The 576716-nt window shown below is 38.1% G+C and overlaps 2 protein-coding genes across 3 annotated transcripts; both read left to right on the top strand.

Moving 5' to 3' along the window:
• The first annotated feature begins 58093 nt into the window (after positions 1-58093).
• Positions 58094-72647, top strand: ZNF800 (zinc finger protein 800). 2 transcript variants are annotated; one of them, XM_074168195.1, is made up of 5 exons: positions 58094-58191; positions 58791-58901; positions 61188-61283; positions 64733-64876; positions 67802-72647. In XM_074168195.1, exons 2-5 carry the CDS (start codon positions 58841-58843, stop codon positions 69565-69567), a joined length of 2067 nt encoding a protein of 688 aa, XP_074024296.1. In that variant the 5' UTR covers positions 58094-58191; positions 58791-58840; the 3' UTR covers positions 69568-72647. The 2 variants fall into 2 exon arrangements, with proteins under 2 accessions (XP_074024296.1, XP_074024297.1); XM_074168196.1 differs by lacking the exons at positions 58094-58191; positions 61188-61283 and having other exon boundaries at positions 58841-58901; positions 67802-68881; positions 68942-69567.
• A 43898-nt stretch (positions 72648-116545) lies between these two features.
• GRM8 (glutamate metabotropic receptor 8) lies at positions 116546-460638 on the top strand. Its single transcript, XM_074169153.1, has 10 exons — positions 116546-117055; positions 176841-177057; positions 264343-264478; positions 264956-265110; positions 266274-266411; positions 324297-324497; positions 385568-385704; positions 409330-410265; positions 455226-455472; positions 460589-460638. Exons 1-10 carry the CDS (start codon positions 116546-116548, stop codon positions 460636-460638), a joined length of 2727 nt encoding a protein of 908 aa, XP_074025254.1.
• Positions 460639-576716: the final 116078 nt, after the last annotated feature.

The raw sequence follows: 576716 nt of genomic DNA, 5'->3' as shown, positions 1-576716 counted from the left end.
CAGTTCCATTCTGCTAAAGCACTGTCCATTCCCTGCTCATCCTCCTTTTTCATTGCCACTTTACCTTGTGTATTCCAGGATATATTTTCAGGACATCTCCATATGGGTCTTCCAACTCCCAGGTTGACTGAACACACCATTTGTCTCAGGCCATTTTAACACGGCAGTTGTCTTCTTTGGATGTTCCTTCCCACAACTCTGAGTCAGAAGCATCTCATGGAGATGTGTAATATAATAAAAATAAAAATGGCAAAGTTAAAATGAAATTGGAAAGTGAAAAGTGAATGTTTGCTGATAAAAATGTGCTGGTTTATACAATAACCAATGATTACTGATTTGATATATATCAAAACATTTCTTTGTGAAACTGAAAGACACTGCCAATCCTTATTTCTGTGTAACAGGATTGCCTGACAAAAGCCTTCCTATGGCTTCATTTCTGATTGTTAATACTGAAGGAAAACTATATAAGACTATTGCAAATCTATAATGGAAACACAGTCAAAGCAAGCAGCATAACCGGCCGTTTCACAGACATGGGGATTTCACCAATGACAGACTTATGAAGAGCCAGTCTAAGGAAATAACAGCACTTAGAAACCTTGAAATTGAATGTTCTCACACTTAGAACAGCAAATGAAAGAAATAAAGGGCATCTCTAGGACAAATAATTGTCTCAAGATCAGATTGAGTTTAATTGGATCTTCAAGAGTAAAAAAAAACCCTGTGAAAGCAGATTGGTCTGAACCTCTTTTTCTCTATGCCAGTTTAATTCCATTGATTTTGATGAAGTTATTCCAGATTTACACTAATGTATAGTTAGAACATCAGTTCTTAGCCTACATCTGTCTGGAAAATATCCAGTCTTATAAAACCTCCCTGGTAACAACCACCTCATTTTTTTCTTCTTCAGTATTCTGTTATGCAATCTGAAAATACAGTGATTTAGCCTGGAAGGAATTGATTAGAAGTGTCTGTATGTCATATGAATGAGAGAGAATTAGGTAGAAACTTGAAACTGCTGACATCAGTAAAGTGTTGGTTAACTCCAATCTGTTCTAAGCACATACAATATAAAAAATTTCAATATACAAGAAAAATGGATTTATCTTGGCCAAAACTGGATTTCAGCATAGCCGCAATGGATGTTATGGTGTGGGGTTTTTAGAGATTGTTCAAAGTAATGTTCTCTACAGGTGGTCTAACTGAGAGCTGGGTTTTGCCATCAGATCATGCAGTCTTCTGTCTTCCTGCAATGCTATGGCAGCAGCAGACTTCCCTCACTGTCTCCTTGGTCTGTCCCAGAGGGTTGTGTTTCTGCTGTGGAGAGAAAGGTGCCTGTGCAATAAAGCTGGAGAAAGCCCCTTGTCTCACAGCAGTACCTGGAATTCACTCTTCTCATCTTCCTTCCATCCACAGCCACCACCAGATCTGTGTAGCGGGCCACTAACAGAGCAAGAGGAAGAGTATGGCTGCTTGGGCAGTATTCATTGCTTGCTCTCCTTTAGGGAAACAGCAGTGAGCTGGGTGGAAACATCTCATCTGCTGGATTTTAACTGAGAGCTGTTAGCTGAGTGCTACTATGTTTATAAGGCATAATAGTGTTTGGCAGTTAATGAGAGATCCTATATAATTCAATAGATATTTTGTTTTTCTTTTTTAAAAATATAGTTGGGGACAGTCCTACTGATACTGTCTTCTTGTTTTTATTAAATAGTTCAGTAGGAAGCTGAATCTAAGACATTGATGTCAACTCTGTATGTAAGAGTTTTAGGTACAATTCCTTCTTCACTCTGAGATATGAACCTGATTTTAAAAAAATTCTTGTTTCTATATATCCAAAACAGCAGGGTTCTGAAGTAAGATAGATCGTATGGGACGAATAGGAATATGCTCACTCTCCCTTGGATTAAAAGTATTCCACTTTGAATACAGTAATACATTGGCTGGGGAGAGAGCATGACTCCATAGCTCACTGCTGAGACTGACTCTCAAAAGGATCAACAAATGTGTGTTTTCTATTACGTGTTCTTTGGAGATGCTATGTTGCTGGACAGAGGAGTATTTTGGATGCTAGGCTACAAAGTGATTTTTCTTTCTAGTCATTCCCTTCCCTATATTAATTATTCTGTGTAAAGTGTAATTCAGCGTGCTCAAGAGGCTCAGAGTGCCCCCTGTAGAATAATCCCTGCTGTAATATGCCTTTGCCTGGGGATGGTGGTGCAGGTTCAAATCCCTTTGCCATCCAGCCAGAGTGCTCTAACAATTGATTGAATGATTTAGTAGGGGAGCACGGCCCAAGCACTGCCTCATCTGGCTGTACTTTGTGCAGACTGTAATCTGATATGCGGAGCTAAGGAATGCCTATTTGATCAGACTTTGTGGAAAAATGGACAGAGATCCTGTTGCTCATGGATCCTGAGGGATTTACCCTGTTATTGGCTTCCATGTTATGACCTGAATCTGGGAATGCTTACAAGCTGATTCAGTTTATGGGACTTTACTGTTGGGAATTAAGTATCTGTAAGTGGTTAGACATTTCCAGGATTAAGCAAAAAAAAAAGAAACTGAGCATGTGTTTGAGGATCTTTATGTTTAAATTAGGTCTTTTTACGAGTAGTTGGACATCTAAAAGTGTCTTTGGATCTAGCCATGAACATCTGATTCTACAAATCTTTCTGCAACCTAATGGGTTTTAATGAGATTTAACATGCATGTTTACAGGATTGGGGCCTAATTCCATAAAGTATCACATTTTTATATTTTTCTATTGGCTGAAACTACTTTTTAGTACTGAAAGTGTTGCAAGAGTGTAATAATTCATATGCCTTATGGTAAAGAGATGTCTGGAACAAATATTGATGAAGTTATCTTATTTTGGGGGGACAAACCAGCTTATTTGAAGTACTTTTCTGTATGCTACTGTGTACAAAGACCTGAGCACCTTGTTATGACTGACTTTAACAAGTTCTGACATTTAATTCCATTGAATATGTGGAATGACATATAAATGTTTAAATCCAACAGATTTTTAAAAAATCAAACTGTGTCTCTGAATATGTGCTCTTTCACGGTGTAACTGTGCTTTTTTAAAAAAGGTACACCCTTGAAATACAAAACTAATTTTATATTAATTTTTCTCTTGTTCCGTAGATCACAAATAAGAATAATGGTTTTCATAATTACGAGCAGTAAAACAAGGTTTGTATGCCAGTGCATTAATAGTTTTTACAAATATACATTTATTATATGGAATTTCAAGGCCTTTTTAATCTGTGGGAGCCATTTCTGTCTCCACAGGAACACTTTCTTGCTACAGAGCATTTATTACTAATACCACACAAACACTTTATATTCCATAAAATACAAGAAGTAAATAAACATATACAACTGCTATATTAGAATGGTACTGATGAAAAATCTAAACCCCGTTGGAAGTGGCTAACAAAAGCATTCATCCAGTTTCATCCTACAGCAAATGTCTGTAATATTAGTTGCAGCTGCTCAGCTTTTCAGCTGAGCTTTTCTTGGCCTGATGTGTCCTTTAAGGGGCAATGGCACATATTGCTGCACATGTTCAGTTGCTCTACCTTTGTGCTGCAGTTCTTTACTCTGTAAAATGTTCTTCTTGGTACACAAAAGCAGCTGCTGAAGAAACCGCTTCAGACAGAGGGTGAGAGAACTGATGGCAGCATCACTAAGTAAACTCCAGTAGAGGCTGCGAGGGCGAGACGGTGCAGAGACACCAAAGGAGCTTCTGTGAGAAACAAAAATATCAGCTTTATTGCCTGTCATCAGAATCCCAGGTGAGACTGAAAAGCCGCTAGAGACTTTTTGGCTGTAGATCTATGGACCTGTGTTATGCTTGACTTGAAAGGGTTCACCTTAAATTATGAAATAGAATATTTTTAAGAAATGACGCCAGCAGCTTTTTCTTTTTCCTTTGCCTCAACAGTGATGATGATGATGATTTTTTGCAATAGCAACAAAATAATTCAGGGGGGAATTGTCTGTACATTTTGGAAGTTTCATTGCTCATTGTTAAATTAATGAATTAAAAATTTCAATGCACACAGACTTCAGAAATGTCTATAGCTGGCTAAGTTATCCATGCAATACATCAGTGCCTCCTGAAAGTGGTGGCAGAAAGCCAAACAGGCAAAACCTGATGCTTGCTACTTAATTTACAGACTTATATTTAAATATATTTTATTCTAATCATTTGTAGTGAGAGATTTACCCTGGAAGAGCCCCAAAAGCTTCATGTGAAACATGCACAGTTATTTCTGTTAGTGCTCAGGCTTTATTTCAGGCAAGGTTTTTTTGCATTACTCTGGCCATGCAGCGATCTGTAAAGGGAACCTACTCTGATACAGTTTGAAAAGTGCATTTTGTACTTGGCTCTCCCTTTGATCGAATTAATCTGGGCTTTTTTGTAGTTCTAAATGAGGCCTATGGGCTGACAATGTAGCTGTTTAAAGGGGATTTTAGGGGATAATAGCCAATGCAAATAGTGCCATGAGAATGGCAACTTGCTTTTGCACTTTCAATCACATAATAACAGCAAAGAAAGCTTTTAAAATGAATTGAAATTTTGTGGCATGCCATCTGGGATTATTTGGGGAAACAGTTCTGAATACTATGGTTGTGTAAAAGAATGGTACTATGGGGCACTCTTAAGCTGACATGTTTCAGATGGCACCCTTATGCTAGCTGCTGCAAAGTTGGCCAGCATTTTTTTATTATTTTCTTTCTCCTGGATTATCTGCAAAAAATTCTCTTTGCTGGTATTTGGGCCTGAAAAACTTTTCTATTGTTAAAGAATTCAATTCAAACCCCTTGCAGCTGCTGATCCCTTTATTGTTCCAAACGTTATGTATACGCGTCTCAGATGAATGTAGCCAAGCCTTTTAGTGCCTTAATAGGTGTCTGTATAAAGGTCATTTATTCTGCAGTACTTGTTTTAACAAAAGTTTATACACAAACAACAACTACAGCTAAAACATTCACATTAATCAATGCTCCTCGCAGTGTAAAATGCAGAGAGAAAAAGCCTAACTGGAGAAAGTATGTCCAAACATGAGAACTCTTTCTGTGTTTAACTGTGAAGTAGCACATATTTTAGACTCCATCATCAAAAGCTGCATGAACAATCATTTCAAAGCTGTTCTGAGCAAGGACCGGTGATTCCAGAATTTTCAGGACAAGCGCAGTTTTGATGAGGTCACTGAAAGGTTTAATACACAAGAATCAGTGGAAATGTGGAAAAAATATAAATCTGAGTTCCCCTTTCCAATTAGTTTTGGAACTGAGCTTTAGGCGAGCCAGCACCTTGACATTTCAGTTGACAGAGCTGCCTTCTTTTCTTTCCCCTTTCCTTTTGTCTTAGCTCCAACTGGCTGCCCTTATAAACACTCCTTGAGGAATTAAGGTGCATGTCAGATATCTTAGATGAGAAGAACTGAATACACTTCTCTGGCACGCAAGATTTTTCTTTTTATAAAGGTATTAAAATACCATCTGCAAGCTTTAGGAATGTAGGTCATGTCCATGGAGGGTTTAAATTTGAGGTTATGACAGATGTTGGGTGGTGAATTAAGAACTTGGCTCCAACTCTGTAAATCTAACTTGGTTCCATTGACTTCCCTGGAGTTAGTTCTGCTGACACACATGTAATGAGATCAGATTCTGACTATCTTAAGTACTCAATTGAGCTCAGCAGAATATAAATCCATCAGTGAAATGAGGGATGAGGCTTGTCAGGAAAATAACGTGCGAGCTACGGTGGGGACATGGGAGGAGCAGGGCTAAAGGAGCCCCAATACTTGGTCTCTGATAGAAGAAAATGTCAAGAAATCTGTGCTTCCTTGTTTGCCACTTAGTATTTTTCATCATTCTTGAGAACAACAGATCATGCTCTGATCTCTGAATACTGTGTGATTTTTAAATATGTGACAATGAAGGTATTACTGCTGCTGGGGACATTTCTATACACCAGTCCACCAGCCTGTGTCAAGCTGTATATATGGATCAGAACTGCTCTGTACAAAATGCTTAAAAAACAGTTGCAGCAGAGGTCTGAGAAAAATTGATGTGTATTCCACTGTGTCAATCATTTGATCAACAGCCGTGGGTTCTGCCAGGTAGCTGAGAACATTGTTCTGCTGAGGACTATCTCTTCAGTCTTGAATTCTCAGCTAGCACTGCTCAGTGTCTCTAAAATGCTTCCTGTGAGACGGGGCAGGCTGCCTGTAGCTGCCTCATGCAGGACTTCTCAGAGTGCCCTCACTTCCACTGCAGCCATATGCAAATCGCTGGAAAGTGCGGTGTCTGGAAAGTTGATGTACTGTGCGCCTCACAGCTGATGCTGCTAATCTCACGGGCAGCCACATACTGCTCTGGCTCTAGCTTCCAGGTGGTCTTCAAAACTAGCCACATGTATAATGTATTGTGATAATCCCATTTGGCAACAGCACGGCCACAGCTAACTATGGCTAGGTCCTCATCCAAGAGAAATCACTGCAATTTTGCCAGAGAAGATAAGGTGCCAATGCACTTGACTACAGAGACGGCTGGTCAAAATCCCAAATCTGAAACCCCAAATCCTTCTTGCTTTGGCAGGTAAATCCCATTGCTATAAATACACTAAATATTTAACAACAACAGTATAGTGGTTCTGAGGGGGAGATACAGAGTAGCCATGCTGTGGCGCTGCAGAGCGCACTGCGGAAATAGCAGGACGGGGTGGGGATTGCCATTTTCAGAAGTGGAGGCAAAAGGTTTCCTCCTTCCGGTAAATCCAGCCCTGCTGAGATTAGTAGAACATAAGGGAGTAATAAAAAAAAACAAACCCACAGATCAGAACATGCTGCCAATCATGGAGGCATGTTTCCTATATGAGAAACAGAATTTCTCAGCTTCTTTTGAGCTCATTCCACCTTGAAAGGTGAGGTGCAGTAGGCACTGTCCATTATAGAAGCAAGATACCACTAATTAGCTGCATGGTGCTGCATTGAAAAATAGTGGCTCCTGGCCAGCATATCTGGCACCAGGTTCTTGAAGACATTCTGGATAAGGCCATCTTGCCCCAGAACAGGAGTTACAGTTCTGGTTTTTATAGGAAAAGGGCTGTTACGGCAGTTTGTGCCATGTCACAACTTTGATCTATGCCAAACTATGCATAGAGATACAGAAACTCAAAGCAAATGACAAAGTTCTCAAGATGTACATAAGAGATGAAGTTGTGGGGTATTTAGGGTGTTCTGTAAAGATTTTACATACTGCTGTTCCTTTACTTAGTGTGTTTTTTGTTTAAAACTAGAGGAGGGTTTTATAACAGTATCCATGTATATCATGCCAAAGGAAAGACGTTTCCACAGAAAAGGAAACATGCACCATCAAGAAGCAGGAATTCCTCCTTCACCCAGCACTCTGGCTACAGTGCAGCAGGGGATGGGTGAGGGGAACTGCTACTGTGTCACAGAAGCTGCTGAAGTTTCTGCTGCTCCCACTGAGGGAGCAATAGCTATGTCTGGAAACAAACGGATCCACTAGCCATGGTCCACCAGTGAATCTGGACTCTGGGAATTTTACCCTGCCTCTGGTTCTCCCTATTCTCTCCCCTGGCTCATGATATGAAACTATTTCAATTCTAATGGAGAGGACTGGTCCTCCTGTCAATAGTATGTCTCACGCAGAAAATCAGAAGCTGCCAACACACTGTTTGAGTTGTTTTAGTGTAAAAAGAGGCTATGCTCTGCCTGGTTTGTTTGAATTTAGTCCTTTATTATATATTAATATAATAATATAATAGTGAAGCTGAGATTTTTTCATTGAAACTTTCTTTTATCTTGCTCTTCTGACTGCAAAGTTGATTTCATTGCCCTGATTTCTACAATATCTGTGACTGTAGAGTATGTGCTTGCATCAAATTAATTTTTAATATTGCATGATTCAGCACATGTAAGTGCAAAATACATCTCTGTTATCCCTGAGCGACACCTACATGCCTTCCACTTGCTTCATCACTAAATCAGCTATAAGTGGTTTTATAGCAACAAGAACAACAAAACAATATTGACATTTAATATTATATTCTGAAGTAATGTTTCTGACTTAAAGGTTGGAGTGATCAGTAGCAAAAAAACTGGCATAGATAGTGAAGAAGACTGGTCATCTGATCAAAACTTTAAAAGAAATAAGGTTGATAACACCGCCAAATGCTCAGCAGCACAAGTTTACTGATTGGTGGCAGGCAACTTTTTAATTTTATGGAGGATATGCTTTTAAGAAAGCTGCATTCTTGTGTATTGGCTCACCCAATGTTATTAATCTTTGAGAACACTGTATTCTTCCTGATGCAGCAAAGCTAGTAATTATAATGTATAAAAATAGCTGAATACCAGGATATATATAATTATTTTGTCACTCAAAAGTCAATTATTTTAGTTCGGCATGAACTATGCATTTTGCCCATAGTACTTGCATAATTCCCTTATTAAAAAATAAACAACCAATCCCAAACCCAAAACCTTGGGGCAGTAAAATGTGGTAAGAACTGTTATGCAAAAGACTAACATTGAATTGTTTGTAGTTTACTGGGGGGAGCTGGCAGACTGTGCAGGAACTGCAGAACTGTTAGAATTTAATATTTTCACTGGTTTGATCTCCAGATTCCCCGATTAGGTTTGGAGACAAATTATGGTTGTAGCTGTGCCACAAACATGTAGTAATACCTGGTCCCTGCACTGATAAGCGTAACAATCTGCTAAATTTGTCAGGGTATTTGAGGGTGTTTTCTCAGCAAACAGTCCACAGGTACTCTTCACGGGAGATGTTACAAGTTGGGTGGAGTTTTTTTCTTCCTCCTTCCCCAGTTTAATTTGAAATGTTTATTCTGCTGTGAATAAAAGGGACATAGGAATGGTTCCTTAGGCAGAGGCATCTGGGACAGACTCTAAGATCAGCATGGAATTGCACAGACCAATTTGAAGAGGGTATAGGCTGCTGTTAGCCTTTTGTTAGTCTGTGTCAGAAAGAAAATTAACCTCTCAAAAAGAGGCAAATTTGAAACAAATGGAATGAGACTGTTCCTGGCTCCTGCCTCAGCGCCTCAGCCCCTAATCAGAGCAAGAGCTATATGAAGTCCCAGGAGACATTTCTCTGGTCACAGATGTTGTTGAAGCTGATGTAAAGGGAACTGCACTCAGAGTCTTGCATGGGGGTTAACAGGACTTCAGGGTAAACAGAGATGGTCGGGTCCGTCTGTGTAGCACCAGAGGGATACTGGGGAGCAAAGTACTCTCGTGGAAACTGCTCTGGCTTGTCATTGCAGTCCTTGCGGCAGATCTGGAGGGTGTGATAGGGTTGTAAAGTCCTCTTTAGCTCCTGACATTTTATGCTACACTTTTCCATGATGTGACACAGCGCATGCATTTTTTTTTTTTTACTGATCAAGGTGAGAGTAACAGGTTTAAAGCGACTGACTCCTGTGATTTGGTGTAGGACTGCTGCATTCCCTTGTGACTCAGACCACACTGGATTCATAAAAATAAAAGTGGTTACGTCATTTCTCTTCCACCATTCTGTCTAACAAAGTTCAGTATTTTCATTGTCTGGTATTATTCACAGATTTTGTACTCCAGAACTGTGAAACAGGCTGACACACAACAAAGATATCTTGTTTGAAGTCTGGATTACCTTGCATTTGGGTGAATCCTATCCATTTTGTGCTTTGCATCTCAGACACAAATGCCTGGAGAAGGCAATTTCCCCCGTGTAAATCATTACAGAGCTGGGGTGAATAGCCCTCTAGGATTATCAGGTTCAGGTCTTATTCCAGGCACAGTTGGGTTTGACTAATCATGGTCTGCCAGTCTAAGTTGCTTTCCACAGATTTGGATATCTAGGCCAATCCTATCCCTTGTTTTCCTTCCTATAAACACTGGCATCACAGTAGTGCATAATGCACATCTAATTATGGTGTTGAGAAGATGTGATAATGTCCTTTGGACAAGAGACCATTCCTTCAAGGGAAGGAAGGCACACAGGTCACAGGGAGAGCACTGGAGCCCATACATGGCAGGAACTGGGAACTGGAGGGTTATTTGAACTCTCATTTACCTTGGAAGAGGAATTGTCTTTTAATGTGCTGAAGGCTGAATTAATTATTGAGCTGTTGAAACGGAGGCTACCAATCACCAGACAACTGAAGACAAGACTATTCTGTGACCTTGAATGACTACAGGATTTGCTGCCAGTTCAATTTAGTGTTCAATTTGTTGCTGATGTTGCTTCTTTTCAGAAATATTGGAGTCATGCAGTAGAAAACACAGGGCACATACTGAAACATTGCTTCTTAGGTCAGCAAGAGTTTAGATGGCTGTTACTAATGTAACTCTTTGCTAAATACACTGTGGAGCAGGGTCCTGAGAGCTGGCTTTGTCATTAGGTGCTGAACTTGGGAAGCCTCAGTTCTCGAATCACACATCTTTGCTCTGGAGGGTAATTACAGTAGCTGATTATAGTAGTAGGCCTTTATCTTCTGTGAGGACAGCCAGTAGGGGAGTAGAGGAGCTTTTTGTTATGCTAAAAAGCAAGCAGATCCAGTTACCGCTTGGTTTGTTTGTTAGTTTGTTTGTTTGTTTTTCTGTAGAGCTTCCCTCCTCATTTAGCAGTTCCTCATGAAAAAGCTCATGTGGAAGCACAGACCACTGCTACCGTAGGAGGAACGCCACAGTGCAGCTTCACTCTTTTATTGTTCTGGTCAAACTCATCTCACTTTTTCACAGGAAGGGAGCAATGAAAAAGATATCACATTGCTAGTTTGTTCTTAAACAGTGCTCATTTCATTTGTTGTTGTCCTAAAGACTGGTATTCCATTTCCAGGTTCCACCTTACCCTTACAGTGATCTACATGGAAAAAACTTTTGTGACTAAATTACAATATGCCTTTCAGTGCTTTGCAAGGTGTATTGTTTACTGCGGTTGACATGCTGATGTCAGGAATGCTGAAACAATCTCTAGACGTGCAATATGTGCTGGTGTGCATTGATTTGTTGTTGTAATTGTTAGACCTCAGCTGCATACAGATCTCAGCAGATAGGGATCTCAACTTCTGGAAAGACTGAGAATCAAGTCTTCAGGTTTTTGTCTCGCATTTAGCTTTTCATATCCTGGTGACTTACATGTGGAGATGAAGGTGTATTAATTTAGACCGAGCTCTTGGGTCTTCTGAAAATGTAGAATTGTACAGATGCCGTTATAGTCTGGCACACTTGTTACCAACAGGTGTCAGTCTTGTAGTGTGTTTTTATTGTTCAGGGTCTGCTCCTGTTCTGCTTTGGTGGACACCTTTGCTTCATATGAGCAAGAAACACACCACACACATAGCTGCACACATAGTTTTAACACATCCCATCCTGAAGAACTGCCACAAAGAGAAATACTTTTTTCCTCATCATGGTAATGAAGCCTATTAGGAGAATATTTCATATTGCAGATTGCTAAATTAAACAAAGTTTATCTAGTGATACAGTATTAGATAATGACTGTGGTAAGTGAAAGGAAGAATATAAAGCACGGTAAATCTAGCTGACAGCAAGGAAACTTGCAGTATTGGCAGTTAACCTCTTCTTAAATAAGGGCTAGACTTCTTGTCTGTAGTTTATTGGCTTGATCCTTCTAAGGAAAATGGGAAAGTATGACACTTTTTAGATGTTTATGGGAAAAAACCTTCATCTCTATTTTCTGTATAGCAATAGGCAAACATCTAATTTTTTATTTTATTAGTAGTGACAACAAGTAACTGTTGGTAGTGACTTTTAAGTCAATATGATACACATAGCGGGACTAAGATTTGCTAGATCACTTTCAAACATCAAAGCCAAAATATTTTAACAGTGGTATCTAAATTTAAGATCTACATTCCTAGTTAAGCCCATAAACAACAGATTTACAAAGAGTCTTTGTATCTTCCTCACAAATATTTGCCTTATTAAGTCTTCATATACCTCATACAAGCTATGATTTGTAGCAAAACCTTGGTTTGGTACCTACATTTCTAATAGATAAGAGCAGGTGAACTCCCATCTTAGCTGAGCAGAACAGCTCAGCATCTGTATCTCTCCAGAGACCATCAAAATTCACAGATGAGATGTTCCTATGTCTAAATCCTCAATCATCCCCACCTGGCAGGGGTGATCTGAACATATCTAGCCCAGAGTGGCATCACTGAATTCAGTTAAAGGCACAAAGCGAAATGTAAGGACATCTCCATTTCACATATTTCATATACGCAACAGCAAAGACATTATTGTTTTATCTTTTTCCTTTTCAGGAAAAAAAGAATTTTTCCCTTACTTTGACATTGTATTGAGACACTTTTCCCTATTTTTAATCCCATCTGCTATGACCGAGCAGGCAATTAACAACCTTCTGTCTGGATGAGTCAGGGTAGTATTAATTTTTAAAGTTTTATTACTTCCTGGGGGAACCATTCTGGAAAAAACAACACCATGAGGACAGGTCTCTTTAACATCGTCAAGACTGACTTTGGAAAATCCTAGGTGGGGGTAAAAAAGGGAAGTTTAATTGGGCATTCTGCATAAAGGCAATACTTTGGTGGCACTATACTTTTGTTAACCTGGGCAGTGTGAAAGCTATATCTAAGAAAGTGTCCGACTCAAAAAAAAAAAAAAAAAAGTTTAGATAAAATAGATTATAATCTGTGAAATGATGTGTTTGTCACTGAGTCTTCCTTAATTACGCAGCTGTGTGGTGCAGGATTGTACTGACTGTCTCAGTTGTTCAAAAACTAGAAGTTGAGCCCCCAGAGCCTTGTCTTAAAACCATGATTTAAAAGATAATGGGTTATATTTGCTAACTGATTGAAACTTTTCTTTGCCATTTTGAAAAGCATGCTTAAAACAACACAGTGCAAAGCAGGAAAGATCCCTTATTTCCCACCAGAAGCGGGCAATGACACAGCAGTAAGATGTTTGTTGTCTACTTAAAATTGCCTTCTTCAGTAAAACTGTTGTATCTGGAAACTGCGTAATCACCACTGCATATCAGTTACCTGCTGCAATGTGCTGCCTTGATGCTGTATACAATGGTTATGAGGAAGTAAAGTGTAACTGATACTTAAATGTAGCAAAATATGTAAATGCACTGCAGAGTGCTCTATTGGATTGGCACTGTGAAAGGGAGAGGTAGACAGCCTGCTGCATGTGTGTGTAAAGTAAATGAATAAATATTCTCTGATTCAGTGTTACAGAACATTGTGATAAAGCTGAACTTGACAACGGAAGTTAATAGAAAAGGATTTTTATTGCATTGCTTAGTATAGATGTTTGTGAAGAAATATGTGAAATGGGCAGATTTATATTGCTGCTGCTGATGCAGAGCATATTTAGATTGTATGCATTAAAGAAACAGTTCAACAGAAGTTAACTCATGAGAGTATAACACTCACTGTTGCTAAGATTAGCAAGAAATTAATCACATAAATGTTGGCTCTGTGACACACCTGCAAGTGTCTTACTGAGCAGCTATTGCTGTATTGCATTGCTGATAGAAATAAACCCAGGGCTGAACTGAAGCCCAGTATCAGAGTTGCTCTGGCTTAAGTGAAAATCATAAAACTTACGTGGTGGGTTGACCCTGGCCAGCAACCGAGAACCCACCCAGATGCTCACTCCCCTTTCTCCTGGTATGGGGATAAAATAGAAAGAAAGTGAAAAGACTCATGGATTGAGATAAATAGAGTTTAACAGGTGAAGCAAAAGCTGCACATGCAAGGAAAGCAAAATAAGGCATTTATTCACTACTTTCCCCTCCCTGGAAAGCAAAGCCTCAGCACACGTAACGGTTAGTTGAAAAGACAAATGCCATAAACAGAAGTGTCCCCCCTTTTTCCATCTTCCCTTGAGCTTTTATTGCTGAGCACAACATCATCCGGTGTGGAATATCCCTTTGGCCAATTCAGGTCTGCTGTCCTGGCTTTATCCCCTCCCAGTTTCTCGCCTACCAGTAGCCTACTCACTGTGCAAGCACTGCACAACCACAGGCAAAGCACTGGTGTGTTACCAGCACTGGTTTAGTCACAGATCCAAAATCTGTGCAGGCTGCTACAAAGACTGATAACTCTATCTGAGCCAGACTCAATACAGCTTATCGACACAGAAGGTATAGGGAGTGAAGGATTCATTAGAAATTTGCCCCCTCACCACCACCTTCCCATCCTCCCAGGCCCCTTTCTGTCTGCTGCTTGAAGAAGTAGTGCTCTTGATAAGTGAAGGCATGGTCCTCATCTATATCTGTCACTCTTCTCCAAGAGAAAATGAGTGACGGTTGTATACTGGTTTGTTGTGGCAAGACATCCTGTCTGCAGTCATCTGAATCCTCTCTGCAATATCAGATGTCACATCTCTTCTTCTGAAGAATGGTAATTCCATAGGACATGCTGAAGTAAATTGAGCAGGAGTGTAGGTTCAACTTCAATAAAAAAAGATGGTAATGGTGCTTGCAATGTGTCATACTTTTATCTGATGCAGGAAAGAAAATCAAATGCCATATATAAACTCAGTCTTATTCATGTCAGTAGAAGTTACATACACAAAACTGCAAATGATCAGCAAAAGTAAAATGCACCAAGGTTACTTTATTATATTAGTATAAAGATTACTGGCATAGGATAAAGGATTAATATAGATGATCAGATGATAAAGCACATGTTTTATCATTTAACAGCAGGGGTTTTGTTTATTTTAGGATTCCAAATACTATCTAAATACTTGCACAGTCTATTGGGGAATGTGTGTTTTATGTCTATAGTGCCATAGCTGAGTGTAAATATAGAAATATTTTTGGTATCATGACCATTTTACATAGGTCTAGTTTTTAGATCACTCTTCTGGGAAATGAAATATAATATTATTGACAACTTAAGGTGGGGGATTGAATTTCCCTTCTTAGAGTTGGCTGTCCCACCCAGAGCTGCCCTGTACTCACTATAGTACTCACCATAGCCTTGCTAGAGTTATCACTGGGCTTCCAGGTACACATTCCCCTAAGGTTTTGAAGTGCATCCTCCAAATAGGAATGGAACTTCAAGGTGGTTTAGCCTGGTTTCCAAAGGAAATCAGATGAATGTACGTGCTTGGCTACCAGTACTCTGCAAATAATGCTGACAATTCACTGATTTCAGTTAAAATTGACAAGGGTGTAGGGGTCTCTGAGATAATTAAGTTTACATCTTACAACAATCACCAGCTGGGCAGGAGTGAGATATAGTTAATCTGGCACTGAAAGAGCAGTTGCAGTTACCTGCTTTGCCTACCCTGTTAGCTGTCCAGTCAGTCCCCACAGGCAGATTGATCCATACCATCAATATATTAATAGTTTGGAGCTATTGAAAGTGGGTGAGTTCTTCCTGCCCAGATGGCAGGAGAAGACTTGAAGTGAGCTGGGGTTTACTGTCAAACAGGAGAGGAAAAGGGCTTCTGGCACTGCATTGGAAGTGATATTGCAAAGAATACATAGAGTTAAGGTTTGGGTTTGTTACTGCAGAATGGAAAAGGGATGCTGAAAACATCTGCAGAAAATTATGGTTCATTAGTTTTGTTGCTCTCAGTTAGGCTGCTTCATTCTTCCTTTCCTTCCTTACCTGGACTGCTCTATTCTCTCCCATCTGCCTGAGCACCCTCTTCTATTCCCCGTATCTGGGTCCTTCAGATTGTGCACCTCAGAAGTAATCCTTTGAAGACTTGTAAACCCTTTAACACCGTTTACAATTTGAAGCATTTCTGAAACAATGGAGCATCTACCTTTGTCCTCTTTTTACGTTCGCTGCATTTTTACCATTTATGCATTTAGCACAGTATGTGAAAACCAGAGTACCTTTATTCCTCAAAATAGAGGAAACTGGGGTGTTTTTTTAGATTTTTTCTTAATAGCTAAAGCATGGCAAGAGTTTTCTAAGAGTAAAGAGAAATGTAATGCTATTTTCCCTGTGGTATCTTTCAGATATATTGTGCTTGTAATTTACATAAGCAAGGATCATTAATTCTTCTAGCAAGTTTTTATTTACTTTTTATTGCTTACCCTAAAATGTAAACGCAATATGAGAAATTTAGCTCATTGTCAGTTTTTAACTGTTTTATATTAAGTCATATGCCTCTTTGATTACTTTGTAAAACTTGATTATTTCAACTGCTTTTACTCCATTAATGCAAATTTGTTTCATTTTTTCTAATGTTAAATTCAAGATTAAATTAAAACACTAAGTTGTACAAATGAAAAAGCAAGGGAAAATTACCCTGTAAGCCAAAACAAAATATTAACAAAACACTTTAAAATAATGAATGTCTGCTGTAGAAAATTTTACAGAGTACAATCACTATCTTGAGACAAATTATATATTTTTTTTGTATTCTTGGAGCTGTTTATTTACACTAACCAGTAGAAATATACTGCAACACATTTTTACTTGTCAAATTAACAGAAGCTTTTGGTTTGGGGTCCTGTTATTCTTTAGCTTTCTTAAATCTATAGGTATGAATATACGAAAAAAAAAGCTTAACAGTATTTTTTTGTAAAAGCTCTAAAAGTTTTAAATTTACCTTGATGACACTTAAAATCACCTAAAAAGGGTTAAATGAACTGTATCCTTATTTACTAAATATCAGTTATTCATAATATTACCTCACATACAAGTACAACCGTTTGTAAACCACAAGTTTGTGGGTTTGCATGGGAAAATATATGACTGATGACTTTCTAAGGTAAAGTCATAGACATTATATAGGCAAACGCTACAGGACAGTGTTCCCTCAGCCTCTCCCTAAAGGTTCCCACCACTCAAGTAAACAGTAAGATGCTTCAGAAATGCAGCAACATATTTGCGGCTTAGGACAGGCACTACTTTGGAAATGGAAGTATCTTACTCCATTCACAGAATCTTCATGGTTGGAAGGGACCTTTGAGATCATCAAGTCCAACCACAAAAAAAAAAACCAAACCCAAAACAAAAACCAAGAACAACAAAAAAACAAACCACCAAACCAAACACCCTCCCACAACACACTCACAACCACACACCACACCCGCCCACAAACAGACACAAACCAACAATCTCGTGCACTAAAGCATGCCCTGAAGTGCCACGTCTACACGTTTCTTAAATACCTCCAGGGATGGCAACTCCACCACCTCCCTGGGCAGGCTGTTCCAGTGAGGGGTGGTGGCGGTGCCTGACTGTATGTGAGACACTGGCTTTGTATCAGCAGAAATTTCCCTGAAGTTAAGTGGAAAAGGGAGCCAGTCCCTTGCATTTAACCCTGCTTGACCACAACAGCTGGTCCAAATTGCTGTTTGGTCACTATGTGACCAAGATATTGGCTGAAACCCTCGTTGGAGATTTGTCTGTATTTTTTCCTAATAGCAATATGTTTTCTGACCTTTCAAGTGCTTGAAAATGTAAGTGAGATACGTCCAATTTATTTTTTGCATAACTAATTCCATGTCTTTCTCTGTCTTTAATTAACATAAAGCCTAGGATTTAATGATTTATTTTAAATGTATATAGTAGGTAAAAAATTTAGGAAACTACATAAACATCTTTTTTTAGGCCACAAAATCATCTACACAAATCATCTACACAAATCATCTACACAAAACTTATGAGAGGCCATAATTAGAGCTGCTACAAAAAACTTACTTTGATCCATTGTACGGCCATCTGCTGCATTAAACCAAATAAATTTCTGTGTAAAAAATGAACTATAGAATGACATTAATTAGCAGCAGGACATCCACAGAAGGTGACCACTGGCAGACAGTTGGAAGACCCTGCATAGTCTGTTTCTCCTCCATAGCAGGGGGACACCCCTGCCTTGCACAAAGTTTTCTGGAAAAGAGCTCCGACCCTCCAAAATTCACATTCTAGAAAATATTTTCCTTTCTTTCTTTCTTTCTCAAATTAGCGATTAAATGAATTGATTAAAATTCATGAGAAGACACAAGATAGTGCTTCTTAAAAAGGCAAATTGCTGACTGATGGTCCCTTGTCAGTTGTAAAGTAGATTCCTAGCTCCTGACTTTGACCAAGTTTCAAATTTATAGTGAGGTCTATGAGATGTTGCTTCTTAAAGCAGGGACCACCTACCTTGCTGACAATCACCTGCACCTGTGTAAAGCAGTGTCTCCTGAAGCCAGAACTCTCTGGAAACTGGTAGCCAGGAGCTTTGGGCTCCAACAGACAACTCAGGTGCTACGCCCTGAGCTAGGCTGGCTCTGTGTGTATGTGCCTTTGGGATCCGTGCAATGCATTGCTGGCTCCTGTTCTGCCCTGTCCATGCGCTGGCCGTGAATCATACCAAGTAGAAAGTCTGATTTGTCTCCTCCATTCAGTTTTGTTTGAAAAGCTCCCAGGTAGTACCGAGTAACAGCTTTGTTTCTGGTCACCAATTTGTTAATGTGGGCTAATTTAATTTTTTTTTTTTTTTTAATTATGCTACCTTGAAGGGCTGTAATCAGCTACCTTTACCAGGTAAAAATTAAATGAAGCATCAAGGTGAGAAAGAGTTCAAAGGCAATATGAACTGGCTGTGGAGAAATACAAAGCAAAAACCAAGAAATTGACTTAGAAGGACAAGAGTGATGCCTCGAAATTAAGGTTTTAAATCTTTCAGTATAACAGCTTAATTAACCAAGAACCATTGCTAGTGAGGGCCAGAAGGCAGTTGCATAGGGTATAGCTCTAATCACAGCATTGGGCACATAAACCATAGATCACTTGCAGAGTCTACCTCACTTCCAGCCCCCAAAAGCCTCCAGCAACAGCAACAACTTTTTCCTGCCCTTATCTGCCGGCTTCGAATCTGAACGTTATTAATAGTGAGGCAGCTAAAAAATGCAGTGTCAGTAGCGGTCCTCCAAAGGCAATACTACACTATACGAATTGAGAGAATGGAAAAGGTCATAGGGTGTGGGTTATGCAAAGAAGAGTGATGTGAAACATGAAGTCTAGGTGCTGGGAAATGAGCTATATTCTGAACAGTCTATAATGAGAATTGTACTTGCACAAATACAAGCAGTAGAGTTAATGCAGTTCAAGAAATTACTGTTCATTCTCCAGTAAGATACTTCCCTTTATAACTCACTGACCATGAGCTCTTAGTCTATTATAGTGGCAAGTAAAATGGTTTATTTAAGCTTAAATGCAGTCTTTATAGATTAAACTGTCACCTGAATAGGTCACAGCCTTAGGAGACTTTACATCAGATGAGATATATTTAAAAGATTAATTTTCTTGCTGAAATAAGCTAAGAGTAATACTGCTTTTTAAACCCATTTATAATTGAGATGCTTTCTTTGCTATGTATCTTGGTTAATAAAATTTTCTTGACAAGTCTTTTCATCTTGGCTATTTTTAGAGTGTATAATCCTCTCAAAGTGATACAAAACCTTTTTTTTTTTTCCGGCTACAGATTGTGACAGGACAAACTTGATACTGTAGTCTATTAATGTCAATAATCTGAAGAAACATATGTTTTGAAGCAGAGAGCTGCTAATTAAAATGCATAATACACAAAATAAATTCACCAGAGAACTAAAAATGTTCTTCACTTACAAAGAAATAAAAGAAATTATTTTCTAAAATAATCAAATGTTTTTCAAAAGGAGGAAGGCAACCAGACAAGATGCAAGACAACAATTTGCCAGCTGAAAAGTGCTAAAGCTTGCAAGATGTCATCACAGCTTTTCTTGAAACTTGCATTTCTTTTCCTGATGGAACTGGAAGCTGGAATTCCCCCTTTAATTTTGTTGGGGATGTAATTTACCTTAAAGAATGGAGTCTGAGGGGAAATCAATCTAGTAGTATGGAAAATATAAAATATAAAATAGATAAAGAGGAAAGGAATAAAGCATCCTCCATATCCACTGGAGACTGGACAAGAAATAGCCATAAATGCCAGCAAGGGAAATTTGGATTTAACATTGAGGGGTTTTTTTAGCAGTCAGAGTACATAAACCCCGAGAAAATTTACCAAAGGCAGTAGTGGTATTAAGGTTTTTTAAGATGGCTTAGGTGAGAGGTTTAAAGAAGTTAGACAAGATTTTAAAGAAGAGGTTAAAAAGCTGTGAGAAATTATTTAGATACAGTTGATTCAGCTGAAAGAACTAGCTTCGCTAGGTGGCCTATTTGCATCTCAAATTATCTGTTGAAAACACTTCCAGACAGACCTGTTCTGTCTATTGCTGTCCCCTTCCATGATAAGACTTAGTGAGGGGCTCCAAGACTCGGGACTGGCCCTGAAAATCCCTGTCTCCCTAAATGGAAAGCAAAATGAGGACATTTTTGTGCTATGACTTTGACCCAGTAGAGCTAAGCAAAATGTAATCCAGAATATGAAGCATTCCAAAGGTCTCTATCAGAGTTAGAAAGAAATATGTGTAATTTATAATGTATTCTTTTCTGTCACCCTGAGAATTTGCTTTGTAGGGAAAAAAATGGTCTCTCTCACCCACCTTTCATTCTGCACAACAAAAATGCACGTTTGGTTTATTGAGAAATAGATTCAACCATAATGTAGAACTTTTCAGCACCGTAATTTTGCTTCACTTTTTCATTGCTATTGTTTTTAGAGAAATTAATTTGAGATCTTGCGGCCTGTTAGTTTGAGTGCTGGATATCTGCTTTTTCTCTGAGCTTCTGTACTGAAGGTGAGAAATGGAAAGTTCAGTGAGATAAAACTCCTGTCCCCAGTCCCTTGGAGGGTATTGTTTGAGCAAGGGAAGATAAAAGTTAAAGCAATTTGAAAATTCATTGACTTAAGCGACTTCCTCTTGTCCAGGCTTAGATTTGCTGTTTGTGTGTTTATTCTTTGTGGGCAGATGGTGTGAGTGTATGGAGCAGCAGAAATTATACCACAGTTGTGTTAACACCGTTCTCATCTTTCCTTTGATGTTGCCAACTGTTTCATTTTAGTAAGGCTCTTTCCACTGGTGCATTATTTAGTTGAAACACATTTCCAGAAATGTTGTGGAGAATAATACAGAGTGAGGTAGAGTCAACTTTTTGCATATTTTTCATCCTTGATCTCCTTGGAGAGGCTGACCATTCATTCCTCAGTAACTTGGTGCTGTATTTCTTATTTTTTTTTCTTAATGGCGTTATCCTAGATATTACCTATACTCTTACCACCCATAGATATTCTGAATCATGGAAAAAGACAAAAGAGAAAAAAAATGCATCTGTATTTTACATTACCTGATATATTAGGGATTTTTCCTTGTCATATTATAATAATTATATTAGGTCTGGTTCCTTTCTTGGGCTTCATCTACATTTCTGATCTGCTTTGATGCAGACTTAAGATCTGACTTACATCAAGGAGGAAGGATCTGCAGATTTTAACTTCAAATATTAAACTTTGAAAATAATGCAGCCTTAAAAAATGCACCTTTCCCTGCTTTCAGAAATTTTCCAAATTAAACATAAGGTACACCACGTAGTCTTGAAGAAAATGGCATCTGACAGCTTCAAAAAAATTGTGTAGGAGGGAAAAAATATATAATTTTAATTGCCAAAGCACTGCATTTGAGTGCTTCAGGGTTTAACTGTGTCTACAGCATGCAGATAATGAGTGCAGTGAAAATACATCATTGCTCAGGTATTTTCAAATTATTTTTATGCTTTGTTTTACTTAAAATTTAACATTTGATTTCAACAAATATCTCACCTTTAATCCATAAATATATGGTGAAACTAAAAAGTGAAAAAATATGAGAAATTTGTGTTGCTGGTGCATTGGGATTATTCTCTGCAGTATCTTGTGAAGGCAGGAATGTTCACAAGAATATTAACTTTGAAGCGCAAAATGTTGGAGAATATTTGACCAATCTACATTTTGAATTTGTAAGTAAATCTTCATGTCATATTCTGGATTCCAAGAGCAGCACTCATACTGGCAGGAGTCAGATCCAATAATACGTGACCCACATAAGCAATGAAATCTAACTGAAACTTTTCAAATTGCAGATGTTGGTATGAACTGCTTGCTTGTGAACAACCTTCAGAGCAGAACTCGTTCATCTAATTATCCACTGGGTGACTCTGAATAACAAATATAATTGAGCAAACTGTAAGCTGCTCTTCAGCAACTCTTGAACAGAAAGACGCTTGATCCGTCCAATTATTCATGATGTATTTGTTGGGCTGTAATAGCAGTGATATCTGTAGAGGTCCCCTCTGGCAAATTATATCACTACTAATATGACAGCCCCACGCCTTCTAAGTTTATTCGTGTAAAACTCCTACTAACATCTCCTAATGTCTGCAGAATGTTGTAGCAGAGGCTGGGGGTGATGGTGTCGTGACTGCGATGGAGAGCTGCAGACAACATCCATTGCTGCACAGCTTCTTGTCTCCATGAACACAAATGTTTCAGTGGCAGATTAACAGGCCTTTCGACAGCTTGCGCCTCGCTGTTACAAGATTGCAAAGATTCTTCTCCTTGCAATATTTCACTTTTTAAAAAATATATATATTTAGCCCAGTCATATCAGAAGTTCTTGTGCTTTTCACAGGTGATGTATGAGAGACAATTCCAGTCTGTAAGACCCTCAGGCCCAGGTGTCATACACAGGGTGCTTATGCCCGTATGGACCCACTGGTAGGATGTTTCATTCCTGGTTCCTGCCTGCTGCTCTAGGCCTGCTGGCAGGAGAAAATCTGCCTAAACTCCAAATGACGGCATTTGGTGTAGGCGCTATCGACTTTCTGCTGGCTTCCATCAAATCACAAATGCACTTCATGCTTTCGTATTTCACTCTAACGGTGTTGATTCGGGTTGATAAATGTTTAGATCATATAAGCACATCATTTTCTTATAATTTCAAGACAACATACATCAACTTGTTTTCTCATTATTTTCCTTTGTTATCTTGTCTGGCATCATGATCTAAAACCTGGTATTTCCATCTTTTATTATTTGTGCCCTTTAATTCCCTAATAGTTTTCATCATGCTACCGTCTGAATAAAAATTGTATTCCCTTGAGAAGACAAGGAAGCTACTCATGTTGGCAGCAGAAGAGATTAGTAATTCTCAAAACTATAAGTTTTGAATGTAACATGTTGTGCTGGGCAGTGAGGAGTGAGGAAAAATGTGAGAGAAACAGCCTTGTGACACCAAGGTGAGAGATGAAGGAGGGGAGGAGATGCTTCAGGCACCAGGGCAGAGATTTCCCTCTGCTCATGGAGGACCACGGTGGAGCAGGTGGATATTTCCTGAAGGACTGCAGCCTGTGGAGAGCCCACACCGGAGCAGATATTGCTGAAGGACCCTCACAGGAGCAGGGGAAAAGTGTGAGGAGGAAAGAGCGGCAGAGAAGAGCTGCTCTGGACTGACCACAGTCCCCCATTCCCCATCCCTCTGTGCTGCTTGAGGGTTGGGATGGGTGGAAGAGTTGGGAATGAAGGAGTGAAGTTGAGCCTGGGAAAACGTCTGGGTGGGGGGACACTGTTTTAATTTGTCTTTGTTTCTCACTATTCAAATCTATTTTATTTGGCAATAAAATAAATTAATTTTCTCAAAGTTGACTGTGTTGTGCCTGTGGTGGCAACTGGTAAGTGACCTCCCTGCCCTTATCTTGACCCACAAGCATTTTTTTCCCCCACCTTATTTTCTCTCCCTTTGTTCTTGTCCTGCTGAGGACGGGGAGCGTGAGAGCAACTGGGTGGGTGTCTGGCAGCTGACCAAAAGTCAACCCACCACTCATGTAACCTCATGAAGTCAAAAGTGCTTTCAATTAACAAGCATTTTTCTTTAAGTCACACTGAAAATAAATTTACTACTGATAGTTATGAAATATAAAAAAATCTACATTCATCTAGGATCTAATGTGGTTTGGATGGATCTTCCATGTTTCGTAGCCGGTGGATACTTTCCACCATATTCTCTTGTTTGAGTCATCTGACTTCTTCAAGTTTATAATGCTACTTGTGCAAGAATTGCAAGTGACCAGGAAATCTGAAAAATTATTACTGTGTGAATCCCTCCTCATTTGGTCCTGTCAAGTGACTAATTGAAGACCTGCGAAAAAAATAAATGGCAAAAAAGGAAATGCTTTTCTGCTATGAGATCAATATGCTTTTTCCCCACTGGATGTTGCAACATGGTGTTTATTCTGTGTGTATATTATGTATTCTACTGACAAGAATATTTCCATGTTGAAAATCCCCATATGATGTCAACGAAAGAAAGAACTGTGAAGAAATATTTACTTCCCTGGTGCACAGAAGAAAGTGGGAACAAGAGACCAGGTCCTTTAACCCTGAATACTGAGTCTAGGCTATTCTAAGAACAACTGCTGTAGGGCTAATTCATGAGGTAGGTGGTCCATTTTTCAATCTGTATGGGATTTTATTTTTTAGTGTTTGTAATTCTTGATTTCTATTTCTGTTTCTCTTTTTAGATACCTGTTATAATAAAGAAGGAAGGAATGGGAAAGCAAGGAGATGCAGGGCTGCTCTGTGAAGGACACATTTGGGAAGGGAGGAAGAGAAGTCTTGAGCCAGCTGGAGACATAAATATATATATATCATGAATATGTACTTACACAGCAACCTCATATGAAATATGCCATCTAAGTAACAATTAATAAGATATTCTCTTTATATAGTGAAAAGCTTGATGAACTGGCCAAACGCACCTCTTTGAAACATCATAGACTTTTAAAAGAAAGATTATACTACAGAGCTACTGTAGTTAGATAACTTTGTACAATCCTCTGAAAGATTGATTTTAACAACTGTTTTACAGACCTGTTATGCCACTGGTATAAGCAGTATTTATACCTGATATTCTAGGTATGAATAATGCAAGTATGGGCCTTGAAACTTTTATTTCAAAGCCTTATTGTCCTTTTGGATATGGGATTTTCATTAAAAAAAAATAAAATAAAATCCTACCTGTCTAACTTCTTTACTTTTGCGCCAAGGCCATTATACGCTGATAGAATTAAAAATTTTGCTGGATTCTCAGTGTAGCTTATTAATTAAAGGGCTGGAGGTTATTTGACAAAAGACTTGCTTAATAAAACAACTAATTGTTTGTATACAGAAACATAAACTTTACTATTGATCATACACTGAGGCAAAGCTGAAATACTTTGCCTGAAATGCGAAGTATTACCAAAACTTTCTTTCCCTCTGGATTTTGAAAAATGCTAAGGTTTGATAAAAAACTCACCAGTTGAGAAGGTGGAATACAGGATCTTAATTAAGAGCTTACAAATCATGTATTTTGCTTTTTCACTCAGCCTGGTGACTCCTTACTGCATCACTGGTATTGGCTTTCGTCATATAAAACTGAATCCATTTATAGCTTAAGGAAGAATTCTTACTTCTGGTGAGCTGCTGAAAACACTTCATCCTACTGAAGCTGTGAAACTGGTCTGAGTTGCACACATGGTGTATCTAGCCCTTAGTTTGAAGCTTTCCAAGACAAAATATTTCGTTTGGGATTTACTCCTGCAAGTGGTTTTAAAGCTTTGTGAAGAGTTAAGCCAATGAATATTGCTATTTTTTTTTTTTAATTGCTTATCCTTTGGAAGAGAGCATATTCTAAAAAATACACATTTTTTATTGAACAAAGCTGTCTTAAAAATATAGTTCCTGAAGAAGAATTTTGGGAATTATTGAGGAACTCCCACCCCTCCTTTCTGGGACTGGATAGTAACGTAGATTCTCTTTGGTTACTAAGGTTTGGGAAACAGGTTGGACTCTTGAGAGTCATCACACTCCCTAGATTTGTAGTGCTTATCATCACCACCAGAGAGGTATGAGACTGATAGCTTTTGTCAAAACAGTGCAGTGATGTTGTAGCTATACCTTTTGTGGTGTCGTATAAATAACCAGGGTGACAGTATGTGTGGTCACTGCAGTGTATACTACAGATGCTGTCTCTGCACGTGTCTGAAAAGTAATCATAACAAATACCAATGTTCATTGGCATTTAATGTCCCTGCTGTTTCCCTGTTGGCCCCTTTTCCTGTTTTAATTCAGGAATGCATCATACAGCCCTATGTTGCCAAAGCACACAGGATGTGGAATATCTTAGCTGTGGTGACTTTGGTTACAGATGTGCTCTCTAAAGCTATCAGCTCCCTCTGTTTTTTAAAAAAAATGTTCCATAATGCATGAGCTAATGAAACTTAATGATGGGAATGTCTCATATGCTTTAAACAAATTGAAGGAATTTATCTTCATACTCAGGATATGGGATAGCAATTTGGGTAGTGTGTGGGTTTTATTTCTGTAAATCTGTTGCAGTAGTGGCTTTTAACAGGATGTTGACATTTTTGAGAAAGTAAACATAATACAAGCCAAGACAGAGAGACCTAAGTATTTATGAAACATTTCTTACCTGGATGTTGACCAGGAGCCATCCTAGACTAGGAACCCAACTGCGAAATCTATACTTGTTCACAATACATCACATGGTAAACATCTTTAGGAGTGGCATGTTTTTCAGGAATACAGCAGAAAATCAGCAAATGGTCTTAAAATACTTGTCTGTGACTCATAAAAATACATGATAATTCTATAGGTATGGCTGGCTCAAATTCATCTGGGAAGCTAAATATAAGAAATAAACATAAACTCCACCAGGATTCAGTGTAAGAACTCTTTGCATAATTTTAAAGAACCTGAAGAGAGCTATAATATCATCTGTCTCTCAAAATATTACTGTTCCATTTGTGCAGAAGAAAATGAGAGGGCTTTTTAATATTTCTATACGCTTCTTTTTTCACATACAGCTTTTTGAGAATGGTATTTCTCTATTATTCTGATCTTAAAAATTAGACAGGGATATCTACAAATAGTCCTGAGATGTGAGATGCTAGTAACTCGCAAGACTATACTGCTGAGAATAACCCTTCTGGATTTTTCACAGGTAAAATCAGTAAAGTAAAACAGTACTAAGAAAAGCCTTGAAAGAATAAAATTTAAAAGACGCTAAAGGCATTTTCCCAGATGACAGCAGCAGCCATGGAATATATCAAGACCTGGTTCCAGGCAATGGCAAGTGTAAGAGTTTATGCCCCATAAATTTCAAATTATGGTTAACTTCGTAGTCCTGATTCATGTACTCTAACGGAAAATGTCCTTTTGGCTCCCACCACAGAATGAGTTTGACTCCTGCAGTGGATATGCACAAAAATGTGGCCAGCTGGCCTGGAGGCATGGTCTGTCTAGTATTGTCTGAGCCCTGCACATTGCTCATTCTAGTAGGGGAAAGGAGGTTGCTTGTAGGCAGAAATAATCGGTGGATTGTCTTGAACTCCAGGCCCTTTCTTCTCATTACATTCAGAAGGTATTGAAGGAACTCAGCACCTCACAGGGTGTACTAAAAGTAATTGGGAGAGATTTTTTAATAGATGAAAGTAATAAACCAGAAGTTATCATGGAAGCATGTTACCTGCGAACATGCAGAATACTTCTTGGGTACCTCCCAGGACTGACGTCTTTTTCTGCTTGGCTCAAGGGTTGTCCAGGTTCTTCTCTCTGTTGAAGCAATTGGCAGGAGCCATCCAGATCCATCCATGTTCCCCCTCACGCATCTGGCTGACAGTTTGCTTCCTCCTCTGTCCTTGTACAAATCAGGCTAGCAGAGAGGTCTGCGGTAATATCCCCACTGCAACATAGGAAATGCCAGGGTCTAAATAAATCCCTCAAACTGTGCTTATATATTAATGGACCAGGTTGTAGAAAAAGAGAACAACTCTTATTGGATCAATTGATATAGCTGGAAAAAACAGATGAGCTTTCAGATGTTTAAATTCTCCTTTAGATGTGAAATACAAACTGGTTGGAAATGTGAAGGCCCTTTTTCAAAACCAAAGAAGGATATTACTCTTCAACCTATGCTTTAGAGACTCATTATTATCTTTAGAATGTCACAACTACTTCTGCTTCTTGCTGCTTCTGCTTGCTGCTGTGATGTCTTTTACATTGGAAATAGTCCTAACAGGACCTGTTTATGATCTAGACTCAATTTTGAGAGATTATGTAGGATTCAAATGGTACATATAAGTTGTGCTAATCCTTTATGTCAGGTAAAATTAATCAGATATTAACTACATTTGTTTGAAAACCTCAAGAGACACTAAAAACAGCCACAGAGGGGCAGCAGACATTTACACTCAAATGATATGATGCTTGCATGATTTCCTCACCAGTTCTGTTTTCTGTTTAATGAAAAAAACCTCAACAACCCTGGAAAATTGTCAAGCTAGGCTTTTCCTTTGGGAAGCACAATCTCTTCTTCACTTCCTTCCTGAAAATGTCATTAAAAATGTAGGGTAAAAATGCATACTTACAGGCAAAAACCTTTATCTTTTTTTTATTTAGTATTTTTTTTCAACCATCTTTTTCAAGGAGGTCTGGTACCTAATATTGAAGCCTAGGCCTATTATGTTACCCGATTTTCAGAGATAATGTTAAAAGAACTCACAAAAAATTAGTCATCCTCACTAACAGAGAAATTGCAGGCTTTTGTTGTTTCTGCACTAAAGGTATCAAACAAAAGATCTGAAAAGTCCTTGAATAAGTAATTTCCTGTACAGCAGATACTTTTTACTACTGATAAGAAGTAAAGATTAAATGTCAGTTCCACTATAAGTCTTCTACAGTGTAAGAGAAACAAACAAACAAAAAATCACATTTGCAAACATCTTTGCCTATTTATTGATATTCAGGACAGAAACTTGAAGATATTTCGGTGAAGATCTTACATATGGATGTAAGATGTGTTTTCTGCCATATGCATTATGACTTCTTTGTTCTACTGTAGAAACTACTGTTTGCAATAGTGGACATGCAACCAAGAGATGATTATTTGATATAATTTCAGATAATTAAGACTCCATTTAAAAACAGTAGCTTATGTACACTTGCATATGTAAATATCAGTAGTCTAACTTGAGTAGGATCTTATCATAAGCTTGAAGAAATGTACAAGCTTACGTATATTTTCCTGAAAGAGGCCTACTTAAAATAGCTGATACGCAACATTTCATTTTCTGCATGTGATTTATTGCGATGTTTGTGTTGCAGTTACAGACCTTTAAATAAAGGCATCCTGGATTTTTGCTCTTTAATTTTCAGCAATTTAAGCTTCCCGGAATGTGACTGCATAAGCTGAAAATTCTTGTTTGTTCACTCAGATGTGAACATTTCCCAAAAGTTAAAAGGAAATCCATTCAGTTCATTTTTAATGATCTGAATATTGTGAGAACCCTGTTGTTTTCATACTTTCAGAAAATTGCTCAGTTTTTATTTCTTCTTGGATAACTCAGAAATCTGTTGAATGTAATACTTCAAACTTGGCATGAACAAAATTACTAAGTTGAAATATGAGGTTTACTAAATTTGTATTGAAATGACAAAACCCATTCAAGCTCTGCATATACAAGCTCTGCATATAACACACTCCACATACTCAGTATGTAGTTTTCTACTAACATCTTCAAATTTTGATTCTGCAGGCACTGATACCCACATCTTGATGTAAGACAGAGTCATAACTGTGCGCAAAGAAGCAAATAATAAGCTTATTACTGTTCCTGAGCAGGTAGGCTAACAAAGTTCAGGCAAGGAGGTATTGCTCTTCTCCTAGCTATGTTACAATAATAAAATTACACCACAGGTGTGGCTTGAACTGGCCTTGTCCATGTGCTACCCATGGGGACTCTGTTCAAGCCAGAAGAAAAATACAATGTTATTCCTTTTTAAGAAGGACTTTGGACTTTCACCCTGAGATGACAGCACCCTGAGGATGCTGTCAAAGATGCTGCTAAGAGGAAGCAAAGATTCCTTTTCCAATATAAAAAAGTGTTGTCTGAACTGAAGATACAACTTATCTCTCTCTTTCCCCTCTATTTTTTATGATTTGCAAAAAATCACGTTATTCTCTAATTGTCATATTATACCACAAATGAAAAGACTCAAGTCATGCATTTCTTATGACCTGCTTCAGAAGGTTTGGTTTAAGGTTTATCTTTACTGAAACAGGCAGTTCAGATAAATTTGAGTTAAATTTCTTCCAGGCAGTTTACCTACTCTGACTAATGAGCAGTGACCTTCGCCAGCCTTGCTAAAGTGAGAGTGACCACACTTTGTGATGATAAAGCTCCAAAGAGTGATTTGATTGGCAGCTCACAATCTTGGCAGTTGGATTAAAGGAGCCCCTGATGGTACGACCTCAGTACCTGTATCTGCACAGACTTACTCTGCTCCTATTCCTCTACAGTATATCCATGTAATGATTTCTGATCCGCTGTTGGTTCTTCACTCATTGTGAAGAACCCTTGTTGATCCTTGTTTGTGGGTTCTTACGGTAAACAAGATGAGTGTGTAGAAGAGCCATTCTTCTTCCCAAATTGCATTTCAGTTGCATCAGTGAACTGGTCCAGTTTTCCAAGCAGCCCTACAAACCATTGGGTCAGCACAACTAATACTGCAGCAAATAAATGTCTAATGCTGGTGAAGATAATTCCTTAAGGCCTCATTGCTGCCAAGAAAAAGGTGCATTTTTGGGTGCTTACACCTAAAATGAGCATTAGGAACATTCAAAAGCTTCAGCCAAATCCCATCAAGGTTATGGCACTAATGAACACATGAACAATGGCTTTATGTATAAAACTGGAGCAAATCATACTTGTGACAGCTGCTTACAATAAAGTAAGCTGTGCATCTGAAAGCATGAGAAATAAACAGGCTCTGTGTTGAAAAGCATACAATTAAAATGTGACAAAATTGCCTCTGATTCATCCAAGGGTAAATTTGTCACTGCTAGAGCAGGGCCATATTGTTTCTAGAGGTTGAATCATGTTTGTCACTTTTAAAAACTTGGACAGCTTAAAATACTAGTTAACCCGTTCATGTATCCATGGATTCTGTTGGATCTGTGGATGCATTCACTGTAGAACTACTAAGCTACTGTTAAGGTAGCTAGCCCAGGTACTGCCAGTTATCTGGGCAATCAACTAGTAATTCTCTGAAAGCTATCCACTTAACATGCTTATTCAGCAATTTCTGCTATTGTTGTTAATATTTGCCACAGCATCAAAAGAAAGGGAAAAACTGATGATTACAGCTAAAAGTAAATAGGTGAGAAGAAGCCCTCAGAAATGAATGGATGGGAGAAAATGTTATGCAGAAAGATGGTATGGGAGAAAATTATGCAGAAAGTACATGCAGCTCCACACAGTACGACTTGTTAAAGAGCATTAGTACTCACTTGAAGGACTTCCACCAAAGAAATTCAGTACAAAGTACTTTGGATGTCTTTTATGCACCAATAGTCAGAATGACTAGAACCAGAAATGAGATTTGCAGTGACAGAAAAAAAGTGGTTACAGAGAGTCTCAGAGGCCTATAAAGGTTTTTAATAAGAACAGGAGCACCTTTCCACAAATGCATGTTGGTCATGAGTGGGGCACGCGAGTAGGGCACGCAAGTGGGTTCGCTGGCTTAAGGACCTCTGCTGAACCAAAAGTGGTAAAAACTGCTATTGTAGATGATGTGCATTTGTTCCTCAGTCACTTGCAATATCCTTTCAATTAATATATAGACGTTTACCAAATGGCTTGGATGAGCAGCTTTTATTCTAGCTTGTTAATAACCTACTCAAACATTTGCTGTTAATTGTTTCATGGTTGTGAAATACAAGTTTCTTCGTTACTGTGCCTGTGTCGTAAGATAATTGTAACTGCCTACTTTTATGCTAGAGTATCAATTGCTGAACAAACTCGTTTGCCTATAACAGTATCTGATGAAGAACAGCATTTTCTCAAACGTGGCAATGAATAAAACTCCCTTAGCATAAATGCTAAGAAACAGTTAATAACGAGGGGCACTAAAAGCATCACAAAATCCAAATGTTTGGAATTCAGATGAAGGCTCATGAATACTGCCTTACTAAATGCCATGCCACATTTATGACTGCAGGGCAAAATATATGAACACCAGACAATGTGAACATATTAATTAATGCTAATTACATCTCTGCAGTACAGATGGGCTCTATTCTCTTGACATGAGTATGTAATATATTTGGCATAAATGTCAGTTAATGTATTTATGCAGAGAAAAAATCTGTAGTTTGCAAATACACAATCAGCTGTCTTTTATTTGTGAAGATGTTATGTGCTACAACCCATACACGTTGACCCGCAACGTGAATGGTACAGATTTTCACCATCGTGTTTACCCTGTTACAATGATTCCCAGGGATCCTTAAGCTTTTTGCTGTTCCTGCTGTGTGACCATTAGTACAGCACAGATGTAGATGCAGTATGGGCAGGGGCTGTGCAGCCTCCTCTGTGTCACATAACTAAGGATTGAGGGGAGGAAAGATTTTCTCCTTCAAAATCCACTCTGAAATCCATCCCTGGTAGAGGTACTAAGCCTAACTCAGATACATCTGCACTACTACTACTGTTTCCAGTGTATACTCTTATACTATACACAGCCTCTTTCCTCTATTCCTCTTCATGCCAGCTGGTTATACTCAGTGGTGTTGAGAGGAGGTAGGATTTCTGTCTTCCTGGGTCTCCATACCTTTGGAGTTCTGAGCATCACCATTACTGATCTCCAATAAGAATTCTGTTCACAGAATCATAGCATCATAGAATGGTTTGGGTTGGAAGGAACCTTTAAAGGTCATCTCACCCCTCCCCTTCTTCATCTTCAACTAGAACAGGTTACTCAAAACCCCATCCAACTTGACCTTGAATGTTTCCAGGGATGGGGCACCTACAGCCTCTCTGGGCAACCTGTGCCAGTGTTTCACCACCCTCGTTGTAAAAAATCTCTTCCTTCTATCTAGTCTAAATCTACCCTCTTTTAGTTTAAAACAATTTCCCCTTGTCCTATCACAACAGGCCCTGCTAAAAAGTCTCTCACCACCTTTCTTCTAAGCCCCCTTCAAGTACTGAAATGTTGCAATAAGGTCTCCATGGACTCTTCCCTTCTCAAGGCTGAGCAACTTCAACTCTCTCAGCCTGTTCTCACAGCAGAGGTGTTCCACCCTTCTGATCACTTTTGTGGCCCTTCTCTGGACCTATTCCAACAGGTCGATGTCTTTTCTGTGTTGAGGGCTCCAGAGCTGGATACCATACTCCAGGTGGGGTCTCACCAGAGCAGAGCAGAGGTTCAGAATCACTTCCTTGACCTGCTGGCCACGCTTCTTTTGATGCAGCCCAGGATGCAGTTTGCTGCAACCAGACATTGCCACCTCATGTCCAGCTTTTCATCCACCAGTACCGCCAAGTTCTTCTCAGCAGGGCTGCTCTCAATTCCTTCATCACCCAGCCTGTATTGATACTGGGGGGTGTCCCAACCCAGGTGCAGGACACTGCACTTGTCTTTGTTGACCCTCATAAGGTTCACATGGGTCAACTTCTTGAGCCTGTACAGGTCCCTCTGAATGGCATTCCATTCCTCAAGTGTGTCAACCGTACCTCTCAGCTTGGTGTCATCTGTGCAGTGGATCGGGGAAGCATAAGGTCTGCAGTTGTGTCCAGCCTTTGCATGCAGACACAGAATATCCAATGGTGAACTTAAATAAAGGCCAGAGAAAATAAAGATAGGCCATTTTTACAGTTTCTTGTTATATTTTCCAAGGTTTGGGATTGGGTGGCTGTTTGTCCTTGCTCTGTAATGTCGTTATAGAATCTCTCCAAAGTGTTTCAGTAATGCCATGAACAAGAAGAGGAGGTGCCTCTTGGATGAATGCATTTTTTTTTTAAAAGCTACTAAGTTTTTTTAGGCATGAAAGCAACAAAGTTTTAGTGTGCTTCTGTTTGCCTCAGTATGTTGGTAAACTACAATATTCCAATATACAATTGACGACTATTGACGTACAATTCCATCTAAGAAAATGCAGTTTCTTGTAGACTAGCTTCTATCCTTTCCTTCCTGTGTAATTTGTTTTCCTTTTTTCTATTTTCTTTTTTTGTCAACATAAATTACCTTACCCTTTGGAGCAGGCATAGGTGACAAACATTAGATTTCAGATGTTCTAGAAATACAATACATTAATTGTGAACCTGACATTCACTAATTGTCTGGCAAGCTGTTACTATCTAATTCTAAAAACATTTCCAGCTATCATTAGTTGAAGAGTTACAAAAGTGTTCCTATGGGCAGTAATGCACTCTACTGCGGATGGTTAAAATAAAAGAAGCAGCATATTCAGGAGGTGGTGTCATTCAGTCTTTACTAAAGGTGGTCTCTAATATGTGCTGGCTCTAAGTCCTGACTCTGCAGATCAGTTTACTGGTGCAGACTCCCATGTCTATGCCGGACACATTCAGTAATGGGCCCATTCCATGTAATTCATTCCCATTCCATCCCTGTACTTGTCTGAATTACAGCACTGAGACTGAACACGTACTCAGAACTCATTTTCCAGCACAACAATAACTAAAAGATGCTGGTTAATTTATCTTAATATAACATGTATCACAATAATTTCAAGTAAAACACCTTATTAAAAGATTATTACAACAGGAGATTAAAAATACACATTTTGGCTTTTTATAACAAGAGTTATTATACTAAAGTGTTACTGGGCACTTTCCAACTGACTTAATCAACCTGATGTGTGTGAGCTTGGCTTGAAACAGACATGTAAAATTAGGCCTTCAGCATTTGTTTCATGACTAGCAATTATTTTTAGTACTTAAAGGACCTCTTAGGAGATGACAGTTTGACAGTAATAGTTCTCAACATCTTAGGTGTTTTGGAAATGCCTCGTTTTAACTGGTTTTAAATAATTACTTGCAGCACAGGAAGCTTCAGTATGGATCTTGTTCATCATTATTTCAACATTCTACAGTTCAAGGCATACTGTCTCCAGTATTTCCTGGACTGTTAGTTCAAATTGAACAAGACTCTTAGTCTTTCCCTCAAACTCTTTCCCTTCTATCATTTGTACTACTGTAATCAGCATCACCTTCTTATATCACAGCATACAACCTGATATCAGATGTCTTCTTTCTCTATACACAACTATTATATGAGTTGCAATATTTTTTCCTTAAGACTCTCTCTGATGTGTATTCTCTTCTAGTGAGCACCATAACTAAACCTGTAGCGTAAGATAACAGCATACATTTTTCTCTGATACTGAGTTTTCTTTTCCTAATCTTGATCCTGCCTTTTCTTGATCACATTTCTTCAAAAGAACATTTTTGTGACATTGACTACGTGACCATTCTCCATGGGTTTCTCCTCCATCAGAACCCACTTGTTGCTGCTAACTATTTTCCAGCCAGCTTTCTCATATTCCTTATCAAAACGTGGATATCTACGTCTGCTTGTGAGTGATAGCAGCCTACAGCACGCCCTTGTTGAGATTTCAGAGAAGCACCTTACTTGTTATGTTCCAGCTGCTCAGCATGCAGGCATATCTGGAACCACTTCAATAGCTACGAGTCCCTACTCAAAGTTCTTTTACATAATGTTTGCTAAAAGACTGTACACTGACAGGTTAGTGTGCTCTGACCACTGCCTCATTTCGTGGTCCTGTCTCTGTCAGTGACCATCTCTTTTGTGGTTCTTTTGTCTTTCATCTCTTTTTGGGAAGGGACTGATTTTTTTTAGGTTGGTACAAGCCAAAGTCTCCTGCTAACAAAATCTGAATAAATAACAATAGTGCCTAATTATATCAAATATTTGAACAGCTCTACTTATCTTTGAAACATGTAGCTAAAACTTCTGGTGCTGTTTTTCTGCTCACAAAATTATTGTTCTGGTACTACAATGAAGGCCAAAGAGCTAGACTGTGAAGAGTGCAACAAAGAACAGAAAAACATTCACCATCTGTCATTTGAAACACTTCCAAGAAATATAGCAGTGGAATTAAAAAAAAAAAAATCAAACAGTAAAACCAGTAAGTAGTGATTGCTTATCGATCTACTTTGCAAAACATAATGCAAACAAATTCCTTTAAATGGAAAATTTTGATTTATGAGTACACTACTAAAATGAGGCACTATACTGCATACAAATTTTACCACTTGATATGACAACTGTGACATGACATTGGAGATACCAGCTACTGCTTCTACTATGCCTGCTGTTGCAGTAGAAACCTGTTATTCATATCCATCCATTATTTACCATTATCTAGTGGATATTAACAAGGAAATCTTGTGTGTCAAGGTTTCAAAGCATTTTACAAACATTAGCAAATCAAGCATACACAAATGTTTTATTGTCTCTGACCAATGTAATTCAACAGCCTACAAACTGAATCTACCATACAGTACGCTTCCATATGTCTGCTCTTCTTTCTCAGAGGGGATGGGAAAAGCTGTCTGAGTATCAAACACTTCCCAAACACTTAAAAACTCCTTCCTGCATTTGCAGCCCAAAGCAGACCCGGCATCTGCTGCTCTGCCCCTGTTCGTCTTACCTTGGTGACAGCAGCAACCTCTGTGGCGCCCTTCTCTCCTTCTCCCACAGCAGCATGCAGTCTGTGAAAGCAGTGGCAGTTGTATTCATCCACCTTCTACTGATGGAAGAAAAAAAGCAATTTTTGTATGGGATGGAGAGAAAAGGTCCTTGGCATATTTGACAGGCTGTAGCTTCCTGAAGAATGAAGGCTGAGTGTACAGATTTGCCTGCAAGGTAGCAGAGGAGTCTTCATCAGAGATAATACTAGAACTCAGGTCCAGAAGGCAAACTGCTTTTGAGAAGGAAAATTTCTTCCTAAATAAATTTGAAAAAAAAAACCCCACAACCAAATAGCAACAGCAGAGACAGAAAAGAAAGAACACCCTCTTTCTGATGGAATGTGTGTGAAAGGATGTTTAAAAAAGGAAAGTTCTTGAACTCAGTTGATTAGATATACAAATTAAGGTATGAAGTCACACAAATTTCTATGAATTTACAGAAATAAAAAGTGAAGATCAGAATAAGACCTTAAGAAACAACACCTTAACTTATGGCACATAACATCTTAATTTTCAAAACCGCTGCAACAAAATTACATCTATTATATTGCCTGGGACTTCCTGGGACTTTGGCAATTTTGAAAAGATTTTCAAGAGTACTTAGATGATAGATGCATTTAAATTAAATTGTGAGCAATTTGTGCTCCTGTGTAATTTTGTGAATCTGTTCCATAGAAATCTTGTTTACAGCCAACCTTGGTATGGCTAACTTTTACATCCCTTCCTTTCCTCCAAAATTTGTACATTGTGTGCTTAACAGTGCAAAGGATCCTGAGCACCTCAGACTGGATGGCAGAACACTTACCACACTGCACTGGATTGCGGAGCTAAAGAGCTAAACTAAAGGTTCCGAAGACCCTTGCCTTGCCAGAAAGCATACATTTAAGTCAGTGTTGCAGGAAAGCCTTGCCTGGCCATCTCTGGAGTGGGGTACCTAAGCTGGACATTGAAAAAATATATAAAAAGTGTCAGGAGCTAGGGATTTTTATTATTTTCAAGGAACGGTAAAAGATACTATGCTTGTGTTCTTTTTACAGCATTTACTACCATAATGTTTAGCATGTCTGCCGAGAACATGGGGACCTGAAGTCAACTCTGACTCCCTCCTTTTGGAATTTGTTAACACATTAAAAAAAAAGTTGACAGGTCCTTGGCATTGTGAGTTAGTTAAAGGCAAAGAAAGATGACAGAACAAGGAATATGATTTTATATCTCTTATGCAGTTAAAAAAATCTCGGGGTTTGTATTGCAATTTTGGATCTCTTATGCTGACCCTGAATTCAAGTGAGTTGCTTTTGCTTACGTAAGATAGGTGAAGTCCCGTGGAATCACCAGAGAATGGGATCCATGAGTGCAGTTGTTCTGTGGTTCTGAACAGAGGTTGAAAGAGCTCATCCTTGTTCCCACATTTCCTCTGAAACTTATTGTTTCTGTCTCTAGTCAGGAAGCTTGGACTCTTGTGAAAGAATCTTAGTCCAAGCTCCCTGACTGTAGACAGAAATAATAGTGAGAGAGGGAAGAATTAAGACGTAGATGCCATTTGGGACAGTTCACGTGACTGAGGGAACCGAAGTTCATCTTTCTTCCAGGTTCCGCCATAAGGACATGCTTTACTTGTCCATGCTAGTTCATATCAAAGCAAAACCCTTTGATCATGAGAGAGGGACAACCAGTCCTTGCCCCTTGTGTACTCCCTTCCTCCTCTGTTCCTCATTAACTCACTTCATAGTTCTTGCACAGTCCTGAAGCTTTCTAAGGCACTGCACTCGGAAAACACAACTTTCCAGCTCCATGGAAGCAGAAAGGGAGACAGAAACTGATGGGACTAGGGAAGGTCTTGGCTCTGTAATGATGTGGTAAAGGCAGCGGTTCCCATTGCTACAATATTATTGTCTGACATTTCCCCATTTATAACATCCAGGTTTAATTCTCTGTCATATTGCAAATATCAACTGCTTGGGCTCAAAATTTGCTGCCTAAGACTGACAAATAAAAATCTTCATTCTGGTAAGAAGGCTAAGGAGAACTATGTGGTTTTGTGTTTTTTTAAAAAAGTCTGACAATGTTTTGAGAAGTTCTGCTCTCTTAATAATTTGGTGCAGGGTTCTTTAAATTTGCTGTGCTGTTGATCTTTATGTCTGCTCACAGCCAGTCAACTTACAGACTTTTGAAAAACTGCCACTCTGCCAATATTACCAGAGATGTGTCTAAGATTCTTAACCAAAGTTCCCAAAGACTCTACATTGGGCATCTCAGGCCCAAGCAGAAAAGAACTTTTAGAAAGCGGTAGTTCCTACCTAACTAGGGTGAACTGGTTTTGACCAGGGTTTGCCATTGTCAGCTGTCATCTGCTCTCAACCTCATACTCTCAAAATTTATGCTTGGACCTCATGGAAGAGGACATACGCTAAATCAAGTGTTGATGGATCAAGAGCAGAAATTGGAAAGTGGTGTAGGAAGAGAAGAGACTGGAACAACTGGTGTGCAGGGGAACAACTAGGCCAGTTGAGCTTGTGAGGTGAAAGAAGAGGGGAAACTGAGACTGTGTAGAGTGGTGGAGCAGAATGCACAGAACGCACCAGCAGTACCTGGGAAGTCTGGACTGGTTCTCTAGGCAGACTAGAACTAGATGATGAAAAGAAAACTTAAGAAAAGGGCCTAGAACAAAGGGCCCACAGATGGACAAACAATTCTTAAGTGACATACAGGATTTCAAACATTCAAAGGTGTCTTCTATGCTATGGGCTGTGTAGCGCTTACATTATCAGTGGTAGGAATGTTTTGCTACTGAATGTGTTTGTTTCTTCAACTCCTTGGTGTGGTGAGAAATAAAACCAGGATAATCATTGCTGTAACCTAATCCAGACCCATTCTGCAAGGACTGATGGGATCCTTAGGAAGCCGTTATCATCTCTTGCCTGTCAGTCATCCTAGAGTTCTCCAAGTGTTGTTACTCAACCACTATTGGCACACAATTCTTTGGCATACAGATCCAAAATGTTGGCTATTCTTGCAGTACATGGTAGAGAATAAGCAATCAGATGTAGGAGGCAGTGATGTAAAGGAAAGAGAAAGAGGAGAAAAACTGGACTGGTCTGATGGGGCAACCTTAGAAAATTACTTGTACTTCTTGTCTCTGTCACATAATTAGATACTATGCAAGTACCTTAAATTAGGCTTCTCTTATCTCACATGACCATCAATTTTGTATTTGTTCTGGATATGGGACCTGAAGCACTGTGGTTTCATTTGAGAGAGTGCTCATAGCAACCTCTGAAGTTAACAAATACACTTTGAATTTAATGAAGTCAGTATTATGCTGCTTATACTGAAAAATCACATCATAAAAGTCTCAAATTGAGTACTCAAAAATAGTAAGTACTTTTGGCCTTAGTGTCTCTGTGTGTTTCACAGTCAGCAAAAGAAAGAGAGTAGTATCTCCAATCTTATTTGTGAAAATAAATGTATGGGAAGTATTCAGTTCCTGTACTGATGTCTATTATGGAAGAACCTCTAAGAAAATTAGTAATTCAGAGCAGGAGTTGAATAGTGTACAATAAATAGGGAATAGGCTACACTGCACAATGAGGAGAAAACAGTTTATTGGAGAAGTGGTCATTAAAGGAGCTCAGTGCATTACGGGCTGTGGGTGAATACTGTCTTTGCAACTTCAGTGCTCTTTTATTGTAGTTTTTATGTTTAATAACTGCAGCAGTAGTCTGTAGTTCTTCTAGCAGAATTAAGCTTAGGGTTTTAGAAGATGATATTTAGAATCTAATTTTTAAACTGTAGAATAACTTTAGGTTATAGAAATAATGGGAGATAATTTCATAACCTGCTTTACTGTACACAATGCTCTTTTATAGTGTAAAATCAGTTTCTGAAATTCCTCTTATATCTATACATACTTTACAATTCTGTGATCTGTGCAGAAAAAAGAAAGGTATTTTTCTTTTAAAAATTAAGTTTCTGACAATTTTCTTAGTTTTAACCACAGAGACTAGTGAGTAAGTGGAATTCTGATAAGTAAGTGAGAAAAAGTTAAGCAGCCACAGAGCAAAGGAGCATTTTTGGTTCTCTTTTTGTACTCTTTTACTCTTGTTATTGACTAATCCCTATTTACAATAATGATCAGACTCCTCAGGGAAAGGTCTGGAGCCTTTTTACACTCTATAAGTATCCTACAGCAGAATCAGGCAACACTAGGACTTACATTTATACTATTAGTCTGTAAAAATAATGTAAAATTAAACAGTAGCAAATAAAGTTAAAAACATTTCAGGACTAGCAGGGAAAAAACACAATAAAAACATTTATCACCTTTGGGAGTCAACATGAAGCATTGTTTTGGGGTAGATGTATGCACTTATGCTTTTCCTGGGCATATATGAAAGGATGCAGATAGATGTTTGGGACAGCTCTTAAGGAATACTGTATTTCCCTGATGGCAGGGCTGGCTAGCGCAGCCGGACAGGAAGGGGTGCCATAAAACCACATGAGACATCTACAGGAAATCTAAGTGAAAACCATTTTTTTTTTAAAAGGGGTGAAAACAATAGGGTTAAATAAACCAAACTTCCGAGAATCAAAGAGAAGACAGTCAAAGACCTTGATCTTAGCTGGCTGCAACAACGAAGGGAATTACGAAAACTTTAAACCTCTTCTGGCACAACAATATCACTGCCAATCAACAAAAGGGAGAAACAGCACATGTAATCAAGGAACATTAAGCATGTCAAAGGATTATGTACATTGAGAGGGACGACTATAAAAGAAGTCCTTCTGATTCTATAGTAGATTTCTAGGTGGAATGATACAAAGTTTCAAACTTTGATGGCTCATTTATGATACTGATGCAGTTAGCCTGGATTTCTCCCGGTCTGCTCCATCAGGCATGAGTGATGGCCCTCACAGTTATTCTCCCATCATTTGCTGCATCTTGGCTTACTCTAAAGGGAGGGATGAAGTGGCACATTTCTCTGCCCTATCCTATTTTAATTTAAAGGCCTTGCAGATTATGTGTCTCCCTGCCTTTGCTTCTAGGAGATGAGTTTGTCCCAAGCCATTTGAAGGCTTTTGTCCAGTTAAGAAAGAAAAATATCTGTGGTTTTAGAAATAATCACTTTGGAATACAACAGGTATTATTTAAACCTTTAAAATGAGAGTTTGTAAAAATGACATTGCTCACTCAGATCTTGATTCTGCAGACAGCTCTGAGTGAATGGACACCTGCTCCTTTGAATAATAATCAAGATCATGAGAGATACGGTGATTTTGGATGCCCCTCTCTGGGTTTTTTTTTTTTTTTTGGTCTCTCAGAGGTAGATTTTCAGAAAGCAGGGATAACCTTTGAAAAACTGATTGCTTTTAAGGGCCTTGCACACAAAGTTAATAACTGATAGTAAAGGTTCTGAAGGAATGGAGGAGACCCATTTCCTCCTCAGATGCATTATATGGCTCGCTTCTACTACTGGACTTTTCTACTATTACCTCTGCTAGAGGTACACTTGCCTGGAGCATGCTGGTCTGTGTGCTCTGCTCTAGAGACCCAGAATCTACAAAAAATCCTACCTGTTCCAGTCAGCGGATGTGGGCACCCAGGATATCATGAACACCAGCCTGTTGTGATCTCCATACTCACTCGCTATTTTGTTTGTTAAGTAAGCACTTAGCTAAGTGTGGACCCAGGCCAGGCATCAGAGCTTTCTGGAGGAAGATATCTGGTGCCCGTTCAGCACCTCGGTGCCTGCCCAGGCTCTGCCTGCCTGGGCTGAGTCTTCCCTGGGCAGAGAAGAACACGCCATTGTGGAGGTGCTGTGCCACAGGGAGCTCAGGCTCTGCTCTTCCAGATCCACAGATCCACCGTGGCACAGCCACAGCTGGCAGCTACTAGTGCCAGGGATAAAGAATCTTTGTCACCTCTGCTCCTTGTCTTATCGTGCAAAAATATGTGGGTGACTCGACCTGAGTTTTTTGCCAAGGGAATAAGTATTTCCTAAGAGAATATACTGAATAAGGGGATGGCATCGATCTCGTATATAACATGCTCAACTGTTATATATCATGCTTTTAAAAATACATAAGTAAAAAGAAATTTGAAATTGTCCTTATAAAAATAAGTACAAATCACCACTGACTGTTTGAAAAATGAGGTAGGGGAATGTGCCCTTGTTGCCAAGAGGGCCAATGGGATCCTGGGCTGCATAGGGAAGAGTGTGGCCAGTAGGTCGAGGGAGGTTATTCTCCCCCTCTACTCTGCACTGGTGAGGCCACAACTGGAATACTGTGTCCAGTTCTGGGCTCCCCAGTTCAAGAGAGACAGGGAACTACTGGAAAGAGTCCAACGTAGGGCAACTAAGATGATTAAGGGATCGGAGCACCTCCCTTACAAGGAAAGGCTCAAAGAGCTGGGGCTCTTTAGCCTGGAGAAGAGAAGGCTGAGGGGAGACCTTATCTATGTTTACAAGTACCTAAAGGTGGGTTGAAGGATGATGGAGCTGGACTCTTTTCAGTGGTTCCCAGCAATAGGACGAGGGGTAACGGGCACAAGCTGGAACATAGGAGGTTCCACTCAAATATGAGAAAAAAATTCTTCACTGTGAGGGTGACAGAGCACTGGAACAGGCTGCCCAGGGAGGTCCCCTTCTCTGGAGATTTTCAAGACACTGTCTTGAAAATGCAGTCCTGAGTAACGTGCTCTAGGCAATCCTGCTTTAGCAGGGGAGTTGGACTAGATGATCTCTAGAGGTCCCTTCCAACTCCAACAATTCCGTGATTCTGTGATTCCGAATGTGACAAAATACAGGGAATAACACTAAGCAGTGAGTGGCAAACCAATGGAGAGGAATTTGACTGTGAGGAACAGTTGTTGAGCATGTAAATAAAATTATAGCTGATTAGAGATGGAGTGAGAAAGAAAATAAATATACACAAAGACAGCATGAATAGCTGCATGCCAGCATGCAGTCAAAATAGTATGAATTTATCACACACATTTCAGACGAGCCATTCCTCAAATGTCAGAAAAATATAGGGCTCTAATGGATGTTGAACACATATGTAGCTCACTAACATTCGTAAGTCAGGATGATTTGCAGTTAAACTGTAAAGATACAGGTCTAACAGATGTCTTAAAACCCTAGTATGATAGAGATTCTACACTTCCCTACGCAACCTACACCAATGCTTGGGATCTCACTGTTAAAACATCCTTCCTGAGGCCTATCCTAAATCTTCTTTGCAACAGTTTAAACTTTCTACATTTTATTCTTTATTCATATGACCTACTGAACAATTTTTCTTCCTTCTTTGATGCTACGTTTTACATATTGGAAGTTTTCAGTCTAAATTAAAGATCTGTAATGCTTTTGATGTTTCTTATAGATATATTCGTTGGGCATTTTTCATACTTACAGATTTCTTCTGGATCATTTTTCTTGTGATGCAATGCCAAAACCTGGCCAGTTTTCCAGTTAACTATTTACTACAGTTGAGCTGAAGAGAAATATTCCTTCATATTCATGTTTATGCTCTACCACTTGATGCTTTTCTTTTTCTGGAGCATTATGACATTTCTGACTCTTGCTCTGCTTGTCATCTGCTATATCCCCAAGAAACTTTTCTGCAGAACTTCTATCTAGAAAATCATAAGCATTTAATAAGAACCTGTGGCCTCTCATGCTTGACTGAAAGGCAGCACAACCCAGAATGATGTTCATAACAGATGCCAGTGTGCAAAAATTCCAAGAAGAGCGTAACAGTCATCCTACCTCTACTTTATCTTCTAAGCCTAAGAGCTCCCTGGACTGAAGGCCATCATGTTTTACTGCTACAAATGGACATTTCCACATCCATTTATGCATCACTTTTGAAAATCATTTATACTTCTAGTTTCCAAAGTACTCTGTGGCAATGAGGCCTACAATTTAGTTACGGATTATATTAAGATTTATAAATGTTTAACTTGATGCCTGATAATTTCATTGAGGTTTTTGTGAGGTTATAAATAATTAATAAGCACTCCCTATTCATCTTATTCAAACCATTTACTATTTTATAGATCTACATCATAACCCTCTCTCTCATCTCTTCTCCAAGCATGGAAAGTCTTGGTCCTTTTTCTCCTCCCTTGAACAGAAGCTGTTGTTCATCTCAGTGACTGACTCTCCTTTGTAGTATTTTTTAAAAATTCTATAACAGCTCTTTTGAAAACATACAATCTGAACTGTATCAAGTGCTCAAAAGGAGGATCAAGATGAGTTGACATAGTGACATTATGGGATTTTCTATTTTGATCTCCCTATTCCTAGTAATTTCTAACGTTCTCTTTATGGTTATTTTTTTTTTTTTTGCACCTCCAGTAGTTCCAGACCTCTTTTTTGAAAGATAATAGATAGCATAGTTTGAGACAGCTGTTATGTATTAATAATTAGGGTATTTTTACCTCAGGTGTGTGGTATTATACTTGACACAATTTAATTTGGTTGTTTTTACTGAAAAGTCCTTCAATATTTTGAGATGCTTGTGGATTTGTTTTCAGCCTGTTTTGTCTAGCATGCATAATACTTCATCACCTGAAAGTTCTGTCCTTTCACAGTTCACTCCTTTTCCATATCATTATGACTGTTTTACACACCAAAGATTCTACCTCAGATTCTTAGGGGGTCTCCACTGGTACTTTCTTATTGTAAAACCTGATTATTTAGCCTTATTCTTATATCTTCTGTATAACAGTGTAACTTATTTAAGCTTTTGATAAGAGTATCTATGAAAAACATATCAATCAGATGACATATATCTTATTATTTCCTTCAGAGATCTCTAATAGATTGGTAAGGCATGACTTCCCAATAGAAGTTCTGCTGACTCTTTGTCAGTACGTTATATTTCACAGAATCACAGAATCGTCATGGTTGGAAAGGACCTTTGAGATCACCGAGTCCAACCATACACACACAAAGAAACCCCCTACAATCTCTGCCACTAGACCCTGCCACTAGAGCATGCCCTGAAGTGCCACATCTACACGTTTCTTAAATACCTCCAGGGATGGTGACTCAACCACCTCCCAGGGGGCAGGCTGTTCCAGTGCCTGACCACTCTCTCAGTAGAGTAATTCTTCCTAATATCTAATCTAAACCTCCCCTGCCGCAACTTCAGACCATTTCCTCTGGTCCTGTCATTATTCACTTGGGAGAAGAGGCCAACACCCACCTCTCTACACCCTCCTTTCAGGTAGTTGTAGAGGGCAATGAGGTCCCCCCTCAGCCTCCTCTTCTCCAAACTAAACATGCCCAGTTCCCTCAGCCTCTCCTCATATGACTTGTTCTCTAGACCCCTCACCAGCTTGGTGGCTCTCCTCTGGACACGCTCCAGCAGCTCAATGTCCTTCCTGTAGTGAGGGGCCCAGAACTGAACACAGTACTCGAGGTGAGGCCTCACCAGGGCTGAGTACAGAGGCACGATCACTTCCCTACTCCTGCTGGCCACGCTATTCCTGATACAGGCCAGGATGCCGTTGGCCTTCTTGGCCACCTGGGCACACTGCTGGCTCATGTTAAGCTGGCTGTCCACCAACACCCCTAGGTCCTTTTCTGCTGGGCAGCTTTCCAGCCACTCTTCCCCAAGCCTGTAGTGTTGCCTGTAGATTTATCTATATACCTACTAGTATATTATTTATTTATGTAGAAAGAAAACTGATTGAAAATATAAATGAGATTTATGAGCCAGTAGTACCCAGAATTTCTCTTGGATCCTGTCTTAAGCTTGGTGTCACATTCGTCAGTGTCCAGACCTCCGACCCTAAGAGGCTGATTCCAACCACAGGTTATGTACTGCAGTAGCAGTACTACTGCTCATCAATTTCATGTTTGAATTTCTTTACAACTCTGGGATGATTACTGTGTTGTTCTGGTAATTTAGTATGGTTAATTTTATTGGTTTGTTCTAAAACCTCTTTGATTAAGGGTTGGAATTGAGACAGTTCCCCAGATTTATCATTCATAACAAGTGGCCTTAAGACCTGCCCCGATCTTCTCTTCAGTGAAAACTGATGCAAAGAATTAATTTAGCTTTTCTGATATAGTTTATCTTTGTTGAGTGCTGCTTGTGATCACTGATCATTTTCACTGATGGTCTGGTGAGCTACTTCTTATTGATGTGGTTAAGATGGCTTCGAACATTTCGCTAGGGCTTCTTCAAAACAGTGGTTTTGGATTTATGTATGGTTTTACATTTAGCTTCATAGAGCTTATTGTTCTGGCTTTTTGCCTCTATTGGACATGGCTACATTTTTTTTTTGGAAGTTATTTCTATATTTTAATACCTTCCTTTGCAATTTAATCACACGAGTGCTGTTTTGGTTTTAAATGTTTTTGCTGTCTTCCTAATTGAGGGTATTCATTGACTCTTGGCCTGAGACGTGATGTTTTTATAAAAAGTCTCCAGTCTTTTTTTTTTATCTTTTTTTTTATCTGCTTCTTTCAAATTTTCCTTTTCTTCTCAAAATTTGAATGTTACTGTTGAAGAAGTCTTGTCTCATTTTGTCCATAATCATCACAACCTCAAGATGGGTTATTTGCAGAGATTCATGTACATGCACACTCTGGTAGCACCTTTACATTATTCCCCTGTATGATTTTTTTAATTATTAATGCCTGCATGCCATCCACACAGTGTCTATTCTTACCCGAGAGCAGAATTTCACATTTCTAAACTTGAAATATATCTTCTTTTTGTAGACTATACTTTGATTTCATCAAAATAATTTTAAATTCTCATGCTGGCATTCTGTACTTGCAAATCCTTCAGCTTGAAATCATGTACAAATATAACAAACACACCAAGTTACGTATTAACATATTTAATGGTATTGCACTAAGATAGAGGCTTTTAATTTTCTAGTTTGATAGTAAACCATTGATAAATTCTCTTTGCGTGTGGTTTTCTAGTCACATGAGCTTGCTGATGAGTGAGAATCCCACATAAGAAAACATCAAAAGCCTTCCTGAAATCCTGCTAGATGCACTTCTTTTTTTCTCAAGGCCTATTACTCATTAAGAAGGAAATGAGATGACTTGTCATGATTTGTACTGGGCAGGTATATGTTGGCTTTTACATATTATCCCTTTTATCTTCTAAATGCTGAATAATAGTGTCTTCCGTTACTTGCTTTAGTATCTAGGGGTATCTGAAGGTAAACCGACAGGTTTGTTAAATCCTTGGCTTGTCTTTTTCCACTTCATTAAATATAAATAATGCGTTTACCCTACTCCAATGTTTACATCTTATAATAAAGGATGAATTAACACCAACGCTGAATTAGTGGAATCCAACTATTCTTTTGCCATGTAATAGCCCAGGGCTACTACAATCCCCTATGGGCTATAGCTTATTCCTTTGCACACAACTAACTGAATTCACTGGCTGTCCGGGACCCAGTCTGTGCTACATGCTCTATGTGACAGGAGAAATTGGGAGATATAACATGTTCACCAGCAAAAAGACAAAATTCACTTGGTTTTCAGAACTGTTCTCTAATATTTATACTGCTTAATACAACATGATTATTAACTGTGCAGTGGTTCAAGGAGATGTATTATAAGTGAAGAAAATGACAGAATTAATTCACCTGAGAGGCAGCAGGCATGTTGCTTGGACAATGTATTTTGAGTGGCCAATTAAATATCACATCTGAAGCTATTTTTGAGAAAGTATCAGAAAAGTGTGCCAAGCTGATGAATGAAAAAATGCTGATTTGCACACCAACTTTTTGTTTTACACATTCAAAAAAAATAAAAATTAGTAAAAGTTGTGAGATAGCAACAGTTTGAGCAAGAGTCGTGATGCACTCCTTCACGGAGAAAATATGCCCTGCCAGAATATCCTCTGCCAATCTCAGTTCAGTTAAGTTTCATTAGCATAAATTTCATTCACACAGGTACTGTCAAAATGTGAGAGAGAGACCCAGTAGGTCGGCGTCAGAGCAGATGAGCCCTGCTCATTACAGGGATTCATCCTCTGTTTGAGGTTTGATTCCTTGAGACTATTTGTCATTGCTGTCTAATTCCAATGTGAACAGAGGCTGCTGAAATATGTTACTACTGACGTAACTGCCCACTTGTTTTATTGCTCAATACCATTCCTGTCATCACTTCTTAATCTTCTAATTCCTGGGTTTTTAGTGTATATCTTTGTTATACATTCACGGATTTTGGACACTGAAATAGGAACAGCCTTGTGTCAATCTTTCCTGTCACATTTGTTGCACAGTCTCTTTTGTCCAGATTTGTGTTGTGCTTTGTAGCTCCCAATTTGTACCTTTAGTTTATTGTCATTGACTTTATTTTAAAGCAAGCGTTCTTTATTTTGAGCAAGCGTTTGAGTCCAAATTAGACATGCCATGTACTGCTATCGAAGAAGCAAATCTAATTTGCAGTGGAAATGCAAACTGTATTTAGCTTTAACGTAGTGGCAATCAACTGTCTATCTGAATAAATCTCTCAGCTCTTTTTGCTTTCCTACAGTTTTAGCCTCACTTCCTAAAAAAGCAAGATTTACTCTCCTGCACATTCTGTCAGTCTGAGTCTTGCAATAGCTTTGGAACCTCCTTGAAAATTTCAACCAAATTTGACAGAGTGCTCAAGGTCTCAGGTGTTACAACATTCCCACAAGCTGAGTGGAGCCAGGCAGAGCGTAGAAACCCCATCAGACTCCCACCGAGGGCAGAGCTGCACCTCAGTTCACTGATACAGATACGCTCTCTCTTAGACACACGTAGACTGGTTTATCAGCTGCCCATCACCGGTATTCATCAGGCCACGCACTGTCTCATTTTTCTTTCAGTTCATCATATGATTTACCATTTGTAGTACTTCTTTATATGAAACAGGATTTTTATGCTAATTGGGTTAGTTGTATTTAACTAATTTATATATTGGATTTCTACAACTTCTTGCTCTTAGGACTTTTGACAGTATTATTTCTGAAATCCAGCTTTCTTTTTTTTTTTTCTTTTTGGTTTTCATGGTTTGTCCTCAGACATCTCGAATTACTTGTATGTGTTCCTTGATGTTGAGTAACAACTTGCAAGTTTGCTAATGAAATCAGAATTTCCCAAACAAAATAATTTTAAAGTTTGCTACTGTCCTGCCATATATGACTTATTTACATACAGACACACATACACATGTATAAATAAGCTTATGAAAATAGTTGTTTCCTTTTTGAATAGAAATAAGCTTACTATTTCTGGATTTGCTAAGCACTGTTGCTCTGATTAGACCCAGGGCCTGGATGCTTATGTTGATACTTCCTGTGTGCTTTTACTGCAAATGCTATGAAAATGGTCAGCAAACAGGATAATCTCATTACAAGTCATAAAACCACAGGAAACCTGGCTTAATGAATTCTACTGCTTGTTCTTTCTGTCTTGACTTACTACTTCTTCCTCCCCTTCTCTGTTATACTTCTTGCTGTCAGTCTTGTCTGCATTATTTTTAGGCTATTGCACCTCCTTTCATTTTAGATCTTTTCTATGCCTTTCCCAATTCTTTCTCCCTTCTTCTCATGAATCTCTCTCATTCTTACTTTCCTTTTCCAAAATTCATCCCAGGTATATTTCTTACTTTTCTATTTCTCTTAACTACCTCCCACACTCTACCACTTCCTACCCCTTCCCACTCTGTATCCATATGACTGGGTACACCCACACACATATGCACATACAGAGAAACTTATGCCCTGGTCCCATTTTCTCCTTTCTCCCACTTTCACCTCACCAGCACATTTCAAGATATGCTTAGGAGTATGTTTATTTTTTCCATTGAAAGGATTAGGAATTCTTCTGTCTTCCCTCCTCTGTCTTTGACAGTCTGCATCCTTTGCCACCACCCACAGAAGAAAGAGACAGCTGGTGATGCTTTATACTGATTTTAAACTTCACTAGATTCATAAATAGAAATGGTTTTAATATACACTACGTGGTACACATCTTGTGAATCAGCATGCTAGACCAGGTCTTCATTCGGCCTCAAATCACTTATCCAGATGCATTCTCCTCCTTTTGCTAGTGTACGTCATAAGTATAATTAAAACCTTAAAAAAAATATGTCTCAATTAAATGATTTCTAAAAGCATGCATCTTGTTGTGTTGCATATCTGTTTGTATTTCATATGTATCATTAATCAGGGGTGAGACCATGAATTAAATTAACTTCATGTTCATTCTACAGGAAGACTGTACAGGGGAAAAAAAATCACTGGACTGGATGAAAACTGAATGTGGTAAGAAGATGCAAATTCATTATACTGTAATCAAGTCTTTTATGTTTCCTAATATATTTGATTAGATTAATTCTTTTGTTAAATAATCTGTCTGTACTGTGAGCAGGAAACCTTTTTACCTAGGTAGGTAGGTAACAGTAAACCAAAAGGGAACAAAAAGTAAGGAGGGGAGAACGCTTACACAGAATGATGCCCTTCTTAAAAAAAGCTATGCAAGAGAAATTATTTGAAAGTTGCAAATCTTGCTATACCTGCATGAGATCCATGAGGAGGAAATGAGAATACTGGAACTTGGCTAGTTGAGGTTAAGTTCCCAATGGCACAAGTGCCCGAGTCCCAGTAAAAACTACCCAGGGTACCTATTCAATGAGGTTGACTTTTTTTCCTCGTTCCTTGCACGAGAGAGTTACCATGCTAACCTGATGATTCAGAATGTCTTCTTGTCACCTGCAGTTTGCCAAAGCTCTTCTCAGTTTTTCTAGCTACACAGACTTTTTCTATTAAAAAAAAAAAAAAAGCATTTAATCTGTATGCTACCTAACTCTTCTGCCAGCGACTGCTGTCAGAAGAAGGTGCAGCACTGAAACCTAGATTCCAGTCCCCCCGCAGCCTTGCTGGAGACTGAACCACCAGCTCACGCTTTCCACAAAAGTGCTGTAACCATGAGATAAATATTTCTAGGGCAGAACATCTCTGCTGCCTCCATGTGAAGCTGTGTCACTGTGCAACCAGTAATCAAAGCTGAAGGAAACAAAGGGAAAAAACCAGAATAGGTTGAATCTGTGACCAAATGATGACAAGGGTCTCCTAGGGGAGGGATGCATTGCAAATTGTTCCCTTTGCTAAACTTTAGAGTAGTGCACCAGAAAGCACAGAAAGGAATTAGACCACATGAGAAGTCTAATTAATTATGAGTTTTACTAACTTTGTAAATAAATGAATTATGGGTAAGATAATACACATAGCAGTTTATTTTCATCCCAAAAGGGTAATGAAGCTTTGTGTTAATTGGGGAACAGAGCATGAAGATGCAGCTGCTTGTTAGACTGGAATACACATTGACTAAGATTCAGATTTATTCTAGCCCAGGGATTTTCCATACGATATTGTCAAGGCTAAGGTATAAGGATAGTGTAAACATTCCAATTATGCAAATATAGATTTGATGCAAATATAACTGAATTTAAGATTCCACCAAAAACATAAGGCATATAAGCATACACAGTTTAAAACTGTGAATATTGTAAGCAAGTTGTATTGGATTATAAAATGGCATGAGGACAACTAGTTCACATTGTTTCATTTATAGTGCATAAAAGACTTATAATATACTTTTTTGCAGTATCTGACCCCAAAAAAACCCAACTTAGAGTTGTCTGAGTGATCCCACCTTTATCTGAGAGTCAACACGCCTGTGCTCTAAAGACTTGTATATTCATTTCCCATTTAAGCATCATTGGATATAAATAAATAAACAGCACTGGGAATTGCAGCCAAAACTCAGTATTGTTTTTCCCCTTCCCTAAGTTAATTACATTCTCAGTAGAATCAGCCTGTCTTTGTTAATCCCTCTTTACCCCCCAGCTCTTGCATTCCTGATTGAACTGTGCCTTGTGTTTAACAAACGGGGTCTCTAACTTGTAGTTTAGGATTTAAAAATCAAGGTCTTCTGCTTCCTTGGAGAGTGTTCTACCCATCTGGCCATCCTGGACACAGAGATTCTGACAAAGGAGTCTTTAACATGCCTGAAACAAGCTGAATTGCTCTCAGACTTCTCTGTCTACAATTTGTTTAATCTGGAGTTTATGAATGTACAGTTCATCATGGGATGCTTTCAATGAGAACATTAGATGAAGCCACATCAAATCAATAAGATAAACTAAGAGTGATGTATTAAGGAATTCTGGAATATCTGTATTTGCAGTGAAACACTTTATGACTATGATTTGTGACACTGCTTGATGAGCATACATTGTGTGTGAGATCCTTCAGAGTTTATGCAACCTTCATCTCTGCAAAACTGAACTCTGCTCAATACATCACCACAGCATTAATTCACTCCAACTTAGAATTATTTTCTCCTTGGAAAAACAACTGTGAAGCCAACTGTTTCATCCAAAATGCATCCCAAATACAGAAAAAAAATGTCAGTGGTCACAGTGTATGAGGAAAAGTTTTACTAATCAAATCTTACAGCTCTTAGATGTATAAACAGATGGTAAGGCATCTCAGCAGGTGTTACTACCAGCCCTTTGGCAGAACAAAACCTCTCAGTGGACACTAAACCTACTATCACTATTTGAGATAATGCTTTGATATCCTCTACCAAAAAAATACCTCCCTAACTGGAATACTTCATTACACATTTTGGAAGCACAATCTAGCAACTAAGAGAAATTGTTCTGAATTTTGGATTTCTCAAAGCTGTTAACCGCAACAGAGAAACAATTACAAAATAATTTGATCATCAAGTCGTAACAGAAGTCTCAGTTCAAAACATCTCACCAGTTCCATGTCATCTGAAAGGCAATGAATAAATAAAGATGCTGTTTCAAAGTGTACTGGTTATGTTGAGAACATTAGCCAGAGAACACAAGCTAAACTCTAAAAAAACCTCCCCTAACAATATATTTTATGCCTAGAATTTACATTAAATGGATCAGAAGGATTTTCATCCTTATCTTTGTTACAGGGAAGAGCATGCTGCACTTTTTAACACTGTATGTGGGTTAGCTGTGAATTTCCGTGTTTGCTGGATACAAACTAATTACAGATTGTGTGAAGAATTACTTCTTATTGTTTTAAAAACCTGTCTTCTATTTTTTATTGAATCTTTTCTTACCTATGTAAGGCAAAAAGAAAGTTTACCCAGTTTTTTGCCTTACCTTTTTTATTCAATAATTTTTATTATAAGGTATTTATAGATTCCAACTATCATTTATATTTAATGGAGGAACGTTCTGTTTTTCAAAATCAGGCAACATCACCTGCTCGTTCTTCATTTACACAATGAAACTCAAATTGGGTTTTAGTTCCAATTTATCCTGTTGGATGAACAACTGCAGCAGTGTGTTCTGAAGTGAGCTTTACTGGGATCTTTGACACCTTGATCTGAAGTTAATGGCCAGTCACTGGCTGAAAGGACTCCCCTCTGCAATTATCCTCCTGAAGGCATCTTCTGCTAGGTCAGGTGGAACTACCTGGTCTGTGCTGGCAATTTTTATCAGCACTAGAGACACTTTGCACATGACTGGCTATCCAGCTAGTCAAAGTTTTGGTGCATTTGCTTGCCCATATCACTAATTGATTACATTATAAACTACATGATGAGTTAAACACAACAATATACAGATGAGGGTCTTCCACCCACAAACAGATTAAAAGGTCAACTAAGTTATTGAGATTCACACATGCATGCAACACTGCCTATTTTTTCCATCTTCCACAAAAGTTATGAAAATGCATTTAAGATAGAATAAGAAGATTTCAGCTACTATTTGGCCATCCTCCAAAAATAAGCAACTCCCCCTTACCCCCCACCCTGTCCCCGCAACAAACTAAACAGTAGAGTACTTAACCTTAATTTAATTGGAATTACCAAACTGGAGAAGGGAAGGCAGAAGGGCAAATTTTGCATAATTAATGTCATTGCCTTTTATGATTAAATAAGTGTCTCTCTGGATGAGGGAAAAGCAGAGGGTGTCATTTACCTTGACTTTGGCTAGAGTTTCCACATGGCTCTCATGGCATCCCTCTAGCCAAATCCAAATGGGACTGTGTGGGAAGACTACAAGGTAGGTATGAATGGTATATAGCTGGCTGGACTGTCAGGGTCAAAAGGGTTGCAGTCAGTAGTTTGAAATTTTATTTGCAGCTAATTATGGGTGGTGTTCCTCAAGGAGCAATATTGGGGCTATGCTGTTTAACATACTCAGTGATCTGGACGATGAGCTGGAACGCACCCTCAGCACGTGCATGGTGTGAAACTGGGGGAGTGGCTGATGTGCTGGAGGACATGGTTGCCATATGAGGAGACCTTGACCAAGCTGGAGAATGGGCTGACAGGACAAAGTCTTGCACCCAGGACAAAAGAAACCCCATGCAATGGTATAGGCTGGGGACTGACTAAAGAAGTAGCAGCTCTTCAAAAAGGGACCTGTGGGTTCCAATTAAAAAGTCGAACGAGGGTCAGCACTGCACCTTTGAGGTACTGAAGGCTAACCACATACCATGCTTTATTAACAAGCGTATAGCCAGCAGGTGAAGGGAAATTACTATTCTCTTCTACTTGGCATTTGTGAGGCCACATCTGGAATACTGTGTCCAGTTCGGGCTCCCAAGCATGCAAGAGATGCTCAGAAGCTGGAGTATCCAGAAGAAGGTAACCAAGATGGTTCCAGGAGCTGGAGCATAGGGCATGAGGGACTGAAGGAATTCAGTTTCCTTATCTTGAAGAAGAGAACATTGAGAGAGGATATAATCCCTATGCTTCACTGAGTGGGGGATTATTAAGAAAGTGGAACTAGACTTTTTTTCAGAGGTGAACAGGAAAAGGACAAGAAGGAATGGGCATAAGCTGCAATAAGAAAGACTTTGGTTGGATAGAAGGAGAAAAAATTCACAGTGAGAGTGGCTAAACACAGAAGAAGAAGCCCAAAGAAGCTACAGAATCTCCGCTCTTGGAGATTTTCAAGACTTGATAGGGCAAGGCTATAAGCAACCTGATTTGACTTTGAAGATAGCCCTGCTCTGAGCAGGAAGCTGGGCGAGGTGACCTCCAGCCTAAATTGCTATATAATTTTATATGGGGTATGACCTATATCTAATATTGTGCATGTTGTATGTAAGAAATCATGATTTCCCTGAAGCTGACGAGGAATTAATATAGTTACAGAACTGGCAGAAGTAGCACTAATAAGCTTTTGCTTTGTCCATTGGCTTTGATCCTTGCACTTAGGAGATGACATTTATAAACTAATACCAAGATAACTCAGTATTTGAGAAATAACTGTTAGAGTAAAAATATTCTACAGTGAGCTGGACCTCAGCAAAGGACATGCCAAAAAGTTCTTCATGGGGGTGCTGAATTGAGGAAACACCATTGCTGCTGGTTTGGGCAGGCACTCTTGGTCTCCAACGCTTGATTCCATGCAGTGGTTCATCTGCACTGGATTCCTTTTCTCACTGTTTAAATCTTTAAGCATTGTCCCCATAAACAAGCTGGATTTTGAGAAATTAGATTTTATCAATAAAGTTCAAGGAAAAAGTGGAGGAATTACTAGTGGATAGCTCACCTTTGAAGACACCATGTCTTGCCTGGACTTTTCTGAGGCAAGAGTGGACATTTGGATGATTATTTTTGGCAACGTGTGATGTCCCTTTTAAGACTCAGATGAATGATGGTTGGGATTGTAAGAAATCAATAAAGGTTAGCAGACTTCTGTTACTCCAGTTCTTTCTGCCGAGACTTTACCAGGAAATGAACAATGACTGCTTCTTTTTTTTTGTGCTAGCTGGTGCAATTCAGAAGCTCACAAAAGTTGTTACAACCTCTTCAGCCACTTGAAATACAACAAAGTTTCTGAATTTCCGTTGCTGAGATTATGATTTGCAGGTTGCTTTTCTCTTATTTTTTGATTGCTCAATAAAATGGTATTTTTAATGGGGCTACCAATGTTCATGGTAAATGACCAAGAGGCAAAGTTGAGCTACTATTACTCTACTATTTTGACATTTGTCACCCAGTGGCATCAGCGAGACTGTAAGATGATCTTACTCTGAGTCTGATACCCACCTCTCCTGGGAGCTGGGGAATGCTAATTCTCCAAGTTACTTCTTGGGCAAGTGCTCAAGGAGTGCAGCAAAGGAGTTGACGGGAGTTGTGTTCCTGGCACTTCGTTACCCACAAGCTTCAGTTTTACGCAAGCGCATTATACAGGGGCTGAACACAGCTACAAGGCTGGGTGGAGTTTAAACCTCTTCCTGTCTGTGTCTTAAAATGCAGCAGAGCTCAGGATGTAGCTAAGCTCCTCAAGATGAGAGCACCTCTGGACACCTGCACTTGCATACCTAAGGAAGGTTTCAGTTGACTTCTGCTGTACTTCAGAGTTAAGATGCTACTTGGCACTAGGCTGTTCAAAGTGTTCTCTGACACTTAGGATGTCTCAAGTTCATTAACCAAAACCCAAATGGACTTCATGATGGAGTTTGAATTTGGCCTTATTGGTGAACTGAATGTCTGTATTTTAAAAGAAGACTATATTGCTTAAAAGTTGATGGTAAGAGATGGTAAAACCTTTCTGTCAATGTCCAATTTGAGAAACAGTACTAGTAAGACATTTCACTCTACCATGGACAGTAGAATTGACTTTGAACTTTGAAACCACAAATCCCATCTCCATTAAGAAGCACTTGCATCACAAGCCAAAGCTTAACAGATCATTTCCGTGTTAGTAGCATCACTCAGCAATTTTCTGTCATGATGTACTTATTCCTTTTATTTCCTTACGAAAGGTTTTCCTTAAACGATAGAGGCTTTTTCTTAAGTGGAAGAAGACATACGTCCTTTCTTCATACTTGCAGCCTTTCTTTTGGCAAAAACTATTACTTTTTCACTAACCCAAGCTACTGAGAAGTGCACTCAGTGTCGGATTGCGCAGCCACCCGGTGGAAACGTATCTGAAGCCACCAGCTGCCCGCCTATCCACTACAGCGCACCAACCTCCTCCTGCCAATACTTGGAATACACATCACTCAATTCTCGCTCTCAGAAAATGAGTTTTTCCTCCAGGTGTTGAAAACATTGATCTATCCATTTCCATGGTGAATTTACTAAAACAAATTGTAGGGGTTTTTTTTAGGGAAAAAAAAAAAAAAAGTAATGAAGCAGACCAGGCTGAGACTGGGCAGAAGTACCACCTGAGGTGATGGTGGCTGCTCCCACCGGTGTGGGAGCACCGGTGCCCTCAGGGCAGCCCTGCCCACCACCGGCCTGCGCAGAGACCAGCGCCGAGCCTTCCCCCTCACAGGGGCAAGGACGGCGCCGGTTCCCGCTGCCCGCTGAGCCCCCCGCCCGGCGGTCACCCCCTGCGGCTCCGCCTCAGCCCGCCCCCGCCACTCCCGTCCCGCCGCGCTCCATCCCCACTGCCCCAACGGCCGCCCCGCGCCCCAACCGCCGCCCGGCACCTGTGCGGCCCGGGCGGGGGAGCGGCGGCCCAGGCGCCTGCGCACTGCGCCGGCCCCTCGCCGCCAGGGCCGCAGTCACTTCCTGCCCCTCTGCCCATCCGGCTCCGGGGTCAGCGGCCGCCGCTCTGGCGGGACAGGGGAGAATAAAGTTTAATTCGGGGAGGGGGAAGCCGGCCCTCCTCGCCCAGGTAGGGGCTCGCCGCCGCCGGCCCTCCCGCCGCGCCCTTCCCTCCCGCCGGCGGCGCTTGGCGGCCCGCTGTCACCTGCCGGCCGCTCCCCCATCCCCGCTCGGGCTCGCGTGGCGGCGCGGCGGGCGCGCACGGCTCCGGCTCCTCCGGCAGCGCCGCAGGGGGCGGTCGGGACGCAACTTTCCCCCCCGCTCCGATCCGGCTGGAGCTGAGGGACGTCGTCCCGGCTGCAGGGCTGCGGGAGGAGGGCTGGGAGGTGGGGACGGAGCGCGGCGGGAGAGCGGCGCGGCGGGAGCCGCCCGCTGTGGGGGCGCGGGGCTGGGCCGGGCGCGGCGGGAGCGGGGCGGCGGCCGAGGGGGGCTCCTCTCCGGCGGCCGAGGCGGGCCGGGCCGTGCCGGCTGTCGGGGCCCGGGCGGGAGCGGCCGTTGCAGAGGGCGTTGTGAGACCGGCTGTAAACAATGGAAAGTTTCTCCTGCCCGGAGGGTGCCGCTGCTGCCCGGCCTGCTGCGGCGGGGCCGCTGAGGGACGGGTGGGTGCCAGATTCGCGCCGTCCCCAGCCACCGGCCCTGCGGGGGTGACAGTTAATTTGCTTATTTTAGCAGAAACGAGGTGCTGGATGTAGAAGGGAAGTAGGTGGTGCGCACGGAAAATGCCTCTAAGGGACAAGTGCTGTCAGACTGACCACCATCACCATGGATGCTGTGAGCCAGGTACAGTGGCGTGTGATGCTTTGGCTGTTTTGCTTCTCCCCTTCCTTAAAAGCTTGTGGAAACTGTTGTGATGTTGCAAATGTGCATCATTAGTGACAATTTTGGATGTAAAAAGTTTCTGAATTTTGTTTGGAAAGGGTTTTGTTTTTTTCTTTCATATCCTCAAACTGTCATGTTATTATTATGTTCTATTATTATGTCATGTTATTATTTCAGGAAGATAATTTCTCAGTTTTTGCAGGACGTGTAGTAATCTGCAAGCCACCACATGGGCATTGCATGAAGTGAGGAGAGGAAGGCGACAAGTTGTATAAAACAACTTGCCTTTTTGTTTCCAAAAAGTGTAATATTCTGATCTCTTTGTAAAATGACATTTCTGGCAATCTTTTGCATTTGCTCTTTATATTTTTACTTTGCTAGTCCTCTGGTGAACTCAAAGATCATATTTTCAGAGGAGGAAAAAACACTGAAGTTCTAAAGCTTATATTTGCATTCCACTGCTGTATGACATGGAAGATACAATCAACGGAAAGTATAATGCTTTGTTTGAAGGTTCAGCCAACTTGCTACGTTTTTTTTGTTCTGCCTACTGTTATAATTAGTAGCCTAAAAGAAAATTTGGTTCCTTTCTTATTGCAGAGTTTGTTATTTGGATGCTTTCACTTGTGTTTTGAAAAGAAAGGCATGTTTAAGGAATTAATAGTTGAAAGCTTGAGCATGGCAACAACTTTGGTAATGCTTCTTTAATTAAATGTAATTTGAGAGTAGGTATTGTTCAGCTATTAAAAACATTTGCTTGTGTTTGACATTAAATGGTTTTGAGTTGTTATAATGCTTTGAAAAAGCTAAAATACTTTTCTTGCTTTACAAATAATAGCAACGTGTTATGTCTGCTTCATGTATGTCACTCCTCTTGATGTCAGTGGGTGTTGCACATGCATTTTAGAGGCAGCATACAAACCAAAATATACTATTTTGAAGAATAGGGAATAGGCTAGTAGAATACAATATGTCATTGTGTTGGAGGTCCCCAAACGATTAGCTGATTTGTAATGGTTGTTATGTGTTCGTATATATAATAGTATATTATGGGGCCAGCATAGTTGGGTGGAATGTTCATTCTATCATTCTTTTCTTAGACTGCTTTTCTTTCTGATGTTCTTTTCAGCTTGAATTTATTTATAACCTTACATCTTTTAGAACAACTTCCCTGTCAAAAATGTGTTTAACCTATTAGCACTTTATATCTCTACATAGTTTTATACTATACCTCTACTGCTCTTTATTAAAAATAAAATTCTTAGAGATGCTCAGTGCTTCATTTAGAAATGGAAACCTTACAGTGGGGTTAAAAATCAGATCAAATGGATAAGGTAGGAGCTGATTTATGAAACACAAAACTAGTTATTTTGTGTTTCAATGAGAAATTTCAATGAGAAATTAACAAGATGACCTAACTAATGATTTTGCAAACACATTCTTGAATAAATGCTCTTACTCATTTCAATTTGATTTTCCTTTCTGGGCAAAGCTTAATTGCCTTAGGCATATACAGCAGTAGAATGCTATTAATTTTCATATGTATAAATGCTGCACATTGGAATAACTAATGATCATCCTGATAAATACATATTTTAGTTTCAATAGATTTTACAAAGGTTATGATGTGGAATGAAACTTCAGAAATGAGGTATTACTTCAGCAGTTTGCTTGAACCAGAAGTGTTTCTTGAATGTGGTTTTATTGGTTAAAAATATCATATTTTTGGTTCGTACAACTCAGTTACACTTGTGCTTTTTTTCTGATCATTGCTACTTTAGATTTGGATTCGGTGCTAAGGTGTGTACTGACAACATTGAAATCACGTAGTAGGCCGTGAAGTACAGTATTTAGTAAAGTTTTTTTTGTATATCTGTTTTGGTTTGACCGATGGCAGTCAAGTAGATTGTTCTGGAAAATTTCTTTAATTGATGGAAAATTCTAATAATCAGTTTGGTTTTGTGTATTTATATATTTTTGTCTTTGATACACAAAGCTTTGAGTACACTTTTTTTTTTTAATCAAAATCACAGCAAAATATGCAAATTTTCCAGGTGTCATGGCTGGAAAATTAATTATGGGTTGGTTTTTAATTCAGTGTAGATGAGATTTTTTGAGTAAGACAACTTTTACTGTAGTCTTAGCCTTTATTCTTATCTAGTTTTACTGTATGCACAGAAAATCTGTAACTTAATAAAAATCACTTGAGTGTTCTCTAATGGCTTATTATCCTTCTATATATTTCAGTGCATCTGTTGGAACCTGGTGATCCTCCGTTATTACAGCAGCCTCTGCAAACATCAAAATCCGGTATTCAACAAATCATTGAGTGTTTCCGATCAGGTATGAAACTATGCCTGACTCTTATGAAGTCTATTACCTTGTTATAAGAGTTACTTATATTTAGTATATTTAAAAAAACCCAGCACCTGACTTTCTACATATTTGCAAAGTATTTGTAGGTTTTCACAGAACGTGGTGAAGGTACAACTCCTGCTGTATAGTCATCTCTCAAAAACCATAAAAAAATCAGTGTGTTATTCTGCATTATGTCATCCCTCCTGCTGTTATTAATGAGTTGTCGTGGTTTCGGCTGAATTTACCAAAACCGGACCGGCAGATGGCCCTTCCCCCCCCTTCCCCCCACTAAAAGAGGAGAGAGGAGGAGAAAGAGATAAGGAGATTCAGAAGTTTAGAATGAACTAAACTACTTTAATGAAGAATTAATATTAAAATAAAAATAAAGAAGAAAATAATGAAATAGATAAAATATATACAAAACCGTATCAAGCTCCCAGGATGACAGTCACATCACCGGCAGGCACTGGGGAAGTCCCAGACTGGACTCAGTGACGAATGGGAACTGGATTTCAGCTCTGGAGTCAGGAACACACGGATCGGGATCAAAGGCAGATGAACAGACAGAGTCCTCTCTGGACGTCGGCCATCGCAGGAAGGGGGTTGACCCTTTGATCCCTCAGCTTTTATACTGAGCATGGGGCAGATGGGATGGAATACCCCAGTTGGTCAGGTTTGGGTCACCTGTCCTGTCCACTCCTCCCCACCGATGTGACCCCTCTACGTTTTTTCCATTTCCGACCCTCTAAGGGGGCAAATAACGAAATTGCTATAACAACCAAGGTCAGCCAATAAGTATAAGCAAGGGCCTCCCTGCATACCATTCCTTGGCATGGAGCACAAACATTGGTCTTATCATTCTGAGAACGAGCAGTTTTCTCCACGATATGCCGTTAATTTCAGAGAGTTAGAGGAGGCCTAGCTAGGATGTAAAGTTACAGAACAGAAAATTGGTTCGGTTTTACTTCAAACCAGGACATGAGTTTATCCTAAAACTCCTGAGATGGGGAGGAAATTAAGTGTTTACCCTGAACTTTTTAGAATTGCTCTCTCACCTGACTTTCAAGTTGTTCCTTGGTTGTTTTCTGGAGTTGCAGTACATAGCAATGAACCTAAGAATAACCACTGAGCATTTGGCTGAGCATGCCAGAGATGATTCAGACCTTTATGTTTTTTCTAGCTGTTTCTATGCTTCTGATATGGCAAATCAAACATTTTATTTTCACAACCCTCGATGCAAGAGCACAGCAGTTGTTACAAAAATTAAAGCAATGTCTTTAATGCTACTATCAATGTGTTTCTAGATTTTTCCACATAGGGCTGTTATACATGAAACACTTTATATATATATATTAATCATTGCTGCTATGTAACGGGATGAATGTCTTGGCTGAGTCTTGAAGACTGGCACAATATTCAGTTTATGTTCTTCACTTGCGTTTAATTGACTTATTACTAGAAGGAAAACAGGATGTGTGAGTCGTGATTAAGTAAACTTTTATAAGAATTGTGTTTGGATGAGATTGCCGAAGGCCTCTGATATGGGTGGCAGGCTTCTTCCGCTTGAAGCAGAATAATGGAATCTCTACTGGTAATAGCACAAACTAGTTGCAAGTCTCTGTCTCTAGGCTACTTCCAGATTGTCCTCACTGGCAGGGGTTAAATTGATAGCCTCCCTTGCCATCTTCAGTCATCTGCACCAGGGAAATTGGACAGAAGGCAAAAGGACTTAGACCAAAATTTTACTGGTTGGGTTTGAACAAGCAACATTTCGTTTTGGAAAGAAACTATTTTGATTCTTGTGGTAAAGAAATACAGATTAAGCCCAAGGTATTATCCATAATTATTTAAGCAGTTTTAGCAGAAGTTTCTGTCATCCAAGGTGTTAAGAATAACAGGTGAGTTTGAATCTAGATTTACTTTTTTTTCCTAAAAATGAAATTGCTTGCTAAAGGCATAAACTTTGGTATTTCTGCCAGAGTAATATTTGTAATAACCAATGTTCTGTACCGATTTCTTGTGACTATGATGTTATTCTACCTTCAACATTTACAAATATTAATAGAATTTGACGAAGTGTCACCTGGCCCAATTAGATGTAACTACAAAATAAAGGAGGCTTCAGTAAGCTGTAGGCAGCATATGCTGGCAGAAGACTGACTTTTCGTTGCCACAATTTGCAGTTGGTGAGGAGTAAGGACGTGCTTATTTTTGTGCTTGGTTTTGGGGGAACTCTGTACAATTTTTAAATTTGGAGTTTTCACTAAATCTAAATATTTGTCCAGTAGTCTGTAAAAAGGCAGGTCAGATGAAGGTGAGGTTGGTAACACTTGAGGATAGAGCAGTGAGAGGAAAAGACAAGCGGCTATGGCTCAGGGAAGGCATAGGAGGGGACAGAAACTGGACGGTAGCCTCAGATAGTCAAGTTTGGGTCCCATTTTTAATCAGTTGTGGAAGAAGAAGACACTGTGCTTTGCTAAAATTCAAGTGTAAAAAATTCTGTACTACTGCTGTTACACCAAGAAATAAAAGGTTGTCGGTAAGGCCCATTCATATAGAAGAACTATTAGTCTACTATTAGAAGAACTATTAGGTTCATAACTATTGTTATGAAATTATTAATACTTGAAAGAGTTTTGTTTAGGAGATAGTTCTGTGGTGTGACTGAGTTTGATCTTCAAAAGGAATTCTGAAGAGAAGTGTCTGTGATGACAGAAAACTTGAACTTCTAATTCAGCTTGAAGAATGTCTTGATGCTGTTTGTTAGTTGTCTGGTACGATTTATTCTTAGTCCCATTCCATTATATTTTTTTGCTTGTTGGACTAATTTTGATTAATTTTGATTTATTCCATTGTAAGAAGAAATCAAGATAGAGAAATAAGCTGAATTTGGTTAGCTAGTGTTTCTTTCCAGTTCGGAGTGGTTAAGTATTCATCATTTAGTAACCCATTGCTAGTTGTAGGCATTATGTCCATAGTTTCCTTGAGATGAGAAATGACGGAGTAGGTTTGAAGTGTAACTTACACTCTGAATCCTTGAGTTGTTTAAGCAAGGCAGGAGCTGGAATACATCAACAACGCTAGATCAAAGTGTATCTTTGTGGCTTGGGTTTTTTTTTTTTTTGAATATGCAATGTATAATAGTATGGAAAACCCACACATTTTGTCACACTGCCTATGTTTTAACAGAAAGGTTTCTGCCTTAAATTATGTGTATTTTCCTTTCAGCAGGCTGAAAATATGTCTACACTTGTATTTTCTTGCCTAAGCGTCATCGTAAACTTGGAGAATTTATCATAAACTTACAGTGCAGTGAAGTAGCATTAACACAAGATAAAATGCTGTTATAATTGCCATGTTTTAAAATGTTTCCACGTTCATGGGATGATGTGAATTAAAAGATGAACCCTCCTGTAATGTTTCTTTTATTTCAGGAACTAAACAACTTAAACATATCTTGTTAAAAGATGTGGACACCATTTTTGAGTGTAAATTGTGCCGGAGTCTCTTCAGAGGATTACCAAATTTAATTACTCATAAAAAGTTTTATTGTCCTCCAAGTCTTCAGATGGACGACAGTAAGTCTTACTAATTGAAATATTTAATAAAGCTGTCTGAAGTTGAGAAACTTATCTTTCTGTACCATTTATACAAGTACACCAGAAGCAAAATGCAAAAAAAGAAGTGGAATTTCAGTAGTAACATATGTAGATCACTTTTATGGTAGTAAAGAAGCTATAAGCACTAACTTAATATGCATTAACAACTGAAACCCATGTCAATGTCATAATTTGATAACTAGTTTATACAACCAGCCTTTTAATGAAGAGTGTCACTTTTAACATGTTTTATCCCCCCTTCCCCTTTTTCTTTCTTTCTCTCTTTACTGTGAAAGATACTGAAAAGTATGCCAAAGGGCTGGGAAATGAATCTCATAAATGTGGATCTAACAAGGCTTTTCAGTTTTAGATCAGCATAGTTCTGATGGACTTCAGCTGGATCCTGTAAAGTGATTTGGATCAATATCCATAATTTTCTCCTGTACTTGGGAAGCACTCAGTGTTATGAATGAAATCCTTCAGTCTTACTCATTGTGAAACACAGACAGAAAGCTCACCCTTTAAGGATCTATGCTTCAGTAATACTGTCTCTTTCCCACAGCCTCACCTCACCTTACGCAGCTTTAAGATACTCTGTGTGATCATGCGTAGCCTACCACCTTTGTTGCAGAAATTAAACTTCATTTTTAAAAGAAAGTAACTTAAATGACAAGGAAAAAAAAAATATATTCTTATGGAAAAAATAAATTGTTAAAATCTTATTCCAGTGATGACTTTTTGTTGATCTGAGTAAAGCAGAATAATTTGGAAATGTGTCAGCATTCAAAAACGTTTAGTAAAGCTTTCTAATTATCTTGATCTCTTGACTAGATCAACATAGGTGCAATGAAGATTTTACTTTCCCGATTAATGCCGCCTTGCCTCAATACTTCAAAAACTAGGACCCAACAGAGATTTGCGTAGGTGATTCTTTTCCCACACTGCATCAACTAGTGTTGTGAAGGAGAAGGTGAAAAGACTAGTACTGTCACCTTCCTTAAATGTGTGTGCTTGCCTTCTTGAAGGGAGTCAGAGCTTTTCTGTGAAAAGAGATGAGTTGTATTTTCAAAGCGAGGTTAGAAGTACATCTGACTTAGATGCAAAAGTTTCTAACCAAAATAAGAATACCCTGAGTAAGGACTTGCTGTGCAGCTCCTGACATTCTGGTCTTCATTTAGTTGGCTGGTTGGTTTTCATAGTTCACTGTCCACTAGGAGGGATGCAAATGAAGAGAATACTACTACCTGCTCTGAATAAAACTATATAAATACTTACATTTTATATAAAATTGAATATAGTGGTTATTGAATAAAGTGGGTGTTTTTTCTATAAATAAAATTAAAAGATACTGAACAAGAGGTAGAAATAAAAGTTCAGCAGCATCACGGTGAAAAATTCCAAAGACTTCCCCAACGACTTTTTTGAGATGTATTCTGCTAGTGTAGTCATTAAATGACTGAAAAGGTGCTATAAAATAGGAAGGACTTTTTACCCTTGATAAAAAGTTATATAGATAGTCCTATTTGAAACTAACTGCAAAAGGTGTTAAAAATTCACTGTTAAAAGATGGGTTCTGAGGAACAAAACGGCATATTTTTTTGTACTGACACACTTTTCGTGTATTGCTGGCAGTGTGGAAAGAACAAACCTAAGTGGGGGTTTTTAATTAGCTGTTACCAGCAATCACATCTTGAAATCATCATGGATAATTTTGAACTGTATCATCTCAGTGCCTCACCTTTTTGCTGTAGCTCCCTGGCTTCTTAGTTGTGCAGTGCAGGTATTTAGTGTGTTGTGCTTGGAACTAGATCACTGAAATAATCTGACATTTAAAACAGGGTATTACTGAGGCCTGTAAATCATGAATGGCACGAAGGTAAATGGGAGCAATCATTTGTGGAAAATTACCACTCGGTAAAATTATCAGTATTTTTTTTTTTTTTAAATATGAAAAAATGATAGCCAAGAATGTAAATGTTTCAAAAGCATTAGAATAAACTTTTTGGAAACTAGGTGTATTAAAACAGTACTTTAAAGGCAAACTTCATCTTGAGAAGTTTACTGGCTTTAGACAAACAAGGAGAATCCCTGCATCCTCCTTTCTTGCTTTTTCAGTCTGCTCCAACATGTTATCATGGCAGAACACAGAATGAACCTTTGGTGAACCTCAGTGAAGTTATTCTTTCTTAAAATAACTTCTTTAGCTCAGTTTTTATTGTTTTGAGAAATTAGTACATTATTTTTTTCCCCCTGAACAATACAGGATTTTTCTGCCCTTAACATTTACTACCTTACTGTTATCACTGAGCCTGTGAACTGCTTTGGTATTACTGAAAGCTTTCCCTGCCCCAGAAGTTAAGTCGTTTCTTACCTATTTATATCTTCGTGCAGCGCTCGGGTTACGCGGACGTTTCATTCTTTCTTAAGGACTGTTCAGAATTCACAGAGAAGAGCTTATGTCCAGAATTAGGTTCCTTTATTGAGAATGCCCGTTTCCAACAGTAGGAAAATCAGTTTCTATTGATAGTTCAGGCTTAGTTACACACCTGCAGAACAAGCTCCATTGTATGCCATTATTTTTGCAATTGATGCAGATTTTTGAAGAACCGTTTAATTCCAGGCAAACTAATTTTTAGTTTAGGTGGCTTTCACATTAACACATTAACAACATTAACACCCTGGATGTACTTCCAGCATTGGCTTTTAATAAAAAAGTCACTTGTACTGATGTGATAAAAATGATTACTCAAAGCCTTTAAATATAAATGGTCAGAAAAATAGTACAAATGCAGGATTTGTGCAAATTTGTGACTGAACTGAACACAGTGGTTAAAAGATACTTTGAAATGTAAGTAATTTGAAATTACCAAATCATTAAAAAAACCCTTTGCCTCTTTTTCACAGACCTCCCAGATATAAATGATAAACAGAGTCAAGCCATAAATGACCTCCTGGAAGCAATCTATCCAAGGGTAGATAAGCAAGAATACATCATTAAATTGGAACCTATAGAAACTAATCAGAACGCTGTATTTCAATATGTATCCAGGACTGATAGCCCAGAGGAGAACACAGAAAATAGTAGTACCCCTGATCAAGCTCCAGTACAGATACAGGAACCCAGCACTGAGCAACCCAAGACTGTTTCAGCTCCAGCCCCAGTCCCAGCTGGGGAGACTGTAGAATTACCTCCTGCCGATCCCGTTACAAACAAAGTGATACCTACTCCTGAAGAACAGCCTCCAGCAGTAAATCCTGAATTGGACTCTCTGGATAGTCCTGATTTTGGCCACCAGTTGATATGTTGCCTTTGTAGGAAAGAATTTCATTCCCGACGCAGTGTACGCCGGCACATTCGAAAAGTGCACAAAAAAAAGATGGAAGAGCTAAAGAAGTACATAGAAACAAAAAAGAAACCAAACCAATGCTCTGCGAAAGGACGAAATAAGAATGTTCTCGTAACATTAGGTAGAAGTTGTCCTGTATGTTATAAATCATTTGCTACAAAAGCCAACGTAAGGAGGCATTTTGATGAAGTTCATAGAGGATTAAGAAGGGATTCCATTACTCCTGATATAGCTACAAAGCCTGGGCAACCTTTGTTCTTGGATACAGTTTCTGCTAAAAAATCTTTTAAGACCCGAAAACAAAAGTCGTCTTCAAAGGCTGAATACAATTTAACTGCATGCAAATGCCTTCTGTGCAAGAGAAAATATAGTTCACAAATAATGCTGAAAAGGCACATGCAAATTGTTCACAAGATAACTCTTTCTGGAAAGAACTCCAAAAGAGAGAAAGGACCCAACAATACTGCCAATGGCACAGAAATAAAAGTAAAAGTTGAACCAGCAGATTCTGTAGAATCTTCACCCCCTTCCATTGCCCTTTCTCCACAGAATGAATTAAAAGGAACAAATCATTCAAATGAGAAAAAGAGCACACCGTCAGCGCACAAAAATAAAGTTAAACAGGACGCTGAAAACCTTAAATCAACTTCTAAATCAACCACTAAATCAACCTGTAAATCAACTACTAAATCAACCTCTAAATCAACCAATGCATCTGCTGCAGGTGGCCAGCAAAAAAACAGGAAGCCAAAACTTTCAGCTGGCTTTGACTTCAAGCAACTTTACTGTAAACTCTGTAAACGCCAATTTACTTCTAAACAGAACTTGACAAAACACATTGAATTACACACAGATGGAAATAACATTTATGTTAAATACTACAGGTGTCCGCTCTGCTCTTATGAAACACGTCGCAAACGTGATGTGATAAGGCATATTACTGTAGTGCATAAAAAGTCACCACGCTACCTTGGGAAAATAACTGCAAGTTTAGAAATTAGAGCAATAAAAAAGCCAATTGATCTTGTTCTAAATAAGGTGACAAAAAGAGGCCCTCAGAGGGATGAAACAAAACAGCTTGTTTCAAAACAGGATGTCACCTCTAATTCTCCCAATAAAAAGGATGTAGGAGCTGATGTTGGCATTGAAGTAAAAGTAACAAAAAACTTTTCTCTGCACCAATGCAATAAATGTGGGAAAGCGTTTGCCAGAAAAGCTTTTCTAGAACATCATAAGAAAACCCACAAAGCAAATGTATCTCATTCACCTGAAGAAAATAAAACCAAAGGCAGAAGTACAAGATCTAAAGCTGTTGTCTGGTGAGGAAAAAAAATAAGTGTTTTGTCTTTTTTTTTCTTTTTTTTTGTGTTAAGAAACAAAACCACTGCCTTTCATTTGCTGTTGTTGATTTATTGCCGAAAACATATTTTTCTATAGATTTTATGTTTTAGCGGCTTAAATACTAAGGTAGATGTCAAATTTGTTTATTAAATTTTGTTTTTAGTGTTTTGGAGAAGAGTTAATTTTGAAATCTGTCACTGTAGGAAGTTGAAATAGAATATAGATTAAACTGTACTGAGTCAACGCTTTAAATTGTCTTAAGGCATCTGTTGTAATCAAGCTAATATACATACATTTCTAAAATAGTAATTTTTAAAAATTAACAGTATTTTTGTTTGGTTTGAATAACTTAACCTGTTAATTAACTTCTCTGTGACCCAGTTGAAGAAGTACTAAAGGTGCTAGAGTAAAAATTGTTGACAGAAAAAATCTCTATGAACTTACTGGAGTGATCACGTGTGCATTTTATTTTATTTTATTTTTTTTTTAATTTTAATGTCTGTTGCCTATGCCTTGTCAGCAAAAGGACAGAACAGTTTTTTGGAATGTGATTTGGATGTTTAATTCCTTTGATTTAAAATCAGTATGAGTTAGGTGTGTACAAACACCTTTAAAATCATCAAATTTAGGATTTGATTCTTTTAATGCTTATTTATATAAGCACAGGCCTGGAGACTTCTGATCGTTTATTTGTAAAGTGTTTGGGTCTCTTCTAGGATTTTTGTTTTAAGCCTAAATATGTGTAGAAGTCTGGCCAAGAATTTTCTACGCTTCTGCTTATATGGTACTCGAGGAATTTTTTTACACTTGGAGGGGTTGTATTTCTAGTTTTTCATTTTTCCATAGCCTTCATGTTAAAGATGATCTGTTTTTAAAAGGACCTTTTAAAAAAGGAAATAACGTATGTATGCGGTCAGTTTGTATTTCAGAATGACTAATAGATGCCTGAAGGTTAAGGGGATGTACAAAAAATTACAATGAAGAGAGTCAGTAGTGATACCTGTAAAAGTTTTTAACATCCTTATTCAGAATTACCTTTCTAGCATATTTGGTGAGAAGAAAACCAAGTATATGTGCCTTGTTCTATATTTCAACTCTGAAATACTGTTTCCCAGGAGGTAATTTGATTTGAGTTCAGTTTTTGCAATGAATTGCCACCCAGCTATATTAAATTGTAATCTGGTGCTTTGGTGACTTAGTAACAAATCCTGGCTAAGTGGATGGAACTTCAAAAATGAACGGAGCTGGACCCTGAATTATGCTGAATTTCAGAGGAGGAGTGACTTCTGCATTTTGATCAGGAATTAAAAATTTAGCCTTACAAATTATTTATGTTTTGTAATTTAAAACTGAATTATATGGGTAAACTCAAAGTATTAATTTATTCCCATATCTCCTCAGATACATTCAAGTGATGTTCAGAAAGTTTGGAGTTCATTTGAATGAAAAAGATTTTAGGTTGTTGTTGGAACCGCTAATATCTTGATAATGGTATGAAAGGAGAAAATATTGTCATAAGCTGTTGTTTTCTTCCTAAATTGATAACTGTTCTGACCGCTTGTAGGACAGTGCCTCCTCCCAAAACACTGAAGTAGTTGAAATGCACATGTGCTTCTAAATTAGCAGTTATCTCTATGCAGTTGAGGTTTGACAAGAGTTTAGAAAAAACTTTCTGAAATTAGAAAAAACTACAGAGGCAAGTTAATGAACAGCAGCTTTGGAAGAAGATTTTTGTTCCTTGTTTAGGAAGTCATCTTCAGAGAGCTCATCATGCATACTGGTCCTCCCTAGTAGTGCTAACTGGTGAACAGCTCTTCACTTTTTTGTGATATCCTACTTTGGCAAGTGTTGCATCATATACTGTTTTAAATTTATTACAAATGAATGTATAAGAGCAAACAATGTAGTGTATATTGGCTGAATTGTACTAATTTTTAGTATTTGCCATAACATCAGTTTGTTCATATTGACTAATTTCCCAGTTCTGGGATATTCTGAATTTCACTGTACCGAAGTTACTTCAAAGATCCCCATTGTGTTTCCATATGTGGTGCATAGGACAACTTTGTAAACATCTAGGAAGTTTACAAGAATATCCACATTCCTCTATTCTTTAATTTTTAAAAAAAATTTATACACAAGCACTTTAATGATAGTTGCAGTTTATTTTTTCAGTTTATTTTTTGAAAGATCAACACACTAATGTTAATATGAAGTTAGTGAATATTTGCTGATGTATTATAGACAGACAATCTGTGCACAACCACTTATAATGTTAGCTTATTTCATTAAATATTAATAAAAAGGGAGGATAGTTTGGGAGAAACTAAAAATATTTTTTCTCTCAAGATCATGAATGACCACTATAGGTAGCACTTGACTTTGTATAATTTGGAAAATGTTTTAGATCCCTTTCTTTAACCTTTTAATCAAGATTGTAGTAAAACAGTCGCGTGCCTACCATTATGAAATTCTTGGCAGGTTTCATGCATCAGTGGTTGGGGGGTTTTCGTTCTGTTTTGTTTTGTTTTTTACTTTTTAGAAAATATTTTGTTTAGTGATTTGTGTCAAATTGCTACAATTTGAAAGGTATTGTACATCAGAAGAAATACCATGTTTTTTATATGGGTTCGCTCCCTTACTTAGGGAGGTGCCTCGTGTTCATATATACTTTTTGTATAAAATATATCTAAAAATGTTGATCACAAGATCAGGAGTAAAAATACTTTTATGGATAGAGAAATATTTGGCCCTGTTAGTGCATTGCACTAAAAATACTGTGAAGGGGAACTGGACTGTAGCTGTTGCTCAAAATGTTCTATATTGAATGTACATGCTTTTGTTTGGATAAATGTACTGTATTCGATGGAAAATAAAGCAGAGTGGAAATCACTTTTAAACAAAGTTTTGTTTTCATAAACAAAGAGATGTCATGTTTGTAAGGGTAGAATATCTATCACTCCACAGTCGGAAATTATAATGTTTGCATTTTTGTAAAATTTTACTCTTTGATCACTGAAACTGGTTGTTTGTAATATTCTGTTGTAATAAATGTGGTTTTTTTGTATAAAATATTTGGCACTTGTGGAGTGAACATGTCTCCACGCTGAAGGTTAACCCTTGCTATATTGTTCGAAGAGTACTGTTGATAGTGGCTTTTTGTGCCTTGTAAAGGTATCTTTTCCTTAACTGAGTAAAGCTTGGTTTTATTATCCTTTTAAAACAAAAGTGAATATCGATATTGAAGGAGATAGGCTATGTGGGTTTTTTTAATTAGAAGATAGGGTTACCTAGTTTTGCATTGCAAATAATGTTGTTGGGCATCTAACGATACTTCTTTTTATAGTTGGAATATAAGAAAAGAACTGCCATAATCATTGTTTATTCTTTTGTAAAGGAAGACATCAAGCTATTTTTGTAAGTGAATTTTAACTAAAGTTCCTGAAAGCCTATAGATTAAAATTAGGAAATGAAAATGCAGGCATAGGGTTAGAATAGCTGTTCATTTCTCAGCTAATCCTTGTGGTTTCTGCTGTCTGTCCTGGGTAAGTGTGCACTGTGCATCTTGAAATACGTGAAGGTGAAATTCCTATTTCAAAGGTAAGCTTTCTTCTGAAGGATCTCCAATTCTGCATCCACGTAGATAAACAGAACTACAAAATTGTTTTGTTCTACTCAAAGCTTTGGGTAGTGTGTTTCTTCTTGAAGGTGCGGCTTAATAATTAGCAATTTCAACAACTTTTTAGAAAAAAAAGATCTTCCCATGAGGTTAAATCTACTGGGTAGCTCTTTTAAAGCACAAGTCTTCTTTTCTTTCTGACTTGTGGAATAACTTTGTTTTCTCGTTCTCCTATAGTGAAAAGAAATGATACTGATTATGATGGACTTGTTCAATTTAATGATCTTTTGTTCCATGCAACTATCTTGAATGGGAGGAAACAGAAATTTGAGGGGAGAAAGATTGCTAATTATTGCTCTTAATTCACACCATACATATTTTTTGACAAATCCTGAAAATTTGTAAAGTTTGAATATAGTCAAGATCCACATGGGCATTTTTCTGTGGAGTTGCACATGAATGTGTCTGAATATGAGTTTTTAATTAAGATGCGGTCTTGCATTGTTGATAAGGGATGGTTTGGCTTCTTTTGCTTGGACTAGCCAAAGACAAATCTAAGTTCTTTAATGGACCTTCAGAATTAAAGTTGGGTCTTGTTAAAGAGCTTTTTATTCAGAATGGAAGTGACATAATTTATGGAAAACTTGGAGGATGATCTAAGCATTCTATATGGAAGCCTGTCTTGTAATACCAAGAACAATTTTTTCTTATGGAAGTGATACGCATCTTCTAATGCTAAGGCATTGAGGGGGTAGGTCTAATGTCAAATTGCTGGGAAGTCTTGCATAAACAAGTGAAACTCACTAATAGTGGAAGCATGAAACTTGCTGAGCTTGCCAGTCTAATGAAGTGCTGGCTTCTGTCTCAAACCCACCTTCTCTTCAGTTAATCATATCTCAGCTGAGGGTGTCTGATCTTCCTGGTTTTATTTTTTGTGTGTTTAAAGTTGGAGAGCTTTCTATTTTTAAGTCTTGTCTTTTCTGTCTGCAGTGTTAGATTCCAGGGTTTGAAAACCTCATAGTGTTTGGTCCCCTCAAGTTTATAGGAGGATTAATGAAAATTGTAGCTTAAATAGATGATGGTGACATTATCACCATTTTTTTTTTTTTTTTAATTGAATTCTGCTGGGATGAACTTAAAGCAATTGTGCGAAGAATTTGTGTGACTGGTCAAGTGCTTGAAGTACTTTGAAAACAAAGAGAACAGTTTTGACTGATGGCTGTAAGAATTGTGGGTTGATGTTTTACATCATTTCCTTTTGGTGAATAGTGAAATACAACAACTGGTAAACCATAGAGGTAGACCAGTATGTTGGTTTGGGGATGAGAGGTAGAGAAGAAATAAAGTTGGATATTTGGATATCCGAGAATTTTGATTTTAAGTGTAAAAGCAAGTCTTCTGGGACACTGGTAAATCATCTCATTGTCTGCATCTGTTCTGTGGAGGAAAAAAAACCCCACTGCTTTATTAAATAACAGAGGGGAAATTAACTTATTCCTAAGAGGTTGATACAGGGTCCTGCTGTGAGAATAAAAAAAAATAAACAGCCTTTGCCACCTAACAAAGCTTATGTGACACTCAGCGTGACACTCTGTTCAGATTGCCCCTTGAATTAGTAACTGGATTTTAAAAATTATGCAGGGTAGCATACACTGTGTCCTGTAACAGCTGAGTAGCTTCAGCAATGAGCCAAGATTCAACAAGTACAAACTATTCTTGTTATGAAAGTTTTTTCTCGGGAGGACTCTAATAATAAAGTTTTGCTCTTTTGTTTTGAACTTGGAAGTATAAGGAATTTTGGAGCTTTTCTTAATCTTGTAAAAAATCAGTATTCTTAATGGAGTTTTATTTTGATTTGTAACTCTTATTACCTCACTGTGTTTCTCTATCAATGCAAAGCTGTAACTTGTTTAATAAGACACTTAACAGAAGTAGTTACAGATTTGAGAAGTAATGTATTCTTTTATAACGAAGAGTTACAATCAACCGATGCAGTACTGTTTCCCTTTCTGTCACATCTGTTTCCTTTCTCTTTCCTGCTGTTTGACTTGTTTCCATTGGAAAATAACAATATTTTATATGATTGAATCATTCAGAAATTACTAAATATCACTGGCTACACCTATTCCATTTGGTAGCTACAGGTGTGTACGGCCTTCAGAATTATCTTGGAGGTACTGTCCTTTTATTATGGAATATTTATGCTGCAGGGTTTAGATATAGAACTAGTGTATGTGATACGAATGAGGATTTTGATTTTTGGTGTTGGAAGTCAGTCGTGAACAACTTGTCTCTGTGTTTCCTAATACCATTGTGGCTGTGCAAGTAGTCAGCTGCTGCTTTAATAGGCCAGGAGAGCAAGTGTAGTGGAAGCAGATTTTGAGAGTGAAGATCTTTGGAGAAAGAAAGTGGGGGCATTAACACAAAGTCAATTGTGAGGATAATGGGGAAGGGCAAATTTATGTTGGTTTCAAGTTAGTAGGTGCAGGACCTCAGTAATTGTATTGATGGAGGACCCCTGGGGTTTGTACTAGTAAGGTGACTTCCAAGCGGGGCTGCTGGATGGGTATAAAGGTTCCCCACCCATCCTAAAAAAGGGAGCGGGGAAGAAGTGGATGATATGGAACACGTTTTAGTTCCCTTTCCTAGGGAGCTTGCAGAGCTTGTTTCCCAGTATCCCTCACTTGCAATCTTGAAGTAGTAATTTCATAAGCAGAAAGTGGAATGTAATTTGAGAAGTTGGGGTTGTTTGGGTTCATTGATCCCTGTGGGGATTGACAAGATATTGGTAATCTTATTAAAAGTGTTGTATACTTGGAACAATGTCTCAAATGAGGAAACAGTATCTTTGACTTTGGAGGATGTAGTGGGAAATGAAGATAGCCTGAGCCTCAGATAGCACATAGACCAAACACATTTTTCTTCAAAACAGATTAAACTATGAACTGTTTCACTGCGTTGCCGGGAGCAATACTGGCATGGCTGTTGTGAAGTCTGAATGGCTGAGTTCTTGTATCTTGCTATAAGGTTATTCTCCAGAAGAAGATTTGATAGTAGTTTTACCTCATACATAGATAGGATTGAGGTTCTCTGTGTCAGTGATACACTGCACTGAATTTATTGGCATCTGGTAATACCCATGCTTTTTTTGTGGTGGTGGTGGTTGCTTTCCTGCCCTTTCAGCTTAAGGCAACTCAGATCTATGTGCTCTGTCCTCGCAGCACGAGCCTTTCCAGAGTAATAGCTAGTTCAGCTCTCTTGGCAGAACTGGATTTGCTTTTTCACGTTACTTACATGCTTTGAGCCTGGGAGTCAGCTCCTTTATTAGGGGCAAAGCAGTCTGCTTTGATGATCTTTCCGCAGCCATTGATGTTACCTAGAAGAGGTCAGTGGGCTCCGGGATAGAACGTAGACCAAAAGCACAGCCCAGGGTTTGCAGGACATCTTGTGTGCACATGCTCTTACATTTTTTCCCTCCCTTGCTCAGGTGTTTTATTCTCCAGAACGTTGTGGTTTTACAGTTCTCCTCAGCTTGTGGCTTTCTGTGGCAAACAAAGGGATGAGTAGGTTGGTTTAAAGTCACTGTCTAGTGGCAAGGCAGGTCGGTTGCAGCTTAGAATTAAAATAGATGTGGATGTGCAAAACATAGTAATCAATTTCCTTCATAACAGTGTATATAAATCGAACTGTCACTCTTTTTGAAGAAGCTACCTTAGCTTCTACCTTAGAAGCTTCTACCATTCTAACTACCTTAGAATGAACAAGCCTAAAATGGATACTTTCCATCCTTTAAATGTGTAAAGCTGTATTTTCCATCAAAAATGCATGCTATTGGCAGGTAACGGGAGGTCAGTAATTTCTCTCAGATAAAAAAGTGGAAACAGCTTTCTAGATTCATTGAGACGTTTCTCTGCATGGTGTTAAACTGGTAATAGATTAGATGGTGCCTGGGTTCACAGGGTGACAGGTCACAGGTCAGGTGTCTGTTCACAGACCTGGGTTCACAGGTCAGGTGTCTGTGCTGGCTCAGGGTCCTTGTTCCCATCAGTATAAATGAGGAAAACAAGGTGCATACCTGTCTTGACCTTGCTGAGAACTGAACAGATTGTGGATGACTGTTCATTTTTGTTAAATCTCAGTAGGTAAATGTGGACATTTGCTCCTCAAAGAACGCTTGCATATGGTAGACTCCTCTGTGGTATTTCATAACTTTTTTTGTGCATATGTGGGACTTTAGAATGGATAAGGATCTAAGTGTTGACATATAAGTAAGGATGCACAAGATGATCTTTTTGGTATGCTGACACGGAATTGTGCATGTATAGCACTTCAATATAAAAATGAGAAAGCTGAGAGAATGTTGAGGGCTTCTTAGGGAGAATTTAGATACCAAGGCTGAGGTATATACGTCCATCTTTAAATGATGGGGTTGAGTTGACCAGAGCCTTGGAGTGAAACTCACACATTTTCTTTTAAATGCTACAACAGCAGCCGTACAGCTTGTGAAATAGGGATGCTATTAGAACAAAAATATTGATGTAGAGGAATAGTACTTTGTATTGGAACAGAATGTGCCAGTTTAAATGTAAAAAACATTGAAAAATGAAGCTCCTTCTGCCCTCTTTGCATGCGGGTGTCATTCTTTCTGGTACGAGATGCCTTTCAGTGTCTTTCTAGTTTGTAGCAGCTGCCTGCTGTCTCTCCTGAGGTTTGTCAAAGACTCTTTTCCACCATGACTGTAGGTTTTAATTTTCCTGCAAGTCTCTTGCTTCTCTTAGAAATCCACTAGTGTTATTGCAGGCTTCCTCCTTCCCATATTTGTCCAGCAGCCTGGAGGCCTCTCCCAGCTGACCGTGCCAAGTTATCCTTAGAGAAGGAGCAGTGAAAATGTCCTCTTGCTTCTACTTGCCGAGGGCAGTGACAGCAGTTGTCCTATGGCAACCCAGTGTCTTTTTTAAAAAAAAAAATTATTTTATGTAGCCTATACATTACCTGTGTCCTCACTACCTGGGGACAGAGCTGTCATGGAGAACCGTTTGAAGACTGATGAAAAACCTGCCTGTGAGGGGCATCTTCAGTGATACGCACTGACTAGCCTCCTCTCTCAGTGTCCAAAGTTAGAATTACCTCTGGCAAACTTGTGACTCCTGTAAATACCCTCCTGAGGGATCTGCCTCCCCACTTGCGATGTGTTGTTATCAAGACAAGTCAGTAGGCACACACTCCCTTTGGTCCCATCATTTGTATGAGTAGTGCGAAGGTGAACTGTTCTGGCTTGAGTCTTCAAGAATTTAATACACTCTTCCTACAGTACATGGTTGGGGGCATCTTGGGAAGATCATGTTTCAGAGCGAGGGTTGTTGGTGGTTTTGGGTGGGGTATTTTTTGAGAAAATGTATTTTTTCTTAATGAAAAGGTTAACTCTACCAGACTACCTGTCTGGTTCCTATTAAGGTGATTGGTCCATTTTAAGTATGTTGGGTTAATGATTTCAGAACACTGAACACCTCGGGTAGATGCACAAACATGTTTTAAAGTGTTTTGGCTGCAGTGCCTTCTCGAACCTGAAGCCAACCATTTGATATTGCAGATTCCTATAAGTGAAAATGCTTGCGACTGGTATAGAAAGTACGTTGGGAACATCCTTGGAACTACTATCAAATTAGGCATTATGAAAATGGTCTTCCATGCTTAAAAGACTGAAGGGACTATTTTCTTAAATGTCAGTAATGTCTAGAAGCTCAAGCTGGGATCAGTTCCATTTGTGCAAGCCATAATTTTTGCAGCATAACACCATGCAAACATCTCATAAATCCTACTTCATCTGGCTGTTGCTATTCTGAGTTACAGTTTAATTATCATTATTTCATGATTTTAACTTTAGAAATTGCTTTTCTGCTATTCGAGGTGATGCTGGAGATAATCCACTTTGAAGAGTTGTTTTCAAATAAAAAAAATCCTTTACTTTGTTTTCAGTAAGCTGTCTTTTAGTCTACAGTCATTTTATCGGGATGCAATGATAGGATGTTTGTTTTCCTTGTCTTATCTCTCTGTAAATGTTAAGGCAACTAACTGATTGCAGCAATGCAGAGTCAGGTACTCAGTTGTGTTTTGAGTGAGACTTCCTTTCCAAAAGAAATTTCATCTTGGAAAAACACGTAGTGGGAAGCAGGGAGGGTACCTTTGAAACTCCTTGTGAATGCATGCACAGCCGTGGACTGACCCACGGTGGTAGGAAATGGCAAGCAAAGTTATTAGCATTCGTGGCTTCAAACCAGACTAGCAGACCAAGATGCTTCCATATCTTGGAGTACAGAAAAATATATTTTTGTATCATGAAGCATTTTCTCATCTCAGTAGATTGGTTTCTAAAGTCCACAACAGTGGAACCCAGGGCAATGTAATCTAAAAGTAGTAGAATCATCAAGGTAATTTTTCAAACACGTTTTGGGGGGCAAGGCTTAGTATGTGAGTAAGGACCTCTTAAAGGAGAAAAGGTAAAACTAACTATGTAGGTATGATAGCTATGGTAGTACAGCTACAGGACAATTCTCTCATTCTTTCATAAAAAAGCTCTTCCCTTGTGGAAGGTGCTTGCTGTCATTTTCCTGTTTCCATCCGGTAGTGAGGTGGTCATCTTCTTACTCAGCTGTGTAGTCCCCAGTCCAATTTTTAGCATTTTACTGCTTGGCTGTGGTTGAGTTATGCTCAATTATTTTTTTATCTGCTTATTATTTCAGTTTCTTTAAACATTTGATTTATTGGAAGTAGGATTTTTTTTGGTCTGTTTTGAAAGCTGTTTTGAAAGCACTTGGTATTTGATCATGTTGGGGCAATGTTTTTTTTTTTTTCTGGAGAGTGAGGTGATACAAACACCACTGATATGGAAGTTTAAAATTTGGTTATGGAGTCTCCTAGAAGGTGATTTTCAAAAAGGCATGGAGGAGCAGGGACAGATCCAGGCAGGAACAATGTGGATCCTCTTATATTTATGCCTTTTAGAATAGATTAGAGAAACAGTTGCCAGGAGTAATATTTCTCTCCCGGCACTAGGCACCTAGTAAATGACTCGAGATCTTCAGGCCCTGCCCAGGCCTATTTTTCTCACTATTTCAGTGTGCCTGAATCTTAAGCGAAGTGCTTATTTCTCCCTTGGTTTTTTTGGTTTTTTTTCAGGTGAGGTTTGGTGCCCTTGAATTGTTTTCTCCATAGTCATTAACTTGTCGTTCTGAGCCGGTGAACGGTAGTGTGTAAGTAAATTCAAATCATTAAGAAACCCAGATTTCTCCTGCTCTGAATGGGCTTGCTGCCTGTGGGGCTGCACCTTCTTTTTATCTTTGTAGCAAAAATAAATGAATAGATAAATAAAACTCAGCAGAATAGCTAGGTAACTATGGTAAGACTCATTAAAGTAGTTGCAGTGGGTGCAGTTTTTTGAGCTGCTTTATACTGAGCGCATGTGAGAGGAATGGGGTAATTCCTGCCCTCAGGCATTCACAGTCTTAATAACTCATTTTGTCTTCACTTTGGTATGAGGAGCGAGGGGCTTTGGGCAAGTGTTTTGTGTGTGGACAGGAAGGGAAGTAGGGCTGTGGTTATTATTAGGCTGCGTCTTTCCGCTGCAATACTGCCACGTCCTCTTCCCCAGACCGGGGAGATGTGGTAAGACCCTGAGCCAGGAAGGAGTCTGGCTTTTGGAGTGGCGGCTGCAAACAGAGCAGCAGAACATCTTGGCGTGAGGGGTGGCATGAAGAAAACTGGGCAGAGCGGCTCAGAGACTGCGAGGAATAAGGCTTTTCAGGTGCAGCAGGTGCCAGGTCTGCAGTGGTTTTTGAGGAGAGAGCCCGAATGTGGATGGGGCGCTGGTGCAGAGGAAACCTAGCGATGCCTGGAGCCTGCGTGCACCTCTAAGTCCTTCTCTAGGATGAAAAGGTCAAAGTGGGCAGTCGGATGGCATCATCTGTTTGACCTGGACAGGCTGGAGAGGTGGGCCCAGATGAACCTCATGAGGTTCAACAAAAGCAAGTGCAGGATTCTGCACCTGGGAAGAAACAATCCTCAGTATAAATACAGACTGGGGGATGAGGTATTAGAAAGCAGCCCTGAGGAAAGGGACTTGGAGGTGCTGATGGACGAGAAGCTGGACATGAGCAGGCAATGTGCACTCGCAGCCCAGAAGGCCAATCACATCCTGGGCTGCATCAAAAGAAGTGTTGCCAGCAGATCCAGAGAGGTGATTCTGCCACTTTGCTCTGCTCTGGTGAGACCTCACCTGGAGTACTGTGTGCAGGTCTGGAGCCCTCAGTATAGAAAGGACATGGACCTGATGGAGCGGGTCCAGAGGAGGGCCACCAAAATGATCAGGGGGCTGGAGCACCTCTCCTATGAGGACAGACTGAGGGAGCTGGGGTTGTTTAGCTTGGAGAAAAGGAGGCTCCGGGGAGACCTAATAGCAGCCTTCCAGTACCTGAGGGGGGCCTACAGGAAGGCTGGGGAGGGTCTGTTTACAAAGGCCTGCAGCGACAGGACGAGGGGCAATGGTTTTAAGTTGGAGAAGGGGAGATTTAGATTGGATATTAGGAAAAAATTCTTTACCGTGAGGGTGGTGGAACACTGGAACAGGTTGCCCAGGGAGGTGGTTGAGGCCCCTTCCCTTGAGATATTCAAGGTGAAGCTCGACGAGGCCCTGGGCAACCTGGTCTAGTTGGGGGTGTCCCTGCTGACTGCGGGGAGGTCGGACTAGATGACCTTTGGAGGTCCCTTCCGGCCTGGACCAATCTATGAATTTATGAATCTGAGCTCCTGCTGGTCTGGCTTTCAGAGGACCGAATGAGAATCAGTTATTTCAGTTTGCCTCGTGACTGTTTTCAAAAAAGACATTTCCAATGTTCCTTTTTGGTGTGACCTGTCACCCCGGTGTCTTGGTGTTGCTCAGCTGGGTGGCAGCAGCAGTTGGCCTGGGTGAGACTTGCAGAGCTTGCCGCGAGATGGCAGCAGGCGGTTTGCGGTCGTGAGAGAGAGCTCGGCAAGGATTTCGGAGATGGCAAATCCACAGGTGTTTTTAGTGCAGCCGCTTTCTGTAAGCACATCCTTGTAAAAAGAGGTGGATATTCTAAAAGTGAAGACACATGACTGTGGAAAGGTCATCCTCGGTCAAGTCTGTGACATAGGAATGAGTCATTAATGTGATTTCTGTAAACAATTTCTAGATTGTGGCATTTGAAATTCTGGAATGATGTTTGTAAGGATGAAGACTTAAAGTTTGCTTGATCGCATTCATTCTTGTCCCCAGGGGTGTGAGGTACCTGGGAACAAAGCATTGTAACAGTGTTAGGTGGCATCTGCTCAGACACTCTCAAAATTAGCACATCAAGAACCTGTGCAGCATTTAAGTTCAGTGCTGTTAGTTAATCTCTTACCAAATATCAACAGAGGACTTGTACTTTATTGATGTCTGTTACCTCCTCCAAGCCTCATTTAACTTACCTCTACATTTAAAAAGCTAAATACTGACAACAAAATTACCTCCACCTTTAAAATGCAGAAGCTTTATCTTGGGGATGGCAGAAGAGAGATTGTAAATAGAAATTTCTGCATTGTTATGTTATTTAGCATTTGTAAACATGTTGTTTTTAGACCTTGAATCCTATTATATTCCCAGACTTATCATTTGGAAAGGAGAAACATGGATCAGATCTAAAGAAAGATACCATTTCTTTTACGCTTTTGGTAAAGACAACTACCTAACTTCAAGTTAGCAAACCTTCTGCCAAAACAGAAATAATAATAATAATAGAAAAACAATTAATGTGTTTTCCAAATAAGTGCATTAGCTCTTTTTTTCTTTTTTTTTCTTTTTCAAAAGGGAAAATATCTCGGTATCTCTCATATTCTGAGCAGTATCTGCAGGGAAGACAATGTTGGTAGCTATAATGAGGCAGATATAGGGCAGTGTACAGTATATTGACTGTTCTGTGTCTTGGATGATGGCTAAAACCAGTAGTGCCACATCGAAGCCTCTCATTTTCACAGCTTATAATTCTGCCTGGGAAGAAATTTTTATGCATACTGTTTAAAACCTATGCAGAGAGCTCAGTTATTCTGTTTGTACACAGTCAAATCAGGCCTCTTCAGGACATGTGGGATTTAATGCATGGATGCCGATCAGTTGTCTGCGGGCCCATTTGCATGTGCAACCACTCTGTAGCACTTTGTGTAAGATTTATTGGATCCACACAGTACACAGCTTAATGCTCATGTGAAATGATGGGTTTGCTGCAAATGAGTGCTCTGCAGTGGTCATATCTGCAATTCTGAACACCCAGAAATCTTTAATCAAGGTACTAAATGCTTAAATTTCACACCAAAATGTAGCGCTGTGTGGGTACTGTGGGCGGGCATGGAGTCAGTGAGGAGACTGCCTGGCTCACTGGTGTGGTGACCACCCCAGCTCCCGTCTCATCCTGCCCTGCAGAGCAGCCCCACACGTGCTGCTCCCAGGAATGTTCTCTGGAGCTGTGCCCCAGCCCTTCGCTGCCCACAGCGCCTGCTACTAATGTGACATCTCTCTCAGCTTCCTTGACACCACGGCCCTTTGTGAGAATGAGGGAAGATGTGTCATTTGTGATTCCCAAGAATGCTATTCCTCTTTTGGCCTTCTGTTCATCTCTGCTCGCAGCCAGCCTCTCAACCAGGTCAGATCTCTCACTCCTCCTAAGCTTGGAGATGCGCAGGTAGGTCAAGCTTCAGCTCCATAGAGCGAAGAGTACACTTCAGGCTCAGAAGAGCTTTAATTGGAGGATCGTTCCATCCTCATACGCATCCCACTGCTGTCCCTATACAGCTGTTGTAGTTGCAGCATATACCTCACAACCAAATGATTTTAACAGACATCTGACAGCATAGGAAGGTGTTTATGGGTTGCATCAATGTTAGAATAGATTATTATTTTCTTACTGCAGTCTCTGTGTTGCTTTAAGGTGAGCAAAATGCTACCAATACCAGCATGAACTTTCAGTCCTTGCTGTTCACTTGGGATTTGCAGATCTTTCTGTTCTAGCTGAAAACAGCAGAAGTTCAGTAGTTTCTTATAATGAAATGGTGACCTGCAATTTTTAACTAAAATGCTGCTCTATTCTGTTAAATTCTTCCATTTTGTCTCAAGAGAAAATAGAATTGATCTCTTCAAGGGAATAAGCTCTTTTTTTAGGGCTATTGTTGTTTCTGGTAGTGTCAGTGATGGCCAGTTAGAGTCATTAGGGAGAAGCTGTTCGTCGACTATTTTTGTCTGCAGGGGAAATGAATAAACAGGATGATCCACCTGCCAAATTCACTGTCATGGTTTCATTGCCAGCTGGTCCACCAGGCTAGTCACTATCCTTAAGGAACGCTCAGCTTTCATTGAGCTCCGAGAGGCTCCGTGGTGCCATCTTTCCCCCTGCTCACTGAGAGTGCAGCAGCACCCATTTTTTGATGGAATCTCACATGGGGCTCCAGGCAGACAAATCCATCTATAGTGTTGTGGGAGCCTTTTGACGTGCTCATTGGTGTGGTTCACATCTGCATCTTTCCATCAAAACGCACTTTTAAGTAGAGCTAATATCTACTCTAACATGAGTGCTCAGGGCATGTCCTCTGACCACTCTAACGGTATGTCTCAAAGGACCTTGGGACCCTCTGAGAGTTACTGATCTTACTGAGATCATACCTCCCTTTTGTCCCCTCCCCAAGCCTGTAGAATCCACTACCAGGGGATACTTCAGATATATGCCAGCTTTTATGTGGACAGAGTAAGCCAGTTAATTTGTGTTGCAGTTTGGCATAGGGAAAAAGGCCAGGCTGTATTAATACAGACACCTATGTAGCGACTTCCACCTCCATCGAGTTGTTCTGGTAAATAGCTACATTAGATCTACTCAGACAGGATTGTGCAGCTTTTATGGCTTTTAAATAATGTTCCAGTGCTAGAAAACTGTACAGGAGATCATATTATAAACCCAGTGCTACCCTATGATAGAAGGGTCAAAGAGGATGACAATTTTGACAGACTAGTCCTGTAATCTTTCTTCGGAAAGATGCCAAGCAGCTGCTCCCCATGGGACATACCATTTCTGCAAAGACTGCTAGAGGGGCATATACTTGGATAGAGGTGTCAAAAATAAACAATTAATGCCTTTTACATACTGCTTCTGCTATCGTGGTAATGTAAGGTTTTTAGTTCGACTTAGATTTACACTTTTGCTGTATTTTATGCTTAGTATTCATTTTGGTTTTCATACAGGTGTAATTTAGATTTATGAGGCTGGAAAGGGACATTATGATCAGGTGATCTGACCTGAATAGCAGAGGCCATAGACTTTTGCCTAAGTTGTGCCTGCATTAGACCTGTCCCCTCCGGCTGAATTCCATCTGGTTACTGAGAAAGATCTGCAACTGGGATTTTAATATTAACCTTTTATTGCTCGTTATCTCTCTCCCCCCGACTCTTTTGTTATATCCTCTGTTACCTGTCTCCTGCTCTTTTTGGCAATTTCTATCATACTTCATGCATATGGAGCCCCTTTAATCTTTAGTTAATTGCTTTCCTGTTCTGCTAATAGAGCCTGAAGACTTCTTTTTCAGTAAGGAAAAAGGATTTTGTGTTAATTAGCCTCTGTGCATATGGTTAGAGAAAAATATTCATGGTTTTGTGTGGTGGGACAGTAGGAGTCCTGAATCTAATCTGTGCTGTATGTCGAGTATTCATGAAGCTGTTATATACCATAATTAATTTCAACTTTTATTTTCCATAGCAGGTGCTATTGCTTTCATTATAACCTGAGAAATGAGAGTTGGTCTCTTAATATAGTGATTCAGCTTTAGAAGAAACTGTTTTTTTATTTCTGATCCAATTATCTGTTTCTCTTGATACCTGTTGTCCCTGCCTGCTTAAATAATAAAAAAAATGAAATATTTTAAATTATACATAGTAAGTAGATTTACACTTTGCTACATGATAGCTACATACGGGGTCTGAAATGCTGCCTTCAGAATATATTTAAAGTTTACTGAGCAATGGTGGTGGGGAAGCATCTTACTCATCTGTTTGAAGCCCCCATTTTATATTTCAATGACAGGTAGAGTATCAGGACTCCTAAAGCTGGTCCTAAATTCCCTATCTACTCCAGGAAAAGTGTAGGTGGCTTTGGTAACCTCTAGACACAAACAATCTATGCCCTAAGTCTGGGCATTTAAATCATCCACAAAATACGGTCAGGCACCTTTCCGGACAGGCAACACAGCCATGTGTTGTTGGGAGATCATTTTACCAAATGAAAATAGACATTTAAGTTAATTGGAGAACAAGACTACTTTGTATAGCACACAAGAGTGGTGATTGGATTTAATATTATTTGTATGTTAGGCAAATAAGAAGTTTGTGTTTTCCTTGGAATAATTATCCTGAGTCTTGGAAAAAATCAATTTTTTTATGTCATCTTTTCCCATAAATGGAGGCTAGTGGGTATTGAACAGGCAGACTGGGTTTCTGTAGTGTGCAAAAGCTGCTTATAAATGCTAGATCCTTATTTTGTCATTTAATTTACATAACCACCATATGGCAACAGTCCATCTACCACATACTGGCTGTAACTAATTTTAACATTATTATTCATCTTTCTTCCAGTAACAGAAGGAAAGAACTTCTGCTGTTTGAAATTGTATACGTTACCCAACGTGTAGTAAAATGGTGTGTTCTCTCTTAGAAATAATGCAGTCTCATCATTGCAGAGCTGGAAACTGGAAAGCAGAATACATAGAAGTGGAAAACTGGACTAATTCCTGAATTATTTCTGTGTCTTTAGCGACATTATGTTTTGATCAAGGTTTAAGGTTTCTCTGCTTATCCATTGGAAATGTGCTAGTGACGGTCTGTTGAGCAAAGTGGTGTGACTTGGGAATAGTCGTCTGAATAGATGGTTAATAATGGAGAAAAATGACTGAAAGCATGAGAGATGTTGAGCTGAATATTCCCTCTGCCTGTTGGAAAGAGCAGAAGAGAAACTGGCCAAGATCTAGATTAGCTGACTGTTCTATAAGATGTAGTTTCTAAGCCAAATCATTAAGCCTTGGAAGCTAGCTATTAATCAACCATAAAGGCTTTGGGATCCTCTGTAGAACATTGCTTAGCGGAAGCAGAAAGAGCCCTGGTGTATGTGCAGGAAATCGAAGAGCAGAGGCGGCTGCTCCGGACCAAGTAGAGCCTGTGTGCTCATCTGGGGAGGGCCGAGAAACGAGAACACAGCAAGGCACGGTTATCTAATCAGTGAAAAGGCTGGCTAGTCATGATGAAGAGATTGCTTTCAAAGGATGTAGGATGTTAGCTTTTCTTTTTTTTTGGTAATGTATAGGCAAGCTGAGAATGATAAGGCTGCAAGGGACATTTGGAGTTTTTCTTTACTCCAAGGCAGGATCAGTTGTCTTTCTTAAGGAAGGTTTGTCTGACCTCTTCTTCAGGCAATCCATTCCCATGTTTCATTATTCTTGCCAACAGAGAAAACTCCCTTGTCTTGAAGTGGAAATCTTGCTGTTAAAGTTTAAGCCTGTTACTTTTTCCCCTTGCCTGGGGAAGTGTTCAATCCCTCCCTGCAGCAGCGTTTCATGTGATTGAGGGCTGTTAGTATGTCATATCTTAGTCTTATGTTCTTTGGATTCAGAAACTTGCTGCTCTGTCTTTCCTCCAGGGTCATACTTCCTGGGACTGTTCTTGCAGCTGTCTTCTACATTCCTTCCAGTTGTCCCACATGAGTTTTTACTTATTTATTTTTGTATGGTGAGAATAAGGCAGTATCACAGCCATGCCTTTGCAGTGCAGAGCAGAAGGGTTTTTCCACAGGTTTTGCATACTGTATTTCAGCTCTTGGGTGCATGCAGAATCCTCTTGGTACCTAAAAAAACCTACCATATCTTGATGTTGACTTATGTTTGGTTATGTATTGTTCAAGGTTCAAGTTTGGTTATGTATTGTTCAAGGTCCTTTTCTATGGAACTAACTTCTAATCAGCTATTTCCTGTTGTGTATTTGTGTGGTTCATTTGCTTTTATAATATCTTCAATTTGTCCCTGTTGAAGTGCATTCTGTTCCCCCCCCCCCCCCCGCCCCCCCCCGACCTTATTTCCATTTTTGGTCAAGATTATTTTGTCCTTTGCAATACTTTCATTTCTTTCTAGATTCTTGCCATCTGTAAATTTAATATGCATTCTCTGAATCATGGAGATTCAGAAATATGATACTGAAATGTATTGCAGCCAGGACAGACCCCTAGAGAACCCCATGTGACACGTCCTTCTGTTACTATGCTTACTCATATATGGCAATGCTCTGGGATAGACACAAACCTAAATTCCCAATTTGAGAATTTTCTGGCCACAGGAACGCCATTTGACTTTCTCCTGGCTTTATGTATCTACATTAATTAAGTCTAACTACTTATTTTTGGGAAATATATATAATCGTGACATCTAGAAGGATGCAGAAGTTGAAAAAGTATTAGTCACAGATAGAATCACTGCTTTCAAACATAGATCTCAGCCTTTATTCCTCCCCTCTGAGGAAGGGAAAACTTGCTACTGCATATTGTTCAGGTCTGTTTGCAAAGGACAAATTGGCTGATACAATGGAAGAAAAGGAAAGATAGACTGTGGTATTGTACCCTCCACTTCCCACCCTTCCGCCAACTATAATGTCTCTCTTGAGATCCAGTTTATCTCAGTTGGCAGCAGGTCCTGCAAAATTAAACGAAGACAAGCTTTGTGGTTAAAAAAAATAAGGGCATTTGTGAGCTTTTTTGTTTTGTTTAAACTATCCATTTTTTTAAAGTTAAAAATTGGGGCTGTACCAACAAAATCTATATTTACCTATAACATTGCCCCATTCTAGCTTTTCTTTTCATGGGGAGATCAGAGAGCATTAGAAACTGCTTTCTAAAAAGCACATTTCATTTCCAGGCGCTGGGGGTTAAGGAGGAGTCGAGCATTTATGCCATCTTCCTTTTTTTTTGAAAATACAATTCTGCTAGAAAGACTACTTGGTTTGGTGCGTGATGTCTATTTTATACCACTTCCAATTGTTCTGGAACCTTTGTCACCTGTCTCAGGTGATCTTACATCATCTCATGAGAGTAATAGCTGCCTCCTCACTCTTGAATTCACTCAGTATCCTAAGAAGTTAATTGACTCAGTTGAGAACCGAGTGACCTGGATGATGGGAAGGAAGGACCTTGTGTGGTTCTGTTGCTCTGTTTTTCTACTTTCACTGCTAGCGATGCCATGATTCCCAGCTTGCTTTTATCCTTCGTTACACTTTTCACGGCTCTCCTTGGGTACTTTCCTTTGCTTTTCCTCTTCATTCTCTTTTGTTTGTTATTTTTTGCACCTGTCCGCCCTGCAGGAGGACATTTGGTGTGTGGGGAGGTGAGGAGGCCTGTTATCTTTCAAAATATCTCCTATTTTTCCAGTCTTTGCCTTCTTTCACACTTACTGCTCCATTTCTGACAGCAATGAAGCCTCCTGGTGTGAAAGCCTCCAACCTTGCTCCCGTGGTGGGGACAGCGCTGAGGGCAGTCCTCTTTCTGTCCCTCTAGGTGTAATGGAACTCTGCATCAGACAGAGTTTTTTATATTATATTCTTGTATTAAATAATATTTTAATATTATATTCTTCTATTAAAATTTCTCAAAAGACTAAAGTTGGTGGTTTGGGTTTTTTAACCTCAAACAAGGCAAACTTTATTTGAATAAAAACTAGAAAATTGTTCTCAAATTAAGAGAACTTAGAGCTCTTAAGAAAAGCAAAAATGAAATAAAAAACCCTGACAACCTGCTCTTTCAGGTGGATCTTTGCTTTAGCCAACTCAGTGACCTGCTGAGTTATAGTAAACTCTGTCCAGTCTCCTCTTCCCTGGGAAGTTCTTCTTGTTCTCCCTGAGGGCTGGTGGGCTCCTTGGTGCTCCTTGGCATCTTCTCTTTCCATGCAGTGACTCCATTGCCTCATCTGTTGCCTTAACCATCCCTTAAGCACAATAAACAACTCCCCAAAGAAGACTAAGGTTCTTCATTCTTAAGTTCTGGCTGACACTGTATTTTCAAAAGAAAAGAACTTAGAAACAGCAAATAGAACAGAATCTGTCCCACAGCATTTGAGAAAGGGACTGTTTGAGCATCAGGGGGTGCGTGACGAAAGAGTATATGAACATGTATGAATATGTATAGACAGTATAGGAATATGTATGGCTACAGTTCTATTTTGTTAGAAGGAAACTTCTAATGAAACAAGATAAATCAAAACCAGGATTCTGAACATCATGGCTCATCTGGGATTTTGGGTTGCTTGATTGTTAAAGCAGAGTGTAATTTTACTTAAATGTCCCCAGTGACTAAGGTATGATTATTTATTTATGCCAGTGCCCACAATTTGCTGAACACTTTCCAGACGTTCAGGAAAAGACAGTCTCTGGTCTGAGAACTTGCAGTCTAACAGTAGGGAGAGGTGAATAAATGCAGATTAGCTGTATTTGTTGAATTTCTAATACATCAGGAAGATGATTGCTTATTTGATACTAATGGAAATGTCTGCTTCTGATTAATCTATTGTGTAAGAGGAGGGTTTTTAGCCTAAAATAAGAAAGATTTCTTATATTTAATACAGCTTCACAATTTCATCTGTATTTATCATATTCTCTATATTAATAGGTCTATTTTCCTGAAACATGAGTTATACAAAGATTAGTAATGTGCAAAAATGTGTGTCTTAATCTGAAACTGTAAGGCAAAAGTGTTATTGCCATGGATTTAAGAAGAATAAGTTATCAGATATAGGACATATTTTAAAGAAGCTAAGGTTGCAGTTACACTCGCAGAAAGACCAACCGTCAGGGAAGAAGCTGAGCCAGGGCGAGGTGTCGGTGATCTACAAGAGAAGGGGTCTTTCTCATGACATCTAATGCTCAGTGTGTTGGAGGACAGTGAGTGTTGCTTCTCTTTTCCTTTTAGTTCTATGTACTTCAGATTTTAGCTCTTTCTCTGCTCCCCCAGAGATACTGCTGAGTTGTGGACTGGAATAATTTTGCCCATTGGGTCCTGTTCAGACAGCTCCCCTTATAATTTGATTTATTACCAGTAAAAAAAGTCTGCTTATCTTTTTTTTTTTAGCTCCTGCATAGGAAGTTTGGGGAGATTAGAAGTCCTTTGCCCACAGTGCTGTACCTGTAGATGTAGATGCACTTGTTTCAGAGTATCTCCTGTGCAGCTCATCTCTCATCTTCAGCAAGTTCTTCACACTGCAGACCTTGGCCCCTTTCTGCCCTGTCAGACCCTTTGGCAGGTAACGCTGGTTCTTGCAAATGGATATTGGTTGCGGAAGGCAGCTGCCTGACCTGAGCAGTGCCCGGTTGCTGGGTTGTTTCTTTACCCATATTCATAGGCTCAAACCCAGGTGCTGCAATTGGCCTCCTGCACCGTCCAAGCTGCAGGACCTCCCCCCAGAAACTCAGCATTGAGTCCTAAGTTTGTAATTGAGCTACAAACATGCCTTTTAGGAAAGTATGTCATCTTAAAGGCTCCAAATAATGAATGATTTATGGCAATCACAATTTAGTTGTTCTAATGGGTTATAAATCTTCACTTAATTTTAATTGGAATTTGTTTGGCTTGTGATTGTCATGTTAGGTCTTGTTATGCTTCTGTTGGTCTAGTAAGCTAAGAAGACATCCAAATCCCTGTTTTCAAACTGTTTTGAAGAAGTGCAACTTCACATCCTTCTTGCAGCTTGTTTATGACTTCCTATATCCCTAAAATGTTGGCATTGGGCTCAGGTTGCAATATTTGAATCACAATCTCAGATGACAGAAAATTTGGGATTTCAAAGATTCCCTCTCCCAATTCATAACGAAAAGAGATCTTTAAAATTTCTACAACTGTAGGCTCAAAATTAATCTTACAACAAACATGAAATATTTCATTACAGTTTGACTTTTAATTTTTTTTATTTTTTAATATGATATGTTGTTACAAAAGATACAAAATACATAGTAAATTTAAAACCAAACCAAATATATTTAAAAATACAAGAGAAGTGTCATGAAAATCAAAATATGTACCATGTTTTTCTAAAGAGTTTTGTGTAAATTCCACCTCCCTGTGAGCACATTGAATTTTCTGATGAAAAACGTCACAAAAATATCCCAATTAGCTCTTCTCAGTTGGGTAGTATACAGTTGTCCTACTTCTAGCAGATTCATTCTTATTTACACATCTGAAGATCATACTAGCCCTCATAATCACAGAGTCATGTTATGAGCTTATATTTCATTTGCTATTTCCCTTAAACTAGAGTTCTTCTCCTAGTCATTGAAATACAGGATACTGCTTTTCTGTATCTGGATGTTTGACCTATATTCTTTGTTTGAATGAAAATAGCACTTCTAGCACCACAGTCTCTGTGTTGAGCTGACCCATTCTTTTCATTTAGCGTGCTGCCAGGGTTTGTACTTTAGCTGCAGTGATTCTTTTGTATTCAGTTTAATAATAAAGGTATTTTATAGTGTTGAGCCAAGAGTAGAAACTCGGAGCAATACCATTTAAAATACATCCATTTACAAATGTATAAATCAAATTTCCATTTGAAATCCATTTTATATTCAAGCATCTGCAACTGGATGATGAACTAGATTATCTTATCAAGTTTTTTGATCTTACTTTTCTTAACTCTACACTTTTGTTTTGTACAAAACTTGTTTTAAAAGAGAGTCCCGCAGCATGATGTAAATTACCTTGTCAAAACCTGTTATGTCAGTATAATTACCTTTATCACCTAAACTTCTAATCTCCTCCAGTAATGGTATTTGTGTGACAAAATCTGTTCTCCATAATTCTTACTGAGTGGCATTAATTATGCTACCATACTCTTAGTCATGGCGAACGGCATCCCTATCAGCCTTCCATCATTTTGTGCACGATCAATACCAGTTTGTCCCTCTAGGTCATCCTCTTTAACCTTCTTAATATCTAATTAGCTTTTTGCTGTTCTTTCTTCTTCCACATTATACCAATATCTCTTAAAAGTCAATGTCAGTCTTCTCCCAAACTTTCTTGTTTCTTGAAGAAGCTCAAGGACAAAGTGCTTTTAGTTCCTAGGAAATGTTGAGGCTTTACAAACAATTCACACAGGTCCCGTTACCAGATGCTGAGAAGCCATTTAAGAAGAGGTTATATTTGGCCCAGTCATACACAGTGGGGAAATATGTTTCAGGTGCGACTTTCCCAGGGAAGTGGAAACTTTATACTCGATTGACTGTAATTTGGAGAAATGGATTAGACTGTGACCTCTGTAATGTCTTACAGTGATCTTGGTAAGACCTTATACAGTTGCCTCTCACGTCAATGTCGGCACTCGATCAGCCAGATGGAAGGGTAAAGCAGCATGAGACAGGCAGCATGTTATAGGTCCCTGAGCCTGGACCCCACTGGGAGACAGGGACCATCCTGTGTCCCAGCCCACTCCTGCCACACTCTTTCCATGGGACTTTGTCTACCTTTCTCTCATGTAAGAAACTTTCCATCTTGGAAAAGCAAAGGATAGCATCTATGATTGTCCGGTAGGTGTCAAACACCTCAGCTGAAAACGTTATTTACAAATTGTACGTCTACCTCTTCAGTCCGGTCAGGCATGTGAGTCACAGCTCAGGACTCCTGCATCTGCTCTAGCAGGAAAAGGGGGAAAACGTGCAGTCACAAAATGTTGTGCGTGTTTGGAGAACCTGACCGAGGATTGTCCTTCACGATAAAGGACTGTGGGCAGTAGAGGAGAGGAATTTCCTTTACTTTGAATTGTAACAACTTTTGTGATGCTTTGCAGCTCTGCATTTGATTCTTTGGTTTGACCCACTGCAGCAAGGACCTTTGCTGTGGTAAGCTAAGGTATTTTCATTGTCACTGCAGTGGTAAGAAGATGACACTAAAAAGCCATCAGCTAGCTGGTGGCCGTCTTGGGCTCAGCTGAGTAGTACCGGAACGGATGGGTTAATATGTAAAAGCCAAACATGTACAGCACCAGGTCAGCATGTGGCAGAAATGCACAATGATTTTCAAATTTTCTTACTTATTTTGTGAACCATATGATTACTGGCTTCTTCATCTCCTCTGGCCTAAGGAGCTGAGACTCACTTGTTAATACTCCAAACAAGAACGTTTTTTAAAGCAAAATAAATCCATTTTCAGGCATAAATATCTGAATTAGATCATAGTGTCATTTGTTGCACACGACAAGAAGTATGATTGACCAGATAAAGGTTGAATACTATGCTGTGAACTTCTGAATGTGCATAAAATGTTAGCTTTACAGTGCCCAGGATTTAAAAGTTCAGATCTTCAAAAGTCCAGTGTTCCTGAAGCACATGGGATTAAATGATTATTTAGTAAACAGATCCCCTTGAAGACAGCATAAAAGAAGCCTTAGGCTGGTTGGCCAATTTCCTATTGATTTAAAAATGGCATGTTGATACTGCCTCCTTCCTCCTGCCCACATAGCACAGTTGTTAAAAAATGTCTTGCCTTCTGCTTTATAAAGGAGCTTGACTTTGTTGGAAGTTTTGTCAAGCAAATGTGTCCAGGATCAGCCTTTGTGTCTAAAAAAATAAGGGAAAAATCAAATTTTCTATATATACAATTGGATATAATTTCCTCTTTGACTTCACTACCACTGCTACTTATCTGTGAAAGAAATCTGAGATCCTTGTGATCCTTTTGGCTGGATACATTGAAGGCCATAGTATGCAATGCTATCGCTGTCTCACAGTGTTTAAACTGGTTGCGTTATGATCTAACCCTCACCTGCCCATTTTGCATCAGCTCTGGAACCATGTGTATCCCCTGGTTTGGGAGTATATTCTCTGTGACTACACTTGCCGCAGGATTTGCCAAGCTAAACAGAAATTGGCAAAAGCCTTCTCCATCATGTGTCCAAAGCAAGCAGCCTGCTGGGGTAAGCACTCAGTCCTGATATTTTGTAAATGCTTTTTTTTGGCTTACATATCTCATCAGGTGGGCTTTCACTCTAGAACTAGTTATTTTTCTCAGAGAGACCCAGGGATAGGTTTCTCTGTCCATAGAGCTGTAAACTGTTGTATGGTCTGAGTGACCTCAGAAAGGGACTGGAAATTGGAGGCTCACTTTCTTGTATTCTCACTTCCCACAGGCTTCACAATGTGCAGCTGCAGAACTAGGTCTGTGCTTTGGCACGGACTGTTTTCCATAACACTTTATTAGCATAATGAAATATTTAGAAGTCATGTTTTCACCTGGTTTGCACCGCTAACTAATTGGTTGGTATTTACTGCTATTGGCAGTGTCTTCTCTGGGTACCAAAGGCCAGAAACAAGGTACAAGATTTCCATTCCTAATGTGGGATTTGGTCATTATACTGGCTTATTTCAGTTGCTAAAACTTAGGCATCTAGTTCCCTTTTTGAGGCTACAGGGTATCTGCTGGCCTCCTGCTGCCACTCCAGAAAAGCGTTAGGTCTTCCACGTGGCCTGCATTGTATCTCCCAGCTGACCTCCCTAGGACATCACAAACATTACTAGACACATTTTTATGGTTAGACAACTGGACTGAGCTCTTGGTGCCTTTTATCTACACATCATGCCCAGGGGCTGCTTAAACCTGGAGGTTTATAAATGCCTTTGGAGCTCTTCTTCAACTCAACCTGCAGTGCTGCCTGCCTGTCCAAGCCTCACTAGATCCCCAAACTAGGCAGAGAAGCATGCAGAATCCTTTGAGGTGAGTGCCTTGCACACTGCCAAAACTGTGTCCCTCCCAAGTGGTAATTATGGGTAAGATATTTCTAATGAACCTCTCATAACTGTAGCACTAATCCAGGAGGCAGAGACACGGGTAGGATGCCCTCTTCAACCTGAGAGACTTCAGGCTCACGCTCCCTCTCTTGCAGCAAAGCACTGTAGCTGTGGGGCAGCCTGAGGCTTCCTGGTGAAACACAGGAGGGAGGAAGGCTTGGCAGCCTCCTGAGGATTTAGCTGTGGAGAGGCAGGATGCAGTGAAATGGGGGAACCGGGGTTCTCACCACTGTTCAGGAGTCTTAGTTCTTCCTGCTGAGTGGCTTATCTCAAGTTTTGGAAAGAGGTCAGGTGTCTGCCTCTGGATTTAATTCTGGAAGTCAGCCTAAGAGTTAGGTGTTTCTGCCTTTAAATCCTTTGCTGGACCTAACTCAAAAGGAGTAAGGATAAATAACTGAACACTTCTTCTATACTTCTAATGATCTCATACGTATCTTTGCAATTGTTCACTCTGTAATGTTGATGGGTAAATGTCAGTGCTGACAGCTCTTGTGATTTTGGCCATAAGTCTTGTGAAATATATGACCATTTGTAAAGACCTGGAAGGTGGATAAATACCAGGATGCACTAAGATTCCATTAAAAAAAATTTAAAAAATCATTTTTTCTTTAGTTGTTATAAAGACCTCGAGAATTTGTCTTCAGGGGAAAGCTGAGACCCAGAAGACAAATCTGATGCCAAGTGTAACAAATGACCAACATTCCTAATTTCAGCTAATATAACTCTGAGCCCTGACATGATTTTTTTGATTGAATTGTAGCTGCAGAACTGAACCTGGCTGAGTTATAGAAAAGTCTACCGAACACTGGAAGTGGTAAATGGATGACGTGGGTATCAGAAGGATCAGGCTGGAAAACAAGAAATCTCTCAGGTTGTTCCAGAATGGATCAATTGTTCATTCTGACATTACAGATCACTTAATCCTAGATAAACCACTGTCTAGAAAACTTTTAAATTAGGCTTTATTGCAAGCTTAACAGGAACATTAACTGTTTCTACTCTGAGGGAATATTCCAGGGTCATTCTGCAAGGAGCCGGAGTCCACAGACAAGTTTTTTTTCCTTCTCCTGACACTATTTTACATCATTTTGATTTCACACCTCTTTCTGTTGAAGAATTGTGTTACATGGAGCATATACAGGCACTGTTGTATGGAATACAATGCATCAGGTTGTATTAGTGTTATTAGTACCAAGAATGTCATCAATAGGTGCTGAGGACTGTACAATTTTTAAATTCTAAAAAAATCCTGGTAAAACCTTATAGTCTTTATGCAAGCAAGTAGTACCAGCAGATTAAAACATGCTCTTTTAGCAAATCCATTTCTCAAAGCAAGGGTGCTAATAGATGCAAATATAATAATCTAGGGCTTATTTTAAGTTTTTAGTAAGTCGCATGTTCTCTACCCATTGAAGACAGTGCTATTTTGAAGGGGAGGTTGTTAAGAAAAAATCTTAAGCAAATATTAAATGTATGAGGGGGAAAAAATCAGAATGTCTCTATTAGCTGTTCATTTAATCCCAAAATTAAAATTTACTCCACTGAGGAAAAAGTTTAAAAATTGTCCAAATTAACCCAATTCACTTCTATAGACATTCTAAATTTAATTGTAAAAATGTATTTTTAACTGGCAAATGCCAGATTAAATGACTTTTTATTTCAGTAGATGTGTGTATATTTTAATCTTAACTTTCTTTCATTCAATTAAACTCTTTTCATTACTGATGTGACGACTCTAAATATTGCGGCGCAGAAGCGGAAGCATTTCAGAATCCTGAACGGCTGAGTCAGACGTTCCCCTGCAAGGTGCAGTTATGAGTGTTAAGCATTAAAATCCTGTCTATGCAATAGCTAATTCATGGGTTGTATCTGTGTCGCACTGAGAAACCAGGATTCAAATGAATCCCCCTTTGGAAATCAGCATGCACAGACAAAAAAATCATAAGATTTCTAGGAAATGTGGATGTGTTGAACACCGGTGCCAGCGCACTTCAATTTCAGCTTCCTCTCTGGAAGGTGTTGTACAAAGACAGATTTTCACAGCCCCTGTGGGACTGCAGGAAGAAAATCTCCTGTGCTGATTGAGGGTAAAACTTTGTTCCCAGTTAAGTTGTGTGCTTGTATTTCCTTTCCCAAGGGTACGTGAGGCTGCAGAGCTCCTCTGTTTCAGCTGTGTGAGTACCACCATATCTGTGTCCATGTGTCACATCTGTGACTGTGTCAATTGGTCTAGATTAGGCAGAGAGGTTGGATTTAGGTGGAAACGGTCAGGCAAGGCGGTCCTGCTGACAGAGGCACTTCTGGCTGTATAGTCAGAGAAGATACACAGCCCACCTGGGCAGTGGCAGCCCCGATGCCTGCCATGACCCTCCTGTGCGACCCTGCTCCTGGCACCAGGATGAAGAGCATGCCCCATACGTGGGCCTGGGTGGTGGTGGAGGAAAGCTGTGAGCCTGTCCTTCCCTCTCCCTTCCCAAAGCCCCTGGGTGAGAGGCAGACCTTTCACAAGAAGTGGTGGGGGAACCATGGCTCAGAGCAGGAGCATCTGAACTGTCTGCACAGAGCTGTGGAGGAGGACATTGAGGGCAGCTGGGAAAGGGCAAACTCCTCCAGACCTTCCCACCAGGAAATGTGTGTCTGAAACAGGAGCAAAGACCTTTGATGTAGTTGTCTTTTTTTTTTTGTGAGCAATCGCTTGGGTCCTTATGTCTAGATAGTCATGGCTGTTGACTTCTAAAGCCTGAGACTCCCTCTGTGGTCAATGGAGAGAGACTACCACATCTAGGAGTCAATTTACCGAGCCTTTTAAAGACACCTGTTGGAGGATGAAGTGATTGCCTTGTAGAAGACTGTTTATCTTCCTGGTCTATAAAAAACATGTAGGGTTACTGTTATATGCCTACGTGAACTTTTAAATGCCTAAGCCAATGGGGCACCTGAATCTTGATCCCCAAACTTCCTGGGGGACCAGTGTCAGTCCTCAAAATTTGTCAAGGATCATGATGTGCTATGCAGCCTTCCAATTGGTGGTAAATACGTTAGCATGCTCCTCACCTGTGACCTGAAAACCACTCATTTAACTAACACACATTAGCTAGACCTTGTAAAACCAATATTATTCCATAATATGGACAAGCTTATTCAGTGTATGCTAAAGCTGCTGGATTTTATTTTCGCTCATTCCTTCATGTGTTTGAAATTTAAAACAAGAATCTGTGTTAATGTTTAAAAACTAGTAAGTAATAATGGTATCTTAACATACTATTTTGATCCAATCTTTTTGCATTTTAAATGAGTATGCAGCATAGCATATTGTAATGTTAATTTTGTAGAAGTGTAGCTTCCAGACCTTAGTGAGTACAGTTTCCACTTATACTAGCATACAGTGCAACTGCAGGAAGGAAAGGTAATTTTTAAGTCTTTGACATGTAGACCCATTGCTATGTCATTTAAATAATATGATTAATAATGTTTCTTTCTGATTTCTGATTCTGAACACTCAACAAATGAGTGTTTCTACAAACCATTATGCAGTGTTTATATGATTTTTTCCCCTGCTATTAGGAAATAGAAGTGGCAGAAGGGAATGTGACTATTGACTTGCAGCCATTGCTTCCATGGGCTCTCATCCAGTAGTTAGCAACAGTGCTTATGTGGATCTATCTACACAAAACTGGTTCCTGACAGAACTGGCAGAAACTTGATTTTTATGAAAATTGCTGATATTTTAAAACATCCCTTTTTATTTTCTGTTTGAGAATGATTACAAGCCCTTAAATTTTTCCGTGAAGCAAAAATAATGAAAAGAGATGTTTGGGACGCCTCCACACATAGTCGTTTCCAGATAAAATATATCTCCTGGCCTGAAACTGATGAAAATCTTCATTATTTTCTCAATGCGTTTCTGCAACCCGCCTGCTGAAGGGATAATGTCCCAAGCAGCAGGGAACTGGGGCAATTTTACTACAGCCTCCTGAGCTGCTTGAGCAAAAAGCTGAATATCCCTCCAGTCAGCATCCATCTGGGCTCATTCTTGAACACACTCCCAGGCCCCATGGGTGTTTTCTAATCTGAAGCAGAAAACATTGCACAAGAGAGAGGGAGAGATTTATAGAGCAAGTAATTTAGCATAATAGGAACAGATCCATGGGGTGGGCACTAAGGTCCATGTTGTTCCTGGTCCAGAAGTGTCACCTGGGGCTAGGGCTAGTCTGGTCTGAGGTCTGGGTGCCCAATGGAGCTGGAGCATAGCTTGCATTTTGGCTTCATCTGCGAAGATGGACCAAATCCTGTTGGTTTGGTCCAAGACAGCTCTGTGGTACAATCGAAGTCCCGTAAATAGGGGTGAAAAAGAGGTTTGCCTCAAAATAGCACTCCGGTTCCAAGTTAAAATGCAAATGTGGACACGTGCAATGAAACCCATCCTGGACTATGCTTGCAATTAGGGCATTCTCTTGATGTCAGGCAGTGACGGTCTCAATCACTGGTTGCAGTGGGTCAGAAAGAGGATGCCTGCACCTGTTTGTGTCATGGCAAGTGAATAACATAGCTACAAGATTGCAGGAGGGGTCTGCTCCCAGCAGTTTCTCCTCTTGCATATCCCTAGCCCTTCATTTTCAAATTTCCTTTGACTTTAAGTGTTGAATAAAGCTTAAAGAAAAAAAAAAAGCAAACCAACAACAAATGAACATAATAGCATTTAGCAGGTAAAGCAAACTGAAAAAAATGAGGGAGAAATATTTTTGTCTGACCCTTAATTATGTAATTTATTTTGATTTCATTCAGATACATTGCTTATTTCATCATCCTATCTCACTGTTCATATGTTTGTTAGTTGGTCCCCAAAGGAAGTTTTAGCCCATGGACTTTTTCAACTGAATTGTCCATAGTGATGGAGATCTAAAGACACAATGTTCCCAAAAGAATATTTTATTTCTTGAAAGCTGGTGGCTGGATACTCAAATTCTTTTACTGAGGGAAAGCGCTTCAATTTAAGTTCAAAAATGTTTTTTTCATTTTACCTGTTTTGGCCAGGCTGTGGGCACACAGGTTTTTTGTCAGCACCAGAACTGTGGCTATTGAGAGTTAATATTGATGAGAAACACAAGGCAATTGGGGAGAAGCAGTTAGAGACATTAAGGAATACACAAATTTTATGTTGAATTTTACAACATAATAAGCTTTCTATAAATCCATGGAAATGTGAACATTATTACTTCAGTACACTTCATTTATCTATTAAAACCCCTAAACTCTTCTTGGGCCTGTTTAGACAATGAAATTTTTAAGATGGGGACAGATTGCTGAGCTTTCCCCCACTTCATTTTCTGCATGTGAGCTTATGTCCTCCTTGATATGCTTTTGTGAACAGGCTAATGAAAATCCCACATATACGTGTCTTAGTCTCCTTGCTGAATGCAAGCTGAAGAGTGAAAATGCATGGATAAATATTTTAGCATGTAACGTAGTGCTATAGTAGTTGTATTTCACATCAAAACAGCTCTATGCCTATTGCCAGTCCCAAAGTTGCCCAATAAGACCGATGAGGTGGCATTTAAAAACTGGAAATGTTTCTGCCACAGTAGTGTCCCTATTCAGCAAGTGTATGGTACAACACTCACTCAATTATACCATTAGTGATTACCGGTCTTCAGGTCAGAGTGAAGCAATGAGGCACAAGAAAGCAAGAATCATTAAGCTTAATACCAATGACATGACAAAGTGGCTTTTAGATATCCTAGATTATTTTTTTAAGACAAGAAAATGCCACTATCATAAAACTACATTGCAATTGGTCTTTCTTGATTAAAATAATGTCATTGATTGTTTTGTACTTTAAGCAGAGTTTAAATAATGAAGGAATTTATTAAGATCACCTTATCATTGATAAATGAAGGTAATTCCCAAGCTGTGGATGTAGAGAAGAACACTGGATGAATGTTGCATCGTTGTACACTTAATCTTCCCCCCAACAACACTGATAGGGCTATCTCTATTGTTTCAGTAGCACAGAACCTACAGCAAATATGGTTGCACATATGTTTTCTGATCCTCCACTATATTAAAAAAGCTCAGTCTTCACTCTACACGTATAAGATAGAGTCATGTACCTTGCTTACAGCTGGTAACCATTAAATGAAGTGTGAAACTTCCTTCTGAAATACACCATGCATCATGCTAGCCTTTAATTAGTTACAAGATCTAGCTATCTTTGAACTTCAGTCCCAGCCTTCAGCTCTGGCCCTCAAGGGAATACCATGACAGTGTTCAAGACTGAAACCTTGATCTGATGTGGGCTATGTTTGTTTTAACAAGTCGCATGGGGCAGCACATGTCTACAGAGCAAAATATTTGGTGCTGATGAGTTGATGTTCACACCACATGTGGACATGTGGATCACATCAGACTAGCTCTAGTTTGGTCTGTTAGTGGTTCTAACACTTTAGGCTCACTGCTGGAGTGCAGCTTCAACTTCTTGTTTCTCCTGAGAAGAATCCAGGCCATGAGCCCCAAGACTGCTCTGTTACGTTAACCAAAGCACATAGTAAGTGGGGACAAATAGGAGGTTTACTTCAAAAGCGTGCTCATGATCCAAGCTGAAATGTTAATGTGAACTCCCCCACAAAGTGCCATATGGATATAAAAAGTCATCATATGCGAATCTTGAGCAGCAGCTCAATTACATCTTGTTCATGTAAAAGTCAAGCAGGAAAAACCCAACCATGACCATTCCTTATCTCACAGGCAGTTAATTAAAATGATTGCTTAAGTTTGTACCAATTAAATTAATTTTTAAGGAAAAAGTTGCAGAATTATTTCCTTCTAAATATGTAACTTCTGAGTAAATACAAAATATTTTTTCTAAGGCTTTTTCACTTTTAAATACTTGGCACACAGTTGATCTACTTCTTAAGACCATTTTGAATATTTGTCAGCAACTTACTGAGATAAGAGAAAGGGAAGAGAAAGGACTCATTAGTGCTGGAGTATTGCCTACCACCAGAACAGACATAACGAGGAGTAAAACTAGTCACAAACTAGGGGTGTGTGCTCTCAGAAGCTCAGCCTGACCTGTGGTCTTTACTGTCTGCATCTTCCCGTGGTCCGGTGGTGGATATACCTTACCTCACTTTCATCATCTACAATGCAGACATTTACATCTGAGCCAGTTGTCTAGACTCTTTTTATAGTCCATGGAGAGAAAAAGACACTTCTCAGCCATGATTTACATGTTCTATTTAGACATCTATGGTAATATCAGATGACTCATTGCCTGGAAAGAGTAGCTATTTCTTTCCATTTCCATACTTTGCATTTACACAGGGAGCCTAGGGAATATTTTAAATACAAGAGTTTACATTTTAGATGTTTGAGAATCTATCCTGACCACCTGTGTGTTTCGCCCAAGAAAATTCACCTCCATTTTTAATGTCTTCTGATTAAGAACCCAACAATATATTTACATGATTCTTAAAGAACAGTTTCAGGAGCAACAGCTAATAGGGCATGTTCACCTGCGTACTCTGAGGTTATGGGTCTGGGCACAGGAAGGGACACTCTAATCTATTTAACATAATTCTTGTGGGTTTACATATCCACCACTCAGAGAATAACCTCAGGCCCAAGATGGGGCTGGACATCTGCTGGATATCTGCTGCCTCTCTGGACACTGTGTGGATGCCATGGATTTAGGGGAATTCTCAGAGCCTTTTCAAAATGCTCTCCCTGCTCAATGCTGCTTGAGGGTGGGTCTTGCAGCATTTAAACTTACAATCAGATTTAAGCAAAGCATTTTATTACTTCAATTGAGTCTTCATTCATGATTTTGATGATTCCTAGAGCTGCAACTCTATTGCTTCTGCAACAAGGCATGAAAAGAAATGTTTGGCTTTGCAGTACAATGCCTTGAACTCTAGACGATGGATTAATGGTTTGTTTTCCAGCTGTCTAATAGGCAGTATTAAAAGTAGAATTGAGTTTACCTTATATCAAGCCTTGAGTACGTTTTTTATCTAGGGAGTATGCAGGTCATTTTGCGCACTTAGTTTAGAAAAAAGTCTTCTGACGAATTCTGCTGTCCACAAAAATGATGGAAACACCGGGCTTGAAGATTAGCTATTTCCACGCACTGCTAACCTCAGAGGATTTTGCCAACAGCCTACAAAGTGGCTGGGACAGGCAGAGCATGATCAGCTCCACTTGTCGTTTGGCAAATGACATTGTATGCAAATAACTTCTTTGGAAGGGTAAATAAATGCAAAGATTTTTTTCATGGAAAATAGCTGTGTCCATCTGCTGTCGTTTAACAGGAAAGGTTATGGCTCACATGTTGAAAAGGTAATGTGGCTTTACTTTCTGATTTATAAACCTTTTTTGTACCTCACCTTAAAGATGTCAGCATTTCAAAGGCTGGTGAAGTAATCACTATATATAGCTTTTTATCAGTTTTTGTAAGGTGGCTTAGAATGAAAGGCACTCTTAAACACGGTTTCATTTTTCCTTTAGTGAAGGACAAAATGAAAGAGTAAGGTTTTAGAAGCTGCAGAACTTAGTACCTATATAGATACTTTATTAAATATAGATATAAAACCCCACAGCCATTATACTAGAGGACATGCTAGTGGAGACTGTCCCCATTATAAAGGTATAACAATGCTTAACTCCCTCTGTGGGCGTTGCAATTTTTAGCTAATTAGGATTGAGTCTCTCTTCTCTTTAGCAAATATTATGTTGCTTCACAACTGTCTCTGCTGACTTCCATGTTCTGGCATGTGTGGGAGAGGATTTTGCAGACTTATCATCCACTTGTGTTTTGGAAACACTGTATTTGATTCATAAACATACTGTATCCTTCACTTAAATTTAGTGTGAGTCCACCATTTCTAACTTCCAGATGGGTCTCCTTCAGATTTCAATCACGCTGATTCTTACACTGTGCATTGAGGACAGATGTGCCACTGTTATCCTCTAGCTCTGTGCAGAAAAATGGAATATGACACAGACTTCGACCAGTATGAGGGCCAGGAGCCCTGCCCTGCTCCTATGGGTTTGGCAGCCTGTGCTCAAGCCCAGCTCTGACACAGTGTGACCTTGGGCCAGGCTGCTGAGAAGACAGCTTCATGAGAGAGCTGTAAGAAATCTCATTTGGGCTCCCCAGCATCACTTGGGAGCTTTTTTAACCTCTGGTGGTCCTTCTTTGCCCTTTCCTGAGCTGTTGCAGCCATGCCTGTGCCTCGACGTGTACCTCTCTGATGAAGATCCTGATCTTCCAGCTTGACTTCCCGGCTTGACCTCAGACTTGCCTTACCATTGGGACTTGTCTAGCGATCGCTGGGATGTGCTGGCCCCAGTTACTGCCACCAGACCTGTTCTGCTCTGTTGTTCAGCTGCTGTGGGACTGTATCTGTTGTGGAGGACACTGCCCCTGCCTGCCATGCAGCCCGCCTCGGCTCCCGGTTTGCCCTCCCCTGCAGCGCAGCCAGCTCCTGCTGCCCCTTGAAAGTCAAGATTCAAAAACCCACTTACAGAATGGTGTTCTTGTGCTGCTCCTTCTGGCAGAGGGATAGTTTCTGACTGCTAAAATCTTCTAACATATTGGAGTTTGTTAGACACATTTGGAAATCAGATACTGAAAATACTCTGATTCTGAAAATATCTTCCCTGGAAACCGTGCTACTTTTCCTACGTGATGGCTATCTTCCTTTTTGTGATTTAAGCTCTGACATCTCCTGTTCACTGCTGAAAAGTTTATTTGAAATAAGTCACAGTCAGGGCCTTCCAAAGGTATGTTCTATTTTACAGATGGTTGCACGCTTTCTTGGCTTCCAGATAATGCTTTTTGTCATAGTTACTACTGTGAAATGCCTTTTCTCCACCTTTTATTTTTTTCAGCATGCAATAAATTCTGTAAAGAATTATTAATCTTAGAGAAGTGCACACTAAACACACAAGTGTCAGGTTCTTTTTTTAGTGATTATGTTTTCTTGAAAAATTCCAACACCCGTGTTCCAAAAATATAACTCAGAAGCCAGTATCCACTATCAGTTTAATGGGAATCACAGAATTCATGGCTCTGTATTCCTTGATGATCAGCAGACCTTCACCTAAAAGTGATTATTCAAGCGGTTTATTGCCTCAGTAGGTTTAATTCTCATGTTTGAATAACTCTGAAAGTTGCATTTCTATCACTTAGATGGCAATAAAAAAACCCACCCAGAACTCAGAATGTCTTACTTCACACTGTTTCAAAGTTACAAAAAATCAGCCCCATTTGAATCTCATTAAAAACTGTACTGGTGAGTGCGGTTATGGAATAGTGCTGTTGGAACATGAATTGCTCTGCCAAAATCACTGCTTGGATCCATGGAGGTTCAACGTCTTCTGGGTAGGAAAAATCGAGGCACGGAGGCAGACTGATGCATTTGTTTGTGCTTGGCTTTAAAGAGATCTTTAGAGCAAGCGTTTATTCTAGGCAGTAATTAAAACTGAAGCCTCTTAGGCCACTTCTCTGTGGTCCTGACATTTTAGTATGGCCTTTAGTCCATGCCTGTCTCCTAACATGCAAGATGCTTCCTGTGAGAATCAAAACTTCTCACTCGAAAAAGTATCATTTAAGAGCTCCTTTATGACAGCTCTGTCTCCAGGACGCGATTTCTTCCCTCCCCAGTTAGTTGTGCAGGTAGCGTGTCACCAGCCCTGGCATTAGTGTTCTGTACAAACCGACATTGGCTGCCATTGGGCTTGATCAGAAGGAATCCTGCTCAAAGCATGATGGATGTATTTTGCCTCTCTTTTGTGTCATCTATCCTTGCCAAACGAACATTTTCATGTAAAGCTGCTTTCTTTTCTCCCCCCTCTGCCCACCTCCCATCCACCCCCCCCCCCCCCAATTTACTTTCTCTGCTTGCATTTAGTCAAAACACAGCACACATCTCTTTGATTATGCCTTTATTTATTATACTCCCACCTAAAAGTCATTGCGCTACTCACTGTGAACTTACATCATAAGATATAGTCCCAATGTCCCCCCAAAGTGTGCTCTAGAAAAGATGAGGCTGGGAGGGATAGGGTGAGGCAACAGATTACATTCAGGTTGGTGGCCAAGCAGGGAACACATTGGAGGTTTTCTTATGCTGATTTTTTGACCTCAGCCTATGCCTCCAGCTGCAAGATTTACACAAAAATTCAAGCATCAGCTGTGCCCTGAGAACATCACTTGGTTTTGCTTTGCTGAACTTTCTGTTGAGCTGCAGGAGCTACAGAGTGTAAATGAGGTTGGGAATTGGTCTATCCAACACTACTGATAACTCGTGCATGGCTTATTTGCCTGACAGGGGTTAAGGAGGATCTCTGCTTTAAAATGGAATTTCGCTCATGGTTGAACATCAGGATTTAACCTGTGGGACTATATTCCAGATTTCTATAATAAGATCACTGAAATCACAGCTCTTTGGTCTTCTTTCATGGAAGGTTTTGAGAAAAAAACAAATGCAAACAGGAGTTTGCATATATTTTTGTGCATATATTTTTGCATATATGTTTGCATATATATTCTGTCTACGACCTGGCCAATTTTCCCAGTGCCATTTTCTAATAGTAAAAGATCATCTCCGTAAGAGAAGTTACAGGCTCGAAAGACATATCAGATATTGTCTAAGTCCTGTGGCTTGCCTGGGGCAGACCTTTAATACATAAATCCACGCAGTACCATATAACAAAGACAATCGTGGAAGCACTGGCTGGATATACTAGCGCGCGTTTGGAATTCTTCCTTGATCCAGCACTGAAGTTTGAAGTAAGGCAGACAACTCTGGGCAAAACAAAGAAAAATAGTAGTTGCTATTAAGGCAAGCAGCTCAGAGTAATCTGAAATGGGAAGATGGAAAAGGTCTGGTTCGTGTCAGGAGCCTGACGAACCGGCCACCCTGCTCACACCCTGGAGTTTGGAGCCCTCTCCTAGTCCAGGGCCCCGGGGCTGAGCCGTGCGGGGGCCGGCGGAACCCGAGGCCGCGGGTGCAGTTGCGGGAAGCGCCCTCGAGGTGGAACCTTCTCACCGAGGCTGCGGCGGCCGCTCCCGGGCGACGGCGGCTCCGCCGGTCCCCTGCGGTCCCGCGGCTCTGCGGGGCCGGCCCGGGCCCGCAGCGAAGCCCCACGGAGCATCCCTGGGCAAGCGGGGGATGGCCCTGGGGTGGGGAAAAGCATTGAGGAGAGAAGCAAACTTCCAGACTGTTTCACGCAAACTAGTCCCGAGCGTGTCCCTTACCCTCAGGGGTGGCCCTGGCCCCCCGCTGCCGAAACCTCCCTGGTGCCTGGGGGGAAACGAGAACTCCTCCACCGGCATCCGAGCTGAGAGGCGAAACCGGGGACAGGACAAAAAGCGTCGGGGAACCTCCCCTGTGTCATCGATCCGATGAGGGAGGATACGGCTCCGCCGCCCGCGGAAGGCGGGATGGGGATGAAAGTCCCGCACCCCGGGAGAGGCCGCGTTAAGCAGCCCCGCCGCTGCCCCCCACCTCCTTGTCCCCTCCTCGCTCCCGCTTCCCCGCCGCGACCGCCTCCGCCCTCACCGGCTTCCCCTGTCCAGAAATCCCCCGGCAAACATTTATCCGGCGCCGTGCCCCGGGCGGAGCGGCGGCTCGCAGGGGGAGCGGGCGGCGCCGTGCCGGGGAGCGCCGAGCCGCACCGGGGGGCGCCGAGCAGGGAAGGGCGGGCCGCGCCGGGGGCAGCCGAGCCGCACCGGGGAGCGCCGCCGCCTTCAGCACCGAGAACAGCTACAAGTGCGGGGCCGCCGCCGCCCCGCCCTGCCCGGTGCGCCGAGCCGCCGGGCTGCCGGCGGGGACCCCGCTCCGCCGGGGAGGGGGGACAGGCCGGGAAGGGAAGGGCGGGGGGGGGGGGGGGGGCGGAGGCCGAGGGGGGGCGTTTTCTTACTTGTCTGTGAACGGCACGGCCGGGCCGGTGCGTGGGTCCGCCGCTGCGATTGAGCGGCGAGGCGGCAGAGGGTGGATATCGTCACGGGGGCTGAGCCACTGGTCCCAAAAAGTTGGGTTGGTTTTTTTTTTTATATATATATATATATTTTTTTTTTTTTTTTTTTTTAGGCGAGGGGAGGAGGAATAAGGAAGGAGACAGTGAAGAAGGTTCGGCTTGGCTAATCGCGAGTGTTGTGCAGCACGACTGAACCCGCTCTCCTGGATACCTGTCCCAGGCTGAGCTCCTGCATATTAAGCTGACGCTACCGGGGGGAAGCTATTTGAGACGAGGGCTGTACAGAAATTACCTCATGCTATTCCCGATCGGCGCCGAGTATTAATTCCTGTGACCTCTACAGTAATACGGATATGCAACTCTTTTCGATCAAGGTATTTGTATATGTGTGTGTGTCTGCTTTAGTTCTTATTTTAAGGGGAGAAGAGTCCACAAATAATGCAAGTTTTACCTCAGTTAACGTTTTTGGGCTGGACAATCCTCCCCGTCTGCTTCGTGGCGCCGGGGGCTTTTGTTTTTTTGCTTTAATTATTTATCATTTTTATTGTCGATATCCTCCCTCGGTCAGCTCTATCGAAAAAGATCCCGGGCACGGTGCCGTCACAGCAGCGAGCAGAAAGAGAGGGTATCGGTGCTCCTGGAGAGTGAGATCTCCCCTTTGCCTCCTTAACTGGGTCCTCTCCCACCCCCGAGAAGGGGGGGGGGGGGGGGCACAGGGGTTCCCCCGCGCTCCCCGCCATCCTGTTCACGTTTCGCTGGCCGGGAGGGAAGAGGGGGCTCCCGCCGCCCCGGGGGGACGGGGCCAGCCCTGCCCGCCGCCCTTAACTTCTCGCTCGGCTCCGGGGCCGGGGTGGGGCGAGCTGCCGGCCGCCGGCCCGCACCGCGCCGCTTGCCGGGTGGGCTCCGCTCCCTCGGCTCCGCGGGGGACACCCCCGTGACCCTGAGGTGGGAAGGGGAAGGGGGATCCCCGCCGGGCTCCGGGGGCTTCCTCCCCTGAGGAAGAGGGCGTGAGGCTGTGCCGGCCCGCAGCAAAGGGTTAGCTGTCCCCGGCGCGGAGCAGCATCCCCCAGCTCTGGCATGTGTTGCGGGAATCCGAAGTGTTGGCAGGTGAATGTATTACACGCTTAAAGAAAAGCAAAAAAACGCAGCACAACTCAAGTAATAAATATCGATCAGTGACCCAAAGTGCATGCAAAGCCGGCGTTGGCATTTTGGAGTTCGCAAGCTTCTGACCTCTGGGATCGGGGATTCATTAAAAGAGACTTAGGTTTTCATTGAGGGGGAACAGAAGAGCATTAAAGCTGACCAGTTGATGCGAGGAGAGGAAGGATTCACCGGCGGCTGTAAATAAAAGGCGACGCTTGTTTTTGCATCGTCGCCGACGGAGGTGCGGTGCTCCGGGCCGGGGGTCGGGGCTCGGAGGGGACAGCCGGAGCCTCGGCTCCAGCTGGCAGATCCGCACGTCTCCGCCGCCCCCCGCGCACGGTCCGCCTCGGCTGCAAGGCCGCGGGGTGAAGCGGTGCAAACCCGTCCTACGGCCGCTAACGGGAAGGAGCGAGGCCCCGGGGAGAGCCGCGCCGAGGCTGTGCCGGAATCCCTCAACAACAGACGCCAGCTGGGGTAGGGATGAGCCTGGGAAGACAGAGAGGAAAAAAAAAATAAAAAAAAATAAAATAGCTTGGCTAAGTGAAGTGGAGAACAATAGGGGGCTCCCTTCAAGGGAGAAACACCGCGCTGATGGGCGATAGTGGTGGAGGTGCGCGGGGAGAGGCGGCTCGCCCAGCCCCGGGGGCGCTCCCCGGGCCCCTCCGCCGGGCGGGGCCGGCCGGGGCCGGGCAGGTTGCGCTAGCCCTTCCTCGGGCCGGGAAAGGTGCCGGGATGCGTTAGGAGCCGAGAGGCAGCCGGGAAAGCGCGGAGGAGCCGCACGGAAAGCCGGTGCGTGGCCGGGCGTTTGCTGCCGGCGGGGCGCGCCGGGCGGGGAGGGGGACAGACCGCGGTGCGAGGTGCGGAGGGCTGGGCGGGGCGGGGCGCGGTGCGGAGCGCTGTACGGCATGCGCGGGGCGCGGAGTGCCGGGCGGGATGCGTGGAGTGCGGTGCGCGGCGTGCGGTTCGCAGGGTGCGGTACGGAGTGCTGTGCGGAATGCCCCGGCGTGCGATGAGCGGGGTGCGGAGCGCGGTGCGGGGCTCGCTGCGACCTGGGCGCCCGGCGGCCGCGGCCGCTCGCCGGCGCCCGGGTCGGCCGCGGACACGGCGGGGGTCTTTCCTGCATCATGCCCCGGGATGATTTCGACGGGCGGCTGCGTTTCTTGGGGCAGAGCCCCTCACCCGGGGCACTGGGCTGCGCTTACCAGCGCCTGCTCTGAGCCCAGCTGTGCTGGCTGGGGAGCGGGGGTCTGGTGGGAAGAGGGTAAAATGCCAACAGAAGCAAGAGGGACAGCTCTCCTAGGCTGTCTGGGAAAATCTCCTTGATCATCACTTGCCAGACCAGAGGTGAAACCAACTCTAAAGGTGTTAATATTGATGGGGTTTATTCAGCTGTGAGACCAGACAAGGGCAGAGGAAAATATTTGATGCTGTTCCCTTTTTAAAAATCATAAGCTCCCCTTAGTCTCACCCTGGCGGAAGGACCTGTGCTGGTTTTCAGCAGGGTAGCTTGTTTGGAAAACGAGTATTTGCAGGGCGGAAAGTGAAGGCAGGTGCTCTGGGGTATTTGAAAAGAGGCTGATTAGACTGAGTGGAGACATTTCTCTCATGGTGCACCAGGAGGAAATAGTTCCTGTAAACGAGATGCTGAGGGTGACTTGCCTTGAAGTCCTGATTATTGTGTAAAGGTTACCTCTGTGGCAGGGGCACAGCAAATCATTACAGAAGAGCTGAGGTGGATAAGACCACTTACATCAGTGAAGAATTCTCCTGCAAGTTAGGAGTTGTGATGCCAAGGCCTAACATTTTCCAAATTCCCTTCTGTTGTCAGCAAAACCCATTAATCTTCTCTATATGTCAGGTTACTGTATGCAGGTGGCAATTCTTTACCTGCTCTGTGCGGAAACTCGGCTATTTGTTCGTCGCTGAATGCTGTGCAGGAGAAAGAGGCAACTTTTATGAACATTGAGAAGAACATTAGCAAGATAATTCTTATTTGTTCAGAAGTAACATCGGTAGTAGAAAGTCAAAATAAGCACACTCTTGCAATTTGTTTTTCTCTTCAGAACTTCTTAATGGAAGATGCTATTATTTTGTTTTCATTCAGCAAAACCAGCTTTTGCATTGACTAGACAATCTGACATTCTGTGAAAGCAGAAGTGGGTTTTCACCCTAAAATTTCACAGGTTAATGGTTTGGTTAATTTATTTATTTATTTTATTTTAGTGCAGTTCAAATGTGCTTCAAATGCAATGACAAATTAATTTCTTGGCTTCAAACAAAATTTTAAGTACTCTTCCTCAGATGTTTCTCCCTCCCCCACCACTACATAGCTTTTTGTTGTCACTCTGTAAAGGGTTTTTGTGAGTCTGACAGGCAATGTCAATTAAAAAATGTTCCATGAAGTTCAGTGAACACATTTTCCTGCTTATGCTGCGGAGATTAGTTCTTGTTCCTGAGGCTGTCTGTAATGTGAGATTTTTTTAAACAATATTTCCAGATGAAGATATCAAATCTTTCTATATGATTTCAGCCATGACTTCGGTGCCAGCTGAAGATGGCTCTTTCGGGAACCTCGTTACCAAAATAGAGACACTGCCTATATTTGTTAAAGTGTTTATGTGTCACTCTAAGTTCGTTATTTAGACCCCTTAATTAACATAAAGGACTCCCATAATGAACCCGTCTCGCAATGCAGTGAATCTGTGGCTGGAATAGCGACTGGTCCAGGCACATGCCAATGCACTGACTCTGGCAACATGGTATCAAAGTACCCGTCCTTGAGTACCACGTATCTCATAAAGCTGAATGATTTTACGAAGAAAGTAATTTCAGAACCAGACACTACATGCAGAAGTTTCCATGTCCCCTGTCTTGCAGTACCCCGCCGCCTTAGGTTTAAAAATAAATATATATTCTAGCAGAACAAGTGGAGGTTTGTGCTGAAATACTGACTTTAAAAATAGCAGTATGTTCTGATAATGCCAGATATATTTAATGAATTAAACCCAAGAGAAGCGTGTATTCCAAGGTGACTGGAAGAGAGGCTTTGTGGTGCACTTACCCTTGGACTGTGCTGGGGAAAGGTGTGACTGTCTGCTCCGAAGTCATGTTTCTAGTGAACACCAGCTACTACAGTGGGGAACCTGTCAAACCGAGAATATATTTGCATTAATTCAAAATTTTATGGTCAATTGGAAAAGGACAGCATTTTACTTTGAATGAAATCTCTGCACATGAGGAAAGTTCATTCAGGCTTTATAGCCCAGAGGCCTGTGCTTTCTCACTAAAATTCATTGATAAAAATGGAATTCATTTAGATCAGATGCTCTCTGCTTAGCTACACAAGCTTACAACATTCTGTAAAAGTTAATATTAATCAATATATGAAAACCAGTGTGGCATGAATAAATTAGGCAGTGTAGTAAAAGCTTTTTCTTCCTAGGTAACATAAAAAAAGACTAAAAGCTCTTAAATTTTTAAAAAGAACATTTTAAAATTTTATTTCTGTTTTATAGACAAGCTGTGGACACTTGCAGCAAAGAAACATACTTTTTCATGAAAACATTCAAGCTGAGGCAGAGCAATTAATGCTTATGTAGACTGTAACGTTGAAAAATAATTACTATCAAGTCATTTGGCTTTCAGTGAGTTCCAGATAAGATATTGGATGAGGATATTGGGTTCACTGTAGCTTTGCCATTGTTGTTGGAATTTGGGTTGCAATAGTTGAATTCATCACTATTACTATTTGTTTGTACAAAGACTGACACTTGCTTTAATTTCTGGGCATTCTTTGGCTGTAAGGAATTGATCTGAGGCTGAGCAAGAGAAAAAACAGCGTTTCTTTTCTTCATGAATGTTTTCACTTTTTCAGTGGTGCTTTCTTGCTCTCCATACAGTGTTAAATAAGAGCAGTCTTTTATCTTTTGTTCCCTCAGAGAACTGCTCCCTATATGGATTTTACATACATGCACAGGCTAATGAGTTGGTTGTTCATTGTGGAACCAGAAAGGAAATTGCCTCTGTGTCTATTTTAGGTGTAGCTACAAATTTACTCTTTACTTTTTTGAGCTGTGTTTTTCTACTACGGCAATCAAGACATCAGACAGTTGTATCTAGTTAGTAGTGAATGAAATCTTTTCTCTGTAGCCTGGGCATAGAAGAAACATCCCATGGGGCTGGATGAACTCTCACAGTGACAGTTAGTCAAGTACCTTCAGTTGTGACTGAGTTTGGGTTCAGTTCATGGGGCCAAAGCCTGGTCAGATTTGCAAACTGTGTGCCCAAAAGGAGCCAAAGGAGAACGATGGGATTATCACATCAAAAAACACAGACTTTGTTTCATTTAGATTCAATCCTGGGCCAAATTCAAGCAAAACTCAATGTTAAGAGGCACTGAAAGTCTTGTGTGCTGCCGTTCCAAATTGCAGTGATTTTATTCACAACCATTAAACGTGTTTCATTTTAGAGGCGTTGCTCAGTTACCAAATCACAGTGAGATATCTTTACACTCAATAGAAGACTTTCTGTTGTGAATGTTTTTCTCAGGTCTTCAAATAGCCACTATTTAAAAACTCTTCTTCAGCTTTGTATTATCTCTTGGGGGAAAGCATGTAACAAAATAAATGTAAGAAGAGGTTGATCAATGTAAAGCATTTTAAAAACACATTTTGAGTATTGCTACCACATAATATATTAAAATCTTGTGGAAGATAATTCAAAATGCCTTTGAAAAACAATAGGGTTGTCTATAACTGTTTTCTAATTTTGTCTACAATTGTCTTCTAATTTAATCATGTTTTTGGTAGGAACCAGTCAGATCACTAGGGACAGAGTACATATCTACAGATGAACCTGTTGCCTCAATCTTCTGCATAGGCAGTGAGGCAGGCAGTTGTTCAGTGTGATCAATTTCATAATAAATAAGAGTTTTTTAAAGAAAAGGATCAGGTGAATTGCACCCTAGGATGTCCACTGCTCTCCAAATCTATAACAGGTGCCTTGAGAGACTGGCTCAGTTGCAGTTGCCCACAGTGTGCCTATCTAGTTTTTGGGAAAATTAATTCCCTCTCTCTTCTCCTCAGAGGTCTGAAAATTTATTCAGGCATGTGTAATTTTGTTAAATATTGAAATAAATAAATGCCACTCACTTGAAAATTAAAGGGAGGGCAATTTTAACAGTGAGGTGTCTACATACGTAGGCTGAAATCTTGAACCTGTTAAAATCAGTGGGACTTCTCCAGATGTTAGTGGGGGCACAACATTGTTCCTATTTAATTTGGTCCAAATGCAAGCAGAGAATAGAGATTTTGTTAATGTTGGACCTCAGCTCAAGTAAAATGTTGAAAAGGGAATACTGGGCATTCAGCTGGTTTCCTAACAGAATACATTGTGCTCTCTTTGCTTAAGAAATCAGCTACCTTTTCATAAAAGTAATTTAGTATTAGAAATTATCTGGAAGGCATTTTAGATATGTAGTAAGCCCAGAAAAAAGTGAATTCCACTGGAGAAATAATCAGTTTAATATCCAAATGAATTGAATGTGCTTGTACTGCAGCGGCTGAAGAGCGTACTTAAATTCAGGAGCCCTGATTACTCCATTGTCATAAATGAAACCTCTCTGTGAGCGAGAGTGTAAGTAGTTATTGCACTTCTGTAGGCTGGAACAGAATGATACAGCAAAACAGAAAATACAATGTGTTACGGATCAAATCTGTTTCTGGATGTCATGCAATGCGAAGGTAAATACGAATTACTGGTTGGAATCTGAACACCAAGCTAAGTTTAGTTCCCCTGATTTGGCTTTTGCTCTGCTGGTATCATCAATTTCCTGGCTTGTAGCACAGTGCAGCCAGGTGTTCAAATTCACAGAAGGCCAAGAATTACTCCCGTACAGAATATCGAAAGTAAAACCTCGACGATGTAACTCATAGTCAAAAGTAAATACTCTGTGTGACAGGTATAAAACTGCTGAACTAAATGGTATTTCTCACTGTCTTTTTCAGAAGTACCTCAGCTGCAGGGCAAAATACAAGGACATAAGCTACTGACCTCCTCTTAGCATCAGGACCAGAGATACTACCCTACGCTTCAGCATCAATTAAGAGCAATTGAAAAGCTCATCAACCCATGACATCAGTGGACATCTTTTGTAAAACACATTTTATGTACTTCTGCTGAGATACTTTTTCTACCTACCACATGGTTCTATATTACTTACTGGGCACTGATGGTAGCCTCCAGAAAGTGCAGCTTCAAATGGTCAACCTCATCCTTTAGCAAGAAGAAAATCTGGATACTGGACAGCAACAAAGTCTTCAGAGAAAATGGTATACGAAGGAAAACGATTAGTTTCCTGCCATTGTTTCTTCCTGTTAACAGCCAAATTCTGCTGGATACTCACCGTGATGCAAAGAACTCATGGCCAGGAATATGCCCACTCCATCCGCCTGGATGGGGACATCATCTTGGGAGGACTGTTCCCTGTCCATGCAAAAGGGGATAGAGGGGTGCCTTGTGGGGAGCTCAAGAAGGAGAAAGGGATCCACAGACTAGAGGCAATGCTGTATGCAATTGATCAGATTAATAAAGACCCTGATCTTCTCGCCAATATCACCTTAGGTGTCCGGATTCTTGATACGTGTTCCAGGGACACTTACGCATTGGAGCAATCCTTAACATTTGTGCAAGCATTGATAGAAAAAGATGGTTCAGACGTGAAGTGTGCTAATGGTGACCCACCTATTTTCACTAAGCCAGACAAGATATCAGGTGTGATAGGTGCTGCAGCAAGTTCTGTGTCAATTATGGTCGCAAATATTTTAAGACTTTTTAAGGTAAGGAAAATTTTATATCTCTTTTAAATTTCAAGCACAATGAAACGAGTGAGCTGATTGTATTGTGTTACCTTCAAAAAAGAAAGGACTTTTTTAGATTCAGAAATCTGAACTGACTGGTTTGCCCTTTCAAAGCAAAGGGAAAAAAAAAAAAAAAAAGCAATGATTGCAGACCCTAATTTAAGGTGCAAAATCTCTTTTGAAATTTTAAACAACCAGAGCACATTTTAATTCTTTATGGATTTGTATCCTTATTTTTTTACTACTTATATTTTCTCCATATTAAGCGTTTATGCTCATCAAGACTAGGTTGAGATTGATTTTCCAAATTTCCAGGAGAATGAAATATAAGGGTTTAAACACAAATCCATTTCTAGGAGGACCAGGTAATTTCCCTAAATAGGAAGATATGCCTGTAATAATCTAATGCTATTGATGTGCATGTCTAGCCAAATGAAGTGTACTGAAATATCTGTGATTTCCTTGAAATCTTAACCTCCTCCATATTTTTTACAAGGTGATATTTTTTTCCAGACTTTGCTATCACTTTGTGAGAGATGACTTTTGGACAACTGTTCTACTGGCATTTCCTTCCATGCACTTTATTCAGCTCTGGCATTATAAATAATGGAAAAGTAAACCTGCCACTTTTAGACTTGCTAAGTTAGATGGGAAGATGAACACATTCTAATCAATCAACTTAGCTGGAACAGATCAGGCAGCAGACATTTAATTTTTAATCCTATGCAATGGCAAACAGATGATGGTAAGTTGAGCACTTTCTTCTACAAGTGGAACGACTGGAACTTTTGTCTGAATCTACTACTGTCCTCCTGCCCCCTGTTATTCAGACTCATTCCTTCTATTCAGAAATCTTGCTTTATGTCCTACAACTTCATAACCACCAAAGACCACTTAAAGACCATTTCTTTGACTTCAGTGGAGAACATTCTGGTATTGTTGAATATTGCTGTTATGTATTTTGAACAGTGTTGCACTTGTTTTCTAATTGTTGTAACTAACATTGATTAGAAGTAAGGAAAGATTGGCTTTTTTTGGAAGGTTTCTCAAATTGGCAAAGAGTGTTTCAGTCATTTAAAGGGAGATTTTTGTCCTTCCCTCTGGTTCTCCCATGAAGGGCATAATGATGGATTTACAGTTCAGTGGAGGAGCAAAGTGTCTGCTGGGTTGTGGTCAGGTGTTCATTCCAATCTCAAAACTGACCCCTAGCTGCACTGACTGCATAGGTTTGAGACTAGTGGACTTGTTCCAGCTAGCTAAATGTTTTGCTTCTGAAAAACAAGTACACAAAACTGAGCTAAGACTTAAAAATGTTCTATACCGAGAGCACCTCTGGAGCTGTGCCTGGTGGGGGAGGCCTGTCTTTCCTGGGAACAATCATGCATGCTGCGGGAGATGCCTATTTTTAATTTCACATCCTTTTTTGAAGTTGTGTTACCCTATTAAATAATGCATAGTTCTGAAGTAATGATAGATGGAATGGTCACTTCAATACCCATCATAATGCAGGGCCACATAGTCTACTGCTTACGTCCAGTTTTGAGTTGAATTCAGTGCCGTAGACTGATTTAAGAAACTAAGCCTTGTAAGACATGCATTAACTGTGAATTAAGAGCAGCAAGAAGGAAAGAGGCCTATGAATTGTCTAAGATAGCAGCAATTTGTCTTCTGAAACCATGACAGCTACCTCCTGATTTCCATTATGCAATAAGATTGCAAATAACGTTCTACTGCAGTCTTAATCAATAGAGGGTCATGTGATATCCCCTCTGGGGAAAGATCTTATTTACCCATTTAATTGATGTAACACAGCTGCTGGCAAAAGGAGGAGACATGTCTTTTAGTTTTAATTATAGATCCTGCACGAATATTCTTAATAATGTAAAAAATGACAAATTATACCCTTTAATGTCTGATGTTGGACATGCATCTGAAGTATGTTTTTACACCTTCCTCTCAGAAGTAGAGCTGTTATCTCTGCATGTGTAAAGGCTTCTGGATAAGGCCCTCATTTAGCAGCACTATAGAATCCATTCACAATGGTTATAGTCAGGAAGATTAGGAAATTAAGGGTCATTTACCAGAAATATAGAAGTATAATCCAGTTTGGGTTGTACTCGGACCAAAGACATGGGCTGAGATTCTCAGCTGATGCATCACCACAGCTCTTCAGCTGAGGACCAGAACCTCGATCCATGCTCATGAAGCCTCCAGGTATGAAATTGTGTTTACTGTACCTTGGTATATGTCAAGGCTGGGCCCTCAGCTGGTGTAAACCCCTGTAGTTTCATTGAAGTCGGTGATCACCATCATGCAAATACTTGTTTCCATTATTATCCAGGATGAGTATGATTCATCTATATTTCTGTCTAGCAGTTCTATTCAGCAAGTTGAACCTGCAATTTGAAGTTCAGTATTGCTTTAATATCTACTCTGAAGTTCCTAAATGTCAGGGCTACATATTTTTTGAGAACATTGTCATCCAGAGAAATTTTAATCTGTGAAGAAACTGTGAGAAGTGTATTATATCACCCAATGTGAATACACAAACAAAGGTAGCCCGAGAAATAGTATGCTCAGCAGCTTGGATTTTCACACTGCTATTTTTCTTTTTATTGCCATTTTTTTTCTTTCTTTTATTGATTTTACAACATAAAACACACAGGTCAATAGTTCTACCTGATGATCTGGTGGATAGCATAAACTGACTGATAGCGAAGGTATCCTTTTATCTATGTGTTTTCATGAGAAGAGAGGAGGGAGGGCGCTACAGAAAATGACCTTCATCTGTAGCCTTTCACCTGGTCAAATGGTTCACCTTCAATTCTTCTCTCTCCTTTCTCCTTTTGTGAATTTCCAGGCACACCACTGCATAGCCGGTGATTTTCTGCCCTTAATAGGTCTGATACATTATGGTCCAAATTTGGACAGCCTAAATTTCACTTGTTGATGACTTTTAGACCTTTCAGAGGCACTTCACAAACAGGAAACATTCAAGGAATTAACTGTTTGAAAGTGGACCTGTTATTCCTTGATTATTGTAAGGAGGCTGCTGTTTGCCTTATGTTACTCTGGTGTTTGAGGCAAAAAAATATTGTGTGAAACAGTCGCTTATTAAGCTTTCAGAACTTGGAGGTAGTTTTGCTGCAAATATAGTGGAAGGAGGAGAAGACTTTCAGAGTTGAGCACAGAAGGACTGTGCTGGGTAGTAACACAGTAGCTACCCACTCAAACAATTCTCTGCGGATCTCGGGAGATATTGTCCCCAGATGAAGTTGTTGTCTTATCATTTAATTGTTGTTTATGTCAGAGAGCATCAGGAGTGGGCTGCTTCACAAGGGAAATTGAGACAGGAGCTGAGGGGACAGCAAGGGAAGAAGGGCAGTGGTCTGACGAACGGGGACAGAGCCTCACCTGACTGAGAAGAAAAACAATAGATTCTGTCCATGCAACCAAGTTCAGTGAACATTCCAGTGATTGCCAGACAAATCCATACTAGTAAGGCAGGTTGATGGCCAACCAGGAAGTATGGTCAGCAAGGCAAGGTCATGGTCAGCAAATACATGGCCAGCAGCATAGCTCAAGCAGGAGCCCAGGACAAGGGCCAGAGCTGAAATGCAGCTGGTGAGCAAACAAGGTGAACAGAGGTTCTGATGAGGCTTCTTGTTGCTCTTCCTCAAAACTTCACTGTTTTCCTGGGATGAGCCAGGGTCATATATCTGCATCATATTGGAGATGACCTTGAACACATGGAGCAAAATCCAGGGCTGGGGAAGGAAGGGTGTTGCAGAGCCTGTTGGTGCATTCAAGGCCTTGACAGGTTTGTAGCATTTCTCATGGCAGTGACTAACAATTGGACAGACAGGCATGGGTCTGCCTCTTTCCTTTCTTCTGGTGCACCAGGAGCTGCTCTTTCCTCTTGGTAACAGGAGGTGACATTGTTTAGTGTTGTGTGGTGGTTTTTTTTTTTTTTTTTCAGTCTGGAAATCCTGCTGTCAAGTTGTTTTCAGTTTGGCTGGTAGGATCTATCGAGGGGCTGGCTATCCCTGTTGGCCAGCTCTCACTAGCACAAAGGCAGCTTTTCTATTGAGTGGATCACTCAAAATCTTTCTCTTACCCTCTTCTCTGGCTTTGTCGAATTGGAATTTTGGCTTCCTGTAGGGTGCTCAGCCATGGTCAGGTGGTATCCATTAGCTTCTTTGTGTGACATTGACAAGCATTTGGGCTGTTCCTGGCCCTTCAAAACTTGGCCTGGAGGAAAGAAGAGATGCTGTAATTTAGCTTGCTTTGTGTGTTATGTTCCCTGTATTCAAAGCTTCTACTTGTTTAATATCTGAATAACCCATGTCAATGGTTAAAATCTGCTCAAAAAAGGAGACCCATTTGTTTATGCCAGTATCATCCCATCTAAAAACCTCATGCTATTTCTGAACTCCTTGGTACACTCCATCTGTCACCTTCACACATCTTCTAGCCAATGTCACGCTGGGAGCAGCCTAGGGATGATGGTTTGCATGTGAATTCAGATGGGTGGACAGTATGCTTGGTGAATTGTGATCATAAGTTTTATGTGTATATTTATGTACCTGTGTATAAAGCCAAAATATTAATCATCAGTTTTATTCCTTGCCTTGCCTTCTGCTTTGCCTTGCCTTCAGTTTTCTCCTCTTTTCCCAAGACTAAATGACTTATTTCCTCTTTTTGGTTGAATTCCCTTCTTGCTGCACCCCTGTAATCCACTTTAATAGCTGCTGTCTAGAGGGACTAATATTCACCTCATGCACATTTGTGTTACACATTTCATACACATTTACCTTTTCAGAAGTACAGGTACAAATGACATTATGGAGTTACTCTTTCAATTTTATGTGCAACCATCCCAAAATGCAAGGGATAGTTTTTTTGAGTAAATCTAGAAATGAATGCACTAGTTCCCTATACATTTTATTTATTTGCTTTGATTGTTTCCTTGCCTCATTCTGGGTTTTAGCATCTGTCTTTGGCTGGCATCCTTGCACAGCTACCAGGGCTGTACCTGGATGATACTTTTTTAGGCTCAGTTGCAGGTCTTTTTATGTTTGGCTGCCATATGGCGCTCTTGCTGCCTTGTGTTCCAGACCTGCGCAAATCAGCAGACAGGACTCCCAGAAACCAGGGCATCGCCATTGTATAGAGCTGAACCCCACTGAACTTCATAAATACAGAGCTATGTATTTAATTGTGGCAACAGAGGGCATCTCATGATTGCAGGGAATATGATGTGATGCTAAGGGACATGGTTTAGCAGTGGACTTGGCAGTGCTAGGTTAACAGTTGGACTCAACGATCTTTTCCAACATAAAAGACTGTATGATGTAAATAAAATGTGGTAACATTTTACCACATAATGTCAGAGAGGACATACATGGTTTTCTGAGGCAAACTGAACTGTAGACAGATTCTGACTCTAGAGCTATGGAAATTCTTGCACCTCATTAGCATTACTGACTTCAGAGGCTCTAGAAGGATGCAGGATCAGTCTCTCATATCTGACTGCAGAACCTTTCCCATAAAGGAAGTGCTTTACCTTAAACTTATAAGAAGTGAAGAACAGGCTCAAGAATTTTACCCAACCTATTGGCATACATTAATAAAAAATGTCCTTAAACTGATTAAAAATACCAATTTCCTGTTCACTGTGTCATGCTACATTTGTCAATAACATTTTCTGCTGCATAGCATTTGAAATTTGAAATAGCATGATTTTTTTTTTTTTTTGATGGTTAAAACATATGTGAAAAATCTTGTGTGAAGTGTGAAGAAAAAATTGTTGTTAGTAGGGAGAAGACGACTGAAACATTTTGAAATCAGCTCTTAAGATGAACAGATTTGTTTTACTTTTGTTCTAGATAATATTTTCACTTTCTGAATCATTTTTAATTATAAAAGGAACCCATTGCCAATATATCCCATTTAATTTTACAGTGTTTTTTGTAGCTTATTACAAGCATATATCTGTTTAGTGCCTAAGCATCTTGTCTTGTTATTGGCTGGAAAATACCATTATAATAATTCAAATTTTTCTGTTTTTTTCATAATTCAGCTTCTTTTCTGTATAAAAACATTCATATCTCTTTATATTTCTATGGTAGTAGGTACTTGATTATGCAAAAACCACTTTTAATTCAACTATGATTCTTCTATCAATACCAGGTTAAACGTGTTAAATGGTCAAGAGAGGCAAATGCCAGATCAACACCAATAGAAAGTTATAGATACAACAGATACTTTGCAAGTATCAATAATGAAACAGTTGGGAAATTCTTTAGTTGCAGCCAGAGGAAATAATAGGTTTTCTGTTTCTGTGAAAACTGCTAGGACTGATTAGCATCAAATTTTATTTGTGCTAAGCTGCTTGAGGCAAGGGAGTACAAAAGCAACTTGATGCATTCATTTAGTATTTTACAGTATATTAGTTCCTTAAATATTCCTCTAAAGATTGAACAGTTTTAGTCTTCTCCCATTCCCGGATGGAGCTATAGCTAGTGGTTAGAGCAAAGGGGCAATCTGGTTTTCAGTATTATTTTCCACCTTTGTCAGTAGTTTGCTACAAGGCTCGAGAAGCATCTCTTGACCTTTTTGTGCTTCTCTTGTCATTTTGATTTGCTTGTATTTAACCATTTCACAGGAACAATCGGAATCTTGATTAAGGTTTGTTAAATTGTTTGAGATGCCTCCTGTTTTTGTAGGCAGGCTGAAGCTGTTTTGATGTCGTTCTATCACCAGTGTGTGAGCACCTTACAAAGAGAGTGCAGCTATTGGAGACCAACGGTCTGATTTTCTTCAAATTCCCTGAGGGCAGTTGGTGCTCTCTCTCTCTCTCTCTCTCTCTTTCCCTCATATGAAGGAAACTGCGTGTGCAGAGAGAATTATTTCACCCTTTCATGGCTGTTTTGCTAAGTTCCTACCACTGTATGAGGGTTGTTTGCATGTGACAGAGGCCCCTGAGTTATTTGTGAAATAGTACCTATATTAACATAGATATCAATTGTAATTTGACAAGTGAGAAGACCAAAAGGCTGAGAGGAATCTAGCAGTTCAGCAAGGGCTCACTCACGCACAGATACACAAACTCTGCAGAGGGCTTTTTTTAAAGATCTTGTGTTAACAGGAGGCACTTTTTACGTCACTGCTGGTAAACAAAATGTACCTGGCATAGTTCTCTGGCACTGAGGCCAGCTGACACAGGCAATCCACACCCATATCATAAACTCCTCTGTCCCCTCAAATCATGGGGCTACATGCAAACCACTGGGAGGGAATGACTCCTGACCCACGCTGACTTCTGGAGCCTGTCTGGAAACTGGGAGACTGCTGGCTGGCACAGGCTGCGGCTGAGCTACGGACCCTCCTGACGGTTTAGGGGTGGAGGCAGCTGAGTTGTTGCTGAGGGATGCGCTCTGAAATGTGATTTACCAGCGTAGTTGTCGCTGCCAGTCTCCTGGGACAGAGCTCCTTTGCTCCTACGTCAAACTGAAGGGAAGACAAGAAACTGCAAGGGTCATTGATGCTGTTTCAGTGTTTTAGTACAGCAATGTTAGTTTTATTAGCCACAATGAGAACTAAATTAAGACTTATTTTTTTTCCCTGGTGGATAATTGTTTCAGTACAGTGACAGCTGTCCAATATGAATAGTCCTGCATTCTGACTATCATGAGAAACCAGGCACTATTGTGTGTTACAACCAACTGGTAGATTTTGTGGGTTTGTGTATTTCCATCCTCATTATTTTCCCTAAAGCACATTGTGCTTTTAGGATTAAACTGGTTTAGAGCGCTTAAATGTATATCCTTGTGTTTGTTAGCATTTATCAGAGAAAAAAAGTCATCCAAACAAAAGTCTTACTGAAGGACACTAATTCCACATGAATGAATTAAACAGCCAAGAGCAAAATGCTCCTCTGGGCTGGGATCTACATATGCTCCCAGATCAGAAAAGCAAGATATTATGTCCCTTATCCTTGTGACAGGACAATTAAGCATTTAAGTGAGGCCTTAAATTAGGAGGCTGTTTGCCCTTGGCTGTCTGTGTCCTCAATAGAGAGAAGAAAATCCTTTCAGAGGGAGGCTGGATGAGGTCTGTGAGTGTGGATGCGTCTTTCACGTTTACGAAAATAGGATGAGCTGATCCATGCTTGCACTGTCACCAGACGGAACCTCTTCTTACTGGAAGGCTTTGGAAGCTTTGCATGGAAGTCATAGGTGGCTCTGTACACATTTAAAACACCAGCAAGGGTGGTGCCAGGTTCTTAATTCCTTCCTCACTTTTCTGTAGGAGGAATCATTTTCTCTTCCATTTCCCTCCTGCTCTATTTCTCTCTCTTGTTACCTTAGGAAAAGCTACTTTTTTGCCGTTATTTTTCAAGCGAGTATTTAATTCCATAGTCTCCAAACAATTTTTTTTCAGACATGTTGAATAAGCAAGGCTCTGAGTGGCTCTCAATTTCTGTGGGTCTTGAAGATGAGTGGGTCAGCAGGAGGAAGAGCTGGAGTTTGGGTGACTTATGAGTGGAACCTGTCTATGTGGATAACGGGGAATAAGGGAAATGCTTATTGAGAGATTGACCCCTAAAGGGACAAGGGTCTCTCCTTTTTACCTTGCTGTAGGATTTCTTGTCTGGCACTTCAGATAGATACCTGGCTCTAACTCTTCTCTGAAATAAATAATTTCTGATAGCAGTGCTGAGATACGCTACAGTATTGCAAGAGCTCTCTTCCTATTGTATTTCTTTTATAGCTTGAGACTGTGCAACAGGAGCAAAAGTGATTTCTCCGAGCTGGAATAATTAATATTTCGAGTTTTGGCTTATGTTCTTTCATAGAAGGTGCCTCCAGCATTTAGTTGAGTAGTAGCCGTATTTGTAGAGGCAGGATCAGGATCTTTATTCCTTCTTCACTGGTACATTTATGCACATGGCTCTTCTGTAAACTTAAAAGTAGCAAGAGGATGAGAGCCCATTTTGGGTATCATTCTACAAAAAGCTCCTAACAACTTCCATTAGCTTTTTACTTTGATAGTGGCTCTGTCACATTTAAAATGCCATTACAATCTTCTCTCAGGCTGGGTAAAATTTTGTCAAGCAACTCCATTGCATTACAGTAGCACCGATCCCCCATGGTGATTGTTATTCAGATAAATTTTCTTTAGTTTTTGTCTGTGAAGTCCTTTGAAATTTTAAGGTCTTAGTGAAAAGTTATCACCACAGTTATACTTAGGCTGTTCATTAGAGAAACATTTCAAAGAGGCTGTGGATCCTGCCATAGTTCTTTAGGCCCGACACTTCCAAAACAAAAGAGATGAAGAAGGGGCTGGCTTTCTTATTTCCTCTTTTGGTGCCATGAGTATGCTTTGGTTTTATCAATAGCGGTGAAACACAGAAAGTCCCCTTGCAGAAGAGGTGACTTCCTTGAGGGCTGTCATCTAGACAAGGACTCGCCAGTCTAGGTGTGCTGCTGAACGCAGGTGAAGTCACAGCGAGTCTCAAGAGTTGCCTATTCAGATGATATGTGAAAGGATTATTAAGTGAAGTGAAGCATGGCCTAAAATGTTGAAATGCACTGCTACAGAAGACAATACATACTGACTAATAGTAGAAAGGAGGGAATATATAATGGATGCATGTGTGCTTTTGTACATGTATGTTTGCTATGTTATTGTATTACCATAAATTCATTGGCTTTTGAGGATGTAGTCCAAACAAGCTTCCAAGAGAGTGCTGTGGGAGAAGAGAACGTACCTATCTTGGTAATCTGAGACAAGGAACTCATTTATCATTAGGAGCAGCACAAAAAATCCTGGGGATTCAGACTATGCTCATAGCTATGGTGGCCGGGACCAAATAAAACCACGTCCTGCAGAAGGAGACAAACAGGCTGGTATCATACACTGGGTGGAAAATGCAAAGGCCTGGGAATCCCAAAACTGCTTAAGACTTGCTGCTGGCGCAAGTCTTGTTTTCTGATTGATATATCTGGCTTCTGCCAAATTCAGGAGCAGCAGATAAGTAACATACGTGACTACATTCTTCTGGAGCCAGCAGGATAGGACTTGCTTATTGAATTATGCTTACTCAAAAGGGAAATGGAGTCTGATTTTTGTGTCACTTTTAGTCTTATTTAAATGAGGAAGAATCCTTGGGAGAGCAATGTATTCTAGGGAAGCCAGTGAGTCATACCACTGTAAAGCGATTTATCCAGAGGCAAATAATGCCCGTGTCCATGCAATATTGCATTCTGTTGGTGTTACTGTCTTTCTATATGGCTTTTTATTACAGTATGGGAGTTCAACAGTTGCACAGCAAAAGCAGGTGTGGGTCCTCAATTATTGCTTCATGATGTTTTCAGCTATGAACATGGTGATGCGCTTTTGGTCTCAGTCTACGAAGAGCTATGGATGTGTTCAATTGGAAGAGAGATGGTCTGTTTCTGCGGGACAGCACTGATCTCGGGGAAGCTGGCAATTTGATTTCCACAGACATGTCTCTGCAGACTGTCTTTTATAATATGGACTAACTACAAACATAATACCCCAAATTCTACTGATAAATAGGGGTTAATAGAGCATAGACATGGATAGCTAGGATAGTATTTCAGGAGGCAAAATATAGGATGACTACTAGAAAAAAAATAACTGCGAAGAAGCACCCTGTTGAACATTGTCTAAAGGTTAATCCAGTTGTGTGGGGTAGCAGAAATGCCAAATTTCCTACTTCCTAGCTTTCTTAGATTGGACAAAAGTATAAAAATATACGTTTTTGTACCAGCAGGAAAATGATCTAGGTAAAGTAGCCAGTGTTTTCCACTCCTAACTTTGATGGTTCTCTTTGCAATTCTTTGCATAACAAAGCACAGGATTTAAAAATTACCAGCTGCTATATTTACTTTCCGAAGTGTGAAGAAAATATGTATTGTCCTGAGGATTAAAGGGCTGATTCTCTTTGTGCTCAGTTCAGGCAGAACTGAAGAGTTTGTAATGAAAGTAAAAGCTATTAGAAAGCATGAAACTTGAGAGAAAAAGAGTGTTTATGTCTTTTGTTGGACAGGATCTGATGATGCCCTTTAAAAGTTTAAGTGTAAACATTCATCTTATTAACTAGCATTTCTTTTTTTGTGCATGTTACGAAAAATTCCACTTGCAAAACCCAAATGCAGTTGGAGCTGTTGTTTCAGCCCACTGAGAACTGTTTTGCCAAATATCTTCTGAAGAGCAAAAACTCATCACCTGTGAACTAGTTCACATCTCCACTGCTAAATGAGCAACGTTTTGGAAAGCTGGATATGTAAGGTATTTGAGACAAGACATACTGCAGAGAAAGAATGATACCTGTAGGGCCAGTCTTGGGGAGTGGAATATGAAGGGAGGGTGGCTGTGCTGTATACAAGAGCGCGAAAAGCTTGCAGTTGGAACAGATGCTGAGAGTGCCCTGTGACTCAAGGTATGATTTCCTGCCGTTACTGCCAAGTTTCAAAGCTTGTGTTTTTCTTTTTTTCTCTCTTTATTTCTATTTTTAGGCTGAATAGCAAAGAACTTGTGCTTCAGGAATGAAGATTCACCGTTCAAGTTATACTTATTTTGTTGCATCTTTGCATAGGCATTGAATAATTTTTGATTTTGGTATGCAGGAGAGAATGAGAATAAAGGTGTAAAAAACTGATGAAAACACGGGGTATTTTTGGGATGGGTCACATAATCACTCGGCTCAATGGCAAGCTGCAAAGCTTTGTCTGAGTGTGACAGGCTGCCCTTGCTGTGTGGTAGTGCCCGCTGAAGCCTTACATCCTTTGTCTTGCTTCACCACAGATTTTCTCTGTGACCTTGGGCAAGTCATGCAGAAGCGGATGCTCAGCCTGACGGCTGATGCCAGTGAAGCTGGATGCCCAGTGGCCCTGGAATACTGAAGGCCAGGGTCCCCCGCCCCTGCTTCCGTGGTTATAGCAATTCTATGCCAGAAGGGATTTGTGAATATTAAGACTCCTCGATAATCAGATATAAGAGTGAGGGGTGGGGACATATAAGTACCTCAGATAGCTAGTTCTTAACGAGGGATTCCTTGTATCCTCTTACATAGTTCCCTCCCCTGGGTTTTGCTATGAAAGGGGATTATCCAACTCACTGTATGATCTGAATATGCAAGTCATCAGTCTCTGGAGCAAGTGGTGAAGCCTGCCTGACCTGCAATCAGAGGCTGTACATCCCCCCTTAGGAAACCATGATAGTCAAAGAAAGAGAGCCCCGGTGTCAGGAAAAAAATATATTTGGATTATTGCCCAGTAAAATGAAAAATTTTAAAACTCATTTCTGCAATCTATATTAGAGTGACTGGGAAAAATGATTGTCTGCCATTATTACGACACAGCATGAAATTAAGTAGTGTAGGATAAAAGAACATTAAGACAGGTGTGTGCAAATGTATGTTCTACTTAGCTGAGTGGATTTTTTTTTTTTTTTTGTTCTTAAATGCTCAAGAAGAGTGACAGTCAAATCAGTTTTGTAAAAGTCTTGCTAGCTGGCAATTATTCCAGTTTATTTCTTGGTGTCTCAGGAACCATTTTTTGTTTTGTTTCATTTTTCATGCTGATTTCATTAAAAGTTTGTTTGCTTATCTCTAGCTTGAGTAAAAATCCCTATGAATAGTGCAACTTCTGGCAGTTGTGTGGCAAATAACTGCCTCCTCTATTTACCAGGAGTGGATTGGGAGCTCAGAGGGCCTTCCACACCTTTTAGAAAAGGTGATTCCTATTTTTAAATTTTCTACTTTTCAGTTGTTTTTAATATACCCAAAGCATGAATGCAATATTGTGAGCAAGGCTGTGCAAATAATTAGTCAGTTTGACAGCTGAACTGAAAATAAACATTCATTTTAATCTGAACCAAAATGATCATGTTGAATTGGGATTTGGGGGCTTCTTTATTTGGTTGGGGTTTTTTTGTTTTATTTTGTTGAGGAAAGCTCTCCAAAATGTTTTGGTTTGTGTTAATCACTAATTTATATTCCATGTAAAACAACACATTTCTATTTTGGAAATTTTATAATTAAAAAAAAAAGTGTTAGGTTTGAAATGCCCATCTTGGGTACCATTCATTAGGTGATGGTGCTCCTCTTCTTATCAAAGTCACTCAGGACTTACACACAGCTCTTGGGTAAATTCTTCCTTTCAGATTCAGAGCAGGGAATCAAACGCAGTTTAGGAGATGGTCCCCACAACAACAGACAGAACTGCTTTATTGTGAAATTAAGAGTTCTGGTCACAGACAGTGAGAGCCTGGCAGAAATGTACTCCTTCACTGGGATGCCAGGGCACTCTTTATAATTTAGCTTCTCTGAACTTCCACCCTGTGACTTTTCTTTCTGCCAGAACAGGTCTTATCCCACCAGGCTTCTATGTGCAGGACTTTCCCTGGAGAGCCCTAATCTCAGAACTCTTTGTCAAAACCGGCCTGTAATTGTGCATCTGCTTCTTTGAAAACTCCTTCCCGCTCTTCTCCCTCGTAACAGCTGTACGCAAGTTAACGCTGCTGTTGCCAGATGCTGTCTATTCACTGCTGATAAGCTTTCACAATGGGAACATTTTATTTCATCTATGCTAGAATTCATTAAATATTCATTAGAGCAATGATTTGAACTTACCTATCCCTATTCCTTGCTGAATACTGGACTACACACTGAATTACTCTCAGGCGGGTCCAATGGAAGCTTAATTGTTTATGAAAACATGAACAGCTTCAGCAGGAGAGACTTTCATGTCCAAAACCCCTATAATTCAATGGTTAGTTGTTCCCAGCTGAGTACTCAAACCACCAGGCTATTAAGTATAATACAGGCAGCTACTACAGCCTCATTTTTCCTTTTGGAACACACTTGTGCATTGAGAGGATAAATTACAGAAAAATGACAGAAACGTGGTGACAGAGACCAGAACCAATGGAAAACTTTTGAAGAAGTCCTGCTGAATGCCATAGAGAGACCTAACAGTAAAGCACGTTTGAATACTGAAACATTAATCTAGATGCTTTAGCCATGGATTTCCAAGCTTTTATCTTGAAGTTTGAAAGTCTTGAAAGAACAGAACACAAGATTCATCTCACCTCGTCTTCAGCTGCCTGGTTTAACATAGACCTCAAGGACAGACCACCGTATTCATATGAATGGCTGATTCTTTCCCCATGAGTCTGAAGTGGAAGTGGACTTCTGGAAGTGCCTATGTATGTTCAGCAGTTGTAGACAAAGACCAAGTGGCTTCCAAAGAGTAGGAAATTTCTAACTGCCTACTGCTATACAGTACTGACCATCTCCCTTCTGAACTGTCTAAATGCTAAGCAGGTCCTTCAGTATCTAGGGCTGACATCACTGCAGTGCAAAATCCTTGCCATGAACTGTCTCATTTACATACTCTCATAAAATATAGATAGTTTCTGTCATTGACATATAGCCTTGTAATTACTTTTGATTTGTTTTACACACAGGGCTTTATAGAAGGACCGTGGAGATTTTTTGCTTTGAATACAGAAAATTGGAGGACACTCCCACAGCAGCTATTGACAGTGATATTTGTCATTCTTTCTTTCTTCTGGCTGTCTTGTGGATACTATAGTTATTTAGGCAGACTGATATCATAATAATAAATAATGTTGTGTTTTACTTTGCAGCTCCTATTTGCAGCAGTGCTCCAGGCACCTCCCTATAATACACTAAAGACTATTAAAATATTAAAACACAGACAAAATGAACCATAAAAATAACGTCAAATGGACAAATAAAATAATTAGCCTATAACAGAAGCTTTTTTTTTTTTTTTTCCCCCAGATCTAACATACAAGTCTTTCTAAACAGTTAAATATGTGGAATTTCTTAACTGAAGGCTCAGGATGTGGGGAGGGCTGGAGGAGGCAAGGGCAGCATACAACCAACGCTTTCTGCAAGTCATAATGAAAGAATACAGTAGTTATGACTTTAATTGGGATACTTTTCAGATCCACTGACCGAACAAAAAATTGAGTTATGGAGTTAGATGTCAATATATATGAATCTCACTGATTTTACTAAAAGCTTCTGTTGAAAAGATAAGGGGAAAAAATATACATATTTATTCCCACTCTTTAAGAGCTGGATTCTACACTCCCTGCACTGTACCAGATGCCAAGGAGAACAGGAAACAAAGGCAAGAGCCTGAGACCTGTAAGCAGGCGATGCTCTGCAGCCCCAGCTGCCACCCCTGGGCAGCGCACCAGGGCACCCGAGGAGATGAGAAACGCAATACCACTAGATCAAAGTAGCTACACTTTTGGAGGAGTAAAGGTGTCCTACGCCTCAAACCAGCTTGTGCATATGCTACTATTAGCATCAAATTTTATCTGGCAATGTATCAAATAGGGACTTTGCTTTGGTTTACAAAAAAGCAGCCATGTGTATTCTTTGATATACTGAAGCAGCCTAACCTAAGCCAACAAGTTAAAAACCATCCACCCTGCCTACAGTGGCGGGTTGTCCGTTGTGCCAGGAAAGCCTGCTGCAGCTGAACATTGGCTTTGCAGGAGGGAGATCTCGGTATCACAGGCCAAGTGCTCTCTCATGAGCATAGGCTCCATTTCCATTCGTGGCCATAAGAATGTCTGAAGCTGGTTTAAGGGCATTGACTAACTCATGGAAATATAGTGCAAAAAGGGACATGAAAGTTTCCTCTTCCTTTGGTTACTGCTGGGAAGCATTCCAGAATGGTGTACATTAAGAAATATTTATTTCTACCTTAGAAAAAATTGAAAAAAATATTTCAGTCTTTACATGGGCCAGTGTAGCTCTTTGGTATGGCTGATGATCATACGAGGGACTTGGAAATTCTCTCTAACAAGCAAGTAAACCCTGATAGTAATACTGCAAATTGCAAAATGCAGCTACAGACTTGTCCTAGAAAAGCTTAACAGCATTGAATGTATTTTTAAGTAAAGATTATCAAGCAGGCACCAGCAGAAAGGAAAAATTAGTAAAATTCTGCTGCTGTTAAGAACTTGTAAAACCAAAAGTAACATCCCTTCCATATATCTTTGCTCATTTTACAGTGCTACGTGTATTTTTTTCTTTGAAAATGAGTTAACTTGCCGTAAATGATATCTGAACTGGCCATCTATCACTGCACAGTTTGTCTGCAGTACTTAAAAATCTAACACCCAGAATGACAAGTGTAATTACACGCTTCTGAAACATATGCCATAATTTATGGATATTAAGCAAGTATAAACAAGAGATCAAATCCTAGTGTAAGCAGTCATCCAAGAAATCATCTTGACATTTATTTCATTAAAACCTTTCTTTCAGTAAGACAGTCAGAACATACCTGAGTAGCACTATCAGCACATCTGCCCATACTTGCCAATTATTGCGTGTTTGCAAAGCGAAGGATCAGGTACATGCACACAGTTAACAGTTAATTTTTGGTTATTATTTTGCATGTCTAGTCATGTAGGTATTTGTTAGGCTCTATTATTATTATTATTAATCTCCTACAGGAGATTAATATATAGGACTTAAATACCAACAGCCTTTTTCACCTATTTATACTCTGTATTAACATTCAGTGTAATTTGAATTAGAAAACTGAGTCAAAAGGCTCAAGCCCTAGAGAGCTGGTGGTTTGTTGGCTTGAGATCCTTCTAGGAAGAGGAGCAGAAAAAGAAGGGTGAGTCTGGGGGGATGCTGGGTGGGGTGTCCCCAGTGCAGACGAGCAGAGAGCGGTGCTGTATGTGCTGGGCAGAGCTGCAGACGTGAACTGGGAGGCAGGCTGGGCACTCAGACTCCCCGCTGGGACCTTCCACACCCCGTGTCTCACCGCAGTGCCTAGAAGGCAATGGGGTTGCTAATACTGTGTAGATTGTAAAATTGATTTTTGTTTCCTGTTGTCAGCATTACCCCTGAGACACTGTGTCTGCTTTATCCCTCCTGCTAAGCAGTGCTTTACTCTGTGAACACTGCCAGGGAAATCTGAGAACTAGAATAAGCCAATATTTTGAAAAAGGGCAGGAGGGAATGGGGGACGGGAAGGCAATTCTGGCAACCAATCCCTGCCCGGGGCAAAATAATGTAACAGCTGATATAAAACCATATTAATGTAGAATGAAAGTATCAGGAATGCCAGCCCATATGGAGGGATGGAAAATAGGTCTTGGCAAATAAACCTGATTATCCTTTTAGCAAGATTTTGAGTTGCAAAGCTAACGGCATTGACTTTTGTGAACCTCAGCACCACAAGTCATTCTGTGATGTGCTGAGTTACCTTTAACCTTACCTTATTTAGTAAGACCATCACAAATATATATATATAAATTCAATTCTTTACATTAATAGCAGTGGTAGTTTGGGGTTTATCTGGATGAGCTTTTGCTCAGGGATGGGAAGGGAGGTTTATGCAGAAAAGTCCTCCACTAACTACTGCTGATGCTGCTTTTATGCCAATGTGTGATACAGTGAAGGAAATTTTTCCTCCCCAAATAGACAGTGCTCCTCTACAGCCCCTCAGGGCACTCCTTTCCTGATTATGAGCCAGAAACTGGGGGTGGGGAGGTGTTGCAGCCAGTTTTTCTTGAACCTTTTTGACTATCCAGCTTGTTTCTAAGGTTTTCTTGGAGTATCTGTGAGGCATAAGCAGAGTACGCTGGTGGGAGCGGAAATCTCTGTATTTGCCAGGAGCTCTCTGCTGACCTCCGAGAGGGGCGAGCAACGTGGAAGGAGGGAGAGAGAACCGCCTGTGAAAGGTGAGGAAGTAAGACTGTGTCAGGGGAGGAAACCTACTGACAAATTGCAGCAAGTTTGCATGGTCTCTTTAGCGAAGTAACTGCGAGAATGGGGTCAGTGGGTTCAACAAACAAGTGCTTCACTTGGAGAGTGCAGCGAACAGGCAGGCTCTGAAAATCATTAGAAGGGGTTGGTAACAACGCAGTTCTCTCCCAGGAAAGTGGAGGAGGGGTACATTTCTTGTGTCTTTTGGGATATTTCTGGTCATAGAATCTGTGAGTTGTATTGTTAATCTACAGAAGCTCCAAGCTCAGGCATTTCTTTTCAGGATGATAATAATCATGGGAAGTGCTAACTGTTATCTCATATTTTCTATGTAACTATATACAGTAGTTTGCAACCTCATGTATCAATGTCGATCTCAAGTCTTAAAGAAGAAATTAGAAACCAGAAGTTCAGTTTTTTTAAAAATTATACTGTCATTATTAAAAAAAACCACAAAAACCCCCTTTAAATCCGTATTTTAGAACAGGTTGACTAACAGTTTTTCTTCATCCCCTAACAGCAGGATAATGAAATTGGGGTGTTTTTTCATACATTGCATTGTGTCGTGGTTTTGACCAGATTGACCAATCAGAGTGACAGATGGGGCCTCCCTCCCCCTTGATGATCACATCACCAGCAGGCACAGGGGAAAGTCCCAGGCTGGACTCAGTGATGGACAGGAGCTGGATTCTGGACCTGGAGTCAGGAATGCTCGGATCGGGATCAAAGGCAGAAGAACAGACAGGGTCCTCCTCAGATGTCGGCCATTGAAGGAAGAGAGATGACCCTTTGATCCCTCAGCTTTTATACTGAGCATGATGCAGATGGGATGGAATACCCTGTTGGTCAGTTTTGGGTCACCTGTCCTGTCCATTCCTCCCTACAGGTGTGACCCTTCTAAGCTTTTCCGCTTCCAACCCTCCAATGGGGCAAATAACAAATTTACCTGACCTTGGTTGTTATAGCAATAAGTATAAGCAAGGGCCTCTCTGCGTACCATTCCTTGCTATTATCAGGTCTTATCACTGTGAAATTGAGCAGTTTCTGAACAATATGCAGTTAATTTCAGAGTTTAGTTAGTTAGAAGAGGCCCAGCTAAAAAGGAAAAATTACTGAACAGAAAATTAGTTCTGTTTTACCTCAAACCAGGACACGTTGCATTTCTCATTTTACTTCTCTCTTTTGTTTGGTCGTAAGCCCCAGGAACAGCACACTCCTGCATCAGGCGCGTTGGCCTCCTTGGCAGGCTCCTCAGGCCCTCGTGCTGGCATTTTGTGGTTGCCGTAGGGGACAGCCCTGCGGTTAAGCTACAGACGTGCTGTCTGAGCCACCCTGTCCTCTGCTCGACACACTGTTCACGCAGAGGTGCTCTGTGCTCTGTACTCCGCGTTCGGTTGTGCTATCTTACGTTCTTGCTGTCAGCTTAGCAAGCCGATGCCAGCTGTAACATTCGAATTTTATTGTTTTCCTGTAAGCTCAGTCACCCAAGCCCACTTCAACATATACACACCGAGCCAAAAGAAACGGGATTTGTGGGTCAATATTGTTCATGTTCTGTATCGTGCAGTATGAAATCCTGGCTTTATAACTTAAAAATACTAAATAAATGAGCAAATACTTACTTTATCCAGAAGTTGTTGCTAAAATTGTCCTGCCAGGAGCCTGACCACAAACTTGACAGTTTATCATGAGATTGGGAAAATAGCTACTGCTTGCTTTGTGCTTTGATCCTGATGATCAGTTGCAAATACAAGGTTGGGAAAGAATAGTCAGGAAGAATATTTGAAAATTAGTCTTGTGTCAGAGAATATATTATTGAAAGATTGATGGATAGAGGGCAAAATTGTCAGGGCATGGTAATGTTGGTACCACCGCTATTTCAGCAGGAGGCTGAGGACAGAAAACACATCTCTTTCAGCCTGGAACCACCGTGCAAGCAACACTAACTTACTACTGCAATATTGTGGCCTGCAGGGTCCTGAGCCAGAGGACTCTTTAAAAAAGATTAATTGGCTGGAAAGCATTCGTTACCTGAAATCTATCTCTGATGCTTGACTTTCAGGTAGATAAAGTCTCAGTTTCTTTGCGCTTGAAACGTTTTTTTTCTGGCTGGAAATACTCCATTTCCCCAAATTGACAGAAAGTGTGCTTGTTTATAACCAAACATAATATTATAAAGGATGACATGGAATAATGAGATACAAACTCCCATGCTTAATGTTTTCTTCACCACATCTTCTCCACTGTCTTGAGCAGACTAGCATACTAGTTTCCAGAAAGTTAGTGGCCGTGAATTTTTCTGCATTTATTGGATGAGATTGGATATTATTCAAGAGACCATAGGTGCTATTCTTGAAAAGGCTATCAACATCTTTGATTATTATTCATTTCACCTGGAAGGTTTCCGGTGTGTGCAGGGCCATGGGAAGATAGGATTGTTTGCAAAATTCATGGTCCCTCCGCAACTTTCTTTTACAAGGCAAGGAGTATTATTAATGTTGCTGTCTTAGTCCATTCCCTGTAAGATAATAATATCAGACCTTTTCTACTACCATGAACTTTATTGGAACAAACAAAATTTGCTTTGGGAATCCATAGCTTTAACAGAGCCTATTCATTATTCTTTAGTTATTCTCCTAAAAGCTGTTGCGTTTTGCGGTACTTTGCTCCACTCTGGAATTGGCTGCAGAGCAATCAAGCAGGGAGTAATTTGCCATCATATTCATTACTGTTTCAGTTCTTTGAGATCTTTCTCAGCTGTACCTGCAGTATGCCTCAATATTACTTACTGCTTTTAAAAAGTATGTGAGACAAGTCCTGGGTTCATCTGTGCTTACTAACATACAGGCCCCACTGCGAACAAGAGCATGACAGTGATCCTGTTCAGACCATCACCCTCTATTTCAGAAACCTCAGTGGCACTGGTGTATCATAGGCTTTTAAATCCCCTTTTTTCAGTGACAACAATGTTTACACTTTACGGTGAAATTTGATGGACTCATAAACCCTCTGATAAACAGTGAGCCTGGTGGGTAAAAAGGAGATTGGTCACAAACGAGCATTCCTGAGTTCTGGGGAACCTGCTTTTGCTCTTGTGCAAGTGTTGGCGGTCAAAAATCTCCAGACTCAGTGTCTCAGACAAGCAGGTTGGTTTTGTTTTTTTTTTTTTTTTTAAATTAAAAAAAAAAGTTAGGAATTAAATTTGAATAAAAATTCAAATATATACTAAAATTCAAATCAACTGTTGTATTGTTTACTAAGAAAAAGAAAAAAAACTTTATATCTCATCATTCTTGGTATTTCTGTTTAGGTTTTTATTTGCAGGCATAAACCAAGAAAAGCCATATGTCTTTTTCCCCTGCATACCAACATTTTCTATCTCAGATCTTCTGTATGACTTTTAACTTCTGTAGGACCCATTTCAATAGCATGAGTAGCAGAACTTCACATGTGATTTATTTTTCCAAGTTTTAAAAATAAACCAAACAAAACACTATCTGCTCAGTTTGCTTATGGAAATTTATACATGAATGGAAAAAGGAGAAATTTCAATATACGTGACTAATAAATTAGCAGCCTGTGCTCCAGAGAGAAATGGAAAATTGCAGCATTAAATCAATTTTATGTGGTAACATACCAAAACAACAGATTGTTTGGGGTACTCGAGGTAACCACCTTTCCCTGGTAATATATGATTGTCAGTAACACTTAGCAACACATTCTTCATCAAGTTTATAGTGAAAATTTCTGACAGTGGCAGGTGAGGAATTAGTTTTAAGGATGATGTCCTTCTGGTGGCTCATGCTGAGAATGATATTATTTATATTAACTGGAAAAATAGCCTGGCAGCACACAGGCAATTACCTCAATTTTATGTTTAGTGCTCTTCTCATAAATCTATGTAATGATGGCATCTCAGTTATGAGCTTACATTAACTTACTGGTTACAGTAATTGTATTGAAACAAGTAAATGTCCACTCTGTGATGAAGGTAGTACAGTTACGGTATTCCAAATAAATAATTGCTTAAGATATATATAAGAAGAACAGATCAGGGCTTTATGAAAGGAAACTTTAATTGCACAATTAGGTAGAGCTTAGGTAGTGATCTTTCCTGTGTAAGCATGAAGTTTTTCTCTGTAAGGATTTGGTCTCAAGAAGGCAAAGTGGACATTGTTCATTTTGTTTTGGGCTAGGTTCTGTCCTCAAAACTGGTGTTTAAAGTCACTAATGGAGGTGAAGCAAAATGCAGTATAAGTCCCCTTGGTCTTGCCCAAAAACCTTTACTCCCCATAATAGCTTAGTCTGAGACCATCTCTTATGATGGAAAGGCAGACGATCTGCTCTTTATTGTGCTCCTTCCTGAGGCATTTGTAACTGACCACTGCCAAAAATAGACCATTGGTTTGACCCAATATTGTTTCTTTCTCATGTGCTACTCACTGTAAGAGGAACTGCAGAGGTTTCTGTGGGTGATTTATGTTTGGTATGAAGCTGGAATTTACAGAACTGTATACCCAAAGTGTCAGGCCGAGTAATCACTGGAATCACATTCCAAGCACAAAACCCTGTGCTTTGTCAGCTAATACATGTCTTGTTTTCTTACAACATAAGAAATCTTTCTTTGGACATCGTGGTCAGATGGGAAACAGGTATCCTTGTGTCCTTTCACATATTCCTGTATTAGTTAATAAAGAGGAACTCTACCTTCTCTTGTCTTAGGGGAAAAGTTAAGTTCCAAAAATATTTTCTCCTTCCATGAACACTAGAAATTCATCTTAATGTGCTGACCTTGGCTGTGCACATTTAAACCATATCCATTAAGGTAAAAATAGCTTTTGAATTACCCAGTTTGATAGACTACCCGACCTGCTAAACACCTGAAAAAAATTCATTCAGGTGTTCTCTGTCCACAGTGCTTTATTATCTGATAGCAACTGCTTGGGCTGAGCTGTCAGTAGACTTTAGCAGAAAACATTAGAAAAAAATCAGAAAACATCAGTTTTAGGACATTTGACCTATAATTCACGTGTGCCAGAATCACTGCAGAATGAAGCAAAGAAATCAGATTTGCCACAGACAGGGAGTGAGACAGACCACTTGAAGACCTTCTGTATTGACTTAAAAATAATGGTGCTCATTTACTTGCGAGTAATTCTGAATAGATGGTTTCTGTGCTCTTGAGACAAATCTGTAAGCATGGCATTTGAGGAATACTGAAGTTGGTGGGGGCTATCACTGGCAAAAGTTTGGAGTCCCACATTTTTAATAGGCAAACACACTGATAGCAAGAAAATAGCTACTCCTTGCTGATATCCTCAGGTACTTCTAACATCCCTGTGATGGGATGGAAATAGTGTGGGAGCCTCAGATACTCAGAACACGTGAAAGGACTCTAAACAGACTGCCCAGGGAGGTTGTGGAGTCCCCTTCTTTGGCGATTTTCAAGACCCGCCTGGATGCAGTCCTGAGTAACATGCTCTGACATGCTCTGGGCAATCCTGCTTCAGCAGGGGAGTTGGACTAGATGATCTTTATGGTCCCTTCCAACTCTAAAAAAAATTCAGTGAAATTCAGTGAAAAGTACTTGTTTTCATCTCCCTTCAGCCATACTGTTCATATGATGGCTTAGGAAAGGGCACAAGCCAAAGATGATGCCTCTCTTTTAGAGGAATGGGATTTCATAGGGATTTCAGCTATCAGATGAGTCCAGCACTGAAATCCCAGCTGTTACCACTCACTTGCTGAGTGGCAGCTGGCAGGCAAGGGTGAGTGTCACCCTTGCCGAAGGATTCGGTCTGTATTTTCTGGGCAAGGTAGATTCAAATAAGCAGAAGAGAGAGAAGATGGAAATGGTGCCATAGCTATAGCAATACAGAGAGGAGGAGCGAATTAAAATCCATGTCTCAGAAACCAGAGGATTATTTTTGGTTTACTTCTGTCTGATAGTAAAAAATGATAATATTATGGTCCCAACATCAATAGGAGGAATGTCACTGTGATGCTTCAGCTAGTCAAATGACATAGTTTAGAAATTAAAGTTACTGACTGCTTTGACATGAGTAAATTTTTTTCCTTAGAGTACCTTTCTGAAAATAGATTTATCTCTGCTAAGCAGAAAAGCAGATTCAATATCCCACAGCATTCGGAGATACTGTGAGGTTATTACTGTACATGTTTATCATTTCATCAAGAAATGTTATTCACTGAACTGTCTGGGCCTCTTCTTGTCAAAAGAGTTTGTCTCTGAACTAGCGGCACGACAGGGCTCCACAAGCTCTACTTTATGCAATGGCTGGTCCTTTCTTGGTTTGTCTCTCTCTCAGATAAACCAGTTATGCTTCTCTTCCTAATCAAATGAAAAGGGGCTTCCTCCCCTAGGAGATCCTTTCCCATAAAAGATCACTTGGTAACCTTAAAAATCTCACATTACTCAAATGGCTAGTTTACATCTGTATTACTGTATGTGATTTGAAATTACTGCATTTTCCTCTGTTGATGTGCTTTGAGTCTGCCAGTCTCACAAATGAAGTTGTTCTTAAAGTGTTTTTTTTTAACAGTCGTGTTTACTGACAGACACCTAACCAAAGACAAAGTCAATGGGAAGGTACGTGGAAGGCAAGTAATCTTTGGCTTGGGGCAAAATATTGTACAGATAGGACAGGGAATAATAGTATGCGGTACTTAAATTCCTGTAAATCCCTCATATCCATTTTGGAGTTACATTAAATCAGAATAGCATCATTATTACCTTTACCCTTGCCAACATGTCTGTGATGGCAATAGCCCAAAAGCCCACACTGGAGACAGCGAGCACTGAGAAACACTCAGCAAAAGGTGAAATAAAAAGAGAGTATTGGTTGGAGCTGTGGTTGCCAATGTGGAGAAGGGAAAGCCTTTGAGGTGGAGATGGCATTGAAAGATAAGCAGGTGAACCTTCACACATGAAAAGCAAAGCAAGGAGCGTATACCTTCCAAATAGCATCATTGCTTTCAGTTTTTAAATTGGTTAGATCCTCAAAAAAGATTTCAAGAGGAAAAAGCAGAGAATTGGAGGGGGTAGTTATGCAGTTTGTCTCTCAGAAATGACTCAGTCATACAAGGTTTTCCAGAAGAATACAAGGTAACTTGAAAACTAGATTAGAGAGAAAGGGAGCCAAAAAGTAAATAAGAAGCAGATAAAATTAAATGTGACTTAAAAATAGCCAGGGGATTGAAGTCCTTTTTTTAATATTGCCTTTTACAAGAAATGGAAAGAAAAGGAAGTCTAGGCAATTAGAAGACAATTGAGATTGTGTAACAAGAGCTATTGATAAAATACAGATTTGGGAATACTTGGAAAATGTAAACAGAGGCAAATCAATCATTCCAGAGGATGCTTAATCACTGACACTCTCTGAGCATCTGGCCGCTTACAAAGACCACTAGCAACTAGGGTGGCACCAGAGACTCATGAAAAGAAAAGACATTACCTAGCTCCAGGACAGAAAAAAAAAAGGGAAGAGTGATAACTGCAATTACCATCCAGTAAGGATGGCAGATTAGATATGTGTGCGCCATGTGATAAAGCTATAGAAAAGGGCAGAGTGATTTCAGTATGCTTTCATGAAAGGATCACAACACAGAGGACAGATGCAGCAGTTTCTGTCAAACTTTTGTATAATTTTTCACCCATATTATTTCTTACTATATTGACAAGTTAGAGCAACATTTCAAAGATGAACAACAGAAATTGTGCTCTAGAGAAATCAATGTCGGAAAAGATTTAAAGACCTAAATATATACAGCAGTTAAACAAGGATTGAGAGAGGAAAATACAACAAGAAATAACTACTTGGAAGATTTGAACACTGAGGTGAAAGAAGACGGCAGACACATCTTATAGGAACTTATTAGGTCACAGAAAATGCACGTACATTACTTATGAATCTTTACCCTGGCAGAGCAACAGGTAAGGAAATTCCATATATCTTGTCCATCCCTACCTTCGGTTCATCAGATCTGCCAACTTTTTGTTCAGTTTAACCAGCAAATAATGTCATAGAACTCGGGAGGTCAGGTATTAAGCAGAAGTCTTGATGGTGAGTGAGACTAAGTGATCTTGTTCCTTGTAAAATAAGAACAAAATTGGTGTGGACTCTTTTTTATCTGTTTTTCAGCCTTTAAATTTTTATTTTTGCCCTTTGTGCCAGGAGCTCACATCTGTATAGCAAAGTTATATTCCTGCCCAGGATGGCCAGTACCTGGCCCAGGTTATTTCCCGAGTCTGGACGTATTCTGAGATGTACCTGTTGACAGAAGCCAAAAACTGCCGTGGGACTTGCTGACATTTCTACCATACATATGATTGTATGCCAGGATGAGTCTGTCCCTAGCCTTGTTATGTTTATTCCAAAAGCTACAAAAGGACTTTTAAGTAAAAGGAACCAGCAAAATATTAGTCCAGGCTTTGAACTGTGTTTCAGGACCCCTTGTGTCACAGAACTGCAGGACTCCTGGGAAGCAAAAGAAAAGCAAAAGGGTATGTCTCTGAATGAAAGAAAATAATTATATTTATGACTATGTCAGACAGATCCTCATATAGACACTGCGTTCATGTTCCCAGCCTTCAGGAAGCTGCTGGGAATTCCATATGTGTTCCCAAATGGGAGAATCTTTCTGTCTGCCGAGTCTCCCAGTGAAGACCACTGTATCCCAACTGTGCAGCAGATCTGAAATTTCTGCCTTAAATTCCTAAGAAACTATTTAATGGTCTGTAAAGTTTAAGAAGTTTTGTAATGACAGCTTCACAAAGGCAATTGTTGATCTTGGCACTACTACAATCTGAGACAATGAAGCTAGGTATTCGTAAGGCTTTTTTACAATGTCTCATGAAATCCTAATTTTCATGCTAATTCACATAGTCTTTTAACATGAGAATCTAGTAACCGGACCACAAGTGAAAGGTAATAATAAATGTCTGGGTAATAAAATAGGGGGAGTTGTCTAACAGGATGCCAGAGATTATTATTAAACCCTTTCCTATACCAAATGATCTGGGAGAGAGGATTGACAGCAATTGATGACATTAACAGATGATAGTAAGGAACAGGAGAAGAGGAAATGGAAGACATATCTAAAGGCTAAGTGAGAATAAAGTAAAATTAAAAAGTAGAGGGAGATTCCAAGGATGGAATTAGAAGCTGAGGAAAAGGGGAAAATGAGGCTTCATCCCCTAGTTTTTGAAATGTGATTTGTCATATTTCAGGGAAATGTACCATTATTCTTTGTGATGCAACAAACTGACAAGATTTAATATCTTGGAAGTCACAAAGATGGAACAGAAAGCAAATCTGACGAGTGATTGCCGTGTAGGTAAAGAGCAAAAGCAGCCTGTACAAGATGGGACTGAACAGCATCAAATAACTCAGTGGAGTATAATGGCTCCTTTTCTGGTCCTGTTTCAACAGTAAGGCTGCCTGCTGGTCCAGGCACATTGTCCTCAGGAGGGATTCACGTGTAGGGAAGCTCCAGTTAGGAAACAGGAGAGATCACAGAAACAGAAGGCAGACCAACTTAAAGCGAAATTTCACAAGAGTTAACAGGCCTGAATCCTGGGTTTCAAAGAAGTCAGTCATTTCAGGTTACTTTTAACTCGGTTGGATGCTGCAGTAATTCCAAAAAGGGCTGTTACAGAATCCATGTGTTGGGGTGGGATTTTGGGCCCCCTTCATTTATCAACAGGGAAGATAAGATTTCATGCACTGTATATTTGCAGATAAATAATTCTGAATGATTTAGGGTGGTCTTAGAGTTTATAACAAGTAATTAAAGGAAATGAAGTAAATAATCATTGACCTTGACTATTTTTTTTTATGGCTGCAATATTTTCAGAGACAAACTGGCCTCCTGAGGAAGGAATATGTCATATCTCATGCGACATCTAAACCTGGACTGAGCAAAGTGCCAGAAAAGGCCCTTTTAAAAGATAATCCTGTCCAGACAGATGGATGGAGTGCACCGTAATAATAATAATAATACTTTTTATTGATATATGATCTGCTTATAACAGATAATAGCTCTTTTTGGTTTTAATTTATCAAAGTCCTACAGTTCAATATAATACATCTATTGAAGTCACGGGGGATTGCACAGCCAGTCCCAAGGCCCCGTTATTCTACCCTGCTTCTCTTGTTCAGTTTGGGCACCCCTCTCAGTGTTTAGAGTGTTTAAATTCCATCGTACTCAGGCATGTCCTCATCTTGGACATAATGTTTTCAAGTCTGAAAGCATTAGATCCAAAAGCAAAAGGTTTATGAATCCATTTTCAGTAATGAAAATGCATTCAAAAGGATATGACAATGAGCTAAAATATCAGCGTTTCAATGAAAACAGAAGTTCTTGTAAAATGTTTCAGTGCATCTGAAAACAGGATGACATGGGCTAATTTATTTGTCCTTTTTAATCCTTTACATCTACACTAGACTTTTGCACACTGTCAGTCTCCCAGAAGAGTCAGATCCTTTACTTACAGAAGGTATATACGTGCCAGTAGTAGATCAGCGAAAACAATTGTGAGTCATGATAGGGGGAAAGGGACTGTTGACTCTGCAGTTCTGTTGGTTTAATGATCCAGAGAACAGAGTTGTGGTTCAAACATGAAATCTGGAAGACTCTTATAGTTGATCAGCTTTGCTGTAAGGTTGTTCAGCTTGCTAGTAAAGCTTTTATTAGAAATAAATGAGTATTCTATACTTAAGATTAAAGAAAGAGACTAGAAAGTACGATTCTGAGTATCTGGCAGATGCATAATTACCTTATGAATTGTATGAATTTCCTCTCTTATTTTTTAATCAGAGCATACATTTGCTCAAATTGTTAGGCTAATGTCACAGCAGAGAGGATCTAAATTTATATGGTCTTAAGAAGTTAAATCTTAAGAAGTTAATTCTTAAGCAGCTAATGTCTAAGCTTTTTAGGTTTCCTAATCAGAGTGGCTGTAGATTGCATATAATGAAAAAAGCTGAAGGAAAAGGAGGGATGTGAATAGTAAACTTTCTATTGATCACAACAAATTCCAGGAAAGAAAGGAAGAAATCCAAACTCTCAATTGTTTGAGGAATCTTACCCAGCAATTTACATAGTTTTTGGCTCATAAGCAGGAGTACTTTTTCAAAGAATTGTTGAGATGACATTCAAGCCTTAGATTCTAATACCTTGCTATATCATCCCTTCAAAGTGTGCTCTTTTAAACTTTTCCAAATCTAATGTTGTGTTTTGTTTTTCACTGGTGTTGGCATTGTAGGCATACCATGTGGAAGCAGCTGGGTTGTCTCCATCTGAGGCACCATGGGTCCGGCTATAAGGTGGCTCATTTTGAGGTGCCTGTGAGTGAACTTGGAAATTTAGAGGGCAGAGATGCCATCCACAAGTAGATAACATAAACCAGGAACCTCAGCTAACCTCTTCTATGCTAAATAACGTAACATCTCCCTGTGAGAGTGCACAGTGGCATGTGATGTAGCCAGGCTATCTACAAACACCATTGTGAAATGGGCTCAGGACTGCTGTTACTGGAGTATTTGCAGTTAAAAGGTACCAGACTGCTCTGAAAATTGGCTCATCATTTGAAGTTCAAAACCAATCTTACGGGAACTCCTTAGGAGTCCTTAGCAGTTATGCTTGAAACAAAACAAAGTATCTTTGGGTGTAACGGCATCTGTTTGTGATGTACAGTATTTAAGAAAATCCATTTAAACCGAGGGGTAAACCGTCTGGCCTTATGAACCTGCTAAACCCTGCCTTTGTTGTAATATGTTCAGAAAGAGAGGGTTACCTGAGATAAACTCGGCCAGCTGGTACCGATACAGCTGCAAGGGCTTTGGCTGTGCCGCCCCCAGACCCTCCAGCCGTGGCACGTCACAGCCACGCCAGCACGTCCCCTTATTAAAACCCCATCTTGCGTTTGCTGTTCCAGATGAAATTCTTGTTTTCCCTGGGAGATTTTCCTGTTGAAATGCTCAGGGCCCTGCTGACGTGTGCAGTTCTTTTCTGCTGAGTCTTCCCTAGCACAAGCATCTCACACAGTTTTAAAGAAGAATGCACTACTTTTTATTGTAAGGTAAAGATTTAACACTAGTTTCCAAAGAAATTCCCAGAGCAAAACTTTCATGATGCAGATGGGATCACAGTCATAATTTTATGAATATTTTAAGCCCAGGTAATATTACTATATCAAGCATGCCCAAGGAGGATCAGATCACAAAAGAAAGATTTTTACAAATACTTATAAGCATATAGAAAATATTTTAACTGTGTTTAGGCAAAAAGATAAAAGATGGAATATTCAAAAATAATCTCTGCATATATCTGCTGTAGGGTAATATTTAATAGAAAGGCACTGGTCCTATTTTTTGAAGATAAACATAAGCATGGCTCCCTTAAATTTGGAATAATTTTTCATTCATTTCTGAATTTCATGACAATCAAGGGAAATAGTAACTGGTTTAGAACCTGCATCAATCTTGGTAAAAATGCTGGTGATTTCACAACCAGTCCACAACAGCTACTCCAGTGTCAGTATTCCAGAAACCCCAGATACTGGATCAAATCCTGAAGTACTTGATTACTTTTTTACGCGCTGCAATCAATAGAAATGTTGCTTGCACTCAATCCTTTGTTGGCATAGCTAGAATAAAGCATATTTGATTGCTGAGAAAGACAGAAGAAAACGGTCTAAGTTGTGCAGCTGTAAGATTAAAACCTGCTTTTCAAAGGGAAATAAGCTTATCCTTCTCTAATGAAATGAATAGCACTATGAAATGACAATTGCAATTTTTCAGCCAATACTCAGAATAAAAGATTATTCATTTGTTATAGGCAACATAACATTCATAAAATTTATCCATTTCTGTCATTCTGTTTTTATTGTTAGCTTTTGTCATTGTTCTTTAAAAAAGGTAATTACATTCAGAGAAATGAAGATCAAATTAAAGCATTTCACATTTAGGAAAAAAAACCTGAACAAAACCAAACCAATCCTTCATGTCTTTAATTGGTGCAGTATATGAAGATTAATGCCAGGCTTAGGTAAAATGACCGGGTTTCAGTACAAGAATATTTTAGTTAAAAAAGCAGCCCTATTTAAATAGGTAATAAGAACAGTTTAAGCTTACAGCTGGTGTGAACACAGAAGTCAGTTGTGCAACACAAAAAGCTTGACATAAATCAGTAACTGCTTATGTGAATAAGCATTAAGTCTGGAGGATAAAGATCTTACCCTTCCTTTCAGGAAGGAGTTCTCCATCCTGTTTCTATCTTCCTTAAGAACTCGGTAGAGCAACCTGTTAGACTGGAAAAACCATAACCTTAACTCTGTGTTGCTTAATTTGACTCCTTTCCAATATAGGCAGCTTCCTAGATGACCCATTTTCTGGGTTTACTCTGTCTTGGTTTGGATTATTTTTTCTTTTCTTTTTTCCCCCTTCTTTACTGGAAAAGTGTTTTTGCTCAGCTGTCATTTCTATTCTTTGCTTAAAATAATGAAAAGAAGCTATAATTACACTGATGAGATAAAGTTAAGAGAAAAAGTAATGAAATGACAGTATTAATTCCCAGGAAAAATACTGAGCTAAACCTACCTCTAAGCAGGAGTCCTTTAAATTCTCCATGGATAAAATGAATATAGGTTTATGCCAATAAACGAACTCTTGGATATAGATTCCTCAGGAGTTTTTTAGGTCCGGGAGTGTAAGTTCACAACCTGCAGGAGTTATGGACATAAAAGGGTGGTACAGGGCGGCACCTTCTGCACTGACCTCCCAGAGGTGTATTTAGCTGCAGTGGGACCTCTTCATACGGGCTGTGAGAGCAGCTGTGACTTTTAAGCAAGGAGCTGAACTAAAGTCTGTAAAACGATGAGCAACCAGGATGTCAGCAGAAGCTTGGTGAAGATCATGGAGCTCTTATTAGCTTATATACCTTCTGGTATATAAGACCGTGGTCAGCGTGAGCAAAGACACAGTGCTTGCATGGCTCTTTGCTAACGCAAAGACAGAGGATGCATGTTGGCACAGTCTGTGTGTCAGGAGGCAATGTCCTTTCTGAATCTACTCATATGGTACATGTACAGTGTGTGTGTATGTCTCTGGCTGAGTGCAGTGGCTGCGTTTGCCTCTCTTTCCATAGCAGAACAAACTCCTTTTCTCAGCGTGGCATCCCAGACACCATTAGTGTAATTAGCCCTTGCCTGTGGATGGACTGGGGAAGTGTCTGCCTGGCTACTCCCCGTAGAAGAACCATTGTTATATTGATGGTGTTGCTTGAGTTCATACTTCACATCCATCTGTAGGTGGCTGTCCAGGAAAAAAAAGCATTCTCAGAGACAAATATAATTATCACCTACTATGTTTAAATTCAAACTGTTGTTGATAGAGCTGATTAGGTGCTGAAAACATGCTCTGCTCCTGACACTGAGTGAAGGTGGGTAGTACATGCCTGTGTTTCATGGGTGTGTGTTCACACAAGTCAAACTGAATTTGAGCTGGAGAAAACTCTTGCAGGGTAATAAAGCTGCATATAGATGAAGGATTTAATTAGAGCCTGTATCTTGAAACTATGAGAGGCAGGACCTAATTTTCCCCCTATTTACATCAGTATCAATGAAAATTAGTCTTCTTTAAGATTTTTCATTCTACACATATGAGAGTGGATTATTGTCCCTATATACCCTGCTTAAAATTTGAATCCATAATGTTTAAAAAATGCCATTTTGGCCACCAGAGGGCAATGATTTATTCTGTTCCTTAAAAATAGAAGTAATCTGTTTTGAGTGAGAGTCAGATGTTAATATAACCCCTCGACATTTTTGAGCTTTGTAGTATGGATACTTTCACCTCTAAGTTCAAAACTGGCTGCTGTTTGTAGTGACTCAAATGTTTCACTTTTGATAGTTAATTGGTGTATGTGAAGCAACTTTGGTCTTTTCAGTTCATTTTTTTAGGTACGGATGTCCACAGCACAGAATTGATAGTTGGCCCCTGATCTGGCAGGTCAATTAAGATCAAGTGAAAACGTTTATGGGAAAAGTAGGCAAAATGTAACATGAAAAAATAGCTTCTCAACACTCAAGGATTACAAATGTCTATTTCTTGGGTTTCCTTTATCACCAACATTTACATTTACAATTACCTGTCTATCAATCTGCACACAAACATCTGAGCTCTTTACATTTAGACTGAAGAGATTTCATTTTTACTGAAGAGCCTATTAAAATTATTTTCATATGTAATATCTAAATGTGAATTAATTTGAATAAGATTTATCCCTATTATATGCTGCCCATTGAGTTATTTTTTCTAACTGTATTTTGAGTCATTATCATAGCTTTCAATTAAAATTTCAGTAGAAAGAATTAGAAGCTATTCAGGGAAAAGCCTATCGATGGATATTATCTCTGTCTTGTAAACAAATTTCATGCCAACATGAAGATTTAGCAGAGAAGCTGCCAGAAAGCTGCTGGCTTTCTTGCCACAAAGCTCCTAGAGATATCACTGAACAACTGTGGTCAGCAGATTTGCAGTCTTTTCAGAGTTTTGAAGTACTTTGGGTGAAGGGACTCTTAAAGCATGCATGACTAATGGATTCATCCTGAACAATGTTTGTTCATCTTGGCCTGTTTTGCAGAGTGTCTGAGTGGTCAGCTGTCCCATTGTGGTGACCAGGCTCCCAAAAGTCAGGCCACTTGTCTGAAGTGGAGCACACATGTGGATGTCCTTTGAGAGAGATTTATAGTATTTTGGTGGAATTATGAATTTGAGCCATGTGGAACAGATATGAATAGGACCATCGAGGTTTCTCCAGTATGCCCCTGCTGTTTCTATTTGCACCATCTACTAGAACCTGTACAGACAGAAGGGAGGAGTGTGTCTGCAAGTGAAAGAAGCTTTAGCATCTGCTTTGGAGCAGATGCTCAGCATCATGTGCTACCCAAATTAGCTGGCCAACAGCCTCAACCTTGCTGGAGTCAGCTCCTGTCCTAATATTTGAAAGAACAATCCTTTGCAATAGGAACTCTTGCTGAGTGACCTGTGGATTTATTAATTACAAATCAAGCTGAGCTGTCACATGAGCCTTCTGTTCCCATGTTCAGAGCCATAAAAGTTTTCACTTAAAAAGTACTGACTGCAGCTAACATACGTCATGAGATCCTTCATAGATGTTATTCCCAAAACACATCAGTAATACTGAGGGAAGTTTGGAAAAGTATTTGTTGTAGAGAAGCTTAAAAGATTGCTAGAAAAAAATAAGAGTGTAAGTATTTAGACTATAAGTGATTTTCAGACTTACTAAACAGAGTAGTTTGTAATTGACATGCCAGGTTTGAAACCTTTAACCTTCCTTGTTGCCTCAGACTCCAGCCTGTATAAGACTGATTTGTGTTACTGTGGTGGGTTGACCCTGGCTGGACCCCAGGTGCCCACCAAAACTGTCCTATCACTCCTGTTCCTCAGCCGGACAGGAGAAAGATAACATAACAAAAGGCTGGTGGGTCGAGATAAGGGCAGGGAGATCATTCATCAATTACCATCACAGGCAAAACAGACGTGACTTGGGGAAATTAGTTTAATTTATTAGCAATCAGTTCAGAGTAGGAGAATGAGAAATAAATCCAGATCTTAAAACACATTCCCCTACCCCTCTCTTCTTCCCAGGCTTACCTTTACTCCTGGTTTTCTCTATGTCTTTTCCCCTCAGCAGTGCAGGGGGACAGGGAATGGAGGTTGTGGTCAGTTCATCAGACGTTGTTTCTGCCACTTTCCTTCTCAGAGGAGGACTCCTCACACTCATCCCCTGCTCCAGCATGGGGTGCCTACCACAGGGGACAGACCTCCATGAACTTCTCCAACATGAGCCCTTCCCATGGGCTGCAGTTCTTCATGAACTGCCCCAGCGTGGGTCCTTTCCTTGGGATGCAGTCCTTCAGGAGCAAACTGCTCCAGCGTGGCTCCCCCGTGGGGTCACAAGTCCTGCAAGAAAACCTGCTCCAGCATGGGCTCCTCTCTCCATGGCTCCTCAGGTCCTGCAAGGACCCTGCTCCAGCACGGGCTCTCCATGGGGTCACAGCCTCCTTTGGGCATCCACCTGCTTTCGTGTGGGGTCCTTCGCGGGCTGCAGGTCAATACAAACTCAATACAATCATCGCCATCCAGGCTGTGTGTGCAGCCTCAATGCACATAGTTCTATGTAATGTGATTTATAAATTTCCCACACTAGGATCAGCTCTTCTCCTGCAACAGAAAGCTAATGAGAGCAGCATGAACACAGTTTCCCGTGTTCTTACTCTGAGGGGGAATCCTCAAATGCTGGGAAACCTCTTCCAGGAATGTGGTTGGTTTTCTCCTTTCATATTCAACCCATAGTGCAGTGAGCCAGGAAGGGCAGGAGCACTAAATTTTGGTGCCTTTGTATATGCCCACTGCAAAGGAGGCAGACTGAGAGCAGAGAGGACTCTAAATGGCTGCTTGATTGAATTCTCCATGTATCCTGCAGAGGCTACAACAAATCGATTTGTGTAATATCCCAGTTTGTTTCACTCCACTAAAAAACTAGTCAAACCTGGATGAATCAGCTTAGCTGTTTTAAAATTATGAGTATTTGCTGATGTAGAATGAGAAAATTAGAAAAGTCAATTGATCTATCACTCAATCGGTATTGATTCTTGTTCCCTCCACAACAAAGAACAAGGTAACAAGATGCTTAGTTTAAATGGGCCCTCAAAATGATATTACAGACCAGGGCCATTGCAACACTCCATCACAATGTGCAAGCTTCATTATGAGTGACCCAAAACTACAGGAAATTACAGTGAGTGCATAGGAAATCTCAGCCTTGGAGACTGTCACAAATTAGGAGATAGCTTAGAAGTGGGACTCTCTGAAAGTTTTCTTCAATTTGTGAAGCATTTGCCATCAAATAAAAATACTGAATCAAATGCTTTAAAATCTGGCTTGGTTTGCAGTTTGAGTGGCACCTAAAAGATCAACATTTTATTCAAAAAATAAAACTAAAACACGATTTGTAGGCAGTGGAATAACATTTTCTGAAATTCTAATCACTGGGACCATTGGAAGGGTTAGGTTTGTCTTATTCACAGTAGCTTTGGGTACAGGATATCTGTGATAATCAGGCTGTTGTTAGTTGCTAAAAAGAATATATTTGAGAAATCTAATTTTCTGCATGTAAGTTTGAAAATGTTGATACAGACTGATAGCCTGGAATATCTCATCACATCACAGTTTAGACTGTTGGCCAGATCCTGCTCTCCTAAGTCTTATCTGAGCCAGAAGGCAAGTGTATGAATTCCCCTTCTGCCTCCAACAGCAATCCAGCCCCACTGACCTGTGTGCATAATCCTTTAAATATGTCCCTGCTTGTCTAAAAAGTTCTTATGGCATCTGAAGTATATCATAGAATCACATAATCATTTAGGTTGGAAGAGACCCTTAAGATCATCGAGTCCAACCATAAAACTAACACAACCGAGTCCACTGCTAAACCATCTCCCTAAGTGCCACATCTATGCATGCTTCTGACTGCTTATGTCACCCACAAGCGCTCAGAAACATTATTTTCTGGAGAGATAGGCTTCTCAGCTTCATGGCTGCTCACGTTTAGGCTGCTTTCTGACCCAGAAAAGCTGTCAAAATCAGTAATGGGTGAAGCTACAACTAACTTCGAGGTGGCACCTTCTAAATAATAAGGTGAAAAAAAGCTCTTTGCTGGGGATGGGACCTGGTGGGTTTGCAAGAAAGAGAAAAAGGACACCATGAGTCTTCCTTAGACTGGCCAGGACCTGTATATCCATCTCCTCCATCTTCAGGGGTGGCCAAACACCTGGCATGAGGCAAAGCTGTTACAACACATCAGGCTGTGTGTCTTTGCTGGTGCAATGCAGAGTGCCAGTTTGAGGGGGCAAAAGGAGCTACCTCAAAGGCAACCTGATTTAATCGAGTTAGATGACAATGCTTTTGGTTTTATGTAGTTTTTCCCCAACAGTAATGTCATGTAAAATGAATATATGTTTCCCGGAGGAAGAGCTACCTTCCTGGGTTGCAGCCTACCAGAAAGGCAGGGAATCTGGCACCACCCCTCCTCTCTGCTGGTGCTCTGCTGCTGGATGGCGAGGGCACTCACCTTAATGTACGAGATGTGTTTAAGCCTAGTCACACTGATTACACTAAAGTTCAGCAGGCACCAGAAATATATATACCCCAGTGCCTAAATTAGTCATTCTGGGGGTGGGCTTGCATTCTGTAACAAAAAAAGAGCAGACTAAAATAAATCAGTGTAAAGAAGTAGATTCAGAATATTAACTATGCATTAACATTCTGGATACTTAATTTAAAAAGCTTAAAGCTGTTCTCTAAAAAGCAAAGCAACATAGAAACCCTCAGGCGTTTCTGACACTTTTTAATGAGAGGAAAAATGAATTAAAATCTGTTTGCAGTACCTGGTGATGTCAAGCAACCAACGCATGCTGATATTATCCCCTCTTTTTTTTTGGTATATAGGCATGCCAGTTGCAACGTTTTCAGCCCTGTCTTGTGAGAAAGAGCTTTGCTGTGTCTGCAAGTCAGCCTTTGTCATGGCTACAATTACGGTTTTTATTTCTTTTACATGTAATAAATGAATGAAAGAGCAATTCTGTTAAGTGATTTTTGGAATGTTTTTCCAGTATCAGATAAGAACGTACAATTTCCTAATAGGATATTATACAGTAAGTTTATACAATACATATGGAATATCCCCTTTTAATAGATTGCTTTTGATCTTGTGATTACTGTGGTCGAATGTTCAAAATGGGAAAACGGTTTCTCGAGTGAGTTAATCCCCATTCCTTTTTGAAAGAATCAAAAGGGGAGATCTCATTAGTTTATGAGTCATAACGTTGACTATGTCTAATTAGATAGCTGGTTTGAGTGCGCACCACAGACTAAAATTGACTGTAATTTTATTTTGATTGACAAATGACTCACTTGCTACAGAATAATAATAAAAAAACTCCATAAAAATAAAATGAGTACTATATAAACATGTGGATACTAGAAACTACTGCTTGTCTGGAATTTTGTGATGAACATTGGCTTTTTTTTGTTTGAAAGTGATGACTTATTGAAGTAAACTTTTTAATGGCAGTGTATTGTTTTACTAAAACTCTGAACATGGAAGGTTTTCCAGATCAATTAACGAAGTTTCTGTGCTTATAAGCATATAGAACTTCCCGATAGCCCTCATTCCCACCTGAAATATTAGAGTATTTAGTTTCTAGTCAGACATTTAAACTCTGGTTTTCCACATTTAAACTTTGGTTTTCCACCTCTTAGAAACACCTTATATGATAAACCATTGATTCTTTTTTTTTTTTTTGGTGGAAAAGTTGAGCAGGTCTTGTTTCCACCGTCATGCTGAACACAAAATATTTTGAAATCTTGAAATTATTGTGGAGACAGAGAAACCTTTTCCCACCCAGATCTAGAAGCACCTAGTTGTGTACGATTTGAATAAGCATGTGTCTGAAAATGTTGTATTCATTGTCTTTAGTATTGTAAAGAGCTTTTCTTAGGTCTTTTGTAATTAAGTGTCATCAGTGGTATTTCTATTTGCAAAGAATTCTGTGCTTGTAATTTCTTCCTTGCATCTGTGCACTGACAACAGAAGAGCACAATATATACAGAAAAGCATGTAAGAAGTGAGAATTGGTTCTCTAAATTGCCCATGTAAGAAGAACATACTTTGCAGTTATACTAGGAAATATGACTGTTTTAAGTTCTGATGCTAAAAATCGAAGTTCCTCCCATTATGAGAATAAATGCAGGTTTTCCCAAAGTCATTAGAAATAGTAACAATGTATTTTGGCATAGATATGTTCTTAAGGGAGACATACTTTATACACCAGAGGAACTTTTAGGCCAGGCAGGAATGTATTTAAAGGATTATGCACACAGTTTGCCAGGCTGGGTTGCTGATGGAGGTGTAAGGGGAATTCGTTCGCTTGCCTTATGGCTCAGACAAGACTTAGGAGAACAGGATCTGGCCTACAGTCTAAACTATGATGTGAAAAGATATTCCAAGCTATCAGCCTATATCAACATTTTCAAATTTACATGCAGAAAATTAAGTGTATCAAAGATATTCAGGTTGAGCAGTAAACTGAAGCGGAATCTCTTTAGGTAGAAAAGTCTTGGGAATGCTTAATCTTTTGTAAATGTATATTCCTTCCCCCACCTCCCCTTTTTCTGCAGTGCCAAAAAGCTAGTGTTAATGTTGTTGTAAGGCTCTTTATACCACAGTGACCGGAAGAAGTAAGCAATCCGAAATAGGGGAAATTGATACTATAGCTTGAAGACTGTTTTCTAGCCCTGAAGAAAGCTAGAGAAAGCTTTATGAGAAAGCATGGCTACCTTTTTTTAGCTATAGCAATATGTCTGAAATGTGATTGATCTTCTTAAACCATGGTGTTTTTTCAATATCTGTACAATATATCTATCTGTGTGCTCTGATCTCCTTATTCTATGTTATAGTGAATATGGTGACTTCCTACTTTTTGCTTTTTCACTTTTATGTAGTGTCCATAGGCATTGAAAAACTTCCCTCAAGAGATGTAGTGGCAGCAAGAGGCCAATGAGAAAATAAATACATTAGTGAGGAGGAGGGAAGCTACACTAATCTTTTTTTGTTATGAGTATATAATTTAAGATTTCTTTGGCACAAAAATATCGTAACAGATATACTCGTACCAGTTTATGCAAGGAATGTGAAAGACAAGACAAAACTTCAGTACCAGTGTAACTTCAAGATTTTTCAGATAAGTAAGTACTCCACAGGAGAAGCAGTCTCTCAGGCAGGCAGAGCCCAAAGTTACATATGTATTACTGCATATTTGTAATTATGTATGCAAATCCTTGCAGTCAGATTGGCTGATGAGGACTGATTTGCGTAACCACGGTATGATTATTTCTCAGTAACTCTATCACACATAAATCCCTTACTTCTCACAGTTATTAGTCAGTATTAGCTAATCAAAGAATAAATATTTGTAATAACTGTGATTATGGAAATATCTGGCTTTATAATCATTGGGATACAGATGGCAGTTGGTTCCAGTTTTTATTTTTATTGGTTAGAGACAGTGAGGAGCAGGGCTCATCCCAGTGATGGGCTGCTCCTCACAGCGATGAAAGCCTGGCTTTGGGCACTCTCAGAGAGAGAGCGAGCACAGGTTTTGTCAAGAGAGTCATCATCTTTCAGAAGCATTTTACCAAAAGCATTTTGCCAGAGGCATTCTGCTTAGCAGGAGATCTGTCTATGGAGGCATTCCCTGGTAGTATTTTCCTTGCAAGGGCTTCTCTGTAGAACTGTTCCCCCGAGGCTTTTCCCCAAGCACAAAGACTTATTTATGTCATAATTCTAATGTTTTAAAAGCTTATCCTTTTTTGTATGATTTTTTTGAGATATACATATTTATATATATGTCTATACATAAGGCAGGCTAGCTATAAACTGTCTGATGTAGAATATGTCACAAATAGGTTTCTCCAACTACCTCTTCAATTTAGGATCTCTAGCGATATGCCAGCTACAAAAATGACCACTTCAGCTTCCCACTTCTTTCATTTAGAGCAAATCCGCTGCTACCTTCTCACACTCCAGATTGCATATACAGACCCAGAATTGTTCTACCCTCTGTGCACATACATAGCACTCATTTCTGCTGATGGGAGTCACACATCCAGTCCAAACAGGAAGCTGCCATTCTACATTTAGTTCTCTCAGGCAGCAGAACAAAAATTAAATTCATGTTCTCATTTCGAGCTTCCTATTTTTCTTGAAAATGATCTTCTGGGTGAAATATTCTATTGTATTTTGCAGTCTAAAAATTCGTGTCACCTTTTAGTGAATGTGAAACATTTTTACTTTGTTTTTAGCACTTGATGATTTGCAGAAAATGTGTATGCATGTGATGACAATTACTGAGCAGAGCTTGCAAGTGAAATGTACACCTGCTAGATTTCCTTTCTGGCTGGATTTACAGTGCCCTACTCCACTGATTTCAACAGACTCACTCTTTGCTTACACCATTTCAAATGAAGAATTAAGGAAAAGCTTTCAGAGTAGGAAATAGAGCATCTCCTTTGTGGCTTCTGAATCGCTTGAAATATCTCATAGGGGCAAATCTTTGAGGTGTTTAAATATATGAAGTCAGGGAGACAACCCACATGCTCAGAATTCAGTACTTCCTAAAGTTACCTACTCTTTACTGCCCTGGACTCCTTAGAGTTTTTTACCCCAGTCCTTGTAAGCAGTTAGCTGCAGATAATGTTTTAATTTGGGAGATAAAGTGCAGTCAAAAGTAAGGTAATTCTCTTTTCAGTGTGCTGTACAGGAGTTATGTTTTAGACAGCTGCATCTTTTCATTGCTGCGCAGTATTTACCATCATCTTTCCCAAGATGCTCTTGCCCTATTTTCAGAAGTTTGCCTTGAAGTACTACTGATTTTCTTTGGCCTTGAATATTATGCATTATAAATATGATTTGCTTAGAAGTTTGTAATGCCTTTTTATCAGTGGTTGGTATGACTGTGCAGCTGTTCAGCAATTACATACTATGGAGCTGAGCAGAAACTTTAAGACATGAAGCATTTCTAGGGAAGTTTGGTAATTGAAAAAAACCTGCTTAAAAATGAAACCTAAAATACTGAAAAATGGAAATAGACTTGTCTCTGAAAATGTTATGACGGTTTTTAATGTCACTGCATTTGAAAGAATATCCACAAGGAGAGTGCTGGGCTCAGCACCGATTTAAATCATGTTCCCTCCAGTAAAGAAAATTAATTTTAAATGTCATCTGTTTAATTGTTTGTTATGCCTAATTAAAAATGGTAATTTATTTGATTTATTTGTAGCATACTTAATATGTTGCTTTATTAAAGAAAATTGATTTATAATTACAAAGATTGACTAGTTCTTAAAGTATTTCTTTCAAACATATTTTTACCTGGGACAAAATTAAGACTATTTTGGTAATGTGGCGTTCTATCATTCTTGAAAGATGGGTAGTGGGCAAAGGGAGCATTATATCTTAATAACAAATTATTCTTGCTTTATGGATGGTAAGCATGTTAACAAGTAAATATTATTTCTTACCTTCAGAAAGGTTTAGCAACCAGTTCCCTTACTTATTTTCACAATGACTTAGCCACAGAACTTTTATTGTGGTCTGGGACACACAGCACAAGCAAAGGCTCATTGTGTTGGGGAGGCTAGAACTGAAGTGGCATTTGTGCTGGAACAGTAACTGTAAAGGCTGAGGTTGGAAAGCAAAATAAATCTGAAACTATGTATTCTGGAGGAAGAAGTAAATGCTCATAAAAATTAATAAAATGTTCCAAGAGCTGTTTAATGTAGCGGTATTTAAGAAAAAGAAATTGATTAGATGAGATGGAACTTTTTCACAAAGAACATCTTCAAAACGATGTGGAAAGGGCAAAAATACAGCTAAGGTTTTTCATCTCTTTGCCGATGTGAAATTGACCTTTTTAGCTGGTTGATGGAACTGATGTGTGCTTCAATTTCATTTATTTATTTATTTATTTATTTTTCCAAATACATAAACACCATGTTGCTGAAATGCCTCGAGTTTTTCTAGCTTCTGTATATGAAAAAGAGAAGGAAGACTTAGAAGACATCTTCACTTTGCTAGTGGTCTTCAGGGTTAGTGGTGCCCCTTGTGTGAGAATGCCACATACCTCTGGAAATGGGACCTTAGAAGAGAGAGGTGCACGTGCCTTGCCTTATTTCCTGCCCATATTATGGCATCAAAATCAGGATGCATTAGGAGACGAGAACTCCTTTGGCATTTTGCTAGTGAGAGGCGCCATTGGGGCTGCTGCAGAGTGGAGTAGGTTCCCTTACCAGCAGGAACTGGACCTCAGTTCTTGCTGCGTTCTATTCCTACACTCTGTGCATGAGCATATAGGAATATTTTAAGAAATTGTGGGAGTTTATTTCTTGTTTCAATGCAATTTCCTCTTTTTGTGCTGTCACAGCATGCAATTCTGGCCCATACAGTCCGAAGTCTCTTTATTTACTATGAAATCTTTCATGTCTGTTTGCTTTTTAAGGTTCAACGATATTTTGTAAATCTCCTTTATTATTTTAATGAATTACTGAATGAAATTTAATATGCCTTCTTTTCCCCACGGGAAGTCTTAGAAAGTAACCCCAACACCTGACTACGTAGCTGCAATCCCTAAGGTAGCAACAAAATCTGTACAGGTTTAGGATCTTGCGTGTTTCCAATGACTGTGTTATATTTACTTTTCTCAGTAAGGACATACAGAAGAACTAAAATTAGGTCAGATAATGCCTATTTCCATTTAAATTCTAAATTTAAACAAGAATTGAGACAAATATTCGCTGGTTCTTTGGTACACAGAAAGATATCTGAATATTATTGAGACTGTGACTTTAATCTAAACTCTCTCTGCAGTCACTGGAGACAAACAGGTCTCTAGTAGAGGTTTATCAGTCCATTTAGATATGAATTACCCAGTGGAAGTTCCTGTCTCTCTTCATGAACTACAGAGCGCACTGAGGACAACAAGTTAAGCTCAGTCCTATCACCAGTAAGGTGGGATCAACCAGCTTCCTGCTTAAACCAAGATCAGCTATGAGATAGACCAGTTGCTCAAGCCTTTATCCAGTTGGGTCTTGAAAATCCCCAGGAGTGGAGAGAGATTCTCTGGGCAGCCTGTTATACTCTCTGACTGTCATTACGGTGGAAAAGTTTCTCCTCATATCAGTCTGAACCTTTCCTGTTTCAGCTTTTGCCTGTTGTCTTTCATGCTGACACTATGTATGTCTGTGGAGTCTGGCTGCATCTTCTGACACTGGAAGGCTGTTGTTCAGTTCCCCTCAAGCCAACTTTGGTCCAAGCTGAACAATCCCAGCTCCCTCAGCCTCTCATCACAGGTCAAGAGCTTCAGGTCCCAGCCATCTCGGTGGCTCTTTGCTGAACTTGGTCTGGCTTATCCGTTTCTGTCTTGTACTGGGGACCCTGTACTTTGCACAGTATTCCAAATGTGGCCTAACAAGTGATGAGTCGAGGGTGATAATTCCTTCCTTTCATGTACTGCTTTTGTTACTATAGGCCAGGATACTGCTGGACCTCTTGGCTGCCAGGGTACTGCTGGCTCATGCTGATGTCTTCCACATCCCCAGGGCCTTTTCCACAGAGCTGCTCCCTGTTCATCAATGTCCAGCCTGTGTCGTTGCAAGGACCTCTTCCTTCCTACATACAGGGATTTGCATTTGACTGTGTTGAATTTCATTAAGACCCTGTTAGTCTGTTCCACAAGCCTGTTTAGGTCCCTTTATATGATATCCCTGCCCTTCAGCGTATCCACTGTTCCCCTCAATTTGGTGTAATCTGTAAACTTGATGAGAGCGCATTCCATCGTATCAATGACCTACAGGTCACTGGTAAAAATGTTCTGGCACTGTCCCTACCTGCCCAAGCAATGTTTTCAAATTCCTGTACATGGTCCCTGCATCCTCCTCCTGTATATTGCCTTTTAATGTCTCAACACCATAAATTCTCTGCTGTCATGCAGATTTTCTGGTAAGTTTGCTGATCTTCCTGAATATTAGGAAGGACTGCTCTTGCACTTGTAAGATGTTGTCTGAAAGACCTGCCAGCTTCCCTGAACTCCTTTACTTTTCAGAGCTGACCTAGGATCACACACCTGAATAAGTTGAATAAGTTGAAGTCTGCTGATCTGAAGTCCAGGCTCTGTACTCTGCTATCTTACACTAGATATCAAGAAGTAGAGCCCCCCACAGTTTTCCAGTTATTTGTTATTCTCAGCATTAAATATCTTTATCTTTTTTCTAGTCCTAATATTTTACTTTTCTCATTTTAGCTACTGCATCATGTAATTATTTTATTTATACAAGGAAATAAGTTTTCTGTCAGTGGAAGAAACTAATATATTAGACTCAAATCACTTCTTGATCTTTAGTTGTTGAATTCACTCTTATCTCAGCTGTAAGGCACTACCATTAAGAAGCAGATGTACTAACAGGTGACTCATACAAGCAGGTGGAAATGATCCGAGATATAGGAAACTTTCCCTGAAGCAGATATAATCAAGTATGAGAGCAGAGAAAATTTTTAGAGAGCTGCTGCTGATGTAGTCAGTTGGGGAAAAAAAAAAAGCTTAGGTTTCTAGTTTGTTATTGTTTGAGTTAACATTAAAAGTAAAAACTCAGAGAATAAGTAAGTTTTGACTCTGTAGAGCATCTGTTGACTAATCAAAGCAGGTACTCCAGACTCTACCTTCCAACTGTTCTTTAGATTGAATGTTTACAGTCAATAAAAAGTATATTTTTCACTTTCTGAGAGTTCAGTGTTTAACTTGCTGCTTTTTGTATTCTAAATAGATAAAACAAATTAACCCATTCTGACTATACATCAGGAAGGTATTATTAACTGGAGGTTTGAGCATGTTATTTTTTTTTCTTAGACTTCATTTCTAAAGCAGGTATGAGCTGCAGTGAGATAAGATGTGGAAATTGATGCAGTGTGAGAAGAATCTCAAGTGCTTCTTATTTCTTGAGAATATGTAGGCGTGTGTATAGAAGCTTTAAAAAAGATGTGTATGAGAAGATCACATTTCTGATCATCTGTTTGATTCTGATTCTTCAATTGCTGCTTTCAGGTAAAATTTCCTGTCTGTGAAAAGCTTTCTTGACCTTAATAGGCACTTGGATAGTGGACTTAAAGAGCCTGGGACTTGAGCCTCGTATTTTCTGAGTAGTCAATTTAGGGAACTAAGGAAATATGTATTAGTTTTGTTTTATAGTTTCAAGACTTATGGTAAGGAGAGGCTGATGCTCACATCATATGAGAGCCTGATTGTTAAATATCTTTCTGGAAGTTTCTTCTTTAGAGCTGAGATTGCCAAAGCCTATGGTGAAATGGTAGCATGGAGACAACTCAGTAATTTCCATGCAGAAAGGCTTCTTGGTAGCACTTTCTGTATTGTGTGACATCTGTGCATCCAAACTGAAATGGAGGTCTGAAGAGGGTTTTTCAATTTCTTTGCTTTTAGGCAAAGTTGAGAAAATACCACTAATAACATCGGTAGTTTGTGGTTTGTCTTGGTGTTGGAGGGGCAAAATAAAAATCACCATGGGGAAAAAGTGGTGGTATAATGTGGCTGGTCTAGCACTTGTGGAAAGGTTTAAATGATCTCCTGTCTAGCCAGCTACCAGTATTTGCTGAGCCTTTTTGTGCCCCTATAACTTAATCTACAGACCTTAAAGCAATGGTACGACCTGTTCACTTGGTGTCTCATTCTCACTGATGTATCCCTAACTAGAAGGAAAGTAAATGAAGTGTCCCAGGAACACTGGCTTCTTTCTGTTGATGCAGTTGTGAGATGCTCTGTGAGCTCTGGCATGGCATAGTGTGGTGCCGTGGTTTGCTGTCTCTCTGCACAGCTCCTGGCTGTGACCCCACAGGACTGAACGGGGGGCAGCAGTGCTAGCACCCCCCCCCCTGAGCTGCAGAAGCTCAGAGCGGGATTTCATTCTTGGGCTACTGAAAGAAAAAGCAAAGCCTTTGCCTCTGCTGTAGCACGGTGAGCCATTCTGCTCCTGCCTGCCGTGGCACTGCAACCATGCTCTGCCTCCTGTGAGGCTGCGCTTGGGTGGGGAACCATGCTCTGTTCTCACCCATTGTTCACAGCATCACAGAATGGTAGGGGTTGGAAGGGACCTTCGGAGATCATCTAGTCCAACCCCCCTGCCCAAGCAGGTTCACCTAGAGCAGGTTGGACAGGAACACAACCAGGCGGGTTTTGAATGTCTCCAGAGAAGGAGACTCCACAATGTCTCTGGGCAGCCTGTTCCAGTGCTCTACCACCCACAAAGTAAATAAGTTGTTTTCATGTTGAGATGGAATTTTCTGTGTTCCAGTTTGTGCCCATTGCCCCCTCTCCTCTTGGGCACCACTGAAAAGAATCTGGCCCCATTCTCTTGACACCCGCCCTTTAGATATTTATAAGCACTGATGAGGTGGATTGTGATGAAGGGTGGTTCTCTCCATGTTGGCTAGCGAGGCAAAGCATCTGAGGTGAGGGCCTGGGTTTCTGCAGGCAGCTGCCTGCCTGAAAAACAGATTTTGCTCTGCAGTCAGCTGCAGGACAGAGCAGGCTCCGGAGACTCCAGCCCTGAGGCTCGTGTCCATCAGGCAGTGCAGACTGAGCCGGCCTCTGAAGGTGCCCTTCTCTTTGAAGGTGGTAGAGGAACTCTGGGGCTATTGGCCACCAGCAAAAGCACTGACAGTAGTTCTGTTTTTATTCTTACATATTCTGTACAAAACTCTCCTCTGTGCATGGAGAACTGTATTTGAAACCATTCACTCTTTTTGTTAGAGTCTGACTGTTGTGGCACCTTTGTATATAAAGCCAAAATCTCTCTCTCTCTTAAAATATTGTTAATTGTTGGCTCAGCCAAATTAAGTGACTGGAAAGGATCTATATTATAAAGTGTGCAGGAAAAAAATGCTCAGAAATAATAGATAAGACTCTGATTGATGTACAAATGTATAGAAAATAACTTTATTCAATTGTATGGGGAATTCTGTCAGGCAGAAATTTCTCTTACCCTAATAGGGAATGAAATTGCAATTCTTTACATGGAAGATTTGCAGATTTGTTTGGAAAGCTGCATAATTCAACTGGACCTCTTAATTGTTTTCATAAATCTGAAGAGTTATATTTGGACTACCTAGCCCAGATAAAATAAGTAAGACCTTGCACAACCCTCTTATGTGCCTAAAGCAGCACTCGGACATCTCAGTGTGTGTTCTGTAAAGATGTTCTTGGATCTGTGAAAGTTCTGGTGTCTAATTTTGGCCACTAAAGTTCTCTTAGCATTTACAGTTTTGTGGCTGCATTTCCCCACAAGGGCTGCCACCTTGGCAGTTAGCTTATTGCCTACATGTTTGGCTATAAATAATAATTTATTCAGTGTCAAATGTACCTCAAGAAGTGAAGACCTGCCCTGGCTCAGATACATTGCACAGCTTTGCAATTATGTCTGCTGCACTTGTTCGTTCTCCAGCTTTATGTAACTCATCCATGCAGGGTCCTGCTGCCATGGGAGGGTGAGAGGGTCCTCCTCATCTGAGTTTGACCAGTGTTAGAGTAATCCCTTGGGAGATCTGGTTCAGATTGTATGCATGCTGAAGGTGACATAAGAGACATGTTTCACCCTTTGGCTTTTGCTATAAACTTTTCTGTATTGGTTTTTAATCTAGAGGAAAGGAACTTCAGGGATGTCATCAGCCCTACACAAAAGAAGGATTCCCAACTAAGATTGAAGATGCAAGTGAATAAAGGCAGACTCTGTGGCAACTAGCTTTTCTTTAAAAAATAGAGATGTCAACATTGTCCTCCAGACTTGTTTTTAGAAGAGAAGTGTGAACCAGTCTTATGCGTGTAAGACGACTTTGGGTGATTAACTGCAGTTTTGGTTCCACCTACACCAGAAACAAAAGATCTTGGACATATCTCTTGCTTGGTATTTCCTACTGGCTAGCTCAGGAAGTGTCATGTGAATGCCATTCCAAGGTTCTTAACTTCACCATATGTTACATAGACAGCCCATGTGCTAGACAGAGCCTGCAAATTCTGTGCCAATAAACCTCAGTGTTTTGTTGCCTTTATGATTAAAAAGTAAGATCTACAAACTGTGAAAGAGAAGGCAGGCTAAAGACATCAAAAACAAATGCTTCAAAGTTGTGTGGGTTGGGATGTAGTTGGTTTCTTTTGGTGGTTGTTTTTTTTTTTTTTGAAAGAGATGTAGATGACATTGATATTCCATGGAAAAATATGTTGATTTCTTTCACTTGGCAATTTTAAACCAACTCTTCCAGTTCCTGAAAGCGGATAGGTGACACTGATATGCAGAAATATATTTGTAAAGCAATTTCAATAAGTAGATAGAAATGGAATTGTATCAGGCTCAGCACAGGCTGGCATTCCCACACCACTTGTCGTCAGGAGCATCCACTCAGGCTTTTGATGTCTCCAATGTTTATTCAATGCACTTGACACTTTTAAATCTAGTTTAGTGTATTTTTGCTTTTGATGGGGTCTTTTAACATATGCAGCAACAGACTGAGGGAGGACAATTTCAAAATAAAAGATGTTCACTCATCAAAAGCTGCTACAGTATTCAGAAGTGGCACACTGGTTTCTAATACAAATCATTTGTGCACAATATACAAAAGGAGATTTCCAAAGATTGCTAATTAGTACACCAGTGCACTCCATACAGTAGCTGCAGACTGAAACACTGTCTGAGAAACATGGGGTTCTCTTAAAAAGATCCATACTAAAGCTGGGTTCATAAAAACAGGTGTTTTGCATCAGTCAAAGGGAAAATCTTCAACAGTTGAAGTGTATAAAGGTTCCCAATATTTGGCCAGAACAGGACCACTTGGTTTCTCGTTCTACCCAAATAAAGACACTGAATTCTGTGAAATGTCTTGTGGGCTTACATGAGCATTTGCACCCCGTTTTAGGTGAAAGCAAAGGCTTGTATGGAGCGCCAGGGCCAACGTTGCCTCGATTGCCTGCTGAAGCACTGCCTGGCTGTGCTGGGTGCCAGAGGTGGGCTGATAACTGCAGGCGTGGAGGCAGGCAGGGGAATCCCTTCTCAGGGCAGTGGAAAGTGGTGGTCAGCAGGCTCTGACTCTGACTATTGACATACTGTCAAAAATATGGGGTGTGTTTGGGATTGCTCAAATGGGCAAAAAAATGAGTGGTGGAGCTTTCTGAGCTTACTGAAAGCTCCTCACACCCTCTCCTTTCAGCATCCTGCTGAGCTGCTGAAGTAGGATATTCATGGTGGGGCCAGACTTACAGGATCAAGCTAACTGAGGAGGACTTATAAGAACCTTCAAAAGGACATATATATCATCTGTATTTGGACTTAGAGATATTGGAGAGTCACAGCTAGAGAGCAAATCTCCATCGCACTAGCCAGGAAGGCTAAGGCTAGCACTCAAACAAGGCTGTATGGTAGCGATAACAGTAAACTGATTTATACTTAAATTGCAATGCATAAAAATAGGGAAGAGGAGAATTTGCAGAAATTATGTGAAATGCTCATTCAATATAGGCTTTTTTCCTACATCGAATATTGCTTTTGCTGACTTTGTGGATGTGTTCCCTTGCAGTCAGAGAGCAAAAATGCCTGTTATGGGGAAGCAAACCTTACTTGGTAGAGGAGAGTGAGGAGTGACCTTGTACAGGCTTATTTCACAGAAGAGGAGTTACCCTTTGCCCTTTCTGCTGGGCCAAGTGGAAACACTGAGTATCTCTGAACCATAGGCTGCTGAAGGGGAGAAGCAGGGCTGGAACTCAGAATCTTAAATCAGCTCTTTAGAAACTAATAGGTGTCCACTCTTCTTTCCTCCTTCAGTCAAGTTGTGGTTGAGAAGGGAGGAGGAAGTGAGAAGTGGTAGGGAAACCAGGTGTCGAGGAAAAGGGATATCTGGGATATTCTTCCTTTCCAATGCACCTGTCCAGTTCATGGATTTTAAATATTTAGGTTTTCACAAATTTCCAAAATTCTGTAGGAGCTGTTGCAGAGAGTTTTCAGACCAGTGGCAAGGTAGTCCTCCTTTCTGTATACACTGCTGGGCTCTCACTTGGGTTGCCTGGATTTTCATCTCTCTGCTTGCCATGATGCTTTTGATAAGATAATCCATGGGTTGATGTAGTGATAAACCACAGGGTTTAAGTTAAAAATCAGAATATAAGTCTGGTAATGATGGAAAAGAAGAGACATTGCCATATGGTGTTCAGGAACCATGTGGAGGAGGATTCTTTTTTTCCACAGCTATTCTACTATTTTTAAGAAAAAGTACATTTTGAATAGAAAGGAAGGCTTGGATATCACTCCCATCAGCCTCAGAGCTTAATTCATAGATAACTTCCAATCTTTTGATTGGAAATGTTTTGGTTTTTTCTTCAACTTTTCTACCAGTAGCAACTGGACTTAGCATCTCACTGTGGTTATGCAGGAAACATTTAACTTTTTGGAAATGGCTTGGGAGTGGCTAATGTTTTCTTCTTGTAATTTTTAAGGTTGAAAACTCAAAGTAAAATTGTTTAATTGCCAAGTCTGATTGTTATAAGAAATGAAGAAAAATCATCTGAACACACACAAAAAGGGATACTTTTCATTCCTCTTTTCTCAAGTCTGTAATATATGGGTTTAAATGATGCTTTTAATCCCATATGAACTACCTATGCTGTAGAAGGAGTCCCTAGCTATGGTGAATCATAGGGATTCCCTTAATGCACTCTGATCTGAGGTAGCCAAGTCATTAGCGTGGGGCAGACAGATTACAGGAAGGCAGGGTTTTCTGGGGCCATAGCTGAAGTGTAGGCAACAATCTACAGTATGTGAAAGCACCTGCTAAAGCACTGGGCATATGTGTGTGGCCAGCTGAGCCCCATTTACCTATCTTCACATTGTCCACAACTGTGGAGGGGACTGTGAACACACCAAAATTTTCTTTTCCTCTCCATAATATTTTTCAGTTACTTCTGTCTCATGACGTTATGGGTAGCAAAGGGATAGTACTACTGCTCAGCCAGTGCTGTAAGCTGAAGTGGCCTTGCAGCACTAAAAAATGAATGCAAAGATCAGAATTGTCCATTAAGCAGAGCACCCACCTTGCATCCTGCTGAGAGCACCCTCTTCTTCCATAGGGATAGTCTCTGTAATCAGAAAAATTCCTGGGACAACTGCAGGTCCCCACAGGTGAGTCTCTGAGTTGCCTGCTGGGCTCTCCACAATACTAATTAGTAAATGAACGTAAAGGAAACCTGATTTGGACTGAGGAATACTTTATGAGCTACTAAGTAAATTTATTACTGTTGAATAATAATAAAAAGTTTTCTTTGTTAGTTCAGACCAAAAGTAATGCACATCTTTGTATATTTTTCTCAAACTCATCAAAAGAGATTACAGTTCCAGACACTGACATGACAAGCTCTAATGAGGAAAGTAGGGCTAAAAAAGCTTTGAAATATCAGAGTTCACTCTGTGCTCAGCAGAGACTGATGCAAGTCTAACATATTGATACGTATAATTAAGCGTGGGTTTCCCAACAAGTCAAAAAGGAATTTTAATAGTTTAAGAAGTCCCTAAAGCTATCTGACCATCCTTGGCTTCCCGTTTGATCTGATGATTGGAGAACAGAAGAAACTGTGCAGGAAGAGCTAACAGCCATTCCCAAGCTCAAGGCCCCCCCCCCCCCCCCCCCCGCCCCGCTCCCTCCTTGTGATTTGATCTCAGTATGAATATTACTCATTTGATCTGCTGCTTCTGCAGTTTATCATTCAGTGCCTGGACCTCAGCTGGGTTTAAAATATTTAGAAAGAGGCTGCCTACGGATGGTGGATAATTTAATGTGCAACTGCTTAACGTAGTTGGTTTTCAGAGAGGCAAACCCCAGGATTTAAAATGATGTGGAAATATCAGAATAGAGCTCCCTTACTGAGAAAATGTCATTGTTAAACATTTATCAATAGACTCTCTCTCACAGAACATTGATGACAGTTCAAGCTGTCCTTAGATGGATTCCCATCCTCCTGGAGTTACACAGCAATGCACAGTGTGACAAGATGTGCTTCAGCTGTAAAAATGTTCGTAATGCATAAATATCCTTTTAATGTTTTTGTCCTAAAGTGCACTACACAGCACAGAGACCTGTACTTTCTGGAGTGGTACACTTGTTTTGTAGATGCTGTATCTATTATGGGATTTGAGATTGTGATATCACATTATAATTATTATTTTCTTCTATAGTATGCCTTGTGTCTAATTAAAAGTAATGACTTCTAATGAGTCCCTGAGCTACTTCAACCCACTGGAAGGAAACTACTTGTAAAATTCGAACACTTTATATTATATACATTCCTCCTTTGTCGCATCCTGTACTACCAAGGCAGCACAGCAGGTGACAAACAAATACACTTACTGGAGCACATCTGGTTAGACTTTACAAAAGACATTTTCTGGCTGGTGGGGATAGAATGAAATGCAATGGAGCTTTAATATTTTTTTCATCCTATAATCTGATACTATACAATTACATGTATTAACTATAAGAAATTACTTTCTCCAGTGTAATTCAGTTTATGCAGAATATTGTAGTTGCTAGTCTGTTCGAACACCAGAGATAACCTCAGAAATAGGTATGATAGATAATTACTGTGTTTGTACCTGAGGAAAAAAAAAAGAGAAAATCAGTAATGAAGAGGATTTGCATGTTTGATTTTATCTCCATATTTCCACTGGGCTAGCGATTGCATCTGCCTCCATAATTTTTCACATATCAGACCAACCTATTGCAGAAATAATTTTGTTGGTAACAAAACATGCTGCATTGATTCTCAACTATGTCCTTTTCTCATGAAAAGATCAGTGCAGCTCATTGAAGATATGTTCTGCTCAGGAATATGTCTTCTGAAGGTAACTGATGGCAACAGAAGTAAAGTAAAGCCGGTGAAAGACTAATAGGAAGTGAAAAGAAAGAGTGAAATAATTTACCCATCCCAGCTCAGAAACATTTAGGTATGATGGATCACTTCTGTTCCTGTGTTTGGGGAAAAAATAACAATAGCTATGTTGCATTTTATCACAAAGACCATGTCTTTGCACAAAACCTATACAAACATGTAAGGAACTTTCAAAAGATTTGAAACTACCTTATCATTAGCTCCTCATCATTAAGTATATGAATTGCAAGCACCCTTGACAGGAACTGCTATGATATTTACTGCAAATAGAATGACTTGGAATAATTCAAATGGGTTTAAAAAAATTCCTGCCTTCCAAGTGAAATCAGCTAATGGCAGCTTTCAGATTATACTTTTGTTCTTTCCCTTTCCAAAGCTTTTAAATTTTACCAGACTTTTTTGAACTAAATACTTTTTAAATTGCATTTGTCTAGGTGGAAAGCATAACTGTTTTTTCTTGCTTTTGCTACAGCTGATATGAACATACTTTTTGGGGGGGTGTGGAAATCTGTGGTAATTCTTGATCAAGATGCGTTGCTGGACACACAATAAATAGTGTGGCTGAGTGTCCTTAACATACAGAGAAAACATCAAGTTTATAAGTCTAAATATGTATAGTTTAGATTTACACGTTTATAAATATAAATGAATACATATACACATCTACTGGGAAAATATATTGTCACAGTTTCCTTGTCCTCATGGTAAAACCCATGGAAAGAAGCTGAATCAGAAAACTTCGTATCCTGAAACTTTTCCACATCACCTCTGGGAGAGGTGGTTTGTAGCCAGTGGAGATGGCAAGGTGTCACCCTGCTCAGCTGCTATGAGCTTTGAAGAGGCATCTCACATCTCCAATGGTGTTACTGAGTCTTAATGTGTTATATCTTCCCAGGATGATTTAATGTTGGTTTATTCTGAAAATGAATGAAACAAAGTCTCAAATGATGGCACGGGTGACCTATTCATTTTTTGTCATAGATGGAAAGATGAAGACATTGCAGAAGGAAGTTGATCATTAGCTGTGCACAGATGTCTTAATAGTCATGCGTAGCCAAAGTGAGTGGGATTGTGAGACTCAGCGGAAGACAAGTAGTTGTTTACAGTATTGTTCTACACAGTGTATAACAGTTGGATTCATCTCCCAGACTCCCTTTCTAGTCACTGGAGAGAAATGGCTGGTTTCAGGGTGCGTTTCATCTCCTCCTACAGTTAGTAACAAAAAAGATGATTTTTAATCTTGTTTGCTATATTATAAGATGTTATTAAGCCTCATCAAATGCTTTTGAATCTGGAATGTCTACCCTGAATAAGTTTAGCATTACTGTACTGCAGGTTGACATGTTTTTCAGAAGTGAAAGCAGGCTAAGATGGTGCTCTGGCTGATGGCAGTTTACAAATGTGACTAATAGCTAAAATATAGTGACTTTAGCTCTCCTCCAACAACTGTTCAATATCTAGGCCCTGAGGATTCATTTCACCGCTGTGAGTTTTTTTGTACTCACAAAGAACTCCTTCTTGCTGTACAGAAGAGGGAATAAAAATCTTGAAAAGACAGGGCCATTAATGATTAATGATAGACATTTAAAATTAAAAAAATCACCAAGTTGAAAACGTGTGTCCAGTCAAATTTTATTTCAAGCACTTTTACTCCTTTGCAAGCTTTACTGGATTGTGTAAAATGCCAGTTGATATTAAGCAATCGCTAACCCAAAGTTTATTGACTTCAATTTGTCAGCTAGAATTATTACTATTTTTAATATGCTATTGCTATTATTCCTCAAAAAACTGACTGCTCAGTGATGAGAGAATGGAAAAGGGAAATAAAATGCTAGCTGATATGTTAAAGTTAGTGAAAGGGCTGAGTGGGTAGTGAAACTGAAGATGCGAGTGATTTAAGCCCATTACGGTGGGTGACTGTACAGCACAGGTACTGCTGCAACTCATAATCAGTAATGTTCAAAATTACTGGTGATTCCTTTCTCAGGTCTTTCTTCTTATGAGCTTAGCTCATTTCACTGTCTGCTACTCAGCTCCCAAATCATGCTTTCAGCTGAAAGGCTGTATAAAGGAAGATGGCATTTTGAAATGGCCAGCTGAAACTTTACATTGACAAATGTAGCATGCAAATGGATTTGAAAGCTCAATAAAAAAGGTTCCAGTGAACTTCTGTCCAAAAGTTGGACAGCATGTCATTGAAGAGAAGGCGTACTAAGAACTGCCTGCTGTGGTGAAGATGCTTTACTGGAAGGGCAAACCTAGGTCATGTAGTTTCTTCTACTGTCCTCGGTACAATAGCTCTATGTGTTTGGGTTTGGATCCCAGCACTGGACCCGCCAAACAGATCCAAGGTAATCCTTCCCTATAAATAGTCCTGGATTCGGGAGCGGTAGGTGGCTTTTCTTTTCAGTGTACAGGGGACTGACAGTGGTTACCACTTAGCTGAAATAAATAAAAAGTTACATTAGCTGCCTTTGGCACTTGTGAATTTGTCCACCCTTCTCCATCAGGGAGCAGAAGTCTGTTCTGCAGTAATGCTTGGTGGGTATCTCAAACAGATGTTGTTCACCCTTTGAGTGCTGCCACAGTCACGCTTTGTGGACAGTTAGTTCTAAAAGTAACTGCTCCATCTTCTCTAATCCTCTGGGAATGGAAGATCTTTAGAGACAATTTTAAGTCAGCTTGGAGATGTATACAAAAAGATCCAGAAAAGACAGGGACTATTATTGACTGCTGATTTTGGCTTGAATGTATCTTCAAGGCTTAGCCTGTCTACTTAGTTCTCAGGAATTATTTTTCTTTTCTTTTTTTCTTCTTTTTTTTTTTTTTTTCTTTTTTCTTTTTTCCAATTCTTTTTTATTTTTCGAAGCATGCAGAATCATTTACTGATGCCAGTGAGAGGATAATAGAATGAGATGAAGCTACCACTGACTTAGATTATAGGACTGACAGATTGCTGGTAGCTCCCACTAGAAATCAAGAGTTTATCAGCAGATTGTGGGTTAATGGGAGGCAGCGGCCGAACCACAGGATAGGAGAGAATAGAAAAAAATGTATCAATGAACATTCAAACATGAATGTTTTTAGCCATTGTCAGTGAATGTGGCAGCTGGTGTGTGAGACAACTGATTCAAATGTAGTTATAGAATCCATTGTTTTCTTTGCTTTTTTCCCCCCAAAGAAAAGGAAGTACGCTATTAACAGTGCTATACAGTACACTTAAATACAATGTAAAAGTTACACATATTGTATTTAATTTTGAAAATTTAGATTTAGGAATCTTGAATGAGAAATATAAAACCCCTTTACAGGTCTTGTTCAAAATGCAAATTTATGTTTCCTGGGGCCAGTGGAACTTAAAGTATAAATACAGTCTGTATTTAGGGAGTTTTAAAAACACGTATTACTGAATTGATAGAGCATAACAGTTCCCTTGATTAGGCAGCATTATGCTCTATTTTGTAAAATGTACTTGGGGACATGTAAAATGGTTTATTAAACCTACAGTCCATAACTAGAGTTGTTACATTTTAATGTATATATTGTTCATTCATGGATTATTGAACCACTAAATCCTAACAATTTGTCCTCATGCCAAACAATTTATTTGAGTATTGTTCTGAGTCTTTTCACTAACGATGTAACTGTTGGAACATACCTCAAATCCTCAAATTTTAAAGCTATTTTTCAGTGCCCCCCCGAATACAAATGTACATTTAAAAGGAGGCAAAGAAGGAAGTTTCTGTTTCCTTTTGCACAATCCATGAGGTGTTTCTGGGTGGGAGATCTGCAGTTTTGGGGAGAAAATTCTTGAATGTAAGGTTTTGTCTATAACCATGAGGGATGTATACAAAAAGAAATAAGGAAAATAACTACATATTCCTTTGCATGAACCATTTTTCTCAAAACTTGGGGGTGGCTTGCTAGAGATTGTCTTTCTCCTTGCTTTTACATGGCATATTGTTCTTTCATGCTAGTGAAAAGTGTGCAGAACTTGTAAAACAGTGGTAATTTAAGGCTAATAAGTATGCCAAATGATTTCAGGATATTAGGTTTTGACTGTATTTACCTGCCATTTTTTTCCACTGTTATTAGAAATAACACTAGGGAAGAAGCTGAACTACAAAGACATGAAAACTAGAAAAATAACATCTCTTCATTTTCCAAGGCCCCAAATAAGTGATATTCCTACTACATAAAATATCTTTATTGATCTGAATCATCTCATTGCTGTGTAGTACCAATGGCTCTCTTACAAACACATATCTAGGATTTATTATTCATCTCATGCCTGAAGAGAAACAGGAACTGAGGAAGTTAATGGATATAACTCTGTGGACTAGACTTCAAGATTTTCAATGACAAAGTATCCATCTAAAAGATCTCTTACTGGTGTTAATTTTATGAACATTATTGATAAAATAGCTTTCAGCAAAGCAGGAATGCCATAGTATTTGTGAAATGGTGCACCGAGGAGCAAAATGAGTAAAATCACAAAGCTTGCCTTTATTTTTTTTCTATCTGGAAAAAATGACTGGTTTAGAGAGTAATAGAGCAAATTTAGAAAGGGAATGATATGTGCTCTAAATGTGCATAATTGTGTTATTACAGGCCAAAATCTCTTGTCTGTAAAGAGATAAAGATGATTCAAACATTTTCTGAAAGAAAGGGAATTTATACAAGGCAAGTTTTGTAAGGACAATTTATCCTTTATTTTTACTTGGTGGATCTTTGCTGTTAGGAATACTGATTTCCATGAGATATAACCTTTAGCTTACTTTTTCTGTGATCCTCCCTTTCCTTTTTTTTCTGTTCTCTCTAGGTGCTATTATTGCAACATTTCAGCTTATTTATTCTAAGGCGTTTCCATGAGTAGAAAATTTCTTAAAGAAGAATATAGCCAAGATATATAAGAGTTTGTTTTGTTTGCTTCTGACTGAGCATTGATTTTTTCGTCCCTTAGGCTACAAACTGTTTATTCAGGCTGTAAGAGTCTATGCTGTCTTTGCAGGTATGGTTAATGACCATATTCTTTGAATCCCTGATATTTGCCTCAGATCCCTTCTTTAATTTGTGCTGATGAGGAAGCACTGTACAGGACCTAAGGGTTACACTGAAGCCTTCTGCTATAGCATCAAATACGACAGTGAGCATTTACCAGATCACCTGTTATCTGGGACTGATAAATTGGGTTCTCAACAGAATCAATTTAGGAACTCTGTTCAGATTGCTTTCTTGAAGACTCTTTTATGTTTTGTAAGATGTAAGGAATTAACCACCTATTGTTAATATAGATTAGAAAAACAATGCAATTTTTGGAGTATATTTCATTTCAAGCCAGTGACTATTTCATCAGTTTTACCATTTGAAATGAGAAAATCGTTCCTCTTTTAAGTTGTCATAAATGTTAATTAATTTTTCTTGCACCAAAATGCTCTTCAGAATAGTTGAATATTGCTTACAGACAGCTTCTCCTGGACATTGCCAAATCATTTATTTAGAAAAGAGTTAACACAAAATCACCTCATTTTTTTTTTTTCCTTTGAAAATCGTAATTTATTTTGGAAATGTAGTTCAGTTATTTAATGGGGGTTTTTGTTGGTTTTTGTTTCTTCAAAGAATATTGTGGTGGTTTCTACAAACATTGCCATCCTTGAAACCTTTCTTCTTCTATATATGTATATTTTATACAGATAATTTTTTTGGGGGTGTTTTTTCATCAGATAGATAGCTTTTTGTATTAAGTATTCTGAAATCATGCACAACACCATATTAAAACCGGAAAATGAAAAACCTATGGCAGTGAAAGCTTGAAAAAAGACAACTTGAAAAGGAATAAAATGGAAAAGCACAGTTGCATGCACATAAATAAACAAAACAATGAAATGGAAATAATCTAGATTTTACTCGTCAAATTTAAGTGCAGCGTTTTTAAGAATCACAGTCATCAAAACTGACCTTTTCATCTTCTGTAGTAATAGTAAGAATTCCTCTTTTTTTTTTTTTTTCTTTCTTTACCTGTTCCTATCAGAGCCAGGATCAAAAAACAAGTTTTTACACTTACACGTCAAGAATCATGATACCTGGAGAAAAGCAGAATGCGCTATTTCTTGGTGAGAGTGTTATACAATAAGACTTGACTGACATTTTACAAAATCTGAGATGCCTTCTGATCAGTTGATTTAATTAAAACAAGATATTCAGTTCTGCACAATGCTAGTGCATAATCTATTTTAAGCCTTTCAAGCGTACAAGTATATAGTGTAAAATGGTATTAGATTGGCTTGAATGACTTGTCACTCTATTTGCAGATACCTCAAATCAGCTATGCATCTACAGCTCCAGAACTGAGCGATAACACCAGGTATGACTTCTTCTCTCGAGTGGTCCCACCAGACTCCTACCAAGCACAGGCCATGGTTGACATTGTCACAGCCCTTGGGTGGAACTACGTGTCAACGCTGGCTTCCGAAGGCAACTATGGAGAGAGCGGCGTAGAAGCATTCACCCAGATCTCCAGAGAAATTGGTGAGTGTATGTTTATCAAGTTTTGTATTTGTAGCTGCTGGGTTACAGAACATCGCTGAGCTCTGCCTAGGTCTACACAGACCGATCAAATGCTTGCAAGAATGTTACCTGGACTCAAGTGGAGGGGGTTGTGGATGATTTTGCTGCTCACACATCTGCCAAGGTGACAGTTCTGGCAGTAATTTAAGAAGAGCTTTTGAGAGGCAAAAAATTTCTGCCTCTTGCCCTCTTTGGAAAGGGGGAGCTCCTTGATGAGTTAGGGCCAAAAAGCAACCACCAGCTAAATTACAGCCAGATTCGAGGAGATGTAATGATTGATTTAGTTTAGGACAATCATAATCCTATGAGACCTCATTGTCCATGTTCCAGCACTGATAAATCTAGGGGTTTTAATTTTGATGAATTTGAAAAACAACAAAAAATCTGTGAAGTACAAAGATACACCCTTGTTTTTCCTTCAGGATGAAATGTGCTATATAAATACAGGCATTATTATGGGAAGTATATTTAAGTCCCTTTGATCGTTTGTTTTTTTTCACACTTCCATAGTTATTTCTGGACTGAAAAAATGGCTCTTTCTCAGGAGCAGTAGGTTTTGGACACCAAGGAATAAGATGATGAGTAGCATGTGGTTTGAAAGGGGGTGAAATTGTTCTTTCACTAAGTACAGTGTTAAATGACACCAAGTAATATCCTTTAAAAAAAAAAAAAAATTGCAAACAGCGTTCCCATCTTTCCTCAGAAAGTCTGGATTAATCTACTGGATCTGACTTTCAGGGCACGTACATATGAACTCTGGTTCCTTCAAGTCAGCTTGAGTGAGAAAATATGACAATATCTTCCATTTTCAATAACCACATGTGAATATAGAGACCATCTCAATCATATAGGAAGGTGCATGTGTCTCAGGTACTTATGCTTGAACCATAAAGAGTACTGATTACTCACAACAATTTGGCAGTGAGACAAAACTGCTGCGATTCATGCCATTAGGGAAGCAGTGTGTATAATCTGCTCGGTCAGTTAACTAATAAATACTCTGTTTCTAGCTTCTCAACAATGCTGTCATATCCTAGATGTCTTCATGGGAGAGCCAAGGCTGGCTACAATACAATGGTTTGATCTGGAGTTTGCAAAGGCATGGATAGTTCTTCCACAGTTCATACCTAAAAGAGGGGGTTTATCTATTGTGTCAAATACAGCAGTGAATAGATTGGCTGCCCCAGACATTCACTGAGTAGTTCATTGGCTGAAAATCACTTTTCCTTGAAACCGCCTGCAGCCCAGCTAGTTCTGCTGAGTCCTGAAAGTAGACAAATGAAGTGCTCAGCAGGTGATGGAAAATAATGTTTTCAAATAGATGAATGGCTTTTCAGAAATGTACAGGATCACTTGTTCATCCAGATACGGTGTAAGTGAACAGAAGGAGTCTCCAGCATGATTCCATTTAGATTTAGAGAAAGCCCCTTTTAAAGGTTAAGACATTAAAGCATTAGACCAATTTGCCTGGGGACGTTTTGGAGCCTCCATTGCTGAGGATCTGTGAGAATGCATTAGACAAACACCTGTCCAGGGGTTGTATAACTGTACTTAGTTCTTCCTTGCGGCTGGGAGGTGGATTGGATGATTTCTTAATGTCCCTTCCAGCCTGATTCTATTATCCACTGTCCTCAGACCTTTCACCTGAACCATAGGGCTGGAAATCTTTTTAGAATGGAAAGTTTGAATAGCATGTAATTGTGAGGTCCAAAACTATAGAGTCTAGGTAGGTTTATAAAAATCTTCACATAGTATAAGAATGCACACCTAATAGCAAAACTTACCAGCTCTATGTTAATAAACTGTGTGTTATGAGAATTTAATCAGGACATTGCTCCCCATGTGCTGCTGGCATACAAATGCATAGGGCAGCTCAAATCTTTTCTGAGTACTTTACATCCTGTTTGAGATAAGTAACCAACAACTGGAAGCAAAATAAATGTAAGGATAAGCATAATGGAAAGCAATACATTTGACGAAAGGATGCGAAAGAAATTGATATATTAATTTCTGATAAAAGTTTAGTACCTGAGAGGACATGTGAGATACCTGTTTTGAAAATATAAATAGGAAAACTTGGTAGGGTTTTTTTTGTATGTTTGTGGTTTGGTTTTTGTTTTTTTTTTTTGTTTGTTTGTTTTCTCCAGTCAGTTAAGAATTAAGAAGGATTAGGGTTTTAAATATTTTTAAAATAGAGGTTAATTTCATGTACTTATAATTTCAGGTAGTTATTTGTTGTGAGCTTGACTCTTTACCTCTAATTTCCAGTTTGATTGGCCTTCTGTTAAACTTCTATTTCTTTATCAGCAACAGAAGCAAAAAGGAAGGAACAGGCTCCCAAATGAAATGTGGAATACTGAAAAGGTCAAAGTGGTGCCACCCCAACATGTCACAGAATATATTACATATCAGAATCTGCTCTCATTTTAATGACAAAGATCCTGTCTGGGACAAAGCATAGCTGGAAATTAAATATTTTACATGACAATGATTGTAAGGAGAATAGGGAATGGTGCTTATTCCAATGCATTCTTCCATGTGTTATTTTTTGAAGACAATGATTAAATTTATAGAATTTTCTACTCTCATTACAAAGTTAATCAATGATACCACTATAATAACTTTGATCAAATAATTTTGGTGCATTGGCCAAAGGAATGGATTCATACAAAATGAGAATGCTTAAGAGTTTAAGCATTAAACTGAGAGAAACTTGACTCACCAACAGAAACTAAAAAGGGGAGAAGAAGGAAGCACATTTTACCAAGTCCTCATTAAACTGTCATGCTGAATATTGTGCTTCTATTTACTTTGCTGTTAATGATGTTTGACAAAATAAATGTTGGAAAGTCTCTAATCAGAATTCTTTTAATGGTTCATTCCCCCTGCTATTAGATACCAAATGAATTTACCATCACAGAGAAAATCATGGGATTCTTTTAGCTTTTTTACAGAATATAGAAACATTTGGTTCAGAAAAATCTCTTCGGGGTCAGAATACTTGCTCAGTTAGTACTGGAAAATGTAACAAATCCAGAAATAGTATATGAAATGCTACGTGACAGATTTTATCCCCACTAGCGGTCAACAAAAAATTGACACAAGGACTGATGGGTACTGGCAGTGAAACACTTATGAAACTATCAGAAGAGGAGGTAAAAGTGATAAAGGCAGGGAACGGTGGCTGGTCTTTGGGAATAGGTGAGGAACTTCAGCATTGCTTGCTCCCTTTTTTCCTGTAAGTCAGTTTTGCATGTTTTGCCAGGGGTGTAAAGATGACAGCAAAGAGGTTTTAGGACCAGATCTTTGACTGAGCCAAAATGACATAACCTCATAGAAGCTTTACCGCAGAAGAGAAGTGTATACTTAATATCAGTGTGTGCCCTTGAAAGCTTTTTTTTAGGAACAAGGTTTTGTAGTTTTACCTACTCCCTTTATCCTGGTACATTGCAGTCAATAGCATTTTTCTGAGAACGGACCACAGTTACTTTATGATACTTTGTAATATTTTGCCATTACAGTCACATTGGTAACTATATACCTAACTGTAAAGAATACATATACTGAATGAACGCTACAGTAGCTTTATTTAAATTGTTTCAGACTTCAGCATAGCTAGTTCTGTTTTGTTTACATAGAGAATGGTCTGTGACATTTCTTTGACATTGTTCTTAGATCATCTTTTGTCTTGATGTTTTTTTGTGTGCCTACAGTTGTGCATTGTATCTCTGCTTTTCTCCAAATTATTGGATTACTTCTTACCTTTAATATCTTTTGAACGTCTAAAGCTTTCAATGGATAGAGTGACAGTTTAGTGTGAAGTGGGGAAGAGGGTTGAGCAGGAAAATAAAACTTAAGGGTGTGTAACCTTTCCTCTCCACTTAGATTATTTATGGATAATTTAGAAATAAATAAGATGGATTGCTGTTAAGATTAATTCACATTTACTACAGTAATCTTTGTATACCTTTGATATAAAGCTAAAGCTTTTTATATCCCATTAAGTAAGTTGATGAATAGGCTGTGTGTGTGTGTGTCCCCAAGATGTTATTTAATAGAAGATTAAAAAACCTTGCAACGTGAAGACTGAAGAAATGTACATGAAATGTAACCTTTTTCCCAGAGATATTTCTGCTTTAAAGACTGGTTTCAAGCTTAACAAATTGATTTTCACAACTAATAATATTCGAACGTATCCTCACAAAGAAGAAACAGTTTAATTCAATTTTAAGTTTTACTTTTATATTTATGCAGCTGAACTCTATTGATAACACTGTGTTTCAAGCTGCAAGCTGTAATTAATAATAACACTATATAATTGGCTACAGGAGCTTCAAAGTAATGTTTGAAAAATTACAAAATCAGATGGTAGGTGTATTAATATTGCAAAACCTTGAATATCATCCCTGCAGTTTTTAATATTTGTACCAATTAGTACCTGATAGAGAGCAGTGTAATTTTTAGGGATTTATAATGAAGGACTATTTTAATTTCTCTCAGTGATGCTAATCAATATGATATTCTTCGCTTTAATTCTATGGTTTTTTTCCCTGTAGTTTTAGGGAGGTATCTCAGAGCAGTGAGCATACAGTGGTACTTTTCCTGGTATGTTCTCTGACCCTCCAGTGATTGTTGGAAGAGGGACTTCTTTATCTCTGATAGCTCTTAAGGGGTTTCTTCTTCAGTCAATTAGTTGAGGCACTTTTTAAACCTTCTGTAGAAATCTTGCTAGGTACTGGAAAATGTACCAGTGGAAGGGGGGGGAAATAAGCTTCTGTAGAACTGGGTTTTACACCTGCCCCAAAGAATATGTACCATACAGTGGACTGTATAGACAAAAGTTATATAGCCAGCCTTGCTTCCTTAATTAGTGTGGCACAGAGTCACTGGTGAACTTGAAAGAGTTGTATTCTGTTCAGATTTCTTATTCTGTGTCCAATTCAAGCAATAATATCTCTCATAAGGGTACTTTTAAGGTAATATGACAAATATGCTAGAAACAGTTACAAAACAGCCTAAGTAATTTAGATACAACATAATTTTTTCATGGATTTTCTAAGCAATGTTGTCACGTATTTGAAACCACCATTATAGTTTAATTCTTCTTGAGTGAACTAAGTAGTTATGAGAGTTGGCCAAGAAAGCGTTAGTCTGGAGCTAGGCATAGATACCATCCCTACGCTACAAGGGGCATGCTGAACACTTACTCTTGTTCCCCTACTCATACAAATAATTTTTATTCCACAGGAGATAATTTACTAATTGATTCTGGAAAGAAGTCCTGGGCAAGAAATAGGGACTTCTGTATGTGCTTGAAATGGAAAGAAGTCAGTGAACACTTCCCTGAATCTCGTGGGGTTTAGCAAAGGATTAAATGCGGAGGAAGGTTGTCTCTGAGGCTGCCAACAGGGCTCGGAGTGGGAAGACCTCACACTTCCAGGTTTTGCCGACTGATATTTATTGTCTCATGCCAGCTAGGGTGTGAACTGTGGTCAAGACTGAGTTCATTAACTATTTTTATATGGTACAGTTACCAAATAGCTGTGATATTGAATCTCTTCTGAGTCTGAAGATGATTTCATTTTGCTTTGCTCTTGGACAGCTGAGACAAATAAGCTCCTCAGAGCAAAACCCAGTATGTTTCCACAGTGATGCCTAGAACACTTAAAAAACTCTGAAAAATAAATGTTAAAAGCTCATTATAATATGGAGGATCTCCGCACCTTTATATGTATGTTCACGTATTTAACTTACTGCAATAAGTACCATATAAATCATTCAACTATATGATTTTTTCTTTCTTTTATTCACGTGAACACCATATATTTACATTGGTTGTGAGCACAAATTCAAAGTATATTAAAAATGCCTAGGAAACAAAGTTTTATTTCAGCAGTGCTTTTAGTGCAATGGCTTGTTACTAGAACCTTTTAACTTTGTCATGATATCTAGTTCAAGATTTTTAAATGTAAAAAACCAAACAAATTATAAATGCACTGATGGTAATTTAAAGAAAGCAATCTGACTAGATTAAAAGCATACCTTTGTTGAATATAGTGTGTGGTGTTCATAATGAATATGCATTTTCATGAAGTAGTTTTTCAAATGCAGAGCTCTTTGCAGCAGTGGTTGGGAATTACAAGTTTCAGTGTCTATAAACCGAACTTGGTAGTTTAAGGGAAACGATTTCAAATGAGATGTAAGGTGTACTTTTAAACATTAGATGTGAATAAGCATTTAAAAAATACTAAGGGGTACTGGTATATTTATTTGAGGTTTAAATTAATAAATGAATAAGAGAAATCTTTCTACATGGAAGTTCAGTATAAAATATTGGGCGAAATTTAGAAATTACTGCTTAAACTGTAGTCTATACTAAACTTGAGATCAGACCTTTATCATGATAAGGGCGCTTTTATAATATATAAACTGTTATTAAAATTTGTGAAATAAAATGTAGGGTAAATATATAGGTATTAACGTACTGTTAGATCTTTGTGATGAGATAAACAAAATTTTTCAAGTGCTGCTGTTCTGTGTATTAGTATGTATTACTGCAGAGCCTGTAGCTTCTCTTAGATTGTGACTCTTTTTTGCTAGAAGAAGTCCCAGAGCAAATAATTCACACATAATGAAAAAACTCCTGTGAAAGCAAACTTAGGAAATGTCTGAATCAAAATGTAGCCATTCTAGTTGTTTATGACCAAATTTTACACAATCCCATTAACAGGAAGTGGATTTTAACAGTGTTAATCCCAGTGGATATTCTTGTTGTAAGTGAATGTATTTGTAAAGGTGATACTAGAAGGAAAGATGTAAAGGACATGCAATATAATTTGCAGTCTGAATAAAGATGCCCATGTCTGGGTTTTGTGTTACAATTTTGCTGTGGTGCAAGACAGATGAGAACTACAGGAAATACTTTGACAGCTTATTTTCCATGGTAGTGATGCTTAACTTGTTAAAAAAAATAAGAAAAAAATCTGTCAATAATAAGTCCTAGAAGCTTCTCAGATTTCGCAGTGAGTGAGATCTTTTCCCTCCTTTATCAAGAACTGACTAAAAGCTCCTTTGTCCTTTATTTTTAAAAAAACCTTCTGCTATTGGTGCTTCTGCAAAAAGCTTTATTTAACACAAGGTTCAGCATGGCACCTTTTGTATTGCAGTGGTATGAATGACTGCTGTGAGTCCAGCTTGAATCAGGGATCAAATGTGTGGACCACGGCATATCCTTGATGAAAGTCTGTGTGAATGAACTTTGCCAACATAACATTTAATGTTTTTGCTTTCCCAGCATGCACAGATTTTTCTAAGGAGAGCCTGTACTTAAGGGCACCATCAGGGCACAGGTGACAGGAAGGAGCATGGTGACATGGGCTTGGGCTGTATTTACATGTTCTTTTTTGTTAACACGTTAAAGGGTTCACAGTGTTTGAATTGTAATCTTGGTTGTGCTTCACTGGTCTAGAGTCCGTAGTCTCATTCACGTTAAGAAGTTACACCTGGTAAAGAGAAGTTCCTCACTCTTGAGTTTGCTCAGAAAATTGCATCTTTCTGTCTGTGTGTCTTTCTGTCTTCAAATGGTTTCTAGTAGTTTTAAATGTTTAGCATTTTTGCAGCTTTACTTTCCACCCAGAGACTGTACCTCTTAAAAACCATGTGTGAGAAATACTTCATGATTGAATATTAGCAATATACTCTTAGTATCAGCTCTGTCACCTTCTGTGGCTGCAGTTTAAACAATGAAGCACTGGATGTGTCAGGCTGAGTGAGACACTGATGGTCAATATCTTGTCTCCAGTGGTTGCCTCAATTACGCGGAAGAGAAGGATACAAAAATCTTACTTAACAGTCAATGGCAGAATTACCTACCCAAACAGTGTTCTGTAACCCCAGATATTTAGTGGCTGATGTGTAGATTTCCCAAAGCATGAAAATTTAGAAACATTATGATTTCTTCTTGTTGTCATTTTAACCTTACCCATTGAATGTCCTCTTGTTTTGATGCTATGAATGGTATGCAGGAGAATCCAGTTAAACCTCCTTTGTAGCATGCCACCTTACTTATTTTAACTCTGGGTTAGAAAATATAAAGTAATTGCAATTTAATGTTTTTTGTTGTCAGATTCTGGATCCCTTATTTCATTTATATCTCTGTTAAACTCTGTAGCCATGACTGAACACTCCAAGTAAAGACTTACTATTGATTTATGTAGTGTCATTGTAATCTCATTTTTATTCTCAACTCCATTCTTTATACATCCTGACAAATTGTAAGCTTTTTCTGTTGGCTGCTGGGTATCAAGCAAATTATTTCCAAGAGCTATCTGTCCTGACACTCAAGGTTTATTAACAAATGGCTACAGCTGGTTTAGAACTCAACGATGTGTGCGAACAATCCCAGGTATTCCTGTCAGTGTACACTCCCTTGCATTTGTCAATAGTCAATATTTTTCTTTGATATACTTGTTTATCTAGCTTTGTGAATACTCTGTCTCCTCTCTCTGCTCTTGCTTATTCCAAATAATTTTATACCTTCTTCAAATTTTCCAATCTTTCTGCTCAATACTCTCTCACTCCCTTTTATTGAAGTGCGTTGTGTTACACAAACCACGCTCTAGTAAGCGGTTCTAGACCACATGTTTGTTAGCCTCTTCCAGCGCTGATTTTTGACTGTTTCTATTCATTGTTTTTGATCTTTAGGGGGCCCTTCCCTCTCCTTACCCCCCAGTTTCTGCCTATTGATCTCAACTTCCCGAAGCGTTTCTTCTAAAAACTCTATTATGAACTTCAATATTCTATATGCAAGGCTGATGATATATCTGTTTTGGTGGTAACTACTGTTACTTTCTATATAATAATAACAGAATACAGAGAGATTTGAACTTGCCTTAAAAATGTATCTTGTTTAACTATATGGCCCTCCAGAATGCATTTATTATTCAAGGTGGTTTAAACTCATACATTCTCCCATTATGTAAGATCACACTATCTGTTAATGAACCAATACTGCTGGTCGTTTGAGGGTGAAAGTTAGTAACTTTCAAAATGTGCTAAGTTGAATTCTTGTTATCATCCAACTGTACATGAAGCCACTGATTCAGTCACATAGAAAGCCCATGTAACAGGGAACTAAAGTCTTCCAAGTGTTAGATTAGCCCTAAATGAAAATTGGAATTTCTCTTTTTTTTTTTTTAGAACTTTTCACAAGTGATAATTTCACTATAAAGACAGAAGGAAATTGCATTACATTTTTTGTGCAAACTTCTGCATTACAAATTCAGCTGAAGCATTTTTTGTTCAGATTTCAGTATAATTTTATTTTTACAAAACTGTAAAATGAAACAGGAAATGAGTATTTCATCTGATGTCTTTACAGTTATGTCTTCTGATATTAAAAAGAATGAATGAGCAAACAAAATTGAAACTGTTTTCAAGATTTTCATCAATTTTGGCTAAATGGGAATATCTATCAGAAAAAATAATCATAAAGCTTAATGCTACCCAAGAATCAGCTTTCCTTCCTTCCTTAGGCCAAATTCAGTTTTGAGAATAATTAATAAATAGTGTATGTACATGATATATGGTTTTATTTCCTGGGCAGTTCTACCAGGATCTAGGAAGCTGTTAAATAGACAGTGTTTTTTTCTCTGAAGAGAAAGCAAAGAAAGAAAATAACTTTTCATCATTCTGTAAGCTTACATAACATGATATGCAACTTTACTCACATTATATTATGTACTGTGCTATGACATGTATGACTATATCCTCAATAGTAGGATATATACGTAGTCAGGTCTCCACAGTCTGTTACAGTTTCATGGCAGTTGTTTTAAGACTGAAAAGACTTATTAGGACTTACCAAAAATAGCATTACGATTGGCTTTCTGGGATTTTTTTTGGGCGAGCCTAAAAGATTAAAAAGGATAGTGTAAATAAAACCAAACTATGGCCTACTAAAGAGATGCCTACTATCAATTTTCCTTTACAATACAGTAAATTCCAATGTGTTCTGGGCCTTAGCGGTAGGATCTTCACTTCTCGTTTTATTTCTTTATGGCTTTCCCTACTTGTTCTAATCTCCCCCACTCCCCACCAATACAGAAGTATCTTATATGTGAAACAACACTTTGCAGTTTTTATGGACTGCTATTTTTAATATGCTATGATGATACAAGACACTTGAGCTTTGCTCATCTGCACGATGTAGAAGAGTTGAATGAGTCGAACGTTACAATGCTGACAACATTCTTGCAAGATTACAATCTAAGAATGTCTGATTGGAAATGTCAAAGCGACATTCTCGTCTTCGTTTCATTTATTTTCTTTCTTGTGTTGAAGGGCAGGGAGCCATATTGTGCTCTGAGTCACAGTAAGCACACATTTGCTATTAAACTTGCGTGGTGTAGCTTAGCGGTAACAGCTAAGCTCTCTCGGATGCTTGCATGAGTCTGCATCATTCAGACTGGGGTAACCCTTTTAGTCAGCTACAAGTCATTCCTTCAGTTCTGTTACCTAATGAACTGCCCACAGAGCTCTGAAGAGTTCTGTTCAAAGAATAGAATAGTTCAAAGAATTACTATTATTCATTCCAGAAAAAACAGGCATATGTGTATGCTTCACTAATAGTTGGAAAGACTCCTACACTGAATTTTTTTGTTAGAAATGCATTATTTTTATGCAAATTACAAGCTGTGATACCACCACTATAAATTGGGATGGCAGAAATATACATATTGTGAAATCTTACAGATTATAAAAAAAAGATATTTTTTTTCTCTTACTAGAAAACAAACTGTTTCTTAGGTCAAAACTGTTCTCTCAAGGACTTTCTATGATGGAAATTGCACTGCTTGTTCCTCTACTTTTTAGCATTTCTTCAATATAGAATGATTAGTGGCTTTTCATCACTTTTTAGAAGAAACAGAAATAGAACTAATTGTTTTAAATGCTGGAATTGTAACAAAAATGCTGGTCCCTTTCTTTAACATTGTTAATTAAAGGAGGATGTTTTGACTAGACAATTAATCAAGGGAACGAGTTACAAAACAATACCCTTGAGTAGCAGAGGTGTCATGCGGATAAATCCCTATGTGCTGCTGTGGCTTTCTGCATCCAGAAAACTTCCTGCCATGTACACACTGAGCATACTATACAATAGTATACAGAAATGCAGAATACCCTTCATATACCTTCATAAGTCAACTTCTCCTTGGGCTGCTTGCCAAAATGCTATGATTGGTCATAGAGGGAGGAACAAAATTTTAAAACCCTTGCAAACACAAGAACAAGGCAGTTGTAGATTTCCAAATTAAGAACTAAGTCCATTGAAGTGCATGCACCTATGGAATTTGTAAATGTTTTGGGAAGGAGGGAATAAAAAACCCGAAAACTTCCCAACACCTCAGTGATTCCTGCAAACATTTATGTTGGTAATGTTTAACTACCATTAAATGATCCATGACATTTTCAGGATGTCATTAATCCCATGGATATAAATGCTCTCTAAATAAAGAGCAACCACATCTGTTTTCAGGAGTATACCAAGTCAAGATCTGCTGTCTTTCAAAAATGAGAACAAAAAGTCTGAACTAAATTTGCGGTGAAGTTGTTTATTTTTATAGGCATTCCTATTTTTTCTCTTTACTTCTTTTCCTTTATTTTGAGGGGTGGTGGTGGTGGATGTCTTTGTATTTATCTTCTGCACAGCCTACTCCCTTTAAAACAGCATGCACATCCCAGATCATCTAAGAGAGTCTATAACCTTTGAGAGAATTGCATCGTGCTGAACTTCACCAGTGCTTCCTGGGTTGCAGAGAAACCCATAGAGGCAGCTTTTGTAGAAAGGCCCCAGAAGGATGATAGAGAAAGGTATTGTGCAGTCCCAGGAAATAAGCAAGCTCCATTTTATTAAAGTTTAGGCTGAAGTTTGGCATGAGTACCATGAAAGCAGGCTTTCATGGTAGAATGAGAGGTCGTATAACTCAGCAGAGCCTGCCAAGGTCTTCAGTGCTGTCCCTGTTGCATATAATAACAACATCTTAGAATTTCACATGGATGATGGGAATAAAGCACAAATCCATAAACTGGAGACCTTATTCACTGCTATGTTCAGATACTAGCCAGAAGAGGGCAGTACTTTTATGTATGCTCTAGCAGGTGTATTGAACTATATTTTGCTAGCATATTGGACTTGCTGTGAGATGCATTACATTTGCTAAAGCCAGTAAATTGAGTGATACGATTATAAGTATTTTACCCAACATGTTAATGCACTTAATGAAGTGCAGATAATCGCACTGCTCAATTTATAAGAATTGTCAAACCTCATAATTACTTCCATTAGATTGTAGTATTTTATGGATTAAATCCTTTCAGAGCTTATTCAGGAGGCAGAAATATTATTTAATTTAAGTTAAATTATTTTAATTGTTTAATGTTTTAAATTTTTTTCCAGAATAATTTGTTTTGCAAAGCATAATGTCCCTTTCGCAGAACTAAGATGTTGAAGTCAATCTGAAGATATTCTTTCTATTACTAAAACATATGCAAAATATGTGTCTTTTTTTCTTTTTCCTCCAGTTAAGTGTAAAGAATTTGGTTTAAAAATGAAGAAGTAACCTACAGAATGGTATTGGTGGCACAAGTTTTTACAGGCTTAGTTATGGATCTCTTACTGAAGTTAATGGGCATTTCATGATTAAATCCCTTCATTGTTTTGCTATTTTCGTTATTCAGATGTACATGAGGTAACAGTGATGTCTGTACAGAGGCTGTTAAAGTCATGAGACTCTAAAGATGATTTTCTTCCCATGTGGATCTTGGTAGAGTCTTAGTGCAGTGGGAAGGGGGAGGTTTTCAAGTGATGGTGAGCGTTCAGTTCAGATGTAGAATTACTTCCTAATTAGACAGTAATGTTAATGGCCAGTTTTCCACAGTAATGTCCATGAAATTAAAAGGTTCATTAACTAAGGTCAGTTTAACTGGAGTTGTCTTAGCTTTCTTTGTCTCTCTGTGATAACAATTACAAAGGAGACTTTTCTTTTCTGAAAGAAGGACATTTGGATGTGTTCACGAAATGTGTTAATGATGGAAGAGCATCAGTTCCCATATGTGCACTTGCCACAGGCATTGCAAGCCTGTGACAAGCCCCTCTGGGCTACCTGCACCTCAGGTGCTTCTCAGGAGGAGTGATGAAAGGCATTCAAGGACTTCTGTGGCGGGTAGAGAGCTGCCTTCTGTTCCCCTCTAAATAACTCTTTTTGCTCATTTTTTATTTCAGTTGTTATACAGGCATAGAAAAACTTGTGCAGGAGAGAGATTATGTGCAGGCTTAAAAGGTAAAATACATCGTGTCCAAATACTTTTTTTTTCCTAGTCCAATTACAGAGAGTCTACACAGAAGAAAACAGGAAAAATGAGAAATGAAAGGAGGGAAAGAAAGAACATAAACAAATGGGGAAAATGCTAAGTTAATTTCTTCTGTTATCTATTATCAGCCTTTAGTTTACATTATGTTCTGCCTAACAAAATATTTAACAAAATGTAGTTATGTTTTCTTAGGGAGTGATACTCTAGGCAGTCTAATGTTTCACTGAACAGGGGAGTAATCCCCTGAATTCTGTCCAGTTTAATCAAATTTATTCATGGGAAGTTAAACAAGCAAACTTCAAGAATAGTTTTTGATCATTTTATAGAAGGGACCGTTCGATGCATTTGCTTGAGACAATGCGGGGTCTGACTCAGAAACCCAGATGATCCCTTTGTCTGCTGTGTTGTTCTTGGGTTTTGCTCAGGCTCTGGGGACAGAACAGTTGTGCAAGCTCCAAGCTTGAGAGTTGAGCTTGGCTTCCATATACCCCACCAAATCATCTCTTTTTACTCAAGCCATGAACTTCCCACTTCTTTCAGATGCTATTCTGATTGATGACCCTGTAATTTTATTCCATCTTAAATGGATTTATTCAAATGAAGTTGCAGGTCTTTAGTAAATGTTCCTTTTGGTGATGCACAAAATCCTTATGCTCTAGCTCACTATGTCTTAACTAGCAGAAATGAAATACATCCACAAATATTGTTTTTTCACTCCAGTTATGAGATATGGTTTTCAAATAGAACTCAGAATGCAGATCTAACTTGGAGAATGTATTCTATACTAAGTCACCTTTTCAACTAGAAGTTTCCTATTGAAACAGTTGTAGTTTCATGGACGATAGGGCAGATCAGATTTCATCTTGGTGACTGCTTTTGTGGACTTCTGGTTAATCAACTAAAAAAACAGAATATGGATAACAAATAGGTTTATGTCATACCAGACATTCCCCTCTGCAAGTGAGCTCAAATCTTAGTTATTGGTGCAAAAGAGCTTTTGTTGTCTCCAGACTTCCTATCAGGAGGTATTCCAGTATTATAAGATCTTCACAGTTCACTATTTTAGCAATCTGTGCCATGTGCAGTTGAGAGCATGGTGAGAGAGTTTACACAACACTGTTGCTTTTGCTTACCCAACATTATTAATTCTTCACTTCTACAAGCACTGAATTTCCCACCATTCTAATTCATTCCTTTCCACGCATGTGAATAAATAGATTTTAGACTGTGAAGGAATACAAATAAGACTGATGCCACTAACAGCCAGCATGATGAGATACCAAGATTAGCCTCAGTCTTTCCCTGATTAATTTGCTCAATGAACTTTTTATTCTTACTGAAATTATTGTTCACTGTTCACCAAATGGAAAATAAAGCAATCATTCCATCGCAGAAGCAGTGTGAGGGCATGGAGGGCAAGAACCTATAATTTGTGTATTAAAGTAATCCTAATATCACTGACTGTTTCTCTGAAGTCCTGCAGGACTAAGACAATGGACACAGGAAAAGTGCAAAAATGGCATATATTTAGCTATATTTTGCGTTTAATGTAAGTTAATTATAAAAATGTATATCAAGTTTAACTACTTGATTTTTGATTGCTGGCATCTAACAAGGGGAACACAGTTATCAAAGTAAAACAACTTTTGGAAGGCAGAAACAAAGCTGGTATTCGTCCACCCATGATAGACTTATGAAAAGAGAACTTGTTAAGGTGTCTCGTGGCCTTGCATCATTTTCATAGCTTAAGCTATTTGCCAGAAGCTTTTACTGCAGTTAGGGTTTTTGATTCATTGTGTTGAATTGCTGAACTTAAGATGTGTATGCATACATGTTTGTGGTGGTGGTGGGGAGTAGAATGGTGCTTGTATGAAAGATGAGACAGAGATCATAGTCCAAAAGGTGATGGCAGAATACTAGGTAAAATGAAAGCATTACATGCTATATGCTATATGCTACCACAAGATCTTTGTGGTGGGAAAAAAAACTTTAATTTCTCATATACTTGCTCATGACAGTCTTTCAGAGCAAAAAAGGGTAAAAAAAAAAAAAAAAAGAAAATGAAATGCAGTGCGTTGATAAAGAGGAATTGAAGAATAGAGAATGACTTATGTAGTATAAGATGCTATGAGCTGTATCCCATCCATCCTGTTGGAACCCCAGATGGCCTTCCAGCTGTCGTCTTTTCCCAGTTGACTTAACTCTTAGACACCCGAATTCACTCCGTTGAAAGCTCCTGCTGGAGGCTTCTGCCTGCATGTTCTCAACTCTACTGAAGTCCTCAGAGAAACACTGGCTGTCATCAGGAGGCTGATTTACTTCATTTGATGCTGTGGTTGTCAGGGCCTCCTCACTCTTGCACGAGAGCATGGGGTCACTCTAGAGGCAGTGGATGATGATTTTTGGAGATGTGTGAACACTCTCACCAGGCTGGCTGCAGCCAGAGCCCACCTGGCTGGGAGGGGTTTTTTGCATGAGACTATAAGCCACAGACAAACTTAGAGAGCATGCAAAAATGAAAATGATTTGGGGAAATGAGTTCACAAGTGGTGCCTATAAATTTGGTGTCTCTAAGGTTGAGGGTGTGTAATCAGGCACGCAGGCAAAGATCCACATTCTCAGAGACACACACAGAGAAAACAATATTTGTAAGTTCAGAGTCTTACTTGGCAGAAAATAAAATACACGAACATGAATCTACAAACACTTATTTTCTTATAGGGCTCCTTAAAAATAGTTGCTGTTAAAACAGGATTTCTGCTATGAACAAAGATTCATACCTGTTGTCAGTCCTTTGCTAATTTAGCAGTTCTCAGTTTCATCAAATAGGGGATATATCCCCAGGAATTTCTCTGACAGGGTCCCCCAGAATCTGGAAGATCATCCAATTAAAATTTAAGAAACCTACAGCAAAGACAGCTAACTAAAGACAGCGGTATCTGAGAGCCTCAGGAAAAGACAAAGAAAGAGCGTGAGAAGGTGTGTGCATGAGTAAGTGAGCACTTTCCTTTCTTGTATGAGTAGTGAGGGGAATTATACCTGTCCTTAATTTTTAGTGAGTGGAATCAAGGTCTCTGGTGTTGGGTTTGGACCTGCTTGATTTCCTTTTTCTTTTTCCTCTTGTCTTCTATTTCTCTCTCTCTTTTGCTCTGAGCAGACCCCATATTTATTTTAAAAACCTCACATTGATTCTAATGGAGTGTTTTTAGATTTACATGTGTTAACAAAAAGGGGCTCAGTGCTCTGCTGAAGAAGGAGGGTGGTGTAATAAGAGAACGAGATCTTCTTCTGTATTTTTCTGTTGACTGCCTAAACTCTCTAGAGAGTCAACTTAAGTGGACTGAGGAGTCCCCATTTGGGCCCAGACATTTAAAATTTCAATCAGGCTGTGCCTAACTTAATCATCTCATTAGCAGGATTGTATTTCATCCCATGTGTATTCTGTGCCAGTAGAACTCTTGTAGGAAAGGAATTGGTGAGTTTTGATCAATCCATTATTTAATATTACGAAATGCAGACACCATTTCATTTAAGGGAAAGGATAGCAAATGTCTGAGTTTTTCTTGGAAGAGAGGTCAGGGAAATTTAATTATGATTAAAGTAATCATCCAGAATTCACAAAACATAAGAGCCTTAATGTAGCTGAATGAGGCCTAATCAAAGGTCCAGATAGCTCAGGTCTCTGCAAAGGCAGTTTGCAGAAAAAACCCCTAAGGAACAGGATGTACGTGCAAAGTGATTCACCAGGATTTCCTAGACCATGGAGTGTAGTTGAACCATTTTACTTAATAGCCATTTGATCAATCTTTGCTCCCTGAATTTATTCAATTTTAGTAGGAGCCTGAGAGCAGATAAAAGGCTTTGGGATTTTCTGAACTGCAGATATCCCTGGTTCTAGGCATTAAAGAAACAAGAACTTATGTGAGCAGGGGCATAATGTAGTCTCATTAATTATGGCTTGGTATTTCATGGTTGAATTGGTTGAGAAGTCTGATTAAAGTTTTATCTGTTTTGGGGGGTTTTGAAATGGCTTTGTCCTGTGTAGATGCTATGGTGTCTAGCAAAAGCTGAGACTGGCCTTTCCCGCAGTGAGGCCACTAACTGGATCTCGTCTCTAATCAGCCTTGTGCTTTCACAAAAGATGAATGTACTTAATAAGCTTCTGGACCTCTATGTCAAATTTGGCAAAACTCTGCAAAAACCTGTTAGACCTCATGCAATATGCCTGAAAAAGGCTACATGCATTCATACAGAATATGATAGCATGATTGCATAAGCTTTGTTTCTTAAAAATATTTGGAATGTGCAAAGCATGCCAATAATGTGGTCAAAACTCAATTTGGAGTGTTAAATGAGTGGCCCCTTCTTCACGCCTGAAATGAAAGCTGTAGTAAATACTGCGTTTTTTCTCCATCTTAGAAAGTAATTGTTGGAGATAAAAGAGGAAAAAAAATCTCTTTCCAAAGTTAGCTCTCCCCAGAAAAAGAGAAAAATAAAGGAGTCAAATGAAGGATTTTATTTATCCATGATTTATACACTGTTTACAAGACACTAAAAACCATCAGTGCCTACATCCTTCATGCATGGCAATATTTACCTTCCCTATAGTATTTGTGGCATTCAGAACTCACTGTGGCACACTGTAAATATCACAGTAACTGTAAGTACTATGTGTGGTAAATGTCAGGATTTTAATTGCACCTACTAAGCCACAGGCTTCTTATTGCTGTTTTGGAAGAAGCATGCAATGAGCAGCTCCCCGGGAAGTTGCATGATGAAGGGATTCAGCAACGTAGTTTACCTGATGCTGCTCTATGGGTGAAATTGTTAGTATGTAGCTTTAGGATGTAAAAACCAGAACCTGAGAAAAGGGAAAAGAAGAGGAGGAATGTGTTTCTGTGATTGTGTCCTTCCCACATGCACAGCAATTTAATATCACCACAGTTAAATAAACTGTCAGTGCTATAATGTGCCTTTTGCCTAGATGCTGCCTAACCTTTGCAGGATAAAAATAAAAGGCCATTGTCAGAGACTGCAGCTGGAAACAAATAATAAAGGAATTTAACTCCTTACACTATTCTCAGCTGGTTTACGAGTGTTTTCTTCAACTGCGAACGGAATTTAGTTCTTACTATACAGGTCTGACTCGGTCTCTCACAGTTTGACTTTTGTGGGTATTTTTCACAAAAGTTAACAGAGCCAAGGTCTGCCTGAGGAACAGGCCAGTTTTTACTAGAACAGGTAAAAGGTCTCAGCGATGTGCTAAGCACAAACTTCCATGTCAGTTCTACCACTGTAGCTGTTGATGACCAGATGCATCCATTGTGGAGGTGTGGTTGAGGTGAAGTTGCAGCAGGTTCAATGTTACCTCCTTCCTCTGGCACCACAGATTAAAAGAGAAAACTTTTTTTTTACCTGGGTCCTTTTTACAGCACTCCTTTCTGACCTTTCCTTAATTCTCCAGAACGAGGTAGCATAATGGTTTTCCTCTGGATTGATCTTGCCTGACATGAAGATTTACCAAAGGGCTAAAGAGAGTTTAACCCTCTTTTCACATTAGCCTAGATGTGCTGTCCTGTGCTCCTGCATTAGCAGCTCATACACGTGTGTCTTTTGCCTCAGCTCCTCCAAAGCAAGATAAAAACTGAAGTATTGAGCTGTGGTTCAGGAGTGTTTTTATGTAGCGTTGTTCCTTGCTGGATCTTCTCCCTCAAGGGTGTTTCTCTCCTTGCCTGTACCTTCCAATTCTGTGACTGGAGATCTGCAGGATAGCGCTGGATGTGAAAAAAACCAGACCTGAACCTTAGCAAAAAGATGCCTTAGAAAGCAAATTTGCAACTCAGCTGCTGAAAATATTTCCCTGTAAGCTCTCAGCCCCTGTCAGTGGCTTTTATGTGTTCATCCCAGGGGCAAAATTGTGCTGCAGGCATTTTATGTTCTTCTGTTGCATTATGTGAATTGCAGTAATGCTTTGCTGTTATTTCTTTGGCCTGCTGGTTTTTGGAAAGCGTTTGGAGGTAGTCCTTAAACTTTTTGTTGTTACTGAATGGGCACCTAAAGTGATGTTCAGTGGATCTATTGCCAGGCTGTTTGCTGTCACTGGGAATAGACTTGGGGACCTATCCAGTTCCATCTAATCCCATTTTCCTGTGCACCCGAGCATAGTGTCCTCTGAATGACAGAAGGATATAACAGTGCTGTTCTTTTTTGAGCAGGCAGAAATTTTCCTGCTTTGTTAAGATTTCTCAGGAGAATTAAGTCTGTTACAGGTGACTAGAGAAATATTGGCTGCGGTGGTCATATTCTCAAGTTAGTGTTTTAAAGAGATTTTTCATAACATTTAAATGATATTATTACTCCTTTTCGAGAGCACCTAATTGCACTATACATCATCTGACTGCATGGAAAAAATATGCTGAAATCTGGAAATGGATGAAAATAAATGCTTGTGTTAGTCCCAGAGCATAATAGTTTGTTCTCAAAAGAAAAGAACATCCTTAATTCTTTACACCGTAGGAGAAGGGGAAAAGCTGGATTCTATTTATATCCATTATGATTCTGCCCCAGTGACTTTCAGCACATTGCTTTGTTGTGTTAGGTGCTCATGTTCAATTATGGAAATGACGCTTTAGGAAGTAGCTCTTTTTAATAAAATGCATAGAAGTTATGAGAAAACAGGCTGATGATCTCTGTAAGGTGATGGAGACAGAATAAACAATTCAGAAGTAATGTTAAGGTATTCTGTAGGTTACAACTGGATTCTGGGTCACAGAAGGACTGTCTGCTATACATATTTGAATAGGCATTGCAAGTACTTGCTGTGGACTGCGTTAGGATCCCAGGGCCTGACAGCACTGAACAATTTAGCCAGATAGCTTGGATATGTCTGTCTTGACTCTGTTTGCCGACCACCAAGTATATCCTGCTTTTCAGAAGCTAGTAGAAACCAGAGCCAGCGTATAAATGCAGGTACTGTGCTTTATATTTTAATTAAGAACCGTTTTTGATGCTCGCTGTGTCTGGGTGACTTCTTTAGACTGATTACATTGGTTGTGTAAAGAACAAGAGACAGGACGTACTCTTGTGCTTCACCAAGCTAGCTACAAGCACCGCTAATTGTTACTCTGTAGAAAAGCAATGTGCATGAGGAAAAGGGCCTTCTGAGACTTATTGAAATTAAAGGAGAAAATAGATATTTAAAAGGCTTTCTCAGCTTGTTATGATGGCTTCCGAGCATTACATTGAGGTAAAAGACATATCCTGTGACTGCCTCTCAGAGGCAATGTGGCAAATGTTAATAATGATATCCCCCAACTTGGTAACTGCAGAAGAGCTGGCATCTGACGTTCACTTTCCTTTCTGCTGAGGCACATGATATAACATGCAGAATCCCCTATTGCTTTCTTGGGGAATGTGACCTCTTGATGTGACAGCAAGAATGTCCTAACTCAACACGAGAGTTTACGATGTCTGACATAATGAAATGGGCCATACTGGAAACATTCTCCTTCAAAGCTTGTTGAATATAATCTGTTCCATCTGCCTGTTGAAACCCTGATGCTCTGATATTTTCAGTAAGAACAGCTTGTGTGAAGCTGCCTATCAAGAAATATTCATGGAAAATAATTGGATACACCAGTTTTGAAACATGAGTCTAAGAACTGCAGACTAATTGTGTCAGTATTCAAGCATAAGAAGAGACAAAATTCAATGAATAAATGATTCATCATTAATTACTGCCATTTCACGGGCACTCAGAGTATGATAAGCACGTGCAAACCTTGCCCAAAGATCATCTAATAAAAAAGAATGTGTTCCTGATGACTGCATGAATATTAGGTGCAGTCATCATCAGCAACAAGATAGAAATATCTTTTTTGTGAGAAGTTTGTTATTAGACTGTTTTTTCAAGCTAAATCACTCAGTTACTCTCTGAAGTCAGTCATCTCTTTTGCCTCACCCAACCTATCTTGGTTCTTCCAATGTACCCGCCTGTTCTTCCAACCTCCATCTTGAGACATTTCTGCAATGCTATGTCTAGTTCATGCCTTCAGAACCAATGCAATGTAGCTGAATGTGCCATTTTTGTGGATGTGGCATAAGAAACTGGTTTTGGAGAATTATGGGATACTAGGGCTGTGCATCTAACATTACATAACATACATATAGCTATTTTTTTAAAATAACATTATTGGAACACTATCTGTGGCCTTATAGAGCTCAATTTATTTACAATTTTGTGATTGATTGAAATATTCATACCATTAATAAAGCTTCTGCTCTTGAGGTGTTTGCATTCATTTAAAATGTGTTCAAGGCCCTTCCATGACAGGGGATGAAAAGTTACAGAAATATAACATGACAAATTCCAATATTTCAATGGCTTTAATGACAGTGTCATTTGAACAAAATGAAAAACTACATACACTACAACTTTGTACCACTGTAACATTTAATTTTGTTAGTGATGATTACAGCAGTCAGTGCATACACTGATGCCATGAGTAGCAGCTGTCACACAATATCATTGGGAACAAATTTTCCTTTGACTGTAGAACATGAACTGCAACTAAAGAAAATGTGAGAATCTGGGGAAATACAAACTGTGACAAATTTGGACCTTTTCTGGCAGCCAAAGGAATAGTGCACCTGTTGGTATCTGGGGATAGAAATGCACGAATTTTAATTCAAACTGAAATTGCTTCCTGGATGTGCTACATACAATGATTTACAGCTTTAATCTATTATGGCAGTCCCTAGAAAATGTCAGTAAAGAGGTAAAACTGGTTTTATTCTGAACTATGGGGAAAATATTTGGTTTTTTCTACATCTCAAATCCTAATCTTTGAGTTCAATTATACAATTTAGATATCAAGAACAAATGTAGGCACCACATAAAATCTTTGTTGAGACAGCTAAACTTGAACAGTAAAAAAAAGCTATGGGAGAAGATGACATGGTTAAAGAATTACAAGTCTTCATGGCAGTGAATTTCAAGAGGTATGAGAGACTGTTGGACTGTATAAAACTGACTGTCATATGACTGTCAACTGACTGTTGGACTGTCATATCTGCCACTGCAGAAATCAGTAAAGGTGCCCATCTGTCTGGCCCACTGGGATCACCAAAAACAGCACAGTGACAGCCCAAGGCAAGCTTCAGTAGAATCACATATGTTTTGATCTTATGTGTAGAGGGAAACCTTGCTTTGGAATCTGAACGCATGGAAATTTGAGATAATTAACATTAAGATGCTGATTTTTAAACACTGCCAATATTTAAACCATCACAGTTGCCTATAGATGTATCTGAAATGCTGAATTGCTGGTAACTGATGTGTTTAGGGAACGTCATGTCATAACAATAATAGTAAGTCCTGTAGAGAGTGATCTTCAAGTTATCCCTTCTCAGTTTGCTGGTCACTGTGTTTGGCTGATCCTGGCTAGACACCGGGTACCCACCAAGCTGCTTTATCACTCCCCTCCTCAGCTGGACAAGGGGAGAAAATATAATGAGGTTCATGGGTCAAGATAAGGGCAGGGAGATCATTCATCAATTACCATCACAAGCAAAACAGACTCATCTGGGGGAAATTAGTTTAATTTATTAGCAATCAAATCAGAGTAGCATAATGAGAAATAAAACCAAATCTTAGAAAACACCTTCCTCCCACCCCTCCCTTCTTCCCAGCCTTACTACTCCTGGTTTCTCTACCTCTTTCCCCTTCAGCAGTGCAGGGGGACGGGGAATGGGTGTTACTGTCAGTTCATCTCACATTGTCTCTGTCACTCCTTCCTCCTCAGGAGGAGAACTCCTCACACTCTTCCCCTGCACCAGTGTGGGGTCCCTCCCATGGGAGACAGTCCTCCACAAAGTTCTCCAATGTGAGTCCTTCCCATGGGCTGCAGTTCTTCATGAACTGCTCCAGCATGGGTCCATTCCATGGGATGCAGTCTCCTTCCCCTCCTTCACTGACCTTGGTGTCTGCAGAGTTGTTTCTCTCTCATATTCACACTTCTTTCTCCAGCTGCAACTGCTTTTGCCCAGCAATTTTTTTTCCCTTCATAAATATGTTATCACAGAGGCTCTACCACTGTTGCTGATGGGCTCAGCCTTGGCCAGCAGCAGATCTGTCTTGGAGCCGGCTGGCATTGGCTCTACTGGATGTAGAGGAAACTTCTAGAAGCTTCTCACAGAAGCTGCCCCTGTAGTCCCCTGCTACCAAAACCTTGCCACATGAACACAATGCTCTCCATCTACTAAATTTGAAGAATGTCTTTTAACAAAGAGGAATCAGTAAGTAGAGCATATTCTTGTCTTCTCCTCTCTTGAATGACTGGGAGATCCCATTGATCTATTACTTGCATAAATCAGAAGAGGTACAAGGGTAATAATATGTACCTTTGTACCTTCTTTTTGAATTCAGAAAATCATCTTGTGATGATGACTGGCCTGTGAGTGTCAAATGGACCTTCTCAGCAACTTAGACACACACACACACACACACCCTCCACCTATACCTTCCCCTTTTTTTTCAAAATTTCCTTCTGGATTACTGTGTACCTGATTGGTTTGATAGTATTCAGACTATGGAGGTGATCTATATGGAGCCTTCTGAATGGGACTGGGAGAAGACACTTGATCATCTTGACTTTGCATCTCTAGCTCTTTTCTTGGCTCATAACAAAATGAAGCTGTCAGCCCTGGAGTCTGCTCAGAATACTTTTATCTCACTGGTTACACTGGGGAATAACAAGGGAAAAAGACGCAAAACCCTGTGTGTAGGAAATAGTGATCTTTCTGGTAGCTGTGGTTGTATGAAGCTTTTAGAAACTACAACTAATCACAGATAAATTGTGTCTGTTGTAGTTGCTTGATGTTTTCCCAGGATATGAAGCAAAAGCAAGGGTTTCAGCCTGTACTTTAAATACTCTAAAGTTTCCAGAATACTGAACAGATGCTCCTGCTTTGAGGTATCAAAAAAGACTATAAATAAAAAAAAAAAGTGATCTTACAGTGGGAACTTTTAAGTGGTAAGATTTAAATACTAGTGAAAGCCCTCACATTTGCAAGAAAATACCTCAAATCCTCTGAAGAACAGACCATATGCGTGTCCTTACATTGTGTCACCTGTTGGAAGGATAGCTGTTCTTTTGAAAAGAGCTTTTCCAAAAACAAATTACTTGAACATGCAGATCGAAACACCCTGAGAATTGCAGAGTTGAAGTATATGCTGAAGACTTCTCTAAATACAGTGTCTTCATCCAGTGTCTTCATGAAAGCCTAAAATAACTTTTGTAATTTTTTCAATTCAGTAGTCTTTTTTTATTTGCTTGCTTTCTTAAATATATTTAAGAATACAAACCCCACAGTTCCATGATATATTTTAATTTGTTTTTATTATCACCAAGACTATATTAAACAAGAGAGCTTAATGCAGGCAGCTGGACAATGATTAAAGGCTACAAAGACTGGGTATGACAAAAAAATTTCACTGAATTTCACTGAATTTTTTTTAGAGTTGGAAGGGACCATATAGATCGTCTAATCCAACTCCCCTGCTGAAGCAGGATTGCTTAGAGAATGCTACTCAGGACTGCATCCAGGCGGGTCTTGAAAATCTCCAAAGAAGGGGACTCCACAACCTCCCTGGGCAGCCTGTTCCAGGGCTCTGTCACCCTCACCGTGAAGAATATATAAATAGCCCTAATATTAGGGCTATTTAGCCCTATAAATAGGGCTATTATAGGGCTATTAGCCCTGTAAATATAGCCCTAAACCAAAGAGATTTGTTATTTCAGTTTTTTTTAATACTGTAGTATGTTACAAGAAGCTACAAAGATGTGGGTTACTGAAGAACACGAAGAGTTGGTTATAAATGGTTTCAACAAGTGACAAATTTGAGGCTCTCTAAGCATAAATTTACTTGGCTAGTTCAGGTGGTTGTTTTACCATTGGGGGTGCCTTTGGTTACATCTGGCTGTATATACTAAAAGCGTTAAGTAACACAAGAAAATTTAACACAGACAGTGCTTTTAAATTCCCTGAAGCAAGAACAATTGATGGTCTGATAAGATTATCCTATCTTCAAAGAGAGACCTTTAAATATTTCTGAAGCATTACAATTTATTATCCATTTCATGAACATATGTAGGGCTGCCTCCCTTCTAGAAAGTTTTAAAACTCTTTTAAAGTAGTAGAAATTTGCCTGTGAGAGAACTAATTTCTACATTGCTAGAATGCAGACACTTCAAGAGTAGGATCTGCCATGGTTTTATAATTCACAACACCTAAAGCAAGGACTTAGGAGGAAAAGATAACACATTCTCTTGGGATGGAAAAGAAAATTCCTAAAGCAATGGGAGAGGAGCTGTAGCGAGATTTGGCCAAATTACTTGTTAAATAGAGCACCTAATAGTGTATCTTCATAGAATATATCAAAGGTGATGTATAAAAGAAGAGCTACCTGTTAAAAGAGAATACACAGTGATATTTCTGAGGTTTAGAGATTTTTAATAAAAGAAAAAGCAATAGAGGGAAATTTAAAGGTCAAAGGTAACTGAGCATCCTGACCTTTTAGGTACATGACTACTGCAATTAATACAATGTTAGTGAACTGGCATCAGAGTTACAGATCTATGAAAAGCTGAGAAAGAAAGGACAAAATGTTTTTGTGTTCTTTAATATTCAGGTGTTTCATTCATGGCACAGATTTTATTCCTGTTTCACTGTGTTATAGTACTATGAAGCTTTTTTGTTGCCAAAAAAAAAAAGGAAGAAAAAGGAAAAGAAACTGCAGAAGTTAAATGAGAAATGTCTTGCTGTGAGTATTGGGAACGTCTGTGTCAGAGGCTATTTTTCCCTTGCAGTAACAGGAAAACACACCTTAGATAACACTCATAATGAACAGGCCTGTTTCCTGAGGGACATAATTTGTCACCAGATACCTGGTTTGTTATGATGGTGTATGCCGTGCTCATGGTCAACCTAAAATTTAGACAGTCCTTGGGAGTAGCAGGAGTACTAGACCAAGACTTAGCTGTGTGCCAGGAGGGCATTAAAGCAAAGGTCTGTTGCACATCTTCCTGAAGCAGGCCCAATATCTGTAAGTGCCAGAACTTTTCTGGCCCATAGCTAAAAATCCTTGTTGTGTGGTAGAGAGAAACCCACCATCTCAGCCCACTGAGCGCTCAGTTCAGGGCTGATAACAAGCTGCTCCAGATGCACTGGAGCATCAGTGGAAACCACTGTTTTAATTTGGCAGCCTGTGAACTTATTCTCATGGGCCATCTCACCTTGTTATTCTCTCTGTCTGTCCCTTCCTTCCTCCCACTCTTTCCCTCCCTCGTTGTCCTACTTCCCTACTCTTTAACTTTCTCCTCCTAAGTTTTCTTTTTCGTTCTGACCAGCATACCAAAGACTGTTGTTATGCCAGTAGCTCTTTTGTATGCTGTATACATTCTGCATGGATTTTGTTTTGATCTTTTTTTGAGTCAAGGGTTGGCAGGGCAACTAGTGTGTCCAAAGTTTATGGTGAAATGGTATGGCCCTGTAGATGTTACCAAAATGTAAATAATTGCATGAATAATTATTGCTCTATTTCTTGTTGTCTAAAGGTCAGAAAGCTGTAATCCATTGTGAATGCACAAGACATCTGTCTGGATGCTGATATTGTTGGTATACAAGGTATTCTAAATGCCACAGCCACAAATTAAATAAGACCTATAATAAGAAACCATATGAAAACAGGATGACAGTAACACAGTTATTGCGGTAGTCTTTGTTGTCTCATTGGTGTTCATCGCAGAAGAATGTAGGGTGAGAAATTAAGCTGGTTATATATAGTGAGGAAACTGTATGTCATCAAGCATTTCCAAGTATAAGTCCATGGTTTTGGCATGTGCAGTGGAATAGGTAGGCTTATGGGGTGGTATTCACCTGCCCTACTTTAAGGGTTCAAATACCATGTATTTGTGGCAGTGTTAGTTATAAGCTGCCTCATACACAGCATGGAAAGATGAAGGCAGCTTCAGAAGCCAATTTCTTTGACTTATCTTAAATACCTGCAATGGGATGAGATGAACAGCACTCTGGTAGGGCTGGTTTCTCCCCAGTGACGATAAGCACAGACTGGATGGCTACCTTGTACTCTATTATTTAACTTTTAGAGACTGAAATTTAGGTGATACTGCTGTCATTTCTGATTACCTGATTTATATGCACTTTTTGGAGAACAGACAAAATATTCAGGCCTAGGGCTAGTGGAACATTTTGACGGTTTGTTTTTTCTCCCTATACGGTCTTGCTCCACACAAACTGCTTCACAGCACAATGAAAATAAGGGCAATGAGGTCTACATGGAACAATCAGCCAAGTGCCTTTCGGCACTAACAGATGTTCGGTAGTGACTCTGATTTTGATTTGCTTAGAATGCACTTCCCTGCTTTCTGCAGCTGTCTGCCCAACCCCGCTGCTACATAACAGAGTACCTATAATAAGGGTAGCAGAAAGGATTGTGTTTCTGGGTCTCAGTCACCTCTAGGGCACAATCATGCCATATTGATAAACTTTGGATAAATATGCATTGTATTTAATATTTTATCTCTGTATTTGTTTAACTATAGCACAGACATGTTATCTGGCAGAGAATCAGGGTTGTCTAGTGCAGTGCTCTCCAAAGTGGGGCTTTCACACTCCAGTGGATGTACAAGACAATCCACTGGGGTACAGGAAGAAAAATTTTTGGTAGTATTAAAAAAATGAAAAAAAAAAAAATTTAACAGTAGTATTTATTTCGTCATTAACTTGTTATTTTAAAATGTTTGTTTCTGACTATGTTTATAATAATATTATTATTAATATGGTATTATTATTAATAATAGCAAGAGTATATTATTTTTAATAATACAGTAGTATATGTATATAGTTTATAAATAAGTATATATGGAGGTGTGCTCTTGGAAAATTTTTTACTGATAGAGGTGCACGATCAAAAAAGCTTGGAGACCACAGATCTAGTGGATATGATAATATTTAAACTTTGACAGCAAGATTTGCTGGAGGACGTCTGTCAGAGACCTTCATTGTGTTTTTGAGGGTTTCATGAAACTAAAGGTTTTTGCTCTGTTGATCTCATCTGATGCAGAAATTGGCTCCTTTTTATTCGAGGTAAACACTACCTTGAGCAATGTATTCTCAAGGCGATAGACCTGTCACCATTCAGTGCAAAACACAATATGGCCTCTAATGGAGTCTACAGACAGCAGAAGGTGGGCACACTAAAGTAGAGGTCTTAAAATATATTTAGAAAGCATGAATCATGAAGAAACAGATCTTGCTAAGGAGCCCCTGTTATGAAGTTTTAAAAGTAACAACATAGTCATCTTATCGGCAGGCTTGTCTGCGGGACAAACAAAATTGATTGGGAGGCTACCTATGTCTCCATCATTTCAGACAGACAGTCGGGCTTGGATCCAAGTGTGTGTTTTGCCAATGGATTTTTTCCTTTTGTTAACAAAGTGAAACGACATACCTATAATGCTTTGTGGATTTCAGCTTATAAAACCTGATGTTTCCCCTTTTTTCGCCAGATTATGAGCTGTCATAAATTATTTACCTTTAGTTTCAAGTCTGGGGACTAGATCTGGTCATGCTGGAATCAAAAGGTCTAGTAGAGGCCCATAGGAAGTGTTGTGAGTAGTTCTGATCAAGTTTCAGGAGACGCAAAGGGAGAGATCAATGAAGCACCCTGGAGAAAGAACAGGAACAGCACAGTGGTGGTGTAGAGTGTGGTAAGTTGATGCTGAACTGTTTGTGAGCCTGCCTGTGTAGGAGGAATTGTCCTGTTTAGCCAGCAGCAGAGCCCATCGGTCCCAGCTTCCTACTGGAATAACTTTCAAGACCGTGTTACATAAATCTTCTTTCTTCTAGTATAGGAAGAGGCTGCACTTTTAGTAACAAGGGAGATTGTACTTTCGTAGCATTTTTCCAATCTAGTCGCAATATTTTTAGAGCAGTTTGGGATCTGTGAATGTAGTTTGCAGGACTGATGGACTGATTTTCTGTTCTTCTGAGCGTCTGAATTTTCAAATTAAGTCTATGTAAGTGGTAGAATTAAGCATGTCTGAGATCAGTTCCCAGAGGTCCTTTATGTGTCAGTCATTACTTCTTTTTTTTTCTTTTTCCCTCTGGAGTTTCTTTTTTAAAGACTAGTTATAACAGGACTGCTTTTCTGACGCAGACCAGTGACTCGGTTTCATCAATAATCAACTATTTAAAGCTGCAAGATGTTGATGTGACCCAATAGCCATTTTCCCAGAATGATGGACTTTATTCTATTCTTATACAGCCGTACTTGGAAACCGGAAACATCTGCTAACCTTTCCTAAGGTTTACTGCTGAAAATCTCTCAGCTCTGCCTTCAGATCTGTCCAAGTTTCTTAATTGTGCTTTTCAAGACTTGAATGATGATATTCCTCTGGGAGAGTTGCAAGCTCTCCAGTAAGTGTCCCTGTTTTCATACTTTCACTATTTAGAAGATCTCACTTTGGATAAAGGCACATGAACAAATTATGAGGGGACATAATTTAGTGCATCATTTATAATACTACAGTAACAGCCTGGACACATGCTGCTGCCCTAAATGTGGTGTAACGTGTCTCTGGATCATGTATGTGAGTACTTGTTGCACAGTAGTGGCAAATATTCTTTACATTAATGTACCAGCATATCTGATTGTGATTTCTCTGTGTCCCAATTCCATAGGTAACCAAATGACGTGTACAGTCCAAGCCTGAACTTTTACTATAAGACTGTTTTTCACACTGCTCTAACTCCTTTGGTTTGAGTGTCATGAGGGCTTGGTGTGAATTCTAATGTTTGCCTGGTGCAGTTGTCATCTTGAAGTGAGAAACAGTTGTCCTCCTTCTACTTCTGTACTAGAGAGCACTGATACAGCATATGTGGGAGAATCACAGATAACATCAAAAAAACCAGGGAGCATAGACTGTGAGGTAGAAGGAATCTTAAAAATCCATAAAACACACGTTAAGACAAAGGGTAGCAAATGCTGTTACTGCTTTTCTAAGTTCCATTGGAGGGTATTTGGGGGACATACTTGGTTGAAGTGTTTATGGCTTTGGTTTGCAAGTGTGCTCAGGGATCTCACATTTCATGTTAACAAAGTTAATGCCGGTATGGAGTGTACTGCTTATAAAGAAGAGAGAGAAGATAGGGCTAATGTCATCTGGGAAGGGAAGTGCATTGTAACTTGCCAGTTTTGTTCTCTCAGTCTGTTCTGAGCCACTTCCAAATCATCCAAACCCAAGAAAGTTCTTCATGTTTACGTTCTTAAAACCTTCATGAGTCAATCAAACTGCTTGTTTTCTTGGGTTGCTTCATAAGACCACAATCTCATCTTTTTGTACCTTGATTCCATGAGATAGTTTTAATTCTCTTTTACTCTTAATAATGTCCAAAGGTTTCAATCAAATTTGGGATCCTCACATATTGCTCAGTGTATCGATAAACAGAGATTGTCCCTACCCCAAGACTTCATAGTAAATGGAAACAGGATGTGAATTATTATAAATGATGGCTGGACTGGAGGAAAGTAAATTATGATAATGAATGTAGAGGAACATAAACCACTCTCTGTGCATTTCAGTTGTTTCATTGTTGTTAATATATATTTAGATAATCCTTTCTACTGAGCAGATTGGCACTGATAATCAGCAGATTATTTTACAGGGGTTGTAACAAAAGTGTATATTGAGAACATCCTCCAAAGGGAAGAGAAAGTCTGATGGATTTTTCAGAGAGACTTTCTTGTCTTGTGGAGAAGTAACAATTACAATAAAAAGTCAACTGATACATTTTTTCGTAGAGGAGGCTTTTCAAAATGAACAGCCAAGTTTGAATGTCTTGCTGAAGTTGAGACACTGTTATTAAAAATATTCAGTGCCCTTTTTTCAAAAGATACAGACTTTCACTGTCCTATTTTGACTAGAACCTGGCTGGTGAAAATGGTGGCATATTCTGCACTCATTACTGAAACCTCAGGATTATCTGAATCACAACATGGGCCTTGCAGTGGAAATCTGTAGAGAAACTCTTGTTTAGATAGATTTTGTGCTGCATTCTAAGACAAAATTTAACACGATATATGGTTTTATACAGAAAATTTTAAATCTTTATTACTAAAATATAATTTCTTCTCATCAAGCTCAGTAATGATATTGCAAGTAAATAAAGGGGAAAGACTTATCCTGTTTGTTCAAATTGCATTAGCAGAAAAGTTACAGAAGTAAGATTTGAAATAAATCAAAATTGTTGTGCCACAGAGCTTTGCTAGGGTATTATATTGGTTAATACTATCACCACATCAAGAAATGGCTCTAAAAAAAAAATCACTGGAAAATCTGTTTCTTAGACTATGTTGATTGTGGGTTTTTTTCTTATTTTATAATAAAGCATGCCTCCAAAATGTGAGGTTTTCATAGCTCAAAAATAAATGAATGCTCAAAAACTGTTTTGCAACAGTAAAAAGGTGACTCTGATTGTATGTTGCAATTACATTTGCTCTTTGTGGAAGTGAGTATGCAAAGGCTGAAGTGTTCTGTATTTACTGATGTTAAATAGGATACTGTGTAACTTCTGAATTTCTAAGTAGGAGAGTGTCAGAGATGAAGGGACTGTTAGTCCTCAGCTGTTCCCCTAATTCCCTGCTGTCCCTTCAGAAACCTGTGGGTCTCTGGTGTTGCTTTCTTAACTTCTTGCTAACTTAGCGCTGTGCCTGACATGACCTGGTGAGAAGGACAAAGTCACAGTGCATGTTCAGTGTGGGCTGGTCTCCTCCATTCACTCTGATCCTGAGCTCGTCTTGGTGGGTAAATTACTGGAGCAATCCCACTGTTTTTGTTGAATTCAGAAAGGTGTCATTGGTTGCAAGTGGCTTTGTTACCTTGCTCTGCCCCTTTGAATAATGATCTTCTGTTCCTCACTAGAGCAAATCATCTTTATTTTTCCCGGAAAGAATGGAAAAACCCCGGTAATTATGTGTTTATAACGTGGGCTTTTTCATGTAAAAGCTCTGAGATAGTGTTTCACAGAACTACACTGGCAGGTTCCTAGAGAAGATTTAAAGAATGGGCAGGAAGGAAGATTGATTATATCTGGGGAAAAATAATCCCAAACACCTTCAACAGGAAGAAGATTGATGGAAATCAATAATGTTGAAAAACAGACCTATGGGCAATAATAGACAATTAGATATAAGTTTGTTGTGAAATCTGGCAGCAAAAAGTCAAAGCAGTTTAGAACTGCAGCATATTTAGAGGCATCACAACTAGAACAGAAGGTGATAATGCCCCTTTCCGAGAGCTGCTAACACTATAACTAGAAAAAAGTGCTACAGTGCTGGGCACTTCAGAACTAGAAAAAAATCAGGAACTAAAAAAAAATCAGGAAAGGGCCATGAATAGCAACTGCTGTGGTGAAGAACCTAAAACTGTTACCTTGGGAAGGAAAAGTAAAGGCTGAAAATTATTTTTGACTAATGCAACTTTAAAAATGGGAATGTGTTTTATTTGTGATGGTAGCAGATGTTGTTGTCCCATCCGCCCCCTACTCCCCAGACAATATAGCTTCATAGATAGTGAAAAAATTGTTATAACAAATTTTTTGTTTTGATAATAAGATGCATGTGGTATTCTTACCTTAACAGAAATTATGTTGGTACATGGTGTTTTTATTTGTTACATTACTATTTTATATTTTGTGCAATGGTTTTATATTATGAGAAAAAAAGGGCAGTGTTCATTCAGTAGCTGAAAGAAAGGTACTTAGTGATGTGTAGGTACTTTTGGGGAGGTCATTTTGCCTCCAGTTGCAGCTCCCAAAAGGCATGGGTCTCCTGTTGCTCCCATGCTGTACCTACCAGGGCAGAGTCAGCACCTCAGGTGCTGCTGGGCCCAAAGGAGTCTAGGCACTTCCAGGACCTAAAAAAGCTCTGGATGTCTATGTTTGGGTGACTAAATTCTATGTAAAACATTTAAATAACATTAAAATAATTTCAGTTTCTTCATATTGTTTTCTTTCTTAATTTCTGTTCTTAAAGAAGATGACAAAAACCACTTCTCTAAATAGCAGAAATTTTCTCTTTTTCTGATAGAAAGCCAGCAAAATCATATAAAGATACAAAAAGTAAGAAAGGTAAAGAATGAAATATATTATCAAAGGAAATTAGCTAGGAAGTCTAAGAATCAAGGAGGATCTTGATGACTGCAACGGCAGCGTTCGAGATCATCTATCCTCTTAGAGTACCAACCTGTTTGTTAGCTGCTCAGCTGCCACATGGAAGAAATACTGGAATTAAATGACTGTCTTATGTTTCACTTGATACTGTCATGATCATTTCAGAGCATGCCAGCCAAAGTAGACTTCGAAGGTGGGCTTACTACTGCTTTAAGGTGACCAGGGGATCCTTAAGTAGATCAGAGGCAGGAATCTCCCACTGCTGAGCATGTGCAGACACGTAATTGTAGATATAGAAGGAGTTTTGAGCTCTCTAGAGTGCGTCTATGCACTTACAGGATTTTGTGTATAAAGTCAGGACAACTGTTTTTCTTGGTTTGTTCTTGAGGGTCTTAAGTGCCTAAAATCTCTATATTTCAAACTAAGATGATGTAAGATAGTCTGGATCTTGCTGTAAGTGGTAGAAAAGATGAAGCTAGCCACCTCATCTACCATTGCCCTTGCCTTTTTACCTGTGATAAATCTGGAATATTGTTCACTGATTCTTCAACAAGCATTTCTGGATGACTGGAAGTGGCCGCCCTAGTGCTATTAGTATATCTATAATAGCCTAATGTGTTGGAGGTGAGGAGTTTGTAACAGTGTTACCAGGACCTTAATGATACAGGCAGGAATCAAGAAAAGGATTTTGTGAGCACAGAGACCAGATGACATACTTGTTTGAGACACAGCCATGTGGAGTTATTGTTAAACAGCATATTTAGATACCTCTTTCCTTTCCCTCTTTCCCCCCACTCCACATGCCAGGTAAGATTGTCAATTTAAGAACATCAGTACTATGGAAAAGCCCTTCAAAAATAGCTGGATGTTGAAGACAAAAAAATGTGTTCTGAGAAAGGAATGAACCTCTGAGAAACAAATTGTTCTCTCTCTGTCTTTTGCTCTCTGTATGCATCTTATGAACCCTTAAATTCTCTGTGTGAGTGTACCCTTGAATGTTTGGTCCTCTTTTCTTTAGAGGCAATTAAAGTTGAAATTGATTTTTTTTTTTTTTTTGAGTTCCTAAAGTAAAGACAGTAAATGAACATTGGCAGCATATAAACTTGTTTGCTTTAAAGTCTCGAGGCAAAATGATTATAATAGAAATTATTTGGACTAAATAGCAATCTGAACTGTGCACTCTAGACCAAAGGAGTGATATCTGTTAAATATCTCTAACAGAACAATATTCCTCCAGCTCAATAAATCTTTCCATAGATGAGGATTGAGGAAGGGGTATAAAAGGTGATTAAAATTGAAATGTCTTTACAGATTTTGAGACATGAAATGCTATTAGTGCAAGGAAGAAATATGCAAATTGATTAAAAAACAACAACAAAAGCATTGAGATGTATGATAAATTGTGACAAGGAGGACAACTGAAATGTAAAAATGCAATGAGTATTGTACTAAAATGAACTGTTACTCTATAAAAAAACATTTTCATGTACACGACAAGTGGAAAGGTGCCTGTTTTGTTATGTTTTTATGTTTTGTAATATGCAGCATGAGATTTTTATAAAATCAATATATCAGTCTGTATAATATCAAAGGATGAATATTATTTATGATGATTTTTATTACTTTCATTTACAGCCTTTTCATAATACCTACATAGCTAGACCAGACTTTAGAGATCTGCAATGAACACACAATTAGTTAGGGTGCTGGTGATGATCCAGAGCTGGTGCTGGTGCAGCTCTGGAAGCTGTAGAGAGCAATGAGGTCGCCCCTCAGCCTCCTTTTCTCCAAACTAGACAAACCCAAAGTCCTCAGCTGCTCCTCATAGGACATGCCTTCCAGCCCTTTCACCAGCTTTGTTGCCCTCCTCTGGATTCATTCAAGGACCTTTTCCCTTCTTAAATTGCGGGGCCCAGACCTGCACACATTATTCAAGGTGAGGCCGCACCAGCGCCGAATACAGCGGGATAATCACCTCTTTTGACCAGCTGGTTGTGCTGCATTTAATATGCCCCAGAATGCAGTTTTCCTTCTGGGTACCGGGGCACACTGCTGACTCAGATTGAGCCTGCTATTGACCAGCACCCACAGATCCCTTTCTGCAGGGCTGCTCTCCAGCCATTCCTCTCACAGTTTATATTTTTGCCTGGCATTATTCCATCCTAGGTGCAGGATCTGGCATTTTGACTTATTAAATTTCATCCCATTAATCATAGCCCAACATTCCAGTCGATTTAGATCCCTCTGCAAGACATCTTGTCCCTCAAGAGAGTCAACAGCACCTCCCATATTACCTCTATATATGTTAGTGAGAGTAATATTGAAAAAGTGTATTCAGTTTTGAGTCCTGCAGTGAAAAGAAATGTTTCAGAGAAAGAAAAAGTTTAAGAGCTGGAAAATATATCTTATGATGGGAGACACAATGAGCTTACTGAAGAGAAGGTCAAGAGGTGATTTGAACTAGTCTGTGTGTCTCTTCTCAGGAAGAGAAGATATCCTTTGTAGAACAAAAGGTATTACAATATTCAATAGCTATAACTCCTGCTGGACAATATTGGGTAGAAAAATTTTGTTTACCGGCAACATTATCTAAGATAAGAAAAGTTCAGAAAATGGTGTAAGGTAGTTCCGCTGCTGAATAGTGTCAGCCAAGTCTGGAGATTTTTCTAGCTGAATGCTTTAGAGCTCAAGTGATACGGAAGCTGTTGAACAAAAAGATGATCTCTGCACCTGGGAATTCAGAAACTAAGCAGAAAACAAAATAAAATAGAATTCACCAGTTAAACCTAAAGGTATGGGTTTGAATTAGAAAATTCTGGGTGATGTAAGGTATACTGTGCAGGGGATAATATCAGGGATTAGTAATAAGTTCTAGATTTTCTTTAAAATCAATGAATTTCAGCTCAGAATAGGAATTGAATGAAGAAAAGTATATATGAACCTTTTCATTTTAGAAAACATCTGACACTGGCTGCTGAAAGAGGAGAGCGATCAGACATGGAAGAAAAATGTTCTGATCATGTAGGCTGTCTAAATAAAACACACATTTTTGGGCTTCTTTACTGAATCCTCCTTCACTGAATACAAGCAGAGCTCTGTTGTAACAAGTGGATCATCACCTCCAGAGCTCTTCTATAATCTCTTAAACTGGGGTCATTATACACCTAGCAAAAGAAAAGTATGTCTGACTTCTTTCTGCAGCTTCAAAAAATCAAAAAAAAAGTGTGTCTCCTAAGGTTTTTGTTTTTCTTGACAAGTGGTAAAGCGGCAGTTTTTGAAAACTTCTGTTGGGTCTCCAACTTCATTTACAGGAAGTCATGGCTAACTGGGGAGGTCCCAATGGACTGGAGGGTGGCAAATGTAACACTCATCTACAAGAAAGGCAAAAAGGAGGATCCAGGAAACTATAGACCTGTCAGTCTAACCTCGATACCAGGGAAGGTCATGGAGCAGTTCATCTTGAGTGTCATCAAAACCCACATAATGGGCAACCAGGGGATCAGACCTAGTCAGCATGGGTTTATAGAAGGCAGGTCCTGCCAGACAAACCTGATCTCCTTCTATGACAAGATCACCAGATTATTGGACGAGGGAAAGGCTGTTGATATTGTATACCTGGACTTTCGAAAAACATTCGATACTGTCCCCCATACAATTCTCGTGGAAAAACTGGCTTCACACGGCCTGGATGAGCATACGATCCGCTGGGTCAAGCAATGGCTGACTGGAAGGTCCCAAAGAGTGGTGCTCAATGGATTTAAATCCAGCTGGCGGCCGGTCATATGTGGTGTGCCTCAGGGCTCAGTGTTAGGACCATTTCTGTTTAATGTCTTTATTGATGATCTCGACAAGGACATAGGGTGTATCATCAGCAAGTTCGCAGATGACACCAAGTTAAGCAGGAGTGTTGATTCCCAGGAGGATAGGGAAGCTCTACAGAGAGACCTAGATAGATTGGATCATTGGGCCGACATCAATGGCATGAGTTTCAACAAGGGCAAGTGCCAGGTTCTGCACTTGGGCCACAATAACCCCAAGCAGCGCTACAGGCTTGGGGAAGTGTGGCTGGAAAGCTGCCTGGAAGCAAGAGACCTGGGGGTTCTAATTGACAAGTGGCTGAATATGAGCCGGCAGTGTGCCCAGGTGGCCAAGAAAGCCAACGGCATCCTGGCTTGTATTAGAAATAGCGTGACCAGCAGAAGTAGGGAGGTGATTGTGCCCCTGTACTCAGCACTGGTGAGGCCACACCTCGAGTATTGTGTCCAGTTTTGGGCACCTCAATACAAGAGAGATATCGAGGTGCTGGAGTGAGTGCAGAGGAGGGCAACGAAGCTGGTGAAGGGCCTGGAAAACAAATCACATGAAGAGCGGCTGAAGGAGCTGGGACTGTTTAGTATGAGGAAGAGGAGGCTGAGGGGAGACCTCATCACTCTCTACAACTCCTTGAAAGGACATTGTAGAGAGGTTGGTGCTGGTCTCTTCGCACAGGTAACTAATGACAGAACGAGAGGGAATGGCTTCAAGCTCCAGCAGAGTAGGTTTAGACTGAACATTAGGAAAGAATTTTTCACCGAAAGAGTGGTCGGGCATTGGAATAGGCTGCCCAGGGAGGTGGTTGAGTCACCATCCCTGGATGTGTTTAAGAGATGTTTAGATGTGGTGTTGGGGGATATGATATAGGGGAGAACTTTGTAGAGTAGGGTAGATGGTTGGACTCGATGATCCCAAGGGTCTCTTCCAACCTGGATGATTCTATGATTCTATGATTCTCATTTCTTTTTGTTCTCATCACTGAACTGTTTAGTCTTTTCAGCAAGAGCAGAGTAGAGCTGATGCTCTTAACATGTTAGCAGGGGTGGGCACTCTTCAATTCACAGGAGGGTGGTTGGAAAGCTGTCCTTTGTCTGCTTGATGGGAGATGAAGGTTGAAGTAGCCATGGAATATCAGTGTCTCGCTTGTTTTATAGAAACTCACCTATGTTATAGAAAAAGTGGTAGACTATTCACTGAACCATTTCACCTTTGAAAGTGACAGCTGTAACCGAATTTTGTAGAAAGCCCTGTTCTGTTAGACTTATGGTTCAAACCCCTTGAGGGACTTTAATGAGAATCAGAGGTTTTTTTGTTTGATTTTAAGTTTGATTTTTAAGTTTGATTTTAATAGGGTTTTTGTTTGAAATAGATGCTGAGCTGTTTAAGCTTGTTGAGGATGAGACAGCCCTGGGCATAAGCAGAAGTGGGGCTCTAGGAAGCAGGGAACTATAACACCACTAACAATGGCAGGGTTGAAGTGCCTGCACAGGTAAGTGCTTTCTTCATGCTTCCTGGTTTAGGTTTAAAAATAAATTCCACTTGAGACACCAAAATACAGACTAGATGCTGCCATTATGGTTAGAGCAGGTAAAACACTAGGAGGTATGTTATAAAGAACACACAGTGGGAATGAGATGCATTAGATGATCAAATAGATGTTTTTTCTTTTTCTCTCTGGATGTATAAAGCTTAATAGAAATTAGGAAATCCATGAAAGAATCTGCAAGAAGTCCTGGGAAGAGGCATATTTTAGCTGATATGATGCACAGCTAAGAATAAAAAGAATGTATTTAACTTTTTCAGTGTGATAGAATTACATATGTGCAGTCATTCACAAAACCTGAGTCATGTGGAAAACATCACAGAGGCGAAAATATTACGATTTTAAAACTCCACCATTTCTCTTGTAGTTTCACCCAGCTAGACACTGGGCATTATCAAAAGCATCCAATCTTATTAATTCTGCTACTTGTGTGGGCTTTATTGATCAAATATCTATAAACACAGTCAGTTAATGAGGACAATGAACTGGTTACTTGATGTCTCAAGACGCTGATTTCTTCCTAGAATACGTTGATTAACTGCAACCGACTTCCCAGTTTCTAGCAAGGGTTCAGGATGCTGTTTTCATCCAGAACATCCTCAGTACCCTGTTGGATAGGCCCACAACACAGAAAACCTCTGCACAAGCACAGATATGGAGAGTGGATTGAGGGCAACCCTGAGGAGAAGGACTTAGGGATGTTGGTTGATGAGAAGCTTAACAGGACCCAGCAATGAGTGCTGGCAGCCCAGAAAGCCAACCACATCCTGGGCTGCATCAAAAGAAGCGTGGCAAACAGGTCAAGGAAGGTGATTCTGCCCCTCTGCTCTGCTCTCCCGAGACCCCACCTGGAGTACTGTGTCCAGCCTTGGAGTCCTCAACACAGGAAGGACATGGACCTGTTGGAGAGAGTCCAGAGGAAGGCCAAAAAGATGATCAGGGGGCTGGAGCACCTCTCCTATAAGGACAGGCTGAGAGAGTTGGGTTTGTCCAGCCTGGAGAAGAGGAGGCTTCAGGGAGGCCTTCTAGCAGCCTTCCAGTACTTAATGGGGGCCTACAGGAGAGATGGGGAGGAACCCTTCATCAGGGAGTGTAGTGATAGGATGAGGGGTAATGGTTTTAAACTGAAGGGGGGTAGATTTTTCTTTACTGTGAGGGTGGTGAGACATTGGAACAAGTTTCCCAGAGAAGTTGTGGATGCCTCATCCCTGGAAGTGTTCAAGACCAGGTTGGATGGGGCTTTGAGCAACCTGGTCTAATGGGAGGTGTCCCTGCCCATGGCAGAGGGGTTGGAACTCAATGATCTTTAAGGCCCCTTCCAACTCTAGCCGTCCTATGATTCTATGATATCAGTGTGACTTGACAAGAAACAAGTAATATAATTGCTTTCTAGTGATATAATTTATATTCTGAGAAACTGGAACCATGAAGTGCTGCTTTAATATGCTGCCAGATATTTACTGTCCAGGCATGAAGTATAGCATTTGCCCATATATTGTGTCATCAGAATCCATCCTGGCCATACTAGAATGGAAGGAAAAAACACCAGAAGCTGGTAAGGGAGAAAAACTGAACTCTAGAACAGTGGGGATAATGGATATACTTTGAAGATGCTGCTAAGCCAGGCTCTCATTGCACTTAGTATCTATGGTCATGGGTGCAATTTGTTTTCTTTTGTGACATTACTTCCTATATGAATGTTAGTGAAGAGAGAATCAGATTCATTGTGTATATCCCATGGAGTTCCTGTCCTAGCTCCTCAAATGGAGATCTGCAGTGACATGTAGAACATGTTTACATCTACAGGTTTGGACAGTTGTGCTCCTGTTCCATCTGTGCTCTCAGACAGCTGGGTGCAAGCCATCAGCACATGTTATCATAGTGCTAATCCTAAAAGAATAAACCAGTTAACATGGTTCTGTAGGTTTTGGACTGGAGCTGGCTTATATCCAGCCAGCTCAGACCTCAAGTGAACAAGCCATGGCATCTGCTTATGTGGATATGCTTGTACAATCACATAGGATTTTGTGCAGCTTTGCATTCCCAGGATGTACATATTTGATATTACTTTTGCTTTCTTTCCATCTGTTGTAGAATTTAGGGGGCAAAGGTAGGGCTGAAAAAAAAAGTCTTTCACTAATACTGTGCTGACAGTATCTCAGCTAATCCTAAACTTTTTATTTTTATGCATTGTACTTGATGTTAAGTATGGTGCATTTTGTCTCAACAGAAGCTCTTTATCATTCTTTCTTTCTCTTAGTGGAGGAGAAGGAGGAGGAGGGAGATCAATAAGCCCTTGGTTATCTTGGATTGTCAATGAGCAGCATATTTCTAGCTCAAATTATTTCAATAGATGTTCTTCTTGGAGATGGCACTTGAATATGTGCACAAAAAGGCTGCAGATTTTGTTTCTCTTTTCTTTTTAAAAATTGCCTGTTGGTAATGTTTCTTCAACTGAGGCTGATTGATAGAATTGGTGATGAATAAAAAGGAGTTTAATCAAGGCACATAACACAGCTGCTTGCTTTCTTCTTCTCTAATGTGGATACAGAGTAGATTTTCTCAACCAGCTCTAAACTCTGACCTCCTATGAGAAATTATGGCTTTTGGCCTTGGGTCTCTTTTGATCAACAGGAGTCGTCATGAGCTTGTGGATGTTCATAGCCTTAAAGTGGTTCTTAACATGGAAATAGAGGGCTTTTAAAAGGCATAGAAGAGAAAAACTAAGCAGGCAACCAAATGACAGTACCGTATGTGAATTACAATCTACACACCCATATATGAAGGTAAACAGAGTCATCCAAGAAACAGCAAAGTAGAAGAAAAGCTCTTGGGTGTTTATATTACTTGACCTCCTGTCCCAAATAGAAGGAGGGAGGGGGCAAGAGCAGTGAGATGATGCAGTTCTGTATTCCAGGGGGCTGTGACACTTGGTTGGGGCCTGAGCCAGGGCTGAGAAGGAGGCAGGTTGCACCAGATGTCGGGCTAGTGCAAATTCCCCAGCGTTAGCTGTAGGAACCATTGGCACTGGGGCTCAATACATGAGCTGCAGTTTGATACCTAACACTGGGACAGAGCTGTCACTCTAAGCCTTGCGGCAGAATGGAGCTCAGGTACTGGGGGAAAATTTTGGTTTTACTTGGCACTCGATAAGGAAAGAATCTGTGGGACACAGTAAGTAGGTTAATGAGTTTAATCGAGAGTTAGCTAAAGGTGGTTGGTAAGCTTGAAGTGCTTGATAGTATAGTGGCTGGCAAAGAGTATTTGCTAAATTAGTTATTCGTTTTGGTGAACGTCATATTTCTTAGCAAATTAATTGACACACTTTCAGTACAGTATTTGTGTGGAATATGTTGTTTATTTGTATAGATGCAGCCTACACTGGTCAACATCAACCTGTGCCTGATATACAGCAAAGTGTGCTACCTGCTGCCAGTGGAGGTTTCTGGTAGAACCCGAACATTTTAAAAATACAGAGCTTGCAGGCAGCAAAGCAAGGAGCAAATGATGAGGCTATTGGCTAGCTGACCAGCTAGTTCTGTTAGAAATAGTTCTGATTAGTTCTGTTCGAAAAAGAACAAGTTCATTCAAAACTAAACTGAATAAAAATTGCATTTATGCCTTACAGTAAGCAAGAGCTAAGCAGAATTATTTCAAAATAGATGGTAATGAACTTGAGATGACCAGAGAAGGGTGAATAGGATGGTGAAAGGTTAGGTCAGGCTTCTAAATGAAGACAGGTTAAAGGGATTTAGATAATTTAATTTAGAGAGAACAATAACAAGTGAGATCATAAAAGTAGTTAAAAACCATGATGCGTTCAGCGGAGACTGGAAAACTCTTCTCCTTGGTTCAAGCTTATAATAAAAACTAGTGGACGTTCAGTGAAATTGTTTTGTAGTAAATTTAGCATATATACTTTTGAAAAAGGTTTGTCTTTGAATTAAATATATAATGAGTGTAATTCATTTCAATGAGAAAATTTAGTCAAAGAATTTTAATAGGATTTCAATGGAAAGAGAATGGATCTGTGAAGAAATACAGCAAAGGCAGTTAAACCAAGATTAGTTCTTGAGCAATTAGGCAAAACTGGGTGGCAGGACAAAGCCTTCTGAATTATGATGGTTATGCATAAGAAAAAGAAATCTCTAATAAAATCAGATGATTGGTCATGCTCAGTATTTTCCTTTCATCGAAAATGGAATACATATTCCCAGGTGTTGGTGGAATAGTTAATGAGAAACTGTTTTTTTTTTTTTCTCTTCTCTCTTCCTCTCTGTAGTTAAATGCAAATACACAGAGTATTGCCTTGGAATTTCATTATTTGCTAGTGTGAACTAGACTAGAGATTTCATTCCAGAGGCAAGAAGTGTAAATAAAACTACAGAGGGACACAGAAGTTCCCCCTGTATGATCACAATTAGTGTGAATGCCCTGATAGTCAGAGACCTGCTGCATTGGGTTGCCAACATTAAATACATATTTTACTTATTTCTTGTGAAATATACACAATGCAAAACCTGGATTGGTTTTGTTCAGCTATAAAGCTCTTGAGAGTGCACAATTTGAACTGACAAAAATGGTTTTAGGCAAATGAATGTACCAAAATACCATCAGAATGGGGATCCTTCTAGAAATCCAAAGAATGTGCATTTCCAGGTGTTGACAGGTTTTGAGTAATGACAGAGCTAGAAGGAACAGAAGCAAAACTTGAAAGAAAGGTCACTACTAATTTCAAATTAGTATTTCAAACTTCACAAGAAAATTGTCTCTGGATAAGGAAAGTGAAAGGGCTCCGAGTTCAAATTTTCTGGTTTGAAGCACGCTATGTTTGAGACAGAGCTCATGAAGTAAATTGTCAAATGACAATCTTTTAGTCTCATCTTTGCAACAGTGATCAACTAACTGCTATTATAGAATTTATAAATAATATATAAGAAACAATCTGGTCAAAAGCAAAGATATGAAATACCTGCAGCAAACCTTTATAGGTAAGGAAGGAATCCTATTCAAATGGTCTTGTTATTTTACAGGAAAGTTCCCCAAACTGCAGATCCTTTAAGAACTACAAATTAAAGGATATCATTAACATTTATGATGCATGACTTTTTCTATAAAAGAAGTAGCCTTTTTACAAAGGTGGGCCAGACTTCTAGGGTGTTTAGCAATTTATCAGTACCTTTATATCCTTTGGTAGGTGAGATTGATCAATAACATGTAGGATACAGCCTCCGTGATTGGATTTGCAATCCTAATATCAGCTCTTACCACGGAGACCCAGTTAGCCCAATTTTCAGATGAAGAAACCTTGTAAGATGAACTATAGCGTTCACATTGGTCTTTTTTGTAACACTTTTTACATTGGTATTACTGGACAAAAGGTTCAGCCAGGCACAAGCAGTTTATTGAAGTGTTGGACCCAATACACCTATTAAAGTTTAGTTTGTATGCAGACATTGACTGCGTCTCTACTGGGACTTTAAAAGAGTTGAAGAGCTGGGCATCTGCTTGCCATTTGTGCCCTGCAAATGGTGTGTGCATGGTTTTTCTCTTCCACAACTGAGCAATTTGTATAATCTTTTTCCTAGAGTTTTTTTTTCTCTCCTTGTGCAGAAACATATTCAAAGAGGACGTTCTACAGATTTTATTTATTTATGATATTTCAGTGTTATCCCCTGTTAAGATAACCTTGTTGTTGGTTCCACAAGCCTGTAGTAGGTACCTTGAATTATAGTACAAATGAAACAACACATGCTGTGTTTGACAGAAGCCTTCACAATGCAAGTAGGGACATTTTTTTTCCCCTCACAGAAAATTAATTTTGAGGTTTATATAAAAACTTTTCCATAAAGTTGAGTTATTAATTTTGAATGTGATTTTTCCCTGCTGTAATTCTTTGGAATTTATAACATTCACTGAAAATTCATTTTTTAACTTGATTTGGAGGGAGTTCAAACCCACACCACTTAGCTCTGTTATTTCTGGTATTATTGCACAGCTGGAGCTAGGAGAAAGTAGTAGGTACATATTTCACATGTTTTCTGTCATAGCTTGGGAAAATCTGAAAGCTGATGTCAGGGAAGACAGAAGTACAACAATACTCAGGTTAACACACTAACTCACCCTAAGGCATTCCAATTAAGGAAAGTTACTGTCCCCATTATGAAAGTCATTGCCAATGAGTATTGCTGGACTTAAATGTGTTCACTGGGAGACATCCTGATTAAGCAGATCTCCTGAGTGTGTATCCTAATTAAATAGTGCATCTAATAATAGATGTTGCAACAGGTCACTGGCTGGGTGACAGGATATTCCTGCTGAGAAGGAATCTTGAAATTTGGTTTATTCATTTATTATGAGCCACTGAGCACAGGAGAAAAAACATAAATCACCCTATATAATGAATTCTGAATTTATCAGAAAATGTTCCTATTACTTTATTCAGTTTAATGCATTCACAGAACTTTATAAGGAAATTGCAGAGAAGCTTCCAAATTTGTGATTAATAAGGTCATAGATTAATAATAGCAAATTTACTCAAGCAAATGGACACAAATTGGTGCATCAACAATAATAGACATGGTTATCAATAGATAGGTAAGATACTACATGTTTGAAATGATGAATAGGCGATGTGTATCAGGTTCTAAAATCTTGCTTTCATATATTTATAGAATCACAAAGTAAAATTTCAGTAAAGAAAAAATATTGAACATACAGAGCAAGATATAAGGAAATCTCTATGTTCTGCAGCTTTCAATGGATGTCACAACTGTCTGTTACTGCCAGCTCCTGAGTGGCAAGGGAGAGGATGAACCAGATGCTGCCAGGAGGCAGGAGAAACATCAGCCCTGGTGGGCTGCAGAGAGGTTGCTGAGGAGCCAGTGGGGATTGTGTTGGGTTCCCTGTCCCTTCCTATGCTGCTGTGTAGGCTGAAGTCAAACCTGACATCAAAGACCTCTTCATGGGGGAGAGTTGTTTAAAAAACTCTCTTTCTTTGTATACTGCTTTACCTGATTGCTTTGAATTTTCTCTCTATAAAAATTTAATGGTCATAGATTAAATTCCAATGATCCTGACCTTTTGCAGTCTGAGAGACTTACAGTCTTTCCTTGTAACCCTGTTATATGGAGAACTTCTTGATACATCCACTCAAGGCTCTGCCTCATGAGGTAGGAAAGAGGTATGTCTTTTCACATTCCCAGAGCTCACACTTAGAACAGTTGTCTGGAAAACAAGCATGTGGAAACAGAAGGAAAGAGGGAAAACATAAATTGTAAAAGCATTTCAAAGGCAGAGTGATAATGGAAATTAAAAAAAAAAAAATAAATTGAAATGTAGGTCTATTTTGAAGTTAAAAAATCCCAAGCTGCAACAAAAGTGAATGATGAGTAGTGGATTTAAAAAAAAAAAAAAAAAAGTCCCAACAGTAAGTATATATGTTGTGAAGATTAGAAATTACTACAAATTAAAGACTCCTAACTGTAAAGAGCATGTTTGCAAATGAAATCCCCTAGGTTCTACTAGAGCTGCTTGCCATTGTTTACAAAGTTGGAGAAACAGCACAGTTTCCTTGTCCAATATGGCTAAATGTTCTTTTAGAATTCCAGAGGCCTCTGTTCTTCTTCGTGCTGCTTGAGCTTCTGATATCTTCTGCTTGTTCAGAAAAGTATAAAATTATTCTACTTTGAATATATTTTTCCTCAATACTATTTTTCAGGTTTTAAGGAGCATACCTAGGTATCTCAAATCTTCTTTTTGTTATAAAGAATTCTTTTTAATGGGTTCAGAAACAAAGTTTCAGAGTGTTACTTAAGCATATATAATAATAAGGAAGTTTCCAAACTGTGACATATTCAATAGCCAGTTGTGAAAGGAAGACTGAGATCTAATGATCAAGAGGGGAAGAATGTTTTGTAAATTATATACAATGTCAATAGTTATGTAGTAGCACGTTTAATTTTTACCATGTTGTCATCCTGCATGTGCTTTCCTTCTCAAGATCCCACTTAATCTCTTTTATGTGGATTTATGGGCCTGTTTCTAGAATTGTCTCTTGCAATATTGTTATCGAATATTCTGTCCCTTGAGAATTCAAGTGATATCCTTTCATGAACTGAAGAAACATTGTTAACTTCTAGAATTCTCATCTTGGTGTTCAGAAAAAAAATATTCAGAAATTAAGAGTTTAAAAAATCGTATGTGTTATCAGACATTGCCTATTGTCATTTCTCCTCTCCCAACGTTCAGGTGGTAAGGAAGATTAAGAAGCAGCAATATTGTAAGCATGAGAATTGTCAAAGTTGGCCCTCATACCTGCATGTGTGGCTTTAAATATAAATGTACTGCATTTTTCACCTTTCTTGTCGCATATACATGAGAGCAAATAATTGTATGTACACAACTGTAGATGAAGAAAAACTGGTCTTACAGAAACATTATGTATATTTGTCTAACATACGAGGTGCCTTTGTGTCTCTAACATAAAGTTGTTAAGTCTTGCTGCTTCTGTGATTATTCTTATGAAACTATTTCACCCTTTATGACATCCTTTTCATACAATTATTCTTGACATTCAACTTAATCCATTACTGCTAGAATTATGTGTTGGCCCATTCAGCATAATGCGTACAGTTCCTCGCTCTAATTCTAGACCGGTGAAATAACTACACCCATTGTAATTCTTATTAAGGCCACTGGAGAATTTATAGTAATTAACCTAAACCCTCACATTTGGAAAATACTTTTTTTTCCTTGTTTTTAAAAAGAAAATCACTCAGAGCCCAAACTGAAAATTCAGAGTCAATTGAGGATCAGATATGGTGCTGTTTTTAAAGACTGATTTAGATGCAGAATCCAGTCTAAGATTCAGATTCTAAGACTCAGATTCTTCGCACCTCATTTTAGGTATCCTTACCTATCTATGTGTGAGAGAGACAGAAAATTGTTGAGATTTTGGGTGGGTTGAGATGCCTGTGGACAAAGTCTGATCATTTTTATATGGACAATGAAGAGAGAAGAATAATAAGGGTCTCAGTGTAGACATCTATTTTGTTACATACTTTAAGTTAGACTGGATAGTCTTTGGGACTCAGAAACAAATGAGCATTTAGTCTGCATCATTTTAAAGGAATAAAAGAGAAGTGAAGAAATCAAACCTGAAGTACAAGGACTTCTGATGGGCAGATTTACATGTTTTATTTGATTTAGAACATGAGTAAACAAATTGCCCAACATTTAGTGAAATATACCATAGATGTAATGGAAAATCATTTTTCAGTTCTTTCAGTTACTCAGTTGAGTTACGAATGTCTATGTGGCACTTGAAATGCTGGTAGATAGACTTAATTGTTCATTCTGGTCACTTACTGTTGAGTTTCATTCCCACTAATTAATTGAGCTATACACATGTAGCTCTTATGAACTAAAATTTTCATGCTGTTGATATCTTTGTTCTTTCATAGGTGTCTTCACATGTAGCCTATTGTACTGTTGTTTTACTAAAACTAGACAGGAAAGGTATTGCATTTTAGTTATTTCTTTTAGTTTACAGGGTAAACTAAACTTTTCTTTTAACTTTTCTTTTACAGGGTAAGATAAAGAAAACTAATTATAATGTCCAAGGACTTCCCTTTTTAGCTGACATAAAAGGGAATTTCCTCATTGTCCTGATAGACCTATGCATCATATACTATACTACATATAGTGGGAAACAGGGTGAAGTTTACATTGTTGATACGGGTTTGATCCTCTGCTGAGAACTACATTCTACACGAACATGAATAAAAAATGCAGTTGAAAAGGTATGGTTAAAGTCTATTAAAATATTATTTTCTAGAAACAGGAGTCTGTGGGTGCAGTGAGCAATTAGGCTGAGAAAATTCAAAGGATAGAGTATAGTAGAACTTTTATCACCCTTTTAACCTGCAGAGATAAGCAGAAAATCTTCTCATATGCTTGTCTTTTTTACCCTAAAAGGACAGAATTTTGTGCTAAGTACAGAAGAATACATTGTAGTTCACAATGTGGTGAGGCATTCCCTGAAACACTCTTAATTTAAGTGCTACTCTTTTGAGAATCAACAGAACATCTTTATTAGAGTGTCTAAAGTAGCCAAATTAAATTTAAATCTTTGATCAACTCATCTTTAATTTGATCATTTCTCTAATAGAAAATCTAACATTTAATTATAGAGTCTTAGATTAAAGTATTGAATACCAGAGCATTCTACTGATCTTTTCTGTGCAGCTTTGAAGAATGGAAATCTTGCTTCTTTTGTAACTGTCATCAGAGAATTTTTGTTAGCTTCCTTGTCTCCATAAAGCAGGCAATTTGTCCGTGAATCTTCTTTAAGCACAAAAATTAGCTTCCTTTTCTCAACTTTTTGACCTTATGAATGACTTTATAGCCTGAAAATACAGCTAGAATTCAGTAATGACAATTTTTAAATGGCAGAGGTTAGGAGTGACTAGAAGAAATTAATTATCAAGGAATCCTCAGTAAAGTATTCTAAAGTAGCAATAAGGAAAAGAGGTGTTGGAGAGGGTTGCATTTTCTTTGCAGATGGACATATATTTTCATCTGTGCTGAGAAAAATGTTGCAAGACATGAGTGCTGTTAAGCACAGAAATGTCACACCAAGTTGCGTTCCGCTAGAGGAAAAAGGGCACAACCACCTTTCCCTGCTCCTTGGTGGCCTGAACACGCATCCTCTTGCAGCTGTTGCTGGGCCAGCTAGGAGGGTTATAAGCCCAGCTACTTGAGTCGCTCTTCCCCTTCATCCTCTCATGCAACAAGCTCAGCTGCTCATGGTATTCTGTCCTGATCGTAGTGAACTCTGTGCTTCGCTAGTGCAAGGAATGTAAATAGTAGTTTACTATTACCTGAGTTGTGGCTATAGAAGTTGTCACAGCTTGGATCATGCATTTGGGTTGGGTTATTATTATTGTGCCACTGCTGAAACATCTGTGCTGGCAGTGTACATGCAGGGGATGACTGCAGGGATGACTGCAGATGGTGATCCCCTCCACTGGAGCAGAGCAGGCTATGTGGCTGCTGCCATGGTGTTGTCGTGCTTCTGGCTCTCTGGAACATAGATTCGGATTTCTTTGGGTTACTTGCCTCCCCCTGGATAGGTACATGCTTTCAAGGTTCTTCTTGTCTTACTACATTTTGCATGTTTCTGACATCAAAATGTGTAGGTAATGGTCTGAAGATAATCACTAGAGAAATTGAAGGCATGGGTAAAAGAGATATGTCTAAGTTACTTTGGTATAAGTCAGTGTAGTTTTCATTAATATTTTAATGAGACCTTGCTATTATGAATGACAATAATATTAAGGAATGTTGTGTTATGTAGCATTTCCAGTGGGACTTTGTTTGCGCTTACTTCTTTCCACCTGAGCCATGTCACTTTATGAGTTTCTAAATCCCAACTGGGAAAGAAGAGTAGAAGTTAGGTTTTTATCAGTTGTAGGTTATGTCTAACGTTTTTTCTCTCCCCTTCTTTCTCCTGCTCTCTGCTTTAGAATTACCAGTTCCCCATGGGGTGTGCTGTCTGTTAATAGGTGTTGAAAGAATGAAGTAGGCTCTGGAGATGAGTTCAGATACTAATTTAGAGGGTAGCATGAACTCTTTTAGTCCAATTTTTGAATTTTGTGTTTTCCATGCCTCCTGCACATTCTAGAATGATTGGCACAGAAAGGACTACAAGAAGTTAGTTAGTCCATCTCACACACAGGAAGATTAGAATCAGAGAATCATAAAATCATCTAGGTTGGAAGGGACCTTCAAGATCATCTAGTCCAACCATCAACCTAACTCTGACAAAAAAACCATCACTAAACCATGTCCCCCAGCACCATATCAACCTGTCTTTTGAACACCTCCAGGGATGGTTCCTCAACCACTTCCCTGGGCAGCCCATTCCAGTGCTTGATGACCCTTTCAGTGTAAAAATTCTTCCTAATATCTAACCTGAACCTCAAAGACCTATAACAAGACTGACAAAACCTGTAATATTTCAAGGTAGATTTTTGTTTACACTCTTAGATACCTCCAACGACAGGCATGACAGAGCCTGTCACAGACCCAAACACTCTGCTTGAGTGTTTTAGCTGCCCTGGTTCTATGGCTGCTTTTCCTGTTTCTAACCCGAATCTTTCATGTTGGAATTTAATCTCATTACTTTGTGTCCTTTATACCATGGGTGTAGAGAACCTATCCATGTCTTTTGTGTAAGATATTTCATATAACATTGCATTTTCTCTGTTACTTATTTTTGTGAATTAGCAGTTAGGTGTAAGCTTTTTAAGTATGACTAATTTGACTGGAGGATTATTGACTTAAATGTGAGAAGAAAAAAGCAGTAGGCAAGATATCTGCTAAAACCAGGAGACTTACCTGGCCATTTAATAATAAGAAATGCCAGTGGAAACCTAAGATACTGCTGTCTGCCAGAAGCCTGTATGATAACAAATGCTATTAAGAGTATCTTGCACTTGACCCAAGTAATTTTCTGGGAACAGGGGAGAATCAGTACAAATATGTAGTCCTCAAGGGAGAGAGAATTTGGACATTTTTTTGTTTTTGTTTTTGTTTCTGTGGTTATTACGACAGCTAAATATGTGGATCCAATAAGTAGCCAAAGTTAAGAAAGCAATACAGTTGTGACCTCCACATTTATTAATAAATGAGTATACATATATTTGGTTATTGTTGAGATGTTGCTCAAAAAACCTGTTCTACTACCATGCTCACCGAGTTCTCTTTCATTATATATTCCCAATGGGAAAAAAAAAAAAAAGGTATTTTTACCAAAATCAACATGAAAAATGTGTTGTTTCTGAAGTAGTTGAGATTTTTGGCACTGGTGATGCACAAACTACTTTGTAGTGTTTTGAACACTACCAGTAACAGAATTTCTCTGCATTGTTCCTCAGTTGTTCATAGGCTGTAGAAAGTGTGGATGCAGCCATTTAACCCTGCCAGCGTCTTGAAGAGACTTTAAAGAAACAGCAATTGGTAGCACAGAGCAGATTAAATGTAGATTCCAAGAGTTGCCTTCACTTGCAGTCATGATTCTAAAACATACTTGGTAACTTTTCTCCTCACAGCTTGGTATGCACAGTGGAGCTTCTGTTACCTGTAAGGAATAAAAGTAACTACTTTATTTTAAAGTCTGGGGAAGGGATGGTTTCTGCCACATTTACTCTGTATGTGAGATTTTTCAGGTAGCACCATGAATCTCACAGATGTGTTTGAAGAAAAAAAATCAATGACAGAGTCATATCATTAGCAAAGCTCCTTTTTTTGATAGGGAATTCTGCAGCCTTTCTGTTCTGCAGAGCTGTTGTGAAGCTGAAAGGCTGTTCATTAAGGATCATTGGTCCATTTGTATATCATGGATTAGTAAACCTACAAACTGCTGTAATTTTTTAGCTCTACCATGCAGTTTCACAGTAGTTTTCCTGTGAAAGGCTGAAAATAGTTTGTAGAAATATTTCTTGTGCTATTTCTGGATTTTCTGCTGATGTGACATACTGCTTTGATGTCCCTTGCTACATAACAACATAATGTCATCTGCAATGACTTCACAGTGCAGAGAAAATATGGAGGTTTGCAATTGTTTACCTGCTGTGCATATTTGATGGAAAGTTTGCACGGGGGTAATTCATTCTGTTTGTCATGGCTCCCATTAATCTGAGACGCACTCTGCAGCTGTGCTGGAAACACTTCAAACAAGGGAGAGTCAGACCTCTGTATTTTAAATGAAAGAATGAATTTCTGCTAATAGTATAATACTAAAAAGTTCTGTAACCTTCATTAGCACATTTTCAGCATGCATTTTATGGAGGGAAAAATAAATAAAATATCCTGAACCAATTTGCAAAACCATCACTGATTATGATACCTGTGTGGGTGCTCTCACCTTGGGAAAGGTGAAAAAGCTGGTATCTATTAGCAATGTGGGAATCTTTTTGCTATGCAGCTCTGTTTTAATACAGTGCTGACAAATGTATTCAACATATTTTCATGCTGTCCTATATTTAGTGATTCTCTGTAGTATTTGCAGCCAGTAGCTGTGTGCCTTTAGATATGCTATGCAGAACAGAAAGGAAAATATGAGAGTAGGGAAGAAAACATTGGTTTAAAATAGATTTTGTTAGTGGAAACAAAACAATCCTGTGCTGGTATTTGGAGCAAATAAAAGTAATGTGATACAGGAAGATTGTTTTCTTCTCTCTTGTGCATTTGCCTTTTTAATTAAAGTAAGTTAACAACTAGGGTTATTCAGCCTGGAGAAAAGCAGGCTGAGGGGAGACCTTATTGCTCTCTACAACTACCTGAAAGGAGGTTGTAGGGAGGCGGGGGTCGGTCTCTTCTCCCAAGTCACGGGCGACAGGACTAGAGGAAATGGCCTCAAGTTGCGCCAGGGGAGGTTCAGGCTGGATATTAGGAAAAATTTTTTAACTAAAAGGGTTATCAGACATTGGAATGGGCTGCCCAGGGAGGTGGTTGAGGCACCGTCCCTGGAAGTGTTCAAAAGACAGGTTGACGTGGTGCTGGGAGACATGGTTTAGTGATGGTGTTGCATTTTGTTGTTTTGTGGGTGTTTATTTTTGTCAGTTAGGTTGATGGTTGGACAAGATGATCTCGAAGGTCCCTTCCAACCTAGAAGATTCTGTGATTCTGTAACTAAGTACTACTTAAAGCTTTTCTGCACATGCCACTGGGCTTTCAGTGTCCTGTCGTGATGAACCATCATGTATTGAAACATTGTTATGTCTGGCAGGCTTTGCTGTTTTGCGATAGTGTTGATTCAGCAAATATGAGATAGGAAGTCGAGCAGTAGGATACCATTGAAATACAAATCAACTAGTTTCAGGGGCACAATATTACCTTAATGACATGAGCAGCTGGCAGAATGGTTTTGCATTCAAAGTATGAAATGTAAGTAGTCCCTCAGTTCTCCTGTCAATTCTGACTTATACCTTCACAGACCTTGTGGGATTCAACTGTTTGTGAAGAGTGTGTCCTCCAAATAAGGAGTAAAACTAGTGATTTCAAGAATCAGTATGCTTTATTAGTCTATTAGGAATAGAGATATCACAACTCTTAAGGAATGACAAATGTGGTGTTAACATTGCCCACATCTTTTTCTTTAGGTACAACTCGATGTTAAAAGAACAAATGAGTAAAAACTCAAGATATGTATAGACAATTTTCTAGCAGTCTTAATTAATGTTATCCCACAACAGAGAATCTGCTTGTAGATCAGTAGATAAACTATGCCCTTATGATTCAGAAATGTAAGAGTATGTGGGTATGTTAAAATAAGATAATCTCTGTGCTCAGTATTGGGCACTTTAATTGATATCCCTATTATATGACGCATGTACAGCAGGACCTGGGTTTACGTCTTTGGCAGCACTCCCATGGAATGATTTAGTTTAATTACCATCATCTGTGTAATCAGTGGGAGTTTTATGTAAATAGGAGAGACAGTGAGATGGACACATAGCAGAGTGAGAAAAAATGTAGGTTTTTTAATGAATGATGGGATTAAGCTTGAATTGCTATGTTTGCATTCCTTCTGCATTTGCTTTCAAAAGTGCTGCACTGGATGGCATGAGTATCCATGTGGGGACCTAAAGCCGATCGCTGGAATTAATATTGTGATCAAAGTAGATGTGTGTGTTGGGTATGTTAGCCTATAATGAGGCCCATAAATTACATGACAGAATACCCTGAAAACAAAACCAGAGATGGCTTTATATCTTCCTTGCATGAGCAGTGTCATGGCCTCCTATTTTCCGTGACTTTGACTTAGCTGGTTAAGCAAGACAGCAACTTTACTGTTTTTCATTACACAGCACAGATGTTCAAAGGACCACACAATCTCCTGTTAAAAATCACACGTGCTTCCAGAACTCTTAAGAAATTAACTAAAGCTGATAAATAAACATGGCCACTCCCAATCGCGCACTTTCAGATCCAACATGCATAGAAAGAAGCAGATGTATACAGCTGCTGTATTTACCCAGTCTGATTAAAAATGCAGCAGGAGGCAGTCCTTCCTGGAAATTTTCTAAGAACGGTTGCGTCACAAAATGCCTGTTTGTTTAGCTCAAATGTTTCTCTCCAAATAATTTGGGCTTAAAAACTTTTCCATTAATTTTATGGATTTGTGTCTAGCCTCTTGTTGGACTTCACCATTGTAAGCTTTCAGGCTTTATAATTAGTGATTTTGGGGAGGATTCAGTAACTGGACTATCTCCCCATTAGGAATGACTGCTTCCTGAAAAATTGGGCCCCATGAAAATGTTATTTCACCACTGCTATTAGCAGTAAAAATGATGGGAGCATAAGTTTCACTGAGCAGATGCACTATCTGCTTGCAGTAGGCAAATATCAGCTTCAAACCCAAATTTAGATAAGAAATCTAAATTTCTTGATAACCAGACATATTGTGTTTATCTGTCTAGTCCCAGCTCCTGTCATTACTGTAAGTATTTCAGATAAAAAGAAGCATGTGCTTTCCATGTAAATAAGAGATTAATGGCAGGTTTTCAGTATTGAAGATGTTCTTCAGTTTGTAATAGCAGTCAAAGGGCTCCTGCAATTTGACTTCTTAATATAGCTTTTCCTCTCCCTCTTGTTCTTCCATTTCCTCCCTTTAGAAATCGAGTACAAGTGTCTATGACTTGTACCCAGCTAAGTGCTCTTCTCCAGATACACTTGTATCGAATGCAGTTTGTCTAGAAAAGATTAATCTCAGCATATGGCTGGAATGTAACAGTTCCTTCCCATCATATTTAGCAATCTTGTTATTTTGTTGGCATTATATACCTGTTGTTTTCTTGCAAGGAATGTTTCCTTTTTTTCCTTCCTCAGTCTCAAACACTTATATTCCCGTGCATTTTACTTTGTTCTTGAGGTACAAGATAATGAGGGTTTTGCAGATGATGGATACTTACTATAAAAGTTTTCCATTCGTAAATGCTCAATTCTTTGGAAGTTCAGATGAATAACTAAATCCTAATTTTCAAGAGCTATTCTGTTATTAGCACTTCCTGTTAGTCCTGTTAGTGATGATTTTGTATTTGGTGTAAAAAAGTCAGTAGTTTTTTTCCCAAAATAAAGTATATTGACAGATCTGCCTGGTGAAAGTTGTCATTTTGCTGAATTGCTTATGATATTTTGAATTCTTCTTTTGCATGAGGTCCAGCCTGCAACACAATCTGTTCTAGGAAAGATACATTAAAAACTGCCTATCTCTTCTCAAAACGGGAAGACATTAACAGGTATAGAAGGCTGTAAGCTGTATTGCCAGTTCACATGGCAACCAGTTAAAACAAAAAAAAAACAACCAAAAACCCAAACCCAAACATAATATAAACTGAAAGAATGAAAAAACAAGGAGTTTTCTGTCCATCTTTGAGGATTCTCCATTCTGCTCTGCCACTTTATTTTGCTGCTGTGTAGTAAATCAGATAGCATGCAAATATTTCTGAATGTGAAAATATTTTTCAATTGGCAACAGCAGTGGTAAATATAATTTATCCTTGTAGTAACTAGGGAAATACTCAGTTTTGGGAAATTAGGAAAATAATAAAGCTTAAACTAATCTTGCCAGGCTGCTTCATATTTCTCAATGGGATTATTAATAGTGAAAGGAAATAGTCTATACTGCAGTTACAGCAGAGAGATGTCTCATCATTTAAAGGGCAGCAGCAGAACAATCAGAAGAAATGTAGAAAATTGGTTAAGCCATAATTGAACATATTTGAAATTCCAAATATATGCTGAACAAATTAACGGGAAAATCCTTTGGGTTTTATTCATATGTGAGTATGGTTGGTGGTACAGTAAGCATGAATACATTGTTTAGAGAAATTTCAAACTTTGTATTTTAGCTGCAAACATTTTCCCCTGCTGGCAGGAGCTAAAATTAGAGTAGATACATTTATATTCTTATATAAATGCATATTTCACAACAATTGCAGATACTGCCTGTCCTTGCAGAAGCTCAAAGAGACATCAGTAGGTACATGTGATGATTAGTGGAACTTGCATATGATACATGGATTCCAATCAATATTACATAGTTATTATGTAGCTATGAAATTTGCTGTATGGTGAATACTTCTTGGTAAATGTTTATCTGCATTTACTGACAAGGTTTCCATCACATACCCTTCAGCCTCAGGACAATACTTATAATTTAATGACTGTTGTTTGACCAAGAACAAGTGTACTTTGTCCATCTGCAGAAATAGGGTGGAAAATTACTAAACACAGAATAAGGAAGCCAAATTTCTGATATATAGATAGATGCTCAGCGTCACCTGAAAAGCCTGGCACAAACACAGCAGGTAAGAAGAGAGGAACTGATGGGCAGAACTTTGCCACTAAGTAACATGTGTGTGTGGCTTAGCTGTTGGTCTTGGTAAGTTGAGATGGGCTGAAAAGACTCCAGACTTCAGAAGTAACTCTCAAGATGCCCAGAAATGTCATGAAGACACTTCACAACCTAAAAAGATGTCAAACTGCATGTTTGCAAGCGTACCTCTGACTAGAGCCATGTATTTTTCATACTTTAGTAGCAAACAAGTTTGCTTTCATCTCTAGGTATTGAATACTTCCAGTGTGACATGATTAGGCTGAGGAATAGCTCTCCTGCCTCTTTGGCACACAAGCTGGGGAGAGGACTGGCTGGTGGAGTCAGGGGACAATCTGTAAGGTTAGCACAGGGACACAAACAGGGCGATTAGGGAATCTGGTTCCCAGGCAAGTGCTGCTTAGGTGGCCATAGAAATACTCCAGGAGGGAGTAGTCTGGTGAAAGTCCTATGAAGCAGAGCTCGGTCAGGCCTGTGGTGGAGCTGGTCAGTGGAACTACATCAGCTTCGTGCTTGAGTGGCTCTGAAAAGTAGAGCTTTATGGGCTCTTCATGATTTTTGCCATTATATGTAAGATTGAGGAAGAGACTCAAAATAATGCCACACTAAGGGATGTTGTGAAAAAACAGGTGGCATCCAGTGATTTTATGATTTGTTGGGCAGCTGAAAATAATGCTATTGCTAAAACAATCTCTCTCTGATTGCAGCAATATGACAACATTTTGCAACCGAAAATCCTACTGCAGTTGGTAGACAGCCATATTTTTGATGACTACTTTTAGTGTTTTAGTATATAGATACACTAGCAGCCAAGTGGGTCAGAAAGAGTCAGTAACTTGTATTTTCCTGAACATTTGAGTTATCTCCACATTTCAACATCCTGCTTTCTGCAGAGAGCAGATGGACATTTACAGTGCCTTCCAGAGGCGTTTTCCAAAGTATTCGCTGATAGCTTTATCCTGCTTGAGTAATATTTTCTGGTAGGATGAACATCCTGTACCTCCTCATGAATAGCTAAGCTCAGTGGGGTGGGAGAGTGACTGTGTAGCTCTGCACGTTCACCTGGGAAGAGGAGGCTTTGATCTTGGCTTTTTCCCTGCAAACCTCAATGCACAGAAATGTAGACGCATCTGGGCAAAACTGCATAAGCCTTGTTTGAATGTGCACCGAGGAATACAGGGACCTAAAGCTGGCTGGTGTTATTATGTTATGTTGTTATGGTGTTTGCACACAAGAATTGGCCAAAAAAAGGCATTGTGAGAACAGTAAGTACAACCTCAGTAAACGTTGGTGGGCTTTGTTAACTGCAGCAATGGGGAATGTCAAATTGCTCCCATTCTGTTTTGAGTTCAGCTCATCTCCGAAACAACGAATTCTCATCTGAGTTACCTTCATCTAGGCATGAGAGACTGATGTCTTGAGTCTCGCAGTCTCACTGGACTCTCTTTTACTGTGTTTGAAATCCCAGCAGTCCTCCTCTCTGAGACTTGCAGCTCACTTATTCCAGGTACAGGAAAACATGTTCTGAGCAAAAACTGATTGTGGTTTTGTTTTTTTTTTTTTGGGGTGGGGGGGTGAGGGAGAGGGGAGGGCAGAGGGGGAGAAGGTATGGTTTGTTTTGTTTTGGTTCTAGTTTTTACTATTTTTGGTTTGGTCTCGATAGGAGAAATGCCCTAAGCCTTAATGTTGAGTTTCAAAATCGGCTTCGACACTGCTTTTAGACTTGACTTATTATCAGCAGAGTAGGTTTCATCTTTTATTTTATGTGATTTCCTGATGCTATTCACTCCTAGTTACAGACTTGAGAGTGATTAACACCCTTAAGAATGATCTGTGCTTGCTGCTCTGTTTAAATGGAAAGCATGGCCTTTTACAATGTCACAAACATTTTTTCACCTTTCTTATGTAAACTTTAATATGCAGAGAAGGTCACTCTTCTCAATACCATCCTAATTCAACAGAACCAAGTCTTACATGAACGCTTATTTAGCCTAGTACCTGAAGCTGAGGCAATACAGAAGTGTATGAAAAAAACCCTGACTCATATCGCTGAAGACCAAGAAAATAGACCACAAAGCTTTTCTTTAAAAAATATACTGTATATCTGATGTTACTGGGACTCATTTAAATAGCATTTCTTTTTTAAATAAAACTGTCTAATGGTGATATGAAGGAACGCTTTAGGTATTTGGATTTAGAGGGTTTGCTTGGAGCTCTGTGCTATATAACAAAGGCTATTTATTTGAATAATGAACTGAGGTAACTTCGGCACAATAGCTGCAAGTGCTTACAGAAATTAGTTATTCCTGTTGGCCTACATTTTTGCATTTCTTTCATAGATGTATAGAATCATTTTTCTAAAATAGTGGGGCATTATATGTTACTAATTTTTTATATGCTAAGTAAGCAGTGGACCTTTAAGGTTATTTGATTGCTGGCTGTCTCACACATTGTAATCCTTAGATAATGCTGTGTTTGTGTGGCTGACTGTACTTTAGGTTGCTTAATAATGACTAAAATTGCATTTACTCAAATGTGTTTTAATTATGGTTCCCTATAGGCCAAACTACAGTATCAAAGTATATGAGTCTTTTATGCGTTTTTTTGTATAATGAGCAGAGGCAAAGTCTTTAGCACAAATGGATTACAATTCCAAATACTAGATGAGAATGCTATAGAACTGCAGCATGCTTTTCTTTTGTTTGACATCCTCTTGTCCTCAATGTTTTTCTAATCCTATTATTTCCTTTCTTCAGAAGTACAGAATACAGTAGCTGCATCCCTGAGAGGAAAGGACAAACTGACAAGATCACTTGCTGCATTATGCTGTGTTGATAGATTGTTTAAATCCTGCATTTGTAATGCAGATGGAAATAAACAGTTTCCAAGCAAAAGCTGATTAAAGAATTTAGTCAGAATTTTGTATCGCAAAGATATTGCTTACTTAAGCAAAAAAAGAACGTTGATGGGGCAGTGTTGATTAAGCAAAAAAACCCACCAAACCCCTCAAAAACCTAAAGCAAAACAATAAAAATGACTAAAGCCTCACCAGATAGAAGCCCCCAAGATGACCAGTTGTGCATCATGATGAATTCACTCAACTCTATTAGAGGGTAAAGGATTCTGAAATACTCACGCCATGGGATCACATAGCATTTAACAGACTTGAACTTCAGTTCTATAAAGGCGAAGAGGCCCTATGGTGAAAATTACTTTAACAAGCTCTAAAGCAGGATGTGTTTCAAGGAAAACAATCCAGTGAGTCAGTGTGCAAAAGATTTACTTCCCTCATTTTCTGTCATTATGCACGTGCAGAAGCTGTGGATGTAAAAGAGATGCTCAAGTCCTAATTAGAGCTGAGCCCTTCCATCTCTTGACCTTTTGGCAGGTTTGGGCTTAGAGTCCAAATCCTATATTGACTTTTTGATTATTTGAGTTAGCCCTGGCTTCCGTATGGGGATATTAGAATTCCAGCCAGATATGGGTGTGAACTGTTATTAGCCCAGATAGCGATCTGTCTTCTAAGCTGTTGTTTCTGCAGTGCTGTCTACTCTCCACTAACCCATCAATAAAGCATATTTATTGAATTTAGCCTATTTTCTTGAATTTTCTGTGGTCTTTGTTTCTTGCCAGTTACTGTATATTTATAAGCTTTCGTAATAAAGATCTGGTCTTTAATATATTGCCTTTGGCTTATTTAGAGTCATCCTCTGAAATGCCCCACAGGGAGCTATATTTTTACTTCACTTTCTATAAACAGAAATCTGAGTGTACTGTTAAAAGAGGAAGTTTAGCACTGGAGACAATCTGTGAATTTTAGGCTAACAAGCTGGAAGTATGACTTCAGCCACAAAATATGTATAAAAAATCCTAATTTAATAAGAGAGTACAAAATCAATGTTCACAGGAAAAACACAGAAGAGTATAGACTCCTTTAGGTAGTAACAGAGATACAATTTTATGCGGAGCTTTTTGATATTTTGACTGACTGTTAAATATAGATAAGCTGCATATTAATATCAGTGCTTTCTTCTGGGGATGCAGTCATCACAAAGTATCTGCCAGGCAGTACCAAACCAGCAGATGAACCAGCCCCTGAACTGAAAAGCAGCTGTGACGGTGACAGCGGCAGAGTCATCGTTTCATGTAGCAGCCGGCGCCAGCTCAGCACCTCCCAGCAGAGCAGGTGAAACTGAATTTTGTTCCATCAGAGATGACAGACAGGGCCTGGCCAAAGCCCTGCTGCTCCTGGTATGGGCAGGAGAGGAGGAGGATGGAGGTGAAGCAGGAGGCTGAGGGGAAAGACCCAGCGAGGCAGCTGTGTTTCTCATGCTGGGGGCTGAGGGAGGCAGGGGACAGCAATCCCTTATGCTCAGAGGGGTCCAGAGCTGCCCCCCAGCCTGACCCCCGCCCCTAACACACACACACACACACACACACACCCCCATACGCTCCCTTTCCCCTCGGTGCAGCAGCCGCAGTGCGGTCCAGGGCTCCAGCCTGGTCTCAGTAGGCAGCAGGAGCACGGGCACTGCGTCATCCCTGGCTGCCTCCTGCTCTCCGCGAGCTGCCTCGCTTGCCGGTCTGTGCCCTCTTAGCAGCACTTCTGTTACCTGTCCTGAAATGCAAATGCCAGCTAGGTGTGCTAACAGAACTGAGGATCCTGTGCCCATAAAAAAATGGGATTTTTGAATTAAAAGCACCCTGTAAAGGTAGTTGTATGTCTTTGTTACCTTGGTATCTAAGATCCATATGATATTGATCCTTGTACCCGCCTCTGATGGCATTAAGTATTTCCTTCCATCACAGATTAAAAGCTTCTGGGACGGTGATGTGCCCGAGGAAACATGAGAGACAAATAGTAGAGCAGCAAACTGAATCCAGGTCACAGCCCAGCCTCCTAGCCAGGAGCATGGCCTTCGTTTGCTTGTAGCATCACACGTCCTCCTGGATCTGCAGTGAAGTACTGTGGTTCTCTGTGATCGCTTATAATTCTGATTTGAACTCTGGGAATGTCTCACTCAACTCCATAAGCGTATATGATTGAAAAGATACTGGACACTGGTTAGGGTGATCAGGATGTACGATCACGTTCATAACATGACTTAAGTCTTAAAATCTCTGGGCTTTACTGCTCTCTCTACACCTACTGAATAATATTCTCTATTTCACAGCTAATTAAGAAGCTTCTGATTTCCAGCCTAGACTTGTTCATAGTCTGTGTCTATACATTTATTCTTGTGTTAACATTCTGGTTTATTTAAATAGCCCTTTTGTCTTACAATATTTTTTCTGTCACTGCTGATAGAACGAGATGACCATAGAAGGACTGAATTTGGGGGGTTTAATTCAGTGTAGAATTTTATCCTGAGTGTTTTTATGGAACCGTTGAGGAGAATTTAGGTAAGCAGAGAATCTGAGGTAGTTCAAAAACATTGATTTAGAGATCCTTACAGCTCTACAGCTCTAAAATACCTATCTCTAGGTAGGTATTTTACCATCTCATAGAGTCAATCGCAGCATTGGTGCATGTCACCCTTGAGAGGCCTTCTTTATTTGACTTTAATGTGTTGGCTTTTATTTTTAATATGTAGCCTAAAAGCATAACAGGGTACAAAATTTGAATATAGCTTAGTACCTGGTTTTATATTTATTGCTGCAACTGCCCTGAGTATCTGACCTTTTAAGGTCACTGTTTGAGAGTTTGGGTAGTGGGGTTTAGCTGCCTAGACTGTCAACATCCTGGAAGATGTCTTAAAATAAAAAGAATCTAGGATGAGTGAACACAATTTAAAAGCTTTGCTCCATACAAACCATCACATGGCTATGGCACAGTTCCATAAATAGTAGAACATATGAAGATTGGTTTCCTGTGAATTTGCATCTTTATTAATAGACTTTGGTGTCAGTGAATGCACAAGATCTTATCAAAGCTTTTCTGGCAGAACCTTTATAAGGATTTTGTTTCTTCTCATCACCACGTCTGAATTGCCTGGAGTTTTTTACAGATGAACCACAGGTCTGTCTTCTCTTCCCATCTCCTAATTTAAAAACATCTTAATAAATATTATTCAATTCTTTTCAGTTTGTTAGAAAATTATGAGATGGCATACAGTAAGATTGCTTTACTCTTAATTCCATCTGCAACAAGGTTAAAAATATAATCACAACTGTGTTATCAAACATAGCTGTATCGACGATCAAGGAACTGTTTTGATTGACACCATCCAAGGTGTATTCCCATTCTGTCCAAACAATACCAATGCAGGAATATGCTTGAAATGTAAACCACTTTTTCTTCCCTAATTTGAATGTGATTGGTGCAGTACAGCCCTCAGCATGTGCAGTAATCGCAAGCTTTGAAGAGTTAGTAGGGGACTGTGAACATCTTGCACCTGCGTCATTTGGCTGTTATGACAATGTCAGAGCACTAGAATTTTTTAGACTTCTTTTTAATGATGTGAATAACTATAGACTATATTCTGTGCCTACATAGTTAACCACCATAAAATGCAACTGTGGTAGTGAGAAGGGAGTATAATATACTGAACACACAAATTTTTAATATACTTTTGGCTATTGGGGGTGTTGAGGTCTTACAACTTTCACTTTGTGATAGCAGCAGGGTTTATTTTAAATTTAAGAAATATTTCTAGGGTAATGTTGATAAAACAATCCTTATGGCAGCAGAGACAGTATTATTGTAGTGAGTATTTTTAATATAAACTATAAATATGTAATACAAAACTATATAGTCAGTGTAATTTCTAAGGTATTTCAGAAGAAAAATGCTTGATTCTGAATTATTAGTTTAACCCTCTGGATGTTGATATTAAACCCCTTCATTCAAGAAATAATAATATAATGTAACCACACTTGGATCCTGGTTTGGATTCTGCATATGCCTTAAGGTGCAGAACAATTTCAAACAATTGAAATGAAGAGGCAGTGTAATGAGGAGGCTCTCTTAAATAATGCAGTGCTAGTATTCTCTCTCTCAAGATTTTCTGTATTTTACAAGCAGCTTGCCAACTGTGCTAAAGCAATATGGGATGATTGAGGAAGATGTGAGTGGGGGTAAAACCTTCCTAGAAGAAACACAGAAAAAAGGAAGGGGTGGACACTGGAGTGCAGGGGGAAGAATATAAAGTGAAACATGAAAGTTCTGGTTGTACAGATTAAACTGTCTCAGGGGCTGTTTTTCATGGTGTATGATGATCACTTGTCTAAATCCTTATGCAAAATCATCTGAAATGTGTGAGAGTTTTGCATACATAAGAGAGGCAGGATTTAACCCCATATGGCTTATCACTTTGATCTTCAAAGGTCAACTTTGTATTGCTGAGCCAATTCTGAATAAGTCCCCAATTAATTAGGCAGAGAAAACACTTTGGTTCAGAAAAAAAAAGGTGCATCTGCTCAGTGTTACTTTTTTTGCAACGCAGAAATTAATGACCGCAAACAAAACAATATTTCCCGTTGCATTCCCTCTGCCCTTACAGAACAGCAATAATGCAGAATACAACCTCACTAGCTACTCTGACTTTTTCATCATCTAGCCCCTCTGAATGACTACAATAATGGATATAAGTCTTGCCTGTAGAGAATTCTGGTTTTTTTGGTAGAAAGAAATTAGATTATCCTTAGCTTTTTGTATAGCATCTTTCATGTAAACTGCATTCCAAAACACATTACAGAGTAAGAGCAGCAACAACAAAGAAAGTGAAAAGTAAAATAGAGAATACTAGCTATAGACAAGAGAGAAAATGAAATCTGAAAAGAAATAGTATGTTAATGAGATAGGGTATCAATTTCACATGACAGAAAAGGCATTCACACCTAGAAATAACACTGAGTGAAGAAGCAGAAAGGCCCATGTTAGATGAACTGAGGAAAAAGAGAACTAATAATACCTTTAGCTGAATTTGCTTTATGAATACGGAAACAAAAATCCTTTGAAATCTGGAGACTCAACTCACCAGTATCTTCCTGCTACTTTGCAATGCTGGGGTGGTTTCTGTGGTGGGATGGAATATCTGGAAAAACTGGTGTTTTTGTTTTTGTTTTTGTTTTTTAATTCAAATAAAGAAGCCATTTAACCAATTTTTTAATTGTGAATGCTCTCTTTTTTTTAAATTTATTTTTAATTTTTAATTTATTTTTAATTTCACTCCTATAGCTTAAGAAATCAACAAAACCTTAGCCTGCTTGGTCTACATGAGAAATAAGAAATATCACTTTTTACAGACAGAGGAAGAAGAGGTTATGATTCTTCAGAGTTGCTTATGGCTCATCTAGAAACACATCCTCAATCTTTTGACTGGAATGAGACTACAAAACCATTTCTTCCCCCACAGATCATTCTCCCAATTGGCTTTGCATGTCGAGTGAATGAAATAGAGTGTTGTTAGCAGATGTATTTTTCATGTAACAAGCTGAGAAGTTGCATTTTGTTTATGTCAAACTGCAGAATTTGGACTTTAATAAAGCCTCTGCAGGAATCCTCTTGCACTGCAAGTCAACTTGAAGCAGTGGTCTGAACAATAAACACTGCAGATTTAAGACCCATTCAGCAGGGGACTTATGTGCACATTACTTCAGATGTATTCAGAATCCCACAGATGCTTCCAGCGCCTGCATGTTCGCATGCTGGGGAAAGATCAAATAAGGAAGTCAGTTTGAGATTTATGGTAATACCACTACTGTAGACTTCTGAAGGAATGGTGCAATGTGTCCTTAATTTTATACTTGAATAGTCTGGAAGAAAATACTGTGGGGCATTCTGTGTAGTCAAGACCTTTGTTTTTCCTTGCCCACAAAATGTGTGAGAAGGAGTAGAGGAGATCCAGGTGGATTAAAAAAGAACATTCATAGTCAAACTGAGCTCAGCTCGTTGCTGTAGATTATATGATTTACTCTAACAACAGGTATTTCAAAGAAGAGGATTTTGTGTGCTTTGAGTAGGCATTTACCAAAAAGATCTAGTTGCAATAGGAATTTTTTTACCATATCAATAAAAACACAATAAAATTAATAAAAAAAATGATTGTGGAGCAAATGCAAAGATAAATTGGATCTTGAATCAGTGCACTCCTTGGGTTCTGGTCTTTTCTTTTGTATGCTGTATACTTCCCAGGAATGCAGGGGTAAAAAAAGAGTTCCTAAATGAAAATCATTTTTTATGATGTGAATGTTATAATGATGAATCAAAGATAATTTGATTCGTATGGCATTTTTCCACACACCTACTCATCTTGAGGAAGAAGGAGAAACTTATCTGCCTTTCCACCTACATAACAACACAAGGCGCCTGGTCTTAGATAAAATAAGCTCCTAGTGTTGATATAGTTGCTTGGATAGATATATTTATCATGCTCCAAGTAGATGTGAAAGAAGCACCAAAGAAAATGTGTGCTGTCCCAAGGATGGGTTCAGAAACACAAAATGTCTAAACCTGTCCTTATGCTTCCCTTTCACTTACCATCAGCAGGCCAATATTAGATGTTAGCAAAAAAGTCACCAAATAACTTCTCTTCTGTTTATAATTTGTCGTCATACTGGCACTCCTTTTTCCTATTATCATTAGTTGTTATAAACCACAGTGAACCTAAAGAAGGACCTTCAAAGTAAGAAGACAGTCTTACTTTCAATCTCCTTTCTTTAAAATATAGCTCTGTGATGAATGTTTTCTGTTATTATTTAACAGACTTCTCGATTGAAGTCCAGATGGTAGAATTTGGCCCAAACTTCAAAGAGCTATAGTTGCACATTGTATACCATGAGGTACTGAGTAGTTGCTTATAAAATAGATGAGCATCTCAAAGACAAGGGTATTTTAGAAATCAGATCATGTTGCTTCGTTCTGAAAGCACAGTCCTCTTAAATGCCATGCAAGAATCACGATTAATTAAATATACATTTTTGTTTATGTGCAGCATTTATTTAATTATTTTCTCTTAGCAGGCAGGCAAAGCTTAACAAACTGCCACAAAAGATCTTCCTATTTTAAGTTACCAAGGTGTTTCTGCTGTGGGACTTATTCAAGCAAAATTTTCTTACCTCTTCTCTCAGAGGAATTTCGGATTTGGGGAAAGGGGCAGCAGAGGGAAACAGAAGGCTGCAGACACAGTCTCTGACCTTGACCCACCTGGACAAGGTGGGTTTTCTGACTCTGGGCTGATTTGGGATGTTTGCAAGGCAGGTCTCCTGCTACTGTGAAACATACCTCCTGCCTCACTAGTGCACGGCTGTCACACTGAAACCTCAGGCTGCCCCTGTGCTGTATCATGCTGGAAGTGTCATGATTTGGGCCAGACTGACTACTGAAACTTTGTGTTGGTCTCTTCAGGAGGAGCTGACTGACACCAATTCCTTTTGGTGCAGGTACAATGTGCAGTAGCACCTGCCTCCAGCGTGCTCAGCAGTAAAAGCCTGCTGCAGCAGTTGCCACATGGTTATTGGATGGAAAGAAGCAATGAGAATGAATTCCCTGCCTTAAGTTTTACATTTTAAATTAGACAAACTTAGTCATTTTAGCTTTCTTCTCTAAGAAATGGGGAGGGAACAGGCGTGGATGTTTTTGCTTCTAATGGCTAAGTCTTCACAATTCACTGTGCTGCACTCTAGGACTGGATTGCTGTTTTGCTTTGTATTGACTGAAAGGCCCTTATCTTACTGCGTACAGTCACTGTGGATTCTTATGAAAACTTCAAATCACTTTCTGCTTTTATTTATTTTAAATCCTTTCCTATTTTGCTTTATCTGATCATTTGTTTGAGCTTGAACCTATTACCAGAAGTAAAATGCAACCCAAAGGGGAAGGAAGTTGTAGACAAGTAATTTTGGAAGATACGTTCACTGATAAATTGGTCTAAAGATGTAATGATATTAAATGATAAGGTACGTGTACGGTAAATTGTGCTGAAGCAAATGAGAAGCACCTTTGAATTAAAAGGACAATCAGAATAATGATCACTTTTGAAACAGTTAATCCTGGTGCTTTGTAAGGACCCTTTGATCAGTGGCTGCAGTGGATGAAGGGTTTTGCTTCATCCAACGTTTTTTCTGAAGTGTGTTAAGAACAAGGTAGATAATTGTTCATGTTTTATATGTTTAACCTTTCCACATTTAAAAAGGATTTTCTTTATCTTTGTTTAATGCAAAGCTGAGATAAATTTGATCAATAGATTTTAGATATTGCACATATCTGTGCTTTGGATACAGGAATACAACTGAAAGAGTCCATGTGCAAATGCAGGAAGAAGATAATATATGCTTTCAAATGTAGGTGTATTTCAGGGTGGTATATACTGTATGCAAGGAATATACAGAGAATTTGCCTTGATACTTGAAAAAAATTCTTAAAGAATAAAGGCTGTAGGAAATAGAATAAAGTAAAATGAAGAAGTAAAATGGCTATAAAATGCTTTTAAAATTCTAAAGTATATCATCAGCTGATCCAATTGATATCTGAATATGTGAACAATACTGAGAGCAGTCTGGACTCAGAGAGCTGTGGAAGTCACTCTAGCAAGGATGGCAGGCAGGTTGCACAAAGATTCAGGCAAATAAATTGTGATACCATATTTTGTCCAGTTTCCAACTGAAGGGATGCTTTGAAGGAAGGTACTTAACATTTAATTGTGTTCTCTTTGAAATAACTTGACCATGAGCAAAGCTTCTGTCTAACCCTATAAATTACTGGTTGGCTTATGCCCTGGAGTATGAGGGTTTACTGCCCTATGAAATTGTTTTTGTTCTATCTACTGTAGCATAGTTCATTCTCATTTTTCATATAAATATCTAATGAACATTCCAAACTATGAAAAATGAAAACCTTTCAGTGACTTCAGTGGGAGCTATACAGTATGAAATAGGACTTCTAGAAGCAAACAATGAAATTGGAAAACTCAAATCAGTAACAAATTTTGTCTTGTTAAATTTATTGTTATAAATACAATTATTCTAGATGTATGGGAAAATTTTTCTTCAGTGTCTCATATGGGAACTCTGCCTTAAAAGAGTGCAGTTACTGGATACTTACAAACAGAAATAGATGTAGAAAATCACCATATTTGAATATATAATATGAAGCAGTTCAATATGTAATTACAAGATCAACTGTCAGACTATTGTTAATAAGCCACAAAGAAAAGATATCTGAGATTGTTCTGTAAAATAATTCATAATTCATTAATAAAAAAATACAGTTGTCTTGATTTCAGAACGCCAAATTGCTTTTCAAATATCTGATCCTTGATTTAAGTTGTCCTAGAAACTAAAGAACCTATTACTTCAATAAGACTTTTATGCAGCCTTCAGAGATGTATGTGTATGCCTGTATATTCAGATTCTTGCATATCTTTTTTTCTTGGCCAGTTTTCTGGGGTCCATGAAAAAAAAGCTGACGATGCGCATATGGGGATATGAAAATATGCCTACTGTTTTAGATAAGAAGGTCTATAGAAATGTATCTAAATATACTTTGCAGATCTGTTCATTAAAGAAGGGGGAGAAAAGTGATGTATATATCAGATGCATGGGACCACCAGCTTAAATAGAAGACAAAGCTAAAAAATACATGCAACATTGAAAGACTTCATCATGGTATTAGGATCAAACTATGATTTTTGGAGCTTAAGACTTTAAACATGGAGAATGAAAAAGGAAAACTGATCTTTAGGAACTGTGAAGTTTAAACTTAGTGATGTTGAGGGAACCCCTGGAACATCTAGCATAGCTTTTACCTCTGTTCAAGCAGACTAGATGTATTAATAGACAAAAATTCTATCAAGGGCTTTTAATGAGCATAAAGACACCTTCTCTGAAAAAGCCCTTGAGCTGCAGATTATTGAAGGCTGGGATAACGTGCCAGCACATATGTTTACTCTGTTCTTCTGCTCTTTCATTATGAGTCATAGCCAAAAATGGGACTATCAGGCTAGATGAGCTTTTGGTCAGACCCATAACGGCTGTTCTTCTGTAGATATTCCCTTGCAACTGGAAATCCAGCGAGCTCTGTTAGCAAGATTTAATTAAACTGACAGCTGGCAGGGAGCTTTCAGCCACAAATGTGGTGGGGGGAAAAAAAAAGACTATTCCAAATAAAAATATAGAACTAAGTCCTTCTGAGTAGATGCAAAAAGGATCCTTTCCTGTCATACATACAATTTTATTAGAAGGGAAGCATTTTGTCCATTTTGGCCTTCAATCAGAATAATCATAGGCGTTTTTCCTAGTCCCCTCATTGACAAAAAATGCAACAGATATTTTATTCTTTAAAATTATCTCATTTTTCTTCATTAATTATGAACAAAAAGGTGTTTGCTGCTCATATGGGGTCTGAGAAGTGCTGGTGAGAGTTTTCATCTCTCTGTGAAGTTACAGTGAAAAGAAACGGGATGAGTTTATGTGCAAACTCCACTGTAACTGTCCAGGTACATGCAGTTTTCCTGTAATGAACAGGTTTCCTTTCTCACAGAGTGGAGTTATCCAACTCTTAGTGGAGTGGAAATCTGCATATCCAACCTTACTTTAGAGTACCTTTTTTTCAGTCATATCCTCCCTGGGAAAACTGATTTTGAGGGGGTCATTTAAGTCCTATTGTACTGGTTCATTCTCAGCAAGGATGATCCTGGCTTTGTAGACAGAAGTACCTGAGGAGACTTGGAGAGAGATTTTGACAGATATTCTGAAGGTAGTGAGAATGTGCTCAATGGGAAAATACCAGGAGACTGTGGTATAAGTAAAATATTTTCTTATCTTCTCCCTTGCTAGTCACTAGTCACTAGATTTAGCACTTCAGAGAAGATGGGCTTCTTTCTAGCTAGCTATGAGAATGAAATCGAAGTTATCTGTTAAGACATGATCTTGATTGTTTCTCAGAATTTACAACTCTGGCAGGTAACTCTACAGACATGCCCTTGTGCTGTGCTTGTTTTTGATAGATTCTTGCTTGTTTCATTTCACTGCCTCTGTTTGAGGGACTTAGGCTGATTGTGTATTCTCCAATGCCATGAGCATCATTTCACTGTGCCATGTTGAAAAATGGACAGAATCTGTTGGCTTTGATTTTAAATCATGCACTCACTGTGCCCAAGTTGAGCTTGGCTTGCAATGCCAATCTGAGACATGCAACCTGGAGGAAAGCATAGTAATGCTGTGAGAGCAGGAATTCAATTTAGGAAGTCCCATGTGGGATTGCCTCTGGACTTTTATCATCAGCACCATTGCCCTTCAGCTTCTAAAGGACTGGCCTGAATCTAGCAGCCACACAGATGGTTAAAGGTGATTGCTAGGACATTAGTATACTATTTTCCAAAAAATAATTGCCTCAGAAGCTGATCAATGGCTAATTCTATTGCACATAGTTTTGCACTCTTAATGTCCTTTTTCGAGGTAGGATTCTACTCCAAAAGCGTCTGTAGCATTGCAACTGCTGGAGTCTCTTCAAGTGTGTGGCAGACATAGTTCCCTCATGAAATACTTTTGGGCTTGACTACAGCTGTGATGACCATGAGAAGGCTAAGCATTCCTGTTCTGTATCACATAAGACAGTGTAGGACAGCGCCCTTCTCATGGGACATGGAGGGGGTATGGTATGAGACAAAGACATAGGTTCTGTGCAGCACAGTAAGTTTTTTGTGGGTTTTCTCATCTGGAAGGAGTTTCCAGAGAATAATACTGGGCTTGGAGACAGGAGGCTAACAGAGAAACTGAAGACCTTTAGTGTTCGTTTTCTGTTCCTCATCTCCTTACCAGCTGTAATCTCATGCTTCATGGCTTTTTTTTTTTCCTGTGCAAGAGGTGAATCTTAAAGAAGTGAGTAGAAGTTTTACAGGGGAAGAAAAGATCATGAAAGTATGAGTGGAAAACGGCTGGACTTTGGTCACTAGGATGGCTATGCACACAGTTTACTTCATATGGAAAACATGCCAATTATTAGTTTCTTTATCAAGAAGTAAAATCATCTTTGTGAAAAGGGCTAGTCCAGGCTAGTAATCAATTTATGATTTTACAAAAACTCAGATGAGTTGTATTTGGACACTGACATCCTTAAGTATTGACCCAGGGAGACCAGATCTGAAGCCTGGAGTTGTGAGTGTCTCACAGACTGTACACAAATGTCTGTTATGGGATGCAGCAGAACTCATGTGCACATGCCACAGTGTGGAAGTGCATGAGCATAGCAAGCTCACTGTGCCTGATGTCCTCTTCCCTTGTAGAGAGATACTGTACACAGGGGCTTGGGTGTCTTAAACTGGTGTATGTGTGTGTATACATATATTTATGTAATGTTGCTTTTTTCATTGGAATTAAATTTATCCTCAGACAAGCCATCACTAATGCTATTCTGTAGTTAACCTCTCTTCCCTTCCCTCCCTCTCCCCCTCTCCCTCTCTCTCTCTCTTCCCCCACCCCATATTCCTTTAAATTTTATTTTTTGGCTACTCTGTGTTTTAAAATAAGTCAGTCTATCTGCACAGAAAACAAACACAATAAAAGAGAGGACTGAAGTTGTTTGTGCTCTTCAGGGCTGTTGCTTGTTTTTTACTATTGAAAATTACTTCTGCTTTTCCATCTTTCCATCACTGGAAACTTTCTAAATGGTGGCAAAGTCATTCCTAATGAAACTGCCTTTTCAAACACTTACTTCAGTGGAACTTTGTACATCTTTGGCTGCTTGTGATCTTTCTCATATGCAGAAAAAGTCTTTAAGTTGGGGTATTTTGGCTGCTATCAAAATTCAAAATTTAAAAAAGTTAAAATTTCAATATTTAAATTTCTAGTAACTTTTATTGAGCTCTTCTGGGATTTGAAAACATGTGTTTGACTTGAAATTTTCAATGCAAACTCCCCAGGTATCTTTATTATGGAGGGTTTGGAAGAACTATATTTTTCTTCTACTCTTCTCTTGGCAGAAGTATGTATTTCACTGATGAAACTTCTTAAATAAGCAGAGCAAGAAAGTTCTTTGGAAGTCTGGAGAATAAAGGATTTGTTCCTACTGCATATTTTTTCCACTTCACATCTTGACAGTGATTAATCATGAAACATTGCAAACAAAGGTATATTATTATTTTAGCACTAGGCATTTGCAGAAGATTTTGTTTTAGGATCAGCACTATTATTTGTGCATTACACTGAACAATGAGTGGTTGTAGTACAGCTCTCCAGTCCTTACTTGCTTTGTTATCTTCCCTTTGTCTTCTATGTTATCTTCATTTTTTATCCTTACTTGCTACTTTCATCAAGTAATATATGATGGGTTTTTTTGTTACTGCAAGGTGGAGTTTCTTTCTCGAGTCCATGGGGCTAATCATATGTCTTTATTCAAGATATAACTCAGAGTAAATTGAAGTACATTCATTTTCCCTCTGTTGCATCTTTTGACAGATTTGATGGGCAATACATTTCAGAATTAATTAATTAATTTTGAAAACATGTATTTCTGCATTTTTCTTTTATAATGAGTGAGATATAAGTGCCCCATGGATAATAGATTTTTGTCTGGTATAGTTTTTGATAGCTTTTGGGAAAAAGAAAAACATAATGAAGGATGCTTAAAAATGTTATATGTGATAGAAGGATTGTATCAAATTATTGAAACCATGTGATCAGATGAGTAGCATGGACATAGAAAAATCCTTCAGGCCCTTGATGAGATAGCTTTTTGATCAAAGTTCTCTGTGGAGACTAGATGCACATTAAAATAGGCTTTTATTTCAGCTTATATTAACAACATAATGGTGTCCACTACTATGCAATGTTCGGTAAAAGTAATTTTTTACTTAGTGATTATAGGTTTTTTTGTGTAATTGGGTTTTTTTTTGCTTCATTGTGTACAAAATAGGGTGGATCTATCATCCATTTTATTAGAAGGGGTGAGTTGCAGATATCCTTTGTCAGTTACTAGACACCTTCAATACATAATCTATCACAGAGCAACTACTTCCTTCTGTTTCTTGTACAGCTAACGGTGATTTTCTGAGCACAGCTATTACCCTGGAAGGAGGTGGGTCTGCATTCTTCCAATTTTAAAACAAAGCCTGAAGAGCACTTGAAAGATTTTGTCTCTGGTAGAACAAAGAAGGGTACAGCTCTGTGGCTAGGATTGAACCGTAGTACAATCACGTCCCCAGTGTTTGATCTGTTTTCTATAATCTAACTTTTCTTGATTTACAGACATTGCTTTTATCCATTTCATAGCTACATTAGTAAAAGTATTCAGATTTCTCTTTTACTGTAGTGTACTGTTAGCATGTTTAATTCTGAACACAGATATATTTGTTCACCTGATGTCACCGAGCAGCTTGGTTGAGGTTGACTGAGATACGTAAGTTCTGATTGAACCTTTCAATTTTGGGCAAGGAGAGCAAAAGCTCTTTTCCCATTATCTGCCATTCTTTACAGGGCATTTTACATTGGCTGTGGACTTTGATGGAAAGAGCAGGTTCCTCTGTTTCTTCTTGCATGGATAACAGCTTTCTCCCCATGTTTTTCCTTTTCTGATGCTAAGTAGAGCCTTTATTCCTTTCAGAATGTTAGTGAGAATGAAGCCATGTTTCTACCATCTGAAAAAAGAATAGGCAGGGTTAAATTCTGTCCTAGTACAGCTATTGACAGACTACATAAAAGCAGACTTTGAACCTACTTGCTGGTCAGTTTTCAAAAAGGCAAGGCAGTGCATTCCCTCCATTTTAGAAATAGTGGGAATAGGCCTGAATCAGATCACTTATTGGGCCTCCTATCTAGAATCCTTAGTCTGAATCTAAGAATTTTTCAGTGATTTAACTTACAGAGTTGCTATCTGTATTACTGAATAAGGACTTCATTATTTCCTGAATAAGGACTGAGAATACATAGTAGATGTATATACCTGCTGTATCATTTACAAGATAGGATTAATTCAGAAAATTAATTTGATATTTGTGTCCTCAAACAAAAGACAGATGTGACTAATTAGACATTTAGGAAAAGTAAACATTGCTGTGTTTCTGCAATTTATTTTATATATACATAGAGGGTACCTTTCTTCCAAGAATATGTAAGTGCCTTTTCAGCATTTATTATACTCCACAATTAAAACCATTTCAATGTTTTTACTCTTGTCCCATCATTTCTACATTATTGTTACATGCTACATGTTAAAGCAGACTAACACACGTTCAGTTTGCAGGCTGTCTTCTATTGTATGCTTAGGTCTTCTGGGCACTTTCCTGCCTCTTCCTTCAGTTCTAAGTTCTCAGGACCATTGCCACCCTATTGGTATGTCTGCTGGTTAGTCACTTTTGACCTGATGCTTTTTTTTCTCTAGGGTTTTATGAATTAAGCTAATCTTTCCTCCCAACATGCTTCAAGAACAGACTAATTAGCAGATCCACTCACTCCTAAACTTCTCACAAGCTATTTTACCACTCAGTATTAAACACATAGAGACATCAGGCTCCTCTCTTTGACTTTGTTTTCTGATCCAAATCTCACAACATAGTGCCACAGGCTTTCTTAAAGATACAGTAGATGTGTAGCCAACTTTAATTCAGTTACATTTTAAAATTGAAGTAGGCTTTTGTAGGTTTATTTATGTGGAAAGCTACAGAGTGACTCTTGTTCATGCACTGACTCATTTCTTTGTTTTTACTGCTGCGTTATAAAAGAAGTATTGCTGATTCTTAATATCACTTAGCTTTATTCTCTTCATATTTTATAACCCTCAATTGTAAGAAGTCATCAGATAAAGTTCATTAGTATTTTTAGATCCTAATGGTGTTCTTACTCAAGTGTCCAGCTCTCAAAGTACTTTAAAATCAGATAAATATAGTCAGGTACTAACATCAAAATAGATATATGAATTTTGCAAATGTAACTCGCAGTCTACAGACCTAGTTAAATAAAATCAGACTTCCTAATTCATATGGGAGAAAGTTATTTAACTTATAACTTAATCACATAACTTAGTAATGTACAAGTTGTGTTTGGAAGAATGAGGGCGACAGATCTCCATTTTAGATGAAAAAGGTGTAACCAGACCTGGTTGTGGTAAACAAGTTAGAAACATTAAACTGATGAAAAGGAACATTTTTTCTTTTTCTGTAATAAGGATTATAAATCATTGAAGAAATTTCTACAGGGGTGTAGCACACTCTTCATACTTTGAAATGTTCATTTTTTTTCTAGTTAGATACACTGTAAATCAGATGGAAATCAGCTGTTTTCAGACATTATGGGATAACATTCTTTGGCTCACTACACATAAAACCGCTCAGAAATTATATTTCAATTTCATTGGAAATTCTGGTCTAAAAACATTAAAACAAATACTGAATTTTCCATAGTGAAAGTAAAATACTTCCTTGTCAAGTGTTTAACTTTTTTGTCTCAGTAATGTTTCCGTGTTATCTTGTACTGAATAAAAAAACTAAAACCCCCTAAAAATGATAATTCGAAATAAAAAAAAAATCACATTTTAACTAATATTGCTAAGATAAAAGGAAAAAAAAATAACCAGTATGTCTTTTCAGCCTTTAAAATGTTGTCAAACAAGGGCAAAATATTTCGTTTTTAATGAAACTGCCTTTCTGAAAGCTAGCTTAGGCCTTTGAAATTGATTCTGATCAACCTTAAGTGTGGAAGAGGCCAAGGTAGATGATGACAATCATCTTTGGGCCTGAAAATCTTTTCACTTTTAGTCTAATCCAGAAAAAGAATTCCTCGTCTATGATGTCATCTATGTAAAATAACCATGATTTGGAAGAGAACTTCAGCTTGTTCCTGCATGGCTGAAGTCAGCGTGGCTCCTGATGGCAATTTCCATGAAAGCAGACCAGGCTCTTTGAGCTCAAGGTTGCAAGTGAGCACTCAAGCAATGTTAGCGTGGGCTTAACTGTAGTTTAGGCATCCTACGTGCAGAATTTATGCAGTAAAACCCATTACTTCCATGTCTCAGGAGATTGTGAATCTATATTATATTTGTTTTCTGGGGATTAGATTTATCTGTAAGATTCCCTGTCAGAAGTGATACCTTCTTGATTTTCATTACAAATTTGGTCTTATAATTTCATGTAAAGAAAACCACAGAATTCTCTTTTTTTCAGTTTCAGACAAAACTTAACTGACAGTTATTTTGTTTTATCTCAAATTTGAGACTGTTTTTTGAACGTTACATTCAAGCTCAAACATCAGTAATCAAACTCAGACTTATCTTCATTAAAGTTAAGTAAGTTTTTACATGCAAACTATTTTGACAGTTCAAATTCTGAGAAAATAAATATTTGATGACTAGAGATAACCTAAGCTAAATAACATATGCCCAATTTTATGAATAATTTCCTAGATACTAGACTGGTTAAAGGAATACGTAAAGAAAGATGGAAATAACTGCTTTTGCCACCAACATTCTGGAAGACAGCAAAAACCAGAAGGGATTTATTTATTTTTTTAAATTCCAGTGAATACAAGAAATTTGTGGCTATTTTATGACCACAAAGCAGAAGAATGTCTTTACTTATAAAAACAGACAAAAAAGCTTCAGAATGAGAACATTAATCACTGCTGTTATTTTTCTAGAAGGAATGATTAAAAGTCAGGTTCTGCTGTCTGTGTATAGCATTTAAGTGCAGAGGAGGTGACTGAAGGCAATTTCTGAACACCATGATACCAGTAAGAAGCATGCAAGTGAAAAATAGGACACCAGCCTACCATTAAAATCAGGCATTCCAGGACAACTTAACTGAAAACAGTCTTTTATATCATTGATAAAATATTTAAAATAAACAGGATGGGGAGCGTAATAAGAAAATGTTGAAGTGAATATCCCTGTAGGGAACAAATTATCCTAAAAGAGGAAAGGTTATATTTACTTAGAAATGTTTTTACAAAATCCAGCCCTTCTTTTGGTGGGATTTCTTTTCCTGCCTAAGCATAGTTACAATGAATGCTATAAGTTCCTGTGTCATCTTCATGATGCTGAATACACCCATTGGGGGTTGTGACTATACTTGGAGGCAAACTGGCTATTTTTATGCCTGACCCACCTCTAGAATTTTTTGAAGCAGCCATTCGTGTCTAAACTCCCTAAAACATGAAATCCAAATCTTTACTGCTACTCAGGCTCATTAGTACTGAAAATTATAGAGAAATGAAGGGAAGAATAAGGGACATATTCAAGCAAATTTACTTTCAGAGAAAAATGTTAGGCAACCACAGGCCAGGGTTTGAGTTCACACTATTACTTTGTTACAAATCAGAATTGATGTTACTTTAAAAAACAATAAAATTTGTAAATCTTTTAGAATTTAGACATTTATGAAATTTCTTTTCGTAACCTAAGTTCCCCTGATATCCAGAAAAGAAACTAAAATAAAGAGGGTCTCCTTTCCTCATTAAGAATTTACCTGGCATGCAGCCAGAAAACAGAAAGTAGCAGTATATTTCTTTCATATTATGCCTCTGCAAGTTCTAAATCTGCAAGTAGGAAGAACCATGTTTCCCCAGACGGAGATATTCATACCCACTGTGATGATAAAAAAAGACATAGCTGTGAAAGTATTGCAACAGCTGACCAGTAAATGTAAGTGGAGATCAATTCCAATTACATTATTTTGGCCACAAATTGTTTTGAAGTTTGACTGGGCATCCCATGTCCTTTATGAACTAATTATACAGTGATTCACTGTGGAGAGGTAAATCCCTCTCTCACAAGCTTCCAGAATTCATTCTTTTCAGGTTTTTTTTTTTTTTTCTGGGTATGCGATTTTTACCCATTCATAAACATCTCTACTACAGATTAATTTTTCTTTTAGCCTCTCACTTTCAAGACTGTGAAAGTTGGCTTTCATTTACACAAATAGCACTAAATGTCAAAGGATGAAAAATGTGTTGCCTTTTTTTTTCCAAATCTGAAAAAAAAAAAAAAAATCAGCAGTTATTTCCCATGTGATGCTGGTGTTAATGGAAGCTGTAGTGGTACATTCGGAACTGTTTCATCTGGGGGAAAAAAAAATTAAAAAAAAAGAGAGTTCTCTACTGTTCAGAATGGTAGTATAAAATAACAGATCTCTCTTGCTTCACGTCACCTTAGAGACAGACTGTGATGACTGAAACCAGTAGCCAGCGGTCTCATATGGAGTCAGAGCTGTTTTTTTTCCTTTCTTCCTTTTCTATTTCAGAATTAGCATCTGCTTTGCCCATGATGTAAGTATCTGTGTGAGCACATGTGTTTGTGAAATATGCATGGCTGTATGCCTGTGAATATATATAGGAATCTAAAAAAGCATATTCAAAAGGAATGTGTGAATTGTATTTCTCAGAATGTTTTGTTTTTTTCATGGTTTCACTGAATGTCTTCTATTTCATTTTTTTTTTCAAAAAAAATGAATAAAAGGAAGACCCAACAAAAAACATTGCTAAAAGGACTTTTCTAAAACAAATAAATGAGAGATTTTGAGCACTTAAAAGCTGTTAGTTTTGAGTAGAAAAGCTCATGAGTGTAGCTGACATGTTAGTGAAAAAGCATCATCAACAATGCTTGTGCATTAAAAACATCTTTGTCATAAATATTAAGGGATTTTGAGAAAATGCATTTTTCAGCCCAGAAGGCCAATCGCATCCTGGGCTGCATCAAGAGATGTGTTGCCAGCAGATCCAGAGAAGTGATTCTGCCACTTTACACTGCTCTGGTGAGACCTCACCTGGAGTACTGTGTGCAGGTCTGGAGCCCTCAATATAAGGACATGGACCTGATGGAGCGGGTCCAGAGGAGGGCCACGAAAATGATCAGGGGGTTGGAGCATCTCTGCTACGAGGACAGACTGAGGGAGCTGGGGTTGTTCAGCCTGGAGAAGAGGAGGCTCCGGGGAGACCTCATAGCGGCCTTCCAGTACCTGAGGGGGGCCTACAGGAAGGCTGGAGACAGTCTGTTTACAAAGGCCGGCAATGACAGAACAAGGGGTAATGGCTTTAAACTGGAAAAAAGCAGATTTAAATTAGACATTAGGAATAAGTTCTTTACCATGAGGGTGGTGGAGCACTGGAATAGGTTGCCAAGGGAGGTGGTTGAGGCCCCTTCCCTGGAGACATTCAAGGTAAGGCTCGACAAGGCCCTGGGCAACCTGGTCTAGTTGGGGGTGTCCCCGCTGACTGCGGGGGGGGTCGGACTAGATGACCTTTGAAGGTCCCTTCCGGCCCAGATGATTCTATGATTCTATGATTTTTACTTAAATAAAGGAAAAAAGACATCACTGTATGGGCTCAAAATGGAGACTGTTTTTGTCTGTTACAAGATTATAACAAAAGTTCTCATCCTCCACTATGTTTTAGTGTATTTGATGCTAAGTGACACTATTGTCTATTCAGAGCAAAGTATTATTTAAATTATTTAATTTTTTAAAGGTTTTTCTTTCTTTTGCTTTATATCAAAAATTATTGCCACTATTGGCTGAAGAATTAACTCTCTTTGCAAGGGTAACTGAATTGTTTGCTGATGTATTTGGTGAGCTTCTGATGAAACTCACCTTTTCTGATGAAAAAGCCGTAAGAGTTTAGGATATTTCCATTCTGCAGTTAGTTGGTGACTGCAACAGAGGAGGTGCACTGGAATGAGATTTTATTTCACTAGACTTGGACATGAGCAGCAGTGAAGATGCCGTGGCATGGACTTCAGCAGGAGCACAGATCCTGCACAAGGCTCAGGTTCTTATCTGTAAAGTTAAGCTACCCTGAAGTCCGTGTAGGCAAATCAGTGATCATATGGTTTCTTGGGGTAGTTAAGTGAAGGTAGCTCCACAAAGAATGTATGATTGCATTCAGACCTTCCAGTTACAGTACTTTGGCATTAAGGAGACATTTACATTTTGAAGAATCATTGCTTGTGCAATTCGATCTTCCACTTGTAATTATATCTTCCTAGGTGTCAATCCCTGTTGACTCATACTCTAGGAAGTTATTGTTAGGGGCATCTAGGGATAGACAGGAGGATGGCAGGTAGTTGGTTGTGATTTAAATAATAATTCCTAAAAATTCCTTATTGTCAGCATCAGTGAAAGTCTCAGGCAGAACAGTCTCTTACCTTATTTTTCTTTAACATTCAGATTTCTTAATATCCAAATTTATCAAATAATTAACTTTCTGCTTAAAAAGAAGGCCTTGATGGATTCACTAAGTCACAAGTCTATCCTGATTTTTGTCAACAGAACTTGAGTGTGGAGCATCTTGGTTTTTGTAATACCTCAAGCAATCTTCACACTGAACTAGGCTCCTGGCAATTGGAACAGACTTTCAATGTAACCAGGTGTAGACTTCCTCAACTGTCGATATAACCAGGGGAAGGACTGGAAGAGGAGGATAAATGTAATTGCCTGGTTTTCCTCATGTTCTCTTGCATCATGTGATACTGTCAGAAGTGTGCAGTCTCTTGTCAGACAGGGGCTGTGTCTGCCTGTGACAGCACCCTGTGTGCCTCACAGGAGAGTTTCTCATTGAGGCTTCTTCTGAGTCTCTGACATCTGTTCACCTACTTGGAATAAGAACTTCTCTGCCTTCATATATTTCTGTAATGTCTTTTGGAAACTTTCCACAGGCCTACATGAAAATTGTATTGGCCTAGTGACCAGTCACATATAATTCATCGTAAAAACAAAAGGAAATGTATATTTGAAGACAGCTGAGAAAGTCTTGCCAGGTAGGACTGGGTCCCAGGTGTGCTCTGGTTATTTGTCTTGAGGTTTTTCAGGAACAATGTGATTTGTGATGAAGCTGCCATGAAATAATTGACTTGTAATGATGTATGCTGAGTCAGGTGAGGTATACCTCCTTATGCTAAGAAAAAGATAGCTTGTCAAAGCAAGCACATAGCTTTATCCCTTCCCTTTTTACAATGGTAGGGCTAGGTATACACATGTGAAGATAAAATAGTTTAGAGGGCAAACTGTTTCTGAGTAGTATGGTTGTGGTTCCAACAGTGAACCCACTTGAACTTAAAATTGTCTTCAGCTGTTTTGGTACAAAGACAATGCCTGTTTTTGTGTATCCTACTTAGTTGGTCCATGATGTAGCTGGATCCTAGCTGGGGTAGGAGAGAATATGACCCTTGTATTTACATTTAGCTTCATCTTTCATTCTTTTCTTCAGGAAATTAATTTGTTAGTGAAAGTTTTCTGCCAAGTCTGCTTGCTATTTTCCAAATACACATTCAACATCACTTCCTCTGACACCCACCTCCGCATACTTGAGCATTTAATGGTTTACAATTAGCATGCCATCTTGTGATTTCAGAACCCACGAGAGCTAAAATGCATTTTTATCATTATAAAATCACCATAAGTTTGACCACTAAAATGATGCAGGTTCTACATTTTCCTTTCATCTTATCTTTTATTTGGTAGAATCATTGTTGTAAGAGCACAGAAAGAAAGGAAAAAAGCTCATTGATCCAGTGTACTGACAATATCTTCAAAATCTACTAGCTTTTTGTTTGGTGATAACCTATTTCCTGCAAGCTGTATTATACAGAGCACCTGTAAGCAAGCCAAGCCTAGCATGGAACAATTTGTTTAAGATGTGATTCTTATCACAACAGAGAAAACAACTCAAAAACATATTATTGTAGATCAGGACTGAGTATGTCCTCATTTTAAAAGTACATGAGTTACCAGCTGCTAACCATTGTGCAGAGCAGCTGGACCGAGACCCTGATCATGAGTGGGGCAGTACCTACCGTGAGCCTTTTTTCCAGCTCCCACCTTTGCTCTCTTTCTCTTCATGGTCCCCTGGCCCCAGGTGCTGGTTATCACACTTGATAGCTGTTAGACAGAAGAGAAATGTATACTTATCATCACTGGCACAGTGCAGTTCATATTAACTGTTTTATTCCTCAAATCAAGCTCTAGGATGACTGGGTACAACCTTAGTTTTATGGATCTGAGAACACAAAAAAGAGGCTTTGCACAGTTTGGTGCTAAGAGTTTTTATTTTTAATCCCCAGAGTAGTTGCAGAACTACTTTCCATCAGTGCCATATTAATGTCTTTAAAATGTGTGACATGCACACCCTTAATTTCATCTCCTCTCTCATATATATGATAGGGAATGGGTACAATAAGACAAGGTACAATTACTGCTATCTGTTCCTAGTTGAGGTACCTGAATTGGGTCGGTCTGTCTGACTCCCTTCTTGCTCTCAGTAACAGCTTCTAGTGCAGCCCTCTCTGAAGCCTGTTCATAAGTCCTTTTAATTGACTGGGTTTGAACACAACATTTCCTTTTCAGTGAGAAGATAGTTAGCTCTCATTTCCTCATACAAATGTTATGTTAATCATAATTTTAGCCAAGGGAAATTTAGACCAATGTATTTTTTTAGGTATATCCACAGACAATGAAGGATAACAAACGTTTTGGAAACCAGCAACAGGGACAATCAGTCATCGTGCCAAATCAGTCAGAAATGCTGACAGGACGAAACATGTAGACGCTATTTGTTCTTATGATTCACAGCCATAAATCCTCCAGGGGCATTAGGTGTCTGAACCATCTGCCCTTTGGCACCTCTGCAGCAAATGGCAAATCCATGGGTACCATGTACAAGACATCTGTTCCCAAGCCCTATTTCTTCTTGATTTGGGGAAATCTCTCTTTTATTCACACTTCATAAGATTATCTTAACTAGTGGCCTTAAAACCCTTCCTTTTAGTACCTCTGCTAGCTTTTTTGGAGGAATAATTATTCCTTATTCAGCTTGCTGGCTTCTGTGAATCCTTTTCCCAGACACTCATCTCTCTGTGTCTGGGCACTTAGCCCAGGCTGTAGATTTCAAAGGCAGCGGGGTGCTGAGAGGTTAGACACCGTAATGTTGTAAGTACCTTTGTGGATCTAGCATTTCATCATTAGCTGAAAATTGATACTCTGCTATTTGTTTGAGCAACAGCTGTATATGCAATATAAAGATAAGGGTGTACACAAAGTGTTTTGTGTGTTGGAGATGGCTTACACAATTCATTATAAATGTAGCAACAAGGCTGAAGTGAGTTTCATTTTGTTCCTATTAGTACTTAACACATTCTTCAATGTAGAGATGCTAAGATGCACAGTACTGTCATGATTGAACTTGCTGCTGCAATGATGGAGTGGTGTTTCTTCTACACCATCTTGACCGAAAATAGCTTTTTTAGATACTGCAGTTTTTCATTGCTTGATATCCTTTCCACACAAAATGTAGATGGCTGTATATGCTGTATTATATGTACACATTCTGTAATATTTGCATTTGAGTTTTATGTGGAAAGAATATTTTTTTCCTAAGGGCCATTGCATGAATAGAAATGGTTGGAAAATGTACTCTAAAAATTTATGAGGTAACAAATTATTCCTTTATGTCATTTTTTAGGATCGGTTTTACTTTTTGTGCCTGAATGACTTTGGGGACAGTTGAGAGCTTGGAATTGTTTTTCAGTTTTTCCTTTTTAACAGTGAATTGCTGTTTGTTAAATTTACAGGATGTCTGCTAAATGTTTCTCTTACATTTACAAACCCGTTACTTGAGAAAGAGGTTGCAGTGAAGGGCTTTTTGAGTGTCTATCACAATAGCTTAATATCGTTTTAGAAAACTGGCTAAAGCTTTTTGTAGGACAGTGTTCATCTTTTCATTACTGGATTGTCAAAGATAACCTGGTGCATATGAGGGTCACTTACTATACAAGCTCATCTGTTATTGGCAAATTAGCTGTCCGTCATGATAAGCCAGGCTGTTCATAAAAAAGGAAAGATATGTGTTGCCAGAGAAAGGCACTCTATTTCATATTAAAGCAGATAAATAATTTATGTTATACCTTTATACTCTTTATAGATGGTAAAGAAATGTGTACAAAGAGTTTTTGTTAGAAATGACAGATGTTCTGATTTGCAAATATTATTTCTTTCATATAAGGCAGAGAATAATTCAGGATAAATCTATATGGTAGTATGCACATCTCAATCTAATAAAATAATAATGTAACTTCCCAAGAAACTGATACATAGCTGAAAAAGGTGATATGTTTGCCTATGTCTAAAACTGGCTCATTTCATTTGAAAGTTGTTATTTTTATACTGTCAGTTGATAATTCCATGCTTCATTTATGCCATGTCTAAACTTGATTCAAACTTAGGATCTGCCTGTGCAGACAACTATTGAGGTCGATGAGATCCTGCAGAGGCAGAACAAAATCTGATAATGAATCCCTAGCATTTTCTAAATATTACATTTGAGTAAAAGAAATAAAAAGGCTTCATAAATACCTTTACTTGGATTGTTTGTTTTGCTTGAATATTAAATACAATCAGCTTAATAAAGCTAACACAAGAGACCTCTGTAACTTCTTCATGTGGCTCGATGTCCCAAGCTGCAACTGGCTGGACACCTGTTTTTGTTCAAATTCTGTCACTGACAGTGTGTATCAACCTAATTTGTAAAGTACTTTGGAAAAACATAAGGTTCACATTTTGATAGGGACAGCTAGACTGTTGAGAAAGTCGGAAAGCCTCTCCATATACAACATAGCCATCTAACTGTGACTTTAGTTGTCTAATTATCTTTAATATGTAGATGTGTATATGCCCTAAATGATCTTATACTTCAGAAAATAAATATTGGGAATCGTTAAAAATAGAAGAGCTTTTCTAAAGCACATTCTTATTCTTGCTCACGCTGAAGGCAATCTTCACTGTTGAAGTATTCAGATGCAGAGATGCAAAAATTATCATTTGCTTTGCCTTTGTCTAGTAACATGTCACTTTTTGTTAGAAATAAACATTTTCTCATTTTCTTCATTTCCTGGTTTTATTAATGATTAGATTCTCCAGAAGAAGCTCTTATTTTGGGAATTACAGGCAACAGCAAACATTGGTGGGAGTTAGATGTACCAATGCAAATCAGGCTATAGTTCTTAAAGAAAAAATAATTAAAATAACCAAATCAGCAAACAATCACACAAAGATCATCTATGGTACAGGAAGTTGGTGCCAATCTGGACTCAGTGCTTCATGGAACAGGCTTAAGGAATTTCTCTCATTGTCTGCTCAAACATTGATAACAGTGTCATAACTGGGAAGTATGGATTCCCCTGCACATCTGTATGAAAGCCATTAAAAATCAGAGTTTCTGTAGAAATTTATCCCTTTTTTCAGTACAGGTAAAATGTAAAGATTTCAATTAGCACTTTCCTCCTTATGTCAGGAAGAGATATAAATATCATCTATGAGTTTGTGTTCATTTGCTGATTAGTAATTTAGAATATTCAATCACAACCCAAAACCTCTTAAATAATTAAGACAACTTAATTAAGAATGTCATAATAACAATTAGAAGTGATCTGTATACATTCATTCATAAGTTCTCTACTTGATTCTGTAACACAGCATTTATTGTTAACCTTATACTCTCTGCTGAAAAAGCAGAGGTGTATGATAGTGCCTCATACCAAAGAGCCACATTACAGACATAAGATAACTGTCAAATTATGACTCCACAGTTAAATGCAATCCTGTGGCAAGGCTGGGTTCTCAGCTGCCATAAATTGGGGTAGGTTGGTAGAACTCAGTCCTACCAGAGTACAGTGCTTGTGGATCTGGCTTAGTATGTTGTTTTAAATTTTTTTTATAAAAAGTGAAATAAAAGGTGCCTGAATTGAACTTTTAATGCAGTATTGAGTGTGTAAGTTTGTATGGTGCATATTTCAAAATACAGATAAGGTAACTTTTGGCTGCTCTGCCTTATCTCAGATTAGTGTCTTGTTTTCTTTGCCTGCCTGGTTAATGGTGGATTATCTGAAGTGTGGATATTTAATGTGTTAAAATTATCTTTTTCTTTTTCTTCTTCTTCTTTTAATTTTTTTCAGGAGGTGTTTGCATTGCTCAGTCACTCAAAATCCCTCGGGAACCAAGACCAGGAGAATTTGAAAAGATCATCAAGCGCTTGTTGGAAACTCCAAATGCTCGAGCAGTGATCATGTTTGCCAATGAAGATGATATTAGGTACCTGTTTCCTAATTTTATGCGTTAAAGATGTTCTTTCTTCACAGAGATGTTCAACTGGCTGCTGCAAAATAGAGTAACACAGGAGTTGTTCAGATTTAATCCCTTGTAAAAATTCTTGGAACTTTGGTGATAAATTGAGTTGCAATTATTTAGTGATCTGGCCCTTTATTTTGTGAAGATCTAACCTCTTCCTACCTCCTAAGAGTGCAGCTCCAATAGATTGTTATTTGGTGACTGAAAATGAAGAAACCAGTAAGAATGCTAGAAAAATATGGCTAAAGATGAAACAAATTATCTTGTACAGTACTGTATCTTGAGTTCACTACATATGTTGTTGAATTTACTTTAGACTGAAAACTATTGACTAATTTGTTAGTGTCAGCTTACTTATGCATAGCCAGAATTAATGCTGGGGATTTTCAAGTTCTTTGTAAATGCAGTTTGTTTAATTAGTCATCTGTTGTGTATTTGCAGGCGAATACTGGAAGCAGCCAAAAAAGCTAATCAATCTGGCCATTTCCTCTGGATTGGCTCAGATAGCTGGGGGTCAAAAATTTCACCAGTTCAGCAGCAGGAGGAGATTGCGGAAGGAGCAGTAACCATTCTGCCCAAAAGAACTTCAATAGATGGTAGGAATGCACATGGCATGAACCCGTCGTTTTCTAACAATGTTCAAGCACTCTCTTAAAAAAAAAAAAAAAAAAAAATTAAAAAATTACATAGTCCTTTATTACAGGGAAAACTTTTTTTGACCTGATCCAATATTTAATTAATATCTCTGTTGAGATGGGAAGATGATGAATCTGCAATTAGGTAGTCTTATAATTGTCTAATAACTAGAACATGTGTGGTGGAGAGCTTCTTACCCATAGCCTAGTGGTCCTTTAGGACAAAAAAAGAGAGTGTCGGATGGATGATAATGCAGCACATTCTCCTGTGAGGAGATCAGTTGAGGCTCTGCTTTCCTCTCCTAAACTTACTTTAAGAAGCCACTGTATCAAAAAAGTTTCTGAATTGGTGGATGAAGTAGAAGCTGTTGGTTTGAACCCCGTTATTCCTGGGAGGGTACTGGACATAGTAACATCTCTTACTGTCTGGGTAAGTGCTCTAAACTAGTAAACAATTAGAAAAACTGAGCACTATTGACACTACTTGGAGAATTTGGCCACATTTGTAAAGAGCTTAATCCAGATGGTATGTTAGTCATGATTTCATTATGGCTGCTGGGTTGTAAGGCTGGTGCAGAATCTGACTAGGTTTAAGCAGGAGTCTTTAGTTTCTTAGCTGGGCTCATTAAACATTATAAATAGAAGCAGAATTTTAGGTGTCCTGGGAGTCCTCTGGCTCAACAGAGAGGTACCTGCTGATTTTATATGGTCTTGAGATGAAATTTATTTGGATCACAGTTTTAGACTCAGTAGTGACTGTAGTTTGTCTAATCTCTTGTAGGTATCCAATTCTTTAGTTGGGTCACTGTGTATTAAAAATTTCCCTAACTATCTGCAATGCATTTTTTAACTATAGAATTCTGCTGGAACTTTAGAGACTCTTTAACTGCTGTAGATATTTAAATAAAAAAAAATATTCTACAGCAAATATAGGATAATAACAAATGTACTATTTTTTTAATCCTTAGATACTGCTATGCTCATAAAATATATTGTTATAGTAGTTTGTACGTCAAGCTTTTTCTTCTTCTGATATTTATACAAAATCTGTTACTGTCTTTAAAAGACTAGTTTTATACTGTATAATTTTTTAATGCTTCTTTCACTTTTCTTCTTAAATGTAGGATTTGATAGATATTTTCGGAGCCGAACACTTGCTAACAATCGAAGAAATGTATGGTTTGCAGAATTTTGGGAGGAGAACTTTGGATGCAAGTTAGGATCACATGGAAAAAGAAATAGCAATATCAAGAAATGCACAGGTAACTGTGAAAGTAAAACATTATCTGTAAGTTGTTTATTGGAGTGCAAGAATGGGACTGCTTTCTTTTCATCACTTCTGGCTCCCTTCAGTTCTCCAATACAAATTATTTTGTTGTAAAAGTGTGACATTTTTTCTCAAACCTGAAGAAAAAATTCATAGGCAATGTTTGAGCAAGTTAGTAGTTAATTTGCACAAATCCAATGATGGTACAGATTTTGTTGAAGGTCTGTGGCTGTAGTTCAATTCCATTCATGTTTTCAATGACCTCCTCTCTCACCCCATCTGTAGCTGTCAATATGAGTTTTTTAGGGAACAGGCACATTACAGTATTTCTCATATTGTTATCCCTGAAGTATATACAGAGAAAATTAAATTTTTGTTTAAACTGTCAAGGTCTTGATGATAGGTCAGGTCATGAACTCTTTATTTAGTTTACAAACTGTGTTTGAGGATGAAATAAAAATCAAATCAATAAGTCCTTATTACTCGTCCTCATGTGAAAAGAAATTCTAGGATTCTGTATCGTACTATAAAGCTGAAAATCTTTATGAAGTTTGAGCAAAAACTCTATGTAACTGGCACTGGTGTTCTCAGACGTGCTTGCTCAGGCGATATACCCAGGCACAATTGTCATGACAGCTAATATAGCAGGTCGCATCAAGTAGCTCCGAGTTTCGTTTCACCTTCGAGATGTTGGCTTTTTGCTTTTTCTTGCAGGGCTTACCACAAGATTGCTACCTTTTAGGCTTCAGTGACTACGGCAGACTGTTTATGTTACTTTTTGTATAGAAAAGTTTTCCTAATATCAGGACTCCCTGTGTCATTTGTTTAATTACCTCCACCACCCCCAGCAGTACCGGTAGTGACGACCATCTCTGTGACTACCGGCGGCAGGAATACTCAATTTTCTGCACTGCATACTTAACTCATCCCTGTGCCTTGATTTCCCTGGCAGTGTTTTGTTTCACCAGATATTTTCCACAAGATATTTGTTCACTCACTGGTCCAAGATTTCTGGCTGCCTGGTGACACTGTCATGCAGCTTTTTTTACGGGGGTGTGCTTCCAAACTTTCTGCAAACAAAAGCTACACACCAGCACCACGCTTCTGGGTTTGTCAGACAGACATACTTTGAGGTCTCCAACCATGTGCACCGTTAGTCCTGTGCTTCCTGAACCAGCAGATTTATTGTACGTGTACTGTGCCATCGATCCAAAGACTTACTGCACTGGGCTTTGCAATGCACAGATATATCTCACACAGAAATATGAAAGTCGTGCATGCGCTCTCTCCTTTCAACAACGGCACCTTGTTTTCTGCCTTTTGGCACATACTCCACAAAGAAAAGGATGATACTCAGTTTCTCACTGAGCTAAATGGTAGCTCATTACTCTAATTCTTTACTCCTTGGCCTTGATTCATACAGCAGTAAGTCATGGCTGGCTAGTTACCCATGTCTGGGAAGGGATTATTTTGTTTTTACTATTTTAAGTGGAAAATAGATGCTTTTTTGAAGTTCTTCAGGTGGAATGAGTGGTGTATGTGCTGTAGTTTGGGAAGCTCTAAATGTTACCACAGATGGTTGTATGACTTGTTTCAGCCTCATCACATCTGTCAAATAGAATTACCAAGTGAAAAGTAGTGTATAAAATGCATAGGCCGTGTCTTGATAGATTCAAAGTAATTTGCGATTTGAAACGGATATCCGTATGTTTTTATGAAACAAAATGATGGTGTGCTCTCTGTGCCTGAAAACAGAAAAGAAAACATATTCTGCACCCAGAAAGTTAACATAGTATCAAAGGATGGGATTAAGAGGTAGGCAGTCTCATATGAAGGTTGCACATGCATTTTCACCTGCAGGGGAAAAAAACCCCATGAATCTATGAATACTTCTGCAAGTAGGAGTACCTGTGAGTGATAGGACCCTTGACTAAAACCACCTAAAGGTGGCTTACTGCAGTAGAAAAGACCCTTGGACAGCACTGTGCCTGAAACAAGCTTGGTGATTCATCATGATCCATTTGCTTATCTAACTCATATTTAAAGGGTTGGATAACAAAAATAACCAAAATCTGTTCTTTTTAAGTAAATTGAATGAAGAGATGGTGGAAGTTCAAAATAAACCTCCTGTGATTTAACAAGAAATGCTAGCTAGAATATGGGGAAGTGCCACCCTCCACCCCCCAGTCTAGACCTAGAGAATCACAAATGGCGTCTTGAGCCACACCAGTTCATTTGTCAACGAGACAAAGAGAGGCAGCAATGAAATCCTGGCTGGTTCTTCATACCACAGCCCTCAAAGCAGACGAGTCAGTCTACTATGGTGTTCTACATCTGCTAAAGATTAAAGAGGAGAATATCCCATCCATGAATTTTATCTTTCCCTTGAAAGGCCAAAGATGTTACTTCCTGGCCAAGTCTGCTCGGAAGCAATGGTGGCAAATGAAAGAATGAACCTTCTACTTTCAATAAGAATATAAGAGCTGTTATATTTAATTGTTTGTAACTTAGTATTGAAGACTTTGATCCTCGCTCTATCCCAGTTGCCAGTCTTCTCTGAAGCCTGTGTAGTTTCTCAGTCCTAAATTTCAGCCCAATTCTTAAAAGGAATGTATTCCCATCTCTAGTTCAGGACTTGAAGACTGAACTTAAAACCACCATTTATCCTAATTTTCCCATATTTTATCTGGGCTCTGCAGATAGTAAGATCTTGTTTATCTTTTGCCCACCAGCCCAATTTGTATGTCATGTCAATACACTGAAAGAAATCTGAAACCTCAAGGTACAGCCATAATCTGAAAATCTCCCTCTCCAAAGATATTAAAAGGCAAATTGGTAGGTACGAAGTTTTCTCAGGCTTGAGATGTGTTTTATTAGGTATTCCTGTTTATCTTAGCTGGGAGGTACTCGAATCTTTTCCTCATACGATATTTGTAATTCCCAATAACAACAAAACTGATATCCCTGTTCTCTGTTTAGTCAAGTTATCTGTTCATAACTTTAAATTGTTACTACCTGCAGTCAGGATTCTAACAACCTAATCCAATTTCAAGCATTTCTTTTTTCCTATGAAGGTACTAAAAAACGCTTCATAGCATAAAATATTTCTCTCTTTTCCATGTAAAATCAAGTCTTTTTAGCACTGAAAGCCCTGAAAGGGATTTCCTCTCTTTCAAGGTTAAGAATTACAAAAAGGCATAAGCCTTCTTCCCTCCTTATACATATCTCCTGTTCTTATACATTACTGATTATTATAGTCTAGTGTGGTAATAGCTTAAACAGTTTATTTAAAGAAAAATGCTGTTTTAAAGCTGTTTAAAACTACTGTTTATTTGTGGTTGCTGTTGCTTCTTATTCCTAAAAAAAATTGCACTTTGGAGATAGATACATAAAATAATAACTTTCTTGTGAGTTTGCCTGATCGTTCGCTTTCTGATTTTTTGCCAATTTACAGAAAGCAATGATTCACCTAAACTTTGAAAAATAAATTGCTTTGCCACTATTGATTTGCAACTAACTCTATGTGTTTCTGAATGTAAATGTACATTGATCAAATCATCAAGACTAGAATAGTTCATTGAAAAATATTAGAGTGTTGGGGTTTTTTTCCCAACATTTCTGGAACTGAAAAAAAGTAAATACTAAACTGGGCTGTTAACTTAGAAAACATGAAACAATTATTCAATGACTACCTTTAAACTTTTTCAATCGGGAAGGGGAAAGGCGTTTGCAGAGAACTCGTTTGTCTTACTACAACAAAACAGAAAAGAATGAAGCACTACAAGGGTTGAACTGTCTGTAGAGGTTACAAGAAGCCTCACTTGACATATTTATTCGAGGTGCTGGTTTTCTGTATTCAGTAAAAAAGACCTTTAGTGAGACATGAATCTTTGAGAGATCTTCAACAGTCTTTAGCACTGGAATCTCTTTGTGGGGATGAGAAACTTTTCACTCATCCCTGTGTCCCAGCAGAAAACTGTAGACAGAGACATCACTCATCCTTTGCTTACCTGCCTTCTTCAAGAAGAAGAGCTTGCACATGGTTTTGGGAGATGGCAGAGACAGTACACCTCTTGCTCTACTTTAAATTTGACATCCTGGGGAATTTTCCCATGCCCTCAGCTTCCCACTTGACTCAATTTGTGGGCCAAGTTTTTGGTAGCTGAAGATTTAGCAATACTTAGAAACATTGCAGACTGACCAGATATATTGCTGGTGTTGTGTTAACTCCAGATCTTGGTTGTTGAGCTATTAGTTGTTAGTCCCGCCTTAAGGTAGGTTTCTAGACCTTCTGTTTCTTAAGAAATGTACAAAAGTATGAGTACAAAGATTTGAAAATGAAACGAAGATATCCCAGAGTACTCTTGCATTGAATCGTGGGGCTGACAATATGCACCATCACTCAGAAGACCAAACCACAGTGATAGAAAAAGAAAGCAGCATTAATGATGAAGAGTTAAGTGAGAAGGGTAAGAAATAAATGAAATACACTCAGATTTGCTTCCATTAGCCTTGCAGAATGTTAATATTTGATTTCATTCTAACAAAAAATTCTGAGGAAGTTCTCTTTTTGTATATATGTGCATACACATGTAGATGTTTGTATTCGCATGCATAAGCAGATAGAAATCTAACATGAAGTTGCTCACTGTATGGTGTTTTACTGTGTACAATGGCAGCTTCAAATTCAAATCTGACATAAGTAGATATAATTCCATTGAGATTTGTTCTGGATTTTCCCCATAGCACCCCTTCAAGGCATGCATTTATCATAGCATTTGCAGTCTTTGAATAGCAAAGTGTGGTCTTTTAATAAAACCTCAACAAAAATGATAATTAAAAAAGGTCCTTCGTGCACATCCCTACAGAAGTAGTCTCTCCCCCTGTTTTGTATGGTTAGCATTTTAACTACTTTGCAAACCTAATCAGTCTGTAACTGCCTATAATGACTGACTGCACTGCTAAAAATAAAGATGGAAGAGTTTCCAAAAGCATATAGAGATCTGTGTAAATTAGTCCAATTTTAATTTGCTCTATCAAACTGAACTATTTGTTTCACTGAAAAAAAAAAATCACAGTGCAGTATAGTAGACATCATGCATACCTAGGAACTTTACAGATGCATTAATTGTTTTCTCTTAACTAATCTCTTCAAAAATACAATTGCACCTAAAAATATTAACAGAAAGAAATAGATTTACTCATGTGTGTATGCATCCACATTCTGAAAAATTTATAGAACAAATTGAAAAGTTCAGTAGCAGAATGTGAATCTTGCAGAGGTAGTGTGCATTGCCATTTAGTTTGAGTAATGGCTCCATTACAATAAAATCACTCCTAAAGTAGTTTTTTTTTTCTTGATGAGACCTACATAAAGTTAAAAAAAGTCAGAATAGGTGCAGTTGAGACACGTGGTGAGTTGCACCACAATTCCCAAAAGGCACTAAGGCTCAGGAGGGACTGTTTTCGAGCACACAGAAAGAGCTGCATGTTCCCCCTCATTGTGTGACTTGTGTGTTGTGACCAGTATGTCTATGCATGAGGTAGAAAGGGCAATTCTTATTTTTTCTCTTATTTTTTTGTTTGCCATTTTCTTGATTCCCTTTTGAAAAGCAGATTATAAACACATTGCAGAAGGATTTTTTACTTTATATTTATGTCTATTGCCATTTTGTGTAAGTACAGTAATTCTCTGTAAAAATCACAGTAGTTAAATTTGCAGCATGATAAGCAGGAGTCAAGTTGACTGTTGAATCTTTGCTACCCATCACATCAATTGGACACAAAAGGCTTTGAGGAGTAATTTTCATAGTCTAAGCTGTTTTTCACTCTGCTTTGGACATTACCTTAGAACTACAAAAATTGTGTGTTACAGGTAGCTGCACTGCAGTAGTCCTATGCTGCCTCTAATGTAGCATTAAATCATACTACATCACGTGTCATTAAATGATACATGGAGCCAGAGAATACTTATTTTTGTTTTTAGGGCAATAGATCATGTCCCAGGTGGCACCAAGACCTCTTCCTAATAAACAAGAGGTCAAAACCCAAATGAAGTTTAATTTCTTTATTATGGTATACCATAGGTCATAAATTCACCATTTTTGCAGATTTTGTCTGGTTCCCAGTTTCAGAAGCCTGGGTAGTCAATTCCAAAGAAAAAGCTGGTGTCTGAGAATGGTGAGTGACATTCTGCCAAAATTAACAAGATTGAAATACAGTCTTTCTTGTGCTATACATCAGGTCAGAATGTTTAGACGAAATTCTCTTGTGATGGTGGAGAACTGGCAGGAATGAACCTTGCTGTCTCTCTGCTGTCGGTGTCTGATGGACTGATAAGCAATAGAAGACCATAGCTTAAGGTATATTTAATCAAAACATACACATTCTTGCAAAGAGCCAGTTTTGGGTCTTATTCCAGAAACTGCAGAATTTCAGAAAATTCAAGTTGAATGGTATTTCATTCCAGCTACTGCTAATGTGCATGAATATTACTCAGTATGTCTGAGAGCTGTCAAATCAGGGGACCTAACGTACGTTACCCATTCACTGATTTGATTTCTTCATTTCACTTGCTGTCTTCCATTTTGTTGTTTCGCCAGTTGTTAGCATTTTTAGATGTCTTTAAAATATATCCAGTGGAATATCATTTCTTCATCCTGTTGTCAAAGATTAAATTCACCTGAAATGTGTCATTTAAAAAAGTTTCTTATCTAATGTGAAGAAGAAATTGTTGATTTACTCCATAAAGATCTTTGTTTCTCTATAATTTTATTTATAAATAGGAATTCAAGTCTTGTATTCTGTCAGGAAACATATCAATTTTAGATTTATGATGTTTTACAAAGTTATGAGTCAGATTCCACTGCAGAATCATTTAAATAGAGTATCTTGCCATTTTAGATTTGATGCACTTGCTGCCAAGTTGGAACACTTTTAATACGCCTATGTAGGTGCACACGTGTGGATATGTTTGCTAGTAACTTATGAATCCAAAAATTCTTATTCCAGCTCAGAGCCTCTGCAAGAACCGCATATCCTAGTGAACAAATTGTTGCTTTAAGAACAATTTTATGTGAACACTGGAACTGCACCTTCTGAAATGTACCCTCAGAAAACTTGTAACCAATATTACTCTGTGATATAACTTAGATGTCACACATGTAAGAATGTCATCTGTACACAGTCCTTTCTTGTGGGAGACGATAGTAAGTTACTCTGTGAATTCCAGTACCAGGCTGTACCACTTTGCACAGATGCTGGTAGAGAGGGAAAGCTGATAGTTGACGTGTTGCATGCCATTCTTCCTCAGTTTTCTCTCCTCATATGCCACAAACAGACCCTTGCTGTGAACAGGAAAACAGGTTCTGTATAAGGCCAAGTCCCAGATATCCTTCTTCAGGTAGAAAAGATTTTTTATTTATTTATTTATTTATTTTTCCTTCTAAGTAAGTTCTTGTAATCCTGCCTTGTGAGAGGACTGGAAAAACTGTTTTAATTTTGTATATACATCATCCATGCCATTATTCAAGGACTTCAGGTTACAGGGCTTAAACATTTTATAAGTATGCACATTTGGTGTGCATACCTGCAACCTGACTAGATGCTTCATTAGACTACAAGTAGTACAATAAAAAAATAGTTTAAGTCTTCAAAAAGGACCATTAGCTGCATAGTTTTCAATGTCCTTGGGTGCGGTCAGACAGATTGATCTGCTCATTGTAACGTAATAGATCTGTGACTCATCCTTCAAATCTGTTGACCAACTCCAACCACTCTAGCGCTGTTCTGCAAACTAATCTGGTTGAGGGTTTTGGAGGTGAAACTCTGTTACCCAGCTCAGCACCAGGCATATTAATTTGGTTGAAAATGTTCTTCCATATTCACAAGTAGTGGTCCATGATACATTTTTTTTTTCCTGGTCTATTACATGGCGGGGGATACCAGTTGGGCAGAGAAAGAGTTGCCTGTGTGAGGTACCTTCTTCCCCAGACAGCCCAGGTGCCCTGACCACCATGTCTGTGTTATCAAACAGTGCACCTCTGCAGAGCAAAGCAGTCAACAATGAGCGTTTGAGGTCCTCACTGTAGTTGTCTCAAGAGATTTTACTTCAGGTTAGTATGGTCCTTTAAGATGGAGGGCCATAGCTGTATTCCCAGTACTAATCCCACGGTTTGGTTTCCTCTGAAAGGCACTGGGATTGTGCACAGCAAGACTGCTCCACCATGTGAAAGTGGGGGAACTCAGGAAATTTGTTTCAAAAACACATTCCTTATCCAAATAAAACAAGTGTAACTGCACTCAAGGGACCGAGCGGGCAGAGCTGAAGAAAGTGGACCCCCGCATCTAGTGTTTTCAGAGTATGTATGATGAGGGAAATTGACTGCTCGGGAGATAGATCCCTCTGAGTAAATAAGAGGAATGTAGAGCTTCTCTGTGCTCAGATCCTGCGAACGAGCAGGATTTGGCTGCTCTTGACCTTTATTCGCAGAAGACTGCTAACTCCAAACTAACTGCGTTATTCCATTGGTTACCTGTTCTGAGGGGGGAAATGTCTATTTAATACACAGCTCAATATTTATAAGCTATTTTTAATATTCTTGGAGTATCTGATGATTCAAGATATATATTTAAATTTACCAGTGCATAGTTTCTCAGTAGGTCAATAAAAAGTAGCTTGTTTGTCCTGTTTTGTAACTGCAGAAAAATGTCATCTAGTACATATACTGGAATGCAGAGTGACTTACATCATAAAGTGTTGATGTACAAGTTCCCACAAAACAGCCTTTTTTTTATTAGTTAATATTGATTTACAGGATACCAACAAGTTAAAACAGATATGAGCACAAGGGTAAAATGGAGGAAATTATTTAATCTTTCTGTTGTGATCTTTCTACTGATTATGTTTGATATTAAAAAAGTTTAAAGTTATTCTGATGTTAGATACCACCAACACCCCAAGTAAATCTATATTTTCAATAGTTATATTAATTTTATGGTATAACTAGTACAGGTAAACTAAGTGGTTTCATAATATCATGAAGCAGGAATGATAATACTTAGTGTGGACTGCTTTTAGATCATGAACATTTTCAATACATTGAATAATTATTCACCTGTGAAATACTCCTCATTTATAAGTAATTGCTCACCTTTTGTGGAAGGGAGTTCAGATTGGTCATCTGTAAACAGATGCAGATGCTTTCTAATCTACCGAGTAGAATTTTATTGCAGAAATAGACCCAGCAAAATCAATGGGGCGTACATAATGGGCTATAGTATAAATCAGTGTAGAAAAGGAGGTCAGAATTTGTATTTTAATGGATACGCATATCCATTAAATGTACCAATTATAGTTCAATACTTCCAAAATATTATTTGTATCCAATATTTGAGATAGGTGTTTTTATATGGAGGGTTCTTATGAGAAAGGTCAGTTAGAAACATAAGTGTCCCCAGTTTGTGTTACAATCAGTGTACAGGGGAGGAGAGGTATATTTGTTACACTGAACTTACACAGGTTTAACTGCATGGATGGGCATTATGATTTTGACCCAAATTCTAGCTCTGGACTAGTGCATGTTCAGGGTTTGCAGGATTGTCCTTGGACGGAGCTCACAAGACAGGATTTTGTTAATTCTTTAACTTCTGGCAGGCCACCTCCACATGTCTTAATAAGCTGCTTAGACTGGTATGACTTACCCTGTGAGGATGCCCATCTCTCTTTACGGACTGCAAATAGACCTAGATGACTACTTTGCCCCACTTTTAGATTGCTCATATCGAGTGAAATGAATGCCTTTCCATGGTTGCACGGATCACCACTTTCTCAACAAAGCAATCTGCCTTCATAATTCATGTAAGATCCTGGTGATAACTCTAATATTTGCTTATATTAATTATGAGCATATTACTTAAGTGTTCAGAGGTAATTTAGCATCATTACAGGTGCTTGCACAGATAGAAACAAAAGGGAAAGTAATACATGGCAGTTCTCTGTACATGGATTATCGGCAACTATTCCTCAGATCTGAATATGTGACTATTTGCCTATTGATAGTACCATAGTTTTTCAGGATGCAATACCCTGTTGAATTACACAAAATATTTTAAAGAGACTTGTTGACAAAGGTTTATATTTCAGGTTTATTTTTAGACTTTGTTTAAAAATGAAGTATTTAATTATTCTGGCCAAGATCCTTTTATTCTGTGATGAGATAATCCCACAAGACAGACAAATTAAGGCTTTAAAATCTTTGATGAATCTACATAATGTACATGATCTGTCACTGAGACAAAAGCAGCTGGTGTTGTGATGTCACATGTTCCATAGCCTGTGAAAAACAAGTTACTTTCAATTTATTAAAATGATACTGTGGGATAAGGTGTGCTTCCATCAGTGGTATCTTCAACTGCATCAGGCAACAATGTGTGATTAATGCTGTGGGGTTTTTCTACTGTATCTTCAGCATTTGCTGAAATTTTGGCAGCCAAGAATGGTCTTAGTTGGTTTACTACTGTTTTAGTTAAAATTCAAGATATTGAAAGGGAGGGTCTATGCACTATATACATTCCGCTTGACCCCAGAAAATAATAAGACCCAAATGTCTTCAAAAGCTCTGCAGTCATGGGGCAGGTGTTGTGCTGAGGTCATGGTCTACAGTGCTGTTCAGGTTTCCCTTGCTTTCCATCTTTTCCCTACTTTTCTATGTGCTAAAGTATAAACTCTTTGGCCCAGAAATTGCATTTTTCAGATTATTTTTTTTTTAAACAGTGTTTTCCTTTTCTATTCTTTCAAGCAATAAAGAAGAAGAAAAACAAGTTGGCATTTGCACGTGTCAAAACCCCATAAACTTGGAGGAGTCCAGTGGAATTTAAGTACCACATAAGCATCACTTAGCTTAGAAAATAAAAGTCCTTTTTCACTTTCAGTGTTCATTTCTGACTATTGGTAGACTTTTTCCTGAGCCATACCCTTGAAAGAGCAGTTCTTCAGAGTCTCTCGGCTAGATCAACTATTATTCTCTCATCTTGAAATGAACAAATCATTTCCAGCACCTAAAGCACTTCAAGGTAAAATTTTAAATTGTCTCTTCCCGTGACTTTTGAAACTACAGCAAACAAGAAACAGATTCATTTTATTCCTTTTAAATTTTGAAAAAGAGCTTGAGACTCTCAAAGTGACAGTTTTAGGAAAATTGTAAGTGTTGTCTTGGAGAGCAATAGAACAAGCTGTGCAATTCACTGAACCTTCTTGCAAGGTACATTAGATATAAAATCTGAAAATATAACAAACAGTCCATGTGTATAGATTACTGAATAATAGATTTTTCTTTTTAACTTTTTGGGCAGAAATGTTAGCATATGCCAAAAAACTACAGTAGAGAAAAGCAATTTGCAAAATTGAATAGTATGACTATGACACAAAAGAGGTGTCATGTGTTCTGCATCCTGCTTAAGAGTATGTAATGTTCCTCAAAATCTAGATAAAAGCAATCCAGAAAGAACAATGTACAGACCACAAATTAACCATTGGTTTTGTAATCAGTCATTCCAAGTAAATAATAACCATAAGATTACAAATGGCTTTCACACAATTTGGAAAGTGAGAATGAGGCTAAATTTTCTCTATAAATTGCTCATTATTTACCGATAGACAAAACACACACATTCAGGCATTTAATTCCTGGAATTTATTGCTTTTAATTTCTTAATTGGACTATATATATCTCATTTTAACTTTTCTGCAAAATTAGGTTGAAATTAAATAGGAAGAAACTTGCTCATGAACTTTTGATACCTTTCCACTGGATTTTAGGTGAAATCTGTAGTTGCGGCAGTGTTTTAAAATGGAGAGAAGAAAAAAGTATTAAAAGAAGAAAAATCAATTCACTTATTAGATTGTACAAGTCTTCATGGCAGCTAACAGAACTGGAAGTGAGTATGTAAAGGTCTTTTACATTTGCAATTTCTGTGTGCAGTGGGGTAGTGTGGAATATAAAGATTGGTACTAGACAGCCTGCAGAAAAAACAGCAAATTAATCTACATATTATAGTGTAGGTTCTGCACTTTTTCAGCAGATCTACCTGCGGCCCGGATATCACCCTTCACGATAACACTTTCCTGGCACTCACTGTTAAACACTGTTCCTTTACACTGACTCTGATTGACCCATACCATAGCAAAGGGCAGTACAAGACTTTCAGGTCTGCATAAGATTTGGGTTGAATTTTGGATTAGTATTAAGGTCGCTTTCCATTTCATCTGAACTGTTTTCACTAATTCCTCTGTGAAATTGTCTTTCAAGTAATTTATGATGACAATAAAAGAACACGAGACCAAAGATACTGTAACTTAGTTGCACAAAGTACAAAGGATGTATAATGGCCAAATCTTCAACGCTGTACATGAGTGTTGCTTTATTGACATGAAGAGGTATGAGATTTGAGAGGATATGGCCCCCCGAAATGAGAGTAATAACTTGATTTTTGTGTGGAAATCACATAGAGGTCAGTAATCAAAGGCTGAGTAGGATAAGAAAAGCTTTAAAGGAATGATCAGAAGGGAAGCTACATTCTTTTCACTTCAGAAGACAAGAGGTTTAGATTTTAAAAGTAAGATGAAAATAAGCAGAGCTTTACAGACAGTTTGCACAGAACCTTGAAATAGAGACAAGAAGTTTGAACATCCTATGAAAAGGGTAACCAACCAAGAATTTGTCCTCAACAATACTAAATTCTAAAATTCTCTAGTATCAATGAAAGGAAAATTGTACGTGGGAGGGAACTGCAGTGTGTATTACTCTGAAGTCTTCCTTGGTCTGCGTTTATGTGGTTCTCTTTTCCACAGTTTATCCTTTTTGTTTTTCTCATTTTAGCATGAATCACTCTTCTGAAAAAAAAAAAAAAAAAAAAAGAATTAAAATTTCTTGCAGTCTCCTTTACTGTGATACTGAATCATGTTGTCTTTTGCTTTTAGAGACTTTAAGATAAGGGCTATATGTTTACTTTCAGTTATATATGTGACATTGAAAAAAAGAAAGTATGCTTTTAGAATTTGGTTGGTACTTTTATCAACTCCCTTGCCTTTTTATGGTGTTACATAAAAAAAAAATTAAAAAAAATCAAGATTCCATTATTATTTTTTTCTTGGTTTATTTATTTATTCCTTCTTTTTTTAGAAAGGTGTATCTGAGCATATTTCGCTCATGATTACGAATGTGCTCATTCATAGTTCTATCTGAAATTGGGTCCGGTGCATTCTTCCAGATAAAACCCAACATCCTTTCTCTTTTTTGGGTTCTTGGCTTGTTGTTCGCATTGATCATTTACAGTATCTCTAGCTGATGCTTCATTATGATATTTATTCGCATGAAATGTGACTATCTGAAATTTCAAATGATCATGTTTTCTGCTTCTTCACTTTCTATAACCTCCTGTAGCATTTCATTTCCTTTGCTCCTGTTGTGGCTGAGTGGCCTAAAACATTGTCCTTTTACTCTTTCTGATCACACAAGTTCAATTCTGTGACACTTGTTGATAAGGCTAAAATTTAACTTGTTGCCCATCTGTTCTTTAATATATAGTGTTAATTCTGCACCTGGTCTGATGTCATTTATCATTCCTAGACATTTGGTTCATGGTGTTCGAGTCCTTAGTAACTCTTTTATAAGACTATGTACATTTTGCTATAGGTCAGTATACATTAATCCCTTTATTAACATGTTTTTGACTAGGTTTTCTGTTTTCAAAAGCTGTCCTTTTTTAAATGGAGTTTTGAATTCAAGTTTAAATTAGTTCTCATTTGAGGGTGAGGAACTTAATTACATTATGATCAGGCATTTCAGGTGTAATTATGCCTTCAAACAGTTTACTGTGGGGTGCTTAGAAATACAACTCCAATCCTGCAAGGTAGGCTGTATGGGGTGCACTTATGCATCTGTGCAGGATTGCACTGAATTCAGTACGATTTCACAGCTGAAAGGACTCAAGAATGATTATGGCAACATGCAGCATCTCTTAAATATATTTTCAATCCAAGTAAAAATATTCCATAGCCAGTTCCACAAAGAAATAGTAATTTTTAGTGCCTGTACTTTGCCTTCTTATGATGTATCCCTAGAGAGTAGGTGGCTATTTGAAAAACTGCATTATTAATACTTTTCACTGGTCATGTTTTCTGTTCTTCAACTTTGTATGTGATTCATTTTCTGATCAAAGGGTGATGGTATAACCCTATTCCTTGTTTTTGGATATCCATACAGATCTACTCTCTGGGGTGTTCAATTTTAAAATATTATTACAGTGTACAACCTGCATGTGTATATGCCTTGGTATACATTTATTCTCCTATATAAAATCTCCTTTCCCTTCACCTTAATTTCATTGTCATCCCTATCTGTATGCAAGTCCACAGAGGATGCTATTGAAGCAAAATATTTTGCCTTTCCCATCCCCCTCTCCTCCCTCTAATCTTTCTGTTACTTCAATTCAGCATAGAAACTCTAAGCAGGAGGTGGAGAAGGGCCGAGGGAGTTATTAAGTCAGAGCAGACTGCCTGGAGAAAGGGGAGCTGAAGCTGCAGGAGCTGGGACTTGGGGCTGGACCTCTTGGTGTTGACAAGCACTGGCAGGCCACAGGGGAACTGTTCCCAGTCCCCTCTCCCTCTTTGCTAATGTCCAATTATATACTTAAACTGTTCAAAAAAGCAGATCATTTCCAATGACTACTGTTATACATTCAGGACCTATTTCAGAAAGCAGGAAAAAATACAATAAGGGTCAAAACCTTTATTCCTAATTTACTATTCAGGAAATCCTCTTGAGAAGCAAAACTGCAAAGAAGATCAATCATCTATTTCAAAAAGGAATTTGACACTTGGAATTGAAATTAAACCAGACCATTTTAAAATTCCAAGCAAAAGAGAATTATACCTTATTCTGCTTTAATGAAAATACTATAGTGTGTTATCTAACATAAAAATCAAACGCATGTAACCAAAAGTTTCAAACTGGTTCAGTTCTAAAACGCAACAATTATATTTTCAACACAGTGCTGATTTTCTGTGTTGTTTTCCCTAGACACCAAAATGTTGGTGAGTAAGGTTTTTAGAAAGTATTCTTGTTGTGACGGAAATACATCCTCTAGTGAAATGTAACTCTGTAACAAAGCCTTTCCGTAAGGCTATAGGTTAAGATGAGAAAAAAAAGTATCATTTGGGACCCAGAAAAAATAATTTTTATCAAAGCAGCATATTACAATTTATTGTATACAGTATGTATGTAAAGAGCTACCTGTGCAAATGTTTATCTAGCACTATCTTTATATTATTGATGGAGACAATAGTAACAGTGTGTATAAATTATGTGCTGATTATCATGAATCACACAGATAAAAATGTTGGTGTCTAGTAATTTTCCATTCCTCTGGATAATGGATTTATCTTTCTATGGGGATATTTTTCAGAAAAGAATATCTAAGTTATGCATTTCATCTCTTTCTTGAAATCAAAGATGTGATTGTAGAAGTATATACTCTTCAGTATTCATGCTGTACAACAGACAAATTCTTGGTTATTCATAAGCCACCCAGGGTAAGAATGCACTCAGCTACGGGGACACAGATTTCATCCCAGCCGTGAAATTTTGTCAACTGGCAGGCTCTGGTGGAGGGGAAGCATCTAGCTACTGTGAAGGCTGAACAGTCTTCAGGGCTCCAAGCAAAGTGAAGTCTCCAGTCAGATCAGTGGATATTTTATTTTTTGTTATGCCATGTGTAAACTTTGAGATTTCCCATTTCAAAAGCATGCATTGTATGCATACACTGCAATTTCACTGACATTTCAGTTATTGATAATTTAGATACAGCAATTTCCCCACAATTAGAAACTGATTGCTAATTCAAATATATACAAATTGCTAATATTTTAGGGTGTGATTTTGATTCTTAATGTGATTGCTTGTGAATAGAACTGTGCTATACAAACCTAGGTTCATTGTCCATTCATCCACCTGCCAAAAAAAGAGAGAGAAAAAGAAAGAGGGGAAATGTTACTTGTATCCCTTCCAACTCTAAAAATTCAGTGAAAATTCAGTGAGAAGAAACTTCTTCACAGTGAGGGTGAGAGAGCACTGGAACAGGCTGCCCAGGGAGGTTGTGGAGTCCCCTTCTTTGGAGATTTTCAAGACCCGCCTGGATGCAGTCCTGAGTAACATGCTCTGACATGCTCTGGGCAATCCTGCTTCGGCAGGGGAGTTGGACGAGATGATCTTTATGGTCCCTTCTGACTCTAAAAATTCAGTGAAATTCAGTGAAAATCCTGCCCCAAATAATGTATTGCCTACCTGTTTGATTACTTATCTGTTGCATGCAGTTGTTTATTAATTGTAACTTCCTAGTCAGTAGGTCTGTGCTACCCCATAAAAAGCTTTTACACCTGTAGATGCTGTCTGGCCTGTCTTCTACTTCCCTTGGGCTATATCACTTACAGAAATGGAGCTTAGTGAGGCAATTCTCAAATGAATTTAATCTTTTAAAGGTTAAATATTTCAATTAGAATTCAATTGTGAGGAAACTTAGAGGACTCCCATGGAGCTAGAAGCCTGAGACTGGTGAGGTTGTGTATCATACTGCATGCTTCCCAGCATTGTGCTATGATTCTTTCGGCTTTGGGGAGTGGATCTCTCCCTGATTTTCCCTTGATTGCAGTTTGTTGCTCCATACTACAGCAAACCATTCTAGTCACAAGGGGAAGGCAGTAATGTTTCAAACTTGCCTTTGGTAGTTTGTTAAAAAAACCCATTCAGAGAAAACAGGATGCACAATTTATAACTCAGGTGTTGAACTTTCTCAGATGTGAGAGGTTGGGTACAACTCTGAAAGAACCTTAAAGCTTATAGAATTCTGGCTCCGTGGCACTCAAAGATGTGTACAGGACAGAAATGTAGATAATTCTGGCAATGAAGGAGGAACCCCAAACAATGGCTGAGGCTGATGCCTGAAGCAGAAAATGCTAATTTATCTCAACTGTAAATTATGGAGTGGTTGGACGCTAGAACAGATGGGAAGAATTATAGTTATATGCATTTCGCTATAAGGAGGGGAGAAAGGAAAGAATTTTATTTTTACATTGCCTTCTTATTTAATGGTTTTATTTCTCTGTTATTAGCTTCTTTTCATCACCTTCTGCTCTCACCATAATCCATTCCTCCTCCTTCTCATTTAATTTGATCTGTAGAGTTTATTGAACTATGTCAAATCGCTCTGTAAGAGCAACTTTTGGATTAGCCAGTGTTTGTTAGGTCTTATCATCAGAGTAATTAGGTACATTCAGGTAGGGATGAAAAGGAACAAATAGCGTGAGATTTCACTGCAACTATTCAGTGTGACAGTCCTACAAGTACGAATTGTTTTGACTGTTCTCACTTACAGATGCCGGTAGTCTTTTTTGTGGCAACTGATCCCCGGTTGAGACTCATTCTCCTTTACAGCTTGAATGCATGACTTGTTTCCATTAGCACTGTCAGGGTGTTTAAAATCAACTTGCAATTTTGTTTCACCTACGTGGTGACTCAATGGTAAAATGCTTTAATAAAAGTTTAGAAATAATAATGGTATTTACCCTTGGATTTAGCAGACTGACGATGTACCTTAATAGTGTCACAGAACTGGTGCAGGTTCACACAGGAATAGATTTATTTCTTATGCTCTGCTAAATTTCCTGTGGAATGCTGAGTGCATTAGGATCCATGGTAACCGTGCCTGCTGCAGCGCGGTATTACTTTGCTGTTGATAATGCAAGTCCATCTAATTAGCACCAAATGTCAGGGTACTAAGAGGAGCAGGTGGCACCATTTGTATCCGAAGTAAATACAAACACAGTATTTATGTGCAAAACCAGGCAAAATAAAGCCTTTTGTAAAGTCTGTTATAGCTGGTTTGTCTGATGAATAAGATCTGAGAGACAGAAGATAATTATAAACTGTGACCCATGAATGGAATCAATAATTTCAACTCCAGGCTGAACCAAATGCTATTCATAGGAAATATTTTGAGTTTGAGACCTTAAAGAAATAAGATGTGTTACCTTTGGAATAGAGACTATAATCTTTGGTATTTGGAAAGTCCATGGTTCATTCTGAGTTCATTTAAAAAGTCATTAGGAATAATGACAATTGTGAATAGCAAGAAGGTGGAGAATCGTAATAACCTTGATTTTCATGAAATATTAGGGACTGTGAGCAAGGCCTCCTAACCAGTGTCTTTATAGGGACCTAAACATCTGAGTGACTCAAAATCTACATAACTGTGGTGTGAATGGGTCTGAAGTGAAAGGAAACTGCTATTGTTCTGCCCAAGGTAGGCAGAATCACTCTGTCTAGATGCCTTTATGTCTTATAAAGACAGACAAATACCTCCAGAAATCTAACAAAAATCATTGCCTGGAGGCGCTTTACACAGTTGTCAAACAAGGAATACATGTTCAGGATGGATGCAACTTATGAGTCCCAGAGAAAACATTAGTGCAATCCATCGTTATGGAACAAACTGTTGCAAGGACAGAGACCAGGGATAGGATTGCAGATGCATTTCTATCTAGTTTTCTTGGGGGAAGAAAATACTGCTTCTTATTTGCTAGGTGTCAATTTGTGTCTGGAACAAAATAGGTCAGGGTGCTGCGACCTCTCGTGTGTCATACCTGCTCCTGTTGTAGACCTCTGGGTGTCCACGGTGGGACTCCCCAGTGCAGCCAGAATACCAGGCTGCAGCACAGACCTGAACTGGTGCTTGGACACAACCTTTATAGCCCCATGGAAATTTAGAAGGTAAATAGCTAAAAGGTATGGGGCCCTTTATGTGGGACATCTCCACTCATGCAAATTTCACCTACGATGACTACATCGACAATCTCTAACCTCAAACCTCTACAAAACTTCATTTCCATGCTATATCAGTCTTCTTAATCTTCTCATACACGAATATTCACTAAAATGAAACATACCTTCTATATTAAAATTTTAAGTTTTTCTGAAATTATTCACTTAATCTGGCAACTGATACATAAATAAGATTTGCATTTCCATCTATAATATGAAAAAATTTGTGGTTTTTTCCCGTTATTACATTTTAATTAAAAATATGTGCTATCTATTAGCACATTATTAAATGTCTTTTATTATGTTCCATTTATAAATTAAATATTAAGTCTTTTTGCTTTTTTTTTAAGGACAATTTGATTTTGAGAGACACAGAGAGACTGTGATGAATATTTTTAATGTATTTTGTGAAAAGCCCACAGTCTGCAACATATAATAGCAAATTTTAAGGAGGGATAATTTTAAGAGGGTGAACTTTTATGGAGAGATAATTAAGTAAAATTAGGATGTAGCAGGTCTGGAAGTACAGAACATACTGTACAGGGAAAAAAGTAAATAAACCTTCAGATGAAAAGAACACCCAAACATATCCAAAAAAGATTAAGAGACTAGGGTAAGTAATAAAGAGAGAATATAAAAAGCAAGCTTTCCAAAAATAATAACATACTCCTCTTTACATTTATATAGGAGCACAAAAGAGCCAAGAAGCCTAAGGGAAAAAAAAAGAAACTGGGCTTAAGAAAGCAAGTAAAGCTATTTTTTAAATGATAAAATTTCTCATCATAAAACAAATGTTGAAATTCAAAGCAATTTTATAAAGCCATTGGCTCCTTAAAATAATATCCAGCAAAATAACCTTCAGCACAAAACACAAATTGGTTTAAGAGAAAAATAATACAATTAATTTTTTATATCAGCCTACACATTCCAACAGTGTAGTTGTCATCCTCACCTTGTTTTCAGGGTAGCTGGCAGTAATGGATGACATGTTCGTGGACTGCTCTGGTGTAATTAGGGAGAGATAGAGGTGTTGTAGGTCATGATCTTTGTTGCTCTCTTTTTGTTACTTTAGAAAAACGTAAACTGCAGCAGGGTTAAATTTCTCATGGCATCTCCAGTGTGCTGATACAAGCAGTGCTTCAAGTGAAAGCTCCTATCTCCCCCCAGTACCTTCCTATGTTTCTGAGTCGAGAGAAACCCTGCTTCTTTGAGAGTGAAGATACCAGTGACTGATGGCACCTTGCCTCTTTGTGAGAGACTGTTGCCTGGTGCTTGGAAAACAAGGTACTTCTATTTGCACAAGGTGAATGAGACTCTTATGTCCTTGCAAAGAGGAGCTTATGTTCCTACTGGAGTCCAACTCTGAGGCTGCCTGACGTCATTCTCTTGCAACAGAAAATTGTTGAACAGCAGTGTCCTTCTTGCCTCAGAGAAATGGGGATTTCCAAGTAGTGTGGCCCTGCAGAGTCCTTGGAAACTTAAAAAGAACACGATTGCTCTTTGGATGAGACTGCTGCTGTGGCTGGATTCCTGTAGTCAGTCTTAATGCGGCTGTCCCCTCACTCCACCCCTGAAGAAGTCAATGACATGTTGATTTCAAAATAATAAGTATGATAGCTTGTCACACACCAGTGTACTAATTGCACATCAACCAGATCAATCACTATAAATAACTGTGATAAGTGGCACCTGTTGTACCATTTATAACTCACTTTCTTATATGTGTACATGAACCAATTGTTAAAAAAAATAAAATATGGCTGAGCAGCAGGCAGGAAGGATGCCTGTTGGCAATGCTCAGGCAGCTAACAGTATTGGTATTGTGGTACCAGCAGGAAAGAGGGGAAATTGCTCTTTCCCTGGGAACAACTGAGCATGGTTATAGGGGAGAGGATTCTGGCATGTGAGGTAGGACAGATGGGGAGTGATAAATGCCATGAGTGGGGATGCTGCTGCACAAGTGCAGGCTGGTAGACTCCTGAGGGGAGCATGGAGCTGGCAGAAAATCTGCGAGGGGCTTGCAGAAACCTCCCCGTAGAAAAGGGGATCTTGTTGGGGATCCTGAGAAGATCATAGTGAATTTTTGGAGTCCAGGAAGCTGCTAAAAATTGCTAAAAAACAAGTGTGGAAGGACCTACTCTGTGAGGTACAGTGAATAAGGGGAAGATTTGTTTGCAAACCCTTTTATTTTACTCTGTCTCACCATATTATACGTAACTGGACATGTAAAAGTCACTTGTTTTAGTGTGTGTTTTAATAAATCATTGATGCTGCAAGCCATTTTAGGGTCCTTAATCTGGTCACTTTTAAGGAAAGAGTACAGCGGTTCCAACTTCAGAGTTATGGCCAGCTGAGAGCCTGTCACAATAATTTTTCAGTCACTTTCTATCCTGTCCTGCTCACTTGCACAAGGGCAAAAAGCAATGGCTTTGCAGAACCTATTAGCCTCTTCTGTGCTGCTTTAGTGCACTGCCTAAAGAAATAAGGGAACTCTTTATGACTCTCAGTATTTATTTGGGTTTTACTGTGCAGAAATATAACCATCAACCTTTTATATGGATAGGAATAAACTTAACTGTATGCAAAGTCACATAAAGAAGTCTTAGCAGGATGCAGAAATGCTGAGAGATTCTCAGTGATATGTGCCTGCTCTTTGAATTAGATGAATGCAGACTCTGAATCTTGTAAATGACTAAACAGTAAAAGATAATGGCCACCTTTTAGTGCAAGAGGAAATCACTGACCTGTAATCCCTGTGAAAAACCTACAAACATGGTTTAGATCACAGATCCATCAATAACGATCACAGAATCACAGAATGATAGGGGTTGGAAGGGACCTCTGGAGAGCATCTAGTCCAACCCCCCTGCCAAACCAGGTTCACCTAGAGCAGGCTGGACAGGAACGCATCCAGGCAGGTTTTGAATATCTCCAGAGAAGGAGACTCCACCGCCTCTCTGGGCAGCCTGTTCCAGTGTTCTGTCACCCTCAAAGAAAAGAAGGTTTTTGCCATGTCCAGACAGAATTTCCTGTGTTCCATTTTGTGCCCATTGGTCCTTGTCCTGTTGCTAGGCACCACTGAAAAGAGTCTGGCCCCATCCTCTTGACACCTGTCCTTTAGGTATTTGTAAGTATTGACAAGATCTCCTCTCAGCCTTCTCTTCTCCAGGCTAAACAGACCCAGATTTCTAAGCCTTTCTTCATAATCTGCTGGACTGACTCCAGTAGTTTCTTGTCTTTCTTGCACTGGGGAGCCCAGAACTGGACACAGTATTCCAGATGTGGCTTCACCAGGGCAGAGTAGAGGGGGAGGATGATCTCCCTCTACCTGCTGGCTACACTCTTTTTAATGCACCCCAGGAGACCATTTGCCTTCTTGGCCACAAGGGCACATTGCTGGCTCATGGTCATCCTGTTGTCCACCAGGACTCCCAGGTCCCTCTTTGCAGAGCTGCTCTCCAGCAGGTCAACCCCTTATGAATAAAGGCTGAGAGAGCTGGGACTCTTTAGCCTGGAGAAGAGAAGGCTGAGGGGAGACCTTATCCATGCTTATAAGTATCTAAAGGGTGGGCTGAAGGAGGAGGGAGCCAGACTCTTTTCAGTGGTTGCCAGTGAGAGGACGAGGGGCAATGGGCACAAGCTGGAACACAGAAGGTTCCACTCAAATATGAGAAAAAACTTCTTCACAGTGAGGGTGAGAGAGCACTGGAACAGGCTGCCCAGGGAAGTTGTGGAGTCCCCTTCTTTGGAGATTTTCAAGACCCGCCTGGATGCAGTCCTGAGTAACATGCTCTGACATGCTCTGGGCAATCCTGCTTCGGCAGGGGAGTTGGACGAGATGATCTTTATGGTCCCTTCTGACTCTAAAAATTCAGTGAAATTCAGTGAAACCCCTAACCTGTACTGGTGTACAGGGTAATTCCTCCCCAGATGCAGGACCCTAAACTTGCCCTTGTGGAACTTCATTAGATTCTTCTCCACCCAACTCTCTAGCCTGTCCTGATCATGATAGTGAAAAGTAAGTTACTTTAGAATAAGAAAAAAAAAAAGAATCATCTTATCAACTCCTGAAATCTCAGTCCAAGTTCCACAATGTTCACAAAATTCACAAAAAAGAGAAGAAAATTCTGGGTCCCAAATCTGTCATTTGTGCTGCTAGCGTTTCATGTGCAGACTCTTTGAAGATGTCACAGTGAATTCAAATGTATGAATCTAATAACAGGCATTTCACTTGGTCCCACTATACTGAAAATGATCCTTCTTGCAAAAAAGTCTGAAATAGGCAGCATGTTCAGACTTATGTAGTAGATGGATAAATTCAAAGTTGTTTACAGAAACCTTGTCCACGGTGTAAGTGAGAGGAATGTCATGTTTATTGAATCAGCATTTTTAAAATCCATCTCCAAAGGGAAAGATGGGAGAAATTGAGATTGGAACTATCTCTGCTTAATATATGCAGTTAACTGTACTGAAATATTAAGTGCCTAGCAAATTAGTCTTCTTTAAATAAATGACAAAGTTCTCTATTCTTTTAATGACAAGTGTATTTGCATTTGAAGATACTGTGAATATAACTTAGGTACTTAAACATAACAAGCAGTTCTTACACCTGAGATCCTGAAATCAACCAGCCCTTTCCCATTGCAAAGAATGTAAGTAGCTTAGATGCTAGTTGTAGGAGGGTTGGTTCATATAAGCTGAATGTAGCATTTGGGTACTCTGTGTAGGCTGAGGAGATTTCACCATCCTTGTTCCTCATGATTTTTTATATAAATTTTTACGGCTGGTTCTCCTGATAAACAAACCAATAGGGTTGAAAGACAAAGAAGGGAGAGTATCTCTGACAAAAGATAGTTTGCTTGGAGAAGGGTCTGTTCTGAAGCAGACATGGATTGGAGGTAGCGGGTTAGCTTCCTCAATAAGACACCAAAGGTGTACAGTGGTCAAGGAAGGTAATTAGCTCAGGGAAGCAGAATTTCAGAAGTAGGTGGTAGAATTGTTCCCAAACTCTCCACACTGAGAGGGATGGACCAGTTAATAACTGGGAGCAAAACGAAGTTGACTGTGAAGTCCTTTTAATATTTTAAATATTTGAAATTCACTATTTTGAAAATGTGATTTCTGATTCTTAATCAAGTATCTAACATTTTCCTTTGCTAAATGAAAGCTTAGCCATAGCTACTAATAGAAATGATCTTTTACACTGAGCACTTTCCTGCTCAAGGAACAGCACAAGTTTCAGAGTGGAGCAGCGTGCAGGCTTGCTCTGGACATGGTTTTTGAGGAGTCTCAGGCGCTGGGGATTATTTTCTCACAAAGCTGTGGGAGTTAGTTTGAAGCCTAGTAATGCCAGTGGAGAGGAGTTGGCCTGAGTGAATCGGTATAAACAGCACACACAAGAATACAATTCTGATCCAGGGAGTAAATCACGGACATCATACATTTCTTGCAATAAATTGATACCTGTGTCATCCCTGTCATGTCCCATATAGATGGTGATTTGACTTCAAAAGAACAGAGTCAGACAGGATGACTGGGAGCAATAGATGCATTTAATACTTAAACAGGTACTGACAAACACTATCTACCTGTCTTCTGGAAGAAAACTGGAGACATTTTAAAGAACATGTAGTTATAGGGCATTTTAGAATAGGTTTTGTGTTTTCTAAATAGGCCAAGAAAGTATTAATTTTAAAATCCATGAATAAAAATGTGAGAGCGTAAAGGGGAGAGAAATCTTGAAAGAAACAATAATGGAAAATTAAAAAGATGAAAATTTCTTTATATTTACCTTGTTTAACTGAAAGGACAGGAGAAAACCAGAAAACTGTCTTCAGTTTTTAAAAAGGGTACCTAAGCTAGGAATCCAGTTGATAAGCCCTTACAGAAGGTGATTAAAATATCAGATGGCTTAAAGACTAAAGTAGGTAGAGCAAACAGTAACTGAAGAATAATGGTAACATAAGATATAGAATATATTATTGAAGAGGATTATTTCCTTTGTATACATAATGGTACAAGAATTTTGCCATAAAGGTGTTGAGTTAAGAAGCGCTCTTTTACTTTCACTTGTTTTCTATACATTGTGACTTTCACATGGATATAGAGTGCAATATTTACATAGGATGACTTAAAAAAAGTGCCACAGCATAATACCAGTCATTTGTGCAAAGATTTTTTTTCTAGTTCTGTCTCCACAATGTTATGTTTCTATGATGTTATTAAGCTCTTTATTATGTTCTTATTTTGTTTTACTAATGTTAGTTCCTTTTAGAACTGTGTGCCTAAAGGGCAATTCTAAGGGAAGAAATAATTTTCAAATACTTTTTATCTGCTTAGGGGTTGCTGTAATCTTCCACATTCCATTAGCGATAGCCTTCATGGTCCCTTTTCTTGAAGACAGTATGACTACCACTGCAGTGTTGGAAGCGCAGCCCTGTGTATCTTTGATTTTCTGCAATATTGCTTGAAATATGGAAATGTCAAGCTGTATGAAAGCTAATGAACTGAGAGTTCAATAGTTCATCACCTTGGTTTTACCAGAAATCATTTAGCAACAAATTTGAAATAATTGTCTTTAGTAGAATGAGATCACTTGCCTTTTCTAATGAAGAGTTGACACTAGTCAGAATGGCAACTCGTACTGAAAGAGGCAAATCTAACCTTCATTTTGCAAAGTGTTCTGTGAAAAAAACTAGCTCCATTGTGGACAAATTCATGATGAATGCTGCTGATCTCTGGTGAGGAGTCAGAGGTTTGTTCTTCAGCTGTTATGAGTTATCACTGATGACTGAATTTGTTGTTTGGCTTAAACATGTGCCTGTCATTGTAAGACTATGAAGAATGCTTCATAGCTTATCAATGCTTGTGTGGGAAACCTATTGTCCCCTCTCAGGTCAGCAGGAAAACAGGATTTTTGTGCCACGCTGAGCATATATGTCTGAAGGAGTAAACGCAACAATGAATGAGTGATGTGAGATGCTCGTTAGAGTCTCCTTAAGATTTCTATTTTTCTAGATAAGAGGTTTCCCAAACCATTATGTGTGTGATATTGTATTAAAATCCAGAAATATTTTGCTTTGCAGTTGCTGTCACACTTCTCTAGGGGAATGCATTTCTAGTTGCCTGTTGCTTCCATCCTTTTCTACTGACAGAACAGTGTATCTTACTCAATACCAAGACTGATAATGGTTCCTAATGGGACAATATCATAATCTTAACTGAGGAAGTAGAGTGCGCATATCATGTCAGTTTTACGGCCAGAGCACATCATGGGAGAGAGAATAAGACTATAGAATTCAGCTCATGCATGGTTACAAGAAAATGAGGTAATTGAACTGAAATTCTGTTGAGGTACCTTAATCAAAACATAAAACTATGATTTTCTTACCACTTTTGCCTGACATTGTTCATAATTTTCTTTGGAAAGCAGACAGTGATTTCATGCAGTGAATAATCCATGGGAAAAAAATGTTTGTATTGGAAAGGCTTGGCAAGCCTAGCTAAAACAAAAGAATTGGAAAAGCACACTGATAGAAAATTATAAGCTGTTCCATGCACTTTCTTGTGCGTTGAGGCCTGATGTTGAACTTTTTCTGGTTTTATAAGTTGGAAATTGTATGGATAATTATTACAAAGGTATTTTTCGTCACAATTTCTTTCTTCACAATACCTGTGATATTTTTACTATGTGGAAATATAAAAAATATAAATCAAAGGCAATGACATTATATTATGGTAGTTCCTGTTCTGTGGTATGACAGCAGTCTTCAATTACTCATAACAATCAGAAAAAATATCTATGTAAGAAAAAAGCTCTAGAAGAAGTCTCATGGGTCACTAATTTAAGATCCTTGTAGATGCAGGCTCTTAGATTACAGAATCTAATTTATAAATTTGATAGTTTGTTTCTGACTATAAAGTTGTCTCCATCACTCTTTTTGCCTGATTTCGGGGAAGGGGTTGTTGGAATGTTCCAAACGCAGCTCCCTTGGACAAAGAAAATCCTTTCTTCAATTGTCTATATTTTGTTTTACTCATGGTTCATGCACTCCCTGGTGCATGGGTGTGTTTCTCCCCAGGTGCAGGACTTTGCACTTCCTGTTGTTGAACTTCATGGCATTCCTGCCAGCCTATTTCCACAGCCTGTCAAAGTCCCTCTTGATGGCAGCACAAGCCTCTGGCTGTATCAGCCACCCCTCCAGTTTTGTGGTACCAGCAGACTTGCTAAGGGTATGCTCTGCCCCATCATCCAGATCATTAATGAAGACATTGAACAGTGTTGGATGCAGTATTCACCTCTGGGGCACACCACTAGTTACTGGATTCCAAATAGATTTCATACCACTGATCGCCACTCTATGAGCTCATCTGTGGAGGCCATTTTCAATCCGCCTCACTGTCTGCTCCTCCAGCCCATACATCAATGGTTTCTCTATGAGGATCTAATGGCAGACAGCGTTGAAAGCGTTAATGAAGCCAAGGTAAACGATATCCACTGTTCTCTTCCCCTTCTCTACCAAGTCAGTCATTTCATCATAGAAGGTTAGCAGGTTGGTCAAATGTGACTTCCCCTTTGTAAATTAAGTCCAGAAAGATGAATACATTTGTAATCCTAATACATTGTTTGGAAACAGCTTAAAAGTTACCTCTCCTTTGGACTTTCCCTGTAGTTGTGTCATTACTTTACTTTAGTCCTATGCAATATGGTTTAATTCATTAGTTTGAATTGTCTGAGGAATGCTTGGCAGAGGAACAATCTGATAGATTAAAGTATGTTTTCTCCAAAAGACAGCTCTGCAAAAAAACAAGACAGCTATCCTTTGAAACTGCATTTTTTGTTTCTTTCTCTGACATGTAAAACTAGAAATTAGCAGAAATGTCATACAAAAAGAGTTGATTTTTCTTCGGTTGTTTCAGAATTCACCAGTCTTCTACTTTTGCAGACTAACTTCTAAAAGGTTTTTTCCTTCTCAAGTTCTACTTTTGGTACTGTGACCTAGTAGATGGGAACAAGAAAGGTGTAAAACTTTGAATATGAAATTTGAGAAAGTTTCTAATAATACTAAATAATAATTTCTAATAATACTAAAAAATTGTTCAATATGTCACCTCTTAAGACTAATAATTTCAAGGACAAATATCATTGTCACATCATTAACCTAAAAGATTTGATATAATGCTGGTTGAACAACAAAAAAAAAAAGGTATCACACAGGAAGTGAAATGTTTGGCAGTTGGTTAAGCCCAACCAAAATTCTGAAATCAGAGACATACATTTCTAGTCTGCTCTGTTATATGACTTCCTTGTAATCTGTTAGCATAGCACCAGTGGCCTAGATCTACATACAGTATTTTGCAGTTTATTTTAAGATGTTTTAACACCTGTATTAAAATACATTCTTTGGCCAGACCGAGACAGTCTAGGAAACACCAGAAAGGAAGAGAATAGTGCATAAACCCAGGGTACACAGAAACAAATGAAATGCCCAGTGAACAATTACAGTGAAGTCATCACCTATTCCTTGCTTAGATTACATTTGATTAGTTTGCTATAGATGATGGAAGAGCTTCAACAAGTTGGACTGAGAGGTAAAAACACTCAACAGGTGCTGACAGCAGCACCAGTTGCTTGACCACAACAACAGATATTTGCCGTAACTTCTTCCTCCTCCCTGTTACTGCAGCATTTCTCAAAGAAAAAAAAACAGAATCACCATTCACACCCATAAATCTCCTGAAGAGGAGTGAGTGCTTTAAGTGATTGGCTGCTGGATTAAGAAGAGTGTCACCATACTCATGTTAGGTGATGTATTAAGCCCAATGATTAATTTTGACTATGTTTCTGAGATTGGGTCCTGATTGTAAGATAACCAGAAAACACCTTGTGTGGATTATGTGGGGCTTTGGTGTGAACTGGGTGCTGTGCAGCTTAATGCTAGTTGATCTCTGGGGTGATAGGCACTAACCAGTAGCAGAAGACAATTTAGAATATTATATTCAAATATAGCCTGAATTTGTCTGAGTTTCAGTCAGACTACAGATAAGCTGAAGCTTTGGGGGGGAAGGAGGTGTATTTTCATATGGGTATTTGTTTTACCTAAACATCTGAAAAGAAAGTTATGATTTTGTGGGTTTTTTTTCCTAAATCAAGAAAAGATAACATTTATTAGTGTAGGTTTTAACACAATGCTAGAGGAGAAATAATGAGTTTGAAATGGAGAATGTTGGCATTAGTAAGAACTGTAAAAATTGTGACTATTAAGTTACTATATTATAAGACTAATACATTAAGACATTACCAATCTGTAGAAAGATTGACACCATTACTAAAAAAAAAAAGTTCCTAAGGAATACATAAATATAGCTGGAATGAGGATTAATAGGGACTGTTAATAAGCTAACAAGAATATATACAGTAGAGTGAGAATTCATCACATGGAAGAAACAGAGACGGAAGGTTGGATTTATACAAATGTGATCGGGCTTTGAGAAAGGCAAATGCAATCCTATGAAGTTTCAGCTGAAGTATATCTGATAGAAAGTTGAATAATCCCTACAATTCACAGCTCTCCAGACAGTAAAAGGCCATTTAGGAAGACAGTGAGAAATACATTCGCACAGTGGTTTCTTCTCATGCCATACGTATCGCAGAGAGAGTTTCTCTGACAACCCTGCATAGCTTCTCAAGTGGTATCAGGATGAGACCAGTGAGATTGGGTTTTATATTTACCCAACAACCTGAATAAAGCCCAGGATGTATGGTTAGGTTTGGAATCTTTAAACAAACATATGGAGGCAAATCCATATGCTTTATAAATCCTTGCAAAAACAGATAGAACAAGCATCTGGTTTGGGCACTTCCAATTAAGTTATTCACACATAGGTCATTTGAGATGCTTGATATCTAACAAGTCTGTATGTGGCTGGCCGGTGTGACATGTGCCCTTCTGGAGTGGCAGCTGAGGACACTGTTCCTATGTGGGGACAACTGAATTGAGCCCCAGAAGTGGAATTCAGTTCCAGATTTAGACATCTAAATTTAGATGTTCTTCATAGTCAACAGAGCTAATCAAAAGTCTGGAGGTCTATTCAGCTCACTGAATGCAGATGTCATTTTACGGTGATTTGGAAAGTTTGTTAGAGTCTATTGACTTGATTGATTGGATTTCCCATAACCTCAAGGGGAGTAAGAAATCTCACACACATGGATACAAGACATTTTGATATCTGCATCTCGAGGTGACCCATACTTTAGTAATCACATTCAAATGAGTGAAATCAAAAGAATCAGAGGCTTTAGGGATGGACAGAGCTCATTTATTTTTTCATTTGTCTGAAATTCTGGAGCAGATTGCCTGTGAGTTGTTTTGGCATTAGAGGTGCAATGTTTATTTTGGTGACAAATGAGAAAGTGCTTGGAAAGGGCATCAATAACTATTAAATTTCTATTTATATTTTCTTATTCTTTTTAGGCCCTTTATCTAGGTGGAAAGAAAAAAATCATAATGAAATGATAGTGCAAATTATACAACTGCAGTAGCAGAGAAGGGATGTCTCAGTCCAGTTCAGTTTAGGAAAGAATTACCTGGACATAGACATATAGTTGCTGGGATGTCAGATGAAATGCTTTTTTGTGCTTGATGTTCACAACAAGGAAGTATGTCACTGCACAAGTGTGGATTTATGAGTGTGACTAACAGAGAGGGATGCAGTTCCTTTCTTCAAATTAACACTGCCACATCCAAAGCTTAAATTTGTGCTCAGGTGATACAGATGCAATTGTGTAGGTACATAGCCGTTCCCTTCACATCACCACTGTGTCTATCCCTGCTCAATGATGCTACTCTCACATTTGCTTCTTGCTCTTTTCTCACAATATTGAATGTTTTGAAAACTATGGTAATCACAATTTTCTCTTCTTACCAGATATTATTCTTCTGGTTTTGTTTCCTTTAGCTACATGAGCCTTTTTTTTCTGTCCCTACTGCCCAGTTTTTATTTTTCTTTCACCCTGCCTGAACATCCTTTTTTCCTGGTCTTAATAAAGCTTAAGGACTGTCTAGATTGTGAAGACAGTAAATGCGCACCAGCAAAGACAAAAGAGCAGAGAGGGGGGGGAAATGTGCTTCAGAAGCAAGATCACTCAGTATAGCATTTCTAAGTACATTAGTTATTCAGAAACAGAAAGGAGATGTGATATGCTGTACGGTACCCAAGTCAGCCACAATTGAAGAATAGAATCCAGGGTGTTACTGTAGGACAATACCAAAACTCATCTTCATCGTTGCTTGTTTCCCTTGTCTTATGTGATTCTGCTCTTTCTGTGATGACTTTTTTTCAGTGCTACAGTTTAGATCCATGGGATTTATCTGCAGACATGGACATTAATTATCCCATAATTCTGTTTTTAAGCTCTCCCCTTTCTCTGTTCCTTTCTCCTGTCCATTGCAGGGATGAGAAACATGCTTTTTAAATGAAAATTGGGATTCTAATCTCATTATGTTATTCCAAAAGCTGGTGCCCTGATCTCAGACCCATAGTCCATAAGTGTTAATCTGGTCCTGCTTGATTTAGTCATGTTTTTGTCTTTTGTGGTTTTTTTTTTTTTCTTTAATAGGATAGCTTTATTTTGACATTTAGATTATGTGCAAACCCTGAAAAAGCCCTCGTGAGTGCTTAATTCATTTTTGTTCATACATTTTAATTATCTACCCTTCAGCTCATAAATATGAGAACTTTTGAATGAGAGTTCTCTTACCAGAAATTTGTTGTTGGTCTTGTTTGGGTTTTTTTTGTTTGTTTGTTTTGTTTTGTAAGATTAAATAATTAGCAGGATTTTGACAAATATACATAGCTTTGCTATTTTTTCATTTTAAATTTTCTTGTTGCTATGGCTTGACTTTTTTTTTAGCCTGCACCATTTATTTTTACAGTTGAAGCAAGCTTTTCATCTACTGTGATGTGTACCTGATACTGATCATAAACAGTAAATCAAAGGAATAGACTTCTTCCCTTAGTATTTGTTTGTCTTATAAAATACTGGAAAGTCTGATCAGTAAAGTTACACAGAAACTATGCTATGCTTATCACTGGCAGAGTCTTTCAGACTTAGCAACCACTTGTCTTCTTAATGATAATTCCTGTTTACAAACACATGCACAGCAGGTTGGGGGATATTTATAGCTCTAAATTTTTATGATCTCTACAGTCACCTAAATGAGCAAGTTTAGTCCTCTAAAATAAATAGGATAGGAATATGAGTGAAATCCCTCTCTCTGAAAAACTGCCTGAGCAAGTAGACATGACACTGCCCCAAATCCAGGAGGTTTGTCTTCTTTTTCCTACTTCAACACTTTTGGTCAATTCACTGATTTCCTGCTCTCATCCTATTGTCTTATTTTCCTTATTTAAGCTGTATTTAAGCTGTATTTTTTTTACAAAACTGGGACTGTCCTTTTCCAGTGGATTTTTAAAGTGTTCAGCACTTATGAAGTGCAGGGACACCTGAGCTACAGCCCACAGAGAAGAGTGGAGAGTATAGCAACATTACTCTAGCACTGCGTGCTAGATAATAAACTCAGAGTTGTTCACATCCCAGGTAAGATCTGAAAAGAGTAAGCTATTGTATAGAAAGGAACAACAGCACCACCACCAGGTCTTGAAAGAAAAGAACAATTTGAGAAGATTCAACCTTGAGGATGAAGTTAGGATGAACCAAAATAGAAGATGCCAATGGGCAGCTCTGGCTCATTCTTGTGCTCAGCCTTTCTTAGTTGACTACTGGTGCTGCTGGCAATTGACTCTGCTTATAGGTACTGTAGGTTTGTAAGTGAATTGTTTTTAGAAGCTTAAAATCACATGGATTCCTCTTTCTGGGCACGAACGTGGTCGTGTAAGGGAGGCTTGGTGTTCTGCTGGGCACCTAAGGTTTTTGCAAAGGGATATCTCACTTTTTGAGATTCCTAAATATCTTTTTTTCTTTCTTTCTTCCTTTTTGAACGTGTCTCTAAGTATTTTGGGCTGGTTCTAAGTTCTGATGTTGCCTGGAACTTCAAGACAATACTGTAATCTGAAAGACAACAAATTAACAGTAGAAATAAGGTTTTAAGATGTGAAGAGTCACTCTTGATAGAGGGCATTGTATTTTTCCTCAGTTCTAATAAGACTTATGAATCAGAACGGCAGCATTCATATCATTTGAACTCTGATGCAGGTTTATAATCCATAAATTCAAATGTTTAAGTAGCACAGAAATCCAAAACAACATCTGGGGCCATGGTACTCAAGAGTTTCTCCCTCAGTCAGCCTTACTCTTGCTGCTATTCTGTTTATTCTTCAGCTTCATGTTACAGTTCCATTTCTTCTTCCCTCTTCCAGTACTTTTTCTGTAGTCCTTCTCTCACCACCCTCTTTTCTACTTTTCTCTTTGTCTTTTTGACATCCTACTAAAATCTCTCTCCATTCCAGCAGTCTCTCTACTGAGGTTGAAAAACCTGACTGGCAGGTTTTTCCCTGAATGCTCCAGACCAATCTATTCCACACAGCCAGCTATCATCAGTATGTTCTCAAGTACTCCATGCTGGGTGTCAATGTATAATCTGTGCAAAAAATACCATTTTATTTTATGTTTTATACAGACTAGAGAATGGAAAAGGAAAAGGATTGTCAGAGGTCTGCCAGCTTCACTGAGACAGTCTTAAATATTAGCAGAATGCCTTCTGGACTTGATATGATGACACTTACCCTTTTTTTCATCCAGAGGTTTTTTGAAACTGTCACACTTTTTGGGCCATAGAGCTTTGCATTACACAGAAAGTTACAAAGCAGAAAGAATCTGCTATTTTTTTTTATCTTAGAGTTCAAGTCTTCTCATTTTGCTTTCCTAAATGTAAAGTACTTCAGTATTAGTGCTACTGTTACCCATTGCCAACAGTATCTGTGACAGCACTAGTAGTTTGACCTTCAGATACTGCAACTTTCAGGATTTAACCGAAGCCATCTTTTTCTTTACATTTTTTTCTTCAGATTCCTTTTATTTCCTGGACCTTGGATTTTATTTTTTTTTCATTTTTATCTCTGTTACTTTTTACTTTGATGATTGAACTTATGATCTTACATGCTAATATAGCAGTGACACATTGAGTACCTTACAGTGCCTCTATCACTGAAAAGACAGAGACTAATGCTTAGAGGAGAAGGCTAGATTCATGATGTAAGTTATCAAGATTCCTTTCCTTTTGTCATATTTATAAAAAAAATATACCCAGTAATTCAACTCCTTTGTTGTGACTCAGTCTTTTCAACATTTATTTCCATCCATTGTTGCAGAACCTACAATTTCCATTCTTCATGAAGGCAGAACAGACACATTTTAAATCTTACTTGATAGCTCTGTAGTTGGTGGCTGAAATTTTTGGAGCTGTCTTTGAGATCTGAATATCCCAACAGAATGAACAGTCATGAGACCTCTGTAAAATTACCCGTAGTTTTACAGGTACCAGTCTATGTAAGTGACAAAACTCAGCTATCACGCTGAAGTTTCAGAGCAGGTTGATGGTTCTTGAACTGAAAGACACCACTGAGGGGTTGATTTCACATTTCTTCCTTTAATCCATATCTTTGAACAGTTTAGTGAGGCAATTGATGGAGAAGGACTGTGTGTCAATTTGATCTCTGAAGCATCTTCATTTGATGTTTACTTTCTCAGATAAAAAAGAGAAGAAAAGATACAGAGGACTGGGGTTGCTAACTTGGGGCTGCTCGCAAGGTGCCTAGAATTACACTGATGTGTTGGCAAAGTATTTTTCATTATACAGCATTTTGTGCCCAAAGTAACTCCAGCTTTTGAATCAGCACAAGGTCATGTTACAGCATTGTACCACAACAATAGTAATAATAAATTTGAAATGGAATCCTCCTTAAGGAGAGGTACTCACTTAAAAAGCTAGTCTTACATTAGATCAAGCAAAGATAAAAGGTAAACATGCAAAGAGCCTCCTCTTCAGATACTAGTGTCAGGTGGAGTCCTGATTTGGCAGAGATGTGAACAAGCTGGCTGGTTCTGTCTTTTTCCATTCAAGTGACATGGCAGCCATACTCCAGACAGCCTCACCAAATCCAGTGTATGCTAACGAATATTTTAAAATAAAAGTCTTGACATCGAGAGGGTCTGTAACTTAAAAAACTTGATTGCTGCATGCTTATTAAAGAATTTGAAGGTCCATGCAGAACTTTAATGAATAAGTAATTGATGATAATCAATGCCATTTGGTAGAAATAGGGTCCCCTAACTGAGCTGCTTAGAGTAAGTCAGGACAAGAGCTACCACATTATATTTGCTGTCTGTTAATCAAAGACACAAAATCAGTGAGAATAGCACTTTTGCTTAGCATTTTACTAAAAAAGTAGGGTGAAAAAAATGCATTATTATATGTTGAAAAAAGACTAATTCTAGACCATCTCTACAGCCCCCCCCTTCCCCCCCCCCGAATACAGTAAGGCTGACACATTTGGTGCCAACATGCCTACTCTCTAATTCCTTTTCTATTAGCTCTCCTACACACTCTTCAGAGATGGCTGTAGGATCACTATAATTTTCACTTGCCACACTTAAGATAATCTATTTCCTTCTTCCATCATCATAGAAAAATGAGAAATTCTTTTGGGAAGAGTAATAAACAATACTAGTCAGTATGTTCAGTATGGTTAGTAGCTTAGTTAATTGTTTTGATTAGCTCTGGGTCTTTGCAATGAAAGAGAATATTATCTCCGCATAGCACATCATTTAACTTTGACACCATACTCACGTATCAGTGTTCAGTGTAATTTAGTTAAGTGTGGCTGAGCTTCTTTCTTCCTCTATCAAAGCTGAATAGATGGCACTAGAGATTTTTGCAAGAACTTTTGCCTGCCTCAGGCTCCATCATTGCTCTGCAATAGAAAGCGGCCATAAATTCAGCTCAACTGGCTGCTTCATCCTGTGTCCTATAGAATCCTTAGGATATTACTATGCTACCAATACCTTACTCAGTAGGAATGCATGAGGACAAGGAAGTGTAACAGGGTTATTTCTGGTTCTCTGAGTACCAAACCATCAGGAAAATGACAAGAACTGCCTAATTTTACCAGACCAGTGCTTCTTGAAAGCCAGGACAGCCCTAGAAGTTTATGAGAGTACCTCAGATCCTGGGAATCTAAGACTTGTGGTTTTTTAATCGCCTTCTGTCTGTTATTATTTGTGGCAGTCTGAATAAGCTATGTAGGATGGGAATATGATACAGGGAGGGAAGAAATGAAAAAATCAACACCTTGATGCACTATAAAGCCGTGCACTTAGCGCTCACTTTGTTTCCGTCTGTTACAACCTCATTGGCTTTTACAAAGGTGGAATCTTTACATAGAATCCTATTGTAAAAAAGCAGGTTAATGAGACTGTCTTTCTACTAAAAGTCCTTATTTCTCTGGGAGACTTGAGAATAAAACATAATTCAAATGTGTATATATATATTTGTACACTTATTACAACCTTCAGAGTAATGTGGCTGAATTAATCTAGACCACTGAAAGTTTGTTACTGAGGGAGGGAGGTGGGCTATTTTGAGGATATGTCAGATGCCATGGAGAGTTTATGGTGACTGCTGCAACTGTAATTCAGAATACTCTCTGTTTTTTCTGGTCTTCACTGCCTTTTCGCATTACCTTTAACTCTTTTGAGGTAATGAAGTAGGGAGGGTATGATTACTTTCCTTAAGTTTCTTCTCTTGACTATGAACCTGAGATGAATCAAAACCAGTCATAAGTGCAATATGCATGTTGAATAAAGATGGGTGAATTTAAAGCACTCACACCTGAAGAACAGCCTGCATATGTCTCCTGATTGGATAGAGTGGATACACTTGACTCTGTATCATTGACATCTATCATACATTTTTCCTCATTCTTGTCTTATAAAACAATACACTGGTTTATTTATGTTGTAACTTTGATTCATTATCAATCCAAAAGGAAATACAAAGAAATTTACAGTGCTGTATAGAGTTTGTATTTTTATTGCAGTTTTTATCTCTTAATTTCAAACCCTCTTCCTTCCCAATACCCATCACAATCTCTCAAATATGTGCTACATTAAAAAAGACAAAACAAGCTAACTGTAGTATAAATGAGAAAGAACCATGATACTTTGTTTTTGACAGTCATATTCTCCAAATCTCAAGAGAAAGCGAAGCATAGCATGCTTCACATGAAACTCCATCATTAAAAAAAGAAGTTCTAATAAAAATAATTGAGCGATGGCTGCCCTTTCTGTGTCACTTCTGTATGGCCCATTAATTCTGGCAAGTCTGTGTAAGAGTCACTACTATCAACTTCACAAAGATAATCAAGCATTAATCCTACATCAGTAGCTCATTATTTTTAAACTCAACTTATTTTATGACCAATAGGTTGACTTAGAGGATCTAATAGGTTGCTTCTTGTGTTTTAATGAGTGAAAAATTTTACTTTAGAACTGAGTGAAAGATGACAGAGTCCTGTCAATATACTTTATTAATGGTACTCCTAGCACTTAATAATTAGAATTTTCTCTAAGTAAAACATTTCAGTTTTCTTTTTATCTTTTTGGACTAGAGAAATAATAGTTGCCCAAAATATCATCAAAAGATTTGTAGGAATTAAAGCTGAAGATAGTTCAGCAATAATTCAATAATAGCTGAACTAGCTGCTGATTGAATGGGTTATTGACAATAAGGTGTGTCAGTGGCTAAGCTTGCTGTTTATTTTACTGAAGTTGTTAGAGGAGAAGCATGTTATACAAGGGCTCACTAAAGTACAGCTAATAAATTAACTAAAGTCAAAAATTCTAGTACTGATGCAGTCTTCTTTTCTGAAATGTACTTTAGTTAAATATTTTAGAAGGGGCAGACTTAAGATGGGAAATCATGTCACTGCTCAGTTTCTGAAAGTCACTTTTTCCTGAAGAGTTGTTTAGAAGGTGTAAAACAAGTACTGCAAAGGTAACGTTTTCTTTCTATGCCTCTTGTAGATGAGAATTGTATTATTTTTTTTTTCAGAAAACTGCTAGGAACCTGTCTGGGTTGAGCTGCTGGGAAGCAGCAGGAGCAGCCCTGATGCTGCCACCATCCCACAGCCCCCAAGCAGGGCGAGCAGAGCCAGGTGGTTGCAGCAGCAGGTCCCATCCAGCCATCAGCCATCAGCCACAGGTGTCCCAGGTCAGTCCTGGAAGTGCAGTCACAAAACGTGAGCCAGACACCTCTTGAGGCATCACTAGGGTTGGGGGCTGAGCCAAAATGGCGTTAGATACTCACTTTATAACAGTATATCTGTCTTACAAAAGTTACAATTTAATTAACTAGTGTTAACATGATTTAATTAACAAGGGTATTATCAGCAAATGTCTACTAAAAGGCAAACCCAAGCAGCCCTTCAGAATTGAAACAATAAAAAAACATGTGCTGTCTCCAGTGAGCCACACATCCAAACAGCTAAATGAATCAATTTTTCTTTCAATAGCGTAGTGTTTATGCCAAGAACCAAAATGTGAAGTTGTTTAATCTACTTCCATTGTACAAATCCAGTGAAAAGTAAAAAGTAAAAGCTTAAATAAAAACATCTAGTCAGAGCTGGGAAATTATATATTTAGTTTTTCTAATCTTTGTATCATACTTAAAATATTCTCCTGAATATTTACTGCATTTGCATTTGATACAACTTGGTAAATCATTATCCAACAAGAACGATAGTTATATAATGGATTGCAAGGAAATCATAAATACAGGTGGCTTACAGTAGATGAAGATTCACCCCTTGTACTGTATATAAATATAAATATATTGTATTTATATATAAATGAACCTTTGTGACATTTACGGTATTGGCAAACCAAAGTGTATTGTTGGAGAGTCCTTGTCCTTTTCATTAAAATAGATATATTGGATATACTTTCAGAATAGGTACGAATAAATATTTTAGTGAAAAAAATATCTTGTTCACTGATAGTGTTTCAGTTTCATCGGGGCAAACAGTAGATTTGTTTCACTTAGCTTTTCTCTATTCAGAATACATTCCATCACTTAATTCAAGTGTTTGTACGCTTAAACTTACCCTGTCCCTACAAGGGAAATTAATCTTCCAGGCAATGAGGAGTGACCTGAGTAACCCTGGAGAGCCAGGAACTTGACACTAACCGGTTGAGACTAGTAGTAATCTCATGCTGTGCAGAAGGTCTAAGAGAACAGTCTGCAAGGTTAATGTGTTAGTACTTCAAGACAGTGTCCTAGGAAAAAAAAGTAGATAATTAACTCACCCAGAGCCACGGGCTATTTTGTGTTTCTACCGTCATTATGATGATAGGGATAGACTAAACAGACTTTCTCTTTTGCGAGTCTGTGCTCTGATGAATTATAAGGGCTCAAATCAAAGCAGTGCTTGCCTGTGAACTTAATGCAGTTAAACAGCAGTAGAGCAGAGGGATGTTCTGAAACTCTCCCCTGACAATGTGTTTGTGTATCCTGATAGCAGAAATGGTAGCTTTACTTAATGTGCTGCTTTCCTAACATCAGTGGGACAACACACAACAAATTTACAATTATATTATTTTCAATGCTAATAACAATATCCACAATAGCTTTTGTTATTGTGATTGTATGAAGGAATCAATCTGTTGTTTTAAATTGGAACAAAATTTTATATAAAGGAATAAAAGGTTAAGCTCCTTACAGTAAGACTACAGTTTTTCTTTAAGAGTCTAGAACAAAGAGAAGTAAAATAGTAAGGTTTGATTCTACTAATAGAATTAAAAAAAAAACCAAACAGCCCCGATCATATTCCCTCTCATACATATTGTGTTGTTTCAGCGCCAGCTATCAGCTGTTGCGTCTTAAAAAAAGAGGTGAATCTTATAATTCATTTTATTCATTGTGTGTGATGCTGCCAAAGGCGATTCTGAGTGCTATAGAAATTAAACGCTACCAATATTCTGGTGACATCAGGACCGTCAGGTCCATCTACTGATAAATCAATTACTTTTGAGTTAGCAATTGACAAGTCTGGCCTAGATAAAAAAATTAGCCTTATCTCAGTCCCATGAAGGCAGAAATGATGCCAATGAGCACACTAAACCAGTTATGTACAAATAAGAGTATGAGTGGACTGATGGGACTATTAAGAAGTGTCATTGCTCTTTTTGTCATAGCTCTTATCTATACATCAAGTCTGTGTTTCAAAGATGACCTCCTCAGCCATAGCTCTCCTCTGCTGACATGTTGTTCACAGGTAGCATTTGGTTTTGGCTTGAGGAACAATAAAATGGGTTTTCCGCAGATTGGTTGTTCAGAAAACAGTTTTGGAGGGTAAATCTTGAAAAAGGATTAGCAAGGTGTGTTTTTATTGATATCACTCAGGGAGAGTTTTACCTAAGTGCAAGTCCTTGCATAATACTCATTTGGTGTATCGCTTTCTAAGATCTTTATTTCTATTTCACTGAAACCAGACAGTTTTACAGGTTCACTTGTAGATATTCCAGATCATAGTGGGAATGCATTTTAAATAGAGGGATTTAAACCACGGTGCTCCCATTGTTCCTAATTAGCTGCCTTCCTTAAATGATTTTGTGCATTTCCGCCTGAAAACTTTCTAAATGAAGCAAGGGACAAACTTTGACCTAGGCAAAATCAGCTGCTGTTTGGAGACTTTGTCGTGCCTTGCCCACCCAACAGCCTGGAGACCCAAGCTGGTTGCTGCCGGCTCCCCTGAGAGTTACAAGAAAAAGTGGCTTCAACGGAAAAATGGGTGAAGTCACTTGTGGTTACGGCAAATGCTGTTTCCATCCTTTTCATCTTTTTTGACAGTGTTAAGAGCAGGGCTAGTGCTTCAGACCTCAACAAGATTTTGGTTTTTCTGACTTCTCTTTCTGCGGGGAAAGCGATCCATCCTGGGGCAGCAAAAATTCATTTTTGCCTACGCAGTTGGCAAGAGCAGTTTGGTTTCTCTCAGCTATACTGTCTTGAACTAGCTTTTCACACCAGCATGCCACAGGTCCTAGCATAGATATTCAAAGATTTTTATTCAAATGTAGCAAGCATTCAGTCATGACTGTCTGGTCTCCTAGATTGCACTGATTAACTGCAACCCACTTCTTCAGTACACTGCCAGACCTGTTTACTCATTTTGTAATGGTAATTATATAGTTTATGCACACGTAAATTTTCCATGTCATACTGGCAGACATGTGTTTTGAGTATGAACTGGCCCTTCCTTACTAACGGTTCTTATCATGGGTTTTATCACAACTAGATATAGTTTCACTTCTTATGAAATAACATATCAAGAATTATTTCCAGAAAGCTCTAGGACAGATAAGGCAAAATAAATGCAGGTCAGATTCTGCCATTACTCCCTATGGAAAGATTCTTCATTGATTTGTGAGAGAATTATTATGGGATAATCTGTTTTATAAAATAATTCCCACCAAAAAATACATAGCAAAGGTATTGGCCACAGACTGGAATGCTTTAATAAAGTGTATATTCCTCCCAGGCAAGTAAAAGAGAAAAAAGTAAACAAATAATTCAGTATATATGATTCACTCAGTGTCTGTATATCTATCATGTACATTTAATTTTTGTCTCTTGAGATCACTTTTGAGAATGAATCAGTCTACCGTAGTGCCATTTGTATCCTTATATCTTTGCATTTCTAAGAATAGGTTTTTTTTACAGCTTTGGAAAAATGTGTAATAAAGCCAAGTGCATCCTGTTTAACCAATCACCAAAATATCCATTTTTAATACTCTTTATGTAGAATAGATTTTGTTTGCTTTTATTTTTACATTGAATAATAATGATAACTAATAAGGACAAATCAATAGGTTTATTCAACAAAAGAAGCAAATAATCTTTCAGCTGTGACCTCTTTCCACAACTGTTATTGGCCAAATCTTTGCTGATCAATGTAGGCTGGCATCACTTGGATTTCACTAGATTTCACTTGTTTTCCTTAAGTGTTCTAACCAAACAAATACGTATTAATCAAAAGAGAAAACTGACTTCTGAAAACGTTCTTTTAATCTGAGGGACCTTTTGATAAAGTTCCTGTCCCTGTTTGGGAAGGCTTTCTCAGCGTCAAGTCATTAAGAGGTTGAAATCATAATAGAAGATAACCGGATGCCTTTTTTCATGGTAAGAAGCTGTGATGTATGTTTATTATTTATTTTTGTGAAAAAAATATTTTCTTTTTGGTTTGCTATTGAATTATTTCTCATGCACAAAATGGAATCACTGTCCTCATACCTTGCCTTATTTAAAATAAGTAAATAAATAAATGAATGAATGTTTATATTTGTCATTCTCCATGGTGCTTTTTTTAGTAAACTGGCTTCTCCAGAGCATTAACATGTACCTCTGGATGGTGCTACTAATGAAGAGAACTGCAGCCTAAAAATATATATTTCCAATTGTCCATAAGAGCAATTAAGATTAAAAGCTTGAAGAGATCACAAGTTTATAGCATAGAGCAAGGCGCTAGTTTCTAGGTGTTTCTTTATGTGTTGCCTTGTTTGTGGGGCCATAATTACACGCTGACTATAGCTAGAAAGAAAGTCTCTGTTATTCTCCATCCTGAATAGTAATTGCAATGTTACTGTTTCACTCCCATCCTTTTCTTTTGCTCTTTCTGAATGTTACCAGACCTATTTTAGGTTTTAACATAGCTTTTGGGAAACAGGAATCACAAAATATTGTTCACACTGTTTACAGTGATGATCATCTTGCAAATCATGTATCAACTATTATATATTACTAATTAACCTAGTATAACTAAGTTCAGGTATCCATGAGACTGGAGAATGTTAAAATGAAAAGCTGACTACAGCTTCCCTGAGCTACATGATCTAGGTTGTGTTTGAATTTCTATCCCTTCAGGTGCCCTCTCTTCGATTAAATTAAAATAGAGAACATTAAAATCAGTCTACTGTAAGGAAGCAATCAGTCTACTGTAAGAGAAAATAGTGCAATTTGTCTTAAAAAATAAAATTTTTGTCCTTACCCCTCTGGAATTCTCATATTACACCAGATTTTGAGACAAAATTGGACGGGCTGTAAATCACCCTTCCTCAATTGATTTCCATTGGAATTAAGCTGATCTAGGCCAGCAGAAGAGGTCAGTGCCAAGAGCTCCAAATGCTCTCAGTCATGAAACAGGTCACTTGCAGATCATTAGCCTGGCTTAAAAATGGTCTTACCAAAGTATAATTTTGGCTTTTCTTTCTGTTTTTTAAAACTTTGGTATCCACCAAGGTCATGGTGAGTGAGCTTTCTACTGATTAAAAATATTTGAACCATATTTGAAAACAGATCAAGGTTCTCCCCACCGCTTTCCATTAGTAAACTTTTCTTTTTCCTCCCACTGTTATAGAACCTCAGCCTCATGGGAATGAGTGAAAAGTCTTAGTTATACAATTCTCACAATAAATGATACGGTAGTCACAATAAAAAGCATCCAACCTGGCAACACTAAACGTATCATACCCCTGTCTATGTAACATGTCCTTAAAGATGCAGGTATCTAACATGATAAAGTCAAGCCTAGTAATATTTTTCATGCAAATCCACCTGGTTTTCTGTTTCCCTTGAACTGTTCTTAATCACCTAAGGACTGAGAGAGAAATCAAAAAAAGGCCCCATTGTCAGAACTCTTGTTTTCCAAAACTGCCTTTTGGGTCTGGAGACAAGGTGAGAGGAGGGTAATTCTTCACCTGGGATGTCCCCAGAGCTCCCTCCCAAGTGAGCTCAATCTAGACTGTGGATTTCCACGTGCTTATCTGCATAAGCATGTGAACCTGTACATATGCACATGTACATAGGCACTTGAGATTGTCCAGTAGCATTGGCTAAGACATCAGTGGCATCTGAGTAATGGATCACAGGATATTTCAGGTTGGAAAGGACCTCAGGAGGTCTCCAGTCAAACCTCCCGCTCAAAACAGTGTCAGTTTGAGGGTGGATCTGGGTGACTCAGGACTTTATCCAGTCAGGCTTTGAAAACCTCCAAGGATGGAGAGCAACTGCCTATCTTCTCTGGGCAGCCTGTTCTGCTGCCTGTGCATCCTCACTGGAAAAAAGCTTTTACCAGAATAAACCTCTTGTTTCAAGTTATGGCCATTATGTCCTGTCCTTGCTTCATACACCATTGTGAGGACCATGGCTCCGTCTCCCTGTAAGCATTGGGATTTACTGTCTGGGGAACCTGACCCCAAAGCCATTTCTTCTCAAGGCTGAACAAACCCATCTCCCTCAGCCTTTTCTCACAGGGTGTGTGCTCCAGCCTCCTGAACGTCTTGGTGGCTCTATGCTGAACTTGCTCCAGTTTATTGCTATATTTCTTATATAGAGGGGCTCAAAACACATTTACACATTTAATGTATTGGTGAAACACTTACATGATTTTGAGGCTTTTCCCATCAGTCTGCACGCTAAAGGTTATGGTACAAGTTATAAGAATAAGGAGAAATGAAACAGCCTTGGTAAAATGAGATCGAACTGCACTTGGTAAATTGGAACATGAACTCCACAAGATTGTGGCATTCTGCAGAGGAGTTTTGATTTCTCCGAAAGTATATCTATAATTGTAAAATGTGTTGTAAGAAAGTAGATGGGAGCATTTCAATTTTGTTCAAGATTACGTGAAAAATGACTTTTGACCAGCCTTAGGTTACTATAATAGGCTTATGATGGTACAACGGTAATCACAAGTGGTCTTTTCTTTTAATGTAGTATTCAGAATACCTAAAAAGTCATGTCCTTTTTCATTTGATTTTGGAGTGCATGACAGCAACCAAGCAGGTGCTCACTGTCTCAATTTTACAGTGATATGTACAAACTACTAAAGATTTGCTTTTTTGGAGTATTGCCAGTAGAAATCACTGTTGAAAATAAAACTTCTGGCTCGGAATACTGCTATGAAAATGCGCAGTGAATTGCAAGTCTGAAGCCTCACTGTGCTCATAACAATTCATGCTAGGGGCTTTGCTGATATAGGTATGTAAAATATGACAATGTGAATACCTCCTACCAAGAGAAAGCAGTAGAATCAAAGAACAGTATTTTGCATATTTATTATGTTATTATTACTAGTGTACTGGCAGCTAAAGGAGAGATTTGATTTCTGAGAAAGCGCTTAATCACTAAAACTTTTAGGGAAAAGATGAGTATCAGATGTCTATATTTTGTGATAAACTCAGTGTAAATTTGGTGTACTCAGATGTATTTGTTGGATTCATCCCCTGTGAGGAATTAAACTTGTTTGTACTGTGAATTCTAGATGGCCCTTGGTAGAGGGGAAAGGCCCTCATATCCTCAAGATGGCTCTGCTTTTAGCTGTGGGAAGTAACAGAACTTCAGATACTTTAGTAAAGTTTTGAGATTTAAAGGTGTTTATGCAGTTAAGGATGTTTATGACTACTTTTTAATATTAGATGCCTAAATTGTACTGTAGAGACCTTTATACTTTTTTGGGTGTTGTTTGTTGCTTAGTCATGAGCATCTTGTTCAGCACTATCTAATTTAGCATGTCTCAGCCAAGTTAATTCTCAAATTTGCTGCAAAAGCTCTGACAGCATATCTTCTACCCCCCACCTCCAAAATACCATCTCCAGACTAGTCTCTTCCTCCTCTTCCCTCCACTCTTTGTAGATAATTGTCCTGATTCATGCAGAGGGAGCAAGTAGAGAAAATCAATTATCTGTATCTGAAAAGGACAGCACTGTCAATGAGGGAACTTTTATTTGAGATTGCGATTGTTACTGTTTTGCCTGTGAGGATGGGGTATGTGCACCTCTAAGAGTGTTGCCAATGCAACATGTGCAGCAAACCTACTCAAGGAGCAAACCCCCTTAATGTCCCTAATTTAACAATGAAACCAATCAGTTCTAATTAGTTTGTGATTAAAGAAGTAGCTATGTTCTAGGTTGTGGGAAGAGTACTGTTTGTGGGTAAACTGTCTTCCTGTTTCAGATTTAAATCCTCTTCCAGAAGCCAATTGTCCATGTCCTGTTCATGGCATAAAGCAGTCCATTAAGCAGCTGCTTAATTCTAATTTATGGTGCTCTTATTTTTATCAAGTGCTGAAGAAACACCTTTAATTATAGTAGTGGGGAAATTACAGATTTTCACCTGTTGAAAGTCTTGTGTTTCAGCTGTTGTCTACACAGCTTGTAGAACAAAGTGATATTTCACCATCTCCAGAAAATCACATAGGATTACTTTGACTTATACATGGTACAGTTATAGCCTGTAGCAATTCAAAGCTCTTGAACCCACATTTTCCATTCTGACCATCAAAAAATTGCCTTCTGTCTTACAGAAAAATGAAAAATGGAAAGAAAAAAACTATTTCATTTTCTATGACAGTGTAGCATTTTTCCCTACTGGTTATACTAAGTGAAATCAGCTATTTCTTTTCCTCATCATGGCCTAATTCTTGCAGTGTGATGGGATCATTAAAATGGGACACAGCAGGAAGAGAGAGTGGATAGGGCAAATGGAAAAGTTAATGCAACATTTTCTTCAGCTTTTAATATTGTAAAAAGTTACTATTGGGTCTTTCATATGCTTAAATTGGTAGCTGTCCCTTTGCCATGAATATCATTCTTTCCCTTCTTTTTTAGTTGCAGTTGAAAAAATCCTCCCACTGTTTCTTCCTGAAAAAAAATCCCACTCTGTTTCCACATATGAACTCTGTCATGAACACTTCTATCTTGTCCAGCTCCAAAAATTTCCTCTTGGAAGTTTGAAACTGTGAATACAGACCCAGCAGTAACTCACAGTGAAATTATTTTAAGTTTTATGATTACATTTATTTTCATTATACATTAGTTTTCATTGCATTTGTCTTGAATTTTTTTTGCATAATTGTCTCCTTAGTAGTAATATGCAGCCCTGTGAATTAATCCAAATATGACATATATTCTCATAGCTATAGTCAGTCCTTGCAACCACTGTAAGAAAATATAACAACTGAATTTTTGTTCTGCTGGATCAGTCTCTATTCCCATAACAGCTGGCTAACCAGTAGATAGTATGTGAGATACTGTTTTATACTAGCAGTAGGCTTTCTGAGAATTGCAAAGTATTCACAAAGACCTGCAGCAAAATGTGACTAAAAAGCACTGGGATGGTGACAGAGTAAGCAAAGTAATATAATACAGGCCAATGAGGATGAGTAGGAGGGGTGGGATAAGTGGGCTGGTGGCGGAGGGAATCTCAGGTCTTGGGTTAAGAAGTGACACCTGGGAATGAGTAGAGTGTATGGGGACAGAGAAGCTAAACAGGAGGAGAAACCATTCTCCAGTGGAAATGCTGGACATCACAGTGAGTTTATCCAAGGCTTGAGAAAAGCTGTTTGTTCATTTAAATTCAAGATTAGCAAAAGACTCATCGTTTTTGGTTTTTTGTTGTTGTTTTTTGTTTGTTTGATTGATTTTATTTTATTTTTTTCAGTTGGGATTCATCTTGCATAATACTAGCTCTCTAGGAGTTAACTATATAGTCTAAGCTAGTCACATTAACTGTTAGATCACTAAAGCTGCCTGAGATGCATCCTGCCTAAGCAACTAACTGCAAGGAAATACTGCAAGCTGATGAAAGCTCCCTTTCAAGAGCAACCAAAGTTATTCAATACTTGATGTGAAGTCATGACGTCAAAACACTCAGTCTGAGTGGGAATTCACAGTACGTTCCAAATCTATATTTAAATTCTCTGCATAAACAAGCTATCAAATATTCATTGCAGAAATGGCCCTGATGGGAGGCTGCTGCCCGTTAGCTTGCAGACTTCAAGCCAAGCCAGAGCAGGCATCCATCACACGTGGTCCTCATTTGATGCAGGAGCAAATAATTCAGCTACCTCTCTTACAGCAGGAGCTCCTACCCAAAAATCTTTCCACCGTCTCAGCTGAAGAGGCCTTAAATTCCTACAGAAGGATTATTAACAAATATCTATAAGTGATGAATGACATCTCAAACTGTTAGTCTTTTCTTCAATAAATAGCTGACTATGAACTCTTTGCAGCCTGTGTTAGTCTGCTTTTGTGGAGCTTCTCATCAAACTAAAGGAAAATGCTTAAACCTCTGGTCAGTAGTTGTTAATATGAATAGTTCAGATGTTGCAATATTTTTGGTGAAGCCTTGCTGTAACTTACCTCTTTAGTCTCCAAATAGACTCATATCAAACAGTGGCCAGAAATGCTTAAGAAAGTGATGTGCTTGGATACCTCTATGTCTGCTTATACTTCCAACAAATGCTTTCCAATTGCAAGGAAGTCCTTTCTTGAGCAGGTTCTCAATCAAGTTTGCAACTAAAAATAATACTCCTGAGGACAAAATCCCAAGAGTTTCTTGTCTGAAGCTGAAACTTAAAAGCTCTCACAATCAATAAGCAGAGGAAAGGATCTTTACACCTACTGTTGCTATGCACTGAAGATCCTCTGAGATTAAATGCTAAGAGACAATGAATAAATTCAGTTGCTTGTACTGAATCTTTTCTCTTGCTCATAGCCATTGATATAGGCTTTATAGTTCTGTATTAGAAGTGCTTTCAGCCTGTGGGTTTTTAGAGTGATATCAGTTATTTCCACCTATATGCCTGGATTAGTACAGTAGCAATGTCTTCCCATAGTTAGAAATTTCCCATGGGTAATCTGTGTTAGAAAATGTAGGTTCTGTCTACATACTCACCTCAAGATTTGAAAAGATACCTCTTTTTTTGGATTTATTTCAAACTTGAGAAATTTATCAAAATATTTGATTGTCTATTCATGCTAACACCTGTATACTGGCACTATTCTGAGATAAAGAAACGTGGGATTTCTCCAAATTTTACATTGTTGCTTATCATGCACATATAAAGGTGTGTGCTAGGATACTGGGGTGCATGACTGAATTCCTTAGCATGTCTTTGGATCCCAGTAATTGAAAGGAATGGGGTACACTGGTGTGGCAAATTTTCATGGACTCTATAGATGTTGAAGTAGGATGGAGTCTGAAAAAGGCTTCCATGTTATTGCATGCTTCTTTTCTGCTATTATTAATCAAAACATTTATATTTTTGGGTACAGAAATTCAAGGTAGAGTCAAAAAATTTGACCTAGCTTTGAGAGTTAAAGTTCAACCAACATTTAAAATGTCTTTGATCAAGTAGTCCTTAGATCTCTCTGCTAGCAAACAGTAAGCAAGTGTTCTCCTTTATCTTTATGTTATTTTGTTCAGAAAGCTCAAATAAAACTTTTGACATGATTTAATTATGACAAACACACCTCTTTTTATAACATAATTGAAACATATTTTTTTTCCTGTGGCATTTTGATTTGGTCAAAAATCAGTAAAATAACTTTCCTCATTCACAAATCAAACTGACAACGTTAGAGGCAGAAATTCCCTATTTTTGTAGAATTTAGGGAATGGTAATTAATGCCACAACTTGTGGTTTTACATTTGAAACTGAATTTTTCTTGTTACTATATACTGATACATGTAAAGAAAAACCTTAAATTTGAAAAATATATAAATTGAAATTACTTCTGCATTGGATTTTTATTTTTATAAGTAAAGCAGAATAAGCATAATTAGGGTGTTAAAAATGTGAAGTACCATAGTAAGACAGAATCAAATCAACTGCATTACTTTAATACATACTAAAACTAGAAATATAGAGGAATGAAAGAGACAGTGGTTCACTAACACTTCTAAATGATATACGGTACAAAATTTGCAGAAGTATAAGACTCAAGCAAAACTGAGATATGAATCTCTGACTTCAGTGTCTTTCAAAAACAGAAGCAGCAAGAGGGGACTTGAATGATATTTAAACGAGCATGTAAATATTTAGGAAACCTGCAAAATGCATGGAATGAATTATAAAGAAAGCTTTGAGAAATTTGACTGTCGTTTGGGCTCTGGCACAAAACCTGGAGAAAATCTAACAAAACCTATTGTGATGTCAGATTTATTAGTTGCTGTGGATTCTTGCTTAATCATGCAATAGTCTCTCCCTTTTATTTAAATTTCTACAGTGTCTTCCTTTTTTTTTTTTCTGCAGATTTTTCTGGAGTGGGTATGTGCTCTCAGGCTTTCAGACGTCCTGTAGCTAGAAAGTGAACTGGTATAGGTGAACAGATCTCTGCCAGAGCACCGTTTTTAGAGGGCAAGAATCCTCTGGCAGTAACATTGGTAATGCTCTGCCTGCAGTTTCAAAGCTTCAATTGGTTGATAAAAGGACATATAACTTTTAAAAACATTATACCCAGCTTCAAGTTTTGTCCACACTAAATAGTATATTCCTACATGGGAGATTATACTGATACTGACTAGGGATGTGCCTGAAAGAAATACTGCTTATCCCACCACATTTTTGATACACCTTTTCTTTTAACTGCATGGTGTGGTTCTCAGTGTGGTTGGCAGAAACCATATCCAATAGTGTCTCCTCATTATTCGAATGCAGTCATTACTGTTTAGCCTAACATACATGTCACAGCAAGATAGTATTTTACACAATACTGCTGGTGTTAGATGTAGTTGACTCAGGTTTCAAGTATATGGGAGTTCTGAATGCCTGTGTTCTCCAACTCCATACACTGTTTCAAGGAGATGTAATTAACCAACGTGAAGGCAGTAGCTAGTGAAGGGAAAGTTTTTCACTCTGATAACGTTCAAACTGTTGATAGGGTCTCTCTCAAAGCACAGAAATTAGGAAAAAAAAGAATCTTCTATTGGCAGTGCAGCTTCAGTTTGTTTTTCTAAAAGAAAACACCCCAGTAAATGTCACATATAGCAGTAGGAATAAAAAAACCCGGTATGACGAGAATAATGGTTTAATTCCACTTTGATACATACTATTGTGCATTTGTTAGAAGTGAAGCAAATTTCCGATTTACTGTGAAGGTCAGGAAAAATGTTATAGTATTTCCAATGAAAAATGTTTGTAGGCAAGGATAGAATTTTTAAGGTACATTATTTAAAGAACCAGGAAAACAAAAAAGCTAGTTTCTCATTTACGGTGATGTTAAAGTGAAAATTATTGAAGCACATTCACTTACGTGACATGTTCTTTTTGTTACTTTCTGTTTTAGAAGTGTTTTAAAAATGGGAGATTTCAGCCCAGTTCTGCATAGGAAGTATTTTAAAATCTCCACGTTATTCTAGGGATTGAAAAACTGTTTCTTTCTCAGACTTTTGCTAATTGGTCTTGCTGTCTTTTTTCTCTCTCTTTTTTTTTTTTTTTTTTTTCTTGTGAGTTGGCATAAAGAGGCTTAACCCTGGAAAAATTACATCAAGTGCCAGTTCATTAAACCACAAAACCACATCTGTCAGTTGTTGGAGAAGAGCAGTCAAACTGCTTCATTTCACTATTATTACTTCTACATTCTCAATTTTCTTTCTGGAATTGCTGCGAAAATTGATATAATCCTTAACTTCCTCACTGAATTGCTTCTTAAACTGACACCATACTATTACAGAGGAGCTGCTGGTTTTGTGATGCTCTCTGTGAACTAACTCATGCACAAAACAAGCATCACAGTTACGATGCAGCTATTAGAAAAACTCAGCTCCCCCACCATAAAAGTATATCATCCCCTTAAGTTTGAGTAACAGGAGATGATGATCTCTACTGCATTATTTGTTCAGGGAGAGCAAACTCTATGATGTGTCAGGAAAATAGCTGAATAATCAGGTAGGCTTCAATGGGAGCAACATATGCTCCTCGTGCTTCCTGCTGAGACTGCCGAAATGGCTTACAGTTACAGATGCCAACTTTCTGAGGAAAAAAATGTTGCTGCAAAGATGGGAAGTTCTAAGCAATTCTGACAAATAGAGTACTATCATTCTGAGCTGAAGAGTGGTGGGAGCTTGCTTACAAATTATTGTGATTTAGTTGTGATTGTGAATGTCACGCACAGAAAGATCAATCTCAACACAATAATATTTATCTTTGATTTTGTTTGTTACCAAGTACAGCTTAAGTAAAACTGTTTTGTGAGCCAAATAACGGGGTTAATAATTTAGCAGTGAGTAAAAAAATGTGAATTGTAACTATGAATGGAAAAACTGTTACTAGATATGCAAGATCCAGACTTGTCAAAACAGAAGTTTGGAAAAAAATTCCCAAGAGTTGCATAGATGCACCAGCTGCCTTTAAGCAGTAATTACGCACAAGTAAAGGCAGGTAACAGGAAGCAAATAGAATAAAAGCTGTTAATGAGTAACCATTTTGCCTGTTACAATTTGCAAAATTTTTATTGTAATTTTTCTCCCCCCTCTCAGCATTACTTGTCCTCCCACCATTACCCCAGGAAGATTTCTCTCCTTATTTAAAGCACAGTCACAGTATCAATAATTGCACAGGAAAATCACAAGTATTACACTAATATTTTCAGGTTAGTGAAATAAAAGGTGTAACCCTACCAGTTGATGATGAAAAAATGATTTCCATTTTAACTAAGTGAAAGTCTATGACACATTACAACAACTAAAAGTGAGAGTTTTTAGAAAGAACATTCTGTACTTTCCACCTGAGAGTTTTTAGACAGGAAAGTTGGAAGTTTTCTGAGTTTTTAACCTTGCTTTTGATAAGCTTTTGAGAATTTGTACCCCAAAACAACGGAAAAAGGCTAACACTGAGCCAATACTTGAACTGAAACTGAAAAGCGAGCTGGCAGTTGTGTTCCAATCAGTCCCAGCAAAATAAAGAAAAAATTACTAGAGATTAGGAGACAACATCTTAAAGCATCCTATTTCCTACATGGAGCTCTAGTTATGTGCCCCTACTTTCTTGTCTCTGACTGCACTATTTTTCTAAGCTTGGAACTGCACAAAACCTTTCTCAAACCCTGTATCCTCACATTATTCCAATCTGAAGCTCTAGCCAGCTGTGTATACAAGTTCCATGACTTCAACCTTTGGACTTCAAGTAGCATAAATGATTTTAACACGATATATGGAATGGATTCTTGAAGCTATAGAAATAATCATGAAAGATTATGTAGGTTGCACTTTAACGTAAATTGCTTTCAATAATGCCAAATGGAAACAAAGATTTGTGAGTCAGTGGAAATGGGATTGCTTAGAAACGTTAGGTGAACTGGCAATTTTAAGAAACAGGCAGTTAAATAAATAAATATTTTTTCCCCCTATATCACAAGTTACAAAACAGGTATATCCATTTGCCTTATTTAAACTATTTTATATTCTTAAGAGAATAATAACTAGGAACCTGCTCTGAAGTTTTCCTGTTGCCATGGATGAATATTCGCACAGAAGTTACTTCTGCGTATGCTTTAAGATCATCATTAAGAACACGGTTTCTAAAAGTTAGATGCAAGATTTATCACCCAGCAGATTAGTCCCCTGCTGGTGAGATCAGCAACTTAAGTTTTTATAGTTTAAGATAGTTGTTTGTATCCCACAGGTGATATCATCATCCATGTATGAATTTATTATCTTAGCAATATTACATTAATCTTTATTTACTTACTGTATGCTGTTACTGAGCTTTTAATTAAGATACATTTTATTTTATTGTTGTAAAGGCCTAATTTCACTTGATTATGTTGCCTGAAATCTCTTGATTCCTGGTTCATACCTGGGGAACTGACAATGTCACCTGCTTGGCCTTTCCCCCTGGGACTAGTAGCCCCAGCCACATCTCCTTATCCACCTAATCTACTTCTCATGTTGCTACTGTTATGTTTCTTATCTTTCCCTGTCACGGCTGAGTTCTATCATCCTGAGCAGGATACACAATTATTCCTGCAGCACAGGAACTACAGGAACATGGGGGGAAATGATTACAGAATCACAGAATCACAGAATCACAGAATATTTTTGGTTGGATGGGACCTTTGAGATCATCGAGTCCAACAACAAAAAAAAAAAAACCAACAAAAAACCCCATCAAAAACAACAACAACAAAAAAACCCCAAAATCCCAGAACATCAAACACCAAAACCAAACCAAAACAAACACCCACACCACACACCACACCACCCACAGACAGACACAAACCAACAATCTTGGGCACTAGAGCATGCCCTGAAGTGTCACGTCTACACGTTTCTCACATACCTCCAGGGATGGTGACTCCACCACCTCCCTGGCAGGCTGTTCCAGTGCCTGACCACCCTCTCAGTAACGTAATTCTTCCTAATATCTAATCTAAACCTCCCCTGCCGCAACTTCAGACCATTTCCTCTGGTCCTGTCATTATTCACTTGGGAGAAGAAGCCAACACCCACCTCTCTACAACCTCCTCTCAGGTAGTTGTAGAGGGCAATGAGGTCTCCCCTCAGCCTCCTCCAAACTAAACATGCCCAGTTCCCTCAGCCTCTCCTCATATGACTTGTTCTCTAGACCCCTCACCAGCTTGGTGGCTCTCCTCTGGACACGCTCCAGCAGCCCAATGTCCTTCCTGTAGTGAGGGGCCCAGAACTGAACACAGTACTCGAGGTGAGGCCTCACCAGGGCCGAGTACAGAGGCACGATCACTTCCCTACTCAGAAGGGAAGTGCTCCATACCTGCCATTAGAAGGTACGGAGCCAATACCTCCTGCAGCAGCCCAGCTTGTCCCTCTTGCTCAGGAAGTGCAAGAGTAGCTGTAGCAACCCTTCCACATGTACAGGCTCTTATAGGATCATTCCTGTGGCTCACTCTAGGTTCAAGTGGAAGGAGCCAGGAACAGCTGTCGCTTTTCCTGGGTTAATGTTACACCTCTCCTAGCTCTTCTCTAGCCCAAGATGATAACATTAGTACAAGTGTCTGTATTTTCTCCATTGGTTGGGGAAAGTCTTGAAATCTTGCTGAAATTCCCCACAGGCTTGCACTTCTCAACAGCTGGATTGGAAGACTTGCTGGAAAGCACCATGACATGTTTCTCTGGATTTCCGTTGTTTGGAGATCAGAATAAGGAGGGATGGTGTGGGGTCAGTTCTTGTCTCATTTCTTGACACACTGGCAGACCATAGGGGTATCAAGCACCCAGGTTCAAGAGTTGGGAACATCTTCTCATTCTTTTTGATAAAGACACAGCCTGGGCAATTTTTTGAGAGGAAAAACTGTAGGATGAGATATTGATCATTAAGAAAACATTAAAACATTTCTATTATGAGATACAAATTGTTATATTCTTTCAAGTCACCAATGTGAGTAGACACGCGCCTCGTAGAGCTGAGCCAAGCTATAAATGAAACTTGTTATTACTTGATATACAAGTCTGAAGAAAAATTATAATAATGTCTTCCAAACGTGTAATATTATCTCTGTAGGAGCTGACCATATTTATGGCCTAGACAATATGCATAATTTTACCGCTATACATTAACCTTTATTTAGGGCAGTGTAATGTAATTTAAATTGATGAGTTCTTGTCATCTTTATAAATTATTGTTTTAGATGTTTGAGAATTCTAGAAAGAGAAGATGAAGAGAAACCTCAAAATGAAAGAGCACATAATCCAATTTGTTTGGATTGGGGTTTTTTTAGTTATACAATGCACAGAGACTCTTCTTACCTATTGCCTTCTGGGTTTCACAGGTTTAAAACTGATAATTTTGTGATGTTCCTCACCACTTTGTATGTACTGAAACACATTCAGTCTCAATAAATTATTTTTTTTCTCTATAGTTTATATGATAAATTAGTTTACAATCATATATCTTTGAAGACTAAAGGTAAGCAGTTATGCTTTGGAAGAAGTTTATGCAAATTCTACATGTGTTTAAACTACAGTATAACACAGGGTTTTTTTCCACTTTGTAAAATATGTACCATTTCGTACAATGTACTTGCTTAAGTGTTTGCAACTTTTAGTGTTTTATGATTTAGCATTTATTACAGAAAATTATTCCCCTCTGTCTTTCACCAGCCCCTCACCCTTCAACATACACATCCATCCATCTGATATGTCAGGGGAATTATATTTAGCCTGGCAGTTAAAGCAGATATATCTCTTTCAGCAGATATATCTCCTCCTGTCCCGACCATCCTGTTTAGAGGATGAGGAAGCTCTGGGGAGCACATACAGGTTATTGACTGCTAGGTGCCTGCAGGAGTTCGTAAACCCTGTCCTTCACTTGTTGTCCGTCAGTCCTTAATAAGGCATGAACAATTAATGTGGGGCTCATGAGCTCTACCTGTCACTTACTGTTGGAAGTTAGTTCCCAAATGAAATAAGCTAATAAAGTTGCAATCTATTTAAGCTGCCATCCTTCATATATTTTATGTCTGGGAAATGCATTGCAACTAATTGTGTAATTTTCAGCCCATGCCAGGAAAAGTTTTTCTGTTTTTTTATTTGCAGTAGAGTCACACTATTTACTAATTCTTTGGCAGTCATTAGATAGTGTGTCTTGAAAAGTGTCTTTGAAGTAACTTGTAGCAAATCACAAAGAAGAGTTATGTGCTTTCCTCTCCAAATGGTTAGTACCTTTTCAAGAAGTAGTGATTTATTTTTTTTTAACTAATCTTTGAGGAGAAATAGAAACACATAATGACTTTTCAAGGCTGTCTCCTTCAAGACTCCCAGTGCTCAGGGTTGTTTAAAGCACAAAACCCTACTGATTGTCAAATTACAAAGTTGTTCATATATTATCATTGTAACGCGAGATGGTGGCACCGAAGTGGAGCAGGCGTACAGAAGAAAGGCCTCTGAGTAGACTCCCTAGCCTTTATTTCATTTCATATGGGCTTGCATCCTTTGTCAAAAGAAAGATCTTTCATATAGTGTATTTTCAAGCATCAACAGTGCACTTTTAAACACTTAGATACAATAAAATTGATATCTTGAACTGATAAAAAAACTGTGTTTAGAGATAAGAAAGGAACATAAAATAAGATGTAGAATGTTCAAATAAAAAAATGGTGCATAAACTCTCAGTTCCTCTCTAAATAGTCTTAAATAATGTGAATAGATTATTTTTAATCTGGTAGATAACCTTGATATTTAATCTTGTGTTCACTGACTTAATGGGAACTTGACTGTAGATTTTAGCAGGGCAGATCTCACATTGAGATCTGCAGACCCCTCTTTCCCCTCGTAAAAGAAGATTTTGAGCCTTTGAAATCAGTGGCTGAATTAGGACATTAGGACAAGACATTAGGAATTAGGACAAGTGGCTGAACACAGGACATGGGATTTCCTCTTGGTTGTAACTTAAAATATAATTTTCCTGAACTTTTTTTTTTAAGTTTTCCACTTAGTACTGTCACTTATGAATGTAAAGAGTTCTTTGGATTTGGAAATAGATGATTAATGTGGTCAATTCCTGCAGAATCAAAGTTTCATAATGTATTCATTTGCTCTGTATTCCCTCTGAAGGAAAAATGTCCCTGTAGGAAATAGCAGACAGTACATGGTTCAATGTGAAGCATAATTCACTAGTAAATACAGGGAAAATCTCAGAATAAGCACTTTTCAATATGGAGACAGATGGCCACATCACTTGGCAAGCATTCAGCTTTTTTCCCTGACATGTTTAAATAATGTTTATCAAACAATAGAGAGGGATAAAAATCAAGGTAGCCTTAAATTTATCTAAAACAGAATGGCAGGCTGCTGTAGAAGTGTCCTATAAATAACAATAAACAGCTGTTGAATGAAAGTCAATAAGGTGGAAAGAGAGTTTTTCTACTGGATTGTAGAAATACATATATCTATATTTCTTTTTCTTGTAATGAAATATTCTGTCCTCTTTTCCAGCCCAGAACCCAACATACTGTTTATATACCTGGCACAGTGTACAATCATTAGAAGCAAAACCAGATGGCCGTAGTTTTCCTTGTCTTTTTTATTTAGGTGACGGATAGATGACTCCTAACTTTACCTATCAATCTGACTGTAATTATTTATGTCCTACTGTGAATTTTTGCACACAAATACTCATGGATGTACAGAACACACACAAATAGAAGTAAACGGACTCTCTCTCTCTTTCTTCCTTAGGCTTAGAAAGAATTGCAAGAGATTCATCCTACGAGCAAGAAGGAAAAGTTCAGTTTGTAATTGATGCAGTATATTCCATGGCCTATGCACTACACAACATGCATAAAGATCTCTGTCCTGGATATGTTGGTCTATGCCCAAGGATGAGCACAATTGATGGTAAAGAACTACTTAGCTATATACGGGCGGTAAACTTTAATGGTAAGTTACATGTACCCTTTTTCCCCCTGCTTTTTCTTCTTTAAATGTTTCAGAAGTGACAAGATGTGTTTTCTTCTTTATATAGGATATTTTAAGACACAGTGGAAAACAGGATTATAAGCAGTTCTCATTTAGAGAGAACTGCTTTAGAACTCAGAAATGTGAGTTTTTCCACCTGCTTTGAAACCCCAAGTGTATTTTTCATCTTAACATTAAGCTGCTCCCAAAAGAGGCAGATGTTAAGAATTTGTCGATCAAAATATTCTGGTGAAAAGCTGCTATTATAGAAACAAGTTGAGGACTCATGCAGTCCTATTGACAGATTAAAATCCTTTGACAGAGGTTGCTTATGTGTTTGCAAGAGAATGAATTGAAAAGAATACCCTTTTGAAAATTACCTTCTTCTGAAATTACTGTTAACAATTTCCTTACAGAAGTGAATAGTGAGGAGTTTGCTTTCAATTTGCATATTTAAATCTCAATTAAAACACTCACTAGCGGTTCCAGCTTCTTTTCCATGTCATTATTTTTGACTCAGTGATTTAGTGAGCTTTAACACAACTACAATATATATTTTTAAACAACACTACATAATATTCTGTGCAGCTGGAATCTGCCTGCTGGGGAAATAATGCAGTTACAGATGCTTGTGCTGTTAACATCAGAGGCCAATAAAGAACAGAATTAATTTATGAATGTAGAATTGAAAATGGTAGAACATACTTGATGGTGAAATAAAGTTGCTGAAAACCTACATTCTTTCATTCAAGTCATAATTATTGTAGACTATATGTAGCATTATTTTACAAAGAAATGGAACAATGTTATTTGCTGTGTTTTGGTTGATTTTTTTCCCTACTTGGTGGTAATTCACATACTAGACATGCCTTCTAACTATGCAGAGAGAAGCACTGTCTATCACAATTTATTCCAATGACCTCAGCTGCCAGCCTTTTTGAAAAAAGCACAAGGTCATTTTGAATTTAGCTTCTGCGTGGAAGCTTTCTTTGCTTTAGGTAATATACCAGACCATTTGGTAGATATGAGCGCTGGCTAGAGTTCACAGGTTTTTTCCTCTTTTACAATTTTTTTCTTCCTATGCAATTTTCATGAAAAGGGAATCCCTGTCTCGAGGGATATAAAGATGGAAGGTGTTTAAATGATTCTTTAGTGATTTTAAAGAAAACCTGGAGCAAAATATGTTCCTGTAAATGGGAAATGTTATGATGACAAAGGTAGGCAGCATACTGTAAGGTTTGCAGTGATAATTATCTACATTTCTAGTAGATATTCTTATGGGCCTGTGTTAAAGCACAGAGAAAGTGATCTATTTTCATTTGGTGAGCATGGAAGTTTAGCATAAAAAGATAAGCTGTACATTTTATATGAAACCTTTCTCTCCCTAGATTGTTGTATTTCATCAATACCTGTCATGATTTCTCTGGCTGACTCTAAGTATTGCAACAAGGGGAGATGAAAGAGTGGGATAAAGTATTCTGGACACTAATGAAAAAGTATCTGGTTTTGAACTAGTGATTTACTGAAAGAGAGGAAAAGAAGAAAAAAAAAAAAAAGACACATTTCTGTGAGGCCGTGGGATACGTTAAATGTTCCCTGTACTAGGATAGTTCACATTATGTACTGGTATACCAATTTCTTTGGTCATGTTATATGCCCAAATATCTTATTTTTTTTTGGTCATGCTTTGGGAGGCATAAGCAGAGGACAGTCTTTAACCTTTTGTCTTTTCCTATTAATCCCAAATTCCTGTTACTCAGAGCAACGCTGCCACTGTGTCCGACTTGGTTTACAGAGGTGAATATTTACATAGATTGCTAGACCTCCTGTGCTGGGAGTTGACAGTAGTGCTGTGTGTCGATTTTGACGTGCATCCTAGGTTCAACTTAGTGGGTTTCACCTCACAAAGTATGACCTGTATTATGAAGGACACCTCTTTGCCTTATGGAGGGTATTTGCAAAGGGAAGAAGACATACATATTTCTGTTTACTGGAGTAACTTTTGCTTTTGATTGCAAGTAATCATTTTGAAATGTGTTTATTTTTGTTTACTCTGTTTATTTTTATTTACAAATTATGAAGAAGATTTGTTCCCCTGAAGGATTCATCTGAGTAATATTCCATGACACCTTCATGACTAGGGGTGATCATAACAACCAGCACACAGTGTACTGATGTAATTGATACGACATTTGTTTCTGCTTAGATATTCTTCTACCAGTTGTATGCTAAATGCAGAAAATCTCACAGTTCAGCGTGATTTTAACAGGGATAGAACATCTTCATTTGTAACAGGAATGAAGAAATTTATTTGCACATGAAATTTGAGTTACTGCTGAGTGTAGTCTCCTGTTTTAGTATTGCCTGTGTTTTTCTCAGGACAGCCAGCTAAGCATGGTGTCTAAAAACAATTGCTTTTCATTTATAATGTGCAGTTTTATGAATAATTTAATTTAATTGGAAAAGAAACCTCTAGCATGTAACACGTACAGCCTATTGCTGTGTACATTGAAAAAAATTTAAACAACTGGAAAATATAAAGCTAGTGTGGTGAGGTGAGGCAAGTTTAGTTCCTTGTGTTCGTGATGGTCATTGCTAGTCAACCATGACCAGCCCTTTCTGGCTATTTGGTCAAAGAATACTTAGAGCTTTCAGAAGTTTCATGCTCCTACTTATCTTTGTTTTTCCTCAGGGAAAAGGTGAATGTTGTCACTTATTTTAATGTGTTCTTATTTTAATAAAGGTGCTGCATTTTAAAGATTTCCCATAACAGTTTTTGTATCCAAACAAAATGAGATATTTATGTGAAATTGGTGTGTCGTATTTAAAGTCGTGTAAAGCAAATAGTTTTTCTGTTAATTAGGTTTATAAATGGTGATGTGTGCAATAGTGTAATTGTGGCATGATTCAATATGTTCTCCCATCACATTGCTCTAGCGTTCTCACTCTATTTGACTTCATTATTCTGTCTACAAAATAAGCAGATGTTTTCTAAGAGTTTTTACTCTGGCATGTGCCGAGTGGTTTATGAGAAGTGCTCTGCTGAATTCAACATAAGTGCTCATCATTTAACAGAAATAGGACTTGAACATGTTTTTGCAGTTGATGGAGGTGTTTCAAAGGTGGTTTTGATTTGGTTTGGGTTTGGTTTTAAGAAAATTATCTTTGCACTTCTGGACAAAGCGAAAAAAGGATGACAACATGGATACAGTGCTATTTCTTTGGTGGGAATAGAACACAAAATTATAAGACCGATCAGTTCCCACCTCCCCAGTTGTCCCACTACAAAAGTGAAGATCAAATTTTATAGTTAAATTCCAAAGATAAAGTTCATTACTTATGTTGTACATAAAACATTTCATATAGTAGAGAAAGTTCACTCTTTCTATATGTATAGATATATAGCTATCATAGGGTAGCTGGTTTTTGCCTACCTTTAGTCATATATTTGTATTTATATTTACATTAACACACTGTAGTAGTTCCAGGGATAAATATCGAGAAAACATCACACACTAGAACTCTTTATAGATATTACAATGAGTCTTTCACTTAATCTTAAAGGTAAGGGCACAACTTAACCTTTACTCTTATACACACAAACAGACATTTTATGTGCTTTTATGTGCTACTTATCCTGTGGGTAAACAGGGATATTTGCTCCTTTGACATCTTTTTAGGTGAGAAGGGATAAGTGAGAAGGAAACAGAGAGCAGGTGGAAGTGCTGACTCCCCTCTGCCATCACTACTTAAATAAATGTTGTCTGCTTCTGCCAGAGGTCACTGCAACATCACTTCCCCCTCGTGGTGAAGAGGAAACTGGAGATAAATTCCAAGTTTGACTGTACAACCTTTTCTCTTTTCCTCTCTGGGACAAAATAAAGCAACTATGTTGCTTGCTGGGATTTTGTGACAAATCTACAATAATATCGGAACAGGTTGCCTAGAAAGTTTGTGAAGTCTCTGTCCTTGGAGATATTCAAAACCCAGTTTGACACAGGCAACCTGTTCTAGCTGAGCCTGTCGTAAGCAGAGAGGTTGCACTAGGTGATCTCCAGAGGTCCCTTCCCACCTCAGCCATGCCGTGATGCTACAGCCCTAGATGGACTTGAAAGAAAGAAAAGTATATCCCTTACCCTTGCTTTACAATATTAAATGAACATATGTTACCTTTACTCTATTCTTCTGGAACTAATTTCATAGTCTGAGTAGACTAGTAAGCCTTGCTGTTATTTGAGTTTTAGATAAGTTAATTAAATGCCTTTGAGAAAAGATTAATTTTGGCTAAACACACAGGGACACGTGTGTGCAGGATTAGCCCCATTTAAAAAGCAAACATGCAAAATTTCTTCCTGAAAGGGCAGAATGATACCATAGAATGAGAATATAAGAACAGGAATTACCAGGCAAACCCAAAATAAGGTGTCAACACCTGTAAACTAAAAATTAATGTTCACTCTGCATTGTAATATGTATCTATATAGGACAGGATCTTTTTAAAAAAGAAGAATGGGGTTTCTTACGGAGAATTTTGAACCCTCCAGAGAATCATTATTGTGGAATCAGTTGTTTACAAAATTCATCTTCTCCTGCTATCTTTTGAAGTTGCTAAGACATCAATCTGTGCAAAACTCCCTTGACTAATATTCAGCTCAGACTGTTTTAAATGTTTTCTTGAAGAAAGCTGACACCTCTCTATTCTTTCATGGAGTACAAAATTTACATTCTCAAATCATTATTTATCATTAAAACAGAAGATTAAAATGGTGCCCTTTGAGGCTGTTAAGTTTTGACATTTTTTTAAGGCATTTAAGCACAATAGAAGTAAATGTCCCACTTAAAATAAACTGGAGCTATGCTACTAACTCAGATTTTTAAAAATCCAACTCTCAAATCTGCAACTATCAACAGAGAGAAAAACATTTTTGAAATAGTTGAAGTTGGGCACACCTGTGTTTCTTAAAGTTATGAGTTCTTATCGTCAATTCATAATTTACGTGTTTGTACGGTCAGAAACACCTAACCATACAATGCCACTGGTATCATATTCTTATGGGGTTAAAAACTGTCCAAGTATAACAGGAGATAATAGCAGATGAGTAGATTGGATAGCAACAAACAAGGTTAACAATGAGCTGGGAAGGGCTGAACTGCTGACTTTGCTAGGATTCACTGTGGTAGCAACTCTAGTTTCACTAATTTGTACTCTGCCAAAGAAAAAAAGATACTGCTTTCAGCTGCAGAAGAGGGAGTGGAAAGAGGAATGTCTGCTGCAGTTTTATTAAGATCAGTGGTGTTTGATCTGTCATAAGTTAATCACATGTAATTTTTTTGAAAATCTCGATGGTACAGAGGAATGTTTGAAAACATGGCTAAAGCTTAGAAACTAACATAGACCTGAACTCATAAAATCCCAGAATTCAAAATAGTTCATTCTTTTCATGTACTTTTGTCGTGGTTTCAGATGTAGCTAATATGCCTTGTGAATGCACTGGGGCTATGACAGACCATTTGTAATAATCCTGGTGTCTCGTTTCCAGTACCTGTATGTTAAAATAAAAAAGGAGTTGTTACCTCTGTTAATTTATTATTGGGGATAAGCAGGGTATGATTTCAAATAAATTCTGCTTTGGCATGCTAATTATTTTAATGGAATTAATCCAGGTGGCTATGCAAACAACTAAAATTGCAAGTGGTCTGAATCACTCTAAATGAGTTTTAGTAATATATGGTTATAATGTAAGCACACACAGCAAGCAAAGCTTGGAGCTACTGTGATTCTTAGGTACCTGATGAGTCCATGTGATTAAAATCAGAGATTATGAAAATGATCAGTGTGAAATTAGGAGGTGGAACCTAAAAGTAAGTGCAATTTATAGTTGTGTTCTTGCTTATGTATGGATCTTAAGTACTGGTTAATTGAGCAGTATTTATGCTCCACATACAAAATTCATGATGTAGAACGTGACTGAGGTCAATTCCCTGTTTTGAGGAACATGATCTAATTCATAAGGTATTTTAATAATTAATATGTAAAGGAAGGTCATAAGGGATTTACCCTCATTACCCATGAAAATTGATTTGCATATCCTGATACGGGAAAATATTCAGATATAGTAGAGTGCAGTTTTCTAATATGATCAAGTGAAAAACTTGAGCAACACTGAGTAGTAGTACAAGCTAGCCCTTGTCATTCTGAGTGAAAAGGTATTTGAGTGCAAAGAAACTGGATACATAATGTGTGTATTTTTTTACCTTTTAGTCACTGTAAGAAACATCACAGCTGCAGTTCTGCAGCATTATTAAGCACTTTGGATATCATTTTTGCCTTTATTAACAAGAAGAAGGTGTGCCACGTGTTTTGAGGAAAAGAATACCTTGACAGGCTTCCTAACTTAAATGTTTAAATTTAAATTCTCCTCTAAAATCTATGAAATCAAGTAAGAGTGTTTGAACAAACTACTAATTTTTCCATACGTCAATTTATGACCTGTTTGGTAAGACAACAGTTTTGCAAGCCAGCAGGACAGCCATGAGGACAAATGAATTGCTTTTTAGGATCTCTGTAACAGAATCATATGAGCCTTTTTCTTTTTCCTACAGCAACTTTTACTGACAAAATGAAATAGACACATTGGAGAGAATATCAAGGGGAAAAAAGCAACAAGGTATTTGGTAATATAAAGGAGGCACATTTATAGTTGTGTACATATATGTATATATTTACGCTTCATGTAAAAAGTGATCTAACTGCTAATGGTTGGTAAGTGACAAAAAAAATAGAACAATTCTTCAGGGAGGTCAGTGTCAGTGAAATTATCTTGAATCTTAGATTCTCATATAAGGAGAAAAATAAACATTTCTCTGTGTTAAAGGGAATGATAGTGAAATCAGGTAGACTTAATACTGTAGGGCAGGAATTACAGTGAGGAGACAATAAATTTGTAATTATCAGACATTGCTGACACAATCAGACAGCACTATTTAGTTTTTCTACTCTAGGGAGGTGTTGTATTCGGCAGTAATCAACCAAGTTTAGATCTATAGTCAAAGCAGTACTGGATTCAAAAGCAAGTCAGATCTTAAGTAAAACCAGGGAGAATCTGAGCAAACTACATAAACATCCAAGAGAAAAGTGATGGGATTCAGTTCATCCCTCACAGGTAAATAGGTTTCCCTTGGCTTCAGTAGCTGGTGAAGTTTAAAGCAAGTGTCTAGTTCTCCATATAGCTGATGGGAAAGGCTGAAGCCTCCAAAGGCTACCAGAGAGCAAGCCTGCCCATTAGCATTTAGGCACCATAGCAACTCATCTACTTCTGTATGTTTCTCTGCAAGCAGCTATGAGTCAGAGAGATTGTCTCAAAGGTTGGTTAAAGCATTTCTAATAGTATAAAACATTAAATATGTGAAAGATAGTTTATCTGAGAAGCTTCTCTAATTTACTTCAGCAGAGGAAGCATTTGCTGTTATTCCTGAGGATTAAGGTATCCAATAATTTTGGCCACACAGCAAGTTATGTTTTATGCTGAACAGATTGGACCCAAAATGTTGCTCCCCATAGTCTTAGCAATCTTTAACAATCTCTCCCTTGTAAGCCTGAAATAAAATGGATTTGATACACAGATTCCTGGGGCGTTCTATTTGAAATAGAGAGACTGTTTCAATTCTCCTGTTATCTCTATCATCAAAATCGAACATTTGATAATTAAAGGTAAAATAATTTGGGGTAAAGATTTTAGTTGCAATTCTGTGCATAGCAAACTTTCAAAGTGATGATGCATTAGTTAGGCTTCCATATTAGCATTTTTCAATTTGTGCCAATTTCTTTAGGTTATTAGCTTCTATAATTACATTAGCATTTAATAAAAAAATAGTTTGGAATATAGGAGATACAGAGTATTCTTTATTATTAGTTCCACTTGGAGGCCTAAAGTCTTTTAAGCCAAGTCATAAGAGCCCACGTAGCCAGATGGATTTGAAAATGGTGCTTCTCTCTATTACTTACAGCTCTATTAACAAATTATCAGCTTGACTGGTATTCTACTTGAATACAGTTTTATCTGCTGATAGTTGAGTTATTTATGTAAAGGTAAGATTATTAGAGGATAGTTAGCTACATTTCAGAGTACGAAAATGTGGATGTGTTTTTAACTACTGTATCAAAATTTACACACCAATCATAGCTTCCTCTTTAGACTCAACAATTTCAATGGGTGAGGTTTATTGCCCAGTATGATTAAATTTGATGCTGACCTGCCTAAATTTTAGGAGTTCAGCTGGAGGGTAAAAGAGAGTGGTACAACCGTTCTATGTTAAGTCAAGGGGAAGAGGTTTATGCCTCTGAACAGTTCCAAAAAGGAATTAGAAATATTTAATACTGCAGTGCGAACTCTGCTTTGGGATGGAGATGGGAGAAACACTGGAGCTTGGTCCTGCCCCCAAACTTTTAATATTAGTCTGGGATTCGGATAATCACTTAGGAAATAAAGTAAGTCTAAGCCTTTAATCCAAGGGAAACTGAAGACATGTTCCAGAAGCAAGCCTTAAACAAGCATAGAGCATGACTGGGAGGATATTCTTTAGTCTTGTTGCATTTGGGTCATTGTGCAGCTAAGAATGGAAGACTTCCTAGAAGTTCTATTCAGATGGACTTGCAATATCCTATCTTAGTAGCACTAAGTGACTATTAGTTTATATAAAGCCATAGTTTTCATTGTATTTTTAATCTACTGAAAGCAGAATTGAAGCAGCTATAAATGTATGACTCCATATTTCTACCCAGCCAGCACTGAAATAAGAAATCTTAGTGCAATACATGATAAAGTTTATGCATTTGTTGGAGTTTTACTTATTGTACACCATACACAATGAAAGACCTATCATCAATATCTGGAATATTTTTCTTTTCCTTTCGGATGAAAATTCTCTGTTTCATGGAACATGAATTGTAAGTTACCCTTTGGGATTAAAGTAATATATCTGTATTATCTCCAAAGGATTAGAGAAGCTAGAATAATTTTTAAACCTTATTTTTTTGCTAATAAACATTTTTTTTTAATTGTCCAATAAGAAAACAAAACAAGGCAAACCAAAAACAACCAACTTTGGTTAGAGAAAGAAAGAGAAAGAAAGATTTGGTTAAATCAAACTTTGGTTAGAGAAAGTTTCTCCTTTAACATAAAGGAGAAAATTTAGGTTTAGGCAAAAAAAAATTTTCATGTAATAATGGTGGTTGATTATTCCATCAATCACTTTTATTTTCTTTCAATGAGCCACAAAAACTTAGATGTTATGCTATCATGAAATGAATATCTTTCACGTTTCTTATAACATTCTTGCAATATGTGATATATAGCTTGATTAGGTAGAACATGGATCAAAAGAATTTTGAGAGAAGTGGGAGTGACTAGTTAAGTCCGTTCTTGCAAAAGCCCAACATTTTGCACAGGGATTTTTCAAGCAATAGTTTTTCAAGTGATAGTTTTGCTACGTCTCTGTTCCTAAAGTAATTTTTTGCATTTGCAATTCTAGGTCCATGCTGTCTGCATATGTCCTTGTAACTTTTTCCACATTTTAAATAAAAACAAATAAGGAGTCAGAGTTGCTAAAGACATTTGTAATTAGAATTTACCAATATAACCAGCAATAAAGAAGTAGAAACTCTGATTTATTCAAGTGTTTAATTAATTAAGGAAAAAATGTTCTTAAATGATGATTGCAATAATTTTTTCATCTTTAATCTGTGTTCTTGTCCTAGAAGTACAATAACATGCAAATATCACAGCAGATAGAAATTAATACTAGTTATTACTGTCCAGATGTTTCCAGTGTCTAGAAGCATTAAAAACAATTGAGCCAACCTGAATGCTCTGAGATTATGAGTATTTAATTTCTTTGTAAATTAGCTTACCTTTTATATTTCACATTTTGAAATGCAACAATGTAATTAAGTTTACTGAAATATTTATTGAAAAGTAGGAAATAAATGTTACCTGTTCATTATCTAGTTGAAAAAGGAAAATCCACCAGCTAATCGGGGAAAAGCAGCAATACTGTTTATCAACACTAGGTTTATAAAGTTCCAAGTGTTCCAAGTTATTTTAGTGGGTATAGAATACCAGTGTTCATCAACCATACTGGAAACCAACTATCAAAAAGTAATCACCTTAACATTTTTAAAGAATTACTAAAAAAATAAATTAAAGCAAAATCCATGTCAGTTAGCAAGCAAACAGATAGGAAAAAAAATTGCAATTACAATTACTTATTTTTATTATAAGTATTGCCAAATCACTTATATGTGGCTTCAGCATTAGGTGTTGTGCTTGCTCTGTACAGGAAGACAGTTCCTAAGAGCTTGGAAAGCATCATAGTAACATAGCGGTTACCTGACCTGTCTGGGGAATTCAGAACATCCTGAGTTCACAGATGTGCTCTCTGTCACATATGTTTATCTGCAGAAGTAGAAGAACAGCACAGTAAGAGACAGTCCTTGACACTTACTGAATGAATATTCCACTGGGAGATGTATGTTTTTCAGTGGAAAGGCGGGGGAGTTTGTGTTTTTCAGTGGCAGAAAAAGGTGGCAGTTTGTACAGACTTGGTGGAAAGGAAGCAGCTATATATCACTCATGCACTGTGTCCCGCTACCTCCTTAGAATTTTTCTTTCAAGGTTTGCCATACTTATACTGATCAAGCTCTTTAAAATAACAAAAAATCCACAATTCTGTATGTTGCATCTTATAGAGACTTCAATAGTAGAGTGCTTTCCTTTGACTGTAAGGCTAAGCAAACAGATATAATCGCAGAAGACACACTGAGCTCCAGCTGGATCAACTTTTGATTTTCCTGTTTGGCCCTGCAGCCACTGTAGGACTACCCTGGCTTTGCTCCAGTATAGCTTGATCAGGTTGAGAGACAAAAATGTATTGGCACTGTTCCCGTGCCACACATAGTCGCATTTTATAAATATATCCCTCGGTAGTATTAAGTCACAAGTCATAATATGGCCAGTTGTGGTAGCTGTGTCCCACTTTTTGGAGGTAATTTTTATGCATTTTAAAGGAAAGTGAAAATGATGTATGGAACCTCAAGACATCATTTGTGTGCAGGGTATGCTGCTACAAGGCAGTCAGGCTCCTCAGCACATGCCAGACTGTGCAGACTTGAAAGGCTTATTTAGTGCAGTCTCTGCCGTGGCTCCTCCAAGTCCCTACCCAGAGATCTGAAGAGAAAGCCTCGGGATATTAGAGTCCACTGCTTATCATGTTGGAGAAAAACAACTAAAGGTGCTTGGAAATAACCCTTATATTGACATACAGCCACTGTGGGAAGGTTTCTGCTAAGCCAGCTGGCGTTTAAAGGCTCCAGCTCTTGATAGTTACAAATTGTTGTATTGATCCTCTCTTATGCATGGACTAACTGCAGCTCAAACACTGATAATTTTTTTCTCTGTTTTGCACTTTCACTGTTTCTTACCAGCAAGGGATATTGTTCATGCACACAGTGCTTAGGCAGGATTTCTTGCTTACTTGAGCATAAAATGCATATGCTTTTGTTCTTAATGTAGTAAGAGAGTTGTCCTGAGCCTTGTATGGTGAATCAGAATATTCCAAGGAATGTGTAAAATAAAAAGAAAGTAATGTTCAAGTAGGTGCTCCCAAACCAAAGAAAGTTGTTAATTTTTAATTCCAGTTACAGCTGCATGTTGAGATTGTTCCTTATTTGAACCAATTTACCCTAGACCTAATTTGAATTTTTGCAGACTTCTCATGTTTCTGTGTTATTAGCCTGACACCTGCCGACTCTGCCTTACTGCATTACTAACACAAAAAGTACCTACAAATATTATTTTATTTATTTGTTTTCTTCTTTCTTTGTTTAGGTAGTCCCAGGACAACACTTTTTAGCTTTTCAAGGCATTTTTAGATAATGTAGATATTTTTTAGTCAGTAAGTTTCACAAGTCCACAAGTGCTGCGGACAGAATTGTCAGGTCTGCTAAACTTCATTGTCACAAAATGTGAAGGGTCAGAGCAAAGATCTATGCCTTCTGCCAGCTATCCCATAGCAGGCATACCCCTCTGCAATATGCACCTGCAGTCTCTGTTAGTATTTAGGGATTCAAGTACTTCATGCTTATACCAATTTGTACAACAAAAGTGAAGGCATATGTGTGAATGTGTTTTAACTACAGTGTTTTAATGAATTATTGCATGGTACGTAGTGGACATAACTGGCTGTTATCTCAGTCCACCAAATTTTTGAAATAAAGACGTGAACCATTCTCTTTAAATAAGAACTCTGAACCTGTGTTCAGAGGTGATTTAAGCTAACTTATTTTGGTTTGAATAGCAGGACCCTTGCCGCTCCTATGGAGATGAGAGGCTGTATATGGTGAAAAGGAGTAAAGTGAAGAGGGGGACAGAAAGAAGGTAGCAAATGGCAGCTGAGAAATTCACCTTCTCTTTGATTCCTCCAAATACACGAGGACATTTTTGTGTGCTCTATATTCACATATAATCAGATTACAGATTTCCTAGGAAGATAAGCTGATAATAGACACTGCCTGTACTTGCCAAACAACAAATAACACCAATGCCACTTGAGAAGTACAGACTGTTTTTTTCATGCACAGAGAAGATGCGGCAATTTGTTTTTACAGAAGTGGTCTACTAATGCCTATAAATGCATACCTTGTGAGCTCTACGGCCAGGGTCTAATACTTACCTGGGTGCCTATACCATGTCATGTGAACAGATGTCTGCAAGTCTGTGCAGCCAAGACGTTATTATGCATTCCTAATAAAGTGTATTGAAGTCAGGCTTTCCAGCATCAAATACTTAAAAAGCATTTTCCTAAGGTATGGGGGTTTTTTTCAGTAGTTCATGCAATACTATAATGTATTCTAATTCTTAAGCCATTAAATGCTAATAAAGACCCAGAAAACCAAGGACCCTATAAAATAATTCAGTTCTTTCACTGGGTTGAAATACTGTTATGAAACAAAACTAGCCTATAAAGAGAAATTTGTTTATCCTGTTTATCCTGTGTTATCTGAAAAAAACCAAACCAAAACCAGGCTTTGATTTGAAGGATTTTTTTTTTTTTTCTTCTGTCTTATTGTTTAATTGTTTTCATGAAGAATCAGAATGTCTCCAGGCTGTAAAGCTCTACTTGGTGAGTGATGTTCCTATCAGTTCAATCACTCATGAAAACCAGCAATTAATTGACATTCCTGACAAGGATGCTGATTTCATTGAGAGGACGCTTTTTGTGACTCTGGTCCTTGAGTGAAAACCCCTGGGAAGTTGAGTGAAAACCCCTGGGAAATTGGTCCCAGGAATGGAATGTCTCAGCTTCCAATATTGCTGAAATTTGGGCAGTGGTGTCACGTCAGCAGAGCTGAGTGTTGCCTCCCGCAGCTACCAGGATCCTTATGAGTTTATAGCTGCATTTCTCTTGAATTCTGTCCAGAGAGGACAACTCAGATAAGAGACAGGCAAAAAAGAGAAGTGCCTCTCCCTCTTGGGTCTGAGCTGCAAGAAGGGTGAAGAAGCTCTGTCCCTCACCGGTTGGAATAAGGAGCTTCTGAAAATAGGAATATAAATGCTGGTCCTTCAGAAACTTAGAGGTGCAAATCAGTGCCACTTGGACAGTTCTTAGATAACTAAGTTTAACTCAGGTCTTGGTCACCAATATAGGCAGCTGAAATCTTCTCCTTCCTGTGAGTTGTTTTCCTATAAAAAGGTCTTCCTCTTTCATGTGAGTGATTTTCAGACTGTGAAGTCCTTGGACTCTGTGATAACACAGACCATGTAAATGTAGATGCATTGTGGTTAAATGGGAGGTGATCAAGAAAGGGAATAATTCTCATGGGGTTCAGGGTAGTCTTTAGAGATTGCATATAGCTCTTTTGTTGAGGCTTATATATGAAAAATTAACAGAGATATATTGTTATAAAATTTACCTTTATTTCCTTGATTTGGTATGTGCATCTGTTACTCCTAACATGTAAAGATGACTATAAATATTCTTAGTTTTTCTCCCTTGCTACTGCTACAATCGCTTCTTTGTCCTCCCTCAGAGGTCCTTCTGCCAGAATCAATAACATCCAGATCAATGGAAGAATATTTCTGAAAATGTAAATCTTTCATCTTCGTGGTCCTGACTTGCTAATGATTTCTAATGGAGTATTTAACAGGAATGAGCACAGACCTTGATATGAAATACCAGACAGATAAGTAACAAGAGGGATTTTGAGTGAGGAAATATAGAAGGATAATGAAACCTGACAATAGTAGAAAACTGTGGACAAAGCTCTGAGGGTGAGAACAAATGGACTTGACTCCCATAGAACAGGGTCACAAGCTGGTGCCTGAACCATATGATTTGTTGCCAGGAAATGGAAAGTAATAAGGTTAGGCACAGAAAAACAGAAGGGCTTATAACTTCAGCAGATTGATGTGCTAAAAATATTGAACAGTAGATAGATTAGAGACAAGGTCTATTTATAATGGTATTGCTTTTTTTTTTTCCCTTTTTCCCCATGAAAAATAACAACAAACAATACAGACACATGATCATGTAGGTGATAAAAGATGTGTTTTTTCCTAGCATTGTAAAAGATAGTAGCAAAACCCCTATGAACTATTCAGTTTGCTCTATGTTGTGTGTGTCATGCAACTAGATATAGTGGAAGAGGAGACAAATACAAAAATGGAATAATACAGGGACACAGAGATTTTAGCTATTCATAAAGCCAAACAGCATAGGAATAGAATTCAATTTATTTCACATTAGATATGTACACTGCAGATGTCTACACATGAACTAGTTGATTACATTGCTTTTATAGTGAACAGAAAGTCACTTAGTGGGGCATGGTTCCCCTCATCATTTACTTGTCTAAAATAAGGCAGATGAATTGTGCTGTACAGAGGCCTCTGCTGACAGCAGAGCAAACCTGTAAAACTAAACCAGCTTTAGATGTCTATTTCCAAATACAGGTGAGATTACTCCCATACTATTCTGTTTTTTTGGGGAAAAAAACCAGCTTGAGGAGGGAAGCTGGGAGTAAAGTGATGAGTTATTATTGTAAATCACCTGAAAGCTGTTTACCAAATGAAAGAAGAAATGGTAGAAACTTAGAGTAGGTACAAAAGCCATATGATAACACTACTTTGTATTAATATTTATCTAATTACCAGTAACATTAATCTAATTAATTAGTATTACTCTATTAATATAATTACAAGTGATATTAATGTAATCACCAGTAACAACAGCAGTAAAATTGTCCATAAATTATTTAGTAATAACATTAGACTACTATTTTTTGTCTGCTTCAAATGCAGTGAAAGGAGAAGTAATCAATATGGAGTTTTCCCTCATACACACAGAGACTGTATAGACTAATTAAGACATGTCCAAAAGATAAGATCTCCTTACAGATAAAACTATTAACATTGACAAAGATAGTTAAGATGTATCTTGTGAAACAAGGTTTTAATTTATGCCAATATGAAAGCACCTTTAAAACTCAAAAAAAAAGCCATGGGTTGTAAACATGACAATGAGAAAGGAATAGGGGAGGAAATACCAATAAGGAAGAAACTCAGGAAAAATTAAAATAAAATTGGTCTCAAAGAGCCGAATGAAACCAGTAGGAAAAATTGGTGGATAGAAACATGTAAATGCAGAATATAACATACTGTATGTCTGTACAACAGTTAGGCAAGTAATTGTGACAAAAAGTGACAGGGGTTGACAAGGCTGGGGAAATGAACATTAAAAGAACGTGGGTGCAAGCAATGGTACTTACAAAGTTGTTTATTATTTGGAACTCAAGGAAACTGGAGCAGTCACCTGGGAAATAGAATTAGATGTGGTAGAAGAGTATTCTATTTAATTCTGGAGACTTTGGGGAGCCCAATAAGACAATGCTATTTTTCAGTTGTCATTTGTCAGCACTCCTCTAAGAAAGGGAGGAATTTTGATAATCATAGCTATAGAAATGAGATGAGGAAAGAGTTATATAGTTCATTTTTCTGTAGCATTCACCCAATCCAACATTATGGCATCTGTCCATCCAGTGCAAAACGACCAAATATTTCCAAGAAAGAATGCGGTGTATTCTAAGAAATGTATCTAAAATAATTTCCTATGTGAGTGAAAAAGCAGTAAGAATTAAAATGTAGATAGAAAGCTGGAAGCTAGATTTAGAAGACATGAATTTCAAAGTTTAATAACAGGTTGTCTTTCATGACTTCATATGATGGCCTATTTAGGGATCTGAGAAGATCTATGCAAATCCTTGCAAGATTTACTGTTCTGAGATTATAATAAGAAAAGTCTACAAAATAAAATTTGGAAAATGTTGGGATAATATAGAGAATCCCAGTGTAATTATATCAGAGGTCAAAATATGAAATAAAAATAATTTTACATTATAAAGGTAGATAATACATCCTTAATGTGCCTGAAGAAAGAGCGAGAGAAAGACAGGAACCTAGCGTGAGATTTATCTGAACTGTTACACTATTTCTCTTCTCTTGTACCTGGAAACACGGGTACTATGTACTCTTAGCAAAGTTCCTGATATTAGCCTGCAAATGCATCAGAATATACATATTATCATATTTTTTATTGCCTTAGTCCCTAAGATTACTCAGATTTGCCATGTAATGTTTGATCTTGTTCCATATTACCGATGTATTCCATCTTCACACTATCAACACTGTTCCTTAGCACATATATTTTTTTGCCCTTTGGGGGCATAGTCACTGGTGAAAACACTAAAATTTTCCAAAACAGACTGTGAGGAACTGTACAGGGAGCCCACCAATACCCAGACACTTTCAGCACAACCAGGTTGATCTCCTTTTTGATCAGTTACTTATCCACTTTACAGTCCAGCTACTGATTCCCGTCTTCTCAATCTCAATCAGTCATTTCCCATGGAATAAAATTCTCAAAGCTGGAGAGATTATATGTATCATAGTTTCTTTGTAAAGTAAATAACTTATCTGTCAAAGAAAGACATGATTGGCATGATCCATTTCTGAAAAACATATGTAACTTTTATTCTCATTTGCATTTCTGTATCATCTACAGAGATTTCTATGAGTAGAATAACTATTGATCATGACAATGCAGCATGAAAGACTATATCAATAAAGTACAAAAAGAGGAATTAAGAACCTATTTGAAGAAATATGAAATTTACTTGTAGATAAGTGATTCTGGCGCAAACCCCATTCTAGCTCTTGTGTGTCCAGAGTTGCCCCTTGAGAATATCAGAGAATTGTTTTGGGAATCCAGTCAAACAATATGTCAGGAAACCTGACCTCAGTGTATCTTCTTCTGTAGGACATCAGGCAGTAAACAAGGTTTTCTGAAGCACTAATTTCAGAGCTGACTCTGCCTGTTGGCAAACTGGATTTAACTAGTGGTATCTGGAGACACGTTAATGAATTTCAGATTAACACTAGTGCTAAACTTAATGCCGTAATTAAGAAGGCCTGCCAATCACTGCCTCTTTTGCACTGGCACAATTTATTCTGTAGATTTCTGTTGCAGCATTATCATCTAGTGAGACTGCAATTAATTGCTAAATGGATCCTAAAAGAGCAGTTCACAGGAATGAGAAAAACGACGCTAACAGAAGAGTTTTACAGTTCATTCCATTGAGTATATCCTAAGGTTATATAATTTTGTATGCAATTTTCTACACTGACCTGTCCACTGTCATTCCTGGAAGCAGATCGTCTAAAAAGTAGCACTTCCAACATGATTGTCTATTTTTAATTAAATTACTTGTATTAATTTCTGGGAATATTTGGTCCATTATCAAGAATTGTCTATAACAGACAAGATCTGTGGATTTGCAAGAAAGATTTTCATTAGTTTCTAATTATAATCTAGAGCTAGATTTTTACAGAGAGATGAAAAGATATTTACACATATCTTCAGCTATGTAGTTTATTATTTAATCTTATTTACTTCTAAAAAGAAAGCATTATACATTTCCATGCCCAAATAAGCATAAGAATCATATATATCATGAGTGCCTTGACTACAGGTATAATTTCTTAAGTGCTTGAGCCTTTGTTAGCTCCTCCAACACAAAGCTATTGAGAGCTGAGCTCCTGAAGCCTTTCCACTGGGCTGACAACAATTAATAGTGTGGGTGTTTCATGGGTCATCTTCCTTTCTCATTCAGGATTGTGTAGTCTGCATTGCATAAATTCACAAAGACAATACATGCATAGAATTATAATATCCATTTGTATTTAGAGATGAGGCTCATGAAACATATTAGGTTGATTTTTCAGATATTCCTCATTTGGTATTTAACAGCGGGAAATGAGGCAGCAAATAAGGCTCTCTGTGGCTGTTTTACACATCTCCTGGCTTGGTGGTGCAGTCAAATGGCTGCAAATATTCATGTCATTGTCATTGATCATTTGCAACTTTCTGAAAGTCTGGGATCACTAGGCCTCAGAAACAGAGTTACTGCTCACAAAATCACAGAACGGTTGAAGCTGGCCCTCTGGAGATGTCTAGTCCAACACCCTCAGCTCAGAGTAGACTGAGCTACAGCTGCAGGTTGCTCATGTCTGCATCCACTGGAATGTTGAATATCTCCAGAGATGGAGAATCCACAACTCCCAGGGCAAGCTGTTCCACTGTTTGGCTGCTTGCATGCTAAAAAAGCTTTTTCTTATGCTTAAACAGAATAGTCTGTGGTTTGGTATGTCCCAATTGCCTCTTGTCACTGGACATGACTGAGAAGAGTCTGGCTCTGTCTTTGTTACTTTCCCCAATAAGATATTTATACACACTGATAAGATCCCGCTTTCAAGCCTTCCCTTCTCCAAGCTGAAAAGTCTCAGCTCTCTAAGCTTCTCCTTTTGTGACAGATGCTCCAAGCACTTAATCATCTTTGGGGCCCTTTGCTGGACTCACTCCAGTATGTCCATGTCTCTCTTTTACTGAGGAGCCCAGAACTGGACACAGAACTGCAGCTGTGGTCTCTCCAGTGCTCAGGAGAGGAGGGATCACCCTCTCAACCTCCTGCTCAGGCTCAGCACATCATCTGTTATCAGCACACTGAGTCTGTTTTATAGTTTCCTGTCAGAGAAGGAGCTTTTATCCTGCCATTTCAAGTCTCAGACTTCAACATCCTGGGAGTCTTCATTTCTGAACCCAGTAAGCACAGACTCTTCCTTCCCCTCCTTCAGCACAGCTTCTCTACTAGGTGCTGTGGATGTTCCCCAGCACACGCCTCCTGCAGGCAGGGAGCTCATCATCCCCCAGTCCCAGCCTGATTAAGAGACTTGCAGAAGTGCATCCTTCCTTGGGAGCTTGGTCTGAGCTTCTGACGTGCTGGGGTAGCTGCTCAGGTGTGTGCTGGTGACACACTCTGTAGCATGCCACCACCACTGCTGAGCACATGAACACTTCCCTCAGCAGCAGAGTTTCTAGGCTGTTTTTTTGCTTCCCTGAAGAAACCGCTTCTCTGGGAACTGCACTCTGGGCTGGCCCTTACGTGCACCTCTCCCAGCGTCTGCTGAATGGGTGCTTGTCATTCCCTGCTCAGAGTCATCTTGAAGCTCAAAGCACCCTTTGATCAGGAACAGCTTCGTTAGAAGCTGCTGGAAGTCACAGTCCCCTGCAGCTGCCTTTCCCCAGCGCAGCAGGCACCCTGCCAATCCTCCAGGAGTTCCTGGAGTCCCTGGCCATGTCAGAAGGAGTTCACAGAAGTTCTACAAGCAGAACCCAAAAACCGCTGAGCAAGCTGCTCTCTGCTGCCTGCCTCTGTTAGCTCTCTTCTGCCCTGACATTCCCATTCCTTTGATTATTTTTTAACTCCAAGGATAGGTGAAAGAAAAAATATCTACAGTTCTATTTGTATCTGGTTTAAGTTTCTTCTACATTGCAGGGACATTTATTAGAGTTTTTCATGCATATGAAGATGGTCTAGTAATTAGTACCTCAAGAAATTGCAGGGCATTGTTAAATGGACTTTTATTTACATGGAGACAAAATAGTTCATTCTTCTTCAGGATCAGTAGTACCTTTATTGACAAGACTAGAAGTCTTATTCTCCAGGAACAGTCAGGTAATATATGTAATCATATTCAGATTTTGACCTATGGTATGTTCCTGATGAAATGTTGAGACACAGTGATGCCGTTGTACGGTATTATTGTTGTGCAGTCCTTGAATATTCCAATGTTATCATGATAATTTATTTCACCTGGTAAATCTTTTAGTGGTCTTGGAGGAAATTAATTTCAAGCTTTCCTTATGGAATATCAAATAATACTAAGTTAGATTAAAAAATCAGGGTTATAACCTTTCATTTAGGCAAGAACTTAAGAATCTCCTTAAAGCATAAAATTGCAGTTAACAAGCAAGTCATCTATTGACTTGCTGAATTTAGTGACACTATCTGTATAAAGTTATGCATGTGCCTAACTGCTTTGTTAGCAGTCACCTTAATGGAATGGTAAGTAGCACTCAGATGGCAGAAATGTAATAAAGATGCATTTTAAGCATAATGATAACTACTCTTGCAAACAAATAGAAATAACTGACAATATGAGAAGCTTTCTGGAAGTAATAATCAGAATATCTTTTCTTTCATGAAGATTTAAGTAACAAAAAGATGTATGTATAAACAACAGAGATGAGATGTAAGTGCTAGAGATCATTATATGATTTCAGCTGACAAAAATATTTTTTTTAAAAGGTGTTATCTCTACCATATTTACAACTGAAGGATTTTATAAAGCATTAACAATATGCACTTTTATTAACTTGCTTGAAGAAATAGCATTCTGAAGTGTCAGGTGCTGATCGGTAAACAGAATTGTAGTCATTTGCTGTTAAAGGACATGAAGTTTCCATATTCAGAACCATTGAAAGGGTGGGGCATGAGCAGAAACCCCAATGAAAGAAGAGAGGAGAAACAACAGCAGCTGTAAATCAGTTTCTCCTCTGAGCAGCCTGCCTTATGGCACCTTACTTACTGCAAATCCAGCACTACCAATGCAGTGAAGATGTGACAGTTTCAGAAGTTCTTGGGTATTTTGTCAGTCACTGTTATCTGTAGGCTTGAGTTCATCTTTTGAAATAGAGGACATGGGCTCTATTTTTGGAAGGGAGAACATCAAACTGTTATCTTCTCCGTAATGCTCAATATTTTCTCTGGTTATATAAATACTTAATGACAATGGTAATGGAGAAGTCACTTAAAACTGATTAAAAAAAGAAAGATGAGGAAAAAAAAAAGGACATAATTTAATTCAAAATTCCAATCATCTCAGATGTATGCTTTTTAGCCTTAAGTTCTAATGCAAAACTAAATCACTACTTGTGCAGACTTACATATTTCCCCTGGGTTCACTGCAGACATCGAGGTGTTTGAGTTAGCAGTGTGGATATGACTGAAATCTGATTCAGAATCACTTTTAAAACTTGTCAGACAGGTTTCTGGAGGTTGTGACGTGAAAAGTGGAACATTTGTGTTTCCATTCCAGATACATAATATTGTGAGTCTCCAAATATTTAAAGCTGAAAAAAAAAGAAAAGAAGTTTTTGCTTTTGGTTTGTTGTTGGTGGGTTTTTTTGGTTTCGGTTGGTTGGTAGTTTGGTTTGGGGTTTTGTTTTTGTTTGGTTGTTGGGGTGTTTTTTTTGTTTGCTTTTAATAGACTCAGTATTACAGTGCAGCTGTAACTTGTGAATGTCAGCTTATGGAAGAATATAATTTTTAACGGCCCATCGGTTTTATTCTTTAGTAGAAACCTGTCATATGTGGTTTCAGATTTACATTGTTACCCCTCATATGTATATTTAAAATTCAGACACTCATTTCATGATTTTCATAGTTTCAGTCCTTGAGTAAAATACTCTGGTCAACTTCCACCAAAAGGAGAGTATACATGTTAGTTTTACAGATAGTTCTTAAAACTATGTTACTATATATTGTATACAGTGACTTAGTCCATAAGCTTTTACTTGTCTGTTGACAGATAATTAGCAATCAGTGTAGGATCATAAAAGTAGTATAAAATAAATTTGGGAGAGATTTTGAAGAGTTTGCAGGTCTATCCTAGTGCCAAAGATAGGATTAACTGTACTATTGTCACTGCTGACAGATGCTTGTCCAGCCTGTTCTTGGAAAAAAATCTGCTCGAGAGATTTCATAGCCCTTGCAGGCTATTGACTGCTTCCCTGCCTTCTGCTAGAGAGTTTTTCCTTAGGTTTAACTTAAGTCTTCATTCTCGCAAATGAAAGTTGTTACTCCATGTCTTGGAATAATGATCTTTTCAGCTTATTTTAAACTCACCTCCACAATGGAAAAGAATAAGAGCTTTTTGCTTTCTTATTATTCCTACCTTTTTACATTTTTCATATTGTCATATTGTCCCTCAGTCTTTTATTCTCTGGACTAAATAGACCTGGTTCATTTAACAACTTACTTTAGGTTTTGTTTGCTTAATCTCTCCTCTGAAGCTTCTTTTGCTGTTCTATCTACTTCCTAAAATGCTGTTCTCAAAATTGGATATCATATTCCCGCTAAAACCTTGCTGGTGTTGAATGGGATGGAAGAGCGTTTAAAAATAATATCTTTATACATCTCAAAATGCCATTTTTGCATAAAATATTTTCATGTTCAGCTTGTGACAGTTAGAGCCACTGGTACTAATGGGATACTATTTCTTTCTACGGGTTATTCCCATTCTGCAATTATATGGTTAATTTTTCTACCACGAAATGCAGATCTTGCCTTTATATGTACTAAATTTTCTTCAGACTTCCTTGATTTCTTAAGATCATTTTGATCCAATGTATTTGCAGTTCTCTCAGCATGGTGTCATCTTACAGATGTAATAACCATAGTTTTGATTTGTTTATTTAAACAATTAAAGAAAATAATGAATAGGCTCAGACCCTTGTGGAACAGTACTGCAAACTCTTGTCCAGTCTGACAATGAGCTGTTAATAACAACACTTGGTAATAATTGAATCCAAGCAGTGTTTCCATAGTTTTCTTATCAAAATACCATGTGAGAGAGCATCAGAAGTCTTTCTAGAAGCTAGATGACAACGTGTCTGCTTTTGCTCTCTCCAAAAAGCCTATTATATTATCATGGAAAAAAAATTAGATTATTTTGAGATGACTTATTCTTTATGAATCTGCTGTCACTGTTACTCATCTTCATCTCTTATATTGTAAGTACTCAGACAGTGTTTGATGATTTGTTATACCACTTTTTAGGAACTGAAATTGAGCTAATTGGCCTTGCATTTTGTGGTTTTTCCCTACTTCTACTTTAAGACAAACCATGTTCATCTAATTCCTCTTTCTTTGAACTTTATGTTCCTTCAGTCGTTATTAAGAATATTGTATCTTCATAAGGAAAGGTGTAATTTATTAAAATTTGTTAAGACCATTAAAATCTATGAGAGCATTGTCTAAAATACATTAATTACAGTAAAACTCCCCTTTTATTTGTAGTTCTCTAAATACAGCACATTGCTATATATGATAGATTATTTGGAAAATTTTAGAATTATTTTTAGAACAATATAATGTTTAGGAGAAGTTTAAGAATCACAGAAAATGCAGGAAGAGGGCCAAACCAGAAGTGCTCAAAACTTGCAATATGAAGAGTGACATTTAGGGCGTGATTTTTAAAAGGGTAGAACTGTTCTAAAACTGACATCACATTGCTTTGTTGTGGCCAGTAGTTTTGAAAAGTTTCTGTGAGAAAAACTTTTCTTCTCAGTCCTTTTCAGAAAATGATCAGTGCTGATTTGCTCTTCAGCTTCCCTACAGAGAACTTCCCTACAGAGTATTCATATTTAGAGCTGGTAAGTGGGTTACACAGAGCAGTCATAGGCCCAGCAATGACCAACTGGTCCCTATGAACTTGTATTTTTTAATGGCATCTAATAAAAAAGTGAATATTTCTTGAATAAACTGTAGTATTTTGAGGAGGAAGTGGTCTCTAAAATTTAATCTTTTGATAGCATTAAGAGAACAAACTGAAAATATTAAAAGTATTCATCAGTAATTAGAAAAAAAAAAAGACAAAGTTGACAGGCATTCCGAACATACAGTGAGTTCAAAAATGGGTGAAATGATTGACATCTGTCCAGAGCTGTCTTGCTGCATTTCTACAGTGTCAGCTAGCCTCATGTAACTTTTAAAAACACGTTCACTACAAACTTTCAATTGGAAGTTAGTAGAAATGAAAAATGGAATTTCAACCACCATTTTGTTTCCTTGCTGTGGAATGAAATTCCTTTTCAACTGTGATGTTTAAAGATATTTTGAGTTAAAATTGAGTTAAATTGATAAGGCTAAATGACGATATGAATGCATTCCATTACAAATCTCTCTAGTTTATAAAAAAACCCCAAGCTATATAATTAAAAATTTGCTATTCTAAATCTCATTTTATTGTAAATTTCCTTACTGATTGCTTTTCTCAATTGTAAATCCTGTATTGGTAAATTCTCATATGTTTTGTGTTTCATGTGGTTGGAGAAGAGAAAATGAAATGGGAAAAGAGAAGAAAAAAGAAGATTGTTATACTCACTGTTATGATCACTTGGTGAGACTGAAATCATTAAAAACAATACCCTTGAACCAATACCAAGAACCACTTTATGTTATACAGTCAGAACTTTTCTGGCATGGGAATTTTAATGTAGAAGACCACACCCTAGCTGTGCGTGTACATATGTGAGAAAGAGGGGCGGAGGTGGAAGTGAAGTGACAATAAGCCGTCATTTTAAGAAAATTCATGATGACTGAAGAAAGGTAATGATTCTGTTCATAGTGGCATTTTTATCTATCCAGATTGTATTTGACCAGCATTTCCTGTGAGTTTATAACATCTGAGCTTTTGGAAAGTTTGCAATATGAACTATTATGACTGAGTTCTTTGTGAAACCATCCATGTGAAATGTTTGCTAAGCTGTCACCCTGATATTACTGATGCACTAGCAAATAGAATTCAGGACTGTTGCAATCTGCCATAGATTGTCTTTAAATACTCTGTATTTCTGTATCTCATTTTCAGCCTGACAGTTTTCTTTAAAAGTTATGAACCCTCTATCTCTGCAAAGGGAGGATTAAAAAGAAAACAAAAGGGAAATGAAACCTGGTTTAATTGCAGGGCTGAAAATTGCTTCAGATAGACTTTGGAGCAGCAAATTATTCTTAGGTGGATGTTTTAAGAGAGTTTGCTTGTATATTTTCAGACTTTTTGGCAGAACTTATTAAAATAAAGTAACATATTGGATTTCTGTAGGAAGCACTTTAGAACAGATACACTTTTACTGTTGGACTGCTATCACCATTAATAATTTTCTTAACTGCCTTTTTACAGTGTGCATTTTCACAGGATTTACTGCATTTGTACTCCTAAAAATGCTAATTTGCTGAAAATATACACAGGTGAGATTTTTAAGGCTTTTGTCTCAAGCAAAAGTTAAAACGCAAGCTTTTGCATATACCTTTACTCATCACCAGAATCACAGATGTGAGAGGTAGGCTTGCTGGATTCCTACATGTGTTACAGTAATAAAAAAACAATCGTATACTGCTGATGGTTTAAATTTTATTTGATTCCTTTCTACATACTACATATAAAAGTGGTCTGGAAAAAAAAATAATTATGGTTTGGGGGAATTAGGAGCATGTGGCCAGCATGTATGCCAGGGCTTAATATCCCTAAAGGTTTAAAGAACATCAATGAAAACCAAATCCATCTTCTGCTAAAGCTAACAAATAAACAAGAGTGAATACATCCATACTTTCAAGAGGAGGAATAACCCTGGTTTTCCAATAATAAATGGCTTTGCATACTAATATTAAGACTACTGCCAGCCTGCTGGAGGTGAGGAGGGATTAGCATCAATATGTGTTTGAGGACTGCTGAGACTCCAGTGCAGCATGTTCCTAGTTCTGGTACAACCACTGTCAGACTCACCCTTGCCAGCCAAGGACTGAAGCTTTTTTTTTCCCACCTACTTCATACTAAATGGTAGGCTCTTGCAAATATAAGTGTAGGAGAAAAGCGCCCTCAACACTGAGTCAGTATCAGACCTGTTTTTAAAAGGCCATTTCAGTCTGCTCACACCAATATGTAAGTCTTGTTCTTTCATTGCCACGAAAACTACTTCTTAGTAAATTTTCTGGTCTGCCTTATGCTTCTTCCCCAAGACAGTATTGTCTCTTGTTTCTTTCTTTCTGGCTAGTCAAAACAAGCCTGTCCTTTGAATGGTTTAAGAGCTATCTGATTCCGTTGGATCTTTTGAGAGGAAAAAAAATAATTCATAAACCCTAATACACCAATTATGCACCACAAAAATTGGACTGTATTGATACCACAGCATTTCTGCTGAGCTCTCTTTAGCTCCTGGGTAGTGTTTGATTTGAAGAATAAACAACCTGAAAACTTCCGGTCTATGTTAGTTTTACTATTATGCTGAGAATAATGAGATGTGGTAGGCTTATAAAAACCAAAGCTGTGAGGGTATTAAGCTATTATCGTAGCTTACATCTTTTAAAAATAACTCATTAATTAGATGTGACTGGTTCAATACAGAGTCTCAAAAGACAGACATGAATAAGAACCCTAAGGCTCATGTCTTATAACAGGTTTTTTTTTCCCCTTTACAAGACCTTTCAGTTTTTAGGGATGCAATAGCAGCCCTTGCCTAATGTTACTATGAAAATATAAATTCCATTTCGCCAGGATGCTTTGGGACAGTCACTGTTCTCAAGTGGGATATGAAGGGGAGGCTGAGAGAACATTGACAAAACCCTTTTTAAGTTTAAAATGCTAATTTCTGGAAACCTAAACTCTTGCAGAAGTGCAGCTTTTTTGACCATACTGTCATCATCAAACCTTCCTGTGAACACTTCCCAGGGAATGGAGATGGATAAAAATAAGAGAAGGGGGTGGCGTGGGAAAAAAACGTGATGAACAGATAAACAGTAACTCTTTGACTGGAATGTGTGAGACCCTGGTTCAGCGAAAGGACTTGAACTGGTGATGTATTGTGATCCCCTAACATTTGGGCTGTCTGTCTTGCTTTTTCTAAAAAATCCACAACCCCTTAAAATTGTTTCCATTTTGTGATTCATACAATGTTGGCATCTAAAATACTTTCATAAAATTTATCTTGTTTTCGTCAGGCCTATGGTCAGAGGTGTTAATCCTCAATGCTATGGTAAAGACTATGCTCAGGTCAGTGCAGCATCAGAATTACCTTAATTTAATTAGCCATTTACACAGTATTTGACTGAAGGGCGTACTCTGTAACAACAACCCTTTTTACTCCTCAAAATACTGTGGCACTGAATTAATGTTACATTAGAAGTCCTAGTATGATTTTGAAGGTGATCAAAGCTCTACATGTGCAGTTGGAACAGTGCCAATGGTCACACTAGTGTGGCAAATCTTCCCCTCCCACACCCTGCCCAATCTAAGTTAGTAAATGGAGAATGCAGTTTACCTTCTGAGTTTGACAGAAATTAAGGTTCTAATGAAACATTAATTACAGAACATGTTCTACACTTAATTATGTTTGGGGAACAGAAACAATAATGTAATTCTTCTTCATTATATAAAAATTTTGAAGGAAAGCACAAAATATATTTTGTCATGGGGAACCGAGACTGAGTTCATGAGAAGCCCCTGGTACAGTTTTCTGGCCTGCTGTATCTCGTTGAGATGCCTCATATCATTTATGTCACACTGCATAAAAGGGCGACATTGATATAAATGGATATCATCATTGTTTTCAGTTCAGAAATTCAACATGACAGGAAATGTCTAAAATAATCTTGGGGTGGGGGGAATCAGTTATTTAGCTCCTACTTAGAAAGCAGATTCATTGATTTAGAATGAGGTATGTGGATTGCCCAAGCACTCCATTAACATTTTAATGCTCATGTGTGACATGTTATGCTATTGTAAATCTGTATTTCTCATAACATATTTATAGTTTATTCTGTTGTCTCTTTGAACATTTATATCCAAATTTTCATTCATCCACACAGGGTTGTGCATTTGCGTACCACTTGCATACTAGAAATCTCTATTTGTGCAATGATATTTATACTTGGATGAAAATAATTGCTTCTCAGGGTGCAACTGGTATTTGCAGATCAAACAGAAAACCCAGCTCTGTTAGTAATTTATAAAAATATTTCTTGTATTACATGGTCTTTTGGGCTTGATTTTCATGGGCTGCATCTTTACTTTGTTTCTCTAAAATTGTCTCTTCTCGCTTGGAAATGCATACCTGTTTTTTTGCATTTGCAGAATTCACACTTGAGAATTGATGTGTGTTGCTCGGGGGAATGACATATACGCAGGTTTGCAGGTGCTTGTAAATACTTTGTTTGCATTTGTGCATCCCACAAGATCTGCGTTCTTAAACATAGAGACTGGGTTTTGAGCAACCTTTGTCTTTAGAGGCATTTGGCAACAGATAACTGCACTTCCAAAGTGGGAAATCAAGAGATTTTCCCCATGATCATCACAGATTGTGAGGATTAGTAGATTCAGTAGTGAAGAAAGGAAATTTTTATTTCCATTTAACTGATCTGTTTCTAAACTAAATATGTAGATTTCACCCAAATTTTGCCCTGGGGCTGAAAAACATATAGCTGGCCTAATTCTGATCACATGAGTCTGAACTTGAGGTGATATTATTCAAGTCAGGAGTGGGATCTAGATCTTCAGGATGCTGTCTGTATTACATCTGACCATTTCTCTTCAAGAGACACTAAATTCATTACAATTATTCTCCTACTTGTTTGAGGAAGCCCTTGGGCAGAAATTGTGTGTTGTCAAGGCATAGAGCTAATTAATGTCATTAATTCACCACACAAAAAGTAAAAGCCCAGTGTCACAGATAGGAAAGGGGATGTCACAATAGTAACTACTAAGTATTTTAAAAACCAAACCGAAAGCTGTAATAGCCATTGATTGCATAGATATCATAACTAATAAAGGAAGGGATATTATGATAAACTGATGTTAAGGATGTCAATGAAGATAATTTTATGAATGATTGACCATCTGGGACTGAGGTTTAAATTCTTCAAATTAGAAATCTCTGAAGAAAACTCAGCTATTGCATGTTTTACTTGAATTTTTCTCTGGCATGAGACTGTCTTTTATCTCAGCAGCTGCTTGTTGAAAAGTTACACCCACTTTTTACTAACATATGTTTGTATGATAGTATGTTAGTATAAAGTCTTGTTGTTGGCTTAGTGAGGTCACTCTTGCAGTGAACAGTCCACAGCAGAGGTGTGAAATAGCTGGTGGTGATGACGACTCTGTCAGAGGGCTTTGTTTAAACTGAGGTGGACATGAAAATGTGTGTAGACTTGCTCCTGAGCTGGCACCAGCATAAATCAAAAGTATAGTTATTGAAATCAATATGGTTATACCAACATACTGTCAGTGTTGTTACTTGTTACAGAATTGTGAGGCCTGACCTTGTCCTATTTCTGGCTCTGATTTCAGTGAGAACGATGCCTCCACAGACCTAATTTACTAGTTTTCTGCCTGATCTATTTATATACTGTTTATGTGGTTACATTTTATTAAAGACTTCCAAGGTCTCCAAGATGCACACTTCTATGGAAAAAGGTATTATGATAATTAATTCACTTTCCTCATTTCTGTGATGTTAGCAAAGCTCACAAAAGAAGTGGATAAATATTTTTTTCATAGTAATGAGCAGCTTGGATACAGAAATGTCCAAATTGTTATGCAATCACTGTAAATTGGCTATGGTCTCTGATCCGCAAATTAATGGCAGTTTTGATAGATGCATTTTTTTACTCTTAGTGAGAAATATTTTAATGATCTAAGATCATATTTTGGATACCAATTTGAGGAATTTATAGTGGTTTAAATTTTGGAAGTCCTTTGGAAAAAGTTGTTCCCATGTGATTAATTTCTTTCATTTGTTTTGTGGACTCCGTGATGATATGCAAAAGTGCTTGTGAACCATACTTAGTTATTTTGAAGTTATGACAGATCCCCTGAAAATTTAAGGTTTGATATATTTCTCTGGGCATCACAGTGAGTTTCAAACTCTAGCGACAAGGGGATGCAGTCCTCTTATTTCAGTTCTCCTATTTCGTCCTGACTCCCAATAGGGCCCTCCTGTTTTCTGAAAGCTCCTTCCTTGCCCAAATAGTACTTTAAATGACATTAAAATCAGGATTAATACTTTCAGTTGTGTTTTCTTCCTGTCTTCTAAGGTAATGATCTCTTTATCTAATTTTATCTCCCACTAGTAAACTAATGTGTACTTTGGGATACTCTGCTTTCCAAAATGCTAAAAATAAGAGATCCTGGGAAACTTTAAAGAATGTAAGGTCAATACAGATGGTATTTACACTGGCAATTGTGATACAGTTTCTTTACAGGTTGCCATTCTGCTTTGGCTCGTTCATCTACTGCTATCCAGGGCAGTATCAAATATAGAGGACTGAAATTTTGAGTGTTATGAAAACAAATCAGTATGTGCATAATATATCTAAGCAGTAATTATTTGCCCGTATGATCTAAATGTGAAATAAAATTGAAAAGGTAAACTTCTGGATAATGTATATGCTACTATGAATGACTTTATCATGTTCAAATACTAGAAAAATAGAGCCAGGTGAATCCTCAAGAGGTTATTTAGTCCATTCTTCTACTACTGAGCAGGGAAAATGTGTTTAAAAATTGGCAATTCCACAAGCTTTCCCAAGCTGTTATGTTTAACATAACAATGTTTAAATGTTTAAATATAAAAGTACTGGTCAGAATGAGCAAAAAGGGGAAGAAAGAAGTTTAAGGAAGAATCAAGAACTGACAACTGAAATAAATTTTTAACCTAACTTTGGGAAGCTTAGATTTATCTTATACAACTCAGTGAAACATGACATTGCAATACACTGAGATTTTTATTTTGGATAGAAATTTATCCTTGTTGTAGATATCTCTACTTAAGTGATGTCAGAAGGTAACACTGCAGCATTCCTTCTTTGCTGGATTCAGGTTACATTGTGTTATACTTAACACTAACAATTCAGCTAAGACTTTAAGTATAAATATGAAAACAATTCTATTATGTGCCACATGCCTTACAAAATTAAATGGAAAAAAAAATCCCAGGGGAAAAAAAATCAAACAGAAGTAAATATATGTTCTGATAGATTGGAGGTACCAAAACCACAGCATTGCTCTTTCTTAAAGATGTGTTGACTACTGAGAAGCTCTGTCAAAGGTGACGGAATTCTGTCCTAAGAGAGTGCTGTGCCAGTTCTCTTGGTCTGTCTCCTGCTTTAGCCGGGTTCCTCACATGCATTTGCAGAATTGCATGACACAGAAAATCAGCGAGATAAGCCTCCAGGGAAACAAAGGGAGCAACAGTGTATAGTTCTGTTGACATTATTTCATTGCTTTCTTAAACACTTGGGTTTATTATACAAGTAAATTTGGTACCTGATCCTGTTTAAGAAATGTCTATTATTATGTTACACTTGTTTTTTTCCAGGTCTGCTAAATGGTTGGTATAAAATACGTGTTCATCTAGGATGCTGTAATGATTTAAAACCTAATTATGTAGTTATACTCCTACAATCAGAGTTCAATAATGTGATTAATTTCATGACCCTTTTTTATAAAGATGACTTGCAGTGTGGAAAAATCTCATAAAATTCTTTGGCAATCACACTTTCCAGCTAAATCTATCTCTATACTGCCTGGTTGGTGTAATATCTCTTACAGAAATTAACAGAACACACATGTCTTACTCACTTGTGCTTAGACTATGTTTCAGATCAATTTCTATGTGTTTGTACACACCATATTTTATAAACTCATATATCTATAATAATTTATTATACATTATATATAATATATATATGTATAATAAATATGAAATCACTAGTTTGTGATTTCAAAGCTGTAGCAAACAATTTTCTTTCATTTCTTGCACAGACTGGGAATCTGAATCTCATTAACTAGCCTTGAAATCCTTATCTTTAGAGTATTTTTTAAAGTTCTGAAATTTTGTGAGAATATTACCCAGATCTTTTTTCTTAGACACCAACAAGGAAAAGTATCTTGGCAGTCTGCTGACTGGCAGCTCTGAGTTTGGGATAGCTATTTGCTGTTAAAGCAGATCAGAAAACATGCACTCCTGAAATACTGTGATGTAAACTCACTTAAAAACAGGCTGGGAACTAACCTTTGCTTGGATCCTAAAAAAATTAGGATGCTGTGCCTTCTTAATAAGTCATTGTGGATGTTTAAATTATTGCCTTCTTAGGGAAGACATTTGCAGTCCATCTGGAGAAAGAAGATAAAGTGAGACCCATTAAAGCAGTACCCTAGTCCTGACTTTCATGTTCAGTGGGTCTGACTTTTATACTTGTTACTGCTTTTTATCCAGGAAAACTGTAATTCTTAAAAAAGTAAGAAACCCTATAGGAAAAAAAAGAATGAAGAGCAACTTGGCATTTTAATTAATGATGGGCTAAACCAGAACTTGCCCATACATATATAATCTCTAAGTGAAAGCTGATTTTAATCTACAAATGTTTACAGTAGAAATACATGGGTGATAAAAGATATATCTGTGACCACTGGTCCATTTGGATGAAACAAAACTAGGAAAGATGAGTGAAGCAGCTGCTGTTGGACGTAACTTCAACTGTCCATTATATTGGCAATAACAATTGACTGGTGATTTGCTGGCAGGCCTGCATTGCCCAGATAATAAATTTCCTATACAAAATAGAATGACATAAGAAAGTCTGGATGTGCAGCGCTACCTTCATTTGAATAGCTTGTTCTTTTTCCTTTTAGCATCTGCAACTTTTGCATATTTATACTGAAAAATGCATCACCAAGTGATTTTAGTTACTATTAGCTTTGTCATCAAGAAAGTTTGTCTTTTGATACAAAGATATGTACTTGGGCCCCAAATGTCCCTTCTTAACTTGAAAAATAGCTTTGGTTTTCAGAAGCAAAGGAAATACCTGGGAGGAATCCATGAATCTGAGAAAGAAAAATAGGTAGGAACCATGACATTGGGATTTTCCATTAATGATTACCATAACTTGAATTTTTCACGTTGTGATAGTGATAGCTACTGCTATAGATGATGAAGGAAAGTCTTTAACTGATAAGGAAGATCAGTACATTTGTTCAATTTGAAATACACTCTTGAAATTAAACCCTCTAAAAAGAAATCAGAAGATATCATAATATGTTTGAACCTTATCTTCCTGAATGGGAGATCTTTTCTTATCTGCAGAAAAAAAAATGAATTTGAATAATTCAAATTAGCTGTTTATTTCAAAAGTACATTATGATTAATTTTTACCATTTTCAGTTAGTTTTGTTTTGTCTAGAGAAAAATACACATGATATAGGTCTAAAGAGCATTTTTTTTTTACTTTTGTTTACATGCCTTAAACATTTAAGGCATCAGTTTTATTTCACCTGGCTTTAACTGTGCAAAACCAGACATTTAATTTAATTTAGCCATTTAGACTCCTTCTACAGTTTATCAAAAATCTAGGAATCTTCAGAGCAGTAATTTACTCACTTGTATTAAAAACCAACTTTAGAATAAGATTAATCACACTGTCTATCTGTTTCCACTTATTATATAGTCATTTAAAATAGCTACATGAAGTGTGATGAATCCTACCCACGCTGACTGAGTCCATGTTCTCTTAACTAATTCATCACGTACCATACAATTAAAAATACCTCTTATGCGAGTCAGGTTTCTTCAAAGTGGGATTTCCTTTGCTATTTCTAACCTAGGCTGTAATGTACGTGAACCTTTTAATCAATGATCATTAACAACTAACCCTGTTTTCTTTTTCTGGACAACTTGCAAATGAATCGGTAGATTCTATTTTATGTTTCCTACTACTTTAATTTTCTTACAATTTAGAATTCTTCAGTGACTTTAATTAAACTTGCCCTAGGCTTGGAAACCTACAAAACTTTTTAATGAGCTGACTTCTGAACTTGTCTTGATATACTAATAGCCTAATAATATGGCTACATGGCACATTATATATTTAATGATCTTAAATGCAACTTTGAATGATACAAACATTATATTAAAAGAAAAATGTTTAATTATACTGACACTTCCCTATTTCAAGTACAGATAAAGCATGTAAAGCAAAGTTAGTTTATATTTCACAGGAAAATAAAAAAATTAGGGCAAATCTAATCATGCTTGAGGGAATTTTTTGTTATGCTCTCAGAATTAAAAGTATCTAAGGCGTCACTTTGGGCATTGACTAGGTATATCTATATTTGCTCCCTTTCAGTTGTTGCTCTTTTGCATCAGTGGAATCATTACAATGCATGTTGGTATTGTTAATAGTACTTCATAAACATTTAAACTAATGACTCTACCAACATTTTTGCAGTATGCTTCTTCTACATCTTTTGGTATAAAAAGCCCCATTTTTCTCACTTTACCAGGGCATTAATTAATTAGTAATTTTACTTAACTGGTAACTGCTAACATTGCTTAAAGATTTATCATCTTTTCTATGCTTAAGAAAAAAATTATGATAATTAAGCAAATGACCCTCTGTGAATTTATATTCTGGACCCTACATTAATTTTATTTTTTTTTTAATAGAAAAAAATCATACACTTAATGGACATTGAATTGTGTACTAAGGGGTAGGGATTGAGAAAATAGGTAGATAAGCAGCTGAAGGGCAGTTCATGGGGGGGAGTTTTGGTTAGGAAACAAACATGATTTAGAGTGTATAAGTAGCAGAGTTAAAAATGTAATTAAAATTACTGCCCTCGGCATTTGTGATATTATCACTGGAAGTAGTTATCCATTTCTACTATTCATTGTTTAAAAATGGTGCTTGCATATTGCAAAGAGACTAAAAAACGTGTAAAAAGACTTTAACGACCTTTTTTTTTTGCAATGAGAAACTCAAGAATCTTCATCTGATGAAAGGTTGAGGTCTTTTAATTTCCTTTTTGTCTCATGAAGGTATATACTCTAAGAAAGGAAAAGTTAATTTTATTTTAATTTTGCAAGCATGGTATGGTTTGAAAGCTCAAGATAGAAAAACTGAAACTAGAAACACTGTAAGATTTTTAGAGTGTGAGGTTGCTTGTATGTCCCTAATGGCAAGGCAGTACTTGGGAAGCAATCAGATAGAAGCTGAAAATATGATCTCCTGCATGGACCCATAGAATGGTTTGGGTTTGAAGGGACATTTAAAGATCGCCTAGTCCAACTTGATGATGTCATGGACAGGGACATCTTTCATTCAGGTGCCTCCAAGCTTCATCCAACCTGACCTTGAACACTTCCTCAGATGGGGCATCCGCAACTTCTCTGGGCAACCTGTTCCTGTGTCTCACCACTGTCATAGTAAAAAATTTCTTCCTTTTATCCAATCTCAGTCAACCCTCTTTCAGTTTAAAATCATTGCCCCTTGTCCTGTCACTACAAACCCTGGTAAAATATCTTTCTCTGTCTTTCTTATCAGCCCCCTTTATATAGCAAGGGGCTGCAATGCGATCTCACTGGAACCTTCTCTTCCCCAGGCTGAACAACCCCAACTCTTAGCCTTTCTTCACAGCAGAGGCATTTCAGCCTTCTGATCATTTTTTTGTGGCTATCCTCTGCATGTGCTGTTACAGGTCCGTGCTTTTCTTGTGCTGGGGACCACAGAACTGGATGCAGTACTCCAGATGGGATCTCATAAGAGCAGAGTAGAGGGGAAGAAACATCTCCCTCAACCCACTAGCCATGCTTCTTTTTATGCACCCCAGGATGCAGTTGGCTTTCAAGGCTGCAAGTGCACATTGCTGGGTCATTTCTAATTTTCCATCCACCAATATCCCCAAGTCCTTCTCTACAGGTCTGTTCTCAATCCATTCATCGCCCTGTCTGTATTGATATTGGAGATTTCTCTGATCCAGGTGCAGGACCTTGCACTTGGCCTTTGTGATCTTCACATGTGTCTACTCCTCAAACCTGTCAAGTCTGAAAGAACAGAAAAAGAAAAGTGAATGTCTCCATAAGTAAGCAAATGTGGAGAGGAGTTGATCTTCAGGAGACATCAGCAGAGTTTTTCCGGAAACTGATAGATAAGACACCTGGAGACAGAATGGGTGGACTGTGAAGGACTTGCCTGCTCAGTGGGAGAGAAGGTGCATCTTGCTTTGCTTGGTTGGACAAAGCGAGGAGAACTGGTGCATTTCCCCAATGCTTGAATTCCTTAACCAAGATCAGGCTTCTACTTAAGGGACATGCTCCAATCCATAATTGTAGATTTGAGGCAGGAGTCACATAATCAAATACTCTGTCAAGCAGAACATCACCCTTCTTTTGGTACTTGGTGTTCCCAGGGTCACTTCCAGAATACCTGTTTCCTGCACTACGTTAATAGGCTGAATGGATGCTTATAGCTCGTACTGTGTTCTGTGTTGTTATGCATTTCCTAAGGAATTTTTGCTTCACATGCTTACAGAATGTTCCCCAGTGGCTTATACTTTCAGCATAAAGTTGCTTTAGTGGGAGATAATGATATTTTAAATTGGTAGGATTTCACTGCTTTTGTTTTTAGACAACATGTTTTCAGCAGGATATCTCTAGCTAAAAGAAAAAAATGGAGTGCATCCTGTGACATTTTATCTCAAGCCTGGTAGATTATTTCAATAGATGCATCCCAGCAAGGAAAATATGCTTTCATTGTTATAAATTAAAAGTGAATTAACTTAACTAGATTAACTCAGTTATGAGCAGATTAAGAAAGGCTTAGCTAACCATTTCCTCATTTCCATTCATCAGCAGTTGACATAAGTCCACAGAAAGTTTGCTGTGTATAAGATAAATTCATTACCATTTCATTCATTTGTTCTTCAGTCCCATTTGCTTTTTTAAGGCAAACAAAGACAAACCAACATTTGAGCTTGGAAGTTACTTCCGTGTAGCAAAAATGTGAACACAATGAACTGTCTTCCTACATCTTTCCTTGAGACACTGGAGAATGTAATTCAAGGACTTTTTAGTGTTTGAAATAAGTTAGGCAAACCCAGTCCCTCCTTTTAGTGGGCTTACATTTTGTCACCTGAATCTATTCTGAAAATGATATTTCAGACTCAGAAATATTCAGCCTGAGAGGACAGGCATAGTCCTATAATGTTGCTTTTTTTTGTGGCATAGGTTCTGTACCTGCAACATGGCCAGAGGGATGACAGAAATGTGGGAAGTGGGCGATTACCTGACTTACTTGGGTAGAAATCTAGGTATGTTTTCATGGTAAAACTTGGGGGCCATCTGTTTTAATAATAAAACAGTTTAATAATGTTTTCATAAAATGAAATGAAACAACCCCACCATGATATGGCTGAGATATACAAATATACATGTTCAACAAGAACAAATTTTATGTTAGTATCTCTCCTGTTACTTTCTCCCTGATTTATAGGTATTTTCTGGGGAAAAAAGAATTTTTAGTAATATTTTAAAGTACCACAGTTAAATTTTTTGTACTTCTGAAATTATAATACTTACCATGAACAGAAAAGAAAGAAGAGGGTAAGCATCAGTAAGAAAATCTCCAAATAATGGGTATTCCTTTTGGGGGACTAACAGGAGGAAGGCTTAAAATTAATTTATTTGTTAACATTTTGTATGTTAGTGATTTGTCAGATTACTGTCTGATGTGTACTTTGAATTATGTGAACAACAGTCTTATACAGCAGATTACACTTTGTCCTAAATACAAAATTTATTTATGGCCAAGATGGTTGACTGTGTCTAAAATATAGTCATGATAAATAGAAAGAGAATTAGATTGTGTTGACTTCAAGATTATTGAAAGACCTTTAGGTTAATAAAATGAACCATATGATGAATATGCATTGTGGATACAGATGAGAAACTTGGGATTTAAAGACTTGGAGATGTCTTTAAATTTTATTTCTTTTCTTTAAAAATGACATGAGCTTTAGGGTTTATAAATAAAAATAAAATCATGACACTTGTCATCCTGAACTGTCTGATATTGAGCAAGAGTTCTTAATGGAAAACTGCATCTTGTCTCTGTTCAATATGTAGGAGAATTGTTTTGATATATTATCTAAACTTTAAAGAGTTTTAGCTAATCTTATGTACCAGAGGGAGAATGTTTGAATAACTCTTCTTAATTTTCCATCAGAAAAAAATTTAGTACTTAAAATTTCCTGTTAAAAAATTATAACTTCTGCATATTTTTATGGGGTGATGAAACAGCAACTTTCATGTTTCTGGAAGGAAAAAAATAAATTGAAAAAATATTTCATGAATTAACTACACTGAAGTAAGAATTTTGATACTATAGAGGCGCAAACATTCAGATGTCAGGTTAAATTTTAAGATGAGAGAGAAAATAGAATAATGAAAGACTTCAAAAGATTGACAGAATAATTTTCTTGGCAATATTCTTTCCTGCAAGCTTCTCTTCTCTCTTCCACCTCACTCAAAGACTTTTGGCTTTAGCCCCATGATTTGTCATTTACAACATAAATACTTGTACAGAAGGCATTAAGTATGGAAAAAGGATGTTAGATCATTCTGTCCTCTTCTCTACATCTTTAAATTTAAGAATTGAGTTAATTGGTTTGTGTGGGAAAAAAGTTAATGTGAATCTAAACTAGCTACAAAAAACTGTGGAGCCAGTATAGTTTGAAGTATTTGTTTTTTAAACTTTTTTTCCAGGAATTAATATTACCCTAAGCACATAGTTAAATTTTCTACCCTTCTGCTTGTCCTTCCTTTTATAGTTACTTAAAATTTTATGACACAACAGACAGTGTTTATTAACTTGTTGTTATTCAATCTGTAGCAAATATTTTTTTCTTTGCCTTCCCTTGAAAGCACGCAGAATTTGTTCACCAAAAATCTTGATTTTCATTTTTAAATTGCAATCATTTGTTTGTTCTTAGAGAGCAAATTCTGGTAACAAAAGGAACAATATTTTTGCCTAGATAAACTTCTGATATGAACTGCTAGATGTGAAAAAATAGCTGTATTTGACTTCCCTGTTTCAGAGAACTTTGGACTGTCAGCAGACTGGTGTTGGTGTACAACTGTCATGTTTTGTTATTCTGTGATAGAGTCTATACTGCCAAATGAGCAAAAGTTCCTTATTAGAAACCAATTTATCACAATTTCTGTGTTCAGACAAATTTCTGATGGAAGATAATGGCTTTATCAGTTTCATTTACTCATTAAGATAACGATTGGGAAATTACAACTATTCTGAAATCTACTGTATGTGTTGTATCATAGCAAAATTTTTGATAGTTTGTCTAGTCCTTGTGTTATTGTTTTCAATACAATACAATTTCAATACAATTTGTTTCAGCTGTGGTCTAGAGCAATCTTTTATCTGGCAAAATATGTGCAGATCAATGAACAGGGATGTTAGTCAGCATGCTATAGACTTCACGTAAGTCTTAGTCATTTCCATGTGTGTATCTGTATGGATTCACTTTCCTCTTCTCTGCATTGAAACTGAAGTGCAGCCTAGTCTCAGTATAAAGCTCTTTTGTCTTTCAAAGCTCCAGGCAAGCATGTTTGTTCTTTCCTCATCTATTGACGTTACAAGAAAAAAATCATTAGCTTATTTGGTAAGCCCTGGAAAGCACAGTCTAAGGAATGTCAGTGTGTCCCTTATTACACCCACAGATAAAGTCCACAGGATGTCTTTGAAACTGTGTTCAATAACCAAAAGGATGTCTTTGTACCGCTATGTCTGCAAAATCCCTTGCAAAGAGGAAATATGCAGTAAAATTTAACAAACCATCAATTTGAATTCTGAGGTCCGTCTAACTAGGATTTATTTGATTGGCTTTGTGTATTACACAGATTTTTATGTGACTGTTTCTTCAATTTAGTATTAAATATGCTGACATTAAAAGGTAATATCAGAGAATATTTTTTGTTTGTTTTTATTTGAAATTGATAAAGATGTTCTGTATTTGTGTATTTTGTTGAATATATTTTTTCTGCATTTGATATTTCACTACATACAACCAGACACTAAAATAACAGACACTTGGACTTGGAAAACCAGACCCTTGGATTTCTCAATTAAGAATAATATTATGAATTTATGATTCTCTTAAGCTGAAATAGGATGTTAGAGCCACTTATAATATCTTGCACAACACCAGAAGAGTAAAAATAGCCTCATTTTTTTTATTTCTTGCAGAAATATGGTACATGTGACATACTTATTAATATGAAGTGGGTTAATGTGATAGGTCATAACAAGCAGCTTTAATGGTTCATAAATATACTCATTGGGGGCAGTTAGGAGACCAGAAAAAATGGATTTTCATGCCTTTAAACACCAAAGGTGTATCTTAATGTTCTGATAAAATTTCACACAAAGTTATAAAATAGGTAATAAGTGAATAGCTGAAGGTTTAGATGCTGTGTGTGGAGTAAGCTTATTCTGTTTACTCCAAAGTTAGCTCAACCTTTTACACTGTGGTTTGGTCTAGAAACCTAGAAAGTATGTGAAGATGTGTTTTGCTGGCTTGTTTTCTGAGATTTTCAACAATTCTGCTTTATTGTGAACAAAGCCTTTCAATGAAATATCTTGCTGTGGCAGGATAGAATAGTCATTGCACTCTGCTGTGCAGGATGCAGTGCATCCAACCTTAACTTGTGTTTAAAAGTATACAGTTTTATATTATCACATAATCATAGAATCATAGAATGGTTAGAGTTGGAAGGGACCTTAAAGATCACCTGGTTCCAACCCCCTGCCATGGTAGGGACACCTCCCACTGGACCAGGTTGCTCAAAGACCCATCCAACCTGGTCTTGAACACTTCTAGGGATGGGGCATCCACAACTTCTCTGGGCAACCTGTTCCAGTGTCTCACCACCCTCACAGTAAAGAATTTATTCCTAATACCTAATCTAAATCTCCCTTCTTTCAGTTTAAAACTGCTACCCCTTGTCCTGTCACTACATTTCCTGACAAAGAGTCCCTCCCCATCTTTCCTGTAGGCTCCCTTTAGATGCTGGAAGGCCGCTATAAGGTCCCTCTCCAGGGAGTCCCTCTCCAGCCTCTCCAGGCTGAACCACCCCAACTCTTTCAGCCTGTCTTCATAGGAGAGGTACTCCAGCCCTCTGATCATCTTTGTGGCCCTCCTCTGGTCTCAGTCCAGCAGGTTCATGTCCTTCTTATGTTGGGGGGCCCCAGAGCTGGACACAGTACTCCAAGTGGGGTCTCATGACAGCGGAGTAGAGGGGGAGAGTCACCTCCCTTGAACTGCTGGCCACGCTTCTTTTGATGCAGCCCAGAATGCGGTTGGGTTTTTGGGCTACAAGCACACGTTGCCAGCTCATGTTGAGCTTCTCATCAACCAACACCCACAAGTCCTTCTCTTCAGGGCTCTCTCCATTCTCCACCCAGCCTGTATTTGTGCTTGGAATTGCCCTGATGCACATGCAGGGCCTTGCACTTGGTCTTGTTGAACTTCATGAGGTTTGCACGGGTCCAACTCTCAAGCCTGTCCAGGTCCCTCTTGATGGCATCCCTCCCCTCCAGTGTGTTGACCACACCACACAACTTGGTGTCGTCAGCAAGTTTGGTGAGGATGTGCTCAGTCCATGTTGCCAATAAAACAACACTGGTCCCAGTACTGACCTCTGAGGAATGTCACTCGTCACTGGTTGTCACTTGGACATTGAGTCGTTGACCACAACTCTTTGAGTGTGGCCATCCAGCTAATTCCTTATCCACCAAGTAGTCCATCCGTCAAATCCATGTCTCTCCAATTTAGAGACAAGGATGTCATGCGGGACAGTGTCAAATGCTTTACACAAGTCCAGGCAGATGATGTCAGTTGCTTTTCCTTTTTCCACTAACACTGTAACCCCGTCGTAGAAGGCCACCACATTTGTCAGGCATGATTTGCCCTTAGTGAAGCCATGATGGCTGTCACCAATCACCTCCTTATTTTCCATGTGTCTTAGCATGGTTTCCAGGTGGATCTGCTCCATGATCTTGCCAGGCACAGAGGTGAAATTGACCGGGCTGTAGTTCCCTGGGTCTTCCTTTTTTCCCTTTTTGAAAATGGGGGTTATGTTTCCCCTTTTCCAGTCTTCAGGAACTTCAACCAACTGCTACGACTTCTCAAATACGATAGATAGTGGCTTAGCAATTTCATCCACCAGCTATAACACATTTTTTTTTAAATTCAAAAGCCTTTTAGATTTTCACTGAAAAAAAAGTCTACAAAAAAATTCAATAAAAACCCACATAAATATTTTAATTGAAAAAGATATCTTTTTATGGCTTTCATAGTAAAAATACTTTTGTTTACCTCTATTTTTTAAGTTCTGGCATGAAGAGTCACTTGATAGGCATTTCATTATCTTTAAAAACATCTACTACAGTGGGGTTTTTTTTTAATATAAGAAATATTAGAAAAGATTAATTTAGCAATAACATATCCTAAGTTCAAATCTGGTTACATTGTTTTTATCATTCTATGAGTCTCAGAGAGCTTTACAGTTAAAATGTATTGCTAAAGAGTATTATTTTCTCACCATGATATCAAGCAATTCTGATGAAGAGCATTTAATTTTGTACATTAACATGTACTTTCTATGACAATTTAAAGAAAAAGGGTGAAATTTGTTCAGCAGAAATAAATGACAAAAATTCCTTACATGTCAGTGAATTTATGACCTGGAAGAAAGAACACTGGGGGTATATTTAGATAAGCAGAATGTGATTAATTAAATAGGACTTGGAGTCTAATGCCTGCAACATAGCACAGGTGAGATGTATTGCTGCAGGTGGTAAAGACTGTGTTTTCATATATTATCATGCATCACTGATTAGATTTAGGTCACTGTATTAGGAAATTATCATTATAGACTTAGATGGATAGTGTGATGCTCTCTTGGTGGTGTTTTGAATCATTATCCTGCTTTTCTAAATGTTGTTCAATACTTCACATTCTCAATCCTGGAACGAATGTTGTATGGGTGGGTTTTAGAGCCCATGCACAACTTGACTGAAGTAAATTTGGATCTTCTTTTACAGAGCTTATTTTAGCTGTAGGGAACCTGTATAAAAAAGTCTAAAGCCTTTTTAATATGTTGAATTATAGCTGTAAAGAAAATCTTTGCAATGACCTGGCAAATATAAATGCCTTTTTGCAAAATACAAGAAGAGGGTTTTGGGTTTTGTTTTTAACTTTGATTTAATAGTTTAATATCTGGACACAAGTTGTAAACATGATCATGTGAACAAATTATTTTCTGGATAGGTTTTCGAAAGGGTTATGAGTTATCATTCAGGAATTATTAGCTTTGTTTTGCTCAATAAAACATCATTCTTCATTCATTTAAATAAGTATGTCAGAATATCAGCTAGGGGAAATCAGTTTATGTGCGTGAATTTCAGGAGAACATTTCTCAGGAAACCAACTCATGATTTTGGTGATTACCTATATTTATACTTGTATTTATTCAAGAACTGTTTATGAAGCTGCTTTCTGCCCTGTGATGTGATTTTGTTGATAGAGTGCCATCCTAAAGAAAAAAGCAACAAGAAATTACAGCAGAGAATAAAAGGAATGTAATGATCAGAACAGGTTTTTATAATCTTAAGATACAAAAAGTCTCGGTGAGAAAGAGAATGATAAAAGAGCCACAAGGGGCAAAATGTGAAAAATCATCTGACAGGTTTAAGGGACAATCTTGCATAAGCATCAGGTGAGACCACTCCAGCTGAACTTTGGCATATGAATACATATACTCTGATTGCAAGATGAAAGGTGAAAATTCTCTGTCTGGCACCTGTATACCTGGAGAATTCACACTGATTGCAAGAAAACCTGTAAACCCTGCCGTGAGAATGCACCACGAGCTTTAGAATTTTGTTGAACGGAAACTGGCATATAGTTGAAGGTAAATAGCAATATCTGTGATGTTATCAGTTACAGGAGCAAAAGACTAAGTGGTTAATTTGTGTGGCATGCACAGAAGACCCTTCCTTAATGGCAACAGGCACCAATTATTATTTACTTACTAGGAATAACTATGATCATGGTACCATAGCCAGAGGTCTCGCTGGATGATTAAATCTTTGCGTTAGAACTGTATTGTAAAAATTTAACGGAGATGGCAGGGCCCAGCTACTTCAAAGTCTTTCAGGTAACTAAACAGGAAATTTTAGTAGGCCCAGAGTCAGGGGTGGTAAGGATGCTGTGACAGTAGCAGCACTGGGAACATGCCACACATACACACGGAGGAAGCCATGAGAAAGAAAGTGAACAGCCTCTGCCATTCTGTGGTGCTGTACGTTCAGCACGCAACCAGTTGAATATCATGGAAGGACAGTGTAGAGCTGTGATTGGTCAAACAATATTTTACTTGGAAAATGTAATCCTTGCTGAGGCTAGATACACAAATTGCAACTGTAAGTAACATCTTTAACGTGGGAAAAGGCAGTGATGAACAAATAGCAAAGGGTCATGTGCTGCACTGCTGAGGTTAATTCCTGTGCTGGAGAGGCCTGTCAGGACTCACGGACATCCTTTTCTAAAAGAAACCTTGTATAGGCAACTTTTCAAAGGTATCCTTTTTCGGAGTCAAATCTGCCTTCCTTTCCCACCTACATTCAGGTACTTGATTTGAGGCATTGGGGAAATAGTGTAGAGAATGACTTTTTTTTTTTTTTTTGGGGGGGGGGGGGGGCGGTAGGGGAGGGAGAATATATATACACACGCACTCTCTTTTATTTCATTTTGCCTCTTCTTTTCTACTGCTAATTCCTTGAATGAGAGGTAATGATGGGCTTTGATAGCATCTTTTCAACAACAAATGTGAGAGGAGAAAAGAAGTCAGCAGCTTTCATAATAACATGGAGCATTATTATGAGATGTTTTCAATCAGATCAGCCAGTCAAGAACTGGTTAAAACTACTTTACTAGACCTTCTTCTTCTTTACCAAATGTAAGTGTCAACAAAGCCCCTTTAAAGAGTGAAATTTCTGTAAACACTGAGGCACATAGTTCCAAGTAATGGAATACTGTATTCCAAGTATGGAACACAGCTATAGCAGATCTGATGATCCACAGCGTATGGTGAAGGTGCTGGCTTGCACTCTCAGGTTTCATGAGGCAGGGAGAGGAATTGTGTAGGTGGTTGATAAAGAAAGGAAAGAGTAAAAAGGCAATAAGGATGTATCACAGGCTGTACAGTGGAAATTAGTGATGAGGGGATGTTTTAGTTCACTGAGACTGCTCTGAGCACCAAAACTATGCAACTGCTGCACCATGGGGCTTGCTGAACCTGACCCAGCATGGTACTAACAAAGCTGTGCTGGTTGTGGAGGTTATTCTGCTCAGGTACAATGCACTATACTATGTGGGCAGGCTAGCTCCTCTGAAGTGGCCTGGGGGATACCTTCCTGCAGTCTTTCCTGCCTATTTGTGTTGGGAGAATCAGCTATAAATATGACCTAAGACTTCCTTGGGCTGTAGAAATAGCAAAAAGGCCAGCTGTGTTTCAAGAAAACAGGATTTTATGTGCATTACTTATTTATTTAACTTACTAAGATTGCAACTACATGCCCCATATAATCAAGTTTATCCTGAAGAGGAACAAATCTGAAAGGGCTCCAGGACACTGCAGAGGTAATATTAGTTTAAGAATCTGAAAAGGCTTTGTACTATTTTCCTGAAAAAGAAATCACCTTTTGTTTCTCTTATTTTATTGGGATTTTGATAGGTGATAAAGCCATTGTTCTAAGGGTATGTAATATGGGCATGGAAAGCAGCAATACCTGGGTGGGCTGAACTGATGGAGCTTTTACGGTAAGAGAAACCAGCTGAAACCTGACAGGTTGTGGTAACAATACAGTGCTCATTCTCTGGTTTAGGATTCTTCCTTGGAGCAATTTTTGTAACTCTTTGGCAGTTTCTGCAAGATCAGCACCTAGGATCTTGTCCTGGTAAGGATTTGGGAGGGAATTAGGCTGTAAATCACCTTTTTATTAAATCAATCAGTGTGATTAAAAGCCTCTAACACTGGTCATGTAGCGTTAGCTGAAGTTTACACAGTGGTATCAATGAGTCCTACATCTTCTTCTCTTTGGACGTAACGCTACCCGTAGATAGGTGGATGCAACTGTGACTGAAGCTTGTGTAAATTGTTGTAATTAGCACAGGCTGTGTCCCATTGCACTTGCTTAGGTTATAGCAAGCACAGATGCCCACTATCACACTTTGGTTTTATTGTCTTTTAAATCATACCAAAATTTGACCAAAAAAAAATTATTATTTTTTTTTTTTTTTTTTTTTTTGTAAGGGGATTTGCTCTGCAGGCTGCAGAGGCAAATATTGATTTTCACCCTTACAGGGTACATAAGTCCAACTCCCTTACAAGGAAATAACAAAAGGAAATAGGAATCTATACAAGACATTTTCCAGTTTATGTCTGCCAGGTATCTGTTACAATAACAAAATAGTATAGTGAAAACACTAGATTTACTGACATATTTAAAATAACAAACTTGGACATGTGATAAGTAAGCTGTTATTAGAGACCTCACGAGGCTTCAAACAGCTGGGAAGACTTTGCTTACATTAAATACCTGAGATAACTCATGGCTATAAGAATTCTAGTACCTGCACTGAATCTGGGTATTAAACTTTCCATTATTAATTATTTTTAAATGTTATAATCTTAGATTTTGGACACCTGGGCATAATCAGATGAGTGTGATAACCCAACCAACACTTTCTCCAAGTCAGTCCTAAAAGCTTATTTTCACACATGCTGAATAGTACCAGGAGCAAGATGGTCTTATTTTTGTCTTGTGTGCGTGTCTTTTTTTCATCAGTGTTGCTGGGTTCAGCCCTCTTGACAGACATGCTTTTTGCCAACTCAAGATGTATGACTTTGTCTCTAGGCAATTCAACAGGTCCTTGCACTCCATGAGCTTCTGACAGGCCTACCGATATTTAAATCAGAAAAACTACCCTTTGTGATAAGCAGGAGATCAGAATGGCGTCATTATTATGGTTGAGTATGAGTTGAGAGAAGAATGGTATCTGTTTTGGTTGCCCAACTGTGAAAATAGTATCTTTTTTAGGATTTGAACCCGAACCAGCATATTAAATGTTAAAAGCCTTGATAACTGTGGCAAAAGAAAAAGTTGTGGATTTATGTTTTTATGTGACTATCGTTGTACAGTGATAAACTATAAAGATTTATTTTTGAAATTTTGAGCCAAACACATTTATAAAATCTCACTTGTTTTTATGATTTTTTAAAAACTTTGGTTTCTGAAATGTAAATCATTTGCAAACCTGACTTATGTAACTAATTAAACAGAGTGTATGTCTTCCTTATGACACTGAAGGAAGAAGTCAGCATTCTTTGATGAGCATGTCATTTAGTCATTACATATTTTAGTTATGTAGGGAAGATAATGTCAAGATTTGAAGGATGTCTATCACTTACTATAACTAAGTATTCCAATACCATGAGGAAAGATGTCTTGAGTCAGGGCCCCAAGAAGCCTTCAAATTCTAAGATTAAAAATACTCTTGGAGCAATTCTTTTACACCATCTGTTTTTTGAATTGCAGTTTGGCTGCATATGAAAACTTTTCTCTGTGGCCCTGAGGATTCAGAACTTTTTAAAGAAATTTAAAAGGTTTTCCCACGTTTACATGAACCTCGTATCTGGGATCCAAAAAGAAGTTTTGTAAGATTAGCTATAAAATTGCAGTAATACAAAAATGTTAGTGGTTAGTATTTCTACTTGTAATATTTGGAATGTGACTTTCTCAGAGCAGTAGACCAGATTGAGATGTACAGTCTCAAGCTTTACTGCATTAACAATATGGCCTGTGTTATTCACTAATATTAATAGATAACTGTACCTGTAAAAATTTGTTAATGAAGAATACTCATCATGAGTCTCCTTGAATGGAGAGATTAGCCATTCAGAGAATACATTGTTCCTGGTTATGCCAGTAAAAAAATATGTGCTCATTTGTTTTCAATAAAAGTAAATTACTTCCCTGGATACCAAGAGCTTCTAATATTCTCCATGTAAACAGGTGAATAATCTTTTATCCTAGGCAAAAGAGTCAGTGAAAACAAAATCAGTTATGCTCTTTGTTAACAACAACAAAGTTATAACATTAGTATAGACATTGCTATATAAGTTTCTAAAAAGTTAGTACTGAAAGATCCCATGGACTGACCTCCTGGAAGGTCAGTATGATCTCTAGAGTAGGGTGGGAAGTGCGGGAGTGAGTATAGAAGTTATTAGTCTATTAAATGACGACTCTTCCAAATTTAAGTCTGTTCTTCCATAAGGCTGTGACCCATAAACTGTTTGTAAAGCATTTTAAATTAAAATTACTTCTTAAATGTTTTATAGATATAGCATTAATATGGTTGCGTATCTTTGGAGATTAATAGCTCTACAATTACCTGAAGTAACCATGGCAACAGAGTAAATTTCCACTGGGCACCAGTTACTCACTAATGGTTGCTGTAATTACAAAGAAACAAGATAATAAACTATTTGTTATCCTTTGACTTCAATACATTATTGCCACACAGAGTTGAAGGACTCAGGAATTTCAAGCTTTTTTTCCTTGCTGCAACACATCAGACTTCTCAGTAACTGCTCTGTAGTCTGCCCTGTCTTTTCAGCACAAGTTAATACTTTAATGAATAACACAGTATTTGTTGTGAATTGTATTAGACTATTTTGCATTCTAGAAACATCAAACAATAAGACATGACAAGGTCATGAGGCTGAAATAACATTGCTTTGGAAATTCTAAAGCTGTGATTCAGACAGGGACATCTCTGCTTGATGCCTCTCTCCAAATTTTTTTGATAATTCAAGCATGACCTGAAGCTCTCTGTGTGCATGTGTGCATGGTTCTGTGAGTTAGTTTGTTTCGATGTAGACTGTACAAAAGAAATCTAGTTACAAAATGTGTTATGGATATTTAACAGTTCCTCTTTGGAGCTTTGTCCTCTCTAAACATCACAATTTAAGCTCTAGCTGAAGCACTGGGAGGAAGGCCTTTTCTGATCCCTGTCAACTGATAGAAATCAATATTAGGAAATTCTCTGATATGCTTTTAACCTGTTTAATTATTTTGATTGTCACACAGCTTATTGCACTCGGAAAACAACAGGAAATAGCTCAATGTCAAATAGGATCTTGTTCAGCAAGATGAACTAGCCTCAGATGACTGATAGTTCATTGGTCATACTAAACTGTATGTGAAGGCAAATGTTAAGGGGAGTTGTGTTAGAGAAGAAAATGACATGTTTTTAACTAAATGTTAATGGACTAATGTCTGTGTCATAATGACAATCCCAATGAGACAGAGTTAGAGACACAGATGTGTCCTGTTTGAGAAATCTTAAATTATCTATGTGCTTTCAGAACATCCTCATAGTCCATGGCTTTTGGCTGTGGGTTTGTATGTTGTTTTTTATTTTGGTTTGGGTTTTTTTTTTTTTGTAAATCAAATACACTTGGTATAAGCCTTAGATGGGAAATTGTTTAGTTCCTTCATTTTCTTTGTAATCCATTATTTCAACTATGATTATGTGACAATGTTTTTCTATTTTTTTTTTTTTTTTTTTGCTTTTCTATTCATTTTTATTCTAGCATAAGCTCTGGAAAAAGAATGAAGTCTTAAACATGAAATACCACAATCATTACATGTCAGTGTTAATATGATGAATCATATTTTTGGTATCTGAGAACTGTGACCATGGTCTAGGTTAGCTAAGGAAGCGACTATTACCCTTCCTTTCTGATTCCAAACTTTCTCTTTGTATTTAAAAATATCACAGTGAAAAAGAAGCTGTTGGCAGAAGCTGTGTCAAAACCAGCCACCAGCTTCAGTACAGGTAGTGACCTTAGTGCAGGGTAACTCCATACTCATACTTTGCTGAACAGAGGGCTCATCAGGTGAAGACTTCAATAGAATAGCTTGGAGAGAGAGGAGCAGAATCACGAATAAAAGCTCTGCTGGAGCTGGAAAAGAAATTCCTGTACTGGGGATGATGCCTGTTAGAAGGACCATTTACCCTTTTTCCCATTTTGATGCCATTTTAACAATTACTCTGAAGATGGTAGTTACCTTTCCTCAACAGGTTGCTGCCTTGCTTCCCAGGCTGCTATCACCTGTGGCAAAGCACTGTTATTTGCCTCCCATCGGCCTTGGAAATCTATTAGTACAGAAGAGCTGCTTGAGAAGCTGAACAAACTCCCAAAACTTCTGTCCAACAGCAGCTGGAAGTATAGATGGCTCTTCAGATACTCCCTTTTTCTGCAGACATCCCTTGCGGTTTAACTAGTTCCTGAACATCACAGTCTTTGCATTGATTCCTGTAGTAATTTGTAGCTCTCTGATCTGCTTCTGTACATGAGCCCCACCTCCATTTGGGCAGGGCTTTCACTTAGCTCCACACCTCCTTTCTCTCACATGGTTCAGTACCACAGGTATTTTTCTGGAGTGGAAAGGGAAGAAGTCTTTCTTTCTGAGACTGTACAAGCACTTGTGAGTTACTGATATTCACTAGAGTTTTTCTTTATCTGAAACACTTTATCTTAGTGTCTTTTGACTTCTGAAGTCTGCAGAGGGGTGTATGTGTCTGCTTGGCTCATTTTCATCCTAGCCTGAAGTAAGCGCTCAGACTGGAGTCTGAAGTGGGAGAGCTGTAACTCATCTCTGCCTTCCCATATTCAGTAAGTGCAAGCTGATGAGAAAAGTCTGGTATCATCTGAAAGACACTCTGTCAATTGATAGGCTCTTATCTGAAAAGTTTCAGAGTGCCAAAAGAAGTGAGATGCGGAGCAGAAACTATGCTACAAGTCTACCTTTTAGTAGAACCAAGCAGAAGTTCTTATTCCAGGGCAAATAAGCTACTTACCAAAGGCCAGAACTCTTTGAAAGACTAAAATAATAAAGAGAGAAAATAATTAATATTTATATTTTGTATCATCTATTGTAATAGCATGACTGCTGTAGAATGATGTATCAACATTCATCCAGGAAGAGAAGAGGTTTTTTTCTCCTATAATGTACAGTGTCCAGATAGGACCTGCCTAGATAGGACCTGATGAACACAGCAGGTGACCTCAGAGGAAGTGCTGTGAATTCAGTGACAGAGGTCAGTAGTGTTAAAATAAGTACATCTTTCCGGGACTAGTAAACCACCACCAACAACAACAACAAAAAAGGTGGGGCCAGGGGGAGGATGAAGTCCCAGATCACCCTCCCCAAATAATGTCACAAAGCAAGTAAAAATGGAGAACGTAGAATAAGGAGGATCCTCAGTATCTCATGAATCACTGGAGACTTTCTCCTGCTGAAGACAGATGCAGACACGGTGCTCCCAAGCTCTCCATGACATGTAGTTCTCACATATGTGTTGGTGTGTCTTACTTGTATACCCTGAGATAAACTGATGGCCAGATTTATGGTCAAGTGGGAATTTTTCTCTGTGCTTCCCAGGAACATATTAATCAGATTGCTAATGCAGAAGTTCTTGGACACCCCTGGATGTCCTCAGTCTCTTCTGATCTCTTCCAATGGCACTGTACAGCTACAGCTTCTTGGAAAAGTTTATGTACCTGTAAAATTATGAGAATGGAAATAAATGATATGAAGACCCTTTTACACTGGGCATTTATTATATAGTTGTGTTGCTGAGGACTGGAGGTGATTGTGATTCTGTGGACAAATGCATGTCTACTTCAAGTCTATTCTTTCTGGCAATACTGAAACAAATGACTTGCAGCTATATTTGTGGTAAAGATTCCTCACACTTTCACTCCCACTTACTTCCCAGCATATCTGTAAGCTACCTTCTTTTCTTTTTTATTTTTTTTCTTGTGGAAAATCGTATCCATGAACTCTTCTCAGAAGAATTACAAGAAATGTGTTGCTATTACTGGTGCTGCAAAATACATTTGAAAAGAAAAAATACCCAACAAAAACATTTTTAAAATATATGAACACGCACATGATAACATTAAAACTAACATTTCCCACTCGAGAATGTTTGATACTATCCAGTCTATAATATCATGCAAACAAAACTTTATGCATTTATTTACATGTCTGTATAGTTGTTACTCTCAAAACCTAACCACCCTCTTATAATTTCCTCTTATAGTACAAGCTGTTAGCTTGTATTAGTTACTGTCATATAACTTTGCTACTATTTTAGTATGTTGCTAGAGTACTATTTATCTTGCAGTTGACATTTATGTCATCCCTTGATTTTTAAGGGATTGACTTATGTGTACCCATTGCATACAATAGCTGTTCCCAGAGCCCGTTGGCTTTTTTTGACTTTCTGGGTTCTTCAGCTGCAGAACTGAATCAATCTTCTCTGGCACACAATGTATGCCGTAGATTTTAAGATGAAACCTGTCTCTACGGACTTCCTGAGTACAGAATAAAAACAGGCTGGATTCTTCCAAGTATGCTGGTAGCACTGAGCTTTTGGGCTACATGTAGGGAAAGGCAAGCTTTTTCTCTCACTCTCCGCCTACTCTCTTCCCCCCAAATTCCCCTCCCTATCTACTTGGATGTTATTGTGTGGACAGGACTGTCCCTTTTCCAGAGGTGAAAGGAACATAAGGTGGCAGCGAGGTCCAAAATGGCTTGTTTTGTGTTCCTTGCTAGTTCCTACCCCATCAGAACCTCCTTCTTCACACTGTTTTCCTAGGACTGATGGATGTTTCTGCCAATACCACAGTGCTAATGCCCGCCTTGCTTTGGCACCTTCACCAGTGGTGAAGAAGCTCATCTACATCTCCTACCCTTCCCAGTTAGCCCTGGAGTAGGGAAAGTCATTCACGTAGCTTTGCCCCACCTCTGGGAAGAGAGGTGAGGGTAGAGGCATAGCCTCGCTGTGCAGAGAAGAATGGGATCAGCCCAGGCTGGGAAATATAAAACTGCCTTCACAATATTATGTCACCATAGCAGGACTGGTGTCTAGCAATTTTAATTCTTTATCTGGCAAAATATGAAGTTTAATCCATGATGCGGTTGTATTACAGGTATACTTATCATCTGTTACTAGATTCAAGGTGCTATAAGGAGAGAAGCTAGATTTCTGTCCCTTTATATTCTGGAGTGAGTATCACTTGTTAGAGGATATGAACAAAAATTTAACCATTGCATTTGCTGAGAGTGACCAACAGCAGATGCTTGGGGAGAAAATCTTGGGAACAAAGAAAATGTACAAGAATTTTTCTCCTCTATATTCTCCTTCCAATTAGTAGCTGAAGGACTGCATGAAGCAGAGCTGAATCTAGATCACTGGTTTTATTAACCGCTTATAGGCATACTAATGAATGATGGTGCAAATTGCTTTTTAACATAACTATACTGTTGGTTGCAACAACTCCGTCTCATCTTCAAATTTTATTCATTTTAGGGTAAGTTTCATGAGACTTCATGTCTCTGTTTGTTTTGCTGTTGCAAGAAGTTCTAACGCATTCTGGAAGGAAAAGAGTACTACTTGTTATTTGTTATTTTAAATACTGTGTGCTCATGATATCCAGCCTGACTGACGTTCTCATGCAGGGGTGGAATGAACTGTTCCTTTCACAGAAGTATGCATTTCTAATCATTCACTGTGCTGAGGATGAAGACATCAAATAAATTATACCCATCTCTGCACAACTAAAGTTCTTGTCCATCAGCTTCAATAATATAAAGTTGTACTGCGTGACCTGGAATTGATTTATATCAGTTAATTTTAGTACCAAATTCTTTACTTTCTCTATAAGCCTTGTAGTGGGTACCACCATAATTTATATCACATATGCTCCAAATCTATATGTAATTCATTTCCTGTAGCACTCTCAGTTTCTCATTTGTTCTGTTTTGTACATTCATACATGAACAAACAGAATCTGCCCTGTGGTAAGTAAGATAATGCCTAAACATGGGCATCAAATGCCATTTCAAATACCCCAGGGTATCCATCTGGCCTCCAGCTGCTGCTTTGGAAAGGCATGGGTCTCTGTCATGTGCATACTCTGCATATCTGTGTGGATGTCTCCAGTATCTTAGGATATTTAAAATGTCAATAAACACCTATGTTTAGAGCAACTGGATGCAATTTTCTTTTATTGTCCTAATCTTGAACTGAGACATTTAGGGTAAGCATAAAGAGAAGTCTTTTCAGATTTTAAATAGGTGTTAGACAAACATAATTTGTTATTTTAGTAACCACATTACTCACTGTTTGAAAATATCTGCAGTATGGAGATTGAGCAGATAATGGCTTCATTTCCCACAAACCTTACATAGTTTGATACAGTGTGCATTCCTCCTCTGACTGCCAACATACCATTCAGAAATTATCTTTTGTTATTTCTGATTTAGTTGTTTATAATTCTCTGGTTTGGGTTGTTTTGGGTTTTTTTCAGCTGATATTTATTCTTTCTGTTGATTTCATTTCAACCTTCTATTTCATTTGTCTCAGTGAAATACTTACCAGTGACAAATTTCTTGTTTAATTTTACAAATGCATACTTCTTCTCAGGGAACTCTCAGTATGGAAAGTTCAAATGGTTACTTTCCCTCTTTCTACTTTACTGAGAACAATGTAATTCATGTACATCTGTGTAGTATTTTTTTTTCCTTTTAATAGATAATTCAAATGAAATGCAAATTAAAAAAAAAAAAAATCTGAACTCCCAACTCTAGCACTTGAAACTAATTGTATAAATTAATGAAATAAGGATTGATCCTATGAAACTGAGTCTTTCAGTAAAGCCAAATTCTAACGGTGCATTCTGAAGTTTTTGATTCACAACAGTTAACTGTATTATAGTGTACAAAAAGTGCTTGACTTCCATTCACCTAAACATACCGTTGAATCCATGCTGACTGCATTAGGATTCATAACAGATAAAACAGCCTATGTGGAGCAGCTCAAAGGATGAAGACTTAGTTTAAATAATTTTCATTTCAGTTTAAAAAATGAAATTAATATCAAGCCACTGAAATCTGGTGAAATGACAGATGTGTAGCTGCTATCAAGCTTTGTAATGAAAACAGCTTCACTAGAGTCAGAATATTCTGTAAGCAGCAGTTGTGAAACTTAACAGCATAACCACTTTTCTCCACTTTTGTCGAGGCACTGAAATAGCAGTGCCTCATAATAACTAAATTTTTATTAAAGGTTTTCATATAGGAAAAATCCAAGGTTGTTGATTTAATTTAACAGATTTAATTTTTTTAAATAAGACTCACCACTATTCTAATTTAGGAACTGTTACAGATTGATCACTTTAATATGCAGTTGGCCACTACTACACGTGAACTTGCAGTTTTCCAGTCATTCCACTTCTTTTCCACCACCTAAGATGTAAAGAGAACAACTTCACTGGAAGGCATCTGGACAAGTGTGCTCCATAACCTCACAGGGAACTGAAATTACAGTTTGCATTAGGAGCGGTGATGTTTTAGATTAATGCGAAATGTAACTTGATAAAGGAAGCACACGCAGAATGAGGTAGTTGCAGAGCAGCATCTTCAGAATATCAAGGTACAGGTTTAAGGATTTCTTCAGAAGAATGTGAATTTTCAAGTTCAGTGCACAAAGGACCTGTCATAAAGCAGTTGTTTATCAGAAGAAGTCCTCCTTGACTCTAGTGTAAGGCATTAAAAATTCAAAAGGATCCATTCTGAATTAAAAACCTCATGCATTTTACTTTATTTTCTTCTCTAAATAACATTTCTGGCTAGTTAAAGCTGCATTTTGAAAGGCTTATAAACAGCTGAGGTCACAGACACATTGCTTCAGTGATGTTTAGCTAATGTGCTAGTTTAACACTCAGAGTTGTTAAATGTTGCTGGCTGTAAACTGGGAAGGAGAAGGGAGAATTGCTTTCAGTACCAGATTATTACTTTATATCTACAATAAGTAAATGTGTCCTTAGGCTTAATAAAATGTAATTTATTCTTTTATGCCATGGATATGGATTGTCTTCAGATGAATGGTGCCAGAACTAGTCTACGAAACATCCTTCTATAGAGTTTATAGAAGATTATTTATTTAGTTTGATTTTGGAGTGATTTTGGAGCAGGATCCTTTTAACAGCCATTCAGCGTTTCAAAAAATCTGAAGGACTTGGTATGCAATAAAGCAAAGAAGCTTTTAGGTGACCACATCATACTTACAGTATATCTGGCTCTGAAAAGGATGTCCATTAGTAGACAAATGCTTATGTTCATGACTTCAAAAACTCAGTACACCAAACATTTCAGGAGCACAAGTCAGTATTTCTTTGTCTGTATTTTGACATCATTGGATGCAGCTACAGCTCTGCTGTCAAGATAATGTAATCACTTCGTTCTGTGATGTCTTCGAAGGAGTAGAAGAATGGATGGCGCTCTGCCTCTATGTTTTTTTTCACTGTATCTTTTCCCTTTCATCCCCTTTGGTTAAGTAGTTCCTGTAAAGAAAAATGAACACTTTCGCCCTATACTAACCATGAGACTGAACTGCTGGTCTTTCCTTTACAGACTGAGGACATTAAATGAGCTGCATTTTCCTATTTTGTTTTACCTTTTTAATTGCAAAAGAGTCTGTAAGCCTTTTGAACAATGCTTCATTGTGAAATTTGAAATTTTCCTTCCACTTATCAGTCTACAGTTATACATCTGGAAAAAAAAAAAAAAAGGACATTCTAAAAGTATTCTGTAATTGCTCAGCTAAGAGAGACTTTTGAAACGGATCTCAAAATAAGTTACTGTGTTTATATATTAAAAAAAAAAAAAAGAAGGAAAAAAAAAGGATTGGCACAAAGGAAAGATGAAGAAAATGAAGGCTCACACATGATTTTCCATAGTTAGGCAAGCTTATTATGTATTCTTGAAATTCTACCATGTACTTCTGTTTTAAGCATCCAGAATATACTAAAAATTTAGTTAAGATGGTGACAGATTGAACACAATTTCCTGAGTCAATCATGGGTTAAAATTATGCATGGTAACCTAACCACACAGAAAATAAAATGTGAAAAGGCCCAAAGGCACAGTTCTCCCACTGCTCTTTAACTACCTTGTTAAATGATTGTTAAAAAATTATGAAAAAAAGATTATTAAATTAGTGAAATTATTTTTAAAAATGTAGGCTGCTTTGTATTCTCTGAAGTGGTCTACACTGTCCTATTACAGGGACATTTTGCCTAAGCAAAAGTAACATTTTTCCTATGATGGTGCCCAATAACGTTGTTCCTGGATGAGGATACCCAAGTTAATTCTTGAAGATAAATAACGTATCCAAGAACTATTCAGTGTGGTTTCCCAAAATCTTTTTGTCTAAGCTGGAATTTATTTAACCTGGGATTACTAGCTGTATTACTTTCTGTATTACTGTATTACTTTCTACATTACTTTCTCTTCACAGTGTGTTGCATTTAGGTTTATCAGCCAGGTTCTCAATGACCATTGAGTGGAGCAATTAAACGCTCAATGTCTTAAACTAGAACTAAGATGTAATTCCCTGTAATGGTAATGATACAGTATAAGCATATGCGGCAGTACAGTACCAGATACCAAGAGTGCTCAGTTCTGCATATCTGGTTGTCAAAAAAAGAGGCACTTGTACAACTCAATGGCAGTTGTTACAGTGTTATATGCAGATTCTAGATGTGCCTCCACCTATGCTACTAGTTATGGTCAGCTACAATGTTTCTCCACATGGTTTAATTATCTGATCTCTATACAGTGTTAATCAGTTTTTCCACAGAAGTATTCACTTTAATTTGATGGACTACTCAACAAAGTACATTTTCTTAGAAAACCTTTTCATTTCCTAGAGTAGCCATTTTCAGACAAACTGTTCATCTGGATCACCCACTTGGGTATATTTTTCTTCAGATGAGATAACAGTTTTTTAAGAACACTAATCAGCCAATGGTGATTTGTCTGTAGCCTTGAAACCTCTGGTTTCATTCTGCCCTTACACTTTCAAGGCTTCTGCTACCATCTTGCATTCATAATTTGGGAACCCTTGGTAAAATCACCGGTTTTTCTTCAAATGTCTTTAAGCTTTGCTTTCCTGGTTATGTAGCTAATGGTTTATTAGCACAACCCAGCAAAGCATACCTCCTTATTTTAGGTCTATTAAATGTTCCATTCAACATGAACTAAAAGACATATATAAATTGTAATATTCGATTTATAATCGTAAATTCGATCAATGCCTATAAATACCTAAAATGTGACTGTGTCAAGAGGGTGAGGCCAGTCTTTTTTCAGTGGTTCCCAGTGACAGGACAAAAGGTAATGGCCACAAACTTGAACATAAGAAGTTCCATCTAAACATGAGGAGGAACTTCTTCACTTTGAGGGTGGCAGAGCACTGGAACAGTCTGCCCAGAGAGGTGGTGGAGTCTCCGTCTCTGGAGACATTCAAAACTCACCTGGACACATTCCTGTGAAATCTGCTCTAGGTGGACCTGCTTTGGCAGGGGGGTTGGACTAGATGATCTCCAGAGGTCTGTTCCAATCCCATATCATTCTAGGATTCCGTGATTCTGTAAGACCTAGATGAAAATAATGGTCTGTTACTGCTTGCTAACAGCATCTCTTAGTTATGGTAGCATTGCTAGAACATAATTAAATTTACTTTACAGCAGGCACTGTGACTGCTGTAAGTTATTGTACTTTACTGTTCTTGTACTTTCTAAAATCTGCTATTCAACAGAGGGATAGTGAGTTCTTCCTAGTGTTTGAAGGTCTGAATGTTTTGTGACTTATTCCAGCTTTTAACAAGCTTAATTTTATTAACTTGACAAAGGTTGTTTTAACTTCTGCTATATGAGAAAAATCTTTTTGGACTCAGTTGGAGTGGCAGCTGAATTCAGCAGGATGCTATGTCCCTGTTGTCTGAGGTGCACAACGTGAGATGCTGTTGAACTCTAGCTGAGAACAGCGCTGTATCAAAGAGAAAGATGGTTCTGGCCTGTACTATAGCAGCTCTCTTTGTACATGATATTTCTAGGACCAGCAATAGATTATAAACTCACACTGTTATTGCTGAGCATAAGAACGTCTGAAGTTCCCATCAGTCTTAAGGGATACAAAAGGATATTTCGTATCTGCTGGTAAAAGATACTTGTTCTTTCCATGAGCTCTTCAAATGCTGCTGAGTGGAAAGATGAATTCGATCATTCCTTGAGAGTAATATTTTGAAGGTTACCTCCATACCTATAGACCAACAACAGTTGTTGTGTTTATTGGGTGGAAGAAATTTATTGGATCATCTTGCTATTTGAGCAGTGAAGAATAATTTCATTGCTTGGAAGATTGTAGGCTGGCATTTTTCTTGCCCTTCATTCTGTCAAAAGAATTGGGAGCAAAGCACAGAGAGCTTCCAAAGTTTTGTGTTGAGTCTCTTGTATCTTCATGGGGTCTTAACTCTTTATCACACATAATTTTTTGATACTCCTCTTCCATGGTTGCTCACATAGAGCTTTTGCACCCAGATTTTTGCTGGCAGAACTGTGAAATTGGCACAGTAGTTAATGTGCCACTTGTCACTATCAAAGCACTGTTTATTTCACTGGATATCAGTTTTGTATGAAAGCTGCTATACAAGACAGCTGAACAAAATACTTTATGGGAGACAGACAGACATACGAGAAGAAGTATTTATGATGAAATTCTGGGGTATTTAGATTGCTGTCCCCACTTCTCCTCGCTAGCTTCTGCTTGATATATATGCAGAATTTCAAGCATTTTTTGCATTTTCTGGAAACCACTCACAGTGGACTTAGTGCCTCCGGGTGCTACATTAACAAGTCTATACTGTAGGAATTTACAATGAACTAGATATTCTCTTTTCCTTGGTTGTTCATATGGAGAAACGCGAAAACATTGAGGGGTGGATTTTGTGGTGGTTTGGGGTTTTTCCCTAGTAAAAATAGATTCCATTCTCCAGTCACTGAAATAGAATTTTAGCATACTTGAATTTGTCTTCAATGGACCTCAACTATAAATATGATTCACCTATACATATGAATTTGGTGGACGTACGAAAATTACATTCTTAGTGTAGTTTTTGCAGAGTCTCTGTAGGACTGCAGATCCTCGATGTCACCTTGAGGGAATTCATCAAAATGTGTTCTAATTTGGCTGGCCTGGTTGCCAAGGTAGACGTGTAGTTTTCAATCTTTGAACATTTTGTTGATCGAAGTAAGAACAGAGTGTCGATTTGTAACTTTTGACAGCTTCAGCAATGGACTTTTCTGTCAAGCAGTGTCATGTATAGAGGAGAGAGCAACAAGCACAGCTGCTATCCTTAATTTATTTTGATAAAACACTTTTACACAGGTGGTCAGTGCTAGAAACTGATTGCATTAACTGTGACGAGATTCGGACACTTGCATCTGAAGGTCTTTTAAGAGTGTTGGCCCCTAAGTTGATGATATTAATTTTTTTCTTCATACATAACATGGAAATTCTTTATGAATTTCATTACAACATTGTTATTTTGTCCCCACTGCACTGTATTTACATCCTAAAGTGAAACTGTGCCCTTTTGAAAATCAAAAGGAATTTCTCCACTGCTGTTTTATCACAGAATTTCTTAATGTTGTATAACACACACTTACACAGAACAAACAAAAGCAAGCAAACAAAAATATTGAAAAAGATTATATTTTTAAATTGCTTTAATTAACTCATAGATAGGGTAGATTTTGTGATGATGGTAATAACACACATTTTCTCTTTGTGAGGTCTTTGGATTTATTACCATACTAGCCTTGCATTACGAAGAACCTGCTCAATCTCTAATTAACATTTTTCCTCCAAAATATATCTTCTGGAAAATTGCTTTAAAGGTATTAATCCAAATTGCTTTTTAATTTTTTTTCAGGGAGTGCTGGAACACCTGTTATCTTCAATGAAAATGGAGATGCTCCTGGACGCTATGATATTTTTCAGTATCAAATCACCAACAAGAGTACTGAATACAAAGTAATTGGTCAGTGGACTAACCAACTTCATCTAAATGTAAGTACTAGTTTGATTATGATGCTGACATTGAAGAATACTCATTTGAGTATTATATTATTTCAAAACACTTTAAAAAATGTTGATGGTTTATTCTCTGTCAGTTGGCAGAAGAAAGATTTTCCTTTCTCTTGAGAAGACAGTAAAAGATAGCACAATAACCGGAACCAAATTCTTTACATTTTAAAGTAGGTTGTGTTGTGGTTTTACCTGCTCCTTTAAATGATATTTTAGAATCATTGTCTATCTGATATTTCTCAGACTGATTATTAAGTTAGGCAGGGAAATAGTAACTCATCCTTCAAAAGAGGGTGTCAGACAAAATGATGGGTACATATTTATTGCCCAGGTATTTCAAATAAAGTAGGAGGATGGAAATGTATTTAGTAAAAGAGAAGTTTGGACTCTCTAACCACTTCTGATTTAGTTGAAACACTGGGATGATGAACTACTGCAATAAAGATATTTCTTGAACATAAAGGGAGAATTTGGAGTTTTTCTATATAGTTAACTAGAATTAGTATAGTCCCTTATCACTTAATAGCAGAGGAAACAAAAGACACAACAACTTACCCATCCTTAGGAGGTGTTTCTAATTGCTTCCTTAATATATTCTGCAAATTTTTTGGTAGTTAAGCCCTACCTGTACATGGAATTATATATTCTTTTTAAAACACCATCCCAATAAGATTCAGATAATGCAATATGTGTATGGGAGCTGAACATCAAGCCACAGCTGTAACTTGATAAGTTGTTGGGTCAGGGCACTTCCTTTTGTCAGAAAATGGCTCCATGTGAGGAGAGTTACAGTCATGAGAAAAGCAAAATGAAGTTAACCTGTTTCCTTTTTAGCTGTGCAATATTTACAGGATTTACTTGAGGTATGTTAACCATTTGGGTAGCTCTGCAAATGTGAAATATTAAGTGTCACTTTGTTAAGGGCTGATGAGAAGGGCAACAGTGTGAATTGATGACTAGACTCTATGACTAGATTCACCAAAAGGAGTTTATGCAGTGACTTTAATCAAACCACAAAAAGCAGATTTCAATCATGTCTGGTTTTGCATATGAGAAGCTACTGAAGATGAGTAACAAAGACAGTGTAGTATATATTTACAGGTGATTCTCCTGTTGAGACTACTTCGCAATAATTATGTGACTGCTATGCACAGTAACACGTATGATAGTTCCTTGTTTTCAGCCACAGCTGTTAAACCACTTTACCATATCTACCATTTAATATCTATAGCTACTTGGCAAGGACTCATTCATTTAATTCTTCTGCCCAAATAGAAAAGACCCTACCAAAGTGTACTACTTGTGTGTAACATATTGTCTGGCAGTGTTATCTCCTTCCACTAACCTGATATCTACCTGTTGAAAGGCATGAAAGGAAAAAAAAACCCAAACGGTTAAACAAGTTTAAAGATTAATACTAAATAGTAATTTCTGGAAAGGAAATCAGTAGAGTTCAATCCTTATCGTAACTACTATGGCATACATTCCATATCTTTGTAATTGCTACAGCTTTCTGAAAAGTTGGTGTTTATTAAGTGGGCTGAAAAACTGATACACACATTTTGCACAAATGTTAGTACTTAGTAGTAGCTAAAAGCTACCTTAGAATTTGCTTCAATTTTAATTCCATTCCAATCTGCCTTTCTCTATCCCCCCCTAGACTGCTAAATTTTTCATTAAGCCTGTAGCTTTTCAGTCCCATTATTTCTGCCTGATGTATGTGTACTCCAGGGAGTTCTCTGAAATAGAGGTTAGATTGGCTGCTACTCAGACTACTGAAACCACACCATGCTAACCACATTGACCACAAAGCTAACAAGAAAGGATTTATCTAAGGACACCCCTTTTTAACTCTCATTAAGAATGGATGTGTTAATTTGTTCTTTGCCTCTTTCTTTTTGCCTTTTTTTCACCTCCTTGAGCTCATGTGCTGGATACAACTAATTGTCCAAATTTGTGGGTGAATTCACCTCCAGAGAAGTTGTGGCTGCCTCATACCTGGAGGTGTTCAAGGCCAGGCTGGATGGGGTTTTGAGCAACCTCGTCTAGTGGAAGGTGTCCTTGCCCATGGCAGGGGGGGTTGGAACTCAATGATCTTTAAGGTCCTTTCCAACCCAAATCATTCTATGATTCTGTGATTCTCTGTCTAGCGTGTGGAGTCGCAGAGATGTGAACAGGTGGGCACACTGCTCTGCAGTGGGTGTTTCTGCTCCCAACCTCATGCCATGGCCCTGCTCTTGTCCCACCACCCCCTGCTCTGCTGCACACCCCGTGCTCACACAGACCAGGATGCTAGCCGGTACACAGGGCTCAGTTACCCCATGCACAGTGCAACTGGATGGCTTCAGTGAGATGTTTCTCTCCCTAACTTTTACTTGTGTTTCTTGACTTACTCATTTTTATCTAAAGCCTGGAAGATTTCTAAAGGGACAACTGGGTTTTATATCTTAAAGTTTGTCAGGTCTTGAAATGCTGGATGCTGGTCTCTGTCAGTGTCTGCAAGTACTAGTATGTTAACAATGAAAAAGGAAGTCTTAATAGGGGTGGTACAGTTTATTTCCTTGATTTCTATATTCACTAAACTTAGCGTGTGTTGATGCATGCAGTATGGGCAACAAACAGGCAGAACTGGAAGTCACTGTGCAGTGGGAAAACTATGATATAGTTGCCATCACAGAAACACAGTGGGATAATTTGCATAACTGGAGTGCTGCAATGAATGGCCATAAACTCTTCAGAAGGGGTAGGCAAGGAAGGAGATGCAGTGTGGTAGGCCTGTATTTTAGGAAGTGTTTTAATTGTCTACAGCTAAATGATAGTCATGATAGGGTTGAGTGTTTATGACTAAGAATCACTGGGAAGGCCACCAAGGCAGAACAGAACAACCAGGCAATCAGGCCCAGTAAGCATGAGTTTAGGAAAGGCAGGTCCTGCTTGACTGATTTCCTTCTATGACAAGGTGACCTGCTTAGTGGATGAGGGAAAGGTTGTAGATGTTGTCTACCTAGGCTTTAGTAAAGTTTTTGACACTGCTTCCCAAAGCCTTTTCCTGGAAAAACTTGCTGCTCATGGCTTGGATGGCGTATGTTTTGCTGGGTAAAAAACCTGTTTGGACGGCCTAGCCTGAAGAGCGGTGGTGAATGGAGTTATATCCACTTGGTGGCTGGTCACAAGTGGTGTTCCCCAGGGCTTTTTAACATTTGTATCAATGATCTGGATGAAGGGATTGAGTGCACCCTCAGAAGGTTTGCAGATGACACCAAGTTGGGCAGGAGTGCTGATCTGCTTTAGGGTAGGAAGGCTCTACAGAGGGATCTGGACAGGCTGGATTGATGGGCTGAGGCCAATTGTATGAGGTTCAGCAAGGCCAAGTGCCAGGTCCTGCACTTGGGTCACAACAACAGGCTTGGGGAAGAGCAGCTGGAGAGCTGCCCAGAGGAAAAGGACCTGGGGGTGTTGGTCGACAGCAGCCTGAATATGAGCCAGCAGTGTGCCCAAGTGGCCAAGAAGGCAAACAGCATCCTGGCTTGTATCAGAAATAGTGTGGCCAGCAGGACTAGGGAAGTAATTGTTCTCCTGTACTCGGCACTGGTGAGGCCTCACCTCGAGTACTGTGTTCAGTTTTGGGTCTCTCACTACAGGAAAGACATTGAGATGCTGGAGTGCATCCAGAGAAGGGCAATGAAGCTGATGAGGGGTCTGGAGCACAAGATTTCTGAGGAGCAGCTGAGGGAGCTGGGGTTGTTTAGCCTGGAGAAAAGGAGGCTAAGGGGAGACCTTATTGGTCTCTACATCTACCTGAAAGGAGGTAGCAAGGTGGGTATTGAGCTCTTTTCCCAAGTAACAAGCTATAGGACAAGAGGAAATGGCCCCAAGCTGCACTGGGGGAGGTTTAGGGTGTATATTAGGAAAAATTTGTTCACCGAAAGTGTTATCAAGCACTGGAAGAGGTTGTCCAGGGAAGTGGTGGACTCACTATCCCTCAAGGTATTTAAAAGATGCGTAGTAATGGTGGACTTGGCAGTGCTAGGTTGATGGTTGGACTTAATGATCTTAATGATCTTTTCCAATCTAAAATATTCTGTGATCCTATGATGGTAGTTTTGTGACTTGACGATCTGCTGTGATAAAGCTGTTGCCTCCTCTCACTAGACAAAATGTACTAAAACCAAGTAAACTTTGTGAATGATCCAATAGTCGAAATCATCATATTGCAAGTTAGGTAGTGCCTTTGATTGCCAATGAATCAGAGGGCACACAGTGGATGTTTTCATTGATTTCAGTGAAAACATTATATTTATTGAAGACAAAGCAGTATTAAGATGACAGAGCACTTTTTATCCTTCTGTTCTATAAAGGACATGCTTTTAAAATATAATACTTTTTGCACTGTGTCCTTCTTTCTCCTACAGTTTTCCCTTAATGAAGGAACATGTAGCTATTATTTTTAATGAATGTCTGTCAGCTAGATATCCTTTATAGATATTTCTACTACTGTTTTTACAGATATTTCTTCCTCAAATAGTGTGGCGACATTTTGTAGATATGATGTTTATGATTGTGTTCATCTATACAGCTGGTATTGTGTTTCAGAAAATTTATAACTTTTACCCATCTATTTATTTTCTGTGACAGAAAAATAAATCATCAAAGTATCAGGTTTGCAGTACAGTTCAACCTTTGGAACAGCTAATGTAACTAAGATTAGAACATGCCTTGCATTTAAATAAATGAATAAAAAACTTTCCTTTTTTTTTCTTTCCAATATATTGTTTTTCCTTTCCTTTTTGTTTTCCTTTTCCTTAGGATGCTCTTTGATATTTTATATATTGGGTTTTGTGGCTGGGGGTCACTGTTGTGTGGGCTATGGCTCCTCACTCAGTGGCCAGCCCTGGTCCTGTCTCTGACCCCAACTCTCAGGATTCAGGATTCCTCTGCTGGTGTCTCTAGTTCCTCAAAGTTTTCACTGACTCTGCAGGGTCCATGTGGTCAAGCTTTAGACTTGTTCCTTTCCTGCTACAGTGCTGGCTTTCCCTTTGGGCAGAAAGTGCTGACTCTGGCTAGATAAAGTCTCTGTATCATGCTCCCTAAGGGGCTCTTTGTCAGCAGGCTTCACCAGCTGCAGAGATGCTGCTAGCTATGATGCTGCTTCCTCCCTGTAGTCCTCAGTAACATTAATGCTCTCCTTCAGGCAGACTGACCTTTCAGATTTCCTCTGAAGCAGCCATAGCTTCCAGATATAGGAACTTCATGATTACTGATCAGTACTACTCTTGCAATCTTACAAAACAAGTGCATGTGCTGACAATGCTGAGTATAGAAGTTAAAAAAGAATCATGATCTTCAAAAATTAAGTTTTTGTGTGATTCTTGAGTTTGATTAAGGTACCTCAGTATTTGACAGATGCACGGAAACTCTGAAAGCAGATATTTAGAAACATCAAACCATAATCTCAAAGAACCTGATTGTCTTTTATACAATTATCACTTTACACGATTCTGACAATTTAAATTTACAACCCCTTTAAAATCCTTTTACTCTCTAAGGTTGCTTGACTTTCAATGATCTTATTGTACTGGAAATAACCAAACCCTAAAAACTTTTAGTATCTCTTTGAAGGGAAACGTAATTGCCTTAGAACTTTTGATCATTGACTACATGTTAACTGTCAGGGTTTCCTGTTGTTTGCTTTCCTCATTTAGTTTTCTTTATAAGTAGAAGAAGATAACTTATTTTTCAGGAAACTGTGATAGTTAAAATCCTTTCCTCCAAAAAATATTCTGGAAAAGGTAGCTGTTTCTGCAAAAGTTATGTTTTATTCATATTGTAACGGTGTTTTGCATACCAGGTCACATGTAAAAGTTCCCTACAAATGTGTGGGTTTAGCAAATTTGAGCTCTCAACCATGTAATCTCTGTAGGTGGAAAGTTGTTAAAAACAAACTTGCTTCTCCTGGCACTTATGATTTGAAATCAACTTCCTTTTATGATTAATAATGAATTTCTTCTTAGAAACTGTGTTCTGTGTTGCCTGTTTTGTGATAAGGGCTATATCAAGATGTTGACTGATAGCCTTTGTCAGTGGCATTAAATGGAAATAGTCCCAATCTTAAAGTTTTAACAAGTTTCTCAGTTTCTTTTGCTTAGGAACCCATTCAGTCTGTTCTGGTTCATTTTTGAGGGACTTTTTCCCCCCCTCTTTCAATATGCTTCTATTTTGAAACATAAATGCCAGCTGGAAAAAAGAAAAATTGAAATATGTAAGAAATAAAAAATCTAATATTTTGACTTTTTAAAAAATTCCTTATTAATATAGTTTAAGCATTCTCAGATTTCATTTCAAGCTTATACTTCATTTTGTCTACCAAAGTTTGTGTTTAAAAATCCTAATCTGAGCAATTATGTAGATCCAAAACCATATTCATCCAAAACAGTAATTTTGATTGATGAGACACTGGGCAGACACAATTATTGGTGCTTTCAGAATCAGGCATTTAGCTGATGCAGTTAAAAACCTTAACTGAATATCCATTTATGTGATATTATTCCTTTAAAAAAAGCAAAGCCTATCAGAACACTGTATGTTTTAAGTGAAAACAGTAAAATTTTTAAGGCAGAATTAACTTGTATTTGTTTTGGTTATTGTTTTTTTTTTTTTTCACCAGAGCGCAAGAGTTCTGTTGAAAGACAAGAGAATTTCTCCAATAACAGATTTTTAACATTCTCTTAGAAATAATGGGATGCATAAGCTTTCAGATTTATGGATTGTATGCACTGAGGATATAAATGACTCGGGGGCATCCGTTTTTCTGTAATGGTCTTGATTTATGACTAAGAAAACCATAAATTAAAATTATACCGATGTGATGAACTATCAGAAAGACAGCCATAATCATCATCAGCCTTAAGCACAGTGTTTGGTGAACTGGTAAAAATTGGGAACCCCACATCGACAATGAGCTTCCCTTCAGGCAGCCATATCTCAAAAAAGCTTTGAATCAGTATTTGATTTCTCTTCTCTTCTAGGACTCTTGTAAATTATGTATCTAATCCTGAAGGAAACTATCAACACTGACATTAGTCAATTCTTTTTGGAAGTGACACATTCAAATTGCATAAGTTCCCTTTCTTGTGACATGGTAAAAGAAAACGATTCAAGAAGCTTCTGATGTTTTCTGTAACTGTATGAAGCAAATAAGTTTCAAGCTTTGCTGTAGGCCACTATATTTCATTAAAGAAGCCAGAGACCCTCTTTTTTTCCTGTGGTAGCTATTATATAATTGATAGATGTTTTCAAATTGCTGAAGTTAAGCCCTGTGTTTAAGAAAAGAACGCAATACAGTGAAATACACAACAGGAGCACGTAGTGCTGTATATGATTATATCTATAAACAAAATATGAAAATCATACTGCCTGCAGGGTGTTCTGCCCATATGTAATAGGGCAGTAGAGTTCAAACTTATGGTCCATCCATGTTATCTGCCTGAAAATTGTTGATGCTGTGTTAAAAATAAAACTCAATGAAATGAGCAAAAATTTTTATGTTCTTCTATTCTTCTCAGAATTATATTGCTTTCTTCCTTTATTCTACACAGGGCTGGAAGTAGAAAGAGACTACTATGTGTTTTAGAAAACTACTTTGGTTTTACAAAGCTAGTCCTGATCTTGGCTCTGGTCAATAAGTATGACTCAGGGTTTATTCTTTTTTACTGTCAGAGTCTGAGGTCAGTACGAGACTTGTAGTCACTAAGGTCCAATGCTAGACTGAAGACATAGGTCAACAGTAGGTTACACTGGATGCAAATAGTAGGGAAGCCAACAAAATACACGAAACATGGAATAAAATTAGGATTTTATGATTTTGAAAGGTTACAGATTGTATTATTCATAAAAAATTACTTTGGTGTGGGGGGAAAGTAAGCTGAATATAGATGTTGAAAAAGCATTAAATGATTTTGAGATGTGCCTGTAGTAGAACAGATTCTATTTCAGACATGACTGAAAATCAAAACAGAACTTTGATTCAAGAGCCAATGACCTTAGAAAAACCCGTGAAGAATGACAGCTTGTCTTCTTTCTGAAGCTTTTCACTTTATTAGTCCTAATAGTTTTGGGTTTTTTTATTTTTGGTTGTTGGGGTTCTTTTTGTGGTTCTTTTTTTTTCCTTAATGAAACAGACATCTTTACTGATTCTCTAGAGAGAAAAAAGAAAATGGGAAAAAGAGATCTGCTAAGAATACATCCTGAACTTGGATAAACATTTGTTCTTTATTAGAATGATACTAGATTGCCAATGAAACAGCCACTGCTTGAGAGTTAGCATGAATAGGGATTTTTTCCCACCTTGTCAGGGTGAGTGAAAGTCAGGTTTCTCAAATGAAGCATGGAGTTGCAGATGCACGCTTGGCTGTGAATTTGTCACAGGATTCTTGAGTGGATGGTAGATATTTTGTAGCTTTTTGTGGTCATCCTTTGTAAGATGTTATGATTAGAATGAACTGTTCTTTAAATAGCCATAGCCAACAGGACCATGGACTATTCTTGTTTTTTCAAAAAAACAGAAAGGAGGTCTTGCCATGCATGACAAATAAAATAAATCTCTTGTGTTTTAAAATATTATTTTCTCTTTCACAGTCAAAACAAGTGTGCAGTGATAGAACAACGAAAAAATCAGCTTTTATATGTATTCCTGGAGAGTTCTGCATTCATATATGGGACTTCAGAGCAGGGTTAGCTGCTCCCCTGGTACCAGCTAATGTTGTGACTTTTAGCATAGACAAACAGCTACTGGGCATAGCAGGTAGTTTGGCTTATGCATGGCTGGCAGCAAGTCTGCAGTGAATTGCTTTGTGAAGTACCAGTGTGAAACACAGAGTATCAGCGTGTGTCTTCTCTAGTTTCTTCCATCTTTCTCCTCTTCCCCACCGAAATTTATATATGTATTATAATTTGAAGATTGAGCTGCCCTTTAAACCTAGGAGCAAAATGTTCATGCTTAAAAGCAAAAATGGTAGATTAAATGACTTTAATTATTGTTCATGTGTATTACATAATGGAAGTCTACTACTAAATTAAAAATCATTAAATGGAAAACGAAAGAGATGTTCAGTGGTTATGATATGATAAAAGAGAATAACCAGCAGTTAACAGAGCATTATTATATGATTTTTTTTTCTGTTTGCTTTGCTGCAATTTCTCTTCATGTTGCAGTAGTATTAATTTCATTTCTTCAGGATAGTCATCTAATATTTATCCAGGACTTTTTATCCTGATAAATCCCCAAACACTTTTTTTTTTTTTTAATTATTTAAATATAGGGAGTGAATTATTTTCTATATTTCCAAAATGGTGTCACCAAAAACCAAAATGGTTTTAGTGTTTATATTGTGATAGTACAGTTTAAAACAGGGAATGAAGAATGTGTAGCTAATCTCATTGTAACTTCAGCTCGCAGTGAACAGAATTAGTGTTGAGTGGGACAATAGGATGTGCCAGGAACGAATGGTTCAAATAAGGATGATTGCAGTAATGTTTCCAGTAACTCCATGAATTGAAGCAAAACCCCTTTATGGGAAACATAGGCAGAAAGCTAAGCAATGGCTTTGGAATGGTTAACTGAGATCTGTGTCGCCAGAGGCTGTTGCAGCAAGGAACTCCTAGACTTGTGATGTAATCTATCTGTCCTCTTCCCCAGTCCTGCAGTCTGACCTTGTTAGCAGAACTGTGACTTCACTTCTTAAAGCAGAGTAGCTGGAGAGAGTCCAGCTGCAAGCAATGATAATGATCAACCATCTAAAAGTATGCCTGTAGGGAAAGGGTGAGCAAACTAGGATTGTTTAGTCTGGAGAAGACTGAACTGAGGGGAATTATGTTAATCTCTTTCAATACAGAAAAAGATTATTCAGGAAAACAACAAACTGTTAGTCATAGTTAATTTGGCTATTAGGAGAAGTCACAGATTTGAATTACTGTAAGACAGATTTAATGCAGACATGCTAGAAGATTCTAATGATGAGGATAATTAAGCAATGGGCTGCGTTGCCTGGGAGGCTGAGCAATCTCCAACACTATGAGCTATTTGGAGTAAGTGAACTGTATAGACTGATTTGGCATAGCTGATTCAGAGGTGGGGCCAGAGGAATACTCCCAAAATCTCCTTCAGCCATCGTTTCTTAAGTTTTCTGGCTTTTTTAAATTTGTTTTGTTTGTTTTGCTAGTGTTCCCCTCAAAGGTAGATTTCCTGTATGCCTTGAGTAAATGTTGGGATGGATATAAGCAGCTGGACTTCTACACTCTAGGTTTTCTGAGTAAATGCAAGAATGTGTATGTCTTTAGCAAGAACTCTAGAAGAATGCTATGACAGATACACTAGTTTACGAGGTTGGTTACTTATTTAGGATCCTCTGTTGCTTCAGTTTATGCATCACATTAGTAGGTAACGACAGCTTTTCTGTGAATCCTTGGAGACCTTACAATTCCCATACAGGGCTCCAGATCGGAAGTTTTTTACATGAGAGCTGCTTAATTCTTCCCAAACTTATTTGTGTTTCTTTATGTCTATGTGGAAAAGAGTTTACTATTGTGACAGTGGTGATTTCTTTTACTTAGACCTTCTTTCCCTACCATTTATCAGAGAAACATTTTCCCTGTAACCAAAAGCAGTACAGCAGCTCTACCCATAACAATATTTAAAATGCATCATTAATTAGCCAAGAAGTAGGAAAGGTATGCTCATCAGCATATTTTATTTAGTTTATTTGTATAAATATAAAAAATTTGTTTCTTAAATAAGTATTCCATAAAACTGCAAAAGGCAGTCTAAAGAATTTAGCTGTCATAAGAATACATTGAAATTTTTCTATTTATCTGGCCTATTTATGATCTTAGTTCTTTATTTGTGCTCACAATATTTTATACGTGAAATCTGCCCTAGCACTGTAGAAGACAGCTAAAGGTATCTCAAGAGACTATCTAGCCCTTGCATACAGTTAGCATCTTCTATACTTATTCAAGGATGAAGACTTTACAGACTCTGAAGGCATTCTGTTGCATTTTTAACTATCCTCATCACTCTGAAGTGTCCTATAAATACGTGACTTTACTCCTCATTGCTATAATTTAAGTCCGTTACTTCTTATTTTATTCAGTATACATTGAGCACATCCTCATCCTTTTCATGTATCCGAAGACTGTTGTTTTACCGCCCAGGCTGTGTTATTTCTTCGGGCTATATAGCCTGTATTTGTTCAGTTTAGTCACACGCATCATGTCTTTCTAGACACACTTCTGATGTTTGCTGATTTCCTCTGGTGTCCCCATTTGATTCTCCTTCAAACTGAAACATGATGATCCAGCCTTCACAAAGTGCTCTGGCTGAAGTCTCACTACTGCAGAGTACAGGAGAAGCACCGTTTCATGTATTCGTGAGTGCAGACTAGAGGGGAAAGATTATTTTGTCTGTCTGCGTTTCTCCAGATGGCATTTGCCCCTTTTGCAACAGTATAACATTGGTTCAACATATTATAATCCACTAGAGCCTTGAGATCTCTTTTTCTGAAAAGCTGCTGTCTCTGTCCTCTCTGACGCATAATGTGCTACCTGTGAGTTGCCCCTGTTAAACTGCATGCTCCTTTTTTTCAGACTCTCTGCAGTATCATTTGGAATAAGTGTCCTGACCTTCAGCATAGCTTCAACCTTTCCCAGTGTTATACATGCCCAGATTTGATCACCATATACTGGGTTTTATCATCCAAACTGCATTGAGTGGTTATTACAAGTATTGAATAATAGCAGACTAAGAATAGACCTTTCCAGGCCCCACCCTGTACCATCCCTTCCATTCTGACAATGAATCAATGACAAATTTTATCTTCCCACAGCTTTCTGATATAATTTCCACCTAGCCCTTAGGGGCTAGATCTGTTTCAATAGGTTGCTTATGACTGAGAGTGTAATTTGAGATGGTGTCAAAAATCTTTCTAATGTTAAGATAAATGACACCTAGCTGCTTGCCTCTCATCCATGGTGCCTGTTACCCTCTCACTGAAGGAAATGTGACAGCTCGTTGTTGACTGATCCCTTTTGGCTGTTATTTGTCTTGGGGCTGTTTTTTTTTCTCTGTGTTTTTGAAATGTGTTTATTTCTTTCAGGATTTTTCTGAGAATTCAAGTTAAACTGAATGATTGATAATTCCCTGGCTTCTTCTTTTCCCCCCTTTTCTAGGCATAAACACTAGGCTTCCCATTTGCAACTTTTCCATACTTTCCCATAAAGTCTCAAGAGCTTTCTGTATCCTCAGTCAGTTCTTTCAGTCTAGTAGAATAAATCTCAATATGTTCATTCCATATGAAAACCCCAGACTTCCTGAAGTACTCTCATTTTCAACATGTTCATCTTTCTTTCCTTAATAACAAGGATATTTTTTTTCTTTTTCTTTTTTTTTTTTTTTTTCTGACTAAATGTGTTATGTGGTATTTTCTCTAGCTTAAACTTCTTCCACACGCTTGTTTTGTGCCTGCCAGATCACTAAGTCTCTCCACAGAATTCTCAATTTAATTATTGACTCGTCATTCTAAGCAGCAGCGTAGACTTGGCAGAGAGAGCTCTTCCCCTGTTGCTGAAAATCTCAGTATAAAACACAGCCTATTTTCTGCCAGTTCTGAACTAGTTCAGACTTTCAGACTTTTTATATGTGATTTTGTTACCTGGCTGGAATTGTGTTTAAAGGGCCAGTGTGATTTTCTTTTATTTATATAGTGCTGAAATTTCGAATTTATTATCATGGAACAATCTGACTGTTCACTAAGAGGAGCTGACAAAGAAGATACGAGCTATTATAGTGGAAAACCACCTTAAAGTATTGTCAAAACATACATCTCAGTGTTTAGGATTTTGCAGTGCTTCAGAGTAGAATGTACTACACATATTAACAGCTTTTTTTCCTAAAAACAGGCTGGACAAATATGTCAGGAATGGTTTAGGTATAGTGCCTCTTTTCTTGAGACAGGAAAATAAACCCAATCCCTACATTTCAACTGAGCTTGTCTGTTCCTCTGTCACAGTCAATTAAGGTATAAGGTTGCTGAGGTGAGGAAAACTTTGCTCAAAATTTCAAGTGCTTCACTTTGCTGAAACACTGTTTAGAAACTGAGAAGCACAGGATCACAGGGTATTCCGGCTCTGTTTCTGTTTTCTGTTATTCTTTGAGAGGTCAGTGATGAAGTTACTACCTTTGTGCTTTTGTACTTTTCTGTCTTGCTGCCACTTATGCTGCGATGGAAAGCTCAGGAAATATATGCAAAATTGCCCTGCTCTACTCTTTCAGTTCCCTCCTTAAAAATATTTTTGATACAATTTCCTTAAAAAGCACCTCTTTGGAGATATGCTCTGGCTGCTGACTATCATGTAGTTCAGTGTTGCCTTATTGTGTTTAGGATGTCTTTTCTTGTATTCTGCTGATACTCTTCTCTCCGTCTTATGGCTTGATTGTGAATTCTTTAGGATTGAGACCATATTTTTTTCTTGCAGATTTGTTTATCCCATAGTGCAACTGAGGTCTTGGTCTGTGAGCAGCACGGGAATAAAAAGAATATGTTATTTGTGTGCTGGTATTATTTTGTAGAAAAGGTTGTGCAGGTTGGAATTTAGAGGAGTTCATTCTTCAGTTTCTTATGCACAACATCTTTTGTACTCATCAAGAAATAGGAAATAGAAAAATCATTAAAAATGATGGGGTAGGATTAAAACTAACCCAAACCCATCAACATATTTTTTCATACTGAACTGAGGCTTTTTATGATTGGCTAGTATCTAGTTTTAAAATAATGAAATATAACAGATAACAAAAAGGTGACAGTTCATGTCCTTAAGTAATATTAAATATGTGTGTGGGTCATGCCCTTGTTAGCATAACTCTGCTGAAGTTACTGGACTGATTTAAATCTGCTGAAGGTTTAGCCCAGTAAATTTTCTTGCTGGCCATCATACAGGTGTTTGGGGAGAGCAGCTTCTTGTTTTGATAAGAAACTCACCTTTAAACCAATAGAATGATTAAAAGCATGTAATGGTTAATATTTTTTCATTAAACAATGGGACTTATTAAGTGAATTAGTCTTAAAGCTAAAGAAAAAAAAATCCCTTAAAGTCAAACGGCAGCTGTGCTTAACCTCTTGCGTTCCTTCTATTTACTGTGGAGTGGGGGAGAATCTGAGCACCATTGGGAACGAAAGACATCTGACACAGATTGGAGGGAAATACAGTAGCTATGGAGCACCAGACTTGGGTCAGGGCAACTCAAATTTTAACTTAGGTTACTGTAAATAAAGGCAACAGATTTGGGAGAGAGACTATTTGTTATGGGTATTAAAAGCTTCATCAAGAAAAGCAACTAGTCCTTTAAACTAGTGATCACATGGACCTTGGGCAAAACTGAGAAGATTCCCCAGGGACAAGGAAAGTGGCATGAAAAAACTCTTTGCCAGAACTAGGCTCCTTTTCTTTTCTCAAAGCATTAAATTTTTTGAAGTATGCTTGCGGGCTATTTCTGCATGATCAACTGCAGGAAGAAGAAAGCACATCCAAGCCTTATCAGTCAAATGGCCTTAGTACTACAGCTGGTCAAAACCTATCACCCGACAAAAAAGGGCAATGGTGGAAGGTTTCCTCTCAAAACAGTACTTTCTTAAAGAAAAATCTAAATCTGACAAAGTGGGTTTTTTAATTTGAGGTTTTTTGAACAAGCTTAATTATAAGCGAAGTTACAGCACAGTATGCTTTTGGTAGCGTATAATGACTTCAATCCCTATGTGTACATCGTAAGTTATATATAAAATGCTCATTAAAATCTCTCCAAGTGCATGTCAGGTACATGTAAGGGCAGTGAGGACCTTTAGGTAAGGATATGCAGTAGAGATTGTCTATGTGAAAATGGACTGCATAAAAAATAACTTTGGAAGCCTGATTTGCAGTCTGATCTGTTGATGGTAATTATATAGTTTCAGAATATACACAATAGACCATGCAAAACACTTCCAAAAAATCTGAAGTCTGCTGATGTCATCTTGAATAGGGTATTTCCGTGTCATAAAGCTATTAAGGAAATAATTGTAGTGGGGCTTTTTTTTGTTTGGATTTTTTGTTTTGGTTTGGTTTTTTGGTCTCATTTGTAAATAAAGAGACTGTCTCCAGAAACAGGTGTTTAAAAATTAATTGTGATTCATGTTTCCAAGAAAGAAAAAAAGATAATCTTGCTTATATTGAATAGAAGTGACTACTAGATTGCTGTAAAATTCCATCTGATAGTTACACAGTGCAGTAACAGTAGCTGTTTACTTGATGACCTGCTCATCAATGCACTTTGTGTTAGTTTATGCCCCATTACATCTGAGACAAAATTTTGTTTTCCAGGTATTCCATGCAAATTATAAAGTTTGTTGTTTGGCAAATTGAAAAAGAGAATATATTGCAGCTCCTTCTACCATTTTACTGAGGGTCTGTTAGGGTCAGCAATTCTGTAGCCCATAGGTACCAGCAAAGCCACAGGTAGAGAAAAGTAGAAGAAAAAGTAAAAATAAGTAAAATAAACAGATCCCAAAAAATTCAAAGGCTAGCATTTTAAGACTTGGGTTTAAAGTCTGTGTAGCACTAATAAGGACTGTTTGTAGATTATGGTACCGTAGTACAACGATTCCCTGTCTAAGGTTTCCACAATAAGCTCCTTGAGGTAATATTCAGCAGTCACGAATTACATGATTTAAGTAGTGAGGTTGGTTTCTTTGAGGTAAAATTACAGTCTCAGCACACTAAATAACATACTTCCACTGATAAAGCAAGGCTAGTATTTAACCTTTTCTGTTTATGAGCATAAGAAACGTTATATTTGTTTACACCATTCTTTTCTGCTTGTATCTATTACTTCAGAGCATCCTTCCCTTTAATTACTTTGCCCTAGCTGAGAATCACTTGTTATAATGGCCAGAACATTAAAAATACATTCTCTTGGCTTTAGTTGTGCCAGAGATTTGTGATACTGTATTTCTGGGAAACTGGAGATGACAGGAAAGATTTTGCTACGCTGAGGAAGCACAGATTTGTTATGATGTTTCTGGTATTCTTTGAAAAAATATTGCTCAGTTTTAAAAGTAAAAAATGCTTTAATCAAGCTTTCTAAAATGTAACAACTTGCTTGGCAAAAAAACCCTTCCAGATCTGAGAGATGGAGATCAGTTATATCCCTACTTAAACTTCTTACCCACATTTTAAACTTACGTAAGCATCTCCACTGCTCCTGTCTGCATCACAGCTTCCCTCCAGCCAATTGCAAAGTTGAGGTTCAAGCAGGTTAAATAATTTGCTCAAGGTCACTGAGAAAGTCAGACTGTATCAGAGCCATACAGGCCACCTCTAAGCTTTGAGAAAATAGTTGTTAAACTATTCTGTAGCACTGCTTTCAAATAATATCAATATCGCCTTCCTTCCTGTAGTCCTAGACATTTTAAATCATATATGCATATAACTAAGGATACACACATGCATGTAAATAGGTATTCAAATTTAAATGACAGTAAATTTAACTGTCTTTGTTTTTCCTTCAGGGAATCTATGAGATAGTGAAGGTAAGTGGTGTGCCTAGGATGAACTTTGGGCAGGTGGATTCACAGTTAAGAGAAATCAGCTTCCATATGGGCTGTAACAACAACCTGTTCTTCTGTTCCTAAAAAAAAATAGAAAGAGTGATTTTCCTTGTAGTATTTCAGACTGGTCCTTTAATGGTCATTGCATCTGATCAAGCTTCTCAGACTCCTCTTCACACTGATATTCAACTGCATTAATTTTCAGCCAGTATGTGATAAAACCAAAGATGATCCCATGCTCTTTATAAACCTCTAGGAATGTCTATGCCTGAAATTCCAGAAAACGACATCTCAGTTGTTAAGAAAACATCTGTATGGGGAGAATGAGGTAAATCACTTACAGCGATTATGACAAATCTGGTAATGATAGTGATTTTATACTGCCATTGAAAATCTGGATTCATTCTGGTTTTGTTCTATTTTGTTTTTCAATTTAAAACTGTATTTTTTGTCCTTTGCTTATTTCCCTCCTGCACATGCTTGCTTAAATATTTGTAAGTGTAGAGTGTAAGTGTACCCAGCTTTTCTCTAGAGGGATAAAATCTGACTGGCAGACTGAATGCAATGATAATTATATTTAGGCTCATAATGAATTCACTTTAGTTGAACCAGTTTCAGTTTAATTTTGGTTTTTGATGGTTCAGATGACTTGATTGGACAGGGTACATTAGAGATTTGAACTTTAACTGTGAGAATAGATGCATTAGACAATTTTAAAAGTTAAATATTAGACTAAATTGCCTTAATTCACTCACTTGCTATGCTCCTCTGATGAACCTTTTTGTCAGAAGAGAAACACTTCCAGGAACTAGAGACAAAAATAAGAACAACTCTTAGTGACAGCTGGAGAAAATATTTCAGTTCTTTTTCATTTTTATAACTAAGAATCAGAATATCTATTAAAAGCCGTATGAATTTATATGTAAGAGCCTTGCTGCTTCTGAAAGTCTTGGCTAACTAGCTACAAAATAAGATGTTTGTCTACTCCCATGACTCTGGTAGAATGCACTACTCGCAGTCCTCTGTCTAGGTCTTGTATAATTCCATTCATTACAATAATACCTTTAAACACATTTTTCATTATTTTTAATAAATATCTAATTCTGAGATAAGATTTCAAAAATGAAAATTCCTGCAAGTGATAATATAACATAATCAGAAACATTAAAATATTATCCACCAATGTCCTCAGTATAAATTCTCTGAAGGCTGTCACTGCTTGCTGAATTATGTAAGTAATAAAATTTTCCATGATCATTAAGAATGGAAAACAGAGTGGTTTTGTACACATAGATGGTTCAGAAATTATATGTGACCTATTAACAGCATTTTTGATCGGTCTCCTCTGGTTGCTGAGGGCATTGCTAAATGAATGATTGGCTTGATTATTGAAAGAAGATAGGTGCCAGGAATGTGAATGTGCTACTTGTACTGTGTCATGTAAATCTCATCTTGTTTTAGGCCAGTCCTCACATCATTAATTTTTAGCTTTATTGTTAGATATTAAAGGAAATTGTATTTGTAATGTTCATGAAGGATAGAGGTGTTTACTTGGTTTTGATATGAAATGGCATTTTGTCTGTATTTTAATGGTTTAGTGAACTGTGAATCTTAGTGCTGGAAATTAAAGCAAATTGCAGCTCCGTCAGGCACATGTCTCATACAGAGATGATTTTTATGTCTATTTAAATAGCAATGAAACCATTCTCTTTTTGTATCATGATGCATTTCATAGAAAATGAGTACATGTCTTACAGACATGCTGTCATACTCTTTCTGATGTTTTCACTCTGGTAAGTATTGGAATAGTAGAAAATGGAACCTCATCTTAGGAGAATGTGAGGTATTTCATGATAGCACATCAATCTATCAGACACTTTCCAAATTTAGAGAAGCTACTCAAATAAAATTAATAATAATGTTTAAACTATTATTAATAATAGATGCAGAGCTAGGCTATTCCTGTCCATTTAACCTAGGTAATGAATTCAGATACATTTAACAATGAACTTTACCTTGTCATATATCATACTGTAGTGAACGGCAGCTATAAGATGTCATATGAAAATGAAGATGACAAAATAAGTCTTCTAGAAACTATGTTTACGTAAGGCTACTTAATAATCTGAGACTCACCCAGCCTTAGCAGAGTCTGAGCAGTATAAAGAGTGCTGCACACCCAGATATTTTGATCACTCAAGGCTGAAGAGATGTTAAACTTTTTTGTTCTTTTTCAATGTCAAAACCCCCTTCTTTTGTCTGGCTTTGGCTTCTTTGTCAGTTTCTTTCCCCCATGAGAATTTTGTTTAAAAACATGTGCCTAAAGTTAAGCTCCCTTGAAGTTAGTTTTGTGATATTTGAACTTCTAGATCACTTTGGGGGAGGTTTCTCAAAGTATTTAGGTTGTGAAAACTGCAGATGGAAGCATAGTGGGATTTTCAAAAGCACTTAAACAGATAAGGCACTTAGCTCCCATTTAAAGTAATTAGCTGGATTGAACAAGTTTCCCTTGGTAATTCTGAAAATTCCACTGCTAAATGTTTATGTCCGTATAAAAAAATATGATTTTCAAAAGAGACTGAGCATCCAGCAACTCCCTTTAAGGTTTATGACTATTACAGGTTTTCAGCAGTTCTGAAAATTAGACACTGTTCCTGTGTCTATGTTCCCAAATGATCCTCCTTCACTTTCTTATTTCTTAACAGTTTCTACTATCATTTATTGTCTAAAGTTAATCTCAGAGAAGAAGTGGGATCAATATAACCTATAACCTAAGGATAGAAAAATAATGACATGGGTGAATCTTCTGCACAGATTCGAGAGGCCATTTCCTTTGGTATATACATTCAGTCACTGAAAAAACTGATAGAGCTTTAAGACCATTGTTGTAGTTATGTCTTATATTGGATTTCCTTATTATATTTATATTATGCAAAATAATAAATAAAAAATACATACAGGTAAAGACTGCTGCAGGTTATGGATAGCTGGAAATTAACCAGATGACCAGAATTATCATTAATTTTCAGTCTTTAATTGCTGCATATATGGATACCCTTAGCAGACCTGTTTGGATGTAATAAAAGCAGCGCCCACTCTGAGGTATAGTTTCCCCTGCTCTTTACTCTGCCTCTATTACAGTAGCGGTCTGAGGGTGTACACACATTAGCATTTTGGTTTCAATCAAGAGTCTGCTTTTGAAATGAATCTGCTAATTATTCCCACTTAGCACACTTGCTCGTTGTGGAGTGGGTCTCCGGCTATATGAACTGGATTGCTTTTGGCTGAAATGAAATCAGAAGATGGTTTCCAGAAGGACATCTAATCTTCTTTAATCATCACAGGGTGTTCAGCCCACTGAACTATGTCAAAATTAGTTCAATATAACCTTCCTTCCAAGACTCAAATTTCAAATGCTAACCAAAGTGAATGTCCCGGTTTGAAGTAAAACAGAACCAATTTCCTGTTCTGTAACTTTACATCCTAGCTAGGCCTCCTCTAACTCTCTGAAATTAACGGCATATTGTGGAGAAAACTGCTTGTTCTCAGAATGATAAGCCCAATGTTTGTGCTCCATGCCAAGGAATGGTATGCAGGGAGGCCCTTGCTTATACTTATTGCTATAACAACCAAGGTCAGCCAATTTCGTTATTTGCCCCCTTAGAGGGTCGGAAACGGAAAAAACGTAGAGGGGTCACATCGGTGGGGAGGAGCGGACAGGACAGGTGACCCAAACCTGACCAACTAGGGTATTCCATCTAGTCTGTTCATCTGCCTTTGATCCCGATCCGTGTTTTGGTAAATTCGGCCAAAACCACGACAGTGAACATCAAGTCCTCAGAGCCAACACCTTTGCTCCACAGTTCAACTCTTACCGTGCCATGTTGCATGTTAAGGTAGCTATAAACTGAGTTGTCAGGATGGTTGTGTTCATGGTACAATCCCATCTTTGCACCCACTTCCAGAGTTAAAATCCTACAATGCCAGATTTTTCTCAGATCTGCAACTGTCTTAAAGGGGATCTCCAATTTCAAACACTGGCCAACATTTCTTGGGAATATATCTTCTTGTTCTTGTTAGATAGAAAAAGAAATAAAAAACTCATGAGCAAGACCTCATTTTTGTTAAGTGCTTTTTCAGAAATGTAGGTCAACCTAAATGCAACTGTGTGTTTTGTCTAAAAAAAGTCATCCAGACAAGACAGTTTGTAAGACATAATTTGTATACCTTGTAAAATGCACCTGCACCAGCCATTCATTCTGTTTATTCTCTACATTGATTTAGAATTTTTTTTATGCTTTAAGAGTCCATTCTTGTTTGAGTCACTTCATCACTAGCAGCTACTAATGCTAATATTAATATATATATTTTTTTTTTAATAAAAGATTCAAGTGTGTTTAGATTGTGAGTTTTCCAACATTCATAGCTCTATATTTCCATCCTGGAAATTATGTCTTGTGTTCTTTATATGTCAGATATACTAGAATGAAAATAATAATATGAATCTTTACCAGTGACCTTCAGAAATATGAATTTATTATCAGTTGTCACCCCTGGGATGTGTAACCTGAGGCACTCTAATGTATTGCCAACCAGGAAGAGTTTTTAATCATGTTTTTAGCCAATTAAATCACCATCAAGACAAAAATACACAAAATCATAAGTAGCTGTACAATAAAAGGATATTTTTTCTTTTTTCTTTTATTAAAGTAGAAACTCTGAAAGACACAAAGGAATTCTGTGTACCTACCAAAGCCGTGGATTCACAATATAGTAAATGTGGCTTTAGGATGCTTAATGCCAGATAAGAAACACTGTAGCCTCATGGTATTAAATGCTGATCTGGTATAAACTCACTTTGCTAGTTCAAATGTGTTAAAAATATTGAACACCTTAGCTTTATCCTTTCAGGCTGTCTGCCAGATGAGATATTGCCTGTCCACGCCATTCTAAGTGTATGCTGGATCAGGTGTTGTGTACTCTCCTGGTGATTCTGTATTGTGTGCTATAATCTGGCAAATACGCAGTACTGTTCTTTTTCGAGTCATTCCAAACTTATCCACAGATCTGGATTAATGACCATGGCCTCCTGTTGCCCCCATTATCATTGTATCTGACTAAATCACAAGCTTTGATGTATTTATTCTCCTAACAACACTGTGAAGAAGAATATGTCTTTGCTATCACACTGATTTCATCATAACATGTTTTCTCTCTTGTCTAGGAGTTGAAACAGTAGGGGTTACGCAGGCTTTGAGAATTTCAGTGATTAAAACCAGGAGGTTGTAACAGCGGTGAATTTTTTCTTAGTGTCAAGTGCTCTGCTAGGGCTCTGTCAAAGCTGTTTCATGTAACCGGGTTGTTCTTATGGTTTTTAGGAAGCTAATTACTTAAATGATTTCCTTTTATATAGCCACCAAATGCTGCATTTTGTGTAATTATCACAGTCCTTTATATAAAATATGGTTAACTTCTGGAGGTTCAAGACTGATCCAAACCCCACTGAAGTCCTTGAGTGACTCTAGGGATTCACTGAGCTGGTTGTACGAGCAAGTTTCGTGTCTCCTCATTACGTGGTGCCTTGTTTGACCCTGTGAGTGGTGAATAACAGTGAACACTGTGCAGAAGAGTGGACAGAAGAGACAAAGAGCCTGGCTGCTTGTTGCTGCCTTATTCACCCTGTGTGTTGCTGTAACTGGTGCTCCAGTTCTCTGAGGAAGGCAAATGAGGCCAACAGTTTTTTTTCTCAAATCTGTTTAAAAATTACTGGAAAAATAAACTGTCGAGGCCAAAATTATCCTTCTTGATAAGCTGCCCTCATTCTGTCCTCCTCCAGAAGTAACTAAAACATTCCTGATGCCTGAAGTTTTGTTACTGTTATTTCACTTATAAATAAAGCCTCCAAATGAATCAAAAGTGCTAAGTACTTAATAGGCAAAAGCAAGGCGAGTCCTTTGTCCTTGAGTGCTTACCACCTGATAAGGCGGAGCATGGGGAGAAACACAAAGTGATTCTGGTGCCTACAAATAGCTCTTTGCTCCTTGCACTGCTCTGGTTCACTCAGCATGACCTCTGGCGGAACCTGGTTTTGGTGGGCTAAGGAGAGCTGGTATCAAACTGAGTGATAATTTTAAGCAGGAGATGTTTTAAATCCATGAGTTTCCTATTCAGATTTTATTTGGAGGGTATAGCAGGAAGAATAGATAAGTTGATGAAAAAAGTGTATTATGTTAATGCGCTGCTGTGAAGAAATCTGTGATTTCCAAAACAAGACAGCATTGTGTGCATCTGTTCTGTACTACAAAAAGATCCTTGGACTTCTTAAATTGGGAGGACTAAATTAGTAGCCATGATGTATTTTTCCATTATTATTCAGAAAGCAGTATATATTCATTTTTATCTTCTAGAAATGTAAATAAAAGGCTCTTATGTGTGTCAAGACTTGGAAAATGGAAAAATATAAAATATCCACATTCGTGGAATAGGTGGCATCACAGATCTTTCTTCTGGCACTCTTTGTTCTGCTAGAACTGATGCAAGGAGATTTTAATGTATTTCTTTACCGTACCAGAAACTCATCTGAAACCCACATAGCCTTATTTTGTAATTAAATATTTGAGAACTACTTTTATTTATATTTACATGTAATTAACTTTTAAAGCACTGTGTACATGCTTTTTTTGCTTTTAAACTAGCCTGGAGTCAATAAATATCTTTACTGATGTCAATTTGGTCAGCAGCAAAGAGGTAAATAGAAACTAATGGCACTCATCAAGCCTGTGGCATGAATGATTTATTGGACACAATCATTTAACACTTTTATAAAGTCAATACAAGGGAAAGAAGCAGGTTTCTTATTATGGTAAACTGTATTTGTACTGTCAACATGTAGTGATTTATGACAAACCTGTGGCCAGGATTATGATATTATAAATGGGTGGAAAATAGAAGGCTCATTAATTTTTTATGCCCACAGGTAGAAGACATGCAGTGGGCTAATAGACAACACACTCATCCAGCATCTGTCTGCAGCCTGCCCTGTAAAGCTGGGGAAAGAAAGAAAACTGTGAAGGGAGTGCCCTGCTGCTGGCACTGCGAACGCTGTGAGGGGTACCATTACCAGGTGGATGAATTCAACTGTGAACTGTGCCCCATCAACAAGAGACCAAACGCCAACCGTACGGATTGTCAGCTTATCCCTATAATCAAACTGGAGTGGCATTCGCCTTGGGCCATTGTGCCAGTCTTCATAGCTATTCTCGGTATAATTGCCACCACCTTTGTGATTGTGACATTTGTCCGGTACAACGACACGCCAATCGTCAGGGCCTCTGGACGGGAGCTCAGTTATGTGCTCTTGACTGGGATTTTTCTCTGTTACTCCATTACCTTTTTAATGATTGCGACTCCTGATACAGTGGTCTGCTCGTTTCGAAGGATCTTTTTAGGACTGGGCATGTGTTTCAGCTATGCTGCCTTGCTTACCAAAACAAACAGAATTCACAGAATATTTGAACAAGGCAAAAAATCTGTCACAGCTCCCAAATTTATTAGTCCAGCTTCCCAGCTGGTGATCACTTTCAGCCTCATATCCATGCAGCTTATTGGAGTCTTCATCTGGTTTGCTATCGATCCACCACATATCATCGTAGACTATGGAGAGCAGAGGACACTTGAACCAGAAAATGCCAGGGGAGTTCTCAAATGTGACATTTCAGATCTTTCTCTCATTTGTTCCCTTGGGTACAGTATTCTCTTGATGGTCACATGCACTGTTTATGCTATTAAAACAAGAGGGGTTCCAGAGACCTTCAATGAAGCAAAACCCATTGGATTTACTATGTACACAACCTGCATAATTTGGTTAGCTTTTATTCCAATCTTTTTTGGTACGGCCCAATCAGCAGAGAAGGTAAGTGATGATAAATTTACAAATCAAATACTACCCTTTTTCTATTTTCATCTCGCATTACTTATAGCGCTATAATATTTTCACTCTTAAAAATGGGTAATTTTGAATGATAATTGCAAACAAACTCTCAGAGTTTACAGACAATGAAATATAGGATTCAAAAGGTAGGTTTCCTATGTTTTAACACAAGAAACTGAATGTGATTGTGGTGTGGCTGGCATAATAATGTTGACATTTTCTCAATATATCCTTATATGACTGTTTCTTCTAACGTTTATTATTACCCTTCAGTGATGCTCTAGCCTATTACATGAAGCACTATAAATCTTTGTTATCATCCACACAACTGGTAGAAATGGTTACATTTCAAAAACCTAAGATCAACTTACATATGTCAAAAATAATGAAGAAGAATGCTTGGGCAGAATGAAAAGAATTCCTTTTCTCTCTGGTTGACACATATAACTTTAAAAAAAAAAATAAAAGGAGTGAAAGAAGTGTATGTAAAATCATAAAACTGTAATTCACTAATTATTATCTCAGATCAAAAAGATGTAATTTTCCTGATCTTTTAATGAGAAATTAAATGTTGCATACTGGGATATCTGTTATTCCTTGTTGAATTGGCATGGACCTTTCCTGATATCAGTCATGGTGAGCAGTACAAAACATGTCAGACATTTAACTCTCCTTCTCTCAGTTCTAATGGGAAGGCAGAGGTACATGTCGACTGTGTGAGGTTTTTATCCAGCAGATAGTAATGAAAATGACAATTTAGGTAGGAAGGAGCAATGATATCAGCATGAACCTTCAAAACTGAAAATCTGTGAGATCTGGAAAATCTCAAAAATAAGAAATTAAAGCCATCAGTCTTTTATATAAACTCTTTCCCTTTTTCTTCTAACAGGTGTTCTTTGTAATGTTTTAAAATACAAATTTTAATTTAATTGGAAAAGTCAACATGTGTCCACTTATAATTGTGCAAAGGTTTGACATGTGTCTGGTTTAGAGGGCATTTGCCTGGATATTAAAGAACATAGCTTGCTAAAGTAGCTGCTAATTCAAGCAGAGGAATTCTGTGTGGGACAGGCTGTGGCAGAAAAACATTTTCCTCACTAAAAACTGAAGTACCAGACTTGCTGAATTGGATCAGGCTTGATTTCCATGTCCTTTTGGATTGTCGGGGAAGTGAATACCAAGGTAATGGCATATCATAGATACAACAAGTAAAGATAAAAAATCCTGTTTAATATAGGAAAATATACTTAACTGAATTGTATTTAAATTCTGACTTTTTTATATGTGTAGACTTAAGTCAGAAAAATACTTTGTGGTATAAATGTGTGGTACTTTTTGTTTTAACTGGTTGGGCCAGTCAGTTTTATGGCAAGTAGCTCTAACAAAATAAATGTATTTCTGAGTATCGCAACACATAAAATATAGCTTGCCTGGCAACTATGCAGTGAGTTTTGATTTACACCATTGGTTCACCTTACCTTGTAGTAAAGGATAATTTGGTTTTGACCTCTAAAGACAAGATTAATGAACACCTCTTTTACATTTCTTTTATGAAACCCAAAACTGAACACACAAATTATGTAAAATCACACAGCTTCTAGCACTAAATTTCATTTCTTAGTTGCCTTTTTTTCTAAATGATTTGTTATTCTTCAGATAGCGACTTTCAGGAGGAAAAAAAAACCCAAACTAATATGCTAATACAGTAGCTCTGTAATTCAAATAATTCTTTTCACAGTGTTTCTACTTTTTGCTGCAAATAAAAGCATGTTTCCACACAGAGTCTTATGAACATCATAATAATAGTTCATGTATTTATACAATTAAATTGTGTATCTGAATAGGACAAAAATATAATATCCTGGTGCACACACATATATATTGTCTGAATAAACTCAGAGTTGCTTGTAGGTTTCTCAGTTACTGTAGACACCAAAAGAAGGATTTTAAAAACAGACTAATACATTATAGAATATCTTATTTGAAAATTGGCATTATGATCTTTTTTGAGGATGAAAGAAATGAAAGAGAAAATAAACTTAGACTTTTGTTAGGTGCTTACTCACTTTGTGGTTGATTTTCAAATCTTGAAATTATTTTTTTCCTATGGCTTGAGTTTGTTCAGAGAGAATGTAGCAATAAGCTGAGGGAGCTTAAAGTCCTATTTAAAAGCAATGATCCTTTTTTGAAATGTTGACTGTAATAAAATTAACATAGCATTCAGTGCAAGCCAGGTGTACTTCCAACTAGCAATTCATTGAACTACTAGCTTTTGACACACCTCTGTTTGAATAAAGAGTAGATAAAACTTCTCCAAAAATTTTTTAGGAACTTCTGTTTTCCTAAACATTAATAGTGCTTACAACAATAGCAGAAGTCATTATGAATTTTTTGAACTAGAGTTTATATTTACTTAATTAACTGTTCCATGAACACAGATTAAGTAAAAAGGGTATGGAGAAGGTTTTGGTTTTATTTCACTGTCAAAATATTTCCACTGATAAACATAAAAAATAGGACCATTAATGCTAAAACCAGGTGTCTAGATCCAAAACTCATAGATCCTCATGTAAAGGTTACCTTTACATTTAGTGGCCCTGGGATCAATTCCCGAAAGTGTAAATTTGCTAAGGGATTCTGGATAGAACCTAGAGGAGTATAAGCCTGTACAGTCAGCACAAGTCCGTAAGTTGAGTATTGGTGTCCGTCACACTTCAAACATGCATAATGAAGGGCATTTAAATACACATAAGTACTTTTCCACAGACAGACTCTGAATCTTGCTGCTGTGTCCTTTCTGTGAAGCACAGGATAGGAAACTCCTCTCTTTCCACTGTGTGTATGAGGAACATTGGGTCTCTAGCTGGTTAATACAGCTGAGTTAAATGCTCCAATTTGCATGGTGTGAGGCATCCATAAGAGAAAACATAGTAAAAGTTAAGGTAACTTGACAAGACTTGGTGGGTATATGTTGATTTATAGTCTTGACACATGTAACATTCTTAGCAGTTGTTTGTAATAAATACTCTTTCTACTCGTGTATTATCTCTGTTTACATGTAAGTTTAAAATTACTACAAAATTGAGAAAACTACCATATAATATCAAATAAATGAAAAATAATCTAAATCTATGGAAAATTAACAAAAGGTTAAAATACCAATCCAAAATAACATTACATAACCCAAGTTTGGGGCTTTTATGGAACTCCATGTTTATTGTTTGTCCTTAATCTCAAGCAGCAGAATGTAAACACTGTTCTATTAAACATGCCATTTTTAGATTGTCATTGCTACAGATGTTCTGCAGAGAACAATGAGAGCATTGACTTTTAAGTCCTGTGTGATTTTTGTTTTTTGGGGTCTAGTTCATGATCAAGCCTGTTTTGACAGCTGCTGCTTTACGAAAGGAACTTGTTACAAATAGTTAAGTTATTCCAGTGTGTCATTGAACTGAATGAAAAATGTATCCCTAAGTCATAAAACACCAATTTTCCAACACTTGCGTAAATGTCAGTGAGGTGCTTTTGAGGCAAAGGAGTGAAATCCTGTGAGAAAGCGTTCTGTGAATATAGCCATCATCTATGTCATGCCCGTGTACATGGCAAAAGACTGGAAGTACTGGGATCATCTGGAATAGAGATGTCTGAAATGTCATGGTGACTGGAATGCCACAGAAAAAAGATCAAATTTACCTGAGTGATTAAAACAGATGTTTGATGAACCTCTGGGTAAAATTAAGTTACAACAGCAGACAACACAAAAACTAGCTGAGGACAGATGGCTGTCTAAAGTACAACCCTATTTGATAAACTGAACTTTTAAAATTTCCTTCCTTTTACCAGTTTTAAAAGGTGGACAAATCATGTTCATTCACAGATAATAAAGACATCATTTATTATATTAACCTGGAAATAGTGTTTTGAATGAGAAGATGAATACTTTTTCCCTATACTGTGAAAGAAAAGAGGTTGCGTTTTCTGGAAAGGAAAGAGGACTATAGAAAATGCTGAATGATTTCTCCCTTGCCCTCCCACTGGAAGCAATTGCAAGGTGTAATAAGGCAGGTAAATTTTAATGTATTTCTAATTATTCTGACAAGTTTGATCTCTCTTTTCATAACTGCAATAGAGGCAAAACAAGTTGTGAAGTATAGTAGAAATATTCCCATAAATTATTATCCTGATGATCTTACTATTCTAGCTGTTTTCATCCTGGATTTACTGATCATGTGGATCTCATGCTTATATCCAGCTGTTTATTAGTAACATTAAAAGAGGGTAGAAACATTTCTAAGAGTATACCGATATTAATTTGACTTGCAAACTACTGCTGTAGTTGTCAAGAGGAAGATATTCAGTTCTCAGTGAGAGGGAGAGATAGTTCCATCAGTCTAGTAAGATATGTTCTTTATCTTAAAAAAACAACTACTAATGACAATTCAGGTAGAGACACCTTACTTCCCCACATTCCTACAGAATGTAGACAAATCACCTTTTTTGTGTGTATGTTTATGGTATGAATTCTTGACTAAATGTATTTCTGTGACTGCAAGAAAACAAAGCATCTTAATGATGCCTCAGACTGTGTTAATGAAGCAGACTCCACTGAGCCTTTCTCCACCTCAAAGCATTCTCTTCTAAACCTGATCATATTCAGAAATCTAGCTCTGCAGGTGGTCCATGCAGTACACATCACAGGAAAAAGTCCAGAAAGACAACTCATCACGTTAGAATTTCTTCCATTTTATGTATAAACTTTGGCTTGATTAAACTAGAGTCTTTAGTGCCAACACTGTGCATAGCATGAGGATTAGTCTCAGGGATATTTGAAACAGTTTCTAATTTTCATTATTATGGGATCCAAAGTTAGAAGACTGCTGAAGCAACACTTCCTGCATTCAGCAGTTTATCATTGTTCAAAACTCAATTTCTGTGCTATTGCTGATTTTTTTTTTTTTTTTTTTTTTAATCTTTAGAGTATGGGAGGACCTACAGGATTATAAAAAAAAGTATCAGTACTTGAATTATTGCATGTTTTGGAACATAGAAAATTAGATAAAATTCACCAGATTGTCTGATCCCTCTCACTGGGAAGTGTATGTTAAGAAAGGAAAAGCTTCTTGTAGTGTTTTCTCATTTCATGTCTTTCCAAATGTAAATATTTATTCAGCTAAATTACTTCTAAATTTGATAATTTCCTAATTTGTGACCTAATCCTTAACAGAATTTAGGACTTTGTTGTTCTGCTGTAGAAGCAGAGTGGGAAAAAGCTGTGAACAAGAGTACGACTGAATTGCAGTTTACCTCCCAATCATCTTTCCCTCTGTGAGGGAAGTTCCTTGCTCCTTGCTTATCCCTAAGACATCATATTTCCTTCCAACTGGTGAAGATATTCAGTTCAGTGCCGTGCAGGTCATGGACATCCACCCACTGGCTGAACAAACAATGGCTGTTCTTCCCTCCCCAGCCTTCCATGAGTTGGTGCAAGAGGGCAAAAGAGTGGTCATACTTCTCCGGTGTGGCTGTGTAAACTGCAAAAGGTGCCCCTAATGAGAAACCAGTTAAATATAGAGATCCTCTTTTCTTTCAAAAGTCACTTAGTGAGAACCTATTCCATAAGTTGTCTCTTAGGAAAAGCTTCCCCGTTCCCACGAGAATCACAAGTGAAAATTCTGGAAAAGTTCATTAGCTAATAAATGAGACAAAAATGATTGATTTGGTCATTTAAAATATTGTGGACATTTCAAAAGCTTTTTTTCAGTTTCAACCTTTTCTATCTTTTTGAGTTTAAATTGAATTTTGGAAAAAGAGCAGTTTTGATATTGAAAGAGCATAATTTCACAACTTTTAAACTGAAAAATATCTCAACTGGCCATTAACTGTAACACCAGAATTGTATATAATAAAACATTTATCAAAACATTTCTGACCAGTTTTCAGGCCAAGTACTGACTTCCCTAGAAGTTAAACTATACTGTAGTGTAATTATCCAAACTGCATTAGATTAACTAAGAAATCAGAAGGGATTACTGTAGTCAACCAAGTCAGTCTCTTGTGCAAAAAGATACCTTGAGCTCGGTTCACTTAGATTCTGCTCAGGCTCATCTTGATAATTTAAGATTGTAGCATTCTTTGTGGGGGTAGACATCTGCTCTCTTGTTTAGCTGCTTTGCTCCAGAAGTAAACAATTAGAGTGAGAAGAGGCAAAGCTCCCAAGTTCTTTCAAGTTATTTTGAGGTAAAATGCATCTGCAAAGGTTTGCTGAAATCCCCTTGGACTGAAGAGAAAACGTCCCTCTGCTTCTGCCTGCTTATGACGTGCAGGTGTGACTTGCCTGCTTAAAGTGCATGAAAGCACGGGGAAGATTTCTTTCAGACGATGCTACCCACTCAATGAAATCTTGGGGAGGGCTGAATGCAGCTAGTTTTTAAAATTCTAGCCCCTGTTTAGATTTTTTGTTATTCAGCGTACAAGTTTCAGCAAGTGTTCTGCTTGCTGAATGAAGGACTTTATGCAAAGCTAATGCATACGTAATTTTAAAGACTCAACTTTATTGTTTTAAGATGTGTCTACAGTCTTTACATTGTAATTTCATTTCTCTGTTTACTTTAATATTAATTAAGCTACTAACATTTAAAGTGTGTACACTGAGCACTGATTTTAATTATAAGGTTATTCGGAGGTATCAGGAAGAGAGAGAATGCCAGCTTCTCAGAGAAAGAAGTGGATTATTTAATAAAATATAAAGCTATTTTTTTCAGTTCAGTGTCAGACACTCATGTGTGCATTTGAAGGTTGTATACTCTGTTCTTTTCTGCATGGTTGCATGTCTGTTCCAGTATGAGCATTGAGCTGGTGTATCTAGTTGTGTACACTGAAGAGATGTGCAGCTGTCACGTAATGGAAAACACCAGCGTTTTGCTTGTCTGACATGTTTGCTTCTGGTCTCATGATGAATGATAGCTTCAGGGTCTTTGGGAAAGGAGGAGACAGGAAAGACTTGCCAGAAAAGTTAAATTAGCCTGTGATCTGCTTACTACCCTATCCTGAAGAATGTCAGGGAGTTGGTAAGAGGTATACAAAGAAGGAACACTTGCCAGAGAACTTTAAATAGACCTTCTTGGCTACTTGCTTCTGTGATAAATACCTAATTTTAACTGAACAGGAGAAACAGCTTTGTGAAGCACAGATACTAAACAACTCTGCCATCTTCATCCAATTTAGAAAAGAATAATCCATAATCATAGAGGACAGCTTGTGAGAGACCAAAAATGTTTCACAGAGACAATTTGGAAAAAAAATAAATGCCTTATCTACTGTATTTCTAGAAATCAGATTCACCTCATAAAAATGTCGATCTTTTGGCTCTTATTTGTTGAGTGCCAAAAATCTTGTTTTCTTCAACACATGCAGCTAAAGAGAAATCCTTCCAGTTGTATTAGATGATCTTTGCACAGTAAGAAAGACATTACTTGTTGATATTAAGGTGCTCTAAACTGTCATGATTGTGTTTCATCTACAACCGTAACTGTGAGATGGGGTCCTCTATGTCATTATTATGCACAGGACAGCATCAGAGTCACTGATGGTTTTGCATAAAGAGAAAAAGTAGACAATACATCTTAGAATTTAATCATGCTGTCGACTGCTTCATGCCCTGATGGTCAAGCACTGACAGCTAGTGCCCAGCCACACTGCATCTGAAGAGGACCACAAACAGTTTAACAGTTCATTAAAAGCAAGCGTACTTCTTTTGACCTATTACAAGCTTCTCTGTATGTGACAAGAATGGATTTTGGGATTCAAGGGATGTACATAAAATGTTGCATCATGAGACCTTATAAAAAAAAATTGATTGAGGCAAATGCAGCTCCTGCATCTAGTTTTGTATTCAATACAGTCCATTACTTTGCATTCGAAATGAAGGTACATGTAGCAATTTTTGGACTCAGATGCCTAATAAAAAGCTCATCCTCACAGAAGTACATGTGCCTATAGACTCATTCAGTTTTTCAATTCAGACTTAAATTTGGTCTCAGACTGAGACCAGAGAAGGCTTATGTATTGCTGACCAATGAATCTTTCAGTGAGTAGCTCCAGTGTTGCCCTGTAGCCTGACAGTACCCCATTCCTTTCAGACTTTGCTTCAAAACAATGCAGTGACTTGCACTTTATAAATTCTTAAGTTCCTGGGGCGTTGGAAGGGCTGGTTTAATTTGAATAAAGCAAAAGTAGAGATAACACAAACTGTATAGAAAATATCTTTAAGCAAATTTATCAGTTACTGAAAATGGAATTGAATATGTTTGTAAATATATAGGAAGAGGGGTTTTTTTCAGTTAAGAATATGATAAAATGACATACTGGCAAAAATATATATATAGGTAATAGAAAGTTAATTGTGACTATCTTGTATGTTTTTACTTTTGTTAAGAAAAATAGAAAATCTTTAAATAGAATACCGTTTAGAAATTGGGTTGGAACTCTTTCTGGGATGTTCTTGTGAGACTTCTTGTACTTGCTAGCTCTTGCCAATTTGGAAGCAGTACAAAAATAACCTTTGTTGTAGCTTTAACAGTGCTTTTACCTTATTGAAAAGAAGTATGAAAGAGAAGAAACAAATTAAAATGTTTTTTAGCTTAGTTTTGAGTAGATATTCAGATTCTCATCTTTCTTATATCCTACTACAATAATTACAATTTTGCACAGGTTTCATAACACTATCAAGATTTTGATCTTACAAATATGATAAAAAGTGCTGTGGACTGGTAAATTGCCATGCATAGTCTAACCCTCAATAACAATGCATATACAAGCTCATCCCATACCACATATCACAGCATCACAGAATGGTAGGGCATCCTCAAAATAAAGATTTTCCTCATGTTAAGATGGAATTGCCTGTGTTCCAGTTTGTGCCTGTTGCTCCTTGTCCTGTTGCTGGGCATCACTGAAAAGAGTCTGGTCCCATCCTTTTGACACCTGTACTTTAGATATTTGTAAGCACTGATAAGATCCCCTCTCAGTCGTCTCCAGGCTAAACAGACCCAGGTCTCTCAGCCTTTCCGCATAGGAGAGATTCTCCTTCATCATCTTTGCAGCCCTCCACTGGACTCTCTCCAGTAGTTCCTTGTCTTTCTTGAACTGGGGACCCCAGAACTGGCCACAGTACTACAGATGTGGCCTCCCTCAATTTGCTGGCCGAGCTCTTTTTAATCCATCCCAGGATACTATTGGCCTTCTTGGCCACAAGGGCATATTGCTGGCTCATGGTCATCCTGTTGTCCAGCAGGACTCCCAGGTGCCTCTCTGCAGAGCTGCTCTCCAGCAGGTCAACCCCTAACCTGTACTGGTGCATGGGGTTATTCCTCCCCAGGTGCAGGACCCTACACTTGCCCTTGTGGAACTTCATTAGGTTCCTCTCTGCCCAACTCTCCAGCCTGTCCAGATCTTGCTGAATGGCGGCACAGGTTTCTGGTTTGTCAACCACTCCTCCTAGTTTTGTGTCATCAGCAAACTTGCTGAGGGTACACTCTGTCCCCTCATTCAGGTCATTGGATGAATATATTGAACAAGACTGGACCCAGTACTGACCCCTGCAGAACATTGCTAATTACAGGTCTCCAACTAGACTCTGAACTACTGATCACAACCCTCCGAGATCTGTCGTTCAGCCAGTTCTCAATCCACCTCACTGTCCACTCATCTAACCCACACTTCCTAAGCTTAGCTATGAGGATGTTATGGGAGACAGTGTCAAAAGCCACATCTGGAACTTAACTCATTATCAGCACCTAATCAAAGCCACATTACCCTGTATTTTCTTTAGACTAATAACATTTTCAAGGACAATTACGATAACTCAACCAAAGTATTATTTATGTAAAGCACAGTGCGTTGATGTGTGTTTCAGCCCCTGGTTACCATTCTGTTGTTTAAGAATTGTCATTGTTTGTGTAGATGAGAAAATGCCAACAAATTTGACATCCAATGAAAACACAAGATCCAGCTCAGAAACTTAATTAGATATAAGCCTGGTAAAATTTGTAACAGATTTGATAAATACAATGGAAGTCTGAAATTTAATGTAAGGGACAGTGAAATTTAAATTCATATCTTATAAAAATGGAAATCATAGGAACCAGAAAACGATGGAAGTCTGATTTCAAACAGACTAGTGAGCTTTATGCTTACTCATAAAAAGCAAAGCTAAATCTATTATGGGAATAAATGTTTAATTAGATTGTTAACAATGAATATGCATGTAATTGTGTATGTACAAATATTTTATTTTACATAACTCTAAGCTCTTTCTTACATGAAAACACAATAATTAGTTTAAAAGGCCAAACAAAAGCAATAATTTCAATACATATATGACCACGTTCTACAAAACAAAGGCTTTAATTGTCGTACACATCTATTTTGAAAGCCTATTTTTCTTTCAGGTTACAGTGAAGCTTCTTAAAAAAGGATAAAATGACAATAGAGATCTCCATATGAGCTAAGCCAAGAGGGTCAGAATTTAACAGTAACAGAATGTTATCTTTTTTCCTAGTAATCCAGCTAAAAATGGATTAATTATGAAATATCCTCTTAACTTGAGACACAAATTTTCAGTATGTACATACAGTTTGAATTTTTCTCTTCCTAAAATGGTGCTTTCCAGACTTGAGAGTGATTTCATAATCACTCAGTTTACCAGAAACAACGCCCTAGTAGAATGGTCAAACATTTTCCATTCTTTCTTTTCTTTCCCATTCTGACCTAGTAGAATGGTCAAACGTTTCATGACATGACATGGTCAAGGTCATGTTTACTTGATATTTTGAAATGCATGGATGGGATTAAAGTGATATCATTGGGCTCATCGATAGCGCTGATGATACAACACCTGTAGAAATTTGGGGTTTTTTTACAGAAAACTTCCTCCTTTTACAGTAAGTACAATAAGAATAGTTGAACAATGAAGGAGAGAAAGGTACAGGAGTTGTTTGTCCTTTTTTTAACTCCACTGAACTCAGATGGAATAACAGCAGGTATTGTGAACGCCATTCAAACAGGTACTGCACAACATTTCCCAATTACAAAAGAGCAAGGTCAGAAGAAGATTTAAGAGAGAAACGGGAAACTACTTAAAAGACTGTTCAATAGCAAATACAAGAAAAGATTTTTTAGCTCTGAAGCTGAGGAACACATGACATTTTGCAAGTGTCTTTTCTAGTAAGCAAGCACTTGTAATTGAGTGAGGTATAGCAGAAGAGCTCACAGCAGGCAATGCATCTATCTCCTAATCTAGTCATCAAAAAGACACAGGCAAACCAATGTGGCATGATACAGAAATTGGTCCCAAAGCCCAAAACTGCTTTTCAAGCAGTATCTGTAAGGGAATTGTTTGGGCCATATGTTTTCCTTAAGAGCTGATCTGCTTAAATGATGCTTTAGAAGAAGTCCTACACATACAATGCAAATTATGGTACAGTCTGAAGCAGCTTCCTCTAGAGCACATCACCTTCTATCCCTTTGAGCCATCACAGTGCATAAAATTTTATTGACCTACAAAGATCACATATCTCTATCAAGGCTTCCAGATTTCCAAGTTGGAAATTTCTCTGCTATTCCCTCTGCACTATTTGCCTTGTCAATGAGGCTTGTAATTTCTTTGTTTCCAACCACCACCAAAGACATAACCTTTGTCCTTATCAACCTTCATTTTTTCTACTGTTTATATCCTCCGCTCTTTTTTCCCTGTTTGCTTACTTTATAATTTTTCCAAGATAGAACAGTCATTCCAGCCAGTGCCACATTTCTTCCATGCTACCTGAAATCCTAGTTCTTTTTTGTGTAACTTAGTACTTGGGCCCCGCATTTAGTCCTGTTTCTTCTTCCTCTCCCTCACTGACGTTGATGTTGGCTTTTTGTTATTGGTGTCTGCTATTTTCACTCTTAAATTTATCAAAATTTTATTCTAACTTCTGTATACAAAATGGTTCGTTCGTTCGTTCGTTCGTTCCTTCCTTCCTTCCTTCCTTCCTTCCTTCCTTTCCTCCTTCCTTCATTTCTTTTTCTTTCTTTCCTTCTTTCCTTTTTTCCTTCTTTATCTGACTACAACCAGCATTCTCAGATCTATCCAAGTTTTAGTCCTGTTGTTTAGGGCTCCATTTCTGAAATATTCAGGTAAAGCCATAATCCAGTTCAAGTAAATGGAAGTTTTGCCAATGCTGTCAAGAAACCTTTGATGTCACTGGCCCAACTGCTGCTAACTCTTCCTTTAATCCTTCCTCTGTATGTATCCCATCTATTTTCCAAACTGCTAGAAAATTTTCTAAAAGGTTCTGTATAAGTTCAAATTTTGTGCATTTGTGTTATCCAATAATGTAATTAGGGAATTTGACACTGTATTTTTCATTGTTTATCTAAAGTAAAAATCATATATGACTTAGCTTTGTCTTGAGCTGACTATCATGTACTTTTGTCCAGTTTTAGTAAACAGCCCTATATGTGTTTGAGTTCTCCTGCACAGCAGGAGAATGGTATAAAAATAAAATGCAGGCAGGTCTGGTTTTCTAAACATCCAAAACAAGAAAAATGCTAAATACATTATGTCTTTAAACAGTGTCATATATTGCTTTACTGCTACGGTAGAAGTTTGTAAGCATGGAGGCACAGATGTAGGAAAGAGAAATATATGGTGTGCTTCCTCCTGTCTCCCAGGCAGGGATGTAAGAAGAAGATCTCGTTGACTGTCTGTTTCCTTTCTTGGCCTTTCTCTTTGTACCCGTGTAGCTCTGTACAGTACTCGGGCGGGTTTCATGCTAGACTGTGGGCTAGCGGGAAGCACTGTCAGCTGGCATTGCTCCAGCTGCACTTGCTTTGAAAATGTCGTTCAGAGCCAGGCATTTTATTATCACAGCCAGGCGTTTTAGCATTTGACTATATCCATCTTCTCTCAAGGTCACCAAAACATAAAAGAAAATGGCAAAACCGCAATTGAACAGGCGTCTTCTGTGTGATATCAGTTAATGTGGTTTCTATACCTGTCTGTTGGGAAAAGTTTTTTGTATTTCAAAACACTGACAATAGGCTGAAGATCTACTCTGGATGGATTTTTTTTTTAATTGCAACAAAGAGATTTTTAAGTGCTGTCGGTTTCATGTCACAGAATGTGAACATGAAGAGCACTGTTTGACTATAAGTGTAATTAGTAATTTCTGTCTCCTATACATGACTGAAATAAAAGCTTTTGTAAAACTCTGCTAGACTTTTTATGTACAGAATGAGGAGGCTTAAGCCTGATTTTAATTGTGTCATGTGAATACTAGCACAAGCTCTTTGGACCTCTTTGCCCATGGATGAACACACATTTTCTTCTTAATGTTTAAGAAGTTATGCACGCACCTTGACAAAAGACTAGACCCCTATGGTTGCAAAATGAAACTGTGGGCACCTCTCCAACACATGTAATGCCTCAGAGTCAATGCCAGGACCTATTTTTACTGCAGTTAGCACTACCATGCTGTTCAAAATGACAGAGTATAAGCAAGTAACTTAGATCTAACCTGTCATGTTAGCCAGCAGTGATGTGTTTCAGAGCATCAGAGTGCTTATTTACTCTGTGATTGTGATTTTTTTTTTTTTTTGTTCTAGCTTTTCAGCTCTGGTAAACAATACCCTTTCTCCTACAAAGCCATCCACTTGGGTGAAGGATATTTCACAGAGGCCCCACACTCTATGCCTTATTAACTGCTTGTTGAAATCACTTTTTCAATATATTCAACAATTCATCTCTCTCTCTCTCTCTTTTCTCCTTAACTAAGGCCTCTCACTTATTTTGAAGAATCACACACTCTTTCCTTAGAGGTTTGAATGTACATGTTTTCTTATTCAGATGATGACTGCATTTTGCTCATAATCTAATTACATTGTGGGAGTGATATCTGTGGTAAAAAAAAAAAAAAAAAAGAGAAAAAGAAAAGAAAAACTCTGTTGCTTCCTAAAAGCTTAAAGTACCTAGATTTGTCAAAGAACATTAAGGGAACTAGACTACATGTAATTTTCAAAGATGGATCTAGTTGTCCTGTTTTTTTCACTTACACAAGTCATCCCCTGTTACAGTCCATTAAAAATCCACTTGTCTGCAGTTTCAGAGATCATATCTGCTTATTTCAGATGAATAAACAGCTATCTACAAGGAGATGTAGGTATTTCACAGATGCAGAACAAATGATGAGGAAACGTTTTAACAAACAGTGGTTTGGTTGTGTTTAGGGAGCAGTTCTGGACAGCAGGCTGGAGAGAAGCTTAAGAAAAGGAGTTGGTTGTTTGGAAAGGCTGGAAGTCTGAAATTTGAATATGCCCAAGATATTCGGCTGTAAATCCAGCCACATAGCACTTGATTTCCTAATCCTGACAGTTTCATGTCTAGTATTTATATACAGTTCATGCAACGTCCAGCGCCTTAATGCTGTGTTTATCTTTTGATTCAATATGCCCAAAAGGCATCCTTCCTTGTTTTTGTTACATATATTCAATTGCCCTCTAAGATTACTGAACAACTTTGAGAAGAAACAAAACATCCAGTAGCTGTTCTGGAAAGTTTATGGAGGCAAGTTTCTGTTTCCATTGATCAACCTTCCTGTATTTTCTTTCTGTGTAATGAGAATGAATGACTAGCTAAAGATTGTCATAAGATGTCTTCTAGGACAGTGTTTAGGGAGAAAATTTTAGTAATGGTTTACCTTTTTATTTGTATGTTCTGCTTTGAATATGCAGACGAGGAGAAATTAGCTGTCAGTAGATGGAAATTTATTGGGAATATTGAATAAAATCTCAGCAAATGACATTTGGGTTACTTATAATGTTAATTAAAGTGAGTAGGACATTTGGCGGAATCATTGTCCTGAAAGTTTACCATTTGGACAGACTTTCACAGGATTACTGTAGAGAAAATGTTGCTGCTTTGCACATAGATCCTGATTATTTTTCACAGCATTGGAGCATGCCAGGTCAGTGGTCTTCAGCTCTGTTCCCAGTATTCCTACAAGTCCATGCCTGAAGCTCTACTTTCAAATTTCAGTTTAAATAAAATTTTTCCGTGTGCTGTGTGGATTTAAGGTACATTAAGCCACTTTCTTGAGTTCAAGAGTGGGTTAATCCATGTGTTTGAAGACATACTTACATACCCAAGGAATGCAGGGGAGTTATATAGCAAACATTACTTACAACTGCATTTGATGCTGTGATCCGACCAGCCGTTACAACATGGTCATCATGACTACTGTACCTGAAGAGCTGGAACAGAATAGAATAGAATAGAATAGAATAGAATAGAATAGAATAGAATAGAATAGAATAGAATAGAATAATTTCAGTTGGAAGGGACCTACAATGGTCCAACTGCCTGACTGCTTCAGGGCCAAATTCAAACATATGCTTCTGGATATTCAGCAAGATATTGGAATTAATTTGGTACCCTGAAGTCCAACAGAACAGGTCACCACATCAACTGAAAAAAAAAAGATTTAATTTATTAGTAAGAAGTGTGGAGTTCCTTTTGGTTATTTCATATCACATAGGACATTTCAAAGGAGGCAAAGAGCCACGTCTGCTGTACTGGGTTATTTATGATGAAGACACATCACATACTTTGATTTTCCTATTTCTGCTTTCAGTTAATTTTTATAGTAAATGAATTTCTGTTTTCCTCAGAATAAAATCTATGCAAGTTGACAAAGATGCAAAAGAAAACCCTCTGTAAATGTGGTGTTTTCATAATTAAAGCTTTTATGCAAGCTTAATTTTGGCATTCTGGGACACATTCTGTAGCTCCCAAAGTATTTCCTCTTCTTTTCAGTTTTTCCAAAGTGCAAGGGAAAGAGCAGAAAACATCAGTTTGTATCCTTTCTTGAGTACACATTCTATTCAAGCTGAAATTTGGATATGAAAAACCGCAAAATGGAGCACAATAGTAGAAGAGAAAGAATAGAATAGCTGCATAAAGAGATCATGTACTATAAATTCTGAAGGGAGTGGGTAATGCGTGCATGATCTCTTATGACACACTGACAACAGAAACATCTGGTAAACTTATTATGGCTTTGGATGATACTTTTTCCTAAGAGAAAGGATTATCCTATGCTGTAGGAGGTTTCCATGTTCCAGTGAACTCATATGATAAGTATGGTTACTTGCAAAACAAGATAGAATTTACGATTCCTATACAAATCAGAGGAGCTACATAGCACTTTGAGCAGCTTGAAGTACTTTTGAGAGGAGCTCTCAAGGAAAAGACCAGGAGACATTACCTCAGAGTGTGGACCTCAGTGCGTCCCTACAGCATGGTCAGTCATTGCCATGTGTGTCTACAGGTGCAGCACTGTTATGTGACCAATGAAGCTTTCATAGAGCCATGTTGCTTACTGCAAGGTCAGGTGGAATTTAATTTTCTGAGCTTGGGCTACCTTTACAGAAACACAGGTGTCTGAAGATGAACTGCAGACCTCCCACCACTGGGGAGCAAATCTAAATTAGTGAGCATAGCACCCTAAGTCCTACTGTCCCTTTTTAAGATCAATATAAAACTGTCCACAGTAGGACTTGAAGGTGGTAAGCAACTTTTTTTGGGAATGTTGTGCCTCTGGGTTGCAGAGTACTCTGAAATAGCACAGTGTTGATCACTTGGATGCTGAACTTTGTATAAGACATTGTCCAATTATTAGCATGAAATCTTTGTAGAGAAAGGAAATATTCCTTATTTAAAATGGGAAAGAAATCATCATCAAAAAAAGGAAATAAGAAAAAATAATCAAGGAAGATCTCTGATATACAAGACTTGGCTATGTCTTTAATACTAAGCAAAGCAGGAATAGAAACCACAATGGCTACATCCATACAATAGGGCACCTAAAAATACATCTCTTCTGGGTCCCATGTTGTGCATCTGTGGATCTGAGACATAATTTTTACCTTTTCGTTTATTTTTTTCAGTTCAAAGTGACTGAAGTAATTTGAGGGCATACAGCGTATGAGGTAACTCTTTGTAACAGGAATCTTACCCTGTAACATGGGTCCTGTACCATGAGAGCACGTGGAATTTGTGAATTCGTTTCCTGCTCAGATAGTAACTGTCTAAAATGGAGACAGGCATATTTATCAAAGCTTTGTCCATAATGCCTTTGGAAATGATCATTGGTTTTACCCCTGAACTACTCCTGAGTGTTGTCTCTGAGAATGATACTCTGCAAAGGAGGTAATTGTGCCAAAGAACGTACTAGCAAGAGACTGATTAGAGAGAGAAAGGTGGGATTCTAGTTTCAATGAATCTTTAATTGTTCATTCATATAGAAAAGTTCCATTTTCAGGTATGGCAATATATAATTCCAGGATGCGCTGTAGCAAGGTTATGAAACTACTATTCTGGGAAGTATAAACCACAGTCCTTCCATTCTCAAGAACAATTACGAGGTAAACCAACAATATCTAACAACAGTTATGAGGTAAAAGGATGCCACCATCTGTTCTGTTTCTGATATCTCTATTTGATTTAATTTGCTTTTCTTTCAAGGTCTGAAAAGAAAATATATGATTCAGTGATAAATAAAATATTAATTAATAAAAAATGTGTATATTATTGACTTTGTTTTTTCCTATAAGCAAAACCAAAGTAAATGTATTTGGTTCAGTCCCAACCAATTTTTAAATGATGGCTTATTTGCCAAACCAGAGGGGAAAAAAAATAAAATCATTGATTTAACTTCACTATCTTATGCCCTTCTTTCATGGCAGTGCTGTACACAATATTCTACAGTAGCCTTAGGGGAAACACAGCCTTCAGCTACTATTACTTGTAAATGGAAACTGATGACTAACATAGAAAAAATGCACAGCTCCTTTCCCAGGAGATAAAGAACATCTCAGGATATCTCCACTGAAATTATTGTTGTCCTTGAATCTGCTAGTGACATTAAAAAGTATGACAATAGTCTTTTTTATTGGTGATTCCATGCAGAATTTAGTGCAGTCCTCCCCAAATACACTGACATTCAAGGCAGCTACTCATTGGCTCTCAACCCTGCCGGACAGCTGCAAGCAGTTATACACCTACATTCCCAAACAGTTAGATATAGCTTCATGATCAGAAGTCCAGATGTACTTGAACATAAAAACACATAATGGGTCCTCAGCTGTAGTGAACTTCATAGGGTTTCTACTGTGATAGGAATTTTTGTCTATCCAAGGGATAAGTATTTTACTTTTATAATATATGCAGTACCTGAAAGCAGGGGCATGAAAGGTTAAACTCTCAGTTCCAATACCTATCACTGTGGTCTTTTATACACCCACAAAAATGTGAAGGTAGGTCCAAAAACAACTAATAATTTTGCAGATACACAGATAAGCCTGCACACAGATCTGTTAGAGACCAAGTATCTAACAATATTCAAAAGGGATTATATGATAAGGCTAGCAATAGCAATTGGCTAATGCTTGAAGCAAATAAAGGGATAAAATATCATACTTAAGGGTTTAATGGAGTCTCTAATGACTAATTATGAAGATAAGAACTTCATGAGAGAAGATTTTCCTGCAGCTAGGTCTCTTTTATACTTTCCTCTAAAGCACATTGCTTTGGCCACAGTCTAAGACAAGATATTTGACCATATGGAACACTCTTCTAATCTAATCTGGCAATTTGTACATTCTTAAACATTTAGAAAACTAAGTATTTTTCATTTTATGTTATATATTTTTTTAAAAAATAAAATAGCTATTTGTAGTAGAAGTTAATAGAACTGGGTAGGATTTGTTCTTTTTTGTTTTCACCAGTTTTTCCTTTTTATTATTTTACCTTTATATGGCATTTCTGTTAGCATTTCTGAGCTCCTGAAAACCTTTTGTGATGTTCAGGCTTTCGAATTTTGTTCCTCATCTGTTTTTTGCAGCTCTGCTTTATGTGAGAGATCTGGTTAGTCATTCCATGCAAAATATAATATAATAAAACCAAACATACCCCTTCCCCCCAAATTTAGGTCGCTGTGCTTATGAAAAAGAAGAACATTCCTTCATTTAGAATCATGTCTTCATTTCTTCATGTCTTCATCCTGGAAAGTTTGAAATTTGTATTCTCTGCAGCTAGGAAAATGTGCATCTGCAAAGGTACTGTGATTTTCCACTTGCATAGCAACAATATACTTTTTAAGTGGAGACACAAAATGCTTGTGTCACTCAATTATTTGTGATAACTTCAAGATGCTTTCATCTGATAATGCAAACCAAAGTGTTTAATACCTTTCAAATGCATAATGTATGATTTTTCATCCTAGTGGAAGCTTTTAGGTTTTATGCAGTTGGTGAAATTTCCTAATCTGACATAATTGTTGTGGCACCAACAGTTTAAAAAGTACCTCTTCTCTTAGAGGAGGCTCCCAATCTACAGGGTGCCTGTAGTACTGGCTGGCTTGTGGACAGACTGCTTAGTTACTGCTTTGGAAGTAAAATGGGGACAGGTGTCCTCCCTCACTTGACCTTTCTTCTGGACGTGTCTACCTCACAGCGCGTAACTGCATCCTGACATTGCATCAGGATGGCCTGAGTGCTCAGCATGTGGAGAATCTGTAGTCAACCCACAAGCAAAACGTAATATGTGCATTGATGACTAACAGAACGGCATAATGTTTTGGATCAAACTAGGTCTTATTTTGTACTGTAATTTATGAACACTCCAGTGGGGGATGAATAGATTGCATTGCCATGTTGACTAATCGATTAAAATTCTTAGCAGTTACATGTTTTACACATTTATGTAGTTGTGTTTCAGGAGATGGGGGCTCTCTCATGACTGAAGCACTTTTAAATTGACTTTGTAGAACATTTCCACTTAAATTCTAGTAAGCTGACAAGCCCTTTAAAAAAAATTTAAAAATGTATAATTACTGTAACAAAACCAGTTTGCAGTATATTTCAACAAAACAAGGTAAATGAGGTAAAAAAATACCTGGTTATTGGTCACATGGGTATTTGTACGGAGTTAGTGGATAGAGGTCAATGAATAAAGGAATACATGATCTCAGCAAGCTTAATGAAAGGGAGCTGGAAAATTCTGTTTCCTAACGCCAATATTTGTTCTCCAGACAGATAACCTGGGATTTGTTTGACAGTACACAGACATGTAGTATATGTGAACCTCGTCAGCCTAGGCTTCCTATCAGTATGCTGAATCCCTATCAGTATGCTGAATTACTGTAGTTGATGAATTCTTTCTCAGAGGAAATGGAATGCATTTTACATGAAAGAATTAGCATTAAGGAGTATTTCAGTTATTTCCTCTTTTTGATTATCAGGAGGTATATAATTCAATATGACTTCCAGAAGACATAATAATGTCTTTGCATGTCTCTGATATTCTTTATTACGTTGCTATGATAAGAAGTATTTTGGTAGTTTACCCCACCCGCAGTTTCAGTCAATCATATTTTCACACATATAATCTGTCCCTTTAAAGTCCTGTTTTTATTAGCAGATCCTTTAACGACCTGTAACTTTTGATAGTCTGTAGCTGTGAGTTATCTTTCACTTTTTAGTATTGACAAGAAAGGAAAATGAAAAATGTATGAAACTGGTGGAAGAACTGTGGTGGCAGAAATATGAGTAAGCTTTGGGAGAACACTGGCAGGATACTTTGTTGGCAGAGGGGGAGTGTGGTAACAAAACTCCCAGTTTTGTTACCCATGAATTCAGAAAAGCCTGACTGCTGCAGAATCACAGGGCTTTTAAAGAATGAAAATTAGGATACTTTTCACCCTCCAAAAGGTATTGGCAGAAAACCCTCACAGGGTGATACTCATAGGAAAAGAAAAATTTCAAATGACTGCTAACTTGAAAGGTTTTCACTGAGAAAAAAGGGTACAGTTGTGATCTTTAAAGTACACCGAGATCCATGACTGAGACTTAAAAGAGTTTTATGATAGCATAGCATGACTATTCTGTTGTAACTTTGAGACTCAAAATGTTCCTGAGTTATACTTGGCCTTTATTGCTTTGTTTAAATTGATTTCAAAGTTCAGTTAATTGGTACAAATGAAAACTATTATATTCACACTTTCTTCAGTCAAGTAATCAGTTTCACCAAAATCTTTACTGTTTTCCAAAATTAAAAATAATAAATTTCAGAATGGTCATGTATAACTTTATAATCCTTAAATAAAAGGGCATATGTATTTAGCTTAGTTATGTGGGCATACGTATATAGTTTAGCCTTTTATTTTATTTGTCTGCTTTTTAGTGTTCTTATTTTGAATAGCAGTGAAATTAAGAGTGGCCATAGAAAGAGTAATTATTTGGGGAGGGGGCATTGTTTGTGGAATCAGTTACAAAGTATTAGCAACCTAAAACATAAACCCACAAATATAATGAGTACGTTCCTTTACTCTGGACACAAATGAATATTTTTGGTTTTATTTCATGGGCCTGTTTGTAAGTGATAGATAAAGATCATCTGATATAATATGATATAAATTAGAGTCTTAAATTTTGGAAGAAGGCCTTAAATCTATGATATAGATATGAAATGTCTGAATCAACTCTGACAACAGTTTAGGAACAAAGATTTTTCCAAGCACTTGATTACTATATAAATTCTGTCAATAGCATATGAAAGAAAGGTCTTTTCATCCACTTACAAACTACATTTTGCTTTGTAAGAATGGAGTGATATGGAGATATATTAGCATGGAAATACCTCTGGAAAACATTTTAAAGTATGGATTCCCTTAGATCTCCTCTGTTCTAAGAAACTGTCTTTACACACTCATAAAAATAATATTAAGGAGTATATTGTTTACTCATGATTGCAGAGGTAAGATTTATGGGCTTCAGTATCTGCTAATGGCGCAGCTTGATTTTGCTTGGATCAGGATACAAGGGTAAAATGTGTCACAATGTCTGACCAGCAGTCTAATTTTTTTCTAGAAGGCAGTGCACATCACCTAATTTCAAGGGCATTGGTTGAGTTGTATTGGCTTCACATCTGGTGGCAAACTACAGGGTTTTCTTCATGCCATCCCTTTTGGTAGCAATACTATATATATACTCTTGTAATAGGGAAAAATAATCAATGTGATGAAAGCAGGAAAGAAGGATGGTAATGACTTCACCTGTGCTTAATTGGAAGCTGGCCACCATGCAACCTGGTGAAAGCAGTATAGACATGAATATCCAACATTTAAAGAAACAACTTTAAATGCTGCATCTGAAATGCTATGTGTTGAAGGAAGGTCATAGAATCATAGACTCGTCGAGGTTGGAAGGGACTTTTCAGACCATCAAGTACAACCATCAGCCTAATGTTGCCAAGTCCACCACTAAACCATGTCCCTAAGCGCCACCTCTACACATCTTTTAAATACCTCCAGGGATGATGACTCCACCACTTCCCTGGACAGCCTGTTCCAATGCCTGATAACCCTTTCAGTGAAGAAATTTTTCATAATATGCATCCTAAACTTCTCCTGGTACAATTTGAAGCTATTTCCTGTTATGCTATCTCTTGTTGCTTTGGGAGAGGAGACTGACCCCCACCTTGCTACAACCTCCTTTCAGGTAGATATAGAGAGCAATAAGGTCTCCCCTCAGCCTCCTTTTCTCCAGGCTAAACAACCCCAGCTCCCTCAACCTCTCCTCATACGACTTCTGCTCTAGACCCTTCATCAGCTTCTTTGTTCTTTTCTGAACACACTCCAGCACCTCAATGCCTTTCCTGTAGTGAGGGGGCCAAAACTGAACACAGTATTTGAGGTGGGGCCTCACCAGTGCTGAGTACAGGGAGATGATCACCTCCTTAGTGCTGCTGGCCACACTATTCCTGATACAGGCTGGGATGCTATATGCCTTCTCGGCCACCTGGGCACACTGCCAGCTCACATTCAGGTGGCTTTTGACCAACACTTGCAGATCCTTTTCAGAAAGCCAGGAAAGCTGGGCAGCTTTCCCGCCACTCTTCCCCAAGCCTATAGCATTGCATGGGGTTATTGGACCCAGCATTTGGCCTTGTTGAACCTCATACAACTGGCCTTGGCCCATCAATCCAGCCTTTCCAGATTCCTCTGTAAACCCTTCCTACCCTCAAGCAGATCAACACTCCTGCCCAACTTGGTGTCATCTGCAAACTTACTGACAATTCACTCAATCCCCTTGTCCAGATCATTGATAAAGATATTAAACTGAATTGGCCCCAAGACTGAGTCCTGGAGAACACCACTTGTGACTGGCTACCAACTGACTTTAACTCTATTCACCATAACTCTTTGGGCCCAGACATCCAGCCAGCTATCATACATTGGCAAGTGAGACTTCAACAAATTAATCTATCTAAGTATATCTAAGGACATTAAAGAAAATGTCTGTATAGTTCATGTGTTGCAAACATACACAGGCAAAAAAAAAAATCCCCTAATTTGCTGAAATATTTGCATAGGGTAATGGTTGCGTGGAGAATTGAATCCCTCAAACAGAACGGTCTGTCACTGTCTGGGTGCTTGCAGCAGAATTTTCAACTTGTTTGGATGAGACTCCCTGAAACGTTTTTATGCTGAGTTGACCTCTCCAGCAAATGCATGAAATTTTCCCATTATTATCCTGAACTATGTACAAAACATCCCTTAACTTCTTTAACTATTTATCTATTTGCAAAAGACTGTCCTGCATTACCCTTTCTGCTTGTGTAGGAACAACATACAAATGGTGCCTATTGCCCTATGGCGGCAGGACCTACCCACTGAATCTCCTGTGTTGTCCAAAATTCCTACCTACAGAGCTTCTGTAACAATTAGCCAAATTGCATTGTTATTCAGTCAGTCACTTTTTCTCAAGTGAGTCTATTGACTCAAATTAGTCCATTGTTTTATCAGCACTGAGAATAGCAAAGCTGATTTTGGACTACTCTGGGAACTGATAACTAAGTATGCTGCATGTGCACAAAACCACAGCCCTGCTTACAGAGCTACATCATGATTATATGTAAAGCACTAACCTAAATTTCACCCTCATGTAACAAATTTAACTTGAATTCCATAGTTCTTGCCACGCATACAAAATCTTTTCTAACTTTTGGGCTTAGCCACTCTCTGGGAAATGCATATGAATAAGATGCTGAAAGCAAAATTGGAGCAAAGCACTGAAGCCAACGCTTACATAATGTGTGTTGTGTTGAAAATCCTCAAATTCATTTTCCTGCCCTGCTGGGCCAAGATGAAGAAGCACATATGGTGAGGAAAGCCACTTGCTGTTGGGAGACCTCCGCATTCCCTCTGCACAGGGAGGAACAATTTAGCCTCATCCCTCACTCTCTTCTGCTAATCTGGCACAAATCAAATGCAAGAGACAGAGCGTGAATGTGGATAAGTGAGAAGATGCAATTTCCTGTCTCATGTGGCTAAACGCTTCTTGTTAAGTGTCAGGTTTAGAGCTGAGTAAACAGTGGAATAATATATTTATGATTCTGTTTATGTGATTTGACTTGTGATTCAGTAAGCACTTCTCCCTGTTTTCTTACTTTTCTGTTACGTCTACAAAAACTATAGTTTGGCTTGGAGCATATACATGGAGACTAAATAGGCTTTCAACCCCTCTTTGGCATACCTACTTCTTTGTAGATTTTTCATTTTCATGGAAGTGGAGGAAGGCTATCAGTAGTATGGATAAGAGAAGGAGATTACTGCAAAATATTTTTGTCAAGAAAAATATATGCAACACAACATCAAATGAGGAAAAACAGAGGTCATGTATGTATAAGCAACAGAAAAATTATTTGCGAAGAGAAAGATTGTATACTACCTCTTTCCTCAACAGTATGGTACAAGAACTCATCATTTGAGGGCAAATTCCCCATGGAAAGTTTTTATAGCCCTCAAATATGCCTTGGACGTATCCAAGGAATGAAAGCCAGGGGCTACAAGTCATCAGGGTGAGCCGCACTTATAAAGGAAGGTTGAGAATGGCAGCAGAAATAGCAAGTAATTGGTAAGAAAATGGCAAGAGAAAGGATCTGCAAAATTTGCTAGATATTGTATCTGATTTAGATTTCCCTCTCCCTTTTGCCTTCAGAAGGCAGGAACACCGCTAATATAAACTCTAGGGTTCATATTCACAGCCAAAAATAAACCTCATGCAAAAAGCAAAAAATGCTGTTGGGTGGTGGGGGAGAGGCTCTGGGGAAGGACAGGAAATTATTTGTAATGTCCTAAATGTTCCTATACTTACTGTCTCCTATTATATCCCTCATTCTAAAGTACTTTTAGCCTTCACCTGAACAGTCTCAGGGCATTAATAACTATTTCATTCAGTGCTCCTGTTGGCAAAAATTAGGTCATCCAATCAGGGAAGGCAGTGAAGGCAGGATACTATGCCAGTGATGTAGGCGACCTGTCAGATAATAAAAATCTAAAAATGCTTTCAGAGATAGAGGCAAAAGAGGTTACAAGATAGGACACAGGGAAACAAAGGAAGTCACCTGAGCTAGGGGTTTATTCTAAAATGCTCAGCAGGGAGACAGTGGTTAGGATCACTCTTGGCTATTAGAGGATTTGTGTAGCTGGTAAATAACAGGGCTTGCCTTTTCATATTTGTTTTATCATGCACAATATATTATTTTGCCTCTTAGTGAAGCTCAATAGATGGAGCATGATGGGTTTATTAGCTGTGTTACAGCAATAATATATTTTAGTTAGAGTTGTCATGGGTCATCTGTTACTTCCATTCAAAATATTTCCTTGTAGTATTATAACCTGTCACTAACACAATTTACACAAACCACTACTACATAAAAACAATGGTGTGCTAAATTTGACTGGACTGTTCCTGCTCCAGGCCAGATTATTTATACAGTTGTAGAGCTAAATAATGAATAAAATAACAACATACATCTTATTGCACCATGTTTATTCTTTGTTTGCTATTCATGTTGATTTGCAAAGCGTGAAATAAACATCCCCTTCCTTTGGAAAATGAATTTGTAGAGGTCTGCAATATAGGTCAGATTTACTAACCACTGATAAAACTACAATAACAACAATTTATTTCTCCAGGTTTATAGGAATGAGAGAAAGAAATACAGCAAAATCTTTTAGGCTAACATAGGCATTGGTGAGGTTCTATCAGACAGAATGAAGTATGGACAGTATCTGCAGTTGTATATCAAAAGTACAAATAAAAAAAATAAAATAAAAAAAATAGTTTGACATCCAGTTTCAGCCAACTGTTATGTAGAAGTGGAGGTCCTACATGGACAGCTAGAGAAGACAGGAACAAGCTGTAGTGTGAACTACACCTTATAAAATATTATAAGATATAATCCCTCCATTGCAGAATAAATCTGTGAATATTCCAACATAGGAAACACTTCAAATAAAGAATATTACTTCTTGGAGTCTCTGGTCGAACAGCAAGAAGAAACATTTCCAATGAGCTGTTTGTTTCTAATCAAATCAAACAGAAGTCTGTGGTCCTCAAGGGTACTTTTTAAATCTTTGGGTACATTTTAGTAAGGTAAATACCTTATAGATGGAATTCATGGTCATCTGCCATTTTGATCGTTAGTAGTAACTTTCCTATGCCATGTCTACAAAGACTTGCCAACAAAGCTAGGAGAGTGGAAACTTAAAAAAACCCCTCCATAGTCACATACCAAAGCTGACTAACACAGTTACACTGGCAAATCCCCAATGTGTGGTTATGCCAAGAGAGGAAAGCTAATGTTAGTTTTGCATCTGTCATTCAGGGAGGTGAGGTAAGTGGGCTGGCAGGAGAGCATCTCTTCTTGGCATACATCAAGGGGCTTTGACAGCATGGCCCCAGCAGATTGGCTAGTGGCAGAGGCTTTTTAGTTTAGACGAGCATTAAATTTTGCATTGAAAAATTGGGTGATCTGGAACGATAAAGCATTTAATTTGGAACAGCCCAAGAAAGCAGTTAGAGGAATCAACGAGGTTGGCTCTTTTGTCTGGCCACCATTTTACAGGCTGCAGACTGTATTCCAGCACCTTGTATCATGTTCACAGAGAGGGAAGTAAATAGATCATCTCATTAGTTTAAAAGAAAAAGGAGTATTGGTCCCTTTATTTAGATGCATTGGACCCATAACTAACAAATCTAGTGATGGTTCTTAATTTTTTTTAATGACAGAAAATCAGTATTAGTAACTAGTAATTGTGTGGTCATGTTCCTTTTGGCATGCAACTGCTCTCTCTCATTTTGTTATACAATTACAGGTATTAATTACAGTTTAAAAGCAGAAAAAAAAAAGTGTCTTTTTAAATTTATTTTTAAGAATGGGAAGGAAAACTACCTTTTAGTTCTTTCACTTAATTGAGTTGGTTTTCCTCCAGAGATGGAATGTCCTATTTAATCATTACAGCAGATGTGCAACAACAATCTGAATATATGGGAATGTAAACCAAAGGGATTTTCTGTTTAAAACATTGGCAACACCTTCAAAATGTGCAATCTGTTGAATTCTGGGTTGGCTTTGAGCACTGGAAACACAGTACTGAAGAAAAAGCTTTACTTTCTATTAATAATTAACATTTATAAAACACCTTGAGGAATAGAACCCCTTAATTTGTATAAAGTAGCCAAGTAAAATATACCATATAAAATACAGCCTATTAACGGAGCTGACCTGCATCCCATGTACTTTACGTGGGTTTCACCATATTTTATCATTTCACTTTGAATAGTAATTTGTTATTGATATCATTATTATTTAGGTTATTTAAATATCCATAACGTGCAAATTGGAGCATATTAAAGCAAATCAAAGCAAATTAAAATATGGTCCCCGTCTCAGTTTTCTTTATTTAGTTCAAGAAGACAGAACATGGAAGGTCAAGATGTCAGGAGTATACCACAGAGACAAAAAGAAAAAATATTAATAAAATCATTAGATAGTGCAGTAACAGCTATCAATTTTTGTTACAGATAATTCAGAAACACCTCTTAATTATTTCTACTACTATTATAGGACTTGAGATGTAACGTCTCCTAATTGTACCTACTACTGTTGTACGGTTTGTCATGATACCTTTTCTTCTCCCATTTTCCTATAAGTAACTTGGTAGTACTCAATTTTAAGAACAACTTTAAAAGCTGTAAAACATTTACATATTTATGCAGGCAGGTCTGTCTCACTTTGGTCCCTGGGAAAATCATGGAGAAGCCCTCTTGGAACACATTTCTGGGCATGTAAAGGACAAGGTTACTGGGAACAGTCAACATGTCTGACCAACCTGATTGCCTTCTGTAATGGGACACCTAGGTTTGTGGATGAGGGGAAAGCTGGGAATGTAACTTATCTTGATTTTAGCAAGGCTTTTGGCACTGTGTCCCACAATATTTTGGTGCCCAATTTAGGATGTTACAGTCTGGGTGAGTGTACAACCAAATAGATGAATAAGTTTGGATCATGGGGATCAAAGGGTCATGGATATAGGTCATACTCTACCTGGGGGCCAGTAACAAAGGGTGTGTTCTGGGATCTGTCCTGTTTAAAATCTTTACCAATGACCAGTTGACAGTAAAGGGTGGGTTAGTAGTTGACATGCTAAAGGAAAGGGCTGTCATCCTGAGGCACCTAGACGGGATGGAGGAATCGCCCAATGGGAACCTCATAAAATTCAACAAGGAAAAATGCAAAGTTTGGCAGCTGCAAAGGTAGAGCCCTTGCACAGACAGAAAGCAGAGGTTGGATGCTGACATTAGAGAGTCTAATGCTGAATCTAGTAAAGATGTAGTATTACCTATGGATAACATTGTAGCTGGTGAGGGTGCAAATGCAGAAAGAATTGTCAAGAAGGTTATATACTATTTGTGGAAGGACTACACTGTATTATTATCCAGGAGAAACTAATTGAAACCTCACCAAAGAGGTTTGCAGTTAAATTAAAAAAAAATAAAAATGTGGCAGAATAGCTCAAAGAAGTGAGATTAACCCTGAATCCAGCAAGAGCAAAAAGAAGGTGAAAGTTGGAAGGAGGGCTTGTATGCGTGGGGGGTGGGATTGGAAGGGCAGGTAAATATGTCATCACCATTCTACCTTGTTGCACTTCTGAGACCCCCTCCTGAGATACCTCAGAGATGGTCCTCTAAGATATCTTCATACTGCACATTTCTGTGGGAGTCAGCAAAACCCTGCCTTGCTGTGAGAATCCTCAGGTAGAAAAAGAAGACATTTATAGGTTATCCAAGTTCTCACATAAAGATAGTGTTTGTGTCAGGTCTATGCCATAAATACATGGCGACCTGCTGAAGAAACTGAGAAGAATCTGTAGGTCATAGAGAAACTTCAAAGACAAATTAGGAGTTTGGGGAATAGATAGCTAAGCCACAATAAAACCACCCTGTGGTTTCCTTGCTGAATTCTGCTGTAAATAAACACCTTGGTAATCAAATCAATGTCATTTTCCTGGAGGTTGAGCGGCATTGTGGTATGATACCTCTCCAGGTACCTGGACCCATGGCAAGTGCCAAGTCAGACATTTTCTGCCCGTTTTTGAGATTGCAGTTTTCCCATTTTATCCCTCACTCAGGAAAGTTTCCATGCAAAGGAAATCCAGGCATGCACTTCAAAAGGGAGCTGTAGGTCTCTGAACAGCATCGAGACTCCATACCATCACATGACATTATATGTAAAATAAGGATACATGCATCCAAAAGAAATGAGGCAATTTGGGTCACAGTATGTATGGCTGGATTGAACCATATAGTGGAATGGCAGGATTGGGCTTGAAAATAAATATGGTTAGTCTGAAATTATATAACTGATGATGTGCTTTGTCTTATGCCGGGTTGTTGTATGTGGCACAGGATGCATATGGGGTCATAAAACAGTGCTACCGGTGTCTGCAGGAGCAACCATGTGTGTGGGTTGGCACTAGTCCTGTGGCACTAAACAGATGTCCTGGTGCAGAACTTTCTTCAGGTTAAGAATGTGCCCCTGCCTCTCTTTCCATGTATGACCTTTATTTGACAGATACAACTGCTTGCTAGACATAAGGATCCGCTCTATCTGATAGATGGAGCTATTGAGCAAGAAGATACTGGTCTTGTAATGAAAATGTGTCAAAACATGAGTCATAGGGAGGCAAAAGCACAAACTAAAGCCATGACCCTTCACAGGCTATGCTATTGAGGTAATTCAATGCGAGAAATGAAGATATGTCTGCCCTGACATATCTTTTTTTCCCCTTGGTAAATCTGCATCTGGACAGACACATGAAATAATGGTGAGTTTTTACCAATTCTGCTCTCCAGAAAGAACGTACGGAGTCCATAATAACAATGCTTATAGAAACCAGATATGCTTTTGCATAACTGTCCTGGTTTCAGCTGGGATGGAGTTAATTTTCTTCATAGTAGCTGCTGTGTTTTGGATTTAGTATGAGAAGAATTTTGATAACACATTGTTATAGTTGTTGCTAAGAAATGTTTACATTAAATCAAGGACTTTTCAGCTTCCCATAGAAGCTCAGAGGGAGTATAGACAGGACAAGGTGGCCAAAGGAATATTCCATCCATAGATGTCATGCTTAGTATGTAAATTGGAGTTGGCTGGGGGGCAGGAATCCACGATCGCTGCTTGGGATGGGATGGGCAACTGATCATTGGGCGGTAAGTGCCAATTGTGTTGCATCACTTTATTTTGCATATTTTTACCATTATTATTATGATGATTTTTCTCTTGTGTTACAGTTCTATTAAACTGTCTTTATCTCAACCCATGAGGTTTGTTTTCTCCTTTTTCTCCCTCAACTCTCTACCCTTCCAGCCAGCATGCGTTTAGGAAAGGGAGGTCCTGCTTAACCAACTTGATCTCTTTCTATGACTGTGTGACCTGCCTTCTTGATGCAGGGAAGGCTGTGGACATTGTCTACCTGGACTTTGGTAAAGCCTTTGACACCATCTCCCACAGCGTTCTGCTGGAGATGATGGCAAATCATGGCATAGACAAGTGTACTCTTCACTGGGTAAAAAACTGGCTGGATGGCCATGACCAGAGAGCTGTGATTAATGGGGTGAAATCTTGTTGGCGGCCGGTCACCAGTGGTGTCCCTCAGGGCTCAGTTTTGGGGCCGGTCTTGTTTAATATCTTTATTGATGATCTGGACAAGGGGATTGAGTGCACCCTCAGTAAGTTTGCAGATGACACCAAACTAGGTGGGAGCGTTGAGCTGCTTGAGGGTAAGAAAGCTCTACAGAGGGACCTGGACAGGTTGGATCAATAGGAAAAAGGCCAATGGGATGAGGTTTAATAAGGCCAAGTGCGGGGTCCTGCATTTCGGTCACAACAACCCCAGGCAACACTACAGGCTTGGGGAAGAGTGGCTGGAAAGCTGCCCAGCAGAAAAGGACCTGGGTGTGTTGGTGGACAGACGGCTTAACATGAGCCAGCAGTGTGCCCAGGTGGCCAAGAAGGCCAACGGCATCCTGGCCTGTATCAGGAATAGCTGGGCCAGCAGGAGCAGGGAAATGATCGTGCCTCTGTACTCAGCCCTGGTGAGGCCTCACCTCGAGTACTGTGTTCAGTTCTGGGCCCCTCACTACAGGAAGGACATTGAGCTGCTGGAGCGTGTCCAGAGGAGAGCCACTAAGCTGGTGAGGGGTCTAGAGAACAAGTCATATGAGGGGAGGCTGAGGGAACTGGGCATGTTTAGTTTGGAGAAGAAGAGGCTGAGGGGGGACCTCATTGCCCTCTGCAACTACCTGAAAGGAGGTTGTAGAGAGGTGGGTGTTGGCCTCTTCTCCCAAGTGAATAATGACAGGACCAGAGGAAATGGTCTGAAGTTGCGGCAGGGGAGGTTTAGATTAGATATTAGGAAGAATTACTTTACTGAGAGAGTGGTCAGGCACTGGAACAGCCTGCCCAGGGAGGAGGTGGAGTTGCCATCCCTGGAGGTATTTAAGAAACGTGTAGACGTGACACTTCAGGGCATGCTCTAGTGCCCGAGATTGTTGGTTTGGGTGTGGTTTTTTTGGTTTTGTTTTTTGGGGTTTTTTTTGTGTGTATGGTTGGACTTGATGATCTCAAAGGTCCCTTCCAACCATGAAGACTCTGTGATTCTTCCAGGGAGGGGTTGGTGAGTGGAAGGTGGGGAGAGTGAGGGAACAAGTCCTATTTGCCTGCTAGGGTTAAACCACAACAGTAGCCTAAAAGAGGTGGTAGTTCTTTCCTTTCTCTTCTGAATTGGTGTCCTCGGGTCATTTGGGATGATAGGTGCACAGACACTGAGAGAAAAGAGCTGAGATTTTGCATATAAACATTAATCTGAGGTCAGAGAAAGACAGACAAAGTGAAATTCATAGCAGGCAAAGCCACTTAAATAGAAACCAGTAAAAACGTTGTTTGTAGCCAGCACAAATGAATCTGTCCAGGTTTATACAACAATCATGTGCCACCACAGAGTCATATGAAATGTCCCAAAGGAAAGTTCTGCTGCCTGAATTGCTTATACTCTCATAGCTTCTACCGAATCAGTGTCTTCTGCTATTTGATGTATTTTTGACGTCCATAGACCATTTTTGACTGGTCTATGGACCAGTGAAAGTTGCTCCTTGTTCTGTGTTTGTACACTTCCTACTATAGATAGTGTGAATATATTGTCTATTTTTTTTTATTTTGTTACTGTTTATATTAGACTTTTGCCTAAAATGATAATTTTTAATATGCACCAAATTCCTTTGTGTGTGGTCTGTGGGTCACAAGCATTTCAGCAGTAGTGTGGGTTATACTTACATGTGAAAAATACAAGGGAAAACGTATGTTAGAGACACCTCTCTGTATTCCTACGACCTCCAACAGTTTGTAAATAACTGCTCTTAAGGTGTTTCTTCTCCTGCAGTTTCTGCTCTATCCTTAAACTTTTCCAGGTTGTTGCCTCCACCTCTGGAAATCCCTGTCCTCTGCTTCTGTTTTGGGTAATCTAGATTATGATTTTTGGCCTAAAGTCTTATGTAGAAAGTCTTATTCTGAAAAGTCCTATTTTAAAAAGTCCTATTTTGAAAGTCCTTTTGGAGTGGACTTTGAAAGTGCTGTGGGTTAGATGCAGCACAGAACGTACCGTGCAGTATACCCTCTGCACTGCAGCGAGGAACCTGGCACCTCGTCGGTGTTTCATCCTGTTCCAGAGCTGGGTAAGGAATTCACAATGGCCTTCTGCAATGAATGAACTCTAACAGAAAAACTCTGCTGGAGCAGTGTCACAATGAGTTACAGAACAAAAAAAAAAAAAACCCAGAGTGACACCAAGGCAAGTAAACACTCAAGTGAAACCTGTAGAGATTAGTAGTAACAGGGAGGAAGTGCTTTTATAATGTATATATTTTTAAGTCTAATTTGGCTACTGCTACTACTGCAGTTTAGTTAATTTATTTTTCTAAAAGATGAGAGATAAAATTAAGGAAAAAATATTTTTACTTGCTTATATGTTTTTGTCAATTCACCACTTGGAGTAATTCAGTGTAAATTAATTGAAGTCTGGGGAGCAATCATCAGTAGATTCATCTGCTGTCATTAAACTTAGATTCTGACATAAGGAATGGACTCAGCAAACATTTCTAGATAAGGCTAGTACTTGAGTGGAGCCATTGTAAAATTTCTGTTCACAAATTGCAATTGAAATGCATGCTAAGGGCTGAAGGGACTTGTTTGATTGTTTGTTTTTCTTTTTGTCATTCCATTTTAGCTGCTTCCTTGCTCATTACATTGTTCCCATTAGCGTAATGTATTGGTTGTGTTTGCACAGCTTTTCCTGCCAGAGACTGCCCTGCTGTTGTACAGCCATTGGGGTAACCAGCTGCTACTTATTTAAGCCTCCATCATTTTGTATGACAGAGTAACTTAATTATGCCCTGCTTGAAGATGCTAAATAAAATTATCTTCTGAACAAGCATACTTCACTTAATATTTGTCTCTATCTGGTACTTGAACTCTGACATGGCCTAAGAGCCATGTGCACCAGATAAATAAACACATTTTAAAACTAAACCTAGTAACACATTAATTATTAGAGAGTTAGAGGTTGTTTTACAGTATCTCTAGAATGCAGTTATCTCTTTAGCTCAGGTATATTGCATATGTGAAAGACTTCAGAAAACAGGAACTAAAATGCAGTTAATAGCATAATAAACCAGCAATTAAGGTTAACTTTTTTCTATGTTTTGTGAATATAGGAAATAGATCTTCAGTCAGTATTGGCTATTTTAAGAAGATAGGATTGTAATACTCTATGCATTTCAAATCTGGACAAGAAAAAAGGTTGTTTTCTACTCAGCAACATATTCTAGTTGTAAGAGTGTGTCAGTCAATAACAGTGGTCTCTCTGTCTTGTTGCAAACCATTTCGTTTTTATTTTAAACCTGAAGCATGAGTTTAATCCAAACCATACTTTTCTTTTTTCTTTCTCCTGGTAACATATTTCCTTAGTTCTCTGTAAGACAGCTTTCTTTCCCTTTTTCATCACTAGACAATTATGGATATGGAAGTGACAATTTTGGGGTTGCCAACTGGCTCCTTGAGTTTTAAGTGTTCCAAAATGTCAGCTCCCATATTTTCAAATGGATTATAATTGAAGATGTGCCAATCTACACAAATCTATTTTGAATAGTTGTTCATCTGCTACATTTGCTAGTTGATTTAGCCTTAGGGTAAATACAATCTCCATTCAAAGTAGATACCTGAAGACTGAATTAGTAAGAAACATCTTATATAAAATAAATTTTGCTAAAAGTTATAAAAGTGCAAAACTAAAATGATTCTCTAAATTGTGCTACATCTTATCTAGTTTAATTGATCTAAGTTGTGCAAATCAGAATCCATTTGACCAAAGAGAATTTTAATTTTCTAAGTATTTGAAAGGAGTATGAAAGTGATTTGAAGATTAGACTACAAGTCTGGTAAAATCTCTTTAGAAATCTTATATTAAAGGAATATTTTTTATTAAATAAAATTGGAAATAAGGTTGAAATTCACTTTTGTGCAGAGTATCAAGCTGTAGCCCAATAAATATGATTTTTGGTTACTAGGAAAATGTTATATAGGCTCAGTACTGACCTGTCAGTGTAGGCTTTTGAGACATATTTTGGCTTGTGTCCTGAGCTTCTGTTAGTTGTGATAACAATTGTCCAGCAGTTGGGAGACTGCTGCCTAACTTGTTTCAGTTTAGCTCTCTGAACACTGTATATAGTAAAGGTCTAACAAACCTGTAAAGACTCTCAATAACAAAGGACCTGGGACTTAATTTCAGTTAATAAGCAGTTAATGGATGGAGATAGATTGATTGTAGATGGGAACTAATTTTTAAAAAGAGCAAATAAGCACAAAGTGTTAGAAAATGTGCAGAAGTAACCCCAACTAGACCTAAGACTAAGGGGGAGGGAACACCAGCCATCAACATCATCAACATCACGCACCTTCTCCTCGTGAAGGAATTGGGATACTGATAACTCAACATGACCTCCCCTTCCCTCTGTTCTTTTTGTGGAAGGCTGAATCTGTTGTCCTTAGGAACCAGAGGAGCACAGACAGGGTACATATCACTGGAGAAAATGGATTGATACTCATGTATAACAGATTTAGCTACATTATTAATGACATCTTCCTGTAATAATTAAATAATCTGAACAGTAAAAGCTAGTATCATTGTAACTGGATTAATAATAATATTTGCTGTAGTTTTGATCAGGCTGTTAAGATTTTAATTAGACTAGCAATAAATTCTTTGCTTGGCATTTTGCCCATAAGAAGATCTTAAGTGTAACACAATATACCATAAAAATCCTACTTCTACATTATGCTGAAGATTCAAATAATATATAACATAAATACTACTTTTAAATAATCTCCTTCCTCATTTTTGCCATGCAGCACAGAATATGGTTATTTAATATTGTTTTATTTATTTTTCACAGGTATTTTGAAATTTCTTATTTTTTGGAGTTCAGCACTCCTGAATATCAGGACACATTACAACATACATAGTAGAGATTGGTCTTTGGTCAGTTATTGACTATTGTGGCTTTATTTATAGTAACATTGATGAGATGAAGGGATCACATGGCCCTTTAAAAACCATAATACTGCAACAAATTGTGTGCTGTGGTATATGTAAGCTGTATGATAGTGTGTTATCTAACCTAATTTATGAGGAAAAAAAAATCAAATTACCTACTGATATTTTAAATTACTTTGAAGGTCTGAAAGGTGGTACCTAGCATTTTCCATGAGATGTATGTCCTGAGCATGGACCACAGCAAAGAAGCAGACTTTTAAAATGTTTAAAAACATTTATTTTCCCTTCAAAAATATTGTGCATTCCCAATGAGCAGAATATTTGATAGTACAACACTTGTTTCAGTCTAATCTTCTTCATCTTTTGCCACAAGACAGTCTAATTTCTGATGCCAGTGTTCTATGATGTTATCTGTAAAACCACAGACTAGGTCTACAGGAGTTACACATCAGCAGAAAGCTTTTTCAAATGTAGCAGAAAAGTTAAAGCATCTGAAATTTGTATACTGAAAAAAAAAAAAGGAAGAGGAAGGAACAAACCCAAGGAATTAACACAGGCAAAAAAGCCAGTTTAGAATTTTATGATTAGAGGTGACATTTGCCAATAGAAATGACAACTGGCATTAACGTCTATCATGTTGAGAAAATACCATGTTGTTATGTAGAATCATAGCATGGTTTGGGTTGGAAGGAACCTTTAAAGGTCATCTAGTCCAACACTCCTGTCATGGGCAGGGACATCTCCCACTAGATCAGGTTGCTCAAAGCCCCATCCAGCCTGTTCTTGAGCGCTTCCAGGAATGGAGAACCCACAACTTCCCTGGGCAACCTCTTCCAGTGCCTCACCCCACATTGTAAAAAATTTCTTCCTTATATACAATCTAAATCGACCCTCTTTCAGTTTAAAATGGTTGCCTGTTGTCCTGCCACAACAGGCCTTGATAAAAAGTGTCTCTGTCTCTCTTAAAAGCCCCCTTTATACATTGAAAAGGTGCAATAAGGTGTCTCTGGAACATTCTCTTCCCCAGGATGAACAATCCCAACTCTCTCAGCCTTTCTCTGTAGGAGAGGTGCTCCAGCCCTCTGATCTTTCTTGTAACCCTCCACTGGACTCTCTCCAACAGGTCCATGTCTTTCTTGTACTGGAGAGCCCAGAGCTGGATGCAGTACTCCAGGTGGGGTCTCTCAGAAGAGCAGAATAGAAGGGCAGAATCACCTCCCTTTACCTGCTGGCTACGCTTCTTTGAATGCAGCCCAGGATATGATTGGCTTTCTGGGATGCGAGCGCACATTACTGGCTCATATTCAGTTTTCATGCACTGATATTTCCAAGTCCTTCCTGCAGGTCTGCTCTCAATGAGCTCATCCCCTGGTCTGCATGGATGCCTCCTGTGTTGTCCTCTTAGGCTCTATCTAAAAAAGTAACTGCACATTGTCAAGAATATTCACAGGCCATGAAGCCAGTTGTCATAGTCTCATTAGGTTTATAATATTAAACTCTCTTAATCTCTCAACAAGAGCAGCATGAGTATATCAACATTACACAGTGGGAATCATCCCAAACTGTGGACAAACTCCTGGGGACAGTTTGGGAGAGTGTCAGTTGGTCCAGGCCCAGGCTCACTCATTTCTAACAGTTTAACAGTGCAAGCAGTAAAGCCCTAGTGCCCAGGCCTACACTATATCACTGTTTCATTGTCTACTATATAGACACAGTGGTAGAGTATTATAATTATATTATTTGTTCCCCAGCCCTATAGATCAACTATTTCTCTTTTTATTTGATACATTACAATGGTATCCTGATACTTTTTGTGTGACAAAGGAACCATGTTTTGTTAGGAAATGAGATGAAAAAATACACGGATTTGAATAACCATTAGTGGTCCAAGGAGAAGTTGATCCAAAATGACAGGACAGATTAGCAAAGCTTGGTGAAGTGTATGTCTTCAAATTCCCATTTTCTGAGTTTCAGGAGTTGTCTTTGTTTGGGATACAGCTGTTCTACTCTACCTCGGTGGTAAAATCAGGTATTGAGAAGTCACTGGAAAATGTTTGGATGAACTAAAGTTAGTTTTAGGCATGTGGTGAATTAACACTTTGGAGAGAGAACTATGCAATGTCAACTTTGCAACGTGCAGTTGTGGAACATACCTTTTCCAATGAGCAGCTGACAACTCTGAGTTCTCTGTATCTACTTACCTGAAAATAATAAATACAATGCTAAAAAAGGATGTAGTAAAGTCGTTTCTTTCTTTGCATAAAATAATTTATAGATAGAAAGGAATACTTATAAATATTGCAGGAAAGGTCAAAATTAGACTTAAGTGGAAAATCTGAACAGTGAAATCGTTACCATAATTCAGTTTCTGAAAGGCAGGTATATACATGTTCCACCAAGGATGCAAGCTTTTATAACTCTTGCATCCAAGCTTTAATGAAAGTTCATACTTTTTAAAACTGGCACACATTTAACTTGAAGTCAGTTATTACATCTTTTCTTTCTCTTAAAGTTTCTGAAAGTAACTGAAATATACAGCTAAAAATGAAGAGGATTTGTTTTCTTGGTTTTCTCTGCCATGTACAGAATTACAGCCTACATTTACTGCTTGAGATAATAACCTAATAAATGTTGTACTTTCATGTTTGTGAGAAGGCTTTGACTTTTTCTCTCAAAGCTTTATTTTAATTGGTAGTTTGGTTAAAGGTTTTTTTAAAGGTTTTTTTTTAAAAGGTTAAAAAATATCTGTTAAGTAATTTCCCATATTTTCTGACTGAACAAACATTTGAAGAAGATTCATTTCATGGAGTTTATCTTATACCTGGCAAATAATCTTGTTAAATGAGCAAAGCAATGACTGACTTCTACCTGTAGTGTTTATCTTCAAGAAAAGATGAATTTTCTTCCCACAGGTCCAGACAGAAATGTATGTTGTGGACTGAAAGCAATAAAAATCTGTGGGTGTAAGCTTATGGGGATGGAGGTTCTGCAGAGAAGCATGGATCCTTTTGTTAGTTATTGGCACCTTGCCAGCATTGTTACCTCCATGTTTATACTCTCCTGGCTTCAAATATATTTGCCTGCAGCCAGCCTTTTCCATGTTGATTTTTAGTGTGGAATTCATTGCACGGTGTTTCTGATTTGTGAACGCAACTGTGAAACATATGTGTTGTGATCCAGTCAACTCTTTAGCAAGCAGCGACACATGCAAAAGGAATTGTAGTGTTATGGCATGTGCACGACTTTAAAAGAAAAAAACAACTGTCTTTTTCTCAGCCCTCTAGATTCTGCAGCAGAGGGACAAAGGCTATGAATGCTTTCAGTGTTTTTCTGAGACAAAAAAGACTTGTGCTCTCTTCACCACAAAGAGAGAGGGACCATTCTGCCGTCTTTCCTAATCTGTGGGATGCCTGTGGATAGATGGCATATATCTTTAATTTATGACATATCATTTATCTTCTGGCTATAAATGATCTAGTAAAGGCTTCCAGCACCTGGGAGTGAAGGCAAGAGTGGTGGGAGGGAATGAGAGGAAAAAAAACCCTTGTGGGAAACGAAGCTTGCTGCAGTTCTGGCCTTAGAAAATGAAACTGGCTGAAGGAGCTGAGAAGATTCACATAAGAGACATAAAGTATTTGGTAACCAGGATAAGGGAAAAATTAAATCATAATTCAGTCTTCTGCTCTCTTACTGCCAGTGTGGGACATGTTGAAGAGTGACTATCTGGGTATATCTGTCTCAGCAGGATGGTTCAGACTCCGGTGTTTGACATTGCGGCTGTTTCTTTAGCCTGAGGGGAAAGACAGTTATAAAGGGCAAATTGTATGGAATTAGCCAATATGAGACATTAGACCAGCAGTGTCTTTTTAAACATCCACATCTATTTGGAGTGCAAGTAGCTGAGTTGGATCTACACTAGGCACCCCAATAGCTTGAGACATAGCAAGCCTTACCTCTGTGGTTTAGCACTTGACTAACTACTGGACCTGTTCATCTTCTGTGTTACAACTACTAGCATTTAAAGAGTAAAACTTAGATTCAATTCACTCAAGAAGTCACAATAGCCACATCTCCCACCTATCCAGGTTATACTATTAAAACCAGATTAGGGAACAGGCTGTGTGGGAGGTACCCTCTATTTGATGTATTAAAACTGTGTAGAAAAGAAATAGCATGAGAAAACCAACAATTCTGAAGAGAGCTGGGATATAATCTTATGTGTGAAAGTAGGGGAGGGCTCAAACCAAGGAAGCAATCTGGACAAAAATTGAGATATTACCACTATTTATTTATTTTTTTCCAATGAAGTGGTTGCTTTGTGTTGAACTCAAGGCATGCTGTGTGCATGACATTGCCTCTGTAAGCATCAAACTGATGGGACACTACTGGGGACTTGGGGGATATTTCAATTCTAAGCAGTGAAGCCTAGCTGAGAGATAGTCATCTGGCCACCTGCACTGGGACAATTTGGTGCACGCACTTGCTTTGATGCATAGAAATTTTTCAGGTTACCAAGGAGGCAATTCAGCTTCAAGTACTTCCAAATTGAAGAAGCCAACAAAGTATCTGTGTTTTTCTGAAATATCCTTTCTGGGTGACCAAATATTTCCAATGTCACATTTTAAGTTTTAAAGTAGAAAGAAGGAGATACATAGTCCTAGAATCAATAGTAGAAGATAGAAAATCCCTAAATATCCACACAGACATTATCTATTCTAGCTGCTGAGGCAGTCAGAGGCTATATTACCAAGCTTGTAGGACTCCTTATCAGAAGATAAGGAAAGTGTCTAGGTCATTTGTGAGACACACAGATCATGTGTCTGAGTGGGTACATAGTGTCTAGATCATTTACATGGGATAGTCTGTTGTGAGGGATCCTTTGTCAATTGTGGAGGTGGAAAACAGTACTTAAGAAGTCCTATATCAGTTCTGGTGTGGGGTTGGAGGTGGGGGATAGAGACAGGAAGGTATTTAGGCCTCAAGTTTTTCCCATTGTATAAAGTTGGTTCTTTTTCTTGTGTTACCATGATTTTAGTTTTCTGCCTTATATCTTCTGACTGTAAAGAACAAGGAGAATAGATATAGCAGTCTTTGTTATCTGTGAAAGCCTTTATTGGACAAAAAGTTTGTAGTTCAGAAGGGATTTTCATGTGAGGAGTGCTGAAATTCATTTCTGTAAAACCATGAATCGTGAGAAAGGGACCTTTATTCTCCTTTAACGTAGAGTGACCTACCACTGTGAGACACATGAAAAATTATTCAAACTCCATATCTTATTAAACTGAACTACTTTTTTTGCTCCTTCATTTTTAGAGAAGCTAATTCTGTAAATGTTACAGGTAGTTATGTTCTCAGAATAATAAAAGTACCCAGAATGCACAGCCATAAAACATCATTGTCCTCTTGTCAGGGATAAAACAAGATGAGTCAGACAAAAGTCAGACCAAGTGTGTGGCATCCTGTTTGCTAGACTTGTGCTTCATCAGAGTGCAAGAAGGGGGATTCTAAAAATGAGAAAGATGAGTTGCAGGGGATGTTCCTGTCCTATAAACAGACTCTCAGCCTGTAAATGGCAATTTAAAAAGAAGTAGGGCCTGTTGCTACAGAACATGGGGTAATGGTTTTAAACTAAAAGAGGGTAGACTCAGACTAGATATAAAGAAGGAACTTTTTATGATGAGGGTGGTGAACCACTGGCACAGGTTGCCAAGAGAGGTGGTAGATCCCCCATCCCTGGAAACATTCAAGGTCAGGTTGGACGGAGCTCTGAGCAGCCTGATCTAGTTGAAGATGTCCCCCCTCACTTCAGGGGGGTTGGACTAGATGACCTTTAAAGTTCCCTTCCAACCCAAACTATTCTATGAAACTAATAGGAAAAAGAATCAGACCCAGGCTGTCATTGACAATTAGTCTCCAGCTGACTATGCAATTGCATTAGCGTACGGAGTCAGGCTTATGTACACACCACACAAAATATGTATATGTAAGTATATGTTCAAAGTCTTCCTCTCAAGGTGTAATAATCTTCTTGAAACCCTTCTTTCTCATTAGCTTCATTAAGGAGTAAGTAGCAATAGTGATCCATGCAAAACAGGATCCCTAAGGCCAAAGCTCTCTATATTCACTATTTGAAAACTGTTGTCAGAAAATTCCCAACTCACTCTAGTTTTAATGTTTTAATAATTATAATGACTGGTTCAAAAACACAGCAGTCATTAGAAATAAATCACACTGCGTAGGAACTGTAATCTGTAACATGAAACCATCTGTGATTTGGATTTTTTAAAATAGGCTGTTGTGCTGGTCATTTCAATTAAATCCACAGAAAATACATTAGATGTAAAGATACAGCTCATGCAAAATACCTGCACTAAGTGTATTGAAATTCATGGGTTCTTATTATTTCAATGAAGGCATGATCATATTTAGAGTTGATTCACTTATGAAGCTTACTTGAACGTAAACCTTCAGGCAGACATGTTTTCTCTTTAGTATCTGTTAAAGCTTGGCACTGTGGGACTTTTTGTCACAAAAAGGGTCATTGAGATCTGCAATCATGCACGTCTTCCTTGCTAATATGACTAGTACTATTGCACGAATGTGTGTATTTTACCCTATAACATCCAGAGATTCTTTATCTTTTTTTATCATCTAACTCTTATACCAAGCCATGAGAGAAAGATGAAGCTTGCAGCTTGGGTACCTGAATAAGGACTTAAAAAAATATATATTTAAATGTCAGGCATTGCTACTGTTTCTGTGGGTGCGGCTCAGCTAGCCACTTAACTGCCATGAGTTGGATTTCAAAAAAACTGTAAGGATTCAAAAAGGATTTTTAATGTTTGATGGAATTTTCATTTGCACTACAGTATGCTAAAGCTATTATTTGCATTGATTTCAGTTTTCCAAATCCCATTAGGAAATATGTGCATCTTCGGGAACCAAAATACTTTTGCTTTTGGACAAAACTTAATGCAACATGTAACCCTAAAAGCTGCTGCTGTACCAGTTTAATTGGAGATCAACCAGTTTAGTTCAGAGAGAAATGGATGTGCTGTTCGTGCTGTTTGCATGTGAACATGCATCTGCACAGAGGTCCTTCCATAGAAGTCTGAAAGCAACTGCTTATTAATGTAACTGTCTGAGGGTATCACTAGAAGTGTTCATGCAAAATGTAGGTCAAGCTCTGCTTTCACTGTTGTTTCAGAGAGTGAAAGAAATGGAATTATTTCACCGGCTTGAGAATAGACTGTATCGTGCATGTTTCCTGATATATTGTCTTGTATTATTGAAATGAAGTGTTACTCCTATCACTTTCCTCAGCACAATAAGAAGACAAACCTGATTGTCTTTTCAGTCTGATGCTGTCCCTGAAAGCAGGTTCAGTTTCTTACAAATTTTTAAGCATCGTCAATCTTTTCTTAAAGAGTAGATTAGGCTAGCCCTCATTTTATGGTAATATTTGGCAATTTTCTGTATAATTACAAGATACCTCGCAGGGTGGTTCAGAGTGACAGTTCACACTTCCAAAATACATTTGTCACATTTCTCACCTAACATTGCTTTAAGTGAGTAGAGTTTATTTGAGATCTCTAAGGAGAAAGTATCTAATGGAAAAACTTTGTAAGCTGAAAGACATTAAAAAATGTCCAACTGTAGCAAAGACTGCACACCAGTTTATTATATCACTACTTTTCTGCCAAGGGCCAAGTTACCCAAGGGCACTTAATAAAAACAGATGATCTGAAGCTGACATTGCAGACAGACTTACTACCTTATCTCCAGGTTAGAGTGATTGTATTGGCTAGCACTTAAAATCATGCCTGAAAACAATGTCAGTGAATCCTCTGCCAAGGCAACGAACGGATTTTACTTCAGTATCTTTTTCAGCATAACAACATGATTACTAAGAGATTTCTACTCAGTTTAGCAAATCACACGGAATTGTAAAGTAAAATTGTTGTCTCATAAAATGTCTAATAAAATATAATTTCCTAAGAAAAAATAAATGTTGAGAGAACTACCATTATTATTTCTTATATACTATCTGAATACTTCTCCAAACAGAAGCCTCTCTCTGCTGTTCTTATGGAGTGATCATTGCAATTTTATTTTACGGGACTATGGAAGACCAAAGTTGCTTTCCTTTTGTAGGTGGTAACAAGCAACAGACTGATTCATTTAGAAATGTCAGATTTTTCCTTCATATCTATAGGAAACTCTATAGGGGACTGAGGTCCTTTGTGATCTAATTTCCTGGTCCCCAATTTTCTGATCTCTTAGTTAGGACTGTGACCTATTAATATATTTATTGTGTGCCAACAGAACATTGTGACCAGAATTCAACAGTAAGGTGGAAATGTGTTCAAGCTTCGCTACAGAGAAGCTGATAATTTTTTTGCAAGCTTGAAACTCAAAGAGTGTATCAAAGATTTCATTAGATTATGCATTATGCCTGCTGCCAGTTGAGCCATGCCACACACTACTGAATCACCATGTGGAATACTGTTGTAGAGGCTTCTGTGTATTAAAGCAGGTGATACAAGGCTAACCCTTTTGTCATTTCTCTTTTCCTGTGCAGACGTATTTGTTTATTTTCTGAAAATGATATTGCTACAGTCTTGATTACTTTTATGAGAATGAAGTTTAATAAATATTATGCTGTTTCTGTGACCTAGCCCTAAGGTTAAAAACCAACATGAAACAGCCATACTTGACTATAATTAAAGGCAACCAAAGTCAAGGGTCTTTCTGATGTATGTACAGAAAAGGAAGAGTGTTATTGGTTCCCTGTTCACCTACTATTTTTAAGTTAATTACCTTATTTTCCTTCTTATATTAAATCAATATAACAATGATTTTTATGCTGTTGTTTCTTTCCTTCCCCAGATGTACATCCAGACAACAACACTTACTGTCTCCATGAGTTTAAGTGCTTCTGTGTCTCTGGGCATGCTCTACATGCCCAAGGTTTATATTATCATTTTTCATCCAGAGCAGAATGTTCAAAAACGGAAGCGGAGTTTCAAGGCTGTAGTGACAGCTGCCACAATGCAAAGCAAACTGACCCAGAAAGGAAATGACAGACCGAATGGTGAGGTCAAAACTGAACTGTGTGAAAGTCTTGAAACCAACAGTAAGTCATCTGTAGACTTTCCCATGGTCAAGAGTGGCAGCACTTCCTAATAGATGTACGTTCACAAGAATGCACTATTTTTTTAATAATAAACTTTATTCTTTTTGTTGCTTGTTCTGCATGAATCCAGAGATGTGTCAGAATTCATGTACTGCTGAACACAGGAATGCCTAGAGTTGTTTCAAACAAATTGTTTTTCACAGGAGGCTAGTAAAAATAAAACAAACAAACAAAAGGCACAGGCAGATTTTGGAAAGCCACATCTTTTTAAAATGTTTTAACTAGTGCTAATTTGATGTGTTGTCCATTGCTGTACCAGTCATGGTATGTCCTGACAGTTCATAAGGTGTATTTATGGTCATCATTGTATATTCAAAACTCAAAGGCTGTTGAAAAAAAATATAATGAAAACAGCTAATATTGTTTCTATTTTGCAGTTAGATATGGAAGTGAAAATATGGCTTTTACCTTTCCACCTTAACTAAATATTTGTTACCTTGTTAATTTATCACAACTCATGATTACTAATGCTACCCAGAGTAAAGCTTCCCATCCAGGTTTTCATTGTGGTCTTACTTATGTTGGAACAAAATCATGGTAATTCATATACAGCTTAATCTTTACATGTTGTGATATGTCATGGGTTAGTAATGGGAAAAAGTTCTTTCCCATGCTAGAAAAGTTCTTGAAACTTGCCACATTTCTAAATTGCTCTGGTATAGAAGAAAGCAGAGGCGATTGATAGCTTCCATTCCACCATATGATATACAGTTTTGTAAACTGGACTTCACAATAGTAATAATCAAATATGAGCAGAGCCGGTAACTTTACACCCAGAGCTTCGTAGTAGTGGACAACTGATTTCTATTGAGGAGGTCACATGGAATGGACAGCAGCTCTTACAGTTAAAGACAATTTTTTTCAGTCATTTTACTGCAAATGAGGGTTTTTTTTAAAAATTTTTATTACTTTGTGATGATGACAGGAGATTGAATAGTATTGTTTTGCTTGAGCACATTAGACAAGTCAGTACCAAATTTGCAGAAAAATATTGTATTATTTCAGAAAAATTGAACCCCCCACTGAGTTCAATCAGAGTTTGCCAGATTGAAGATTATATAAAAGTGCCTAAGTTTACCATGCAATGCATGGAGTATATGGAGTGCAAACCTACTCACTTGAAAAACTCATGAGCCTTCAAAATGTGTAAATCTGCTAGACTGAGCTATGGGTTTATACAGCTTCATATTAAGACATATAACAAAGAACAAAAGGAGAAAGGCAATGAAATTCATTGCGGATTAAATAATAGCATGGAAATATGAAGAACTCAATAATTCCTCAAATCTTCAGAAGATTCACCAAAAGAAGTCACCAAAAGAAAATTCATAAGGGAAAGAGGTAGATTTTACTGAGTTTGCAAAATTATAAACTTCTGAGAAAAGGTCAAAGGGTGAGAAAGTAGGGCGAGAAAGAGTGTTAATAAGAAAGTCTTGGGTATCTGATGTTTATCTACAGTACCTAATTAAGAAATGCTGTGTCTAGTATTCCTTAAACTATGATTCTGCATAATTCATGAAAACAGCTGCTACTGGAAGCAAGTCTGCTTCTCCAGTAGTGTGGTGTATGCAGGATAATGCTTATTTACTGGGCTCTAAACATGAGTAGCATATCTATATAATTCTGAGCTCACTAGGAGTATATTCTGACTAGGCTTTGATCCAGGCATTATAATGCTTCATAGGCAAAAATTCAGAGTCAAGTCATTTGCACTCCAGAGGGGTGTCCCTATATAATTGAGCTCTTGGCCTGAAGACGGGTTTCCCTCTTCCCCCAAATTGTTCTGTGCCATTTGGATTTAATCATCTTCCCTCTTTTCTGCCAAAATAGTTATTATCAAAACTTTTGGAGGTTCCTGTGAATTATCAGTGCACAACGCCATATAAGTTCTTTTCACTAGGACAATAGTAACAAACTCTCAGCATTGCAAAATTTCTTCTTGCGCCGACTCCATGTGAGATAGATCTTTCTTTCCTGTGACAGTATATGAAGCTGATTACAAAAAATCAGGCTATTCCTAGTATACCAGTAGTAGAAAGTACCTCCCAAGCACAAATACCGGTAGTGATAACGATGTTTATAATTAGGTAAGAGAGAAGATGAGACGGTCAGGTAATTCGTTTTGTTTCCATCCAGAGAAAACTCTGCTTTGTCTGGTTTGTCCTGTTTCATGTAACACACTTTATTCCATGTTGTCCCGCACATTAATATAATCATGTTTTTTTTATGGAGATACATTCATATTCAGTGGAAACCACATTGTATGTGGGATGAAAAAACCCAAAAAACATCCAGATGCAATTACAGACGGCATAACAATGATAAGTACTTTAAATGCATATAGGTCAGAACACAATAATAATTCTAAATTGCTTTAGATCCTCTTTTATTTTACTATTTTTCTTTTTTTTTTTTTTTTTTTTTTTTTTGGTAATTCCAACAACAATGTAGTAACTGCAGCTAGAAAAGAGTGTTCATTCCCAGAAAAAAATTCAGCCAAGTCTGTTACTTTTTCTGGCCATCTATGCTTGCCAAATGTGGTTCATGTTATTACTATGAAATGCTAACAGTCTTAAAGAGCAGGACACCAGCTGCTGAAGCTTTCAGATCCCCAAACAGGAACTGTAGGCTTTTTGTAGTGAACTAGAAAGACACTTGCAATATTTATCAAGTAAAAAACCCATTGTTTTGAGACGAGATTAGATTTCGTACATTTTGAACTACTATCTACACTAGCTTCCTGTGCTATCATTTTTTAAAGTAACAACACCCAGAACTCAATAGGATAATTTTTGCTTCTTGATCAGTCCTAGAGTAATTCTCAAAACTCTTTGAGTCTCAGATATACAATGAAGTTACAACAAATTAACAAGTTACTCTAAATCAGTTGAGGTGTAGTAACTACTTATTTTTGTATTTTGAGCTTCTTGCAAATGTCCTCACATAATTCAGCTTACTGAGTTGTGATAAATCTGATTATATTATATAGCTGTGGGCTAAAACCATACACATGAAAAGTTATAGAACTCAGCTGCTACAGGGTAATGTGGTAAACTGGCTTAACCTGATCACGTATCTCAGCCTATTTTGAGGGTAAAGGGAAAAAATAAGCTCTGCTCCCTCTGTCCTTTTGTTCCCAAGTGTGCAGAGTTTGCAGATGTGCATTTATTTGTTATTTCTTAGCTGGGAACAAAATCCTTTTATGCTCTAAGGAACTTGGTACCATTTTGGCAGTCTTGCATTATTTTCAGAAGGAACTTAACAGGGCAAAGGAAAAATAGAATCAGAAATCCAGCTGTGGGAGCATGGGAGAGTTCAGATGGGAGCAGTACATCCCATCTGAAAGATGTAAATGAGGCTATATTTGCTTCAAGTGTCCCAATACATGCAAATAAAGCTATTTCATGTTGATGCTCGAATACTGTGATCAATTATGTGAAAGACTTGCTTAATGTGCCAAAAGCAATCCTTTAATGAATTAGCTTTTCTGCAATCTACTGGAGCTACCTGTGCAAGTGAAAGTAAGAAACATTACATTTTGCACCTTCCTTCTGATTATTCATTCTTATATATACATTCTTAGGGAACAAAAATGATAGTGATATGTGAATTATAATGATCTGGTTCTGTTGTGTATTAAAAATGGCAAATGCAATATTAGAATCAAATTGCTCAGAAATCCAAAGAAAATACGAAGGAAAAACAAGCAGCAAATTTAGTTATTTATACTATCTAGTATTATTTTGTGGCAATTTTAGTGATCTTTGGATTAATTTAATCTTTGGTGCGGGAGAGAGAAACTCTTGTTTCTTGGTTTCTGTATTATGGTCTTCCCAAATCATCGGATTGTTGGGCTGGGTTTAGGAGTTAGCACGAAGAATCCTTTTTCTATCTATTTCTCAGCTGTTCCCACCAGATTCTATATAGAAAAATGAAACTGAAGAAAGGAAAGTAGTGAATAGAATTAAGATCTTTGAATCTATAGACCAAACAATTTTTGTAACATTAAATTATTTTCACCCTGACAGCTGCAGTCTTCACTACCATGAGCAGAACATGTCTGTAGCAGACGGAATATAAAATATATTTGGGAAGCCAAATTCCTCTTTATGCAGTGTGATATAGACCTTATTTAGAGACATAAAAGAGACAGTCCCCCAGCAGTCTGCTTTGCCATGTACCCACCTAGATTAAAATTAGGGAGCTGCTTGTGAGACCGGATGTCACCATTTCTCTCTTCCCACCCTACATTAACACAACAGTGGAGTCTTGGCTGTATATACAGCAAAGAGATAAGGGCTAGAACATTCACAGTTGTTCACTTTTACAGTAGTAAAGGTGTTTAACTTCCTCAATGTATTGCCTCATTCTGAACAAGGGCTATAAGGAAGAAATGATCAACTGACCATCAACATAAGGAGATCATAAAAGAATGGCAGTTCTAAAATACAGCCTATGCTCTCATAAACACTTCTGTTGGCTCACTTATATGCAGATGCTTTGTGTCTGAAGGCTCTCTAGAGATTATCTGCTGTAGGCACTAGCTACTCAGTTTCACTAACTTTGAGAGAAGTTTCCCATGTTAGGCTTTGCTCCTTTCAAGAAGCATAAGCCTCCTTCTACATGGACAACCCACCACTAGCTACAAAGTTGTCTTCAACCAACAGAAGAGAGAGCAAAATCCAAGCTCTAAATTTAAAAAGCTTCTATACATAAATCAGCCAAAATAATACCAGACTAATAGTAGTTTGAAATTCTGTTATGGGTATGCTAAAAGCACTCATCATTGTTCTTCTCTATTCACCTCTGCTTCCCCAGGTCATAAACAAAATAAGTTACCATCAAGAACACAGAGCTTGAGATCCAACTTATCGTTCATATACAGGCCTAAACTTTCTTACGTTATTCCATAAACATGGGCCATGTTATTTGGAGATATAGTTGGACACTGTCTGAGTTTAAATGCTAAATATGTGGTTTTTTCCTCCTCTCTTGATTCTAAAAAACCTGAACTTTGTTTTTTGTTGTTGTTTTGTTTTGATTTTTTGATTTACAGCCTCCTCTACCAAGACAACTTATGTCAGTTACAGCAATCAGGCAAATTGAGCAGGAATGAAATTCACTGGAAGACCTGCAGGATGGGATCTTGCAAACAAAGACTTTACCACCACCAGAATTCAGTCTTGGAAATATCCATAGACTACATTCAAATCAATAGTCAGTCTCCTAAAGGACAAGAATTAAAACAAGAGGCAAGAGGCAAAAAGAGACAGGGGAAGGAAAAATCCAGTTTTATAATACAGAGACAGTGTCAAGCTTCTGAACTGTTCACTCACAAAAGGAAGAAAATCACAAAAGGAAAACAAATGTTAGCTTGTGAAAAAAATGCTGTTGAAATAAACCATGTCTGATGTTATATTTGTAAGTACTTTTTTGTGATTGTGACAATTTCCTTTCCTGTCCTACATTGTTCAACTTGTAAAAGAAAATGAGTTTGTTTCTTGTGATGGCTGACTGAATTAAGTCCTGGGTTATGCTAAAATAAATGCAATGGTCAACGCATGCTAATTTTTATACAAAGTAATTTATTTCTAATAATAAAGGAATGTTTTGCAAATGTTGAGACTTGTTTTGTTGCAGTTTTAAGGAGAAAAAGTCCTTACACTGTTGTCTATTGTTTGTTTAGAATGTGCAGTAAAGGTGGGTGTACAAATAAAATAATAATCATGGCATCAGAAGAATGCAGTGTAAACTCTAAGCATGTGTGTGTGTCTGTATGTGTGTATGCGTGCACGTGTGCGTGTATGTATGTGCATGCCTTCATGCATGTATGTGTGTGTGTCCTCTGCAGTGTGTAAATTTATTTGTTCAAAGCTTTGTGACTATTTTTTCTAATGGAAGGATTTTTCCTCCTTCTCACTCTTCAAAGTAAGTGCATTTTATATGTTTGTAAAGTGAAGGAATCCTAATAGTAATTATTTTGTATGATTGTATTATATTTTTGAACCTCCACTAATAATTTTGATCCTTTTCATTTCTGGAACTTACAGTTTGTAAGACTTTATGACAGCTAGACTGGATTAAGCTGAAAGTCTATTCAGCCTAGTATCCTGTCTCTGACAGGGAAATGTAGCAGATGCTTATCTCAATAAAGGTGACTTTGAAATAACAAGAGAGAAATCAATAGAGAATTTGGAAAGCAGTAACCTAGTGGATGTATGTACTATTGCCTTATTAAAACTTAAAAATCAAAGAAATAGTTGTCCATCTACAATCTTCACATTTTCTAACTCCCATGTTAAATGACTGTGTGTGAATTAGAAATGGTTATGCAAAGAAAAGAGAAATTCATACAGATAGCTATCATGTTAATAAACCCCTCCAAATGAGTTTAAAAAAGACAGCTAGGGACTTTCCACTTCATTACTATACCTGTGATGCTCTTTAAGACTTTTTCACTCCATACACTACTTACCATTCGGCAAGTCAATGGTTTTTCACAATCATTTGGTTATTAAATGTTATTTCTCCTGAATTAGCCTGGATGGCTCCTTGTGCTTTTTTCATCTAAGGAGCTGTATTTTTGTAATAGATCATAAAGAAGCTGTGGTGGGCCCTAATTACATGAATGAAAGTTGAAGTGTCTGAAACTGAATTTCTTTCTGTTACAATGTCAACATTTAAACTCTGAAACAGTCTGAAAACTGCATGACAGTGAATTTCCATTTTCAAAATACTTGACAAAACATAGTTTTTCCCATCATTTAAATGCCTGAATTATTAACTGATGATTGTTTTGGTATAATGTGGTATTGTGTGTTTGGTATGTGTGATATATTGTGTGAAAATTCCTTTGCTGGGTACTCCACAAGCACATCAATCCCAAACCTATAAACTAATATATGCTTAATTTTAAGCATATGAGTAAAAAATGAGTTCAAAAAATATTCATAAAACCAGCTGTAGTTCTGTTTTGTGAGCTAATATCTCATCAATTTGAAGCTTTTGGGAAAACAGGTTGATTAGATCCATGTTTTAACAAGAGAGACTTCCATGTCTAGGATGGATTCCCTAAGAGAGAAAGAGAATTTTTTTTTTTTTTTTATCTCAAAACCAATGCTTTTGGACAGTTTCTTGTCAAGAAACCTTTGAAAAGTTTAGTTTTCAATCTACAACAAAAAAGGTTTCAAATATTTTCCCCGTAATATTTTTACGTGACATAAGCATAACAACATGCACTTGAAAAAGCAGAACGTAGGAATTGCCCTTAAAGTACATTTCATATGCACATAAACATATTTTATATATACATAAAGATTAGCATATGATATATGAATATCTTCCAGTTTCAGTGTAGTCCAAAGAAAATATTATTCTGAACAGATTTATCAAGACCAATATACACTTTTTTTTGGTTGAACAGTAGGGTAAACATGGCATGCAAATTATTCTGTGCATTTTCTATGTCATTCTGTCTGAAACATGGAGTGTATTAAGCCTGTGAGTCTCACTGATATTAATGTAACTCATCAGATAAATGAGCACACAGTATGAACTATGGAATGAACTGGGTGTTTTTAAGAGACAACAGAACAGCACTGGTCTACGTGTTTCACTTCTATAGAGTAGTTATATGCAATTTATGCATTTGCATAGACACATAGACATCTGTAACTGTGATCAAAAGCACATTCTTCTCTTAGATCCCTCTAGAGCTATGGAAGAGCAATGCATTTTATTTCTGAATGAAACATTGACTTTGTTCCCTTCAGCTGAGGACACTTTTTCCTGTACAGACAGTAGCAGTTCCAAAGATTTTTTTCCAGCAACCTGATTTGTGAGTTCTGATTCCAGGACTGTGTCTTCACATGGCTTTAAGTCCCATTTGTGCAATAGATTGTGCATCAGCTCTACAAGTCCTAACTTCTATGTTAGGTAATGTAAATTTTGTGACCCCACCTGAGCCCTACTTGAGGGATTATTAAGATGCTGCAGTCTACAACCTCTAACAAGACTGATGTATCTTTTCCAGCATCATCGTTGAACACAAACAGTTCAGATGAAATGAAGACAGTAAATATTTTTCAGTGATCGATTGTAATTACGTTGAGTGGCCTTTTTTTTCAGCTTAACGGGGCTTTGTCTTCAGTTTAGCTATTGTAATAAAAAGCAACCTCCTAAAAAAATTACTATAGAGAAAGAACCAACTAATTGTATAATACAGTTTAAGGAAAAATTCCTATAGCAGGTTTGAGATCAAGGACCAATAAAATAAACTATACCTTTTTAAAAATATTAGCTTTGAATAAACGGTTGACACTGAAAGCTACATTACAAATATATCAATTTTTAACTGTATTTTTATTGATAATTAGAACCCTTAAAATGTTTTGAAATATTCTATAAGCAGCTGGGAGAAGTCTCACAATCGCTAGCCTTTGTTCTCATTGAGGACTTCAACTTACCAAATGTCTGCTGGAAATACAATAAAGCAGAGAGGAAACAGTCTAGGAGGTTCCTGCAGTGTGTGGAAGATAACTTCCTGACACAGCTGGTGAGGGAGCCAACTAGGGAAGATGCCCTGCTGGACCTGTTGTTTGTGAACAGAGACACTTGTGGGTGATGTGATAGTTGCAGGCCATTGGGGGCATAGCGATCATTAAATGATAGAGTTTAAAATTCTTGGGGAAGTAAGGAGGGGAGGTCAGCAGAATTGCCACTATGAACTTCCTGAGGACAAACTTTGGGCAGTTAAGGAGCCTGGTTAAGAGAGTCCCTTGGGACACTGGATATTCTTCAAGAAGGAAATCTTAAAGGCACAGGAGCAGGCTGTCCCCATGTGCTGAAAGATGAGCTGGTGGGTAAGAAGACCAGCCTGGCTGAACAAGAGCTTAATCTGGCCATATAAGACAATAAAAAATGTTTCTATAAATACATTAGCAGCAAAAATTGGACTAAAGAGGATCTCCATCCTTTATTAGATGAGGTGGAAACACTGACAAAGGATGAGGAAAAGGGTGAGGTACTTAATGGCTTCTTTGCCTCAGTCTTTAGTAGTAAAACCAGTTGTTATCTGAGCACCTAGTCCCCTGAGCTAGTAGTTATGGGTAGGGAGCAGAATAAAGCCTCCGTAATCCATGGGGAAACGGTGAAGGACCTGCTACATCACCTAAACATACATAAATCTATGGGGTCAGATGGGATCCACCCAAGGATACTGAGGGATCTGGCGGGTGTGCTCACCAAGCCGCTTTCCTTCGTTTATCAACAGTCCTGGCTAACCGGGGAGGTCCCAGTTGAGTGGAGGTTAGCAAATGTGACACTCATCCACAAGAAGGGCCAGAAGGAGGATCTGGGGAACTGCAGATCTGTCAGTCTGACCTCAGTGCTGGGGAAGGTAATGGAACAGATCATGCTGAGTGCCATTATGTGGCACGTGAAGGTCAACCAGATGATCAGGCCTGGTCAGCATGGTTTCATGAAAAGCAGGTCCTGTCTGACTAACTTGATCTCCTTCTATGACAAAGTGACCCGCTTAATGGGTGAGGAAAAGGCTGTGGATGTTTTTTGCCTGGACTTTAGCTAGGCCTTTGACACTGTTTCCCACTGCATTCTCCTGGAGAAACTGGCTGCTCATGGCTTAGGTGGGCATGCTATACACTGGATAAGAAACCAGCTAGATGGCTGGGCCCAAAGAGTTGTAGCGAACGGAGATAAATCCAGTTGGTGGCTAGTCACATGTGGTGTTCCCCAGGGCTAGTACTGGGACCAGTTCTCTTTAATATCTTTATCAATGATCTGGATGAGGGGATTGAGAGCACCCTCAGTAAGTTTGCAGATGACACCAAGTTAGGTGGGAGTGTTGATCTGCTGGAGGGTAGAAAGGCTTTGCAGAGGGATCTGGACAGACTGGATCAATGGACTGAGGCCAATGGGATGAGGTTCAACAAGGCCAAGTGCCAAATCCTACACTTGGGTCACAACAACCCATGCAGTGCTACAGGCTTGGGAAAGAGTGGCTGGAGAGCTGCCTGGAAGAAAAGGACCTGGGAGTGTTGGTCAACAGCCAGCTAACATGAGCCGGCAGTGTGCCCAGGTGGCCAAGAAGGCCAAAAGAATCCTGGCTTTTGTCAGAAAGAGTGTAGCAAGCATGACTAGGGATGTGATTGTTTCGCTGTACTCAGCACTGGTGAGGCCGCACCTCGAGTACAGTGTTCAGTTTTGGGACGCCCACTACAGGAAAGAACTTGAGGTCCTGGAGCATGTCCAGAGGAGGGAAAAGAAGCTGGTGAAGGGTATAGAGCACAGATCTTATGAGGAGTGGCTGAGGGAACTGGGGTTGTTTAGCCTGGAGAAAAGGAGGCTGAGTGGAGACCTTATCACTCTGTACAACTACCTGAAAGGAGGTTGCAGCGAGGTGTGGATCAGTCTCTTCTCCCAAGTAACAAGTAATAGCACAAGAGAAAATGGCCTCAAGTTGTGCCAGGGGCAGTTCAGGATGTATATTAGGAAAAATTTCTTCACCGAATGGGTTGTGAAGCATTGGAACAGGCTGCCCAGGGAAGTGGTGGAGTCACCATCCCTGGAGGTATTTAAGACATGTAGATGTGGTGGTGCCTAGGTACATGGTTTGGTGGTGGACTTGGCATTGCTAGGTTAACAATTGAACTTGTTCTTAGAGGTCTCTTCGAACTTAAGTGATTCTATGATTCTATGATGGTAGTTATGTCACTTGATGATCTGCTGTTGCCCCCTCTCACTAGACAAAATAGACTAAAACCAAGTAAACTTTGTAAATTATTCCATACTCCAAATCATCATATTGCAAACTAGATAGTGCCTTTGATGATCTTAAAGGTCTTTTCCAACCTAAGCAATTATATGATTTTGTAATTCTTTATGCGTACAAGAAACTCTGATGTATAAATCCCTTACTACAGAGGATTATTTTAACCTCATCTAAATCAAATTATTATTGCGCTGAAAAGAACCAAATAGTGAAATCATTAGAGGTATACAGATTATGATAGGTAACTCTCTTTAGGACTGATTGAAGTTAACTGCTTTGGTACCTAAAAGGATCTAGGTCTCAGAGCTTTCAACTTATAAATAAGGAATGGGTGAAGGTCTTGAAGTGACCTGCAACCTTAGTTCTGCAAACTTTCATCACCTCTCTTCACAAATGTGAACAGTTCATTGTAGAGAAATTAAAATTAATACAGATCAAGGCCTGGGTTAGTGCTTTTAGCTTGCGGACAGGTGACAGGGGGTCAATGTCAATGGCACTGTCTTCCAACAGAGAAGCTGTCCCAACATATAAATCTAGTGCATACTAGTTTAGTATACTTTGGCAATATTTATTCTTTCCTATCAACCATACCCTTCCACAGACTCCAAAGGTACAGTACATGCTAAAGATTTGATCAAAAGCCAAGTGAAGTTTGTAGGAGTCTTTTAGTACACTTACTTAGTCAGAACCACCCAGAGGGACTGGATGATTCTACTTATTTCTAGTCCAGACTGCAACCTGAAACAATCCAATGACTTGTAAATCAGATGGGCACGTCAAATGTCAAAATACATTCCAGTCTAATTTTTATTCAGAAGAAACTACCATTGTTATGAATGATGTCCCAGTGGTAAGACCAAAAAATGTATGACAAAAGCACAGTGACTGAAGTATTATACTAATGAAAGCATGCAGGATATGGGTTATGCACGTTAGTGAGAGAGTGCCTGAAAATGTGATTATCCGAGTTTTGTTAAACAAGGGGTGTGTCTCAAGTATTTCCAGTCCACTCAGATTTCAAAGTAATTCAGTAGCTGAAATCTTGAAGTTTAATAACTAAATTTTTGTATAGGCACAATAACATTTTTTTTCATCTTAAATTATAAAAATTGTTATTGTATGAACTTAGGGTTTATTTCTGATCATGGAGAAGCATACTACAGTTTTAAAATTGCTATTACTGGTCATTTATGTGTGAGTACGCTGAAGCAACTTCATCAGGACACACAACTTTGTTTTACTGAGATCAGGAACAAGTCCTTAATGTTGTTTTGTGACCACGGGATAGATACGATGAGATCTGAATGACTCTGTGTATTAGGTCAATGAAAGAGAAACTAAATAGAATTTATAGAAAATACTTTAACTGTTCAATAGAAAGAGGAATGGACCACTTTGTCAAAAAAAAACTTTTCAAGAAATGCCTAAATAACGATTTTCACAGCATGGTGTTAAACTAATAGTACTAGCTCTCTTCCAATGAATAGATAATTTTTATTACTAATCCAGGAAAGAAATGAAGGGAAGCATTCCTAACAGATCCAGTGTGTAAATGTATTGTGTTGGAATAGAACTTCCTTATTTATGTATCTACTTAGAGGCAGAATGTGAAAACAGAAGACATAGCATGGTGGATAGATAAAGAGAAAATGTCTCGCAGCACTCTTTTGTAATGCTTTAGTTTGAAAATGCACGTGAATGATCCATCATATTTCACCATCGCATCAGCCATTAAATAAAATGATAGCTTATCACTATGCTTTCAAATAGCTTATGTGTCATCTGGCATAACTAAGAAATTACATATGGACCTACATATTCTGATTAAACAGCAAAATTCCATGACAGAAGAGGTAAGCATTACTTTTCCCAGTTTCAGTGGTATCTTTTGAATGGCACCTTTAGCACTTGTGGTACTGCAATTGTTTGCATCCAGAAAGGATCATTTCATATTTTACATGAGTGTTTCATTTGCTGTGGATGATTACCTCCTGCAATCTAATTGTGAAATGTCTTTTTCTCAGCAAGAAGTCATTTCTTTCTGACTTTCTCCTGAAATTTCTGTAGCTAATAGGAAAGTAAAGTATATGTGTCACTAATCCTTACTATGTTTCCTGGGAAAGTAAATGATTGTGATTGATGGGCTACAGCAAATACAAGAAGAAATAGATCTTATCTGTGGACTGCATCTTATACTTCTGAATATATGGAAGTTGCATTGTCCTCTTTTGGCTTCTTACTTGGCTTAAGTTTGCCAATAAAATCATAAGAACTGCAAAATATATTTTGTGGAAATAATCTGTTGCATCTATGCAATGAGAACAAGTTGACTGGTGTGAAAGACATTCAGCTGGAAGAATTTTGGTTCTGATAATTTAAAGGAATTCAGAAAACTTAATTATGATTCTATTAAAATTTTTTGTCAGGAAATGAACTACAAATTAGGGTTGCATTAAACTTGTTTCAGTAATAGTCTTATGAAGATTTTCAAAGTTTGTCTGTAAAAGGTCACTGTAGAATCCTTTGTACATTTCATGAATGTTGATAACTGTAAATTCTTCCATCACATTGAAACACTAAACTAATGGAGGGCAATATTTTTTTCGTGTTTGGCATTATAGTATGACAGCAAGGGGTTAGCTCCCAGGAACTCACTATTTTCAATGGTACAGCAGCAGGGAAGAGAAGAGAAAACAACAGTGTCCTGCAGAGCTAAAACAATATTAGAAGTACAGTAAAATGCACAATATCCTGAATGGCAAACAAAGCTTTTGCTTGTATTATACAAATGACTTGTCTCAGTAGAAGTGGAGCAATATGACAGGTAGAGGAGTATGGACATGAATGAAAAAAAAAAAAAAGAGCAGTGGCAGAACCACCTAAAACCCTACTGAAAACACAAGAAAACGTGGGAAAGTTGCACTGTCAAAGAACTGTGTCAGCTCCAAAGAGTCCAGACTGACCTCTGTCAAGGGCAGATGCCATCCCCAGAGTGTGTGTTAATCTTACGTACTCCATTGAACTGCAGAGAGCAAACATGACAAAATAATCGATGGGAGCCATCAGAGCTAATGTTAGGTGAGGTAACAAATAAGAACATAGACTCATTTTTCTTTGAAATTGAAGAAATTATTATGATGGTGTCCAAGGAATACACACAACTTCTGCAAAGACCTGAAAATACAACTATTTTAACATGTTATGCACGTTGTGCAGGCTAGGATCAAAGGTTGGAACATGTCCTTTAATACAGCACCTGTCTTTCTGCAAATGAATTTAGCTTGTTCTCTTTTGTCAATGACTAATTCAGTGCTGGGATTTCAGAAAATCTTTGGAGCCTTCTTGGTCCATCAGATATTCATCACATATTCATCAGTGACCTGGACAAGGGGACAGAGTGTATCCTCAGCAAGTTTGCTGATGATACCAAGTTGGGTGGGGTGGCTGACACCCCGGAGGGCCGTGCTGCCATCCAGCGAGACCTGGACAGGCTGGAGAGCTGGGCAAGGAAGAACCTCATGAGGTTCAACAGGGAAAAGTGTAAGGTGCTACACCTGGGCAAGAAGAATGTCAGGCACCAATACAGGTTAGGCGTGGACCTGCTGGAGCCAAGCTCCGAAGAGAAAGATCTGGGAGTCCTGGTAGACAGCAAAATGACAATGAGCAAGCAATGTGCTCTTGTGGCCAGGAAGGCCAACGGAATCCTGTGCTGCATAGGGAAGAGTGTGGCTAGTAGGTCGAGGGAAGTCATTCTCCCCCTCTACTCTGCACTGGTGAGGCCACAACTGGAATACTGCATCCAGTTCTGGGCTCCCCAATTCAAGAGGGATAGGGAATTACTGGAAAGAGTCCAGCGAAGGGCAACAAAGATGATTAAGAGATTGGAGCATCTCCCTTATGAAGAAAGGCTAAGAGAGCTGGGACTCTTTAGTCTGGAGAAGAGAAGGCTGAGGGGAGACCTTATAAGTATAAGGCCTATAAGTATCTAAAGGGTGGGTTGAAGGAGAAGGGAGCCAGACTCTTTTCAGTGGTTCCCAGTGACAGGACGAGGGGCAACGGGCACAAGTTGGAACATAGGAGGTTCCACTCAAATATGAGAAAGAATTTCTTCACGGTGAGGGTGACAGAGCACTGGAACAGGCTGCCCAGGGAGGTTGTGGAGTCCCTTTCTTTGGAGATTTTCAAGACCCATCTGGATGCAGTCCTGAGTAGCATTCTCTAAGCAATCCTGCTTCAGCAGGGGAGTTGGACTAGATGATCTATATGGTCCCTTCCAACTCTAAAAAAAAATTCAGTGAAATTCAGTGAAATTCAGATCCTAGTCTGAGAGGGAACTGGAAATTATTTTCCAAAATAAAGTGAAAGTTTCCCTGTAAAATTGAAATTTTCTCACTTAAAATTGTTATTTTTTAGGACATGCTATGTTTAACAAAAATAACTAAATTTCCAGCTCACCAGTATGTTAAACATATACAACTGAGTATGTCTGATAGCTTTAATTTCTATCTGTTAGAAGATGCTTTTTTTCTTTATTGGTCAGATGTGGAAGAAACACATAGCTAGGAACACACAGAATGGCCAATACAAGCATTACAGAGTGTCTTGTTCAACAGTGTCATCTAACATCTACAATACTGCAAGTGCACTAACTTCATCCTGATCCCAAAGGAAGCAAAACATAAATTGCATTGCCATTATCAGTTCCTGTTTCACGCAAATGCACCTTGGAGGCTCTTTGAACAAATGATAAGCCAAAATTTAGTATTGTTCTGCAAAGTTTTTCTGCAAGATTGACGTCATTAAAAAAGTTACTATATGCAATGTTAATTTCACAGCCTTTTTTGCTTCCTGTTTACCTGATACAGCATATACTCTGTTTCTAGGAGCCTACTCTACTTCCCAAGTTAGCTGTGGTGTCTTTACTGTCTTTGTGATCATTGACAGTCAATATTAAATAAGTATGACCTTTCAGAAAATAAACTATTTTTATTTCATTTACAAATTTTCTTTCTCCTAGTCTTGCTAGAGTGTTGATGAACTTTCCAATAGATATGTTTCGACTTATGATTGATCTTTCTTCAGTACAGCTTTTAGTAGTTCTCTTGTACTCCCTTTAGAGCTTTTTATCCAAGTACTGCCTTTGGTACCATGGAAGGAAACATCAATGGAGCAAATCCATGCCAACAACAACCAAATATAAGGAACAACAGGGTGAAAAGTGCTTAAAGAAGGTAAAACAACTTCAGAAAACATTCCTGGTTAGAGACATGACTGATTTTTTTCTTCTGAGGAACTGAAGAATTATATCTGAAGTTTCCAAAGGCTGCTGCTGGAAGTCTGCATCAGCGGCTTACTGTTTTCTTAGAAAATCTCAACAGCTGGATTAGCCTTTGAATGCTACCCATTTTTTTATTTTTGTTTAAATAAATAAATAAATAAAAAACTAATAAAATCTCAAAAAGATAAAGAAAGAGAAATTGCACAGGTGAAAATGAACGTTGGAGATGCATATGATACATTGAACTGCCAAACTTTTGGGGACTTGTCTGTTAAGAAGACTATGAAATCTTTATTGGAGATAAACCTATCCATTCTTCTATTTATCTATGTCTTTACATATCTTTTTTATGTATTTTGCAGACTGTAAAGAATAAACCTCAGGATTGCTTGCCTGCTGTTTTTAACTCAAATGTGCAGTTCTTACCGTGTGCATAATTTAGAGAAGATACAGAGTTGTAAATATAACTGTATCCATATATTCTGCCCCAGCTCCCCATAGTTTTTCATCACAAGTGATAGACATTTCTAAAAACAATATGCTGTTTATTTCTTCATTTCTATAGTTCATACACTTATCTGAAAATGCAGAACAAGTTGCAATCATTTTGATATACAGAGGTTATCATTTCTTGTGAGAGTTTTCATCTTTTGCTACTGTCTCCTGTGTGACACTGAACAAGGAATGACAGGAAGATTAGTTTTATATGAAATCCAGGGTATTTTTCACTGAATGACAGCTATGAAGTGCAAAATTTGCAAGATAAAATAACAAAAATGTGATTATTTCAAATGCCAGACTGATGGCACTTTATAAATTATTGCCTAAAGCATTGAAAGTTTAGGACAGATGCCTTGAAAGTGTGTTCTAGAGATAGTTTCAAACAATGATCTTTCAGAACCTATTTCTTCACTTAAGAAAAATGAACTGTTACTTCAAGAAACAGACCGCATATAAAACCAGAAAGGAGAGAAACAACAGCACTGGCAACAACAACATAAATATTACAGGTGAAAGAAAGGAACCGTTTGTTTTCTCAGAAAGTCTGATTAACTCAGTGCATTTTATAGTTATGTATATTGCTTTTCCAAGAAAACAGAAATGAAACAGCACAGCTAATATGCTCACAAAAAATAATCACACCATGCTTTCTGTTTTTTTCTGCATACAGAGCAGTGCCACACACACTTAAAATCTCAAGTATGGTACTGTGGCTTCCTTCAGGATTTTTTTCTTGAAAGAACTGTGTTCATGATCCCCCATTAATAAACCTCCTTAAAACACATCATGCTTTGCTGTCAAGAACAAGGCAGAAGGGCTCTTTTAATGAATCCTGTGTGTTGACTTCAGAAAAGTAACACTGTCCTAGGCAGGTTCTTGCACATTTTCCACCACCAGATCCTACTGTACACCTCTTCGTGCCAAGGCACCTGACACAGCTCCTGACCTGCATTTGATGAGGTTGCGCTTGAAAGCCAGGCTTTCCCTAAGCAGCACTAATGACAGCAGAATGTTTTTTGTGGTAGGAAAACATCGCTGGAACTATTTCCCATCTGGGTGAATTTCCCACAGATATGAAGTCAGGGATCAAAGCAAGACCTTTTCTGGAGAGCAGAAGTGTAATGTCAGCTCTCCTGCCCGGTACGGTGGGGTTGAGCTGTCAGCTGCCAGGGCCAAAGGCCTGCTGTGCTACTGATGCAAATGAGACTCACAGCTCTCTGGTGTGGGGAAGCAACACAACTCATCTGAAAAAACGTTTGCATAACGTGGGACTTGTAACGCATCCTGACCCAGGATGTAGATGTTACTGTTTATCTGTACAGTGACAGTAACAGGTAGATGGTGGGGTTTGTTTCTTCCAGTCAGATTGTGAAATTCCCAATAGCTAAAGCCCCTCCAATGACATTGGGGGATTCATGAAGTTAATTTTACAATAAATGAACTCACAGTTTCTTGGAGATGCTGTACTGAAGAGACTGGTATCAGATCATTTCCAAGGATCTGTAATGTTTTCACTCATATCTATTTTCCACTAAAAGCTGAATTTGACACCAATCAATCAAATATGTAATACATAGCCAGAATTAAAAAATTTTACATTGTCTTTTGGGTAAACTGAGTCAGACTCTCAGAAAGCCAGACAGACAAAAAAGGAGGTTGACTGACATACAAAGTATCCCTGTTTTCTAGTCAGATATAATGCAAATAGCAATATGCTGACATGTAACGAGATGAAAGTATTCAGTCAGCCAGATCTTTGCTGAGCAAATAAATGAGTCTAGAGAGGAACTATTCTGTCACCAAATAAAAGTGGGAAGTCTCCTGCATGAAGATAAAATAAATTCTCCAACATTCTGTAAAAATAAATAATTAGAATGTCCTACAAAGAATTGCTGCCTGTTAGCATTTTGCCCATGATAATTTCCATATTGTAGGTAGAATACTGCTGAACCTGGTGATTATTTTAATCACAATAAAATAACCACTACTACTACTAGCGTTCTATTCCTTATTTACAAACTTTTAGCTTCTGACAGTTAGTAGCAGTTCTGACTAACAGTAGCAGAAGCCCAGGCCATGGGCAGAAGCAGATCCACATGAAGCTGGCAAACTTTAGGCAGATACTTCTCTGTATGTAAGGATCAAGTTAAGCCATTATGTGCAAGTGAGCCCTCAGAGACCTACAACAAAGGATGAGTTTAGGAATTTCAGAAGCTGGAGCTTGCTTTCCCATGAAAGTCTCCATCAGCACTTCAAAATGTCTGCTTCTGGCAACAAGTCCCCATCTGCATGCTCAGAAGCTGGCCAAAGAACATAATTCCATATGATCTGTTCTACAAAATACAGTCTATGAGGAAAAGTTTAAGAGGTGCAGCAAATGCAGCATGCACTGTTCAAACCATTTAAATACAATGTCATTTGTCTTTTTGACCAAGGTGCTCATGGGTGGAATACTGTAGCAAGATGATATATTCTAATTATTATATTTAAGAATTTGAAAGTTGTGTAAAAACATTTCATCAGTAGCATCAGAAGAAGGTACTTGGGCTCACAGGAAATACAGCTAGAGGAGCACAACTGGTGAGTCACCCTTAAAAATAATGGTAGCAGTACTGAGACACTCAGTTCATTTGTCATTATTCAGCACTTTCGTAGTGTGTCAATTTTAATTCCCTTTTTGAGGATAATCTCAGATTTGATTTGTTTTTTGAAACATTCCGTCATTCTCTGAACTATTGGTTAAACCACCAGCCTGCAACTGAGACACACCCAGTTTGAAAAGCTCCCCAAGTGTGTGATTCACAGAAAACAAGAAAGCAGTGGTTTGCATACCTCACCTCCATTCTGTAACGGTGCTATCTGCTTAGCTTTCCTGTGATCAGAAACGATGAGAGAACCCAGAACTAAAGAATTTCTCAAATTAAATACTATACAGTTGGTCTAGAGCTGAACATAATTTCCTTCATTTGAAAACACTTGAAAGATTCTGATTGGAAGACCCCAGTGGAATGAAAAACTGAGGATGTAAAAAGTTTCCATAGGACAGAATTGATATTCCCTCACACACCACATATGCAAAATGATTTGGCCTTGTACAGGCCAAATAATTTCATTGTGTGGTTTCTTTTTAATTTCTCCCACACAGGATTAGCAGGTTACTTGAACAGTTAAAATGATGTCTTGCACACTGGTATTTTTTTGATGGAAATGTGTAGGTGAAATTGTGGCAGTGATTTGGCTAGCAGACTTCAAGTGTCAGTAATCACTTGTCAATGTTAATTATATGTCTCTGAGTGGCTACAGAGTTTCAACAAAGTCACATTATGGGCTAAATGAGCTTGGTTCTATTTCTTCCCTTCATAAGACTTTTGCATTAGTAGCATATCTGTGGATGGGGTGTATCATTTTACTATGAAATCTTCATCATTTCCTACTGACTAGACAGCAAATTTAGACACTTTCTTAACTAGAAACATAGCATTGAAGTGCAAATTGGGGGCACTGGACACTCTGGTTTGTGGACTGGATCCCTCTGAATAGGAATCATATTTCTGTTTGTAGCAGCATTTCAGTCTCTAAACTCATGATTATTCTTAACGTCACTTTAACCAGCAGGACCAAAAAGCACTACACTGGCCTTTTTGAGATATTAATATTTCATTGATATTCCATTAACAGAATTTAACAAAATTAAATTGTGGTGCTGTTTTCACACACTTAATGTATTCTGAAAAAGTTTTGCAGTGATGTCCTTTGCTGGATAACTTACTTTCGACAGATCTACGTGATAGGTTTCCGTCCTATAATGCTATAGGTTCTGCCTTTGTTAAACTTTCATCACTACAGTAGTACTGCCATGCGTAGGGTTAGAAGAGCATAGCAATCTCAATAAAATTAATTAAAAAAAAAAAAAAGCAATATGTCCTAAGTTAAATAGATAACAAACAGATGAAAAAAGAGTGAAAAGTGGGAAGAATTACAACAGCAGATATTCAGTAAAGAGTAAAAAGGAAATATTGACCTTAGAGGATGTATATGCATGTAATCTACTATGCTTTCTCCTTATATACACAATAGCTAATAACTGATGCATCCATCACTTTGAAAAAGAGAACTTGAAGACGATGCCTTTCAATGGAAGACATTTATTATGGTATTAAGTTGAATAGATAATCAGTTTAGGGACCTACACTGTGTGTGCATGTGTGTGTTTCTGCCTGCCTGTTTATTTAGAACAACTCAAACTTGTCAGTCCAGCATGATTTATCAGCAGTAGTCATTCATTAATTGACCTTGTCATAGTAGCCTGTGCTTTGATGATGTAAACCAATATTTTTTAACTATAGTGTGCACCTCAGATCTGTAGGTGTACTCAATACAGTCAAAGTCTAATAGATATGAAGCTTAGGGACTGAAGGCTTTTCATCCTACCAGAACTTATTTCCCTTCAGAGCTCCAGTTTCCCCAGGGAGTTGTCTAATGTAATTGTTTTTTGAATGGCTTCAGTGATTTTGCTTTAATGATAATGCCCACTAGGCTGCTTCATGGACTTCTAATCTTTTCCATGAAAAAGTTCTTCCTAGCATCTGCTTGGAGTTTGATTTTTCTTAGTTTCCTGTTATTTCTAGAAGATAAAAAAAATCAAAACTTTTGATTCTATGTGTATGTCACTTCATGAGTACCATGTGGCTCAGTCTCATACTTAAAGATGATGAGACAGCGCCCATAGTTTAGTTTAGAAGCCAAAATCGCATAATTTGTTAATGCCTGGACAAGTCTATCTATATACAATGTGTGGCTGATAGTAATTGTTGATTATGATTTAGTGAGAAGGCTTCAACAGATAGGAATGCATTTTCCACAGTGCAACTAGCTTTATCATTTATGAACAACTTAGATTTTTCTAGCACTAGATTTTTCTTACTGTGAAGTTAATCCAAGGTTTTCTGTAAGATACTGGAGTGTCCTGAGAGTTGAGGGCATCTAGGCCTCCCTGAAACGTCAAGAAGGCTACAAATTTAATTGATCAGAAGTCTGTGCAGCTAAAACTTGGCTGGAATTCTTCTGGAGAGGTATCATTATATGCATGCCCTGTTCTAGCACTTCTTAAACATCTGTTACCAGTGACAGTCAGAGACAGAGTAATGGGAAATGAAGACCAGTGTTTTCACACAGTGGAGCCTTGAAAGTGGAAATTTTTCTCCTCTCAAAATACCTTTTCTCAATATATCCCATATTGCCTTATGTTTCATATTCAGCTTGTTAAGTGGTTTGAGATAGAAAAACTTTGTTCTGCACTTGCCTAGTACCTACCATATTTAACATTTCCCCTCATGGGTTCAGTCCCTCAGTACTATTTCCATACCGATAATGGATAATATTAGTCATAAAACCCTAAAAGATCTTTGCCTCCTTCTTACAGAACTAGTGTTGGAACACAGATGAAGGCCAAGACACAGCCATTTGAATTTACATCAATCCAAAATGAATACAGGAAGGAAAGCAAGACATAGCACTGATCCAAAATACATCTGACAAAAAGTATATATCAAGGGAAAGAAAGAATGTAGTCTGTAATATGGATAGTATCATTCTTCGTTGAAATGCAATACAAACCATCTGAACATCAGCCTCACAAGAGAAATCTATTTAAGGTGTGCATCTGAGGAAAAAAAGGTTTGTTATAATGTGAAAAGAGTAGTCTGGCCATGAAAAATGTAATATTCATGCCCTGCAGATTATGCTTAGTCAGAATTATAGAGAGCTGTATTAATCTAAAAGATATAATTTTAATCAGCAGCTTAGATAATGTGCATCTCAATGTGTTAGACTGATAACTGAAAAATCTGAGTGGTGTGGTAATAAAACATGACATTATACATATACTTAGAGGGAAAAAAAGTCTATCAGAAACCCAAAATAATTTAAAATTATATTTCTTTTTCAAAACAAAACAATTGACAAAAACACTGTCACTGAACGCCAATCAGAAAATCAAGGAGTGTATATGCACTGAATCTCCATTAAAGAAATCCCCCTCGCCACAGTTATCTAAGTAGAACAGTGTGAAGTAGCAGAAGCAAATATAAAAATCCAGTCACTTCATCCTGATTTCTGAAGAGTCCAATCTGATTGATACATTTATAAAAGAAACTGAAGGAGGTTTTCAAATAATCCAGACAAACCTCTGTTTTCTTTGATACCCATAAATGGCAAAGCTGATCTATTTTGTTGAGAAAAATGGCAAATCCATGCGCAGAATGGTAATTCATATAGAATGTCCTTCATATAGAGTGTTATGAGACATTGGAGAGGAAAACAAATAGCCGTGCAAAGAAATTTCTGAAACACTACATTTTTGGAGTCCAAGTAAATTAGGATATGAATGAAAGTTGGAAGATAACAAAGTCTCAGTTCAACATATGCTTAAGTCAAAGAATAAACCAAACTTTTCATGTATTTATTTTTTATTTGTATGCTGTTTCCTTAACTCCTCTCCTCGAGAGAGATGAGAGAAGTTATGGATAAAGACAAATGTACATTTAAACTAAGCGTTTATTTTTAATTAAGATTAAGTAGTAATCTGATGTTAACATCAAGTTTCTATGTAGTAGGATGATTTTGAACTTTGCAGGAACAATCTGAAATTACCAAATTGGTAGGAAAATATGGATTCTAGGTGTGATAAATTAGATCCAAAGAGAAATCATTAAAAGGGATCTATTGAATGGGAAATATACCTATATTCTGAAGCTGATATGTACAGACAATTGAGACAAAAATCACAGTAAAATAAAATAGAAAACTTTTAAAACAGATTTAATTTTGTAATTGTATCACAAATCTTATGAACAGTAGAGAAATAAATATGGGTTACCAGCATGAACAGAAGAGCTGGGATGATGCTATTTTTGTAGGCTATACAATGAAAAGAGATGGCTGGTCAGCCCAACAAAAAGAATTTTTGTGATTAAAATTAAGTGATGTTCTATAAACATAAGTCTGAATGTTATAGAGGATATATCCTATCAACAGGACAAATAGCTGGTTGAGTTCTATTGTAAGCATAATTCCCTGTTATATTCATAGATTCTTAGATTACCCATCAAGAAAGGGTCATGTAGTCTGACCTTCTGTAAAGGAAAGAACTTTCTTAAATTAATTCCTGTTTGAACTAGAACAAGTCTTCTGGAAAAATAAAATAAAATCTTGTTTAAATTTAAAAAAAATCTATGTGACGATGAATCAACCACTCCTCTCAGTAATATGTTCCAAAGGTTAATACCTTCACTATTAAAAAAATGTGGGTCTTCTTTCTCAACTGAATATATCTATATTCTACTTTCTGCTTAGACATACCAGCACACTGACATCTCTGGTCTCCTTGTAACTACTTATAGGCTGTAATAAGGTTGCCTTTTAACATCCTTCTTGTTAAGCTAAAGAGGTAGAGTTTCTGGAGTCTTTCACGGTGTGGCTTTTTAGTTAATCTTTTAATCATCCCTGCAACTCTGCCATGAACAAAGTGTCATCATCTTTCTTGTATGGTGGCACCAGATACAGACAGAAGCTGTGGAAGTCATTGGCTCAGTGACAAATGCACAGACTATACTTATACTGCTAAAGACGTCCTTCCTAGGAGTGACTCCAGGCCTCCAAGCCAAGAGCTGCAGAAGCTCCTGTGTCCATACTAATGGTGAACGCTTCTCCATGGACTGCTGTTACACTACACTGTTTTTGACAAAAATACCTTCCTGATTCCTCGTGATACACCCTTGGCCCAAGGGTGAAGCAGCAGTCCTTGAAAATGAGAATTGTTTCATAGGCTTTAAAAAATGGTGTTCTTGTTGCATAACATTAAAGTATCTGTTTTCCATTCCGGAAAGGAAAATGGATGTGAGGCCTCCTGAAGAATCAGGATAGGCCTTACAGGCTAAAGAAGGGTAAATGAAGTGAAATTTTGTGCAGATTCATTTTTTTTTCCCTATAGGCCCTGGAGCAAAATAATCTGAGATTTACATCTAGATTTCATCCAGGAGCAACCACTTGGTTTGCTTCGAAGGAGAATCCAGGAATGAACCAAACTACATATAAAGTGGATCAGGGAATCAGACCCTAGGGAACTAATTATTTGACAAGGAAAACATATGTCCAATCTACTGTTTTCCATGCCAGTTCTTACGCATGCAAGAACTGTGTTGGTCTACTTGCCTAGAGAGGAGCTCCACTAGAAGCTTAAAAATATCTAGTGCTTTCCAAACTAGCATCTCTCATACTGTCAGTATACCCTAGAGAACAGTTTACAGTCTTGCACTAGGAAAACTGTTGTTCTCTGTTAAATCCTATAGCTATTTGTCCAATGGGAAAATTGGCCTAGAACATTTTCCAGCTGTTGTTAATTAGATGGGCACAGAGTGGTGGCCTTGTTTGTTTTAAAGTAAGCTAAAATAGAAGAGCAGCTGCATTATACTTCCGCTCGTTTTCCCCAATAATGAGCACAAGTGTTGTTTCTGAGCTGCAAACTATTTAGCTCATTCAGATTTCATATTCTGAAGCCTTCCTGTTCAAAGGTAGAACATGCTAAAAGTGAAGCAAAATCCTTGAGCCAGATATATTTTAAGAATATATAATAACAACAATTATTTAGCCTTTATCACAGAAGGTCTAGGTGTATTTAATTGTCATTCAGCAAAACATTTTCAGCCTTCTAAGCAGTTAAGCCATGTTATTAGATCTTCTGGTAAGTCACCAGGTACTCAAGAGTCTATTGTAGTTCATTGCAGTATCAAAGCCGTAAGGCTTAGATATTATATATAGCATATGTTTAGCACAAGACTGTCCCCTGAATACAGATTTTTTCCAGAGGAAATTGGAAAGTTTTAGCAAATCTAAAAGTGCAAAAATCTGGCATACTTAAGGTTCTTGTCTACTGCATGATGCTACTGCTGTCCTGGAGTCCATGCCCAAGGTAGCTTTCATTATTCTGATAGACAAAAATCAAGACAGGAGAACCATTTGAATTTCCCAAAGTATAAGTACACTTTATACATCCCAGCAACTGTATCTTTGACTATAGTGAATTTTCTGTACCTAGAATTCACACTGCAAACCCTGTCCAGGAATTAAAGGTAGGGCAGTCTCACCTAATTTCAGATATTGACTATGTGAGTATCTACCTCTGAGCTAGTCCTACTAGGTTCCTTTCATTAGTCACTGGAGAGAAAGAGAACTTTTGATCTAATCCATCTTATCTTAAAGAAGACATCTCAAAAGGGTTAAATGATTTGCATGTATTCGCCTCCTTTGACTGTGAACGAACCTACATGGTTAGCTTCAGTGTACATGTTCACACTGTCGTGCAAGTCCCATTCTGAGGGTAAGCATTCTCTAAAAAAGTGAGATGGGGTCATGATTTGATTTCAAAGCAAAAGCAGATAAACTGGGTTTTTCTCCCCTCTTTACCCACAAGTCTCTTTCTGTGGTCATATAATATACAATTTAGCTAGTGTTTGATGATTTGCAGGTGGAATGTTCAGAAGGCAGCCTTCTGGAGGAACCCTAAGAGTGTGCTCACAGTGAGGGTGGAAGTGCTTCATAGTGAGTGATTTAACACCTACTTCCACAGTGTTTGACAGGGTACTATATCACATATTATCTCTAAATTCATCACACCAGTAACTCTTTCATTATAAGGTAAGAACAATAATGTGTAAAGTATTTTAATGCTTTTAGTTCTTTCATGCTCACACATCTTTATACCCAGCTTCTTGATAGATGGTCTTACAAAATGGCTCAGAGATAATATGCTTTGCGGATTTGTGGGCTAAAGCCAAGTGATTGGAGAATCATACTTGTAATAATAACTTATGTGAAAAATGTCTTGGGTGATGGGGAACAGGTGCATCTCCTGTTTGCAAGAACATCAGCCTCTTTAATTTGTTTCTCTGTAGGTATTTGTAAAGGGCAAGTTCATTGCTACCTCAAGGCTGTTTTTAAAACCCTTCCAGAGTTTCTGCTCCAGTTGAAATCTATTCATTTCACTATTAAGCAAGGCAATATGACTGACACAACCCGATGTGACACTTCACAGGGCAATTCATTGCTCAGGAAATATAAAACAACAAGAGCTCCATCTCTTTGGTGAAAGAATATGCTCTTTGGAATAGAAATGAAAAACTTATAACAGTATATCCTGTTATTTTGTCCCCTACCCCCCATAATGATAAATAAAGAAACCAAACACGGAAAATTAGGTACTTGTTTACTAGTTTGATGTCAGTAAAATACTCCAGCCACTCAAGGATTGAAGTGTATGGGTTTTTTTGTCAAATTATGTGACAAAAGCTGAAGGATGCCATAACTTAGCCCTACTGGTGAGGGGTTGACTTTCCTTCAGCTTCATAGAAGCGAAGAATAATTACCTGATGAATCTTCTACCCATCCCCTACCTGATCAACTTGGAAGAAAAGCATTCAGAGGAGGTCTTGTCTCTCAAGCAAAGACATAAATGTCACCAGCCTGTCCATACCATAGTTGCAGGAATTTGGCTTGCAAGAAAACCAGTAACCATGCATGCCAAAGAAAATAACATCATCAGTTTGCACATATGGAATGAAATTATCTCTAGCATGACTGGCTGTCCTCGAGGGCAAAGCTTTTTTTCCCTTCTACGGGAGCTTTTGTGTATTCCCTCACCTGTTCAACAATATAAGTGCATGTCTGAGATTTGGTTTCACTGAATTTCACTGAATTTTTAGAGTTGGAAGGGACCATAAAGATCATCTAGCCCAACTCCCCTGCCAAAGCAGGATTGCCCAGAGCATGTCAGAGCATGTTACTCAGGACTGCATCCAGGCGGGTCTTGAAAATCTCCAAAGAAGGGGACTCCACAACCTCCCTGGGCAGCCTGTTCCAGTGCTCTGTCACCCTCACCATAACGAAGTTTCTTCTCATATTTGAGTGGAACCTCCTATGTTCCAGCTTGTGCCCGTTGCCCCTCGTCCTCTCACTGGCAACCACTGAAAAGAGTCTGGCTCCCTCCTCCTTCAGCCCACCCTTTAGATACTTATAAGCATTGATAAGGTCTCCCCTCAGCCTTCTCTTCTCCAGGCTAAAGAGTCCCAGCTCTCTCAGCCTTTCTTCATAAGGGAGATGCTCCAATCCTTGAATCATCCTCGTTGCCCTTCGCTGGACTCTTTCCAGTAGTTCCCTATCCCTCTTGAATTGGGCAGCCCAGAACTGGATGCAGTATTCCAGTTGTGGCCTCACCAGTGCAGAGTAGAGGGGGAGAATGACTTCCCTCGACCTACTAGCCACACTCTTCCCTATGCAGCACAGGATTCCGTTGGCCTTCCTGGCCACAAGAGCACACTGCTTGCTCATTGTCATTTTGCTGTCTACCAGGACTCCCAGATCTTTCTCTTCAGAACTTGACTCCAGCAGGTCCACACGTAACCTGTATTGGTGCCTAAAGTTCTTCTTCCCCACGTGCAGGACCCTACACTTTTCCCTGTTGAACCTCATGAGGTTCTTCCTTGCCCAGCTCTCCAGCCTGTCCAGGTCTCGCTGGATGGCAGCACGGCCCTCCGGGGTGTCAGCCACCCCTCCCAGTTTGGTAGTATCAGCAAACTTGCTGAGGATACACTCGGTCCCCTCGTCCAGGTCGCTGATGAATATGTTGAACAGTACTGGACCAAGTATTGACCCCTGGGGGACACCACTGGTTACAGGCCTCCAGCTTGAACCTGCTCCATTAACCATTACCCTTTGGGTCCTGTCACACAGCCAGCTCTCAATCCACCTCACTGTCCCCTCATCCAGCCCACACTTCCTTAGTTTCCCAATGAGGATGCTATGGGAGACTGTGTCAAAAGCCTTGCTGAAGTCAAGGTAGATGACATCTGCTGCCCTCCCCTCATCCAACCAACCAGTTATAGCATCGTAGAAAGCTATCAGATTGGTCAAACATGATTTACCCTTGGTAAACCCATGTTGCCCACTTCCAATAACCCCCCGCTCTTCAACTTGTTTGGAGATGACGTCTAGAATGAGTCTCTCCATTACCTTCCCAGGGACGGAGGTGAGACTAACTGGTCTGTAGTTCCCAGGGTCCTCCTTCTTTCCCTTTTTGAAGACTGGAGTGATGTTGGCCTTCCTCCAGTCTTCAGGCACCTCTCCTGTTCTCCATGACCTTTCAAAGATGATAGAGAGTGGCCCAGTGATAACATCTGCCAGCTCTCTCAGCACTCGTGGGTGCATCCCATCAGGGCCCATGGACTTATGAATGTCCAGTTTGGCCAAGCGGTCCCGAACCTGGTCCATCTCTACTGGAGGAAAAACTTCCTCTCTCCATACCCTCCCCCTTGCCTCCAAGGCCAGAGATTCATGAGGGACAGCCTTAGCAGTGAAGACTGAAGAAAAGAAGGCATTCAGCAACTCTGCTTTCTCCGTGTCTTCCACCACTAGGGTGCCCATCTCATTCATCATTGGGCCCACATTATCCCTAATCTTCCTTTTACTGTTTACATACCGAAAAAACCCCTTTTTGTTATTCTTAACTGTAGTGGCCAAGATGAGCTCAGCTTGAGCCTTGGCCCTTCTAATTTTCCCCCTGCATATCTTCACCGCTTCCTGGTATTTCTCCTTGCCTGCCAGGCCGCTTTTCCAAAGATCATAAACCTTCTTTTTGTTCCTGAGCTCCAGCCAAAGCTCTCTATTTAGCCAGGCTGGTCTTCTTCCCTTCCTGCTTGTTTTTGGGGATTTGGGTATGGCTCTTTCCTGGGCTTTTAAGAGTGCCTCCTTGAAGTACGACCAGCCTTCCTGAGCACCTTTGCCCTTCAGGACTGTCTCCCAAGGGACACTTTCAACCATGCTCCTGAAGAGGCCAAAGTCTGCCCTTTGGAAGTCCAAGGTGGCAGTTTTGCTGGCCCCCCTCCTTGCTTCAGCAAGAATTGAAAATTGTATCATTTCATGATCACTCTGTCCAAGACGACCTCCAACGTTTACATCCCCCACAAGACCTTCTGAGTTAACTATCAGCAGGTCCAGTAGGGCACTTTCCCTAGTCGGTTCTCTCACCAGCTGCGTTAGGAAGTTGTCTTCCATGCACTCTAAGAATCTCCAGGACTGTTGCCTCTCTGCTGTGTTATATTTCCAGCAGATATCTGGGAAGTTGAAGTCCCCCATGAGTACAAGGGTGAGTGATCGTGAGGCCTCTGCCAGCTGCTTATAGAATATTTCATCTGCCTTTATATCCTGGTTTGGGGGTCTATAACAAATTCCCACCACGATGTCTGCCTTATTGGTCTTCCCCTTAATTCTTATCCATAGACACTCAACGCTGTCATCGTGTGTATTGCTAAGTTCGAGGCATACAATACTGCTCTTAACATAAAGGGCCACCCCACCACCTCTCTTCCCTTGCCTGTCCCTTCTGAAAAGTTGGTAACCATCAATCACAGCACTCCAGTTATGCAAGTCCTCCCACCACGTTTCTGTGATGGCAACCAGATCATAGTTTTCTTGCTGTACGATGGCCTCCAGCTCCTCCTGTTTGTTACCCATGCTGTGTGCATTCATGTAGATACACTTCAGCTGGGCTCATCGTCCCACTATTTTTCTGGGAGGGCAAGCACTAATTGCCACCTGTTCATGTGCAGACATTTCTGCAGTTACCATCTTATCACTACTCATGTCTTCACTGCCACATGTGTCCTTCTCTCCCTCATCAACTGCCGCAACAGGCTGCAAGGCCTTGCTGGCACCTTTACCTACTAGCACTGGCACGCTACTCCCGGGCACCACTTTAGTAACCCTGGTTCCAACCCCGTCCCCCTTCAAAACTAGTTTAAAACTCTCTCAATGAGCCCTGCTAATTCTTGTCCCAATATCCTTTTTCCCCTTTGGGTTAGGCTTCCCTCACCTGCTGCCAGTATGCCTGGAGCTGTAGATCTGCCTGTGATCAAAGAATCCAATGTCCTGCCGTTTACATCAGTCTTTCAGCCATGAGTTAATCTTTTGCTTCTTCCTATTTATCCCCCCATCCATCCCTGTGACTGGTGGGATAGAAGAGAACACCACTTGTGCTCCTGATCCCTTGACCAGTCGTCCCAGCACTCTGAAGTCCCTTTTCATTGCCTTTAGGCTTCTGGTGGCTACCTCATCATTGCCCACTTGAAATATCAGTAGTGGATAATAATCTGAGGGCTGAACCAGGGAGTGAATTTCCCTCTGTATATCCTTAATCCTGGCCCCAGGGAGGCAGGTGACTTCCCTGTGGGACGGGTCTGGTCTACAGATTGGGCCCTCTGTTCCACTCAGAAGGGAGTCACCTATTACAATCACCTTTCTTTTTTTCTTAGTTGATGAGGTCCTGAAGCATGGGGGTGGGTGACTAGTCCTGGGTGCCTCACTGGGTAGATCGTCCTCTTCGTTCTCATTTACCTCATCCCCAAAATCCAGAACTCCAAACCTATTATGCAGATGTAACTGGGAAGGTGAGGGAGGCTGTTGGGGGTTCCGCTTGCCTCTCCGAGGAAGGACCAGCCTCCATTCCCCCCTTCCTATTAAGTCCCCTCTCTCTGCCTGGTGACAGGGTGGGAGGGGATGATCTACTTTTATTAGAGCCTCTTCTTGCTGCCTTTGCCTCAGGGTACGGCTCCACCAGTCTATTTCACTTTCGCATTCTCTAATGCTTCTTAACCTTTCCACCTCTTCTCTCAGTTCCACCACCTGCCTGAGCACCAACCTGAGGTGGTTTTGGTTTTAGACGTATTACAGATGTCTGCTTGTTCACTTTTAAACCTGATATTTATCACTTTAGTATGACTTGCCTCATCAGTCTATTTACTACTGCTTTTTAATTTTGCTCACTGAAATATCTGCGCTCTTGGTTTCAATGACTTCTGCATTATCAGCAGATTTGATTTGTTCGCTGTAGTGCTGCTCTGTAGGTCGTTTGTGTTATTTGAAGGCAACACAGGCTCAAACAGTTACACCTTGAAAGTTAAATTACCATTAAACCAAGTTAGACACAATTCCTGTTTTTCACCCTGTCTATATTTTCTGTCTCATACCTTCAAGCCCTCTTTCCATTTGTAGTCCCTCTGTGCTTTGTCACAGATGAACAGTGGAACTGTGATACTGCTAAATTCTCAGAAAATGATGCATCAGAAGATTTACCTACTGGGGAAGGGAAGTCTTTCACTTACTTCATATTATTGGATAATAAAAGATGATAAAAGGCAGAAATAGAATATTTTTGATGGGATCAGTTTAGTAGGTTGCCTTCTCTTACAGTTACTAGTAATCACCTACTGTGATCTAATAGTGTTTTATTTGCCGCAAGGCTTGAAAATTAAATGTTTTGAAGTATGTTAATCTTTCTCATACTCAATTCTCCATTTTTAGTAATTTGATATATCTTTAGCATTTGATTTCAATATTTTAATGATATTTTCTTGGCTTGAACACTTGCCTAAAATATATAGATATTTCAAAGCATTAGCTGTCTGCTTTCCTACTCTGATGAACATATGTCAAAAGGCAGTTCCTATGATCATGTGGTAAGAATGGCATATTTACATTCAATTTTTTATTCTTTTTTTTTCTCTTCTTGCACTACTTATGCTGCACACATTATGTTCTTCAATGTTATTTATTAAAAGCTCTTTTCCTTACTTAAATGTACTGTTTAATATGTGCTATGTAAGATATACACATACCTATAGATGAGGGTCACACGATTTCAAAATATTATCTAGTGTGGATGTTTTATTGTTTACTTGATGCCTTGAGGAGCTGATAAGGAGATTTACAGCAGAAAAACACAGCTCTTGTACTCAAACATTTCACCTGGACTCTGAGGTAAATACAATGTTAAAAGAATCTGTTTCTCCCCCTGCATTATCTGTCTATTAAAATACGTCTCCCCAGCATCTATTCCTTAATTCTTTTTTTTTTCTTTAAACAGAATAATATGAGCTCTACTTGGTAAGAATGTTTATATAAAATGTTTTAAGACAAATCTACTCGACATGTATCGTCAGAGTGAGGTCTTCCCTGCAATCTTCCTACCTTAGAAGTAAATTTACCCTATATGTGTCTAGAATAAATGTCTTTCACTTCAAAGACTGTCCAAAACTTTGCTATCTACCAAAAGCTCTTTTTTACATCCTAGGGTCAGTTTTCCTTGCTTGTACTTTCCTTCCTGCTCTGTCTGATGCCCCTGCACACCATCTTCCCCTTACTGAGCCCATCCATTTGCTTTGAAAGATGATACAGTCTTTCCTGCCCTCCGAAGATTTCTACCGATTAATTGCAATAAATACTGGTCAATTCTTCCTCTTACCTGGCTGCATACTTCTTTGATAGGATGCACAAAATACCACACCATCCATCCTATCGAGGAATCCAGAGTGGCGTACAAGGCACTATGACCATAGTACCTCCTTGGTTGACTCTGCTCCCTGACCTCTGTCAGCTCCAGGCACCCGCTGTCACAGCACAATGCCATGGGGCTGAAAGAGGTGCCTTGTCCTCCCTGATGGTGGCAGTTGCCTGTACGTGGTGATTCATGGCTCTTGAATACAGATCAGGGAGCTGCTTAGACACAGCCAGAGGGATAAAACTGGAACAGAGTGTGATCTGAGCAAGCGCCTCCTCTGCTTCAGTAGCGGAGTCAGGACCCACTCCATCCTAGTCACTGAGCAAAATCTTTTCTTGGGACAATCATAGCTCTTAGTGGATGAAAGTGGTAGGGTTTTATACAGCAGCTTAAAGGTTAGGACACATTCCAATTTTCAAGAGTTTTAAATACAAAGCAGTAACGTAAGAGAAGAAGGAGCAAGTCTCTATTCCACCTGTTGAAATAAGGATACCGATGCTTCAGAGCCCGGGGGGAGAGCGGACAGGAACTGTTTGCCAGTTGACAAGGACACAGCTGCTGTTATAAAGTCATCAGTTATAGGGTATATACTGTTGCCTACTGCATACTGTAACTCCATACTGCAGATGAAGTATATTAACAGTGGGAAAGTGATTTTTAAGTGCACTGAAAATTCTACAACTGCTTTTCCTGAAAACCTCTCTGAGAACATGCTGTGTATGTCTATGGGAGCCATGTGGATAATGCAATTTTCATGCTCATTAAGGAGAAATTACCAAACGTATTCATCTGAGAGAACAAATATGTTCTTCATTGTCTACCAATGTTGTTGCTACAATAGCATAAATAGAATGTTGTCTGTAATTTTCTTCTGTTCATATACCACAATAAATCTGATCTTTAAGAGCCATTTTATTTTTTGTTATCTATAGCTTTGCAAGATTTCTGTGGCAAATTAGTAACTTAAACTGACTTAATCTTGCATACACTACAGCTGAGTCTGGTTATTAACCCTATGAAGATATTAACAATACAAAGATGGAAGAAAATCTCATAAAAGACATTCTGACGTATCTAGTACTGTGGGACTAGGCTTGCTGTGGTACATTCTTTCATTGTAGCAGTTCACCTCAGCTTGTGCTAAAAAGGTATGCTGGGAAAATTTTCCTATCCTAAAATCTATCCTAATCAAACATGCAAGGCAAGAGAGCTGATTCAGTGGGTCACTACTGGATGCACAAAAGCTGGAAGCCCTGTCAGAAGTCTCCCCCTTCTTGAGCAGCACTGGGTCAGAGCACACAGCTGAGGGAAGAGATACTGCCTACTCACCAGTCAGTTCTTACAGGCCATCAGTGGCAAGGAAGCCCAATGGTGGCAGCAAAATCTTCTCCTGCTTCCCTTGGCACTTCAATGTATAGAGCAAATAGAAGAACAGACTGTACTATCAGTCATTACAAGGTGACTGACATGTGACTGTGCAGTACATCAGCAGCTACAGGGCATGTTAAATTAACTCTACATCTGCCCAGGTGAACTTAGAATTAGACATGATCTGATCTTACAGATTGACATATGGGAAACTGGTTCTTTTGGGATACCTTGTTGTTCAAATGTCAGAAACATCTTTCTTCTCTTTTCCTCTCTACTCCCATACTTCTATCAGTCACTCAAGATGCCATGCAAAACCAAATTTTCCATCATTCAAAGGATTAATCACGTCCACCTGAGACAGCCAACATTCACTTCCATTTTACCCTACTCCTTCCAGCCTTCCCAGTCCCCCTGTGTACTTTATATTATCACTTGGGTTAAACGAAACAGAGTCTTTGTTACAAGGTCAGTTTTTCTCTTTTCTATGTCTGGCTGCCCTGTGGCCTAGCTGTTTCAGATTCTACAACACAGTTTGAATAATAATAATAATATCTCCCACTGATTAAGTAAAACACACAACAACTTGTGACATGAGGCAAAGACTCTTTGGGAATACGCATCTACAAGCAGTCTCAGGAAAACTGATAAGCAGCATGAAGATGTTGGACTGAGCAAAAGCTGATGTGTGTGTGTGAACCTATAGTGGTTGCAGAATCACTATCTTGCACAAAACATTTGGCAGGAGTGGTCAATAGGGCCTATAAGCACCTTTTGAGCTAGTAGTCAGTGCACTATGCTGGGCAAATATAGCCTAATTCCCTTCTCTGTTCCCTGCAAGTGAGAAAATTGAATCTGCTAACTGAATATCCTATTTCCCTGCAGATGGTTATAATAGCTGAGATACCATATGAAAACAAGAATGCAGACAGACAATTGTGGACTTTTTTTCCGCAAGTGGGAATGGCTTACCCTGAGGTGGATAATAGGGTTGCTATCCTTACCTGTTTGCCCTGTGAAGTAGCTCTGGAACTGCCACAGTTAAGGTAAATTGGAATGTATTTCATGAGTTTAAAGATTAAGAAAAGTGGAGTTTTTAAGGTTAGATTGGTGCAGCACACCAATCTTGCTCTTTGGTTGATTTTAAAACACTGGCTATAAACTTCTTGGTAGATCTTCACCTGTTTTATGGGCAGCTCTATCAGCAGAAGAAAAGGAAGGAAGAGACAGAGATGGGCTGCAGTCTGGTTGGTCTTCAAAAAGTAAATTTCATTCTCATGAGGTGAAGCTCTAGCTTGCCTTATGGGCACTACTGGAAGTGTGGTTCTGAGGCACATAACTTTCAAGTTTTTAAGTTGTTTAGTGGCTCTGACCTTGAGAATTCTACAGTTTCTAATTACAGTTGATTCCTTTTCAGGCAAGTGACCTTTTTTATGTGGTGCAAATTGCTCTGATATGAGTAACTGCATGGAACTCTGTTACATGGTTATGATCAGGGTTCCAATGTACATTAATAGGTATAGAATAACACAAGTACCGCCCTTTATTAATTTTATTCACCTCTAATTACATTTTGACTAGCTCTATTTTATGAAAGAAAACCCAAACATTTTCTCTAATCTCTTAACAAGCCTTGTGAATTGTGTGTATTTTGGGAGAAGGATACGTAAAGCCTCAGATTCTTATGCTTCATTGTTCTGAATGTTAGGTTTTACCCATTTCATAAGGCACCAAAATGTGTGTAGCATGAATTATTTGTTTTTATCAGAAGGTTCAGAACACAATAGTTCCTGTGGTTCTCCTTTTTTTTTCCCCCAGTTCACATTTTGAAGGATAATGCTAATGATATTTTTACTTTGAAAATGAATAGTTCCTAAACAAATGTAAAAGTTGCTAAAAACTGCAAACAAGCAATAAATAGGAAAGGATGTGCAAAGTCAATTTCAAAGTACACACAGAAATGTTTGTAATAATTTCAGTAAAAAATTTGAATATTCTAAATTATACAAGGAACTTAGGTTGTAACATTGTCTGAGATGACTGAGAATATTTGGAATATATGTTCCAAACTATGCTTTTTATTTCACCACAGTAGCTAACCATTGCTTTCTAACAAGCAATGTTGTTAGATCTAACAAGATACTTAGCTTAATTCATATGAGATAATATATTGTAAGTCACTGTTATTTTCTTTATAGTGATTGATTAACAATTTATTATAATCACACATACAAGTATATTTGTGCTCATTGAATGAGGAAGCAGGGTAGCACATAAAAATTTGTTTTCCTTGGTTTTAGTTTTGATGAAAAGGGACCTTTTAACTTGGAAATGATATGTATCAGAGTTCACAGAAGAGAATAAAAAAAAGTATTTTTGGTCACTGACCTCAATATATTAAAAAAAATTGCTTGCATGTTTTTCATTACATGTTTCTTATGAGGAAATAGACTAATCACTCAGATAGAAACCTGACTGTTTCTGAGCTGTATCTGGAAATGTAAGGGACAATGGTTATTGTCCTGAGTGACCAGATGTATTCCCTGACCAGGGAAACAATATGATGGAGGGAATAACCTGAAGCCTCTACCCCTGAGGGCTCTCCTCTTCCCTGTGTGCCAGCAGCAAAGACATTCTCCAGCATCAAAGGTCACTGTTTTTAAAGGAAAAAACAAAGAGTTCTGAAAAGGTGAACAGATTATGGAAGACAACTATTTGTGAAACTAGAGTTGTCTTAATGACACAAAGAGGCTAAAGCTTGCTTTCCCCCCTTTACTTCTCTTCAGGGTAATTACTGTTGCCTGGAACTCAGTGAGCTCATGTCTGTTGCACTGCTAACTGTGGAGCCAAAATACCTCAGAGTGTGAAATATCAAAGTATGGGAGTTTGGAGGAGTTCATTAAATTACCTCCCAGTTCGTCATCTGCTCTACAGCTCCATGAGACAGTTTAGTTTCTTTGACAGTCTGACCTTTCTGTTTAAATAGGTTGGCCTGCCATGGAGATGGTCTTCTGGGGCTTTTGAAGCCAGAGGTATTTTGTGCTTAGTAAGACACTTTAAGTTAAAGTTTGCATTTGTACTAATTCAGATTACTTCTAGCTGTCATTCACCTCTTGCACTTATCCTTGCTTGTCCAGCCTTGCTGATCTCTTTCTTGATTTTTTAATGCATTTCTTGCCCAGATAACTTCCAGAAGAAAAATCAGGATCAGGCATGGAAAAGTGCAATGCCTTTAGGCAGTTTGTCTCCTTTTAATTCTTTTCCCAGTTATCTGAGAATCAGTCAAATTTTAAACACCCTCCCTAGCCTGCCAATACAGAACTCAGTAACACCTCCAGTATCTTTCCCGAGAGGTTAATTCACACTTTCCGAACTCGAGAATAAGATCTTACAATTAAGAACTGGTATGTCATTTTCTGCTGGTGCTACTGTATCATTTATATCTGGTTTCTGAGAGATAAACATATATATAAAAAACTTTTAAATTTTTTAAAGTCTCCATCTAATAGTAGAAACATAGAACCGAGCGTTGGGGAATACCCAAATGTAAGTGTTTGCTTGTTTGGTTGGTTTTTTTTTTTTTAAATTTGGCAAATGCCTTCATTCTATGCTGTATCTTTAGATCAAGCCTCTTCACCAGGAAAGGCAAGAGAAAAAAAAAAGTTTGCAAAACAAGCACTACACACTACAGCACATACTAAACAAGAGCAACATTAACAAATTAATTAAAATGTGGGCCACGTCATTCCTAATTGCATCAAGTGTCAGAAATAACAAGTGATCCAATCACATTTAGAAATAATTAATGTGAATACTGTAGTAAATTAACATAATAAATAACATTATAATTAAAGGAATGATACATACAATTACTAAGAAACGATCATCATTAACGAGAGAGCTCTGTTACTGCATTTGTGTTTACATAATTCATAGTTGTACTACTTGCTGAAAGTTATTCCTAGACAAATGGCAGCTAACGAGTATCCAAAAATAGCAAATCAGTAATGTTGGGATACTTGGTAACCAGGTAACCACAGTGGAGTTGGATGATTTATTTTTCCTTGTTGATTCACCCCAAAATCATCCATCAAACACAGAGTTTTTGTTGCCCCAGTGCTATTTGGATTGAAGAAGTAGTATATTATGCTTCTCATCCAGTAATTCAGAAGGCAGAGCACTTACTCAGTCTAGAATAAACAAGGGTTAAATTTTTAATCAATACTTGAATCCACCTTACCCATCTCATCCAAATGCAACTCACCGTATCTTGGTCTTCTTTTTCTGTGGAGGAGTTGGGTAAGTGGCTCTATACATCTCTGTTGGATCTATGTATGGATTGCTTTTCTGCTCTATGTAAATAATTTGACTGTGTAAATACTGTAACTCAGCTCTTCTACTTTTGCATTCTAATCTCCAGGATAGTCCAGTGCTCCATGTGAGAAATCTCACGTGTACCTAATTTGAAATTTTCTAAATGGAAGGACAGTTAAGCCATTCATCTGAAGTGAAGGATCTAAGTTCAAACCTGTTCTTCCTCTAATGCAGGGGAGGGAGCAGAATCTATCTTTTCTTACACTCCCTACATTCCAGTAAACTGAGTGGAGAATTATAAGACATTATACCCTTAATTATGTCCTCTTAGAGATTTGTCAGTCTATGGGAAATACTTAAATAGTCATTCTGATCTCTGTGGAAAGCTGGGCTCTCGTATATATCACTAGCATTTCAGTAAAATTCTAATTTCCCACCACTCAGCAATATATTTTATTTACTCAGGGGAAAAACAAGCATTACACAAAAAATCCTAACTACATTGCAGTACATTATTAACTAATGTTCCTTCAATTTGCAGTCAGTTCTCTATTTATGTTACAATTGTTATGCTTTCAAGACAGTAACTATAAAAAACCATACCGGAATTCAATAAGGGAAGACACAGGATTGGCTGTAGGCTGTTTACTTCTGTCTGTAATGAGGTTCTAGAGACGTACAGGAGTCCATGCCAAAAGCTGTAGAAGCAAGATTAGGTTTTCAGTTCATTCTGCATTTTACTTTTTAATTAAAATGTTGTCCACATTTTCCATTCATTTGTAATGAAAGCATTGGGATTAAGAAGAAGTAAAATAGTTTCTTCCATGGAAACACAACAGGATTCTGTGTATTCTATATGTAACACAGTGTCCCTATGGTCAATTCTGCATTTCAACAGGAGAACCTATATAAAACCTAAAATAAACTAAAAGTGGACAATGAGTACAAAATGGATTGAAAATGAGCTTTCTCACTTTGAGAGAAAATCAAAATATGCTTTTAGTAATATTCATTGGTAACTTCATGCTGGTGTTCCTTAATAATTATATCACATATCAAAAACCGCTGTGCTATGTTGCATTGCTTTGCCCACAACTGGAAATTATCAGATGATTTCTATTATGACAATAGTAGTCTTGTATTCTTACATAATAGTTAAAAATAAATGTTACAGAGTCTACTGACTTTGTCCAACTTTCAATACCTGCTTTAGTGAGTAAAAAAAAACACCCATGCTCCTGTATTGGAAAGAAAAACACTCCACAAAGTAGTCCAGACCACCTCAGTTAGGATACTCAGAACCATCCTCCAGAGTGATTCGGAGAATGAATGGTTAAAAGTCGTTAGTGTAGATTTAGTACGGCTTGGCAAAGAACAGAGCTCAGAGCCCAGGAGCCCAGCATTCCAAGATAAGGAACTGGCCTTGTGTATAAGATAGTAGGAACAGCCTGCATGCTAAGGAGGAACCCAATTGTCTGGGTAAAGTGTCCATCTGGTCGGGACCAGTTTCGCGGTTTGGGGTCCAGCCAGCCCAGCATTCTAAGCCAAAGGTAAAAGTACACGGTGAAGAAGACTATGAGCCTTCCTCCAGAAGACCCCGGCCCACGACCACTGGGTGACAGTACGCATGCGGCAAGGGGAGGAGACTTATGATAATGAGTTCCTAGAAATAATTAGAATAGTAACGCCTTTTCTTAGAATTAATTATAATAACCCAGCCCACATTAATGAATATGTATGCTTTTTATCATAAATAGATGCTTGTTTTACGAGCCAGTGTGCAAGTTAGGAGGAGAAATCCCCCTTGCACCCAGCGCCGCAATAAACATACCTGCTTTATAACTCTATTCGAGTTGTAGGGTTTGTTTCCGCACGTCAGGAGGAACCTACCCCAACCTGCTGATGATAAAGGCAACCTACAGAGACTGCCTAGGCAATTGGATAATTTGGGTGGCAATAACTGAGTGGTGTCAGTGCTTATCCCCATTTCAATACCCAACGTGATCACACCATCTCTGAATACAATGACTGGCCCCTTTTGAAATAGCCTTGAGTTCCTGGCGTCTGCTTTTTTCTTGTTTTCTGATTCCTTTCCCTCGCAGTTTGCTGGAGATTTTTAAAAGTCATTTAGGTGCCTAAAGTGGCAAACTGGTATCTAATAGGATTTTCAAAAGTGCTTGACTGCGGTTGGAGTCAGGTACAATATAGAAGATCTTCAAAGGAATCTAGCAAGAGAATTGTCCTTTAAATCAGTGAAAATCAGAGAATTTTTGGAAACCCTGTGTATCTTCCATGTGCTCTTCAGGTACATAAACACCTCTACAAGTCTGCCCTAGAGCCCTCTGCAAGGATTCTCCTTCACACTGCCATATTGATGTTTTCCACAGATTTAGCCAGAAAACTCCAAAGATGTGTAAATTTCCCAAGATTAGTTTTAAGTTCAGAGATGTGTTTTCTGTGTTTGCTGTGGCAGCATGGTGTTTCATTATATTTTTGAACAGCAGGATTAGAGAGAGACAAAAAAGAGGTCATCAAAAGGGGCCAAGGGGGGTTATTTCCTCCTCAGCATGATAATGAAGTAGAGCTGTGTACACATCTGATAACTTAGAAATAGATCAAAAGCCTACTGAAACCAAAACGTAAAGTTGGACCTTATGTTTTGGCTTTTCCAGGACTATATGCTGCATTTTGCATTAGAACAAAACCCAGTCTGTCGGATTTTTTTTTCAAATCAAAGTGGTACAGCCGATCAAGTACCTCCTTTCATATGCTGCAATCCTTCATTTGGCATTTCTGCTTGTATTTGCTACCACAAAAATTTCTGTGAAGGATTACTCCTGGTTATGTAGGGATGTAATCATGAGCAATGTGATGAATTATAAGATGCTAGGCAGCAGCAAAGCCTGTCAGTTCTGCTGATTTTGAAACACAGCTTGTTAGCTTTGACTCTGTAGTAATAGGAAAGTCCACAGCACTGTTTCTGGAGAGGAGTTTTTCCTGTCTCTGTAAAGAACTTGAGAAGGATGTCTTTTGTAAATATAGGACACTTCACCCACTCACCCTACTTTGTTTCTGACATTGCTAAATCCTGTTGCTGTAGCTATGTGGCATTTTTTCAATTAGCTTTGCAAAGAATAATCTGTCATCTCTTCTGTGGAGCAGGCTTGAGAGCTTGGACTTAGTTTCTACCTAGAAAAATTAATTGCTGCAGTAAACCCCCTAGATATGAATTTTCTTTCTTAGGAGATTTAAGCCTTCATTATCTATAAGGACTTGGGGTTACACCATCTCTTGTTTTCTTGCTAAACTGCTTACTGTTCCCTGTCTATGCTCTAAAACATTACTAGTGAGACAGCATATTTTATTTATGTTCTTAGCAGAAGAGCCGTTTTTGGATGCTCTACTAGAGACATGAATCTTCTGGTTGTGTGTCACTAGGATCACTTGCTCACAAAAGAAATTTGTGTGTTTTAATAATGACTAAAGCACAATAATTGTAACAAGAAACTACTGACTTGTCTAGTTCCCCGAGTACGGCATCTTATGGTTAACTTTCAGAGCTCAGCCAGCACTCAGACGTGAAGGAAGGTAATCACTCAGGTCAGAGGGACAATCACAGCAGAGACAGAACAGGTACTGCAAATAGCAAGAAAAGACTCAAGACAGGTATATATTAGATTTACTCTGTTCAAGTTCAATTTAAAACAAATTGCTGCAGTGTAGAAATAATAGGAGGCAGAAGGGAAGGAACAGGTTTTAGAAGGATTGGAAGTATGATTTAAAAATAGTAAACAACAGTTTGACTTCCATTAAATTAAAGGTAATGTCTATGCTGCTACTTTTATACTATTTATACCGTTAATCTGTCACTGCAAAAAACTTATGGCTGTCTGCTTTTCTGTATTATGTTGAACATAGGAGCAGGAGATTAACACTTTCCACTTACCCTCTAGCTCCAAACTCCTTTCTGAAGAGGCTGGAAATGCATCAAAATCCTATATGTCTTGAACTCAGAAGAATGACTGCTCAGGATAGTATGAAGAGCTGGTACTAACTAGGTAAGCTATAAGAACTAGATCCCAGGTGATGTGGATGAAGAGATGCCCAGCTCATCTGACAGCTTCAGAAACAGCAAATTGTTTCTTTTCCTCAGAATTAATTACACAATAGGAAAACAAAACAAAACAAAAGTATTGATTAAATAAATAGTGCAGGAGTTACTAAAGGAAAAAAATATTCACAGAATATTATTTCATTGCTGGAATTCAAAGGAGCAGGTGAATTTGGGATTCCCAATAAGTCCTTTCCCAGCAGTTGCTGGAGAAGCTACCGGACCAAGAAAACAGGCTTCAGGATGCTGCTTCATTGTTTTTTGTAACTTGCTCAGAAAAAGACTGGAGAAATCAACCTCTGGGAGGAATTCTGCTGCTGCTATCACCTTACAAGTCTTTAAAGTGCTACGGGCTTCAATTAAGAGCACAGAAAAAACATGTTTCTTTTTTTTAAGGGTGAACTAGTGAATATGTGTCCTTGCAGAGTGGGAGACTCAAGGAGATGTAATGAGTCCTAGAGAACCTCTGCTTATTGTGCACCATCTAGTTCTATACAACTGACATATAGTTTGAGGAAAATACATAAGAGGAAGGTTTTGTCCTGTGGCTGAGTTCTATTGTTAACAACCAACTAACATCACTCTTTGACTTCTGGTTTATTTTTTCTTTTTCTTTTTCTCTCTTCTCTCTTGGGTTATGACTTTTTTTATAGCTAGTTAGCTACAGTCAACCCTTCCTTGCAACTACTTCAGTATGAAACCCCACGTGTTTTCTAATATTTTTCTTAACTCTGCCTTTTGAGCTGTACAGAATTGGTTGAATCTGATGCTGAAAATAACATCTTTACTTCACAATATAATTATAATGGATAAACAAGCTTGCTTCACCATGTCTGACATACAAAGGTTTTACTCAGGCTTGAAAAACAATTATCAGAGATGGATTCTTATTAAAGGTAGTCTATTCTGCTAGCAGTATTAAAAGATTTGTTAATTAAATTTTTTGCATTCCTGTGTTCCTCCTGAGCTCAAAAGAACCTGAAGTTATTTGTGTTTAGAGCAGGTTTGCACTTTTCTGTAGGCCTTTATTATGCTAATTGTATTAAGCCCTCTATTGGAAAAATCATGTGGAGTAAATAGACAGGGGTGGGACTAAGGATCAAAAAGAACAACTAGGGAGTAGGAAAATGTAAGATTAATATATATATCAGAATTTCTGCATCAGGCAAGGTATGGAAATATCTATTCTGGTATCATTTCAACACAAACTAGTGTGGAAGTTCTTGTTTTGGAGTAGCTATTTTGATAGATTTCTGGCAAACATAAGACTAAGGAGTAACAGAATGCTCAGTTGCATTTTGGGAGCTTTGCATCTGTTCTCATTTTGACCATGGTGAGGGAACTACGTGCAACAGATATGGGCAACCCAATGTACTAGCAGGACGGGCTCAAGAGTTACAGATATAGCAGTCCCGGTATATCTGCTTAGTCCAATAATGTGATCAAGTATATGTGACACAGAAATACTGCAAAGGAGACACTAAAATTATTTTTGATTTAAAATAAAACAGTCCAAAAGCCTCTGAAAGATTATTATTCCACTGCATGTAGATTCTGATTGACACAAGAATCTTGCATACTCCTATACAATCATAAAGTGAACGAGCACTTTCTCTATTATAATTCTATTCTTTTCATGACTTTGGGTCAACTAGAGCTTACTCAATATGACCGGTAAGGGAACAAAGAGGATTGCAAATTTATGTTTCAGTATGTATATATTATGCTTGTTTGTATAAAAAGTTAATGCATTTTTAATTAAATAAAAATAGAAGTAGAGGTTACAAAAGCACAAGTCATTCTTAGGAGTGGGGAATAAAATGTAGTTCATCCTCCTAGCAGTTAAATGCTTTAATCACTGCATCAGAGAATTGATTGTCCTTGTTCTTTCTTCCTCTGCTTCTAGCTAGTGCGCTAACATTCCAAGCAAAGATGAACAATGGTTTTATCTTGTTTTTTTTTTTAATGTAACATTGCTTAATGGTTTCAGACTAACCTTAGTGAGTCAAAGATGTGAATTTAATTCCTGTAAGGAACAGAAAGGATTTGGACGCAGGTATACCACAGCCTAAATCTCATAACTGCTGAGCTGTTGGCTAAAATCACTTGGCCTTGATTTGAAGGAAACACTTGACCTCTGCTTTTGTCAGAAAGGACTTAGCCTGCTTCCTTCATGAGAGGCCTGAGTGCCATAAGTGCTGAGCAAAGTGCAGTGACTCCTTGCAGCTCAGAGATGCCTTGCAAAGGATAAGATTCACACAGTCTCATCAGCCAAGGAGGCTAGCTTGCAACTCCCTTGTGGGATCCCAGCTTCTCCTTTCGAAGGGATACAACAGGAGTTGGTAGGATTCTGACCACCCCACAAAGCAGATCGGAAGGATAAGGCATTTAGCTGCTGGGGAAGTGAGTGCAGTCTTCCCTTGCTCCTCTGCAGGAAGGCAGAGTGGAGTCAGGCTCTAGCTCAAGCCACCAGCTGGACCATGTTAGTAAAACACATTCCTGTGTGCAGTAGTGCTTGCTCACCATGTTGACTTTGCTGGATATTTTTTCTGAAATAGCAGTATTGTTTAAAGCACGTAGCTCAGGGCTATGGATTTTGCTTTTGTTCCCCCTGTCTTATTTCCTTTCTAAATTTAAATTTGAGTTTTCTTCAGAAACCATGGAAGTTGGGCTTTTAAATGCTACTAAAACCTGATCGTCAATTGTGCAACAGTATGTTACCTATGACAAGAGCAAAGCTGCCATGAACACCTTTAAAGAGCAAGTATCAATACAATTTCTTCTGTGGTATGTAAGGCACAAACAACCAGATTGTGATTCTGCATGTTTCCCAAGTCTGATGGTAACTATTACGTATTCTATTTTTATGGTTGGTCAATGAATCTATACTAACACTTTCTAATTCTATATTTTGATATACCAGACAATGATCTAAATCTCTAGACAACTGGAAGAAAACATAATTTCCTCTTTTCCCCCAGATTCCTTTCACAGCTTCAGATGAGCTCTATTTTTAAAATATATTATTGTTAATGAAATCAGTGAGCATCTAATTTTCTTGAAAATTTCTTCTTATAACTTCAAACATAACATTTCTCTTACTCCTGTTTAAACACTGAGCGGCTTTTGATGTTCAAGAAATTGCATTTTTCCATGTCATAACTTGTAAAAGTGAACACACCATTGTCTGCACAATTCTCTTGTAATATCCTAATGCATATGCTAAAAAATCAGTAGCAGCTAGCATGCATAGAAATACTTCTTGTTATCTTCTACAACACAGAGAATTCTTAACACTAAAATTTCCTTGTTTGTTACCTATGATTTTTTACCTATAAAATGTGCCATTTCACAAATAAAGAACAAAGAGACTGTTCCTAAATCTCTGCATTCATGTCATGTGTCTTCAGCCATTTCTAAATCAGTGGAAGTCTTGAATATGGAAAATCTACAGTTCCTACTGAATTTTAAAATGTTAAATCAGTGGTATTTCCATATTGGTCTTGCCTGAAACACTTACAGTAGCATGTTATTTTCCCTGCCAGAAATCAAATGTATTCCATATAGTGTAACGAAGGACTAAAGTGTGTTTATTTCAAACTTAAAGGAAAATGTTCTGTTCGACACTTTGAAATATTATTTTGTATGTATGAACCAGCAGACTATAGTATGGATAAACACAACACTATCTTTGCCAGAAGATAATCATAGGCTTTGAAACAGCACAGCAATAACTCTTTCCAGGATGCTGTGATTAGAGACCTCCTAAGTACTCATGGAAAAGAAAAAAAGGACTATGGTTTAGCTGATGAATAGTAATAGGTTCAGTCTAGTATTGCTGAAAAGAAATAAGCTTTTTATTTTTCGATAAATATTTTAAATATTATGCAGTTGATGTTTATTCAGCTATACCAAAGCAAATACTGTTATTGGAGTTTTCTTTTATAACTAAAAATATGCCTTCAGTAAAAAACAAGCTATTGTCTTTGTTTAAGAATTGTGGAGGGAGAAATAGATCCAAACTCTGTTGCAAAGGTTCAGTCCCACAGACAAGCTTTATGCAGCAGTTCATTATTGTATGTGGGATGATAATTTCTTTCTGTCTTTTAGCAAAGCTGTATGGACTGGGGGCTTTGACAAACTGCTCTCCTTTCTGTCCTTTCCTTTTTTAAACTATTTAAGCTCTCAGAAACACTCATTTTAAGTGTATAGAAGGGCATGGAGATGTTACAGGGCAGTGGTCTAAAGTGTCCCTTCAGGAAATTTGTATCAAGCTTTTAAATTGTGGATTTTTTATTGATTTTTAGAGAATACATGCTGATGTATACATACAGAAAAACATACATACAGAAAAACAACTGCTTTTGTAATAATTTTGTTATTGACTGAAAAGAAGAGCAACATAGACAAATATTGATTAATTTGTGTCATGTACACAAAGGTAGTTAGGGAAGGTCCTCTGACACCAAAATAAGATAAAACTATAAATTCATCATCAAAAATACTACAGTCCTGGCTACGTTATAAACGTTCTGTTTAACTACTAATGATGCCATAAAATGCTTTTATACTGGGTAATGCATAATTCTTTCTTTTAAGCAGTCCAGATTATATATGAAAATGTACATTTTCTTAAATGATTTCCTGTGAGAAATTAGTTTTCTGTTATCAAAGTTTTTCATGCTTCAAACTTGCTCTGTGATAAATCATGTCCTGAAAATAGACAAACATTAAATGCATGCTATGTATTAAACTATTGAATATTCAGAAACATCTTATTGTTGTTATAGGTTTTTAAAATAAGCCCATCCTGTATTCATAAGGAAAAAGTGACATTATACTCTGCAGGTGGGCTGCAACACATCAAATTAATTTGTTCTGATGTCACTCAAACTGGAAATAAATAAGGAGGATGGATACCATTATACTTTAATCACAACCTTGGGTAGCCATGCAAGCATGTGGGAATAGTGAAAACTGAGAAAATGCTTGTGTAAGGATGTGTAGACTGTGAAACCATCTGCTTCAGTAAGATTGTCAGATCAAGGAAGTTTTATTTCAAAGGGGATAATAAGCGAAAGGGAAAGTGGTAGACAAAACTCTCAGAAACACAAACCTGATAAACCATAATGGAGACCATGACAGAGAGTGAAACTCTTCAGCCAGGGACCGATAAGGCATTGTCTTGGAGGGGGACCAGCCTAGACACTGTAACTGATGAGAACCTGAGTTTTATAACTGTTGAGAAGGCATAAATAAGATGAACATGAGGATTTTGGATGTCTGAGGGAGTTCTGCGGAGCCAGGCAAAACTTACTGAGGAATGTTTAGGGTACAGGAACTGGTGAGGAACAATAGAGAGGAGAAAGTATTAAAGGAGCTAGTCACATGTAAACAGTTGCCTGTCAGCGTGCCTGATCACTGCAGCCATCCTATGTTGTTAAATCCTTTTTTAATTGTCTTTTTATGTAATCTCACTCTTCAACGCATGTGTGAATACTGCAAGGTCTAGGAGCCGGCAACTGGAGAGACTAGAGGGGTTGAAAAGTACCAGTGACAGGACTAAGACCCTGGAGACAGTCACCCATGCATTCATGGTGCCAGCAACTGGAAGGAGTGAAAGGCACAGAGTCAGCAGCTGGGAGGCACCTGGATCATAGATGTGACCCAGATGTTTGGTGTGGAGTAGCTGGGGGGCTGCAGTGACTGATGCAAGTGCCAGCAGCTGGAGTCAGACCTCAGGTCGCAGGGTCCTTGTGCCTGTGGTGCCAGCAGCTGGAGTGAGGGCAGGTCCCAGCACCAGCTGGAGTGGGGATAGGAACCATGTGCCTGCATGCCAGAAGCCGCGGGAACCACTTCCTTCATACCTTCCCCTAACATAGTGTGTGTGGACCAGATGGGGAGTTGGTGGCCCCAGGTTCATGCAGAGGGTCCATGTTGGTACTGGGGGGGGACAAGTGAGTGTGGAGTGTGTGTGAGACAATTGTGAGAGTTCGTGTGTGTTTGCTAGAGACCACCAAGCTGGACCAGCCAGCGAGTGGGAGACCAGCAGAGCAGGTAAAAGTGCCTGGGATGAAGGCAGGGGTAGTGGTCAGACAGAGGGTGCTGATGCTTGAGGGATCTGAGACTGTGTGTGTGTGTGTGAGTCCAGAGAGAAGAGGCGCTTGTGTGAACTTCAGGCCTGACTGGCTGAAGAACAGGACTTGGTTATTTATGGTTATGTGTCACATTGGTTCTGGTAACTGACGTACACCCGGAACATGTGGGTGTTGTTAAATGTCACTGGGGCCCTGGTTGTGGCAGTCATGTAGACAGCTGTGTCAGTGTCCTCTGTGTGTGTATGTGTCTGGGATGCAGGCTCAGCCTTGCTGATGGTTGGACCTGCAAATGGGAAAGCAGCCGCCATGCCCATCATGCCTGGGATGGGTACACCTGGACCTCAGGGTACCCCAGGCTGGGTGCCAGCAGCCAGGCAGGAGGAACCCCCTTGTCCCAGAGCCCACCAGAGGTAATGGCCCTTAGAGCATCCCTTAACAGCTTTTAATGTCCATGGAAAGGCAGATGGTCTATTAATAAAAATAATAGTCACTTTCTCATTTAAGCACCTTTGTCAATTTTGCAAGAGATTCTGCTGTTATGAGGAGCAGAAGCTGAGCCCACACCAGCATTTGCAAAAGCATTCACTAAACAAAATACTGATATGGGTTCATGATATGGATTATATATATTGAAAATGCCTACTATGTTATTATACATATCCATAGCAATATGCAGGAAATCTTCTGTATCTGTCTGTCCAGATTGATTTCAAAGTGACCATGTTGTTTTGGCCCTTGTTGCATACTTGCAAAACTAAAGCTTATTCTGACATTAGTGAAAACAGTCTTTTTGCTCTATAGAGGAAGCCAGTTATACCAAATATATTACATAATTAAATAATTACATTTTTTTCACCACTGAGGAATTTAATGAGGTTGACACTTGAAACTAGCTAACAGTAAATTCTTAAAGGCAGAAATGTAGGCCAGCCAAGTTGGAGTAATTTATGTTTAAAATATAGAAGATGGTCTTTTAGTGTATATACTCAGATGACAAGAGTGGATGGGAAAATTAACTTATACCACTGAATAGGGAATACTATATTCTTCCATTTTTAAAACAAACATAACATGGAGATTAGGATGGATAAGGTCAATCTCATGACACAAAGTATCTTACTATGGCTTGCTTTATGAAAAGAAAAAAGCTTGGCTACTTGAAGCATTATTTTAAATTGGTTGAATATTATACTATTGGAAATTTGATTAAGCAAAGAAGAAGAATGCCAATTTATAGGTCCTTGGTCTAATGAATCAAGATCAATAAAAAAGTACAGATATGCCAATAAACCATTTAAACAGTCTAAGAGCAGGGTTTTTTTTGTGGCTTGAGTCATGCAATATGAGATTCAGACTATCACAGAAATAAGAGAAGATTTCATTTGAGATATTAAAAAAATAGCTCTCTGTATTATGACACCCAGTTGTGAACTTTATTAAAATGCTAACAATAGCCTGCAGTTACTACACAATGGAATGTAATGATAGATTTCTTCTGTGTGTAGAATCAGAAGACTGATAGAGAGACTTTTAAAATGCATTTATATAAAACTGCTTTGTTTTGATTGTTTTCTAGAAAAGACAACATGAGTGCAAAATATTGTACCAAATGGAAGGAACATTATACCTCAGAATTAAAGCATAACACTATCAATCTTCCCTGCATACCTTTTTTCAAATAAAAGAGTTGGTTTGGGCAAAATCTGGCACACCTTTGTAAAAGTTAAAATAAATGAAAGCTCAGATCTTTAAGGAAGAAATATTATAAATGGTTTTAATACTCTTTGGAGGTGGGCGTATATATAGGAAACTACCTAAATAATATAATGCATGCATACAGTTTATTGCAATGACACCTGTAACAAGTGAAATATCTAAAATTTCTCATACACACATTACATTTGTAACTGTGCATCAGAAAATAAAAAATGCAAAACAGAGCAACATTTCCATTGAGAAACTAGGCATTTGAAATACAAGAGCTTTGTTTGGTCTTTGATATTACTGGGTTTTGAGGGTTTTTCACTGTTTATGAGATATTTTTTCTTCAAGTAAATACAATTTCCTCCAAATGCTGGGTCTTCACTTAATTTTTTCATGCTGTAATGAACATACCTGATGTGCAATAACATTCTCAGTGTCTTCATAGTGTTATTCAAAATTGCACTTTTTGTGTCATAGATCTCTCTGATATAGGTGAAAGAGGAGAAAAGAAAAACCTTGGATACAACAAATCAATAAATGATTTGCAGTACTGGCAGCTAGGTGACTCACTAGGGTCAAGCTCAGGAAAAAAAAAGTTTTACTGCAGGCATTCCAGCTTCTAATCACTTGGTGACAGGTTTTTTGGTTTTTTTTTAAGCTGTCCTTTTGTCTGAGGTATAGCTAGATCATGGACACTTGTCACCACATGGTCTGTTTTTTTCTGACAATTAGAACAGTATATATGAAGTAGAAAAGAAAGTTCAGTGTGCCACAGTTTGAGGTCACTTGTGAGAGATTAACAGTTCTTTGCTATTTGATGATCATTTTGGAGAAAAAACAAGCAGACAAACACAAAGAAACCCCAGCCAACAAAAAAAATCAACCCTGTTTGTTTTAATTTATGACAAGTAATAGATTATTATATACGATAAACTTTAATTGTCTTCTTACTGTTACAAGGAAAGCAAAAAAAATGTGCTAGTGACATCTGTCCTGCCTGACTTTGCACCCAATGCATTCTATGGGAGTTGTGTTTCTGACTTCAAACTCAAGACAGACAGAAGTTCATGTTTCTGAATATATTTCAGGTACATATATAATACTGACTTGTATGACTTTAAAGGAAAAATAGTAACACAGAAAGGTGAAACTAGGCAGAGATGAAGAAAAAATGCAGCCAGGTTAGGCCATGTTAAATATGGTGAATAACCTCTGTCCTGTCCAAGAAAAACATATTGTGAAAAATAATATAATATAAATATTTAAAATAATAATGAAATTATTATAATATTAAAAGGCAATAGGCATGCCTGGTTCCTAAAGTGGAGGTATTTGTAGTCTTACTGTTCAGAACTGTGGCTGTGGCTACATTATGCCGCAGGAATGGACTTGAAATCTTGGTGCATCTCAACATATTCCAAGTCCACATTGGGAGTAGGCTGCCCTGAGCATCGCATCACCAGGGCTCTGAGTTTTCTTCCAAAGGAAACTGAGAATGGCAGCAAGGAGGGAAAGATGGTGCACTCTGGCATGTCTCCTAGTACGGCTAAGGGTTGAGGACTACAATTCAGAAGTGCTGACCTGGACACACAGTCAAGCAGGAGAACACACAGCATTCATGCATGCATAGAGCATGAATGCAGCCTTCAGAGATGTGACTTCTGGGTTTTTGCAGTTTTGTGTGTGTGGTGGGTTTTTTTTTTGTTTTGGTGTGTTGTTTTTTTTTCTTAACGATTGTTTATGAACACTCATATTGGAAAAATGTATTTTTTTCAAAAATGTTTACTTCTTCTTTTACTCCTTCAGAGTATTATAGTAAACTAATTGCAGTCATCTAGCACTGTCTACAAAAAAAAAAAAAAAAAAAAAAAAGAAATAGGAGAATTCTCTGCCACAGGAAACTGGGTTGAGAATAACATAAATAATAAAATAGCGCAACAACAACATTGAAGAAAACATGTTTTTGCGTTCCAGAATGAAATAGGTGTGTTTGCTTTAAGTTCTTTAAAAATGTGCTATATGTTGCCTGCTTACTTTGCTTTTTCAGAGTTCTGTGTCCATGTTTAATAATGAAAGGGCTGTGGGGCTTGACTGTAGATGTTTCCACTTTTTACACAGAAACCCAATACATAGGAAACCTTACAGAGAACTTTGATTCCACCTTTAACCCAAGGGGCTTATTCAGACAAGCACACAGACAGATAGATACCGTGTCCTTGGTTGGAATAACTCATCATCCCTGAAGCTGATGTGACCCAATTTCTTCTGAAGCTCCCATAAGGTTAAATACATCTGTAACTTCTCTAATGTGGGTTTATGATTTTCTACTACAGGTACCATTAATTTTGACATGCATTTTATGCAGTGTACTTAGTTCAATTTTAAGAGTTACTTCCATGTAGATGGTGAGGACATGGTATTTTCTTTATTTGTAAAGATTTCATAAATAAATAACATTGCCTACATACTCCATTTATAGAGGTAAAGTTGACAGCAGTTTCATGATTTACTAATGCCAACAACTTCGTTGAGTGGGTGGAGGCAGAAATCAGATTTCATAACCTATTCAGAGAGTGGCTCCTAGTTAAGTATCCCAAGCAAAAAGGGTAATTCCCTCTCCAATGATTGTATGGGGAACTTAGATATTCTAAAGAACTGAATCCAGTCATATAATATTTAAAATTGCTTTAGGATGAACCATTTTCTAACCTATTTTTAAAATGTCATGCTTTGGAACAATATAATTTCTTCAATTAAACATAAGGCTGGTGATTCAGAAGATCTAGGCTTTAAGAATGGTTTTGACTATGTCATAGAGTTAAAGCGTAGAACACCTGGATATTTTAATCATGAGTTTTTTGTATATCACTGGCTATAAAGTGATGCAGGTTTTACCTTGATTAAGGCCTGTCAAGACTCAGCTTTTAGATTGCACCATAGACAGAGAAAATCAAAGACCATGAATTTACCATTTGGAATAAGATACAGCCAAACAATCCTATCAAATGATCCAAGTCTTTGGCACTGAAAAGGTGATTGCTCTGCCAATCTGAATTTAAGGAAAAATTGTTATCAATCCCAGATTGGGATCTCAATGTGATCATAACATGCTGAGTCAGTTAAGGGAATGAAATTCTTGAGATACGTTGTCTACTCTCTCTGTGAGCTTTCAAATATTCTGTTTGGTCTCATCTATAAAGTTTCAAAGGGAGAAGAAAAGAAAGAAAGAAGGAAAGAAAAACCGATTACTTCAAGTCAGTTCTGCAGGAAAAGAAGGAAGAATAATCATGATTTCTGCAAGAAACTAGCTGAAATCATGAAATGTAAGATTTGATTATACCTGTCATCCAGACGCAGAGCTGTGAATGTTGTAAGTTCACTGACAAGACAGGTGTTCAAATACTCCCTGGGACCCCTGTAGAGAAGCAACAAGAAGGATATTCACCCATTTGCAAATGCAAGTGATAGAAAGGACTATCAGGACTACAAAAAACAATTCCAATCCCATGTATTGGACAAGTATTTTAACTCAAACTTAAGAGTCCTCTATTTCTTCAGAAAAAAACCCCAAACAAACAAGTATAAAGATAGTTTTACATTGTTCACAGCTGAATGCCTTTCCATTCACTTCAGTAAGAGGCAATACAAATCTACACCAAGAGCAGAGTTATGATTTTAAGAAGGATAACAGTAGTAATATGCTTCTACTACATTTCTAATTTTCAATTATTCCCACAAATGTCAGTGAAGTCGATGATCACCCACTATGCATTAGTAACTTGTCCTTCTCAATATTTGTTATCCTATTGTCAATATGTAATTTTAAATCTCTTTCAATGAAGATTTATTGAGATCATAACAAGAAGCACTAAAAAATGCAGAACCAAAAATCAGTCCCTTAAGGATCCCCAGAAGAAATGTCCCTGCTCATTATTACCTCCTCTGTAACAATTATATTTTGAGATATGTCAACGAGACCATTTTCAGTCCCTCTGATGTGTGACTGATTAATTCCCTAATGCAATCCTATTAATCAAAATGTTATGTGGAATTAAAATGCCTTGGGGAAAAAGGTGTGTCAAAGCAATGAAATTACTTTTTTTTTTTGAATGTGTAATTCTGTAGAAAAAAACCCTACCAGAAAAAGAGCAGCTTTTCTTAATAAGACCTACCATGCTGGTTTCATGTAAGTTACTTGTATTTTCATCCTCTAAATCTTTATTGGTAGAGTGCCAAAATAGCCTTTTTGGTTATTTTACACAGAAGTAACAAGAAACTATTTTCTCTAGTTTATCCTTTTTTATCTTTTTATAGGATTAAGCATATGTTACCAGGTTTTAATCCCTTAGCTTTGCTCCAGTTTCCTAAGACTTGTTAAAACTGACTTATGCAAAGAGCTCCCAAAGTAATTCCATTATGATTCTTGACTAAATTATCAGGGATTTTTGACTTAATGAGCTGTAATTGTAACAGATACGGTATCACTTGGTCCTTCTTTACATCAGTATATAGTATAAATACGTCCTTCTCAATTTGAAAACAAATAATCATGTAATGTGTGGGCTGTTTTTCCAGTAACTCATGACTTTTATTCTGTCAGTGAAAAACTTTTAGTGCTGTATTTACCTTTTTATTAGTAGCAGAAACAGAAGAGGGAAAAAGGATGAAAGGCCAAACCAGGGGATTTTCTAGTTTGAATTGAACCCTGAGTAACATCACTTCTAAGACTTCAGGATAATCTAGGAATTATAATAATAAATTGGAGGCTGAAAATGTAATTCATTAATGACAGTCAGCATGATTTTATGAAAGGTAGTTTTTGTCTTTTTTTTTTTTTTTTTTTTTGTTTCCTAGAACAGATATCAACACCGAGGAAGTTTTGACCTAAGGTATAGCTTATACACTGCTATTAAGGTCTCCCCCATTAAGAGTCTGGTTACACTGTTGAGTATAAACATCAAATGAAAAGAGAAAAGCATTTATAGACAATGAATCATAGCACCTGAATCTTCTTCTGGTGGTGTCAACCTTATCCAGTACAGTACTGGTGACCAAAAATTGTATGGGGCAAAGGACTATGGAGCACAAATAGGACCCTATATCAGATCTGTACAGTATCAGGACATCTATATCTATATTGTACAGCATATGTTAGTGCAGATCTTATAAATATCACAAATTATCATCTCTGAAGAGAAAACTAGATTTTTTTTTTTATTTAACCACTGAAAATAGATATATATCTGTATATAAAAATAAATAATATTACATAATAATAACGTAAGGTATGCATAGAGCTTGATGTGATGCTTTAAAATATTTATAATAGTTTGAAATGCAATGTATTTTCATAAAATTTCTACTTGTATTAATCAAATAAACAATAACAAAAAGAAAAGAAATTAAAAAAAAGTGTTGTTTGATTTGTCTCAATCAATGAGGTTTACATTTTGCAGCATGAAGATTCTCATTCATTCAGGCACCTTTTCAAGCATATTTGGTATTATAATTTTCTATTCCTGAAGGACTTTCTGGCCTTCAACAGGTTTTATGCCATCTGTTGCATATGATATGATGTTTCTGCCTAAATCTTTCCTGATATTTATTTGTTTGAAACTACCATTTATGTATTAAATTCACTCTCTAAACCTAGGATTATTGTATAAAATGTGTGAATTATTAAATAAGGATGAAATGATAAGTATGACAATACTTTTGATCTGTGATACCAAGAGCAAAAGGTAAAAATAAAAAATAAATGTGGACAATGTATCACACATCTTTTAGTCTTATAACATAAAAAGAACGCCAGACACAGACTGTTTTAATAATTGCAATAGCATTTATTATTTTGCACTACCAAAGGACTACCAAATGTTTTCGACATGCCAGGGAAGGAATCAAATTTTCTTCTACTTTTGTATGTCCCTAAATAAACAGGTAATAATGCTTCTTCATTTGTGACACAATATAATTTAAAACATTTGGGAAAGAAGTGGGATTCATGTAAACAGCTTCAGATCTTGGTTAATTAACAAAGGAAACTGAGCAGTAGCAGTAACTGGGGAATGATCTTTTTTGTTGTCTGCTTTTTGCTTCCTGTTGAAGGAAGTTGTATCAAGCCATAGAATTAAAATTGAGAGTCTAGACTTCAGATGTTAAAGGGCATTTAAATAGTGAATGATAACTCTGAGAACCTCACATTCAGCTTCTAGCACCTATGGCTTAATTTGGTTCTGTAGTAAGAACTGAAAAAAAAAAAAAAATCTGTTATTAGTGTAATAGTCAGGTTTAACTGAAAATGAATAAAATACTGCATTTGTTAAATGCTCTTCATTTAACTTCCCGTTTTGTTCAAATAAGGTTATAATGTCTGTCAACTTACATAGGTCACAGCAAATCATGGTTTCATCTAAATCAAAGCATAGTGCACTGTTCTCTGCAGAGCACGTTCACTCTTCTATCAATATAAATTGTACTGTGCCTTCTGCTTTCCAGTGCCATGTCCCTAAGTAGTTTGTAAACTTAATTAAATGGGACTTATGCAAAGCTCTATAATATAGATGTAAAACTGGATATATTTTTTGAAAATCATTAGCCTTAACAACATTATCTTGCTGTACCAGCAAAAAGATTAAATGAAGAATAGATACAGAAGTCTTTTATATATCAACTAATTCATATGAAGTTGGTTACCTAATGGTGATTGGATATAGGCAGAAATTGAATCCATTATTCTTAATTCAACTTGTCTATCTGGCTCATGGAGAAATGTACCGTAATTATTAATTAGAAAGCATAAAAATCACTAATTGCTGTCACCTCCACAATTTGGAAAACAAGACTCAGAGCCAGACTGCCTAATGCGTTTTAGGATGGAATAACGAGAAGATCAAATCTGTCACATTATCATCCCAGCCCTTGTCCCTGTGCAAAGTATCCTGTGGTGTCCAGTAGTGTTGCACTAAATTCTAGACCTGTCTAGATGTTTGTTGGGCACTTTCTGAATAAGAAAATATAAGAATGAGATACAGTTATCTAGTGGTAGAGTCAAATCCTCTGTGAACTTGGAGTAGAAAGAGGCAGAAAGCCCACGGGCAGATCCTTAACAGTGACTACTGCATTGAGGGAAGCCTGAATGAAAACATAAGGAATTTGAGACTTGTGATAGTCCATAAAGAAGTACTTCATCAACTGATGGGAAAAAAAAAAAGCAAAAAAAAAGCAAAAAAACCCTTAAAATATGTTTTATTACTCAAATATAAATATTTTTGCAGTGCCATAAAGCTCAGCTCAGTTTATATGACGTGTCATTCATTTTTCAAGTGATCAAAATCACAGTTTCTACCATGACAAAAAAGGATTCTTAAGAGCTACTTTGAAGTACTTGTGTATAACTTGTAAAGAAATTTTACTGAGTATCTGTACAGTTAGTTACTCTTTTAATCTTAGAATAGAATAGTATTCCATTATCTAAATCACATTTAAAAATTAGAGAGTTCATACCATTCTATGAAGCTATCTCCAATTGTTAGCAGTTTTATCAAATATAATCACTTTATTTGCATTTATTTTAAATGCAACATAACACATTCATAATATGTCTTTTTAGTGTCATCAGATTGAAGAATAGAAGTGACTACAGGATTCATGAGATCAGTTCTGCTTTCCTTACTCAAGACAAAATTTGCACTGATTTTCAAAGGAGAACTGCAAAAGAGGGAATGTTGGTTTAGGCTGTGCAGCAGTGTGTTACATAGCCAGACATACTAGGGCAGGTACATATGTTGTTTCAGTCATTATCAGGAAGAACTAATATACAGCGATGTCTAGAGCGATGAAAAATCCTTATGCAACTAGTGTTTTCTGTCATGGCATTGATGAACAGAAACATTTTGCCTGCATCTTTCCTTCTTTGGTGTTCCCACCTAGATCTTATTCCAGTTTGAATACCAATCCCAGCTGAAATATCCGTTATTATTCCTATAAGGACACACGGCCATTAAAAAGAAAAAAGTTAGAAAGAAATATATTTTTGAAGAGCTTTAGAGTTAATTAAAAACATTTCCCTATTGGTCCTTCCTGATAATGTTATTAATCCTTTCATGCATACTGAGTTTCATGCAAATTGTTCCATGTAGGTAGAGATACCTGTGAAAACCAATCCCAAGATATCTCCTCAAGGTGCAATTCCCAACACCTTACTTAATTAAGAATGTTATCCTAAGTGAATTTAATGCTATTAGTGTATCTAAAATTTCCTGCTTAGAGAACATTAATTAAGTAATTCTGATCTTTAAGCAATAAATCATCAATGAGACAGGCAGAGGATAGAAAGTGGTTTTGTGGTCGTTCCTTTATCATAGCACTGCAGGACCCATCAGCATAGGCAGGTGTCTGCAAGTTTCTGTAGGACTTTGCTTGCTGTTTTTCAAGGACATCTGTGCTGGCAATGAGAACTGAAACAGGGGTCTAGCATTTGTAGTGTGGAACCCAGGATAGTCTCTGCTACTGTTTGTACTAGAAAAACTGGAGGTAGACGTGTATTCAGTAACTTCCAAAATGATTGTCGAAAACAAAATTGCATTCTCTGTTGTCATTATTTACTTAGAAATTGGAGAAAAACCATCATCAGTATCAAGGTGGAAATTAGTTATATTAAAATATATAAAAAGATTACACCTATTGAACTAACAAATGAAGTTACCAATGAGCATCCTTCTAAACAGGTAAGAAATTCATTCCATATTATACGTCAACTTTGAAAATATGCAGTATTAACCAAGAAAAGTGTGATCAGCTCAGTTTCAGTAAACACTAGTAGACATCAAGCCTTAAGTCAAGACATTTAAATTGCAGCTGCAATTAAATAAAAAATAACAGCAAGAAAGAAAAGACATGCCTTGCAATAAACCTGTAGTACTTGATAACTGTGAGAACTTCAAGTTTCTCATTTCAAGTCAGAAAATGCAAGCAGGACAGATGCTATGTGATTGTGCCCAATAAGATTTCAAAAACATCTTTGGCATGAGTCCTCTGGAACCTCCACTAGATCTTTTTCTGCTATATCAACAACATATTTGAGCCTCAGAAAGGGAATTTTAATTTCTTCTTATACTGTGCAACCAATAGATCTTTACTAATATTTATAAAATGGATTATACAAGTTTTATTCATACTGTAATAAAACATAATTCAGTGTATACGTTAGAACTATATGTGTGTGTATGAAAATGGCATCATATACCCATAAATATATGGCTTTTTTTTTTTAAAAGCCATTCAGGTTCCTAAGTACCCCAGTTTTTGGATACTTAGTCTCATAGAGAAACATGATTGTCATAAAATGCTTTGCACCATAACTTCTCCACCCCTCACCCGACCTGTCTCATAAACTAGTACTCAAAACAATTTTAGACTTGCACATGCAAAACTTAGCTGGAACAATTGTTGTTAATACCCTGTATTAATTAATGAACAACATTTCACAGAATTATCCAAAGAGCTCTGAGGAGAAATAGCTAAAATAAAGATATTATAACAGACAGAACATGGGGAATTTAGGCCAGTAATTAATGCTTTGTTACTGAAAGTAAAATAAAAAAATTTACATAGAATCATAGAATCATAGAATCATCCAGGTTGGAAGAGACCCTTGGGATCATCGAGTCCAACCATCTACGCTACACTACAAAGTTCTCCCCTATATCATATCCCCCAACACCACATCTAAATGTCTCTTAAACACATCCAGGGATGGTGACTCAACCACCTCCCTGGGCAGCCTATTCCAATGCCCGACCACTCTTTCGGTGAAAAATTCTTTCCTAATGTTCAGTCTAAACCTACCCTGCTGGATCTTGAAGCCATTCCCTCTTGTTCTGTCATTAATTACCTGTGCGAAGAGACCAGCACCAACCTCTCTACGGTGTCCTTTCAAGTAGTTGTAGAGAGTGATGAGGTCTCCCCTCAGCCTCCTCTTCCTCATACTAAACAGTCCCAGCTCCTTCAACCGCTCTTCATATGATTTGTTTTCCAGGCCCTTCACCAGCTTCGTTGCCCTCCTCTGCACTCGCTCCAGCATGTTAATACATTAACATTACATGTTAATAGTAATACAGTTGAGATCAAAAGTGTTAATGTTCTTACTATTTAAGAGTTTCTTCCTGTTTAGGATTAGAACAGCCAACACAGTCTCTGGCTGTGCTGAGAAAAATGTTACACACTTGGGGAGAAAATTGGTCCACTCTTTCAAAGAGTCTCAGAGTTCAAACAGAGAAATAGAAGGAAAACAGAGCAGCCATTATGGAAGACAAAGAGGAATTTAATTAAATAGTAAAATTATTTTGCCTGTGCCAGTTCAAACAACAGGTCGGTAATCCAAAAATTCAGCAGGAAAATCTAAATTATTTTTAGATGGCAAATAAAAGCAAAGATGAAAAACAGAAAATAGAAATATCTAGATGTATAATAAACATAAAACAAATCTCCTTGACAATAACGTGTATTCATTTATAAAATATGTCTTTTTGTAAAGCTGCAGCACTCAAGACTTATAAATTCTCTTTTCCTATTTGTGGGATCTCTGGACAGTTTAATAGAATTCCCTGTTACAGAGGTAGTACTTTTAGGCTCTATAATTGTACAATCTGTGGAGTGAAATTCTAACTTCTCTGAAGGGAACAGAAGAGCAGTCTCCTGGTGAGCTTAATTGGTGCAGGCTTCAACTTTCTGAGTGTAGATCTTTCATTTTATTCCCTCTCTTTCTGTTGGCATTTTTTGAAAAGGCATAAATACAATATTTTACTTATCATAGGAACAAGGAATGGCTGGTGTGAAGACTATCTTGTTCTACAAATACTTGCCAGAGATATGGCGTCTCAGAGAACCTGCTGCAGAAAAAAAGTTCTTCTTTCTTTCCCTTTGCCTTCAAAAAAGAAGAAAGAAGAAAAAGCTCCCCCTGTAGAAGAGACTCTTGCTGTTCTTGTTTTGCAGACACGTGTGGGTTGAAGAAACAAAGAAAATTATCGTACTCACTCGTATCCTCCTCAAGATGATTTCCCTCCAAGCCTCATGTAGGAGGTGTATCTGAAGGCTATAAAGGTTATAAAATGTTCCCGATGTTCCCCGTTGTTTGCATGTTTTTACAAGACTGGAATTTTAAAATGCAATTCTCATATGTAATCAGGTTTTAACAGAATGCTATGATAGGACTATTCTGTGTAAAAACAGTTATCAGAATTAGGCTTCAATATAGAATGGAAGTTCTGAATCAGATCTCACTATTGCTGATTATTTGGAGTCATGAGTTGTGTTAGCTAATCTAATATCTAGCAGCATTTTACAAGTCTGATATCATTAGGGTTAAATGAATAAAAAGGCTTTTTGTGAAGTCTGAAGTCAAGTGTTTGCATTGTGGTAAAACTAATAACACTTCACTACATTCTACTGGTGTGGCCTTAGGAGATAAGTGTTTAGAATGATGTTATAAATATGTGTTGTTATAATAAGGATAATTACCAGGGGATTTAGTATGAATGGAAGCTAGTTATATATCTATAGTTATATATTACAACTGTTCAATGAATTAATATAATTATTTCTAGAGCAAGAGCAAGTCCCAAACAACAAGGTAAAAATAACTGTTTAAGAATTATGCACACTACCATTCTAAAAGGTTCCTTTCTTGGTTTTAGTCATATGTTCACGTAGGAAATACAACAAATTAATTTATGGCATTTTACAATTTTATTAGTTCTACATACTAATAATAAATTCTAGATATAATGTATTCTATATGTATTCTATATTCTACGTGTACTCTATATACATGTTTAATTAATGCCTGGAAAACACTTTCATACCTCACAGGCACTACCTACTCCTAATGGCAATAGGCAGCTAAATAAATATTTCCAAACCTTTTCTTCATTGATGTTTATAATTTGCCAAGCTGCAAGAATTTAATGTTAGTAATTAATCTTCTTTATGTTACCTAACTGCTAAGTGATTATTATGTTGTTAAAGTTAGCAAGCTATCAAAGGTTCAGTGGTAGGGAATGAAGTACTAGAGTGGCAAATGTGCAAGCCATTCATATTAGCCATAACTGCAGTCTTGCATTTGCCCTATCTTTGCTTTTTCTTTATGGCCAGACTTCATTTAGCAACTGTAAAGAATTATTCAGGCATTCACTTTTTTCCTTAAAGGTACATTGGGGTAGCCAATGGATATTTCTTGTCTTTATATTACAGTATGGTTATGAGTGTGCCCTCTCTGAAATTTTATTTGTGGGATAAAAAGTGAGCAACCTCAACTGCATAAAACGTTTTTATGCTTTATGTGCTTATACACAAGTGCCTTTTCTCTTCTGTTCTATCTTTCCTGAGACTTTTTCTAGATATTCTGCTCAAAACCATAGTTTCTGCACTTCTTGTTTTCATCTCTCTCTTCTCATTCACATCTACTTGGATAATTTCCACTGACATCTTGCCAAAGAATAGAAAGAGTAACCAACCAACAGATTTTGGATCTTGTCAGCATCTAAGAATGTGAAAAATACAATCTTTACCCTATAATGACTGGCTCAATGCTGTTATGATCAGTAACACACTCCTTGGTCCTATTGCAATGCAAGTAACAGTAAAAAATGGGAATAATATTGTTAAATTATTAAGGGGTTGTAAACAGCAAAATTCTCATATGAATAACTGAATGATATGACTAAAGTTTGTTTAATAATCCTTGTCTTATTTTTTTCCCCATTTCATTTCATTTATGATTCTCAAGTGTAGTGGCAAATCCCCATGTGACCACATTTAAAATCAATTTCTGTTTGAATAAGTAAAATATTAGGTCCCATGAATACGCAGTTCAGGGACAGAGAAGCACAGATCCTCTACTGCTCTTTATTACTGATGCTAATTGTTAATGACTAAGTATCTGGGGGGAAAAGCAGTGGATATTCTCTGCCTCAGCTTCAGTAAGGGTTTTGACATTATCTCCCAGGACATCCTTGAAGAGAAGCTGACGAAATATGGGCTGGATGAGAGGACAGAAAGACAAATTGAAAAGCAGCTGAACAATCAGGTCCAGAATCCAGGTGGTGATTAGTGGCACAAAATGCAGTTGGAGGCCAGTAACCAGTTATGGAAATACCCAGTGCAGGAAAAACGTGGAGCTACTGGAGAGAGTCCAGCAAAGTGTCACCAAGATGAGTAAGGGGCTGGAGCACCTCATATGAGGAAAGGATGAGAGAGGTTGGATGGTTCAGCCTGGAGAAAAGCAAGATCGAGATGGGGGATCTTATCCATCTATATAGTACACAATGGGAAGATGCAAAGAAGTCAGAGCCAGGCTCTTTTCAGTGCTGTTCAGTGACAGGATAGTCCCAATCTGATGGACAGAGCGCTCAGGGGATTCCTCCCTCTTGGCCTTCTACATCACAGTAGTGATTCCGAGCACATTTTCCCAGTAGACACATGCAAGCGCATGTGCACGCACACAGAGTTATTTTTCATGGCCAGCAATTTATTTTCTTCTGTGCAGTATTTTCTTATGTTCTGCTCAATTAACGTAACCTCTAGTCACATCTAGTTGTTTGCTTGCAGCCTTACCACTCAGCATGTTGCCTTATGCTGAGCTGTCATAACATGCACTGCAGTTTTGAGTGTTAGTGCAGGATTCTAAGGAATTAATATTGGCAATTTGTATTCTGACATTATATAATCATTCCTGGAGATGGAAGGATGCACTTTCAGCAGTTTCTGATACCTTTCTGGTCATTTGTGTATATCCTGCTCAACTTCTTCTCTAGAACAGGAGTCTGTATTTGCTCTGCCTGAAAAGATGCTCAACTAAGATGCTACAATACCTGAACAGTACATGTTCTGGCAAATACATCCCAGAGTCCTGAAGGAACCGGCTGATGAAGTTGCAAAGCCACTTTCCATGATATTTGAAAAGTCATGGCAGTCAGGTGAAGTCCCTGCAGACTGGAAGAAAGGAAACATCACACCCATTTTTAAAAAGGGTAGAAAGGAGGACCCTGGGAACTACCGACCTGTCAGCCTCACCTCTGTGCCTGGGAAGATCATGGAGCAGATCCTTCTGGATGCCATGCTTGGGCACATGGAGGGCAGGGGGATGATTCAGGACAGCCAACATGGCTTTACTAGGGGCAGGTCCTGACTAACCTAGTGGCCTTCTATGATGGAGTGACTATGTCACTAGATAAGAGACAACCTATGGATGTGATCTATCTGGACTTCTGTAAGGCCTTTGACACGGTCCCCCATGACATCCTGCTCACCAAACTGGAGAGATACGGATTTGATGGGTGGACGGTTCAGTGGATAAGGAATTGACTGGATGGTCGCATCCAGAGGGTAGTACTCAATGGCTTTAAGTCCAGATGGAGAGCAGTAACAAGTGGTGTCCCTCAAGGGTCTGTGCTGGGACCGGTACTGTTCAACATTTTTATCAACGATATAGACAGAGGGATGGAGACCACCATCAGCAAGTTTGCGGACGACACCAAGCTGTGTGGTCTTGTCGATACACCAGAGGGACGGGATGTCATCCAGAGGGACCTGGACAGGCTGGAGAGGTGGGCTCAAGTAAACCTCATGAGGTTCAACAAGAGCAAGTGCAGAGTTATGCACCTGGGCCGGAACAATCCTCGCTATCAATACAGACTAGGGGATGAGGTATTAGAAAGCAGCCCTGAGGAAAGGGTCTTGGGGGTGCTGATGGATGAAAAGCTGGACATGAGCAGGCAGTGTGCACTTGCAGCCCAGAAGGCCAGTCGCATCCTGGGCTGCATCAAGAGATGTGTTGCCAGCAGATCCAGAGAAGTGATTCTGCCACTTTACACTGCTCTGGTGAGACCTCACCTGGAGTACTGTGTGCAGGTCTGGAGCCCTCAATATAAGAAGGACATGGACCTGATAGAGAGGGTCTAGAGGAGGGCCACTAAAATGATCAGGGGGTTGGAGCACCTCTCCTATGAGGACAGGCTGAGGGAGCTGGGGTTGTTCAGCCTGGAGAAGAGGAGGCTCCAGGGAGACCTCATAGCAGCCTTCCAGTACCTGAGGGGGGCCTACAGGAAGGCTGGAGACAGTCTGTTTACAAAGGCCGGCAATGACAGAACAAGGGTTAATGGCTTTAAACTGGAAAAAAGCAGATTTAGATTAGACATTAGGAATAAGTTCTTTACCATGAGGGTGGTGGAGCACTGGAATAGGTTGCCAAGGGAGGTGGTTGAGGCCCCTTCCCTGGAGACATTCAAGGTAAGGCTCGACGAGGCCCTGGGCAACCTGGTCTGGTTGGGGGTGTCCCTGCTGACTGCGGGGGGGGTCGGACTAGATGACCTTTGAAGGTCCCTTCCGGCCCAGATGATTCTATGATTCTATGATACTACGTCAGACCCACACAGAAGTTCAGATTTCCTCCCTCATCTTCTCAGGCTCCTCTACAGCCAAGAAAGGTGACTATTGACTTCTGAAGGCTCCTCCTATAGATTCCATAGGCCTTCAGTGTCCATTGCACTGCTTCTGTCTTCAACAAAACTCTCACTTTGATTTGGCAAGGTCAAGGATGTCCAACTCTCTTCCAGTGCACAGCTTTTAACTTTGGTCACTGAAAGAAATTATCTTTGAATCTTTTTGGAGTTTAAGTATAGACTGGCTTGAAGGAGGACACTTCTGAACAGAGATCAGAGGTTGTGTTTTGTTGTTTAGAACACTTTTTGCACTAAACTAAAACCAGTTATTTAACTCTGGTGCTCCTAGGATGGGGAAATTTATGATATGAGCTTTTGTGGATTGTGTGTTTCCAGTTATAAGCTATTGGTGTCTACCTCTGCTTTTTGCATCCTAGCAGAGGTTTTAAACATGCCTGTGATTACTTTTGACTGTGACACATTCCCAAATCCTGTTTTCTTGATTGAGCAGGAGAGGAACTAGCTACAGCAAAGGCCGTACATGAGACAGACATTCACTTCTGCTATTGTCTGATCCAATAGATTTCAATTAACTAAACCCTTACCCTAAAGTCCTCAGGTATCTTCCCTCAATACACTTGATCTCTTATGTCTGCTCTCACTCTTTTTTCCCCATTTAACCACTCAAGACTCTTTTGTTGTTGTTGGTTTTATTATTAGACACCCATCTGTGATTTCTTAAATCTTTTACTAAACTTACTTTATTTGAACCAATGAAGCACAACTCTCCTTCTATTCAATCAGTTGTTTTTAATTGATCTAACCAGATGTAAGTTTCTAGCCAGTTAGCTAATTTCTTCAATTAATGAAGCCAGCTGTCTCACAGTCACGTTATTGATCATTTTCAGGCCTAAGCATCTGTTATTCCAAGCTTTTTAATGGTCATTTCCAATTGCCTCAGATATCATTACACACAATCATTGCACTGTCTTTTTTTCATTAATTTCATTAATCCCAGTCATTTTCACTTCTCTTATCACTCTAACACTCCAACCTGTTCTTCTTTAAAAAGAACCACCCTTGCATAGCTAGGAAATGTAAAAATATTTCTTCTAATTTCTCCAATTATGTTTTATGTTATCGCTGGCATAATTCCCAAAAAAACCCTTTGCTTACGAGGGTGCTACTGCATTCCTGTGTTATACCAATACTTCATTCATTTTTCCTTCCAACCACATTTGGCTTTACTTATTAAACCATTTATTTTTTTGGATAGACACTCTCCCAGCAATAAATTTGAAAAACAACAAGTATTCTTTGATTACTGTTAAAGTCCAGAATAATCTGGAAAAATAATGTTCTACTAGCTGGAACACCACTGACTTATGCTTCTTCTCATGAACCTCAATTATTCTGATCACTGGACCATAAAAAGAGATCAAAAAACTAAGTTTATATTTAATATCTTTCAGCAGTTTGAGACCAAAACTACTTCACTGTAAATCTACTTCAGCCAGTGCTCTCTTTTCCAAGGAATGAAAAAAGAAAAAGACAGAAGATACAGCAAGAGTAGATAAAATTATTACGAATACTTAACCTCACCTACAAAGTCAAAAGGATAAAAAAGAGGAATGGATTGTTGAGTGAATCTGGTATCTTGCATAGAGTTATTTTTCAGGATAGTGATATTAACAGCGTTGTGGTCCAGCATTTTGCTCTTTTGAATGTTCAAGATTAATCAAGGATAAAAGCTAGCATTGTTTATTAGAATTATGTACAAACAAATCTCTCAACAGCCGCTTGCGTTTTGCAAGTAAAGATTAAACTTAGACTCTACATGTTACTTAAGATCACATAGGATTTTAATTACCTGAATAATCCTTGTAAACTGCATGGGACTGCAAAGACACTGGAATTAAACTCATTCATTAACTACCACCTAAATCAGAACTTGAGTGCAGTGTCCGAAGAGAGTGGAGAACTGCATAATGTTACTTAACCAGCCACTGCTTATTCAGAATTTCCAAAACAGATCACCAGTTTTTTTCCATCTGGTAACCAAATCTATAGTTACCTGGGTTATTTCATGCCATCAGAATCTTTCAAATGACAGAGGATATAATGGAAAAAAAATAAATAGACCCAACTCTTTTCTCCTTAAGAAATATGGAAGAAAGAAGTAGCTTTGCTGCATTTGTTGAAGTGCTACTGGTGGTAGAAGAATTATGCTGCAAACGCCTTATTTCTATCAAAGAGACACAGCAGACAGTGTTCTGTCTTTGAGAAAGAGCAAAATGCTCTGTTTAACAGCTACTGGCTAGTGCTTGCTGCTGCAGATAGTGTATGTGCTAGATGAGCTGTGGATTAGTAATGCCTTTTTTCATTGTATATAATCTTCTATTCCGTAAGGCTAATACAGCAAGGTGCTGAGTACTCTTTGGCATGTGCCAAGTGCTCCAAACATCACCACAGTACAAATGCATTCTTTCTTGCACAGCGTTTTGCAGATTTGAACCTTTGCACTTGTGAGTGTCCCAAGGCACATCAATGACACTGTACCCTTCATTACAGACTTTAAAAGTCACTGCCAGACTTTGCCCTCCTGCAAGATGTTGAAATGACCAATGAACTCACAATTTCAGGAGTAAAATGTAAATGCAATCTGTTTATATTAGCTTTGCCACACAACCAAGAAAACATTAGAGCCATTTGCTATACATTTTTTCTCTTAAGATGAAGGGGGAAAATAAGTGAAAATACCAACTGTGTTTAGTTTTCAAAATTTTAGTTTTCCTTTCTTTCTTTCTTCCTTGTGTTGGCTTCCCATTTTTATCAATCTGAGTATAAATTTTAGCTCTGAAAAAATAGAAAGTCTTAAAATACATATTTGTTTAAAAAACCCCTCCTTTCTCTGAGCATATGCTAAAAATTATGTGCCTGTGTATGAAAGCTGGCACTGTGATGCTAGGTCTCAAAGGTTAAACTAAAAGACTTCAACTGAAAACAAAGATGGAAAGAGATAATAAAACTAAATGTGTAGCATTGTCCTTGTATACTGCAATTTCAAATGAGATGTGCCAAGGGTCAAAACTCCATATAATGATTTGTCAGAAAGCCTGTGCATAAAAAGAAATTCTGAACACTCCAGCAAAATCCTGTTGTTCAATCACTGTTGTGAATGCCTAATGCTGATGCTTTAATAAGTGGGTGATTGCAAAGCAACATCCTCTAGGTATAAGCTAATACTCTACTTCCAGTTTCCTAGTTGTAGTTGACCCTATTAAAGAGCTGTTAATGACTAATTCTCTTTACTAGCACTTGTTGCTGTTAAAGATGATGAACATGATCCTATGAAATGAACAAGTCAGTTGCATGCAACATTCAGTTTGTAAGGTACCACACCGTTAAAATACAGATGAGAATTAAACCGGAGACTCATTTTATGAATTGATTAATATAGAAGTACACAATAATTCTTGAAATAAATATGTCATAACTCAAATAATGCTGAATATTTATACATTGAATTTCACAGATCTGTTCAACAAAGGGAATAGATGAATATTTGTCTAGGTGGCAGAACAGTGTAGTTATAAAATATGTTAAATGTACTAGTGTTCAGTGTTGTCATTTACAACACATATCTATTTTTGTTTCACATGTTAGCCTCTACATTGTATCCTTCAGTGAATCCAAAATACCTACTGAAGCAAAAGACATTCGTCTTACAAATTTTAAATTCCTGGTGTATAGGCCACTCACGTTGACCAATGTTACTTTCTTACTGCTTAAGTCATTTGTCTGACATTTCAAATTGGCACTCAGCATTGCCTTGGGTAGAAATCTCTTCAATATTTGATGGTATATAATAGCAGACACAAGATTAGATAACAAACTTGTTTAAACCTTGTGGTTACCGTTTCCTGTTAAAAACAATACTGCGAAGCCTCTATGGCTGCAGGAATTGCATAGCCTTTGCTGACACCAAAAGAGGCCATAGTTATTGCCGAAGGCATCTGACCTAACAAAGTTTCATTGAAAATAACAGAACAACTAGGATCCTGAAGAAAAAAAATATGTTTTAATGTTGTTTTATGAAAGATATTATATCTAAAAAGTCTTAGAAGCCTGTAAGTGTAGCCTATTTCCTTTTATTTCTTCTTGCATCAGTTTCAGTATTATCAAATATAAGAATTCCATGGCTCAGTGTTTGAAAACTTTTTGCATTGCATCCTATCTCATAAAATAATAAACAGAAAACTAACAACAAATGCAAAATTTGTACCTCTCGCCAAAACAGAAAAAAATCAAAACACTGATATTCTTTTCAATTAAGTGGTCTCATCAGTGTTTAAAAGAATAATATTTTTTTTGTATTGGATATTAGTGCTTGATTTTTCTGAGCATTAGCAAAAGAACAAAAAAATGCCAACATGAAACCAAAACACCCCCAAATTTTTCCCTCACAGGAAAGACTTTATAATTTACAAAGAAAAGACTGAAAAATAAAGAAGTGGTTCAAAGTTGACTAATAACTGCCATGTAAATCTCAAAATGCATTGTGCACAAAATCTCATAAAACAAATACATGCTTACAGAAATTCAAATATTAATTTGCATTTTATAATTAATTGTATTGTGTAATTTTTAAACTACTTCGTGTTTCCTTTCCCAAATTTTCCAGTGATATGTTTTACTGGAAAATGTTCACAGAGTGAACTTAAAAGAGTTGCAATTATTTGTGGAAAGTTAATTTCTAATATTAAAGTAGAAAATATGTGCAGTAGAATAATTTGTATGGTATATAATTATAGAAAAGGAGTAAGATCTGTTGTTTGTGTACTGTATTGATGCTATATAAAACCAATGCTTATTACTTCACAACACAAAATGTTGAGGAAGAACAGAACAGAGTCAAATAATTTATCCTGATTTCACAGATATTTCACAGATGGAGATGATGTTGGTAATTTTTTTAATAATTAATCAAAAATTATGTTTGTCTTATTTTAAAAAAATAATAAAATCACATATTCATAACTGAGTCTAACAGCTATTTATTTCAGAATACACACCCAAGTGCACAGGAAAGCTCTTCACAGCAAGACAGCCAGTAATTTCTTATATTGACCTAGAGAGCAAGAACATTTTTTACAGGCTTCTGAGTTTTCATTCCTTTTTCCTTCTTCCTTTTTTTTAACATTTCTTCCAGAAGTTAATAAATCATGTCATTATAGAAAACATATGGTTTGTCTTTATACCTCACCTGTTGTCTGTCTGAATATAACATAAGCTCATTTAAACTCTTCCTCACAAATCTTGTAGAAATACTGCAAGCTACCCTTTTTCACCTTGGGGAAAAAAAAAAAAAAAAACCATGAAAATTTGTATGAAAACACCATTGTAACACTTGCAAATCTGTTTCTTTCTGCTTGATTTGTGATAACTTTCTGTCCATCATTGAGATCACAGAAAATGATGGCAAGGGATTTCAGAATATTTTCAAGAAGTTTTTCAAAAGTAAGTTTTGAAGACTACTTATTTCCCTAAATGGAAAACTGACACAAATAAAAATTTTCTTTTTATTTTTTTATTATTGTTATTTAGAATGGTAGAATCGTTAAGGTTGGAAAAGACCTGTAAGATCATCAAGTCCAACTGTTAACCTAGCACTGCCAAGTGCACCACTAAACCATTATTTTCGTAAGAACTGAAACTGAAACCAAAGCCTACAGAAGAAGATTTACCACTCAGCTTTTCCACACTAATCCTGGAGAGTCTCCAACTTCATTATTATAAATACAGACTTTCTCTTGTCTTTTTTTTTTTTTTTTTTTCTGCTCATGAAATTTTTTTCATGAAATGCTACACTACTTTGTACACAGAAATGCACTTTCAAGAAAACAGATGGAGAGGAGCCCTCTTTCCTCTAGTCAATGATCTGGTGCTTTGACCCTTCCTTGCAAAGCAAGGATGTTCATGTAAACTTTCCATCACTGAAAAGTGCCTATGCTGCCAATCAACTTGAGGAAGAGTTCCTTCTATTTCTCTCCCCAACAGGCAACAAAAGGAGACTTGTGCAGCCCTGAATCAATCTTGTGTTAGACATCTTCCCGTTTGGCAAGCGCTGGGAAGTTCCGTCCTTAGCATGCAGGATCACTGAATAACATTTTCTGAATCACCTAAAAAACTCCTTTCGTCAATAGAGAAAAGTACATAAACTAGGCACCTCATACAGAAAATCTGAATCGCCCTCCTGCAGCTAAATCCTTAACCTTACATGGTAAAACATCTATGATAGATACTTTAAAAAGATGGAATGAATCTTGACTGGTTTTTTCCAATATCCAGCAAAATATCTCTCTCTCCTTAGAGTAAGTGAGGTCTTTTTACTGAAAGTAGTCTTTTAGTACCAAAGACTGGAATTTAATCCAATTTTAATAAAATTATGTTCTGTTTTTTTGAAGTATCACAGTCTACAAAGGGAGTGAAGTCTGCATATCTTGGCACAAGTATCCCGTATTCACTAAAGTAATCTATCTGTTATTTACAGCTAAGCAAGAGCTTGCCATACAATGTCATCAAATTGTTTTTAGTAATTAATTTAGACCATGTGTACATTAATTAATTTAGATAATATAATGTATATTTCTCAGAAACATTTGTGTTTCCTGCTTAACTATACAGTTATTGATAATCATGGGAGCTGCAAGTAGAGAATAAAGGCAATATACTGAAGTAAGTATAAAACTTTAACAATTATTTTTGCCAGATTAAAAACTAATATTGAGCTTATTACACTGGAAACTTTATACGATCTTATAATATCTATATTTAATTTTTGCAGTAAGCAGCTGAAAGCTATTTACTTTTCACAGTTAATTCTTTTAACTTTTCTTAAATACAAAACAACACCTGCAAATGATAGCAAGAACTTTTTTCAGAGCATGACCACTAAACAAACATAACTTTTATTTGAGATAAATAGTATTCTGAAGGTTACTAAAATTAAATTGCAGTATAGTTTAAACACACAAGAGCTTTGCATTACTTTTTGAAGCTTCTTTGCTGCATTTAAGACTTATTAGCCTTTGATTTCATTTACCATTATAGTAATCTAGGTAGTGATTACTTTCCATATTCTCAGACTAGTTTTTAGCTCTGCCAGTGAATACATTAAGGCTTAATCTTCATTTGTTCTGGAATTTCTGGAAATTTCAGTGTTTTTTTCCACTATAAATAACAGATAAAATTTATTTTTTCTTGACAGCATTGAGTTCCGAAAATACAGTTGTGATTCTGTAATACCACAGAAATTTTCCAGACAGCTCCTACACCAGTAAGCAGGTTTGATTTCTTTCTATCTCTTTTTACCTGCTCGTCCTTGCCATGTTGATAGTTTGAAGTAACTATATAAGGTAAGATCTAAAATAGCTGGCTGGGATACCTCTATCTGTATTTTGTGACAGCTCAGGATTCAGCATTTTCAGTGTAGCTTGGATGACCAGTTGCGTTTCACTGGGATCCAGACTGCTCAGGATGTTTTGCTAATGGTATCTGAGTTAGCAATATAATCAGAGCTTACGTATATATCTGCAGTACACAATTGTTTGTGGTAAAGTACAAACATATCCTCATTGCTAACTGGTGCAGGGAATAAATATACTAAATCCTAAATAGTAGCCATTGTAAAGTCAATAGAGTGGAAGACAATGCTATTCTAATTTTAACAATTATTATAGGAGTAGAATAACCTTGTACTAAGAAAAGCATTTTAAAAGAGTGGCTATGTCTTTTTCTGTCACTAAACATGGTTTCCAGTCTCTTCTTTTCTGAATGCAAGTAAAGTAATATTCTGCCCTACACATATCTACATGTAATTTGAGAATGCTAATGTACTATGTAGAAGAAAAAGGTAAATAAAGGGAGAAAGGTTGATTTCCAGTTCATTAGAAACTCTGTGGCAGAAAATCAATATTAGCTAAATGGAGGACAGAAAAAGTAAAGGAAAAATCTGTTTCAGAGCTTCTCGCTAAAAAAACTCTATGTATGATTCATTGGCAATTGAAAACATGGTATTGTATAAGCCAACCTGTATAGTGCATTTGTATGAAACTTAGTAGAAACCAATGCTATTTCTGCAGAGCTGTAAAAGCCACAATCAATTTTTATGATTCATAAACTTTCAGTGATTATAAGCATACCGCCTCAGAATTATGAGCATATGTCTTTGATATATAAAGGGTGAGGAAGTGGAAATGAGCTCTTTGAACCAATTTCATTCCACTGGTAAAAGTTTTGGTAGTTTAATTTGGCACATGGCCTGTTTGAAGACTATGACCATGTCCATGGGGTCCTTCCCTTCCATCTTCTGATACAATAGGAAGAAAATAGCAATTGCTTGGTAGGGCTTTATGTATGTTGAAAGTTTCTCTGTAGAGATACTAATCTGATAGGCATCAGTGGCAAAAGTCCAATTCATTCTGAATTCACGATATTATCCTTGAAGTTCAGTCTAAAATAAAATACACTTGGTGTTTTGTCTTGGTTTTGGTTTTGTCTCTTTTTTTGTTTTGTTTTGTTTCTTTTTAAGGCAGACTGCATTAGGCTGCCATTAAAACCAGGTTGGATGTCATAAAACTATGCCCTAAAGCTATGCAGAAGAGGGTGGCTGAATGCAGGAATTTTTTGGCGAGATTTTATTGACTTTGTACAGCAGGTCAGAATAGACTGACAAGACTACTTATCTGACTTAGGAAAACTGCAAATTATTTGTGTTGGTTTTATAAAATAAAGTTTTTACAGTACAATCTACTATGGGATCTCTTGATATGTTTTGCTTTACCAACACCAAGAAAAACCTGGAATTATCTTTCAGAAACAAAATAAGAAACTAGTTTTCACTCAATTACTGTTAGCAGACTATCACTTGCTGTATTAATAGTATTATTTTCTTCAAATATAGACAGTTAAAGTGATTTAAATGATTACCATAAAAAACACCCCCAAAAAACTCAAAAAAACCAAAAAAAAACCCCAAGACAAAAAAACCAACCAACCAAACAAACAAAAAAACAACCCCGAACAGACAAGCATTTTCAGCAGCAGTTACCAAATATGAGTAATGCAAGTCATGAACAAGTGAATGAAACACTAAAACTTGGAGCATAAATCTGGAATAAAATTGCCTTGTTGATGGCTGGACATGAACGGTCAGGACATACATTTTGTAGTACGAGAAAGTAATCTACATATCAAAAGGTCAGTAGTTGTAAGCATTAACACTAAATGTTAAATCAAATGTAAATTAACTCCTGATTCATCCAGAGTGAATTTAAAATCAAGACAGATAATTAACAAGGGTTGACCCATGTATGTGTTTATGTCCTAAAATACTACAGACATTTCAGATTCTGATTCTAGTAGGAAGGTAGAAGAGTTACTGGAAATAGCACTCATCTCACATAACCTTATCCATTGAATTGCTGTGTCAGCTACTCATCTAGTCTCCTTCCAAAGTAGACAGGGTAACATAGGCATCTTTAGAAGATGATTCATACTGTCCTAAAATATGTATCTTTGGTAGGATGAATGAACTTCTGGAGGCAGCTTCTTGAGGGACCATATAATAAATTACGGCATTAGGCATAAAAAATGCCTCACTTTAACAGCAAAAGCTAGGTGAGATGAATCATACCTCAAGTGTGGTCATTTTTTTAAAAGTGCTGATTTTCTTTTAGTAGTGACTCTAAAGAAGATTTGATAGTATCCAATAATATAATTTCAGTATGTCAAAATTTAATTTTCTTTGTAATTTTAGATTTCCATTGGGAATAGAGATGCATTCTGTATTTCATCAGACGCATATTGTGGTAGTTATTATGGTCTCCTTAAAAAACAGTTAGAGGACGTACCTTATTCATTTTTGAGTTTATAGTCCTTTTGGGACAAGGCCCTAAAGGTTTTTTAGAGAAAAAGTTAAGATTAATCCATGTTTTGGACGTAGTATTCCCCTGGTGTAAATCACTGAGATCAAGGGAAGTGTGTCCGTCTATCAGATCTTTACATGTCGATCATAAATCCTAGGTAGTGGCATTTTCCTGTCAACGCAAGAATGATTACACTTTAAGAGTAATTAAAGGAAGAGGCCTTCTTTCTCCAAGAATGTTAGTTCACAATAAGCCTTTATTCCTGATTTATATTTAAGGAATAGGTGCCATATTTCTGATGTAGGTTTTGTCATAATTTATATGATCATAGACTATCATTTAATATCAGGGAAAATGGTGAGTAGGAGCACAGCAAGAACAAAAATCTACTAGAGTAGTTCTGTAGCAGCTGGTAGATTATAAAACCATGTGATTTCATTGTTTCTACTGATCTTTGGCAGCCATAAAATAATAGACCAAGGAAAAGCAAAATTGCACATATTTCTTCAGATCCAAAGTAACTGAACAATTGCTAAACAAGATAACACTATATGCTCAGTATGGAAGAAAAAGAAAACACGTTTTTCCTTTACTAGTTTGGGGAAAAAATAAGGTCACGTGAAACATGAAGCATTAGAACCAAATGGATTTTAGGTTTAATGATTACCACTGCTGGGAGTTTTACATTAAAATAGTTACACTCACAGCAAACTGTCTGTAGATAATGACAGCTTACTTCTAAGTGATTTCTCTCTTTGAAAAATTCACTGTAACTCTAATCATAAAAAAGTTTGGAAAGATGAGAGAGGTGAGAAATTTAAATTTAAAAAAATGGATTTAAAAAAAATTGTAAAAGGAAATTTACAAAATTATTCTTGAGCTGGACTACTTTTGTTTTTTAGCTAAATAGATCTTTCTCTACAAAATTTAAAGTAAACCCAAAAATCTTTACGTTTGGGTTGTTTTTTTTTTTTTTTTAGGGGGTGAGTCTGTGTGTGTGTCTGTGACACACATGTAAGAAATAACTATTTAATGTGAAAAAAGAAGAAAGATAGTAGAAGATTCTAGAAGAGGAGTCAATGTTACATACAGAGCAAGTTTAGAAAAGAGTTCATATTTTCTCCTTTTTTACAGTGTCAACATTGGGGCTTATACTTTAAGATAGGTAGCCAAATGAAGATAAACAATGCTACTTCATTTTTTATCCTTAGTATGAGCAGTCTTCTTGTGTCAATTCTTTCTTCTCCATTTTTCCATCCATTTTCATTAACTACTGGTCAATTGTTATTGGTTTGCTCTTTTCTTGACAGTTTCTTATTGCAAGTTTTCTGTTTCCTGCTGATTTTGATTCACTTCTCACATTGACAAATAACACTTATACTGGACACGAGGCATGCCAAAAGGCTTCATTTGACATAGAAAACACGCTTACAAAAAATCTATTTTTCTAGCCCACTATCCTTCATAGTGGTTTTTAAACGATCAGGATGAGAAAATAGATAGCAGAAATTTACCTGACATAGATCTACGTAATATCATTAAAAGAGAAGAATGTGTTACTGATGCATGAGGCAAATTATGAAATAAAATAAAAATGCATAGTTTCAATCTCATTTTATCCTAAATGCTAAACAATTTTCCATTCAATATTCAGTCAGTAAGTATAAATACACACGCAGCCAAACTAGTACTACATCTTGGCTACTGCATCAAAGAAGAACTTAAAAACTATAGCAGGAGTCATCAAACAGCTTTATCTATCTGAACACTGCGTATCCAGTCCAATCTAGTTGTGTAGGCTCCCTCTGTGGTTGCTGGAGAGCAAGGCAACTCTACAGGGTGATTTATATACCAAAGTACATGTCTGAAGTAGATGGGATGCTCTAGTCTCTTTGTCTTCACTGATTCTAAAGAGAGGTTTAAGTTGGTGTCTTACAGTACATGTATGTATTCGGTAATTTCAAAAGCTATGTGATAAATACTCTAGTCCTAACGTTGCTCTTAGGCATTGGTTTACTACTCTGCGCCTTAGTCATCTGCAAGGTGGATACAATGTGACCATGTCCATTTGCAAAGCTGTCTCAGATAGATAGAAAAAAAAAAGTTTAAGATCTTACAGGTGAATTCTGCTAGTCTTATCCAGTGGTTATTACCCTCACACCCATAACTCACATACAAAACAACTAATAAAATGCACAATTCATTCTTTTTCAGAGTGCATGATGCCTTTTTGAGAAGAATTATTGTTAAGTTCTTACATGATTCTGGTTGGCGCTCCTTCTCAATCTGCAGTGTTCTCATGGGTACAATAAATGGCTTTTTGACGCCTAGTAATGGAAGTCTGTGGAATGAAAACCAGCTAGGATTGTCATGACAGCATAAAGGATGGTAGCAGCTGCAATGGTCGTTCTTCTCTCCAGACACCAGGAAGGATATTCTGTAAACTGATCTCTATTTACAGAGATTGCACAGTTGAAACAGTCAAACATTCATATGGTGAGAAGAATCTTTCTGAAATAGCCACTGAAGTTATAGTTCAAGATGGCTTCATGCAGGCATTCCTGGAACAAAGATGTCTCCTTAACTTTCAGATCAACAGTCAATGTATAATTCATTGAAGTTAAAAGAAACTATTATTTTCCCATGCATTTCAACTAGCTCTATCATTTCATAATGAAATGAATCCTAGCACCTTAAGATTCTTTTAGTTCTTTATTACAATATTTGTTGCAAATTTTAGCCTTTGTGTATATATCATAGTATGAGTATGTTATGTAAACTTTATAATTTTCAGAGGATGACTTCAGGCAAGAATTTAGAAAGTGGTTAAAACAGCAATTTTGCTAAATACTCTACAAGTTCTCTTTTATTGACTTCTGTGCTTTTGATGAGGCTTTCTTTTTTTTTTTTTTTTTTCCCTATTAATTGTTATCAGCTTCCTTAAGAAGTCAGTTTGCATGTAGCTGTGAAGACCTGGGAGTTGTTCAATGCTAAGTGACAGCAGATATGGGAACAATAAGAAATCTTTGCTGAAATGGACAGTAATTTTACCAAGAGTTACAGATTTTGGACTTTCATTCTTGAAACACAGTTTTACCTCTGAGACTGCAGCTTGCTTTGTTTGAATCACGGGTTCCCCTCCTCTCATTTTCTTTTGAAATTGATGCCTTCACCCCTTTACTGATGGAAAATTTGCTCCTGAGTAGAAAAACCATAAAACCTCCAACTCAATCTCAAACCACTCCTTGAACTATATATTCGGCATCAATGCTTATTGAGTAATAGCTCGCCATCTTCTTTATTTCAAGTTGTTAACTAACTTTTCTATCAAACAGTTTAAAGAATTAACATGATTGGTGCTGTTAAATAGCATTAGTGACCTGCTTCTCACAAACTACACAGTTAAGTATGTTTCTCTTTATGAGGATCTGCCCTTTTCTTAAACTGGGGCAGTAAGGACTGGTTTTCTCCCATGCTTTACACAACAAGCCACAAACAAAGATGGTTTTGTTTCCATGTGAAGATCTTTTTCCAAACTCAATTTCCTCTAAAGGGTGTTTAAGTATAAACTAGCTGCCCAATGCTTATTTCCTTTTGTGGAATATTCTAGCACAAGCAAAATCAACAGTCTTTTCATGGTTTTGATTCAAAATTCCTCAGTCACTGAAGTTCTGTTCATATTTCCAGTTTTGTCATGAGGTCTTATTCTTTCATCGTGTATGCTGCCTGATAGGATAGCACATACAATGCTCAGCAAAACTAACTATCCTCTTGGCTCACTGTAAGACTTTTATAACATACTATTGCTAGGAAAGGGACCTGGCTATACATATCTTGTGAGGTCTGTTTAATCTTACTCTCCAAACTAAGTAAATCGATAGATTTAGTGAGAAATTTCAAAAGAATATGTGTGTACTGTGCCACTGTACTGCTAGTCATACAGGTACAAGCAGCTATGGTATCCGAGGGTGCTCCCTTGAAGGATCTAAAGGAGCTGAACCAAATACCCAGGAGGAAATGTCAGGCACGCTGAGCTCTCAGATCTCAGAGAGTTTCAAGAGTTTCATGGAGAGAGGCACCTAAGTAGGTGGAAACATAGTAGAAAGAATTTTGCCATGGAAGAATGATGGGGCCTTGGAACATGGCAGGAAGAAGGAAGGGAAATCAATGTTTGTAGCAACATGGATATTTGCACTTTTGGATATACTACAGTCTGCCTCTCTGTTTTTAAGGTAGAAGTGACATGTTGAGCACCTCCTTCCCCAGAAGCTAATAGCTGATATCAGTCTTGGGCTGTACAAAAGACACCATGAAGGCCTTGCCCTGCTGGGTCTGCTTGTGAATCTCTGAAGGGCAGTAGAGAGGTGACCTAATTGATTGGCACTGAATAGATGCCTAAGTTACAGATAGTTACAGTTACCTGATACAAACCTCCCTTCAAGTTCTGTGAAAGATTAAAGGCTTAAATAAGGGCGATATCAACTACTGACCATATTTTAACATCAAGCTCTATCCAAATAGTTAAAAGAAACAGACACCCAGTTTCAGGAGATATTTTTTCTACGTCTATAGATGCAGAATGCAATGGACATGGCTGCCTGGATCTGCTTGTAAAATGCTATAAGGGCAGTATTTAGACTCATCTTCATGAATTAGTTCTAGCCAGCTTCACAATGAATGTGTTCAGTTCAGACAACTCTTTGCTGGCTGTTCTGGCCAGATGTGTAAATACAAGTTTCAGGTACTTCAATTAGTGTTTACCTAGCAGGTGGATACTAAAACATATAACTGCTGGATGGAGAGGAGGTCACACAGTAAAACCTCTAAAAGAGATCATTCTCAGCATGTTATGACATAACCTTTGAAAATTGATGTGAACATATTGTGTATTGAAATCATATCCACCTTTAATTGTCTGTGTACTTCAGTTTCATTTTTTACTTCTGTGATGATCAAAGCCTGTGATATACATGCAGCTTGAAAACGGTGTGACAGAATAATTGGCAAGAAAATGAGCTATATACTTGCTGTGACATAGCACAATAGGCACATAAAAGGGAAAAAAAATGTTAAATTTAAGCACTTTTTTACCCTATAAACAAGTGTTAGAGTTTTTTATGGTTGTAAAAGGAAAACATATTTTATGGGTGAAGTGGTAACATTATTATTACTATTAATATTAATATTATTACTACTACAATTATTTCCCTGCACAGTCTAGATTATACATTTTGTTTTATGGTAATAAATTACAATTTTTATTGTTGTTGAGTGAATAATTTCATTGCTCAGGGGTGATATAAAAATTGGCAGTTGTTTCTAAACAGTTTTTCATTCACTTAGGAGTTTCAGATACACTTACTAGAAATTAATAAAATCATGATGTAAATTTTACCTTTGTATTATTATTTTTACTATTTACAATAACAATAATAGTGATAAGTTAGACTAAAAGTTTGCTGTGAAACTCCTTTTTATTTCTCTATCAGTAATATAAAATACAGTCCAAGGTCTTTATGAAATTTCAGTCATTTTTTCAAACTGGTGGTGCTTAAATTTCCCTTTTTCCTGTTTTGCTCTGAGCATGGATTGAATAGCTTCATTCAGATAATCAGATAAAATTAGACACTTTATGTATATCTAAGTAATATAGGTGTCCAAGGGGAATAAGCATATTTATGTATGATATTCTCACCTGACTCTTATTGATTCATGCATACTGTGTATTTGACACTCGGAAAGCTAATATTCTGTAGAGAAAGAAATGTAATTCCCCCTTAGTCAATAAGGTTTTGGGTTTTGGGGTTTGGGTTTTGTTTTGTTTTGTTTTCCAGTGTTTAACAAGGTCATTAGTGCTTTTATTTACTTTATACACTAATGAATACTTGCAGATATATCAAATGTACTGTAAAAATGAATCTACCTTATAAAGGCTAACTAATGATTAAATGATCCATTAGATGCCAGGAAAAGCATAGGTTTTCTATCACTTCTAGTTTTATGAACTCCTCAAAATACTTTTAATTATTAAACATTTCCATACGTTTAAACAGAGAATAGATTTAAGTAAAATATTTTTCTGGAGCCAATTAGAACTAATCTATACTGCTACTCATTTTGAAGTAACCTTATTTCTTCCATGACACAGATGTACAAGCAATTTGTATAAAGATTAGTATTTTCTTTCTTCTCTTGTACATACAAATGAAGTTGTCTAGTGTTGAATTTTAAGACTTATAACCTTTAGGCACACTGCAGTGTACTATATCCTTGGGTCCCAAATTTGAAGGCCAGACTTCTTATGCATAGTATAGAGAATTTGATGCCTACAAGTCATACTCACAAAAGCTAACAGCTATGAGCTGCTCAAGATGGGAATGCTAAGATATGGAAGCACTCTGAGATAGGTATCGAGAACACACAATATATATTCTCAATAAAGAATCCTCTTCAGGAAATAAATATCCAATTCCAGGTCAGCTCCCAAAAATTTTCTGTTCCACAAAACCTGCAGATAAAGAGTTTGGCCTTATTTTACTCAGAAGACCAGAGTTAAAAACACTTGTCTAGGAGAGAGGAATCTGTTTTAAACATTTGTGCTTCCTGATTTAGAGTTCTATTTTGATCAGAGGGTTGAAATCAGGTCTGTTTGAATTACAAATAAGTGTCCTAATCATTGAGGGGCTGGATAATCTGGTATGAGTTTGTCTTGAAGCAGTTTTACTGTATATAAATTATTAAATATTCACTGGCATAGGAATTGAAAGAGAGGTCTCCCAGCACCCCAGGGGAATACCCTAATCATCAAGATATTGGACATCCTGGTGTGAACTCCTCTCAGGATACAATTGAAGCTATTTCTCTTTGTATAAATAATTAAACTGAATTTTGGAGCAGAAACTTGTAACCTGATTCTTCTGTATCCCAGGAGAGAATACAACAAGCTGTACAATCAGGTTTGCAGTTTCTCCTTCTCTCTCTCAGTCCCATTGAATGTTCAATTATTTAATACAGATTGAAACAGTCTCGGCTGTAACAATTACTAGTCATACTAAAATAGCCAGTAGTCTGGATGTAAAGATATTGCTTGGGATCTTTAACTTTTTAGATTCCTCTACCTTTATAAATTGGACAAAATAGGAATTTCATGATTCTAAATAACATGATTTGTGCCAAATGACAGTTTCCACTAAAATCAAATCTCATATGCCTCAGAACTGATCCAGTAGGTGGGAGAAGATAAACTAGTGGAAAAGACCCAGAACTCTCCCATAGGAATGTCTAAATCCACAGTGATTCTGAAACTGAGGAACAGTACTTTCAGTGGGGCCACAAAGCAGATTTAAGCAACAGAGAAGGAAGAGAGAAAATGGAGGCAGAAACTGATTTAAAACTACTGTTTTTTTTAACACCAAGAGCTGTATGAAATACCTCTAACCATATGTATTGAATGTATATTTCAATAATCTCATATTCTCCATCAATTTATGTCTATTAATGGTAGACGAGTATGTGCATCTCTTGGTGACAATATCTAAAATACAAAACATATTTGTATAGTAAAGCATATAATTTCTGTACGTGAAATGAGATGAAAACCGGAAGGCATTAGAAAGCCTGAGAAAACAGAAGGAAGTATTCAAGACTATCTCTTTAAGCAATTGAGACTGATATGTGATTTTCCAAACAAGGCGAAGCTGACCTGTAGCTTTAGTGGTTAAATGTATCAAACTTACGTGTAATTGTCTAAAGTGCAAAAGCTTAGCAAACAACTAATTGTGAAATGCAAGTATGATGGATTACATTTTGTATATAGGTAAAAATAGTAATCATATCTGTAGCAGGCTGAATTACTGTTCCTAACTTTTTGGGCTCTGGTCAGAAAAATGCCAGAGCTATAAATTGCCTGAATAAAAGGGAATTTTATATCAATTTGAGTCCAGAATAAACAGTTTCATCTGTGGAAACCAGCCAGCCAAGGATATTGACTTGAGCTGAAAGAAGCAGACAGTCTTTCCAGAGGGGATTGGACAAGTGGACTTACTTCAGGCACTACCAGAAATTCTTATAATCAAATGGAAGTTTGGAAATTAATTAATAATTACAATTAAAAATTTAAAAAATAAATATTTAATAAACAGTGTGTGGCCAAACTGCAGATAGTGTTCCCTAAATTGTCGTTAGACAGACACCACAGAACTATAGGTTCAGACGGTCAATCGCTGAGCTGTCATGAGCAGGGAATGCTGATCTGGCGGTTTGCTTAGGTCACCTTGCACTACGTCAGAACTACTTTGCCTATTTCAGGCACACCAGCAACAGGCTCTGACCAGATTCCTAACCAGCTCTCTGGATGTTTTGTTGGACAGTTTCTTGGTCTGATGATTACTTTTCAGGGTAAAACGTCAGTGAAAAAATAAAGAATACACAGAAAGAGACATGCATATATTTTTGTTGCAATTTGTTGGCTATCAACTTGTTTCATGGCTCCTTTTGTTGCAATTTTACACTATTAATGACTCAGCTGGTCTATCAAGACAGCTGTCAGAAAATGGGAACTGGCCAAATGCAATAGCATCAAATGCATAAAGCACATTGCCTTGCCACTGCAAAGTCTGTATTCCCCATTGCAGTAACCAGAAAGCGCATCACTTTCAGTAAGTTGCAAGGAAACAAGCTTAAGTAAAAAAAAGCATACTGCTCTCTTACTGTTTTTCAGCCTGTCTGCCCTTCTTTCTGACCTCACATAATCAGAGCTACTGAAGTTAGCGAATAATACACCACTATTAATTCTTTGAATCCATATATCTATGTTTTAGATGCTTCCAGAAGCTTGAATAGTGTAATTTCACAGAATATGTTTGTATTTGGACTGAGCAATTCTCACTTCCCATTATATTTGGAATGATATGTATGAATTTACCACAAGGGTTGCATAAATTGGGTGAAAGTTTTCTTGTAGTATCTTGTGAAGACTGAATGTTCAGTAAAGTATTGCAGTACTATAAAGTTACTTCTTTACTAGCCAATGACTGTGTCATTCAACTCTTATTTCTTACAGGACACCTATCTTTACAACAAAAATACGACTTCATTCTCAAGATATAGTGGAATTACATAATCGAGCATGTTGTATAGGTACTCTCAGCCAGTGTAAAGACAGTTCTAAACAATGCTCAAGACTGAATAATTGTTCTTAGTACTGTATAAATACAGTTTAGTACTTTTCAAATTCAGTGCCTAAGAGGAGCTTGGAAACAATCCAACATATGTTGCTTTTCAAACACATTTTAAGGTGAATTTGAAAAATAAATGGAACAAAGATGGAGATATTAGCATACAGTTTTGGGAGGCTTACTGATGATTGCAAAAATGAAATACGTAAGGAAGAATGCCGGCACAGACCAGAGTGGTCCAACTAACTGTAAACAGCTTAGTTTGGGTGTTGACTAGTGTGGCAGTCTTCCTGCTGGGATCAATGAGAAATGGTATAAAATAACTTTGGAAAAACACCATGAAGCAGTGGTGTTCTTTAGCACACAAGCTCCTTCGTTCAGAGTTACCTAGTGTATCTCTGAACAACTTCAGTCTTAAAAAAAAAAATTAAAAATAAAACCAAGTGTAGACATTTACAGTCTCTTCTGATCTGCTTATTCTGTTACCTTATGTTTTGTTTTTTCTTTATGAAAGCATTTCTTTTTCAGCTGTTTGTGATCACACTATGTTGTCACTTTCCTTCATGTTTTTCCATATCTATTTTGAGACTGGTCAGCATGTATGTGTCTTCCTCACTTAACTGGAACTACAAGTTGCTGCACAAATTTCTTGGCAGGGTGCTATATAATGAAAATACCAGATCTTACCTTTGAAGATCGAAACTGAAGCCTTTGAAAGCCAAACCTTAAGTGCAGGTAGAATGTAGAAAAGAGCAATTATTAGAAGAGAGGATGTGGCAATGGTACTTGCATGGTACCCTCTGGATTATGTCTATACACATATTTGTGTTTGCACATTATATAACATATGCTTAAAACCTTTAGAGACCCAAGGATCAGCAGTTGCCAGAATAAAGCTTTCCATTTGTGTTTGGCAAGGACTTTGGGCTCATCTTTGGATATGGACATTGCCTTAGGTTACTTCTCGCACTTGCTGTCTAAAGTGCTGTGATGTGCTCTGCAAGTACATCACACTGTAAATATTCAAAATATGCAAAAAAACCCCATGAGTGCTGTCTACCTAAGTGACATTTCTTGCTGAGAGTAGACTATGGCTGATCTGTCCTGGCTTCCTGCCTATTTTTGTGGAAAGCTTAATTAGAAGGGATATGACTGCAAAAGCTCTAAAGATTTGGAGGTCTTGTCTATAGAAGAGATTGATTATTTCCTAGTCTATTGCTGTAACTGGTGCTGTCTTCCAGGGAACTTCGGCTAAGATATCTTTGTTTTGAATATGAATATAATAACAATTAGGCACATACTAACAGACAACTGGGACTGTAAGAAAATACAGTGCTCCCTTGTTAAGAGGCGGATATGGGTATCATGTAACCCAGCTTTAGACACATTGGCTGTCCAAGTTGAACTTTTATTCATACTCAGTGGCAAAAACCCTGACAGACTCTTACCATCAATAAAGATATACCACAAGAATAAGCAGTCCATGACTCTATGTGGACAATTCAAGAAAGGCTTTGAGGCAGAAGCTGTGGGTGAACAGGATTGTGGAAGAAGCAAGGCCAGAGGAAGGAACAGAAGCAGCAGGAACACTGGCAAGGGACAACCAACAGACAGAGCCTAATGACCCTCCTGATTGAGGGGAATTCCACCCGTCTGGCAGTTGGGGATTGCAGGGGCGTGTTGTCTGGGAAAGAAGATCCTCGGTACTATATAAGCTGCGTGTTTGTTGTAATAAATTATTCTGGTTGCACCTCCGACTGAGGTCCGTGCCTTCATACGCTACAAATGGCGCCCAACGTGGGGCACGAATCAAGAGACTAAAGACGTCCGTACCAGTAGCGTAGCCCGATCGAACCAGGACTGAGCCTCAAGGACTGACTTCACTGTTGGCTCATCACCTTCTGCAGGACAGAGGTGAGCAATCGGGAACCATGGGAAGCACACTGCCGAAAGAGCAGCAAATGAATCTCGAAGTACTACACTATATTTTAAAAGTTCAGAATCAATCTGTACCTACCCTGTCTTTGGTAACCTTTTTAGACTGGGTATGCGAAAACGTCCTGGACTTGCCTAAGACCGGCACCTTTGACAAAGATATGTGGGACCAAATTGGCACAAACCTTTGGGACGCTGCTGCAGGGACAGATAAGGTTGCAGCTAAGCATTTACCAGTTTGGCGGCAGATATCTGAAGCCCTGGTAGAGTTCCGCAAAGGGACACAAAAAAACTCTGAGGAGAGCCCAATGTGTCCTTCTGCCCCGCTGCTGCCACCCGCTGACAATAGCTATGTTGCAGAAGAGAGTCTCTCACAAGGAGACTCCTTCGATCCTGGGCCAACTGACCCAGACCAAGAACCTAATCTATTTCTTTGTGAAGATAAATTGAAAGAGGTAGTGGGGAACGACCTAACCCCCTAGAGCGATTGTCGTAGTGTGTGGGACAAATGTTGAAAAGGAGCCTTAGTTAAAGGTGACGCAGACTTTTTGCAGGCATTCCCTGTTACTTATCGCAGAAATCGACCCGGAGCGTGGGAGTCTTTGAGTTATGATCATGTTAAAGAACTGAGGAAATCAGTAAAAGATTATGGTCTCCAGTCAGCATACACCATGAACTTACTAACAGCTGTTGGGGATGGATATGGTATGACTCCTCATGACTGGAAATTGTTGTTGCGTATGATTTTGTCGGCTATGCAATATGCTGTATTCATGAGTGAGTACTGCGATCTCGCGACTGCTAAAGCATTGGATAACTTAACTGGCAACTTAAATCATAATGGTGTGAATGAGCTTGTCAGTGAGGGGCCTCGGGCTACTCCTGATGTGCAAGCCCAAATGGAGAGACAGTGTTCTGAGCAAGTAAAAGAAATTGTACTGCGCACAATAAGATGGGTACCTGATACAGCCGCTCCAGAAGCTTCCTTTTTTGCTATCACACAAGCATCTGGAGAACCCTATATAAAATTCTTTGATTGGCTCCAAAATGCAATAGAGAGACAAGTAGATAACCGAGCAGCTCGTGATATTCTTATGAAACAATTAGCGTTTGAAAATGCTAATGCTGATTGTCGTGAAGTATTGCGAACAATTAAGAACGCTAATCTTTCTATCACTGATACGATAAAAGCGTGCCAAGATATCGGCAACAGAAAGTCATAAAAGGAGTCTCTTAGCTGATGCATTATCAACACACCTCACTGTGGGGGCTGCTCAAAAGGCAGACTGCTATAATTGTGGAAAGCCTGGGCATCTTAAAAAAGATTGTCCCTGTGTCCTGTGCATTACGGGGCCGAGACTTGTTAAGCCAGTGGGGAATCCTCCTGAAAACAAATTTTTAATATGGGCTATTGACAAGCAGCAGGTCCTTTCATTGACATGGAAATCAGAAAACCCTGTTTGGGTAGATCAATGGCCCCTGAAAAAGGACAAACTGCTGCATTTGCGTGACTTAGTACAAGAACAACTGGCCGCTGGCCACATTGTACCCACCACCAGCCCGTGGAAGAGTCCTGTATTTGTAATACCAAAGAAAAATGGCAAGTAGCGATTGTTACATGACCTTCGAGCTATAAATGCAGTCGTTGAGCCTATGGGTGCGCTGCAGCCTGGTCTTCCTTCACCTTCTATGCTGCCTCAAAATTGGCCAATAGCTATAATTGATCTAAAGGACTGTTTTTTTGCTATTCCTCTACACCCAAGGGATGCACCCCAGTTTGCGTTCTCTGTACCATCTATCAATCAGCAACAGCCCACACGATGGTATCATTGGACTGTGTTGCCACAAGGTATGCTAAATAGCCCGACTATCTGCCAGCTAACTGTAGCAAATGCTTTGCAACCTGTCCGAAATGCAAACCCTCATGTTATAATTTATCATTACATGGATGACATACTTTTAGCTGCTGAAAAAGACAAAGACCTGCAGTCATCTGCCAAGTCCGCCTTGCTGTCCAAGGACCAGGCTTGCAGATAGCCGAGGAAAAGGTCCAATGTGAACCATCCTGGAAATACGTAGGATAGAAAAGTACAACTCACACCATCCAGCCACAAGCACTGAAACTAGCATTACAAATAAAGACTCTGGATGATCTGCAAAAATTGTTAGGAACCATCAACTGGCTCAGACCTTTTCTAGGCATCACAACACAAGATCTACACCCCCTGTTTCAATTATTAAAGGGTGACCCTGGCCTAAACTCTAAAAGGCAGCTGACACCTACTGGACTGCAATGTCTACAGCAAGTAATGGAGGCTTTACAGACGTGTCAAAGTCACCGTTTTTGTTTAATGCTTCCAGTGTACTGAGTCATCATTCGAAATACCTTTCAGCCATATGCCCTTCTAAGCCAATGGGATTCAACAAAAAAAGACCCACTTGTGATATTAGAGTGGCTCTTTTTGCCTCATGTATTCACAAAGACTGCAACTTCACAATTAGAAATGTTTGCCAACTTGATTCAGAAAGGTCGTCACCGACTTCAGACTCTAAAAGCTAGTCATCCAGAATTCATTTATATTCCCACCAACAAATAAGACTTGGACTGGATGTTAGCAGAATCTCTCAGTGTGCAGACTGCACTTGCAGACTACACTGGTCAAATTTTGATCCATTTACCTAAACATTCTCTGTTAAATTCCTTAGAAGAATTAACCCTGACTAACCGAATCTTACTTTCTCATACCCCAGTTTCTAATGCAGTTACAGCATTCACAGAGGGTTCTGGGAAAACACACAGGGCGGTAGTCCTTTGGCGATCCACCGACAATCTCTGGAACCAAGATATAAAATGTGTCGATGGATCACCCCAAGTTGTTGAGCTTGCAGCTGTTGCGTGTGCTTTTCAGCTTTTTTCTGATGTAAATCTCAATATCATAACTGATTCTTTATATGTTACATGAATTGTTCAGCATATAGAAGGAGCTTTCCTAAAGGAAGTCAGCAACCCAGTGTTATTCGCACAACTTAAAAAATTATGGCATTATGTTTCCTATCGTAAATTATCCTATTATATCACACGTATTCGGTCACACACCTCTCTGGCAGGACCCCTAGCCGAGGGCAACCGTGCTGCTGATAAAGCCACGGTCGCCCTTGCCACACTGCAGTTATTTCAACAAGCACAGCTCTCACATAGTTTTTTTCACCAAAACAGGAAGGCACTGCAAAAGCAGTTTCAGCTAACCACTGACCAAGCACGTAGTATCATCTTGACATGACCTGAATGCCAATCTATAGCCCCGTTGCCACAATTGGGAGTTAACCCCCGTGGCACTTCACCACTGCAAATTTGGCAAACAGATGTTACACATTTTGGAGAATTTGGCCACCTAAAGTATGTACATGTCACTGTTGATACTTTTTCTAATTATATCCTTGCTGCTGCACATACAGGAGAAAAGAGTCGCGATGTCCGATGACACTGGCTAGCAGCTATCGCTGCTATGGGTATACCAGAAACCATCAAGACAGACAATGGCCCTGCGTATGTATCTAAAACCACACAACTTTTTTTTACAGGAGTGGGGCATTCACCACATCACTGGAATTCCACACTCCCCTACAGGGCAGGTGATTGTTGAGTGTGCCCATCAAATGCTGAAGCAATTGCTAATTAAGCAAAAAAGGGGGAGTCTGGGAGATCCACCACAGGAGCGACTATGGAAAGGCACTTTTGTTTTAAATTTTCTAAACAGAGACAACAGTGATATGACACAAGTAAGTCAACACTTCGGAGCTTCCCCAATGTTCAAAACACGGCCAATGGTCCATATTTGTGATATGGCCAGTGGACAATGGGAAGGCCCCGTGCTATTGATAACCTGAGGGCGACAATACGCTTGTGTTTCCACAGGAAATGGTCCCAAGTGGATCCCAGCATGATACATTCGACCGTATCTAGAAGCTGAGCATCACGAACAACCATGAGAAACGACAGAGCAATGAATCTTTTCTGTTCACAAAAGTATCATTGGTTTTGATGTTACCGGCCTGGTAGTTCTGTTGATAATTATGTTATGTTTGCCATGTTTGTTTTCCTGTGTTATAAAAGCATAAATCAAGTCACGTATGCTCAAATGCACACTGTACTAACCTTGCAAAGCATGATGTTAGAAAAAGAAGTGTATGTAGAAACCAGCCATAGCATAGAATTTGTGTGGAAGTAAGCTAATCACATTATATGAGAGGGTTATAGAAATCAGTAAGTTTAACAGTATAGTTCATAGTAGTTTTATAAGTTTATAGTCGTTCTAATAGTATAGGGTCAATGTAATCATTAAGATGTAACATACGTGTAATCATTATCTGATATATTAAGACAAGCATTGTTCTGTATATTAAAAAAGGGGGAGATGTGGGTGAACAGGACTGTGGAAGAAGCAAGGCCAGAGGAAGGAACAGAAGCAACAGGAACACTGGCAACGGACTACCCACAAACAGCGCCTAACGACCCTACTGATTGAGGGGAATTCCGCCCGTCTGGCAGTTGGGGGTTGCAGGAGCGTGTTGTCTGGGAAAGAAGATACTTGGTACTATATAAGCTGCATGTTTGTTGTAATAAACGATTCTGGTTGCACCTCCGACCGAGGTCCATGCCTTCATACGCTACAAGGAGCTACGTCATGTGGCCAGCTATACGTGTCTGCAGTGGTCAATGACCTGGTGGGCAACCTGAGGAAATTAACCACAGAAGTTGACATTGTCTGCAGAAACGTAGAAAGGTCTCCGGGGACATATTGTCAAGTCCCAGACTCAGCACATGTATGAATTAGTCCTAGATCCTTCCTGCCTCTTGACTTTTTGGGAGAGAGGGTGTATATCTCATGGGCCTAGGTATGACACTTTCCTTTTCTTAACATTGAAACAAATATTTTTTCCTTATGATAAATATAGGAGCAGAGAGGCTTCCAACATTTTAATGACAGCCTGTTAATTGGTATATTACTCTTTTAGGTAAACGTTTTCATTATCTCACTGTTTCTTTGTGATCTCTTATCTGTTTTTCATAGAATCACAGAACCAGAGACTCACAGAATGGTTTGGGCTGGAAGAGAACTTTAAAGATCATCTAGTCCAACCCCTCTATCACGGGCAGGGACATCTTTCACCAGATTAAGTTGCTCAAAACCCCGTCCAACCTGACATTGAACACTTCCAATAATGGGGGAGCTACAATTTCTCTGGGCAACCTGTTCCAGTGCCTCACCACCTTCATAATAAAAAAAAATAATTATTCCATATACCCAATATCATTCTATCCTCTTTCAGTTTAAAGCCATTGTCCCTTGTCCTATCATTACAGGCCCTGGTAAAAAGTCTTCCCCTGTCTTTCATATTACCACCCTTTATCTATTGAAAGACTGCTGTAAGGTCTCCTCAGAGCCTTCTTGTCTGCAGACTGAACAACTCCAACTTTCTTAACCTTTCTTCACAGGAGAGGTGTTCCAGCCCTTTGATCATTTTCATGGCCCTTGTCTGGACCTGCTGCAACAGGTGGGTGCCTTTCCTGTACTGGTGACCCCAGAGGTGGGTGCAGTACTCCAGGTGGGGTCTCATAAGAGCAAAGTTGAGGGGAAGAGAAGTGGTGGATTAAGGTCCTGTTGTCTGATTATATAGGCTTTTATAAAGAGACAGGGTATTTTTTGCCTCAAATACTAGGGTCTCAGCTTATTGTGGCTTGTAGGTGCTATTAAAATGCAAATAAATAACAACCGAGATATTAACATTTTCATACTTTGCTCAAGATTTTTCATTGACCCAGCTAGTGACACATGAAGTAACACAACAGCTTAAGGCTATGTTTATACAAGAAATTAGTGATCCCATTAACATAATCACTGCAGCCACCTTTCTCTTCAGCAGCAGCTGTGCCATCAGAGAGACTCTTCAGTTATATAGATTGTAGCAGTAACAATAGATAGCTGCTGACAAAGAGAAAAGGACACTTATAAGGAGCAGGTTATGACAAAGGGGCTAGCTGCTTAACAGGAGATTTGGATGTCAAATGGAAATGAGGTTACATTTCTGCCTATTATCTGGTAAAGCATCACAGGCAAATCTTTGATTTATGACTTGTCCTTACCTAATTTGGGTTTTTCTTTGAAAATTTTCTCTTGACTGATATTTTTATTTTTCTTTCTTCTGGTATTAATGTGGAAGTTCTCAGCTATACAAACTATGATATGATTATATCTTCAAAGACTGTAATAATAAAGTGTATTTGTAAAAATACTTTAAAACACATCACAAAAATAGTTGGATTTTGGATGGAAACTTTGACCTTAGGCTAATGTTATTTCCTGGCAGTCCAGTTTCTTTTTTTTTAACTGAAAATGTTTCAGCCTTCTCCTCTTCAGCTTTTAGTTCCTGCTGCTGTCAGAGGGCATACTCAGGACAGGTTCCGGGACACGACTTTTGCATTAGGGAAGGCTGCTCTTAAAGTATAGACACCTTTTTACAAGGTCCAGCTCCTCCTCATTATGCGAGGACATTGTTTGGGTTAGTTTGTCCAGTCCTTTCCTATCAGCATTAGACAGAAGAGAACTCTCTACTGGCTGCTTCCCAAGGTAATGTTTTACCATGCTAAAGAATTGACATAGGCCGTACGTGGCGCGATGAAGTGGAATCATGACTCTTGTCAGAGTTAATAGGGTTTTGCTCTTTTCCTAACTAGACATAACATTTCATCAAGAGATTTTGGGGCATTTTTTTTTTTCTGATATCTTGTTATTTTTAACAATAATCTGTCTTGATTCTATACTTCTTCCCGTGTGAAGACATGCATTTTATTAGACTTAGTAGAACAACAACATCAACAACAAGGCTTTAATGGCTACTTTAAAAGCATAATCTTAGGGCTTTCAAGGTGAAATTAAGAAGTATTTTGTGTGTGTTTGTGCATGCTTGCTTTGATTTGAGCTTGGCAAAATGAAAAGTTAGTATGAAATAATTAAAAACCCATCAGTTTTCTGAATTCTGAAATCAAAATGGGGTTTATATGCCACAGGGCTCAGTCCTGGTCTGGAGAAAGTATCCCTGGTAAACTGGTACCCACAGCCTTCTCCACAGCCTTCACCACAGGTGTGGTGCCCTGAGCAGTGGCATAGGCTGGGGTGGGCTCGCTGGGGAGCTGTTGTGCTGAAAAGAACCTGGGTGTGCTGATGGGCAGCAATATGAGCATGAGCCCATGGTGCCTTGGCAGCAAAGGTGGCCAACAGTGCCTGAGCTAGCAGAAATATAGTCAGCAGGTCAAATTAAGGAATATTATCCTGCTTTACTGGGAATTGTTGTTTGGAGTTGTTTTGTCTGAAGAACTAAAAAAACTTAGGGGAAGAGTAAGTAGCAGCCTTCTGATACCTACAAGCACATAACCAAAGAGACAGAGCCAGGCCTTCCATGGCAGGATCCAGTGAAAAAATGAGAGTCATGAATTGAAAAATGAAGAGGTTCCAACTGCCTTAGCAGGGAAAAAACCCAACAACACATAAACCAAATCAAAACAAAATCAAATCCACTTCACTATCAGATTATTAAACATTTGCATAGGTTGCCCAGAGAAGTTGAGTTCTTTGAGTTTTTCAAGGCTCTACTGAAAAAAGCCCTAAATCTCTTGACTGAATTCAGTGTTGATTCTGTTTTGACCAGGCACGTGAACTGGATGACTTCTCAAGGTTCCTTCCAGTGTGAATGATTCAGTAATTCTACGGTTTTTATGGCTGTTCAATAAGACCAATTTGACTTAGTAGCCTGAAAAATCAGGAAGCACTGGTACCTGAATGATTATCAAAATATAAGCTGAAGGAAATCAATAAAAGTTGTGTGCATATATCTTCAGGAACAGCGAGCCTAATAAAGCAGTATTTATCAATAAGCCCCAGGCAACATGGCATTTTTTTAATATAAATGTTTTATCTATTCTGTCACTTTTTCCTGAGATGTTTCAATTCAACTAGAATTGAGAATTTGATTTTCATTTCCTCTTCTCACAAAGATTATATATGACTTCCTTCAAGTTTAAAATGGTTTCTTATGGTCTATTTAGATGTAAGGCGACTCATTCTTGACATTGTGGAAACTAAATTAAATTTATGCTGTCAGTAATCTTTGAAGTGTCAGTTTTACTAATACCTCCATATGTTTGCAGAATAAGTTTTTTGATTAATTTTTGAATCCTGAGCAAACCTATATCAATGCCAAATGCTATTGTGAATACTTAACATATATACCTTGAAAGACTGAAAAAGTCTTTTGTTCTTTTATGAACACTACATAAAGCAGAATAAAACAAACAAATCTGTAAACCCAAAGGGCTGAGTTGAGATCTAGTCCAAATACCTGAGCCCATGCTATGACTTCTCATCTATCCCATCTGAACCAGGAGTTAAATTGATGCTTCTCCAAGTTCTTTCACTCACGTTCATTGAGTCACATTACCTCCCATTTAAGTCCCTGAACTCATCTCCTTTGCTCCCAACTCAGCTCCCTGGACAACCTCTGAACCTGACTCATCACTTGCCATGTTTGGGGCTGTTGATGGATCCTGTTACCAGCACCTGGCGCTGCATGCTGGGTCCAGACCCCATGGGACTGTGATCCTCGGTGAGGGCACAGCCTCAGCTGGGTTTGCCCAGTGCTTGTGGAGCTGCTGATCCTTGCTGCTCCCCAACAGCCAAGTGTTAATTAAGTAACATTTAAGGTTATATCCTGGGTGGTGGCTAAAAAATCCCATGAGGTCAGTTCTCAACAGGTAGCACAGTGCAGTTGATTCACAGCTAAACAAATAAAAACAGAACATATTTCTGATATCACAGATTTTCTTCTTTTTTCTCTTCTGTTGGAGAGCGTGCCTGATATTTTTGACGCTTAGTCATAACTGGATATCTAGGAAAAAGTGCAGGACAAGGTAAGCAGACTGTTATGTTTCTCCTGATATATTCTTGTAAAATTTGTGTCTAAAGTGCTTGAGAAAAGGGTTTCTCTGAACCCCCTCTATAATTTGTCCAATCAATTTTTGAACCCATGTGAACTTTTCATGCCCACTATGTCTTGTTATAATGAATTTCAGAGTTGAAGAATGTGTTCCTTTTGTCTTCAACCCGTCACTGGAAAATATGATTTGATTCCTGCCTACTCTTTGAGAAACGGAGAATAATTAATTCCTCTTCAACTTCTCTGTGCAACTCAGACTTCAATATATCTCTTTTGTGACAAACAAATCCAAAGCATCAGAGTCTGTGTAACTTCTGTTTGCATGGAACTCATTCTATAGCTGTAGTCATCCCAGTTCCTCCCAGTTACAGCCCTCCACAGTTATACTTTTTAATAATATTCTTCACTTTTAGAGATTAACTGTCAGAACTGGACCAAATATTTAATCTGTGATCAATTTCTGCACTGATATAATGATGTTTTATATTTTGGTCTCTGTCCTGTTGTAATAGCTTCACAGTATTTGCAGGGGTTTTTTGTTTGTTTGTTTTTCTTTATTGGATATTGAACAGTCTTCAGAGAATTATTACAATTTTTCTTTCTTTTTTTTTTTTTTCTGAAGAAGGCAATGCCTTCTTCAAAGTACTCTGTCCTCATATGCTCTACTTGTAATTTAGTGGCACTGAATGTCATCTGTTATTTTATTAATGATAATTTTAGGAGACCTTTCTACAGCTCCTCATGGCCATCATCAAACTTTATAAACTCATTATTCCCTACCATTTACTAGTCCATTTATGAGTTTTATGAATAAAAATACTATTCTGTTCTATGTAATGCTTCTTGAATCAGGTGTAGTATGAAGGTGACAAGAATTTTCCTTAAGCCCAGTTTTTATGGGTAAAGAAAAATCAACAGTGAGGCATGAAGATAAACTGAGAGTAAATGCAGTAGGTCTATAACAGGCTGTTTTACTTAGTGTTTTTATGCACTGAAGTATAGAAGTAGATTAAAATATTTAAAATTATGATGAGAGCTCATTCACAGAAACCTTTAGTTAATTATTTCCTACCATGAGAAGTACTAATAATTATTGAGATGCTTTCCAAACATAGCATCAAAATTTACTTTGTGTGTAAAAATTGTTATTATCAGACGATTGTGGACTTGGACAGTTCACATATATTCTAAGAACTTTCTCCTGCTGGGTGAAAGGACTTCTTTCCCTTATGAAGGATTTAAATGAACAGATCTTAGTCAGCAGTCTGTCTCATTGGATGGATGGAAGTATGTAAATCTACATGGAAGTTTTGCTCATTCCTAAAGGCTGAAATGCAGTAAGCACATTTCTTAAAGATATAGGAATTATATCTTACTCATCTTTTTAACATTTTTTATTGTTTAGTATAAAACCCTCTTTGCTTATGACAGTGACTGCTTACCAGAGGTATCTAATTCTTCATATACATTGTACTGAGATCCTAGCCACCTAATTCAGTGCTCATTATTGTAAAACCTATTTAGTACACCCAGCCTTAAATTTTTTAAGGTTTTAGAATATAAAAGAATTTCTAAAACAGAATAATAAGAAGTATTTCCACAAGGGGACTTTCAGTACCCTTCTTAAAGAGAAGATACTGTTACAAAATACCTTGAGAATATCTTAATCCTCAACTGGTTCAATTATGGTTGTAATAATTACAATGTTAAAGGAAAAGAAAACTCATTGACAACAATCATGATGAACACGTATCCCATTTAAAATATTTCTATTGTTTTATTTCCAAAGTAAATACGATATAATGAAAGCATGTAAATGTAGGGGGACGTGTAGAGAAATTAACTGTCGTTTGCAAATACATAAAGACAATCCAGTCGTGATACCAGAAAGTAGTGGAGATCACATTGGTTTGTACCTGATAAGGTTAAAATTAGCTTCATCATAGAACTGTTTCTGTATTCTGATTGTTTGTAAGATAAAACTTCCTTGAACTGTCTCTTTCTAGTAATTTTTTGTTTTATTCCTCTACAGTACTTTTTCTTGGATTGGCAAACCAGACTAGTGGATAACATCTCATATTTCGTACTTCTATATCTTTGTAAATATGTGTGTTAAAACCAATTTCACAAGAATAATAATTTAAATTTCATTCATAAATCAAATAACATCCAATGCTTTGGTAAGTTCAGAATTATGTAACTTCTTTTTACAGTTGTCATATAACATAATACTGATGCATCATGAGGATACCTGTGCGTCTTTACAAGTCGCAGCTGCTAGAGCAATGCATAGAGGGCCTGATGACAGAGCGGAGTTTTCTGTATTTTTAAGGCTAGTTTAGGAACAGAACTCTCTGCTCTGAAAGCCTATTTCTCTTAACATGTCTTTCATTAGCCATTCCCAACATTACCTGTTTCTCCACCATCAACCTGAATTCCTCTCCATCTTGGTGGTTACCTACACTAATGGCTGTTTGTTTACAGTGATATCACTCTTTTTCCTGAATCATTACCTGGAAAGCCCTTGCAATGCGAAGGCTGGGAATACTGATATCTATTGTCCATTTACTTTCACTCTGTCATTAATGCCCCAGATGAAACCTAAAGAACATACTTTTTGCTTTGAGCTTTTTAACTTTTTGAATTGTATTCACTTTTAACTTCTTTCTTTCTCTCTCACTTTGTCATTTCCTATTTCAGTATGTTTCCTCAGCAGTGGAATAATGAACAATTTGAATTGCTCACTTCTTAGATCCATTTAGCTGACAATGTATAAACATGAAAAATGGTTTGAATTTATCTTTTCACATGATAATTAGGAAAGAAAAACAGGACTTTTCTTTATTTTTTTTATAGATAATGGCAAACCATTCCAAAACAGATGGTGCAGCAGTCTGATTAGTCTTATTACTTCCTTTAAACTGATTTGTATTGTGATACACTGGTAGCCTTTGCTGTTAGCATCAGTCCTGATTCTCAGGAGATGTCCAAAGGGCACCCTTTAGATTTTCAGGTTTCAAGATGATGGAAATCTATTTTCAGCTTCCAAAGACAGAACTGTTTGTGCAAAAGCTCTTTTAACTCCTTTAATGAGAGATGTCAAAATGAAAGGATATATGTGATTCTTACTTCTGATAAGGGTTTGACATCCCTGACACAGAAGTTTTAAAACATCTTTAGAAAACAGACAGGAAAAAAACCTGCTAAGCCAAAGGCAGCGTATCGTGGACCAATTAAAAAATAAGCTAGGAAAAGAAACTTAAGTTTACTTGTACAGAAAAACTTACAGAGACATTTTTACTGGCTTTTATATATGTAATGTTTTTTAATTTTATTAAAGTGCATGCTTGATTTAAATTAGAATGTTAGATTTTTAACATCTAAGCTATAACGTTCAGGGGTATGAAAAATCATTTAATCAGATTTAAGGATAGGAGCATACCTTGCCAAGCTTGTGAACAGTAGTTTCTGGATATAAAAAACAATCTGATAATAACTCACAATCTGAGTGGAGAAATGGAGAATCACAATTCAAATAATATTAAATATAAGAATGTTCAAGATATTAGATCAATCAAGGTTTCAATTTTGATAACAGATTCCTTTTTTTACTTGGAGATTGATTATTTATTAGAGTAAGTTATCTATAGCTATGAACTCAATTATGGCAAATTTTACATTTCTATTTTCTTGGTTGTCCTGGAAACAGTCCAATATTAAATATCATAAGTATAGCATAGGCACTTAAGAACACATTTAGTAAACTAGCTCTTGCCAGAGAGTTATAAAATTGAGAAAGAAAAAGAAATTAACTACACTTGAAGAATTTTATAAACTTTCGAGACCTTTAGTTTCTCTCCTGCCTGCACATACTGTGTCTTCTACATAGTTTGATTCAGGCTTTCCTGGAAAGCAAGAATCTTTTTCACCAGCATTTGTGGACTTTGATTACTGGCTCCATAGCAATGCTAAAAACAATGGAGTGACTTTTGGATTAATGTTGACCATAAAAACTGCATTGCCTATATGTTGCTTTCAAGAGTAAAAATAGTGAAATAGATTTCTTAGAACCTGTAAGTTCAGGAGTCCATGAATATGGAATATTGTCATAAATATGTGATCCTGTAATGTTCGGTGTGAGTACACTCGCTATTCATATATATTGATTTAATAATCTAGATGATAAACTGCTTTCAGAGTCTGTTATCTGTGAAGCGTTTAAAAATTGTACAAGTTGACTGTGTGGTAGTGATTAGCTTTGTCATATTCTTTCTGCTTTTCTGGAGATCAAATGAACATTTTAAAAACCAATACATTTCAGAGGGTAAACAAAACAGGAAAAATTCTTCACCCTGGCATAAAGCTGAAAGTTTTCTCATGATCGTCATTTTTTTTCAACCACCATATGTTTGAAAATTCAGTAACAACCAAGTGGATCCCAGTAATAACAATAAATAAAATGTAAAGAATTCCTGATGTACACATTTTGTTCCCTCCCCCAGAAACCAGACTATTTTAATAAACTTATACTATTAAATTCTTAAATTGTATTTTTGTCATTAATTCTTTGCAAACTGTCTTTTTCTTCTTGCTATGTAGAACCTGAAATGGACTTCAGTAGATTAGACTGCAGAAGTGTTTTGAAAGCAAGGCAGACATATAACAACTATTATAATGTACTAAAAAAAATCTTATTTTGTCCTTTAGAAAGCAAAGATCTGGTTTTGTGGAATCTAACTGTATGCTCACATTGAGTTGGTCAATGTCTGGTTCAAAAAATGGAGAAGAAGCACAAAAGTCTCCACTCTAATGTAAGCATTTTCAAAGTGAGATTTTTCAATTATTTATTTTGAAAGAAAATATTTTTTACCATTTTTGCAAAACAATTTATTTTTAGGACAGATTACCAAACCCATAAAATATTATTTTTAATCCCAAATATTTTCAGTTAACCAGCAAACAAGTTATGACAGAGTACAAACTGCTGTAAGAACAGTCTTATATGTATATTGGGTATAATTTTTCCTCATATAAACCCATATATTTTTGATTCATTTGGATTCATTTTGATACATTTTACCATGTGACCCGCCTTCTCAATGCGGGGAAGGCTGTGGACGTTGTCTGACTGGACTTTGGTAAGGCCTTTGACTCTGTCCCCCACAGCGTTCTCCTGGAGAAGCTGGTGAATCATGGCATAGACAAGTGTACTCTTCACTGAGTAAAAAACTGGCTGGATGGCCATGACCAGAGAGTTGTGATTAATGGGGTGAGATCCAGTTGGCGGCTGGTCACCAGTGGTGTCCCTCAGGGCTCAGTTTTGGGGCCAGTCTTGTTTATTATCTTTATTAATGATTTGGACAAGGGGACTGAGTGCACCCTCAGTAAGTTTGCAGATGACACCAAACTAGGTGGGAGCGTTGAGCTGCTTGAGGATCAGAAGGCTCTACAGAGGGATCTGGACAGGTTGGATCAATGGGAAAGAGGCCAATGGGATGAAGTTTAATAAGGCCAAATGCAAGGTCCTGCATTTCAGTCACAACCCCAGGCAACGCTACAGGCTTGGGGAAGAGTGGCTGGAAAGCTGCCCAGCAGAAAAGGACCTGGGGGTATTGGTGGACAGCCAGCTTAACATGAGCCAGCAGTGTGCCCAGGTGGCCAAGAAGGCCAACGGCATCCTGGCCTGTATCAGGAATAGCGTGGCCAGCAGGAGCAGGGAAATGATCGTGCCTCTGTACTTGGCACTGGTGAGGCCTCACCTCGAGTACTGTGTTCAGTTCTGGGCCCCTCACTACAGGAAGGACATGGAGCATGTCCAGAGGAGAGCCACCAAGCTGGTGAGCGGTCTAGAGAACAAGTCATATGAGGAGAGGCTGAGGGAACTGGGCATGTTTAGTTTGGAGAAGAGGAGGCTGAGGGGAGACCTCATTGCCCTCTACAACTACCTGAAAGGAGGGTGTAGAGAGGTGGGTGTTGGCCTCTTCTCCCAAGTGAATAATGACAGGACCAGAGGAAATGGTCTGAAGTTGCGGCAGAGGAGGTTTAGATTAGATATTAGGAAGAATTACTTTACTGAGAGAGTGGTCAGGCACTGGAACAGCCTGCCCAGGGAGGTAGTGGAGTTGCCATCCCTGGAGGTATTTAAGAAACGTGTAGACATGGCACTTCAGGGCATGCTCTAGTGCCCAAGATTGTTGGTTTGTGTCTGTTTGTGGGTGGGTGTGGTGTGTGATGTTTTGGTTGGGGTTTTTTGGGTTGTTTTTTATTTTGGTTTTGGGGTTTTTTTTGGGTTTTTTTGCTTTTTTTTGGTTGGACTTGATGATCTCAAAGGTCCCTTCCAACCATGAAGATTCTGTGATCCTGTGATCTGCCATCTTTTTCAAAGCATAAATCACTGAAGACAAATGTCTACATTTTCTGTTTGGAGCTTGGTTTATTACATTACATTTCCTACTCAGTCAATGTGCCTTTCATCTTCCTTTCACACAGGTCTCTCAAGTGACTAGAAAATGTTGTTGATATTATAACAACACCTGCATTATACACTGAGCAAATAATAAAACATTTCTGTGGTTCCCAGCTGCCACTATAATAGTGAAACTACTGAGGAAAATGTACTTTGGTAACCTGCATGTCTCAAAAAATTAAAATACATGAAACACTAGAGAATCAGAAGAAACCAACTGAATAAATGTTATCCTTCATAATCAAGACCTGAAAATGCAGGTGATCTTCCAAAAATGATTTTATGCCAGTACACTTGGAGATAACACAGGAAAGCTAAATAACGGTTCTTTTATGGCACCAAGGGGAGCTTCAGGCTTTGATTGCAAGGCTCATTTTTCTGTGTATAGGTCCATGTATCATTGCCTTATATTCAACATGTGCTCTATCAATTCAGCCATCCATTCCGATGAACAGACATGCACAGAAGCTCTCTGGTTTCTGGTGGTGATTCGTCTGTGCCATCTCACGCATTATCTCAGAGCCACTTAACTTCCTGTCAACAATATTGTCATGTTTGCTCTTAGGTGAACTGTGATTCACGGATGTTAACGTTTCCTTTTCTCCTTTGTCAGTTTAGTGCAGTGTTACTTTGAAAAGTGTGGCTATGGCACAGTTTTTTCAGGCAAAGCAGTTTTCTACTGTAGGGTGAGGGTATTCTGGGAAGTACAGATCAAAAATTTCCACTTGTTTTCAGAAGAAATAAGAAACACAACAAATTAGAAAATCAAGGTTCATGAGTATATAATTAGTAGAAGGGCTGCACTGCAGTTATTTTGCTGGTGGAATTACTTTAAACTGAAACTTCTATTGAACAAAAAATGAGGCTTTTTATTCAATAAAACAAAGACTTTTACTTGGCCAGAGTTAAATAACAGAATTTACAAGGTAATTATTGTATTATGTGTCTTCAGATGTTAGTAACAAAATTTTCTTTCTTCAAATTGTAAAGTAAAGGCACAGTTTATGGTTATGTATTCAAAATGAGCAATGGAATTTCATGTGAATAAACAGTATACATGTCTAAATCAGTTCATCCTGTACATTAAACACTATAAATTTAAACTTAAAAGAGTAACTGAGGTTAAGTAACATCATATCTTAAACTGCATTTTTAAACCAAACAAAATAACTTGAAATAAGTAATGCCACTAACAGAAAAAAAAAAAAAAAAGTTTTCAAAACAATATTCTCTGCGTAAAATAGGAAAAGGAGAAATTGTGTCACCAGGTTTCTGAATTCCTAGTTGGATGGGAGCGTTGATCTGCTTCAGGATAGGAAGGATCTACAGAGGGATCTGGACAGGCTGGATTGATGTGCTGAGGTCAGTTGTATGAAATTCAACAAGGCCAAGTGCCGGGTCATGCATTTGGGTCACAACAACCCCGTGCAGCACTACAGGCTTGGGGAAGAGTGCCTGGAGAGTGGCCGGGCAGAAAAGGACCTGGGGGTATAGGTCAACAGCGGGATGAATATGAGCTGGCAGTGTGCCAGGTGGCCAAGAAGGCCAAGAGCATCCTGGTTTGTATCAGGAATACTGTGGCCAGCAAGACTAGGGCAATGATCCTCCCCCTGTACTCAGCACCAGGGAGGCCACAGCTCGAATATTGTGTTCAATTTTGGGTCCCTCACTACAAGAAAGACATTATTGAGGGGCTGGAGAGTGCCCAATGAAGGGCAACAAAGCTAGTGAAGGATCTAGATCACAAGTCTTATGAGGAGCAACTGAAGGAACTGGGGTTGTTTCATTTGGAAAAAAAGGAGGTTTGGGAGAGACCTTATCGCTCTCTGCAACAGCCTGAAAGGAGGTTGCAGTCTCTTTTTCCAAGTATCAAGTGATAGGACAAGAGGAAACAGCCTCAAGTTGTGCCAGGGGAGATTTAGGATGGGTATTAGGAGAAATTTCTTCCCTTAAAGGGTTATCAGCATTTGAACAGTCTGCCCAGTGAAGTGGTTGAGTCACCATCCCTGGAGGTGCTTAAAAGACATGTAGATGTAGTGCTTAGGGACATGGTTTCGTATTGGACTTGGCAGCACTAGGTTAATGGTTAGACTCAGTGATCTTAGAGGTCTTTTCCAACCGAAATAACTCTATAATTCTATTCTATGATTCCATGCTTCTGCTGCCAAAGGATTGGTTATCACAGAACAAGACCTCATTTTTGTACTTCTGTGTACAAATTAAGCATAGTCATCTACATCATGATTGATCTAAGACAATATTTAACAGGGCAGTTGGTGATGAAAGGCTTATATATAGTACAGCATCAATAATTCTTTATTATAGTGTCCAACTAATTCAGTGGTGGCATTCCAAGACATCTTGCAAAACATATAAATTAAATGTTCAACTTTCTATCTGGAAATTGAGGAAATTCAGTAACAACATAGATATAAAACTAGTTATTTGAGCTTTCATATGTATATAATTAATTTTTAATAATTTTACATATTTCATTGTCTATACTCAATGATAGCTCTGGAATTAATTATCATTTTTCTCCAAGAGGGCAATGGGGATATGAACCATCTGATTAAATAAATTTCCTATTACCTATAAAAGTAATTAAGGAAAGCTAATTGTTTTCATGACAATATTGTCCAGTTTTGAGAAAGTAAACTGTAATGTAATATCAGAACAACTAAATTACTAAAAAAACATGATTCAAGCAGAGAGAAAGAATCACAGGCTAAAAAGAATAAGTCTCATTCCTATTCCAGGCTGTTACGACTGTTCCTATCTACTTTTGGATGGAGATTGAAGGCCCTGAGTTAATACCTGCTGGAGTCTTTAGAAAGATGCAAAGCAAATACAGCTTTAAAACTATATCCCATTGTGATAAAACTAGACCTTTGGGTTGGGTGGATTTTTCCCTTTTTAGTTAAAGGAGGAATTTGTACACTGTAAAAAGAGCAGACACAACTGTAGGCCTTTCATTGAGGGGATTTAGTGGATTGCTTCTTCATTTTCTTCTTAGTTTTGGAGACAGGAAGAAAGTAGTAGCATGAAATATTGACTGAAGAAGAATATTCTGTTATTCATCTGTTTTTTTTCTCCAGGACAGAACTTAGGGAAGAATATAGAGAAACATTTTTGGTGGGTCCCTTACACCACTGTAGGGGAACTGTCTATATATCACATAGAGTTGTGCCTCATAGCTACGTGGACATTCTCTTTAAATTGATGTATTCATACTAGGAAACTTGAGGAATTTCCTGAGTAAATCTCTATTACTAAAGAAGACAAGACTTTGGGTAATGAGCCTTGACGGTACAAATGCAATAAAAATCTACCTGGTCAGCCAGATAATTTTGATGCACAAAAAAGTGGTGTTTTACAGTGAAAGGATGCAAATGAGAAGACTGCTGTGGGGGTGCTCAGGTAAGGATGCTCGGCTTTTAGGGCAAGTATGTGAGTGTTTTGCGAAGAGCACACTGAAAACTGCCTGAAAACCCTTTTGCTTCGACTTGGTCATGCAAAAGAGGAAGAGGTGATCATCAACTAGATTAAACATTAAGAGGGAATTACAAGGAGGCTTTTGAAACAGAGACGAGTTTGGCTTGAGAAGTGATATAAAAGAGGTATAATTATTTTTAAGGGGGGGGAGACACTGAGAGGGAAGCAGGAGGGGCAAGGCAGGTGGGCGCTTCTTGGGGTGACCCCATGCGCCTGCACAGACTGGGCAGTGCTGCGCCCCTTGAGGAGCCCTGGGGACCTGTCCGCCACGGGCAGGGACTCGCACTGATGTGTGTGTGTTTGCATCCCCATAGTGCACCCCTGGAGCCGCAGCATCCACATCGACTGCAGGAGGGGTGCAAAAGGGAAACCGCACACCCTGGAAGTTTATTAATGGTCTTTGAAGCAATTGTTAAGGTGAAAGTTGAACTTCTTCAGTTTATACCTGATGAAACATTTATATTCATGGTAATGCTATATAGACATGAAACATGCAAATACTACACAGACACTTAAGTATATGTACACTTGTTTTTCTTACCGATTCTATTTGAAGAAATCACCATGAATAAGAAGTATTGGGGTAATTTGACTGCATTTGTAACAATTCAAGTAATTTATATTAAACCATTTTCTAACACCTTATTTTATTCTTCTTCCTAACTTTCTATGGCTACTTATGGTTGGCGAGTAGAATAAAACCAAATTTTTAAATTCAGGAAGATATTATAGTGAAACTATGTTATTAATCAATCACAGATGTCAGTCTAAATTCTTGAGATTACTTTTGATTGTAGGGCCAGAAATTCTCGTAGGAATATAAAAATGCTTGGAAAAAAACCCAATTAATTTTGTCTTAAAAATTTCTTTGAGTTCCCCAAGCAGCATTAATGGTCATTACTTATCTCTGCTCAGCATTTAGTCTAAACGTTATAAGGTCTGTATAAAAACTTTTCCACTTTGCAAAGGAGATCTGAGAGCAAGATGAGACCAAATTTGCCCTCTGCCCCTAGAAGAATTAAAAACCTTGTTAAATTATCTCCTTGGAGTAGATTTTCCCAGATGAAAAGAGTGACTGTGATGCAAATTGACTTTTTGTTATACAAACACTATCCAGTGTGATTGTGGTGATACTCTAAACAATGAAGGACTGGTTCTCAGCTAAGGTAGTAGTTTTAGACGGTCTATCAAGATAAAACCTAGTTCTTCTGCAATCACTTTGTACAGATAAGCTCTCATAACATCTTCTCACTGCCCCTAATTAAACTATTGGTAGATACTGCAGTATTTTTTGTTCATGTAAAACATGCACCTTCCTTAATGGAAGGGAGGAATGACCCCACAGAAGCACAGTGAAGAGTACTGTTTTGCATTACCTCTAATTGTATCTTTCTATTAGTAATTGCCTACTTCCTAAGTTATTTTTAGGTCTTATCTCCAAAGTCTTAACTTGATATTTAGCAAAGAATGTATGTTTTCTGCCTGTTCATTATGTTTTTATTAATGATTGAACCTAGACAAATGCTTTTTAGCATATCCTGAGGGCATATTTTGTTTCCTTAACGTATGGCTTAAGATGTCCAGACATGGAGCTAATACAACAAGCATTGCCAAATTTGTGTTGATCTGTACAGAGAAAGATAAAATACTTGAAGTCATGACAAGGAATGAAACAGGGTGCCTGATCAGAAGCACTTAAGCCTTCCAACTATGAAGAAAATATTTAACTTCAGATACTGAAACTTTTCCTTATTGGCTAGTCATAACTCTCTTACTGCCCACCATTATCTGGTATTGAAGATAAGTGGAATGCATGTGCTTAGTCCTTCATGATTACAAAAGAGAATTTGCAGGTGATGGCTTGATGCAATAGTTTTAAAAACTAAACCAAAGTGTTTCTCCCTTTATTCCAAACATAAGACCAGTTGAAATAGGAAGTAGAGTACCTGGTAAGACATTTTCCTAAATGGATGTTTTTGCCTGCCAAATTTTTTGGTGTTCTTCCTATGCTATGCCTGATAGCAGTCTAAAGTTTGTTTGATAGTTGGTAAATACATTAGCAACAACAGCAATAAAAATGCCACAAAACTGACTATGTCATGTTCATTTGAATCATAAATTCATGGCAGTAGAGTTAAATCAGGTATTGATTTTCCTCAACATATCAATAAACCAGCTTGAGATAGCAAGTATTTCCTCAAAACAAAACAAAACCAAAATATTGAGATGAATCTCATTAAAGGTCCCAAAATTATTCTTACTTAGGGATCCATTCTCTTCTAGAAGAGTAGTCTCAAAAGATGAATGGACTGAGGTAGACATGGTCAATCAGAGAAGGATTCCATGGAGGAATAAGTTATCTCTCTGATATCAGAAATTTTGTCTATGAATTTTATCTATTCTGTCATACAGTCAATGTGACAAAAACTGTGTACTTGGTTCTTTTGAAAGTATTTGCAAATTCACTCCAAATTGGCAAAAATATTGGTCAGCTGTAAAACAGTCATAAGATTCCCAAACACCGGAGCTACTCAAAAAGAGGTAAGCATCCCATTTAATTTTTTATCTTCCTTCTCTTTTCTTTTATGTGTGTAAGTGAAATGCTTGTGTTGGATGCAAGAATGATAAACAGAATTAAACAAACAGGCTTTTAATTTCAATTAGAAAAGCTACAGTACCAATGTTGATCCAAACCAAAGCATTTTGATATTCATTTGTATGAGTTTTATTTTTCCCAGAAAAATAAAGAAAAATACCAATTACTTACATAACATGAATAGCTTAGCAAATGACAACTGTGATAAATTAGACTGTGCTTTTTAGAAATATATAATTAATATTAGAAAAATATCAACTAAATGGTTCAGTTCTGTTTGCCATCAGGAAAACATCCTTTCTGCTCAGCATCTTTATTCTTGTTGGATAGGATCTATTTGTGAGTGTAATGCTATAAGGCCTATCTAGCAAAATAGAGTCCTGCTCTATAACTGAGATGCTAGGCTCCACCAGAAAACAAAGCTCCTAATAAAATCAGAATTAATAGTGCAGAAGACAATAATGAAGAGACAAAGATGTGATTTGAGCTATGGCTTGGTTGGTTTGGTAATGCATAAAAAAATAAATAAATGTCTTGTGATGAGCTCTTTTGCTTCCTGTGAAGGGAGATGCTTCTGTTGCTAACTGAAGAAAAATTTGTCATTGCATCTTTTGCTGACTTGTTGATTTTTTTCTTCCTGAGTGGCTGATAGTTCAACACTTTACCTTGATGCAGTCTACTACATCTTCCAGAGGTTGAAAATTATCTCACAATTCTAGTAATATTGTAATCCAAATAGAACCTAAGTCATAAAAAGCAAACTAAGGAACTTTCACCAGATTTCATGTAAATTCGGAAGTGAAAACCTGATTATACACAAAAATTCTAGACACACTTAAGTCACCAATGACTACCACTATATTTTAGGCATGTCTAGTGTAAGCTGTTTTCTGGTCAATTTTATAATAACACAAATGCATGCACTGGTAAAGATAGTAATTCATAATTGGACTCAATATAATGAAGAGACAAGATGTAGTATCATCATGCTACAGATAGCTTCATAGGAAAAGGCTCTAAATTAAAATTCTAGTGGAAAAATATATTAATGAAAGTAAAGTCTGCTAAGGAAAAAAAATCTTTAGTTTTCCCAGAAGAAAGTGTTCACGTTTAGTAACATGAGGCCCTTAAAGACAACATTCAAGCATTTCTCAGATGCATACCCTATCATATGATAGCTCACAATTTGGAAGCATGAACATTTAATACCTGATTGGAATGAGTAATTTAAGAACAATTCAGTTGGAGCAGAAGTTAACACTTAATTGTTCCCTTATTTTGGAAGGAAAGGAGAACACCCACACACACCACTCATCTCTCACTGCATAGCAGTGATTTTCTCAAACCTTTTTATACAATTGGCCTAAAGCATCTAGCAGATTAAATAAAGTATAATAGCAAGTGGAGTAGGGTTGTAAGAACACTCTGACCATGTTATTAAAATACTCTGAAATCTCTTTTAAAAAATTATGATTACAGAAATGCTTGTGTCAATTCTACAAAGGAGGTTCACTTTGGAAATATATCTTTAGTGTTTGATATGTGGGGAACACAGCACTTGTATTATTGCAGAATGACAGCAAGTTTTTGTTTAACCAAACGTTCAGTAGCAGGTTTGTTCAAACCTGCCTGTGGCAATCTGGATTTCAAAGTTTCTCTGCCTTCAACAGAACACAGAAAATAGCACCACTGTTAAGAACAGCCTATGCATATTTTTTTTCTTTGGCATATTTTGCAGAGTGATATGAAATGAAACATCATAAAAGGATGAAAAATGACACTTAGAGTAGGACTGTATAATGCATCTATCTTCTCTTTGCTTAGAAATTGTTACAAAAAATCGTCATATTTACACTGGGTTGTCTAAATGATAGAACTCAGCACTGCAGTTGAATCTAAAATAGTGAAATATTAAAATATCACTATTTATTTTTGAAACCATTCTGGTGATTTTGACAGAAGATTCTGCATTTAGTGCTGTAGCTTTCAGTTAGTATTGTTTGAACTGTCTCATAGTATTTACTTATTTTCAGGCTTTAGTGAACCAAGTCATGAATAAGCAGTGTTTGCATTTTCTTTTGCTTCTAATGCTATTGTCATGCATAACAATAACTCATCAGTTCTCTTAACTCCAAATCCAATCCAATTACTTAATTAGGGGAATGTTATTTTATTAGCAACACTACATGATGTTGTTTCACAAGGATGTTAGTTGTCACCTGAAAACAGCACCGATTCTCACATGGTTTTCCAACTGTACTTATAAAATATATCCAAATTGATTTCCAAATGGTTGTCATGGAGTGATCCGTGTTTTGGCAAAACATGGGTCAGAAAGTCCCGTGACATGACTTGAGAGGACAACAGATAGTAAAATGTTTATGACACACAAGGACTTCCAAACGTTACTCACAGTTCAGTTTTAAAGCATGTTTACATCCATCTCCAATCCACAACCTTTTCTGCTGTTTACAGTAGAGATTAATTTTTCCTAACCTTTGAAGAAAACTGTAGCTTTCCTGTTAGATCAGAGTTAGATATTAGATTTAAATTATTATTTACTTGCTGCTATTCGCATGGCCTTTTTCCCCCAATACCTGTAAAAGTTTAGCACCTGCAGAAAAAATATTTGTGAAGACTGCTCGAGACAACTTTATACAGATTTCCAAACTCGAGAAAAGTGTAGGCTAAGTTCTCAAATGAATTTTAAAAGTAGGATCTTAGAACAAAGTGACTGATGTCTACAAAAATGAATCTCAGCAAGAGATGATGAAAGCTTCCTAACTTGGAGGTTATTTCTTTATAACTTTCTGTAAGCTGCATGACATATTATGCTAGGCAGTGTGAATGTCTCAGTGTTTCTGAATTTTCAGAATACACAAAGAGGTCTTACCTATACAGACAGATACATAGCATAAATAAAATGTAGAAAAAATAGCACATTTTGATTTGGTCTGTATTTTACTCCAAATTATTAAGTACATCGTGATAAGCAGGGAAGAGTGAAGGAAAGAACCAAGTGAAAGATAATCAATGAGGTCCAGTGTTTTTTACATTTAAAATACCTAGGTGACAGAGGCATGATTTCTTCGTAGATTTGTGAAGGCTGTTGATTTAACCTGCCCATTCAAAAAAAGGGATGGATCTGCTAAATGACTATAAAATATAGACAATTGAGCTGGGCTGACAAGCAATTTTATTTTGTGAATTATGTCAATACTTGGACAATTTCTTTTATGAAAAATTCCCAATTTGTCTGTAAGATTTTGGAGCCTTAGTCAGGTTAGGCTGTTCTAAAGCCATGAAGCTTGGTATACTGAAGATCCTATGAGCACAGAAACTGTGACTGTCCATCAACATATGAATTAACTGAACCAAGGAAATGAATTATTTCACCATACTGCTTCAAAGAACTCTAGGCCCATGATGATCATGACTGCAGAAATATTACTAATTTATACCTCTGTGAAATTCTGCTATGTCTGATTTCCATGATTCAACAGAAATGGGCTGAATTTAGTCCTGTCAAGTTGTATTCCAATGTAAATTATGTTAAAACAAGAAACAGAGGGAGAACAAGTTTATGACCTGTATCTATAATAGTGTAAACACCTCCCCTTTCCCCCTGAACTCCTTCCTGTCTACAAATAAAACTAGATTAATAAAATTAAATGTTTGCATCAAATGTTTAGGCAGATGAGTTGTCTCCATCAAAAATAATGTTTTAAGCTGAATTAAGTCTTGATCTAGTTTCAAATTCAGTTCTTCAATACAGCATTATTATGTAATCCCTCTCTTTTACTGTAACATCTTCTATACCCATAAGAAATGCTGAAATTCTTCCTAAGGCATGATACTGATATAGTACCAAAGGATATTTTATTTCTTCACGCTAATTCAATAGTTTCAATAACTTTTGTCAAATCCAAGAAAAGTTGTACCTTTATTTTTGTCCTTGTTTTTTGGCTGTTTGGTTTGGTTTTTACACAAAGAGAGAATCAAGTTTTGATCCAATACGGGTAATTCCATTCTGGATCCAAAGTTAAACTTGTTTCTCATGAACTTGGGAGTTTGGAGATTTATAGTAATTAAGGTTAGATGATTAGCAGCAAGCTTCTTATTTTTATCTCTCACATTGAGTAAATTACTCTCGTTAAAAACTTTGAGCCCCATCACTGCATAGCACTAAAACACCTTTTCACATTTAAGGAAGTTAGAAGGTCTAAGTCAGTGAACTTAAAATCAAATGAATATTTATGTTTTACTGAGTGGGATGATTATTCACCAGCTGCAGTTAGATGCATGATGAAATGGATATGTAAAATAATGCTGGGCAATTGATATGGACTGTGTAGATGAGTATATTAGTATTCAATAATCCTATTATATTTTGCTAAGAGACCATATTTCTAAACAGAATTTAGTTAAAGAAAATCCGCTTGATTATTGAGGAAATACACTGCAAGACAGATGTTGAATCAATTTTGATCAAGAGCACATGTGCCATTTGGCTCATTGAATATTGGAAAGGAATAATTTTCAGGTAAAATATATGGCATCTTAATGATCACACATAAATTTCCTAGATAAACTCTAAATGTATAGCTGGGAATGGTTTGCTTTAAAAATAGAGTAGTATCTCTTTAGCCTTATAGTTTTAGAAATATACCTAAACTGAAATGCCTTATAGTGTTATTTGAAAAATCTTTAAATATTTAAGAGACTTAAAGATGCAGAGTTCAACCTTTTCCATATTTTGACAGCTAGTCCATTCATAGCTCTTCCACGTGGGTTACTGACACCGTAAAGCAGGATAGAGCCACTGAACACTAAAAAAATCAGAGTATTGAAGTTTACTATTAACTGTCAAAGAATGGATAAGATGAGGCATTAGCATTCTGATACAGCACTTCTCCGGCAAACTGTCATGAGAACATGAGGCAGAACAACATCAGCCTATTGTCAGGATAATGAGGAAAATGAAAATGGGCAATAATACAAATGTAACTGCCATCCATTATAATTCTTATAATGAACTTATAATTTGTCTCACCCTCATTGAGCAGTGTAAAATATTTAGGGAGATTAAAAAAATAAAAAGAACAATTCACAGCTATATTTTGTAGTGTTTAGTTGGATTGGCATGAAATTTCGAAACCCTTTACTATCACAAGCTTGCACCATGAAATTGCATTTATCATCCTTGTTAGTGTTTAATACTGGTATTATATGATATGTAAATAAATTAGTGTGCAAGTAAAGAAAATATTTTGCTAATGTTGCAGTAGTCTAATCATTAGATATAGTAATAATATAGTAATTATGGGACAGTTAGAACATTTGAAGATAAAATCTTTGATCTGAAAATATTTGTTGTAAAATTTAAATGAAAGGATTGTTAATTTTTAAGCATAAATTTTAAAGAATATACATTGAATGTCCAGGGCATAGCCCTGTGTTTCAGTCTTTGTAAAAATTTTGCATTGACTTCAACACTCTGAATTAATTCCTTCATGATTTTATCACCTGGATAATAAAATGAAAAATAAATCTGGATAATAAAACCATAGAAACAGCAGAAATTGGGCTGAAAGAAATTTGAAGAGAGTTTCTACTCCCACCTCCTTTGCAAAGGTTGGGTAAGCTGTATCTGTATCATTTCTGAACAAATGCCTTTACACCCTGATCTTGGGAGCTAGAGCTGAGGGAATTGCCACAGCCTCCCAACCAACCGCTGTAGTACTTCACAGTCCTCACTATTACACACTCTAACATAGACCTTCCTTTCCATTACCGAAAGTCAATTTTCTGATCTGCAGTGATTTTTGAGAAAGGAGTAAACTTCTTAAAAGCTATGTTTTACATATATGGTCACCACTACTGTCTTTTCCTTTCCTTAGTCTAAACATACCTTTCATCTTCCTTTTGATGTCTTATTTTCCAGACCTTTGAAAAGCCTCATGCTCTCCTTGGGACTCTCTTTAGTTCAATCACTCCCTTTAACTTGCATTGCCCCAGATTTGAAATGCTAAGGGTTTATCAGCTCTGAACATAGTAAAATCACTGTTTTATACTCAACATTCCTATTTATAGGCCCAAGAAAGGTGTTTGCTGATGAATACTGTAACCTATTACCCTAGAGACTCCCGTTCTCTGAATATAGTCAGCTGTTTTGAAGTACCGTGTCTTATGTAGCTACTATCAATAGTATCAATGGTGATGAAAGGAAGCATTGAGATTTGGATTTCCATTTTGCTTGCAATAAAAATTTTAGTGGAAATGTACATCCAAAACAGTATTCACTTATTTTCAAAGAATTTATTAGAGGATGTTAAACTTTCTTTAGCCTTTTAAAGCAGTAAATCTCTTTAGGTAAGGTATTCTAATAAGACAGAATTTTTCTTTAATTTCAAAGGATACGTACATTTTAGCAAGTAAGTATAATGTTACACAGCAGATAAATGATGTCAATTTCTATGGAGCATTATTGCTTTATACATGTTGTGTCTTTTCAAAGTTTTAGTGCTGAAGGAAAAAAATATAATTCATGTTTTGTGAAAGTTTTCCTCTTTTGAACAGTAGGTAAGTTCAGCTCTTTTAATCTAAACTAGAAATAATCTTCTTCTGTGCAAACCTCTACTTCTGAATAAAACCTCCAAAGATTTAATACCAACATTTGAATGTGTCCCCTTTGTAAATGGTATAAAAGGCATGGAGTAATAAAAACCACTATCTTCATAAGACAGAGATGTACCCAAATTAATTCAAACCCTGTTTATTAAAATAAATAGCTACAATGAAAAGAAAGAAAAGGAGAAAATAAAGCTCCTGGAGACAGTATATTAAGTTTCTCTTCATAGTGGGCAAGAAGTGAAATCTTGGGTAGAAAATTTTAAAGTGCAGGCACTGACTGGACCAATAGCTTACTGGAACCATTCCAATAGTTACTGGAACTATAAAAGTCCCAGAGCCCATTAAGCTAAAATAGGAGCTATGATATAAAATATGAAAACCTCTGCTATTTACATTCAAGGGGCGGGGATTACACAATGACTCAAGTATCTCTCCATGCCAAACTCATCATTTTCAGTTCTTTGTTTACAAACTGATTCATATTCAAGGAAATACACTATAGAAGATCTCAGTTTTTAAATTAATGCCTGTGGACAGGAAAAGTGGCCCCAAGTAGCTATTTTTACATCAGGCGATATAAGCGGTGTCACAATTAAGCTTTTTGGAGCAGTGAAAGAGCACTGTGCAGAAAAGGTGGTAGCCAGCTCCTTGGGGATTACAGGTGATTGTCACCTGACTAATTGAAATTCCTCTGCAATGCTGGCTGCTCTTTGATTACTGTGGAGCTGCCCATTCTCTGATCTCATCGGCAGCGAATACTGTCAGTCTGTCAGTCTGAGTCCAAGTCAAGGAATTTCCTGTAAGACATCCCAACAGTACTGAGAGGGCTCAGTGTGCTGAAGTCACAGGGGGTATCAGCCTATCAGCCTTGGCAGGGATGCCTGCTGCAAGTAGTACTGGCTGTCTGCCCTGTGGCTCAGGGGTTCACTGTCATTGTGCAGTCTTCACCTTAGCTGGAAATAGCTTATTTTGCATATCCAAAGATGCAATAGAAATGCATTTATATGTGTAAGATGCACATGAAACATTAGGAGTGCATGTAAAGCATTAAAATTAAGTTCCACTTTTTTTTTATAAATGTCACACAAGGTGGGACAGGTGAGGTGTCTACCCTAGAAAATAAAATGAGAATTTGAAAGGGTTTTCAGAATGAGTCATCAGCACAACAACCTAAGATTTTAATTCTTTTTACTTTTTTAATGACTGCATGCCCTCACTTCTTGAGTTATAAAAAAGAGAAGACATATTTTGTCTGTTTTATGTTCTATTCACTTCAAGATGTTAACTGAGCCATCAATAGGGATTTATCTCAGTACTTCCCAAGCATTAACTCCTCATATTGGTCACAGAAAATAGGCAACATTTCTTCTTTTCAAAGGTGAGCTTAAGGATATTCTTGGAAATGGTATTCTATTTGAAAATCAACATTTCATGGAAATTAGTACTGAAATTTTCCTTTACAAAAACTACATTTTAATCATGAGCATCCATAAAGAAAAGCTATTGACAATGATGTCAAACCATTTTGGATTATAAATCTATAACTTCAGCTAGTGTTAATAAAAGTTGCAAATCTGGCAAGTTCAATGAAAAGTCTGCAAATGTCATTAAAATATCAGTACTTTGAATAGCAGTTTTAGTGTTTAAAAAGTTTTTGTGTTATTTATTTGAAATAGCAGTAGTACTGAATAAATTAATGGAAAAGTAAAGATAACAGAACTGGGAGTTACACAACTCAATATCACAAAGCAATCTAAAACAAAAATCCAAACTTCAGACCAACAGACCAAATTCAACATTTTCCTCTGCCACAAGGAGGAAGGTGGAAGCTCTGTCCATCATGGGAATGCCCTTGCAACCAGATCTGAGGCTAAAGAGAAGGCATACACATAACACACCATTTCAGCAAATACATTTAAAGATTCATATGAACACAGAGAAGAAATAGGCAAAGAATAATTTTCTACAAGCATGCCTAGGACGTTATTTTAGAAATTATGAAATCTTTAGTTTGATCCTACATACAGGGAGTGATATATTTTCTGGGAGATGGTCAATAGATACAGATACATGTATTTGAAATTGAGATAAAATTCAGATCTTCACTTTCACAAATGAATATAGTCTTCCTGTCTTTACTTTCACTCTCTCTTTCCATATATTTTTCTGTTTGGTTTTGGTTTGGTGTTTTTCCCCCCCCAGATATTAACTTAGCCTGTTCCTAAGGAGTTTCAGTGACAGTCTATAACTCTGCCAGGCAGTCTGTTTAAGGGTTACTGCCCTTATTATTAGCAAGAGTTTAATTGTCTTGCTGCAGTTTAAGCTGTTTCTTATTTCCTATCTGCCATAAGAGATTATTCTCTTACTTGATGAAAGCCTTTTATGTTCTTGAAGTCTGAGCGTGTTCAGGACTGAAAGTCATGTCTCTTTGTATGTGTAATGCAAGTTTTCTTCTTTCTTTTTCTTTTTCTTTCTTTCTTTCTTTCTTTCTTCCTTTCTTCCTTTCTTCCTTTCTTCCCTTCCTTCTTTCTTTCTTTCTACCTTTCTTCCTTTCTTCCTTTCTTTCTTCCTTCCTTCTCTGTTTCTTTCTTTTTTTCTTTTTTCAGGATGGCTTCCTGTTCATATACATCTGTGTGATGCTTGTTTTATTTCTCAACAGCATGATACTGTTGACTCATGACCTAAATTATTTTCTGAAAAACTGCTACCAAGCCAGTTATTTCCTATCCTGTATTTATGCAGTCGACACTTCCTGAGGACATCTGTGAGCTGTGAACCCTGCTCTGTGGACCACCTGCCAGTAAATTATGTGTTGTAATGTTCAGAATACCAATGCCAAAGTCCTTTTTGGAACTCTACATGGATTCTAGCATTTTCTAACCTCTCAATATCAACATTGAATTGAGTTTTAGTGACAGTATCATTCTGGACCTGATATTCTGCTGTTTAACGTGATTTACAAAAATACGAGAAAGTGAGGTAAAGTGAGATGAATGTCTTTCCTGGAGATATATAGCAGGTCCAGAAAATTAATCACGTTTCAGGTTCTTACTTTTCTAACACTCTAGTTTTCATCCTATGGCAAAAAATGGTGATTTTACAGGTGCAGACTGAGAGGACTACTGCAACACCAGTGTTCAGTCACTAGTAGGGGCTGATGCACTCTCCCGAATTGTGCAACATGATTCAGTGACTAAGTAGCTCCAAAACCTACACTAAAGTGGGGTTTTGTCAACTCCTGATTTTTTTCCCATTGTATTTACCAATAAATCATCTCAGTTCTCTGATGGAGTACTAAGTAGTCCAGAACTTGGGACAGGATCCCTTCTCAGTCAATCACTGTATTTGCAGTGAGACAGGGCAGCATTTCCTGGCTTACGATCACAGATCAAAAACTGAATCATTACCATGTCCTGACTCCATGATAGTACCTAGTTCTGCAAGGGAGCAGGAAGAGGTTAACAGGACCTCAGTGTCTTCCAGCGAGTGTGCTGCTCTGCATACTTTCTCCGAAGTCTGAACACACCCTCAGCAAACAATCCCATCTTTCTATCAGTGCTTCAAGATATGCTACAGATCAACTCCTTCTACAATCTTCTGCTCACTCAAAAACCCAGAAATCCTTTCCATCTTCGTGATTTCATTTGCTCAAGCTTCAACCTTATGCCCAGAAGTACTTGTGACAAAATTGACAGCAGAGCAAGTAGTGATGGAATACAAAACTAACACTGGCGATAGAAAACCAAAATTACAATTTCGCACACACAGAGAAATACATCCTATCTATAAAGATAGCTACAATATAGGTTGTAACATGGTGCCCTAAGTGTGTGAGCACAAGATGATAACAGCAGCTTTGAGAATACAGGCACAGATGATACCAAGGGCTCGGGGGATACAGCCACAAATCAGAAACAGTCCATCACTGATCGCCAAAGGAACACAACCTTGAAAGCTGGACAGAGCTGATTTACAGTGAAACAAAGAGAACAAAACCCATACATACAGCATATGTAAATCATCCCACCTATGCTGCCAAAATAAATGTAATAGCAAGGATTTAAATGATGGTCACAATCTCTACAAGAAGAAGGGAGGAATGAAAGAGAGGAAATGCTATAGTATTTCCCCTGGTTTAAGAGTGCTATGCCTGATCAATGCCACTACTTATTTGCAGCAATTCTTCTATTTCCTTTGGTAGACAAAGAATGTTGCTTTTTCATTTACATTCACTGTATGCTACAGTAGTTACACATAGTGTGATCTTTCACAATACAACCAGGTGAAGTAAACAAGAATTTCTAAAAGATGTGTGTGTGTTGTCTGCTCCAGTTTTCCCAGATGACAAGATGATTGATGCATAGGATTGATGCTGTCCTATAGATAGCTAGGTAGATCGATAAATAGATTGATATTCCCCTATATTTTATATTTACTTACTGAAATGGAATCCTACTTTCTATAACTGATGAACAGATTTTCATTGATTTAATAGAGCTAGAGGGGTTTATTAAATGCTGTAGACAAGGAGAGAAAATGAAAAGCTCAGATATTGTAAAGATATAATCAACATATATCAATAAGAAAATATTATAAGTATTACTTATTCAATATTAAAAAAAACTCCTCAGTACATATCTTTTAAGGCTGTAAACTAACAAAATTTGTTAGAAAATACAAATCACTAACACACTGAAAGTTCATAATACTAAAGACAATTTCAAGGATTCATAAGTTCCTAGAAATAAGAAATTGCTTTTGCTGCACGGATATTAATTTGATATATATCATTATCATGTCCAAAAAAGTCAATAAAGCATGATAATAAAACCTGAAACCTGAAACAACTAACTTGATGGAACTAATTCTTTGTGAAATACAGTTCTTGCTTATGAAATACTTCTGCAAGATTTTGCTACTCTAAAGTACATTCATGTATGTTCTCAGTGAGTAATTTGAAATGTAATATTTCCCTTAGCTACCTTCACAAGAACACACTGAAATAGAACTGTAGAATCATTTAGACCCTTAAGAACATCAAGTCCCACCGCTAAACTAACACTACCAACTCCACCACTAAACCATGTCTTAAATGAATAAGGCAATATTTTGATAAATTTGGTGTTCTTATAAGATGGCAGGACTATTTGATAATGACATAGAATTTCTAATATAAATAAACATTTTCCTCTACCATAAATAATCTGCATACACACACGTGCATACATACTTACATGCTTATGTAAAACAGTGGACATATGCAAGGTACTGATCAACAATAATGAGAGACTTTGGTTCCTTACCTCCTTTCTTTTCCACAATACTGCATTTCCTAGAAAACCTCCAATTGGTGGAAAATGCTAGTATTTCATACTAGCAATGAACATACATTCTTGCAAGGGAAAAAAACATAAGTAAAACAAAAGTGGTACTGAAATGCATTTCAGGATATTGCAGAAGGCAACAAGACGAACAAGAAAGTTGAGGTTTCAAGTAACAGAGTGGTCATAGTTACATGAAAGAACACTTTTACTGCAGGAAGGAAAAGTCATTGATACTAGCACAAGTTACTGCTTCCAGTATCCACTGGGCATCAACCATTAAGAAGCAGCAGAACCAATTTGTTCATACCCAAAATATGAGAGAGAGAGAAATCTTGTATATGAGAAACTAGTAAAGGACCAAAACTTTTTGGATTGTGAAACATCCAAATGAAGTCACCAAACTTTGACGTAATCCTGGTCAGGATGGAGAGTGAGCAGAACCCACTAGAACCTCACTAAATAGATAATCTGATGCTTATAACTCCTTTTCTTCATTTGATTATTTGAGGTGATTTGAACCCCAGCAAACACATCCTGAGTGATACCAGTGTTTCTGAAGAACTTGATAATAAAAACACACAAACTACTTCAAGGGCAATTTTCGTTGCCAAACAGTACTTTGGTTGCCAAATTAGCTTTAAAACTCCAACCT

The sequence above is a fragment of the Numenius arquata genome, chromosome 2 (assembly GCF_964106895.1).
Source record: "Numenius arquata chromosome 2, bNumArq3.hap1.1, whole genome shotgun sequence".
NCBI classification, from domain to species: Eukaryota; Metazoa; Chordata; class Aves; order Charadriiformes; family Scolopacidae; genus Numenius; species Numenius arquata.
This window is presented reverse-complemented; position numbering and strand designations above follow the sequence as displayed.

Coding starts and splice junctions, on each gene's coding strand:
- ZNF800 (XM_074168195.1), top strand. CDS start 58,841: ATGCCTCTAAGGGACAAGTGCTGTCAGACTGACCACCATCACCATGGA. Junction 61,284..64,732: donor CATTGAGTGTTTCCGATCAG/GTATGAAACTAT, acceptor CTTTTATTTCAG/GAACTAAACAACTTAAACAT. Junction 64,877..67,801: donor AAGTCTTCAGATGGACGACA/GTAAGTCTTACT, acceptor TCTTTTTCACAG/ACCTCCCAGATATAAATGAT.
- GRM8 (XM_074169153.1), top strand. CDS start 116,546: ATGGTATACGAAGGAAAACGATTAGTTTCCTGCCATTGTTTCTTCCTG. Junction 117,056..176,840: donor ATATTTTAAGACTTTTTAAG/GTAAGGAAAATT, acceptor CTCTATTTGCAG/ATACCTCAAATCAGCTATGC. Junction 455,473..460,588: donor TGAAAGTCTTGAAACCAACA/GTAAGTCATCTG, acceptor TTTGATTTACAG/CCTCCTCTACCAAGACAACT.